This window comes from Astyanax mexicanus, chromosome 1, assembly GCF_023375975.1.
Source record: "Astyanax mexicanus isolate ESR-SI-001 chromosome 1, AstMex3_surface, whole genome shotgun sequence".
Classification (NCBI taxonomy): Eukaryota; Metazoa; Chordata; class Actinopteri; order Characiformes; family Acestrorhamphidae; genus Astyanax; species Astyanax mexicanus.
Genome location: NC_064408.1, coordinates 85518152 through 86094001, shown reverse-complemented (window position 1 = coordinate 86094001; position 575850 = coordinate 85518152). Strand labels below are relative to the sequence as shown.

At 37.6% G+C, this 575850-nt stretch overlaps 16 protein-coding genes across 30 annotated transcripts; 9 read left to right on the top strand and 7 right to left on the bottom strand.

The window, feature by feature from the left end:
- Window positions 1–1881: 1881 nt before the first annotated feature.
- Window positions 1882–65709, bottom strand: lpgat1 (lysophosphatidylglycerol acyltransferase 1). 3 transcript variants are annotated; one of them, XM_049485056.1, is made up of 8 exons: window positions 65106–65709; window positions 59491–59743; window positions 46635–46753; window positions 36886–36981; window positions 35964–36243; window positions 30605–30731; window positions 6239–6345; window positions 1882–5757 (listed from the first exon to the last, which is right to left on the bottom strand). In XM_049485056.1, the coding sequence occupies exons 2-8, from the start codon at window positions 59726–59728 to the stop codon at window positions 5594–5596; spliced, it is 1131 nt and encodes a 376-aa protein (XP_049341013.1). In that variant the 5' UTR covers window positions 59729–59743; window positions 65106–65709; the 3' UTR covers window positions 1882–5593. The 3 variants fall into 3 exon arrangements, with proteins under 3 accessions (XP_049341013.1, XP_049341014.1, XP_049341017.1); XM_049485057.1 differs by having other exon boundaries at window positions 59491–59739; XM_049485060.1 differs by lacking the exon at window positions 65106–65709 and adding an exon at window positions 61233–61253.
- A 2862-nt stretch (window positions 65710–68571) lies between these two features.
- Window positions 68572–82521, bottom strand: ints7 (integrator complex subunit 7). The gene is made up of 20 exons (XM_007255497.4): window positions 82317–82521; window positions 81440–81569; window positions 80998–81144; window positions 80592–80729; window positions 80215–80261; window positions 79908–80107; window positions 79533–79655; window positions 79209–79326; window positions 77368–77502; window positions 76911–77008; window positions 76466–76705; window positions 75688–75825; window positions 75302–75508; window positions 73997–74191; window positions 73084–73187; window positions 72374–72442; window positions 71499–71631; window positions 70982–71080; window positions 70443–70628; window positions 68572–69584 (listed from the first exon to the last, which is right to left on the bottom strand). The coding sequence occupies exons 1-20, from the start codon at window positions 82408–82410 to the stop codon at window positions 69297–69299; spliced, it is 2889 nt and encodes a 962-aa protein (XP_007255559.1). The 5' UTR covers window positions 82411–82521; the 3' UTR covers window positions 68572–69296.
- Window positions 82522–83737: 1216 nt separating this feature from the next.
- On the top strand, window positions 83738–93821 carry dtl (denticleless E3 ubiquitin protein ligase homolog (Drosophila)). Its single transcript, XM_007255496.4, has 15 exons — window positions 83738–83898; window positions 85705–85830; window positions 85984–86076; window positions 86291–86352; window positions 86711–86831; window positions 87108–87173; window positions 87352–87464; window positions 87659–87732; window positions 87842–87945; window positions 89030–89134; window positions 89529–89641; window positions 89740–89829; window positions 90078–90216; window positions 91180–91826; window positions 93259–93821. Exons 1-15 carry the CDS (start codon window positions 83850–83852, stop codon window positions 93373–93375), a joined length of 2019 nt encoding a protein of 672 aa, XP_007255558.3. The 5' UTR covers window positions 83738–83849; the 3' UTR covers window positions 93376–93821.
- A 3800-nt stretch (window positions 93822–97621) lies between these two features.
- ppp2r5a (protein phosphatase 2, regulatory subunit B', alpha isoform) lies at window positions 97622–143322 on the top strand. The gene is made up of 13 exons (XM_022684341.2): window positions 97622–98469; window positions 119523–119719; window positions 122612–122713; window positions 124899–124991; window positions 126363–126493; window positions 131997–132056; window positions 133398–133506; window positions 134757–134810; window positions 136025–136075; window positions 136253–136372; window positions 136548–136675; window positions 138911–139012; window positions 140403–143322. The coding sequence occupies exons 1-13, from the start codon at window positions 98310–98312 to the stop codon at window positions 140638–140640; spliced, it is 1545 nt and encodes a 514-aa protein (XP_022540062.2). The 5' UTR covers window positions 97622–98309; the 3' UTR covers window positions 140641–143322.
- Window positions 143323–150346: 7024 nt separating this feature from the next.
- Window positions 150347–174598, top strand: tagapb (T cell activation RhoGTPase activating protein b). Of its 2 annotated transcripts, none has more exons than XM_007255495.4 (14): window positions 150347–150502; window positions 155378–155463; window positions 156098–156268; window positions 161388–161552; window positions 164155–164196; window positions 165244–165328; window positions 165471–165524; window positions 165775–165841; window positions 167014–167171; window positions 169151–169312; window positions 169419–169528; window positions 171111–171291; window positions 172049–172157; window positions 172667–174598. In XM_007255495.4, exons 1-14 carry the CDS (start codon window positions 150458–150460, stop codon window positions 173821–173823), a joined length of 2592 nt encoding a protein of 863 aa, XP_007255557.3. In that variant the 5' UTR covers window positions 150347–150457; the 3' UTR covers window positions 173824–174598. The 2 variants fall into 2 exon arrangements, with proteins under 2 accessions (XP_007255557.3, XP_007255556.3); XM_007255494.4 differs by having other exon boundaries at window positions 167011–167171.
- A 14243-nt stretch (window positions 174599–188841) lies between these two features.
- Window positions 188842–195700, top strand: rnf8 (ring finger protein 8, E3 ubiquitin protein ligase). 2 transcript variants are annotated; one of them, XM_007255493.4, is made up of 8 exons: window positions 188842–189424; window positions 190474–190602; window positions 191043–191696; window positions 192080–192142; window positions 192252–192341; window positions 193124–193231; window positions 193493–193704; window positions 195382–195700. In XM_007255493.4, the coding sequence occupies exons 1-8, from the start codon at window positions 189302–189304 to the stop codon at window positions 195446–195448; spliced, it is 1446 nt and encodes a 481-aa protein (XP_007255555.3). In that variant the 5' UTR covers window positions 188842–189301; the 3' UTR covers window positions 195449–195700. The 2 variants fall into 2 exon arrangements, with proteins under 2 accessions (XP_007255555.3, XP_007255554.3); XM_007255492.4 differs by having other exon boundaries at window positions 188843–189424; window positions 193493–193697.
- A 9124-nt stretch (window positions 195701–204824) lies between these two features.
- tcte1 (t-complex-associated-testis-expressed 1) lies at window positions 204825–210195 on the top strand. 2 transcript variants are annotated; one of them, XM_007255491.4, is made up of 5 exons: window positions 204825–204888; window positions 206338–206582; window positions 206747–207315; window positions 207448–207897; window positions 209884–210195. In XM_007255491.4, exons 2-5 carry the CDS (start codon window positions 206396–206398, stop codon window positions 210043–210045), a joined length of 1368 nt encoding a protein of 455 aa, XP_007255553.3. In that variant the 5' UTR covers window positions 204825–204888; window positions 206338–206395; the 3' UTR covers window positions 210046–210195. The 2 variants fall into 2 exon arrangements, with proteins under 2 accessions (XP_007255553.3, XP_022540099.2); XM_022684378.2 differs by having other exon boundaries at window positions 204847–204888; window positions 206341–206582.
- A 2799-nt stretch (window positions 210196–212994) lies between these two features.
- tmem151ba (transmembrane protein 151Ba) lies at window positions 212995–228946 on the bottom strand. The gene is made up of 2 exons (XM_007255539.4): window positions 228431–228946; window positions 212995–217542 (listed from the first exon to the last, which is right to left on the bottom strand). The coding sequence occupies exons 1-2, from the start codon at window positions 228548–228550 to the stop codon at window positions 216085–216087; spliced, it is 1578 nt and encodes a 525-aa protein (XP_007255601.2). The 5' UTR covers window positions 228551–228946; the 3' UTR covers window positions 212995–216084.
- Window positions 228947–231082: 2136 nt separating this feature from the next.
- On the top strand, window positions 231083–240466 carry nfkbie (nuclear factor of kappa light polypeptide gene enhancer in B-cells inhibitor, epsilon). Its single transcript, XM_007255490.4, has 6 exons — window positions 231083–231821; window positions 236228–236330; window positions 237713–237923; window positions 238390–238478; window positions 239424–239672; window positions 239996–240466. Exons 1-6 carry the CDS (start codon window positions 231472–231474, stop codon window positions 240059–240061), a joined length of 1068 nt encoding a protein of 355 aa, XP_007255552.3. The 5' UTR covers window positions 231083–231471; the 3' UTR covers window positions 240062–240466.
- Window positions 240467–245543: 5077 nt separating this feature from the next.
- Window positions 245544–260430, top strand: slc35b2 (solute carrier family 35 member B2). Its single transcript, XM_007255489.4, has 6 exons — window positions 245544–246011; window positions 250054–250244; window positions 251610–251770; window positions 252317–252595; window positions 254743–254973; window positions 256049–260430. Exons 1-6 carry the CDS (start codon window positions 245992–245994, stop codon window positions 256472–256474), a joined length of 1308 nt encoding a protein of 435 aa, XP_007255551.2. The 5' UTR covers window positions 245544–245991; the 3' UTR covers window positions 256475–260430.
- Window positions 260431–271708: 11278 nt separating this feature from the next.
- On the bottom strand, window positions 271709–278156 carry hsp90ab1 (heat shock protein 90, alpha (cytosolic), class B member 1). The gene is made up of 12 exons (XM_007255488.4): window positions 278024–278156; window positions 276408–276551; window positions 275689–275895; window positions 275379–275538; window positions 275043–275176; window positions 274597–274908; window positions 274305–274470; window positions 273915–274105; window positions 273598–273745; window positions 273089–273357; window positions 272373–272706; window positions 271709–272250 (listed from the first exon to the last, which is right to left on the bottom strand). Exons 2-12 carry the CDS (start codon window positions 276549–276551, stop codon window positions 272138–272140), a joined length of 2178 nt encoding a protein of 725 aa, XP_007255550.3. The 5' UTR covers window positions 278024–278156; the 3' UTR covers window positions 271709–272137.
- A 7452-nt stretch (window positions 278157–285608) lies between these two features.
- On the top strand, window positions 285609–298349 carry rbm25b (RNA binding motif protein 25b). Of its 3 annotated transcripts, none has more exons than XM_007255487.3 (18): window positions 285609–285716; window positions 287591–287714; window positions 287943–287992; window positions 288081–288251; window positions 288560–288617; window positions 288731–288891; window positions 289715–289900; window positions 290001–290084; window positions 292998–293272; window positions 293550–293676; window positions 293945–294034; window positions 294411–294484; window positions 294933–295083; window positions 295398–295791; window positions 296011–296312; window positions 296709–296807; window positions 296974–297021; window positions 297649–298349. In XM_007255487.3, exons 2-18 carry the CDS (start codon window positions 287609–287611, stop codon window positions 297739–297741), a joined length of 2469 nt encoding a protein of 822 aa, XP_007255549.2. In that variant the 5' UTR covers window positions 285609–285716; window positions 287591–287608; the 3' UTR covers window positions 297742–298349. The 3 variants fall into 3 exon arrangements, with proteins under 3 accessions (XP_007255549.2, XP_022540115.1, XP_022540119.1); XM_022684394.2 differs by lacking the exon at window positions 285609–285716 and adding an exon at window positions 285764–285785; XM_022684398.2 differs by lacking the exon at window positions 285609–285716 and adding an exon at window positions 285891–286077.
- A 365-nt stretch (window positions 298350–298714) lies between these two features.
- On the bottom strand, window positions 298715–306305 carry eif2s1b (eukaryotic translation initiation factor 2, subunit 1 alpha b). The gene is made up of 8 exons (XM_007255486.4): window positions 306156–306305; window positions 303278–303520; window positions 303104–303183; window positions 300535–300686; window positions 299813–299919; window positions 299458–299555; window positions 299173–299316; window positions 298715–299029 (listed from the first exon to the last, which is right to left on the bottom strand). Exons 2-8 carry the CDS (start codon window positions 303516–303518, stop codon window positions 298904–298906), a joined length of 948 nt encoding a protein of 315 aa, XP_007255548.1. The 5' UTR covers window positions 303519–303520; window positions 306156–306305; the 3' UTR covers window positions 298715–298903.
- A 2335-nt stretch (window positions 306306–308640) lies between these two features.
- On the top strand, window positions 308641–314554 carry atp6v1d (ATPase H+ transporting V1 subunit D). The gene is made up of 9 exons (XM_007255485.4): window positions 308641–308853; window positions 310952–311069; window positions 311210–311289; window positions 311384–311451; window positions 311635–311679; window positions 311782–311885; window positions 312854–312920; window positions 313115–313193; window positions 313801–314554. Exons 1-9 carry the CDS (start codon window positions 308813–308815, stop codon window positions 313943–313945), a joined length of 747 nt encoding a protein of 248 aa, XP_007255547.1. The 5' UTR covers window positions 308641–308812; the 3' UTR covers window positions 313946–314554.
- A 1093-nt stretch (window positions 314555–315647) lies between these two features.
- Window positions 315648–342533, bottom strand: pals1b (protein associated with LIN7 1, MAGUK p55 family member b). 2 transcript variants are annotated; one of them, XM_022684399.2, is made up of 14 exons: window positions 342346–342533; window positions 335171–335592; window positions 333712–333920; window positions 327693–327770; window positions 324615–324737; window positions 323655–323816; window positions 322784–322861; window positions 322278–322461; window positions 321467–321535; window positions 321181–321252; window positions 319842–320009; window positions 319105–319307; window positions 318612–318722; window positions 315648–317616 (listed from the first exon to the last, which is right to left on the bottom strand). In XM_022684399.2, exons 2-14 carry the CDS (start codon window positions 335511–335513, stop codon window positions 317440–317442), a joined length of 1977 nt encoding a protein of 658 aa, XP_022540120.2. In that variant the 5' UTR covers window positions 335514–335592; window positions 342346–342533; the 3' UTR covers window positions 315648–317439. The 2 variants fall into 2 exon arrangements, with proteins under 2 accessions (XP_022540120.2, XP_049340963.1); XM_049485006.1 differs by lacking the exon at window positions 327693–327770.
- Window positions 342534–344320: 1787 nt separating this feature from the next.
- gphnb (gephyrin b) lies at window positions 344321–483730 on the bottom strand. 7 transcript variants are annotated; one of them, XM_007255478.4, is made up of 25 exons: window positions 483622–483730; window positions 423311–423389; window positions 406890–406947; window positions 405864–405956; window positions 402405–402499; window positions 401957–402023; window positions 394385–394657; window positions 392426–392560; window positions 376980–377021; window positions 373049–373123; window positions 366386–366448; window positions 362176–362218; window positions 360077–360214; window positions 356852–356944; window positions 353136–353191; window positions 352481–352600; window positions 351252–351310; window positions 350976–351129; window positions 350604–350725; window positions 349084–349171; window positions 348163–348236; window positions 347999–348072; window positions 347506–347609; window positions 347038–347134; window positions 344321–345581 (listed from the first exon to the last, which is right to left on the bottom strand). In XM_007255478.4, the coding sequence occupies exons 1-25, from the start codon at window positions 483683–483685 to the stop codon at window positions 345448–345450; spliced, it is 2400 nt and encodes a 799-aa protein (XP_007255540.1). In that variant the 5' UTR covers window positions 483686–483730; the 3' UTR covers window positions 344321–345447. The 7 variants fall into 7 exon arrangements, with proteins under 7 accessions (XP_007255540.1, XP_007255542.1, XP_007255544.1 ...); XM_007255480.4 differs by having other exon boundaries at window positions 348008–348072; XM_007255482.4 differs by lacking the exon at window positions 366386–366448.
- Window positions 483731–575850: the final 92120 nt, after the last annotated feature.

Below are 575850 nucleotides of genomic sequence, written 5' to 3'. Positions count from 1 at the left end.
TCAATCAAATATGCATGGAAAAAATGTTTGCTTGTTGCTCTATTAACATAAATCCTTTTAATTTGTCATGGTATGAAATCCAAAAACTCCATCAATCAAGAACCAAACTATTCAAGTGAATAGAAATGACATCAAATACAAGTTATATTAACTTTGATCAAAACGTTTGATACTGAAAAGAGGCTTAATAAACATAAAATCAAAAATTGTGAGCTGCTAAGGACATGTGACAGATTTAGCATTTCCTCAGATTTAGCAGTTCCTCATCCAACCACTAGTCGGAGCTGCAGCTGCAGCAGCACAAGCCCGCAGTCTTTACTTAGTCAGAGCTACAGCCCAGCCACGGGCTACAGGGCTCAGCTCAGCCAGTCTGGAGCGTTTTTAATTTTTTTAAGTTCTTCTGTATAGGAAATAAAGGTTTTAACCCCACTAACCGGATAATACAGCTCTCTACCGTTCATCTTTCAGCCCAAGCAGCTAACAGCAGCAGTTTAGAGCAGCCGTCCCGGAGTCACTGCTGGGATTACATTATAAACAGGTCAGTTAGCGCGCTGCTAACCTCAGGATGTTTATAACTACGGAGTTTAGTGGACACACCACGGCTGCAAGGTTAGACTGTTGAAAGCTACTGAAGACTATTAAAGGCTATTGGAGGTTATTGAAAGGGTTATTGGGGGCAGAAATCAGTAAAGGCTGGTTAGATAAGTGATTCACGTCCTCGTCCTTTGCTGCGGTGAAAGTGTGACTATTTACACACAACTTATATCTCTCATAAAAAGCATTTATTTTGGTCAGTAACACAAAATGCATACCGGTCTTTCGCCTTGAAGCACAGCCGTCCGTCTGCATCAACTTTTCTTTTTCTGGACATTATGGGATAAACATTTGTATGTCTCAATTCCACCGGCGAAGTTACGCCTTACCTCCGGCAGGGTTTCCACATCAATGACTACACTGCCCTGTAGCGGCAGTAAGCCGTAACTTCGCGGGTAACACAATCGACAAGCATTGTGGGAAATGTAGTTTTTGGTCAAAGCACGCTTCTGACCTATTTATTATAGACACTAAGATTTTACAAGCTCTCGCGGGCCACATAAAAGGACGTGGCGGGCCACATTTGGCCCGCGGGCCTTGTGTTTGACACATGTGGCGTAGACTAACACATGCTTCCTCCGATACATGTGAAGCCAGCCACCGCTTCCTTTCGAGCTGCTGCTGATGCAGCATTGCCGAGCAGCCAGTGCGCTTGGAGGAAAGCACAGCGGCTCGGCTCCGGTACATCAGCTCACAGACGCCCTGTGCTGCAGACATTACCCTAGGAGTGATGTGGGGAGAGAGCGCCATCTACCCACCCAGAGGGAGCAGGACCAAAATTTGCTCCCTCTGATGCAGGCAGCTTGATGGCAAAGCTGCATGAGCTGGGGTTTTTCATTCATTTTAAAATGTCTAGTTGAGGTCTCTAGTATGAATGAATGCCTAGTATATATTTAAGGTCTCTGTAAAATGCAAAATAACCTTTACTTACTTACAGAAGATAGCTAACGCTAACTAGCTGGTGTAAACAGAGCTGTAAGCTCTTTAGCTGCTTGTGGGCAGTCCCAAGCCAAGGTGGGCGAGGCCCTGAACTCACTCGGTGCTTTTCCTGATCCACTCGTTTTTCTGAGTGTTTTTTTTTCTTCACTACTGCAGAAAATGGAGGCTGAGAAACAGTTTTATATGCAGCATACTATACTATAGAGACCTATACTATATTTACAATCTTTTAGCAGAAGATCTTTAAACATTTCAGTGACTTGTACAACAAAAACACATTTGTCAGTTCTATCATTAAGACTCCAAAAGCACAAACATAAAATATCTCACACTCAGACACTTAAGAAGTAATTGATATTTATCATTTTTATTCCAGCACAATTAAATTCTGTGTCGTAAAATGGCTGGGTAGCGAGGAAGAGAGGGGGAAACAGGAGTACAAAATGAAAACGAAAGACCATTCTAATGTAATTTGTTAAAATTCCTAACCCACCCCCTCCCTCCCTCCCCTTCCCCTGAAACAGTCCCCCTTGCTTCATCTCCTCCACTGGAAAGACAGTGACGGAACATGGGCTGGCCACTCCTGACTCTTCTTCTCTCGAATCGGAAGTTAGTTCCAGAGCGTTTCCCAGCCTGCCTCAAATGCTCTCTGCAATCTTCAGGCCTGTGAAGCTTTCCTGCGTCATTCACATTTCAGTCTTCAGCAAGCTGGGGGAGGAACAAACACAAAAACAAAACAAAAGCAAAACATACTCCCACAAAATGATTAGGAAATAACAATTACTGGACCAGGTCTGGATCTACTAACTGATCTACTGGTTTGTACAGCTGAGTTTATTGCTGGACTGTGCCCGAATTCCCTTTTAGTAGAGACAAAATAAAACAAGAGTTTTCCCCCCGAAAAACAGTCACAAGCACACAGGGGCTCGGAGCATTGCCTTTCATATTACAGTCCTATTTCTTGGGACAATGAAAGGAAAGGCGCACACACACTCATGAGTTTCAGGAAAAAGTCTCAGTTTTCCTCAGCAATGGAAGCAGGACTTATCCATTATGAGCAAAGTGGTTACATTTACTGTAAATAGGCAGCTGTCCTAACAGTTTTGCAATAATAAATCATAAAAAAAAAAAACTTTATTAAAAACACTTCAAATCAATAGTTCAGTCAGAATTAAAATGTACGGTTTCCTCCCATTAATGTGTCTGTGAAATTGTTTCACCTTTAGTTTTACACTGGAGTTTTAAGGTTAGCTACCACAGCTAACAAGTCATGGAAACTATACAGTAACACCCCAAAAATTAGCATCACGCAAGCTGTATACCTCTAACACAGGAGTGCAACAATACACTGCATAAGCCCTTTACCATACACCTCTCAATTCAGTGTGCATGAGTTTCAGATTGGAGCTAACAAAAACAAACTCACTGTAAAATACTGATTAAAATAATATAAATTAAACATGCATCATCCAGTCTATGACTCAGAGTCTGAGTAAACAGTTAAACAGTTAAACAGTGCCCCCTGCAGAACAGAAACACAAACAACTATTCTTCAGGCTTTCATGATGACTACTAAGTCTAAATTGCGTTTGTTTTTGTAATTACAGTACGTTTTTGATTATACTTTAATATTAAACCCCTTATGAAATTTCTACTCAAGACTGATTAATAGTTCTTGTAAAAAATATTTTTTCTTCACCTGTCAGAAACCACAGAAGTCTGTGAGAACAAACAACTCTTCAACAAACAAATCTTCTAACTGTACTTAAGATTATGAAAGTATGATATATTTTTATTATATTAATAATCTAATTATAAAACACTATCCACAGGATAGTATATTATTCAAACAGGATTCTATTCTCTGTACTTGTTTTTGAGGTAAAGATCAAGTGATAGTTTCAGAGGAGAGATGGTCTTGCCTTGACTATTATGTATATATATATATATATAAAATTGTATTTAATTTGCTCCAGTCTGATATCCATGTAAACCTATTAGAGAGGTTTCTATGGTTTTACATATCCAAATTAGCACAATGCTAACTGATGCACATAGGCCTGTAGCTTGTATTATTTGTTAGCCTCGTATCTCCAGTGTAAAACTAAAACTTCTTGGCTGATTAACCTTCCATTCAGAATGATGAAAAAAAATCATCTACATTTTATTTTTGTTGAACTACCGCTTTAACAGACTGCAGTAACAGAGCAGACATACAGGCTACAGCCATTGGTCAAGTTAAGCAAGCTTTGTGGACCGTTACAGCTTTGGTTCCTAAATTAGCTCAACAAAAAGAAAAGGATGGTTCAGCGCAGTAGTAATACACCCAGGTACGGAGAGAGAAACTTCTAGAAAACACCAGATGTATGTGAGGTGTACTGTTATCTTATTTTTTTTATATATCCTCATTCTTTAACATCCATGATATTTCAAAACTAAAAACAACTCAAAACATTAACAGACGGTGATGTTGCCGAAAAGTCACAAACATGGATTCTACCTTGGCGTTTATGTACAAGACTGAACGTAACGTAAAAGTTCACATAATCATAATTGAGGGGGGAAAAAATCAAATTAAAATCTTTATCAATAAACAGTGATTTTTGCCAACACTGATATAACATACAGCAATCAAACATTAATTAAAAAAGAAAAAAAAAAAGAAAAACAAGGATAAATTCAACTGTCGCACACTCACTTCGGCAGGTTATGCTGTTATAAATTTACAGTAATGACACCTGTAAGCCTAATTTTTTTTACAATTTTTTTTTCCTATTTTTCTTTGCAGAATGCTGCATTATTCAACATTACAGTTATTCAGTCAGAGTCTTTTCTTTTTTTCACCCCCTGGTAGGATCTGTTCCCCCATGAGCCCTCAGACACTAAGCATATGGCTTAATTATATCTGTAAAACACCAAAATATATTTAGACTAAGGTGAGGGAGGGCGTGTATTTTTACTCTGGAGCTTTTCTATTAGCAGTTCAGTGTGTTCTGAGATGTCTCTGCATGTTGTGTGTGTGTGTGTGTGTGTATGAATGTATGTGTTGCAGTAGAGGGTAATGAACAAGGTCCCTGTACTGAGTTAGCAGTTGGCCAACAGTTAATCAGCGAGGTCTGATCTCCGCGTCCTCCGTGTCCGATTGGAGGCAGCCAGTGTAAACGTAAACAACCAATTCAGTCGGCTCTCGCAATACTGTCTACGCACAGACACGGAAAAATTGAAGCGTACAGACAAAACACGAGACGAACAACACCAACGTGGAAAAAAGAATAAACAAAAAAAAAAGAGAAAGAAGCACGCGGCAGGGCTGTTTCCACAAATACAGGACAGGCGGCACGGATCTATAGTGCAATGAAAGTTCGGAGGACCATCCGCGGAGAGGAAGAAACGTACAGCGGCGCTCCCCTCGTCTGTTTCAGTGTATGGAGGACAAAGAAAATGAAGAAAAAAAATATATACCAAAACATCCTTTGGAAGCTCTTCTCACAACGTCCATGTAAAGAAGAGAAGAGCAGGTTAGTGTTACCCATGGCAGAAAAAAAAACATGAAAAAAGAAAGAGGGTAAAAATGTCAGAAACTCTATCTGGCTTATTCCTGAGCCTAATTTTTGATTGTAGTTAAAAATAAAATTAAAAAACAAAAAAAAGTGTGTCCGCATGTGCATGAGTAAACATTTAGACGTGCATAATATAGAATATATGTATGTATGTATGTATGTATGTGTGTGTGTGAGTGTAAACATGATGTAATATTTCCTACATATTTAAGCGGTGGACGTGAATGTCTGTGTGTGTCTCTAATCGGGTCGTAGGTTGGGAATTAGGATCATACAACAACGTTAGATGCTGTTCGCCGTTCTGTGCTGCCTCCTCACTCCGCAAAACGTCCATCCTGCCATCCATTGATTGAAGACGGTTTCCGGGGCTGTTTAACAGATCCAAGGTCAGCTCAAGGTCAGCAGCTATAGCCCCTTTCCTTTTATTCCTTCTTTATTCACCTCGTTGCTCCCTCTCTCCCTCCATCTCTTTTCCCTCCCTTGCTTGCTTGCTCTCTTCCTCACCACAGCAGGGAGAAGAACCAGCAGTAGACGTGCTGAAGGATTTTGTACCACATGTAGCCGGAGGCGAAGGCAAATGATTGGACAGCGCAAAGCCACACAGGGTCGAGGGTCATCTCTCGGGAAGCTGCCTCCTTCTGGCCTTTCGGTGGAGGGAATGCTCCTTCAAAACACAATCAGATCAGATGATGAGCATGTTATTATATCAACTAACCTATTGTTGTGGACACTCCTTGTAATTAATGCATTCAGCTACCTTTAGTACCCACTGCTGACACAGATGTGCACATAAACACAGCTTGTACATTCCCTGTAAAGAAGTATTGTCAATAGAATAGTACTCTCTGGAGCAGAAAATGCCAGGTGTGGGCTAAAGTATTATAAACCCCCCAGCATTGAGCGGTAAAGCAGTAAAACTGTGTAATCCAAAATTACTTTTGGAAGAAAGGAGGGGCAAATCCTCACAGCAATGCTACAAAATTTATTTATATGTTAAGAAAATGATATTTTACATATTTTCCTTAATCCTTAAAAATCCCCAGCTGAATCATAACCTTTGAAAATGATGCATTACGATGCACTGATATATTTTTTAAACATAAATAAAATTCATTAAAACAGTTTTCTATCCCCAAATTACTCACCAGTCTGGTAGAAATGAGCCAGAAGTTCCTCTTTCTCCACGAATCTCTGATAGAGCCAGTCTGTCAGAGCCTCTGTCTCCACTGGCACATCTTTTATGGCATGAATCCTGAAAAACAGACACGTCATAGATATTAGTGTTCTGATACTTTTAGGAACCACAGGTTATTTAGCAGAAATCCCACTAGTAAAGTAATTACACAGTCTCTAAAAATGAGGAGAAAATACACTATTTTGAACAGCTAAATAGTCTGTTCACCAAACACTTACTTTTACTAATACTGTTAGAATTAATTACATTAACCTGTGTTATTTTTTTTTATAACAGTAACTTTTGCATTGGTGACAATTTAAAGAGATTCACAGACAAGTGAATGTTAAAATCCAGTAATGATAATAAAAGAAAAAAAAAATACACTTGATAAATAGACATAAAGAGATTCTGATGAATAAATTTCTATGTATTAATAAGATGCGTCTTAAAAGTGTGTCCAAAGTTTTATATAGCAGCCAATGAGAACTGAACTCATTTATATACACCACCCTTAAAGACACAGTAACATTTTAAAAATAGTGATGTATTTATCAATTAAACCTGTTTTTTTTTTTTTAATTAACCCATAGAAGTGTTGTAAGTGGACATCTGAGAATGAATGGCATACAAGAACATTGTGAACATATGGGATATGAGCTCTTTACTGCGTTTGTTAACTGTAACTGATAACTGTGCTAACATACACAAAGCAGACAGACAGACAGACGCAGAAACACACAGTCATTGACCGCTCTGTTTGGAGGAGATAAAATCCAGCAGGGCAGTGAGTGATTAGCTGAAGCAGCGCTGGACCGTGCTCAGCCTGCAGCCTTTTTTAAAAGAGCGCTAAGCCTCAGTTTTTCTGCTGATTTCTTCTGCCCAGTTGAGCAGCTGCTGCGCGAACAGCTTGAGGAAATGCAGTCGCGGCACTACAGGAAGTGCTGAGGAGGAAACTCACACGGCGGCTGATGGGCCACTAACACCACGGCCGCCTCGGTCATCAGTACTCAGCAGCCCAGAGAACACCACCACACAACACATCCATCAGATCCAACAGATCTGATACAACCACACACAACCTGCACAGACTAAACAACTTACACAGAGACTCTCAGAGAAGCACCTTTTTACATGACCTATGACCTGATGTCTGAGACTGATTAAGAATTATTGCAATCAGGCAAGGTGAGTTCATTTAGCTCATATATCAATATAATGTAATATACAAATTTGATATAATTATGATACATACATAATTATTCTAAATATTAAAAACAAAGTCTGGATAAAGTTATTTGTAGAAAATTCCGCTGCATTCAAATCATTATTGTAAAATCACATAATTGAACAGTTACTCAGAGTGGGTTCACATTAGAGAAAACGTTTGTGTTGAAGGGGTTTAAATAAAGGCACACAAAGGTTTCACTTTAATTTTTCAATCATTTTACAATCCATGAACCTTGAGCTGAAGAGACACTGGGTAATGCAACAAGACAATGACCCAAAATACATAAGCAAATTAACTAAGGAATGGACAAAAATGATGTGGCATAAAAATGTAACAATAAACTACAAGCTGTATGAAAGTCTGTATGCATGTTAAGAATCTGGACTGTATGTTACACATACATCAATCACCCATAATATTAGCACCACCTGTCTCACACTGATATGCCCCTTTTTGTGCGATCAAAACACAATTGACTATTCAAGGTGGGGACTCCACAAGACCTCTCAAGGTGTTCTATCTAGCATCAAGATGCTAACAGCGGATCCTGTACTTCCTGTAGTTTGGGAAATCAGTCCTCCATCACATCAGTGAACACGTTTGTAGGTGCTGAACACTTCACACTTGAAAAAACACAGAAGACCTGCCTGAGTTTTGGAGATGCTGTGAACAGACATCTAGCCATCACAATCACAAAGAAAAAGTCTCTGATTTTTAAGTTTGTCAATATTTCCTGCTTTTAACACATCAAGTTACAAACTGACTTCACTTGCTGTCAAATATGTAGATCCCTCTCCTTAAGGGATACCACTGTAGTTAAAGATAATCAATGTTTTTTTTTTGGGTCTTATATTTTATTTCAATTTTTTTCCCATTTTCTCCCCAATTTACACAACCAATTACCTGACCCGCTCATTAGGAATTCCCCCCCCCCATCACTGCTGATGCCCGCCTCTTTTTCAGAGATCACTGGTCATTTCATGTTGCAGGTTGATGTGATGCTTTTATACCATGTACATCAAAATAAAGTAAATGTACATTTTTTTTTCTTGATTGTAATGATTTTGCCCTCTTGTACAGCTAACACTCTGCACCACTTTTAAATAAAAGAAAGTGATTGCATTTATTATTCTATAGAAAAAATAACAACTGGATTCATATGTATATATGTATGAATCACTGTATGCATATTATTCTAGAAATAAGTTATGAAACAAAGGAAGGGCCAGCATGAACTTAAAACATAAACATAAATCAGTAAGTCATTCCCTCTCTGTAATTTGAACAAGCAAAGACCTTAATCACGGTCCTGCGAGTGATTGAATGCTCTCTGTATGACGCTAATGAAATGAATGCATGCTCTAGCGTCTGTTTACTCAATGCAGACGAATATCGGCTGTTTCCTGTAAGTGTGTTTGAAAGCACTGTAACAAATCACTGCTGTTTCCCAGCCCGACAAAAATCGCTGGCCTTTCTGCGGCAAGTGATAGAAACATGGATTAACACAGACACATACTGCAATTAATACACGCTGTTCTACTTAAAAACAAGGCTTGTCATGAAGAAAATATTTGTATGTGTGTATACTACTGCTCTGTATATACTTCACTAGAGATCACAAACTCTGCTGCTGGAGAGCTATCGGCTTGAAGGTTACACCCCCATCCCAAATCTAACAAGCTCTCCTAGTAGCAGTTATTATTAGATGATCAATTAGATGATCAGGTGGGATTGATTAGTGATAAGTGCTAAAATCTGCTGCACGGTAGCTTTCCAGGAGCAGGGCGGGAGAGCCTTGCGCTACTAAAATGCTTAGGTAATACATGGAGAATTACCAATATTGTAAATATTATAGTAATACCTTTATAGACTGCTGGGGTGTATAAAAAAAACCCCACAATGTGCCTCATAGGAACCGTATTGTTCGCACTATACGGCACCTTATGTATGAATTTTACCAGTCAGGTTGTAAGGAGCAGTAAGGCCTCTCTGCAGAAGTACAGCGTTATATTTTAGTTCTATAGTTTAGTTTTCCAGCACCGAGATTCCAAAAAGGAACAGTACTAGCATTAGCCGCTAACCGCGCTAGCTCTTTTGCTACTCTTCTGCCAGGTGATTATTATCAACCTGTAGCCTGCTTCTAGCACTACTGGAGTAGCATTAGCACTACCCGCTAAGCACTAGTTAGCTCTTTTGCCATACAGAGGTGAGTACTATTGGCTTGTAGTCTCCCCATTTCCAATATTACAACAAGCTATGTGGACAAACCGCTAGCTTTTATCGGAACACTCAGGGTTGCTCATTGTAGCGCAGTCTGGCTAGCCTAAGTGGAAATCTGGAAATTTAGGCTTACTGAAGATAAAAGGAAGCACTTTAACCACCCAAACAAACAGTACTCATGAGAGAAATGTGTGTAGATTAACATCCAAAAGTCGTTTGACTTTAAAAATAATGCACTTTATAATCTTGTGCGCCTTGTGTGTGAAATAAGACCAGAAAATTGATAGTTCGCCTTATAATCCTGTGCGCCTGTTTTTTTGGAGCATCCAATATTATATTGTCATATATGACTTAAGGTCATATCATCCAGCACTACCCAGTAGCTGGGTTCAACTTGATCAAGCTAACATAATCTGCATGAAAAATGAATGGTTGTGTACACAAAACTGCTTCTGCTAAAGTAGTTTAATAAACTTGGTAACATAAATTGGTAACAAATCTGATGACTTAAGATGGCTAAATATTGTGCAAGATAGTGTTGATATACAAAAACCTGGAGAATTGTTAAAGTGTAAATAAGTAAAGATATTTAGTAAACAGAACTTACATATGTAATTTTGTGCACATTTTAGACAGAATTCCTATTAATGTACTGAATTTTACAGACAGGAATGTAGTTAAATATATTCATTTTTTTCTCCTAATAATCAAATGAGCTAAAATAGTCAGTGTCTTTTAGAAGCTCGTAGTTCTTTTAGAATAAAGTGTTTATAGAGAGCAGAAGCTTGTGACCTTTGCTCTGACAAACTGGCATAAACTTGTAAAGTTATTCAGAAACTGACAAAGAAAATATTAACATGTATATTAATAAGAATAATAGATTTTTCCCGAGACTACTGCCAGTAATGTTAAAATCTGGCCTAAAGCTTATTTTTGAATGTTGTCTGACTGCAGAGCTAAGCACACATCTGGAGACCACCGTTAGTCCTGATTTAAACCCACAGCCCACTGTAGCTGTGTGTATTCAGCACAGTGTCTTCCAGCAGATGTCCCCATTGAGTCGGCTCTGACACACAAACACACACACACACACACACACACACCCCCTGAAATCACCTTCAAACAAGCCTAGAGGTTACTCGCTCTCCTCTGAAGAACAAACCCAGCGCTCACACACGTCCACACACACCAACGCAATAATGACACAAGCTCCACTTAACAGGACACAGGCCAGCTCATCCACCGCAGCATCACAGAGACAGACTGCCATCATCCACACTGCAGTGGAAACACAGCGATTTAGGGGGCAATATGGCAAAGATCTTACGTCACAATATTTAAATCAGGGGTGTGGAAATACTTCCCTGCTCCTTATTATCCCCCAAAATACCCCTCCAACCCAAACAACAATAAATCAATAAATCAAATAAATTAAAACAAACAGATGTTTATAAGCTCTAAAAAATAGGAGGTCTATGTGGGCAACATTTTTTATATTTCACACTCACCCACTTTAACCATGTGTCACTCCTGTCTGCTCCAATCTGTAAAACCTTCGGACACCCCTGCCAACACACGGCTGCTACATTCAAGAGCCCTCAGATCAGCCAGCAGAAGTTTTCCAACTGTTCCTATAACGGCCCTAATCTTCACAACTCCCTTCCTGATGATCTGAGGGCTCTCTGCATTCTCTACACATTTTAGATTAGGGTTAAGACTGATCTGTTCTGTCTGGCTTTTAATTAATCAGATTTGTGATGTTTTACTGCTTAAATATTCACTATTTTACTTTTATTTCATTTTGATATAATCTGCATTTTCGTAATGTACACCTTGATCAAAATATAAAGAAAATATCAAATACTGAATCCTGTTCCGTGATTTGAATTGTGGATTTAGAACACTGTTCAAATGTTTACTATTTTATTCATTTTATTTGTATATTTAATTTGCTTTATTTCAGCTATATTTGAACTTAATTTATTCTCATATAATGAGAATATCAAACAGTAAACCCTGTATGCTGAATAGAATTGAACTGTAGACTAGGAGTATGCCATATCGTAACTTACACAATAATATCACTAACATTTTTCAATGATATTCTGGATAACTGACTTCTGTTACAAATCTGAAAAAATTCTCGTATTTTTTAATATCTCAGTTAGGGGTGTGCCATATCATACTGAATGCTGTAATATAATTTAATATTCATTTTGTTGCAGTAGTGTATTCTTGAATTTTTTTTCTTCTAATTGTGTTTTGTCATACTGCCAAGAGTATTGTTATTTTGAAAATATCATGAAATATCGCGATATTATTTTAGGGTCAAATTGCCTACCCCTACAGTAGACTTAGTGTATCATTTAATTGGTAACTATTTTACTTTTTGTGCAATTTTTATATTTAAATTTGCTCTATTTTAGTTCTGTTTGCACTTACATGCCATGAGATTTCTGGTATCCTGAATTCATTTTGTGGGTTGTGTGAAATATTTAAATGGTTGGTATTTTAGTTTCATGCCTTTTCAACATTTTAATTTGTTCTGTTTCAGCCCTATTTGCACTTTTGTAATTTCAAAATATGATAGCAATATCAAATTATGAACCCTGCATACTAAATTAAATCGAATCATGGACTGAGTGTATTGTTACACTCCTAATAACTTACTGATACATCAGTATACTGTACAGCCCTAGGCCAGCTAGCTGCACATGTCAAAGTTTAAGGCCTCCTAATGCCTCTCTAATTAAGTATTAATAGAATGCATATGAGCATAAACAGCCACATCCCTCCTGTTCCATGACATGAAGATGCCCAACATGCACTTGAGCAGTTAATGTGAAAGCTGAGGCAGATTCTGGCATCCACTGCAGTACTAATGGAATGCTTCTATAATGGGCTGCAGAAATATGGAAATTCAGGAAGAAGATGGAGAGTTAATGGATGGAGAGAGGTCCAGTGAACAACAGATAAGCAAGATGGAAATTAACATCAATGGGAGAAGACCAGACACAAGGACAACCGAAACTCATCTTCAGCTTAAAGTAGGGCTGGACAAAAACACTGTAACTTACACATGTAACAGCCACCCTCAACCTATAATGGACTTGTAACCTTTTCTTACTACATCTCCTCTGATGTTAGGCACTAATCATATATATTTATTTGAACGATTATCAGTAACTCAAGGCCCAAAAACTCCTTGAACATCTCCTGCACAATTTTCCACACCTGTCTGGACTCATTTAGGTGGAGAAGGCAATATAACAGGTTTGTTTTCACGCTGAGAATTTCTTATGAACTGTGTATCAATTGCACTGTTCATCCTTTTTTATGTGCTAAATGGTAAATAACAGGTTTAATACTAACAGATGATTCACACATTACTTCCTCAATAAATGGATGGCCATTGCAGACAGGCTCATACCTTTATTATCATTATGATCCTCTGGTAGATAATTAACAGTTGGTTATTGGTGTTTATTATATGTGGCATGTTCTCATGCAATAACCTCCAAACAATAAGCTATTTGTAATATTTATGACAAGATTTTTTGTGGCAATCAAAGTGCAAGAGCTCATGACTGTTTCCTGTCTTTTCTCACTATTATAAACGTAAGGCAGTGAGTTAAGTTAATAAGTTATTGAATTTGGTTTGTTTTGCACAATGAAAAGACGAAGTGGGTCACAACAAGTGTGTCACATGTGAGAACATTCTCTCTGTTTATTGGTCAAAGCTGTTTGGGGTGGGAGCAAGAAAGTATATACAGAAAGAAGGTCCTGTGTTCTGGACTAGTGTATATTTCTGAAGTTTAGCATGGAGCAACAGCAGAGATGGCATTTGCTGTACTTATTTTCTGGGTAATAAATCAGGTTAAACTGCACCTGATGAGTTGTTTAGCTCACACTTGTGGAGTATAGTTGAGAGTTGGGATAAATCACAGCAAGACCGAATCACGATTTCAGCACAAACAAACCACTCTAGATTTTGCTTGAGACCGGACCAAGACCACCTCTTTTGGCAGGTCTCAGACTGATTGATTTTGTTCGCACCAGAGTGTGAGATGACTATTCGCACCTGAATACAGGAAAAAGCGAGCAAGGAGAGGAGTGAGCAACAGCAGCACAGCCCATGGGCTGAACCAAAACAACAGAACCAAATTAAACCCAAAAACACGAATTAGACTAAATGTAAATAATTCAAATGGAACTAAAGAGAAACTACAGCTCTGGAAAAAAAAAAAAGTTTCTAAATCAGTTTCTCTGATTTTACTATGTATACATATATGTTTGAGTAAAATGAACATTGTGGATTTATTCTATAAACTACGGACAAAATTTCACCCAAATTCCAAATTAAAATATTGTCATTTGGAGCATTTATTTGCAGAAAATGAGAAAAAAGATGCAGAGCTTTCAGATCTCAAATAATGCAAAGAAAACAAGTTCATATTCATAAAGTTTTAAGAGTTCAGAAATCAATATTTGCTGGATTAACCCTGTTTTTAATCACAGTTTCTATGCATCTTGGCATGTTCCTCCACAAGTCTTACACACTGCTTTTGGACAATGTTATGCCACTCCTGCTGCAAAAATTCAAGCAGTTCAGCTTGGTTTGATGGCTTGTGATCATCCATCTTCCTCTTGATTATATTCCAGAAAATGTTTAATTTGGTAAAATCAAAGAATCTCTTCATTTTTAAGCTGTCTTTTTTTTTTTGCCAAGCTGTATATTCTTGCGTTTGCAAACAAATGTTTTGACTGATTTTGACAATTACAATATAGAAGCTTCATGGATTTTGACAAAGTTCATTTGAAATCTGTAAATAACAAATTTTACAGAATAGTTAATAGAGAATGTGTCCAAAAGTTTGTGGCTGCCTTCTTCTAAAGGCAAAAATTTTAACAAGGAATGTATTCCACTGTGCTACAGAATCAGCCTCTACTCTGCTGAGAAGACTTTACTATAGATGACTATACATGATTGCATTCCGTCCCAGTTAGTACTGTTATTCATTTTACGTTATTATTTGTTCCACTCCATTGCTCCAGAAAACAGTGTCACTGCTCCACAGCCCAATGATTGGATGGGGGGGCTCTTATGTTTGGAGGCAGTCCATAATGGACTTTGTTCTGAACTAGCTAGAAAAGATGGGTAAAACAAATGCAAAAAAATACAATGAAATGTCTCCTTCATTCATCCTTCAGTGACGTGACTAAACAAGAAGCTGTGATAACACATTTTTACCTGCGTGAGCTCTTTATACATCTACTGATCTACTCTCCAAGCTTAAATATTGATGCAGGAGCACAGCGATCCTTCCTTAAACTCTGGAGTAGAGCTGAGCTTCATTAGCCTGAGCTGGGTTTGAGAAGCGAAGGCTAATGGTGACTGATGAGACACAAGTGGAGGTTAAAAGGTTCAACTGAAAGCAAATAAAGCTGCTCTTACATTCACATCAGCTTCACCACAGAGGCTAACAAAAGAGCTGACACGAGTGGATAGCATGTTTTTTCAGAGACAGGCCCAGTGATGCTCAGTGTGTCGTGAATGTGAAATAGAACAGGTTTAAAATGAAGTTCAGGAAAAACGAGCATGTTTTCTCTTCTTTTCCCAAATGTAATTAATCAGCCAAGATGTGTCTGATGCCTGAAGTCTGCTTCTCTAAATTCACTCAGAAGATAAGAAGCAATGGAAGCTTATATCTCACAAATTAGCATAGTGCCAACTGCATATCTAAATCATCACAAACTCTCCTGCTTATGTGGTTCCTGATACTTTGGCTGTGTCTTACTGCCATGCTGTCTCTTTAGTTTCGTCAAACAGCTGCTAATGCAGCGTCCCCTGAGTTCAATATGCTTGCAGGAGAAAATGCTAATTGCTAATTGTTACATCAGCTAACAGAGGGATCACACTGACTTGCGTCATTCTAAGTGATGGGGAGAGGAAGGGCCATCCTTTCCACTCAGAAAGCGAGAAAGGCAAACTGTGAAGTTGTGCTCTCTTTGACTCCTGATTACGGATGGCTAGGGCAGCACTGTGTTTTTTTATTGTAATTGCTTAATTATTTACACACAGGATTATAGGAAATATACAATATTTGGCATCTTACATGACTTGATGCTGTCCTGCCTCAGAATACAGTATGGGTTGACCGCATTCAAGCAGACTTGAATAGCTTCATATACACAATATGCTGCATAGACAGTCTTTTCCAACAGTATTGCCAGAATATTTTTTTATTTTATTCATTATTTTTTACCCTTGTACAATTAAAACAAGCAGAAAGAGATTCAATAGAAAAACAGCCTTTAAACTTTCACATTCATATTCCACATTTCATATAATGGATGATTTGGATAACAACCATTTTAAACATGTACAAACTTCTTACTGGTGAAACTGCAAATGAAGCAAAAGAATCTTTGTGTGCGTGTGCGTCACACACACACAAAAACAGGACACACACACACTGCCTACACTGTCTTTTCAACACTATCATCCATAACTTTACTCATGTGCTCCTAATTTACTGGATTTCTCCTGATTTACTGAGCTTGAATGGATTTGTGTAATGAAACAAATGCAAACAGCGTGAACTGGTGCGATTCTGTTCTGCCTCGTCTTTTACCCAACTCTGCGTGTCTGTTCTTCCAGCACTTTATTCATGCTTTTATTCTTTATTCACTCTTTCGCTTTCCTGAGCTCAGTTGCCATCTGCTCTGCCATATTTGCACTTTCCCTCCAGAATGGAAACTAGTTCTGAGCTCAGACAATTCCCTCCTGTCTTTTCATTTCTCACCTTTATTTTAGCATCTCAATGTTTCAGTGCAGAGATAAACACAAAAATCTCTCACACAGACAGACACACAGACAGACACACAGACAGACACACAGACAGACACACAGACAGACACACAGACAGACACACAGACAGACACACAGACAGACACACACACAGAAGTAGGTGCACAAATGTAAATAACAGCTGGTTGACAACAGTCTTGCAATGTATGACCCTATTAGCATTACAAAAATACAAATATTTAATCAATCACCAAAAAACTAAAGAAATAAAGCACAACACAGCCAATTACACTATCTTTATCCAGCATGGCTAAAACTCCTATTACTCCTATTTGCACTAATATTAACATCACTATTTTAATAATCCACCAGCTAGCTTTGTTGGTCATGTTACTGTACTATGCGAATCAACAAGACTGACAAACAAAATACTTACTTTTGCAAATATCTTACATAATATGTGGCATATGAAATCACATTGTTAAAGGTCTATATATATATATAGGAAGGTGTTTTTTTCTTACTTTGCAAAACTGAAAAAAATATAAATAAACTGTTGGCAAACAACCCCGTAGCTGTACCACTGCAGTCCACTGGGAGGCCCAGATGCAAAAAAAACACTGGTATACACCTTTTAATAAAGGTTGGTAGTGGTAATGTGTATGCTCCAAACCAAAGTCTCTCTAAATAGAATTCTATCTATATAGTATCAGAAAAATGTACTGCCAATAGATTTGGACTCTCTGGAGCACAAGCCTGTGAACATTTTGGCATCACGTCTAATGCCAGGTGTGGGTTACAAGTATATAACCCAATAAATTTGGAATGAGCTGGAGAGTTGGGGATGAGGTAGGGTTGTGATCATCCTATATTCCAACCTCACTAACCCTTAGGTCTGTCAAGATTATTTGTTTACACTGGTAGTCTAAACAGTTTACTGTCTGTAAAGAATCATTGTTCATAAAAGTTTTAAGATTTCAGTCTATAGTAGGGCTCTATAAATGTGACCGCAATTTGCAATTTAAGTTGTTTAGCTGTTTGTTATTACAATAAAAACACTATGTTACAGTCCTAAAGTAAAGCTTATTTTACATGCATTCAGGTCTGTAACCAGTCTCCACTCTGAAATAACTGTTAACAACATCACAACTACTGAACTATGCAGAAATCTGGAAAGAAATCACAGGAAATCCTCTTATCCCGCACAGAGAGAACAATAAATAAGGAAGAAGTTTTACACCTTGGGTTGCTGCCAGTCATTGAATCATTCATTCAGCAGTGTTACTCTGCACTGCGCTGATGCAGGACTGGCCCATGGCCATAGTGACACACACAGTGCCACAATAACCCATTTGGCAGCAGGCTGGACATCCAACCTGAAACCCAAACACAGAGTCAGTCAGCTCAGTGCTCGCTTTAGTCCAGCAAACACCGAGTGTAAACCAACACAGTGGAAAACAGCACTCGGTGCAGAGAGGAAACTACACACCAGCCAGCTCCAGTTTCTAAACAGCAGCTTTTAGATAATCACATTATATTCTTCAAGTTACACACGATACACTTCTCCAACACAGAGCGGCCTTACCAGACTGACACTCCACTCACATTTCATACAACACCTCCTTAGTAAACAAACACAACATTAATATAAAGTGCCTAAACAAACACACCAGCAGCTAACACAGAGCTGCACCGTCAGACCCCTTATAATTTATATAGTAAGTGTGAAGGTGTAGGAAAGCTAAGTACACTGTTAAGAGTATATGTTCGTTGAGGAATTTTTAGACCTGTGAAGGAAACACGAGCCAAAAGATTATGACCACTCAAGAGACGAGTAACAGTGAATAACAACAGCAGCTCATTATACGGTTTGAGATATATGTTAGTTAATAACTAAACAGTAGGGCTACAACGATTAGCGACATGTTGACAGCATGTCATATTTGATATGGCCTGATGTTTCTGCTAATATCTTTGCAATAATACAGTGCAGAGAATTCATCTTCTGCCTCTCGACTTGTCTAACTGGTGGAATTGTGTCCTCAACATCTGCCTCTCATCTGTAATTGGTGGGTCTGTGCTTACACCTGTTTTTAATAAAACTGACATAGACTTTATAAGTGTGATGACTTTCTATAAAACTTGCTTCTTCAGCGAGGTAAAGAGGCCCAAAGGAAATTTCAACCCTTATTCATAGCCTTGTAACTTCAAATGTGAGTAGCATATGATTTTGCAATAATTCTGTGTTGTATTATTGAAAATATATTAATAAAAATATTAAAACATAAGCCAGATGTTGGATCCCAGAGTTAACTTGCAGCACTACACAAAGTACTGTGGACACTCGCACAGTTTACACTTAACTTGTTGTGTCTTCAAAAGTGCCTAAACACAACAGATTACACATTTCCTTCCCAAAATCAACACTTTCCACATTTATAGGACAATGTTCTGGACATTTGAAGGACATTGAAGGACATAAATCCCATGTTTAGCTGTTTCTATAGATTTGAAGTGAAGACAGAAAAAAGCCTGAAACAGGAGCCGTACCTACAGCAAGCAGAGATGGAGGGCATGGCAAAATAATGGTTGAATAATTAACGAATTGGAAAAATAATCGACAGATTGGTCAAATACCAAAAGTTATTTCGCTTTATGTGTAAGAAAGGCAGTAAACAAGGCAGTGTAAAGCCCTCAGCCACTTTGACGAGGGCCAAAAATGTTACAGTCAGAGAAAGGATGTCAGAAAGGGCATTGATTGTGGAGACGGGGCTCCGAGGGGGTCCAGGGATGAACAGAAGTGGCAGAATGATTCATTGAGCTGTGTAAAAATGGCATCCATCCCATCTTTGGTTCCTTCTTCAGACCAATAAAATAGCTACCTACTGTGGAACAAGCCCTAAAAAAGTATAAAGATGGTCAACAGAATAATGTTCCACCCCACAGAGATTAGCACCCCTGCTGCATACTGTACAAGTGTACGTAGCCACAGTTCATTCAAAGTGCACAAGCTGCAGGCTAAGCACCCCCCACTATGATCAGAAGATCGCTGGTTCAAATCCTGTTCATGTAGCTTCCCAGCTTCCCATCGGCTACCGGAGCCCTGAGAGAGCACAATTGGCCTTGCTCTCTCTGTGTGGGTAGATAACGCTCTATACTCTCATCATCCTGATCAACATCACCAAGGGGTGATGTTGATCAGCACAAAGCAGTCATTGCGCTTTCCTCCAAGGACGCTGTGATGCGACTCAGCAATGCTGCATCAGCAGAACTTTCAAAAGAGGTGGTGGGTAATTTCACATGTGTCTGAGGGGGTTGACTGGGTTGGGTAACTGGTTGTGTAAATTGGGGAGAAAATGTGATTTAAAAAAAAAAAAAAGTGCCCAAGCTGACCCTCTGCCCTATGTCATAATTACCCACAATACATACAACAAATCACATGGCATTTTTGGATCTGGAAAAGATATGAATTAAAAATAGCCTGTAAGATAATGCTGTTGGATATTTTGATATTGACGTGAAATGAGATTAATAAAGATTTTTCAGCACTTGGCTTGGCTACACTCATTTTCCCAGATGTACTGTGGACATCTGCCTCACTCTGCCTCCAGCCTCATTATGTCACAATCACAGTCTGCAGCGTGAAGAGCTCCTACTGTCGCTGCACATGGGTAATGCAGATTGAGTCTGCTGTTGTTAATGCTGTTATCTAAGATCTTTTTATCGAGAAAATGCATATCACTTTAATGATAAAAATATGATTTCTCTCACAGCACTAACCGAAATGCATGAATTCATGTCCTGTTAAGACATAAAAACAAACCTGTGTGTGTTTGTGCGTTTGTATGTGTTTCCCCACTACTGTCACTGTGGCAACTAATGAGGCATCAAGCTCCTCACAGTGTGTGTATGTCTGCTGCTTAGTTTAATCATGGCCAAACATCACAGGACAAACATACACTTCTTCACAAATAACAACCGGTTACACCCTCACACACTCATCACACTGGTTTCTAACAGCACACAACTTCACTTCAGCTATTCCTTTTCTTAAAAACTGTGCTCTCTGTAATGCAAACACAATAAAGTGGTAAAAACTCAAACAAACAGACTAAAGTTTTGCTGTGATAAATAAGGTTTTCAGATAAATTTGTATGAATTTATTGAATTTGGCGAAAAAAAAACAAAAAAAAAACACCATCCTTACCGATTCTAACTACTGAATCAGCACTGTATTCCTCCATACTGGAAGGTGTAGCAATACAGCCTAATCACAATACTAGCATTTAGTGCATAGAGCATGTCCCTATACTGCAGATAAAGCCAGAGGACGTTCTGTTTCTGAAGTGTGCTTCAGAGGACAGAGCCAAACAGGACAGCCTTTTTTTCCTCCATTCTGCTCCTCTTCTTGCTAAATCCTCACAGGAGGGGCAGGTACAACCAGGGCAAACCAACCATCAAGCAACGAAATACATTAATCCACGAAAAAGGGACTTTACGGGGCTTCTCTGGGGGAAAAACAGTGATCGAAATCCTCCCCAAATGTTTTACCTTCATTCATACTTTCTCTGAAACTATTTGGTTGTGGGTGTTAAACTAAAAATAAAACTGTTGGCATATCAAACAATAGGAAAAGAGGATAGGTGGGCACAGGCTGTTGATAGATCAAAATTCAATATGGAAGCTAGTAATGTGTTTTCTTTCCTGGTTCTGTATGACATCTGATTGGAGTGATATTAAAAAATCTCTTAGTCATGTGGCAGTTTGGCACAGCACGTCTTTTAAAGGTGGACTATTACTTTTTGGACCTGGACTACCCACTTCTGTAGGTAACAATAGTTTGCATAGCATCTCCGGTGGATTTTACATTTTACCGAGATTCTAAGACTAGGTCAGTGGCTGACCTGCAATAAGCAGGGATTTACACATGTTTTACAGTAACATATGACATTGCAAAGACTGTTATTATTGTAAAAATGTCTTTATTTTAAAAACGTTTGTAACTGTTGTCCACCTCACTGCCTTGTAGTGCTGATAGCCCATCAGAGGCGATATGTTTGCATGGATAAATATTTATTAGCAACAGCTGAAATAGTATCGTTTCTCCTCCCCTCCACTCCTTTTTTTTTTTTTTTTTTTTTTTACAAAAAACAGCTCACAAGGCATTTATTCATACTAAAGACCACAATTTTAAAATTAATGAGAAAAACGGCAGAATTAAACTTTTAAATGGTCCAAATATTTAGAGAGTTTTTTTAAGAATAGAATTCTCAGGTGAAAAGAGTGACGAAAGCCGACGTAAAATGAAGCCACCGAGGGCAAACTCCAGCAGCAACTGGGCGACAGCTCGAGAGATAAGAATCCACGGCAACAGAAGTCACCTGAGAAGTGCTGAGTGGAGCTGTGGAGGAGTGCGAGAAGCGTTTATAGCGGGGAGGATCCAATGACCGTGTGATTACTGCAGTAGATTAGAGTGGGTTTATCAGAGGCGGGTAAATAAGTTTATAGCCTGCGTGGGCTCGTTCGCTTTACTGCCTTCAAAATAAACCTCTCCCTCTGTGTTACTCTATACAGCTCCCCACAGCTTCCACCGACAGCCAGGAGTGACATCATCCTTACACCACCTAATTTTACTCCAGACAGAACAGAGGTCATTTAGACACCAGGTAAAGCACACCTTTCAGTTTTATACTGTGATTCCAGTAAAGATTAAGGAGATCACATATGCTGTCAGATGATACAGACTACCCATGAATTTACTGGCTTTACTAGATTGTTTATATAACTTTTTAAAAAAAAAATTCCATGATTTTCTCATGACTTTTCCACGCCTTTGCCTCCAGACAAATTTTCATGACCATACAATTTTTAAAAACAAAAATTAACTAAAACTATAATTGATATTAGTATGTTTATAGTATGTCTAAAATGAATCAGATAAAATGTTGACGCACAATCTATAATAATAAAATGTGTGTCAGATTCTGAGAGCTGAGAGATTTTGAGAGATTGTGTAGACATAAATTACTGTATGAACTCTGAGCTGACATATTTGACATATAAAATAGATTTTCTCCATTGAACCACAAAGATTTGTAGACCAAATTTCTATGACTTTTCCAATTTTTTCTGGGTATGTTTATTTTTCCAAAACTTATCCATGCCTGATAATTGCTATTTTCAAATTCCATTACTTTTTCCAGTTTTTTTTAATGATTGTTTGAACCCTGGATTGTTTTTATGAACCCAGTTCTCCCTGTTTAACAGATGTTTCAAAATATGGATCAAATCCTTATAATGGGGAAGGACGTATACAGTATATCATGTCCCATGACTTTTGCCATATCCCATGAAAGCTAAAGAACCCTGCACTGACCTGCAGGATGTGTGTGTGTGCGGGACAATTCTAGCCAGATGCCACCAGTCACGACCATTACCATCCACTTAAAAGTGTTTTTAAAAGAGCTTATAACTATTTTCTATACAGCTATAATTAGGGCCTCTGGAATATAAAACCACAGACCCATACACACTTTGATATGAGTCAAAATAAGCTTCAGTGAAATATACAACATTATTGCACTCATTACTCCTCTAAAGTTAGGAAGTGTATTTCTTGCTTTGAGACAACTCTCAAAAATGTTCCACTTACATGCATTTCTGGACAAGCTGAGAGATACAGGAAGATAACCTGATTTCTGGATTTCATACAAAGAGGTGCGCAGTCTGCACTCTTCCTCAGAGTTACATAGTGTTCCAAAGAAGCAATGATAGAAAAGTAATTCTCCCTGTTATAGCACCATATTCATATTATGCATCCTATTAGATATTACAGAATCAATCCATTTGATTTGAGGAGAGTGTGTGATGATTTAGACCTGTAGAAAATGTAAATAATTGTTGCAATATGAGCATCCATCACTTTTACTATTCTTTGACAATATAATGTCCCAGAAATTACGGCGATAAACACTATTATTGTAATTTTAGGAACATTTCATGGCATCAATATAATCACAGAATGCAGCAGCATAATAATGCATTGACATTATATTTTTACAGGAAACTGTTATTATTAATATGTAAGTATTTGAATTGAAATTTTTAAATTCCCTAAATTAAAAACATAAACTTGCAAACAAATTCAACAAGTCAGCTTATTCACGTTAATAGACCATTCTTGCCAAATAAACAAAATGGGCAATATGTGTAATTTTAGATCAGCAAAATTATTGAGGACATGAGTATATATTGTACAATAAGTTAAATTTAACAACTTAATTACTATGACATGCCCTGTTTCTCTGCTCCAGAGCAAAACTAAAAGGCAAACTCCACCCACCAAACACCATGTTTTTGCTCATATGCTACAATTGAGAACTTTAACTTGAACTACAATTAACTGCCTACTCAGCGACTTTCTTAGCACCATCCACAGATCTTTTCCGGTGATGCAGAAGAGGCTCCTGCACTGGAGTAAGGAGAGACCTATAAACCGGAAACTGGTTTAAATCTGAAACAGATTATTTCCAATCCAAAGTTTGAAACGTGACAAAATATAAATATATAATATGCAGTTCAAATGACACATTAAAACACTTTTTAAGTATATTTGGCTAAAGTACACAAATCGTACATTTCTGAAGGACAAAGCCTTTCAAAACTTAAAAGGAAACTCTTTTTTTGACATGTTACCAGGCCAAAAAAAAAAAAAAAAAACTCCATTCTCTCAGTTTAAACCCCAGATATGATGCTGCAAAGACCCTAGTCTGGCCGTTGTAGCTCCTCTAAGAAAAGCACAGGTGTACAGAGCTGATGAGCAGGCAGCTACACATCCTCACTAAATCACAGCCTCTCCTCAGGCTGCATCAGCAAGAAGCAGCAGAGCCCAGAGGAGAAAAACACAAGACACAGCTCCTGTGAAGAAAGCGAGAGAGAGGTCAGTGACCCCATTCAATCTCGCACACAGATTATCCAGCAGGAGCGAGAACGGAGAAATAAGACTCCAAAGAAACAGATTAAGGAGGCAGGAAAAAGAATGACATATCTTGACCACATTGTACTCCACATATCCCTGAGTTACAGTAATGAACACCTAATCCCTGCAGCCCACTTACATAACATTAATGTAAACGTTTAACAGGCTGGAGCATGATAACTTGCTCAGTCAGTGGCCCAGTGCTGTATTGCCCTGAGCTACAGAAAAGTGGTGCTAAAAAAAAAGTACAGGAGCTCAATCTGTAGGACTGGAAATACATGACTGGGGACTTTGCCAGTATAACCTCTGAGTTGGAAGATAAATGCAGCTCAAGCAGATGTTTGGTGAAAACATCTAATATTCACAGTTTTCCTGCTTTGATCCGGACGTTCAGAAAAGATGCTATACTAGTTCAAGTGCATGCTATTTTATTTCTGCTTTAATATTACTCTGCTTTAATAAAAGCTAATTGGCAAGAAACCAAAAACGAACATCTAGAACCTAAAGAGGTGACCACAATCATTATTTGCTCAATACAGAAAGCTAAAATAAATTACTTGTTTTAAAACTATAAACAAATTTACACCCAAGTTATTAAGAAAGGTACAGGCAGGATAAAGAACTGAGGGCACCTTTAACACCTTCTCAAGTCCTTAAGGATTCTCCTTACAAAGTAATAGTGGTCAATTTCACACTTGAGATTCAGAGAAAGCCTATGAGAGGAAGAGAGTGTGCATTAGTGAAAGAAACAAGAGTAGACAAAGGACAGTAAATATTGTCAGGAGACCCATCAAAGAGACCCACCACTTGGGAAGCTCCTGAGGATGAATCTATTAGGCGATCCACCATTAATATATCTTTGATATGGTGAGACCCATCAAGGGGAGACCCGTCAATGGTCAATCTCCTGAGGGTGAATCCATCATAGTGAGAACCACCAGCAGGAGATCCACCTCCACAAGATCCACCATTAAGATATCTTTGATTATAGTAATACCATAACTCAAAAATAAAGTCGTTATGCAGTGCAGCCATGCGCTTTAATCAGTGACACTTACTTCCACATCAAACACCATAAACGTCACACCAAAATAGAGGCACCAGCTGCAATTTCTATCACTGTGGGAAACGTTGTTCTCTAACTAATATCTAAAGAAAACTTCACAGTTAACACTGTTGCAGTAGCCACCCAAACAAAAAATGCAAAAGCACAATCTCCCCTGGGGTAAGAAGGAAATTCAGTATGTAAAAAAGAGAATATGTATTTTGAATGTATGACTCAAAAAAAAGGTTTTCTGTAAAAAAAATTATTTGAAAAACAGCTAATCCTGACTTACTTTGTCAGTCAAGAGACAAACTCTAAAAAAAAGATTTAATCAATTTTACCTGAATTAGGAGGCACAGGGTATTTTGCAATCAACTCTAAGCACCTCTTTTAAACTCGAGCCTCCGCCTATTCATTTGAGTTTCTTTTGATTTTTCAAAGTTTTTGTTTAAGGATCTCTATTGTGTAAATAAGCTGATCATCAGTCTGGTAAAGAACTAAGCATTGCGGTTGGTAAATATGAGTAACAGTGGATATTTTACTCCACAGCAGGTAAAGTAAAATAATAAAAATAAAGCTGTCCAAATACAAGCACAAACAATGTAAATAAAAATCCTCAGATTGAAGAGTTTTAAGAACTGGAGTTTCCAGAACTGACGTGTTGCACTCTTCTCTTTCTGGATCAAAACATTAAAGCGCTAAACTGAGAGGAGTGAGCTACAGTAAAACAGTTGAACCAACTAAACAAAATGAAAGAATAAAACTATTGAAAACCCAGAGAAATTCTTAGTAGCAGCTCATTTTAAGCTGTAGCATGATATGAAAATTTTAACATTAGAAACAAATCAGAAATATGGATATAAGTAATTAAATGGAGTTGGTTAATCTTTACCCCTGGTCATAGAGCGCACAGCACAAACCTGCCCTCCAAGTGGCTCAAACTGCTATGTCTTGGAAATGTAGAAACGCAGAGTAGCACCTTCTTTTTAAAGAAAGAATAAGACTGAAAAAAAATAAAAGGCTAAAAATCACAACGTTTAAACCAAGGTCATAAACAATCCAATTGCTGTTTTTTTTTATATTGTTCATGTAGCCTTTAATTGCATTAAATACTGCTACTACTATGTCTAAAACTGCAGAAATGTGTTGTATTGTAGACCATGCAATGCATTTACTAACCAGGACAATAGTTCACAAACAGGATTTATCAGGAAATGTGTATAACTTTACGTGGGGACTTTCTGGGAAAAATATCCTATAGTTCACCTGACAGAGAGAAGGGCGGTCACCATTGGTTACATTAGTAACAGAATAATCTATTGATTGTTCAAGTAATCTGATCAAGTAAAACCCAGCGCGGTGACTGTGTGTGGTCACACTGCTGTTAAAGCTGTCTAATATAAAGTTACATCAAATCAGGGCTAAGAGGTGTTTTATGACCGCAGTCAGAATCTACCATCAAACAGGAACTATTTACCCACACTGAACACACTCCTTTAACTACAATCACTTTTATGAAAGGAAATCGATTCAACATTATAATCGTCTGTGTTGCATCTTCAACAAAAGCAGTGCAGCCATGCGCTTCAAACAGTGACTCTTACTTCCACATCAAACACAATCATTATTCACACACATAAAGCAGTACTTCAGCAAACCCTCCCCCCTAATGTTTACAGTGTCTTCCTCTTTTCCCAACTGTAGTCAAATGCTCCACATAGAAGTTTGTTTCTTTCATTTTAAATTGGGAATAAAAGGCTTGTACAATGTATTATGCACTCAATCAATTAGCTTGGTGCTAAATGTGTGCTTAAATAATCACAATCTCTTCATATAGTGTTTGAGTACAGGTTTGAAAATGTATGTCTATCCAATTCCTATAACCAAAGATACAGACACAAATTCTGAATAAAACAAGAACCACTAAGATATGTCAATATGTTACTCCCATCCATTCCATAGGGTAGGCTATACATAAAAACAGACCTTTGCACCAAGATGGAACAGTTCACCATTTATTATCAAGCCTGCCTGTTTATAATTACAATGTGGGTATTTAGAAGTATCGATAATATGAAACATATTCAGGTTTGTTTAACACTTTTTGTTTACACAGGAACACGTGGAATTATTTTGTAGTTTTATTGTCTTCAATATTACACTTACAATGTTAAAAATCATAAAAAAGAAAAAAAATAATAAATTAAATGTGAAGAGGTGTGCCCGACTACGGAAGAACGATATGGTCCTAAAATAATGTAACTATATATATATATTTTGCAATTACGTTATTCTTGATGATATGGCCAAAAAATTACATTTTCAAAATAAATATTTTAATTAAATATTTCAAAATATATAGTATACATATAGTGGAAATAAAAAAATCTATAAACTTTTGTCTATGTTGTAAAACGCATTTTAATAAAGCACTAATATACTAAGGTACCTTAATAACAATGTGACAAATAAAAAAATACATATTTAGTAAAACAAAAACATCTACCACAAAACTAAAGTGGAGCATTTTTTTGTGCACATAAACCGTAAACAAATATTAAAAGTAAAAACAGTAAACGGAAAAACAAATACAAAACAGACTGCTTTTAAGAATATCACCCTGTCATGATTTGTGTTTCTTTTACTCCAATCTGGTAAAAGATCCCATTTCCTTTTATTCTTTTAGTTCACTTGCTGCTTCTGGGCAGGATAGTGGGCAGTTTTTATTTTTGTCCTATTGCTTGTTATCTAAATTAAAACAGATTTATACCTCTATGTTACGCCAACGCAGGGTGCATGGCGTTGCAAGTGGCCTACAGCATTGTGAGAGAAAGAAAAAAATGTAAAGGTGGGAAAATGATGTTTAGCGGATCAATCACAGTTGCTGTGGTCTGCGTCGCTGCTGGTGTTACTTTTCGGGGGAGACGTGCATCAGGATACTGTTTAGGTTATCAAATTATGGTGTAGGGTATATGGCTTAAGTGTAGATTCAGCACAGAAACAGAAGCTAGCTTTAGGCTCATTGCTTTTACACAGCCAGTACAGAACAAAAGAAATTACCTTCAAACATCAGAAACAAACTGTGGTCTGGTAATTGCTGTGATTTCCAGTTTACATTAACAGCAGAACTACCAGCCCTTAGCCTGGAGTCAAAAAGCTCTTTTGCAGGGGAGGTCAGAGAAAGCACATTTTAAATGAATATTTCCTGGTATTTGACACAGTACATGGTTTGTGTGTGTATAACGACTAAATGGAGCTGAAAGCCCTGACAGGGAGTTTCAGATGGGTTTAAATTGACCTCTGATGAAGCAGAGCTATGAAAATGTGCTTACAGTGATGACATCTTCACTCACTCTTCTACCATTATCACTTTCATTTTACAACACTGAATAAGATCAGTTGCAGTGTGTTGTTAAATGGCTAAGGCCACTTAGTTTGTGTGTGTGTCATTCTATGGTCAGAGCCAAATCCATGTTAGGTAAAAGCTGGATTTCTCTGACAGAAATAAACAAGTTTTCTAAAATCTCACTGTGCATTTGGCTCTGTGGAAATCATTAAAAGCTTATTAATGTGCCAAAAAATGTGTCAAATGTGATATATGTAAAATAAGGCTGCATTCATCCTATGAGCTAAACTAACACTGCCGTGCTCTGAATTGATGCCCCACAAAATAAACCCCAATGCTATTACACCATAACACCAAAAACACACACTGTGTTCTAATATCTGTACTCCCAAAGACACACAGAAAATGGCTAATCTAGACTGGGTATGTCAGTTCAGTATTTTGCCTTGTAATTTAGATGATCCTGAAAAACTGTGAAGAAAATTGTATGACAAACACTTTAGGCTTAAATCACATTTGTTTTATGTCCATCATATATTATATTAAACAAAAATCCAGTTTAGCCTCCTAAATCTTTAAATACGCATAGACAACAGTATAGAACCTACAATGCCTTACACTAATATAACTCTGTTCTACACTCACACACCGAAATGATGTTACTGCAGACGTGTGGCCATACTGATGTGCAGCCTTTTCACTCACAATTCACATAACAATCACCTACTCAATCTGTAGGTTTTTACTAAGGCTTTACATTTAGACTGAGTTTGTCAACTAATTCATGTATACTTCTCATACATACCATATTTTTACACTATAAGGCACACTTAAAATACTTACTTTGCACTTAAAATAAATACCTTAAGAAATAATTTTCTCAAAAATCAACAGTACAGCTTTTAATCCGGTGGTCTTATGTATGAATTTTATCAGTCAGGTTGTAAGGAGCAGAAAAGCTACTCAGTTTAGTTTTACAGCACCAGGGCTGGAGCAGCATTAGCATTAGCCGCTAACCTCTATTTCCCTGTTCAGAGGTTATTATGAGAGAGTATTATGGGCCTGTAGCCTGCTCCGAACCCCGGCTAGCACTGCTGGAGTTAGCCGCTAATGCTAATGCACCAGCCTTAGCGCTGGAAAAATCCAGTAATCTAAGCTTACTGTAAATAAACGAAAGCACTTTACTCACCCAAATAAACTGTTTCCAGGAGGGAAACCTGTGTAGATTAACATACAGTGCTCATTTGACTTTAAATGAAAGTGTAAATGTAATTGTAGATTTTGATGACTACAGGCTTTATGTAGATCACATCTAACCCAGCTTTGAAATGTAACATAAAAGCACAAAACATATAAAAGCACCTGTTGTTGAGTTAGACCAGTCAAAAGCAAACAATCAGCCATCACATCTACATAATCACAACGTATAATAATCATAACGTCACAGAGAGGAAAAAAATCTATATAAAAATCTGCAATCAAGATGTTACTTATAATGAACAATTATTTGTTCATTATAAGTCTGTTGTTTTCTTTGAAGTTCTAGAAGGGGCTTGAAAAGCCAAATTCATCACCTCCAATAATACTTTTCTCACGTCTCTTAGAACAAAACCCTTGATTGAGCTCAAATAAGGGCACATCTGAATTCCATAGATTTCAGAAGCTTGGCTTAAGTCACCTGATGTGATGGACGGAAGTGGTCTTACCTGTAGTGCACATGTGTAACTGTAGGTGGTCTATAGCCAAAGATCCAGGTCTGAATGTCCATGGGCTGGGCATTAGGGTAGGCTATGGTCACGTCCACCACCCACTGCAGTCCTTTAGGTTTATTTGCTGCACAGGGAAACACAATGGTAGGAAAGAGTTTTTAAAACAAGACTAAACAAGGTGCTAAATTGGGCAAAGTTGTGCAGAGTTGGTGAATAGTAGAGTTGCAGCTCCAACAGTGGAGACAGCCGCAATGAACTGAACTGGCTGGAAGTTAAAAGGCTCTGACACTGTAGAGAAACAACACTAACACTGAGAATAAAGGCTGAGTGAAAGCAGAAAACAGCCTCTGTGTCTGCAGCAAACAAATCAGCCAAGACAAGAACACTGAGCAAAAAGTCTCGGTACCAGACAATTAAGAGTTCCACAGGCGTGCCTGGAGACAGGAAATTAGAGCCTGTGATTTCCACAAGGCAGAGAACAGGAATTAAATTGCACAACTGAGACAAAAAGGAAAAGAAAAAACAAAACAAAACAACAAAATTCTAATTTAAAGATATGGGGTAGATTATAAAAAAAATCTCTGTTATGTAATTAAAGCAAACTGCTTGAAAACTTGTAATAATAAAAACAGAAACTTAAATATTTGTTGAATTTAAGAAAAACAAAACCACAATCAAACACAGAAAATATTTGTTTAAATATTTAAAGCTAAGAATGGTTATAAATGTGGATGCTACTGTTCGATTCTCTTCTATTCTAGAGAAATAAATCTAAAATTGTCCACCATTCTGTCCAATTTAAAGACCAGAGGCGGAGCCAGACTTGCCTACTCGTTTGGTAGACCAGTCCCCTTGTTGCAGATTTCCTTTACTGTGTTTACATCGCAGCCTAAAGACCCAGAAGCAATGTCGACATCCACTGGATACACATATTGTCCAGTAAGTGCAAAGTTTCAGTTCATGTCTTTTATTAAAAATGTATTTTTTTTTTTCAGTAATTAAAATAATTTTAGAAAATCTGAAATCTAGAAAAAAAAATTTTTTTTTATTAAAAATGTATTTGATACAGGAGCCCATGAGCTGAACTTAAGCTACTAGTGTGTATTTTATCAGCTGAGCTGCAGCAAGGGAATCAGCACACATCAGAAAATAAATGTGATGAAAGCACTGGCTGAGACAGAATACACACACTACTCATAAATCTACACTAACATTAACAAATTATTTGTTTAAACTGGTAATAATATGCTAACATCAGACTTGCTGAAGAAACTGCAAAAAACTTGAAGGTTCAGCCAAAAACACAGCTCCACATAATTAATAACAGTATAATTAAGTAACAAATTGACAAACAGCTTGACTACAACTGTACCACACACACCTCTTTACGTTACTAACTCAGAACAGATGCAATGGTGAATTTGCTGAACTCTGTAAATACATGTTTGCAAAGCTTGACTGTAAAATGTAAGTTACAGAACCGCTGTACAGTTTCAACCAATACAGGTGTTCTTGTTTTTTCAGCATTTTTCACTTTGCTGACCGAGAGTTTGTGCCCACGCTGCTACTCTGCTAGCCACTGCATTTCAGTGATGCTACGTCACCAGCGCAAACTCCCTGTAGATTAGTGGCAATTTTAAATCCAGCCTACTCAAAGTGTTTTCACAAGCAGTTTGGTTAAATAAATATCTCAGTTTAAAATAAACCAAGTCAAACACATATCTCTGTCTTATTGGAAGAGTCGCAAGCAGCAAGGTGACGAATCAAAATGTAAAATATTGTCTTTTACCATTTCCCATTCAATTGAATGTAGTTTTTCTTAATGCTTAATACTTGACAGTTTAGCAACTGTCCATTGCCTGCCATTACAAGTGTGTTCTTTTCTGAGTTCAGGGAAATGTGCTAAGACTGTGGTCTGTGATAAACAATTGTACACTCCAGTTATTGCAGTTGTGAGAGATCAGGCTTAAAAAAACCTAGAGTATCTTTAACCAACAATAAACAATTAACGCTTAACAACCTCTGTGTGTACTTCCGTGTCCTCTTTACCCTGTTACATAGTGTTCAGCCTTTCTGTGTGAACTTTATGCTCCCATCAGTGTTTTTTTTTTTTCGTTCTTTTTTTATGGTATTTATTTTGGTCACTCCTATTCTTGTCGGTAACAACGTCAGTAGAAAATGCTGGATGTGCTTTTTCCAGAAACAGGGCAGGGAACCATCAGACAGACATTATAAGCAAGAAAGGATGTACTCTGCTTCCTGATGCTTTCATGAAAAATGTGTGCCATGTGCGTTATAGCATGGTTTCTACCCATACTCTTACCCATGGATAGAAATCAATTAACCTTGGCTTTGATTGATGGTTATATGAATAAAGTGAAGGAGTTTTACCCACTTCATGTATTTAGGGCTGGTCTCCAGACACAAGATTACTGTGCAGCTGCAAAGCCACCGCTGGGAATTTAAAGGCCTCAATGCAATTTCGCTTCTATACATTTCTGCCCGCCATTGGTCATTTTAAATGTTTCTTTTGGTGTATGACTTTGACAGTCCACTGTGTGGGAGTGAAAGGCAGTGTATGCAATGTAAAGCCTGTTTTACAGGACAGTCTCAGAGTCAGGACTCTGATGCTCCTGAAGCTCAGGCTGGGAGCACAGATGTTTCTGGACAATATTTACTGTACATATATATTTATGGCACTTTATGGCAGACATTCTTGTCTAAAGAGACTTACAGAAGAGCTTCACTGTTCACTCTATCTAGTGTGAATAGACTAGCTGTATATCTGAAGATACAGCCATGCTTACATACCACCAAATACAAAAGTACTGGTCAGGACTGATACCTAGAAACAGCTTCCTTCAAACACAATATTATGCCTGATTAAGAAAAGGATCAATATTGAAGAGAGGAGAGGGCTGCTCATCACAAATAAGAGACATTTATTATAAATGTCGTAATAAAACAATCCATGATGTAATTCTATCTAAGAGACTTTGGGGCACATTTATTAAATAAGCAGCAAATTACCGATACTGCACTGGAGATTCTGGCCAACTTATAAAATTACTTCATTATTAACATGCATCAATCACTGATTTTTCATAACCAAAATCATCAGCATGACGAGGACCCACTCACCTCAAAGTAAAAAAATAATAATACTAAAAAAAAAACGTAAATTTGAGGTGATAAATGCACTGCCATCAGCTACTAAAAACTGAGCGCTGACGTCTCTCTACTTTCTATTTTCTGTTTTTGTGATTCACATTGCTGTATTTAAAGTCTAAGGCATGGTAAATAGGTGGCAACTTTGCATACAGTGTATGAAAAGCTGTGCCGAGAGATACAGGCAGAGCAGGGAGCTATAAATTCTTTGCAATGTGAAAAAGCCCTTCATGCATGTTGTTTTGTATAGAAGCTCATTTCCACCAAGTAGAAAAAAAAATACTTGTTTGCTTGTTGTTTATTTGTTCTCTCCGATTCTGGCAGCAGTATATTTTTTTCCACTTTTTGTCAAAGGTTTTGTATTACAACTCAAACAGCTTTATATTTTGAAGTATTTTTATAAATTTGGATGTTACTACTTGGTGTCAATCACGCTACAAGCAACAGAAGCTCCTTAAAATATTTTCCCATTAAATTTGATGAAATTGGACTAAAGATGAAATGGGCACTAAAGAGTTGCTGCATCTACTTAGCAAATCCTTTAAGTCTTATTTACAGTTTGAGGAACTGTAACGGTGTGTCTTTACTTCAGAATTAAATATTTATAGTTTTTTGGGCAGTAACTTCTAGCATCATGCATTTCTGACAGCAGCATATTTTTTCTTCACTTTATTGAGAAAGGTTTGACGGTTTGGTAGATGGACACATTTGGTAGATGATTTCACATTTTCACATGAGGATATGGAATTATTCTGATAAAAGGTGACATAATTTTAACACATCAAGTCAAAATAAAGTAAATCAGTATTCTGTCATTACAATTTAACGGTATACATTGTGGGAAAAAAATAAAAATAGTGAGCATTTAGAGAGCTGGATTATGAGGGGAAAAAAAAGTATTTGCCCATAGAAGAGTGTAGAGAGACGAAAGGGCATAGAGCGACAGAAACACACTGCTTTGTTTATTATGCTAAAGACCTGTCTGTTTAAAAGTATACCTACACTGTGTCACTTAATATTTGACTCAGAAAATGTAATGAATTGTATATGTTTAAATGAGTAAAAAAAAAAAAACTTTTAAGAGTTTCAACAGATCTTATTACAGACACTTATGAACTGCTGCACCTTAGTAATTCATTGTCATCTCAATTACCGTTGTGACAGATTGAGTGTGAATTTAGTAAATCAATCAGTGTAAATCAATATTATGAGATTTTATTCCAAGTAATTTTGAAGCTTTTTTCTTGGTCCATTCGTCCTTCATCACAAGTTTTATCACAGTGTAAAGGCTAGATTTACATTATGTCCAAAAGTGAAAATGAGAAAAATTTAGGTACAAGATTTTTGCATGACAAAAACACCACATAAGTTGTGGTAAGTTGGGTATAATTTAAATAGAAACAAATGTGACAACAGCTTAAGAGCATTAAACCACAATTAGGCACTAAAATGGTTAACAGTTTTATCAGTAATGGTATTCAGTGCATTACTAGGTTGTAATATTACAACACCATCCAAGGTCTATTGTACAAAGTTCAGTTTTAGAGGAAGTACAGTAACTGATTGACCAGTTATTGTTTAAGAGATCTGGGCTGAAGGGAAGTTCAGCTGCCCTGCCCAGTAGATGACTAACTATCTATAAACACCAAGAGGGAAGTTCACATCATTTATCTGAAAAGCACTTTGATAGAGGAACCCAGACAAAGTCCACGAAGCATCAGGAAGAGCAAACATTTTTAAACAATTTACAGACAAACAAACCTGGCAGATCATACCAATCTAAACAATGAGAGTCATCTGAATCTAAAAATGTACACCTCTGTCTGAATTAACTATTATTTTTTTTATTACATAAGTTTGTCATATCATCATTTTGTTATTTTGTAAATGTTGAACTATATCTAGCAAGTAAAAGTAAATATTTAAAAAAAATTTAATCCATTTTTTAAGGCTTTTCTTAATATTTCAAGTATTTTGGGAAATTATGTGAAGAATTACAATCCAATTTAATCAATGATTCAATATGAATCATTATAGATCCAGATTTCTGCCACATTTTTTTAAAGACATGAAAAACTTTCGAAACATAATATGAATATTAAATGTTGATAAATTGTCACTCTGTATATTAAATGACACATCAATCCCACACCAAAGGATTTGAAATGAAAACACAGGATTTTATTACCGCTCTGATTGGGTGGTCCTCCGTCTGTTCCCAGTGTGCCGTTCTCCTGCTGCGGGCCGAGGTTCTTCAGGATAACCTGAGTGGCCCCCAGACGTGGCAGTGTCACATGGGTCAAATACGGCAGGTCGTTCTTTTTGGCAAACGACTGGCTTGTCTCCCGCCGCTTCCGCAGGAAGCCCCCTTCAGGAAACAACACAATCCACTTTCTGTCCCTGCTGTAGTAAAACTTGTCCAGGTGACTCTTTAGGTAAACAAGCTGCTTGTCTCGATGGGCTTTACCCTGTGGAAGAAACACAATAATATGTAACTGTACAATAAATTACACACATAAAAAACACAAATTCTGTGTTTAACTGCTTTAAGAGAGTCATACAGTGCATTACTGCATTCTTAAAATGACAACAATACACATGAAGGTAACAAGCTACATTGTTTAAAGTTGTTAACAGTATAGATATAATCTTTACTTATACAAGAACAGCGCAACCAAGTTTTTGAATAACTTTGCATATCAATGTATTTATTACACAACAGCACTGTATATTTGTGTTATATTTGTTTTTGTTTTTCTTAATAAATCATGTGTAAGTGTAAGTATGTTTCCTTCTCTCCCTGTTTTATGTCTGGGAAACTTCTCAGTCAGTAACATGTGTAATGGTATTTTAGTCCCAAGTGACAGCAAGGGGTGTCCCTTGTTTGTTGTATGAAGGTAACTCTTCAGAGTGAACAGCAAGATTTAAATTTCTTAACGTAATGTAATAAATTATTGATGCTAAACATACACACCTAATAACAGCTATATAATAACCTGGTGTATTACCACAGAACCTGGTTAGTGTCTGTTCATAATTTTTTTTTTTTATCGTTTTAGAAAAGCACCAAAAAAAGTTAAAATCTCAGGCTGCATTGTGATTGACCTTACCTGCCTAATGAAGAAATCTCCGTGGATCATTGACACCACACCAAAGTTAGTGTATTTAAACACATGGTCCATTAACCACATCATCTTCCGCACCACCTAGAGAAACAACACAATTAATAAAGCACATAACATGTTTTCACAACACTTCACTGAAAACCAAAGGGTTGTATTTCAAAATGTAATAAAGAAAATTTATGTTTAATGTGGTAAATATGTTTTTATTTCCAGTTTATTAAAGCATGACACTATAAATGTACGCTATTTGTAACAAGCTGTGCTTAGATCAGACCTGCTGGTCACAAGGAAAACATTAGAAGCACATCACATCAATGTGATTCAGTACAATATACAGTCATATGAAAAAGTTTGGGCACCCCTATTAATCTTAATCATTTTTAGTTTAGTGCACCAGTCAAATTTTGGTTTAATGCATATTGCACATTTTCTCATTTTAATCCTGAAATATTACTGTGTCCATCAGTTATTAGATATATCAAACTGAAATGGCTGTTGCAAACACCCAAATATTTAGAACTAAAATGATTAAGATTAATAGGGGTGCCCAAACTTTTTCATATGACTGTAATGTAATGTTCCATCCCTTGAATCTGCACATGATCAGTAACAACATGAAAGATTTGTGACTTGTGACATTTAAGTGATTATTGACTGTATTAATGGAGGCAAGTGTGCGAGGAAAACATTCACAGCCACCTGTGGGCTGCTGACGCAGGGAAAGTTGGATCTATGGATTCCTGATGTTGGCATCAAAGTGTGTCTCAGTGGAAATCAAGATTCATCAAACCAAGCTACATTTCTTTAGCCTTTAAATGTCTAGTTCTGGAGAGACTGTTTACACAGCAGCCTCAGCTTTCTGTTCTAAGCTGACACAAGTCTGTCACAAACCTCTGCTGTCTTCTGAATTGCTTTTTTGCTGTCTGGCTATTCTCTATTGACATCTTGTCTGTAAAACTGATGCTCACTGGCTGTTTCTGCTTCATTACAGCATTCTGAGTGAACTCGTTCTAAAAATACTCAAACCAGCCCATCTGACAAAAATCATTACACACTCAAATCACTGAGAAGACGATTTTTTATGTGAGCATTACCTGAAGATGTTAAACCATATCTGCTTGAGTTTAGGCACTCCACTGCACTGCTGCCACATAGTTGGCCTACTGAAGTACTTGATAAGTGTGTATATAATGTGCATGTGTTTACAAGCCAACAGACTGAGTGATTCCTGTATTTCCAGACAAAGCTAAATTTTTAATAAACAAACAAACAAACAACACTGAAGTCTCCTTGGGTCCATACACTGAAAATAGAGTCCAGTGCAAAACTGGATTTATCCAATCCCTACATTAAATGAACATACATGAAAACTGCGACTCTCATAATACTGCATAAACAAATTAATACAGTACGCATACAGAATCTAAAAACTGCAAAATGCAATGCACCAAATAAAACTAAATTGGTATTTACTGTCTGTAGCTTTTTAAAGATCTGCAGATACCCTGTGATTGAGTGAACACATTAAAAAGTCCTAAACTGTCTTGATCATAACCTACATGAATGAGCAGCTAACGTCTCCCGCATTTACTGTAAAACAGCCCTGACTTCCTGATTTATTTTACAACATGCTTAAAAACTCTACTATAGTTTTATTTTCTGATTGTAGTCAAATAAAAATCTTTATTTAAATGCACTGGCCTTCAGTCTTTAGCTGCTGGATGATTTCACTGCTAAGAGTGAGAGAGAAGCAAAGGCAAGAAACGTGAGTCTCCAACTGGCCGTTCATAATTAAACAATGAGACTTGAGTGCTAAACAGGTCTGTTGCTCCACAGGTTAGCTTGGCTTCTAGGGACATGTGCAATGAGCCGAACAGGTAAATTTTCCTGACATGCTTGACCAAATTTGAAGATTGTAAAGATTATGTTTGTATGGTTTCATAGCTGAACATGAACCAGCACGCTTAACTTCTACAATATGTTTTTATCAGGTTTTTGGCTCTGATTTGCCTGTTTTGTCAGCATATGAGCAGATCTCTCTAAGAGTTCCCTGCTTATTTGACCTCCACATTTTACCTGAGTTGATATTTTCTAACATTATGCACTGTAGAAATGCTTTGGAGAGGCAATGCTTTGGAGGGGTGTAAAAAAATGCAATGCTGCAGCGACTCTCAAACATACTATTGACTTTAAATTAGAAGTTCACATCTTAAGATTGTTGTCAGAAAGTAGTTCATTTTGTGTTGTGTTTAAACTCAAACCACGAAAAGTTCAGTGCTGTACATCACTACATAGATCCCACTGTTCTTAATGGGTAAAAAGTTAACTTTTCTTTTATTCATATTTTACTATTTTGCTTACAGCGATACATTAGACGGCTCTGTTGTCTGTGACAGAAGCGTTAAAAACTGCTAGAGCTGCAGGACAGTCCTCAGTGCTCATTCTGCTGGACCTCTCGGCTGCTTTCGACACAGTCAACCATGACTTCCTCCTAACTATACTCTCGAACATGGGGATCTCAGACAATGCGCTGTCATGGTTCAGATCGTACCTCACTGGGCGCTCGTTCAGGGTGTCATGGCAAGGACGGCTGTCCCCAGCCCACTCGTTACCCACTGGGGTTCCCCAGGGTTCGGTCCTGGGACCTCTTCTCTTCTCAGTATACACCACCTCTCTAGGTCGGGTTATCCGCACACATGGTTTTTCCTACCACTGCTTTGCTGACGACACTCAGCTATACCTGTCGTTCTCACCAGATGATCACTCAATCTCTGCACGAATATCACAGTGTCTCTCAGACATATCCGCATGGATGAAGGAACATCACCTCCAACTAAACCTCTCAAAGACTGAACTTCTGGTCATACCAGCAAAACCTTCTATTCAACACAACTTTGCCATAACCATCGACTCTCTCTCTCTCTCACCGACAAAGGTTGCTAGGAACCTGGGTGTCATGGTTGATGACCAGCTTCTCTTCACGCACCATGTGGCCTCAGTTGCTCGATCCTGCCGCTTTGCGCTTTACAACATCGGAAAAATTCGACCGTTTCTGACGCAACAGGCCACCCAACTCCTGGTACAAGCTGTGGTAATCTCATGCCTCGACTACTGCAATGCCGTACTAACTGGCCTCCCGACCTGTGTAGTAAAACCACTACAGATGATTCAGAATGCAGCAGCACGTCTGGTCTTCAACCAACCAAAACGGGCACATGTCACTCCGCTGCTCATTGAGCTCCACTGGCTACCGATTGCTGCTCGCATCAAATTCAAAGCGCTTACAATCGCCTACAAGGTGATGACAGTACCTGCACTCGCTCCTGAAGGCTTACGCTACCTCCCGGCCGCTGCGCTCCTCCAATGAACGTCGCCTCGCTTTGCCAAACACTCACACAAAGCAATCCAGACTGTTCTCATACAGAGTTCCCCAATGGTGGAACAAACTACCTTCCACTACCAGATCAGGAGAATCTCTCGCTATCTTTAAGAAACTCCTGAAGACAGAGCTCTTCAAAGAGCACTTACTCTCCTAACACCTCTAACAAACTAACTAATTCTAACCTCATCTCCTTCTTCCTCTTCTCTACTCCTCTATCCCATTATTTCCCTCTGACCTCCTTAAGGCCCTATCTATAGATGCTTTATTTTTAACTTCTATTATTTTTGTACTTAACCTCTTCTATTATTTGCACTTCAATATTGTAAGTCGCTTTGGACAAAAGCGTCTGCCAAATGTAATGTAATGTAATGTAATTATTGCAACATATTTGAATCGTAACTGCTTTATCATGATACGTATGGTATCACTAGTTATTTGCCTAAACACAGCCCTAATGGCTAGGATGTCCAGACTTCTGCACAGCCCATAAAATGAGGATTTAAACGCTTTATTGGTTTGTTATTAAAGCCAGTGCAAATGTGTATTATTTGTGCATTTCTCAACTAAATGGTTGTACTGAAAGGTTATTTCAGCACCTCTGAATAATACTTCTATAATAGGGAATAACTGTATATATAAAAAAAAGGATCCACTTCAACCTATTAAGCAAAATGTTTGTTTGTTTGTTTATTTATTTATTTATTTATTTAGATTTTGCGTTTGCTATTACTTTTGTACAAATCCACAACTGTAAGAAAATGTACATTTCCATGTATCCATCCACAAGTAGGGCAACATGCCAAACATGAGCTAGAGGGGTACATAGACCCCAGAACTGGGTTGTCATGTGGACGAATGCAATCATATCATCCACACAACAGTGTTTCATCATTTCATCATCATCTTTCCAGAGGATTAGTGACTATTACTACAATGAAGAGGAACAATTACCTTATTATATTACTATATTACTCTTGATTTCAGAGGTCATGTTGCATGAATTTACACACTTTCAGGCATGCTGTAAATTAAACTGTGTACTTGTTCACAATCCCTGCATTAAACTGTATTTATTCACCAGCCTTGGGCTTTTTCTGTACTAGCTATGCTTAAAAGCCATAAACAGCAGTTGTACGTGGGCAGCCTTTCCTTGATTTCACTGGTGGAAATCAAGAGAACATCAGCTCATATCTTTTCTAAATGTGCATGCCTGTGATAGTTCTTGCACGAACGCTACTACACACAGTGACGCCAACATAAATTCCTAGAATGCTTCTCATTCTTGGCAAGATTTTTATTTTTTTTACTTTTCTACCACTGGTCATCAACTTAAGTGCAATTCACCTCTTGTTTCTGACAATTAACAGCATATTAGGTTAGATATTTTCTGAGTGAAAAAAGAAATAAATGCATAAATGATTGATAAATTACAGGGCAGTCTAACATTTATCAGCCACAGTCAAAAGATAGCCAATAAAAGGTAGGGCTGGGTATCGAAATTCAATACCAAAAAGGCACAGACCAAAATGACTCAGTACTAGCGAGTACTAAAAGGTCTAAATAACTTGCAAGTCTTTAAGTTTTTAAGGGCATAAGCATGAACATGTAGTGTGCCCGTTTATACTGCTCACACAAATAGCATCACAGTAACACGATTACATCTATTTTTGCTGCAATTAAACAGAAAAGACCATATGCCCACCATGCTGCCGATATTTTAAGCAAATATTTATTAATAATTGGTAATGTTGTAGTAATGTAGAGGAGTTACTTTAAACTAAAAGTTTTTCCTGCTACTTCATACATACACAGCAGGTCCTGCTAGGTCCAGCCTTAGCTAAACATGGGCCAAGGACAGAGCCTACAGCAAAGACTTTAACTTACACCTCAGACTCAAATTATGCAAAAAAAAAAAAAAAAAATCTTCTGGTACAATTAGTATTGCAGTATATGTGTGCTGGGTGAATTCAGATGTGTACCATATTTCTGCGCTTTACACCCATGACATTCACACAACTGGTAAAAGAACACAGTGTTTAATCTGAGATAAAATTGGTATGGCATGTTTCACATTTCAAGAATTCTACTTTATCTGATATGCTAACATTCAGCCATTAAACATGACAACTCTCACATTTAATGACAGAAAAATAACAGTTCTAGCAGGATGGTTAAAGGTTGAATGGCAAAAATCACACTTAATTTCTTTAGCTTTGCACTGGAGCGCTGAGGCTAATGTAGCTCACAAGCACTGGAAACTTAACCATTAACCTAACCATTAGCATGTTGCTAAACACATGTGTAAAACACACATTTTCCCCCTGAAACATGAAAAGAATAATGTAACAGCTAAAAAATAGCAGCAGCCATCTTAAAGTCTGCACTTTAGTTAGACTTTAATACTTTAGTTAGACTTTAGTACTTTAATACTTTAATACTTTTAGTTCATGTTACAAGTTTGGAGTTTATGTTTTACAAAGTGTAAAGTGTGAATGGTAAAATTATTCACGTATTCAGATATAACCAAGCTAATGGGAGGGGTAAGTACTTGTGTTATTTGTTGGCTACATTAGCTTTGTAGCTTTAGTTCAAAACTAAATAAGTAAATAATAACTTCAGGCACCAAACATAAACTACAGCTGGAGTGAAAGACAATTTCATGTTGTGGTAAACTAGAGCTATGAGCAGTGGTTTGGAAATGGCATGTCACAAATTAGACAGCTAATTAAAGTGAAGATCACACAGAGTAAAGGTCCAAACAAACAAGCTTTTGTCAGCAAATTCTCACAAAGAAATTGCAATTAATTTGAATGATTTGCCACAGTAAGCAACTGTGCACAGGACTTGACTTGACTAGAGTGAATACATGTTGTACGCAAAACTCTAGTATAACCCAATCAAAACAATCCAATTCTATCAATCCAGTTCAAATGTTGATAACTTCTGACATGCAAGCACCAATTCTTGAATGAGGAAACCAAAGGGAATGATACACTATTTTTAGCAGTCTTTACATAGAAATATGTTGCTTTAAATTACAGAAATTAACAAAGTAGAGACACTGCATGTGTAGTAGGTGTGTGCCATACCATATTGTACACAACATATTGGGACACAGTGTCATCATCATTATTTTAAAAATCCATATCGTATTAATAGCAGTATTTTGTCTCGAAAGCAGACTTAAGCTTTTGCCTTTTGTATTCGGTTTGCCATTTACTGTGTTTAAACTGTTCATGTTAAAACATTAGTACATGCACTACACATTCTGCAGTATTTTTGGTAATTATTTGTATGTTACATTATTATTATTTAATACAAAAACAGAGTCTTGGTAAGTATATTGTTTACAAAATACAGTTTTTTGGTTTCTGCTGAATGCTAGAAACTGCCATAATTACAATAAATATAACATTTAAATATAAAAAATATTTTTTTCATATTAATAAACACACCATTACCAATTTTTTTAGGGCACCGCTAATGTGCAGCCTTTTACCTGTGTGATTTTAGTGTGTATGGTGAGCACATTAGCAAGCCTGCTAATCTCCAAGTTAATCGTGGAGTGAAGCTGAACATATAAATCATCCCATTGGTGCCAACCACAGCACGTTAATACTTGTGTTGCTATGACTGTGTGTACAGCACTGTGCTTGTTGCAGTAATCAGTATAAAACTGATATAATTATGATTATGTTGTGTTTTTACTGTTCATGGCTAACACGTTTGCCAATGCTAGCTTGCTAACTGTACTAAAATGAAAGAGCATTTACTGGCTAAGTTTAAAGTCTAGGTACAGTTACGCCTTATTCGTGAGACACTAAGGGCTGGCGTCTTATGAATCATGTGCATTCAACTGTAGGAAAGTTAGAAAGCCACCACCTTTTAATCTGCCCTTATCTGAGTGTGTGGTAGAGGCCAATCTGACCAGTTTTTCCTCAGACACTGTCTGAAGCAAATTACATTTTCACACTGACAGGTACAGCGTTTGGATTTAAAGCTTCAGCACTCTGAGCTGCTGAACCAGAGATTTTGCAGTGCTAATGTGAATACAGAGGAATCCAAAGGACATCATTAAGAAATAACAGAGACAGCTATTCCATTAATTCAGTATAACAAGCACTGTTAATGTAATTCAATAGGTATAGTCCGAACAACACCAGTTTTTCTTTACAAAACTGAAAGTGAGGCAGAAACTGAGGTGAGGCAGACATATTTTATGTACACCCTTACTAGTGCTGATTGTGATTTTTCAGGTTTGACTTCTCAAAGCTTGATATCTGAACTGAATCTTTTTTGACTACTGTACTACAAAAAAAACAAAAAAAGGGTTCTCCAAGAGTTCTTTACTAAAGCCAATGCTGCATATATATATATATATATATATATATATATATATATATATATATATATATATATATATATATATATATATATATATATATATATATATATATATATATATATATATACACGTATATATAAACCTGGATTAGTAGATGAAGTGGTGTAGGGCTGGGAAATATTATAAATATCATTATATTAAAAACAACACAATTGAATAAATTATAATATCACAATAAAACCTGTTGCACAAGTTACCGTATGTGTGCAATTTAATCCCCCCCCCCCCAAAAACGTGTCATTTGTTGGTTTGGTTTCAAGACTATCAGTCTTGACTAAAGAAATACAGTCTGCTGTAAAAACAATTAAACACAATTACAGAGGCCGCATGACTGCTTTATCCAGTGTATTTTGATCACATCGTACAATGTCATATATTGTAGTTTTGCACTTTTAAAAACACCATTAGAGCATTTTCTCTGAATTTGAATCAGAATTGTGTGATAAATTAAACACATAAAAAAATATCTAAGTAGTGTGATATTTTTGCCTTTAACTTTATAGTAACTGTAAGAACCCTTAAAAAGTGTTGGTTGATCAGTAACTAAACAAAGGGGTTTTTTTTGAGAGCCCAGGGGGTGATCCAGCTCACGTAATACAACACATCCCAGAACAACAAACACTACACATGCAGAAGCGATCAGGGTGACCAGAGGAACGGGCAAACAAACATTCAACTCTGTGCACTTATCAGCTCCACCAGCTCATTGAGTCAATATCACAAAACTACCTGGAGTCCAGGTCAGAACATTAAATAAATCAGTGTCAAGCATTTCCCAGTGCACAAATATTATAGTAATATTGCATCATATTCACACACACCTAGACATTACCCATAATGACAAACGGCATTATTATTGCTGTTAACCACTACAACACTTTTCTAGCAATAAAATGTGCACTTATTAACTATGTCACTTCGTTTAAAGCAAAAAAAAAAAGAAAAAGTAAAACCTTACTATAACTACAAGCACTGTGCCCAGAGAATGAAGGTCAGTGTTCATTATATAACTCCAATATTCTAATAATATTGCACACTACCAGCTAATATGTTAATCGTAAAATGTTAGTCTTGACCTAATGACTACATGGTACACTGCAATATAGTGTGATACACTGCATTTCGGAAACACAATGCAAACATAGCTTTGACAAAGTTCACCAAATGTTAATTTCATTCTGGCTTTTTGGCCATCTTCCATCTGGAGCGTCAGCAGGCCTATATCTGAACCTTCTCTGGGCGGCACTCCCACACACTCATTGAATTTCGCACACTTCTGCCTATTTGCAAACCTCTGTAGTTGCACACGTTCAGGCAACAAGCATATCTGTGCATTAGCTAATGTACGAGTTAGAGCTAAGAACTGGCAGCAGCTGCAGGACAGAATATTAAACACAACACAAACACAGTTACTACAGATACTAGATGATACAAAACCACACTCCGTACATTAGGCCCAAGCAATCTAAAAATACGTAATTTTCCGTCTCCAGACGGTCAACTTTGCTACAACCAGAAATGCTTATATTCTTTAAAAACCTGTTTAATAGAATCACATACTGAACGTAATACACAATATGAGTCTTTAGACATCTTTTGGTAATAAACATCCACCTCTCTGTTAGGATGGTAAATTAGTGAGATCAAATCTGCCAATATTCTGTTTGTTTTAAGGCTTCTCTAGTTTGTTCTATCTATAATGTTTATTTGATTAACATCGTCATTCTGACAGACTGTATTACACTACAGGAAGTGTAGGGGATGACATGAGTTTTACGGTTTTATTATAAAGAGGACTAAACGCTCACTTACAAAACTGTAATAAATAAATAATAATAATATGAACAATAACATTAATAATAAATAAATAAATAAATAATTACTCTTCTAACAAAAGCACATGTCCGACAGATGCAGATAAAACCAATCAAAATCAGGACAGCTTACCGTGCCCTTGTCCTGTAGGCACATCATTAGAGTGCAAACGTCTCCAGTAGCTTGATGGTTTACAATGACCATCGCTTCATCTTCAGATATGGGCCTTACATCATCCCCCCATTCCGTCACTGAGGAAAAATAACATGCACATAACACACATTAATACAGTGCAGAAACAAGAACAGCTATATATCACAACCAATCAATCATAAAATAAATTTAAACAGATGTATTACATTGTGTTTTTGTACAATAAACATACATGACCTCATTCTTAATTGGCTTAATATTGCCCATTGTTTTTCCTTTCAAGCTTAAAGGTACAGTTTAATTCCAATGTCTGAAAACTCACAATAATTAAAAGTCAATTTTCTTTGAAAGGCTGTATTTGCATTGTTATGCTCTTGTATTATCAGTAATCAGTGCCATTATAATATTGGGAATAAAATATAATGTAATATATATAATGCAATATAATATAATGGCTATAATTTTTTATGGTAATAATAATGAATGCAAACAACAAAGAGCACACATTTACAGTCAACAGGTGTTCAAAGACGAGTGAGTCAAGTTACTGTTACAGCACTGTGTAGGAAGTCCCTGAAAACACGACCCGTGAAGCAATTACAATTACAACACTATGTGCATATAATTTTCTTTGTACATAATATATATATATAATTATTTCTTCATTAAAGTTAAACATGTGGGAAATACAGACAGCAATCCAAACATGTTTGTGTATATAAGTGTTAAGGGTACAGAAAAATTCTAATTCTAAGGCATCAAGTACATTTGTAAAATGATTGTGTAAAAATCAGTTATGACAGGGTCGAAGTCAAAAACACACAAATGTCATCAGTCGAGGTCTGGAGGAAAAATACATTGTGTTTTTTTCCCAAAAAAACATTTGTTCATTTTTAAAACTGCTCAAAAGAAATAAAAAAAGGAAAACAGAAGCGCAGATCAGTGTTTGGCTGTGGGAAGTTGGCTGCGGTGTGGTGAAGCGCTGTGTGAAATGGTGCAGGACTGGGTGCTGCTGCGGGGGACGCTGCGAGCTCTGACAGGTTTGGCATGATTTCTGTAGGTTACGCTGCAATACGCCCACTGCACTGTATGTACTGTCTGTGTGCGGAGAGAACATGCTTTGAGTATGAAATATACTTTGACATTCCTCCATGACTCCTACATTTACACAGAAAGTAAAATAGCATACATTAAGAGCTTTTCAACAGAGTTGGACTGGTTTGCTGTTTTATTTTTAAAAAAAAAGAAATGTGTTAAAAAAAAAACACTTTTTATTTCTGTTTATTAATCTTACTGGCTCATAAATTACTTTTCATGTTTATTTATTAACCTTACTGGTTCAGTGTAAGGCCATCTGAGCTGCCATTGTTATTCCCTACTTTAAAACTCATTTTAAAATAATTATATTAAATTAATTTACTATGCATATGCTGTTAAAAGTTATAAAATTTAGTAACAGAAATCTAGAAAGCAATTTAACAATAACAAACATGAACATCTGAAATATAAATTAAACAAATGACTTCTCTGAGTTGTTGCTCTGTTTATTATTATTATTATTATTATTATTATTATTACTACATACATTCAATGTGCATGTACTGTTAATAATTCTGCACTTTTTGTGCAATACAAGATGTACTGATGCTAGCGGAGGATCCAGCAGTGTTAATATGTAGAGAGTTTGTGACTGCATATAGATCACTGTGCTGATCATATAAAGAGGCTAGATGGGAGGTTTTCAGTGTGCTCCCTGAGGAACAGCAGCTAATCCACATTTACACTCTATTCCAGCTCCTTCACACCTGGGCTCACAGTCAGCACTCTGCAGCCCTCATTACCTGCCCAGGTGTGTGAAGAGCTTCCTGCTATTCCTCACTGAACTAACTCTGAAATCACAGCAAGCACCAGCAGCATGACGTCCTTTTACATGGACCAATTCTGATAAATATAGAAAAATAGAGAAAAAGAGTGAGGATTCCAAACTTTTACTTCAAAACACAGCAGTGTTTGTTGGAAAGTAGAAAAGATGATAATCACTCAAACTGAACAAAGTTATTTTAAAAAGTGTGAAGGTACAGCATGAAAACACAGGCTGTGACAGAAATGGCTCCCTATTTGCGTAATAGGGCATTGGCCACTTCTCTGAAGTGTCTGATTCGTAAAGTGGAATTGGAACTTGATTTTGAGGGCATTATAAACGCACACAATGCATCATAATTTATAGAAAATATCGTAGCAATACTACATGAGCTAAACTACGAAGCAAGTCAATGAAAAGAACCAGAGCCAATGTCGAGTCACCAGGATTTTCAGATTGTTACATTGGTGTCCAGGTAAAACGTTTTAAATCTGCCAAAATGCAAAGAAAACAACCTAAAACATTAAAAACAACATGTTTAGCATATCAACAATATTACAGAATTATGCCAACATGACTTTAAAATAAAATGCTGATGTCTAAAATATGTACAGATCAGTAATTACTAAAGATATCTAAATGATTTTATTTGCATTTTTCAATTATACATGTGTTTAATGCAATCTTTTGACAGTGCACATGACCCCATGCTATCAGAAACGTAACTAAATAAAAACTTCTAGTTCAGTTTCTAGGAGCCAATTTTCAATTTTAACAACTTTATTCACAGCAAAGTATTGGCACTTGGTAGATTTGCCCACCCATCAAATCGTGTTTCCTTGAGCGGATTTCAAACACAACCAGCCCAATATGGCATGAAGATTCACAATCTGGAACCACTGCAAGCCTAATTTCTCATGCGTTTAGTTAATGTGATAAATGTTTTAAATAACATAACATAACGGTCTGAGATTACTTACATCATTACTAGCTAAGTGCTTTTACTGTAACCGTAATTCAGAGCTTAGTTTGTGTGTATATAGAGTTTTAGACACACAGTTTAGCCGTTCACGTGTATGTATGCAAAGTGACGCATGGTAATGACAAGGTAGCGTCTGAATTTAATCATGTTTCACCACTACTTAGTAAACTAATCAGTCTCTCCCTATATAACACAAAACTAATCAGGGAGCAGGGGGCCATTTCAGTCACAGACACTGTTTACTCAAAACAGGCAATCCTGGTTAATTCTGAATTTAGTCTACAGTAGTTTAGCATCACCCATCCACATTGAAAGTGACATAGGTTTCAGTCCAGAAAGCTTTTTAAATGAGGCTTAATACAGGGCAGCCAATCGGATCACAGAGGTCACTTTCACATATAAGTGTTAAAGAGTAGATACACCCTCAGTATCTACTGGCCTAATGCGCTCTCAGCACATTTAAAATAAGGGTCTGATAACCAGTGTAACAAATGGAGGCGGGGCTTAATAATGAGCAATAAGGGTAGAGTCACTTCGTACACTGCTGCTGACGCCAATGGGAGTGGACACATTCTTCACATAGTTGTGAAAAAAATCCTCACTGTTTCATCATCGACTGAGGCAGAGTTACAGACATAGCTGAAGCACTAACCAGGGCTTGAACAGGACAAGCACCACCTTAGACATACATTTGTACTGGACAAATCTGTTTTGACAATAAATGCTACAAGTATGCATGGTACATTATAAAGACGCATTATGTCCCTTGTTTGATAAAATTACTTGGTATTTTGAACCTCAATAGAAAATGCAAAGAAACGGGGAAAGAATTGCAGGTTACAGGTCCTTTAAGGGCTTTCCCACCTTTCCTGTTTGGACCGGACTTTGTTCGGGGGCGGCAAAACATGGAACAAAGGACCAGAGTTCGGTCTGACCAAAAGAGATGGTCTTGATCTGGATGGACTGAACCCTGCTCTGGTTAATCTGCAGTGTGAAAACACTTTTCTAGATGGCTCAGACTTTCAGACCAATTACAGGATGATGGGGCAGTCTTTAAAGTAATCAGGAAAAAAAACAAAAAAAAAACAAAGGAGAGTCTAAAATTTGTCTCAACACGTGGAAAAGCAACTCGCCAAACTCATAACTTACATTCTACAATGTAAAAAGGTAATATGAAGTAAAGTAATATGAAGTATAGAGAGACACAGCCCATGCGGCTGATGAAGACAGGATGTAGTAAAGTTCTTTTTCACCACTGGGCCGGACAGATGGGCAGTCAGTAATTTTTAGTCTGCTCACTAAACTGCAGTGTAAAACCAAAACTGACTGGACCAAATATTTACAATGCAAGATATAAACCTCAGTGCGGACTCTGGTTCAAACTTTCAGCTCTGAAAACACCCTAACACTAAAAAAAAAAAACGTATAGTTTGCTAAATCTACTATAGACAAAGACGAAAAGAAAGAAATGAGCAATGCATTGTTTATTTACAATACTATGCTTCTTCTTATTAAAATAAATTATTATTATTATAACTATAACTATTATTAACATTTGTGTCAGGTGTTCTACACGTGTACACTCGTGTGAGTGAGTGATGGGTTGTGTTGCACGTAGCAGGTTTTGACTGATGGCAGTAAATGGTGTCTTTTTATCTGTATGACTGATTGTCTGGAAGATAAGATTTGACTGGTGTTTGAAATTTGATAATTATTGACCGTGCTGAGCCCAAAAGAGCTCTCCATTACTGTTTCAGCTAAACGCAACCATACACACACCTCAGCAGAAGGGGAATACAGCAGTAGATAACTGCTGAGAAACTGTTTATATTCAGTGCATATTGTATACTGTGTATTCATATAAATCTAAATACGTATTGCTTGCACATTTCTTAAAAGTGGTCATATGCAAAAGTCGGCATCATTTACATTCCAGTGCTTTTACTACACTAACCATTTACAGCCTGTGTCTTTACATCTGGCCTGGATTCCAGTTCCCAATCTGAAATTTTGGTCTTGCTGGAAGTTAAGTAAACAGTAAATATAATTGGATTGGCCACGTTGTGTCACACCTACGAAGGATTTCAAAGTCCAAGACTGAAAACTGGACTTAAGGTTCAGATTTGAAGACCTCTAGGCTACAAATACATTTTTCATAAAGTTTCATTCAGAGTGTGTGTTGTTAGCTTACGTAGATGTGTGTTTATAATTAGTAGATGTTTTTAGGTACAGCCTATGATTAAGTGCAATCTTTTCCCTTGGCTATGTTAAAGTTTACTAATAGGCAAACCACAGTCCTGGTCTGGACTCATACACTGATCCTAAAACCCCAAAATAATTAAGAACTATTAATTCTGAGTTGATTTGAACTGCTGTGATCTTCTTCCAATTTCTTCCCAGTTTACATTAAGTGGCCTACTAATTAAACAGCCTCTAATTCTAAAGCTCAAGCAACAACAACGACACAGTCATCTGATTTGGAGCTTCACCTGAATGAGATGACTATTACAGATTCCCATGCTAATAAAAATATTTGAATATTTATCTGTTGGTATTAATCCATTTTCATTATAAATCATACATCATTGAGCTCAACCAAAAAACAAAACAGCAAGCCAATCAGCACCAGTCTGCTTTCAGGCCATTTTTCTCTCCCTCATTGACCTCAGAAATCTGTCAAAACACTTGGCCTTCTAGCGCATTAACAAGAGTGCGACCGTCCTTCCCCAGGGGCTTGGCCAATGCTGCCTCTGCAAATTTGTGAAGTCATGATGCCATTTCTTGCATCCGATTTACAGCCATTTCCTATGAGATCTAACAATCAACACTGACTAACAGCAGGATAATTTGTGAGACTGTATGTTGATATGAGCCCTGCAACATGATACGCAACACAATAAAGGAATTACAATATTTATATACTGTGATACAGTTAGCAAGGCAATGTAGTGTGTTTTCTTTTATCAAATATTAGAAAAATAAAACAGAGCAAAAGTCTAAGTGGTACACTGGACTAACCAGCAGTCACTATGATCTAAAGGTATGACAGCGGGTTTGAATCCCAGATCATGCTGTTTGAGTGTTGCTCTCTCTGGGTGGGTTGATGGCATTTTTACCCCTCATCACTCCTAGTCAGCACAGGCTTCCGTTAGCTGATGTATCGAGCTGGACAACTGTTTTTTCCTCTGAGCATGCTAGCTACCTAGTAGTGCTGCATTGACAGAAGATCCACAAAAGACAGAGTCTAACTTCATTTGTATCAGTGGAAGTGTGTTGTGGGGGGTGGGTGTGTTGGATACCTGGCTGTACAAATTGGGGAGAAAATGGAGTAAAATAAGAAATAAAATGATTAAAACAAAAAAGTACACCACCTTCTAAACAAACAAAAAAAGAAATAAAAGAAATAGCCAGGGCTTAAACAATACAGATAAACCAATCTTCACACATTAACTATTTGTTAAAAATCTAGTCTGTGTTGGAGAATTGATAAAATAATTAAAAACATAACTTTCCCATATTTTAACATATAGATTTTTTTTACATCCTTCATGATGAGGGTATTCAGTCGGTAGAGAAAGAACTGCAGTGGTTCAGAAGAATTTGAAATATATCTAACATGAATCAATCATCAGGAGTTGACTTAAATCCTTAAATGTGACCAATAAACCAAGATCTACTCGTTTTCAACGCACACACTTTTGCTGGACATCTTGCCACCGCCAAATCTGGCCAATAACCAGGCAAAACGGCTTCACAAGACAGTGGGTTAATGGTAATCATGTAGCTTCAGCAAATGCTAGCAAGGTAACACTGGATACTCCAGCTGAAGACGGTACACAGGAGGGGCCGACAAAAAGTGACACTCAAAGAAACTTGCTTGCTGAAAGAAGACATGAACAAACAATCGATTGATAAGTTAGAAAGCAATGCACCAAACACCAGGCATAATCATAATCAAGGAGATAAATCTAATTCTCTTGACTTGTGCCATTTTTCTCAAATAATCTAATTTATTGGTCACGAAACACTTGCTTTGAATTTAGTTTTTATAATATCAACAACATGTTCATTTGTATATTCATTTACATCTTTCTCACTGAGGAACACTATTTTAGGAGAGCCCAACAGAATCAGAATATTTGTGTTCAACTGAACTCAGCGAAAAAAGGTTTTTAGTACATAAACCTACACCAATAAAAAATTTCATGAATGACATCTACACAGATTAAAGTAAAGCGCAATGTGAAATTATTTTATCGTGATATATGTATACTACATTGTCTACCCCTAGTGTAAAATATGTAATAGTGTTATAGTAGATTTTAGTCTGATCACAAAGAACAGCATGGATGCATTTAAAAAAAAAAAAAAAAAAAAATTAAAAACTCCATTACTCCACACTACTCCATTTCCCCACAGGCCAAATCTGGGGGCTTTATAACCCCTTTAGTCTACATTCAACATTGAGCACAGTGACCCTGAGCTTGTATATTGCTGATCCCACTGTACTGTGCAGTGCTTTTCTACATCATCTAAACTGTGAAAGTAAACATTCAGTAGTGTAATGGTTGCATATTTCTAAAATCACTTATTGGAAGTGATTGGAAAATCACTTGTTTTCCTGAATGTTTTTCATATTTTAAACGCTTTTACAAAAACAATAAACATCACCAATTTTAATGTGGTTTAAACAGCAATGTTAACTTTAGAACACAATTTTCAGACCCACAGCATCTCATTTTATGCTTTAAACAAAGAGCAGGATATTTGGGTGATTCTGAATTGCTGCCTTTTTTATTTCCATGTACCCCATTTACTTAATATATTACTCAAATACTCACGCAAAATAGTTTTTCTCTGTAATGTTGAGCTGAATTAACTTCCAACTTCTACATTTTATCTAGCTAACAGTTTTTATAAATTTGTCAATGGATATGATTCGACATATGGCAAAATCATTACCTATGTACAACATGAACACTGTTTTACACTGATGTACCAAATGCACCAATACTGTCAGATTTTACAAGCTGCTATAAATAGGCTGCATTGGACAGATTCCAATTAAACAGTAAGAATTATAGTCTTTGTAATGACAAATGCAGTTAATTAGTGATCTTAAGTACTGACTAGATCCACAGTCCACTTACAAAAGCGCATTGTGTATCACAACAATAACCTGTGACTCAGTTAGAGCCTGTGATATAATCAGAGGGGCGGTTGCTGCTACTCTGTGCTTTCACGTCATTGAATCTGCATTTATAGGAGCTTTCCTCTTAAAGCACAAAATACTGGGCGGAGATTATTATAATTAAGCATTTTCTGGATATACTGTGCGCTGTTTCAACACCTGGGTAAAGAAAGGCTTATATTTGGCTGTAATTTAGTGATTTATCCCACATGTGGCGAAATAATAAATCTCCACAAATTTGATAAACGTTAAAATAATAACTGTCATCTTAAAATAATTATACTCAAAAAATAAATGTTTATATATGTGTAATATACAGAGGAAAAAGTTACAGGACACACTTATAAACTGAATATTTACTGCACAGCCCTTATCGATGTGTCTCCAAGTCCTTCAAGAACTAACAATGTATTTGCTGAATAATAAGTATATCCCACGCTTTGATAGACGCCACTGTAGACAAACACACGCAATGTTTTTACTGAACTAGTCAATGGTAATAATAATATGACAATTCAGTCATGGTTTTTCTAAAAAGCAACTTCCTAAAATAAAAATAAATTATTTTTTATTGGACGTCATTGTAAAAAAAAAAGTCATTACAAATGAATTTATACCACACATTCACAAATGAATCGGCGGCAATAAACACTGCTTTTACTGGATCTGCCCCAACTCACAAGACTTCTGCAGCAAAAGAACCAGCATGATCTGCACATCTGTTAAATGTTTTCTACTGCCAAGTCCACAGCCGTGATCACAATTTTGATGAAGGCGATATATCAGGATTAATGGCCCCGGTATAAATATTAACATGATCAAAATAAAGAATGACATTTATAGACAATCACACTGAAACATAAATGCAAACAACTAAGAATCTTTAAGATTTAATCTGTGGATACAAGAATGGCAACGTCACAAAGAGGACAGATAAACGATCCAACGGCCAATAGCTTTCTGGACAGAGTGAGATCAAGTAAGAGGAGATTCAATTATCACTCAGTGTAAGGAGCTATTTTCAACCCAAATGCAGCCCGATATGCAAGTCTCACTTTCGGCTCTCATCTGAGGCACAGATAGAGCTTCCACAAGAGAAAAAATCTTTTTAACTCAATTATCTGCTTCAAACAAGTAAAGACAAGTCAATTTCCCATAAGAACCACCTGTTCTTAGTGCAGACGTTCTTTATTTATTAAGCCCTTATATTATTATGTTTCAGGCAGGATGTTCTTGAAGTAATTTAGAAGTTTCCGAATTTCTGCCTTATGTAAACCAAACAGTCGATTACCACAGTCAACTCTGATGAACTTCCCTGAACTTAAAAAAAAAAAACAGAAAAAAAAACACACTGACTGCAACACACACTTGTGAAACAACGGTTTTCTGGTGAACGTGAACTCTCATCAGCCTACTCTTCTCAGTTTTAATAAGATGTTCCATGCTGGTTTAAAACCAAGTCATGCAGTACTTCTTTAGGTAAGTTAAAAAAAAAAAAAAAAAAAAAAAAGGATTCCACGATAGTTTCATTTCTATCTACATCATGATGATCAGTGGCTGCAATGATAAAAGGCTTAAAACTAAAGTTTAAAGAAGCCAAAGGCACATAGCCCCAAGAATTAGTCGAATAGCGCACCCTTTTAGAGCAAGCTTATACACATGCTCTGTGATATGCCCAACTTTTAGCCTCTGAAACTCCTTGATAACTCCTTCTAATTTCACGAGACTAAACCCCAATGGTGTGTAAGGCACTGCTGCAGGAAGAAAGCCACATCTCTCCAAAAAGCACATGTTTTTTTTTTTTTTCTTTTTCATTTGTCTGTGAGCTAAATCTCAGGTAAACACGGCTCATGCAGCAAGACAACAACCCTTAGTACACCTCATTCTACCAAAGAACGGTTAAGAAAGAATAAAGTTAATGTTTTGTAAGGGCCAAGTCTTGACCATAATCTAACAGAAATGTTTTGAAAGGAACTGAAGCAGCAGTTCAAATGAGAAAACCCACCATCATAAAAGAGCTAAAGCTATATTGTACCAAGGAATGGGTTAAAATTCCTTCAAGCCGGAGTACAGGACAAATTGTTCAGTTGCCCTTATTGCAGCACAAGTGGGTCAAACAAAATAATGAAAACAAAAATAAACATACATTTGTATTATTGGTAAATTATTTACATACTTATGATATATTGGTCATTTATAAGGGCAAAATGATCAAAGTGAAATATTGTTTGTCTCATTGAATTTGGTTCTTCATATCCAAGTTTAAATTTAAGCACAAATACAGAAAATCTGAAAGGGTTTTAGGCACTATTGAATGATGTTGCAGTGTAGTTTCCAAATTTGGACAGGGTACATTACTTTAAAAAAAACAAAAAACAAAAAACTATGAGCCCTTTAATCTTAAAAAAGGCTAATTATTTGCTCCCAACCCAAAGAAAACCTGCTGACATGCAAAAAACAGAGGAGATCATTAGCGAACTCAAATATTTTACAGGACAAGTCTGCTTGTTGCTGGACCGTGTATGGCACATCCTGACATGCACTTTGCTCTTGGCTCAGCGTGACCCATCACCGAAGGACGTGTCAAACCTGAGTCTGTAAGCAACCGGCTGCCTTAAAGAGATATGAACAAAACACATTTTATAACAAAGACCAAAATATTTGTAGTATACATTTTTTATTAATTATTAAGGAAGAAAGTATTGCCATTGGCGAGAATCTCAAACAGCTTTTTATCAGGGTGGGTTCAGGAGGCCAAAGTCACAGCAATAAAATGGGACTACACTACTGCACTTTTAGAGAAGCCGTGTCCGTGTGTGTACCCTGAGTCACTCTTCTAAACACGACTGCCTTTTTGCCCTCATACTACAGCAAAGCAGAGGAATAAAGCAATAAATTGGACACTAAGCTTAATGACAAATGTTATTTCTTGTAGATGCAATGTCAGACTTATGCAAGATTATGTCAGATTTATGTCATTTGTTATCTTTTAGACAGCACTGTAACAGGTCAGACATCGGTGTAACAACTTTCATTAAACTGTCTTGAAAAATAATTTTACTATCATTTTTAGCATCATTTAGATACTATTCACAGCTCTCCCTTAGCCTGGCATGACCTTATCAGAGAACAGTGGCTACTGATACAACATTGTTTTGTTTTCCAATGCTGAAGGCTTAAGTGTCAGCTGAGTCCAATGCCCATCAGATATACTACCGTAAGATGAGCATCAAAGGCTAGGTTCACATTACCAGGCTGAAGTGACTCAAATCTGATTTTTTTGCTTATTGTAACTCAGATCTGATTTTTTTTTCATGGCTGTGTGAACGAGCCGAATCCAATTATTTCAAATCATATATGAGTCACTTTCATATGTGATCCTAAATCAGCTACATATTCAGCTACTGATTTATGTAAACAATCAAAACGGAATTCATGCGTCTTTTTGCTTTTACACATGCGCTACGTGCTTCTCTCTCATACCCACACATCTCTTGGTGCAGCTAAGCAGCTATAGCTGCAAAAACAGCAAAAGCAAGACGCCTGGCCTTTTTTATCCTCCTCGACCTGAGCATGTACTTCAGACCAGCTGTTTACTCTCCACTCCAGCAGAAGATGCTCCACATATGGGCTGCTAACACATCCATTTCCCTTCATAAAGCTACAAGTCATCTCTCAAATATGATGTTTTTTTTGTTGTTGGTGAAGAAGGCGAACTTTTATACATATATCAATGTGCACGTGTGAGGCTTTTAAGGGACAGATTTGTTTACATTACAAACAGATACAGCTCACTTACTTTTGTGACTGTGAATAGTCAGGAAGAATCATTTTGATAGTAAACTGCCTTAGCAAAAGTAGCATCTCAGTTATTGCTATTCTAGCCAGTAACACTACTACTGTACTGTACAAAGTAACTTTGAAGAAGTATGAACATGACCAAGTAAAAAATTGTGTATAATGCTGCAGCATCCCAGTCATGTTTGTGTTTAATTGTGTAATATAACAGTATTGTTATATTGTTACATATCCTTACACTTTCATTAACAGTTCTGTATCTGTATCGGCTTGTCCATAAATGTCCGTTTTAAAACGGTCATTTAAGTAGTGTTCAAATAAAATGTGTAATTCCCACAGTGGAGTAAAATGGAGTTAAACTCCAACAACTATAGGGGGAACACTGGGACCAAGGGAGTACTGTTTTCCACAATTCTTTGCTTTAAAGAATATTGATCAACTGCTTTTTTAAATACAAAGTGGGCATTATTATTCATATTATTATATTATTGTTTAGTTGTACTTAGCTGTGTTCATTTGCTATTGCATTCCACACCTGGAGTGCCATAAAATAGGACTGGGGAATGGGCAGAGGGGATCAGAGTCTAAAACACAAGCAACTTTCTGCTGTTTCACACTGGCTAAAGCACAGTCAAGAAATCAATGCTGAAACCTAGCGGCTTCCTTACTATATGATGACACATCCTGGTTATTTTATGAGGAAGTACACAAAGTATCTCACATATTGGTCCTTTAATGGCACCTAAAGGATGTCAGTGGACACTCTGCTTCATCAAAACTAAGGATCAGATATGTATTAGGATTTAAATGCCAATACCTAGTCCGTTAAAAATGGACTGCCACTGGAATGGATAAGGACGTCCCTAAATCAATCAATACTCGTGTAAATCAAAATCCCGCAGAGACAACATAGAGAGCACCATCACCAAGAATTTTAGCTTTATGTAAACCTACTTGATGCATTTAAATTTTGGGTGTAGAGCATTAAAAAAAATGTCCTTACCTGTATATCCTGCAAACCAACCCCACGATGCCACCATTGCCAGCAACCATCTGAACATCACGCCTTCGATGTACCAGAAAGTCTGACTGTCCATTATTCTCAAAGGCTGCAGCACAATCAAGTACAGGCAGTAGGATGGGATCGCAACACAATTATTGATGAACATGAAGATAAAACGTAGCAGTGCCTTCAGTAAAATCCAGCCCAGCCTGTGGGCCGCTTCCAGGAAGGGTGCCATTCTGCAACAACCTGTCTGTGGAGAAGAGAGAAAAAAAAGCCACATAAGGAAAGGATCTGTCAAACAAACATGCAGTACTGTAGAGGTGCACAGTTTCAGGACTGTAGACATCTGTAGTTTTCTTAATTTAGATTGATTACGTTCCAGTTGACTCTCCTTTTAAGTGGAATGTATCGACATTCACGCAATTAGGCTCAAGCAAATGACTGGATATTGCTTTCTGAAATGTCTACTAATTGCATGCCTTGCACTGTTGATTAATAGAACCAATAAATTGTTGCAGTTATGCAAAAACATCCAGGCAACTACAAATCATCGCTGCCATTTTGACATAATGTGAATATGGCAATGGTTCTCTGCCAATAAATCTGCAAAATGACTTCTTATATGGACTTCCAGAGAAATTAAAATCTTTCTTTTGTCTATAAAGATCACATTTTTTAATATAGGGTTCTCATCTGACTGTGGTGATCCATTTTTCCACCAATTCCAAAATTTTTAACTTGTATTGTCGAAAACATCAGTGCCTTTTTGATCCTGTCTCAGCTGGGATTTAAACTCTTTCTTGGGGAATGGCTTCATTCACAGTTCTGAGCTTTTCCAACTCAAGCACATTATGTAAAAAAGCGGGAAAATCAGCTAACTGTGTTGGACTCTTGCCCTCAGTTCCCCACCCCTGCCTTAGTGAGCTATACCATCGAAGGTGCACCCTTTTTTAACCATGTCAGAGCAAAACAGGCTGAGCACAAATCTTTATACAGCTTTAAAAAAACACTAAACACGTCAAAAACAACAACAACAACAACAACAATAATGTTATGAGTCACAAAAGAAATCTAGGTACAGAAATAAACAACAAGTGGTGATTAATATAAACTAAAAACACAAGGATGCATCCCCACTGCCAGCTCAACACTAGCCACCACCATTCATCTCCATTACTGTCATTTTGATACTTTCACAACAAATTGGCCAAAAGAAGCATTTTATTACCTTACAGTGAAAGTGAAAAAGTTACATATAGCAAACTACTCCTGTAGATAATATATACATTTTTGTATATAAAATATACAGCACTATTGGCTATTTGTACAGTATTTCAGCAACACTACACATGCAACAATACTGCACAGTCAATGTCAGGACGTCTATCTAAGCAAATAATTAGAACAACACAACCAAATGTGTTTTCTGACTAATTTGCATAGTCCTTAAACAATGGCTCTACAACACTATCTAATAATAAAAGAGCACTTTCTTAAAAGTCTAGAACACTGAACTCCAGTTCCACAAGCAGCTCACCTGACTTACTTCTATAAAAGACTTACTACATACACTTGGTCTAAATGTTAACACAGATTTAAATATACATACATAAACAAACATAGCAGCTAACCTACAGCTCAGTTATTTGTGCAGAATTATATTTGAAGATCATGATACTAAGGCAAACCACAAACTCTGCAATAACACAGAGACAATGATGAATACCTATGCAGCTCACCTAAAACCCCCTTCCCAGTCTTTCCACAGAACTGCAGCATCCACAAACTGAGAAATAATGACTCAACTGCTCACTTCCCACCCAATGGCTTACTTATTAACAGATTATTAGCATATTCTCTTAATTATTAACTGGTTATTAGCATACTGGCTTAGTTAAGACACAGAATCTCATACTGGCTTTACCAATAACACCAAATACCACACTGACTGATTAGTAGATCTGCTTTCTCCAGACACTTCTGAAGTGTTTGTTGCCTGATGTTAATCATGATTGCTGACAAATCTGTACACATTTAAACAGTAATAACATTACAGCTTTATGAAATGGGTGTGTTTTCAGTCTAAATGCGCAACAATATTTAATCTGAAGAAGAGTAAGGATGAAGTTTGCTTGAAAATGTAATGAGCTGACCAGAGTTGAAGAACATGATAAATATAAAGATAAAGCAAAAACACTGCTGAAAACATTCAGCTTAAAAACATGTTTCAGGTCGTGTGATCTAATCTTGGATGGTTGAGGTTAGAGCTGCACAACACTTTGTGTGTGCAATATATATATTGTGATTTTCAAAAATACAGGAATTTTCACCAGATTCACCCTCACCTAGACATGCAGATTGCTTCTACAAAAAAAATGTAAAAAGAATGGGTGGCTCTCAGGAGTACAATGAATTCCAGCATGGTTCTGTGATATGATGCCACCTGTTCAACAAGCCAACTGTCAGGGATATTATTACAAAGATGTAGAATCGACTGGGAACGACAGCAACTCACTCTGTCAATGTAAAATAAAGTGTGGTCAGCTGTGGGATGCTGAGGAGCATAGTAAGCAGAGGTCACCATCTTTCTGCCAAAATCAAACACTTTAGACCACCAAACTTTACATGGTTCAGATTAGCTCAAGAACAGGAGAGTGTAGAGAGCTGGAACGGGTTTCCATAGCCAAGCAGTTCCATCCAAACCTCACCACAACAAAAACAAGGCAGACAAGCGGATACTTTTGGCAATACAGTGTAACTATGTTGTGCAGCCCAAGTTAAGGTGGTAGAAAAGCTGGTCACTCAGACAAAACATACTCTTTTATTCTGTCTGAACGACAAAACATAAGGTTAGCTTGTTGACCAGCATAGTTTAGTGTTGGATTTGATGTTTTAGTCATGCTGGTCAGGCTGATAGACCAACTTGTTTAAATTAGCTAGTCAGCCAGCTTAATCAGGTTAGATACAGCTCTGGAAAAAAAAAAGAGACCATTTAAAAATGATGAGTAACTTTGATTTTAACAAATTGAAAACCTCTGGAATATAATCAAGAGAAAGATGGGTGATCACAAGCCATGAAACCATGCTGAACTGCTTGAATTTTGCACCAGGTGTGGCATAAAATTATTCAAAAGCAGTGTGTAAGACTGGTGGAGGAACATGCCAAGATGCATGAAAACTGTGATTAAAAAACTTTTTTTATTGATTACTGAACTCTTAAAGATTTACGAATATGAACTTGTTTTCTTTGCATTATATGAGATCTGAAAGCTGCATCTTTTTGTTATTTCAGCCATTTCTCATTTTCTGCAAATAAATGCTCTAAATGACAATATTTGGGAATTTGGGAGAAATGTTGTCTGTAGTTTATAGAATAAAACAACAATGTTGATTTAACTCAAACATATACCTATAAATAGCAAAATCAGAGAAACTGATTCAGAAACTGAAGTGGTCTCTCCTTTTTTCTAGAGCTGTATGTTTAAACCACAGCCAAACCATCAAACTCCAACAAAACGTAGCCGGTGCTGGTCAAGAACCAAACTTTTAATATTTGCCATCAGATTTAGCATCTTCAACAGATTTAAGCTAACGGTTTAGGTGAGCTTAATGAAGGAAGCTAGTTAGCTAACTAGCTAACCTAACCTACATATAACCGTTCACATAGCCAGCAAACATGCCTAACATTTAGACAGTCTGTATATATTGTACATTTTATTATTTTAAAGACATTAATGCAGTATGTCATCCAGTTAGTTAAGTTAACCTAACTAACTAACCTAGCTAAGCTAGAAACCTTTGAAAGAAGGCGTTATTTGGAGCGCAAACGTTAGGTTAGCCTGACATGCTAACGATAACGTAGCCTCTACGTGAATGATAAGAGTCTGATACAGCCCCTGGGCTAGCTAGCTAGCTAGCAGGTTAATGTTATGATTAAACGTAGGATTATCGATTTAAACTTATTATGACTTTACCAGACACATTATTTAGCTTTTAATCCGCAAAATGTAGCCTTTGTAGGTGAGAACACGAAGTGACACGGGCTGTCCCTTGAAAAACACAATCTTTACAGCTAGCCGAGCAGAAGAAGTTAAACAGTTGTGTTAGCCAGACTCAGCTAACTGCTACCGTTAGCCAAACAGATAAGGGGGTCTGTCTGCTCGGTGTTTAAGACTTAAAAGTGGGAGATTAGATAGTAAAACTTGGAGCCAACATTTACTGGAATTCACCACATTGCTATGTTAGGTAAGGTAAGTTAAGGTTAGCTAACCTCGCTAACTAGTTAGTTAAACAGGGGCTTTCAGTAGTGACCCCCTGTTCCGTCGGGTTACGCTACCCATCGATATGTGCTTCCTAAAGGCACTGCGCATGCGCTGACCTACAGTTATTAATTATTTTTCCAGATTTTTTTTTTTAAATACATTTTTCTTTCTGTTTTGTGCATATGACAACATGGCCTTATTGTCATTGCACAAACGTGCAAATGAAAATTAATATTAATAATAATAAATACAACAATTATTGTTAAAAACAAAATACAAAAGTAGTTCGTAATGACCTCTCACTGCCACAACAACAAACTGTACAATGATACAGTGACTTGTGCTCTCCAAAGATTTACACAGACGTCCTCTGAGAACTTGCTCTAATATGATCCTTCTTTTGCAATTCTGAAGTTAAATATACTACTAGGGTAGCACGGTTTGACAAGGTAGCACAACTCGACACAACACCCCTACTAACACCCCCACCCACTCACCCCATGTCCTACACATTGAGGTCTAGGGAACACATGCCTCAGTCAACCAACCCAGACTAAACTCTAGTTATATAGCTGATTCCCCTCAAACCGTTTGTGAGGTTAAAATATGGAGGAACAAAAAGTACCACGCAGTACTAGGTGCAAAATTGCTCAAGCACCAAAGAAAATATAGCTAAAGACAGTGCACACATATAGAGAGAGAGTGAGTGAATGAGTGTGTGAGAGAGTTAAGACTGGCGAGGACACATCGTTTAACCTCCAAATTAAGCTTAAAATGAACTAAGAAAGCTGCCAGCCCAGCTCAAGGTGACAGATGGTGATGATGATGGCAATTAACCTACAACAACTCAGGCTGCGTCCAAATCCCACACAGCTACATAGGTTAGCTAGCTTAGCTAGTTACCACTAACGTTATATCTAGTACACATACAGATCAATGGCGTTCCTAATGGAGGTGTGTTTCCCTGTGTGTTTTGGGCAATAACGTAACCTAAACAGCGTATAGCGGTTTAGGACGCAGCCCGCCCTCTCGAGTCTCGTTTGCCACAAACACACGTGTTTACGAAACACAGAAGTCAAAGGTGATCACAAATATGTGAATAATGTATAAAAAATATTTTAGACGTGCTATTGTAGCTAGCTTTCTAACTGGGTTAGTGATAGAGGAGTGCTAACCAAGATGAAGTTGTCTCCTTTCTCGATTCATCCGTTCCACCTTAAATGGTGCAGCAGTTATACTCGGACGCCATGGGCGCCCGAGTGTATCTGCTGCACCATTTAAGGTGGAACGGATGAATCAAAGAAGGAAACAACTTCAAGCTCATGAAGTGCTGCCATTTGCGGCTCTCACCGTGCAATATGCCGGACGACGAAGAGCAGCCAGCCGGGGGAAGAGCTGGCAGGCAGGCGGGCAGACAGGCGGGCCCGATGTCAAAGTCACATGGAGATCAGGATGAATCCAAAAGCCCTAAATCATGATCATGATCTCCGCGCCGCTCTGAGATGATGCATTGGCTGGGAGCGAAGTTACAGCAACATGATGCTGCTATGAATAATAACAATGCCAGTTATTCAGACTAGCTATTACTATTACTGATATACAGCCAGCGATACCAGTAGTTAATTCAGCGGATGATCATCAGCAGGAACTGTACAGCCGCTAAACCCCGCGTTTGGCCTCGAAGTTGATGGTGGTTATGGAGCTGCTGCTGCTGCTGCTGCTGGAGGAGGAGGATCCGATCCGCTGGTGGAAACTCGTAACGGTACTCCAGTAGGAAGAGAAGAAGATGATGGAAAGAAATAGATCAGAAAAATCCCCAGAAAGACGAGTCCGCGGGGAGGGTGGAGTGCAGGAGGCTGGCTGGGTAGGCTGGGCGAGTAGGCTGCTGGTCCCGGGCCGTGTGGAGGAGCTGCTGGCTGGGCTTTCAGTGCAGCGAGAGCCGGAGCTCAGCGGAAAGACACCGCGCAGCTTCCGCGCTCAGGCAGCCGAGCAGCGCCACCAACCGGCCCGCGCTGACCGGGACACACCGGCCCGGGTGTTAAAGGGCCCGTGTCAGGGTTAGTCACGAACAGAGAAAGGGCACATATAGTACTTTATTTATTTATTTGTTTGTAATACCTGTACACAGCATGCATCTTTAACTGCAATACCTTGTAACTAGCTTTTAACAGAAAAAATACCTCGATAACTATATATTTTACCATAAAATATTATTAAATTATTAAATCCTTTTTAAAATCCTTAAAAAATACCTGGATAACCATATATTTTACCATAAAATATTATTAAATCATTTTTAAAATCCTTAAAAAATACATGGATAACTATATATTTTACCAGAAAATATTATTAAATTATTAAATCCTTTTTAAAATCCTTAAAAAATACCTGGATAACTATACATTTTACCATAAAATATTATTAAATTATTAAATCCTTTTTAAAATCCTTAAAAAATACCTGGATAACTATACATTTTACCATAAAATATTATTAAATTATTAAATCCTTTTTAAAATCCTTAAAAAACCTGGATACCTATACATTTTACCATAAAATATTATTAAATTATTAAATCCTTTTTAAAATCCTTAAAAAAACTGGATAAATATACATTAAATATACATTCTAATTATTAAATTCTTTTTAAAGTCCATAATTAAAATCTTTCAGAGATGTTTATTTTTTGCATTGGTGTGTGTGACTCCAAATCATATTTATGCTTAAAAAAAAAAAAAAATATATATATATATATATATATATATATATATATATATATATATATATATATATATATATATATATATATATATATATAAATAATAAATCCATAATGTTTAGTTCATTTAAAATACACATTTTAGTTGTGTCCCTTAATTTCACTCATTCCTACAACTCACATTTGGTTCTTCAAAAGACCGAAATTAGGTTACCTCATTTGTTTTTCTGTATATTTAATCTTATTGTAACTATGATTGAGGAGGTCAAACAAATAATAACAAAAAAAAGTATTTCTTTATTAATGGCACATATGTAATGCATATCATTTAAAGCTGATGATTAAAAAACAACCATTACACAACCTTTATTTAAGTAGTTTTGTAATTCTGACCTTAAATTAATGTACATTTAAAGTTTATATGGTTTTACACTCACAATGCTTTTAGGTGAAAGGTGCCCCCTTCAAATTATATATATAATATTAGTTCATATTTTAAATGTCTACACTGCAAGAACACAATACAAGCTCTACAGATAAAATAAGATATACATATTTAATGCAAGTAAAGTTTTATACCATAACTTTGAATCAATGTTGAATCAAATGTATATATTTCCTGTAACTAGCTTTATCCAAAAAAAATCTGGATCTTTTGTGCAAAATGATCAGTTCTGTTCTGTATCTGTAAACTTGATGCAAACCTTATAAGGAAGGGACCAGGCCTTATTCCAAAAGTAGAACAAGTATTCCAATTTGATCATTCGCAGACTACTTTTTCTTTTCTCACTAAAGGCCTGAGGTCTGATGAAGACCTTTATGTCAGTTTGTGTACCAAAACAGCACTAAGAGTTCTGGCATATATATTTATAATATATTGTATATTATGAAAAGGTAATATTTCTAATTACATTAGAACACTCCATACTTGCATGCTTCCACACATCTCTTAACTCGCTTAAATCTCATCCACTTGTTTAAAGTGGCACAAACTTTGGATTTAAATCACAGTGTTACTTCACTCAGAGAATAACCTGATCAGTTTTAGTATGAACTGTACAGTGGTAATTTTGCTGCACAATGTAAAAATATGTCAGGCTACAGTAAAAAACACATCCATGTGTATGTACATTTTTAATGACATTTAAAAACATGTTTAATACTGATTAAAGTAAAATTACTAAATTGTTAACACTGTTTCACACTGCTGATATTTAATCTGTACAGTGGTGTTTATGTGCAAAGACAGCAAACATGAATTAAATTGGAATTTAGGTCTGGTGCTGTGTTGCAAGAAAAACTACATTTAAAAATGGCATTTACAGTTTTGGTAATTTGAAAGACTGGGGTGTAAAAAGTAAAAAAAAAAATGGGCCCCTGTGCTACAAGATCTTGCATGATGTTTCTCATCAGGTGTTAAATGTTACTCACCAGGTGTTAAATGTTACTCACGACTTATGCACAGGTAACCAAAACAAATGTTTAAAATGTCTTATCATTTTGGCCGGCAACAGCATCGCTGCTCTGCTTGAATGACACACACATACACGTCTCTGTACCTACTGACTTTAACGCATTGTTTTGTTAATCCTGTGGTCCGCCGAGCCTCATGTTCTCACCCACACATTCCCACCTTAATAATTTCAATTGCAGAGCAACACAGAATTGTAGACACACATGGAGGCCACGCAGAAGTAGGCAGGCATATAAACCAAAGAGATTGCCAGGTCTGTATAAAACCCTCAATGGGGATTGCTAGTTGAATACAGTTGAAACATTTCTGAAGACACTCCTATGAGATCATATAGAAGAGAAGAGGTTGGGTTTATGGTAAAACAATACTAATGTATTTTACTTCATATGAGGAATCACCTGCAGTTTTCCATTTTGAAAGTTTCAGTCAAATAAAATATTTTTCTCTCATATATTGCAACTTTGAAACCTTATTTTGTCTCGTTCTCATGAATCCAATATTGTGACCTGTTTCGTTTTGTGAGATGAGTGTCTTGTCATACTCCTAAAAGACACCAATTATGACTTTTGTTTACATAAAAAAAAACAGATAGAAAAAAATAGGAATCACAGAAAATCACTTCATAATATTAACAGATGGATTTATTCCTTTTTATTGAGACTTCGAAAAGCATCAAAAAAAAAAAATCCTCTGATGGAATGTTCTCCTGTCTATGAAACGTGTTTACTCACAGTCTAAACTTACAAAGAAAACCATGTAACTGAATGACTGAAAAACGCTGTATTACATCATTAGAGCTTCATGTAGCACAACCTCGACACATACATCCCCATATAGTATGAAGCACTATCTCTTTACTGCTGCTGAAAGTAAAGGGAATTGTGCACCAAATGTCATGATGGCACTTCAGTTCTTTAGTCCTGTAAATATTCCTCACTCCCAACCTGCTGATGCATCACCCAGGCTCTATAGCTCTGAACTGGCCTATGTAAGATCCACCCATAAACATTATTTTGTACAAACTGTTGCTAAGTTGGACAAGCTTTACACAACAAAGGCAAACATGACATTCATCCTAATGTGTTTAAGTTGAACTTATGTAGGTCTTTAATACTGTATCTGGAGTACACTTATACTTATCAAATTCAAAATGTGACCTTTCAATACGTTTAAAAATATAATTTGATTTAATAACAGACTAAACTTTCATATTGTGATATAAACTGAGGTACAGTTTCTCACTGGGGCTGAATGGTGGTCTTTTCCTAGAGTTTTGTAAAGCTTATCCAACCTTTAATAGTTAAGAGTTTGGTCCTCATGCCAGACTCTAACAGAGGTTAGCATAAAGTCACTGGAAACGATTGGAGATGTTACGGAGTGCTGCCTGAGGTCCAGCCTGCTGCTGCTGTAGCTGGTGCCGAAGCTGCTGAGAGTATGGGTCCTCCAGAGACTTCACGGTGACCACACTTTTCGGGCCAGTCTTCCACTCCACCCCGCTGTCGTCCACCACTGAAGCCTCCACGGTAACACTGTGGCTGCCCAGGACAGAGAAGTTGAGCAGGAACTGGGTGCTGAAGTAGTCGTTGTGAGGCTCCACCCGCTGCTCAATCTCATTGGTCTTTGTATCGAGAGGAACCTGAAATGGGACAGAAAGAGGGAGAAAGAAATCCTGAGTTACATAGACACTTGTTGTAGACAAATAAATTACATAATGGAATTCTCCTTAGACTGGCTACTATAAAAGGGCACATATCATGAAAAATTACCCAGCCTCTCATTATTTTAGAATAAGAGACTTTGATTTAGTACGTAGGAATAAGCTGATTCATTTCCCCCCCCCAACCAATCCTTTAATATTGTGCTCATTAATTTTTAAGCAACTACTGGTATGATCTTTGCATTATCACATGTGATAATTCTGCTGCACAATGTAAAAATATGTCAGGCTACACTAAAATCACATCTATGTTTATGTACTTTTCCAATGACAATTGGAAAGGCAGGAGTGCTTATATACTAATTAAAGTAAAATAACTGAACTGTTAAAACACTGTTTCACACTACAGATATTTACACCTCTTTGCTGCTCAGAGAGTATGCTGTGGGTAATGTCCTTTTAGAGTGCCTCTAACACAGCACTGAGCAAAAAAAGATTTTAAAAAAGAAGATCAGACCTAATGTAGTACAAATTTATAGTAGCACGTGATCACTGTTAATGTTTTAAATTTAGTCATTCATTCCCAAATTTATATATGAATAGTAAGGTTCAAAAGCAGCCACCTATTTAAGTTATCATTGCTGCAATATCACAACCATTCACTTATTTGCATACATCCACTCATTCCACATACCTGTTCAGTTATATAACGCTAAACCAGATACTACTACTAATTATAAGAATAAAGTAAAACTAAGAATATGAGAATTTTAAATGTTATATTTTAAAGTATAAGCAGCAGGAGATTGAATCCAATGCAAATAACAGTATTCTCACCTTAAACTCAGGTCCAGATTTGGCCTGCAAGATGGAGCTCACATTAAGGCAGACAGACTGAATCTTCCGGAAGAGTCCAGGATTGGAGCCATGCTGGATCACACCTTCAACCTTCAGAGTGAGATGCTGGTTGTTCTGCACTGGGATTGGCTCATTTGGAGTGCGAGGAGAAGGAGAGAGAGCAAGCTAGACAAGGAAATGAGATATACCATAAGATAGAGTGTACAATCTGAACTGCAAAAATCTGAAATATTCAACGTTTGCTCTATTGTACATATAGTGCCTCCCATTCTTTTATATTTATAATCTTATTTTTCTGTACTTGCTGTAATTTTTTGGAAAAATAGTAACGTAATTTCAATTCTCTGTATTTCCTGTACATTTCCTGTGGAGTATTGACAATAAAACTACTTGACTTGACTACTTGACTTGTCTTGAGCTCAGAGTTCATTCATTGAAGTCTTCCCTTCTCCTTATTAAATCTTAGCCTCTTTAGCACATTGTGACAGTAAAATACAGTAAATACACAGGTCACATACTTTGATACTAGTTGACTGCAGCTTCTGAAAGAAATATCTCTGGAATGAGAGTGGCACTTTGAGTAGAGCGATGACGGCATCACACAGACATCCAGTGTGCTGAAAATAGAGAGTGAGCATGATGGATTAAAACAGATGATTAAACAGTTAGAAATTGATCTGTTAACACCCTATTCTCCATTACTCTTATTTTTTGCACTAAATTTACAAGGTTACTGTAGTGTAGTGTAAAGCACATAGAATTATTGTAACTGCAGAGTTGCTGAATTGATTGAATTTAATCCATGTTTATAGATATTAGCAAGTTATTTAGTGACAGAAAAAACATGAGCAAATTTTTGAACAATTCTACATACAGTAACTTGAGGCCATTATTAGGCTCACAGTTAGCACCATGCTAATTAATGGGATACATCAGATCATAAAAAATCTAAGTAATGAAAATCTCAAAACAGCTTTTACATTCGCAAACAAACAGTTTCTAATTAGGACCGTATGAATCACCCTTTAATGTTACCTGGTAAGAAACTGGTGGGTGCTTCTTGCTCAGGGACTCCACCTCCTCCAGAACGAGGTTAAACACACTCATCATCCTGCGCTCATACTTGCTCTCTGCCTGAACCGAACCCAGCATGCCAAAATCCTGGAAACTGGAACACACAAACAGGTGAAGAGCTTTAATACTGCACCTGCATCTACAGTTAGTCTGGCTAGCTCCAACACTATCAATAAACAGCAATAATGTATTGTTATATTTTACTGCTTATTTTATTGTTATACATTGTTTGTACTGCCAAAATGCTTAAGGTCTGTTTCCTAGAGAGGGGTTAAGCCTTGATGTAGACTATATTTTATTCAAGACTAGGCTTAATCCCTGTTTGGAAAACTGCCCCTACAATTTAAATGAACAATTTTAACAGTTTTAGAAACCATATAGAACACAAATAAATAAATAAATAAATAAATAAGACAATGTGACCATTTTGCAAATCATTCTTCCTCAGTCCGGCCAGTTCATATATAAGAACATAAGATAGAAAATCAGTGTGGTTTTTCTACACAGTTAAACAGACTCAAGAAGAATGAGCTGAGCTGCTGAGTAAAGAAACCTGCATTTAAGGACACTGATTTAACGTTTAACACTCCATTTACTGTCAAGTTAACAATAAATGGCTACTAAATACAATACAAGGGGCAGTTAAAGCACTGGGTTAGTGACGACAGGGTTGCAGGATCTCTCATCACTTCTTTCCAAAGTGGTGATGAATAAGATTCATCACCCATTTCTAACCTAAATATTATATTTAGGTTAGAAATGGGTGATGAACCTTAGTCAGAAAGAAATAAACTGAATTAAAAGTGCTTGCAAAAATCACACGCATGCACGCTTACCTGGCTGTGTGAGGATCAAGTATTAAAGCCTCTATCACATAGGAAATCAGCAGGCAGCTCTGCTGTTGCCTGTGGAACATGTTAAGGGAAATTTTCCAGTTTTCTCCATCAAGACAAATTAAAAACCTCTGGAATATAATCAAGAGAAAGATGGATGATCACAAGCCATCAAACCAAGCTGAACTGCTTGAATTTTTGCACCAGGAGTGGCATAAAGTTATCCGGTGGAGGAGAACATGCATGAAATGCTCTGCATCTTGTTGTTATTTCATCAATTTCTCATTTTCTGCAAATAAATGCTCTAAACTACAATATTTTATTTGGAATTTGGGAGAAATGTTGTCTGTAGTTTATAGAATAAAACAACAATGTTTATTTTACTCAAACATATACCTATAAATAGCAAAATCAGAGAAACTAATTCAGAAACTGAAGTGGCCTCTTATTTTTTTCCCAGAGCTGTTGTGTTGACTTAAATACCAATTATAAACTTTGTGTGGGAATTGTAAAAATCATGCAAAACATGCTAATTTAATTTTGTGAATATCACAATAAACGTCTAGTCTGCTGCTTCTAGCCCTGAACTGTTCATACTAACAGAGCTGGTACGGCGTAGACTTCAAAGAAAGAAAGGGAGCGTTTTGTTAAGTCATTGTGTATGTATGGGTGTGACAAACCTTTTTTTTCATTAGTTTCTCTTTGAAGGATACAGTTCAATATTGCGGAGTGTGGCTGAGTCGGCATCAAAGGACGATTGGTACAGGTCAGCATAGCGGCCGGCGAGACTCCGAAATTCATCCATGGACAATTTCATCTAAACAAAAGACACAGACATTCATCACCATTACAAATATACACTACCATTCCAAAAACTGGAGTCAGTGTCTTTAATATTAATCAAGCTTGCAGCAAACTGTGTGCGAGTTTGATTATGGATTGTTACACACGTATTAAAATAGCTTTTGAATTAAATTTTACAATTCAGTAGTCTTTAAAGAATTAATACTAGATTTTAAGATTGTGATATGAATAAGGGATAGCTGAATTGTGCAAGCAAATTCATTTAAAACTGAGAAAAGAAAAGAAGAATAAACAGAAAGATGAACTGAGCTTTAATCATAACTGAACTGAGAAAGCAGTAGAACCAAAATACTTAATATTAAGTATTAAAACATCATTAAGTATTATAACATGCTTTATTAAGTATTTTGAACTGTAAAGGCTTTTCTATTTGATAAAGCTCAGGAATGAATTTTTATTTATAAATAAATAATATGACAAATTCCTGCACCTTTAAATAAAAAATAAAAAAAACATCTACATATCTTTTGGTGACTTTTTAAAATGTATTTTTGGTAAACTGTCCCTCTTATGTGTAAACTACTGATTTAAATTAAATGATATATAATTTTCTATATTTTGTTGTGAAGTGAATTAAATAAATAATAAAAAAAAAACATAAAAATAGATATCTACTCATCCACATGGCTCTAATTAAAAAACATTGGCAGACTAACGGAATGGAAAAAAGACAAATGGCGATTCTGACAGTGCATGCATATGTGCTCATCGGAGTGTGTAAGCGGGTGAGTGTGTAAATGAGTGAGTGTGTGCGTGTGGTACCTGCAGCGATATTCTCCCACAGCGCTGGAGCTCATTTCCGGAGGTCAGAGCGATGGTGGTGGCGATGGCCGGAGGTGGACTGGTCTTCAGGCTGTTGCAGGTACAGATGAGCTGAGCTAAAGCCTGCAGTGTGTCTATCCGCAGCTTTATGAACTCACACTGAAAGGCCAGCGGACTCAGTGGGGTGCTGGCAGCCTGCAGGAAGAACAGGGATTTTATCAGTGCATGTACAAACCAGACATGAAGACTCATAAGCAGCAAAAACAGACGACCTGATCCAAAACTAGCATATTTGACCCTGTTTACACTTGGTCATGTCATGTGATTAGTGACTGGACTGCATCCTGATAACATTTTAACCACATAGATTTACACTTGGTAGTTAAATGCATCTATGGTTGATCGAACTGAAATCCTATAGCTGTGTGGGACAGAATCTGTATATTTGCTCATTCTGCAACCCATCACGCAAACCATGGGAGGAGTTTTAATTATTAAATGAATCTTGGGAGTGACGGATGTGTTTACGCTATTATAATGTGGCTCAAATGGGTCTCAGCTTACCTCCTAAAAACGTCTGATGGACCTGATTAGTATATATTTTTATTTTTTTTTAATGTATTTACACATTTTTATGGGGTCTTTATGGGGTCTTCAGACTGTAAATGGGATCTTTGCTTGAAAATAAATTTAGTGATTTTTCCACGTAAATTCTAGTGCACTGTGGTGCAATAAGAGACTAAAATGAATACTTGATTGATTTAAATAGATCATGTTTATTTTTGGCATACAAAAAAGGTATTGTTGAATATTTTTTATTGATTTAAATCATGGATTTAGGCACAAAAATGCATGTAATATCATTGACCTATTTACAAGGGTAAGTATGCCTACACCGGCAATTACTTATCATACATGTAGAGCTGGGACCTATAGAAAAATATAGTATCGCAAACTTTTTACAATATACAATATTTATTGCAATGTTTCAACATGTGGACAAAATGCACCAGCTGTGGCAGATAATTTTTTATAGCAATTTATTTTTTTTTACGTAAAAATTTATATCAGAGAAAAAAATGATAGCATTTGCAAATCAAACACTCATGCATACCACAGTGATTGTCTGTAGATAATTCAATTACTTAGGATATATACACTCTTTGTAATGAAATGTACGGTTGATCAGTGTTCTTTAATCAATAATCATGTCCTCAAATTGATACAATAAGAAAATGTGCCACAATATGATCATCATACTACCCACCCCTCTACACATAAAAATCAGAAAACAGTGGTCCTCACCGTGAGTGAAGCGAATCCTTTCTGGTAGGACTTCAGAGCCTCAGTGATGGCCCCCATAGCCCCGCTGTAATCTCCATCCTCCAGACCAATCAGACACCGCTCAGCCTGAGAGAACTCCATCAGACTGTTCAGCCAGAAGTAGAAATGCTCAGAGGCCACTCGCGTCCGTAGGCTCTGGTAAAGCTCACTGGACAGTTCATGACAGCCCTGGACGATACAGAGAGAGAGATTACAACTACACATTTAATTACTGCATGAAAAACCGACAAACAAAATCACTAAGAATAGTATAGTCAGGCATGTATTCCTCCCTCATTCTCTTCAAAAACAAACCACATGCTATATAATCCTCAATGGTATTTCTATACACATAAAGTGAATCTGACCATGCGCGATGCCTGCCGGGCAATGCGGTACACAGTCCAGCCGTTCGCAGAGACCTCCAGCTGCTGCCGGATTACACCCTTCACCTCCGTACTCAGAGACGACTGACTGGCCACAAACACAACCGTCGCCATGGAAACCTGCCAAACAGATATCTCATCACCGCACTGACATGACAGTACAAACAAACAATTTCTACCCATTTGAATTTCACTGTCCTTTTAAATAATTTACACTTCTCCAGCTTAAAGGTAATTTTACTTAGTTTAGTTGAAATTACTTTTTCTAACCAATGTGGAATCCCTGTTCAGATGAACCCCCTTATCATGCTTTTTTATTTTCCAGAAAAACACTTACTGAACCTGTTTTGTTTAAAAAAGATGTTACGACTGTGTTATTATTATTTTAATAGCAAGTTTGTTTTACCTATCAAACTCAACGAACTATATCTGTACCAGACTGGGACTACACAGTACCAGACTGGGACAGTATTTTCCTTTTGATGGAAAAAAAAAACGTTTGGCCTTAATCCTTGTCTGAGAAACTACTTTAAGAACACTTCCGGCAATTGTCAATAGCGATTAGTTGTATAGTAAGGTCTTTCTCCACTCCAGAAAAGATAAAATAGTTAAATAATCACATTGATAGCCATTAACTGACTACTTCCATATTAATGTTTTTTAACCTATTTGATCATATTTCTTTTGTAAATGTCCACATTAACACAGTAAAAGAAACAGCTTCTCTTTTTGACTAATTCGTTTTTTTTTTTTTATTCACCAGTAGTTCTTGCTGTTTCTCTGAGCTGGTGTGACCAGCGCTCCTGTACAGCTCCACCAGATCTCCCAGCATGCTCTCCCCCAGCACAGGTAGCTGCGTGGCAATGGCCGCCAGGGCGTGGCAGATCAGAATCCGCCCTGCATCGCATGCATACCGCAGCTGAGCCAACAAAAACTCCACACACGTCTGACTGAGGTGAGGACGAGCCTTCAGCATCCGCACCAGAGATGCCAGCGCAGTCTAATTAGAGAGAGAGAAAGAGAAAGGCAAAGCTTTATAGGCAACATTTGCCTGATGCACCATTCTAACTGATGTGGCATAAGGTTTTTACCAAAGTTTTTTTTTTAACTGCAATGCTTAAATTTGAGATTATTATTAATTTATAAATATGTTCAGAGGGTGATTAGCAGTTTACATTTAAGAGCACACACTGTGCTGGACTCACTTTAAGCGTGGCCTGTGCAGTAGTGCTGGAATCCTGACTGCACAGAAGTAGCAATGATTCCATCCCCATCACTGTGTCCTGCTCCAGTTGAACAAAATCTAAAAAATAAAATATATATATACATGAACACGCAAAAACATTTAATATGAATCCTTAATTCATATTAAATACACATAGTATTTAATTATCTACAAGTAATGTTTGAATAATTAATATTTTAATTATATAAATTTCATGATAAACAGAACACAAAATTGTGAATAAAATATTTTTTCACTGACTTACACTAAATACTAAATACACTAAATTTTGTGACAATGTGAATTATAGATCAGATATATAAGTAGAGAAGTTTCTAGTTCTAATCATAAACCTAACCCTAATCAGATCCTTAGTAAACAAAAAAAAGACATACAGTAAAATAATAAAAAAAAAATTAAGCAGTACTACACAGTACCTTTCTCTGGACAGGAGATGGCGATGTTGGCCAGAACGGTGATCCCATGGGCTGCCACTGCCAGGTTGCTATGATAACAGCACTCTTGTGCCAGTTTAACCAGGTCAGTGAGGTGAGGGGCTGGCAAGGATTCACCTTAAACACAAGAGAGTGTCTGTAACTGACCTAGTACATTTAATTAGACACAGTTGGGCAACGCTTGTTTCAATTGTTTAGTCTGAAACGTGTTTCTGCTGAAATCACACATCTTCTACTGGCAGGTCATAAGCTCTATTTTAACACTGATCACATGAAGTGTACCGGTATACAATAGAACACAGCATACTGTGTACTCTAGACTCTTCTCTTCTTTTATTAAAAAGTCTCGATTTGATACACACAGCAGTTGACCAGGCCATTAATCACATTGGAGCTATTTCAATTGCTCAAATTTAGCATGTTAGCTTTTCATTAGCTTCTTTCTAGAACTAGCTGAACTAACTGTCAGTCAGCTGTGGTTATTAAACTATAAATATACAATAATGTGCAAAGACCTGAAGTCTAAATGAAAATGTCCTTGTCTGGGCAGTAAGGAATACTTTTTTAGTAAAACACTAATATTAAAATAAATACAAATATCATTAACAAAAATGTTTTAAGAATTTATGTTCATGTGTTTATTAAACCATCTATAAATCTCTACTTGTGGGTATTATTTATAGTTATCATCATAACAGCTGGTTTGTTAAATTAGTGCTTAATAATGCTAAATCACGTGAGCTCGTAATAAAGTTTAACAAATGCTGACTGTGTGCATCCAGGAGAAATCTGGAACCAATCTTTTTTTTCCTTCTTCAAAAGATCTTAACTAAATGACAATGAGAAATTTCTATTCCTTTTTATTGTATTACAGAGACAAATCATAATAAATAATGTGTTTTGGTGCCTAGAACATCTGCACATTACTGTATCTTTATTAATTTTTTTTATATTGTTTTTTGTTATAAACAGGTCAGGTTTTGGTCAATGTTTAAATGTTGCAAGAAAATCCATTGGAGTGACTAAATCGTCTAAATTTTTACTTTTATAATATTAAGTTCTCTATTAGAATGAATATGGAAACATTAACAGAAATATGCTGTGATGAAGCACATAATACTACAGACAATATCAGAACATTACTAGAGTTTATTACCTAATACTACACAAGAAAACATTACCATAGCAATTAAACAATTTACAAAAGGTCTGTTGGTAAAAGCAGTACTTCTATGCAATACTATTGACCACACCATGCCATAAACATTCATTACTGCCTTCCCTTCTCCCAACACACCTGATTCAACTAATCAGCTTATTAACAAGTTGTTGCATTTTAATAAGTTGTGTTCCAAAGCCTAGGATGCAGTCAAAGTAGGCCAGGTCCTATGAAGACCTTAGATCCTTCTAAGTAGCCTATTGGTCACACATGGAACAGTCTAAGAAGGTTTCATGGTAATGTCACACATGATAGTCACATGGTGATAATGTGGTGCAGAACTATTTCTTTCACATTGTATGTGCACAATGAATTGTGGGTAACCAAGGACCATTAAGGATACATCATGCTACATCATTAACGGCCATTGAAATCGCTCCGAATGTTGGCTGCATTTCTCGGCTGTATACAAAGGAGCCATTATTTTAAAACAGCCCTCAGGTCAGGTCAGGATGGTGCCAGAACCAGGACACTGGTACAACCTCAAAAAGGGTTCCACTGTTGATTCTAAGGACCATTTTCAGTAGTATATCTTTGTATATCACACACATATATGCACACATTTGTTTATACAGTGTAGAAATAAAGGTTATCATCTTCTTACCTGTAGCTGAGCTAAAGTACTGTTTTATGGCGATGGTTCCAGAAAGAGTGGAAAGGACTGAGGCCATGCCCAGCTTTAGAGTGTCATAGGGGGTGCTCAGGGCACACTCGCACATTGTCTACAACATATACAAATATACAGACACACAGATACAGACAGTGATTTGAACCAGAAAAGCACAAAACTGAGCAAGAATATCTCCCATATCTCATAAAACAAAACTGGTCAACAGCACTAGAGTACTTCTGTGGCAGTTCTAACATACATATACACAGTTCTATTAAAATGTAATCCCTGCTTCAGTAGAAGTATGCAGGATTTTACCTGTATGTTCTTTTTTGTCCATGTGTGAGGAGCTTTCTTGGCCAGCAGTTTTAGGTCCTGCAGAGCAAGCCTTTTCACTGCTTTTCTGGGGTCATCCTTCAGATACTGCAGAAGCAACTGAATCTGCAAAAAGATAAATAAATAAATAAATGTAGCCTGGATATTCCACATCAGCATCAGCCAAGATGAGAGGCTTTATGGTTCAATCAACAAAACATTTCCAACATTCTCTATTGTCTTATGAAAGAGAATGGTGTAATGGTATTTATAAATTAAATCAAATAATACAATTATCATAACGTTACAATATAACTTTTTATAAGGCTAACCGCAGAATGATCATGTGCATGCTGAGTACAGTATTTGTAATCAGACCTGTTTGGGGATTTCGATGAGTGAGGAAATGGCCAGCTGGGTGAACGTGTGCAGGCTAACAATGACCATGGGGGTGGATGGATATGAGGACACCAGCTCCTGCAGCAATTCCCGGCTACTGGAGGCCAGAGCAGCATCATGGTGCATGTACTGCAGCATGGGGATCAGCTTTAGCTTCAGATCCACTGGAGTGTCCAAACCTAAGAGAGAAAAGTGCCAATTTGTAAATGTTAAACACACTGGTGTTAAATAAAAAAAGAAAATAAAACTGCACAACTACATCCACAGAATCAAACAAGGGAATTACCTTGAATCATCTCACTGATCTTGTTGCAGATACCTGCTGCAAAGTCTCTGAAAGTGAGAAAATGAAGAAAAAAGGTAAATCAAATCTGCTTTCAGTCAAAAATATAACTCAACTCTATAAATCTTACCCTATCCCAAGTGCATTTGTTCAACCAAGACATTTTTGGCTATTAAGTAATCTCATACTGATTGTTTGAGTTGTGTTTGGGACTATTTGACATACTGATTTAGCTAAAAAAAATACTAACAGCCAAATATGTTGGTATTATTGATCAATTTTATACAAAGTGTCTTGTCAAATTTAAACTAATGGAAATAGTGTCATTTTCATGTATTGGTCAAATATTTCTTTACAACACTGTGTCTGCATGATCTTACTTTGACTGGGATGAGAAGCTGGCAGCTGCAAAAATAGCCGCTTCCACTTCAACGTTATCATGAGAATCCAGACTCTGGCGGATACTGTGATGGGCATTTTTCCTCTCAGGGATGATGGATGCGAGACTGCCCAGCATTCTGTCATTAAACATTAAAAAACACTTTAAAGCTACAATGGTCCTCAACTTTATTTAACCTTTAGTCACAGATGATAAATATTACAGTCATAGCTCAGAAAGAAGTGCCATTTGTGGAAATGCAGATACAATTTTAAACCACATGACATTTGTGTTTTTAAGTAGAATAGTAGACTGTTATTTGTGTGTGATAAAAAGCACAATACATTGTCTGTGCAGCTTGGTTAGCCAGTTGCAGCTCAAATGCCTGCAAAATAATATTTCCTTACCTAAGAGTAATAGCTCTGGCCACAGGGTCATTGCTATGGATGACCGAAAAGACACGTTTAACGAACTCGTCCACATTTAGAATCTTCTCCAAGTGCTTTTCACTTTGCTGGGTCACTTTAAGTACACAGAGCCGCAAGAAGTTATTCCTGAGGAAACAAAAAGACAAAAGTATTTTTTTTACATTACAGATTACATTAGCTTAAAAAGAAAGGAGTGTAAAAATGACTCCCTTCTTCTGCAACTAAAGAATAGAAAAAAAGTTTTTAACATAAAGTGCAGTGTTATCCACATGGAAATTCTCTGAGTAACTTCCTAATATCAACATATTTCCATACTTGTGTTATTATAATGATGTAAAGGTAACTCTTGGCCAAGAACAAAGTAAGGTAATCTTTCCTTATGTAGATTTCAGTTTTAACACATATTTTCCATTGTACATACCCCAGTCTGAAAATGTCAGCCAGTTTGAGAAAGGCAGAATTGATGAGGATAGGGAACGGATATTTCTGGAAAAGTTTAGGGAAAAGGACCACAGCTTCACACTGTTCCCCCAGTTTACAGGATCTCAGTCCTTGGGTTGTCACCATATAAATGAGTACAGAAAAAAGAGGAAATTAGCAACATAAAAATGAATAGAGCCATTGAACATGATAATATGAATGTACACATCTATACTGCAATAAAACAAATTCGTGTAGCTTAATAACATTGTTTATAATTGTTTATAATTTTTTATCATTTAGTTTTGGGCATGATAAGTTCGTAAAATCCAGCTGATTAACACATATTTGCCTACAGTAGTTTCGTTCCACCCAGAGTTTCAGCTCAGACTACTTCAGTAAAGAGGCATAATATGTGTTAAACAATTAGAACAGAGCTAATTTACATAAGTCTTATTAAAGGTGCAACATCAAAACCTGTCTGTTTAGTTCTAAAGGATATAACACCCCCTTAACAATCGCTATGCAAACTAATGAACTGAATCATGTATTACTATTTTGAATTTAATTTAATATTTATGAACAGAGATCTGTATGGATAACTTTAACACACTTTATTACTAAATCAAGACCCTGCAGTGTACTGTTCTTCATAAATAAAGTACTTCTCCAGCCAGGGTGTGACTGATATTCTGCCTATACTGCCCTATATTTAACAGTTGTGCACTATTTTTATTTATGTGAAATAAAACAGCTATGCTAGGCTAGGCTAGGCTACACTGAACAGAATGGGGGAGAGGCTAATCGCTCGGTTGCTAATCAGACACCGTTGCTAAAGCTAAGCTAACGCTAGCCGCTGTTAGCATTAGCCTACAGACCTTTGTCCAGCTCCATTAGGGCTGAATTAGCATCCAGCTCCTGCTCTCCATATCCAGCCTCCGATAAGAAAGACCGCGCTGTAGAAAGAGACATTTTTAATCACATTCATTTAAATTAAACCCTTATTTTAAACTGATAAAAGCTCCTCTACACATCCATCCTTGTTCTCGTTATCTTAAGTGTTATGACTCACTGCTGCCTCCTGCAGGCCGGAGATTCAGGTAACTTACACAAAAAAATAAACATCTGAATATACTAAAACTGACCCAACAAGTGTATTATAAATGTAAATGCAACCCCATATATCAGTGTCCAGTTGTCCAGACGCCTGTAGAAAAGCAAGCAGATATCCATTTATTGTTCTCTTGATAAAAACGTTTATTTGCAATATTATTGATAAATTGCTGTATCTGTGCTCTTCCAGAGTTTTATTTTTAATTTACCACATATTTTATATATTTCATCTGATAATTTATTTGTATATGCTGCATTGTTACTCATTACCAATGCCGGAGTGGTAGCTTTAAGAAGCTCCTTATCACTGAGTGAATCCATCAATCAAGCAGTTTTATAAAAATACCACACTGCTGCCTGCCTGCAATACAATATTTAAACTTTCCATTGCTTTCTAAAGTAACTGCATAACACAATACTGTACGTTTATATTCAGTTTTTGACTAATCAAGTTAAAAGTAAAAAAAAAAAAAAAAAAGTTAAATACTTTAGTACTTCCACTTAAGTCTGGAGTTTAAATTCAGACTAAAACATCAATTCCTAAGAATACGTCTGGAACATTGCTGTGAGGATTTGATTCCACTCAGTGACAACACCATTAGTAAAGAATACTTCAACTTGCACTCAAGTCACTTTTTATATATTGCACTTGTACGTTTAATCAATTCTGGGTCTCTACTACTTTAAACATGTATCTTTAAAACATGAAGTTATCATAGACTGTGTTTTTTTATATTTACTGAAAAGCCGTCCATGTCATTATCAGGCACTTAGATAGCTTTTATTATTTACCGCGCATGATCGCTGTCCACGCATTTTACACTATAGTTTTTTTGGCGTATATACATATGGAAACATACCAAATGACGCTGTACTCCCTATAAAGTGCCCTAAGTCATGAACTGTGGAAACTAGACCCACTTATTTGAGCAAATGCTGTACAACGTACCGTAGAGACTGTAGATACATTCATATTTACTTCTATTAATACATATTTCACGATCTTTGAGTAAATTATGTTTATTTCAAGCCCTACATAGTGCACTACGTAGGCATCAGGAGGCCATTTGAGATACAACCTCTTTCTGCTGCCCGCCATCTCGCAGCGTTTCTGAAGTGGGCGTGGACCATGGTCTCCGCTGACCAATGAGAAGTCGCGACGTCAGTTCGGCGGGTACTTTCGTGTTTCTCTGGCTTTGTGCTTCAGTTCGCGGGAAGCGGTGGGCAGCGGGATCTCAGTAGTTTTTAGGTTAAGATTGGAAAAATAAGCTTTAAAGTGTGAAGATCTTTATATCACTATGCTGTTTCAGTGCGTGGTTGACCGGGGAGTGACCAGGAGGAGAAAAGGTGAGTGGGATTGTGAGGATCTGCACAGATTGTGATGTTTTTCAGTCCATTTTAGAGATGTTGTAAATTGGATTAGCCCCTCCTGTAGCTAACGCTAGCTTAGCTAGTTTTATACACATAATTAAACATCTACCCAGCTATCTACAGGTATAACTAACTAACTACTCCGATCCCTCAGATTTTAGATCATTCAGGGTATTTTTGTAGCCCTAATATTGCTGTTTTAGTGGAACATCTCTTTAAGGATAAAACACAGTAGCTAGTAACTAGTAAGTTAACCTAGCGTTAAAAATTCTTAATCAACTCCAATAACTAACTTACCTACTACTAGCTGTATCTACTTAGTTAAACTGATGTGACAGAGTAATTGGTTATATAGATTGTTGTAAAAGACCATCAGCTAATTATATTACCTATATCTGTCTTAAAAATCTCAATTTGAACACAGAAACTGACACTTATGTCTAAATTTCATGATGACCAATATCTCTATTTACATTGACTTCCATTACAAGGTTTTCTATTTAAGGTTTTATCTCTCCTGTACAGTTTTGGAGATTATTAATACATTCTGGATCATTGACTATTGAAACAAGTTATTGGTATTTTTTTTATATCATAATATATATTGAAGAAAAGCGAAATGCAGTATTTGTACCCTATTAATAATACTGGAACTAGTGTGTGTTTATTTTGTAGTGATGCCGTACTGTAAACACCTATATCCATTTATTCAGCTGTGTCCAACAACAGCTTGTGAACTGTGGTTGTTTTTCAGTCTAAACTTTTTCAGTATATGCTTGCAAAGAAACGCATGTTAACCCTTGTATGCAGCCTTTCTGCAGCTCTGTTTCCAGAGCGCGAGATTTCCTCCCAGGCTATAGTTCCTCCCACTTCAAGGTCGCGTCATTATTAGGCGGAAGTGACTTAAACTGAAGATTTTTACTCTTTGTGAAACATGTTGGGTGATATATTTTTTGGTCTGGGTTGAGAAAGGTGGGACTGAAACTGTGGTTTCCCCATTCACTCTCAGAAGGAGGCAGCATAGCTCACAGTACTGCTACTAAGTCATCATGTACTTTTTTTTTGTTTGTTTATTAGCCCCCACTTTCATTCAGGACTTCTTTACTGCTGTGGTGGGATGCCCAGTGATTATATGGCATCTATATTCACGCCTTCCTAAAATAATCTTATAACTTCCTGTTAATCTTTCAGTTTTCAGGAAACATAAACATATGACAGTTGTGAATTAAACAGTAAGATATGTTGATAAAAACAGGAGAGTTAACATTTTTTACATTTTAACAAACTACGCAAAGATCTGAATGGTGAAAATTAGTTTAGTAAAGCTCCATCTTGGAACGCTATTAAAAATGCCTCGGTCACATTTTACGACAATAAAATAAATTACCAAATTGACTCTTGATATAGACCATTATCCTAAATGGGAAAAATCAAATGATATGATCAGCTAAGGGGGTCGTGATTTACCACAGGTGGTCGCGGAGCATCATGAGATGAAATAAGCAAAAATACTAATTTTTGCACAAATGCTGACAGATTTTATGGAGGTGCAGATTTCATTTTCTAGCAGACTGGAACTGCACACACTGCCAAAAGTACCGATTCATCTTATATAATATTCTGATGCTATTTTGTCTGCCAGTATATTGCTATTAATATAGTTTATAATGAAAATGTCTTTAGTTATTGTGATGGTTATGTTTACCATATAACCTGACCCTGAAATGCATAGCTCTATGCATCTCTCTGAATAATTCTTTATTTTTTCCTTTTTTAAAACAGTTAACAGACAAGAATATCCAGTATCGTCTCTGCTGGAGTGTTATCAGTGCACTCGTCATGATGAACACATCTCATACGGAAACACTGCAGTTGCTGTTCCTCCATTTGGATGTTCATTTTCCACAGGTTTGGCTTTTAAAGAAATCTAAAACCATTTGTATTTACTTTCTCAAATGTTTCTCCTCAGAACCTCCAGCCATTGATATACTTTTTAAAATAAATTTATATGAAACTGAAATCTTAGTACTCTCTGTGACTCTGTCTGTTTGCGTACTGTAGCTCCTGGACAGCACAACACTCTGGCAGTTGCGAATGAGGAGGGTGTTGTGGCCATCTATAAAACTGCTGAGAAACAAAGCTCAGTCCTAAAGGGTAAGCTTTAAATGTTTGCAAATAAATATTTTCCAAATATGTGTTAAATTTCAATATACTATAAAATAAAATGGGTTTCTATATTTTGTATGTTCCCTTGTTTATGGTCTTAAAAACCTGCTAAGAAACATATATTTTTTTACATATTACAGTTGTGTGTGTTTCATGTGTCTAAGCATTCAAAAAGTCCAACATGATTACATTTCTGTTACAGAATGGCCTGCACATGATAATGCTGTGTTTGATATTGCCTGGGTCCCTGGAGCGAACAGCTTGGTGAGTTTGAAATTTGCATTTGATCTTCAAGTAAAAAATAAGAAATTGGTTAATTTATGCCACTGTAATATAACTAGTAGGTAATAAACTTGTAGTCCTCCAATTAGTGTGGTTTTAACTGCTTGTCTTAATCATCACACACTGTACTCAAATGTGTGGGATTGTTTAATAGACTTTATTATGCATGTATTGCCTCTTTTATTAATGAACATTTAATAACACAGCAGATTTAAAACTGTAGTGGCTTCTTGGATAATTTCAGTTTCTTAACTATTCACTTAACATTGTAAACATGAGTTGATACTGTTTTTTTTTTTTTTTTTTTTTTTTTATTATTTATTATTATTAATATTTTAAGGTGACTGCATCCGGGGATCAGACAGCACGTTTGTGGGACGTGCTTGCAGAGGAGCTTCTAGGCAGCTTTAAGGGTCACCAGTGCAGCCTGAAGTCTGTGTCTTTCCCGAAACAAGAGAAAGGTAACCTCGAAAGGAATGTTTAAACACTGAGAATGTTTTGAAATTGTAAACTTGATTAAATCAGGTTATCTTTCTAAACCTAGTTTACCACACAGTTTTAATTGCATAAAATAAGTAGACAGATTTTCATTATCTAGGTTCTGAGTTTAATTTTAGACACCCCACTTTGGTTTATCACTACATTAAGACTGTCACTTACATTAAGTAGAAAAGGTAGAAATACCACATGAAGGTCTTTCTTTTTGGAGCTGACTGAAATGTTGTCATTTTCCACAGCTGTATTCTGCACAGGAGGCAGGGACGGTAACATCATGGTGTGGGATACAAGGTGTAGTAAAAAAGGTAAGAGTGGGCTCAGGGCTACAATTAAAAAAATGTACCCAAATGTTTTTTTTTGTCCACCTAGTGTAGGTAAATGTAAGTTCTAAGGAAAATAACCTTTATAGATGATTCCTGAAAGTCCTTACCCTGCACAAAGAGTAGATCTAAATTGTCTTTTATTATATTTTGGTGTGTACAGATGGTTTCTACAGGCAGGTGAAGCAGATCAGTGGAGCTCACATGAAGACAGCAGGAAACACACCCCAGAACAAGAAGAAACGTTCTTCATGCAGAGGAATGGCTCCTTCTGTGGTAAGTGCGGAATCCTCTACACTGGCAGCTTCACTCAGCTTTCTTAATGTTGCATACTTTCACAATGTGCATAATGCTTGACAGAAAAATAAATATATATTGTATATATCATGTTGTAATAGGCAATAAGAATTCACATTTAAGTGAATTTAGAAATTAATGTTTTTTTTTTTTTACCTCTCTGTCCATTGTAGGACTCTCAGAGGGGTGTGACTGTAGTTCTTTTTCGTGATGAAAACACGCTCATCTCTTCAGGAGCTGTAGACGGGTATGTAAAATAAAAGAAAAATGATGACCAAAGGATTTACTGTTTACAAGGGCTGGTGTGTTTTCCACTGGTAACTGTCTAACCCCCCCCCCCCTCTTTCTCTCTGCAGGATGATTAAAATGTGGGATTTGCGTAAAAACTACACTGCTTATCACCAGAACCCCATTCCTCTGCAGACGTATAAATACCCCGGCTCCAGCACCCGCAAATTAGGTACAGTAATCTCACAATGTCCCCAAATGCCAAACAACCTTCCGACTGCAGCGTGGGGGTGTGTTTGACATCATTAAACTCATACAAACATATATACTAGTGCATCTTAAAAAAATAATATCATTGAAAAGGTACTTTTTCAGTAACACAGTTCGAAATGTAAAACACATATATTATATAGGTGTATATAGAATGATAAATTTTAAGTGTTTATTTCAGACAATCAATGAAGTGCACTGACTTTGGACTTGATATAACACAGTGGATCAACAAACCATTACTGACAGTAGAAACTTCACACTAGACCTCAAGCAGCTTGGACTGTGTGTCTCTCCACTCTTCCCCCAGACTCTGGTCTTTTGGTTTCCAAATGAAATGCAGAATTTTCTGATCAGTGATGGTTTGGAGAGACATCACATCTGCTGTGTTGATCCACTGTGTTTTATCCAAAGTCAGTGCAGTGTTTTCCCAGAAAATCTTACAGCACTTCATGCTTCCCTCTGCTGACAACTCTATGGAGATGCGGATTTAATTTTCCAGCAGGACTTGGCACACTGCCCAGACTGCCAAAAGTAACAATTGGTCTTATATAATATAAAAATGTTCTGAGACACTGATTTTTGGGTTTTTTCATTTCTAATGATATTCAATTTTTTTGGGATGCACTAGTATATGCTAGTCAAATAATTGTGAAACTATAGTGGTCAGCATTTTTTACTGTTTAAAAAAATGTCTTGGGTATAAATCTTAGGGCCGTTGTTACCTTGTCTCCATTGGACTAAAAACTTTGTATCTCCATTTTGCTCTTTTGTGTTTTAAAATACTGTATATCTGGCTTTTTTTATTTTATAGTGAAGGGACCAACAGAAAAGCTCCAAAAACACTTGGAATCAAATATTTTTTACACTTTTACACTCTTTATGCGTGACCAGGTCAACATTCTTTTGTATGTGTTTGGACATGTTCTCTATATCGTGTCTCTTGCTCAATGACTGAGTCCTGTTATTAACTAAATTTATATTGCAGTTACATTTGTGTCCCAGCACTTTCTAATTGATACTCTCTTCATTACGGCCTCTGGCAGGTTATTCAGGCCTAACGTTGGACTCCACAGGCTCCAGGCTGTTCTGCAACTGCACAGATGACAATGTGTACATGTTTGACATTAGTGGACTGAAAACAACACCAGGTAGGAAATTCTTACAGCAATCTTCAATTAAATTCATGGATTTAGTTCCAGTTTTTGCCTAAACACAACATTCCTCAACATGTTAGTTACTCAATTATAGCACGTTTAGCAATATTAACACTGTGAATGCTGTTCTACGGAAAAGCTTCTTTTTAAGACATTTGTTTAAATACAGAGTAGCATCAGTCAAAAAATAACTTTATTATTGACTACTTTAATATCATGGTAGTGAGTTTTGTCAATATCAGCTGGTACACCCACATAGGATAAGTATCCTAGTATTCTTATAATTTTTCCATTAAATAGCAATGGTCCTTTTACTGTGCTGGTTATTGTAACTGAACAGTGTTTTGAAATCACTTTGATTACACTTTTGCTCTATGTGATATTCCAGTGGCTGTGTTCAGCGGTCATCGTAACTCCTCTTTCTACGTGAAGTCCAGCCTCAGTCCAGATGATCAGTTCCTGGCCAGCGGCTCCACCGACTGCAGTGCCTACATCTGGAAGGTGAGGTTTATTCAGGGGTGATCATTTGTGTGTTACAGCTTTGTTGTTTATCTCAGACATATTGGCCTACCCTAACTGTTATAATTCTTACTTTGTAGATCTCTGAACCAGCAAAAGCTCCAGTAATGCTGCAGGGACATAGCCAGGAGGTGACCTCAGTCACGTGGTGTCCCACTGATTTCACAAAGGTAAAGATTCATAATAAATAATAATAAAGTTACTGGAATCTGCTGAGATTAGATTTTAAGCTCTATAACCACTTCCTGAGCTACTCGTTTTTCCCCTTCGTTTAGTTTCCCTTTCCTTTCTAACTGTATTATCTGTCAGATGATTGTTTAAATCGATCTGCTATTGTGATCTATGTTAAGTAAGCCGGACCACTGGGCTGATAAAGTCTACCAGACTCTCTGTGTAATGCTGTTAAAATTCTCTGCAGCTTGTTACCTGCTCAGATGACAACACAGTCCGAATATGGCGTCTTAACCGAGGTGCCGAAGGAGAAAAGTCTTCTGTTGGAGAAGCTAATCTTGTAGGCTGGGCACGACGCAAAGTTCAGACACCTTCTAAGCCATCAGGTAGGTTTATATGGGTATTTTTAACCTCACCTCAAGTTAGATGTCCTATACGTGTTCTTGATTTTGAAAAATCGGTGACCAATAAAAAAAAGAAAAAGAAATAGAAGGAATTCATTTAGAGGTCTGCTTGAGGGCTGGTTAGTTGAGTTTGAGAATTAGTATTAGATTAAGCTTGTGTTAAAGGGGAGATTATTTTCAGTCTAGTTGATGCATCACTCTTCAGATAAGTGAATTTCACTTATGATTGTAAATGAGCAAATCTCATACTTCATTGTGGTCTTGTTTTATTTCACACACTTCCAAAATGAAACCGTCAAATGCAGCTTTACACTGATACTTTGCCCTACATTGAGGCACATTGTTAATGGCCCCTTGTTAAAAACATGCAGCCTGTTTTGTGAGTGAGTCACAAATTAGTAGATTAGACTAATGTAAATGTTTGCCTTAGTTCGATTGCACGATTCCATATTGCTTGATCTCGCATTTCATCATGACATCCCAAGTCACCTGTAAAGTTGAACTAATTTTACAACTTCTCTCTACTGTGGAAGGGAATTGCAGTGACTTATTTAGTATTTTATTCATTCTAAATATTGTAGAGAGAGAACTGTGATGAGCAAAAAACAGATAAAGAATCATAAAGAGGCAAACATTTCAAACCAAAAAAATGGCAGTACATTTTGGGTAGGTGTGGGTGATATGGCCCTAGAATCTTGCGATAGAGATATTTTGATAATATGAAAAAACAAACATTTTATTCAGTCAAGAACATAGAACTGCAACAAAATGAATGTCTACATTTTTATATAGTATAACAGATTCAAACATTTTAGTAGCCTTGTCTGTTTTGTAAACAGTAACTTATCAATAGTTGATTTTGTATATATTAAAAAATATGTAATATTATTACATTGCATTAAAAAATTAATCCCTTTTCTCTTTCTTCCTCTTTCATTCTTTCAGGCCATTTTACTCATGTGGAGCTCACCCCTGCCCGGGTCTCTAGCATGATCCGTGTGAATGGTTTGGCTTCTCCTCAGCCTGGATCCTGTCCCTCCAGCGATGCTGATTTGCCTCCAGCGTCCAGCAGCTCCGAACCCAAACACAGCCCTGCACACCCCAAAACCCCTAAAACCCCCCGGACCCCATCCTCAATCCGGCAGTGGGTCTCCCGTACGCCTGGTTCTCACTGTAACCACACCACGCCTCCTCTCCGGAAGGTTCTAAGCCCGTGTCCACAGAGTCCTGAGCGTGTTTCTCCATCTGAGCGGAAGGCCAAGCGGCGTCTGGAGACGGGCGACAGCTCTCTAAGTCACCATGATAACAGCGACGGAGTGGCCGAGCTTTGGCCGGAAGCCAAAAGGAGCCGGGTGTCAAAAGGAACTTTTGACAATGAAGCAAAGGAGGAAGAGGGTAAATCTGAGATTTCTGAGACAAAGAACAAGCCGCTAACATTACAAGTACAAGCAGATAAAGAGAACAGCTCACCATCCAAACCTGACTGGCTCTCCGCGATGAGCCACAGACTTAAACAAGCTCAGAAAGGACCGCTTTTATCCAAAAGCCCAAATGGGGGCAAGAGACTCGATTCCAGGACACAGTGTGCTTCTGTAAGTGCTTTGTTTTTCACTTCTGTCAATTAGTGGTGAGGTCAGAACTACTTTACAGTTTGTAGAGCATTAATAACCCAAGCAGTTCCATAGTTTATCATTATGCAGCAGTATAAGAAGTGTGCACCGATATCATTTAAATATTGTTATTATTTTGAATATTTACATAATATTGGGAACCAGCCTTGGCTGGGATGACTCTAGTGAGATGTCTTGGATTGTATTGGGTGGCAGAAGGTTTCTGGAGAAGTTTGTGCCCATTCTAACAGCAGCAGGAGCAAAGAGGTCCCTCATATTTTGGCCAGTGGGTAATCACTGTGGATGCTGTTGGGAGACATTTTTTGTACACTGTAGTTCTGTAACAATGAGCTTGTGAGCTTAATTATTTATACATTCAGCAAACTAGGCATGACCCAGATCCCCCCAATACCAAACCAGCAGTTGTCATAATGTAGTTTAGTATGACTTTCCCGACGACTAATCAGAAAAGTCTCTGCTTCCTCTAGGCACCAACTTAACTGAATCACTTTAAAAAAAATAGAAACGCCTACAAAAGGACTTTAAGTGCCTAGAAGGTGCCACCATTTGTTATGTAAATACGTAATCTATTGTGTTTGGACGCATTTGATGACCGAGAGCAATCTGAGCTGTGAAGTAAGTTAACAGCCCTCACCTCTTCCCCATTGTGTGCACTTTGTGGAGTGCAATGCAGTTCGTCACCTAAAGATTCTGCTCTTTTGAGGTTTAGCTGTTGCATGATTGAGCTATTACTGAGTCAGGCTAGATTCAACCCTCCCCCCACTCACCTGATATCTCATTGAGCATTTCTTGCAGAAATTAGACCCATTCCCTTCCCAAAATCGATGCAGTATGTAAATGTAATGGATAGTAATTGTAGAAAAAAACGTTTTGAGTCCTGAGGCTAACAGCCTTATTAGAAAGTTTCAGATTTTTTGTCCCCAGCATGTCAGGTCTAGCTCATGTAGAGCTTGATACTTACCAGATGAGCTGGTTTAGGTGTGTTGACACTTTTAAAAAAACGGTGCAGTGGGTTCTCAGCAGTGGTGCTGAAAAGGCACTGCTTTAGACACTCATTTTAATAAGTGAGGTGTGCTGAGGTTTAATGAACATCAGTATAATCTCAAGCTTAAAGCCTTTGTTTTATGTAAGAGTTCTTCACTCTCACAAATCTCTTTTTAGGAATGATTCTTTAGTAAACTGGTCGAGGGGAAAAAAATAAGTTACATGCACGTCGATTAAACATGCACTGTATGTCATTTGTTAATTTTACTACTAAACCCATTTTTTTCATTAATATTGCTCATTTTCAGTGCAGTTTCCAATAGAACTGTTGTTTAAAAATAAACATTAGAAAAAATAAATGAGCTTTTCTGCTTTGGTTGACATTCCCTCTCCTTTTCTTCTCTTTCAGGCTTTAGGTTCTCCACATTCTATGAGGAAGATCTCTTCTCCACAACCTCAGAAAACTTCTTCTCCACGTTCTATGAAAAAGATCTCTTCATACTTTCAGAAAACACCACAAAAATGATCTCCTTCTGCAAGGAAAATTTCCAGCCTTTTTCCAGACTTTTAATTACCATCACTATCTTTCTGAAACAGCAGAGATGAAAATACAGTTTAGTTTGTTTAAAGATGCGTTTTTTAAGAGAAACATGCTCCACTGCATGTGTTGTATATTTTAGCCTCTCTTTAAATCTGAGGTGTATTTTCATGTAAATAGACAAATTATCTTATTATTAAATGACTGTACTTTTAGCTGTACAGCTTCACAGAAAAGAATGTTGTTTTCAGTTCTAACTGTATGTTCACTAATGTTTAATGCAAGTGTGTTAAGTGTGTGAAACACAGAATTCTGCTATTGCTTTTGTATATGTACATAAAACTGTCCTGTTTATTTTTATTCTTATTTTTTATTCCTGTTGGCTGCTATTTTCTTAACTGGTGTTGAATTAAATGAAGACACAGGGTCTGAAATGATGTTTCCACACTGACTTTCCTGGTACTGTAGCTTGCACTCATACATAGAATTCAGAATAGGCTTTACATTTTAATCTGCTCATTTACACGTCACCCTCAGCCGTGGGTTTAATGCACTCTGCATTACAGGGCAGCATTCAGCTTAATTAAAACACCCATTTTACAATTAATGTATGCTTTTAATTCCAGGAGGCAGCTATTTAATCAGCTGTGCTCTGTATATAAGTGGTGCTTGTTGCCAAAAAAAAAGAAAATTGCCTAAAATTGAATTACTTTAATTCATTCTTACAGCTTTTTGCTGATCACATCTAGAATTATTCTTTTTTTTAAGTTTTTTATTAAAAAGACCATTCAACTTGTAATTTGCTCTTTAGCGCACAGGTTTGCAGTTTCATTCATATAGTTTCATTTCAGCAGAAGCTTGTGCTTTAGAGGCCAGCATTTAATGAATTATGAAGGAACTTTTAATTGAATTAATTAACCATACATGGTGTTAGAAATTATTTGGAGAACTTTTCTTCTTAAAATCTATTTAAAGAGTTTTTACTGGTTATTGGTTGCAGGTGATCTGAGCTGGTCATCAAGGCTGGTCAGCATTCTTTATGCTGTTAAATGTTCCCCTTGATTTTGGACTTGCTTTTACCTTGGTCTTGCTCGTCCTTTTGGTGAACCAATTGGCTGACTAGTCTTGCTGGTTGCAGGATTGGTGAAATCGGTTGTTTGCACAGGTTGATCGTTTTGATTTGTTGGCCAGCTAAACCATCAGTAGTATATTATTTCTACAAACTATTGAATTAACTATTTTCTAATCCACTATTTTTATAATACGAAGGATGTGTCATGGTAAATATCAATTTAAAATGTCTTTTAAAAGGAAATAAACATATTTAAATAATGAGTTTTGGTAAAAGTCCTACAAAATATGTGACCCTCTTAAAGACTATTTAAATTTCAATATTTATGTTAGATTTAGTGTTGAGCGAAGATTGAATAGTCAAGTTCAATTTAGAAGCACTACAACAAATGGCCAACCTTCCTAGTCCAGCTCTGTGTGGATACGGTGACCCCTAGGTTCATGTGTTGATGCTTCAGACTTTCCCTTTTTTTTTGCAGCACTTTTTAGATTAGATGACCTGGCTGTATATCACTTATTAGAGGTTGTATTTGTGTACTTGTACACATGCAGTGTAGTCTTTGTCTAGATTTTCATTCTTTGCATTTTAACACTTGAGTTTGAGTCAAGCTGGAAGGCCACCAGGGGGCGACAGATCTTTCCTCATTTGTCTCACTCACCTACTGACCTTGAAATTTATGAACGTACGTGACCTCTAAACACAGGTTAAGTGTCTTATATCTAATTAGTATTTAAAATCTATTAACTGGCTATTGCATCACTACCATTACCTGAATTTAGAGCATGTATTGTTAAAATGCATAAGATGCTATGCGCAATACGCATAGAATGTTGGGAAATAAAGTTTACATATAGAATGAAACAACAAAAACATTATTAAAATGTAATTTGGCCATACTCTGTGGCAGGGGTTCACAAGTGTTTATCTGTTGAGAATGATAGAACAGAAAATACCAACACACCCTATTTGTACTGGATGTTCTGAATGACTGCCCTGTGTTGGGCATCATAGCTGATTTTGAGAGTCTAGGCTGAAACACTTCATACAGTTACGTCTAATCTGCCTTTAATGCTGTTTTTTCATTGCAAAGCACAGCTAGAACAGCATTTACAGTCATTCTTTTCTCAAGCCTACTGCTGTTTATGGGTTTTTAGCTGAAGCATACAATTTGCACTCATGGATTTCTGGTTGAGTTCATTCCAGTGCAGACAGACAAGTTAAACGGGTCCTGGCATGGCATGATTTATGCGTTTTATCCCTCTGGGGCTTCAGTGGGGAAACAAAACAGGTCAATAGGAGGTGAGTGGAGCTAAAAAGAAATGAAGCAATCAACTTCAGAGTCATAAAAGGAAAAATATTGGTTGTTGGTTTGACCTCAGTGATGCATCAATGCATTAATGGTTTTAGTAGTGGGTGCGTATCTACAGAACTGGACTAAATTCACTTTATTACACAATGTGTACTTTATGTAACCTCTTAGTTCAGTGATTTCCAGGCTAAGAGACTGCAGGTTTTAGTTTGCGCCTGACCTACACCTGTTTTTTTTTGTTTGTTTGTTTCATTTCACTAACATTCAGCTTCACGTTTACTTTCCTGGGTGTAATTTCCTTCTGTTGTGTTCAGCAGTCTAAGAACATAGATTACTGGAGCCATTTCCTGTAAACTGACGAGACCAATAAAACTGTCCCTTGTCTACAGTAAAGCATGGTGGTGGTAGCATCATGGTCAGTGGCTATGTGAGTGCAGCCAGCACTGGGGAGCTGAATTTTAACATGTACTGTGGCATTATGAAGCACAGCATCTCCTCCCTTCCGAAAGTGGGCCACATTGCTGGTTTCCAACACAATAACGACCCCAAACACATCTCCTAAATCACAACTGCTTTGCTGAGAAAGCTGAAGATTAAGAGGTGGACTGGCCAAGCATGTCTCTAGACCTAAACCCTACTGACAATCTGTGGAAGGTCTCTAAAAGCCACCAACTCCATGATCTTGTCTTGGTGAAGTGGAGGAGGATTCCTGTGAAGCTGTGGTGACCTTCAAGTTAAGGCAGTGCTGGACTGTATTATATGGGGCACTATCAGTAAATGTCTATTTTCATACATAAGGCGCACTGGATAATAATGCAACATAAAGGCACAGTGGTGTTGTATAAAATACTCAGCTCTGAGCGGTAGAAGAGCTAGCACTTAGCGTGTTTAGCCGCTAATGCTACTGCTCCAGCCTCGGTGGCAGACAAACTTCACTGAAACTCCTGTATTACACTGTACTTCAGCAGAGTGTCTTTACTGCTTCTTACAACCTGACTGGTAAAAACTGAATGAGTCCACAGATTCTAAAACTGAAATAATAATAACAATTATAAAAGCTATTAATATTATTGAAAGTGTTTTAACTATTATTGTATCTACCAATTATACAGTTCTTAAAAAAATGAGACCACTTATAAAATATGAGTTTCTTTGATTTGACCAAATTGAAAACCTCTGGAATATAATCAAGGGGAAGATAGATGATCACATGCCATCAAACCAAGCTGAACTGCTTGAATTTTTGCACCAGGAGTGGCATAAAGTTATCCAAAAGCAGTGTGTAAGACTGGTGGAGGAGAACATGCCAAGATGCATGAAAACTGTGATTAAAAACCAGGGTTATTCCACAAATATTGATTTCTGCCATTCTCATTTTCTGCAAATAAATGCTCTAAATGACAATATATATATATTTTTTAATTTGGGAAAAATTTTGCCCGTAGTTTATAGAATAAAACGACTATGTTCATTTTACTCAAACATAAACCTGTAAAAAGCAAAATCAGATAAAATCAGATTCAGAAACTGTAGGGTTCTCTTATTTTTTTCCAGAGCTGTATGTTCTATATAATGAGTATTTATTGCAGGTACGTGTAAACGAAACCACTGCTTTGGGCAGTGAGACAGAAACCCTGAACTGAAGCGGGTTTTACATAAATCAGACCTAATTGACTAGCTCCAGGCGGACAGCTTGAAGAACTCGATCGAGCGGTAATCTGATTGGCCGCGGCGCAGTTGATCCTAGGCGCTGATTGGACGAGACTGCTGTCCGTCTCCGCGCTCAGCCTGTGGCCGGAGGGCGGTGGGCGGGGCTTGTGTTTCTGTCATTCACTCCACGCTGAGCTGCACGCTCACCATAAAGGTCAGATTGAGCGCTGGAGCGGCTGGATCAGAAACTTCACACAGCGCCTCGGTCCCGCTCTGAGAGACTTTCCCCGCCTGTTCTCGGGGTTTAGACAGGGCTGTGGATCTAATCAGAGGAATCAGAGTCAAGGAATGATCGATAGTTACATCAGCAGCGCCTGGAGAGGAGAATAATCCTATTTGTATCTGGAGCGGCAGCGAGAGACATGCGTGCCCCGCCGCCGCCGCTGTGCTGGAGGAGGAGGAGGACGCTGGGGAGACTTTATGGCTTTTAGATAAATGGGAAAACTCGGATATGAGGCTTCTCCACTTCTCCACTCTCTGATCCTGCGCGCTGACAACCTGTAGATGTGCCTGGAGAAGAAGAAGAAGCCCATCATGGCCACAACTTAAAGCCCTAGACGCCATATTAACTGGGTGTTTGTGTTTCTGTGTATCTCTGTGTTTCTCTGTGTAATATTGCATGATCTCCACTGCTGTTAGTCTGGTGGACACTCCAGTCTGTCCCCATTGGCCTTTAACTCCACGAGCAACAGGGGCTGCTGCACTTCAACTTCTTAGGAAGAAGAGAAGCTAGACTGTCCTCCACTCCACACTCACTTACTCTCCCCAGCATACTCCTGAGCTCAGCCAGTGCTTGAGTGTCCGTGCATTTGTCTGTATTTGTGTGTCAAGATGTCCTCTGGCATCTCAGCCACAGAGAAGGTGGATGGATTCACCAGGAAGTCCGTGAGAAAGGCCCAGAAGCAGAGGAAAGCTCAAGGATCAGCCCAGTTCAGGCCACAGGCAGGAAACCTCAGCCCTGGAGAACTTTCAGCCTTGCCCCAGCTCAGAGGTAAGGGGATCAGATAAGATACTGCACACATAGCCAATGGATCATTGCCTCTCAAGATCTCATAAAACACTATCAGAGCTCAAACCCTTAGAAATAAATGTTACTCAATGGTTATTGGCTTAGATGTTGTAGTTCCTGGGGGAAACAAATCTTTAGTCCATAAGAGCCTAGACCATTGTTGTATTTTTTTTTCTTATTGTGGGGACAATGCCTATAAATACATTTTATCATCATTGACAATGATGATAATGTTGGTGGAGATAAAGTAGTAGGCAAATCTGGAAAAAATGTTTTGCTTCCTTTTTGCCATATTTGATCACTCACCTAAGGTGAGGTCACAGGCCATGTTCCACCCATTCCAAGTTCAAACTAGGGGTGTGCCTGAAATATTGTGCCATATCTCCCACCCCTCATTATCACATCAGGGTACTACTTTTTGCTATTTTTTTAAGAACGGGAAATTCACACTTCACACAATTGTTCTCATTTCCCATTATATATCTAATAGAGACCATATCTGTATCATTTATTTTACTTTAATCCTGGACTTCTGTTACAGAATTCTTGTATTTTTTTTAATATCTCAGTTTGGGGTGTGCCATATCATATTGTATTAATAAAATGTAATTTTTATTTTGTTTTAATAGTGTATTCTTGATTTTTTTTTATTCTATGTTTTTTCATATCGTTATCACAAAGTATTATCACAAAACACCACGAAATATAATATTATTTTAAGGCTGTATCACCCACCCTTAGTTCAAACCCTAATAAGCAACTCCATTGCGTGTATTTTTAACATTTGAATGGTTAAATGGTTGGAACCGAGTTATAGAAACAAACAGTATACTTTTAAAATGAGCTAGTTTTATCTCCAGCACTGACCCAGCACACCTACATTCTGGGAATAAGGTCAGATGAATGAACACACATTCACACACTGTCCTGTGATGATGCTCTCAGTATATGTCCCTTAGGTTCTTCATAGGTTAATATGACGGACAAAGTGCTATAGGAAACTTGCCTTTCTTTAAAAAAAACGATTGCAATTTAGGTTTAATTTAAATTAAGATTTAGATTAATTGTAAGCTGAATTATTTGCAGGTGTGTTGATAGCAGCTAGGAACTGGCATGACCGATAGGCTTCACATATAAAGCCATTTAATTTACTAGCCAAAACACCAGTGAAGCTAACTGTATCTTCGGAAGTTAATGATGATGATGATGGTGATGGTGATGGTGATGGTGATGGTGATGATGATGGTGATGTTGGTGGAGATAAAGTAGTGGGCATATCTGGAAAAAAAAATTCTTCCACCCACCCTCCATATTTGATCACCCACCTAAGATGAGGTCACAGGCCATGTTTTACACAGTCCAGGCTACTTTTCATCACATGCTTTGGGGCAGTAGTGGCTGATTGGTTAGAGTACTGAGTTATTGATTTAATCCCTGGGTTCAGGAAGACTCCACTGTTGGTCTCTTGAGCAAGGCCCTTAACCCTCACTTCTACCTGGGCACCACAGCAATTGCTGCCCACTGCTCTGTGCACGTGTGCTCACTGTATCACTGTGTGTGTTATTTTGTCTGTAGGGTGTGTTTACTGCATGGATGGGTTTCAGGAGGAGGCCAAATTCCATCTTTGTTGTCTCTGTTTTTTCAAATGGAAGGAGAGTTGGAGATTTTAACTTTTGGTGTGCTGTCCTTCGGGTGAAGTGGAGATACTGATGTATTCTGCCTCAATTAAGGCATAAGGCAGTGTTTTCATAACCATAACCATTTTGTGTAATGACTCTGTGATGCTTTTAGAGGCATTAAACTCCTCAGACGTCTGGTTTCATTCAACAACACTGAATGATTCTGACTGGGCAAGTTTTTTAGAATGGAAAAACCTCTTCTAGAAGGAATGTGAAGGAGATGTTTATGATATAAAATACTAATTGTAGCCTGCTCCAGCCATCAAGCACACTACACCACAAGCTGCCGTAGCAATGTATGTCTGTGATAAGTTGTCCACTGTAACTGTTCTAGTGGAAAATCCAGTGTTAGATGAAGTTAAAGTTGAATTCATAAAAGTAAGCAACCAGTTCTGTTTCACAGGACTTATTTGTGGTTTTAATCTTCAAAGTAACTCAAGTCTGTTCAAATGACGACTAGCTTAACAGCATTTTTTTTAAAGGAAGACTTTTTCACTTTTGCTTTCGGGTATCCAATTGAGATGTTACATTTTGATTTATGCAATAGACTGGCATGCTTCCTGGTTGAGCGGTATACATTGACAGGTCTTGGTATCAGAATATTTACTGTATTTTGCTGTGTTAAGATTAGTGGCTCATTTATTCTCCCTTTCTATTTGAAAATTAACACTTTCTCTTTCTGAAGTTAACCACCAAGCGCATGTTCCTTTGTGCCTTTTATGTTTAGCAATACATCCACAAGAGGAAAGTTCAGGGTTAAAGTACTGCTCTGTTCATTAGGTGTGTTAGAAAATATTGATATATCAAAGTATTGCAATATTATGTTTTGCGATACTGTTGATTCTCAGAAACACAGTATTGTTTATTAATTCATAGTTTACATGTAAAGATTGGCATCAGTGATTTTTTTTTTTTAGTGTTGTGTTAGAATCCTGACTGCTAGATATCAGTCTTGAACTGTTTATAGATCCCACTGTTTTAACTGGATACAAACGTAACTTTATTTATTCAGCTTTTATGCGTATAATATTGTAACCCCTATATGATGATGCCTCATCCTATCATATATGTCATATATATATGTAAGATTTCAACAATGAATTTGCACAAATACAGGCACAGTTGTTACAGAGCACAGAAAGAAGGCTTTGTTCATATCTGTAATTATAATTAATGTCGAGCATAAATGAGTCTGTATTGTGTGTGTGTTCCCAGACATCCATTTCCCCTAAACCAGTCAGCCTGTGAACAGTGAATTTGAAGTGGTTTTATGTAAAAGTAAAGCAATAGGGCTTTAAAATATATAATTTTGTCATTATCATCGCAACTTGTGTTTGCACAATAGTCACAACACAGAATGAGCATCCAGTTAGAAAAAATAGTGCACTGTTATTATTTTGCTCGACATATTTGCCAAAGACAGAGTTCATATGCCAAAAATCATTCGTTATACTCAATCTTTAATACAAAGAGTGCTTTTTTTAATGTCATGACATGTTGGATTGACAAATCTTTTTTTATTTTATTATAATTTTTTTTTTATTGAATTATATAGTTTTTTTCTGTCTGTTTTACCATGTTTATCAAAAAAGAAGGGCCAAGTGCATTGTGTAATAAAAGGGGTAAATGGGGAGAAAATGTACAGCTTGGACTTTTTGTACACCTTTGCCCTGGGGCAATTTTTGATTGTTTGTGGTTAAGCTTAATGTTTTTTGAAAGTCATTCAACACTTTCGAGTAGAGCAGGTTTGTTTACTCTGTTTACTCAGTTCTAGTCCCCAGAATCATAGTGCAGTGTGTAGCCTGTGTCTGTATGAACTTGATTTAATGTGATCTGTGACAACCAGGAAATGGTACATGTGTAAAATGTTTCCTTAAAGGTACTGGAACTGTTTACTTGAAATCGTACCAGTGAAAAATTAAGCTTTAGGAAATTAATTGAGGATATAAATGGGTTTTCTTATGATTTCTAAACATTCAGACTGATTGGTGCTACTGTCTGCTGTGCTGGATAATAGAGAGGTATGAGCTAGTGGTTGTAGGAGGTTGAGTTTTCTAGCAATAATAGCCTCCATGCCTGTAGGCCATAGGGCAGTATGGGCTCTAAGTGGGTTTGGGTGAGTAGGGGGTCATCTGAGAGCCCCTCCGGGTGGGTAATGGTGTAAAAGTGGAATGAAAACATAGGGCATTATATCATCCATTTTTTTCACTTTCCTACAAATTTTCAAGCATTTGTTTTGCTTCGGTTCCTTGATGACTGATATACAATATAAATGTAAATGAGCTTTGTTCTGATTAGCTGCCCTGTATTTTAACTAATTGAAAAAAAATACATGAGCTAAAACATTTAAATTCACAAAGAATGAGTGGGGAACAAACCGTTGTAGTCGTTATGCATGGCAATGTATTTTGTTTATTTTTTTTTCGCAAAAAATATGAAATTAAAACATTTTGTTATTAACTCTCTCTTTCACAGGTTTAAAAGTAATTAAACAGTAAGCTGTTTCTTGAACAGGTGTGTCTTGAGAACTCTAAGAATTCTCCATATGAGGTTTAAAGAGTTGTAAGTTTACAGTGACTTCCAAAAGTATTGTAACAGTGAGGTCAAGCCCCTTATTTCTGCTGTAGACTGAAAACATTTGAATTTGACATTTTGAAAATTAATATAAGACAAAGTATCAATATTTTAGCTTTTATTTTCAGTGAATTTCATCTGGATCTGATACACAGATTAGAAGATAGCACCTTCTGTTTAAGCCCTTGTGAGCAAAAGAATTGAAACAAGTGACTTACAGATGTATTTTGTTGACCAGGAGTGTCCTGATTACATTAATTATTCAAACAATAAATAGTGCTGAATCTCTACGGTCAGTTCCAGATTTGGGTTTTGCCTGTGCAAATCAGTTAAGACTATTACTGTTATTCTATTACTGTTAAGTGATCAGATCAGGTTGGCATGTTTGAATAGCACAAATATATCTGCATGGGTTGCTGTGATAACGAGGTCGGGGATCAGTAACTCATTTTTGTCATTCTGCTGGGACCCCCGCACTTCTGTTACTCTGAATTTGATAAGGTCATTGTTTGTGTATTTTTTTGTTACTTGCAAATTTACAAAGAAATCTGATTTGAGCATCCAGACTGAGGTGCATCAGTACAAATCAGAGTGTAAGCGCATTTTAAACTACCTCAAAAAATATGTTTCAGCTATCACAATCAATCTAGTTATGCTAAAAATCATATTAAGACTTACAGTCTGAACGTCTGAACAGGAAAACTGTGGAAGTAAAGTAGATGATGGAAGACTTATTTGTAAAAAAACAATGTTCGTTTGTGCGATTACTTTTTTTAAAGTGAACACTTAAGTGTATCAAATGAATGAAGTGTATTGATGAGTTGGCAAAAGTTAGTTTGCAGTGTGTCTGATATTTGTGCATAATGTTTATAACCTATTAGACACCATAAGAGCATGATAGTCCTATTTTAAGATTTCTCTTAAGTAATTTATACTTATGTAGTTTGTATAGGATTTGTATTGCTCTTTGTGGTTTGTTGGTAATTTCTCATTTTATTAATAAAGATTGCTTGATTAGTTAACAAAATATTAGTAAATCACATGGTTTCTGATTAGTAGTAGTAACATTTATAGGGGAAATATCTGTTGATTATATGATAACAGTGATATTGAACTTTAAACTGCTGGTGTGACACTCTGCAGTCATCTCTTTGTTCGGAGCAGTCAGTTCCGTTTATTTTTGGACCACATGCTTCATGCACTGTGAGACAGGGTTCATGGCAAATCTCAAGTGGAAATACAAACTTGAAGAAAGTTTACAGTCTGCTCTCTACAGCTAAACTGTAACGTTTTTTTTTAGAAGTCACAAAGTTACATATGAAACAGTCTTTCTTTTTTTTCTTTTTTAGCAGTCCTGGAGTTTTAAATTGTGTGTTATGCAGATTTAATGTGGGGGGGGGGGAAAACAGGAGTTACATTAAAATATTTGGGCTCTCTATTTGAGCTCTCAAACTTTTTCTTGTTGTTGAAGATTGTTTAAAAAGGTCAGGTGATGCAAAATCTACACTTCTTAAATCTGATTCCAAAAATCAGCAAACATAAACTCCTACAATAAGGTTCATATCACCAAAATAATTGTCTTGAAAACCGAAGAAGGCTATAAGAAGTAGGGGTGGGCGATATGACTCTTAAATAATATCACAATATTTCAGGGTATTTTTGCGATAACAATATACTTGGCGATATAGGAAAACTAAAATAATTCATTCATTTCAGGAATATAGTAAAATAGTATAACAGAATAATCATAATGTGGCAAAATAAATAATATAGCGTAAAATAATATAATGCAGCAAATAATATTGCAGAATATTTAGTGCATGCATGTAAACTGCAAACTAAAACAATTATACAATAAATACACCTAAAGCTACACAGTAAATAATAGACTACTTTTAAGACAGAACAGCCCTATTATCACGATATGGATTTTTAATATAATGATATTTCTGTGTCACAATATATTGTATACGATATAATATTGCCCACCCCTAGTAAGAAGATGAGGTGTTTTCAGATAGCTGCTTCCTGTTTGTATTGTAAATAATATGCTGGCATGCCAAAAGTCACGGGATAGTTTGGTTTATAAATTGATCATAAAGTGACAAACAGGTCCAAAGCCATTCCCTAAGATAATTTGTTGTGTGTTCTCTTATGAGAGAAATTGAACATTGCTTAGTGTGTGTTTAGCAAAACTATGTAAATTATGTTTGAGCGAAGTTGTGCAGGCATTTAACATTACTCAATCCAAAGTGCCACATGTGTAATAAAAATATCCTATAATGGGTATTACCACCCGCAGTGGACAGCGTGGTGGGTGATCATGATTGTGACCAATGGCATTAGTAAAATTAGATCAATGGATTTTTTTTCTTTATGTTCAGGTTGATGTGAACCTTAATAGCTTCACACCATATAAAGAACTAAATAATCACGATGCACTGCTTTAAATAGAAAATGTGTTTATTTAGGCTAATCATTCAACAAACAAGGCATGTTTGTTTTAATCTGACACTGTATATATCAGATAATAATAGAAGGAATGAAGGTTTTATTAAGGAGGATTATAGTCTATGTACAGTGCAAATAGAGATTAAGCAGTAAAAAGATTATTAATCATTTTATGTGGGCTTTTTTATGTGATTTATTTTGAAACTTGATGGTCACACTGGACATTATTGCTGGTTTCTGGAAAGAGAATTGGTTTTGCTACAATGAACAGCAAGCAGCAAGTGAAAAATTGTTGTGACGTTTGCATCTTTTCCATTAATCCGAACTCCATTTGACACATTGCATGGAGATGCACAAAGAATGCCTAATCAGCTTTAAAGTGATACTGTGTGATAATTTAGGCTTGCAGAATGCTAATTGCTGTACATAGGCTTCCACTGCTTATTAGCATTATATAATAATATATTATAATATAGTTTTTCTATAATTTTATATTAAAAAAAGTAAAATATTACCTTGTTTACAGTAAGGCAGTATCACTGTATCTAGATGTGTATTCTCAGGAAAAATATTTAGTACTAGTCCTATTTCAGTAGTAGTTTTAACTTTGCCTTCATTACATTAAAAGCTGAAGTAGGAAGATAAGGGATAAGGGATACACTTAAACACAGTGTAGCAACACTTGTGTTCATTTGAGACATTTAGCAACAGTATGTTTACTGATAAAAAAATTTGGCTGTTAGCTAGCATGGAGCTGCTTGCTGCATTCCTGTGTTCTGGGGTCTATATATAAAGAATGGAGTGAATGCTTACCATAATTCATATAACATATCAAACCACAGTTTCCACCAATCTAACCAGCACAGTGCCATCCTTCTGTTAACAAAAAATTGCAATTTTATTCATATCAGAAATTCAGTTAGCATCAACGGTTAACCGTTAGTCTTGATGGTTAATCAGACATTTTGGTCTTCATAATAAAAGTCCCATGGCTAAATAAAATCAAAATGATCAAAATATGGTCAAATATTTAAATTTTGTTATTTGCATATCATTGTTAAATTTTTTAAACCGGTCTGGTGTATTTAATTATTAACGAGCAACATACTTTATCTATTAATGTAAAAAATGTCTTGGAGTGTATATACTCTTTAAAACATATTTGAGTAGCCTAGCATATCCTGAAAATAACCTCTGGAATGTTTGACCTTATTTTATATATTTGTTTTTTTTTTGTTATTATTTATAGAGAAATTAAGGGTGCATCCAAATATAATATAAATTTGGTCTAGTGTTTTAAGAGATGGATGAATTCATTACAGGGAGCTTTTAAGTCTCTCCTTCTTTATTTTTTTTCATTCATTCATTCATTGGAATTGCACAGTTTAAAATACTTTGATGATGAATGTGATTAATATAGATTACTTGAGATTGTGTAATTTCGTTTTTAAATCGGCTGAGGGCAATCCTATTTTGCTATATTTTATTCTTTTCTCTGTTAGCATTTTTACTACTGTTAGTTTGCTACGTGTTCGGTAGATGGAGATGAGGTACAAAAATGCTGAACCCTTCCTTTAACGTTCTGGTTCAGACGTTCTCTGTGTGTGGGGAAGCCCCTGGCTCTGCAGCTGGACGAGTGAACATAACAGCAGTGGACAGCTGACAGATCAATCACTCAGGAAAGTGTCTTACATAACTCACACGGCTATGTGTGTCAGAGCAGTCAGGCAAGCTGCTGGTGTGTGTTGGACATCAGAACATTGATTTGCACTGTTGGGGAGTAAGGGATTAGCTCCATGCAATCTGGATTACATAATCACACTACAGTACCTGTAAGCATGTATACTGTACTTACAGTAATGTTAGTATGGTTGCATTACATTATTGATTTCATTGTGTATTTTATTGTATGCATTACTGAAGGTAAAATTAACATAAACAATTTGTTTGGTTTGTTATGGAATAATTATTCTGCTTAAATGCTATAGTTAAAAATAGAACCAGTATAAATTTTAGTAGAATTAAATTGTAAGATGTGATCAAAGCTGTTCATTACATGACGTTACTTTACATTTTGCAGATGCTTTTGTCTAAAGCAATCTACAATAGTGAAGTACAAAAGTAATAGAAGTTAAAGGTAAAAACATCTTTAGACAGGACCTAAAGGAGGTCAAAGAGAAATAATGGGATAGAGGAGTAAATGATGGTAAGAAGGCAATGAGGTTAGAAGTAGTTAGTTTGTTAGAGGTGTTAAGAGAGTAAGTGCTCTTTGAAGAGCTCTTCAAAGTGGTTTGAAATTACAGAAACGTACATCAACCAGAAGTCTGAAAAGTGACTGAAAAGCCTCTTAAAGCTCCCCGCAGAAAGTTATTACAACAAATAGACATAAATATGCATAGGCATGTATTTTATTGAAAATGTCTGTCTGTGAAAATGAATGAGAGTAGTCATGATGACCCCCGGTGTCATTCAATGGTGTCATTTACCATGTCAGTAAATTACTCTACAAGGTATAATTCACACTGAACATAACTCTATAATTGACTGCTTACATCTCAACATCTGCACTATGCAGGCTTTTAGAGAAATCCATGGATTTCCCTTCAATGTCATTAGAACTATAAAATATGTTTCTTTGGGAGTGACTGGTATTTCAGTGACATTTGATGTATAATTTTAATTGAAATTAGCTGTGTAAAAATTGTCAAAGTTGTCAGTGGTCTGGTGGATGATTGGACATTCCATTTGCAAAGTTGTTTGGACATTTAACATTCCTTCATCCACTCTGTGTAAAATAATAAATTTAACCATAACATAAAATTATAAAATCTGTCTATCTTCCTGTAGAACATTACAATAAACCAGTCAGTAGCTACTTCTCAGATTGCAGTTGGTGGTTAAATGTATTGATTGGTTGATTATGAGGGTGTAAGAAAATATTGATGCACTAAAACACTGCAGTTGGTCATCTTGTTTAAAGTATTAGAATTGATCATGTATACTAAATTGTAACCTCTATATTGTGACATGTACTGTATTGTTCATAGACAGCCCTAGTTGGTGCTTTCCAAAGACCGGTTTGGATGTCACCTATATTTGTTCATTTTCAGCAGCAGATCATCTGAAAGAATCTGCAGCTTCACTAGTAGCATAGTGTTTTGTGCACTGCATAATAACAGTATGGCCAGAAACACAAGCAGAGCAGTTGAGAATAGCATTTTAAGACCAGCCCAGCCATGCTGTAGAATTGTGGACTTTGGTTTGTTTCGCCAGCTGTCCAGTTATTTCTGTCAATCATTAAATAACTTCAGAGGTCTGTGTTTAAAGAACACAATGTTTGTAAGGCCTGGCTGTGAGTGAGTGATTCACAGCCAGGCTGAGGGGTGAGTAAAGGAAACTAAAAAAACCTTTCACTCACTGAGCAACCTGCTTTTAAAATCACAGATTCCACAGAATTACTGACTGAGCATAAGGTTTTTACTAGTTTTCATTATTATTCTTATTCTATTCCTAATTGCTTAGTATTTTCTCACCCATTTTTCTTTAATTCAAATTTCTTGGAGTAGTTAGGACTCACATGTGACACAGTTTCACCAGTGCATGAGGTTAAAGGCATGTGTGAGCTTTGTTTAAGCTCATCCACTCGGCAGATCCTTATAATGTTCTGAGTGAACCTAGAAATTTGCACACTCATAGGATAACTTTGGGAGATCACTGGTTCAAATCCCAGACATGCAGCTTGTCATCATTTGCCGGAGCCCCGAGAGAGCACAATTGGCGTTGCTCTCTCTGAGTGGGTAGATGGTGCTCTTTCCCCTCATCACTCCAAAGAGTGATGTCACTCAGCACGAGGCATCTATGAGCTGATGTACTGGAACCAAGTCGCTGCACTTTCCTCCGAGCACGCTGGATACTTGGCAATGCTGCATCAGCAGCAGCTTAAAAAGAGGTGGTGGCTGACTTCACACGTATCGGAGGAGACGTGCTGTTCCTCACCTTTCTGGTGCTGTGGCATCACTAGTGGTGGGGGATATACAGCTGACTTGCAGCTGAATTGGTCTCAGCTAAATTGGGGAGAAAAATGTGAAAAAATAAGAAAGAAATAAATGTTTATATAAAAAAAAAACTCCTGCTAAACTTTAAACCCTGCTTCCTTATAAAGAGTCTCAGAGGCTACTTTTGGGTAGCGTACCTTTTAGTGACTACTAAATATGCATCTGTGATTCACTTGGAAGACATTTAGCCCAGTTGACAGACTTTGATTAAAGGTGTACACTGGATCATTGCATCATCAGTGCATAATTTATTTTTATTTTATTTTGTTTTTTATTATTTGATAAATACATCTAGCAACAAGAAAAACTACATCTAACTCCTCTCAATGTACGTCAATTTAAGTTTTTCTACTGCATTGTAGATGTCTAGCCTTCAATGTTCTCTCACCAAGAGGTACACTACAGAAGTGGAGCCTTGAGATCCTTGTCATAGGGCAGCTAACAACTATAGCTTGCCAACTGAAGTAAATGTACAGTATTGTTACAATTTATGAACTATATAAATGATCAATATTTCCTTCTCATCCTAACTCTTAAAAAATGGACTACTCCAAAATGTACCTAACCACACAGTGGGGGATCAAGGGAGTGCTGTGTTTTGCTTTTCATCATCACACATTTTGCAGAATGTTACAAAAGATTGATTATTCATAGTAACATATAGAAATAGAGGCTTTTGATTCACCGCCTTCAGAGTGGCGCATGTTTAAACCCCTGCTGGCTGTAAAAGCCCAGCTGGGGCTGCCTTCAGAGTTCTTGTAGTACTCAGCGAGGGCACCCTGCTGTTTCGGTGTTAGTAAACAGTGTTTGGGAGGCTTTTCTAGTGTCAGGCTCTAATGTCTCTCCATGTGTTTGTCTCCATCATTATTGTGGACTCCAGTGGTACAGTGTGTGTGTTGGTACGCAGCAGATGATTCCTCCTGTAGCGTGAAAATTTCCTCCGATGTGCTAGAGATGCCAACATCATGACTCACCGGGAGACGGGCCACGTTGCCAGGGCAACCAGAAGCCCGGGGCGCTAATGGCAACTCTGGCCCGGGTGACTGACAGGCTGCTGCATGTGACTAGTCTTCAGCAGGCCCGTGGGAGTGCAGAAGTGTGCACAAGAATGTGTGTCTGTGTGTAAGCTCAGAAAAGTGTGCATGTGTTTATTAACTTAAAGAGACAGTTTGGCAAAAATATATATACACTGCTCAAAAAAATAAAGGGAACACTCAAATAACACATCCTAGATCTAAATGAATGAAATATTCTCATTGAATACTTTGTTCTGTACAAAGTTGAATGTGCTGACAACAAAATCACACAAAAATCATCAATGGAAATCAAATTTATTAACCAATGGAGGCCTGGATTTGGAGCCACACACAAAATTAAAGTGAAAAAACACACTACAGGCTGATCCAACTTTAATGTAATGTCCTTAAAACAAGTCAAAATGAGGCTCAGTATTGTGTGTGGCCTCCACGTGCCTGTATGACCCCCCTACAACGCCTGGGCATGCTCCTGATGAGGTGGCAGATGGTCTCCTGAGGGATCTCCTCCCAGACCTGGACTAAAGCATCCACCAACTCCTGGACAGTCTGTGGTGCAACGTGACGTTGGTGGATGGAGCGAGACATGATGTCCCAGATGTGCTCAATCGGATTCAGGTCTGGGGAACGGGCGGGCCAGTCCATAGCTTCAATGCCTTCATCTTGCAGGAACTGCTGACACACTCCAGCCACATGAGGTCTAGCATTGTCCTGCATTAGGAGGAACCCAGGGCCAACCGCACCAGCATATGGTCTCACAGGGGGTCTGAGGATCTCATCTCGGTACCTAATGGCAGTCAGGCTACCTCTGGTGAGCACATGGAGGACTGTGCGGCCCTCCAAAGAAATGCCACCCCACACCATTACTGACCCACTGCCAAACCGGTCATGCTGAAGGATGTTGCAGGCAGCAGACCGCTCTCCACGGCGTCTCCAGACTCTGTCATGTCTGTCATGTGCTCAGTGTGAACCTGCTTTCATCTGTGAGGAGCACAAGGCGCCAGTGGCGAATTTGCCAATCCTGGTGTTCTCTGACAAATGCCAAGCGTCCTGTACGGTGTTGGGCTGTGAGCACAACCCCCATCTGTGGACGTCGGGCCCTCATACCATCCTCATGGAGTCGGTTTCTAACCGTTTGTGCAGACACATGCACATTTGTGGCCTGCTGGAGGTCATTTTGCAGGGCTCTGGCAGTGCTCCTCCTGTTCCTTCTTGCACAAAGGCGGAGGTAGCGGTCCTGCTGCTGGGTTGTTGCCCTCCTACGGCCTCCTCCACGTCTCCTGGTGTACTGTAGCGTCTCCAGCCTCTAGACACTACGCTGACAGACACAGCAAACCTTCTTGCCACAGCTCGCATTGATGTGCCATCCTGGATGAGCTGCACTACCTGAGCCACTTGTGTGGGTTGTAGAGTCCGTCTCATGCTACCACGAGTGTGAAAGCACCACCAACATTCAAAACTGACCAAAACATCAGCCAGACAGCATAGGTTCTGAGAAGTGGTCTGTGGTCCCCACCTGCAGAACCACTCCTTTATTGAGTGTGTCTTGCTAATTGCCAATAATTTCCACCTGTTGTCTATTCCATTTGCACAACAGCAGGTGAAATTGATTGTCAATCAGTGTTGCTTCCTAAGTGGACAATTTAATTTCACAGAAGTTTGATTTACTTGGAGTTTTATTGTGTTATTTGAGTGTTCCCTTTATTTTTTTGAGCAGTGTATATATGACTTGCAGTCCCAAATGTCTCTCTGTCCCAAATATCAATCAGTCAAAGCAATTCTGTTGTCTAAAGTTTTTTTTTTTGTTTTTTTTTTGAGCTACGAGGCTAATGTAGCTAACTAGTAATGGAGGCTGTCACCTCATCCATTAAGTAGCATGGGGCTAACTGTATGTGTGGAGTTGTTTATTAATTTGTAATAGACTGGCTTATGCGTTTTGTGACACTTTATAACACACTGTAAACTAGGGTTGGGAATCACAGGGTACCTTACAATACAATATTTTATATATATATATATATATATATCTCACTTATACTCTCTATATCTCATATAGTATGATCGAATCGATATGATATATTGCAATATCGGTATTTTGTCTCACCCCTAGCAAATTAAACCTAAGTTGTACTTACAATTGGGCCCATTTTATGCAAACATTTTTGCACCCTATTTTCAGTTGATGTGTAAATACGGGTGAGTGAATAACTTTTAAAACTTTAAAATGGCTTTACATAGAAAATAAGTATTTTCTATTCATTTTAAGACAATATTTAGTCATTTTATAGTCTGTAATAAATTAAACTCTCAATCACAATGTCAGATAGTGGTTCATTTTGTGTTGTGTTTCTGAACAGCAGAGTGTTACTTCATCTTTAAATACAACTGTTTGAATTTACTCAGGTTTTGCATACAGTGGGGAGTTTTGTACGGTGTCAGTTTATCAACTTTATTTAAGCTGTCTCTTGTAGGTAAATTTGGGAGTTTTGACTTTCCAAAGAGCACTTAAAAGACAAATCATGCAATTGGATTCTGTAATGCTCTAAGTTGGAAATTGATCCATCCTTTTTTGGTAGGCATATTGTGGTTTCATGTCCTGTGTGTCTTTTAAAAAAAAAAATCAAGATCTGGTTTTGTGTTATCTACAGACCTGTGGGGTGTTTTACAAATCAAGAGAGTTTACAGCCCTCACCTTTGGGCTTGTTGTAAGATTGAGAAAAAGCTCATTTTTTAACAAAAGCTGCCTGATTAGAAGAACATGAACACAAAATAAGATGCTAACGTTCTGACTAAATATACATTTCAACACAAGCCATAAGAAGTATGCTGTTGATGCATGTGATTTACCTTTGTATCAATTCAGACAGTATTTCAGGTTATTGCTATAGAATGGTTTCTAAGGTGTGTGGGAATTCCCTGATTATTTCATTTACAGTCTGTAAATGAAATTCCTTATACTTTGATACCTAAACAGTTAAAATAACTTTCAGTAGTTATCTTCATAAATATGTGTTGTAAATAATTAGGTTTTGAATACACACAGCTGTATTGATATCAGGAGTAGAATTTATTGTGAAAATGATCAGTATTAGACGTGTGTGTGTGTGGAGGGGTGTGTGGAGGGGTGTGAGTGGGCTCGGATATTAGAGAATGAATTAACTTGTTTCATAATATCAAAGCGTCTGAGCGGTCTTTCATGTTCAAGGCCTCTTCATTCACGGAAGTGTTTCTGCTTTGTAGCACATGTTCTGTAGGTGCTCTGGTTGCTGTGTGTGGGTTCCTGTATTTATCCCTTTGTCATGCTCTAAGGATGACATGATGATGAGGTGTAAAAGTGCCCACACCCCTTGTTTGTTAGCATAGTTAAGCCTTCTTACTGTAAAGTTGCAATTTGGTAAAAAATAAAGCTTTAAATTTGAGGTCTTTGGTTGTTTTGAGTGGAGGTAAAAGTGGTTCCGATTACCTGTTCAGTTCTGCATAAAAATGTGTAGACTAAGTCATCTATATGTCACCTGGAATAGTTTTTTCTGCTTCTTGAAGGAATTCCTGGAGGTGCTGAACAATATGTACTGTTTTTCTTTATTCTGAGAAGCGCCAGCTTATCCAAAATTAAATAACAAATTCAAATAACCCATTTCAGTTGTTTTCCCTTTCATTTGTGTCCCTTTATACTTATTTTACTCTTATTTTATACTCATTTTACTAAAACATTTAATTATTGTGGACTTTGAGACACTTAAAAATGTAAAGTCAGTCGGATAAAATAGTCTTAAAATGACAGTGTTGTCTTATGGCAATTATTTCTGCTGCTGTATATCATCCAAACACCAATTAAAAAGTTATCCCGATAGACCTATGTGACCGTTTAGTTTTCTCTTGTTGTAAAATGAAAAAAGCACAGGTAACAATTGACCATATTGTGGCTAATTGACTGCATCCTGGCTAAGTGATCAGTCGTATTCATCAAGTTTATTTTCTGAAACGCAGTGTTACTTTAAGGTGAGGTTTATGTTTTGAGTGTAGGCAGAGCATTACTCAGCTGAAGCAATGCGGGAGTGAGAGGAGGACCTCACAAATATAGTGCTCTATTTATATAATATAGTGTCTGTATATAATCTGTCAGTATTCTGGCCTCCTTCACCCAGACTTCCAGCTCCCTTACATAAAGTGTATTATTAGCACTGCAGTGAGCATGAGTCTCTCAGCTGTGTGTGTGTGTGTGTGTGGCTCTGTCCTTTCAACCAGTGGAAAAAGCAGTATGTAGTGCAGCAGCACTGATGATATCCGGTTAACATCACCCTGAGAAATGGGCAGCGGTGTGTCTTAAACACCCATGCTGAACCCCAAACCCCCTTGTACTAGATGTTCACCAATATGACCCACAGACGTCAGCTTAGTTTGACATTTGTGCTGTCTATGAAATGCTCTTTGCCTGTGATGTTGCTTGGCAACCACATCCTGCTGTTAAGTAACTACATTTTCATTTGTTGTGAATAATTGTCTGTAATAAAACAACTGGTTTATTGAGCATTGGTGTATTTTACAGCATTTATACAGGATTTATGCACTGTTAAATTAGGTTTCATAATAATTGCATATTGAAGATAGTTTTGAATGAATACCATAAAGGAGACTGTCATAATGTGCAAAAACTATATTCTTTGCTCTTTAACAAAGAGCACTCCAGGCTTTTGTATGGTGAGTGTCACTCTGAACAGCACAATATAAAAGTATTCCCTATAAATATATTTAATTAAATCACTAATTCTTATCTTTTTAGGTACTGCATGCATTAGACATTTGACCAATGTGGCTTGCCCTACCATTACAGCTGTAATATTAATATAAATATTATTATTAATATTAATCATTAAATACTTTAAAATCTACTTGAAGAACACCTTTTAAATATTTTGGTGATGTGCTTTCCAGTACAAAGTACAATATAAAATCCAAGTTGTCAAAAAAGAGTAAAACAAGTAGGTATTACAAACCCGAACATATAAAACAACCAATTAAAAAAATAACAAGACAGACTTCTCAAATCAAAGTGAATAAGAAGAGGGGAACCCATTTAAAATATTAATAATAGAAATGTAAATAAAAAAGAATTGTCAAAAGTTAATCTAGAAGAGCAAAAAAGTATCTCCTTTCTGACAATTATTAGATTACTACATAGTTTAAGAGACAATTTGTGTGTTCAGATTGTGTCTCAATTTATTGATAAATAGTTCAACAGAAATTCTCCAAAATTACCTGAAATAACCTCTTTTTACATTGACCCCCATTGAAAGTTAAGAGCCTTTTTTATCTCCTGAAATGTTTTTTCTTTCTCTCTCAATATGAACTACTTAAAAGAACAAATAATAAAAATAAATCATTTTACATGGTTTTACGGTAAGCTTAATTAAAGAGGCCCAAAGCTGTTATAGACCTGTTTCCATTTGTGCATTTCTTTTGGCTAGAAATACTTTTTAAATAATTTTAACCCAACCAGTACAGAGTAAAGAAAAAAAAAACAAATAAACCAAACCAAATGTTAGCAAGCTAGCTAATCTCTAGTATCTCTGACAGTCTGTAAACTTAGCTTATTATTAGGTCCACACCTGACCAGTAGTTTTAAGAATTCTGTCTTGTTTTGTTAACTTAAACTGTGACGAATTAATGATTAACCTAACCCTCTGTTTTTCATGTTTTGTTTTATGTTCTCTGAGCCTTAGCTGCCACAGTGCTGCAGTATTGTAAATGCTAGCGCTAGCAGAGCTGTATGGCTGTGTTGTGTTAGCGGTGTTGTCTCTGGTTACTCTGGTTGCTGTGCTCAGCTGAAGGCCTGCAGCTGTTTATGGAGTGTCGAAGTTTTGTTATTGGAAACCAGGCTGTGAGGAGACCGAGCAGGTTGTACACATGTGCACACAAACCGGGAGAGATGCTGTTCCTTAAGCACATCGCTAACCATACATTTCACCTTAGCCTTACCTAAAACATACAAACTCTAGAAACTAGAAGAGTTTAAGGGGCAGTAAATCAAACAAACCGCAAAGAAAAAAAAAGTAAATGATTCTTTACAAAGTAAATTGGCCAAATATTAAAACACGCACAAAAAAAACTAATATTTTTATACTGTAAGTCAACTGCTCTTGTGAATGTTTGTAGCTGAGGTCATGGCAGGTTTTTCAGTATTAAATAACAGCTTTTTTTTCCATCCCCCTGATTGGTATAGGTCATTGATGAAGCGTCTGTATATCAGAACTCAGACTAAAAGTATTGATTGTGTTGGATTTTGTGGAGATGCTGCAGCTGCACGCTACACTACACTTAATTCTGACCTTAATATAGCCTTGGTTTGCCTAACTATATATCTGGACCATGTTTTGCATGTTCTGTCATCTTATATAGATGAAGTCTGTTTAGATACACTTTTCCCTTTTTGTCAGTAAACATTCTTTTGAAATGTATGATGCTCCATTTGAATTTAGACTTTAGGCTTGTGTAGTACACTACTATGGGATTCGTGTTTTCTTCATTCTTATGTGTGAAGGTCTCTATTTATGAGGTACTCTCACCCATACAGTGTTAACATGCTCATAGTGTGTTTTCCTCTCTGTGCACAGAAATATTATGAAAATTAATTTCTTAATAATTCAGCCTTAGTTAATGTTTGAGATGTATGTGGTCAAACCTGTCACTGTCAAAATTGTAGGATTTCATGTTTCAAAAAAGATAAAACAAGAGCGAGCCACTGAATTTTTAATAGTCTGGTACCCTGAAAAAAGTTGTTGTAATTATAACTTGTAAATAATTGTATAAATGTTTACAAATCAAACCAATCATATGTGAATTATATTCACATTCCACACTATCATGTAATTGTTTTAGATTAGAGTGGCATGTCAAGGAAAAATGTGTGTTTGTCCTAAACCTTATGGAGGACGTTGTATGCTCTGAGGTCTAGTTCTAATGCTTGTGTGTCCTGTCTAGAGTGATTTCCAGTGAGGACAGGGGACAGCATAGTTGCTCTGACTTGTCTGTGTCCAAGCAGCCTCCTTTGCAGCTGGAGGTGCTGCAGTGTATGGTGACTCATTAATGCTTTAACCATCAGTCGGTCCACCATTGGCTGACCACCGCTCCGGGCACATGTGCTCACTGTATGTCTGTGCATGTGCGTTTGCGTGTCCACGTGTTTTTTGACTGAATGGATGGGTTAAAGGTGTAGGGCACATTCCATCTGTTTGTTTAACCCTAGTATGGAAAACAATAGCATGGTTGTCTTTTCATTAAACATTTCTGTGCCACAGTGCCTTCTTCTTAGATGGGCCATCACCTGAACAGCGTTCATTAAATACGTTTATATTTTATAATTGAAGTTTAAAAGCGTTAAAAATTGTTTGCAGTACTGAAACATTTGATATTATGATATATTATTCTGTGTTGAGGAAATGAGCACAAGTTTCAGTATAAAAATCAGTGTGTTATGAATTATTTTGGGAGTAGCAATGACTTTGGGCTGGAGATAGATGGTAGAAAGGCGTTCTATTGAAAAAGAATAGCAGTCTCTATAAAAGTCTAATTGATGAGGGTTTTTTCAGTAAAATAAATTATTAAATATTTTTTTTCCTGGAGCATAATAAAAAAGAAACTATGTAATACAAAGGGAGATGGACCAGAACAAGCATATCATACTGAGTGCTGTATTTTGTCACAGTATTTTTCATTTCCTTTGGCACAAGGCAGTGCAGCCAATCGTCCAGCTCACTGAACATTACCCACTGGCTCAGTGTCCTGCTGTGACTGAAATGGAAAGGGCTTATATAACCCTGAGCCGTGTCTGTGACGCTGACTGAATGATGGCCTAAAGACAAACAGGATTATGAATAAGAATATTGATCAGCTGGATCGATGGCTGTGCACAGGCCTGAACTTATCTAATATGTCTGCACTAATTGGTTTGTTCCAGCGCTGGGATGTGTTGTGGCAATGCTGCCAATCTTTACAGTGTATAAAAGTCTGACATGTTTTAATGCTGTTGAACTTTACTGGTGCTGTGCTTTCCATAACTGAGGCACACAGCAGATTTATAGTGCTTTGGGCCGCAGTGAGCTCGCCAAGCCTGACCATGTCAGGACAAGCTTCCTGAGAAGAAGCAGAAACAGTCAGTGTAATAGTAAACAGGTGCTGGAGACAGAAGGTCATGCAGGTGCAGTGAAACGTAGAACTGTTTGGAGATATTTGTTGGCAATGACCTTATATTACAGACAATACTTTACAAAATGTGACAAATCTATGTATTGCTGAAATGTTTGTGTTATTATATTTTAACTGTAACAGGCCATATGAAAGAAATAATGCCAAGAAGAAAATGCGACCACATACACCATACTTGTGCTGAGCACAGATGGAATGTGGCTTCTGCCTTTAACCCATCTGAGCAGTGAACACACACACTAATGAATACACTCAGAATTCTGAATAAGAAACAGAAAGTCACACCAGCCATCGCTGCGGTGCCAGAGAGCAGTAAGGGTTACAGGCACTGATCAAGTCTACTCTTGCAATGTATGAATATACATTTTGGTGCACTTGGATTTTGAGAAGATGAGAGGAAAACAAAGGAAAAAGTCAATGTACTCATATTTACAAACCTAAAATTATAATGGAGGAAAGTGACCCGACACCCCATTTTTTAGAATGAATATATTAGGCTAAGCTGGGATGATCATTTCAGCACACTTGTACCATTAAACACAATGTTTTATCCCTTTTTCTCTCAGAAATGCTTCTGCTGTCAGTTTAGAAACTAAATAATACAGACTGCCTCTTTAATCACCATTATTTTTTCTTTCTTTTTTTGGATTAGCCTTAATCTACATCTTATTTGATGTCATTTATTCCATTGTGACATTTTACCCAACTTAATCTATGGGTGTCTTTAAAAATTGTTAATGCAGGAAAGTGGTCTCTGTGTACAAAAACATATGGAGACCAAGATATATAAAATGAGCTTTACTTTAAAGTGAGCAGAATAGTTTTTTTTCTGGCTTATTGTCTGTAGTTTCTGTGTTTATTAAAACTCATCTGTTTGTTCTGCTGTCCTCTGCAGTTCTTTTGTTAATTGTTCCACAATAACCTTGAAAACCTGTTCACTTTATTAATTTGAAAACATTCTTGTATCTAATTAGAAATGTCTTTATAAACTAATGTGGACTGTTGAATTAACAGTGTTCTGGTGTGTTTGCGTGTTTCAGATGCTCCCTCCACAGAGCAGCAGGAGCTGTTCCTACAGAAGCTCCACCAGTGCTGCATGCTCTTCGACTTCCTCGACACGGTCACTGACCTGAAGAGTAAAGAGATCAAGCGGGCCACTCTGAACGAGCTGGTGGAGTATGTGTCCACTAACAGAGGCGTACTGGTGGACTCTGCCTACCCTGAAATCATCAACATGGTAGGGCTCATGATATGGAAAACAGTAATTGCTACATATGTCAATTGCAGTGTAGCCAATACATTAGTGTATTGTGCATCTCAAGCAGTTATATATGACAATAAACAGGAACTGTACCAAGATAGCTTACAATAATGATCTGGGTTTAGGAGATGTATTAAGAATGCAGTGATGTGTTTTCAAAGTTTTTATTGCACGCTCATAGTATTGACGGATGGTTAGTTAGTCTGTTAGTAAGATGCAGTTCATGCATTAATTAATCAAAAACACTTTCTGAAGCTCATCTCTCTTCAGGTTAGACAAAATCCTCAAACATATAATTTAGCAGTTTTTGAGAGCTTTCTCACTGAGCTATAGTTCTTCCAGCAAATGTTATGGGTTTTGACGTGTGACTTTTTTAAACCCTTTAAATAAACAGGTTTACTTTCACACAGAATGTTTTTGCTTAAACAGAAGCTGAGTGTTGTACAAACAGCATATCATTTACTTTGTATGCTGCAAATTCCCACTCTGCACCATATGATATAAAGAGTATAGACGTTGTGAAATCATTTGGAATAATTCATAATACATCCTGATTAATTCAGAGTTGGTTCTGATAAATTCAAAGTTCATACTATTTAATTCAGAGTCGGTCCTTTATTAAGTCACCGAAGATACTAAATAATATAGCAAGCATATTTGCCTAAAATGCCACCAGAAATGTTTTTTTTTTTTTTTTTTTTTTTTTTTTTTTTTTTTCTTAGCAAAAATATCACGGTTTTACTGTAACAGAGTACCCAAAACCCAATGTATAGTGGGCCTACAGGGGACTATACAATACCCAGAGTTTATATAAATCTCTCTGCATTTATCATTGGATGTCATTTTGCTGATGGCTTTAGTTGACTACAGGAAGCTTGATAAAAGCCAGTGCTGATATTTTTGTGTTTTTATGTCTGCCTCCTGTCGTCTAAGGGCAACATCTTCCTGCTGATTTGTTAAAAAAAAAAAAAGTATAAATGCCATACACTTACTTAGACTTTCAGTGTGTGTTTAGAAATGGGAATTATTATTGACAACTTGGTCAAAGATACACCCCAAATGTGTTGTTTGTAACTAAAAGGACTAACTTAAATTATTTGCTAGTTTTAAATTCAAAGGTATTTACTTTGGAATAAATTATTTTTCTTATTATCTTTCAGTGTAAAATGGTAACATCAAAATAACACTAGTCTGAATATATCATGTTGCTTTTGGACAAAAATCTACCAACTGATCTTTAAATTGTGTCCAAATTTAATGATTAAAGAACTGAGGAAAATGCTAAAAAGCTAAAAGCAAAAATGTGAACCATACTTGTCCTGAGCACAGGCTGAATTTGAACTCTGTCTTGTCGTATCCTCCAGCTCCATATTAGTAGCCTTCTTCATATTATTAATCATTTTAGATTTTACATCTTTTTATGTAACATTAGTCCAGTGCTGAATGAGCGTGCCCTCTGACCCACATTTCTGCTACTAGCCTGACTCACTATTCCTCAATGTCTGCAGTCAGGGCACTGCACAGGGAAACACTGGTATACTCTCACATGTGCACATGCACTTGAACAGCAGGGTGCTTATCCTGTATGAAGGAGATGTGTGATGACTCAGAGGGATTGGTGGTTATTGGTAATCGTTGCTGTCCTTGGGTATTAGCTGTGTTCATTAGCTATACAGACAGAGGAAGTGCACTAGAATTAAGACACGCACACACAGTAGCTTTTTAATTTTACTTTCCAGTTCTTTCATGTTTTGCTCAGTCCTTATTATGGATAGACTGTAAAAATTAATTTCCCAAGCTTTTATTTACTCACAGTTAAATGACATGCTATGTATTCACTTCATTTTAAACAAATTTAATTGTAAGTGTCCTTTTTTTCTAAACAGGCAGTAAGCCATGTCGTGAACTATATTCACCTATTAATGTTAAATCTTCATTCAAAATGGTGTGTAGTCCAAGACCCAGGCCTCATCCCTGTCTGGAATGTTAAATAGCATGTGTTTGTTAGTTTTTTTTTGTTTGTTTTTTTAAGCAGAAAATAAATAGATTATAATTTTTTTTTTCAATTGTGCATCTCTATAATTTAATTGTTTGGATTGTTATTATCCTTACTTCATAATCAAATCATTGTCATTGGTGTAAAAACCATATATTTTAGAAACATCATTTCCTCTCTCTCTTTCCTTGTCTCACACACACATGCTGACACACACACACATGCTCACTGTCCCGAGTGTGTATTTTCAGGGCTGTATTTTGACTGTTTTACATACACAGCCCCTCACAGGTGTCATTGTGCGCCTCTCATTTCCGGCTGCTAAAAATAGACTAAGGTTGTCATGGTGATAACCTTCCCTGAAGCTCTTTCACCATCCAGCAGTATGAACTCTGGGAGTTTACGGTCTGAGACGATGCTGCAGCAAACACAGAAAAATCACAGACTTAAAGAACGGACGTTTTCTAAGGCTTTTATTTCTGGCTTTAGATTTAATCACACCTTTTGCATCCTAATTATAATACTTCCCTAAAACTGGACATGTTAAGAAATCCATCTAGTGATTTTAAAAGTTGCATTACATTATAATGGATATCGGACAACAAGTGGAATGGAGATGTTGGAAATGAGTAACTGTACAAAACATAACATCCCCTTTTGAAAGTTAAAACATTTAAAGACCTGGCAACCATTAAGAACTTGCCATCAGATCAGAAAAAATAAATAAATAAATTCAAGTGTCTTGGTTATCTACTACTGTTTAGTTTATCATTGTGTTGTTTGTATAATGTTTTGTTTTGTCTGTGGAAGCCAAATTACAAGGTAATGTTCCTCAATGATTCTGATAAGAGTAACTCTCTCTTTATTTCCAGATCAGCACCAACTTGTTCAGAACTCTGCCACCCAGTGAAAACCCTGATTTTGACCCAGAAGAAGATGAGCCTTCACTGGAAGCCTCATGGCCACACATGCAGGTACTCTATTTTTATTTAGTGTTTTTGACCAATTGTCTACCTCTGTAGATTTATTCAGCTCTTTAAAATAGGTCTGACCCATTTATTAAGATTTTAATTACACAAACACCTATTCACCCACTCCCAAATTACACATATTTAAATTCCAAGATATATTTTTTGATTTAAGATATTTTTATACCTTAGCAGCGTTCAGCAGTTAACAGTTAAAACTGTCTCCGGCTGGATCCTCCCACTACATGTTGTCACGGTCACACAAAATCCTTCTATCAGCTACATAGAAAATGTACGGGAGAAAAAAATCCTAGGAGCATTGGAAGTGCAGACCAATGCTGTCTGCATAAGGAAATCATAGAGCATCTCAATACGATATCATGATGCGTTGCCCACGATAATGATGATATCATGATACTAAGGTTCTGCAATACTTGATATATCGCAAGACAATTCTCTACAATACTGCATCCAGTATGAAACAAAAACCACAACTAGTGCAGAGCCTAGCTTGCTTGTGTTTTTTTTATTTTTCTTTAACACCCACTGACTGCAACTCTTCCAAGTGTGGTGTTATTTCAATATGGTAAAATACTCATAAACTACCCTATATTAGAAAGTTCTGCTGTTGTTAAAATGTGTAGGTAAAACATAATTAAGCTACACTAAAACCGTTTTAAACTGTGTAACATATAAACTTACAAACAAAAGCTGTAACAAAAATACATTTATTCAAAAATATCAAATGAATATTTGACTCTACTTAACAATAACGTATTACAAATTAAAAGCATACCACCGTATTAATATTTTGTCATATCCCTAATCTGCATTAGGGTTGAATGCTTTTTGAATATTTTTTTTTAATAATTTGGACACTTTTAAAATCAAATCGAATGTATTTGTATAGCACTTTTTACAACTGATGTTACAAAGCAGCTTTACAGAAATGTGATCAGAGGACAGAGAATCAGGCAAAACAATAAACATAAAAATACAGAATACAGAACCTCAGTGAGCGCTGATTAAAAAACATAAAGAGATGGAACCTTTTTTTAATAATCATTTTGTGATGATACAGATTTAGTGTAACAGTGTAATATATTACTGGTGGAAATGTGATCAGAACCCGTGCCTTTAGAGTTTGTGCTAGTTTGCAGGATGAGTCGTGGTGATGTCATCAGTGCAATAACCCATTTTAAAGAAACACTTAAGCACTCAGTCACACTCCGCTTATATAATTCTCGCGCATTATATACAATTATCTGCAACACATTGGTTTTAGATTGTTTCCAAACACGAGCACAGAGCTGCTGAGTGGCAGTGTGGGCTAGAGGTTTGATTGAGGTCTGATGAATGTGTGTGTGTGTATAAGTGAGTGCTGAATGAGTAACACCTCTAATATTACTGCATGGCAGATTGCCTACGAAAGCATAACTGACGGACAAGAAATAAATCATGTGCTTTTAGCTGGTAGTCATTTATCACAGCAAGTCTTCCAGGTCCTGAAGCAGCAAAACAGCCCCAGACCGTCACACTACCACCACCACGTTTTACTGTACGTTTGATGTTCTTTTGCCAAAATGCGGTGTTACTTTTACCAGATGTAATGGTTCAACTTTTGTCTCATCAGTCCACAAAGTTTTTTTTTTTTTTTTTTTTTTTTTCAAAAGTAATGGGGATCATTAGTAACACTTTTTCACACAGGGCCATGTAGGTTTTGATTTTTTTTTCTCCCTTAATAATAAAGAAACTGCATTTTGTGTTCACTTGTGTTGTCTGACATTTATTCATTCATTCATAAATTCATTCTAGAAGCTGATTTCTCCCAAAATATGTGTTTTTTTTTATTTTATTAGAAGGGCTTAATTGTTGAGCAAGAAAAGGATAAAATTTCCCCGTCATTTAAAGTATAATTAAACTGATCTGTCCATATTATAAATAATGATGATTCAATGTTAGTAACCATTTCTTAATCTTAATTATATTCTTCTAGGTGTGTAATAAGATCCCATTACTTGTTGGCTACATTAGCTTAGTAGCTCAAATACCAAACTTGGAGGAAGTCCTTTAACAAAAAAAAATATATTTTAGAATGTTGCATCAAATGCTGGTAAATCAGTTATGCTGCTTATTGGTTGTATGGTTAATGTGATATTAATTTTTTGTGTTCTGTTTTTGTTTTTGGCAGTTGGTGTACGAGTTTCTGCTACGATTTTTAGAAAATCCAGACTTCCAGCCGAGCACTGCCAAACGTTACATTGACCAGAAGTTTGTGCTACAGGTGTGTGTGTGCGCATCTTTGTTTTTGTTGGTTTGTTTTTTTCCCCCGAACATGCCTTTGCTAAAAATTTTACAGTGGCGTTTGGTTTGGACTTAATATGTAGAGCTTATTTACAAATGAATTTTATATACAGAATTACAGGAGTCAGAAATATGGTGGTAATTTAACAGTATTCGTTGGGAGCAGCTTAGGGTAAATAGACATTGTATGTCTACTACAATATACTCTATGTATGATTTATTGTCTGTTAAAGAAAACCCTTGTATCTATAAAACGGCAACTTCACATGGAATAAAAGGTAATATTAGAGTATTTAAATCTGCCCCACCCTAATGTAATTCTAAATGCAAGTTAAAGAACAACTTCCAGATTCAAATTATGAAAGAAATGTAATGTATATAATTTTTGTTCACAATGAGTGTCATTACAACAGCTTCAGTAGATCATTAAACCAGGGTGTTATTAGCAAGATTACGATTTTTTTAATATGGCAATATGCTACATGATCTACTTTATAGAAAAGCAGATTTTTTACAAAATAATTTAATGTATAATGGGAGTTTGGGGTTTCACTGATTCTCTGGGGGAGATTTATCTGGCTGGGTTGAAATGGTCCGCCTTCTTTCGAAGGCAGAGTTTCCATGATGCATGCTTCCCGCCACAGCTTTAAATAGCAGACAGCTGTTTATCCTGCACAAAGAGAGAGAGAGAGGTAGCCGAATGCATCACTAAAGGGAGCACTGTTAAAAAAAGAAACAAAAAAAAAACTGGGAACACAGCAAGAAATTATTTTGTTCACTTATTATTTAAAGTTTATTGAAATGCCATTTTTGATTAGCAAGTCCAAACCATTTCTATCTATCTAAATGTTACTCAGATGTCAAATGAATGAAGTGAGAAGGAACTGTTTTTCTTTCTTACTTTTATTTGTTCTAATTATTTATCCGCACAGATTGTCTAGTCCCTTTAAAGTAGTGCTGCCATTACATGGGCTAAGGGGAGGAATTAAGACCCCAGCATTGGGCAGTGGAGCAGTGAAACTGATTTTTGGATGATTTATGGAGTTGGCGACAAGGCTGGGTGGTGATCATCCAACATCATAATGTTATTAATGGTCTTGTCAGTGAATGCAATCAATTCCACACAGCAATGTTCCAGAATCTATAAAGACTCTGATCTCTTGATTTTAATAACAGTGAAATTAACAGGTGTCCCAAAACTCTTGTCCATACTCTTAAGTATTCTTAAGCAGTGAAGTTTGGTTTAATAGTGAATAATCTCTCTATTTTTCACTCTCTCTCTCTCTCTCTCCTCTCTCTCCCCCCTCTCTCTCTCTCTCTCTCTCTCTCTCTCTCTCTCTCTTTCTCTCAGCTGTTGGAACTGTTTGATAGTGAAGACCCCCGTGAGAGAGATTTTCTAAAGACCATCCTCCATCGGATCTATGGAAAATTCCTGGGCTTGCGTGCCTTCATCCGGAAACAAATAAACAACTTCTTCCTACGGTAATAATAAACACTGGACCATCAGCAGCTACACTTATAAAAAAAAAAAAAAAGAAAAAAACGATTTTGCACCTGCTGCTGAGGGAAAACACAAGCACATGGCTGTCTAAAGTAACGCCTTAACGGTACCATTAAAGATTGTATCAAGTACAAAGTTTCATTACAAAGCTTTTATTATTCCTGCACATAAATAATCAGATTGACTGCAGTGAGTTAAGTTACTCAGAATCCTGTCAACCTTATCACATCTCTGCTACTAAATGCCATGGTCTTAAAGTGATACTTTAGCAAAAAATCTAAACTGCTTACCTCAAACATAGTCCATCAGTCACAGCGTGTTTGGTGTCTTGAAGTTTACTTCTTAAGTGTTAAACCACATAAGCAATTCTCATTGCATTAGTGTAAAACTAAACACTGTAGAACACAGCTTACTAATGCATTTGCATAGACGTACAGGCATGTGCCATGTAGGTCTCTTTCTGTCAGTCACTCTCTCGCTCTCTCTGTATCTCTCTCTCTTTCTCTCACTCTCTCTTGCTTTCTCTCTCTTGCTCTCTCTCAGTCTCTCTCTTTTGCTTTCTCTCTCACTTTCTCTCTCTCTCTTTTTGCTTTCTCTCTCTTGCTCTCTCTCTCTCTTCTGCTTTCTCTCTCTTGCTCTTTCTCACTCTGTTCTGCTTTCGCTCTCTTGCTCTCTCTCACTCTTTTTCTTTCTATCTCTTGCTTTCTCACGCTCTCTCTCTTTTTCTTTCTCTCTCACTCTCTCTTCTGCTCTCTCTCTCTTGCTCTTTCTCACTCTGTTCTGCTTTCTCTCTCTTGCTCTGTCTCACTCTCTCTCTCTTTTGCTTTTTCTCTCTCTCTCACTCTCTTTTGCTTTCTCTCACTTGCTCTTTCTCACACTCTTTTGCTTTTTCTCTCTCAATTCAATTCAATTCAAATTGGCTTTATTAGCATGACTGTTTTAAAAAAAAACAATGTTGCCAAAGCACACAAATATCAAAACCGAACCTATAGTGAAACAACGATGAAACATAAACATCAATTAATTAAATAAATAATAATAATAATAATAATAAAAAAATCACAATAATAATAATAACAATGATGATAATAGTAAAAACAACAATAATAATAACAATAGTAATAATAAAAAAAATATAGTGATTATAATGATCAAGTATAATAATATTAACAATTGTTTATTAGGGGAGTTACTCACTGTCCTTCAGGCGGTGACAAGTTGCCACATATTTAGCCGCAAGAGGTGCTGGTTTTCCTTCACCAAGAAATATTTTTGCCAATTCACATTCGCTCAGGGTTTTTAGGGTTGGGTGGGTATTTCTAAGTTTTTGGGTGAAATTATTTCTAATAAGGTTATATTTTGTACAGTGCAGGAGGAAGTGCAGTTCTGTCTCGACCTCACCGCTCTCACAGTGACCACACACTCGTTCCTCTCTGGGCAGCCAGGACTGTTTATACCTGCCGGTCTCTACGGCCAGGCTGTGGTCACTGAGCCGGTACTTGGTCAGGATCTGTCTCTGCTGTGGATCTCTGACGGTGTAGAGATACTCTGCTAATTCATACGGTCTGTTTAGGGCCCGATAGCATTGTAATTTGGACTGGGTTCTGGTGTGGTTGTCCCAGTGTTGTAGATAGTCTGATTTGGTCTGTTTGATGATTTGGTGGACTCTGATTGGACTTTGGTCAGCAGTGCTGGACTGAGGCTGTGGTGTGTTAGGGGTCAGTGGGTTAGTTAATCTCAGAACCAGCTGACAGAGGGGACTGGGTTTAGGGCTGAGCTCTTGGGATTTTAGTGCTTTATACTGCAGGGTTTTCTCATTACTACATTTCAAATGGTTCCAAAATTTTAAAGCTCTTTTTTGAATTGCTATGATAAGTGGAAATCGGCCTAATTCTGCCCTGCATGCGTTTGTTGGTGTTTTTCTTTGAACTTTTAGTATATTCCTGCAGAATTCAGCATGCAGGGTCTCTGTGGGATGCTTGTCCCATCTAGTATAGTCGAGTTTACTGAGTGGTCCCCAAACCTCACTTCCATACAGCGCAATAGGCGCAATAACGCTATCAAATATCTTACACCAGATTTTAATTGGTATGTTTATTTTGTGGAATTTTTTTCTTGATTGCAAAGAGGGCTCTTCTGGCCTTTTCCTTTAGTGCATTCACTCCCAGATCAAAGTTTCCTGAGGCGCTGATTTTCAGGCCCAGGTAATCGTAGTGTAAAGAGTGCTCTAGGGCGGTGTTTCCCAGAGTGAAAAGGTGGCTGTTTTTCTGAGACCTGGCTTTTTTTTGGAAGATTACAATTTTGTTTTTTTCCAGATTGACTGTCAGGGCCCAGTTCTGACAGTATTGCTCCAGCAGGTCCAGCTGCTGCTGTAGCCCCTGTTCTGTGGGGGACAGCAACACCAGGTCGTCTGCATAGAGCAGGAATTTGACTTCTGTGTTGTTGAGAGTGAATCCAGGGGCTGCAGATTGTTCCAGTAACACCGCTAACTGGTTTATATAGATATTGAACAGGGTTGGACTCAAGCTGCAGCCCTGTCTCACCCCTTGAGTGAAGTATTCTGTTCTTTTGTTGCCTAATTTAACTCCGCACTTGTTGTTTAGGTATATAGATTTAATGATATCATATACTTTACCCCCTACACCACATTTTAGAACCTGATAAAAGAGTCCAGTGTGCCAAATAGAATCAAATGCTTTTTTAAAGGCAACAAAGCATGCATATATTTTACTGTTGGTGTTTTGGTGGACGTGCTGGTGGATTAGGGTGTGTAGGTTGTAAATATGATCAGTAGTGCGGTGTTTTTTGTAAAAAGCCAATCTGACTCTTACTCAGGACGCTGTGTTCGGTAAGGAAGGCCTGTATCTGGGCGTTAATGATACAGCAGAATACTTTCCCCAGGTTACTGCTCACACAGATGCCTCGGTAGTTGTTGGGGTCGAATTTGTCTCCACTCTTGTAGATCGGGGAAATAAGCCCCCTGTTCCAGGAGTCAGGAAAGCAGCCAGCTTTAAGAACCAGGTTAAAGAGTTTTAGTACGGCCCTGTGCAGATCAGGAGAGCTGTTCTTTAACATCTCAGTCCTGATGCTGTCAGGGCCACAAGCTTTCTTTGTTTTTAGATTTTGGAGAGCGTCTGCCAATTCTTTTGGGGTAATTTGGTAATCAAGGGGGTTTTGGTTGTTTTTAATTGCCAATTCTAAATGTTTTAATTCATCCTGGATATGTTTTTGGTGGGGGGTAAGATTTGTTGTTTCTTTAAATAAATGTTCAAAGTAGGTTTTCCATATGTCTCCATTCTGTATTGGAATATCCTGATTTTGTTTGCTGTTCAATGAGTTCCATTTTTCCCAGAATTGGTTTTGGTTAATTGAATCTTCAATTTCTTGTAGCGTTTTGTTATAGTGTTGTTGTTTTTTCTGATATAAAGTTTTCTTATATTGTTTAAGTGTTTCATTGTATTTTTGTCTCAGTTCAGGGTTTTGTGGTTTTCTGTGTTTTTGGTTAGAGAGTTGCCTAAGTTGTATTCGTATAATTTCACATTCTTTATCAAACCAGTTTTCATTCTGGGGTCTTTTTTTGTATTGTTTTATTTTAGTGAGGTTCCCATTGATTGCACATTTGTTATAAATTTGATTTATTTGATTTACTGCCAGATTAAGATCTTTTTGGTTAGTTTGGAACTCTGTTGTTGGTGATTGCTTTGAGGAATTCAGCATTTAAAGCTTTGTTTCCTAAGAGGGATGAATACAGACCCTGAATATTCCAGGAACTTATAGAAAGAGATTTCATTGGTTATAAAAAGTTGGTTAAAAAGGTAAGTATACAGAGATGAAAATGTGATTGAATGTATAAAAGTATGTTTATAGGTAAGTATAAAGGTAAGTATGTTTAATACATGTAAGAAATGTTTTTATATTCTAAACTAATTAAAAAATATTATTGAATTTGAGATTATTGTTAGAAATATTCTCAATATTTCCACATTTATATGCAGACTATATTTACAAAATCATTTTCAACCTTTCTTCATATTTAGAATTGTAGATTATGCCAGTATTTTACAGATGTGGTGAAGCAGTTGACAAACTGAGCGGGTCAACCCGAGTAGGATGGGTTCCTCGGACTGAGTCTTGGTTCCTTCCAAGGTTTCTTCCTCTTAAAGGGAGTTTTTCCTTGCCACTGTGTCACCATAAAATTGGCATCTCTGTGGTGCTGCTCATAAGAGGCGTGGACCTGTTTTTCCTGTAAAGCGGCTTTGTGACAACCTTTGTTGTAAAAAGCGCTATATAAATAAATAAAATTAAAATTAATTAAAATTAATACTTCAGTGATGTCTGAGGTTGAGTGTTTTTTACCTTGAACAACCTCTTTCTCTCTCTCACTCTCTTTTGCTTTCTCTCTCTTGCTCTCTCTCACTCTTTTGCTTTTTCTCTCTCTCTCACTCTCTTTTGCTTTTGCTCTCTTGCTTTCTCACGCTCTCTCTCTTTTTCTTTCTCTCTCACTCTCTTTGATTTCTCTCTTGCTCTCTCTTTTGCTTTTTCTCTCTCTTGCTCTCGCTCACTCTCTCTCTTGCTTTTTCTCTCTCTCACTCTCTTTTGCTTTCTCTCTCTTGCTCTTTCTCTCTCTCTCTCACTCTCTTTTGCTTTTTCTCTCTCTCTCACTCTCTTTTGCTTTTTCTCTCTCACTCAATCTCTTTTGCTTTTTCTCTCTTGCGCTCTCTCTCTCTCTCTCTCTCTCTCTCTCTCTCTCTCTCTCTCTTTTCATATGTATGTCAGTGGACATTTCCACTTTGGCCATCTGCTGCAGGGTGAAAATAGCTGCATGTGTGTCATCATCGTGAGTGATGTGTGTATCAGTGAACACACTTTGCACAAACGTTTGTAGACATATTTCAGTGAGGAGGATTTGATTGCATCTTGTGTTGATTTCACACGTACTAGTACTAGTAGTGTCTGCTACTGATTTAGATTATTGGTAACCTAAACTCATACAGAAGGCTTCACTCCAGAGAAGACAGTCCCACTGCTCCACAGCTCAATGCAAGACCATATTTTGGGCATATAGCACATGTATGGATGAGTGCATCTCTCCATCATTATTGGACATAATTTTTTATTAGACTTATTAGATACAACCTTTTAGGATTAACTGAGCAGCATATAACTGTTTGTCTCAGTGTCTGTACACAGATTATGTATTTACTCTTTGGTGTAAGTGGTAATGTTAAATCTTAAAAGAATTGTAGGTGTTTCTAACGAGGCATATTTTTTATTTTGAAGAAAATGTGTCTTTGTTTTTATGTGTATTCTCTGGTCTTTTTCCTCCACGTTAAAACACACAACTGAGAATCAGATTTAGCCAAAGTAGATGTGTTAAACTAGATTAACAAGACCTAATCAGACTGTGCTAAATGTGTTTAAAGCATAAACCTAGAATGCTTTTCCTCATAGTTAAGAAAATTAACCTCTACGCTTCCTTCTCAGGTTTATTTATGAGACTGATCACTTCAACGGGGTGGCTGAACTCCTGGAGATACTGGGCAGGTCAGTTTTACCAAGTTATTTGCAATGCTTTTCCTCCATGTAAATGTGTCATTAGTAAACTACAAATTACTACTATTTTCATTGCTTTTTGTCTTGTTAAATGTGACATTGCTGGTATTGTTTAGACATATATTGTGTATCTTTGTATGTGTGTGTAAAAGAACATATGAATAAATAAATATTTTGAACAAAATTATAGATTACACCTATAACAGGTTAGGGTTAGGTGAATTGTATTCATTTACATTTAGCTTAGAGTTTAGTTTAGATGCAATGGACCATCACATATATAAAATAGTGCATCATATTAGGCTCAATGTTGATTACTAGATGCTTAAACATTTTATTTTGAGTCACCCAGTTTCTGTATGATTCTCCTATGTTTTACTTGATCTCCCTTTTTGAATATGCAGTGGTTGAGAGGCAGAAACAGATTTTTCCCCATGTTCTCGTAGGACAGTATGGTCAACAGAACATTAACACAATGTATATCCTGTTTACAAAAGAAACTGCAACAAGGCTCAGTCTCAGGAGAAAAAGCTTTTCATCCAAAAGTTCTGTTGTTTTAATTGATTCCATTTTGTACAGTTAAGATTCATTTGACTTCTGTGTTACTGACTTATGTAATCACTACATATAGTTGCTTTATTAAACTAAGTAATCTAAAATATCTGTGTGTTTGAGTGTGTTTTGAGCTTTCCTCACTATAAAAACCAAGATCACAGATAATCGTGGGAAGCACTTTTGTTTTGTTTTCAAGTTTATTCTCTGACCCTTTCCAGTATTGAGCAGGTGTGTGATACAGGACTTCCTGTTTTTAGAAAGCACTGCTGTTTTTGGCTCAGGATTGAACCAGCTCCCCTCTCAGCACTAAAAATACACACTCCACTCTCCCATACTGCTGGGGTCACTGGGGTGGGTGTATGTGTGTGACATATTTCAGACTGAACATGTGTTTCTGGTCACTCATCAGTTGTTTTAACTAAAATATAATATGAGTAGTTTTATTGTTTTAGATTAATGATATTAAACAGTGTCACTGGATACATAGTAAAATGTAGCAGGGGGATTTGAGTATGGATGTAGCTTGATTTTCAGTCTCAAGTTTTACTGTTTAAATGTCACAGACATCATTTTAATGTCGTCAGTGTCCAGTTCATCCCTTCACCTTTCATCACCGCTATTTTGAGTATAACTATACTGTGTTGTTGAATATCAAACTCTTTCTGAGTGACCTGCTCTTTCTGACTGCTGGAATGTTTGCTAAAAACAAGCTTATCCTTCAGGTGGCTAGCAAATATCTAATGCGTTTTAACTGTGTGCGTGTTTCTTCTTCTACAGCATCATTAATGGATTCGCTCTGCCTCTGAAGGCTGAACACAAGCAGTTTCTGATGAAGGTGCTCATTCCAATGCACACGGCCAAGGGGCTGGCACTGTTCCACGCTCAGGTACTGAGAGACTGATCTCTCTCTCTCTCTCTCTCTCTCTCTCTCTCTCTCTCTGTCTCTCTCTCTCTTTTTTTTTCTCTCTCTCTCTCTCTTACTTAATTACACTCATATAAACACACATATACAGTGGAAGTGGAGCATGGGATTTGTCAGCAGAATGAGAGTGGAGTCCAATTACAAAAAAGGCAAAGCCAACCCTTACTTTCTGATAGTGAAAAAAATAAAATCCCTTTTTGTTGGCTCTCAAATTGGACATTTGTGTACAATGGCGCCATCTAATGGCCCAGTAAAGAAGTGATCCTCGAAGATTTTGGGTCAGTTGCCCATATAGGTAGACTATTTTTTTTTTCCCAATGCTAAATCATTTAAATGCTCTGTAGTATAAGGCTTAATCCCTGCCTGTGAAATCCACCTATTGAATAAAGCATTTAGTCATGTTAAATTTTGGTTACATTTAAAATAGTTGATCTGTTGTTTCAAAGGAGCAAAATCAGTCTGGCCAAGACCTAAGCTTGAGTTCTGGCTCAAATCTTAAGTGCACACTGTGTGTAAAGTGTGTCTTGGTATTGGAATGGTGCTGTAAGTGTAAACTTTATGTATGCATTAATTTATTACTACCTAAAATGTATAAAATTAGGATCAAGTGCAGTAAATTAGCTGCAGATGATTAGAGAGGACCTTTGAGTAGTCTGTAAACCTCAGACATGAGTTTGGTTTGCTCTTAATTCTTGAAGTTGGTGGTGGCATCATCATGGCCAGATCCAAAGAGCTCTCTAAAATCAGTGATGAATTGGCCTGTTACTGAGTAAAAGGGTTTTGGTTATTATGTATATGTCTTGGTTCTTCTTAAAATGTCTTCTCCAGCTTGCTCAGTTGGGTTTACAAGTTTTATTATTACATTTGTTTTTGTTTTATTTACAAATCTCTCTGAACTGCTTTGGGAAAACAGGCTGTAAAGCTCTATATAGATCAGTCTGACTTGACAATTTAGATTGAATGATCACAAAGACAGCATTCATGATTGTTGGTAATGAGCCTTTTTAACTGTGCAGTTCATTAAATGGCCATTAGGTGGAAGCAGTTTATCTAGATAATAAAGCAATATTATAGATACAGATACTATTATAGATTATAGATAAGAGATGTGTACTGAATTATAATAGGCACTCTGATCTGTTTTTAATAATTAAGTGAAATGTTTTTTATTTGATCTTTAGTTTTAATTTTGTGTTTTTCCTCTTCTCTCTCAGCTGGCCTACTGTGTGGTACAGTTTTTGGAGAAGGACCCAACTCTTACAGAGCCGGTAAGACCTTCCAAGGGTTTCATTTAGAAATAATGAGGTTTCGGAACACTGAGTAGTGACTGGTCCAGCAGGTCAATGAGGGAACAGACACAGAGCATTGTGTTTGCTAAGAAGTGTGTTTTAACTCAGAACAAGTCAGTGGGAGGTTTCCCAGTAGCTATAGATCTTGGATCTGTCAAGCACCATTGTACAGCATCTATATCATAAAATAAGAGCATAAAAAATTAATTGCGGTGTTCCCCTGACTGTAATGGGGAGATGAGCATCTCTGTTGTTGCCACTCTGGGCTCAGAACGCTAACTGCGCTATGTAACTTAGTGTCTGCAAGCATTGTCCTGCCTGCTTCAACAGAGTAATGCTACATAACTTGATGTCTAAAGATGTCTAACACATGAGATAAGGGACAAGACGACAGCTGTACCCACTTTTTTTATCAGCTTAATATAATGTTGCACATACTCTCAGCATTTAAACCCCACACTTAACAATTTTTGCCCTTTTTGGACTAATGGAGAAAGCAGAGCGCCAGTTTGCCATGAGCTGCAGCTCCACCAGAGATGTTTATTATGAGCAGAGTTGCCAGGTTCAGTAAAAATATCCATCCCAAAATATGTTCACAACAGTATATTTTCATTTCAATGAAAGCCTTTTGTCAACTATCAGTAAGGCCCTAAATGTTTAGCTGTCAAGGTGCAGTAAAATATATATATGGATGGATCATAACCCTCACCAATAGGAAGCACAAATGGAGGGCATGGTAAAAAATAATCATGACTAATCGTAAAATAATCAGCAGATTATTCGACCACTGAAATCCCTAAAGCACACTACCTACAGTTCACATATGGGAACTTTATTGGATTTATGTCATGAAAGCTACATAGGACGTGCTTCAGACTCTTTAAATAAATTCAAACGGGCACATGTAAATGACCTCTCTGCTGATAAGGTATCAAAATGAGTGACGATTGTTTTTGAGGGAGTGTGTGGGGCAAGTAAGTATGTACAGTATGTAAAAAAAATGAAAGAAGTTGAGATCTTTGGGTAAGCAGCCCTCTAAGCATTGAGCTCATCATTGTGAGCCTGTAAGTTCAATCCACAGTGATGCTACAAATAGAAACAATGTGTTTAATAAATGTTGCAGTGTTCTGTTGTACAGATTATATTTTGGGTATCTGTACTGAGTGACCGTGTTTGTGTTTGTCTACTTTCAGGTGATCCGGGGCCTTCTGAAATTTTGGCCCAAAACCTGCAGCCAGAAAGAGGTGAGTGAGACTGAAGATGCTGGAATGTTCTGAACCCTGTGTATCTTAAATGCACTGATATTTCAGAAAAGGGAAATAGTATCCTTGTCTGTTTGTAAATCAGTTTAGTCAGATGTTAGTCAAACCAGTTTACATAATGTAAAGTTACTGCATGCTCACCCATGTTTTTCTGCTCAGGTTATGTTTCTGGGTGAAATAGAAGAGGTGTTGGACGTCATTGAGCCGACTCAGTTTAAGAAGATTCAGGAACCTTTGTTTAAACAGATCTCCAAGTGTGTGGCTAGTCCTCACTTTCAGGTACAGACACTCTGTTGTTCTTTTAAGACCAATGCACAAAATATATTTTTTAATCTGCTGTTGTTCTTTAATGATGTAATTTCTAATAGCTGTATTTTAAAAAAACTCTGAGCAATGCAATTTATTAATGTATAAGAATAAAATTTAGCGTGTAAAACACATTTATCCTCCACAGGTGGCAGAACGATCATTGTATTTCTGGAACAATGAGTACATCCTGAGTCTGATTGAGGAAAACATAGACAAAATCCTCCCCATCATGTTTGGCAGCCTGTACCGGATCTCTAAAGAACACTGGAACCAGTATGTATTGTAATATTATAATTGCAGTGTTTGCAAGGTTTTGTGGAATTTAAGGTGAATATTAAATTTAAGGTTGGATGAGCAGCTGACTAAATAGGTGACACAGACTTGATCTTTTTTTTTTTTTTTTTTTTTTTTTTTTTTTTTTTATATAATTTTATCTCTTTTTTTTTTTTTTCTCCATTTTCTCTCCAATTTACAAGGCCAATTACCCAACCCACTCATTAGGACTCCCCTATCACTAGTGATGCCCCCCAACACCAGGAGGGCGAAGACTAGCACATGCCTCCTCCGATACATATGAAGTCAGAGCCACTGTCTCTTCAAACTGCAGCTGATGCAGCATTGCTGAGTAGCATCACAGTGCACTCGGAGGAAAGCGCAGAGACTCTGTTCCGATACATCAGCTCACAGACGCCTTGTGCTGATCGACATCACCCTTTGAAGTAATGTGGGGAGAGAGTGCATAGTCTACCCACCCAGAGAGAGCAAGGCCAATTGTGCTCTCTCAGGGCTCCGGTAGCCGATGCCAACCTGCGTGTACGGGATTTAAACCGGAGATCTCCTGATTGTAGTGGTAGTGGTTAGCTGGTTTTCTTTTGTCCAGACCCAGTAAATGGTGCTAGTAATTGAAGTACAGTACAGATGCCATTCTTCTGAGGAGTGAAGTGCACTGTAAGAGCTTTAATGTCCTTTACAGGATTCCGCAAAATCAGCCCAGACTGTCAAATTATACAGTGTATCTACACATCGGTACTGGAATGCTTTCTGCTTTACAGCCCCAAACACTACGTGCCCCAGTGCTTGTGGATGCATTCAGCTACGTGAAGTTGCACGTGTGTCTATTTCAGCCCCTTTTTTTTGTTTTTTTGATGCACTTGATTTTGGAAGAAACAATAAATTAATAGGGCCCAATACTCATGTAGTACTAAATACTGCTGTCCATATAGTGCATAAATCTGATTTATCTGAAATGCAGTAAATCTGCTATAGAGCTGAACCTAGTGTGAGTCAAAGTTAAAGCACTAATATTGATATGTTTATATTGCTATTATAAACTGCATTAGATTTCAAATGGTCTGGTTTGTCAGAGAGTGCTGATGGAAACTTTATAAGTTCCCCCAAGGGTTAGTGTGCTCCAAGATCACAATGTGTTGCTTAAGCTCATTAAACCACTCATTGAGCTGGATGATGTATTTAGAGAAGACCTGACTGCTAATCAGGCCTCTCCCCTGCGCATGGCCCTTGGCTCGCCAGGCTGCATAAAGAAAAGTAGTTAGATGGTTATGAATCATCAGTGAAATGATTCAGCTGCTTTAAGTAGAACTACTAGCTCCATTACTAGTACTAGTAATTTAACACCAGGCTGCTGCACACACTGAACGTTAAATTATTAAAGCAAACTGAAAAATCAAGAGGATTTAGCTGATCTAGACCAGTGTTTCTCAACCAGGGTGCCGCGGCACCCTGGGGTGCCGTCTGGCTTCATCGGGGGTGCCGTCAAAATATTGCGCATCACGTGCATATTTCCTTTCCAGAGTCAGCGCTTGTCGGTGTGTGTCCCAATTCACAGGCAGCATACTCTGGAGGATGCGACCCACAGAGATAGGCGGTGTATTACTGCGCAGCTGTGACGCAATCTGTCTTCGAATACAGCCTCCGAAGGATGCAGCCCCTAAATTGGGACACACTGTAAAGTTTTTCCCCCACGCGATGCACTGCGAGAGTAGTGTGAAGCGCTCAAGCTCGCATGGAACGTTTTTTTTTAAAGAAGACTGCAGGTTCAGGTAACTCTGAATCGGAGCCATTAACTTCTTCATCCAGTGGTAGTTCAGCAGTGAGTGTAGCAGAGTATTTCACTCGTTTGAAAAGTCTGCAGGTTTCGCGCTAATTGTAAATAACCCCCCCACCCCCCCTTCTCACCTGAAATAAAATATTCCGCCAGCAACTCTCCTCGTTCTCCCCCCCCCCCCACCCCCCCCCCCCCCCCCCATTTGTAAACTGGGGTGCCTTGAGATTTTGCATACTTTTAAAGGGTGTCGTGATAGAAAAAAGGTTGAGAAACGCTGATCTAGACAATGGATTTGGGCTAGTTTTCTTCTCTTGGGCCTTGTTTCCAGCAGGGGCTTAAGTGTTCAGTGCATCAGTTCATGCTGCTGCCTTATTGGAATTTTAGAGCAATATAATATTAAAACAAGCGATTTAATATAGTTGTTTTTCTCTCAAATCTTCCAGGACAATTGTAGCTCTCGTGTACAACGTGCTGAAGACCCTGATGGAGATGAACAGCAAACTGTTTGATGAGCTCACGGCCTCATATAAAGCTGACAGACAGCGGTAAGATTTTTCTCCAAATAAAAAAACACACAGTAAAAACATCTTGTGCCATCTATCTGTCAAATTATTAGTGAATTTAAAGTGTTTTATATTTAGAGTTAAATTATATATTGCAGTCTACAGATCAGATCTGTTTGATTTGAGATTCCACTCAAATTAAAAGAAAATTATTTAAAACATGGATCAATAATGACCAAGCTAAAATCTCTATGCTAAAACATGCAGCTATTATACACAGTTCACTGTCAGACACTGAGAAAACTTTGTCATGCCTGTAGCCAAATATAAACAGTATTTCTACAAGACTACAATACTTCAGCCATGATAAACTTCTATTTAGCTGTGATTTGCATTGTGATTTTTTTTTTTTTTACAGTGTACTGTGATTTTGTTATATTTAACGAGAAATTATGGCTCTAATAATTACAATACGATAGCAGTTTTGGGTGCAGCAGTGTTGGCCTGCATGTAGCAATATTCATGTTTAACATGTTTGATGTGATTGTAATCATGGATGTGACCAAAATGATTTCATATTTGCGTTTTAAGGCACTACTGAGTACATCAGCCATTGAGTCCAAATCGTAAAGTGGAATTTAAGTGTGAGTTTAAGGGTTCTATATTCCCTCTGCACTTGTAATGTTTAGTGAACAGCATAATATCGTCATTAGCTGAAAGTGGACAGAAATCAGACTTCCCTCCCTGCAAAGACTGGAGAATTTACAGAGGTAACATCAAGCAACCACTCGACATAAAATGACCTACCATAATATACAACAGTATACAATGTCCTGATTTCCGGGAAATTATATAAGATTAGAGGCTGTCAGGAGGTAAATATCAATACGCCTGACAGTTGCGGAAGTCGCAAGAGAAGTGGGATGTCTGCAGGATGCATTGTGAGCTTCTTTGTTACCTAGCAACAGACAGAGCGAGGTAATGACAAGAACAAAATTAAACTGACAGTGTTTGTTTTCATAAGCCTGTTTTAGTTTTCAGTCACTGCATGCTGTGAAATTTCCTTATTTTCCTATGTAGTTAGTTAATAAGATTCTGATGATAAGATTTAAACATTCAACATTAACATTAGGATTTAAACATTGAGATCAAAGATTTAAACATTCAACCAACTCATATGTCTGTCTGTGTGTTTCTAGCACAACTTAGTGAACTAAACAGTCCTTCGCTTTATATTCTTGGATAATGGAAAAATAAAGTGACTATATTGAGATTTACTCACTATTGCAATAGTCTGTGATTCTTAAGGGAAGCAATAACATAAAATTAATAATAATTATAAGCCATTGTCATCACAATTTTACTTTTGGATTAAAACAGTTCTGCACACTTTAATCACACCTTTTACGAGTTTGTGCGTGTCTGTTCTCAGAGAGAAGAAGAAAGAGCAGGAGAGAGAGGAGCTGTGGAAAAAGCTAGAGGAGCTGAGGCTGAGTAAAATCCACAGAAATCAGAATAACACCCACAGCCTTCAGAACAGCAGCAGCAACAACAACAACAATAATAACAACGGTAACAGAGAGCCGGAGGACCACAGCAGTTTAACCTTCAGCAGCACGGACAGCATTAACCCCGAGACCTCCATGCTAAACACGCAATGTGCCAAATGACCCAGGACTGCTACACGTTATTTAAGCCCTGAGGGTTTAAAACCAGCAGCACATGTGGGGATGGGATCTGTAGTAACATTTAAAACTGAAAATGCATAAAGAAAATCTATCTAGATCTATATACAAGTACTTTATTTTCTTTGTTTTGGCAAAAAAATAATATATTTGGAGTATAAGAGTATTTTTGGATGTTAAAGTGCGTTCGCGTGATACTGTTGAACTTTTTCGTGTCTGATCAGAGATTTTAACCTCTTCACTTATAATAAGGCCTAATTTACTGCTCGGCAGTACAAGAGCATGCTCCTAAAGGCGCACTTTAATATGATTGGTTCAGATTGTTTGTGTCCAAAGAGTAAAAACCCAATTATTAGTATTAAAATGTATGAACTCAGACAGTGTATTGACAGGAGAACAATATATGAATGTTGGTTAGGTGAGATATTCACCCTTTTGTGATCGATCATCCAACAGAATAAGCAACAAAGTAAGATTTATTAATACGAACTGGGCTAGCCTCCCTCAGTTTATTTTCATGGCCACTCGTGAGTCTTTATTAGAAACCTCAGTCTGTGTCCACTTTATAAGTGGTGTTGCTGGTATTTTAGGTTCTGAGTGGGTCTACCACTCAATATCCAGACAAGAGCACATCTGTGGTCAAACACTGGCCACTGATAAAGGGCTAGAGGATGACTAATGTCAGTTGTGCATCAACAGATGAGCAACAGTCTCTAAATGTACACTATTACAGTGAAGCTTGAGGACAGGGGTTTCTGATGAAGTGACCCGGTAGGAGTTCTTTAGTTATCTGTATAAACACACTGCTGACCCAGTGTTCACATGGTATATTTGTCCTCATTATATTTTAAAAAGCAACACTGGCAATTTCCTTCAGTTGATCTCTACATTTATTATGTTAGCATTGTACCAGTAGCTTCTGTTTGTTTGCCTTTTTTTGTTTGTGGATGAGTGTAGGTGGATGACCTTAGCTGCGCTGAACACAGCCTTAATTAGTTATTGACTGGTTTTGTCTGGGGCTGACTATGAACCCTTTTCCATCACGCTCATTTTCAGACTCCGCCTTATGCAGATGATATCAGATACCTCGTTAGTATTTTTAGCAAATGGTTCCCAATTGTCTGTTAGTAGCTGGATGAAAAGAATCAATATTATTGATCGTGTTTAACAATGGCCTAAGGGTAATGTGGCGATGATTTTTGCCTTTACAGCATTTGGTTTGAGTGGGATGTATGGTTTGTTTAGCACTGTTGTTGTTTAGTACCAAGACTGTCCTTCCACTTAGTGATTATTGTAATGGGTCTTTAATTCATTTGAAACCAGCTGTCTTTAATAAGCAATTAAATCTGATAAATTGAGATCATAATATTTAAGGAAGTTATGGGATGTTGTGCAACTTTATTGTATTTTATATTTTAGCAGCAATGAATAATCATGTGTAAACAAATGATTATTTATTAAGGTTGCCGGCATTCCTTAGAATGAGAACTATTACAGCACTGTCTACAAGTCAGAGCATTTTATAGCACTTTCTTTCTATAAGACTCAATTTTATTGTTTTTGTAGAAATCTGCAGGAGATTTTTCTACACCCTCAAAGTCCTACAAACACATTTAATGTCGCTGAGGCCTGGACTCTTGGGAATCTGGGGCCTGCAGATCCAGTTCATAGACTTTCTTCTATTTTTTGTGTAAGAAGCTTCTCTTCAGTTGCTCTGACTTTTAGGAATTACTGTATATTGTTTTTTTTTTATATAACCCATTTAACAGTGTGACTGCTGTTTCAGTTGTCTTGTTTCAGTAGGATTATTGAAATAATCACAACAATGATGAATTCTGACAGTTTATTTTACTGTCTCTGACCCCTATGGTAATATGACACCTTCGTACTACATTAAAGTGTTGCTGCACATTTAATGTCATGCTTTTGTACCAAGAACATCTAAATTTGGTCATTTTAAAAGTGTTCTGGATGTTTAATACACTGTAGTTCTATTTTAAATGTGAGTTTTGGGGGTGAAATTATGACTTGAATATTTTTGATTATGCTTCATTTTAGAAACTTAAACCTTTAGCCTATTTCATTATAGACGTGCTCTTCACACAGCTGCCAGCACTGCAGTGCTAACATTGAGTGTTTAGGGGTCATAAACACAGAACATGTAAATCGGGTGTCTACTTTACACTGAAAGAGTGGGATGAATGTCAGGGTAGTTCACTATTTTTCTTCAGATATTTTAACAGGGTGAAATGTGGGTAAAAATGTGACAGCAGGTAAATGTAATGTGAACTGCACCTCAGAACTGTGTGTGGAAATGAAGCCTGCAGTATTAGCTGGGGGGTGTTTGTGGGGGTGATTTTATTTTTTCATGAAAGACAAATAGAGCCATATATTTTCACAGTGTATTGTACAGAGTGTTTTAGGGGTAAATTGGGGTTGCCTGGGCCTCTCATGGTCCACAGGTTCAATAAAGAGGAACCTGAAGACTGTGTGTGTGAGGTCTGCTGTGGCTGTGTGTGCTTTAAGGTGAGTATTGTTTCCAGGTGTTGTAGGTCCTGTTGTTTGTTGTATCTCTCTGATGAGTCTCGATCAGAGTAGCATTCCTGTCTGTGTGAGATCCAGTCAGACTTTGAATACCACTGTAATAAAGTTGACCCTATGTTTCTACCTGCTGTCTCATGTGTGACTTTTGTTCAGTGTGGCCTTGAGAATATGGACTGGATTTCAGATCTGCTCAGTTAAACTCAAAATTAGTTTTCAGTAAACTTTTTATTTTTTTTGTCTCCTTCCACTAAAATCCACTTTTTCTTGTTCTTTGTAAAATACAACAGGTCTCTCTGAGTTGTGTATGCAAGCTGCATATGAAACTGTTCCTCAACAACCATTGTCTGCAGTAGCTAAAGAAAAGAAAATCCTCAGAAATACGAGTCGATCAGAGAGATGTTGGATGTGTACCTCAACCCGTGAGTCCAGCAACCAGCTTCTGTTTACACAGCTAGTTACTGTTAGCTATCTTGTGTAAGTAACTGTAAGTTTAAATCATATTTCCGGTTGATTCCGCCTTTTACCAAGACCTTAAATAAGCACTAGGGAAGCACAGTTTGACAAGGTAGCACAACTCAACAGAACACCGGTCAAAACTGGGCCGTTCAATATTTTATGATATTGAGCAGACTCTGGGGCTTCCATGTAGTGAAACTGCCCAAGCACATAAGCAACAAGTCTGAGATAAGAGTATAATAGCGTTAATTTAGCTGAAAGAAACGTAATCGGTGCCGCCCAGTAACTCGTTTGTTATTCACTGTTTAGCATTTGCTATATGGTGAACTGGATAAGGATCATCTTTTGTGCGGCTCTGAAGATGTCTAACAGAACACCACCATACTTTATTATGGTGTTCATTAGAAATTCTAGCCTATGTTTTGTGATGCATTATGGGTGTTGAATAGGGAACTATATAAGGAATAAAATGTACTGCTGAAATTTTAAACTGCCATAAAAAATGCCAGACACACTATATAATGCACTATATCTGTAATGGGAAGCGATTCCGAACGCACTTGTGTGTGAGTCTCTCTCAAATGCTGAAAGTCCCACCCACACAGAAACCTCACTGGTTAACTAACCATAGGGGAGATTTGACGCTTTTCACTGTGTTCCTCTTACCCTTTTTTTTTTTTTGCAAACTTCCACGCTCTAAAAGATTACTGGGATATTGTGTACATAGTTTTCGGGCATCAGGGAGCCCCCATTAAAATGTGGAAGAGTCCCGGAATTTCCGTGTTAGGTTGGACCTCTAAGCTAGCCACATAGTAATGCCCTGGGCAACCACTTAGCAACATGCTAGCAACTAACTTGCAACACCATAACCACTTAGTGACATTATACAGTATAAATTACCTAAGATACCATTAATAACCACTTAGCCATGCTATTTTAATCACTGTGAACACCATAGGAACCACCCTGCATCATTAAAGCAAACATTAGCAACGAAATCCAACTATATAAATCCGACTGTAGAAATGATTTCGAATTTACTTGGATTTTTTTTTACAATATATCATCACTGTCCAATGGAAAAACAAGTATCTTTATTTTTGTTTTTTTAGTTTACTACAAAATATGAACAAACAAAATTGGACTCCAGCCAGTGCACGTCAGCAGTGCTGTTCATTTGTGCGTGCGCATATGTCACTTTCCATATTAATCTTCTATGCACTCACAGCTCCTATACTCTACACACAGGTATAGGTCTGGGTTTATAGTGTCATATGTAGTATACAATACTGTTTACCTAATATACATATCAATAACATTTCTGACCAACAGCACATCAATTCAAACCTTTTTCTCAGATTACAGATGTCCATCCATCAATATGTTCTACATGATAAAAACTTATGGAGTGAATTTTGTGCCAAAAGTTTTACGTAAAAAAATAAAATCCACAATCAAAATTTTAAGAATCAAAAGTAAAACATGTATGTTGCAAATTCAAAAGAGAAAAAATATATATCAAATATATATATTTAAATATACTTGGTTATTTTATTATTCACAGCAGCACCAGCAGGTACTTTTCCAATTAAATTTCATACAGACGTTATGTTTAATGTTATATTTCTTTTTTAAGTAAGTGTTTAACTCTATTAAGATGCTCATGTTAGCGGGGTGTACTAAATATCCATGCTTAAATTATACTAGTTAGTTAGTGAACACTAACCTACCTAGTCAGTGAGTTAGCTAGTTTACCTAGGTCATCTGGTCAGTGAGTTAGCTAGCTACTTAACCTAGGTCATCTGGTCAGTGAGCTAGTGGGTTAGCTAAGCTAGTTATTATGCCCCAGGGTAAAGCCAAGTAAGTGCTGGTTAAGGTTAACTAGCTAACTCACTGACTAGGTAACCTAACTAGCTTAGCTAACACACTAACTCACTGACCAGATGACCTAGGTAAACTAGCTAACTCACTGACCAGATGACCTAGGTAAACTAGCTAACTCACTGACTAGGTAACCTAACTAGCTTAGCTAACCCACTAACTCACTGACCAGATAACCTAGGTTAACTAGCTAACTCACTGACTAGGTAACCTAACTAGCTTAGCTAACCCACTAACTCACTGACCAGATAACCTAGGTTAACTAGCTAACTCACTGACTAGGTAACCTAACTAGCTTAGCTAACCCACTAACTCACTGACCAGATGACCTAGGTAAACTAGCTAACTCACTGACTTGGTAGGTTAGTGTTCACTAACTAACTAGTATAATTTAAGCATGGATATTTAGCACACCCCGCTAACATGAGCATCTTAATAGAGTTAAACACTTACTTAAAAAAGAAATATAACATTAAACATAACGTCTGTATGAAATTTAATTGGAAAAGTACCTGCTGGTGCTGCTGTGAGCTGAACCCCGTTCGCTCCGCCATGTTTGGAAGAGCGCTTGAAGCTGGCGGGGTGGGCGTGGTCTGTCTCAGACGAGGGTTCAGGGTAGGTGACCAATAGAGATTAAAGGGGAACGCCTTCTTCTAAGCCCCGCCCACCTGTGAAAAGTGTGCCAAAAATCAGAACCAAAAAAATGAAGCAGAAGCAAAGGAGAGATTCCAGAAGCAAAAGTCTTTAGCAGCAAAATCCACAAAAATCCACAGAAAATCCAAAAAAAATACAAAAATGAAAGCAAAGACTGGCAAAATCCAAACTAAAATAATTTTCAAATAAGTGCAAAGAATAATAAAATAACCAAGTATATTTAAATATATATATTTGATATATATTTTTTCTCTTTTGAATTTGCAAAATACATGTTTTACTTTTGATTCTTAAAATTTTGATTGTGGATTTTATTTTTTTACGTAAAACTTCTGGCACAAAATTCACTCCATAAAAACTTGACTACTTTCTGTACTGAGTCATTTGTGTAGGCGAACCTTTAAGCATACCTGTTTCGTATCAGTTAAAAATGAAAAAAAAAAAAAGCCTGAAATTAACTCAAATGGACCAGACACATTTCAGAGGAAATTGAGTTAATTTCAAGCAACTTATCCTAGTTTTATCTGTCATGAAACAGAAAAGTAAATTAAATTAAAGAATTATTGTTATTGTTATTATGCTTTATTCTCATTGTTAAAAGTGATTTAATCAGAAGCTTGAAATGCACACAGACACCAAACAGAGCAGAACTGATGATAGATATATGATAAATATCAGCCTGAAGATTTTTTTCCAGATCATTCCATTATTAGTTACGTAATCTTATTGCACAGTACTATGTTAATCTCTAAACGCAACAGTTAGCCAATCACTGCAGGAGGTGGGATTGAACACACAGTGAAGATAAAGGTTCTCTCTCTCTCGTTTAAGATGTTCTTTTTCAATGTCTTTTACTGCTTTGCTTGCTGGAGTGATCCAATCTTAATTAAAGCTGTAAATGTCATTATGGTTTCATACTGGTGCCAGTGTTAAAGGTAAAACAGTGGTAAGCATATGATGAAGATTTACTTGGCAAAGGTTTGCAAAAATGGTCTCATTTGCAAGTTTGCACTTGCTCTTGTGGTAAACATGAACTTCATCAGGGTTTTTTTCCCCTCTTAAAAAATAAAAATTCTAAGAAATGGGTAATATTTCTTTTGATCGTCAGATGGTTAATAGCAGGTTGACTCATACAGGAAAGGTGGAAAGAAATAATGACAACATTTACTTGAACACAATCTTAAAAATAAAAAACACTTTTTTGCAAACTGTTACATCTTAAGGCACAAAAGAAAATGTGTGTCTTCAATTAATTGTTTCCATTTTTTACTCTGTAAAAACCCTTATTAGTGCTTCTGCTGGAACTGAACACATTCAGAAACATTTTAACTAATCCACAAATCAGTATCATTACTGAGCAACATCACTGAATGGGTTTTACAGGCAAAAACTCATTTTCTCATGCATCCATCATACCAATCTATATGATCTTATATATGATCTGTACTGAATCATCTGCGTCTGTAGGCGTACCGTCAGCACCAGCTTTGTTCCGTCAGCCACAATTTAGAGGAAATGTAATTTAATTCATGTTTTTTTTTTTCATGCTGGCAGTGTGTCACAGTGATTCTTCCACTGTTTACACAAAGAAGTGGGTTTTTCATATGGGTCTTATAATGCCAAGCAAATCAGCCAGTCAGTTTTCTTTTTGTTTAAGTGTGGCATAACCACACACTACAGTTCATGGACAAAAGTATTGAGACACACCACTTTATTAGTAAATTATTTATTTAAAGTGGAAGGATTTATTAACTACAGATATTTGGCTATGATTGAATGGACCTGTAAAGATATTGAGTGGGGTCACCTGAGTCTCCAAAACTCTGCCATGGTCAAGCAGCCAAGGTCAAGATGCAGAGGTGTAAAGCACGCTGCCACTGGACTTTTGCTGCAGTGGGAATGTGTTCTATGTGGTGATGAGTCATATCTATCTGGTAGTCTGAAGGATGAGTGGCTGTGAGTATGGATTTGGTGAATGCCAGGAGAATACTGCCTGCCTAATTGCATTGTGCCACCTGTGGCACAAGTTTGGAGAAGGAAGGATAGTGATTTTTATTTTGTAAGGATTTGACTAGGATAGTGAGGGTAAGTTGTGAAATCGTGTTTGGCTCGCAAATTACGTTTTGCAGGTGAGTTTAAAGCTTTGCCAACTACAACAGAAAAAAACTCCAGGAAATGTCTGGGGAAAAAATCTGCAAAAAGTGTTGTCCGATAAGGTTTGGTTTATCAATGTCAAATGATTTTTTACATGTTTCCATCTTTACTTCCATGTGTGTGATCAAAATCCCTCCATATGAAATGTTTCAGCCAGTGCTGTTGAGATCACTCAGGCTGGTTAGTAACTGCTTAAGAAAATAATGAAAAAAAAAAAGTGTGATTTGAGCATGCTGCCTGACAATGTACCATATAGACCATAGAAGAGCAAAGTACAAGTGTTCATCAAGTTAGAGAGGCAAACCTCATGGACTCATATTGTCTATGAGTAAAATTATATCAAGGAGAATTAAAGTTGTTTGTTGAATCACCATCTAAGCTGAACGTACCATGCTGAACATTCAAATCCCATAGGTGGGAGCATATAAACTAGGGACCAAACAGGCCAGGTCTCACCAGTGAGCCTGTACATGCAAAAGGGTTAAATGCAACAATTCTTACATACAGTGGTGTAAATACACCTTCATTGTCTCAAAATCTGATGATCAGCAATAAAACTGTCCTTTAATTACAATAACACACTCAGAGCCATACTGTAACATGAGATATTTCCACCGGTGTGCTGGCCTACTTAGTCTCGTGCCTCTGACTGCAGCCCACTGGAGACAATACTTCATGGTACAGCACGTAACATACAACAAGTGTATTATTGTTATTAAAAACTGAAAGTCCTAATTCATATTTTGTTTACATTTTTTTCATCTAAGCAACCTACCTTTAAACAATAACCATAATCACATAAACTTAATAATGTACTACGTTACACTGCATGTGAACTTGATTGCTAGTCTATAAATAATCTCTTTGGAGGTTTTGAGAGCAGAACCTGTAGAACATGTTCCAACATGTTGTGTGTTCTTATCTTGTTGTGATGTTTGTCCTGTTGTCCCTGGATAATGTGCCTCGTCGTCAGTGTGGAACCCAGAGCAGTAGGTACAGAGAAAGATATAGAGAGAGATAGAGGCCTGGGTGGGCTGGAATTGCAGGTACCATTGGATTTTGGGGTAAAGAGCTCTTGTTCGAATGTGTACCAGTGCACTTATAGTTATAATTAAGAATATCTGAAAATTCATATTTAGAGCTTTAAAAAAATATTGATATATTGGATGTATAACAACATTTTGTTTAACAATACTGTATCCATTTATAAAACAGAATAGTAGCAGTGTTTTGCTCTGTTGTTAGATCCCACTGATCTGATTGGATAAAAAAAATTACTCTTTTTTTTTTACCATGAATGTTTTTCTAATTTAATTTAAATTGTCACAATATATATAATTTCTTACAGTATTGCAAAATATTTCAATGTATTGTACTGTGACCCAGGTATTTAGCCAATACTTATGCAAATCCACACGCTGGCTGAGGGGAGTCGAGGGGAAATCTAAATCTCAGCTCTGTTCTTCAGACTAGACAAGAGCTCAACTACTTGCTTTAAAATTTGAATTTCTCCTTACTTTTTACTATTTTATTTTACTATATAATGTTTACATGTATCGGTTTTAACATGATCTGATGTTTACAGTCAAAACTTATTTTTTATATAAATTGTTGTAGTTAACCCGTTTTTGTGTCTAAAACCTCACAGCGATGTATATATGAAGATATTTAATATCTTTAAATCTTTAATAAATATGTACTAATAGATGTATTGAAATGTGATCCCTGTATCGTGATACATATTATATCACCAATTCTTGCATCCCTGTCTAATATTTGACAAACCCTTAAAAAAACAGAGATCTGCCAACTTTGATAAAACTTTACCATGCAGTATTTTTGCTATTGCTATTTTACAAAAAATTGGGGTACTTTGTTCTCCATCACTGCCACATTATGTTTCACCAGGTCAAGCGGAACCCCCTCTTGTCTCCTCTTTTGTCCTCCCCTGGACCTCCTTTGTGTTCAGCCTCATTAGTGCTTTCTGGAGGAGTCAGGGGAGTTTAGGAGTTCACTCTGAAGCGTGTTGGTCACTGGAGTGTTGAGTATCTCTTCACTGCTGCAGACTGTACTGATCTGTACTGTGGTGTACTATGCCCGTGTGATTGTTACGATGAGGAGGGGAAGCTATGATGATGTTACTGCACCGATACGACCTGTGAGTAACTTTACAACTAGTTTTAAAGTACTACGTTAAGATATTTTAAACAATTCAGACTATTTACCATAGATTTTCTTTTGCAATTGTCTGTTTGGAACTAATCACCTCTAATTAATTATTATTTATTTATTATTTACTCTATATCAGTACTTTAAATTAGACTGTGTTTATTTACTTCTGTGTGTTTCAGATTGTGTTTTCTCTGATGTCCAAAACTTTCATGCCATTGTATAAACCATGAATACCTGTGTTATATTATTTGATTTATGAGATAAATCTGTCATTTGGAGTCAGGATTGTACTGATATTTTCCTAAAAGTTGAGTTCATTGCCATGTTAGGTGTCAGAACACCAACTGGCACTATATCAGTCCAGGTTAGTAAGATTTCTTCACTGCTGATGACCAACACTCATGAGTTTGATTGCTCAAACTGTGTCAAAATAAGTCAGTTAGTTTAGTAATAGAGAATTACTGAGACATGAGTTTCATAAGCTGAAACTGAACAGCTTCATGTGAACAGTATTTATCTGGGCATTATCAGTGTACTTCCTCAGTAAATCACTAATATTAGAATAAATACAAATAACATTTATTTAATAACATTTAAAAGTAGTGGTTTTCTTCAAACCATTTCCAAACCTCTCCACATGCGAGTCTACTATTATTTATTGTTATCATCAAATGAACAACACCTGTATGGCTAAATCAGTGCTTATTGATGTTAGATGAGGTAAGGTGGTGATGGAATCGAAGAAATCTATACGCTAGTTCAGGAGAGTGCAGGAGAAATCTAAAACCAGGCTCTGTTCTTCAGCTCAACTATTTTTAACTCAATTTGAAAATGTTCATACTTTTTTACAAAATTAAAGTTTATGTACACCTGTTTTATTATGATCTAGTGTTTACAGTAAAAAGCATCTTATTGTTCATAGAAAGGGCTTTATTTAACCTGCTTATGTGTCTAAAACTTTTGCACAATGTTTATATGGAGATCTTTCACATATTCTTTCACAAGATAATCTGTAGTTCTAATAACACTAATATCCAAAATGTAGTTCTAATGACATTGAAGTAATAATTAACTTATAATAACACTAATACCCAGAATAACACTTTAATAATATTAATAACATTAAAACCTAAATTAATTCTGAGTAGCATTAAAGTTCAGAATAACATTTTAATAATGATAATAATAATGTCCAGAATGAATTTCCAAAAACATTAATATCTAGAGTCCTGTCTCACATTAAACCTGTATGAGTCCTTTGTTTGGGTCATGGTGTGATTCTGCCACCTAACCTACTTCCCGGGGAATTGGAGCAGCCCTAATAAGGCCTCAGTAAGTGTAGCCATACTAAGGTGCTGCGCCAAAACACAGAATCTCTACTGCACTGTAGAAATAATTGATTCTAATGTCCTCAAATCACTTGTACAGAAACATGTTTGCCTTCAGGTTTTGAAATGAACTGGAAGCTTTTAGAACACCAGTTTGGATCTGGAATCTTGGAAATTGGATCAGGAAAAACCTAAGAACCATCAAGACACTGTCTTGCAATGAACTGTGTTACTGTCTAACAGTCAAGCCTGTTGTACAAAGCTGTGGCTTGAATATGTGCTGCCTATGAAAGAAATCCCCGCTCAAAATTCAAGCTCGACTAAAGTTTTTAGCTAACCACATGGGAAAAGAAGACTTCCTCAAATTCTTTAGCCTAACCACAAACCATCAGCCGGATGGTTTATACTCGGAAAAAACTGTGTGTTTTAACTGAACAATGACCACATCACACATGGATTAAATTAAACAAGCTAGCATAATTTTATGGAATGGGCCTGACTTCTGCCCTATCAAAAATTGTGGAGTCTGCTGAAAAGGTGTGTCCAAACAATAAAAAAAAAAAGAGGGTCAGATATTTAAATAGAATTCTACCAAAAGTATCTGTCCACCTGCTAAAGGGGGGAAATGCAATGTGCAAAAACTTTTTGGATATCCCAATACAGGTGTACAACACTAAACTAAGAAGTAGATAGCAGTGTGGATTCTCTGTGTGGAACTTCTTACCCTACCTTACTCTGCCTCCAGCCTCGTTTATGTTACATGATGACAATCTGCAGTGTAAAGTGTTTCCTCTTTTGTTGCACATGGTTAATGCACCACAGTATTATTGCAGCTCATACAATAACAATAGAAATACAATTTACCCTATGCGCTAATGTTTATGTCCCTGTATGCATATTTAGTATTCTTAAAACCCTTATTTGTAGTGTTCAATACTTTCTAAATTCTATTGACGTAAAAAAAAACATACCTCTTGGGCACCTCTGTCAGTCAGTGATGGTATCAAAGGACAGTTTTCATACAGTTACTTACTGAGGCAAGTTTTCACATGTTCAACAGTTTGGATTAAATACATACTGAACTAAACTATTATTGTCTCATTTTATAAGCCACTGCATGGTCTTGGCGCTGAGTTGGCTGTAATCCATGTAAATGACAGCATATTGTTTTTCATGACGGCACTTGAACAAGTGCTCATTGTTTCAGTTTGAATGGCTGTCCCAGAATGCAACGGTGCGGATGAGAGGTCCCTGACCAGGATGCTCTGTAATTATGCTGCTCTGCAGTGTGTCACATTCAGCGGCTGATCCACATCCACTTTAATTATTTGGCGGCAACACTGGAATTAATGGGCTTATTTTTCACTTACCAACACAAATACAAACAGACAGTTTTGTTGTTCTCAGTTGTTTAGTTGGTGAAACATGAATCAGCCCTTTAGCCAGAAGTGGTCAGTAATGTGCCAGAAATGGCCCAGAAAGGGTAATTGGGAAATTGGGAAATTTCAACCCAGCTAAGCTATTGTAGTTTCTCACTCACTGAGTGCCTGAATGCTGTGGTGAAATATCTACAAATCAGCCGTTTATATTGCAAAGTTATGATTCAAATGTAGTCAGAGTCAGTGACAAAAATTGTAAATTTTCGTTATTAAGCTTTCAGTGAAAATCCTCTAGTAAACCAGAGCTCTTTAATCTGTGACAGACAAGTCATAATTTTAGTTTTGGTTTAAGTCTAAAGATCGTAGCAGCTAACTACTGAAGTGACTACAGAAGCCTGTGAAGAAGGGAGTGATAGAGTGTGAAAACTTAGCCAGAACTTTTATTTTGACTAACTGTGAATCATCTAAAACACACACACTCTGTAGCTGGGTTGCTAACTGTGTTAGCAGTTGGTGTTAAAAGGCTGAGGATTTGATTTAATAGGTTCCAAAGAATTTTAGCACCCATAATAATCTCTACGGGATTTCTCGAAAAACAGCTATCTTGGTGGAAACAAGAAGTTTTTTTTTTGTGAACTCAGAATAAGTTAGAATGCTGCTTCATCTGAAGTCCCTACATTAATTATGTCTGCAACTGAACCAAAAAACACTCACTGATTCACTGAGCCACTAACTTCAAAACAGTCTGTAATCACAGGAGTTAATGAAATGAGTCTCTGTTTAATGCCAAATTAGCATATAAGAAAACACAGCAACACTCTTACCACAGTAGAACCACAGTGCAGGTTCAGCTCATAAAATTAATCATTAAATCCATTAGCTGCTACACAACTGCAGCTGTGGTTTAAAAAAAAAACACCAAAAAGTGGTCATAATGCCACAATAAGATCAGAAAGGCATTTTTGCCTTATTTAATCTGCCTTACCTTTGTGCTTTTATTGTTTATAGTTGTGAGTTAGCCAGCTTGCTAACTGTGAAGTTAGCTCCCCAGTTCAGCACACTTGCACATATCTTTATTATGATAGACATCAGTGTGAAAATGTGTAACTGTGTGATATAAATATGATTATATTTATGTTTTATAATGGTAAAAAAAAACTGCTAATGTTAGCAATTTTAGGCAAGCTTTGATTGTGCTCACCACAAAACTGAGTGTGAAAGTTTATCAAACACTTCATCATTATTTATCTAAGAATCTTAAATGATCTCACAATCTTTATTGTGAACACTCTTTAGCTAAAAAAAAAAATATTAAACAGTTTTAATTTAAAAACTACTGATAAAAGCACAGATTAACTCTCCACAGTCCACACTGCATTACCAAAGCCAATGTTTCTGTTGCAGAAATGTCAGCCATGCTTCTAAGAACTCACCATATGTTTTACACCCGAGAGTTCCCAAATGAGAAGTATGTGCCCTTCTTAACTGGCTTCTGTGGTCATTTACAGGGAAGTTCTTAGCATTTGCCTGCTAAATTGGAAACCCCCTCTGGCTCATAACCTGTAATATATATTATTGCTGTCAAAAGAAAAAACAACTCTCAAATCTCCAACTTTACAGGAGAGATACAAACCTTCTCAACTTTCAATGGAAGTCATTGTATAAAAAAGATTATTTCAGGTCATTTTGAAGTATTTCTCTTGGTTTGTGGGACAGTGTAAGGGACAGTTTGTCTGTTCAAATAATGTAGTAGCCCTTGCTCATTTTTGTTTCCCACAGTTCTTTGTATTGTGATGGTTAATTTAAGAACAATTACAGCAGAAACATTTCTTACTGAAAAGCCTAAACCCTTAGAGAGGGATGTAGACTTCTCTGTAAGAAGTGCCCCTGTCAATGAATCTGCCCCTATCTTAAACTGACAGTCCGTAATTTTCTGGTAAAAAAGTATAATTGCACCAAACATGCTAAAAGTACTTTTAAAACATGCATTGTGGTGCAGTCTATTTTGGAGTTAATGATGATTTTAGGTGAATCTAGTGATTCTGTAAGCCAGTAAATGTGTGCATGTGTGCAATGAAGAAGTTCAGGTTGGACCGTAATTGTATGTACATTTTATAAGGGTGCAGTATAAATAGATGTCCTGATGTTTTGCAGCATATGCGCTCTCTGGCCCAGCGGAGACGGTCAGCCCCGACACTGGTGTTTGGGAAAGCCCTGGGAATGTCCTGGTCTCCCATAAGGTACAAAAAAGTCTACATTTAATTGTCTATGTGAAGTCTTAGTAAAGACGTACTTTTTTTACATTTTATTGCATTGTTCTAAATCAGGGGTCGGCAATAGGTGGCCCACGGGCCAGATGTGGCCCGCAAGCATAAAACATCTGTCCCATGAGGTTGTTTGAAATATAATGAACAATGATTACAAATAAAAATAAAATGCCTTTCTTGTGAGCTTTTGTGTACATTCCTCCCCTGTTTGTCTGTCGTGCTCGTCATGATATTAGTTTCTGCCCTTTCTTGATTTTCTGCCCGTTCTGGAGAGCTTCTAGTCTGTAGTACTCCATGCTATTACACTTCATTTTCCAAAATGAACGTAATGGCTTGGAAAATATCTGTCCCGCTGCCAAACTTAATTGCCGACCCCTGTTCTAAATTATTTATGGTCATTCCTTCTAAAACTACTGTCTGTTTTTAAAAATCCCCTAATTTAAAATCCATAAAGAGTGTATAGTATCCATATGCTGTAAAAAGGTCTTGGGTCATCTTTATAGTCTAATGAAAGAATAATCCATACTGTGAAGCTGTTTATGGTCAGTAAAAGTTTACATATTTAGACTGGATTTAATGAGAGCTTATGGGATGTTCTGTTCTGCAGGGAGGAGTCTCCATACCCCATGACTGTGGAGCAGAGCCCCTTTGTGCTCGGTTTGTCCACAGAGGACTCTGAGTTGCTTCTGGATGACACTGTCCAGCTGACTGAAGGACTGAAGACCAGAGAGAGACACCTGTTTCTTCTAACTGATGTGCTGGTCATTGCTAAGCTAAAGTAAGCCCCACATCCACCAATACACATGCACACAAACACTGGGACTTCATGAACAACCACGTTATTCTCACTTTTTCAATATAAGTTTGATCCAGTATGTGTTACTGGTGCCAGGATGGTGTCTGCGGTTAGGCACATAATTAAAGAGAAAACAACTACTTTGCACTTCCAATCCCTGCCCACTTTTTCAGAAACGACCTTCCTTCTAATTTGTAACTTGTAAAGGTTGTGATGTGTTATCTTGTCAGTGAGACTGAACACTGTCAATGTCAATAATCAGAGTTTAAGAGAGGTCTGATAGTGGGTGCCGGATGGATGGAACAGTTCTGCAGGCATTTAACGTTCCTCAATTCACATTGTCTTGTGTGTACTGTGAAAATATCATAGAAAACATTACCACCTAAACTGGACAGTGTAATGGGTGGTAATGATAATGACCGGTGGTGTCTGGCTAGAATTGCCAGTGATAACAGACAAGTGACTCACAGCCACATTCAATACAGAAGACCCCACACACATATTCTGCAGGTCAGTACAGCGTTGTTTAGCTTCTGTGACACAGCATAAATCATAGGACATGGTACAACAGCTTTGGGAAAAAAACACTTTCTGAATCAGTTTCTTTGATTTTGCTATTTATAGGTATATGTTTATAAATGTAAAATGAACATTATTGTTTTATACTAAAAACTACAGACATTTCTCCCAAATTCCAAATAAAAATATTGTCATTTAGAGCATTTATTTGCCAAAAATGAGAAATGGCTAAAATAACAGTTTTCATGCATCTTGGCATGTTCTCCTCCACCAGTCTTACACACTGCTTTTGGATAACTTTATGCCACTCCTGGTGCAGAAATTAAAGAAGTTCAGCTTGGTTTGATGGCTTGTGATCATCTATCTTCCCCTTGATTATATTCCAGAGGTTTTCAATTTGGTAAAATCAAAGAAACCCATCAATTTTAAGTGGTCTCTTATTTTTTTTCCAGAGCTGTAGTTCCATGTCTCTTGACATCTGACATGTCAGTGCAAGTCTATGATAATAGTATAATAGAAGTTCACTAAATATGTTACCTTAATTTTGTGTTTGTATTATCTAAAAAGCTGTTACTTTTTTAATTCAAACTAAAACAAATTAACAGCAGGATGTTGGCAGACAAGGTTTGGCCATGAACCCACAGGGCCTGTTTTGCACCTCACTAAAAGCTATGCCATCTTTGCCACAACAGCTGAACTGAGGCACTTCACGTCTATCACGTTTGCTTAGTTAGTGACTTTTGCCCATACAGACACAGGAAAACTGATCTGATCAGGGTGTAAGTCTGTATTTTTGCGACTTCCTCTTCGGCTTCCTTGGTTTAGCATATTTACAAGGCCAAAGTTTGTGTTTCTGTTCTATTTGGTGATCTGATGCTCTAGTTTAATCAGTGTTTATTTAAGGAACAGAAAGTCTGACATTATGCTAACCTTCACCCTGAGATCTTTCTGTATTAAGTTAAAGATTGATGTTACTTGTTTGATGTATGCTTGCCAACTCATGTCACATAATTAGTGCTAAAACAAACATTTTATTACAGCAGACACTTCTATATCAAATCCCACAGTAGGCAACAATTCATTTAAAGACTTCAGTGCTCTCAGAAACAAACCATATAAAGTGTTAATTGGTTTGGGTAAATTTCAATGTTTAAAACATGTTCAGAGATTTATGTGCAGCTTCATATTAACTTTGAGTTGCAATTGATATCTAGAAACACAGACACACAGTTAACAACATATCAGTGTGCGAGTGTGTGCTGTTTCAGGAGGTCTGTTAAAGGATTAGATTAATTTTATTTCTCCCTCAGATATCCAATCCAGAATATTCTGCTGATATTGGCTTTATACCAATATTTATCAATGCCAATATACCACCTCTAGTTATAATAATATTTTTTTCTAGTAAAGTAATACTGAGGCTCGTATTATGAATAGTTTTAAAGGAGCTAACATGACAAATTATTGCAGTATACAAAAAAATAATAAACTCAACATCCCAGCTGACAGATAACTTTATAAGAATGTTAAGCAAAGTTTTAAAAAAGGTTCCAGGAAGGTTTACCAATTACATTACATAAATAATGTTTGAGGAGCGTTCTAAAAAAACATGTAATGTAATAATAGATTGCATTTCTCACAAAACATTATAACTAACATTAACTAACATTATAAAAATGTTAAAAGTAACAGTTCTAAAATTAAAAATGTAAATATTGACAGAATGCTTAAATATAAAATGTTCTAAGAACATCCAGAAACATTCAGAAAACATTCTACTAACAATATTGTTACCTGGGATACCATCGGATAGACCATTTGCAAACATAAAGCTGCTGATTGAAATTCCAGCTCAAACAGAACTGTGTGCTAACATTTTTAGTGACTTAGTCATGATTCTTTGGAAAGGATCCGTTAAGTTAATGTTAAGCTTTCAGTCTGGAGCTGTTGAATGTTGTGTTGTTCCTTTTTTTTTTTTTTTTTTACAACATTCTGTGATGAACAGAGTGTATTCTTAGAACAAATGAAGCTCTTAGTTTTCCATTGCATGAGTCAAGGTGTCTGGCAGTGTATCAGCAGACATACTGAAGATAAATTTGTCCTAAAGTGGTTAAAATACAGCATTAACAAGCTAGTATTGAAACTCACAGTATTAACCTGGAACAGGGGCATCACTAGAGATGTATGAATATGGGGGTTAAGCTTTGACTAGGACCATTAAATGGTCAATAATATGTTTTTTTATTTATTAAAAACACAACTACTTTGAGAAATTGCCCACAGCAGCAAGCTCGTGCTTGGTACAGATATATTACATGAATTCACTATATTTATGCATTAACAAGAGGTTCAGATCAAGTAAGATACAAACAATGGTAACAGGTAATGGTAATGGTAAATATGCTACTCAAATTTTAAGAAAATTCTGAGATTAGTACAAGCAAATGTGCATTTGTTCTGTAGTTGCATTTCTGTTTAATAACTCGACTGATGACTGATTTCTCAGCACGGCTAACCACCATACTGAATAGAGCTGTATTTAGATGCATTAAAACAGACTAAACTCTTTACGCTGAGGGACTGTTTGTCATGTGAGCAGACTGTACAGGCTCTGTGGTCAACATCTTAATGCTGCTGACTCAAAAACAAGTTGCATAGCTAACTATACAGCTAGCGCGTTTTTATGTAATATTCCAACATGAAGTAGCTACGTTTCTCTTTACCCCCGTCTAACTTTCTCATCCATCGTCACTCACAGTGTCCTTACAGATACAGCACCAATCAACATGTTCAAGCCTATGACTGACAATCAATCTATAGCCAATCCAAAACAACGCAGTAAACTCTTCAGGATTAGCTTCAGTGACATGATGTGGAGTAAAGATGGTCAGATCAGTGTTTTTGGGGCGGATTTTGACTGGCTGCGCGCTGTTCTTCAGTTGTTAAACGGGGGGGGTGGGCGAGGTTGCCGCCGCTCTCCCTTAGTTCTTCGCGCGTGACACTCTGGCTGAAACTCCACCCTCTTTGACTAGGTCTGCCTAACAACAGAGCGATCTATACTCTGATTGTCTCAATGAGAGTACATTATAATATACAGCCGATGGATTGGCAAGCGTGAGAAATACCATGTGTGGTGTGTGAGCGTGTGAACTCGCTCAAAGCGTGAGACTTGAGAACACTGCTTAAGATGTTGAAGCAGGAAATGACGATGTCACAATCCAGTTAACTGTGTCCCAGGTTTAATGCTGCATTCGCAGGTTGGCCCGTATGTTTCTTCAAGATTCATGTGGTTTGTGTGGGAGAAAAAAGATGCACATTTTTAAGTTTTTTTTGTGTTTGTAGATGTCTAAAAATGTGTTAGTGTTAGCAGTAATATACAAAAAGCACTGTGTTTGATATTTTACCATTGTTTACATGCTCAGTGACATTGGAAAACCTGTAGCTACATTACTCATCTGATGTGCCCGACTTACTTCAGAGGGTGTTCACCTGTCGCTGGTGGGAAACTTGTTTTTTTTTTTTTTTTCCCGATAAAACTGAGGCCACATAAATGCAGCATATCCATTCAGATATCAGCCATTGCTGTTAGCATTGCTAATATCAGTTGATAAAACTCATTATGCAGTATTTTGCGAATCCAAACATTATGCAAATGTGTCCACTGATAGATGTCGCCCAGGACAGTGTGTGTACGATTGATTTAATAAGACACAAATAGATAAAACAAACTGTAAAAAAAAAATGTAGCTAATTGAAGTAGGAAATCTGAGCGTTCTAGTTAAAGTATCCTACTTGAAACTAGGAATTTCCAATATTTGAGGTCAAATAGAAGGCAGCATAAATAGCAGGCCAAGGACTTAACTAACAGTTTACTGGATCACAAGTCATATTCGATTAATGTGAGAGGTGTGTTTTCGGGTACTATAATGAAACATATTCATTTTCACTGTAAGAAGTGTAAAGGTTTAGATTTGGTGAAACGTTTTAGTTTTTTATTCATTAACTAGCTATATAAATGTTAATTTGCTATTTAGCATAACTTATGTAATGGCGTACATTACAGTACTTTACACCTTAGGATATTTAAAGATTACACCTTTAGAATATTAGAACATTTTATTTTTTCCCCCACTGACCAAGAGTAAAACAACAGTAGTAAAATCTGGAATGCTAAAAAAACAGTATTAGCGTAGTCTAGCGTATTGGGTGTGTGTATTTGATATGAATGTGAAGTAGAGTTAAGTGTTCTCAGAATCTGTTTAGGCTGTAAACCTGACCATAACCTAGATCAATCATTTCCTGCACATAGCCCAGCCCAGAAATCATACTAAAATCATAACCACTCATATCCTGTATATCACCTACAACTACACCTGCCTTTAACCTAAATTAACCACACCTGACACAATAAGTTGTCCAATCTATGCTTTGAGGCTAAATTAAATAATTTTTACATGCGGTTTGACACAAAATGAATTTCCTTCAGAACTCACAACCACAATTTTATACAACACATGGCAATGGTACCATTACCATAAGATGTATTTACACGGTTACACTGGTTTGTTTTTGTTTTCTTCAGGTCCTGTGCTAGTTACAGGCTAAAGCACAGAGTTGACCTGAAGGACCTCTGGGTGTGTGCATTAAAAAGTGAAGATGACGAAGTAGAAGATGAGGATGGAGAAATTGATGTTAAGACAACCATCCTTCTTGTCTGGTCTGTCTCTCTCTGTCTGGTGTCTTTCAGGTGAGTCTGGCACAATGTGAAATAGTTAAATGAAGAATGAATGTTGATGTATACATTATCCAGCTCTTTATTCTATATTCATATACTGTCTAAAAGAATTTAGTCAATTCTTCTAATTAGTCAGTACAGGTATGGTAAATCACCCATTGCTAATGCAGGAGTTCTCAAACAGCTTGTATAATCTCCATAGACATGCATTGAATAACAGAGTTGACTTTTTAGCGCTAATGCACACCATGCATAGTGCTGTGTGTGCAATAGATAAGTATAAATCCCCAGCGTTGGGCTATAAAGCTGTGGAGCTGTGTTCTCTGGAATGATGGAGCTCCATCAAATAACTGACTGCCACAAATACCTTACAATAGGCCTGTCACAATAATGATATTATCTATTCATCACACAATATGTGTACATGGCTTTAATATAAATTTTGCTGACTTCAGTATTACCCATTATTTTTTAAGTAAGTAGAGGCTATTAACTTGAAAAAACATGTATGTCCACTATTTTTAAAACATGGTTTTAAATTGATTTATGTTTTATTGTGTTGTATTGCAAATCTAATAATTGAATGTTTTAATAACTAAACGTTTATTGCTCATTTGAGCATGATAGGAGTACCTTACAGCAGTTTTAAACATGTAGTGTAAGACCAATGTAGAGGAGTATAGGAATTTACACCTATCCATATTCTCTCTTAGCATGCTGACTGATGTTTGCTTCCAAACTCTTTTTCTCAGCCAGGAATAAGAGTTTCAGGAAACAGCATTTTTCGGTTCACAGACATGAAACATAAACAACCATTGTTGTGGTTCAGATCAGATTCCCCTGCTGATGACGTTTTAGGGCTGGAGTATTTGATTGCATCTATTCTTAATGTAACTGGGCAGTTTAAGAAAAAGGAGAAGTAGACATTTGAAATTTTTGTAAGAGGAAGGCAGAAGCCCAATACTGAAAAGATCACATGCTTGTTAACCCTAAGGGATATTCCATATCACATGAGGACTCTTTTCGTAAAATTGACTGTATAAAGGCAAAAAATAGGGACTTTTTGACAGATGCCACCAAAATGTCACTGTAAGTGACCAGACCTTTTCCCCAATGCAATTAACACTTATTGTTCATATTATGCAGTTGTACCCAGTATGGCAGTAAAAATTATATGAATGAATTTACTTCCTTTTTCATTTACTGTTTGATTCACATAAATGCACTGACTCCAAATGCAGACAAGACAAGATGTTTGGTGTCCAAAATGTGCTTATCTATTGCTGCTTATCTATTTAAGAGTTTATGAGAGTTGAGTGAATCACAGATTACAGCTATTGAGATATTAATAATACCTTGCATTTGGTGTGTTTGCATGTTGTGTTTTATGTTTGGTTCATATCTGAATAAAATTTGTCTGGTTTTAATTTCCACTTTTAGCTCAGATGTGATCTGGTATCATCCAATCTTTCTTATAAAAACTTGACTTTCAGAAAAGATGCTTGGCTCAACACTTTCATTAGCCCAGAGCGGAAGAATGTTTTGGGATTACTACAATTTTGCTTTTCTTCCATGTTGTTTATCCCTCTAGCTGTTGGTCAACACTCAGCCAACACATTACCACTTTATTTAGATATTAAAAGGGCATTCAAATTTACACTTTTCTGAAAATTTTCTCTATAGTTTGTAGTTCACATTGTTACCTGGGTGCATCTTGCAAACTGTAAACAAGAATAGTAAAAGAAAAGAAGTGGGCCAAGGATTTAGCCCTGGGGGATTCCAACAATGGAATTGGGGAGTTGGGCATTTTAAGCTAGTGGGATCAATCCTAAAGATAAAATGTGAACCAAGCATGTTATTAACTGGGCGGAACATATTAGTCTTATACAATTACAGAGCACCTTATTAGGAACACTACACTAATGCTGGGCAGTGCCTCATTTATCATTCAAAACAGTCTTAACTATTTATGGCATGAATGTCACAGTCCTTTAAATATTCTGGTCTATGGTGCATTATTATGCAAGAATTGGCTGTTATAAGATGGGTATTGTGGTCATGAAGGGATGCACATGGTCAGCAATGACTAAACAAAATCAAAAACACAATAGAATATTTTATTCTAGTTTTTAGCAGTCTAGTTGTAATGATATGGCATTGTTCTTTACCACATTCAAAATTATCAAGATAAAGGTGGTGTATGGAGTTCCTAGGTGCCCTTTATTTACCACTATGTACATTACCCTGTGTACACTGTCCATTTTGGTATGGAAAATTAAGCGTCTAAGCGGCACCCATGTGTAGTAACATGGCACTTACAGCTACTTCACACTTTCTATTACTGCATGTCCTTCTTCATGCCCTAGTTAAGACCTCACACCTCTCAGGTGCTGCAGCATCACACCGGGAGAGTTTCCATTCGTCGGCAAGGTTTGAAGCTGAAAAGAGGAAGTGGCGGTGTTGCCATGACGCTGCTTCCTGTCCTCATGACTTGTGCAGTTTCCTCTTGTTTAAAAAGAGGGCAAGGGCTGATGAGGGCCACTGAGGTGTGACTTCTGCTTTAGCGAGGCCGTGTGGATTAGTAACTCAAACCATGCCGTTATTTTACCTGCAGTTCCCCTGAGGTTAAAGAACGCTGGTTGGATACTCTTCACAGGTAAGAGCTGATCTGTGTTTCTACTTTCATTGTTTTACAGCTTTTGTGAGCCTTAAAGTAAATTTTTTTGCTTCATTAACGGAAGTAATTTGTCAGAGATGTATTAGGCACAGACACACAAAGACACACATGTGAAAGCCTAGAACTAGTGTTCTCCTATTACTGGTTAATATACTAGTGTTGACAATGAAATGACAACAAATTAGACCATAACAACATCAATAAGAAATCAATAAAACTTTCTAAAAATTGTCTTGTCCAATGTGATTGCACAATTTGGTACTTGATAAAGAGAGGCAGAAATGTATTTATTATATTAGCTCTTGAATGTTTTAAATACAATCTAACAAATGTTAAATAATTGAAGATTTTCATTTCTTACATTTTATTTGTTTATGTTTTATCATATAAATATGATTGCAAGGTTAACTTACATTCATCCTAATGTATTGTTCATTATTAATTTAGCTTATTATTAGAACATTTGTGTGTTATGTGAATTTAAATCTGCAATTTTTGATTAAGACGTTTGGTTCACAGTTAAACATGAAAAATTGACACCCTTTTCAAAATGTCATTTGGATTTTACATTGGCATTTATGCAAAAAGGTCATGAAGGGTGAAGGGACATGTTTCCACAGGATGATATAAATAACCAGCTTTCTAATAACCATTATTGTATTTATTAAAATGGAAATTCCTAAGTATTTAAAAAAAAGGAATTTTCATTTTTTGTCATTGTTTTATGTGAGCATGTGGGGTCATCTTAAGCTGCTTGGGAACAGCAATGAAGTGACATTTTAATGTTTTAACATTTAGGTTTCATTTGCTAGTCATATATTTATGCATTGAAAATATTTAAAAATTTTAGAGTTATTATTTCATATTAGTTCATATTCAAATTAACTTAATGTTTTGACTTTTGTTCTAAATATTTGGTTCTATGTAATTGTTTGTTTGAGAAAATCACTTTTATTTAACCCAAAAGCATTGCACATGTGAAACCAGTTTGTTTACAAGTGCAATTAAAATTGCATATCATAACAGGAAAGCCAGAGAGGCGAGACAGAAGGCAGGTTGCTGTTCTCCACCCCACAGTGTCCTGATGAAGGTCCTGAGCAGCACCATCACTGTAAGTTACTGCTCTACAAAACAATCATAAACCAGCACTTATTTCATTAGATTTATCTGTGTTGTTTGTGAATGTAGTGTGATGATACATGATACACTTTTACAGACTATAGGTCTACATTTTATATTTATTTTTATTACAGAATAAAACTCTAACTGGAGGTGGAATGGACTCTGTGATTGAGTTGTCTCTTCAAGTGAGTATTAGCCTTATTTCCTTAAAGCTCATCCAGTATAAAATGAACAGGGCTGAACAGACCAGTGAACTAAGATGTGTGTATGTTTTTGTAATATATGTGGTGTGAGCATTGGTACAGCATGTACAGCAACGTGAATGTGGTTAACATGTGTGTTATCTAGTCACATGGCGCGCACACACACACACGCACACAAACACAAATACTCACACAAACTTTACCCACATGCTCACCACCCTGTGTTCTTCAGGGCAACGGAATCTCCGCCCTGCAGAAGGAGCTGTGCAAACAGGAGCCCCAACCTGAGCAGAGCATGGGTGAGTTTCAACCAGTTTCAGCACAACTGATAGAAACACTACATGTGGTTAGGGGCCCTCCAGAGACTGGCACTGAAACTCAGGGGGCGGGAAAAAGATAGATGAGAGATAGATGTAGAGAGATGGAGAGAAAGAGCATGAGAATGGGTGAGAGATAAAATGGATGAGAATGAGGATAAACAGATAAAAGAGAAGCAGACAGATACAAAGACCAGGAGGAAAAAACTATGAGAGAGAGGAAAAGAGAGATTGAAAGAAAGAAAATAGAAAATCAGAAATGTTATGTAAAATGTGTGTGTGTGAGAGAGAGAAAGAGAGAGAGAGAGAGAGAGAGAGAGAGATAGAGAGAGAGAGAGAAAGAGAGAAAATAAAACGAGAAAAAGAGAGAAGTGGAAAAGAAGAGAAAAAATAGAAAAAGTGTGAAGAGAGGGGTGCAACATCAGAAACAAAAGAAAGAAAGAAAGAAAGAAATATATGGAAAGAATGAGAAAGACATAAAAGAAAAAGAGACACTCAAGAGGAAAAGAGAAAGAGAGGGAAGCAAAAAGGGTAAAGAGGCAAAAAACACATGGGACACATGAGAAACAGAAAAAGAGGACAGATGGAGAGAAAAAGAGTAAAAAGAGAAAGGAGGGAATTAGAAAGAGGGAGAAGGAGCACTAGAATAAGTGGTATAATAAATGAGAATGAATAACCAAAGTAGAGAAAGCAAAAACTAGATGTGTAAGAGATGGAGAAAGTATAAATAATTGAAAGTGTGCAAGAAGTATTTAAAAGGAGAGAGAGAGCTAAAAACATATTAAAATGTGAGGGAAGAGAAAAGTAACAGGAGAGAAAGTGAAATATAAGAGCAGATAGACAGAAAAAAGGGTATAAGATGAAAAGAGGAGTACAGAGAATTGGTGAGAGAGGCCAGTGAAAAGGGCATGCATGTGTTGTATTTGAAGTAGCCCCTGTGCGTCATGCCGATGACAGGTGTTGTGCTTTGAAGCTCAGAACAGTGTGATAACATCTCACTGTTCAGATTCAGAGTGTGTGTCTGGTTTCCTCTCCTCCTCAGTCCGGTTCTTTGGTCAGTGTGGTTATCAGGTGCTCAGAGTGACCCAGAAAGCTCTGCTGCAGTTTCGGTTAACTATAACAAGCCTCTGTATCGTCTGTGTTTTCCTCAGTAGATCATGAAGGCAGCACCGGGTCTAAGAAGAGTATATTCCCCTTCAGACTGAAGCGAAGCTCCACGGTCAGCGGCCTGCCCACACGCTCAGAGAAGAGGAAGAGCCTGCTGTTCGGCCAACCGCTGTCCAGAGACGCCCCACTGCCCAAACCCATCACTGTACGTCTACCTGCTTTTACTTCTCAGGATCATAGACCTTGAGGCTTAAAGACAAATGTGCAAATAGTGAAAATAAGCAAAAAAATGTATATAGTACTGAAAAAGGATTCTTTACTCAAATCAGGTTTTTCACACATATAAAGAACCATTTTACCAGAAAGATATTTTTTATTTGCATGACTCCCACTATTCACTGTTCAGACTATGTAAATACTAGTATATTAATTATTTTACATATTTATCACCCACCATTCTGCTTTTTTTTTTTACTTTTTTACTGTTTTTCTAAGTAGTTCTGAAAATTCTGGATTGTAATTGAGCACATTATTTACTGTAGATGTCTTATTATCAAAATGCTGTTATGTATTATTTTGAAAAATATTCTCCATGGAGTGAGAGAAGCATATTGTGGATGGCATGCAATTTTTTAACTTTACCGGAAAAGGTAAAAACCCTTTATTACGCTTCAAAGATTTAATTTAAAGTAATCTTGGGGCACCTCTATTGGTCCATTCATCATGAAATGTTGAGTAAAGAACAACTACCAGATTCACATTATGTCAAAAAGGGACCAATGCAACAAAAATGGAAATGCAAGTTTTGTTTTTTGGACACTGACTATATATATGTAGCTCATTCAGTTTATGGAGCGTCTCCAGTCTGCAGTTTCTTTTATGCAGTAAATATAAAGGAAAGAACTTATTTGGGCAGGTGAATGCAAACTTCTGGCTGGTTGTATTGATAGTTCTTCTCTCTTTTAGTTCCTCTCATTTCATTCATGCTAACATGTCGGCCTACAGTGTTTTATTTCCTCATTTGGCCTACCGTCAGCACAGGCAGCCAACCATCCAGCACAGAAACCTTTGAAGCAGTTTCCTCAATTTGACCTCTAAGTATAGACGTTTAACCTCTTAGTGCAGACATATTATTAAAGCTGTTAACACTCACAGATGATCTTTAGGAGATATAGAGGTCACTTTCATTTGCTCTGTGGATTTAAAGTACAGGCTCTGGTGTAACACTGAAGTTGAAAGTGCGTGACTCTGAAAGTACCAGAAAGTGTTAGATAAGGATCCCCCTACTATTTTGGGTCTAAACGTCTCTGCGAGGTATCTTAGGCAGGCTGGGCTACAGCTGTGCAGCTTAACATCAGATCTAATCAAGTGCAGTTTTCCGTTAGATAAACTGCTCTGCCGCTTCAGGTTTTCATCTCCAGCTCAGTGTTAATATCTAAAAACCCTCACCTGAGACAGTTTTAGTTTTAAACCGTTACTAATTTGCACTTCTACATCCTTTTTAATGGCATTTAGAGCATGTAGTGTTTATTATGACTTTCTGTTTTGGCACATTGCTGTTCACCACATTGTTTACTGGATAACACTATATTGAATGGCACCATAGGGATACACAACCCCAATATAAATCTTGAATACCAGCTGGTGTAAATCTTTATAAGCATGTTTAAAGGCTAATTGCAACAAGAGTTGGGTTTCACAAATGGCTCCCATCATTGCATACCTAAATCCTGTGTACAAAACTTACAAAACTGGTTTATTACATAGTTATATCTATATTTTTGTTTTGTTGACATTGACTGTTGACATACATTATGTCCCACAAAAACCTTGTGTGTCAATTTTTACAGTTACAGACATAATGTACATCTAAAAGGTGTCGTATACAATGATAGGTCATGATGAATGGGTGAATAGAAATGCCCCAAATAACTTGGAATAAAACACATTTATTTTGATTTCCATTCCATTCAAGTTAAGAGGCTTTTTTTTTCCTTTTTTTGCAAAGTTCGGAGATCTACTATTTTGTTGTATGCAGAGCTATGATGAATAAAAAAGAGTCTTTCAGAGACACCACATCTGTCAAACATGGTGCAGGATGGTCAAATCAGACATCTATGTTTTACAGTCATGCTTTTTACTTTATATCGATTTTATTCTAAGTGTGATATCTTTCTTCCCCAGGATGTCCTTGTGCTGTTGTGTAGGAAGGGTCCGAGCACTGAGGGTGTTTTCAGAACGACCTGTAACAGTAGGAACCTTAATGCAGTCCGTGAACAGCTGGACTCTGGGACTGAAGTGGACATGGAGGCCCTGCCTGTGACTCTACTGGTTGGGCTGTTGAAGGTAAACATTCAAGTTGTACAAAAACATTTTAATGTATTGATTTAGAAATATTAGAAAAAAAAATTTTATCATATGAGTCACTGTTCTATTCTGATGTTATTGACAGACATTCCTGAAGGAGCTTCCAGGCAGCCTGCTGGTGGCTGACCACTATGACAAGTGGGTGGAGGCTCTAGAGAAGGAGGAGATGGAGGAGAAGTGTCATGAGATGAGAAAGTAAGACGTTTTGCCTGCACCACGCTTACCTTTACCAGGAATCTCTATCTCGAGGATCCTATAGTTCCTACTGGCCACTGTATGTAGTTATTAGCCTCTGTGTACCCCATTGGTCAGTTTTTGACCACAGGCCCACTGTTGTCCAGATATCATTGGGATTTTGGTGCTTTTTCAACACAGCAGTGAAACTGAAATGGTACTGTCACTGCCAGGTTTCAGTAGGTTTCACCACTGAATCTAGAAGAGAGAGAGCAGCTCTGTGGTCAGAAATGTTCCACAAATAGCGAGTTGAAGAATGACTAACATTAACAAGGCATCAACAGATAGATGGGTTTTCTGATAAGATTAATTAAGATATTTTCAATAGGGTACATAAAACTAAACCCAAACACACACACACAAACACACACAAACATGACACAGCTGGTAAATTTGCGAAAACTTATTTTAAGAAAGCCCCTAACTTCTCTAGCTGAAAATGAAAGAGGAATATAAAGTGGGGCTTTCAAGGGCACTTTTCTCAGTCAGAGTAAATTAGGGAAGAACCACACATGGCAGACAGACACTTCTGCTTTTTGTCTTCCCCCCTCTAAACAAGTCTAAACAAAATAAAATGTTTTACATAAGCAGCAAGAAAACAGTGACAATCTGATTTACATCCTGTTTGTCTTTTCTGTTGGTACACAGCTAGAATAATCTCATGGCAGGTGAAAGATGTTACTTAGAATGTGGTCAATATATCTAATATTTCTCATTATGAGACTTTTCTAAGAATATTATAAGATATCCTATACTGAGGTTGAAGTCGTTTAATGTAGAGAAAGTAGAGTGTCTTATTTGTTTAGAAGACAAAATAAAAATACTTAAATCAAGTAAAAGATACTAAATATTCTTTATACATTTGATATTTCTGCTTTCCATTGTTTTTTTTAGAAGTAAGAATTCATGTTATATGACCATTCTCCAACCTCACTTTATCCTTTAAAGTTAACTGTTTTTGTTATTGCACCTCTTAGACAGTCCTTTTGCTTAATAAGGCTAAACTGCTTTAAGCTGACTATGGTGGTGCACATAAATACTGTAGGTTTGCACAGTTCTAGCCAGAACCTGCCGGTCATACTTCTATGATGTATTTCCAGCAGCACATGGCACTGTGCATTGAGGAATGTGAAATTAATTAATTATTATTTAATTAATTATGTCCCATACATCTGGCCCCCACTATTAGACCTCTCACAAGCTCATATCACTCACATTGACTTGCCATGACCATGTTGACCAGGGTTCAAGTTTACTCACAAGATAACGCCACTCACCACTGATTCAAGTGTGGATGTCAGGTGTGACTGTCCCCATAATGCTATCCCATGACTTTTGGCATGTTAGTGTATAATGTTCTGACAACCATCCAGTTGTATATATTCAGATATATTAGATTCATTGTGTACAATTGAAGATGGTTTCACTTACAAAGAGATTATTTTCTGCAGTGTAACCAGGGTCATGAAGAACATTTAATTACTGTTTTATTACACACATTTTCTAAATCTAAATCTATCTATTGTTCTATCTGTCTAAACAGAATGGTGGAAAAGCTCCCTGAAGCCAATGGCCTCCTTCTGCAGTATGTGCTGTGTCTGCTCCACCACATCGCCCAGCGATCAAAGAGCAACAAAATGGATACCAAGAACCTAGCAGTGTGTATCGCCCCAACCCTCCTACAGGACAGCAGCCAGATGATGGAAGTCAACAAGGTCGAAAAGGTTAGCCTACCTGTACTCTCAGTATTACTAAAGCTGTTCAGATCAAAGCCTGAGAGTGATGCGCATCTGCTGCGGTTTTTTGCTGCACCAAAACCCACAGCATATGAATTTTCAGAAAGGGCACAGAACTGTTTTTGTTTGCTCAAGTTTGAGCACTCTGTTTACAGAATACATTAAAATCAAAACAATGAGAAAATGTTCTCTGATAACAACTCCAAAATGGTGCAAAAGACAGAACCAACACTCAGGCAGAAGTGCGTTTGCTCTCATACTGACAGGAAATAATCAGCCTCGCATCAAATCTGCATCAGATCTGTGGGTAAAGCACCTACAAACCTTGCTCAGGACTAATTGTGCTGCATTGAAGTGAAAAAAAGAAAAAATCATTATAAGCAAGACCAGCTCTCTTTTATACACTTTAACTCTTTGTAAGTTAAGAGTTTAATGTTGTCTTAAAGTTTCAAGCATTCACTTTGCATCACACTTCCCACTTTAAATGAAGTCTTCTAAGGAATTAAAATAAGGCTGAAAATACTCATTAAAGTGGATTATTAGGAAAAAGAATGAAATGTAGAATATACACTTTCAAGCTTAAAAGACATTCTTTCCTAAGTTTAGTCTGTTGCAAGAAGTAGTACTCACTTTCAATATGTTCATTTTAGTACCAATGCACTAAATGAACCTGTATATAGGTTGTGGCATATAAACCAGTGCACTGTTTACCATCCTAATGTCTCTGTTCCTTTATCATCTTTAGGTGACCAACTTAACCCAGTTCCTGATCGAAAACTGCTGTAAAATCCTTGGAGAAAAGATTCTGAGTCTACTTAGGGACCCAGAAGAAGAGGAGCTGGGAGATAACTCAGGTACAGAAACCCCCACCAACAAAACTTAGTGTCTTCTCGTTACACTGAATAGATATTCCAGACATTCTCTAAATATTCGGGATGTATAGCTTTATAGCAAGTGGCAAAAAATCGAAACCCACAAACTGAGATCTGATCTCCTTCACTGTCCGTTCTTTCACCCAAAGCTCAGCATACAAAAGTATAGTCTTGACAGAGTTTCACTAAGCGAGTTACTGAATGAGTCACCAAAAGGTCATCAAAGCATGGTCTGAAGAAGCAAACTGGTCCAGGCAACAGCAACGCTGATAGTTGACCTTTTGCATGCAGTGTAAATTAATGCCACTATATAAATGAATGTACAAACAATAAATTTGCATCAAACCATAATAAATCTAAAATATTTTTTTAAATAAGCTATGAATATACATACAAAAATACTTATGAAAACGTGTTTTCATTACTTTTTTTAAGATTTGTATTAACATGTAAAATACTTTATGTTGCTTTTTTTTTTTTTTTTTACACAGACTCCATGTCTTCACATCAACACGACTCAGCCTATGACAGCACGGACCCTGATGGAGACGGAGACAGCGCAGAGGCACTGGGGCCACAGGAGGATGAAAAGGGGGCTCTGGGAAACTGCCAGATCAGAATTGAATGTACACATGTTGCCTCCTGCTCCTCAGATGCCATATTCGAGACTTTCACCAAACCTTTCAACCGCCGCTGCTCCGAGCCCTCCATTTTATCCTCAGCAGCTATTAAGAATCTCCGGGGCCTGGCACGGAGCCAAGACGACTGTTCCTGCCCTAGGGAGGAGTACACGGACCAGCCACTGAAGAAGCAGGTCTCAGACGACTCCTTCCTGCATCCACAGTGCTGTTACAGGTCACTGACGAGGAAGCTGGCTGGGAGCCTGAACATGGACGCTGCCGTTAGCGTTTCTGCGCCAATTTCCAAGGCTTGCTCTTGCTCTTCGTCCTTCTCTCTAGAAAGCGCTGCCTCGAACGTGTCTGAAACCTCCGTGTTCATGGTGGCCACCTCCCCTCTGCCTTCCCCAGCTAGTCCGAGAAAGAGCCAAACCACATCCAAGCCGAGAGCAGAGGCAGTTAAAGCAGATTTAGATGTAAGGCGCCATTCGTCTCCCTTCAAAAGAGCTAAGAGCTTGGGAAACTTCTCCACCACTAGGGGGAGCACTAAGAAAGTCGATTGCCAGAAAGACACAGCTTTTTCGTGCGAGACGCTTCAGGAGGACTCCCAGAATGAAACAGAGGCTCCGGATGAACCCATGAGGCGCCAGCGGCCGCTCTCTGCCATCGAGGTCTTCCAGCACGTGGACAGTAGAACTCCCAGCGGCCTGCCAACCTACGAGCAGGCCGTACTCTCTGGGGCCCTGCCTGCTCCCCCTCAGTACCGAAAAATGACAGTGTATGAAGCCATTGAGCAAGGCAGGAAGTCTCGTCCCATGTCCATGAACGATTACATCCTGGACTCCACCCCTGCTAGCCAATTTATGGACTCAATTGCACACTCAATAGACAATAATGTGGGTCAGCAGGGGTCGTTCAGGCAGAGAGCCATGTCTGAGTCAGTAGCCCGAACGAAGTTTGAAAAAGTGAGCCGTAGATGCAGCCAGCCTGTGTTTGAGGAGTTCTCTTACGCAAAGGAGTCTTATGTGTAAATAGTTAAATTTTTGCTTAAGCGTTATTGGAGCTGGATTACTTTTCCCAGAGAACTGTTCAAATCAAATGTCAGTGTAAATTTCCCAAATTTCCATAGTCTGTGTAATCCTACGAGGATCATTCATAAAACTGCACACATCAGATTCATACTGGATTAAAATATTTTCAAAATTGCAGGGACATTTCCCCAAACAGAGTTTAAGCCTAGTCTTGTACTACACAGCATTTTAAATTTTTCCATTTCACTGAAAAATAATATAGTCTACGATTAGGCTTAAACCCTTTATTGAAAACTGTGTATACTTAATGTCAGACTTAAACAAAGCAACAACCACTTATATAGTAAATATATAGTATATATGTAAAATGTACAGTATTTATGTACAGTACAGTATCACCCCACAGTATTTATTCTTGAGAGTAAACACACTATGCAGATTCATACTGGATTAAATAATAAATGGATACGCACTTGTAAACTAATCCAGCTCCAATAGGACTTTACATGTTATATACACATTATGAGATCTATCACGGCACGTCTGTTGTAGTGCAGGGTTCTTCTAATTTGTAACAGCTATTTAATATGCTAATTTTAAAATAATAGTTTCAGAATATTGCCAGCGTGAAGCTATGTAAATAGATGTATTAAAACTATTTTTTTATTCTTAGTTTTTGTATCATTCTTTTCAAGCACTTATATGGCACTTGTATATTAGAAATGTTTCATGTTACATTCACTTTATTTCACTACAATAAACACTGTTGTCTTTACTTTTGAGCTTTCATGAGTTTGTCTGCATCTAACCTCAATATAAAATATAAAACTGTTTCATAACGTTTTATAATGATTTATATTAGATGAAGTTATGTTTATTTTCGGTTAGTTTTATTGCTGGGGAGGGCTGTGTTTGATTAATTAAATATACATATTCATTCCTTTTTTCTAAATGTTAATGGATTGGGCAAAACATGTTTGGTGTCTGAAGCTAATGAAGCTGACACTGAATGCAAGCTTATACACCACCAATTAGTATGGGACTAAATCTCCATGCCTGAAAGACTGGTTTATTTAGATTCTGACACTGTTATAATATAAGAGGATTCAAAATGACTCTGTATATCTGCCAGAATAAATCTTAGCTTCCAACAGAGATGTGGACTCAAGTAAGCAACTCTGAATTGCTACTCAAGCCTGACAAAAATGCAAACAAGATGGATGAATTTAGCACAAAATATAAAGTGGTAAATGAATACATTTTTAACATTCTGGACATTATGGTGCAGTGCTGTTTGTAACAGCAGCATGTATAATTACAGAAAAATAATGACTAAAGGTTTGAGACTCTAAAGTGTCAGTCTAAAGCACTCTCCCGTCCTCTCTGCCACTCAAAGCGTTGCGTAACAGAGCTGACAAAGCTTCATTGAGAACAGCGTGTTCTGCAGCAGAGAGAGGAAGTCTACTGTGATCATGAGGACAGATTTGGTTTTTCACTGAATTCGGTCTGCTGCCTCTGTGCCACCATTTCCTCTTGCTTAGTTTAGAGCAGCACCAGCGACAGAGTGCAAGATAAGAATAGTTCAGCTTCTTTCCTAAGAAGCTTTAGTTGAATATTAAAGTGCATGTCATGCTGCACTCCAGCCACCACACACATGAACACATTGACATCCATATATGAACATAATTGACATTTGCAATAAAGAGTAAATGAACACTTGGAAATAAGTCAAGGTGTTTCAATTAAGGAGATGAGATTGAAGGTGTGGCTTTGACTGGTGCTTTTAGATCACTGTAATGAGTATCATTCACAAGTAATGCACTATTCTGTATTTCTCACTGTGCACATATTTGGTGCATATTGAAGATGAAATTTCAATGCCCAGAATGATCATCAAAAGTGTAACCTTCTAGCATAAATGCACAACCCTTCATTTCAGCTGTAAAGCATGGCACAGGAGGCATCATAAGTTGGGGCTGCTTTTCTGGCCCCTACCTTGTGTTTGCCCCTTAACTGATTTCCTGATTTTTTGCATGTTCGTCACACTTAAATGATTCAGAACATCAAACCAATTTAAATATTAGTCAAAGACAACACAGGTAAACACAAAATGCTATTTTTAAATGAAGGTGTTTATTATTAAGGGAGAAAAAAATCCAAACCTACATGGCCGTGTGTGAAAAAGTGATTGCCCCCTTGTTAAAACATACCGTCACTGTGGTTTCTGATACCTGAGTACACTGTCTCTAGCCACACCCAGGCCTTAATATTGCCACACCTGTTCTCAATTAAGACATCACTTAAACAGGACCTGCCTGACAAAGTGAAGTTCACCAAAAGATCCTTCAAAGCTACACATCATGCCGAGATCCAAAGAAATTTAGGAACAATTGAGAAAGAATGTAATTGAGATCTATCAGTTTGGAATGTGTTATAAAGCCATTTCCAAAGCTTTGGGAATCCAGTGAACCACAGTAAGTACCATTGTCCACAAATGGTGAAGACATGGAACAGTGGTGAACCTTCCCAGGAGTGGCCAGCCACCCAAAATTACCGCAAGAGCGCAGCGACGACTTATCCAAGAGGTCACAAAAGACCCCACAACAACATCCAAAGAACTGCAGGTCAGTGTTCATGCCTCCACCATCATAAAGAGACTGGGCAAAAATAGCCTACATGGCAGAGTTCCTAGACAAAAACCACTGCTGAGCTAAAAGAACATCTCTATTTTTCCAGATCCTGATGATCCCCAAGACTTTTGGGAAAACATTCTGTGGACCGATGAGACAAAAGTTGAACCATTTGGAAGGTGTGTGTCCCAGTACATCTGGTGTAAAAGAAACACTGCATTCCAGAAAAAGAACATTATACCTAAAGTAAAACATGGTGGCGGTAGTGTGATGGTCAGGGGCTGTTTTGCTGCGTCAGGGCCTGGAAGATTGCTGTGATAAATGGAACTATGAATTCTGCTGTCTACCAAAAGATCCCGAAGGAGAATGTCCGACCATCTGTTTGTGACCTGAAACGAACTTGGGTTCTGCAGCAGGACAATGATCCAAAACACACCAGCAAGTCCACCTCTGAATGGCTTTTATTTGTTTATTTGATTGAGTAGTATTGGTTCCTGTGACTGAGTCTTGGTTCCTCTTAAACAAAAAAAAAACTCTTAAAGGGAGTTTTTCCTTGCCACTGTGTCACCATAAAAATTGGCATCTCTGTGGTGCTGCTCATAAAAGGCGTGGACCTGTTTTTCTCTGTAAAGCTGCTTTGTGAAGACTTGTAAAAAGCGCTATATAAATAAATTTGAATTGAACTGAAGAAAAACAAATGAAGACTTTGGAGTGGCCTAGTCAAAGTGACCTGAATCTGATTGAGATGCTGTGGCATGACCTTAAAAAGGTTCATGCTTGAAAACCCTCCAATGTGGCTGAATTACAACAATTCTGCAAAGATGAGTGGAGCCAAAATTCCTCCACAACACTGTAAAAGACTCATTGCAAGTTATCGCAAATGCTTGGTTGCAGTTGTTGCTGCTAAGGGTGGCCCAACCAGCTATTAGGTTTAGGGTGCAATCACTTTTTTACACAGGGCCATGTAGGTTTGGATTTTTTTTTTTTTGCCTTAATAATAAACACCTTTATTTAAAAATAACATTTTGTGTTTACCTGTGTTGTCTTTGACTAATATTTAAATTGGTTTGCCCAAATATTTGATGTTAAATATATGAACTGTGCATATGTAATAATTTCTGCTCTTACGCGATCAGTACATGTCATTTGCATATGAGTGTGTAGTTTTTCAGTCTTCTTAACAGAAAGAACGAGCTCATTATTGTTATATCTGTAGCTGCTTTGGTGAGTACTATATGTTGCAGCTCTGGCCACATCGTTCCTGTGAAAAGTATCACCTCAGTAGAGAGAGTGTGTGTGTGTGTGTGTGTGTGTAAAAGAGAGAGAGAAAGAAAGTGACTTTAAAGCATTTAGAAAACTGGCGGGTCCTCTGCATGTAGTGTAGTTTTGCCTTTTTGCATATCACAACTATTTTTCATACCCTTTCTTTCACTGGACGGTGTACACATTTGGAAAAGGGAATCAAACTCTCTTTTCTAGGGATGGTGCCTTTAAAGTAGCTTCTTTAGTATCTTTAAATGAGGAACATACCTTCCCTTGCTGTTGTGTTCTGTTATTTTTTTCTCTTTACACAAAATATAAATAAATATAAATAAATACATCTTTCTCCAAGGGAATACACTTGGATCTTGTGGGAGCAATGTTTTTAAAAAAATAAATCAAATGAACATCATGTATCATTTGGCAAAGATGCAAACATCTGCCCATTGACATATCTGATGTGTCTCTTAAGTTTAAACATAAGAAATGCAGCCATCTCAGACAGGATTCTGAAGCAGGAAGAACCGGGGGAATTAGGGGGACACGCAGATTTGTCCAACCCCAAAAGTATACCTCAGAAAAAGCAGAAACTGTTTTAAAAAACATTTATTTTGGCAGCAAATCAGACATCCTTTGTAATCTATGCACTGTGTTTGTTGTTATCTGGCTCTGGGTTTTGCGTTCACTGTGTTAAGTCTTGTGTTGAGATGGCTGTATAGAAATATCTTGCACTCATCAGCTTCACTGACCTCAGCTGTTTCCTTTTGGAGCCTCTGGTTAGTTTGCGCCAGTTTTTAAGGTCAGATGTTGCGAGCATCACCAATAGCCAATAGCCATGATGACAATATATTTAGAGGGTTTGGGAATAGCAAATGTTTCTTCTGTTATGTCAAACTCGCTCCTACGCACTTGCTAACAGCTAATGCAAACACAACTAACACTCATTTCTAGCAGTCAGCAATATCAGGATGTGTTCATCACTACCTTCACCACGACCTTCATCACTACACTGCCTTACTAGTGAGAAAGTGTGAGTAGCAAGGCATTAAGTCAGCATTTCTTGCATTTCAGACACAAATAGAGGGAGATGCTAAGCTAACATTGCTATCCAATACAGGATTTACAGGATTTTTTCAAAATCACTTAGGTTAAACCTGAAACAGTCTCTAATGAGTCCAAAATTAACATTAAATTAAATGACTCAACATTCAGCTACAGAGGACCTGAGAGATGCTGAGAGCAACGTTATCCCCAAAACCTTCTTTAAACAAAACAAAAAAAACACAGCAGTTATTAAACTTGTATTGGCTGGATGACGGCTCATTCTTTTCTAACGTTAGAACCTACAAAATGGATTACCAGCTTACAGGCAAATCAAACGTTGATTTAAAACTTTAAATTTCGTTTAGGTTTAGTCCTAATCTAGATCTTTTGAACCAGTAGCAGGTGTTGTTTTGTGCTCTTTCTTAGAAACAGTTACATAACTCTTGTGTAGAGAAACTGATTGTTACGTAACACAACAGCCCTCACTCTGTAAACTGCTGATTATTTAGTAATGAACAGCAACAAGTGCTGCAATGCATGGCTGGATACTTTCCCTTTTATTCTCCAGTAATGATGTTAGACAGGTGACACAGAAGCAAAACATTGAGAAATTGTGAGAAATTATAGCAACAAATGTCGCTGTTCGCCACTTTCTGAGGTTCTTCTGTTCAGCATCAGCCTTTTGCCACTGAATGAAAGAAGTGCATAGCCCCAATATAGCACAAGGGACAGTTTCAGAAAAGCGCCTTTTGGTTCCTCTTAGGGAACACATTTAGCAATGTTGTGTAACTGTCATTACAACATGCATTGAGCTGTTGTGGACAATAATTTGGAGCTTTTCAGGCCCCTGAAGCTGTGTTCTTGCATGGTGTCATGGTCAAAATGTGACTTGGGGACAAATTTAGAAAATGAACTGACAGATTTAGGAGCAAATGTAGCAAAAAAAACGTTTTTTCATCTTTATTCACAGAAAATGAAAATTAAATGAATATTGCTGTACCAAATAACCACTAAACCAAATAAACACATATTTTTACTCCAACATGACAGTAGCCAGAGATTTTTATTTTGACTTTTTCAACCCATAACATTTGTGTTTTAAAACTGATCTGCCTCCTCTATATGTGTGCTATATATGTATAGCATCAGCAGACTTAAACTGTTTGAAAGGCAGAGACAAAAAATAGCATCTACTGCAAAACATGGAGCCCTACAACTCACAAAATGCCATAATGCACCATGTATGACTTAATACTCCATTGGCGGGGCACTTCTCCACTACAAAGGCACCTAATTGGGCACTTGTTCATGTTTTTTCATCTGTAGGAGAACCCTATTCCCATTCTTTCTACTGGAAAGGGTACCCACTGGTAGAGGTGGCATAAATGGCACCTACCAAGGGCACCCTTATTTTAATTGAAAGGCAGAAGTCCCGTAAGTCTGCTCTCTCTTGTTTTATGATAAGGTCACAGTTACAAAACTAAACCAAACTTGCGAGAGTTGCGAGGGGGTTAAGATTTCTCTTGGTCTTTCAGATCTTATCTTGACCTCCACAGTTGCCCTGAACTGCTGCTTCTAAACCACATGCTTGCACACTGTAGGAAATGCAAGCTAAAACAAATAGACATAGATTTTCATTGCCTTGTTTGCATGAATTACTTTCATTTTCAAATCTTTAGACAGTTGGTGAGAGCAGAGAATGTTAAATAAATGTTAGTATACAGTTCTTTGACTAAAGTTAGAACATTTAAACTCACTGTTTTTATTTAAAGTGACATTATTATTATTAGCCTGATTTGCTAATAATACAACTGTTTTGTTATATCTAGCTTATAGAATCAGAAATGATCACAAATATGTCTGCAAATAAATTAGACAACCAAACTGAAACTTGGATGCTGACCAAAAAGCTAAGTCTCACTAGGGTTTTCACCTTTGTCAACATGCATCCTCCACAATGCTTCCTCCCTCTTTCTCTCTCTCTCTCTTTCTCTCTCTCTCTCTCTCTCTCTCTCTATCTCTCTCTCAATCTCTCTCTCAATCTCTCTCTCAATCTCTCTCTCTCTCTTTCTCTAATAAAAATGAACTGTTCTCCAAAATGCATAAAGTTAAAAGCCATGTACTGATCATGTTTTGGAATTTATAACACACAAAAACACAGGATATACATATTTAGAGCAAAACAGAAAAAAGGTTTCCATGGATCTCTAATGTCAGTGTATTTTACCATGTACATGACAATGGATTCATACAAGATCTCTCATAAGCAACCGACATTTGTTTTAGTTATAACAGTGTAATGAAGCCTGATTTAAGAAATATAATATATATAGCACAGAACTAATGTTGCATATGCTAACATGCCTGATATTTACTGGCCCTTCTGTTACTTCTGTGACATTTTCTTTATAAAGTATCTAAAGTATCTGATCTAATGTCAACTTGCAATTACTGACATGAACTACTCATAAATGTTACAGTGGGCAGTGTTGGCTCAGGGGCTCGAACACCTGGGTTATTAATGATTAATTAAGGATTGATTGTTGGTTCAGTACCCAGATTTAACAGGCTGCCACTGTTAAACTGTGCCACCTTAAGCAGGGCCCGTAACCCTCACTACTCAACATACTCTGCAGTAATGGCTGCCCACCACTCCAGGAACTTTTTTTAAGGTGAATAAAGGGAAGAAAAAAATATTTATAAAGTATTCATATATGTTGCATTTGTTTATGAGGTGGAGGATCACTCAGCTGGTAAGGTAATACAGTGCTCACTGTATTACTGTGTGTTATGTGTATGTGTATGAGTGAGTCTTCATTGAAAAATGGGTTAAAAGCGAAAGCCATATTTCTTCTGTGTTTTCAACACAAGTTGGATCAATAGGGTTGTCTCAGTCTGGGTGTATCTATTATGAGGCCTATATGTGGATAGCCTTGGATAACAATATATGAAATAAATTCAAATGAAAGTGTGCAAAATTAGCATTTAGATGAATAAAAGCCATAATAATCACTTTAAAAACTCTTCAAACAGAATCTATTCTGTTTTTACAGTGCAGGCTCACACATTGCAAAGGCCAACCTATTGCAAAGAGAACTTACAGTGGTCGTGTTAAGTACTTGTGGTAACACTTGTGCTGTGCTATAACAGGAAAACATTAAACCACAGTCAATGCTGCAGGCCTGAAGAAATTGTAACAAAACTTTAAAAAGTTGCATTTAAGCACCTTAAATATAGAAATGGCAATATTCACACTAACTGCTCCCACTCTGAGCAGGAGTTGTATATGTCGTCCCCCACTGCAGCGTGGGGAGAGTGTTTTTGCTAAACAGAAATGTGGGAGAGGTGAGAAAACCACACAAGCACAGAGATGCAGAGTGAAATGTAAAAGTGTGTATGTTTTATTATGTGTGTTTTCAGGACAGAATCTCTTGCGTGTGTGTGCGTGTGTGGGGCAGGTGCTCTAGTTTCTAGTTTCAAGTGTTGCACAGAAACTGTGCAATGAAATTCTTGATGAAGAGCTCTGCAACCTAGCCACAACTCACTGTATATATACAAATAAATGATTGGACAGTGACATTTGGCATTTTAGCTGTTTACCAAAACATGTTTAAGATACCGTTATATAATCAGTATAGTCTGAAAGTGCTTAAATGTGAGGGTATGTTATTGTAATCACAGGAAGGGTTTAGGAATTGCAGCTTTTTTATATGTAGCCTTTTTAAGGGACCATAGATAAGGGTAAATGGACAATTATTTCAAAAGCTATTTCATGGACTGCATTGGCTATTACCTTGTGAATCCACCATCAATTAAGCAAGTAATTCTTAACTGAATTGTAGTTAATTCCTGGTGTGACATATGTTGCTATTAACTCACAACATCCAGCTTCCATGCCCAATCCAGACCTCAGACAGTCATTTCCTGCAAGTGATTCTCAACAAAGTATTAAAAATGAACATTTTATTAATGGTAGTTAATTAGTTAAGTTAACTACGTTAATTCATCCAATTATTTTTGAGTCCCTGAAATGAAGAGGCTTTGTAGAAAGAAAAAATAATAATTCAAATTAAAATTCTAAACTTTAACTGCATCTCGGTTGCTTTATTTTATATCCAGTCTGATGGCATGCAGTGCCTAAATCATTAAGATTTGGTCACTTTCCAAATATGTATGAGCCTAGCGGTAAACACAGGTTGTGTCTGAAACATAAATGTTGTGATTCAGACGAGATTATGAGGCAGGAAAGCACCCAGTCATGCAACCTAGTTGTGAAATCTAGTTTTCTGTTTTATTGGGTGAAAATGCTTACAGCTAATAACAACACTGTTAAACACTCATATCTAGCAGTGAGCTGTCCATACCCTGGCAATACCAGGACGTATTGGTCCTTTTTGATTCAGAACACATTTAAAAGCCACATTGGGATCTAGACTGCACTGGCAATCATGCTCATCATTATACTGGTTTTCTCCAGTAAAGACTGAGACTGACGCTTTTATGTGCCACCCAGAGCTTATTTTTGGCTCCAGTTGAGCAGTACCAGAGTGGTGTGCGAGAAACAGTGAGGGCTGACCCTTAAACCTTGCGTATTCACTACCACAATATATTGTATATGATTATTTTAGGAAAAGTTTTAAGGAAAGAAAGGAAGCGTTTTGAAAAATGTTTAGCACCTCAGGAGATGAGGTCTAAAATACCCAGCAAAAATCACTCATGTCAATATTGTGCCCAATACCCCAAACCAAGCCAAACAGAGTCTGCCTATAGTTTTGAGTATAATATAGCAATTGGCCCACACCGCTTTCGCCAAAACCCTGGTTGCCAAGTATATTATGGGAATTGGCCCACACCATCTCCTTTTGCACACCATAAACTACATTCAGTTCAATTCCACACTGCTGATGCCAGTCATTACCTAAGACTCTCAGAATCTTAACCTAGGGCTATGGCTTGTAAGCAGTCGTTCTAAGGAAAAAGCAAACTGTAACCAAAGCATTTATAGGTTGTGTCTGAAACTTACAAATACAAAAATGTACAAAATTATGAAACTTTGGGGCTGTGAGTTTTGGAATTTAATTCAATTAATGAATTTGAATTGGTTCCACGCTATAGGATGTTAAATTGATCACACTGAATTTGATTTACAGAAAATGGAATTCAACTAATTGCAATTAAGAGAATTAATTTTTATCACATATCGGTGACTGTGATCCATTTAACATACATTTTTCTTCCAAATAAAAGCACAGACACGAACATTAAGCATATATTCCCTCAATGTTTAATAATCAGCAATATTTTAATTCCAAAATATCAATTCAAGAATTTAATTGAAATGGAATTTAGAGGTCACTCTCAATTCAATTTTTATTCTTGTACAACCTACCCATACAGGATTCTAATGAAAAAAGGCACCCAGTCATCTCTGGGTAAAAATGATCATTTCTGCTGACGACACAGCTAAACATTCATATCTAGCAGTTGGTGTTGAGCTACCTTGACAATGTCACAACATATTTTGCCTACATCACTACACTACCATCTGAGACAGCATGGACAGCAAGACATCAAATCAGCTAGCTAACTTCAGTTCCAGAGACAACCATAAATACTGAGACTTAAACCTTGTCATAATAAACAGCAGCCATGTGCTCCTCTAGACAGCTGCCCAGCAATCTAAGAGTTCAAATATTCACTGTTCACTGATATTTTTGAAGTAGAAGTAGACTATATAAAGATAGCAAAGTGTTTTCAGGCAGCTGGTTACTCAGGACAAGAAGCAACACCACAATTTTCACCATAATGGAATGTGACCTCTGTCTCTGACTCATCCATGCAGTGAACACACAGCACACAGTGATATAGTGAGCACAGGGCCCGACATTGGGTAAAATGTAAGAAAAGGCAGTTAGCAAGAATATTGGAGATTGAGTTGATTAAAGCTGATTGAATTCAATTGAATAATAACTTTAAATTACATATAAGTTTGTTTTTGTTGTAGAAAAAAGATACAGATATTAGTACTGCATTATTAGTAATTATTGTGTTTATTTTGACCAGAGTTTATTTTAAAATATGGGGAAGTGGGTTTGTCACTTTTTTACTGACAGCTTCTACTCCTCTGGGAAGGCTTAACACACACGTGCAAAATTAAACAGCACTTTTTATGCACTGATGCTTTTTTACGTTAGTAATCTAATGCTTCAGGTTGATTATTAGCTATGGTTTAAACTGATTAAATTGGAGTGATAAAGTCTAGCTCTGGTCCTGTGGGTCGGTCTATGTGCTTATGTTAAAGGCAAACTGCTAGACTAGTACTGTCTGTATGTGTTACAAATAATTAATTTTACAGAATGCCAGATTCTGTAATGCCACTGGCCCATAGATGGTGCATGGCAGAGTACCTGTAAATGTGGACCAGAAGCTATAACCCTATTGTATTTTGCATATATATATGCTGAGACAGATGATTTCCCACTGCTGATACATCCTGTAAATGTGTTTGCATGTGGCCATCCAGTCAGCCATGAATACTGGGTTGTTCTTTTAAAGTAAAAAGCAGGTTCAGGTTCAGGTGAGAGAATAATTTAACTGTTTTATTGAGAGTGGGGTTCTAACACGCATATGTCCATGCCTGCAGGTATTATTTGATGTGTAGCATATCATTCATAAGCGTGAGTTCCCTCTAAGTCTATGAATAGGCCTACAGAGGTGTCAATGCCCTTAAGGGGACATCCAATTTGTTCACACTTACTATTCTTCTTAACCATGCGTCCTCCACGTATTACTCATAGTTGAGTCCTGCTATTTAAGTCTCCATGAGTAAAAAAAAAAACAACAACCAATACATAGCCAGTGCATTTTTTAAACGCTCACTCACAGTATCACACCTCAGACAGGGCTTAGTTTGCTAACAAGAACCACCCCTTTGTTAACCTTCCATTTTTTCTTTTTCTTCATTTTTTATATTAATGTAATGTTATATCACTTATAATTTAGATGGTTTAAAGCAGCTCAGAGACAAATTGAAAGACATGCATTTCTGGACAAGCTGTGAGATTCAGAACCTTCACTGTAAGTGAAATAACCATATGGAGTGAGGCATTAGAGTAATATTACAGGATTTTACATGAATATGTATTGGGGTGTGGATATTGGGTTGTTTGGTTGTTGGGTGGACAGATCCCCTAAAATTCACTATTACAAATCAGTTGAGTTTCACAGTGATTTTGAAGATGCAAGTTTAGTGTAAACATATTTATTATTTTTTTTAAGTAATTTCCGTAAATACCAGTATTTTATGATCCAAACAAATTCCAATTGATATTATGTAAATTAATTGTTATGCCTGAGTACTCCATAAAGGTCTTCATGAGTTCTTCTCCAGTGATTCTACAATTTGTAAAATACAATGTCCCTTATATACAGATCAAACCTTGTTCTACATCCATTATCCATTTTTTCACTGACCACGTTACATTACTTTGTTGTTCTATTATTAAAAGCAGTTATTATTTGGGTGGTCATTCCATCACAGTAGGAGTTTTTAAACACTGTGTCCTCTCACTGTCCATTCTATTAGACACTCCTACCTCATCTCATCTCATCTCATCTGTTACTACACAATTTGTGGTGGTCATCCTCTAGTCCATTATCGATGCTCACTGCTGGACTGAGAATATTCTCAGTCCAGAAGTGACACTGAGGTGTGTAAAAACTCCAGCAGCACTGCTGTGTCTGATCCACTTGTGTAATGAAAATCATTGCATGGACTAAGGAACACTTACAGAAATCATTGTGTGTAAACACAGTCCGATGTGAAATTCAGAAATGCAAGTGAAAGCTGTTTTAATGCTTTGGCCCAAAGGAGACAGCATAAAAGACTTCAAACTGGATGTAAATGATGAATGTTTAACAATTCTGAATGGTCTGATCCAACATGTTAAAAGAGTACTGATAGTGCTTTAATGTGGCAGTTCTTTTTGTAACTAGAAAATTCAAAAATAATAAGCTATAATGTTGTAAATGTACATATTGTTTTTGGCCAGAAATATTTTTACATAGTTTAATGCCAATTGTGACTCCTCAGTTTGTCTCCTTGCATTCACACGATCAATAGCTGAGATTATACACTCATACCAGCACCAAACACACAGCCCAGTGTGAACACTATCATATCAGCATCACTGATGTGCTAAACAATGATTCACAACGCCAACAATTTTCAGACAGCAGTGGTCCTGTGGTTACAAACTGAACAAATTATAAAGAAGTAGAAGAAGCTCATAAAATGCCGCTTAATGAGCTTCAGCCTGAAGCTGTATCAGTATGTGTAATGTGAAGCTGTTTGTCTGGTGAGTGAAGGTCAGAGTAGGTGTTTCTATCCTGGTGGTCACTGTGTGGAAGCACAAGAAAGGTGTTTCTAATAAAGTGGCCAGTGACAGAAAGCACTAGGGTTGCCACCCGTCCCATAAAATATGGAATCATACTTTATTTGGGAAATAAATATTGCATCCCGTATTGAATCAATTTGTAACATTAAATGTCCCATATACACAGATCAAACCTTGTTCTACATCCATTATCTTCACTGACCATGTTACATTATAATTGATCTATAATTACATACTGTATTTCTTATGTTTATCTGTTCGCCCTGTTCTTTAATAGTTCCTTTCACACAGCAGTTATTATTTGGGTGGTCATTCCTTCACAGGTCATTCCATAAATGTACAATCCACGTGTCTGTCACACACAGATCAACACTAAAGCCCTCCTCCCTCCGCTCCTCTGTGTGCTGCTGCACTGGTTAACTACAGATGTGTTATCTAAAAACAACTGTATTTATCTGTACAAAAAAATATTTCTTAGATTTAAAAAAATTGTACAGATTTCTGTGTATTTTGTGTCAAAATGGTTATATTTTTGAGGAATACAATGTCCCGTTATCATTACATAAAATATTATAATAAGTGGTTTACTAAAAACAACAGCATAAAACATACCACTGCTGCGGGTGCCCCGTCTTACAGGTGTTGGGCCTGTGGTGGATATGGCTCAAAGAAGCAATGGTGGGCGCCCCTTATTTTAAATTCTGAAAGGTGGCAACCCTAGAAAGCACAGAACAGGTATAGCCAGTAAATAAAAACAAGAAATATGTTTCTAATAAAATAGCCAATGACAGAAAGCGAAAGGTGAAAACAACAAAGGTGTTTCTGTTAAAGTGGCCAGAGAGTGAAAACAAGAAAGGTGTTTCTAATAAAAAGTCTTCAGTGAGTAAAAGCACACGGAAGGTGTTTCTAAAGTGGTCAATAAACTGAAGCACATGGTAGAGTGTTCTAGTCAGTGAATAGGAGTACAAGACAGGTAGTTCTAGTAAAGTGAATGGTAAGTGTATGATAACACGGGAAGCTCAGTTGATCCGATTTAAACTGTAGATTCTGACGCCATCTAGTGGTGCAGTAGAGCGTGTGGTTGTGTTGCTGAATCAGAACTGAAGCTCTGTGAGCTGCACATGTTTTTCTGCTCAAATAAACTTGATCTAAATGACTAGTAAAAAAGTTACTGAAAAATAATTCAGGCATTCCTTTTATTCATTTGGCTTTTTTTTCCTGTTCAATCTGTCATCTTGGGACAAACATCTTGTTAAATGTTCATAATATTAATTTCACCTAATATTTTATTATATTTTGTCTCTGTACTTGAGTGAGTTGGAGCTTAAGCTGTCTACCATTTTGTGTTAAAATATCGAGGCAATTAAAATTTTAGAAAATTTTAGAAAAGCAAAATATATATTTGAAACAGAATGTTCACCCTGCAGCTTGCCATAACAGGGTGCTTTAGTCTAAAGTATTATAAACATGAGAAATATTTAAATTAATTAAAAATCTCAAGACATTTTGTGATCATTATGAGACGTTTACAGTATTCAGATTAGGAATCACATAAACACAATTGCTGATCAGAAAGGCCAGGAATGAGTTAAAGTAAAAACAGATGTGTTCTGTGGACCTTAGAGAGAGGGGGGCAGAGTCAGGAGAACTGCAGACTATATAGGGGACCCTTAAATAATAGGTTGAACTTTTATTTTGGAATTGAGCGCGCCATGAAAAATCCCTCTCGTTGTTGTCGGATCTGTTGTCACATAGTAGCTGCTGGTGTTGTCTTACCTCGCGCCTTTAGTCTGAAATTCATCTGTACCACAGGGGCTGATCTGCTGCTCTGTGTAGTTTGTGTGGAGAAGCTGTAGTTTTGTGTAGTTTAGTGATTGTTGTTGTTGATTAATTCGGTTTGTATCGGTTGTGTATGTTGTGTGATTTACTCTGTTGTTTTTTATGTGCTTTAATGTAGGGGGTTGTGTAGTAGTATAATGTTGTGTAATTTGTTAGTGAGGAGTTTAAGGTAGTTTGCACTAGTCGCGGGTCTTGGGTTAGCTGGGATCTGCTGTCAGCTGCAGGGTTTGTGGTGAAGATGGCAGCAGCAGCAGCAGATCTCGCTGTCTCAGAGTCTCAGCTGTGATCCCGCTACACTGTGAGAGAATTATGGAGACGGTGGGTGAAGATCAGAAGCGGCCTGAGGAAGGAGACCATCAAGATGATAAAGTATGGTGTTTAAAACGAGTCGGCAAAGACAGCGGCTGGTTACGGCTAACCGAAGACACTGAGGTAACGGTACTGGATGAAGCTAAGCTAACCTGTAGCTAAGCTGAGCTAAGATAGCTAGCTGTTTTTCCTGTGTGTTTCAGCTAGGCTAGGTTAACCAACCCTACAAATTGCCACGTAGCCTATAATGTCCCGTTTTATCCAAACTGATTTAACCTCAAACTCTGAAAAAACACGGGACACTACAGTAAAAACGGCTAGGGCGAGAGTTTGAGGTGCAGTTTTCTAACGCTTTTATAGTAAACAAGGCTAATGCTAATGCTAACTCTGAGCAGCGTTGTGACGCTCACTGAAGGCTAGCTACGCTAAGCTAAGTTACCTAACCTACAAGAGGAGACTTAAAGCTTCAGAATTCCCTTATTATTTCTGTCAGTGTTTTGTCTGTGTAGGTGTGGGAGGTTAGGAAAGTGTAACATTTAAAAATTAATGACATAAGAGTTCTTTACAGGTTTCTGACAGAAGCAAATGTCCCTCTACAGAGATTTCCTCTGGCAGCTTCTCTATAGGAAATATTGTGCAATCTCGATTAACCCATTTTGAAAATTGCATTAAAGTAGATATTCAATTAATCAAGTTAATTTACCTTTCTGCCCTCATAGGTTAATATATAGTTCCAGCATAAAAAGTGCCAGCGTAGGGTGTTTTTTTTTTTTTCTTTCTTTTTTTGTAGACATTTTCTTCTGTTGCAATGAAAGACTGTATTCAGTGGAAGTATTTGTAAAAAAAAAAAAAAAAAAAGTGTTAACAGCAATGCTAATACTCTATAATATGGGTTACAGGTAACAGTAAAAAGCATTGATAAGTAATGTCTCAACAAATTATTGACACTTTGTTAATTATTGACACATTTTAATGCTTAAGAATTTAGAAGTAATAATGGAAAGGGACATTATTTAAGCACACCTTAACTAGTGTCAATTAGTAATTTGGTGGAACATGGTCTTTGTGTATATACTGGTAATTATTTTGTTAAATCCTGTTACTGCAATCCCTTAATTTTGTTTTTGTTGTTTTTTTTTTTTGTTTTTTTTTTCCCTTTTTCTTAAACCCAGGTTACCATTGGTCGTGGCCTGAATGTCACTCATCAGATCCTGTCAGTGAGTTGTCCGTTGATGATCTCCAGGAATCACTGTATGCTAAAGCAAAAGGAGGATGGGCAGTGGACAGTTACTGACAATGAGGTACACTACCGTACCTATCAATTTTGTGCCAAAACCCTTTTGAACTCTTAATCTTTTCCTGAATTTATAATACTGTCATTGTGGTGGTGATCATTATAATTTTCCCCCAATTAAAATAACTCAGATTTCTGATCACTATGCACTAGAATGTGGGGGGAAATTGTACTAATCAATAATGTCCTTCTTCCACCATCACATCAGTCATGAAAGAGAAGCAAACACTCAGCTATCTCAAAGACCATCCCAATACTGTGTGTTCACATACAACAATAGAGAGTGATAGCTTTGAATAAAATAAGATTTATAAGAGAATATGTTAAATTATAGTGATGTCTGAGATTTAATGGTGCATGGAATCGTTTGCTAAAAAGGATTGTAATCACGTTGACATCTGAGATTTACACCCTCTAAATCTTCTGTAATTCTTACTGCTGTTTCAGAGCATGAATGGAGTGTGGGTAAATGGAGTTCGCATTTCTGCTCGGAAACCCTACACCCTACAGCAAGATGATGTTGTGAGGTTCGGTGTCCCTTTGGATAGCAATCCGGTGGAATTTGAGTACGTCCTTATTCACCAAAGTCTTAGCAAAATCAAAGATTTCTTGACTAAAGCTGTTGTTGCCGAAGCTGGACCAAATGCTTCGGCCCTTAAACCCAAAAAGTCAAAGCGCAAGTTTGGTACGGATGAAGCAGAACCAGGTACAACTCTGGATTCCAGGTGCAAGCTTTATCGCAGTTCTGCAACCGACAAAGCTAGTGCTCAGCCCTGTCCAACAGATATACCTGCCTGCAGGTGGCCTGATGACCCACCTGGAAGCTCTGCTGACTGCAGCAACAGCAGCCAGCAGCTGGCTACACTACGGCGTTACAATAACAACCTGCGAGCGCTGAGGGATAGGATGGGGGCCACTCAGAAACAAGCTGCAGAGTTAGAGGGGCAGGAAAACACAAGTCCTGAGCAGCAAAGAAAAATGTTGGAGCTGCAGGAACAGATGGAGGTTTTACAAGGGCAGCTGAACTCCCAGCACGAAATGGCCCTGCAGCGTGTGAATATGCTGGAGAAATCTGTCTGTGAGGAGGAAAGGAGGCTGGAGGTGAGGCACTCACAATGTATCATTTGTTCATTGTTATCACCTTAGTCCTTTGGATTTTCTCACATTCAGATTCAAATTGAATGTCTCCTGCTATAGAACAGCAGGAAGATAAATAACATACTAAATAAAAAGACAAAAATAACACAAACTAAAGCATTAAAAACTACATAAAACTGTCATGTAAAATTTGTCCTTTAGCCAGTCACAATGTTGTTTCAGTTTTCTATTGTCCTGTCTACCAATTATTATTTTAATCAGGGCTATGTATATCCAATAATATGAAAAAACAATGTGAAAGCATGTGCTGGGGCTTGCTTTGATACCAATAGAGTGTTTTTTTGTTGTTGTTGTTGTTGTTTTTCAAAAAACATTCTTTATTCTAGGTGACGAAAGCTCAGCAGAAGGAAGATGGCCTAAAGAAACAACTGGAGGAGGCTTTGAAAGAGGTAGGAGATGAAACAGCTCTGTAACCCTACATACTAACCCTTACATGTAGCAGTCATTTCAGCATTTATATCGTATCTGTTTATTTATTTTTTATTTTTTAAATTGCAGCACCGAAAAGTGATTGAAGAGCTTCAACATGCAAGACAAGGTTTTAAGGAGGTTCTTCAGGCCAAGGATAAAGAGTTAGAGGTTACCAAGGTGATTCCTCTGAGATGTAGAATCTGATTACATTTACACCAAAACTTTTCAACTTGTTTTCCTCTCACATTTGATTCAGCAGGAGTCCTAGTGATACTTACTATTTACTAGCAGATTAATTGGAATTTAACTAGGTAGAAACTAATGGACAGAGAGCCCGTATCATATGCCAAAATTTCATTAGACATTTTGGCAGAATAGACATTTTGGCACAATTTGATAAGCACAATAATCTGATTTTATTAATTTACTCCAATTGCTCAGATTATATTAAGGCAAATATGGTGGATTAAGAAAACGTGATAAAGAGGTAGTTCTAGTAATCCGATTTTTTTTGTATAACGTACCCGTACTCTGATTTTTTTTTGCTGTTCTCAGTACACGCATTAACATGAACACTGGATAGGACAGATGCACATTCAAAACTAGCTTGTCTCCTCCTTTGCAGCAAAAGGGGCAATTTTGTGTATTATTCAAAATCATAAAAAGGGGGCCCGTCTTCACAAAAAGCTGCAGCAGGATGTTTTTTGTAAGCCTTTTCCATTTTCTGATTATTCAAATCCAGGTAAATGATCTGATCAGATTACTGAAAAAATCAGTTTTTCTATGGTTATCAGATTACTATGTGAACGCACCTTTTTTTGTGTCAGAAAAATCACAATACTGTTTCTGTATTAAAACAGCCATACTGTACAGCTATTATGACAAATTATGGTTTAAAATAACATTTCTATTTATAATGAATTTAGAAATTTATTTTCACTGTACTTTCTTTCATGCAGGAGGAGAAGGAGAAAGCACGAGCCCAGAAAGAGGAGGTTGTTACACAGATGACTGAAGTGCTGGAAAATGAACTGCAGTGCATCATCTGCTCTGAGCTTTTTATTGAGGTATGGCCTTCATGTGGCACTGAGCGTGCTTCGCAGGACTTCTGCAACACGAGTTGGCCACCTGTGTGGATCTATTGAACTTTTGTTTGTTTTTATGCTATACATAACTTGTAAAGCTCTACAGCTGTTTAACTGATTACTTAAATCAGTCATTGATTGTTACATGGTAACTTGGAGTCTATGATTTCCCTAGAAAGCTTGATTGTTTTTGCAGTGAATGACTGTCAATGATTGTGTCTGTATTCTTATCATATGTCTCAGGCTGTGACGCTGAACTGTGCACACAGTTTCTGTCTTCACTGTATCTCAGACTGGCGGAGACGAAAGGACGAGTGTCCGATCTGCAGGCAGGCGATCCTCTCCCAGACCCGCTCTCTGGTGCTAGACAACTGCATCGATCGCATGGTGGAGAACCTTAGTGCTGAGATGAGGGAGAGGAGAGTGGCACTAATTAGGGAGAGGAAAGGTGAGAGGTGCGTTCTCACCTTGCATTTCTGTAGCAAGTGCTACAGGTGCATCTCAAAAAAATGAAATACTGTTGAAAGTTCAATTATTTGAATAATTTTATTAAAAAGCAAAGCTCTATTATATAGATTTATTACACACAGATTGGTCTATTTTAAGCATTTATGCCTTTTTATTGTTGATTATGGTTTACAGACAATGAAAACCCAAAAGTCAGTATCTCAGTAAATTAGAATGTTTTATAAGACGTATTGGTACTTTTGGCAGTGTGTGCAGTGTGCTAAGTCCTCCTGGAAAATTACATCTGCATCACAATAAAGCATGCCAGCCCAGAGAAGCGTAAAGTGCTCAACTGCTTTGTGGTAGGTGGCTGAGCTGACTTGATGTAATACAGTGGACCAACACCAGAAGATGACCCGATGACCCACACTGCCAACCGTTGGTCTTGTATAATATCAAAATTTCTGAGAAACTGACTTTTGGCTTTTCAACTTTTCAATTATGATTATTATGTTTTTTAGATGCACCTTTAAATCATTTCCATTTGCTGTAAGAGATTGATGCTGAATGCACCACATAGACAATGACTTCCCATTACATGTGAGCCTTTTAAGATTCATAGCTAGCCAAAACTGTTATTGCATATAAATATGATTGACATTCCAGCATATAGAAGGTTCGTTACACTTTCCTGTTTAAGGTGTGGAAATTATTATGGTAGACTAGCGCATTTCAGTCTCTTGCCAAGCCTTGGCCCAGATTTCTATAACTCTCTGCTGGAACAGTGTTTACTGTAGTACTAGGTCATCTATTTATTATTCATCATGGTACAAATAGACATCAATTATAATAGTTAACATCATATTAATATAAGTGCCATTTATTCTCTAAAGGTTCTTGATGTTCGAATATCTACTTCAGTTTCTGTCTCATTATTGCTGTTCGATATTGAATATTTGTTTTTTATCATGAATAGTCTTTGATCAAGATAACTGCCTGAACTTCACCTCCTAAAATGTGTCGAAATTCATTATTGCACTAATCTGGAGATTAGTGCAATAATGCACTAATGCACTTTAACAGTGTTAAAATTAATGTTAATTACATGTTTAAATAAAACAAAGCCCTTTTGTTTGACCACAAAACTATTTTTTTTTTTTCTGAAAACAATTAAAAAGGTTTTTTGAAGAAATCCTAATATACTTAATACTTTTCTGTTCAACTTGAACATAAACAAGAAGAAATACATTGACATGCCAAAAGGCATGGTACAGAATTTAGCGTACTGGTTTGAATTGTAATTTCCAATGGAAACTAAAAAAGCAGCACTCACCTGGAGGATATGCGTGTGGGGGTCTCCTGTACTTGAATGTTGATGTGACTTCTGATTAGCTTATCTATTCACACTAGCATTTCTAGCAAGATGAAACCAATCATTATTACCCACTGTGTTGTCCATTGTGTGGGGTAATGCCTTCTATGACGTATTCTCTGTACACGTGTGACACTTATAATACACAGAACTTTGGAAAGGTGAAGTCCCATCTATCTGGAACCCGCTATCCGGCCTCATTAAAACTCTAATAATTCACACCGCCTTGCATGAGCACACTGACCTGTGTTCAACCTCACTCACAACTTATACAGGTGCTGGACTGAACCATGATATGTGTTTGTCTACTCAGGTCAGAGCAAAGCTCCTGTGGCAGTGGTAGTTATCCAGGACGACAGCAGCAGCAGCAGCGACAATGACTCTTCAGTTTACTTATCCACAGAGGGCTACCTGATCAACCCCAGGATACCATACTGCGTCGACACCAGTGACTCGTCTTCATGGAGTGATTAAAACCAATAACAGTGTTCCTAGTGAAACACTCGCTCACTTGAAGAATGTGAAGTGTACAGATCATATTTGTGTTTTTTTGTTTCTTATATGATTGTAGATCAATGTACCATATTTGTTTTGTTTCCTTATATAAATAAAATAGGTTTATTTGTTTCGCATTTGCTGTACTTTTGATTTTAGACATGTAGATAGCATCACTGTCCCATCAGTACTTTGAAACTTGATTATCTTTTATAGTATTACAGATTCATGTGCTCTTTATTGTTTTCAAAATTTGTGTTTTTGAGTGAACCAGGAGAAAAATTTTTAGAATGACATGGAGTAAAATAATTTGTATGATGAATAAGAAACTACTGTCTCAAAGCAAAGTTTTGTTAGGACCAGTGACAAGGGATAGATGTATCATGATCAGCCTCTCATATACAGCGTATTGCTACTGTGTTGCTTCAAATAGTTGTTTTTATTGCCTGCAAGCACAGGTTAATATTGCATGTGTAACTTTGAACACAAGGGGGCAGCAGCCTAATGGTATCATTTATTTATGCCTAGTTCGAAAGTGTATCTTAATGGCCTGACATCATGATGTACTTAATTCAATACTCCAGTTATGTGTTTAGTTTGAAGCCATAGACTTAAAACCTCAAACATAGACCTTATTTCATGAGACTGATGGAAAACAATTCCCCTTGTGGTCTTGTGAGTACGTTAATATTGCTGTGCTTTCAAGAAGACAACCCACTCTTTGCTTCCCAATTTACTAGAAACACATACCTGGTGCTTCCACTTACTGGCACTTTATAAGATACATCTATTTTGTAGTTTCACCCCTTGGCCACTTAATTATAATCACTTGCCTTTTACTCTGGCTGCTTCGTTAGATACATCTGTCTTGTGCTTCCACTCACTGGCCACTTTATAAGAAACACTTGCTTTGTTCTACCACTCACTGGTCACAGTATAAGAGACCACATACCATGTGTATCCACCCTCTGCCTGCTGTATTAGCAACGCCTGTGTTGGTCGTCCTCTCACTGTTTGGTATATTCGAAACACGGACCTTGTAGTTCCACTCATTGGCCACTTTATTAGAAACTCCTACCGAGGCATGCCACAACTTGGCCGCTTTACTTTAAACACTTGCCAGTTTATTATAAACTCATTGTACGTCCATTCGTTCGCCACTTTATTTGAAACTCACATCTTGTCCTGCTGCTCACTTTCCACTTTATTAGAAACGCCTGTGTTGTGCTTCTACTCAATGGCCACTTTATTCAAAGCCTTTACCCTAATATATGCTGATTTGTGTTGTTAAAGTCATTGTACGCTGCACTGAGGCTCTGCATGGAGAGTACATCTCACTGCCAGCATCCAGAACCATTCGTTTTGGAGAGACCTATGTCATGCCAGTCCATTAGTGGCACAGTGCACGGGGAAGCGTGTGTGTGTCAGCTATAGTTTCAGCAGGGAGACGGTGACGGACGGCCCGGGGCCACTGCTGCTGCATCCAGGCCACTCGGCCGCAATGTGTCATGAAAAGAACCACGTCAGCGACATTTTTCCCCTCAGCTACCTTTAACTCCTTCACACTCCTGCTGCCTTATCGTGTTCAATCGATAATTAGGGCCCTGTCTACGAGCATACATGTGACACGGAGGAGGGGCTGCTAATTATGTAATCAAACCCTGAGAAAGCTAGGCATTAGTAAAATCTAGGACTGTTATGTCATGTCCTTTGCCACAGTCTGCAGTCCTCTTGGGACAAGGGCTTGAGAGGGGCATATCTAATTGAATGTATTCAGTGGCAGTTCTAGCTAGGGGAGTATTTATAGGGTGGTCAATGCATTTTTTTCAAATATTTTCACAAGTAAATGCAAGAAAGAAACATTTTACATTACTTCTTATGGGAACTAAAGTAATAACACTCAACACATGGTTAAAGTGACAATAGTTGCACCAGAGAGGCAACCCCATGACAAAACCCCAATAAAGGAATGTTTTAGCATATGGTTGTCTCAGACAACAAATGTTCTCTGCTTATCCCTCTTTACTGATTCTCGCTTAGTTATGTGCTGTAGTAGTGTCCTTGTCACTACTGGTAGCATGAAGCAGTATCTTCAGCCCTTTCAGGTTCCACAGGTTGTCCAGCTCCTCCAGGATGGCACATCCATTTATGTTGTTGCAAGAAGTTTTTTTTTTGTCTCTCAGCACAGTCTCAAGAGCATGGAGGAGATAACAGAACTGGTTGTTACACAAGGGGAGCAGGACAGGGCCATAGTAGGTTCTTCTTCTTCTCATAGTAGGGCTTCTTTGTGTGATAATTACCAACAGAAGAAGCACTACCAGGGCCCTACAAAGGGACCTCCAGCAGGCAACTGGTGAGCATGTTTCTGAACATCCTATACTCACAACCCAGCAATGATTGCCAGGTACACAATAATTGGAAAGTTCAACTTTGGTGCCCTGATCTCTTCACAGATGAGAGCTGCTGCACACTGAGCATGTGACAGGCGTGTAAGAGTCTAGAGACAGCGTGATGAACACTATGCTGCCTGCAGCATCATCCAGCTTAGGCATATCTCCTTAACACCATATTATTTTACCCCATTACTCCACCCCATCTCATCAACACCCCATTATTCCACCCCATCTCATCAACACCCCATTACTTCACCCCATCTCATCAACACCCCATTATTCCACCCCATCTCATCAACACCCCATCATTCCACCCCATCTCATCAACACCCCATTATTCCACCCCATCTCATCAACACCCCATCATTCCACCCCATCTCATCAACACCCCATTACTTCACCCCATCTCATCAACACCCCATTATTCCACCCCATCTCATCAACACCCCATTACTTCACCCCATCTCATCAACACCCCAATACTCCACCCCATCATTCCACCCCATCTCATCAACACCCCAATACTCCACCCCATTATTCCACCCCATCTCATCAACACCCCATTACTGTACTTCACCCCATCTCATCAACACCCCATTACTCCACCCCATCTCATCAACACCCCATCTCATCAACACCCCATTACTGTACTTCACCCCATCTCATCAACACCCCATTACTCCACCCCATCTCATCAACACCCCATTACTCCACCCCATCTCATCAACACCCCATTACTCCACTCCATCTCAACATCCCAATACTCTACCTCATCTCATCAACACCCCATTTCCCCACCCCATCTCATCAACACCCAATTACTCCACCCCATCTCATCAACACCCCCATACTCCACCCCATCTCATCAACACCCCATTACTCTACCCCATCTCATCAACACCCCCCATTTACTCCACCCCATCTCATCAAAACCCCATTACTCCACCCCATCTCATCAACACCTCATTATTCCAACCTCATGTCCTTGATGCCCCATAAGTCTATCCCATTACTTAATCACCCCATAACTCCACCCCATCTCCTTAACACTCCCTTACTCCTTCTCATCAATACCTCATTAGTCTGTCCCATTATTTAAACACCCCATCCCATTATTTAAACACCTCAACACACCATTACACCTAACCTTATTTCCTTGACTGCCTGTAAGTCTGTCCTATCACCTCAACATCACATTACTCCACCCCATCTTCTCAACTTCTCATTACTGCACCCCATACCCTGAACACACCATTATTCCACCCCATCTCATAGACTCCCCATTAGTCTATCACTTCAATACCACATTACTTTACCCCATCTCATCAATACCTCATTACTTCACCTCATTTTCTTACTGCCCTATTTCCCAATCTACAACTTCTTTACACCTTGTTTCTTCGCTCCACCTCTTCTACATCTCATTAATGTTGCTGCACAATGGCAGAAGTGGTTGAGTTTTTCATCAAACTATTCCTTTAATGCTAAAATACTACAGAAGTCTTTGCAGTGCAGAGCTTGAGGCTGTTTGGGGTTCGAAGGTTGTTGAACTTGCACTGAAGCAAGCCGACAGTTTCGCCTGGGTGCCGCCACTGTGGACACACAGTGCTGGGTGAAGTGTGACAGTGGGCGTTGTAGTAGGAGCTGTTTTGGCCAAAATTTCAGCAACACCTCATAAATGGATCTCATGCACTGCAAATCTGGGCAATATAGCTAATATTTTAGAGATAATAACTTGAGATATATGATGTATTTGCTATAAGAGATGAGATACAGTGAAATAGTGGGAAATAGTGTTTGTCCATGATATCTTCAAGATATCTTTTTTTTTTGCATGTTTGTCACTCTTAAATGTTATAGATCATAATATTTAAAGATAACACAAGTAAACACAACATGCTGTTGGTTAATTAATGTTTTTATTATTTAGGGAGAAAAAACATAACTGGTTTCTGACACCTGAGTTCAGTTTCTCTAGATACACCCAGGCCTGATCACTCTCGCACCTGTTTTCAATCAAAAAATCACAAAGCCAAGAAGTTTTGGGACTACAGTGAACCACAGTGGAGGCGATCGACCAAAATTACCCCAAGAGCACAACAACGATTCATTCAAAGCCCCACAACAACATCCAAAGAACTGCAGGCCTCATTGCCTAAGTTAAGGTCAGTGTTCATGACTCCACCATAACAAAGAGACTGTACAAATGGCCTCCATGGCAGAGTGCCAAGTCAAAAAACACTGCTGAGCAAAAATAACTTGTCTCAGTTTTGCCAGAAAACATCTTGATGATCCTTAAGACATGTGAAAAATGAGAGAACTGGCAAGACAAAAATGTAACTTTTTTGGAAGGTGTGTCATATTCTGGCATAAAAGTAACACCTAATTTCAATAAAAGAACATTATACCTACAGTATAAAAATGGTAGTGTGATGATCTGGGGCTGTTTTGCTGCTTGAAAGACTTGAAAGACTTGCTGTGATAAATGGAACCATGAATCTTGGAGAAGAAAAATGTCTGGCCATCTGTTTGTGACCTCAAGTTGAAGTTATTAGGTTTAAGTAGCAAACAGTTTTTTCACACAAGCCTTTGTTGGTTTGGAATTTTTTTCTCCCTTAATAATAAAATTCATCATTAAAATTTGCATTTTGTGTTTACTTGCCTTTGACTTATAATAATAATTTTGAAGGGGGGTAAACACTTTTTCACACCACTCTATATGTAGTACTATAAATGTTTGAGTATCAAGAAGCTTTTTAAGGATTTAATAAATCTGCACTCAATGTAAAGGTTCTTTACCAATGTCAAGGTTCTTCACATTCACAGATAGATCTTGCTTACAAACATGGATCTGTAGGTATTAATAGTTCTTCTTTGACGGGTGTTCAATCTTCTCTTTAAATGGTCTGTTTGGCTATTAGCTATCATTCTAAGCAACCAAGCCTGATACTACTGGTTTAATCAGTAGGGGAGAGTGGGGTAATGTGAGCCATTTTTTACATTTGCCCCTTGCTAGCTGAGCTACAATGATATATAAGTAAAATTTAATTTTTTCCAATTAATTCAGGATGTTTCCTAGCTATTAAAGTTATCAGAATGTCTTCAAGACAAAGGGCAATGAAAATATGTTTGTGGTCTTGTGTCTCACTTTACCCCAACTCAGGGGTAAACTAAGACAGACCAGAGAAATTAAGGGGGTAAAGTGAACCAGTTGGGGGTGTGCTGTTCCACTTATGTTTTCCACTTGTACACTACCATTAACATTACATTTTGTAACAATTACAATCCTTACAGCTAGATTGACAACCACACATTCCATAACTAATATCGGACTAGTGTTAGAATCATGGAGATTCAGTCCATTAATATTTTGCAGTTCAAAGTTTCACTGGTCATTATCACAACCCACTCACTATTAGTCTGTTATATCATGTATAGTGCACCTGCTGTGGTTTTTGAACTGTAAAGACACCTGTTTCATCCCCATTGTAAATCATGTGTGGAGGGAATGCGTGTCTATTAAAGATGAGAGACAAGGGAAGAACCTTATTGAAATCAAAGCCAAAAATTACAGGTAAAGTCTCCATAAAACTTATGCAGCTAAAGAATTGATTCTGTCACCAGTCCATTACTACAGCGAGATTTTCGAAGAACTCCCTCACTGTTGTTTTATTGAAAGTTGTAGCCCTTCGCAGGGATGTTGCCTCAGGAGTTCATACAGAGAGATGTTGACGTGCTAAGAATCTTCCAAACCACTCTTTTCCTAAAAAGTACAGTATTCATTAGTATAGATTTTGCTTTTGGAAAGTTAACCTACAGAATCATATAGTCATGTAATCTCTTATCTATGTAATCACACGCTAGCCTACCTGCACAATGTTTCTAAGTCCAATTGGCTGGGACGGTGTTTCACTTTACCCCACAGCATTTGTCTCACTTAACCCCACGGCTACCATTTTAGAAAAAAACATAATCTCTAGCAAATCAGGCTAATCTTCAACTAGCATCAATCACATGGTTTGATATGTTGAACGTTCATAAGCATGTATGATATTAGTTTTTCTACCTGAATCAATTTACTTTGATAAAATAGTTGATTAAGTTCAAAGCAAGAAAATTTACTTTTAAATGCATAAAACACCTTTTTGTGAAAAAAAACCAAAACTTAACAGCACCAGCAACAACTTCCTCTTCCTAGTAGTGGGAAATGGGAGGGACTTGACAACATAATGGTCACATGACCACAATTGTGTTCAGTTGCCATGATACAAGGGGTGTCTCACATTACCCGATGTCTCACATTACCCCGCTCTCCCCTACTTGGCAGCAATTAAAACCTTCAGCCACATCAGCCCATAGTGGACAGATTTGACACCCCTCTTCCTTTTATGAACCCTTATAGCATATAATATAATAATATAATTCTTTCTCACACACGCATTATTCTAATGAATGAAAATTGCAGACATAAATTTTCAGAATGCATTAACTCAGGGTTCCCACTGTTATTGCTACACTACTGGTAAAAAATAGGGCCATGTCTTCTTTAATAATGGCTCTATTGGGCAGTTCAGATTAGGAAAGGGGCTTTATATTCCAGCAAATTTTCCTGTTTTCCTGTCAGATGATTAAGCAGAAGGTTCTTTCCCAGAGAAATTAGTTCATCTAACATTCAGCCTAAAAAGCAAGCTTGAAAGCAAACTGTGTGCAAATGAACCACCTGAGGTTTTATTTTAGTTATGTAGTTAAAAATACCCTCACAGGATCAAAGTGTTTTATTTTGTTTCAGATGTGTTTTCACAAAGTGGCTTCACACCCAGATGTCACGCCAAAGCTTTGTGCTTCACAAGTGGCTTTTTTTTACACAACAGACATTTCCACAACTTTGTAGTCAAGCTTCTCTTTAACCAAGTGTGAGACAAAAATCTCTCACAAATGCTGCGTCTTATAACACCTTTCCATTCCCATAGATTTGCAAATATCCCCATGTCTAATTTCACACTGATGATGTTCTAGATTGTTATCACGTCTACTACTGTGTGTGTGTGTGTGTGTGTGTTTGTGTGTGTGTGTGTGAGACCTTCACTTTGCTAACTGGCAGATTTGTGCTCTGTTCCCTATTTAATTCTGAGAGAAATCGAGCTGAGAGTGTGTTACTGAAGAAGACCCACTTCAGACCCCCTCATTCCCTAAATTAGCATCTCTTTCAAGTGGAATTAAGCACTGTGTACACTGAGAGGCACTTAGCCAGCTCTGGATTGCTATTTACTAGCAGATGTGATTTGAAAATGATTTACAGAGTCTTTACAGGACTGGATTAACCTTCCTATTCATCTGAACAATTTCTCTTTTTTACCCGGGGGAATAAGTGCTGAATATCTTTTCTTAATAAATGCATAAAATGTCTATAGCCTTGGGAGTTTCTTTCCTCAGCGTTTTTGCAATTTAAAAGTGGGCCAATACTTTTTCTCTCAGTGCTTTACATATTATTAATTATCTAGCATAAATGAAAATTAATGGGATATAAGAAGCTACCTTATCTCTTAAAAGAGAACTAGAATTAAAATGGGACAGAATGGTATTCAATATGAGAGTTAATGGTTACATGGCTAGGAGAGGATTATACTGTTTCCTGTTTACAGTTTTCCTTGGTTTTTGTTTTGTTGGGGTCTGGTTTGGTGGTATTGATTTGGCTGTCTATTTTTTTTTTTGCTACATATGATTTTTTAACACCTAATCATCTTACTCCCTACATTTTATTTTCTGCTATAAATCCTGCTCTTAACAAAACTGTGTTGATTAATAACAGTTTAGCATGTTATGTATGGTCAGTGTGTTCTGTTTTAGGGTTAATGGAACTTAAACAATGAGAATATGATATATTGATAAAATAAATAATGGAATAACTGGAATAAAAACTTGCTCTTCATGTATATGGTTTGAGATGAGGGATGTACTGGCCATAGGGAGTACCGGGACAATTCCTGGTGGGACGCTCTGTGTGTGGGCTGCTAAAAGAGCTATTAATAGAATCCTATTCAAATATTTTAATGTTTAATGTATGTGCATTGGTCCACAGTACCAGCAGTGCATGGCCATTAATTAGCCAATCCCAGTCAGCAGGTTCATTTGTTCAAAACAAATATGACAGTTCAGACAGTTTAATTCTAAAAGTTTACTGAGACAGGATGGGGAAACCCCAATTGAACTATTTTAAAAAGTCCATTAATAAATAAAGTAGAATTTGTATAGAAAATGGAAAATGCAGAAAAGATACTTTGCAGGTTTATGTAAATATCTGCATATAGGTGGGCTGATGGGGTAGTTTGAGATTGTAGTGTTCTGGTTTGGAAAAAAGTTTAGTTCACAGTCCATATATATGTAAGAAACCACTTAAAAACTAGTGCTTGAATTTTTGCACCAGGAATGACAAAGTTATTCAAAAGTAATGTCAAGATGCATGAAAACTCTGATTAAAAACCAGGGTTATTCTACCAAATATTGATTTCTGATTTCAGCCATTTCTCATGTTCTGCAAATAAATGCTCTAAATTACAATGTTTTTATTTGATATTTAGGAAAAATGTTTTACGTAGTTTATAGAATAAAACAACAATGTTCAATTTTACTCAAACATATACCTATAAATAGCAAAATCAGAGAAACTGATACAGAAAATGAATTGATCTCTTATTTTTTTCCAGAGCTGTAAAATGTACTTTTTTTCTTTACTACGTAACTCCATATGTTTGTCTTAATTGTTTTCATGTCTTTAACATTAATCTACAATGTAGAAAATAAATTAAAGAAAGAAAGTACACATGTCCTTTTAAGTCCCCCCTACTCTGTGACTACTAGCCAATCACAGCGCTTCCTTGTCGCCATAACGACTGGAGACTCTTGTGTTGGCGGTGAACTCTGGAGAACGGAAGGTAAATAAGTAGATTTTCTTCAGCGTGTCTGTTTTAGGAATATCCACAGCAATACCCACATTAAACACATTATTCTCCACAGTATTGTACTCTGTTTACTCATTACGTTCACTTCAATTTACTGTCATTTTGCCTTCTAGTCTGCTGTGTAGCAATAACGTTAACCTAGGTTATCTTACCCAGCTAACCTAACTAGGTAACTAGATTCAGTAGGGCTGAATCATTTCTGTGCCTTTTATACCACCGATGTAGTTAATGATTATATAATAGCATAATAACAGACTTTAAAAAGAGCAGGGAACTTTAAATAATTTAAGTTAGCTATAAAACCTTTGTTTAAACAAATACCAGCTCACACACTTTAATAGGCTCTTCTTGCTAAGATCAACGTTATGGGCAGTATTAAGGACTGCTAAAATTATTGGGATCACATCCATTAAGTCGATAATGTGACTATTGTGTATTGTGGTCTATATATATAGCAGTTATATTTTTGGTCTATGGCTGACAATTGACTGAAATTTACTTACAATTTACTACAGGACTTTTTAAAATGTTCTTTTAAAGTGTTTCCCTGTAAGATCATTCATGACAAACTGTGAAATGCACAGTTGATAGAAAACTAACATATGTCTGAGATAAAGAAGAGATTTATATAGCTAAGAAAAAAAAAGATCTTACACATTTTGTATATGTATGTCGTTTTGATAAGACTGGGGTGTGATGAGTCAGAAAGTCCTTCAGACTGTATTTAGATCAAAGTGAAAAAATTCAAGGGCTGTTTCTCAGGAGTTTTCTCAGTTTCCCAGATTGGTGGAAATTGGGTTTAAAATAAGACTTGTCCAACCATGTGTGAGAGAATAATTAAATGGTTGAGATGTTAACAGTCATTCTGAGAGGGATTTGGCATGAAATGATTCATTGTAGGAACTCAACAACTCTGATTACATTACACGTGTCATGATAAGAATCAGGCATCCCCCATGACTATATAAAAAATAAAAACAAATTACTGTAATGGTAAAGATTATGGTAAACCGTATTTAATCTTAAAATGTCTGTTATTGAGGCCAGTTGTGCTTTATAACAATTTTCATGTACCCCTCCACCATGAATGGATTTTCTCCAAAATCTTCTTAAAGCATTTGTCGTTACCACTTTCTCTGAGGAAGTTTTAGATGCATTAAACTCTTTTATTTACCACTGCTGTGAACAATTCTGACTGTGAAAGTTTTTCTAAAACCAAACATTTTCAACCAATTCAAGTCTGAATCCAATCCGACTGTTCACATCTTAATCCCATTCTATTATTTTAAATTTTGTTATGCAGATTTTTAAATAAGGAATTCTCTGGGTTAAACAGCAGTATACATCTGTGCTCCAGTGGCCTGTTGGAAAGTAAAGGGATCTCCAGAGTAAATTTGTCTCATTATTTTCTACTTTTTCAAGAAGAGAGGACTCATCTAAAGACTTGACTTCAGCCCTTGTGTATTGTGACAACAAAGAAATGCCAGTCATAAGTATGTCCATGGGCAAAGCTCCAGCTGGCATTAACCCACCAGTAAAGATGCTCAATCCTGCTGCAGATCCTCGAAAGATGCGAAGAATTATTGCTGAAGACCCAGAATGGTCTCTTGCTGTTGTGCCTTCCTTAAAAAACTTATGTCTACAGCACATAGTGAATCATTTTGAAGGTAATCTTCTTTTTCTACTACTATTAAGACATTATTCACACACTTTTTAATGATAGATTTTAAGTAATAATATAATTAATCAGGTACTTTGACTAGTATATAGTATATACTATGTTTCACAGTGTTTTACAGCATTTGTTGATTTGTGCTCTAAAATGTTTCAGAGAAGCCTATTCTGAATGAGCTCCTGCCTAGTCAGAAGGCTTTTGTCCTGGAGAAGCTTCCTACCTTCCTGCCTTTGAGCCTAACAGCCAATCTGATCAGTGATGAGGGTTACTGGAGACGCTGCTGTGAGGACCGCTGGGGCCAGAGGGATGTTTCTGAGTATGACCTCAGCTGGAAACGCATGTTCTTTGAGCGTCATCTGGAGAACATTATTGAACTTTTCATTCCCGACCAAACTGAGCCCAAATCAGTGCTGGATGTTGTGCCACTCTGTCAGAATTATGTTAGGAGGCTAAAGATAACTCAGCTTCTGCCACCTATCAGAAAACCACCAAAGTTCAATGAAGATGATGCCTCAGAATCTGCCAGCGATTTGGGCGATGATGGGCCATCAATAGACCACTTTGACTTTAGAATCCTGCTGAACAAGCTTACCAACCTGGAGGAACTGCAGTTGGTTTATGGAGTGAGAGGGTGTGGCATGAACTTTGAATGGAATCTATTCGAGTTCACCTTCAGTGATTGTCAGTTCCTGGCCAAGGCCCTGCAATCGTGCACAACTTTGAAGGTTCAAAAAAAATTTCTGATCTTGTTTACCATAGTATAGCATCTCAGTCAGATGTTTTTTACTTCATTTTGGGCCATTGTATTAAATCATACCTTTTAATTTAACCTTTTTTTGTTTCATTTGCTTGAACAGATTCTTAAAATCAATCAGAGTAACGTGGATGATGATAAGTGCCGGACGCTGGTGAGCAACCTGCTAGATCATCCTTCTCTGCTGGAGCTCGACCTCTCACACAATATCATAGGTGACAGAGGAGCAAGAGCCCTCGGGAAGCTCTTAAACCGCAGTCACCTGAAGCAGTTGGACATTTATGACAACAAAATCAAGGGGCCAGGAGCCCAAGCTTTAGCCCACGCCCTCTCTAAAAACACCCCTTTAGAGTCCCTCAACCTGAGACTGAACCAGATAGGGGATGAAGGGGGCCAAGCTTTGGCCCAGGCCCTGTTAAAGAATTGCATCCTCCTAAACCTTCACCTGGGAGCCAATGAGCTGACAGAGCCCACAGCCACAGCACTGTCCCACATGTTAGTGCACAACTCAACTCTGAAGAGGCTAAATCTGTCCTGCAATAGACTGGGAGAGGTGAGTTCTGCTCCGCTTGTTGGTACTCACAGTAATAATTCATTGAAGAATCATATAATAGAAGGGTGTGGTGTTGGGTATAATGCCTCTCAGCATTAAGTTGTGGCGCAGTGGAACTGTGTTCTCTGGAAAGATGATGCTCCACCCATTATTTTTGGGATGAGGTGAAATTGTGGCCATCTAACTTCCTGACATCACTATCACTCTAAGTCTAACGCTAAATGCAATCAAATTCTCGCAGCAAAGTTTCCAAAATCTAGTAAAAAGCCTTTTTTAGACAAAAAAACTATTTATGTGGAGGGGTTTATTACTTAAGTGTATATCCTCTTTTTCAGCCTCCAATAATTTAGGTCCAAATTGAGGTTATAAGGAGTGTTTTAGCTTGGACTGCTAGGACTACTTCGAGAGAATAGTATAAACTAAACCTTGTTAAACCTTTTATATTAGACATATGCTGTTTTTTCACTCTGTATAAAATACAGTTTTTAATACGGAATGGAGACTCAGCTCTTTGCAGCGGCTCGATTTACAAACATGAACATGAAAAGATTCACTCTCTTCGTTCTGACCGTAATACACGCTCAATTATTCATGGAGCAGGGATAGAAGTGCACTAACAGGCTGAGCTGTGGAAGGGGATTACCACTCCCTGGGGGTCTCATCATCTCTATTGCTTCTTCACTGGGGTCTTTACTCCCCATATCCGCCTGGTTCTAATTCAACACAAATTGTATTAGAAATAATTGCCTCATTCAGGAGAAAGCTCTGGCTCCTTTGTCAAGAAACATTAGAATCGTGATGTCTAGCCTGCGTGTAGCCAGAGTGCAGAATATGATCTGCTTGGTCATCACTGTGCTGTGACCTTGAAACAGTATTTTGCTGCTGGGAGTGAAAAACGCCTGTGGCTGACCTGCAAGCTAAACATTGATCGTTTACAGAAAAGTGGCACTGTGAGTCATCTCGTCTAACTTTATATTCAAACACTTGCTAAATGTAGAACTATATTCTTATCATGCCTTATTTAAGTCTATATGAAATAAAGACAAGGTTAGTAATGTAATGCTATCATAATGTACATTTGCAATTCGTACTGCCTTGCAGTTTGATAAATAAACCGTTATAAATTTGCATTCAATATTTTTAATAAGTCTGGGCTAAATAATTATGTTTTGCATTTGCTTGGATTATAACATTTTGCAAAAATGGGCTCCTGTACATTTAGTAAGTGTAAATTGATTTCTGACCCAAGATTGCAGGACACATATTCCTGTACAAGCTGAGATATATAGAAACATCAATAAAAGTGAAAAAAAAATGTAAACTAATATTTTTTTTTACCATATATTACACCATATATACCATATATTACTATTAAGCTGTTCTCACAAGTATTGGCCTGCCAGCTTTATTAGAGTGATACAGGGCAGTTATCAGCATGCCAAGCCCAGAGAAGCAATTAGATAGGTGTTATTTTTCAAGTCAGTGAAGTATCAACATGTTAAGCTATTTACTTAATTCTACATATGTTTTGCTTTAATGTCATGTTCAGTCTTAAACACATTCTATTCAAATGTACCTATAATGCCATTTATTTGACATAAAGATATATAGTCATTTCATTACACAATCTTTGTATAATCCAATGTATTGTCAAGTTAAGTAAGGGATGCTTCATCACATTTAAATCTTTTTATTTATTTTTATTTTATTTATTTTTATTTTATTTTATTGTGGAACTGTAAAAATGTGGGGTGATGATAATGCATGATAATAGTCTAGGACAATATTATGTTTTTTTTTTCTTTTTATAATATAATTATTGGATATAATTTATTTTAGAATAGTATAATGTTTGGAAATAAAATGCTGTTAGTTACTCAAGCATGCTTTGTACAGTGTAATGCAGTAATGACTAACAGCTTGTCCAGTCTAGGCTGACATTTAACTGATGTGTTGTATATCCTGTGTTTGTTTGCTGGCGTGTAGGATGGTGGGAAGGCAATGGAAGAGGGAATGTCGCACAACAGCAGCCTGCTGGAGTGTGATATCCGCCTCACTGGTGTCAGACTGGAGAGTGAGTACAGCATCAAGAAACACTTGCACACCAACCAGGCCAAAGGCAGGCAGGACACAGCAGCCTCCAGATAATTCCCAGACAAGGGAGGATTAAATAACCTTCATTCATTTAAACCAATCACACATAGAAATGTGGTGTTGTCAATATGATCTTTACACAAATGTGTGTGGGACTTTGGATATAGGCATAAATAAATAAAGAACTGTTAAAGAAAAGTTAAAGTATATTTACTGAAGCTCAGAATGTGGTGTTTTTTTACATCTTCTTTGTCTAATTCATCTTAATTTCTGGTTCTGTAGTTTTAGACTACAATGCTAATGTAGCTAAAAAGCAACTAAAATTATTGCCCACAAATAAGCAGGATGCTAACTGCAGGTCTTAACACTTTGCATTGCTCAAAGTGTGCAAAAAGGCATATATTATCTCTCTTAATTAATCATATTAATCAGCGTTTCACTTGCCGTTTCCTTTAAGGGGCAGGTGCACCCAGTGCTCTGCACAGTGCTTTTGCGTGTCTCAGCAGAGGATACTGACCTGCATGTTCGTGCTGTCAAGGTGCCCCTGCAGCTCATTTACATGAAAAGTTATTTTATTCAGTATTCTATTTATTGTTGATGTAAAAGTTGGGTTTGCTTGCATAGCTGAGATAGGTATGGACGTCTGACAGTTGACTGTTGTCAGGGTTTTAATTAGTCAGTGGTGCACCTGTGTTTTCCGCCACCAAGATAGCAATATGGTAGTAGTTTAATTGAACACACCTCACTTAGGGACCACTACGCCCAACAGTGTAGACATACCCTGAACTCCATCACTATTTTAGGGCGTGAAAATAGGCTGTTCGCAGTGTGTAAGATAACAATGAACATTGCGACGCTCCTTGTGCAGGGTGTAAGAAAGGGCAAAAAAACAAGGATGAGCATAAATAAATAAAGGGCACCCAAAATAAAAAAATGAAAAGTTTTAGATTTCAGAGACAGACAGATACAGACAGATCTCCACTGGTCACTGTGCAAACCAATAATTATAATGTTTAGGTAATCTGTGTATAAAGTGAACTTCCATTTATAAATGAATGAAAAGACAAAATTGCATTTTAAGTCATGTGAAGTAACTACTAAAAGATATATAAGTCCATAACCCATCCTAAAAAAGGCTGTTACATTTAGTTTGGTAATGTTTGATTTATATTGACAGAAAGAGTAAACTATAAACTAAAAAACAGACTAATTTTTACTTAAATTTTTGCTTAACAGTGTAACATAGTATGTAGTTTGTAAGATTTTCATAAAGTAAAACACAAACACATTGATTCCACAGCACAAGAAGGACTCATATGAAAGTCAGCCCATTTTAGTGAGAACAAATTCTGCTTTATTGAGATTTCTGTGAATTTGATACATGTATTTGGATATATCATGTGCCACATTCTGTAAAGGCAACATTGTGTTTACAGATTCCATGAATGTAGATCAGCTCTGTGCACATTTCTAAAGAGTATATTTCACTGTATGTTGTTGTTGACATGCTGATGTTTTACACAGTCTCCACCAGCAGGGCTTCAGTAGCTGTTGATTAGCAGTTATTATTAACCAGAAATCAGAAATGTGCTGTAGGCAGTGAAATGCTTTTGGAAGTTTCACAGAAGGCATTATTTCCAGGAAATTGGGACAAAATTCCAATGTACATGGCTAATGTCATTTGAAATATATTTCCAATTTAATGTCCTTTATTTGAACTAAGAGATGTGTTATTACCAGTTTACAGCTATTTAATGCTGATTGTAAATGCATGGCTAATTATTCATCGCTGTGTACTGTTCATCACATCAGGAGGTGTACTAGCTGTCAACCAGTTGCTGCAAACTGTAGTATGTAAGTATATGCAAACATCTAAAAGCAATGGATTCATAGTAAAGTCTACATAGGGACTCCATGGTATGCGGGTTTTTGAGGTAGATGACACTGTATTAACACAAGGGCCTTTGCACTAAAATTAATGGTTAAAGTTAAATTAAATGTTTTATATGTTTATTAGCCATTTTTATTTAAAGCCAAGGTTAGGAATGATCTAGACCAGTTTTGACTATTGCTGATGGAAAAACCTTGGAGCTAAACCTCTTTCGTAAGTTTGTCATACATTTGATAAATGCTTTGTATCACGGTTCTAAATGGTACTAAATGCCCATCATTTTACCAAAAGTGTCCTTATATCAATACAGTGGCATTTATTTTGTATATTCTTTTGCAAATACTGGCAAACTGTTAAAGTACAGCTTGTGCATCCATTATGAATTCACTATGTAAATCAATGTCCCTCAAATAAATAAATAAATAAATAAATAAATAAATGTTACAGTGAATATTTTACCCACATTTTAGAGAAAAAAAACTGTCAGTTCTCTGTGCACACTTTTTACCACATCACAATTAGATAAACAAATAAGAATACCAAAATTAGGCTGGAGTTAGAATTTTTTTGGACTGTTTTTTAAAGATATTGCATACTTTTCTAGAATGGAATTACAAACATTTTACCAAAGATTTACAATCTTCAAACTGTACTTTCCCCAGTGCTGTGTTTAATATTCAAACAAGTCCTGAACACAATAACACTGAAATGTATGGACATGGTTTGGCCTAAGATAAAATGTACAGTCAGGTCTATAAGTTTTCAGGCAAATAAATGATTTTTGCCTTTGTACATCACCTCAGTGGATTTGAATAAAACAATAAAAATATTTTTAATATTCTTTTTAATACTTGGGTGTAGATCTTTTGCTGCCAGTGACTGCTTGAAGTCTGGAACCCATGAACCAAATTCTGAGTTTTCTCTCTTGAAAAGCTTCGTCAGGCCTTTACTGTGGTCTTCCTGCCATTTAAGAACATTCTGTTCCTTTGCCTTGGGCTGTACTGTAAAGGACCATCTTATCAGAGCTTATCAGAGAAGTGTATTTCTTCTTTATTTCAGTGTACCAACTTGTTAATATACAGTTTCTTCACCATAACAGGCATTTTAGTTTTTTTGTTCATCTGATAAATTCAATACAATAGAATCAATTGCAGATTATTTATATTCTTAATGTGTTAAGGAAAAATGGGCCACACCTGGCTTTTAAACTGTAAAAATGGCTTTGTTTAAATGACTGTAATCCCTAACAGTCCATGAAATACTTTTTTTGTACCCAATGAATTAAAGCTGAATAGATACACCACAAAATAACTAAAACTGTGCTGTGCTGTATAGAGGCAACAACTGCCCAAATACTTATGGACCGGATGAAAACCTACAGTTTTCCCCTATTACGCCAAGATATTTAATTGTGGAAAAAATATCCATATCCAAGTATCACTGGAGCTATAAAGCTCTTTACAAGTTAAGTTAAGTTATGCTATGAAATATTCTGATTATAGTTTTGTATTTATCACCTTTTGAAATGTACCCAATAACATACAAATTTTTTAAGCATTTAAAGAGTGATTCACAAAACAAACACAGAAACCTGAGTGTCAGTTTTCGTTGTAGGAATATTCTGAACATGGCTGTTCGGTATGGTAATTACAATGCAGTAAGTAAAGTTTTTAAAAAAGCATTGTGTTTCCACAGATAGATGCTGTATGGTACTGAGCATGCAATATAGTCAGTAGGTTTTATAACAGTGTTTGTGGAGAGCCTGGTTGTGCTTCATGTTAAGCCCTTATCTACTGTACTATTTACACAATGCCTAACAGTTCAGTCTGCTTTATCTGGCTTATTATCTGAGCTTTTACGCAAAGTATAAAACAAAACATTCGAAATAATACTTGTAGTAATGAAGTACAGTTACTTCAATAATAATAAAATAAATATTCCTCAGACCTGGAAAAATGTAACCCGTGAGTGACATTTTGGGATCAGATCACTGTTTCAAAACAAATTTTGAGTATTTTTGTGAATTTCATACATTTCAAATTGTTCCCTAGGTTTGGACCAATAGAAAAGGTTTATCTAAGGTAAGTATATGTAAAAATTGAGACAACTGCTCATCTGGAGTTTCTTATGAAATAGATTTTGAACACATTAGAGAGCCTCAGTGAGGTTATGCTCTGATGTTGGATGATTCGTTCTGGCACTCAGACTCATCTAAAATGTACTGGATAGAGCTCAGCTCCATCACTTCAGAAAAAGCAACTCCTCTGCTCCTCAGCTCAATACTTTATACCTCTCCAGCCATCTTGCAGCTAGGCATGGTGATATTGCTTGGTGGCTGATGTCAGAAGAGCTGTCTTAATACTTTTGGAAATATAATTAGTGAAGTTTTCCTTCAACAGCAATGAGATGACACACAGTAAGATGTCATCCTCATTTTTAGATGGCTACAGAACAGATGAGAATTGTCACCCTGGTGTGACTGCTGTGTTGTCCACTTGAGTTAGATTAATGAGCTAGCAATGTTGTCAGGTTACAGCTAATAATAGCCAGCAATCAAATTCTAAAACCACATCACTAATTTAACAACCACATGCAAACCCCACTTCCTGAAAACAATAAGCATAAATAAAACACAGAATGGCTAAAGTGACTAGCATGGAGCTCTTAGTACTAGTACTAAAAATGAGAAATACACAGTGGAATAATGTCCTGCCAAAACTGACTGTTCATGGAAAGATTCTTCTCTGTGAAGTGATTTTATGTTAGTGCTGAAATGTTTCTTTCTGAAGTTCTGTGCATTTTGATATGAAGGCTCTATTTTTAGCTATAAGCTATGGTAATTTGCATTTGACTTGAAGACTCAGCATTTCAGAATTTTCTAAGCATTTCAGCAGATCTGGGGTTGTATCTTTCTATTTCGTCCACAGCAGGAATCTTAGGTTTTTACAGAATCCCATTTGCTTGTGTACATGTGAAATGATTAACATTTAATCAATTAAAACACTTAAACAGTCTAAAACAAACTAGCTCTAATGCAAAAAATAAATTGAGGCACTTCAATTACTGTGAAAATAAGAGGTGAGATTTGCAAAGAAGCAAGATTTCATTTGAATGAGTTCATGCTGTTGTACAGATTTATATAAAAAAGGTTTTTTTCTGAAAACTATGCAAGTTTATGAATATCCATTATTGAGCCTGGCTCTACTAAATTATTCATATCACTGACTTTATTACTATAAATAAGAGAGGAGTTGGGATGATATTTACACATGTCCAGCATTTTTTGCGTTTGTTTACTCTCTGCTTTAGAAGTTGGATATTGTCCTGGAATGACAATGTATTATAACTAATTGACTTGAGGTAAAAATGCCTTAGAAAGCTGACATGGCCATTTTTATAACCGTGCCATAGTCTAAGTAATGACAAAGGTATCACAAAACACTGTAATCTAAAGGTTAAAATGTGCCATTATACCTATTTAGCATTATTTCCACATTTACCAAAATCTGACACTGTTGGACTGCCTACTCCTTTGAACTAAAACTTTTCACCAGTTGCTTTTTCATGAGTAGTAAATATAGAGTAAAGCAATTTCCCCAAGACTCAGGACTTGTATCTTATTACTTTCTCATTTTACTGTGGAGTGTGACCAAAGCTTAAACAGCAAAAAGGAAAAGAACAGAATCAGCAGTCCGCTTGTTCTGTTGTGATGTAAGAACTTGCTGTTTTCTATTGCCTACAATAATAGAAACATCGCTGTGGTTTGGTTGATTGTGTTTGTGTATTCCTATACATAATATGAGCAGATGTGTGTTTGCTTCTGTATTTGACCTGGTTGTTGGAGAATAACATGTATTATCCGTTATATTATGCAGCAATATCTTGATATAGTTGACCTAGACAGGCAACTCTGGAAGAAAGATTCACTTGGCCCAGTTCCATTCAGTACAAAGTTTCATTCAACAGCAAAGTCTAAAGGGAGTAAACGCTTTTGCTCTTATCCACATCTTGGCAAGAGTTTTCATTCTGACCCAAACACTGTCCCTAAAGGTACATTCCACATTAGTTTCTGAACTTGTATAGCTCCGTTTTGTCAGGCTGTCTGCAATCAGCAGGTCAAGATTCGATCATAAAAGAACCCTTGCATTCAGGTCAATGGAATGTCTAGCAAACCTGGAAACTTTGAAAAGCTTTAGCCTGGGTCATAAAGATGTCTCTACACATGAGCCATTGCGATGCAGAGAGCGATGGTCATGATTCAGGCATCCTTCGTTGCGGTGCACAATCAGCACGGGAAAGTACAGTGCGTCCTGATAGTTCGGAGGTAATGGTGGGTTTTCCTCCTCTTGGCCAGGCTGACCTGCCAGGCAGCGTGTGCTTTCAGTGGGGCAGCCTGGGTCATTCAGGCTGCCGCTGTGGCTCCTCCACAGACAGCTTCTTCTGGAGCCGTAGAGGCGACCCAGGGAAAAGCGGCTGCCGCTGAAGGGCAAGCGTGGGCTGCTGCTGTTGTTGCAGATGCTGAGGGCACTGCGAGAGAAAATGGACGAGCTGCTGATGGCCCTGTGGCAGCGCTCACAGTTCTGCCGATAGCCACCGCTGACCCCACGGGGTGAATATGTGTTGCAGCCTGATAGCTGGGCCAGGTCCATCAGCACAGCTTCAGAATAGCTGGGCACAAGCTGCTGGTTGGAACGAATATGCCACTCCAGCTCTGTGCTGTCGATGGTGTTGACCCGAGGGATGTGCCGGCAATACGGCCGCTCATCCAAAGGTGTGACGGGAACATAGTCAAAGCCAAATAGCTTTTCCACATGGTAGTGAAGATAAGCTGTACGGTACTCCATCAGGACTCGCAAGGGCCAGGAAAGTGTTAACGAGGCTGCTATCCAGAAGGCGCTGTGCTTTGCATACCATGGCAAGTTATCAGGATCTGAGAAGGCCATCACATACTCTCTGAAATCCACATTTTTGAGATGCATCCCTTCACGCGCCTCCATGTAATCATCCAAGCCTTCGTTTTCAGTGAAGAATCTGGCCCTCTGCGTCAGGTACGAGTTTTCTGACTCCACGTTGGCAAAGCTGAAGCACTTTGTGAAGCGAAGCTTGGTGATCGGGAACTCTTGTAAACCCATAAGCTGCTTGGAGATGTCCTTCACCCCGCAGTTCCCGTAGTCAAATTCAGCCTCCGCCACGTGCGTGTTGACCCGCTCGTGGTAAACCTGTGTGGTCGTGTAGGCATCTCCGTTGCGGTAGCGTGTCACTTGCCTCGTCCGACGCACATAATGGTAGCTAATTGCCTTCCACCAGATGCAGGGAGTGGCCTGCTGCATCCGCTGTACCCGTTCCGCCATGCTCTCCAGATCCACCTTATACTGCAGCTCGCTGTGGATGTAGCAATGCCAGCACTCCACCAGATACACCACGTAGAGCATTACCAGGAACGCCACGGGGATGTAGATGTAGCCGTTTGAGCAAGGGCTCTCGTGGTACGTCATGGGCTTCCCTTTGAAAGCACTGTCAAATGTAAGGCGTGTCACTTTGGTAATGGAGCACCATGCCATGGCCACCACACAACCGTACATGAGCAAGGTCAAGATGAGGCATTTCCATTGAGATTCTCGGCACAGGGCCTTGGTCAGGGACAGCTTCTGTGGCCGCTGCTGCATGGAACAGAAAAGACAAAGAACAGGAAAAAGATGTGTGAGCAATTCAATGGTTCAGCATGATTTATTAAATTATCATTATGATAGGAAATTATTCATACATCAAAAAACGTCAAACTTAATTTAATGATTCACCATGATACACTTTGTTTGAGTTACTTTGGCTTCATTCAAATGATTGAAAATTGACACTGAATACAAAACTTGTACTACATAGCCAGTAATAAAATATAAACAAATAAAAGAGTTTTAATATCATCACAACACAAGCATATTTTTATCATACATCATATTTTTCTATTATAATTTATATTGTCGAATTGTGTCATTCCTAAATTGCTGCTTTTTGCTCTCAGTCATAGAGTAATAAAAGGGTTTTTATATGATTCAAAGTATTTTTGCACTCCTTGTCAGCACAGCGGTTACTCATCAGACTTTGCTCACGTCCGACTCTGTCTGACTGAGGTCAGATGCAGAAACTGGCTTTAACAACACGTAAAATTTTGATGACTGGTGTCTGTGGTTTACAATGTTAAGGCATTTCTTACAAGTGACATGTTATCATCCAGACCAAATATTCATTCCATCCAACAGTTCATACCAAACAAAACATTCTGTCATTCTTTACACATTTAACCAAGTAAACAGTTTTACAGGATTCTCAAAAAAGAGGAGACAAAGTAAAATTCACACAGACTTACTGGACATGGAAAAACATTGTAGACTACCAGTATATGAATTACTCATATATTACTCAACTAAAAGAGCAGAGAAACTACAGAAAAAGTGTAAATGAGTAATGACAAGATCATTTAAAATAACAGTAACTGGTTTAAAGTAAAAGTATGGGTATCTGTACTACAATGTAACTCAATTCAAAGACAAGATAAACAAATAATATAGTGAAACTATGGGTAGTATATCAAACAAATCTAACTCAATTCAAAGATGTGAGCAGTGTCACAAGCTAACTCCAGTAAAATAGCTCAGAAACTGTAATATTGTGAAAGTGTGGGTACTGTAATTAAAGTCCAGCACAATAAAAAAAATGCCAAAATAACTGTACTACAGTGAAAGTGTGGGTACTGTAATTACAGTCCAACACAATTAAAAACTTGATTGTAGTGAAAGTATAAGTAGTATATCACAATTTCACTTACAGTTTAAAAAAATAGTTGATATAGTTCCTGCAAAAAAAGGCCTTAATAAAATGCAGGAATTCCACCCAAAGGGGGAAGGTGGTATTGTGGCTCACCCTGGGGATAGGTAAACCTGGAGGAACAGGGGAATATCCTCACAGTTGCCCAGACACTGGGCAGCCATTGTTCCAGGACAGAGGAGGCAGGGCTGGAGGACACAGTGGCAGGTACCAACACCAAGAATGTTTTCTGTTATGAATGGGTGCTGCAAGATATAGTGTTTGAGCTATACAAACACCTTGGAAAACCAGTGAAAGGGATGGTATGTATAGAGTATATATATATATATATATATATATATATAAATACGTGTGTGTGTGTATGTGTGTGTGTGGTATACAGGCAGCAGGTTTAAAGAGTGGCTCTCTGCTGATGTGCTTTTAGGGTGATGCTCCATGAGCGTGAAAGGGAATGGCATGTGTTGTGCTCTTTACACAGCAGCATGTTTTGAATAATTGATGCTCTGCTTCCACAATTATCCTCCCCACCTTGTCACATGAGCCCCCCCAGCGCCACCCTGGCAGGAAAACTATGACAATGGCCTGATCCTGTCTGAGTCGCAAAATGCATTGAGCAAAATATAGGACAGTCACTGTCTCACATTACATGGGTGTGATATCAGCTTTTACTCCTGGGCTGGTGAGAGCAGCTAATGTTACTTTAAGGCATTCGTTGCAGATCGGTGTGGAATGGCAGGGGTAGTCACCACAGGCTTTGACTGACAAGCTAAACACAGAAGCCTGAGTGATTCATTTGCAATAGATATTTTTTATTGATTCTCATTAGCTTCCTTTTTTGGGTAATCACTCACATTAACACACACTACCGTCCCACCTAATTGGTTAGTAGAACATTTTCTGGACGTTAGACAGTAGAATGTTCTTAGAACCTTCATCCTGTCAAGTTTTCTGTTTTATCAAAATGTAACTCAGTTAGAGAAAGCATAGAAACTGTTATACAGTGAAAGTACGGATACTGTATCACAATCTAACTCAATTCAAAGAGCAGTGAAACTGTACTATAGTGAAAGTACAGATATTGTATCACAATCTAACTCAAATCAAAGAGCATAGAAACTGTTCGACAGTGAAAGTATGAATACTGTATCACAATCTAACTCAATTCAAAGACCAGAGAAACTGTACTCATCCAGCTGGGAATGTTATTTGAGAAAAGTTCTAATAACTTTGTGATGAAAACTATTATTTTAAATGTTTTCAAAACATTCCTAGAACATTAATTCTGTAAAGTTACAGGTTAACCTTCCTGGAACCTTTTCAAAACATTGCTAAACATTTGTATAATGTTCTCTGTTTGCTGAAATGTCAGTGTTCATGCTGTGGTAAGAATGGTCCACTTGTCTCTGTCCATCCACTGATCCTTTCTTTCTTTGCTTTTTATTTTATTAACACTGTCTTATTTTTTTGCCTACTGATGAGAGAGCCAACACGTTATCAGAACTGATTCTGCATTTGTTGAAGGCAGTGAAAGATAAGTGGATGGGAGAAAAATTGGGGGGATCTGAAATTCTGCTCATTTCCCAAAGAAAATAATATTAAGGGAAACAACTTCAATAAGCAGATCCAATATTTTATTTTATGTTATGTTTTATGTATCAATTACGATAAATAAGTAGAAATTGTATCTAAAATATGCAGACAATTGTCATTCCTGTAAAGGATTTGTTCATCGTTTAAGACATTATAAACGTACCTTAAACTCATCATTGTATTCACGTATATTTATGTCCAAATGTGTCCAGACATTGCTGCTGACACTGTCGTTCACAATTCTTGCTGCAGATATTCCTTATGTCTCTGTGCTCAATGCCAAGCCTGGGCTACAGGGGTTTAAAACCCCCAAGTACTGTACTATGTAGCAGTGGAGCTCCACCCAAATACCCCATTGAGAATTCAATGGAAACCCTGGGACCTACATTAAAAGGCTGCTCACTGTTACTGAAAGTGTTCATGCATGTAATTGTCATCAGTCAGTGATTAGAATAATTGCTTCTGACATGTTGAGTCTTTTCAGGAAAAGAGAGCACTCGTGCTTGAAGGAATGGATATTTACACAGTGCTGGAACCTAGCAGAGTAAATCACAGCAGTTTATTCACCATATTAAAGCTGCCAGTCGGTCAAGAGAAATATGATGAGAGGGAATAAAAGCAATTCAGGAAGGAGGAGTGCTTTACTATCTAGTCGAGGTGAAGGGCGATTAGCTGTATTATTTTCCAGGCAAAATCAGAAGCGGCTGTAGCGGCTCAGTTTTGGACAAATCTGGATTGCGCTGTAAAGCAGCTAATCCTTCAGACAAAGCCTGTGCGATATTCCCTGCTCCCCCATGGCTGTGCTTGCAGGCCTGCTCACTTTCTGCTCGGCTTTTCAGCCTGTAATGTGGCGGGGATTCTTTCTGGGCTGACGAGGTGCTGCTGGTTCTGATAAGGCTGCTGGGGAGAGGCGCGAGAGCTGCGTCCCACTTTTCTGCAGACTATTTTAGCGTGCTGGAGTTTCTCAGCATGGTGATATGAGCCCAGAGGCCTGATCTGAGCTCCCATTGCTGTTACTCATCCCATTTCAAAGGAATGCAATATGGGAAACCTTATTAAGCAGAAAACCACTCAGTACTCCAGGCAGAGATGCTGACTGTAGTAGCTCTGTGGCAGATGTGATGACAGAAAATCTGTCTGTACCTTTGTGAACAATGTCACTTTACTCCCAAATGTGTTTGAACAATCATTCTTACATTTTGGTGAATGTAGAGGAATTAAAGTGCAAAAGTGTGAAAGTGACCACCATGATACAGGGATCATGCAGTCATATACAAATTTGGTAATATTACATGCGCGTACAACACCTGGAAACCTTAAGCTAACTAATATGGTATACTGTAGTCTTGATTGTCCCCCTGTCCCTGTTCCTCCTTCTCCCTCTTGCTGCTGTGTGTAGAAAGAGTGGCACATTAGCTCATTTCTCTCTATCTTTACTCTTTAGGCCCTATTTTACATATTGTTTAAAAATATCTTAAACATTGTTGTCTTGTAAATGACCTGCTTGTTCACCTTCACAGCTTGAACCAGCAGGTTAGTTTCCTGTGCTGAGAAGAGCAGAAGCGCTGAGCCCTTAAAATACCAATCTGCCCAAGTCAGAGTGCACCTGCCTCTTAAAAAGAATGGCAAGTGACACACTAATTGTTTTTTTTTTCACACTACGCCCAAAACACAGCCATGATTAATTAAAGAGAATAAGTACATGCACAAGAGGCCTATTTTCCCCATAATCAAGCTGCGAGATTGACGGTTTACCTTTAGATTGCGTACTGCTCTCACCTTTTCACAACTGAAAATAAACATATAATTCACTGATGTTATTATCTTATTTTAACTCACAAAATCATTGTGAATTGGATAAAGATGATGTGTCAGTGTTTTTGTTCACCTGATTTAACAGATCATTTAACCGGTTAAGGATATCTATTAACATATGTAGGGCAGAGTGCCTATAGGACCAAGACTGTGAAACACTAGCTTTTATACAGTTTATGTTGTTCTGCCTCCAGCCTATGAGCAGTGTGAGGTGCTCCCTCTTTTGCAGTACAAGGGTAATGATGTTAAGAGATTGCTGTTTTTCACAAAGTGAAAATATGATTGGTCATACAGCCTTGTTAACTGTTAACCAAACATGTCTTGACTGATGGACTACATTTGCAGTGAGCTGGAAATTATCCACCTTTGACTATTAGTTTACCAAAAGAAAGAGTAAAGTGAAGGAGTTCACTTATGGCCTCATGCGAGATGTGTTTTGTACATTTTGTAGATATACAGCCAAAATATATATGTACAGTGTATTTACAGTAAATTGTATATTTAAATATTTAAAACATATTCTAAAAATTCTCAATTGTAAAAAAATATGTGAACATCCCCTTTAAAAAGAGTACAGTAGTCTCAGCAGTGTTTCCTACTGAGTTACACTGCTGTCGATCTGGGTTTCAGTTCACGCCCCACAGCTCAAAGTGCTGCTCCACTAAGGCCTAAATAGTGTTTAAAAATGGTCCTTTATGTAATAGCCAGAGATGTTCAGTGCTTCAGCAAGCGATGGCACAATGACTTTCCTGATGGGATTTAAGTCTGCTGGTACAGCATAACTGCTGCATCATTACTCCGTAGGACATAGAGCTGCTTTGTTCGTCTCTGAATGAATGATGACCTGATAGTGGCCTAACCTTCCCCCTTCTGCTGAACACTTCATTATCTGGACGTTGTGATAGACTGCACACATCTGTAGTACCAGATACAGACTCAATTTGCCTTTCAAACACTGCAGAAGCTCCGTATCCGATGTGCTGATTTCCACAAGAATTTCCCAGAAGTTGGAAACATTGCGTGAGTTCACATGCACTAAATAATTTAATCATTATTCAGATTTCTATTTATTCAGGTGGTAAATGTTACTGGATATGACCTGATTGTTAAAAAAAAAACACTTTTGTCCATCTTTGCAGCACTATTAAGGAATTTTAAATTACATGTCACATAGTTCTGTGAGATGGATGCAAAGTAGAAAAACAATTATTGCCTAATTCATGTGAATAAAGTTTTTTCAATAATCTGATTACCCGAGTGCATGTAAATGTGTTGATCAGATTACTGCCAAAATATGATTTTCAATAGCTATCATGTTCATGACAATAATAATGGGTATATATGCATATGGGCTATATGAGACAATTAAACTGCAACAAAAAGGTCTTTTTGTTTTTTGTTTTTGTTTATGTTGTTGTAATGTCATAAAAAGCAACACATTTTCATATATTTATTCATTAGCCTACAGCAGCCAAGCATTAAACACAAATAGTCGTATAAGTAAAAGAGAAGTAAAAATTTTAGACATGTAGTAAAAAATAGACAAGGCACAAAGCATGGAAATAATAAAATTAAATACAACAACTGAAAACAATAAATAAAGTAATAAAAAATCAATTATGATAATGGTGATAAAAGACAATGACAAAACTAAAGAGTATCTAAAAAAAAATAACCCAATAAAATCAATAAACCCGCTCAAACTCAGCATGATATAGGGCAACAAATAAGGTTTTTTATACCTCAGTTAGTTTAATAGACACAGTTACAGAAACAGCCTATTCAAATATTTTGGTTGGAAAATGGATGCATAATCATGAATAATTATGATTATAATTATGTTTTTGGTTCATTAGCCCATAGAAATGTCATAATTGGACCTTATTTAAGAAAAATATATATTTTTAAAAAGTGGAATATGGTCTGTGGACATTTGTCTTTTAAGCAGAATTCATTAAAATTAGCTGACATAAGAGATCCACTGGTTCCTAAAAAAGAAAATGTACGCACTTGTTTTTTTCACACCTCATTTGTTAACACCCCCACATGTGTGTAGCTGTGAATTGTTAGAAAAAATGTCAGACACATTCTCAGGATGAAGTGCTGATTTCGAAGCAGTGGCTGTGTGAATTCAGATTATTCTTGTATCTCTTGGAATGTAAGGTTGTTCTGATGATGTCACCCTGTTCCTGCAGATTGTTCAGACATACACTCAAACTGAAAACCTCACATTCTCCTCTTCCCAAAGAGCTTTAATTTAATGGAGAACTGCTCCGGATGAGTTCTGGAGTAAAGTGGAGTGACTGTCACGCTGGTGGAAGCAGCCGGAGATGATGTGTGCTTTATGTCATGGTCTGTAATCCTGCTGGACATGTCCATTTACAGAGGGTCATAAAGGGACACATGTCAGCTATGGCATCAGCGCTTAAACACAGTATGTCATCTCTGAATGATGCAGAGTTGTTGTTGATTAGCCTAAGGCATGTCAGGGAAACCTTCCCTAGGCCATGTACTATACTGAAGAATGTATCTTTAAGCATGGACCCCCACTGACCCAGTTGTCATGGATACCCCTTTGATTTGCGTTCCATTGAGCGCATCATTTTGCATACAAATTTTATAGCATTTTCCACTGCTTTGGTTGTCAAGTTTATCTGTTAGATTTGCTTTTATTTGAAGGCATTATTGGACTGCATGATACTGGATGAAAAAAAACGACATTGCAATATTTTTTGGTTATATATATTTTATATTTTGCTATATATATTGCAATTTTGGAATGGATTTGAGAGTGATGCTTCCTCAGACCTTTGCCTTTTTTGCCTTAGCACCTTAGCTAAGTCTTAATACTGAAAGAGCAGTGTTCTTATTTATTTAATTATATATTGTATATCAATATTAAAAAATACAGGATGTTTGACTACATTTTACCAGAAGTCAATAATCCAGCATGTGATAATATTTGAAGACTAGAGTCAAATAAATTATACTAGGCATATAAAATGAGACTGCCTTGTAGATATATCCTGGTAAATGAGAATAATCTGAATTGTATTGTGACTGTATTATGCAACTTTTTCCCCAAAAATGTACAAAAATTCAGAAACAATATCTTCTTGTTGTGCAGCCCTAATGCATAATTTTCCATCTGACTTTAAAAAAGGGCTGGTAAAATATATATGATATTTAAAAACATTTTTAAAATACACAATATGTATTATCACATTTTGAAACAGAATGCATTAGTAGCAGGAGATAGTTAAAAGCACTAATCAAATCCTACACTTATGTAATCCTACACTTATGTAATTTTTTATTAATAATGTACAGTAAAGTACATAAGTACGTAATTACATTTAACCCATGACAAAATATATCATGATATGATTAAATATATATATATATATATATAAAATATATATAAAAACCCTTCTTTTAAAGTGTTTTTTTTTCCAGAACCACATCATAGTGTACCTTCAAATGAAACATAGTATTAGTGAGGGTCTTTAAGCTAGCTGAGATTTTCTCCATTACAGATGGGGCTTGCCCTCATCCCCCACTTCCTCGGTTGTCACGGTTACCTCTTTGACTGCTTTGATTTGAAGGAACTGATTATCATTTTATGGCGCTTGATTTTCTTACTTCTTAGGGGTGACTGTACCCTTTGCTGCTGTAAGAGAGAATACACTTTAAAAAAGCATGGTCCTAAATGTTTTTGGTATTTGCCTCATCTTTTGAGGTATCCCTTTAAACTGCCAAAAAAATGGTCCCAGTTTAATCTCCATCTATTCTCAATTTCTTTGTAGTGAAAAATGTGCAAATATTCAGTAGACAGATAAGGTTTATGAATACAATCCAGCTGTTTAAAGGTCAGACACATTAGGCAAATAAGTATCATCATGTTTGTTAAATGGGAGCATCCTGTTTTTGTCAGTGATGATCAGTGTTTAGTTTCAGTCTTCAATCTGCATTTCTCTTATTGATGCAACAGAATGGGTAGCATAATAATAAATATCCCTCTGCCTCCCCCTTATTCTGGAGTGCTTGCCCCACACCATTACCCCATCAACAGTCTGTGCTGTGGACACAAGGCAGGAGGGATCCAAGGATTCATGCTGTGTCTGCCAAGATCTGACCTGCCATCTGCCTGTGGCAGCAGAAATCAACACACATCAGACTGAGCAGCAATTCTCCAATTTTCCGTCATCTAGTTTTTCATGATTAACTGCATCCTGTAGTCTTTCTGATCTCAGCATGAATGAGACCACCATGGTCTTCCATTGCTGAAGACCATCTGCTTCATGATTTAACACTGCATGGAGATGTGCCCTTCAGTTCACCACTTTTGTGTAATGCCTACTTGGGTATTCATGGCCTTTGGTAAATTTTTCCTCTAACCTGTCTCATTAACCGAATGCTTCTGCTTGCAGATCTGCCACTCACTGGATGTTTTTTTTGTTTATCACATCACTGTGGGTGAACTCCAGACTGTCCCTAGAGAGAGCTGTTTCTGGAGCCAAATCTTGCCATGCTTGTCCATTCTTATGTTTGGTACAGCAGCATTTAAGCAATCTCAGCCCAATATCTCCTTTGCTAAAAAACACTAAAGGCTCTCCCTTTTGAATGGGAATCTCTAACCACATGATCTCTAATGGCCCTGTGAATGTGGTTTATGATACTGAGTGACTCACAGCTATCTATCTATAAACATGGATTCAAGCCCAAAATCTTGTTGATACAAACTTCAGACATCAGACACATCTTGGGTGATCCAATATATAAATGTATGATTTATGTAAGAGAAAATTTGTGCAAATTAGTTGTAAGCTATTGCTGTATGGAGAAAGAGTATATATATATATATATATATATATATATATATATATATATATATATATATATATATATATATACGTATATATATATATATATATATATATATATATATATATATATATATATATATATATATATATATATATATATAATGCTAAGCTCCTTTACTCACTAAGCTGATAGGAACATTATAACTGTATAGTTACTGGACAGAATGGATTCCACAAGATGTTGGAAACATTCTTCTAAGATTCCTCATTCCTCTAAGAGTCAAGGTTGATGTGAGTGTGTCATTCAGTTCCTGGAGAGTATCCCATCCTTTCACATACAAACTGTTCATTGTCATGTTCATAAACCAAGTTTGAAAGCTTTGTGACATGATCTTATTATCATCCTGGAATTGGCTAAAAGGAGATGGGTAAGTTGTGGTCATGTAGGGATGCACCTGGTCAGCAACAAGAAGTTGTTCTGTTCTGCTGAGCCAATGTCCACTGCAGCCTCAGCTTTCTGTTCTTGGCTTACAGATGAGAGCAATTTAGTGTGCTCTTCTGCTGTTGTAGACCACCCACCTAGTAGTTATATGAATTATGGTAGCTTTTCTTTCAACTAAAATCAGGCTGGTCTTTCTCTTTTGGCTACTTTCTGTCTTATCAAAAATGTCTTTCTGTATGCAGGACTGCTGCTCACTGGATTTTCTGGATGTTTATTCTTTATTTCACCACTCTGAGTGAATTCTTCATATCAGCAGTTCCAGAAATACTTAAACCAACCTCCCAGGCAACAATCAGGGCACTCTCAAAATGAGTGAGATCAATGAAATTGGATTTTTTTTCCCTCATTCTGATGGTTGATGTGAACATTACTTAAAGCTGCTGGTCAATAACTAGATGAATTCGACCTGCTGAAACTATAGATTGGCTGGTGTCCTAATAAAATGCTCAGTGAGTGTGCATGAAGTATACATTCCCTAACTGTGATTGAATGGATTTATAATGCATTTGATAACTAATAAGTGTAAAAACAAATAATAATTCTCCTGCACATCCTTTTGTACAGTCTAGTTCTCATCATGCATGCAGGCTTTCCACTAGAACTGGAACAGACTGATAGCAGTGCTTTAAACGTGGCAGGGCTGCTTCTCTTTGTTTATAGAGGGGGTGATGTGCTGAGATCAGTCACCTGTCCTCCTGTGCTTTGTTCAGTCATAATTAATCAGACGTGATTATGAGATGAGATGATCCACGCCAGCTTTTTTTTTCAATACGCCAGCTTTTTTTCCCTGGCACGTAGTGATGAAACAGAAGGGTATGCACATAAATAATAATCATGAATGGCATGATTTAAAAAAAAAGTAATGCAAACACAAACGCATGCGACAAAATATATGGGAAAAAGCACAGCACTGCTATCAGGGAAGGCAATGCATTATACATGTATATACCAGTACAGTAAGACTTTCTCTGTCTCTCTTTGTGTGTGTCTTACCTCCTCGCGGGGACTCTCCGGTTCGTCTCCCGAAGCTGGAGCTGCGGCTGGGCTGCTAGCGGTGGTCGTAGCTGTAGCCGTAGCCGTGGTCGTGGCCGGGGCGGCCGATGCTGGTGACATGTCTGTGCGGGCAGGGGGCCATGCATCATCCACAGAGCTCGCACGAGGGGACGGTCAGCGCAGCAGCAGCAGCACCAGTAGCCCACCGCTTACTGACACACAGAAAAACAGCTCAGAAAACGCTGCCATGTGCTTTCAGAGCAGAACAGCTGCACGCGCTGCATGTGTGAACGCCATCCTACAGCAGCACCTCATCCTCCTTCAGGACTGAACTGAACTGATCAAAAGAAGGAGCATCGCAGCCTGGGGCCCTCCTGCACCTTCTGCAGCTCCTGCAGCTCCTGCACCACAGCGCTCAGCTCCAGCGAGCAGGAGGTGTAGCCTGGTGTGAGAGCGGCAGCGCGCCGATTAATAACGATCAGTGAAAAAACACACAGCGCGGAGCTGCACGTGCGCGCGCGCCCGCTCCGCCACGACGCTGAATGGGAATGATGAGAGGAGGGGGAGGAGCTCGAGCGGAGCACAGACATAAAGGTGTGCTCAAAAGGCGACTCCAGCAGCATCTTAAAAGTGTCAGTCCACTAGTTTTTAATTAACGTTAGAATGTGTAACAACACCCATCATGCTAAAACTTCCTTGCAATACATGCATTGTGACACAGTCTTCTTTTTTACTCTTTTAAATCGTTAGCTGTCTTCAGTTTTAATTCTGCGTTTCTTTTGTTTAATGCAATGCGTTGTGGTTGGTGTGGCGCAGTGGATAACACCAGCCCCAGTCAGTGAGCTACCACATCATGTGGTAGACTAGGATTCAATTCAATCTAGGTGACTATGTTGTGCTACACCAATAAGAGTCCTTGGTGCAGACTCCTAACATTGACCAGCCTTTGTAATAGAAATAACCTTGTCACTCTGGATAAGAGTGTCAGCTAAATGCCTCACATGTAAATGAAAAAGCAGGTGTAGACTGAGTTTGCTGTTCTGATATCTCCATGTTCACTGTAGCTATTGTATCAGCACCATTAGCAGTACCATGGTTGCTCAGGTAAACAGCAAAAGCTGTTAGGCCTATTCACCTTATTCGTCCACCTTATGCACTCTGCACTTATGCACACCTTATGCATACTGATCATAAAATATCAGTATTTAACCATATTTACAGCTATTTACTGCACAGCTAACCAGCTTTCACACACAACACACGCAAAGAGGGGAGTGCTTATATTCACTGCCTTCCAGAGAAGAGGTGCTGTGCCATCAACTGTAGACCCAGATCCTCTTCTGTGGAAGGAGGTGGTCATTTTTCTGTGGTGTATTCAAAACTGTGCTGTTAAAGTTAATTCCTCCTCTTCTTTCAGTTACTGTGACACCCTATAACTAACTGCACCAGACATTCCAAAACAAAGTAACCAAACCTGGCCCTCCCTGTCATCATGCAGAATAAGTGGCTAGCCAGAAAAAAAGTACTTAGTACTTGTATTTAGAATATATTTTTTGTCTTTTATATAATATATATTACTATATAATTTGCCCTCTGCCCACTCAGGAAGACAACCAAAAAATATTTTTTGTCCTAAAAACGCCATGCAAAAAGACATTAACTTATTAATCTGAAAGATGTCTAAAGACATTTTAAAATAATTCTAGGATATATTAAGAGGACGTTCTAAGGGCTTTCTATCATCAATCTAAGAGTGTTCTAAAGTGCAGTAAAGTATAGTGTTAAGTAGTTTTAAAGAGATTTTAATAAAATAATGTAAGAATTTTTTTTTTCTAAAAGCTTTTCAATGACATTCTAATATAATTCTAAAAGTGTTCTAAAGACAAAAGCATTCGTATGAAATGTTTCATATAACATTTTAGAGTTATGGTGTATGTAAAACTGTAATAAAGCTTCAGTAGTGAATTGAAATATTTTGGCCACATATATTTTGCAGCTTCTTAGGAGCTCCCCCTGCTGGAAACACAGAGACCTGCTCCCAGACTGTTGAGTGTGCCACAGCAACGCAGAAGTGTGATTTTCCTCATCTTACCATTTTGCAAACTTTAGCTTTAAGGCTGCCTCAGTGAGATTGGGGTGGTCACCCACTATGCTTCACCACATCCTCTGAAGGACACTCATGACCCTGGCATGGCTCAAACACCAAACCTTGTGATTAGGAGTCACTTGCATGCACTATAGGCTACTATTGCGCCATACATTAATATATTTGTTCATATAGCTTAAGTAGTTCACTGTTTAGCCTCATGTTTAGCCTCATTTAGACTACACTGCAAAATAAAGCTACGTTTATATAGTTTTGATACATGCATTTATACATTTCCCTCCTTTTTTTAGCATTTTTTTTGCAACTCTTGTCTATCCTGATGAGACTAGAGTGCAAAATGGAGCTAACTTTGTCCCAGAAGTTACAGCCGTGGTGTGTGTGTGTGTTATTAGAACTGGGGAATTCCCAACTGCACACAAACATTCGTCTCAGGCCACGCCTATTCGCTTGCCCACACACCGCACACTTTAGTAACAACATGTCTATTTATGAACATTAGCTCCGCCTGTCGTCTGTCTGGCCACGCCCATTGGCGAATAACCCTGCCCCCGGCCCCGGTTCTCTCTCTCTCTCTGGTGAGACAGTTTTAGGAGGCACTAGTTCACAGTTTTAACGGCGGTTTAAACTGGTCTGTTGGAGGAGTCTCTCCGATCAGACGGGTGTTTTAAGGCAGTAAGTTAAGGTAGTTAAAGTGTTTAGGCGGAGGTGTTAGTGCCTCCAGGCGGTAGCGGGGGTTTAGTTTGTGTAAGTTAGGCCGTAGTTCTGCGTTGGAAGAGAATAGAGAAGCTGGAGGAGCTGCAGAAGGAGGAGGAGGGCATGAGACACGACGACGGGCTGCTCTGGTTTCACAATGGCGCGGCGGTGATGTTGTTCAGGTGAAGCGCGGATCCTCAGCTTGCGAGTCCGGACACAACCAGCGCTTATTTCGGGTACTATGGAGCCGAGCGGCCGGGCGAAGGGCAAGTTTGAGTCTGAGGAGAATCGGACTGACTCCGTAATCGACTCCGGTATCGACTCGTTCAGATCTTTACCCAGAGACGAGCCGCGGTTGAGCGGCGCGGCCGGGAGCTCCGCGCCCGGGGAGCAGGACAAGCTGAGCGGGGGGGACGAGCGGCTGGACTCGGCCTACGGGTCCTCCTCCATCGTGGACAATCTGAGCGAAATCATCCCCGATAAATGCAGCATTTCAGGAACGCCGAGCTCCCAGAACACAGAGGAAAACACAGAGGACGAGGATGAGGAGGAAGAAAACCTCCTAACTACTGTCACAGAAGACGGAGACACGTAGGTTTTAATCTTTAAATCTTTAGACCTTTTACTCCCCTACCTCCAGCAGTGATCATTATCATCATAATGATAGATAACAACACTGTCTGGAGGGATTCAGATCACCCTGTCACTGGGGCTGGGTTATTTGACAGCAGTTTAACATCACGATACTTAAGCTTTTAATAAGAAGATATCAATAATTTTATTAATTATATTCAGTATTCAATACACTGATTTCAATACAGACAAATTTAATATTCAAAATACATGTTCGTAAAACCATACGAGAGTTAATTTATTAATTGGATCACTTAAGAAGTAGGCCAATGTTTTTTTGTCACCTCTTTGTTTGGCTCTGTTTATCTTTATTTAGCTCTGAAAAAAATAAGAGGCCACTTAAGAGGAAGATGGATTGTCACAACCCATCAAACCAAGCTCAACAGCTTGAATTTTTTCACCAGGAGTGGCATAAAGTTAGCCAAAAGCAGTGTGTAAGGCTGGTGGAGAAGAACATGACAAGATGTATGAAAACTGATTAAAACCAGGGTTGTTCCACCAAATATTGATTTCTGAACTCCTAAAACTTGAATATGAGCTTGTTTTCTTTACATTATTTGAGGTCTGAAAGCTCTGCATCAGAACAAAAATGTTCATTTTACTCAAACATATACCTATAAATAGCACAATCAAAGAAACTGATTCAGAAACTGAAATGGCTCTTGTTTTTTCCAGAGCTATATATATATATATATATATATATATATTATTGTAAAGGGGTAGAGATGGTATATAGTGAATAGTCCTATTTAAATACTGAACTACAGAACTACACAATTAAGTAAGAAAAAATATATATAATTAAGGTCAGTCATTACAAAAAAATTCAAGAACTTTGAAAGATTCCTCACACTATGATGAAACTGGCTCTTTCTGTTACCTCTGTTGCACAGAACAAGTTCATTAGAGTTGCAGTAAGCACTACTTAAGGAAAAACACTTGTCCAAATAAGATTTAACTTTTAAGAATACTGAAAGAAGAGAACTACAGTAAAACAGTCCTGTAGCTAAACCAAGGCATAAGGCAGATATTAAGAAGCCAGAATCCAGCCTCAGTGGGAGATAAAGTGCCAAATTAAACACGTTTTCAATATAAAGCATCAGTGAAACAGTTATCCCCCACGTTATTGTATATTTAGAGGTTGCATGTACTGTGTTATCTCGTGTAGGCTCATCCTGACTTGGCACAAACCTCCCAACAACAGGGCGTTAGAAGTGCACATGGAAAGTAGTGCCTTCTTGTGTGGGTTTATTTTTGTTTAACTGTGTCTGTGGCTAAAATTAGCCCTTACACCAAAAGTGTTTCTTATGTTAACTGTTAAAAACCTGTGTGTGTGAGAGAGGGAACATATAAAATAGTCTTATTTATTTGTGTGTATAAAAGATACATTTCAGTTTCTGCAAAGATGGAGCTAGAGGGGGCTGATTTTTGTGAAGATGAATGGGTTTGGTTTAACATTACCGATTTCATCCGCATAGCTTTACAGTCTGGAGAAATATCTTTGATGATTCACTGTCATGTGTGTGATTAACTGGTTCACAGTGAATGTGTTTTCTGATAGAAAGCTGCAGGCAGTCACACAGGCCTAGAAACTGGATCTATTATCGCTGCTGCATCTGTGTGAGAAAGCAGAAGTACGCACAGTGGAATTCCCCAGCGCTGGGCTGGAAACGCGTTTTCATACCACCCTTTGTAAAAAAAAAAAAAAAAGAGATTTTGTTGAGGGCACACACACACATTTTACTTTTACAGAACACACACATGATAAACATTATTAATCAACATACAAAATACATAATTAGCTTCTCTGTAAATGTTTATTTCAGTGTGCTAAACCTTAAATTATTAATTTATATGATTATTATTATATATGATAAACACAACACAAACTCTACAGAATGCATTAGCTCTGATCACTCCACTTATCACTGTAGCCTTTAGTACGTTCACAGCATTTTTCTCTGTATTTAACATACCTTATCGGATGTTTAGTGTGACCTGTGTGAATGAGGTTGAGTATGAATGTGATAGTCTGTGTGTGTGTGTGTGTGTGGCCAGTATGACCTGTTTTTATTTCCGCTGTCTCTGTTTCTGGGCCAAGAGGAAACTTTTTCTACTTCACTCCCCCTGTAGTCATCATCAGCACTGAAACTCAGTTAAATCCCCCTGTCATTCCATATGGGTGAAACATTTGCTTACTTCAGGAGCTGAATTTCATTTTAGGACTTTAACAAAGTTCTTCTAGAAACTCCCATTTGTCACCTTTTTTCCCTGTGTACACGGTGTATATACATTGTGAAGTTGGTTGATTTGGCATATGTCCCCTGCAACTCTTAACCCAAAGCCATTTCCTTGTATGTTACTGTAACAGTGATGCAGGTCTTTACTCGTTAGGAATACAGATAAGTTTTCCCTGTTAGCATAAACACCAGGTTTAAACACGTTTGCATGCCTTGTACAGGGATAAATGATCCAGTGTAATATTTTGCTAATAGTAATGCATTACTATGTAGGCAAAATTACTTTTATTATTACTTGTATTATCACTTTTATTTATTATCACTTTCCCTGTATTAATAAATATGTTTATTGTTGTTGTCATGCAAAGGTTTTTTCTTTTTATGTAAATTGATTATTTTATTATTATTTTTGGTTGCCATGTGTTTTCGCTCCAGTACTGTTACTGCGTAAGTTGTGGTGACCCAGCTGTAAAGACCCAAATGGAGGAAACACTACTTTTAGACATGTCTAAGCATAGCTGTTTCTTGCTGTAAAGAGAGGCTGCATACACAGTCAGTTGGGTCATCAGGTACATTAAATTTTGTGATTTTACTGTTTTCAGTGGCTGTTTTTGTTTAAACGTCTGCAGATTGCTAAGTTATCTCCTCAGCTGAACAGATCTAAACATCCAAAATACCCATAATTTCAGCTGTTAGTGTAAGCCAAGCCAGTCTTCTAATTCCTTAGTTGGGTCCAAGCTAAATGTAGCCCAATGCATGTGATATGCTGACAGGTTGTTAGTAAAATAAAATATGTTACAGCAAACCATTCAAGTGCATTCCCTCTATTTATTGGTAAAAGCTGTCTGGGACAGGAGCAAAAAAGTAAATACAAGAAGAAGGTCCTGTGTTTTGAACTATTGCATATTTTAATGCAAAGCAGCATGCAACAACAGCAGAGATGCCATTTGTTAATAGTTGTAGTAATTATATGCCTGTTATCGCAGGTTTATTAATTATATGGGTGATATATCAGGTTAAACTCTTCTTAAACAGCCATTAATCTCAAACATGTGGGGTACATCAGATCCTTGGAGTTGGTTGAATTGCATTGTGATCACAAATGTACCATTTCATGGTTTGTTTGCCATTGAAGTGCATGTGTGAAACACTTCAAGTTATTGTACTATCTGTCAAGTAAAGACATTTGATGCTGATAAATAAAATTTTTACTGTTCCGGACCTGGTTAGGATGCCCCAAGTGGTTAAAAATTCAGTTCTTCTGCGTTGAGTCGTTGATGATGAAATAAAATGTATTTTCATCTAACACATAGCAGTGGGTGTTGACCTTCCAAATGTTAACTTATACTCATAATTACTTATAATCATAGTTAACTTATAACTCATAATATTAATTAGTGGGAAATACAGTTAAGGATATTCATACATTTTTACATTCATAATCCTGACAATAACTTTGTTTATTTGGAAGTGTTCAACCATATACATAAGAATCAGAGTTACATAGAATGTCTATATAATTTCTTTTAGTTTTTCCATGTGCTCCTCAAAACCTCATAGCCGAGGAGGTGTAGATTAAACATCTAGCTTAAAACTTCTTAACTGGAAACATGTTGTGTTCACAGCCATTTAAGTAAGCTTGTCAGTTAAAAGCCAGTTGGGAGACTATTGTTAAGGAAGCCATGTTCTTGTTGTGTACTATTTCCTGTAGTCTGTGTCATTGTGTGGGCTTCCTACTTTGAATAGGCCTCATTGATTCAGGTGTTTTCACACGTATTTCTCTTGAAATATAATAGGAGTGCACTTGCTTAAACCATCTCTATTTTAATGTCTGGTTTTCCAAGAATCAAATGAGTTTGTGATTGGGCTGACAGTCTTGGTTTGACTGCTATCTGTACAGAAGTTCCAGCATTGCGCAACGTTCAAGCTTTGTGGCCTACTACCACACTCATACTGCAGCAGGGTGTGAAACATTTCTTAGTATCATTTATTTACATCATATTTTTTCCATCAGTGCTTATGAAATACTTTCCTTTGTTTGTCTTCCCCCACAGAGTTAACTGTGAAACAGTCATGAAGCTGTTTAATGAAAAGTATTTTAATTGTGTTTCTTCCCCTGTCCAGAATTGTCCACTTGGTCATTATCCATGAATACAAACCAGCTGCCTACGACCTGATAAGCATATTGCCAAAAGAGGTCCTGGACATTCAAAATAACTTGTATCAGGTAAATACCAGCGGCATCTTTCATGTTGAGTGTCATTGCTTCTTCTAGGGAACATTCATGTCATCCAAAAATGAGAAATATCATGCACAAGTTTTTAAATATTAGTTGTTGGGACTTAAATATATTTTTTTTCCCTATAGGGTTCACATTTGATATTTGCAGTTAATGTAACAAAACAATTATTTTCAGACTTCTCTTAATGACACAAATTAAACAGGCTTTTTTATTACTGTATGTAAGTATTCATGATTTTGCGCCTTCATCGATTAGAAAGAATAAAAATAATAAAAACAGAACCTGTCATTAGTGTTAGTTTTCTTAAAGTAGAGGCATGCAGTATTTGCCAAGTAGGTATCAGAGGTATTCAAAAGGAGAAAACTGTTTAAGAATGCAGAACTTTGCAGTCAGCATTTAAAACTGTGACTAATGGAAATGCTGTTTTGAGACAAGGTTTACCGAAATCCACGTAATCAAGACAGAGCATTTGTCATATTAGTCAGATCAGCACAGTCAATGTGCATTCTTAAATTGAGTAAGCTAAGCAGTGCTGCTCTCTTTTTCAAATTCTTTTGGTGAAATATCTTGAACAAATTTCAGTTTATTATCGTTTGATAGTGATCTAGATATGTTGAGCACAGGATGTGGAAGTGGTTAAAATTGAGTTGATCTTCGCATTTAATTTAATCCACTTAGAACCCTTATCTTCCAATAAAAGTTTAAATATACAGCTATGGGGATTTCATTTTTATTAATAAAAACCATGTCTTCATTTCATTTTGTTTTATTTTGTCATTAGCAGTATCATACTTTTTATTTTAAAGAATATTTCACTATGTGCACCAGATGCTGTGAAATTGCTTTAACCATTCAAAATGTTTGTACCGTGTAACCATTTGCAGTACAAATTTACTGTTCAAACAGATGCATGCCCAGGTTTAGGCCTTTTTTCAGATGGCATGAGTTATTGATATCTTTTTTAAGTATAGCTAAATGAACAAAGGAAACTACTGGAATCAGACTAAGGTCATTTTATTTAAGCATTTTAGGTACAGTTCCTGTTGTTAAGGTTATTTAATTTTACATTCAAAAACGTTGAAACCTAGGATATAAAATACATAGTATATTGGTTGCTTTACAGTGAATTAAATTAAATTAAGTTGTTTCATATAATCAATTTTACTGTTCTTATGTATGTGTTCAAAACATGTGATTTTCTATGACTCTGATTGTAATCTTACGATTAGAGAATGTTGATTTGATGCTCCCTTTTATTTTAAAGTGTGTTTTTTCATTAACATAAACCATAATCCATTCATCTAAGTGGGGAATCTTAATCATCCAGTAGTAACATCAAAAAGACCTAACCTGCCTTTCTCCCACAGACACCAATGCATCTTGCTGTCTACCTGAACCAGCCTGATGTGGTGAAGTTGTTGAAGGAGAATGGGGCCTGCTTGGAGCTACAGGACCAGGATGGGAACACTCCACTGCATGTAGCCTGTGAACATGGCCGGCTAGAGTGTGCCAATGAGATGATTCTGGATAGTTCACCCACCAAACTGGTCCAAGTGTTTGAGACTCAGAACTGGAGAGGTACTGCTTTGGCTGTGGTAAAAGTTTTTTTTTGTGTGGGAAATGACTGGGGGTAAAGGGAGATTTGTAGTCAGTCAGTAATGACTGCCTTATAAGCAGCAGTCAAGGCAACACGATATCATAATGCAAGTGCTTTATTTAGTGCTGCCTCCTTCCTGTTTGCGCCTGTGTGTTCTTAGTGTTGGAGAAAGTCACATTGAATGGAGAACATTGTGTGCTGTAACACTGCGATTTCAATGAAAGTGGAAATGTTTTCAGTTTGACATTTCTTTTTTAGTGAACAGAAACAGAAACACAGTGATAATGGAAGGAAGAAGTCAGTAAAGAGATGTTTTGGAATTGTTAGAATTAGTAACGTAGCAACAATGTACCATAGTTTGACCCTGAAAAGCATCAGTGCATTTACACTGTTTTTTTTGTTTTGTTTTTTTTTTATTTCATTTTGTTTTGCTTTTTCCCACCCCAGGTCTCACTTGCCTGCATGTGGCCACGTTGCACAAACAGCACCGGCTCATGAAACTCCTGATGAAGAAAGGTGTGGACTTGAACATCCAGGTGAGTGGAGGGCATGTTCTTACGAGGTCCATGTTGTGTGCATGCATTAACAAATTAATTTGCTTACAATTTTAAGATTCTTACTATGTAAGATTTGGTGCTGTATTGGTACTATACCAAAACATACACAGAAACATGCAAGGTTGGCAACACGTCAAGAAACAGGATTATACCGGGAAGGTGATATACTCCAGGGTCAGTACAGGGTTTGTGTATGTGATCAGAGTCTGGTGCATTCTGGGTAATGAAGTCCACAGGTAGTATTTCATTCTCATAGACCAGTGCAGATGAGTTAGGAGTGACGGGAGCAGCAGGCGTGATGCTTCTGTCTCCGACTTTCTATCAAAATGCTTAAGCAGCTAGGTAGGAGTGTTTAATAGAGTGGACAATGAATAAACACCATGTTTAAAAACTCCTGCTGTGTCTGATCCACTCATACCTGCACAGTACACACCAACACACCACCATCATTCCAGTGTCACTGCAGTGTTGAGAATGACACACCACCCAAATAGTAGCTCCTGGTGGTCCTGACCATTGAGGAAGGGTGCTAGTTAAGTATGCAGAGAAACAACATGACCACATTACTAATTATACATCTATAAAGTGCTTATATGTCACTTGAGCTGTTAAATGTAGACACTTGGAGGTGGTGTTTGTTATGTCAGATTTGTGCAAATGCCCTATATTTAACATTTGTGCCCCATGAAACACAGTCCACTAATATATTTGCACAATGCATCTTTTAAAAAGTTATCCTCTGTATATTGAGTCCATATTGGTCTATAAAATTGCCCTGAATCTTTGTTAAGTGAGTGCCAAAACTCTTAACAGTACAGCAATTTGTTTGATCCTGTTGCAGCTGCAGACATTTCACTACTCGAGAGGTTATGTCACTACACTTGGTGTATTTCTGATCGGTCTGGTGCCTTTTCTGTCCCACAGGAAGGTACAAGTGGGAAGACGGCGTTACATATTGCGGTTGAGCTGCATGACAATGAGGCTGTCGCTCTGCTTCTGATTAAGGGTGCCAACGTGGATGCAGCAATGCTAAACGGCTGCACAGCTCTACACCTGGCTGTTGGCCGGCAGGATGCCACCATTACCACCCGCCTGTGTCAAGCAGGAGCTGACAAAATGATCCGGAACATGGAAGATGAGACAGCACTAGACCTCGCAGATGGCAATGATGATGTAAGACTTCTATATGCATTTACAGAGAAGAATCCTTACTAGTTTAATTATCCTTTTATTTGGGCTACATGTATCTTTTTGTACATTTGATGGGATTTAACCTTTTAGACTACATTTTTTCCTATGTTGTAGCTTCAGGTGTGGTGTCTCAAATTAGTCGCAATTATTAATTTATATAATTTTAGTCAAATTATCTTTATACAAAGAAGAATTTAACAGTATTCAGTATGTTTCATGTTAATGGCAGCAGTCAAAAAATGGAATGATCCCAATGTGACTGGCTGTGTGTGAAAAATAACACTGTTCCTGCTTTTGCCTTTCAGATACTTGCTCTGTTCCCGTTTGATGACATTCAGATCATGGGCAGGACTGTTGGTGTGAACTTCTGAAAGTTTTTCTGACCGGATGGGAGAATTAATATGTTCAGTGTTTGAGATTTAAACTCCAGTAATTAAACTACTTATGGATTTCCCTTTAGTACCTTTCTATAGCCTCATTTATTTGAGATAATGTGTGTGTTGTAGTTGTAAATTTCTATTTGGGATGACACACAATGTCACAATTGATCTAGAGCTGATCTAGAATGATGAATTGAACAACCACAATGGCATCTTTAATTTGAAATGTGTATACAACATGCATATAATGGCAGTACCTTTTCATTCAATGAATCTATGTGTAGCATATTTTAACATAACGATTTGTAATGAAAGGTTTTCTGCTCATTTGATGTGAATTCATGCAGCAAAAGATTCTTACACTACTTTGGTAAATCAGTCAAGTTAAACCAGAAATACTGTCTGTATGTTTTTTTTTTATTCAAAGGCCCTCTGAACTCCCTCTATCCAGCTGCTGAATGGTTCCCCGTTTTTAGAACAGTAACCCTTCAGAACCATGCAGATTGTGAGTGGTAAAGTACTAAAGGAAATTCAGCATTTAGGTTGCATCTGACGATGAACAAAGGGAGGAACACTCTGTTCTGGTTTTAGAAAATCTTTGGTTTAAAACCTGTAACAAACGCACATCCCCATTCTCTTATTTTAAGAATGATTTTTCACTTCCTTATCCTAAGGTCGCTAAGTCATATGATCTGGAATTCATTGTAACTTGCGTGTGTAGGGAGTGTTGCTTAGACTTTCCCTAAACTGATGTCATGCAAATGTTCCATTCAGTTCAGTGTGGAATGCTTCTTCAAATGCACTGCAGTGTCACTGGGGCAGAGGGGAATGCCACATGTAGCCATTTTTCACAACTTCTGTGTATCTACAATTTTCATCCAGCAGAGACATTTGGAAATTGTGTTGTATTGGTTATCATTTTCAGTACAGTGGTTTAAAGTAACTGCTTGTGTGTGCTTTTCCTTTAGTATTTTTGAATGACAGTATTTTCTGTCAATTTAGCTTCCAGATAATCAGGATTAAAATTATGTTCTGATGTTGGTGAATATGATCTGTTTTGCTTTTATCAGTAATGTAAATGCTATTTTAATGCTGCAGTTTAAATATGTACAGTTGGAATTTTACAGATCTATATTCAGAAAAAGCAGATTATTTTGTATTAAAGAATTTTACAAAAAAAAAACCCTTTCTTTGTTCTGTTTGAAAATCCTGTCTGTGATTAGAATTAGCTCAGGGTTGATGGCTGGGAATAATTTTCATTAAGTGTGTAATATAATCTTGCTCTATGGACTAATGTAACATTTTCTGATTGAAAAAAAGGATACATTTTATTTTATAGTTATTTCAAAGTGGTCTAAGAAATACTTAACTGAGGACCAAAGATGAATAATACTTAAACATTTATGTTCCACATTCACTGTGACCAGACCTTCAGACATTTAGCATTTAGAAGCATGGTTGCATTGTATTACACATTATTTAGGATTTTCCCATTGCTCATTCCAGCCTTTTCTATAAATTAATATATAGTATATACACTGCCCGGCCAAAAAAGGCCACACACTCTACTACTTGGTCGGACCACCTTTAGCTTTGATTACGCCTTTACACATTCACTGTGGTACAATTCCCACAAGCTTCTGCAATGTCACAACATTTATTTTTCTCCAGAGTTGCATCATTAATTTTCCCCTCAAAATCTTGTCTTGACGATGGTAAATTTAAACCACTGCGTAAAGTCTTCTCCAGCATATCCCAAAAATTCTCAGTCTGCTGAAGGTCTGGACTCTTGTGGTGAACAATCCATGTGTGAAAATTATGATCTTATGCTCCCTAAACCACTCTTTTACAAGAAGAGCCCCATAAAGCCTGGCATTGTCATCTTGCATTATGCCCATGCCATCAGCGAAAAAAAAATCCACTAATGGCTTAACCTTTCAATATATTCAGGTTCAGTTGATATTCTTTACACACATAACGTTGGTGAACCTGTAGCAACCCCAGATCATAACACTGCCCCCACAGGCTTGTACTATAGGCACTAGGCATGATGGGTGCATCACTTCAGCTGCTTCTCTTCTTACCCTCGTTTATATATCTGGATTCATCAGACCACATGACCTTCTTCCATTGCTCCACAGTCCAATCTTTATGCTAGCCATTTTTTTTTTTTGCCAGTAAGCCTTACTGGAAGTGATTTTCTTAAACCGCTGGTTAGTCCCAATCCACTGAGTTCCCTTCGCATTGTGAGTGTGGAAATGCTCTTACTTTCACTATTAAACATATTCCTGAGTACTAATGTTGTTCTTTACTATTTGATTTTACAAAGCATTTAAGTAATTGCGGATCACCATTAAGATTTTTTCAACAAAACATCAATAACTAGATATATACATAAAGGGTCTACTGTGTACTTAATTTACAGGTAAAATTAGTCCTTCATGGTTTCCAAGTCTAGAAACAAATGATAAGCTATAAAGATCATCTTTCACACATTAATAGACCTATTACTGTATTTTACAGACACACCATATGATAAGGTTAACTATCAATGAATGTCTATTTTCTGGTCTGTTTTCATACATAAAGCGCACTGGATTATAAAGCGCACTGGATTATAAGGCACATGTTAAGCGACACTACTACTTTTATTCAAAGTGAAACGATCACTGGATGTTAGTCTACACACTTACTCTCGTGAAAATTTGGGTAGTTAAAGAGCTAACCTTTTTTACAGTAAGCTTAGATTTCAAATATTTTAGTGTAGTTATCAGCAGTGCTAGCCGCGGTTACAGCACTACACTGGTAACCCAGGATGCTATTAGCTAGCAGTTCATCCCACATAACTTGTTTTCACATGGTAAACATGCAGACTACAGTCTGATATATTCGCCTCTGAACGGTGAAAAAGCTAGCGTGGTTAGGAGCTAATGATGCTCCAGTACTGCTAGACGGGGTAAGGAGTAGGCTACAAGCTGATAATACTCACCTCTGAACAGCGAAAGAGCGAGGGCTTAGCGGCTTATGCTGCTCCAGCAGTGCTAGCCGGGGTTAGGAGCAGGCTGCAGGCCGATAATACCTCTAAACAGCCAGCGCTTATAGCGGATAAAACTCACATCTGAACAGCTAGCGCTTAGAGCGGATAAAACTCACCTCTGAACAGCTAGTGCTTAGAGCGGATAAAACTCACCTCTGAACAGCTAGTGCTTAGAGCGAATAAAACTCACCTCTGAACAGCTAGCGCTTAGAGCGGTTAGCGGCTAATGCTAATACTGCTGGAGAACTAAACTAAAGCTCCTGTATAACACTGTAACACTTCATCCAGAGGCTTTACTGGTCCTTACAACCTGACAGGTAATATTCATACATAAGGCACACTAGATTTTAAGGTGCCCTGTAAAGAGTAACTGTTTATTATACTTTGGGTTTATTGACAAATATCTTTCAGTTATGATTACTCATCTTAGTGATATAATCATTGTGTGAAACTTTGTATTCAATATGCATAACCAATACTCACATTGTATTTGATCATTTTTATTACTCACAGTGTATTTTACACGCATTTATATAAAAGATTAACCAATAATCACAATATATATTTTTACATATATAGTAAAACACTGTTTGATCAAGCATGTGATTAACACTACCCTTATTATGACAAATTAACCCACATGATGCATCAGACGTATATTAACACATAGGATCTATTATATGGCGGACTAACCACGCGCTACTAACACAGTAACAAATAACATATAGGACCCATTGTTGGGCACATACAGCTTACGCCTGAAGCATTTAGTTTATTGCAGGTTTCTGACCAATCATCAGCCAAGTGCACTTCGTACGAACTGAATTGATACAAAAGAGACTCGGGTACGAACAACGCGGCCTTTCACTCTGTGTGCGTTGTTTTTCATCTCCCAAAGCGGGGTGATAGCACGCACATAGGGAGGACGACGCTGTGTAATTATTAGAACAATGCCACACTGTCCAGTCAAAGCCGAACACTAGTGGTCTGATCAAGGTTGGGAAACTTCAGTACTAACACGTGCATGCTAACATGAGATGATTTTAACAACGCCTCAGCAACAGGCTTTACGTCATCTTTGGGTATAAACAAGGAGTCAGATTAGAGGGGGGTCAGAACTTTACTGAGATGGCTGTAATACTGTCTTGTATGTACTAGTTCTCCTGAATTCAGCAATAAATGCTTGGTTTGCTTTCAACTTCACTCAACTTGCCTTCGACTCTCTATCAACGAGCACGCAGGGGAGTTGTACCCCGGACGAGAGGTGGGGGTAGCCCACCTTTCATTTTCATTTCTACAACACCTGTCAAATTCTTCTCTTTACTGCTTAAACTGAGACTTACTCCAATGTTAAGCTGTGGCCATGTGGGTCAGCCAGACCTCCTCCAGTTTTCTACAGTCTCCAAGACTCTTTTGAATGTGTAGGAAACTTCATCTACATGGCTTTATCTGTTTTACTCTAAACTAAACTTTTTCTGTTTATTATGAGGAAAGTAAATGTGCTGTGTGTACGTGTGTAAATGCTGCAGTAGAGAGTGCAGTAACAGCTCTACTTTACTACAAAGGCTTTTTAAATGTATTTATTATTTATTCATTTCCCAAGCTCAGTTTAATTAATGAATTGTTTGCTAAAAATCACTCCCTCTTTTTTATATATACAGCTCTGGGAAAAAAATAAGAGACCACTTACAAATTATGAGTTTCTTTCAAATTTTGCCAAATTGAAAACCTCTGGAATATAATCAAGAGGAAGATGGATGATCGCACGCCTTCAAACTAAGCTGAACTACTTGAAGTTTTGCACCAGGAGTGGCATAAATTTATCCAACAGCAGTGTGTAGGACTGGTAGAGAAGAACATGCCAAGATGCATGAAAACCAGGGTTGCATCTTTTTGTTATTTCATCCATTTATAATTTTCTGCAAATAAATGCTCTAAATAACAATATTTTATTTGGAATTTGTGAGAGATGTCTGTAGTTTATAGAATAAAACAACAATGTTCGTTTTACTCAAATATATACCTATAAATAGTAAAACCAGAGAAACTGATTCAGAAACTGAAGTGGTCTCAACATTTTCCAGAGCTGTATATATGACTAGTTATATTTTTTTTTACCATACTAAAATTATCTTTTTCTTTTTAAATTTTTTGGCAGTTTATTGCAACATGTTGTACAGTGAATTTTGTACCATTTCTGGATATTGCCTATAAATGCCAAAAAAACAAAGGGGGGATGGTGATATTCTAAACACTTTGAGCAGTTTTGTATGTTTTAAACTAGTAAATTAAGTAAATTAATATAATGTATTAAACTAGAAAATTAATATATTGTTTAGTTCCTACTTCAGTGTGTCGTTTCTCATTTTCGTCGAGGAGCTGAATGAATTTCAAAACAAAAGTCCTCAGCCTCTCCACAGCCTACAGTGGAAATATATATTTTTTGTGCAGAATTTCAGCAGGGCGTCGCGGTGTAGTGTGTGTATTTTCTGGTGTTGTGTAGAATACGTCGGACGCGCGTATGTGATGTAGTGATATGAAGTGTACTGAAATGTTATAAGCGGTAAATTAACCTGTTTTATTGGCGGTGTACCGGAAATGGCTGGTGGGCTGTTTAATGCTGGAGAGAAGCAGCTCGTTACCGCAGGATGAGGATCTTTGTCAGGTCTGTGTGTGAAGAGGTGCTCAGATACTGAGCATTAGTGCTGCCTAATTACCCGATGAGCTGACGGAGCCGGGTGTGAACCTGAACACGAAGAAGCCGGGCTGTGTTTTTAACGCGGGGCTCGTCACTGTGGAGAGGAGCGCGGTGGCGGCGTAGCGACTCTCTGTACTGAGGCTAGCCGTCTCACCAGCTAGCAGAACTAAACTTTCTTCTGGGAAAATGCCGTCTTTTATATGGAGGTAAGGGCGGTTTACAGCCTGTCTCTGTGTGCGCTGTCGCCTGGAAAGTTTACAGTGTTTAAAAAAGTTCACTTGACCTGCTCGGTAGTTTATGTGTGCTCGCAGAAACAGAGTTTGTTCATATTTCGCTTAGCTTAGCTGGTTAGCTATAGCTAGCTGAGTAGGTTAGGGTGTTGTCCATTATGCGCGTGTATGCTCTAAGTAGGGCACCTAGGTAGTGCGTGTAGTTTTTTTTATGTGGTCGCCTGCTTAGCTGTAGGCGACCGCTAGATACTCTAGTTAGAGTGTCAGTGAGCGAATTAGACAACGGCCGTAGTTTACCGAGCTGAGCCTGTAGCTAGCTAAATTAGCTGGTTAGCTGGGTAGGTTGGCATAAAATGTAGTTAACTATTGTTTCATTCACATTGTTAACACCTAGTTTTATATATATTTTTTTTCATATTTTAGACATTTAGATTCACTGTTTAGTCTGAATATGTAAAATAAACAAGACCTGATTAACTATAACCAACTAAAGCTACGATAGCTAAGCTAGTTAAGTTAGTTAGTGAATAAACGTTACCTGGCTGTGAGGGTTTTGCTAACTTCAGTTTTAAAATTATTACACTTTCAGCTCAAACACACCCTGGATTACAGTTTCCCAATAAGATATCTGATACTCTGAACTTTTTATAGTCCCTTCAAGCAAAAAATACTAAACAGTTACAAGCACTAGTTAGATTTTTTATTAAAACATGGTCAAATTAATGCAAATATCAACAATCTCTTAACATTTACAGAGCAAATGAAGTTCGGTTTGAGTAGTGTAGGGTCTCCTTAAATAAAACATTATCTGATGTTTTGCAATATTTAGGAAAGTAAAGGTTGTTCAAACTAGCAAAAAAAATCCAAATATTGGCCTAAAACTCTAAAGGTTAATGAGAATATAACTTATATTTGATAAAGTTAGTTGCTGACACATTCATTTTAATGTGTTATGCAATCTAGCTAGGTTAACTTTTCTAATTACCCAGCCAAATTTATCTAAACATTTCACTGGCCTGACATACCTTTACATTATCTGTGTGTTCGGATCAAGATTTGGGATTATTTAGTTGTTTTAGTTAAATTAGCTACTTTTTGCAGGTTTTCAGTAACCCTTCAAATTTGTCTGTCTGCTTTAACTAGCAAACTAAAGTGATATTAGTCTAAAATAATCAATATTATTAGTTTTTTTTTCGGAGCAACTTGTATCTGCTGTTTCCAGCCATTTCACACACACAGTTTGTTCACTCCAACTTTAGATGAATTGCTTGTCGTTCATTTATTTTCATTTTCACATATATTACAAAACTGGATGTTTCGTACATTCAGACAAATAACTTGAACTAGACTTGATCATATAAAGACTGGAATGAAGAGCATTGTTTGACTGCCAAAGATAAATTATGTGTTTATAAAGTGCCATCATTCAAGATTAAAGTCTGGATGCCACACACCATGTCCTGGATTTGCCAGATCCGGATATAGGCTTATAAAGAGCATGTGTCTGTTGACATAAGACTTCTGTTGTGGACTTGACAAATATGCTGCAGAGTTAGTACACATATATGTCGTTTATCTGTAGCCCCATATAGTGCTTGTGGTAGGTGGGGTATATTAACTGAATGCATCAGGTAATCCAACAGTGGTAACCGTAGGAATCTGGTGTATTCTCTTTAGTTTAGAAACACAAAACAGGTCTTTTGTTTAAATATACACAGGATCTGTATTTGTAGATGTTTTTAAACTACACTGTGTGTGTAAAAGTATGCAAAACCCTCAAGTAAAAAAGCATACCAGTTATCATATTAGTGTTAAAATGCCTTTATTTAATTGGATGTCCTTTTTCTGTACATTGGAACTGTGCACACAGGATTAGAAGTGAAAGCATTTTAAACATGGTTTTGGCAGTTGTACCTGTTTCATTGGACTTTTGCAGAAACCTGTAGAATCTGTTTCTTGGTTCGTTTTTTTGCTCAGGTTTGTAGGATTTCTAAAGTGCTGTCGTGGCATGACGAAGTATCATACACAAAGAGGGTCTGTTAGAACCAGCTTGCATTTGCAGGAGGCTTTCACCAAGAATGTTTAACACACACACACACACACACGCACACACACTGCCATTTGAGTTTTCACAGCAGCTTATTTATCGTTCATGCTGCTGCATCACTCATAGCTGTTGCACTCAGACTGAATTTTGCCCGACTCTGGAAGTTTGAAACATAATTGCTTATGTTCTGTTCACAGACCTGCTTTCTAAAGTGTGTGTGTGTGCACGCGCATACGCTCTTGCACATGCGTGGAGTTTGGTTTAATGAGCAGATTATGGTTCTCGTGATACAAAAATGTTTTGTATACCAAGTATAGTATTACAGTTCTTGATTCCAAACAATCCTGAGGCAAAAATATTTGAAACGCATCACTGTCTGAATACATTGAGAACAGCTTTTAGGAGAAGCCATGTAATTGACAACAGAGTGTTATAAATGAATAAATTATGCAACTGTCCACTGGTTGAAATATGCAAAGAAATTCCCGGAATGCTCAACATGACATGTGTTTGCGGATAATGTACTGACCTATAACAAAAGAATCTTGCTGGTTATGTCGCAAATGGGGCATTACTGGGTCAAGTCCCCCCTGACGTAAAGATCTGTACAAAACAGCCATAACATCAAACAATCAAGTTTTTTTTGTGCATTATTGACCAAAACACTACAAACTGCTTTTGAAGTTTGTCAGTAAAAATGTTGTTTTGAGTGTTTTGATATTCCCATTCATAAAGATGGGAGTCTGGTCTTTTGTAACTGGCAGTAACTTCCCAGCACTGTAACAAAGTTGGCCAGCTAGTAAAACTTGGCTATAGCTTCACTATAGTAATATAGTAGACTTGCCTATAGGCCTGTCACTAAAGCTAAGTTCTTAATGGGCAAAATATTATAATTTTAAACCAGATATATTAATGGCATTGTATAAGAATAATACAACTGCACCCTTATAAACATATGTTTCGTTTGCAATTCATACTACATGTCAATAGTTTGCAATATATTGTAATATACTGCTTTTTTAAGCACACGTAAGGCTCAAGTAACATGTTTTAATGTGTCACATGTCCACTTCTTGTGTATGGAGATGCCGTTATTGGTCATTGCACACACTGTGCTCTTTTTTTTACACAATAGTGGTGGTACTGCTCACAGACTTGAGTCCCACCTCCAACAGTGACAGAAGAGACAACTGACTAACATACTGGTGACATTTATTCTTAGTAAAACAAACTAACAAAGAAACAATTACACATTAAGCACTTTTAGAGGTCTGGAAATACATATATATTATATCATAAGTCAATAAAAAGTATAATGACGGGCCTACAGGTCTTTGAGGTCTTTTGGTTTTACATCTGCTTCTTAGCTTCATTAGCTACTTCAGCCATGCCGGTGTCTATTTATTGGCATAGTGGGGAAATTCCAAGTGGCTGTTGGAAGTAGTTGTGGAATGCTTGCTGTATATTGTTTGTGAGAACACTGACAAGTAAAGCATAAAAAGGATAAATAATGCATTGTGCAAAAATAAATCACAAAGCACTAAGGCTGTTGAATGAAAATGCTTTACCACAGATTATTACATAGCAAAACATAGTAAAGCTAGATTAGACTGTAATGCTTCTTTAAATGAGTAATTACAAGGGGCCGTGAAAATCACAACTCTGTTTCTCTCCTATAGTGTTCTGTAGTGTATTCTATTGCAGTGTGTGTCTGTGAAAGAATTTCCTCATTTACTGAACCTGAATGGTTTTGATGTGCTAACACTTCAGCTGAATCCAGTTATTGGTGTCAGGCTGTAGAGTAAAGATAGAAAGTGTTGAAAGAGGCTTTTGTACAGTTGAATACTGCTTTTGTCTGCCAGCTTTTTGGGTGAGGTGTCAAGCAAAGCCTAAGACACTGTCCAAGAGTAAACATGCCATGGAGTCTAACTAATATGAACCATATGTGTGTCTGTGTGATTGTGTGTCCAGTCTGCATCCAGTCGTGCTGCTGTGTCTGTGTGCGTGTGTGTTAGCTGACCCTGGAGATACTCCACTTCTGGAGGGCTGGCAGGACGTGTGGCTTTTCCGTTTTTTCCTCAACATCCTCGGCTACGCCACCATCATCATTCCGGGGTACTTTCTCATTGGCTACTTCAAGCGGATCAACTACCTGGAGACAGGTACTGTAAATCCACTAAATCTTTATATCAGTATCTTGATAATACACGTGTGTGCAAAATATTGCACCATCATTAGAATATTTTTTTTTAAATATAGTAAGTAAAGTAAAGAAGTTTGGAGCAATTTTTGCCTACATCCAAGACAACAGATGTTATGCACAATTACTTAAAGTGTAAGCATTCTAGAGCAATTTAGTCATTTCTGCAGCGCTGCTGTTACGGTAACTTATCATTGCTGCATGTGTTATCAATTGTTATCTAATGTGTTTCATGTGTTGTTGAACTATTTGTTTTATATCTGTAAGTGTAAGTATAGCCTAATCTAACATTACAGCCTGTTATTCTAGCCTGTAAATCATTACAAAGTATTTGCCTTGCACTACACCGATGTAAAAATACATCACGTGTTTGTGTGTGAGAAAGAAGATATTTTTCATTTTGAGATGGTTTGCAATTCAAAATTAACATTTAGTTACAAATAGAAGTAAAAGTAACTGAGAGTGCAGTGACAGTCAGAATTTGACACTACACCTATTGTGTTAAATAACTGCCCCTTATTCAGCTACACATGGTTAAAAATATGTTTTTACTGTAGTTCACAGTTATAATGCACAGTCATTAACCACATTTGCAAGTCTTGGCTGCCTTAATACCAAAAGTTTGATTTGATACCACTATCAAAAAATAATTTAAAAAATAATTCAATTTGCTAGAATAAAATGTTTAGCTATGCCCAGTATCTGAAGCTAATATTTCTTTAAATATGTATTCTGAGATGTTTAGGTGAGGCTAAAGTACTATATTAGTATTCAATTACCTTTATTAATGTACCGCATTTGTAACTCTACAGTAATAATTCTGTTTCTCAATATAGGATATCTGAATTGACAAACAGTTGTCTTTTTTGATGCATTCTGTGACCTTAAATCCATATCATGACTAATTAAAACTGTGACCATGATTATGATTAATGAATAATTATTTAGTTTGAGTTGCTGAGTTGGCTCAGTGTTTGGATTCTCTTGTATATAGCCTCTATGTTGCAGACTGGACAAGGGGCAGTCTGTGAAATACAGTGAGTAAAAAAAGTATTAACACGTTTAAAAAAATAATAATTATCATAGACGTGGGCAATATATTGATTAGATATGTTGAATTTTAGTTTTGATTATATTTAGTTTATCTGCCAGCTGTAATCAAGAGCTTTACTTAAGTAATGGTGCTAATACTTCAGTGAGATCTTTGGATTTACCGGTGCTTACAGGCACTTTTTCTTTACTTTTTGTAAGGTCAAGAGCACAATGTCTCAGTATTACTCCCAAATATTTCCACCCTGCCTAATAGCAGTTTCTGTTGTCTTTTTAGGACGAGGGCTTTGCTTTCCTGTAATAAAGGCGTGTGTGTTTGGAACTGACTCTAAGACTCCACTACTGGATGATGCATCTGTCACAGCCAGAAATGAGGCAGAATCCAGTTCATCAGCACGGCAAGCCTTTAAACTTATCTTCTGTGCAGTTGGACTTCAGGTAAGTGTTCATTCAATGATGTGAATTTTCTTTTCTCTTGAAGTCCACTTATGAAATGTATGTGATTTTATTAACTAATATAGTCACTGTGTCTTTATTAATGACGATGTATTTCAACATTTTAACTGGCTGTAGTTGTGCATTTAAAGGTGTTTTGTAAGATGAACTCTGTAATGATTGGCTCCACTGTGTCGTGTGTCATTTAAAAAGCTGTAGACTGGAACATTCACTCAATTACCTGTGTTGTCTTTGACTAATATTTATATTGGTTTGATGTTCTGAAACATTTAAGTGTGACAAACATGCAAAAAATCAGGAAGGGGGCAAACACTTTCACACCACTGTAGATGTTTATTGTATTCATCATGATTTGCATTCTAAATCCAATTCTGTACTAGGACAAAAAAAAAATGTTGTTTACAAAATACTTCAGTTTCTAGCAATGTATGGTACACTTTTACAGGCAAATATTAAAGTATTACTGTTTGTTTTTTGGATTCACTGAAGTGCTTAATTGCATCTGTGGTCATGTTTCATGTTCTTCAGGGATCATATTTGACATGGGGAGTCCTTCAGGAGCGAGTGATGACTCGTTCATACGGAGGCTCTGAGACGGAAGGTGGTGGAGAACGCTTCAGAGACTCCCAGTTTCTGGTGTTTATGAACCGCATTCTGGCGCTGACTGTGGCTGGGCTGTGCTGTGTTGTGTTTAAGCAGCCGAGACACGCAGCCCCCATGTACAAGTACTCCTATGCCTCCCTCTCCAACATCCTCAGCAGCTGGTGTCAGTATGAGGCCCTCAAATATATCAGCTTCCCCACACAGGTAGTAAATACTCAGTAGTAGTTTATTAGAGATGGCAAAATACCAGTCTTCTTTCTGCTTGCTGTTATTGGGATATTCATATCTAGTGGAAAGGGAGGTTTTTGCATTTTTTGTCAAGTGTATAGGTGCTCAAGAAGGCATCTAGTTTCGTCATGATTAACACATATACAGTGCACCCAGATAGCTGTTCACTTTTTCCATGTTTTGTTGTGTTACAGCCTAATTTCAAAATGGGTTAAATTTATTTCCCTCTCAAAATTTTACAGACAAAATCCCAAAATGACAAAGTGATAAAAGTTAGAATTTGTGCTAATTAATTAAAAATAAAAATCACATGTACATAAATGTTCACAGCTTTTGCCACAGCAATAAAAGATCATCGTAGGTGCATTGTTTTGAAAACTTGATTGGAGTTCACCTGTGGTAAATCTAGTTGATTTTAAAACTGATTTGGAAAGATATTTTTTTAAAGGTACAATAGTTGACCTTACATGTGGGATTACAAACCAGACCATGAAGTCCAGGAAATTGTCTGTAGACCTGTAGAAACAGAACTGGGGAAGGATACAGAAACATTTCTGCAGCATTGAAGGTACCAGTGAGCACAGTGGCCTCTTATCATTCGTAAATGAAAGAATTTTGAAACCACTAAGAAGAGACATCTTTGAAGAAAACTTGCTCGGGAGTGTTCTGGACCTCAAATTGGAACAAGGTTTGACCTTCCGGCAGGACAACTATGCTAAGTGCACAGCCAAGATAAAAAGGAGTGGCTTTGGGATAACTCTGTGAATGTTCTGGAGTGGGCCAGCCAGAGCCCAGACTTGAACCCGATTGAACATCTCTGAAAATATCTGCAAATGGGTGTGCACTGATGTTTCACATCCAACCTGAAGCAGTTTGAGCGGTTCTGCAAGAAAGAATGGGGAAAAACTGCCAATTGCCAAGCTTGTAGCATCATACTCAAAAAGACTTGAGGCTGTAATTGCTGCCAAAGGTGCTTCAACAGTGTATTGGACAAAGGCTGTGAATATTTGTCCATGTGATATTTTGGTGTTGTTGCAAATCTATTATTCTAAACATGTTTTGTCATTAGGGAGTATTGTGCGTAGAATTTTGAGGGGGAAAAAATAGGAATAAGGCTGTAACAAAAAATGTGAAAAAGTGCAGTCCTGTGAATACTTTACAAATGTACTGTAACTTGGGTTGTTCAAGTATTTGTCAAACCTCAGGTGTTGTATGGCAAGCAATGTGTTTTGTAGTTTAATGGGCAGTTATAAGGGCTATATACGTGAATTGCTTTACTGGTCAAGTTAGTCTTTTGGTTTGTACCAGATATAGCATTACAGCCAGCAGGCTATTGATCTCTAAAGTGAGGAGGAAGTAAAGATAGGAGTGCATTGCTGTGTTGTTTGGCAGAAATCACCAGGGGAAAATACCCAGGGTCAGGTGATATCTTAATACACTTTAGGTCTGACATGCAAAAGATGTGCAAACGTGCGTTAAACGTTACTTCCTTACTGGTTTTTCTTTTTTGCTTATCTGGATTCTCCGAGTTTCCTAAAATGGGCTGAATGTAAAGTACATGCTTTGTTTTGTGGGTTATATGTGGAAATACTACTAATAAAAGCTGACACATGCATTGTGCCTCCCACAGATTGTTTAACTTGTTCCTGACAGAAATCACGTTATTTTGTCATATGTTTAAAAGGCCAAAAAATTTGATCTGGTAATAAATGTCAGTTTCTTTTGGTTTGGCTCAGATTTAATTTATTGTGATTTAGCTGATTGTTTAAACATAAATGTGAGTAAGGACTCAGTGGTAAAAGTTTATACATTTTAGTTCATTACACACTGGATCAAGGAATGTTAAATGCCTGCACAAGTTCAGAAATATGATGTCTTATGTACCTGCACACACTATCAGTCCTCGTTCGTCGAAACTTGTAGAAAAAAAACGTAATTCATTCTGCTATTCTTAATAAGCACCTCACAACTTATACGGGTGTAGGCCTTCCCAAGCCGTGCTCTGAGCTATCACCTTGTGATTAATTTACATACTGCTTTCCCATGACTTTTGGCATGTCTGTGTATGATTTTCACATGTAACAGACTGTAACTGAGAGTGTACTTCTTTCTGGCTTTCTCAGGTGTTGGCCAAAGCCTCCAAAGTCATACCTGTGATGCTGATGGGTAAGCTTGTTTCACACAAGAGCTACGAGTACTGGGAGTATTTCACAGCCGTGCTGATCTCGGTGGGTGTCAGCATGTTCCTGCTTTCCAGCCACACCAACAAACATCCATCCACAGTCACCACTTTCTCCGGTGTCATCATCCTGGCCGGATACATTGTGTTCGACAGCTTTACCTCCAACTGGCAGGTAGACAAATTCTGCCTACTACTTTGACATTGCTAATGGGGTTTTGTCATGATTGTTTTTTTCTGGTGTTTAAGAGGTAATATTTGGTTAAGCTGCTTTCTAACCAGATTTTGTTATCACAAGGTGGTACGGTGGTGCTGCAGGTAGAGTGTGTTTGTGTGCTCCCAGTTTCCTTTCCCCTCTAAAAAACAAAAATTCTAGCCAAAGGTGGCCAATGAATTCACTTTTAGTCATTAAGCCATAATTTTATATTAAAATCTCAGTTAAAAAAATTGGTATGCACTGAACTGAACTACACCTGTTTCAGCTGTATATATGCCAATTTAAAATAAATGATTTTTTGTACAATGTATAGTTAGAACATTTTAATTGAGTTCTCGAATCTCTGCATGAATCATATTCATACTGGACTACATATGTCTTCTATGTTGTTGCTGGAGTGTGGGCGTGACGTGTTCAGGTGTGACGGATTGAGTATAAACCAAGAGGGTGTCGGAGTGGTATCTGTTTATACTTTTCATCCAACCACATCATCTGGAGAATAAGATTTATATGAATAGGTTTTGTTTAATTTTATTTTAATTTTATTTTATATATATATTTTTTCAACAATTAAACTACGGAATGAAAACAAGCTAAAATTAAATAAGAGTAAAATGTAAGGAGTAGAAAGTTTAGATAATTGTGTGAAAATGTACGAAGAAAAAAGTAGGCTGAAAAATAATTACTTCAGTACAGTATAGATAACCAGAATTTCTGCTTGTGTAAGGTAACATAGTATTTGTAAATTGTTACTTGACACCCCTGATGCTAGGTGAATTGGCTTTTTATTCTGCCCCCTAGATGTGACTGCATCTTATTTAAAGGCCATTCCTGCCTTGCACCCAGTGATTCTGGGTATGCCACTGTGTCCCTGACCAAAAAGAAGCAGTACAGATGAATCATTGAAAGTTGATTGACTAGACAAGATGAATCATTGTAAGCTGAAAAAATAGACAGGATGATGATAGGAAACCATTGTATTTTATTGATTTTATAGGAATAAAACTAGTAACTGTTTTGTTCTTCCTTGCAGGACAACCTGTTCAAGTACAAGATGTCATCGGTGCAGATGATGTTTGGGGTGAACCTCTTCTCTTGCCTCTTCACCGTGGGTTCTTTACTGGAACAAGGAGCATTCTTCGAGTCTCTAGCCTTCATGTCTCGCCATTCAGAGTTCGCCTTCCACGCCATTCTTCTGTCCATTTGCTCGGCCTGCGGCCAGCTCTTCATTTTCTACACCATCGCACAATTCGGCGCAGCTGTCTTCACCATCATCATGACCCTGCGGCAGGCCATTGCCATTCTTCTCTCCTGCTTCCTCTATGGTCACGCTGTCACCTTTGTGGGTGGCCTCGGGGTGGCTGTGGTTTTCCTTGCCCTTTTCCTCCGCGTTTATGCTCGCAGCCGCATGAAAAAGAGCAGCAAACGTGCTGCCCAGCCACCTGTACAGAAGGTCTAGATGAAGGATACTGAAAAGCAAAAATTGTGTACGAAAACCACGTTTTTAGTGGTTCAGCCTGTTCTGGGTTTTTGGTCGTTTGTTCTGTTTTGGGGTTTTATTTTGCCTTTTGTGTGTGTGTCATTTGTACTCTTTGTACATATACTTATATATGTGTAATAAGGTACGGAAAGGGAGATCTTTTTTTATTGTTATTAATGAAAGGGTATTTGGGTTTGACTGCTGTCCTGTCAGGAGAAATGAGAGGGGAGTAGCTTATGTACTGCGTCTGTACGTGCGTGTGTGTTGCTGAATGATTCCATGGGTGTGATTTAACTGAGCCAGTGACAGGTCTTAACTTGTTTGAGGTTTTATTTGTTGTGTTGGATAGATGCTAAACCCATTTTTTTTAAATGATGGCTTAACAACAAAAAAACATACATGTTCTCCTCCTTCATCCCAAATGTAGTTGAATAAGCCAACTTATGTTAAGGGTCTGAAGAATCTGTAAGGCTTATGTAGCAACAAGTTAATGACCAAGTTTCTTCCCCAAGATACATGTTTATTTCTTACAGAATTGTTTAATAGAATCTAATAAGTTTTAAATTTAATTATGACTTTATGCCCCAATTGACTGAAGCCTTCTGAGTTGTAACAAAACTCACAATGAACCGTTTCACATTAATACTTAGTAGTGCATTTAAACAGATAAGTAATTAAGGATTTTTCGTGTTGTGTGTTAATTGGGCAAGTGCTGATATGAAAGGAGTGGGTTCAGATATTTAAAATTAAATTTTCGTGTACAAATCTGCAGATGGAGATATACAAATCTTTGTTATAAAAATTTTATAAAATTTAGAAAATTGTATCTATGTCCACTTATGTCCGATCAGCGTTACAGATAACATTGATTTGTAAAATGTAAATTATTTGGTTCATATCGGCTTCAGATATTGGCCATCATACCACCCTGTCATAAAATATGTAGGAGTTTGAGAATTCACACAGATTTTTTAGCTTTATTATTTTAGTTTGGTTTATTTGTTATTTCTGTGGTTTGTTTTATAGGTCAAAAAATAAAAGCCACCAAAAACACTACACAAAAAACTTTGGACAGCAGACATATCTTGGTTTATTGACTACAAAAAGGGTACTTTCACACCTAAAAGTCCAGATCAAAAATTATTTTGGTTCAGGCCAAACAAAAAACAAACGTCTTAAGGTCCAGCCTAAACAAGGCAGGTGTGAAAGCACCCTTAGCATGAATGAGAAGATTGTAAATGTTTCTTTTTTTGTTTTGTTTACAATTTAAAAAGTTGAACAGGTTAAGTTCAAGTCACAATAGTAATTTCTGAGAACATTATATTTCTTGAAGTTTAATATATTTGACATGTTTGTTTAGTCAGAAATCTGGTCCTTATCAGTTCCCTAATAGTGAAGCAAATGCTTTTGGATTTGGATGCTCCTAATCGAGGGTCTAGTTTTTGTTTTTCATTGTGTTTAAAACCAGAGGCCATTGAGCAGATCCTTAACATGGTTGGATTGGTCGTAGACTCAATGCTAAATCATTTTTAGCTACAGACCACGAGTGCCTATTGAACAAAAAAAAATTGACTTTATCGGTTTGTGTGAATGTGCTGATAGTGACCTCATTAGGTAATGGTTATAAAGTATTTAATTAATTACCTGATAGAAACTCCATATTGTCACCTAAAAGGTATTTAAATGTACATTACCACCTTACCTGTACTCCAGGGAACGCCCTCTGCAAATGCCTTTTGGAAAATCGGTTAAAGCTTGTGGTGAGTTAATTGTGTGTAACAGGCATAACTTTACTCAACACTGATTTGTGTTTTGCACATGCAAATTTTACTGATCTTGTAAGGATGTTTTATCGCATGAGGTTTGATTTCTTCTTTGCTGGAGTCAAGATCAGGTGTGACATGACTGTGTTTCATGACACTTTTTTTTTTTTTTGACAACTTTTGAGGTACATTCCAAATGGTGCTAGTTCAGAGGGTTTGCAATACAGTGCCTGTGATTCTGCTCCAGGACAAATATGAATGCAACTCTTTAGTCAGTACCAGAGTAACAGTTTGTTTTGTTGTTTATTGTCTCATGTCATGTTAAATAGTTATGTATGAAGAAGAGTACCAAGGGACCCCTAAAGGAATACTCCAGCAGTTTTAACCTCCCTCTGTTTTACAAATATTGGTCATTATGAGACATGGCTTCTTGTCTTAAAATTCACTTATATTAGAAGTCAATATGCAGTTGCTGAATTTAAAAAATGATGCCTAACAGTATATTTGAAACTACAAGATTTCAAGAAGAATTTTCTTTAAACATTAATCATTTTACCACAGAATTGCCAGTGAACTGTCTCAATACCTCAGTAAATACAAAGCCACCAACCTGTAAAAAACAAACAAAAACTTCACAAGCTTGTCTTAACTGTATAGTCTGATATACAGACAAACCTAATATTTGTTATGACAAGAGATTGTTAAAAGGAGGAATATATTATTTAACTATTTTCTAGATGTTCTAGCTTTTAAAGTAATTTCAAATTGTGCTGATCTAATAATGACCGATATTGGATATTATGACTGATTTATGATTAAGGCTAGAGATCAGGTTAAAAATGCTGAAATATTTTAACAAATTGTTCCATTAGCTAGCTCACTCTGATTGTAATACCATAGGGCTGCTATTGTGAAATCTGTTTTTTTAGGATTCAAGCACTCGTTCCTAAACGAGGCGGTCAGCATTTTCAGCAAGGGCATAGAAATGCACTGCATGTTTCTGGTTGAAGCGGTCTGCTGCAGTCCAAGTGAAGAACTGGACATCCAACCTATCAAAAATATGTAAAATCATAAACATTTGGAAGTGTGTGTGTTTTTTTTTTTTTTTTTTTTTTTTATAAAGCTTGTTCTCAATAGTTTAGCCATTGTATAGATTATTTATTTTGGTTATGTGTGTGTAGTCTGATTTCTCTTACTTTGGGCCGTAAACATTTAGGTGTTTTTACTGGAGACTAAAGAGAATCTACAAACCCGTGGTTTGATCTTCCGTCATGTTTCTTTAAACTGGTAGAACATATGAATCAGGATTTTTGCCACTGAAGTAGATTCCTGGGAAACACTACGGTTTGAGTGTAATGTTTGTACGGTTTGATTTATGGGAGAAAACTGTGTGCAATATAGGTCCACCTTTTCTGTTTTGACAGGTTCATTTTTGAGGGATTGGTGTATTAGATCACACCAAATGAGAAAGTGAAGCACCAGCAGTGATGAAGGGTTATACTAATAATAATTTAGCAGCAGCCTGAGTGTACTCTGTAAATGTGCGGTTCTACCTAAATTCTCACATTCAGTTAAAAGGGTACTTTTCTTTCATCAAAGTGTATGTTTAGGTCATGTTTTGATACTCTAAGAGGACTTTTAATTTGTAACACCTTCATTTTAATGATCACCTTTCATCTCAGATAGGTTGACGCTCAAGGTTGCTATGCAAATGAAAAGGAGAAATATTTTAAAGTGGACGTCTCTTCTGATTCTGAAAGATTGGTGAGTTGACAGCACAGTACTAAGGCAGTATCTTGCTTTCAGGTACGCACACCTGCACTGTGCAGGTTAGTACACTGTTGACACCTTCAGTACACACATTAGAGGGTCTTTTGTATTGTTGTTGTTTTTCTGCTGTGCATATGCGTGTGTGTGTGTGTGTTGCTATGCTGCTCTCCAGGAGAGACACCCTGTCTTGCCCAGTGTGTGAATGTTTATGGTCGGGTTTGAAGCCGTTTCTGAGTCTTTTCTTGTTTGGGAAGAATGTGAACACCATGGGTGTAGAGGACGAGAGGAAATACAATATAACTAATGTATTCTGTTTTTACTTTTTCTTTGTTTTTTTTTTTTCTTTTTTAAAGGATGTATTAATTATGTTAGGCGAATTAAATTAATTTGAATACTCAAAAATCTGTCTTGGTTGTTTTTTCTACTTTGACTAATATTGTATTGCTGCAGCTATAAATTAAATTTTTAAACATTGTACTCTTTAAAAAGAATTTGTAATAGCAGTGATGTATGTACAATTATGGCATTTCATAGAATTATATCAATTCTTAATAGTGTTTTTTCTATCCACGTAGAAATCCACATATACACTCACATGCCAAAGGTCATTGATCAGGTCAGTGTAAAAAGTCTTACTGTTTATATACGAAGATTGCAGTTTATTATTAATATTGTAAATGTGTTTATTTGACCTTTTGTGCTAATTTACTTGTGCACAAAACGGCTGTAGGTAGTTTACATGGAAATAATTTTTCTTTGAAATAATTTTACTGCATTGTGGAGGTTGTCTACACCCACAGTGGGTGTGTGATGCTCTTTTGTGTCTTTTTGGCTTGAATTACCATAAACATGTTTAAGTACTATGAACGTGGTTAATCATAATGCTGGAAATGTGCACAGCCGCTTGTTCTGGATGTACCTGAGATGTGATTCATAGTGTGGTGTTAACAGTAGGTCTATTTCGAGTCAAAGTGAAGAAACCTGAGAAATCTCACCTTCAATCACTACAGTATGTTCCCGAAAAAAACCTCACTCTACACACACACAGACACTTTCCTGCTTTTAGCAGTTTCTCTGAACCTCTTACTCCTGCCCACGCTGGTTTTGCCAGCTAACCCCAAGGCCCCAAGTCTTTTCAGTAATGCAAATGACACCCGGCAGCTGCCTTTCATTTTCACCTCTGAGAAAATGCGTGGCAGCCTGAAGATTGTTTTAAAAAAGAACTGCAACACAGTTTAAAGGTTTTAGGCTGACGAATTTTGCGTATAGTGCCCATTTTTATACTAGGTTTTCAGTTATATCAGATGTAAGTCCAGCAAATTAGTCTGCTAGGGTAACAGCCTGTTCATACTGTGTATATAAGGCCTGCAGGTACATTGCTATAAACATCTGCTGCTGCAAACACTATTTATCACTTACTGTCTGACGGTTGACGTCTGTCTAGGTTGTTTTCAGTCTGTGGCAACTGTGTTGTCTGTTTCCAAGATAACAGTACGCCAGAAATTTACCTGAACACACCTCATTTCCAGACCACCGTGCCCATCACCGCAGATATATTCATAAGCTCTGTCGCTACTTAAACAAAACAGGCAGAAGATGTGAAAATAGACTTTGTGGGGTGTAAGCTAGCAATAAGCACTGGGACGTGCACTGCACAGGGTGTAAGATAGGGCCCTTTGTCTTGGACTCTAGTAGTATTGACTACAACACGAGATACTGGCGCTCTGATGTGATGTCTAGGGTTAAAATTATATATAGAACCTTTAATGTCCCGGTCATGTACCCATTTAAAATAATTAATTGAATAACTAAATTCTTTTTTTCTGGTAATAATCTAGAGGGAAAATAAACAGTTTCAATTCAATTAATTATACAGGGTTCACCATAAATAATCTCATATTTTGAATTAAGATCCATGAAGATACGTCAGTGATGACTATATTCATGTTTTTGCATGCTCTGCTACTGAGCTTGGGGAAAATGGTGGACATACATGACATGACTGGTCTGGGCTAGGGTGCCGACCTTTTCTGTTCAGTGATGCCCATCACAGGTCATTTTGATTAGTATTGAGGTATTAACCCCAGAATTACATGGTGTTTCTAAAAGAAAAGGTTTAGTTTAAGCCGCTGGTGATTCTGGGATTACTGGCCTGATCTATATTTCTCTTTTATCTGTAATTTAACTAATTTACGAATATTGCATTATCTAACTCTAATATGAAATCTTTGACTGTTTATTGCCTTTATTCTGACCTGTACAACACAACAGCTTTCGTTTTTTTTCTTGAGATTTCAGTTTTGCTATAGAAATCTGCAGGATGGTTTTCAATACTTTCAAAATTCAGTTTTAGAAGGTGGAGCATTTTCTACTTTTCACATCTGTAAGTCCTCCAAGCACATTAAATGATGTTGAGGTCTGGAGTCTGGGGTAGTCAGACCATCATTCTAAGAGCTACAGCAGCTTCAGCAGTTTTTTTTTTTTTTTTGGCCCCTTGACTAAACCCATCGTTTCAGGCCATGTTGTTGGCGATGGACTATCAGGTCTATTGTGGTCTTATTTTTCCAATAGGAAAGTTTTAGGTGCTGTAAGGGCTGGTTGTCTACCGGGTCTCGTAGAAGTTCGTATGCACTCTCAATTTCTCTGTATCTTTCAATCAGTTCTCACTTTGACTCTCTCCTGACTTGCGTAAGTGTATTATCTGCCACCTGATCTTTTCAGATATCTCATCTTAATTTCTCAGATCTGATGAAAAATGAAATGCACGATCAAGCGTGTTCTCTGACGCCTGCACAGCACTGTATTTATCTGCCGATCCTTGATCATCACACTTTATAGTTCTGGCTATAAATTGTTCCACATAGTGCAGACCATGTGCTTCCCCGGACAAGGGGACGTTTTCTGAGCTACAGGAATGAATGAACAAGTGAATCACTTATTTCTGCTAAGTGCTTTCCAGAATGCCTCAACCTTTACATTAAAAAAGGCAGCATGGTGCACCCACTCTAGTAAAGTAAGGACTACTCATTACAGAGCAAGTTTCCCCGTGGGCAGGGGGGTCACATGTAGGAGTGTGTTTAGAGACTAGAGATTAAAAGGGTTAAACGTAAAGCTGAGAGTAGAATTAGACACTGGGACACATCACACCATTGTATTTAACACAGACGCTGTACATCCAAAATCAAACAGGTGATCGGTTGGGCAAACAAATTGTGTAATCTACATTGAAAAACATTGCCTGATGTGACTAAATGCTCTGGAGCAATATGCAAACTTTGGGCTGGAGTGGTATAAAGTCACTCAGCATTCACAGGTATATGTAGGTTATTTATACCTGTATGTAAATAAGTAGTGGTCAGCAGTAGTCAGCATTCTATTACAAGACATTACAAAATATTAAAAGACATTTTAAGACTTCAGAACGGCCCTATTTTTCTCCTGATCTGATATTTTTTCGTATACAGGATAATTATAGTAGAAAGGATGAAAATACACATCCTGGTGTGTACCTGGAGGCCTGTTGTAAAGCAAACATAATCAGACAAACTTCTGTTTACCCTCTCACTTTCTCCTGTTAGTTACAAAATCAAGAATCCAGCCCTCAAGAGTTTACTCAAATTATCAAATTATTCAAGAAGTCTTCTGATAAGAACTTGGAACTGTCTTAAAAGCCAAGAAAATGTCAATAAAACCATTTCTCTCCAAGTGTTTGCACTTACAAAGAAAAGCATCCTTTACTTTTCTGTGTGAAACACTGTCAACAGTCAACAAAATGATGGCGCTCCATTTAATATCATTGTGTAGAGTGGGAAGTTGTAGTGGCAGAACCAAATACCTGTCCTCACTAATATTCTCATGGATGAATGCAATCAATTCTGTTACAGAAAGGTTCTTTTATAAAGCTAATAGTTTTTTTTTATATATAGCAGGGGGATTTTTAAATGTTTTACAGTCAGGGACCCTTTCTTTACAGTAAGGAAAATCCCATGGTCCCCATGGACCTTTTTGAGATTACACATTGCAAAACCTCCAGAAACCACCTGGGATATCCTGGCGACCACCTAAATGGTATGAAATAACAAAGGTTTGGGAGTAGGAACATGCCTCGAGCCCCTTGAGCATTCTATAAATACAATCTACCTTGCTTAGCACTGCCGCACCAACCCCTTCTTTTCCCTTTTAACTCGGTTATCTCTCCTTCCAGAGTTCTCTCTAATTGCAAACTGATGGCATGTTTTAAACTAGCAAACAACTCCATAACAACAACCTGAGATACTATAGGAAATAACACAAGTCATCTACTTAAAACAACCACTTTGTGTTAGCTCCTGTTAAAGCTTATATAGGCATGGGGGAAAATGAGAGCCCTTGCCTATGAGACCTTCATGGACCTTTACTTAAAGAACTATGACTGTATAGAAACCATGACTTTAATGGTAAAAATGCTCTTCATATTTAAATAAATCCTTTCTATATACTGTAGCACCAAACTGAGTCAAATGCCTCTCTGTTAATAACTAATTTCACAAGAGACACAGGTGTCTACAAGCTTTTAGAGCTACCGTGCATTAACAATGTTAACTTTAAAGGGTTAACTTTAAACAGCAATCGATTCATTGTTTGGTTATGCATCCCCCTGCTCTACAAAGTTTAAACAAATATTTAACCTTTTAAAAACAAAACTGTTACATCAAGAGGTTCTGTCATGAATCAAACAGAAGAAAAAACGCTTAATGACGCAAATTGGATCCCCCTGCCCTCGATTATTCAAACCAAATTTTGATGATTCAGTGTTTCTAACAGGCCACTTATGTATCATGTTGTTTTGATATGAACACACAAAGATCAGTGTGTGTGTTGAGACCACAGCTTAGTGTATCTGAGTCGTGGGAGTGGAGGGATTCCCAGGCACCCGCTTCCTACCTTACTGACACTTCTCTGTGTAGGTGTTCAGACCTAGAAATAATAGACCACACACTTCTTTTGAACAAGAGCTCTCAGTTTCCACAGGATGGAAGATGTTGAAAGTTGGGGTGGGCTTCTATATTCGATTTACAGACGTGAACAGGAACCGTCTGATTTTATGTGTCACAGTGACCTTTGCACTTCTTTTTAGTGGTCTTACCATAAATAACTGTCTTTCAGTGAAAATGAGTGAACAGAACTTAACCCACCTTGAGCAGTGGTGGTAAAATGTCTTACATCACAGGGGCAAAATACCAAGCAGTGAAAATTCTGAATCATTTGAATTTGTTATAATGCACTGAATTGTTTTAAACCATATAACCACACTAAATTATAAAACCATTGTGCTGTTAATTACATAACTTTAGAGCGATAGATTGCTTGGCAAAAACAGCATACTGTTGACATGAAGAACTGAAGAACTGTTTATTGTGATGTGAATGATGATGATAATAGTAATTATTATTAGAAAAAAGTAAAAAGGGGTATAAATAGTTTGTTATACTATTCAATTTTCATTATGTCAGTGGCATTAAAAAAAGTAATATTTTTTTTGCAAAAATTTCTGGGACGATATTGTGTCCACAAAAAATTCTTATCGTCACAGACCAAATTACACAGGTAAGATGTTACTGGTTTATTATGGTATGCAGTGAACTGATCCCTAATCTGCCACAGTAAAGTCAGATCCTGATGCGACCTCACATCCCACCCATGATCCCATCTAGCAATCTCTGCTGATGTCTGACTCCAGATATACTTCTGAACACCTTGCATCTTCTAGCTGTAGGAAATGAGTAGATGTCAGTGCACGGCTGCTGGTGTGACCGTGAGGTTTTTGGGAGATCTTTGGGAGGCCCACACTTTCCTAACCCCCTGCAGAAAGTCATATACAGTCATACACAGAATCAGGGGAGACAATGCGACATCCTCTTCTGCAATTCATTCCTGCACCCGATCTGAAATGAGTGTTCAGCAGAGCCCTCCTCCTCTTCCTCTCCACCCACGAGCACCTCTTTACCCTAAAACATGTGACTTAGAAGAAGCCTTAAGTTCGTGATGCAATATTTTAGAGCACATAAAGCGTGCACACAAAAGGTTAAACTCATGATTTAAGCAGGTGTGCGTGCTCTGTGACAGATCCTTGTAGAAGATATTATTACTGATAACAGTGGGTCATCCCCCCAAACCACAAACCACCCACCACCCCCCCTACCAACACACACAAGTCACGACAGTCACTGTTTGCTCTAATAGTGTACAACTGTAATTCCACTGCTGCTCTACAAACTTAAAATAAGTAAAGCAACTCAATCTCCATTTCTGAGAATGGAAACAATTCTATACTATTCTTTGCATCACATCACCGCATCCTGTGTGTGCAGGTTGCAGTCTCCTGCAGGTGTGTTATTTTGGTACTGTACCCTGTATGCCAGAGATAACAGTAAACTGAATATCTGTATAGATGTTCCATGCAATAAAACAGCACTTTTGCATGTATATTAAATACTTTATGTTGTAGTTTAATTCCATATATGAGCGTTTCAGTCTATTGCATTTTACTTTAGAATTTTCTGCAAATAAATGTGACCCAAATCCAACAAGTTCTAAAGGTAGTTAAAGGAGAAATACGGTGTGAAATGGTTCAGTGAAACTTTTGCTATTAGCCCACCTCCATTCTCTCCCAGTGTTCCCAAATGCAGCACTTTTAGCTGATGCTACCACCAGGCTTACAATGCTACAAACAAAACAAAAAGATCAGATAATGGAACCAATTGCAAAACTAATTCCATTGAAAGGAGGAAATATGGTAACACTTTATAATACTGTTCCATAGTTAATAGGTAACTAAGCAGTAACTAAGCAGTAACTAATTAATAGTGCTGCATTAACACCTAAATATTTTCTATTAACTACCAGGGAGTACTGAATAATTACTCAGTAGATAGTACTGAACTAATGATTATAGTAGTTCACTATTAACTCCACAATAATTACTGAAACTTACATATCTCCTGGAGAACTACTTACTAATGATGTCTTCTTTATAATAACTATTCATTAATTACTGCTCAAATCAACATTAACTACTGAAAACCCTTACATCCCACCTGGGGAACTATAGATCTAAATCAGTCTACACAAACAATTATTCTATCAGTGGTGATATTAAAGTGATATTTGAGTGACACCATTTGTAGTAGTAGTAACCTTAATTACCATATTATCATAATTATCTTCCAAATATTAGCAACATATAGTAAAATACTACAGTGTGTCGTAATCTGCTTAAACCCCATTTTTAAAAGAAAAAAAAAAAAAATAAAAAAATAACGTAATATTATTACATAGTAGACATTATTTATGTTCTCCAGAAGACTCCAAGACTGACTGTACTCAATTTTGTTTTAATGGTCACTGCTTTAATTTTCAGCACCAACCTTACAAACGTTCATCTTTAGCCTTGCAGTCTCACAGACTTTCAGTGCCCATTATTAGGGTAATTACGGTAATTCCACAGCGCCGGACCGCTAGCCTCTATCAGTGTGTTTATCTGCTGCTGCAGCTTATTCTATCAGTGGTGATATTAAAGTCAGTGACACCACTTATCATATATTAACCTTACTTACCTTAGTTTGCTCAATATCTTCCAAATGTTAGACACACTGAAATGTGCAGTAGTCTGCTTAACCCCCATTTTTGTAATGTTCTGTCAGTGTGTTACAGGTGTTTATTCTAAACCTGTGCTCTTCTTCAGTCCTCCTGGAGATGTGCTCAGTAGAAGTGATGGCTCACATACAGCTTTACTGTAGGTTGTGTCCTACATCCTTATTCTGGGGGAAATCATGTTTAAATGAATAAATATTTGTGTTAGATAACGGACTAGGTATTCCTGTGTTCTTCATAGATAATTAATAAGGGGTCCCTGTCTTCTTTTTTCGGGAGTTAACAGCAGCACATGGTAACCCATTACTAATGACTGAGGAGTTACTGTGTTCTTGTTTAGGAGTTACTGCAGATCATACCACAGTATTATAAAGTGAGAAACATGTTAACTAATTACTAATTACTGAGGAGTTACTGTGTTCTTCTTTAGGAGTTACTGCAAATCATACCACAGTATTATAAAGTGAGAAACATGGTAACTAATTACTAATTACTGAGGAGTTACTGTGATCTTCTTTAGGAGTTACTGCAAATCATACCACAGTATTATAAAGTGAGAAACATGTTAACTAATTACTAATTACTGAGGAGTTACTGTGATCTTCTTTAGGAGTTACTGCAAATCATACCACAGTATTATAAAGTGAGAAACATGGTAACTAATTACTAATTACTGAGGAGTTACTGTGATCTTCTTTAGGAGTTACTGCAGATCATGTCACAGTATTATAAAGGGAAATATACACTAATAATAATAATAATAATAATAATAATAATAATAATAATAACACACATTTAACCTAGCTAACTAACACACACACATTTAAACTAGCTAACACGATTAACCTAGCTAACACACACATTTCCCCTAGCTAACTTAGCTTGCTAACTAACACACATTTAACCTAGCTAACTAACCCACACATAAAAGTTAACTTAGCTAGCAAACGAACTCACATAACCTAGCTAACTAACACACATTTAAACTAGCTAACTAACACACACATAACCTAGTTAACTTAGCCAGTTAACTAACACAAACATAACCTAGCTAACTTAGCCAGTTAACTAACACACACATAACCTAGCTAACTTAGCTGGCTAACGCTAACTACACACACAACTTAGCTAACTTAGCTAGCTAACACACATCCTAAAGCTGGTTAACAACCCACAAAGAGTCCTCCTCTGATCCGGGGGTAAAATCAGCTGGAAAAGATCTCAATATCTTGATTACTTGTTTATTTTCAATCAAATACAGAAATATGAAAGCAGCAGAGTTTCTCTTAATCCTCCTCCTCCAGCAGCAGCAGTAGCACACAGCAGAGAATTTACACGAATGACCTGGAGAGCTGCGTCCGCTGTGAAATTACCGTAATTACCCTAATAGTGCGCAGTAGAATAAATCTCTGTGAGACTGCAAAGGCTGAAGATGCACTTTTATAAGGCTGATACCTAATATTAAAGCAGTGATTGTTACATTATTACAGTCTTACAGTCATTCTTAGAGTCTTAGACGCCTTCTGGAGAACTTTCATCAATGTCTTCTATGCAATAATATTACGTTATAATGTTGTTTTTTTCTCCCAAAAATGATGGTTAAGCAGAGTAATACACACTGAAGTATTTTACTATATGTTGCTAATATTTGGAAGGAACTGAGGATAATAAGGTAATTAAGGTTACCACTACTACAAATGGTGTCACTTGCTTAATTCAAATATGCCTTCAATTAATATGCATTTAACTCAAATATGCCTTCAATTAATATGCATTTAACTCAAATATGCCTGATTTAGATCTATAGTTCCCCAGGTGGGATGTAAGGGTTTTCAGTAGTTAATGTTGATTTGAGCAGTAATTAATGAATAGTTATTATAAAGAAGACATCATTAGTAAGTAGTTCTCCAGGAGATATGTAAGTCTCAGTAATTATTGTGGAGTTAATAGTGAACTACTATAAATATTAGTTCAGTACTATCTACTGAGTAATTATTCAGTACTCCCTGGTAGTTAATAGAAAATATTTAGGTGTTAATGCAGTGCTATTAATTAGTTACTGCTTAGTTCCTGCTTAGTTACCTATTAACTATGGAACAGTATTATAAAGTGTTACCGGAAATATTATAGAGATGTTTTTCACATAATTAATGTTCCAATCTGTTCCTCTATTCTACATGTTTGTCTGTGCTCGCCAGTAGACTAATCACTTGTGATTCAGCTCACAGACAGGCTTCCTGACATTTTCCTTCAGAATTTCCTGATATATTTCAGAATATACTGTTCTATAAATGACACAATTCAGCCATCCTGGCCCAGACGTAGTAAAACAGGCTCAAACCATGAATCTACCTCCACCATGTTTAACGGATGGATTAAGATTTTTATCCTGGAATGCTGTGTTTGTTTTTCTTCAAATATAACATTGCTTATGTAAACCAAAAACAGCTATTTTCAATTTTTTTGCCATCCACAAAACTTTGTTTTAATAGTCCTCTGGTTTGTCCACTTATTTGTTCATGCTATGATCCACTTCTGTAAACGTGTTGTGAAAACACAAATTCTACCTTAAAATGATCTACTAATCCTAAAATTTACATTCGTTTACCACTTACAGATACGTAATGTTTGATAATTGTCCTCATAAAAAAATGACAAAGTCTAATAGTTTCTCCTTACTTTGATTTGAGTGTCTTTATGCATTTTTATGACGTTTATTAGAGATAGTGGGTCAACTTTACGCAGAAATATAGAAAAATCGAAAGGTTTCAGGGTTTAATTTTAACTTTCAAGCACCACAGTGAGTGAGAAATACTAAAACTAGAGTAAAAAAACAACTGGACTGTTCATCGGCTCTGTTTAACATCACAAGCACATTTTCAACCGCCAGGCTTAGTTTTTGTTAGTGAACAGCGCCCCCTAGTGGCTGAATCAACAACTCTAAGACAGACTTTAGTTAAGTATGCCAAAACTGGTGGATCTACAGTGATTCTATTCACCAAGGATTTGGTTCTGCAGAAAAAAACACGCCCCAAAATATAGACTGCTTTTTACTCTACTATACTGCTATACATAATTCTCACACCAACAGCAGAGGGTTGCTGGATAGCTCTATTTCCTTGAGTCAAGAAGTTGTCTCAACTGCTATTACTAGGTTGCTTTGTAATGATTACATAATTTTTCATTAGGACACTGATACATTTTTTGGTTTATTTAGTATTTAGTGTAGTATCTTAGTAACTTTTTAACATTCCAGAATTCCAAGTACTCTTTCATGAAACAAAGTAGTTTGCAAAAATGACTTTACATAATTATGAAGTGCTCCAAAATATTTGTCATTGTATTTCATTACATAATTTCTTAGTACCTCATAGCCTGGCATATCTTTAAGAGCCACTGAATCCTAAACCATATTTTTTAATTAATAGCTGCAATGCGTTCCTTTGAAGTAATGAAACATACCAGTCCTGCTTAAAATTATCAACCTTTTCGAACCTTAAAAAAAAAAAAATCATGGGGTTTAATGCCCCTTTAAGGCCTTTACATATGTCTTATGACCAAATGGGTATGAATTTTTGTAAATCAATCATAGACACAGGACTGACAGATCTGCCATCCCTCCAGCTGCGCCATGAAGCCCAATCTCATGTGAATACAGAGCAAGTTTTGTCAAACCTGTACAGTGGTTGATTAACCCAAAGATGAGGCTCAAAATTCAATGCCACTACTTGGAACTCAGCTTCAGGAAGCCAGTTATTTTCCCAATGTAACTGCCCCCAATATATGTGCAAACTTTTTAAGTTGACTTCTTATTATATATATTGTGTGTGAGAGGAAAAACTTTAATTCTTGCAACACCAAAGATGTCTTGGACACTGAAAGCACTCTGGAATTCTAACCCTAGGCAAAGTAGTAAAGAATTACACATTAGTTTATCATTTAAAATTCTAAGTTATCCTTGACATCTTGTACTTTCCAAGCCACAGTTAGTTTAGCTCACCCACCCCGATTTCCCAGCTCTCATAAGTGAAAACAGGATCCTTCAACATCAGTGGTACATCTTTTAATTTCTGCAAAAACAAGACACTGAACACACAAGCCTGGACACAGGCAAATGAAATTTTGCAGTCCACCCTGCAATGTGGTGTGCACATTTTACATGAGCAGCAGAGTCAAACGCTCCTACCCCCCAAAAACATCTCAACCAGTTGGAATGTTCCATTCCCCCTTTACACCCCAGTCCCTCACTTCAGAAAGCTCAGTGCAGCAGGGTACTTGAAGTCACAGGTGGACAAAACCAGGTTGCCCACATTTACATACAACTTGTACAACAAAGGAAAACAAGGCAAAAAGTCTTAAACTCGGGTCCATCTGAGGAGGACTTTAACCATTATGGGTTCTGGACAGTTTGCCCTTATATAGGGCAAAAGGTAAATAGCATTACAAAAGTGAGGCTAAAAGGTGTCAGAGGCAGGGTTTAGTCCACTTCCTCCATGCGAGACGCATCGTCATCACCCTCCAGTGGTGGGATCTCCTCTGGTGCAGGGGCAGATGTTGGTTCTTCTGAGGGGATGTCATCGTCATCGATACCTAAGAAAGGAGTGGGCAAAACAGTTAGCCATAATGAGTACTGGGGACAGGAACACCAGCTTGCTGACAACAAACGCTACATAATTTTAAAGACCTCGTTAGAACACAATTAAATCCCTTACCCAGACCCAGTTTGATCATCCTGTAGATGCGGTTTGAGTGCGTCTGAGGATCATCCAGAGAAAAGCCTGAGGAAAGCAGTGCGGTCTCAAACAGCAGGATCACCAGATCCTTCACTGCTTTGTCGTTTTTGTCAGCTTCAGCCTTCTGCCTCAGTGTTTCCATGATTGGGTGGTCAGGGTTGATCTCAAGGTGCTTCTTGGCCATCATATAGCCCATGGTGGAGTTGTCCCTCAGGGCCTGGGCCTTCATGATCCTCTCCATGTTAGCTGTCCAGCCATATGTGCTGGTTACAATGCAGCAGGGTGAGGACACCAGTCTGTTGGATACCGTTACCTGAAAGAAAGACACATGAGAAAAAGTTACATATAAAACAGAGTTTAGGACAGTAAGCAGTGAGTGTGTTAAGATTACCACCAAGGACCGAGCAAAACATTTAGATGCCTTTCCTCACTCAAACAGTAAAATCAGAAACCAAGCATGTTAATAAAAACACAATGTCCATCGTACAAGCAAGCAGTTACAGACTCTCCATTCCTGACAAACCACACCAATACTTAATACTATTTGGACTCACCAATAAAACTGCTAATACATAAATTAGGAAACCTGTTTTTATTAAAAAAAAAAAAAGAATGGTAGCAGAAAAGGTGTCAATACGAACCAAATTAATAAAAAGAAAAAAAAAAACTAAGTTACTTAAAAGATCTCAATTTACCTTTTCAACTTTCTTATCCAGAATTTCCTTCATCAGCTTGCAGAGATTTTCAAACTTTGCCTTGTCATCCTCCATCTTCTTTTTCTCCTCCTCATCCTCAGGCAGCTCCAGGCCCTCTTTGGTGACAGACACAAGTGTCTTGCCATCAAATTCCTTCAGCTGCTGGACACAGTACTCATCGATGGGCTCGGTCATGTACAGCACCTCAAAGCCACGCTTGCGCACACGCTCCACAAAAGCAGAGTTGGCCACCTGGTCCTTGCTCTCACCTGGTAAACATGACAGATTGTTAACACTTAAAGCACAACTGTCCAGTGCTCACTGCATTTAGTTCCCCAAACATTGCTGTGTATACACAGGCATAACTGATTCATGACAAAATACTGTTCTCATTTAATATAACATTTCACTAAACAAGTCCAGTTGTGATTCCATTATAGGCCCTCCATGACAAATCCATCTTAAATAGTTTTCATATGCTAAAACAGATGACTCTTGTTGTGCCTCACCAGTGATGTAGTAGATGGACTTCTGATTCTCCTTCATGCGGCTGAGGTACTCTGACAGGGATGTCATCTCATCTCCTGACTGAGAGCTGTGGTAACGCAGCAGCTCAGACAACTTCTTACGGTTCTGAGAGTCCTCATGGATGCCCAGCTACAACACAACACACCGGTATTAATGACAGTCTAATCCAATTGTATTATTTAGCTAGAACATGCTGCAAACATTAATTTTAACATGCTGCACTAAGAAAATAAGAGCCCCTAATAAGTCAGTAAAGTGAAAAAAGGTATTATAAAGTGATTGAAGGGAACATGCTTACTTTGATGTTCTTGGAGAAAGCTTCATAAAACTTCTTGTAGTTGTCCTTATCCTCAGCCAGCTCAGCAAACAGCTCCAGGCACTTCTTGACAATGTTCTTGCGGATCACCTTCAGAATCTTGCTCTGCTGCAGCATTTCTCTGGAGATGTTCAGGGGAAGGTCTTCAGAGTCCACCACACCACGGATGAAGTCTGAGAAGAGTTGACAACTTAGTAAAAACATACCCAGATCTAAAACTAATGCACAACTAATCTGGATACAATCAGCTACAACTTAATCTAATTCTACTGCAACACAATGGGTGACAAATTCTTCAATGTGTATCTGAACAATTTACCTACAATATCTACAACAAAACCAATCAATTTAGCACTTGACTTGTTTGCTTACTTAGGTACTCTGGGATGAGCTCCTCACAACTGTCCATAATGAAGACCCTCCTCACATACAACTTGATGTTATTCTTCTTTTTCTTGTTCTCAAAAAGGTCGAAGGGAGCACGGCGGGGGATGAAGAGTAGGGCACGGAACTCCAGCTGACCCTCCACAGAGAAGTGCTACAAACAAAAGATTACAAATACTGCTTGTTTAGGCATCACAAAAAATAGTTGATATGTAAGCATGGATTACTGGTCGCTAACACTGTTTAGGAACTTCATTTTAATGAGTCAGGTTTTACCAACCTTAATTGCAAGGTGGTCTTCCCAGTCATTGGTCAGGCTCTTGTAGAACTCTCCATACTCTTCATTAGTGATGTCATCAGGATTCCTGGTCCAAATTGGCTTGGTCTTGTTCAGCTCCTCCTGGTCAATGTACTTCTCCTTGATTTTCTTCTTCTTTTTCTTGTCCTTGTCTTTGGAGTCTTCCTCGTCATCTGAACCCACATCCTCAATCTTGGGCTTGTCCTCTCCCTCCTCCTCTTCCTTCTCCTCCTTCTCAGCCTTTTCTTCTTCAGCCTCATCATCGCTGATCTCCTTGTCTCTCTCCTTCTCCACCTGTAGGACAATTAAGTTTCATTAGTCATTGATTTTTACTTAATTTGCATAGAATTTAACTAACCAAGAAAACAGATGGCTAACACTTTACACCTAATGTGTATGAAGTGCAACACGAACTGCAAAACACTTACATAGAGGGTGATTGGATACCCAATGAACTGAGAGTGCTTCTTGACAACCTCCTTCACGCGCTTGTCTTCGATGTATTCAGTCTGATCTTCCTTGAGGTGAAGGATGACCTTAGTTCCACGACCAATGGGCTCACCTGTAAACAAAACACGGGGGTAAGATACACATGCACATACTAAGGTTAAGCAAAATACAGTTATTTTTAAAGTCTCAATGTAATTTGCTTGCTGTTCTTTACAGTTTACTGTATTTTGCTTGGATGCCATTAACAAAAATTCACCCCCCCCCCCTTCATCCAAATAATCAAGGAGTAATTTAGGCAAGTTTCCAAAACTTACCATTATCAACTTTGACTGTGAAAGAGCCACCAGCAGAGGACTCCCAGGCATACTGCTCATCATCATTGTGCTTGGTAATCACTACCACCTTCTCAGCAACCAGGTAAGCAGAGTAGAAGCCCACACCAAACTGTCCAATCATGGAGATATCTGCACCAGCCTGAAACAAAGGGGGAAAAAATGAATATATATGCAGTCAAACTAAAGTTTTAATCTAGGTAAATGTGATTTGATTAAACCATTTGTAGGCAACATACTTAATATACAGCAAAAACTAATGGATTTCATTTAGAACACCTCATTTGTTTACCTGAAGAGCTTCCATGAAGGCTTTGGTCCCTGACTTGGCAATGGTACCCAAGTTATTGATGAGATCAGCCTTAGTCATACCAATTCCAGTGTCCACAAGGGTCAGCGTGCGCTCAAGCTTGTTGGGAATGATGTCAATCTTCAGGTCCTTCCCACTGTCTAGTTTAGATGGATCAGTCAGACTTTCATATCGGATTTTGTCAAGGGCCTATAAGGAAGAGGGAGAGGTGATTTTTTTTTTTTTTTTAAATGTAAAAAATCTAAAATGTTTAGCTTCCATCAACAAACACTCAACCTTAGCATTAATATCTGTTAGAAATATTTTCTGCAGCCAAAGTATTACAGTACTCGATGACTAACATTACACTTACTGAATATATTATGGTACAAGCTTATATAGTAAAACATTTTTCTTCGTAATATACACCAACTGATTATGAATAATTCTGTATAAAATTGCAATTCCCTAGCCTTGACAATAATAAAAATCTGGCCACTGGTGTTAACATATAGCATAACTATTTTATAAATATAGCTGCATTATGCATTATTTTTTTGTGCATTTTATAAAGCGCTAAAGTAAATTAAAAATAAATTTTAAATTCTGTATGTACAAACTTCACAGAATCCACCTATTGTTTTCAGTGTTCTATTAAATTCAACTTGCTTTAATAAATAAATCAAATAAATAAAAAATATTAAATCAACACTAGCACTTACATCAGAGGCGTTGGAAATAAGCTCCCTGAGGAAGATCTCTTTGTTGGAATAGAAGGTGTTAATGATGAGGGACATCAGCTGAGCGATCTCTGCCTGGAAGGCAAAGGTCTCAGCCTCCTCCTCTTGGCGCATTTCTTCAGGCATCTGGAGAAGAGAAATAACACTGAGTCACACCACCTTAAAGATATTCCTCACTTTCTGTTTCAGTTCAGTTTCCGCATAGCGAACAGCTCCAAGTGACTCGGGGTATTAACTTGGAAGATCTTTTTTCTAACTGTAGTCTGTGGGGAAAAAACCCTACCGAATTCTTTTAAGATTTAGAGGATTATAACAGTGTAAGTGACAGACTATCACTGAACAGAACTTTTGTTAGAATCATAGACTAATTTTAAAACTTACGTATTTAACGTCATAAATACCGTTATGGAGTATGGATTAGAAAACTATTTACTCCTAAATGGATTTTTTTTGTTTGGAACTGCTTCGATAAAAACTCTGAACTCGTCTAAAGCCTGAACTGAAGTTGCTCTTGACCGCCCCCATTCAATTACCCAACATGGCGTAACCGGACCAGCGTACAATGGAGGAGACACGTGCTTGACGAAGAAAGCCGAGAGCCGGAAAACTCCGAGTTTTATATTTATGTTCTGGCTTTTACTAGGAGAGATCACGTTAATTTAAACTAAAAATACGGCCATTAGACAGTTAACTTAGTGAGTTTACACGATTTAAAGTGTGATTAAAGTGTAAGTTACATTAGACACGAATGGAGAAACCGGTCCTTCAAGCCGGAGCACATGGCTTTTAGCTAACGTTCAGATCTTACACGCGGATTTAAAACAGAATTTATTGGTGTTTTGTGGCTGAAAATTGGCATTTTAGCGTTCCATGTAACTTCATTAGCTTATTGATTAGATTGGCTAAGCTGGGTTAGCTAAATCGTCAGTTAGCTAGTTAGCTAGCGCGTGTTTAGGCTGGTTGGCCTGAAATTAAGTTAACGCTAGTTAGCTTAGCGTTAACTAGCAGATAGAGAAGCTAACGCTGTACGGCTCATATAATTAGAGTTACGGTTAATGTTCAGGGGCCTATTATTTCACCTACATTAGTGAACGCCATTATATAACAGAAGTAATAGTTAACTAGGTTAGCTAGCTAGCTAACCAAGCTGTATTACTGAAGCCTCATCACGACTATAGAAACAGTAACCTTCCACCCGTCAGCTAAATCCACCGTTAACTAGCGCTAGCTTAACTCCCCCGGCCCGAGCGCTGCACCTGCTGAAAGAACGGGTAACCACAGCTCATCACGACGAATCCCAACTCACTAACTAATTTACTAAAATAAACACCCAAATAAACCTGTCAGAGGTCGTGTCTCACCAGAATCACGATAAACTAAGCGAGTTTAAGTGTTTTTGGCCGGTGAGCGGAGCTGAAACGCTGAGCTCCGCCGGTCTGTAGTTTCAGTTAACGCTGCTCCGAGTCTTTGTTAGCGGCTCTCCTCCACAGCCGTTCATCTGTCTAAATAAACACAATGAGGCCGCAACACTGCCGGGTTTATCGTTTTAAAGAAGAGAACACGAGACTCAACCGCGTCGTGTGAACGGGAGAACTCACCTTGATTAGTTTCGGTGATTTCTCTTGAAATAAATGCTGCCAAACCCTTCAGATCTCCTCCAACAGTGATGCTGCGCCGCAGCAGCGTATCTTTATGTAACCGTCGAACATGCGGCGTATCACTCCGCGGGCTGGGCTGGGTCTACGCTGGGTCTACACTGTGTTCTGTTTGCACTGGGCAAAGTTAACCTTTCTAATGATGATGTTAATAGACATTAGAATAGACATGTTTATTGTTATAGTATACATTCTGAATAAATAAACGTTCTGTTGAAAAATAAATGTGCTGTTATAATCGCACACATTAATTTTTTAATTCAGATTATCCACTTGCCTGTTATAGTAATGTAAACAACTGTATATTTGTAGTTTATATATTAATATCTTATTCACATTTAACTGCAAATTTATATGTGTGAAGTGTCAGTCAAATGTTTTGAATTGTTTGACTGTATTTCCTTAATAAAATTGAATGTTTTGGGATATTAGCCTGTGTACTAGCTTTGCATCATTTCAGTTTATTTCCCAATCATAATGACACATTTACAAAAGCTGCGTTTTAGCTGGAAGCTGGTTTCAGTTAGTCAATATGGTTGAATCAGGTAAAATCCTATGCTGGCCGTGCATGTCAACTAGCTTGGCTTTGCTATACAATAAAGTTTCCCAGCCTAGTCTTTGACAATATGTTCCTTTCAGTGTAGAATCTCTATTCAAAATGCTGTGTAGTCCAAGACTAGGTTTAATCCAGGTTCGGAAAACTGCTAAAAAAATGGTAAAAATCTAAATCTAAGCTGTTTTAAAATCGTGCCTTTTTAATGGGTCGGAGGTTATGCCCCTGCCTTGATGTCTTACTGCCTTATGTCAACAGCTAGTTCCTTAAGTTGCAATAGTGTTATTTATTAGCATTTTTCACCCAACAAACTACACCTGAAGATGGTAATGATGCCATACTTAATTTCAGACATTCAGGGTGCCTTCCTGTTTTCTCATTCCCTTGTTTCTGGTCAGGGTCATCTGGACCGCAGGCCAGTACCACACACTTTCGTTCATGATTTGGCATACCCAGTTCACCTATGATGTTTTGGAGGTGAGCAGCAACTCTGTCAGTTTTGCTGTTTACCTTTAAAAGGTTTGAACCCACAACGACAGGGTCCATGATACCCGCCATACAGACACTATGTTCTCAGCCACACTGTGCCACCTGAACACAAGTAAACATTAATACTTTTATACACCCATATAGGCAGTTCTCCAGTATTACAAAATAAAAGTTGTTCAAACATAAAATGTTTGTCATGCTTATGTAATATTAAACAATAATTTCTATAACATTAAAAATACCATATCTCTGTCTTTGAGTTTTGCCTTACACACAGACACATCAGCCTATTTGGTCTTTATATAAGGTTCAAGCTCCCAATTGCAGCCATCTACACATTGGACCTGTCAACAGGAGATTGTTGGTTGATCCCCTGTGATGCTACAGCCAGAGAAACACAATTTTCCAAATTGTGTTAGCCTGTACAGGTTCTTTTAGTTAATATAACATAAATAGTTAGTTAGTGTCCTCTTTCTCAGAAGCAGTTTTTCATGTATTCAATACTAATACAAAAAGTGTAATTTACTGTTGAGAAATTGACATTAAGAGGGCTAATCCTAATAGAGAGCATGCCAGACATTATATGAATAATATTCTATTATTAGCTATATTTTATTGCAGCAGACCAGTGCCACCCAAACATTCTCCACTTGGACTGGACTTAAATATAAATAAATAATAAATAAGCACAATTATATATCATACATAACACACATCTAAACATCTGTCTGATATGGTTCTGAAATCATGGTCAGTCCTTTCCAACCAACCAGGGTTGTTTCTTGCAACGTTCCTAAACAGGCCTGCTGGTTGCTTTCCTTTTAAATTCATATCTATTGTGGATACTGGGACACACAGTTACTATTTTTTTTTTGGCTCTAACAAAAAAAAAATAGATTTCCCCTCCCTTAACCTTCGCCACCCTGGGTATGGTTTGGTCCACTCCCTAAACCATAAGAGGGGATCTTAATGGTATAACAGCTCTCATTGGATGTGCAACATAATTGCCAACTTTTTTAATTTACTTATTTATTCCTGCATCTTTACTTCAGGTCAGAAGTTATCTTATAATGTGTCAGCTACTATTTTAGTACTACTATATTAGTGTCCATACGTAGGACTGTTTAAAAAAAATAATTTTCATATAACATAATAATAATAATAAAGCATTGATAACCCTGTGTTAAGATGCATGGAAATGTCTACTTTAATATTTATAAATAACATATAAAGAGCAGCTATTATCCACACATTATCGATTTATGATTACAATACTATAAATTATATAAGATCTGCAGTAAATTAAATATACCCCACTCTGTACAGCATGAGATTCACCTAGGCTAAATAATATGAGTGGTTAGACTGAACGAATAGTAATAATATATATTTTTGGAAGTAATATTCTTGTATTGTCTTATTTAATACTAAATAACTAAGGGGTGGCACGCAAGAAACGATTAAACGCACAAAAGAAGCGAAGGATCCGCTGCACTCGTTTTTGTCACGGAGGGATATCAGCGCTCCGAGGCGGCGGTGCTTCGGCTCTTTCTAGCACTTTCCATGAAAAACCCGCCTAAAAGTGACGTCACGCAGCCGTCAGGAACACGCGTCTCTCCGGCGCAACTTCCAGATTTACCGACTTAAAAGTTCCTCACCGAGGAGGAAAATAAACTCCTAATAAAATAACGCCTAGTTATAAAAGAGTTCCCTACCTGAACTTGGACCTCATCATCTCATAAATATTCAAGTGACACCAAAAAAACGAATTAATGCTTCAAAATCACACAATATTTTATTTTAATATTTTTATGTGTATTAATATATTGTCTCACAGAGGGGAACAACAATACGCATTTTCCTGTGAGATAATATAAGATGAGGTCAAAATTAAATAAATTATTTATATCTCTAATGCGTTAAAATACACATATCTGTTGTTTATTTATACGTTATTTGATTTAAAAAGGCAACTTTTATTTTGAAGAAAATTATTGCAAATTAAACTCTAGTATAATAGTATAATGTATAGTATAATGATTCTAATAGTCATTATAAAACTGCACCACAGCTGTAAACAATACAATAATACATTGAAAGAGCGGTCCAAATGCCTAGATTTGCATGTTGACTGTTGGTTTCTGTAAACAATGCAAGCTGAGAAATACTTGGTACATAGCAAGGGGTCAGATAAATGCAGTGGTGTGAAAAAAGTGTTTGCTTCCCTCATATTTTTAATTTTGTGCATGTTTGTCACTTTTAAATGTTTCAGATCATAAAACTAATTTAAATATTACCCAACAAAAAACAAGTAAACACAAAATGCAGTTTTTGAAAAACGTTAATGTTTTTAATAATAAGGGAGAAAAACTGAAGGCCAGACATCTCCTTCAGGATTTTTGTTAGATGGCAGAATTCTTGGTTCCATTTATCACAGCAAAACTTCCAGGACCTGAAGCAGCAAAAAAGCCCCAAACTACCACCACCATGTTTCACTGTAGGTATGATTTTTTTCTTATGCTGTGTTACTTTTACGCCAAATTCTCTTGCAAATTTAAGATGAGCATTAATGTTCTTTTTGCTCAGCAGTCATTTTTGTCTTGGCACTTTGCCATGCAGGTCATTTTTTCCTTTTTTATGGTGAAGTTATGAACGCTGACCTTAACTGAGGCAAATGAGGCCAGCAGTTTGAGGTATGAAATCTCTAAACTTTTGAGTATCTATTGGTCTTCTTGGCTTTGTCAGGCAGGTCTTATTTAAGTGATTTCTTGATTGAAAACAGGTGTGACAGTAATTAGACCTGGGTGAAGCTTTAGAAATTGAACACAGATGTAATAAACCACAGTTAAGTTATGTTTTATTGATAAAAACTTTCATTCAAACAACACGTTATGTTTACTTGTTTAATTAATCTTGTTTACCTTATAATTTTACATACATTTTAAACTCTATTTATAAAATACAGTACAGTGGTAAATATAAGGATTATTATTGAAATGTATAACATATTTTTTCTGACTAATTTCAGTGACTGATTTGTTCAGGGTTAAATGCTGTGGGTTTTTTAATCTGCAGACAACTTGAGCACTTTGATCAACTATTTATTAATGCTATTAATTATTTCATACTCTAAAATGATTGCATTGTGTGGGTGTGGTCTTGAACTAGCATGTTCATAAAGTGAACTTGTTTTTTACATGCAGGGGTTTTTCACTATAGCCTCACAGGCATAAAGGTAAAGTGCTTGATTGAGAACAGGTGTGACAGTAATTAGACCTGCGTGAAGCTCCAGAAATTGAACGCATAGCATATGATGCACACTAGCACATATGCAGTACTCTCTTAGGTACACCATGAGAAACATTTATTGCTTCGTAATAGCCAAAAGCAGCTGCCTTAAAATACATCCTTTCTACCTCACCTAATTTACTCTTGCAACACAAATGGGCAAATATGACTGCTGTTCATTAATCTGGAACACAAATGCTGTAGATTGTAGATTGACTCTGGTCATGCATGGAAGCTAAAAGAACAAATTATAAATACATCACACACTTTTGCTCTTTGAGCAGTGCCCTTGTGAAAATTAATAAATTGTGCTTGTTTATGTGTGAGACACACACAGTAGTCATACACATACTACCCATATGCCTCTGGAACTGTTTAAAGGTGACATGAGGTGACATCAACGATAAGCACCCTGTCCAAAACAGCCCTGTTGAGGATTGTCAGTTGGAGTGCTCACCCAGCCCCCATACATTATTCCTCTCCCCAGCTACCTACTGTAAATAATTACACTTCTAGCTCACATTTAGTTCATTTCTTTCTCTCTCTCTCTGTCACTGCCTCTCTCCAAGATGGAGATTGTGTCTGAATTGTAAGAAATGCCACCTACTGAAACAGGATTCTGAGGCATTAAGGGACCAGAATTGAAGTTTAGCAATCTATGAATGTTTAGTTAACAACACAACTAAACATTCACATCGAACAGTAAGCTGTTGATATTTTGGCCACACCAGGATAATTGTTCCCTTTTATTCAGATACAAAGACTGCCATCACTACAATTCTTTCTAAATGAAATAGTGTGACAACAGGGGATCAAGTCAGGATTTTTTGAGACACAGGGTAGACTGGGTTTCTTTACTTCCCTTTTTGTCCTTAGGAAACTGAAATCAGGATTGGTATACTAGTGCATCTCAAAAAAATAGAACATCCTCGAATAGTTACTTTATTTCAGTAAATCAATCAAAAATGTGAAACTCATATATTATATAGATGTATTACACACAGAGTGATCTATTGTAAGCATTTATTAATTTTATTGTTGATGATTATGGCTTACAGCCAATGGAATCCCAAAAATCAGTTTCTCTGCATCTCCATAAAAGTTGTCAGCAGAGGGAAGCATAAGATTTAGAGGTGTGCCAAAAAATCGATTCACATAAGAATCTTGATTCTCATTTACTACGATTCAGAATCGATTTAAAATGTCCCAAAATCGATTCTGAGGGGCGGGTTTTAGACTGATTTTGGGCTGGGTATTTTTGTTGGACCTGGCAACCCTGGGGATAGCGCTTGTCCTTTCAAACGGAGATCTTCCAGACACACACAGAGCGTAGGTGTTTGAGAATCACCGGTAAGATGGCAGAACAAGCACTATATTACATTAGATTAACGTGTAGTTTCAATGTTTTATGGCAGAATGCTTCATAACAAGCATAAAAAAGATCGCTAGTAGTTAGTTTCAGTAACTGTTAGCTAGCTAACTAGCTAACTTTCCAGTTCCACCTTAAATAACGCTACAGGTGGCAGCGGGCTGCAGCATTTAAGGCGGAACGGAAAAATACAATAAGCTAATCAGAGCTAATTTCAGCTCCTCATCACAGAGGAATTAAGGAATGGACCATATGAATTAATTTCTCCACCTCCTGCCCCCTTTCTGAAGAAATACAACGACCTTAAATTAACTAGTTAATCAGCAGCTGCTCCTGAACTTTAGCGCTCCACTGCTATCATCACATCAGCCCAGCAGCGTCACCTACACACCACCGCTAGTAGCCTGGTAATAAAGCAGTGTTATTTATTATTTATTTATTGTTCATTAACGTCATTGTGATATCCCAGTGATTCCTCTGTCACTGAAGACCCACATTCCTGCACATTTTATTGTTTTTGTAACACATTACCTGCTCCAGGACCAGTGTATATTATGGAGGGTTTTTTTTCAATAAGATTCATAAGCCAGAAGCAGAAATTTTTATAATTCAAATCGTTTTGAATCAAAAATCGATTTTGAATCGAATCGTGGCCCCCAAAATCGGAATCGAATCGAATCGTGAGATAGTAAACGATTCCCACCCCTAATAAGATTTGCTGTAAGGTTTTCCGGGAAAACACTGCACTGATTTTGAATATAACACAGTGGATCAATACCAGCAGATGAGATGGCTCTCCAAACCATCACTGACCATCAGTCAATTTTGCATTTCATTTGGAAATCAAGGAACCAGGGTCTGGAGGAAGAGTGGAGAGACACACAGTCTAAGCTGCTTGAGGTCTAGTGTGAAGTTTCCACAGTGATGGTTTGGAGAGACATGTCATCTGCTGGGGTTGTGTTATATCAAATCCAAAATCAGTTTTTTCCACAGAAAATCTTACAGGGCTTCATACTTCCCTCTTCTAACATTTTTTATGGAGATGGGGATTCCATTTTTCAGCAGGACTTGGCGTACTGCCCACGCTGCTACCAACTGAAAATTGGTCTTATATAATATTTATATTTTCTGAGACTGATTTTTGGGGTTAAAATAGACACTTAAAATAGACCACTCTGTGTGTAATACATCTATATCATATATGACATTTTGAAGTGAATTACTAAAATAAAGTAACTTTTCAATGATATTCTCTATATTTTTTTGAGATGCACTAGTATATGGTGACTCAAAAGTCTCCAGACGCTTTCTATATATTGTCATAGTTGTTTATTGAACCTCTTTGTAACTGTGCAATTTCTTAGTTGCATTTTAACCTCGCACATATATTTTACCTATATATATATACTACCTACATATTTGCTTAGGGGTCACTGTTATATAGTAGTAGGTTTCAGAAATGTGAAAATTCAGCTCAATGCAACACTATTATATATATATATATATATAATATATATAAAAAATGTACTACATACTTGCTTATTTGGCCATTGCTATATTCAGTGTACTGTAGTATTGCATTGTTTTTTCTCAGTGCGAAACAAAACTTTTTCTATTTCTATTTTTCTATTTTGCACTCTGCTGCTTTACCCATTATACATTTTATACAAAATATAAAATAATACATATATAAATAAAAGACGGCGAAGAGTAAATCGTGTTTAAATTCAGTAAATCAGTTAATTCACATGAATAAATGAAAGAATTATCTACCAGTGTTTTTTCTTCATTATTTGACACCGGCTGGTCAGGGACTTTTATTGTGCTTTTTGCTGTGAGCGGCAGTGTGCCGGTGAGCGCTGCTGTTCGGTGTGAGCTAAGCTAGCGCGCCGCAGAAAGACGGAGACCAGAAACCGCAGTAATAGCCGCCGAGTCGGGTGAGTGGCGGACACGCAGCGATGTTCAGAAGCTGAGCTCTGGTCTCTGAGTCTCCAGACCGAGCTGAGGTAGACTGAACCCGTCGAGCGGGGGAGATCTCGGGGCTGGAGTATCGTCTCCAGCACTGGCGACGTCGTTAGCGGGCATGCTAACAAAGCTAACGCGTTGCTACTGCGGGCTAGGCTAGGCTAGTTGTTAGCTTGCGACAGTTTGTTGGAATAATACACGGGTAGCGGGCGAGCTAGCTTAGCGTCTGAAAAGAAAAACGGGGAGTTTAAACTGGTTATTTAACCTACAGATCGTGACTCACAGTGGAGCGTTTATCCTGCCGTTAAATCACAGAACAACCTGCTGAGCTAGGTGAGCGATGTGTCACAGGTTCAGACGGGTTAGCTGACGAAATGTAGCTTTTAGCTAACGTTACAGATTGACTTCATTCCGAATTATGTTGATATAATAGCTAAACTAGCTAACCCAGCTAATTATGGCTAAACAGACATGCAGCCAGCAGCCGAAGAGAAACTGAAAGCTCGCTAAATAACCCTGCAGCCGGGAAAAGGTGTATACTATAGTTTTAGATTAGCTAGCGTAAACTAGCTATCTGAATATATAGCGTTATGAACATTAGCTAAACGGTAGCTGGCTAGATAGTAATCTAACGGTGCTCAGAAATGTGTTGTTAGGTTACTTAGCTAGCTAGCGTTAGTTAATAGTTAGTTATGATTAATCTAGCTTCCATGAACATAACGAAAAGCGAGTTTGACTGCCTAACAAACGACAAATTAGCTGTTAAGAGGCACACGTCATCTTCATTTTAGGAGCTGACATGTAGCTGGCCTCAAAATTGGTGTAGCGAGCAGCCCACTACTTGATACTGTCTACCCATCTATATTTTACTGGTAAAGTACGCTTGTAACTCAGGGCCTTCAGTACAAAGCTCGCTTCTGTGCTAACTGCAGCACTGGGCTCTAAATAAGAGCGGGCTCTGCACTTAACTACCTAATATAGAGTCTTTTCTGAACAATGAGCAAGTGTATTATGGTTTGTGACAAGAAAAGAGTGTTTAGTGTGAACAAGTATTGGAATGTTTGGTGTAACTATAAAGGTTAAATACAGCTCTGGGGAAAAAAATTTGAGACCACTACAAAATGATGAGTTTCTTTCTTTTCTTTTTCCAAATTAAAAACCTCTGGAATAGAATCATGAGGAAGGTGGATAATCGCAAGCCATAAAACCAAGCTGAACTGCTTGAATTTTTGCACCAGGAATGGCATAGAGTTATCCAAATACTGACATTCATATATGTATTAGAGAGAGGAAATTAAATACTCTAGTTTAACTTTACTGAATAAGTAAAAGCAGAAAAAGGCTGATTTGAGCATGTTCTCCTGCTCTTAGTTTAATACAGTGTATGGTCTGGTAAACGGACTATTTCTGTGTTTTAGACATTGTAGTTAATCTATGAATTGAACATGTTCATTTACACACGAAACTGTATATTAGCTAATAATGACGCTTATTTTCAGTATTGTTAGATATTCTATTTTCTTAGTAAATTTTTAATGGTTTATAATTTCTTAAAGGGATTTGTGCTGATAGTTTTACATGTTACGGGTTGCTTCTTTTAAAAGAATATCTCCCTGTAGGCCCTTTGTATAAGCAGTGACTTTCAGTCAGTTGTGGAATCTTTTTTTTTTCCCTCTATTGTCTTACTGACAGTTATGTCTTTTATTGCCTTTAAATGATGTTTCAGGGTGTCCACTATAACGATATACTGTATAGTTTTTTTTTTTTTTTTTTTTTTTTTTACCCTATTTTTATGAAACTATAACTGTTTCACTCACTTTGTTTTCTTTTACAACATTTTCTTTAGGTGGGTTGTCTACCCAAGATGTCCTTCCCTCCTCATCTCAACCGCCCTCAGATTGGCATTCCTGCCATGCCCCCAGGGATCCCACCACCACAGTTTGCAGGATTTCCTCCATCAATGCCCCCAGGTAAAGTTTATAGATATAACATAACCCTGGCCAGAGCACAAGAGACATTTCTCTATACGTTTGAGACTGAATCAATTTGGGGAAGTTAAGATGTAAAAGATGTTCTTGAAGAAAAAATGTTTTGATTGATTGAAATGAAAACTTATGTTTTTGTAGAGATTTGAATAAATCCTAATTTAAGATTCAAGATTGAGTTTTATTTTCAAATGCTATATTTTCTTTCCTCAGGCACCCCGATGATTCCAGTTCACATGGGTATTATGACTCCAACCCCCACGGTAAACCCTCTTGCCTAGAAAATAAAGAGATTTTTGATTATGGAGAAGAAAGTAAATTATGCACATTTTGTCTTGTTTGTTCGACCAGGTACTTGTGCCCACCTCAGTGCCAGTGGTTAGTAAGGTAGCTGCCCCGAGGAAGGAAGCTCCAGCTTCTCGTGCCAAGGAAAATGATGAAAACAGTGGGCCTACGACCACAGTGTTTGTTGGAAACATTTCAGAGAAAGCTTCAGACATGTTGATCAGACAGCTGCTCTCAGTGAGTAGTGAGATTCAATATCGGTTTGCTTACTTTTAATTGATGCTTAATTATTTAACTTGGTAGGAAAACCTGTTATATATGTTTAAGAAGCAAAAACAGTTTATCAGCAAACAGGGGTATACACGGAGATGATACATTTAGTATTTGTATCATGCTGAAAAGTAATTTTTCCCTCAGTGATTTTTTTGACTGTAGGTTTAACATTAATTAACATCATTTAGGGGTTAAATCTTGTTTTTAGTGAGACCTGGATGCTGGTAGTTGTTTTACCCAAATGTTTTGTTTATTTAATCTCGTCCTCTCAGAAATGTGGTTTAGTCTTAAGTTGGAAACGAGTTCAAGGAGCTTCAGGAAAACTACAAGGTAAAAAATGTGCAAGCACAGTTGTTTTAAAGAATTTACTTTTTAACTTAATTGTGGGTTGTATACTGACACTGTTATGCTATCCTGACATTGCTTTCTGTCCTGCTCGTCAGCATTTGGTTTTTGTGAGTATAAGGAGCCAGAATCGACTCTGAGGGCCCTAAGGCTGCTCCATGAACTGCAGGTGGGAGAGAAGAAATTGCTGGTGAAAGTGGATGCCAAAACCAAAGCCCAGCTGGATGAGTGGAAGGCCAAAAAAAGGAGCTCCAATGGGGTAATGCCAAGCTCAGACTACACAACATTTTTGTCCCGCACGATGTTCACTATGTCAGATTAAGCAGTTCTTTTGGTTTTGTGTTCTCGGGGGGACTGGCAACACTACATGTTAGTCACCGACCAATCATCGTCCGCATCCTCGCGTGAGTTTGTAGGCCATTGCGGGGAGAAGCATAAAATCTTGACAATCATGGCTACAGAAGCCTTTTGCGTGATGGAAGCGCTTTTGTGCTCAGAAAAAAACAAGAAAGGGGGGGAAAAGCAACTGTGGGCTCGTTCCTGGGTGACCCAAATGGACATTACATGCTTTGTATACTTTAGGGAGAACTTAAGGTATGGTAATGGAGCTACTTAGGTTTCAGTGAATTTAAACAGATTATAAGATGATTGTTAGATTATTCTTCTGTTTCGCTGGTCCAGAGAACTGCAGGAGCACTGTGCAGCTTTCCTTTCCCGTGTTTACATCTGTGCGCCACATTCCGTCTTCCTATTGGTCAGCGCCAGGGAGCAGGTCGCGGAGCAGCATGTCAAACTAGGCGATAAAATAAAAAAAAATTGTAACATGCTATTCTTACCGTCAGATGCTCCGACGGCGTCACTCGCAACAAAAAACTGCTCTTTGACTGTGTCACACTACACAGACCTTTATTGTAACACTGAAATTCGGATCCAACGCACAAAATTTGTCAGCGCCAACAAAATCGGGCTAAAATCGTGTAGTCTGCTCCGGGCATAAGTGATCTGTACCTCACAATTTCTGTATTTATTTATTTATTAATTTATTATTATTAAATATATTTTTATATTGCCGTTTCCACTAGAATAACAAAGCTGGGGAGGGAGGTGAGGATGAAGAGGAAGTTTTGGATGAAGAAACTCAGAAACGGGACCAAATAGTGAAGGGAGCAATAGATGGCCTTATCCGCGAATATTCCAACGAACTCAATGCACCCTCTCAGGATGATGAATCTAGCCGTCGCAAGAAGAAAAAGGAAAAAAAAGAAGAGGTATTCTGGATTTTATATTCTTTTTAATTTAGGCCTTGACATGTTTTCACTCTTCCACTGTTTGCACATAGCCTTACATGTTTCTGTTGTGCTTATGTAGGAGGACATCAATGCCATAGAAATGGAAGAGGACAAAAGAGATTTGATCTCCAGGGAGATCAACAAATTTCGAGACACTCACAAGGTAACGCTCTTATGATTCTTTTTTTGTTCCATATCTCAGGTAGTTCAACAAAAACACTGCACACCCCTAGTTCAGGCTGTGCAATATGATATATCAGCCAGAGTAATTTGATTAGATAGATGAATTTTGATTAGATAGAGCCCTAAGTCTGCATTGGCTTTACTGACCAGGCCACAGATCATGTAACTTGAGTGGCTGAATTTTATGATAATTATGTTCACATTGCAGAACTTTGTACCATTAAAAACAAGTTTCTTTGACTCGGATTAAACCTAGTCGAGCTCTGAACACTCTCAATATAAATTTTGTTCATTGAAATATTAGTTCAAGACTAGGCCTAATCTCAGTCCCAGAGACTTTCCCTGTTCGTCATGCAGTAGTGCGGGCAGGGTCACTTTTTAAGGATCTGAAATGTAGGAATCATCAAACTTCAGTCACACATAAAAATGCATGAACGTAATGTAAACTTCCCTCGAAGCTAATCTGTTCATTAAACCCCACCATTATGATAGAGATCATATGGTGACTAAAGCAAGATGAATCTCACAGCTTTGGAAAAAGTTACAAGGATAGGATGTAAGTATGAGCTTTCCATTATTTTCTACATATACTGGGCGCCCCCTTCTGGAGGACTTGCACAGGGGCAACTGTGCCAGTTCTTTGACAGAGACTTTTGGAAAAGAAATGGGATTTTTATTTAACAATTTGTTTAGCATCACTTTATTTACAATTCCAAAGTATGACCTACATTTCCAGTTAAACTGGGGAAACTAGACGAAAAACCAAACTGATATCTGTTTTCTAGTCTTTTATTACTACCGAAATGGTCTCTAGTCTTTTTACAGCAAAATGCTTTAAATGTGTATCCCTTCAGCCCTCAAGCAGCCAGTCAACCTGTGTGGGTCCCCCATTATTAAAATGTTCATGATTTATAAATGATTACTGCTGACTGAATATAACCACTGCAGTGAAATGGCTGCAAGGCCAGTTTGACAGTAGGGGGCGCCCTTCCACAGCACGCGGATACTCTGAAGACTTGTCAGGTATGACCTAGCCCTGTGTGTCTGTGTGTGCCTTTGAGCACTTACATCTTTCCTGCTTGCTTGTGCCTCCATTACATTTATTCTCTTTCTGTCTTTCACTCTCCCATCTTTTACTTTTTGTCTTTAAATCATCATTACTTTTTTATTCCTATACTGAAGAGTACGGTATAATAGGAAGAGGTAAAATTTACTTGTAAAATTATACTGACATTAATGACAAAATAATCCAGTTTCCAAGGCATATTATCTGGATACTTGCATACAACATTGCATGACCTGATTTGTTACCAACTGGCAGTTTCAGAGTAATGTAGTTTGCATTCCTTTGCAGTTGAGACTACATTCACAGTTTATGCAGTCTGTACGAGCCTTTTGAGCCACCAGGAAGGAGGGAAGGTAGGAAGGTATTTACCTAGACAGCAAGTATTATTATAAACATTAGCATACGAGATGGAGGAAGCCCAGTATTTCCATCTGATGCATATTTCATGTAATCAGTCCTTCATTACTGTAAATCAGGTGAGCTGCTAGTGGTACTGAACCAATCCATAAATTGTTTGGAGTTAACAAAGAAAATAACCAAAGATGTGTTCTTCTGTTTCTTTCATCAAACATATTAGAAGTTTAACTAAAACAGATGTTAGGCCTTATTTAACCCAGCCCAGAATTGGCTTAAAACCTTTTATTTAGCTCTGTTGCTTTTATTAGTCCTCTTTCTTGTTCTTTTTTTCCCCATCTGTATTCTGTCTGCCCTTTTTGCTCGCTCAAGCATCATACCCACAGTTTTCTGGATTCACATTATTTTACCAGAGCTGTTTTTGGCAACAAAATTAATTTAAAAACTGGAAGAACATTGGTTAATTTATCAGTGTTAATTTAGATGTGTTTTGAAAACTGTGGGTGTAGTGCTGGCTTAAGATCTTTTCATACTTGTTAAGTCAACATTCTGGAGGACCAGGAAAGCCGGCAGTGGGGTAAGCCAGCCTCTACAAATTCATTTGTTGCCCTTTCTATCCAAACATGAAAGCAGACTTCAACAGATTGTCGTTATGCAATGCACCTGTCAACCCATGTTCACAGAATGTTTGGAAGTTGTTGCTTGTGATGAACATCTTGTAACAAGAGAGAATTTTTCTGAAACGTTTGACTTTCTCCTGCAAATACTTTGACCTGCTTTTCCTCCCAGGCCTAACAATAAAAGGCTTGTAGGGGCAGCGAAGCTCTGAATCCATAGCTCAACACCTGTAAGTCCAAAATAACTAGTTTCACAAGGATTGATGAAGACTTTCTGTTGCTGATGTAATGAAGTGAAAACCTTTTTACAGCATCCTTACCTGATTGTGATCCTTGTTGTTTGAAACCGTGGGAAGTATTAGTGAAAAATATAGTGGTTTCCAGGTTTCTTTTCTAGTTGTAGTATTGAAGGGAGTGGGGATAGTATGCATGAGTGTGAGAGGTAGAAAACACTGAGAGGAAAATCAACTCTGGAAACCCATGGTTACTCTTTGATGTGGGAAACCATGATAGACTGCTTGGAGCAGTTGCTTTTTTTGCCCTTGATAGTATATTTACTTTAAGGAATAGTCTAATTTCAAACAGTGAATGCAAGGTAGTACCTGACATTTAGAATTAAGTAGTATTGTAATGCTAATTGGTAGCTATTTTTTTTTTATTGTGTTATCAGAATTGTCATTGTTTATTAAATTGTTTTATTTTAAGACAGAATAATAATGTTTGTATCATCCTGGGCAATCTGTTAGGGTACAGGAACTGTAAACCACTTCCCACGACTAGAGTTGAGTTTTGCTGTGCTGTCCATTTGCCTGCTGTCTATTAGCCACTCAGGCCCTGCGTCTGTCACTTTCTGCAGAAACTGGAGGAGGAGAAAGGCAAGCGGGAGAAGGAGCGACAGGAGCTTGAGCGGGAGCGGAGAGAGCGGGACAAAGAGCGTGAAAGGGAACGAGAGAGAAGAGACCGAGAGAGGGAGAAGGACCGAGAGAGGGAGAGGGAGCGGGAGCGTGAGAGAGAAAGGGAGAGGGATAGAGACAGGGAGCGTGACCGGGAGCGAGAACGAACAAAGGAGCGCGAGAGAGAAAGAGACTGGGACAGAAGCAGAGACCACAGTGAGGATCGCAGCAGGTCCAGGTGAGTGGAAGTCTCGATCATGATGAAGCACATCGCCGTCAATATTAATACACTGGACATGTCAGGATGGTGCACGCTGCCACACTGAACAAACAAATAACAGATACCAGTAATGTTTGAATCATTAGCTCCATTGTAAGCTATTCTGATTGCAGACTTAAATCACATTTAGCACTGTTTTTAACAAATATTTAATATTAACAAATTGTTTTCTAACAGTATGATATCCTGATCAGTGTATGAATAACAGTTGTAATCAGCTGTGGTAATGTTTCAGAGAACAAAGCCGAGATCGAGACAGAGACAAGGATAAGAAGCGGGACCGTGAGGAAGATGAGGAGGAAGCATATGAGCGTCGCAAGCTGGAGAGGAAACTCAGGGAGAAGGAGGCTGCCTATCAGGAGGTAAATTGTGATTGTGATGATTTAATATCCATGTTTCTGCCCTTTAAAGCAGTGATTCAGCCAAGCAATTTTTCCATCAGGATATTAGCTGTCTAAAGATTTTTTTTTTTTTTTTTTTTACCAAACTTCCATTTACCTCAGGCTGTTATTACTGATAAGAACAACAGTATGAGCTTTTCAGACTGTTGTAATGGAATGCTTAAAATATTACCCTGCTTGCTTTGGTTTGTTACTGATTGTTATTGGCTATTTATTTTTTTACTTACAGCGTCTGAAGAACTGGGAGCTGAGAGAGAGGAAGAAAGCAAGAGACTACGCCAAGGAAGCAGAGCGAGAAGATGAACGCCGACGAGAGACAGTGAGAGAATTTGTTACTGTTTCTGTTTTTAGCTGATTTTAAGAAGATAGGGCAACTTGGTATTTGTCTGTGGTAGGAAATGTAGTTTGTACAGAAGTGCAAAACAATATATTGTAATTTAAACTAAAACATTGTTTACATGTACAACAGGAAAAAAGGAATATACAAACATTTTAATTGTTTATGCTGTATATGTTTCTTTTGATAAATAACATTATTTGTACATGTTACAGTAAGCACCACACTAAGCAGTCACAATCAGTTATAACAGAGGTCTTCAAATTTGGCCACTTTTTTCATCTCATATCACAACACTTAATTGGCAATTCTTTTAACTTGTATTTGTTTCCTTTTTTCCCTGCTATCTCTGAAACAGGCTAAAGAAGGCAAACGACTGAAAGAATTCCTGGAGGACTATGATGATGACAGAGATGACCCAAAATATTACAAGTATGTTTTAAACCAGGTTATTTGTAGATTACATGTTTTTGCATGACTTCACAAAACCAAGTAAATTATTATTTTTTTACCTTTACCTTTTACTTGTAAAGCATCTGTTCCCAAATCAAACAGATACTACAATAATAAATATTAATAATTACATTACATGCTGTGTGCATATGTAAAAAGATTAATTGGAAAACCAGAAAACAATTAAGTGATACATTTGGAATTAACTAGATGTACAAATACAGGTGCTAACCTAAATTATCTTTAAGCTGATGCTAAAGTGTTTTTTTTTTCCAGCTGAGTGCTGCTTTAAATTGAATCTTAATTTAGCTTGTTACAGTCCATGAGTCATACTCCACATACTCGCTCTAGCTTTTTTCAAGAAGCGCTGGTTCATGTAATGGTGGTGTGTGAAGCTGTCGGTGTGTTTACTCTGTTTGTCCTGTAGGGGCAGCGCACTGCAGAAGCGTCTGCGGGACCGAGAGAAGGAGATTGAGCTTGATGAGAGAGACAGGAAGCGAGAGAAAGAAGAACTGGAGGAGATCAGGCAGAGGCTGCTGGCTGAGGGACATCCTGATCCAGATGCAGAGCTGCGAAGGGTAAGTGTCAACATTTTCATGACCATCTAGTCATGTTGAAAAATCAGTTCTTGTCTCCTGGAGAATATTTTCATCATTGATGTATTTTTGATTTTCCAGGTTTTAGCTTAATTTTGGCCCTAATCTTGTCTATATTACGTGTTTATTTGTAGTTAATTGTTATTAAAGTTCATGGGGAAAAATTGGATCAAAATCTATAAATCCCAATTATTGATAAATCAAGTAGGACAGATTTGAAATGCATGCAAAGGCAGTCATATTCTTAATATTGTGGAAGAGGGTGGTACTAAACACTTCCATTCCCTGCCCCTCAGATGGAAGAGGAGGCTGAGCGTCTGAGACAGCCGCCTGTGAAGCCAGAGCCCGAAGAGGAACGTGAGCACAAGCCGTCTCGAGAAGAGCGAGAACGTGGCCGAGAACGCGAACGACGCAGACCTGTCGAAACACACGTTCACACGTCCCGGTCAGACGATGACGTGGAGGATGGAGAGGAAATTGAGGATGAAGAAGACTCTAAACCATGCCTCAAGCCCACTATGAGGCCCATTATGGCTGCCCCTTCTGTGTCCTCTGCCAGTGGTAATGCCACACCCAACACACCCAGGGAAGAGTCGCCATGCGGAATCATCATTCCTCACGAAAACTCGCCTCCAGAGATACAGCCACAAGAGGAGCACCGGCCCAAGATCGGTCTGAGTCTTAAATTAGGTGAGTCGATAAGTTTTGCTGGTATACTACCCTAAATATGGGTAGGGAATGCTTTGGGTATTACTGATATGTACTTTTATGTCAGTGTCTCAGATGCTGTTTTAGTTTAGAATTTGCAAAAATATATAAAAATAACATTGGTTGATTTACTTTCTCTGATTGTACTGGCTAAAATGCACTACCTAATAATCTGCAACATCTCTTTTTGTTCATCTCAAGGTGCCACAGGCAGTCCTAGCCAGCCAAATGTGGGCAAACGAAAGAAACTAGCAGTGGAAAGCGTCTTCAACCGCTTTGATGACGACGAAGTAGACGAGGTGCCTCGAAAGAGGAAGCTAGTGCCTTTGGACTATGAAGATGAAGAGAAGGCCAGTCTGGGAGCAGACGTGGCCGGATCAGGAGGGGGCAAAGGGGCCAACACAGAGGAGAAACGCAAGCACATAAAGAGTCTAATTGAGAAAATCCCCACTGCCAAACCTGAGCTCTTCAACTACCCATTAGACTGGTCTGTTGTAGACACGGTAAGAACATGCTTTCGGATCTGTGTTGCTTTTTCAGAGATTTGTTCATGTAAAGGTTATAGTGCCTAGTGTACTAAAATAGTAATTGTTTAAATTTTGAATCATTTGCTGTTTATAGAACATGCCCCAACATCAAGTGAGATTCGTAATTAAATCAAATGTTTTATAGCAGCTTTTAGTCAGAGAATCCTTTTGGAAAATGTAACAAAGACTCTTATTTATACTGTTGAGAGTGGGCTATGAGCTGAAGCAACCATTACTTACACAACTGTAGTTGTCAGTAATCCAGCAGCCCCTATGACGAAGTTCTTTGCAAAAACTATTGGTTCACAGTGACCTGCTACCTTTTTTAATGATCATCTCCAAGCTCATCTAATGATCTGTACTTTCCCACAGACTCTTATGGAGAAGCGAATCCGGCCTTGGATAAATAAGAAGATTGTGGAGTATATTGGCGAGGAGGAAGCCACATTAGTTGACTTTGTTTGCTCAAAGGTAGGTTTGTGCACTGCCTTTGTCCATCTTGTGTAGGTTTAACCTTTTGTGTATTATCCTCTGAGGAGGGGATGTACTCTGGCAATTCAGTATTTAAAATAATTCAGGATTTAGTATTTTGTAATGTTTAAATCCATTGAATTAATTAATTTTATTCTCTTAACAGGTAATGGCTCACAGTACGCCACAAGGCATTTTAGATGATGTTGCAATGGTAAGTAATTTGTCTTCCAGAAGTGTACCCATTTTCAATTTAAAGTAGGGTTACTTTAACAAACTCGAAGTTCGTGCTATAACGTGTAATATTGGCTTTGCCTTGCTGTGGTTGTAGGCACGAGGCCACAGGCCCTTATGGCACTGATTTCGAGTGTATTATTGAGATCATACCACAGTTCCATTAACGCTGTTTATTGAAAGGATTAGGAAAATATGATCTGTTTGGTAATAAACACTCCAAATAAAAATTCTTCCATTGCTGTTCTGTTTGTAGCAGCACTGTTTGGCTGGTAAACGCTGCATCGTTGCTAGGTGACCTGTATGTGGCAGAGTAATAAATGTAGAGCTTCGGTTACCGTGCATTACCGACTAATAACGGCACTCATAAAACACATTGCAGTGTCAGAACTAACTGTGGTATAATTAGATACATTTTAAATGCATATATCAGTATCATTGTAATTTTAATCTTGTGCCACCTTTTCATATTGAATGCAAGTTATTTCCTAAATATACTTTGTTTTGGTATTGTTTTACATTAAACAATTACATAAAATAATTGTAAAATATTTAAGTACCTATAAGAATAAAATTACAGGCAGTAATGAGATTGTCTTCTCTCCAGGTGTTGGATGAAGAAGCTGAAGTTTTCATTGTGAAGATGTGGAGGTTATTGATTTACGAAACTGAGGCCAAGAAGATCGGACTTGGCAAATGAACAAGCACTGTATTAGGATCAAATCTGCTCTGGACTTCCCTGATTCAACAGTTCAGTTCCTGCAGAGAGACATGAGCATCTTGGGGAAACTCCACAGTTAAAATTTTAACCCAGCATCTACTCAGCAGTCCCATGTCTGTTTTTGTGTTTAAGTTAGTGAGCACTGGATCTAAAAACTTTGTCCTTGCTATTTTTTCTGTTTACCAATGAAAAAGTTGGTGAGGTCCTTTTTCCTCAGGGCTCATCTGCTATGTGGATTTTTTTTTTTAGCCTCATCATCCCTGCTTTATAGTAGAAAGGATGTCTCAAAGAAAAGTGTCTTGTAGACTCTCATACTGTAATCTGCCAATCAAGTCTGGGTTACACATTTTATTTGATCCTTTTTGGTAGCTGCGTTGAGTTGTACCAAAGAGTTTATCCCCTCCTGGAGTCTCCCATACTGACAACGTTCCACTTAAATTGGAAGAATGCAGAACGGATTTGACCCTACACTGTTCCGGAAGTCTCTGGCTAAATTGACCTTGGTTGTGCAAACATGAACAGTGGTCTCTGTTTTTGTATTTACTAGTGGATGTGTTTTCAATAAAGGTGATCTTTTTTAAATAAAATGAATCTGCATTTGTCATTTTTTTAAGTTTAAAGTTAAAACAGACAAAAGTATTTTTTTTTTATCTGACATTTGTTTTTATTTGAAGCTTGGGAGGAAAACAGAAGTACTTTCTTTAGTTGGAGCCCAAACACATGAAAAAGTTCTTACTCTGGTCTTGCAGAGCTGGGGTCTGAGCACATAAAGACTATCAGATCTTGAAATAAACTGTATATCTCAATGGTAAATAGCAACTGAAAACTGTTAGAATAGACCTAAATGAGGCCTCAAGTTTTTTCTGAAACAGGAAGACAAATCAAAGGCCTTTCTGCCATGTTTTAAACTATTTAAATGGGTAGGTGTAAAATTCCAAACTCAAATCCAACATTATCAGTTTGCATATAAATTTTAATTAGTAGTATTTATCCTTTAACAGGTACCACTTTTGTTAGGATACAAAAACACTTCACAATCTGAATAGCTCTGTATCACCTCCAAGAGGGTTTAACTGCTGCTCGTAGAGCTGGAGCTGATCTTTACTTCACAAGATTTCTCTCAAATCCTTTTTCTTCTGCTCTAATCTTCAGCCTTTGCCTCCATTTCCTCAGCATCATCATCTCCATCCACCTCAGCGTTCTCTCTCTCCAAACGCTCCAGCTGTCTCTGCAGCTCTGTCTCATCTGTGTCCGTCACCACTTTAGGCTGTGGGGTCAAAATAACATCCAAATGTAATTCAGGCAAAATAAGTATATTCTAACATCCAATCAGCACATCAATCTGAGCTTATTTTAGGGTTTCTATCTCTGATGGACCTGTTTATGGCATTACAGTAAACTAAGACTGACCTCCATCTGGATGTTGAAGACACCTCGCTTCTCCTCGATTTTCTCCTTGATGACGGCCATGGCCTGGTTGAGCAGTGATAGACCTTCAGTCCGCTCCAGTGTGGTTGTGGTCATCACATACCGTGGTGGAGCTATCAGGTTTATCTGGCAAAAAAGTAATTAATAAATAAGTTAATGGGTAAAACAGACAATATCTGATCAATATGCCTCGATGTCAATATGCCAAACATTTTCCAAGCTTGTTTTCAGAAACATCCCCCTTATTAAATCTTCCACACTGTGTACCTTGATTGGCATGGATTCTGTGGAGCAGTTCAGTCCTGCCCTCAAGGCTTCTTTGACGGCATCAATTCCCTCATACCCGTAACATGCCACTTCAATATCTGTTGAAAGTACAATGAAAAACCATTTACATGTAAAATTCATGTAAAATAATTTTTTCTCTCTCAGAAAACAGGTAACAACCAGAACTTTTTCAAGTTTGTTTTAAAGCATCAGGTTAGAAAAAAACACTTATAGCTGAGATTGAGTTTAAACAATTTGGTGACTGCCAAAGATATCTGCAGAGTACTGTATTCATAATCACGAATCATAACGTAACATTGTTGTAAATGTAGTATGCAATAATACTCCAAAGTACCTGCTCTGATTTTGACGGCCTGTGGCGTGAGCCGCCGGTTGATGTTGTCAATGAGCACATTCCTCTCTTCTTCTGTCAGATCCAATCCGTCCAATATAGAGGGATCACTGAGAGGGGTGGAGAGAAACATTACTTTTTTTGTGAGCCAACAAGAAAGTTTCAAGCAAATAAAGAAACAACAACCAGAACAATACAGAAAATATATAATGGCAGTACATCTGGCCTCCCAGCTGCAGCTCAGGCTGGAATTATAAGTCAACAATGTATTCTAGTGTACAATGTTTATTTTAGACAATTATTTCATAAAAAACGGTCTCTATAATGTTCATATGATCCACACTGTCCATTAGACAGGCTGTAATAATACTTTACAGGGAGTGTAGGGGGATGATACGACTTGTATTGCTTTATTGTAACATAAAAGAAGAAACTGCTTACTTCCCTTTGCAAAAACTGAAACAAAAACTGTGATTGGTGTTGGCATTTTACTGAATCATGAAAGTGGTTTGAATACAGGCTATATATTTCTTATCATTTGGTGTTCAGTTATGAAGGTCAGAACACCAGCATGTAGTTTCCAGCTTAACGAGGCCCTCTGGTTTGTTCAGAGTTAAATTTAAATATTGTAAATGTTTCTTAAAATGACATCACTGTTAAAAAAAAAATCAAGTCTCATATTATATGTAACTGTTAGCAGAGGCAGTTCAGTGGGTTGTACTCACGATACAGCTTGTTTGAAGATATCATAGGCACCGTATCCTGGCCTCTTGTACTTCTCATCGAAGACCCAGGCAGTGCGCTGGAAGAGGCTTTCCAGCTGCTCATCCTTGGTGTACTCCAGCACCTCAGCCACATGCCTCAGAATACTGTAAACCTGAACCACATCAGCATCATTTAACGCTTGAGTAGCTACAGACATGCTGATAGCCAAAGTAAATTTAAACTACATTTAGTGTAGGCTAGGAGGTGGGTGATATGGCACTAAAATAAATATAAAAAATTTTGGTACCTTTGTGATTATATTTTGGCAATAAAAATATTTTATTAATTATTAACAGTATTAACATTGGAATGTAACATAGAAATATGTATAAAACAAAACACAATACTAAAGTGCAGAATATTAACTGCATGCAAGCAAACAGTAAAAATGTCCTTAACTCTTTAGAGTAAATAGCAAAACATATATAAGACAGAACACTACAAATTTTTGTACCATTAAAAAATGATAGCGATCATATCTTCTATGATACAGCAATGTTTTTTTTATTTGATGTATTATTTTATTTGAATTTCTTTACTGTTACCTTTACTGTTAATAGTAAAGAAATTTATTTTACTGCATTAACACTCCACTTTACCCTTACAAGTTCAATGACTTTCATCTCCAAATGTATGCAGTCACATACATTAGTAGGTAGTTTGTGCATCTTTGCAGTAAATAAAACTGCAGTATTTCTGTGGAGGCCTTACATTAAATTTTGGAACACTGCTATGGATTTGATTGCACTTAGCCACACAAAGTTAGTGAGGTCGAGTACTGACAATGGAATGATCAGGTCTGCCAATTTATACCCCTCCAAGCTCACACCTAGCATAGTGACCTTGGGCAAAGGACCACTTATCTGAAGGTTTTCTTTCCAGTCAAGTCAATGTTACTTGTCAGATGTTTCAAGACATACTGACCAATTAAACAAGTGGAATCAGGTGTGCTGCTGAGAATAAAAACCTGCAACCACACCAGTCCTTAAACACAAGGGCGTAGGAGCGGGCTTGATATTGGGGGGGGGACACATTTGCCAATATGAACCCAAGCCCACCCAATAGTTTCCTAGAACAACATTTGTGGAAATTACTTTTAATTAGAAGTAAATTATTATTATATGGTGATTTTACAACCTAAACATGTTACTCCACATTACAGCTACTGTTATTAGAAGAATTATGCAAGCAATGTCTGAGTTATCACCTAATATTTAAAATAATATAACAGATTATTATTATTGTTATTATTATTATTATTATTATTATTATTATTATGTATTGGCATGTCAATTCTGTTGTATATTTACATTTTCTCCTGCACTTTTATTTTTTTCTACTGAGAGCTCTTCTTAAGATGGTGTCCTTTTATGTAAAAGAATGTAACTTTACGTTTCATAGAGATTTTTATAAACGTCAGGATATGTGGTCTTACTGTGAAATACAAATGAACAGAAGTCACGTTACAGCAGTGTTTCTCAACCCAGTTCTTATATATTCTACTGCATATTAACACTGTTCTGCATGTTCTAGAGCTTCCTCTGGTGGATATACATGATTAATTTAGGCTCCATAGGGGGCTAAAGGATTTTAACAGGTAAACTCAGTAAATGTTTATTAGCTGATCAGGTGGAAAACACTAGTTTAGGGCAGTGATCGGGGTTAAGTAACTGCTTTAAACTACCAACTTAAAGTACTGTACGAAATTCTGGCGATCATCTACATCCAGCTTCTAGATAACTAGTTAGTTAAATCAATTTTCGTTCATTATAGCTCACAGTAAGTCCTGTAATCCTAAATGAATAAACAGTTTGAAAATTAAAGTGATTAGCTGATCAGGTACAGGGAAACATTACATATATATTTTATTTTTTTCCTTTAACCCTGACTCCCAATCTAGCTCATTCCAAAGATAAACTAACTCACTCTCACAGCTGCAGTTTATTAATCACAGTGGGTTTAAACTGTGTGCTGATTCAGAGACGTGTATTTTTAACCAGCTATCAGAAACATATCATCACAGTTGAAGTGGTTAGCCTACCGTTACCTTTCTTTTAGAAAAATCTCCGTATATCCAGATCTGCTTTAAAATCAGCTGAAGCTGCTGCACCCCGATCCCGCTGCTAAATCTCACAGCGAGGGGGCGGGGCTTCCCCAACAGCAAACTGCCTCTGCTCCGCGCGCCGCAAAACCAGCAAGCTGATTGGCTGTTTCTACTGAGAGGCGTGACTTAATACCTGAACCGGCTCCGTGATTGGTCCAGTCTGTCTCCTCATTAATAGTACAGCTGACCTGAGCGAACTGATATCATTTTTGGGGGGGACAAATCCACCTGTTTCTAATATTGTCTAATATTGACATGTCCCACCCATCCCCCCCGGTTCCTACGCCTATGCTTAAACACTCCTGTGCTGCTAGACTTTTTTTTTTTCTATACAGAACAGCATTTTTTTCTGAGCTTAATTCATCAATCAGAAGTAGTGTATGAAATATTTAAACATTAATGTAGCTGGAGAGTAAATTACTTACAGTCTTGGATTTGGTAAACTTATCTTCACACTTGACTGCCTCCTCTGGAGACACTCTTCTCTTTGATAAGTCAATATATCCTAGACAGAGAGAATAAAACCCATCAAAAACAGAATTCTAAAAAGATACTATACTGAAGCTTCACTCTTTAAACCTCTTTACGAGCAAACCCACCTTTCTCTTTGTCCACTCGGATCACCACAACACATTCATTGCGGCCGATGCGGATCAGTTTGTTGATGGAGCGAATACGTCTGCGCGAGAGCTCACTCAGCAGGATCATGCCCTCTATATTGTTATACTCCAGCAAGCTGACGTAGGCACCCATCTCCGCAATGGAGCGCACATTTACCATCACTACATCCTCCACCTCCGGAAACCGGTGCTGGTAGAACCTACAGCTGAGTCCTGGCATTTCTGGGAGAAAAGAATTTAAAGCATATTACAATCTGAAAAACATCAAATGTCAGCGTACGGAATTTTTTGTTTCCATATTTTAGAGCAGGGATGGGCAACTGGCGGCCCGGGGGCCGCACACGGCCCTCGTCATCACTCAGTGCGGCCCGCGAATAGATCAAAAATAATTTCATAATTTCATAATTTAAAAAAAAAAACAAAAAAAAAACGTAATTCTACTTTTGACCGCTAGAGGGCGCTGCCAAACAACCACGAAAATTGACATTGACATCCAGTCCATTGTGAGCCAGCAGGCCAAACCACAGCTCTCTCATTAGCTTCAATAAATGTTGGGCCTCTGTGGTCTAGTTTTCTGCTATTATTGAATGAGCTATTTGCAATCAGTTTTTAAATCTTTTTTGTTCTTTGTTATAAATGAGTTCAAATGCCTTTTGCACATTTATAAGCAAATGTTTTGTCCTTGTTGCTTATGAAGGACTTGTTATAATGAACTTATTTTACACAGAGGAACTACTGTATTTGCAATCGGTTTTTTAAGCAAACTTCTTTTTTGCACTTTTTTTAAGCAAACGGTTTGTCTTTTGCCGTATTAAAATGCATTAATATGCAGAAAATAGTTGTTGATAAATGTTGGTGCTGTAAACATACAGATATAAGTTCATATAAAATTTGTTCTTATTGAAAATCATTTGTAGTGTTTTTCATATTCAATTATTTGAAGTGCGAGGTCATGTGGCCCTCCAATGGTCATGCTGAAAAAAATGTGGCCCTCTCCATCATGGAAGTTGCCCATCCCTGTTTTAGAGCATGAACAACATATTCACTGGCCAATAACATACCTCATTGCTACAATAGTAATATGAGTGCTGGACAATACAACTTTAATAACCATCTTAATAACTCTAAATATCAGTTTTATATGATATTTAAAGACTTTTTTTAATGATGCACTGTATTTATCCCAATGTTTTGACACAGACAAAATTTATCCGCAGTGGTAGATTCTGAAAAAAATCTATTCAAATACTCTTTCATGCACAGTACAGTGATATTTATTCAGTTTTCCTGCACATCATCCAAATAACATTTTTTACAATGCTTGCAATGAAACAGTTAAATGTGTGTTTTTAAGGCACCAACAGCATCCTTTATTATGCTTATTAAAGCATACATGATGAGTGAATGTATCACAATACAATAAAATCAATAATATAAGTTAATCATTATTCACATACACTTTCAATGTCATTATGAACACTGACATTGAAGTTGAATAATTATGCTAATTGCCCCATGGTTAGCAATGGCTTAGTAATACTAATTGTTACACTGATCTGTTGATCAGGAATGATGTGGGATTTTACATGATTTTGACACTGAAATTACTACTGGGTTTGGAACCCAAGCCCATTTGAGTTTTAAGATTTTAAAATCATTTCTTACTTAATTCACAAGTTACCAGGATTACTACTAAAAAAACACGGCTTTACGTCCCAGGCAAATCTTCAGATGTTTATCCTGTGAAACTGGGTTTACGAGTCTGATAACCCAAATAAGCCCATAGTGATGTGTGTGTCACAGACCATTTAAAAGATGAGTTAAGTCCCTTACAGTACTTTCTCAATCATTTTATCTCATGAAGAACCTCTGGCATATACTGATCATTCTGAAAGCATCACAGGACAGTGTGTGGAAGTGTGTTTGTTTATCTGGACTTATTTACAGAACGCAGAAGTGCTGCTGCTGGAGATAAACCTCTCTTATTTAAAATGTGTGTTTTTGCTTTTACAGCTCCACTTTAACCATACAAGTAATGAAATTGTTGTTGTGTCATTTAAGTTACATCATGGTTTTAATCTTAAAATATTTACAGTCATGCACCCACAGTAATAATAATAAAAAAAGAAAACTAAACAAGAATGAGCTTCTTACTGAATTTATCTGATTGGTATCAATATTCAGAAATGGGTCTGGGTTCTATAATGGGTTAATCATAAATGAATTGGAGAAATGGGCTGGAAATTACTGACTAATAATGTAGTGTGAACTTTAATGAATAATTGTCTCACTAGTGCTAATTACACTGACTAGTAGATCAGGAATGATGTGGAAAAACATGATTTTGACGTTGGAATTGGTACTGCATTTTGAGTTTCAAGACCTGAAAATACTTTCTCACTTAATTCACAAGCTAGCAGGATAAATACCTACAACCTGGCGTTAGTATCCAGGCAAATCCTCAGATGATAATCCTGTGAAACTGGGTTTAATGGTCTAATAATAAGATATTACAATCAATAGAGCCTAGTTAACTAAATAACCCTCATACAGGGTGGAGCTGCTGTTCAGTATTAAACCAGAGTTAAACTACAGAACCGGTTCAGTCGAGTCTAGTTAGATGGGTTAGTTAGTCCAGCTGTACTGTATTCTGTCTCTGAAGCTGGTGATATGTATAGGTATCTAATGATACCCATAGATCTGTTATTGTATCAGTGGCTGAGCTGAGCTGCACCACTCAGTCTCATTGAGCCCATGCGGTTCAGCAGATAGCTCGGCTAGATAACACATTTCTGCTTCTAGATAAATAAATACTGAATAAAACCGGCCCGCCGCGAGTTCCAGAGAGTGGTGTTACCTGAAGCGAGTCGTCCCCGGGAGCGCGGTTAGTCTAGAGTCTGTTTCTGGGCGGTAATTGTAAATTTTGATGAGAAAAGGCTCCGTAAATCAGGAGTTCGCCATGGATCCACAGCACAGAGAGAGAGTTACATCATGGCGCCGCGCGAAGTAACTTCAACATAAAAGTCCTTAATAAAAGTTTTCATTTTTTAAATATTTGTGTTTTTATATTAATAAATAAAAATAAACAGTTACATACAAACACTAATAAAATAATAATAAAAATAATCACAATTTGAAATATTACATCAAATATCAGATTACAGGATCCTCATGTGGTTTATACACCACATCCTTACTAGTTACAGCATGGACAACATATCCACTGGCCAATTTCACACCTAATTGCTATAAAAGTAATACAAATTAAATGCTGGACAAAACGTCCATATCTCTATCACAACAAATCTTAATATCACTTTATATAAAATTCTGAACAGTATGAATGCCACTGCCTGAAGTATATAGAATCACACAGTTATAGGTGTAAAATATTATATGATATTTTTATTATACACTGTATTTATCGCAATGTTTTGACACACAGACAAAATGCATCAGCAGAGGTCGATTCTTAAAATCATCTATTCCAATACTCTTTCATGCAGAGGACAGTGATTTTTATTTAGTTTTTTTTTCCTGCACATCATGCAAATAAACAATATTTTTACAATGTTAATAATGAAACACAATTAAATTGGTGTTTTTAAGGTACCAGCGGTAATAAAATAACCTGAAGGAAAAAAAATATATATTTTTACGAGGAACGCTACAAATTTGACAAATAAATGCAACGTGACCCAGCTAGCTAGCTAGGTTTTACAGTAAATGTATAATCATTAGTTCTATTAACAGTCAGTATAAATAAAATCAATTAAGAAATTTCTATTAAAAAACACCGCGTTTGTCGGGCCACCAGAGGGCGCTCCAGAGCGAGTTCAAAATGAATGGGCTTATATGGAGCAATTTAACAGTTAACGTTATAGTTTATAAATGTTTAATCACCGTTATACTGAAAACTGAAACAATATCTAACATTTTTCAAACGAAGACAAGGATATCAAATACTTAAAACTGTAGATATAAACCTTTTAAAACTGTCTCTGACTCTGACTGTAACTCCAGCATCAGCCCACCAACCAGTCAGAAGACAGTAACAGTAATGCTAGCGCATTAACTGCCTAAAACCAGTGTACTGTAGATAAATGGACAGGTATACATATAGCAAAATGCATCTTTATACTTTCATAAATTAAAAGAATACCCTGCATTAGTTACTTTTTTGTTTTATTTATAGATTTTCTTTGAAAGACAAAATTAGAAGAAACAAGTCATTTTAATCCTACTGTTTCCAAAGTAAACTTAATTTTTTATCCTTTTTCAACTCTGGATCTAATAAAACATATATTGGTCAATCTCAGGCAGCTTTATTTGATTTTCTACAAGGAAGATACATTTAATAAGTATGTTTAAAAGAAGCAAGTGCACTAATTACTTTGATTTTAATTAAATGGTTGACTGCATGTTTAAAGTTTAAACAATAGGCCCTTTTAATCCTGCCCCCTAAAGCAATATATACGTAGATCCATATCACTAAAACTTTCTCTGTTTTGCATGCCCTTAATGAATATGCCAAGGAGGGCAGCGCCTTTCTCTCTTTCTCCCTCTCTTTTACACACCTGATTGGGGAAAAAAACTGTGTTGCCTGCGTGCACGTTTGTGTTCACGCCGTTATTGATATGCGGTAGACTCCCGCCACTTTCAGAAGACTTGGGAAGTCTGTACACAAAACATAGCATAAAGATGTATATAAAATGCTCATATACATAAACATATATAATATGCATCACCTGTATCTATGAATAACACAGTCACATGCATATGTATCCATGCATAATTATATCTTCACAAAATAATAACACAAAAAAATGTCATGAAGAAATGTGACCTACACACATGATAAGTGAACACTTTATATGTTTTGTATTGTTTATAACCGGTGACTGTACCAAATTGTTAATAGCCTAGACAAATTAAACATCACTATAAGTTGTTTTTCATTCATATTATTTACTATTTTTAATTGAAGGTTTTAGCAATTTAGCTCAATTCACTTCTATTCATTTTGGACTCACTCGCGGGCTCCCTCTAGCGGTGGTTACAGTGGTTCACTGACAAATAACAGAGGCGATATACAGGAAGTGTGCAGTTCCTCCATAAGCCGCCTCTGCCCTTACAGCTATCGGTTACACACACTTCAAAATAAAAGTTTAGGTAAAACTGTACTGTTTTAAATATATATTATATATATATTATGAATCGATCAATCTGTGTTAATAAGAAAGCTTACTGCTACATTAAATCGTAAAATAAACCCAAGCTATGTTTTAATAATGATAATGATCATAGGTTGTGTTTAGTGTTTTGCTGAAGGCCGCTGGTCGTGAGTCACATGACCCGCTGTGAGCTGTAATGTGATTTTCAGTGAAACAGTGAAGCCGAGCGCCGCGTTCCTGCGAATAAAACCTACATGCGAACAGAACAGGCCACAGGTCGAGCAGAAAACCCCGCTTTATAAACACACAGACCCGCCGGGATCAGGAGGAAAACGACGAGATGTCGGGCAAAGACCGGATCGACATTTTCCCTTCGAGGATGTGAGTAAAGCGAGAGAGAGCTGTGCTGTGCTGTTAGAGATACAGACTACAGGACACGAATTAATCAACATAACATAACCTTTAATTTACTGTTTAGACTCCAATATACTCTAATATCTAATAATTAAACTATAATAACTGTGCTGAATGTTATTAATGCTGGGGTTGATCTAAATATAAAACTGACCATTGATTAACGTTACACACACATTATTATTATTTTTGTATTATTTTACTACACTGTAGCAGTCAACTAGCCATATAAATAGAATAAAGGACCAGTCTGCAGTGTGTTTATTCTACAGTGGTATTCTAAGGACCACCAGCAAGGTCATTATAAGACTCTCTGAGGGTAATTGTGCAAATAAAAAATATTTTTGTGCAGATTAAATACGTGTATACAGTCCCTCTAAAGGGTGTGTTAAAATATTGTATTTTCAGAATTTAGACTATAAGAACAGTGTTTGAAATAACTCCCCACAGAAAAACAGAAGTGTATTATTCAGGATCATGTGATGTGAGGCTCTGGCCATAGAGGAACATCCACAGGGGGGAAAGGGTTTGAAGCTGAAGAGCTTAAAGGGTAGTTGTAGTTGTCATTATTGTGATAACCAATATTATTGTCATTTTAAAACCATTTAAATGACACTGACATAATGATACTAGAATAGCATAACGAAGCATTCATATTCTTTTGAAGACAATACAATTGTAAGTAGTCATAGTTTGGGGTAAAAAAAAAAAAAAAGGTCACACACACTAATATTTTGTTGGACCGCCTTTAGCTTTGATTGCGGCACACGTTCACTGTGGCATTTTTGCATTAATCTTCTGCAATGTCACAAGATTTATTTCCATCCAGTGTTGCATTAATTTTTCTTCAAGATCTTTTATTGATGTATTGATGATGGTATCGTCTGACCGCTGCTCAAAGTCTTCTCCAGCACATCCCAAAGATTCTCAATGAGGTTCAGATCTGGACTCTGGAATCCATGTGTAAAAATAATGAGCTCATGATTCCTGAATCACACTTTCACAATTCCAGAACAGTGAATCCTGACATTGTCATCTTGGAATATGGCCGTGTCATCAGGGAAGAAAAAAACGATTGATGGAATAAGCTGGTCTATATTCAGTATATTCAGGTAGTCAGCTGACCTCGTTCTTTCAGCACAAACTGTTGCTAAACCTAAACCTGACCAACTGCAGCATCAACCCCACATCATTTTTTTTGGCCTGGCAGTGTATTTACTTTTTTAGTTACCTAACACAGTCCACAGTGTGTATGTGGTGTCACTGTTTTTGAAGCATTGGTCATTGAAGCATGGAAACTGGCAAATATACTGTTTACTGTGAACAAACATACAAATAAGCACAATATACAATATCACTATTATAAAATATTATTGAGGTCATGTCCATTTACTGTAAGATAAGTTAATAATGTAATTATTGTGACAAGTCTAGTCAGTAGGGTTGTAGTGGACCTGATACTACAAGTCCAGTACCATGTGCAGAACATTCTCATTAATATTAGTTTTTTTTTATTTGTATTTACTACATTGTAGCTTAAATGTCAATTTATATATAAAATAAACAGGGTGAAAAAGAGTTTGTTTTGGTTTAAAATTGTTTATTGTAGAGAAGTGCATTGATGCTGATTTCGTGGTGGTGTTAGGAACTGGGGGGTAACCATGTGAATACAGAAAATATAGTCCTTTTATTTACTGTCTGCAACCACCAGTGATTCTGTGCACGTCCTCTTAGCTGTATATGTAATGTTAAAGATGGAAATGGAGTATTTTGTAGGGATTAATTTGAGATCACCAAGTGTATATTTACTGCAACACAGTCCAATAAACTCTTTAACTGTTGATAAACAGTGTCTAGACATCAAATGACGAATTCATAATAATTTCTGAGGGGGAGCTTTTAAACACATAAAACTCTTTAAGCATTTTGTTCCATTCACCACCACTGTGAACAAGTCTGACTAAGCAAGTTCCTCTTAAACTCATGAACACAAAAGCAAATGACTGTTGTTGCACACTGTATTTTTAATTGTATAATTAATGACTGTTTGTGTCGATGGTTTTAGGGCTCAGACCATTATGAAGGCTCGACTGAAAGGAGCTCAGACAGGGAGGAACCTGCTGAAGAAAAAAGCTGACGCCCTTTCCATGCGTTTCCGGCAGATTCTCAGGAAGATCATTGAGGTAGAAACATGAGAAAATAAATATTTTAAATGCTTATATTAATGAGTATGTCATGCTGTAAACATGTAATAATGTGAGAAAAAATGTAAATAGCTGTAAATATTTTTTCATTGCTTACCCTGTTTCCCTTTGTTTCTTAGACCAAGACGCTGATGGGAGAAGTGATGAGAGAAGCTGCTTTTTCTTTAGCTGAAGCCAAATTTGCTGCTGGTGACTTTAGGTATGAGCAGCTTGCGCTTATATTTAATGTTAATGATAATGTGTTTGTGAAAGTAAGTTTGACTCCTGAGCTCATGGATGTGTGTTTGTCTCAGCACTACGGTTATCCAGAATGTGAACAAGGCCCAGGTCAAGGTTCGAGCCAAAAAGGACAATGTTGCAGGTCTGAATAAACTTCATTTAAATTTGCTTCACTGAGAAATTGCCAAGGAATTATTAAGTTCAAACCTCAACTAGTTTTAGTTTTGTTAACTTAAATGTTTTTCAGCAGATTTTAAAATGTTTGTATTATTTTTTTATGCATGAATAACGGCCCTAACTGTATTTTGCTTCATTTGCCCCCCAGGTGTGACTCTGCCTGTGTTTGAGCACTACCAGGAGGGAGGAGACAGTAAGTTTGGATAAAATTATATGGTCTCACACAAATTACAGTGCATACAATAATTGAACCACATCACAAACATCAAATGTTCACATTTCACACACTCTATAGGTTATGAACTGACTGGTCTGGCCAGAGGTGGAGAGCAGCTGTCCAGGCTGAAGAGAAACTACGCTAAAGCTGTAGAGCTGCTGGTGGAATTGGCCTCTCTGCAGGTAGGGGGTGCTGGAGTTATCTATTAAATATCATTAATACATGAAGCTGAAATGGAGAATTTCTGTTGAGGGTGACTGTCCATCAACATTGTGTCCCAGGTTGATTTAGTGTTTGGTTTATAGGTTTCTATGAAGGCTTTGTGTAAAAGTTTCACACTATGACTTTTTGTATACACATTATTTACCACAGAAAAATTTAACTCAACGCAGAATAGGATCAAATATTTAAACTCTTCATAATGTTGGTGAAAGGAGAACTCAGGCAGTAATGTTTTCAGTAATCAGCTCACAGTTGGTTTTACTGAATCTGGAAACTTTTAATCTCCTGCAATAAAAAAAAGATAAATTGAATAGGGTGTGTGGTCTGTGGTGTCATGTAAAAATTGTCACACTAAGCTGGGGCTTGTGTGACTGGTGTGTGTGAAAGAACAGCTGTTAAGAGGAATACATTTGATTAAAATAATTGTTTATTTAGTTGTAGGCAGTTTAATGCAATAAATGAAATTAAATATTACTTTATTATTAACTATATCATATCAGTAATAGACATTATGAATTAAGCAGCGCACAGTACTTGATAGCTCTTTGTTATGTCTATTTAAAAATACTTTTATTTAACATTTAGCAATATTATATAACTTGGCTGTATCTGAGTTGAACATTCCAAGTGGTAATTATGAGCTGGAGGGGTTGGGAAATTCCCAGTTCCATCTTGGTCATAAACAGCAGCATGCGTTTGGCTTTAGTAGCCTTTTGTTGGCTTTGAATATCATCCTCTGACAAGTCTCCATGTCTTCAGTGATCACTTTGACTGATTTATATATGACTGTACCATGGAGATTAAAAAAGGTATATGTAGTAACTTATTTTGTCTGTTGCTCAGAGTAAAACTGCTAGCAGGGGCAGCAGACATTACTATTGGACTTTTCCCCCAATATTTATTTATTTATTTATTTATTTTTTTGCAGACCTCTTTTGTCACCTTGGATGAGGCCATCAAGATCACCAACCGCCGTGTGAATGCTATTGAGCATGGTAAGCAGAAAGATCACCAGGCTTAGCAGAATATTTATAAAGACATTCAAACATTCACATGGATACAGTGTAATGTGTTAGTTTGTTTTTAAAATTTAGAATTCTAAATATGATTTTCAATGTGTAAAAAAATGTGCTAAGAAATTTTGTCCAGCCCTACATTTAACAATGCATTTTTTCCCTCTTTTCCTCAGTGATTATCCCACGTATCGAGCGCACTCTCACTTATATTATCACTGAGCTGGATGAGAGAGAAAGAGAAGAGTTTTATAGGTGGGTCATGCTATGTTTGGACTCATTTAATAGGTTCACGTAATTAAATATTTGTTTATTTCTATTTTTTTTTCTATTAATTGTTTTAGAGCATGCACATTGTCAAATATTTAAATGTCAAAATATTTAAATTTTACTTTTTACTTCTTTCACATTCATGTTGTGTGGGGATAAATAGACTGTTTTAATTTCTATTAATTACCATTAAGATAGACATGTGTTAAGATCCATACTCATTGGCTGGCCTGTATTATGGCTTAGCTGAATAATGTAAGTGTGAATAAGTGGACAGATTTCTTTTTCTTTTTTATAATCACAATTCATTCAAAGCCTAAAAAAACTTTCTCTTTTTACACAATCTATATAATCTATGAAATTCAACTGAAAAAAAAAAAACACCTGGTTTTGATTAATTGGTAGTGATATCTTGGGTCTTTAACCATGAAACTTGGTCTATTCTAAGAATTAAAAAGAGGTAAATTTCTGAAAAGTAAAAATGGAAATGGCTGATTTGGGTAATTAAATACGCTTATAAATTACTTTAAGTCATGGTACATAAATGGTACGTAAAAGTCATGTAGTCATGTTCTTTGTTTTACAACATCAGGCTGAAGAAGATCCAGGAGAAGAAGAAGCAGCTTCGTGAGAGGACGGAGAAAGAGATAGCACAGCGTTTGGCTAAACTGGGTCCAATGGCCGAGCCGGCCAACATTCTGACCGAAGAGGCCGACGAAGACCTGCTGTTTGAATGATGCTTCCAATCCAAGGTCCTATTTATTCTGTGTGCCTCAGAGGCCAATATTCAACATGGTTTTGTGAAATGAAAACTAATTGTCATTGTTTTGTGTATACGATGGTGGTTATGTTCTGCTTTCTATTTTGTTTTTGGGAGAAGAGGAATGTGTGTCACAACAAATGCATGTTCAATAGAACACTCTGTAAAAAAAAAAATCATTGATTTTTCTGTATTATAAGTGTTCTGTATTTGGTCTTGTCTATGTGAGTCACTTATTTTTGATGATTGAATATCATGCATATAGAGTAGTCACAGAGATTTGTTCCTAAATGACCTAAAATAACCATTCCAGTGCTTAATCAGACCCCTGAGCTTCCCAGAATGTTATTGCTTACTGTTATCCATCAAAATGCAGTGTAGTTCCTCTTACCCCTGTGTGTAGAAATCTACAGGTCCTTGTTTACACTGAGTGTGGACAGTGGCTGAATTCTCGGTTAGGAGTATCAAGCATTTATCAGTTCAGCTCCACCCTCATACTGATCCACTGTTTGACTGGAGTGATAATGTTAAGCCCTTCTCTATTGACTCTGACTGCTCTTCTATTTAATTTCAATAAAGTGTATAGCAAATTCTTTTACATGGTTTTCTTTATGGCTGCAGTTGGTGTAAAAGCTAATAACATTATCTTACTAATGGTGTGTTGCTTGGTGCTTTATCCTCACAAGGGTAAAAACAGGGCTTACCTTTAGCTAATTATTTCAGTTGTAAAATATAAAAGTAAGTGTCCTTTAAAAAGCAATAATCCACTTAATGCTATAATGTGAAATATGACCAACATATTGGCCCTGCAACTGAGTGCAGATTGGTGCAGATATCTCACTTTATAGCACAAACCCTGAGTGCGTTATTTCAATTATGCCACAGTTCTGTTATTCTCATTTACTTTTATTTGGTAAGATATAGAGGACAGAAAATGTGATTGGTGCACCATCATTCCTCAAGGCAAAAATCTAATTTTATTATTCACCCAGCTACTAAAACAGCATCAGACCTTTCAGTAGTAAAAGGAATACTTCATAATTTCCCAATCATTAGGGTAAAACAATGGCCAAAACATTAGGTGTTACAGGTTAATCATTAATCTTATTGCCACACACTGGCAAAGCTGTTAAATATTAAGAACTATTTACGAAATATTAAGAAATATTTATGTAAAGCTGAATTATGCTTCATATGCTGTCAAATGTTACATTGACATTCATAACTCTTCTGTAGAAGTTAAGCTTTTTAGTAAAAGTATAAAAGTACTTGTTTCGAAACTACTTAAAGTATTAAAAAAGTATTGTAATTGGGAAAATGCCATTAAGCACAAAATATCAAACTGTGAAAATGTAGAGAGTAAAAGTACAAAATCAGTAAAGTATAAATAACCAAAAGTCCTACTCAAGTAACAAATCTTATTAAGTCTATTAATATTATGAGACATAAAATGATACACTTCTCATTATTATGATATATTAAAGAATTGTTCACAGTGGGCCTGAATGGAATCACATTTCAAAGTTTTTAAACTCATTAAACTCCCTCACAGGACATTATTACACCACGCCATAGTTTTAGACAAGACAACACAAAACAACCATATTTAGCAGTGGGGGTTGAGGACTTTGTTTAGGGTATAGAATCCACAAACCTGTCATCAATAATCTGCTACTGTATCCATTGAGCCAACACTGTCCTCTTTATTTACAAACAGAATAAAGATCCATCATGCACCCTAAATAATAACAAACACATTATTTTTTTAATACAATCACACATCCTGTGATATAAAACCTCTGCAAGTACTATATCAGGTAAAAATGAACACACAACAAACACGCATACTTAATGTATTAATATATCTCATTAATTTTTGTCTTTATATTGTTAATAACAAAACCACATTCAAACACAGTGCTATGATGTGGCTAAAGCAACACTGTTGGAAAAAAACAAAAAAACATCCTATTTCAAGTTTTGGTCAGGATTTGCTATAAATAAACAGTTCATCAGAACTGCACTGATAATACTTTCAAAACCTTCCTGAGAATAAGAATAAAAAGTGTCCGTAAATAATTACATTTAGTGATACATTTAATCTAAAATATGTTGTTTTGTCATTCTAATAGGAAAATCTTAAAGAAAACCCTCCTGATTACAAAGTCATAAACAAATACAAACGTCTGATTTGTACATCCACAAAAATATAGTTCCCATCTATTTAGTGCAGTATTTAAATCACACATGGAACTTTTACTCCAGCTGAACCACTCGTCCTCTGTCCAGAATAAATGAGCTCCTGCTTGTGTCTGTTTCAAGACTGATATATACACAAAATGTGATATACACAAAAACAAAGAGACAAAAAAATAAATAAAAATTGTTACCAACGTGGACATGATCATTAAAACTGTTTCAGGAATAATTTATGCCCTGCTTCATCAGGGCACTGGGAATATTCTTAAAGCAAAGTTTTGGCAAAAAAAAATAATTTGCAATTTAATCTTTAAGGTAGTCAATCAGCCAAGAAATTTGTGTTGTCTGAAGTTTTCTACATTAGTTTTATTACTGGAGCTTCGAGGCTAATACCCATTAGCCAATTTTGGTCCTGGCATTCCTTGCCCGTCACATTTCCTGGTTTAACACACTATAGAATCTGGTGTGTTGAGAGAAGGGAAAGCAAAACATTTGCAGGGCAGGGGGTGCGATGACCATGGGTGGATTAGCACGATGCTAAGTTTTGTTATGAAATAACCAAGTTTTAGAAGAAGGAACATGTCTGAAGCTTCTCCCCTTTTCAATATAAGCCCAAAATTGTCGGAGTTTTCTCCCCTCTCGTCTTTCTTTTCCTGCATAGCACTAAGCTAATGGCATGTTTTCAACTAGCAAAGCGCATGTCTAAATCATCACACACTATTCAAACAATAGTTAAAAACTGTCAAACTGAAAGAAGGGAGATCTTTGCAATAATACTGACATGTTTTCCTTTTTTTAGATTGTTGCAAGACTTGTTTTAGTTATTTTATCAAACGAAATTGTTTCACTATATTGCTAGATAGTTTATCTTGTTTAAAAAATATTTACATTTTTGTGAATGACATCTACATTGCGGCATCAGATTGCTGGCACTATATCACTGTCAAATATGAGGCTGCCAGTGCTGTTTTTAGCTATACAATCAATTTTTTGTTTTGTTTAAGCCTCAGCTCCAGTGCAAAACTAAAGAAGGAAACATAAGACATGACACTGATAAAAAATGTTGTTTTCTGAACTATTTCATTAAAATATCACCTAAATATCATAAGGAAAAAACAATGCTGCAGTTCATTTCTTCCTGAAACACACTGAGAGGCCTCAGTGGCTCAGGCCGTCTTCAGGTAAGCAGTTCAATGGCTTTCCCACACTGATTGTTACGGTGAGACCCGTCAGCGTTAGGGTTTGGTATGTTACTGTGGTACTTTTGTGGGATTAGCAAAGCCAGGAGGATGGGACCCACTGTGGCTGTGTGTCCAGTTTCTCGATGAGCCGCAGAAGCTCAAAGAAGGCCATATCCTCATCACTATTCACCACAACAGCATCAAACAGGTGGCCGTAGTTCTGCTCCATCTCTCGGGCCTTTTGTGTCACCTCCTTCAAATCCTCAGACTTAGACAGGCAGAGAGAAAACACGGAGAGAATCAGTGGAAAAAATTGCAATATGGAAAAATTCAACTAAGAAATATATAAGTGCATAAGATGTTTATTTACAATATGACTGCATACAGTAATTATAATCAGTCAGATAAATTATATATATGACGGGTTTCACCATTGCCATTGCTTTTTTAGTGTAAAACTATGCAAATAATAAACATATAATATATTTAAAATTCCAAAGTATTGGTAAATATAATAATTTTAACATATAATAAATAAATCCAAAAGTACTTAGTATTTAGGGACAGTTTTCTGGAGAGGAATTATGCCTAGTATCTGGGAAACTGACCCATTACAGTGCACAGAGAAATGCCACAAATGGTACTTAAATCTTATAAAATTCAAATGGTTTACAAAAATCATCATTCAAATAGTCAGTGCATAACAACCATAACATGTACCAGTGAGTATATTAAACACAAAATCTAAGTATCAATACAATACACCTGTGACTTGTTTATCCATTTTGACTTATCTACATTAATCCACCCCATTACCAAAGGAGTCAACAGTATTCACATCAATTACTCTGTAGGTAGAAGTTTAGATACCAGGGTAAAATAATTCAGTATAAGTTAAAGTATCAACTCAAGATTTTTTCTCCAATAAAAGTACTTGTTTCTAAACTACTTAAAGTATAAAAGTAAGAGTAATTTAAAGGGAAAAAATGCCATTAAGGACAAAAGCTTAGGTTCTGCCACAAGAGCCTATATTGCACTACCACTATTTTTAAAATGTAAGAAGTAGTTCATGTAATGTAAAAATGTAAGGATTAAAAAGAAGTAAAAAGTCATCTGAAAATAATAAAACTCCAGTAAAGTATAGAAAACCAACATTTCTATGTAAGTAAGGTAACAACGTATTTGTACTTCATTTCTGACAACACATTACTGCCCATTACACAGAATGAATGTGAAGAGTCTTTAGTTTTCAGTGAGACATACCTGCAGGTTCTTCCCTTCTTTGGACAGCAGGGTGCGCAGTTGGTCTGGTGGAGGAGGAGCGATGAAGATGACATATGGTTTGAGATTAGAGGAACGCAAGACACGCAGAGACTGGGAAAACAGCAAGAGGAGAAAGTCACGCAAAGGTTGAGAAAGAGTGATATTTTTAACCATATGAGAGAAATACATAACCAGATAGTGAAAATAAAAGCTATGTTTCTACTTAAATGCAAGGTAGGTGTTTGTGATAAAGTGGCCACTTAGTGCTCCTGTCTGACTAGTACACTGAAGGTAAAAAGGTACTGTTATTGGCTGACTGACATTTAGGATAAGGGCCTTAGTAGCCTGTTACATGTTTTAAATATAGACTAAAGTACATAACAACACAAGTGTCTACAAACTGTTATTGGCTTATTGACATTTAGAATAAGAGTCTGTTAGTAGCCTGTTACATGTTTTTGGCATATTCTGGTGAGTGGGTACTAGTGCTCACCCGTGTGTGGAGAGAAAGTAGGCAGATACGTCCTGCGTTCGCCACCTGCCGCACTGAGTCCACACTGGTGCCGTAAAGGTTGCGCTCATACTCTCCATACTCTATAAATTTACCCGCTGCCACATCAGCCTCAAAGTTCGACCGTGACACAAAATGGTACTCCCTCCCATTCAGCTCATGTGCTCGGGGACTCCGAGTGGTGTCTGCAAGACGGTGGAGATACAAGACGCATGTTTAAATTTTTATTAATCACGGTAATCCATTACCAAACATTCAGCTCTGGATATAAAAACATACCACACTGTACTGTGGATACCTGTTTTTTTTTAAGCTTCTTTGTAGAAAAGTAGTCCCTAATCCTACTCTCAAATGTAACTCTGGACCAAAATCTTGTGCCTAACTTTACCCTGGACCCCAAATCTAAAAATCTCAACCCAAATTCTAACCAATTTTAAGCTGTGAATCCTAACAGCTGCAACTGTTTAGAAAAACTGTGCAAAATTCATAAAAACCCTGTATCATTTTGGAACAAGGGTTTAAAGACTGAACCAAAGTCCACCGTAAAGTCTATTTTGAAATAAAAATCTATAAATCAGTAATAAAATAAATGCTTAAAATAAAGATAATAATCTACATGTTAAACGAATAATCCCTGTTCTATTACTAAGGAATGCATAGTTTATCTGAGATCTAATTCCTCTATTACTGGACTATAACTGGACGCTGAAAGCTCTTACGGGGAACAGCGCCTGCAAATCGCCCCGGCTCTACGGACAGCAGCCTCTGCCTCAGGTCATCATGGCCGCTGTGCGCTGGACCAATCAGGGCTATGGGCCGCTTACGATTGCCTGCCTGATGGTACAGAGTCATCTCCTCATAGGTCAGAACATCCTCTGTGTAGCTTTCTGGAAAAATAAGATATAAATGCACACAGTATGCAATATTTGCCAAAACACAACAATCACTTGCATTTAGGACACATGCATTGTCTACTTGGAAGAAGCTGTTCTGGTTTTGAGTAGTTCCAAGTAGGTACAAGTTTAAGCTGTTACTTTTTTATTTGTTACTTAAAATAGTTGTACGGGTTATGTAGTGAAGTAGAACCTGTTAAACAGCTATGGGGAAAAAAAAGAAACCACTTAAAAATTATGAATTTCTTTGATTTTACTAAATTGAAAACCTCTGGAATATAATCAAGAGGAAGATAGATGATCACAAGCCATCAAACCAAGCTGATCTGCTTGGATTTTTGCACCAGGAGTAAAGGCATAAAGTTATCCAAAAGCAGTGTGTAAGACTGGTGGAGGAGAACATGCCAAGATACATGAAAACTGTGATTAAAAACCATGGTTATTCCACCAAATATTGAATTCTGAACTTACAAAACTTTATGAATATGAACTTTTTTGCATTGTTTAAGATTTGTTATTTCAGTCTTTTTTCATTTTCTGCAAGTAAATGCTCTAAATGACAATACTTATATTTGGAATTTGGAAGAAATGTCTGTAGTTTATAGAATAAAAACAATGTTTATTTTATTTTATAATGGTCTCTTATTTTTTTCCGGAGCTGTATATAACTGTGACTAAAATAGATATTGCTAGTTGTTGCAAACTGACAAAGCAAACTGCAATACCTGTATTATCCTGTTTACTGTCTGTGTGAGGGATCAGTCCTGATCAGTGTTTATACACCTGTGTGGTGTGATGCTGACCGCAGCCCTGTCCTGACCTGCTCAGACACAACCTGAGAGACTCCTGCTGTGAGGCTAAAGGCTTTGTGCCTACGTGTCGTACGACCACCAACAGACAACGTTGAGGTCTTATCTCCAATAGCAGCAACCGGGCAAGTCAGAGTGGTCAAAAGGAGTGTGAGGAGAAAAAGATTGATCCCAGAGCCCTTGTTTGTGTCTGTTTGTTGGGTAATTTTCTTTAGATACAAAATACACTGTTCTTTGTTCTTTTCTAATATGGATAAATGTGTGGAAGTGAAGTTTGCTGTATCATGCCTGCCATCAGTGAAAAAAGAAAATCTAATTTATTGTTGCATATAATGATATTATTGCCCACTACTCACCAACATTCCTGCTGGGGTTGTAAAAGCTCTTTTTTCTTGGCTTCTTGATCTTCTTTGTATACCAAAGTTTTCCTGAGACACAAAACAATTAGAGCTATTAATATCGTATCCAACTCTATATATCAATACCTATCAGCCACCTGTATCTTACTACAAATGCAGTAAGAAATAATCTATGGAGCTAATGAAATATGAACTTAATGGGCTCTGTTTTTTGCAAATACTGTACGTTAGTAGAACTCAGGAGTGAACAGTGTGCTGTTGCCTGTGTGTGTAGTCCTCTCACCAGGATTATCTGGATTTCGCTCTGTGGTTGTTTTCTTCAGAGTTTCTCTCTGCTGCTGAAAACTCTTCCCTAATGATAAAAAGTAAACAGTCAAGAGACATCAGTGCTTTAAATGACCAGCAAAACTATACATATTTATTTCTCCAAAGTGAATGATGATGAATGGAGCAATGGAAATCCTCCAAAATCACCTGGAATAAAAATGTTATACTCGTATCTCAGGGTAATATGAAATTTGCAAAATGCTGTACAATTTTAAAAAGATTGTTTTTTATCTAACTATCTAACTATAAATCACCCCCACCTTCCAACTACTAAACTTTATATGTAAACAAGATTCTTAATAACTTACTGTACTAAACAATGTACTAATAAATTATCTTATTATACATTTAGCAGTTACAGCACTGGATTTTAATGAGGATAAATAAAAAGATTCTACCAAAATCTGTTGTAAGGTTAGTACCTTGATACTGAGTATCAGCCAATGCAGATTTAGTTCTATATTTGCACCGTCATTTTAATTTTTATATCCATATTTTAGAATTTTTATGTTGATTATGAATGATTATGATTGGCTGCCAGTTGAGGTAAATTAGTGTATAAAGGTATTCACTGTGCGCTCATTTATCTTTATGTCAGCTTTTTCCCCTCTGTTTTGATGCAGTCATCTGCTAAAAATGCTCCTCTTATGACAGATTGTGCAGGATTAGTTTACAGGGGCTCTACAACAGAGGTGATTGAGTAGAAAAGCACACTGGATAGAAGCATCACTTTTCTTTATTATTATCCTTTATTATCAGCTCCTCACCAGGTATGAGTCCAGCCAGTCTCTGATTGTCATCGTCTCCATCTTTGTAGGCCTGCCACCAGTTGGGGTCGTCTTGGCTGAGGACGTGCAGGATGTCGCCTTTCTGGAAGGCCAGACCCAGCTCTCGGCAGGGCAGGTACGGGTCATCCGCAGGATCATAACTGAAGTTCGCTCTCACATGCATCTGATAAATATGGGGATGTTGTAAGGGCACACCCACACAACACACACAGACACATACCCAAAAGACATCATATAACTCTATTTCTCTGTACACAGTGTTATTATAAATAATAAAATGTATCTTTTTGAGTTCTGTTGTTTGTATTTTTGTATTATTTATTACAACTTTTTAAATTTTACATTTATTAAATACATGCAAAGCAGTGCAAACTGGCTATGTTATTTTAAGTTATAACAGGTAAAAAAAGCCTGGAACCACTGGTAGTCGTGAAGTATAGGAGATCAGTTAGCCTAAATGCACTGAGGAGAAATGGAGCTCTTACCACGGTCTGCCTGTGTGCAGGAGCTTTGTGCCGTGAGCTGGGGATCAGAAGGAATGTAAGGGGGCCATGCATGTCGGACTGGAGAGAAGAAACAGAATCACATTAACCTTAACCAACATTAAACCATGAGATTTTACTGCATAATATTATGTATATCTGTGGTCATAATACATCCACATGCTAAATGTCATGTTTCTTGGCACTAGTATTGTGCTCCATGACATTTGGCATGTTCCATGGAAGCTAAAGCATGCTGCAAGGAGCAGTGGAATATATGAGTGATCCATCCTGCTCTGAATGTGGACAAGTCTAGATAGTCACGATCATTACCACCTGCTGTGCTGTCCAAAGCTAATTATCCAACATGTCAGAACATTAATAATTAGGGATGCACCAAAATGAAATGTTTAGGCCAAAAACAAAACTGAACAAAATAAAACGTTTGGCCAAAAGCTGAATATCAAATACAGTTACTTTCAATGGTTTTTATTGCAGTGCAATTTCACTGTGCTGCTTATTACCATTGAACTGATATATAGCCAAAAACATGTTGTCTTGCTTATCAAATAAAGCTTTATTGTTAGGTTTAAATTATTCTTTCTTTAGTTCCATCAAACACCAAAAATGCAATATTAATAATAATTCTTTGGTAGATTAACCATGTAAAACTAGAACAGAGTGAATAATCTGATTGTATAAGGCAGCAAAAACAGTATGTTTATTCAAATTTGACGTATATTATATTATATTGACCATCCAGTGATGTGAAAATTGCACATTTCCACACTGCAACATTGATGCTGAATTAATATATTGTGCAGCCCTACAGCAGTGTGTAACACTGGTGAAGTGTCATGGATGTTTGTCTCACCAGAATGTCGTGGACTTCGTTGATGTTTTTGCCACGGACTGGGATGCCATTTATTTCCAAGATTTCATCTCCCTCAATGAGGAGCCCACTTCTATCCGCCGCTCCACCTTTTACCACCCGACTCACCATTACACAGTCATGCTCATTCCTCACCGTCGCACCCTGACACAAAAAAGACATTATTTTAACCAAAGAAGTGTTTCATAAACCTCCTGTCTCCTGCCTTCTGCTTGCTAACAAATCAAATCAGATGGTGGTCAGATAGATCAGAAAAACAAAAATGCTTTCAAAACTCTTTGCTAATGTTGGGTCTGTATGTGTAGCCAACTAGCAACCAGAAGGTTTTATCCACAGGTTCGCTGTTGACCCCACTTATGGATATCAGTGATAAGTGCACCCTTAGTTTCAGAGATGGGACCAGTAGGGGTTAAACATGGAACCCATCTGGGTTGCACACATGAAGGTGGGCTGTAATGTCAGGGCCTGTTTGGGAAAACCATCTGTGTTTCACTAACCTCACATGAACAAACCACTCAGAACCCATGCCCACCTGAAACCGACCTAGCCCACCAAGCCTCAAATTAATACATTTGGAATGTTGTTTTGTTTCAGTTGTCTATTGGTACTTTAAACCTAATTGCAGATCTCAAATCTAATTATATATTTCAGTATTTTTTATATATTTATATATTTTTAAGTCAACTTGGTAAATGTTTTTGACAAAACTTACTAATGTAAGTGAGAAATATAAAATCACTTCACTCTAATTTACCCTAAGAACCTCCATTTTTGTTGATTTTAGCTTACAACATAATGGTGGATCAACAGAAATTCTCCACAATTACCTGAAATAATCTCTTTTTAAATTTTACCACTCTCCTGTAAAGTTGCTGTTTTGGAGATACATGTTTTTCACTGGACAGTGACAAAAACACTATAAGCAGATGTTCAGATACGTACAAGTGGTATGTCCCGGGCCTTCTCCAGACGAACCAGTTTTACTGTTTCTCCTCCATACTGGGCCAAACTGAACTCTGGCTCCAGCTCTCGCTCAGCCACACAGTCATGGGCCTCCATCAGAGCCTGCAGCACACACACACACACACATCCACAACCCATTTACTATGACAATAACAAAATAACAAGACATACAAATGCAGTTACAGTTATAAAATCAGTACAGTATAAAGGTTGCTTTTTCAGAACATGCTGTGGTTTTATGTTTGAGTAACTTGTGCTACGAGTTCATACAGAAATATTGACAACTTGGTAGCAACTAGCAATGTCACAATGAAACCATACTTTATATTTGTCACAAATATAGAAGACAATCTAAACCATGCACCAAAACTACAGGTCTGGAACTGGAAGCTCTGCTCTCGTTCTGCTTTGTTTAGTGCAGCAGGAGCACTTTACTCTACAGTCAATAACACTGCACCCAAATTAGCTACTCTCACCTGCAGCACCAAACCTGAGGCAGGCTAATCCCAACCTACACACAATCCTTCATAATCCTGCTTTACATTAAGCAGTCAGCCAGCGCCATCAATTACCAGCCATCCTCCCCACACTTTCAACACACTGCAGTTAAAGACTTTCGCTGAACACGGCCTGCTTCTTTCTGCTCATGAAAACGATGTCATATTCTAGTGGATAAGGTTGCTTAAATAGAGACAGTACTTAAATAGAGACAATCCAGACCACACACACACACACACACACATCAGTACAAATTAGAACTACAGGTTCACTAGAGATTAGATTGTGAGGATTTTTAAAATGAATGAAATTTTAAAGTGTCAGTGTTGATTATAAATAATTAGTAGTAATTAAATTCTTAAGTTATTTTATCTATATTTTATTATATTTCTATATTTCATAGAGTTGAAATACATCCCCCACATACAATAGTTCCTAACTGCATTATTAAATTATTTCAATCATTGAATCAAATTGAAAACTTCACACCCCTAGTCAGAACACACACACACACACACAGAAGTATTAGACCTCACAGAAAGCTCTACAACTTTGATTACCAGATTAGCAGTAAGACTGAAAGCAGCAGCCTGAGGAAGCAGTGAGGGTTTCTGATGGAGGCTCAGTGGGAGGCAGAGAAAATGCCTCCGTCTCCGCTCCACTCCAGCACCTACTAATAGGATCTGACACTGCTGGAGGTTAGGGGTGACACCCAGAGGCCGCCACAGAGTTTTGAGGAATCTCTGATGGCAAAACGGCTTTAGCAGCTCAGCAGGAGCAGAAAACGCTATAAAATGTACTGCAAAACTGACACAGAGTATATGTTTCAAACCATACCAGGTTATAAAAAAGAGAATGAAAACAATAGCATTTATTGTGATTCACTGGTACAATTATATTCTGAAAATATGAAATGTGACAGCACAAAAAGACAACTGTTCTTTTAAACAGTTAAGAAACGTAGCAGTTTTTAGGACATTGAAGATATATGTATAAGATATAAATCTTGTGTTCATTAATGTGTTCAATAAATGGCATTGCATGTCTCACAGTTAAATATACACTACACATATGTGGCATCATCATTATCCCTGTTGCAGTTGCTTGAGAATTTTTTTATCTTTTTTTAACTCACACCTTTTCTAAAGCCAGTCTGGACATCATAGGGCTGGGCTTTGGTCTCTTAATACTATCACTCCCGCTGGAGGTGCTTAGGACACATTAGCCCCACTTTGCCACCGCAGTCCAAGCATTTGCCAGTAATCCAGTGGGTAAGCGGTGAGCCAGACAGCTGGACACTGAGTGACCCCTGCACTGATTAGCCTGGTGACAAAAGCTCTCAGCACTTCAGAAAAGATCATGGATAGATTCTGAGGCTGGAGTCAAAGAGCAATGTTTCATGCTAGAGAGCTTTGAATGGAATGAAGAAGCACTGTGACATTCAGAACATGTGCCCTTATTAGCCAGTGTAGCATTATTTTTTTATAATTTTGATTACAATTAAAATGACTATTTTCAGTTGTGTTTCTTATCATATATGAAACCTTATGTTATGCTTGAACAGAAATCCTCATGATATAGGCGTGTAATATCAGGCAGAAAAACCTGCAGGACTGATTAAATAGATGAAAATTCTGGATTTTTCTTTTTTAATTAATAAGAATGTTTAAGGGATGTCTGACATGAAGCACCTCTGGTCTAAAAATATTTACTAACATATTGAACAGGCTCACAGGAAGACACAGGATTAGAAAACATGGTGAAACAATGGCAGGTCTAATTTATCTTAGCCTGATCTGTAGCAGGTTCTCAGACCCTGAAGAACTAAGCCAATTTCCCACTGATGTGACGGTTTGGCTCTGAGCTCATGTTACTCTTCCATAGGTGATAATACGTGCAGGCACACACATTCTGTTAGTGTTTTGTTGCAGTTTGTATCTAAAGAGACTGGCAGCAAATAGATAGAACTGGAAATAGAAATGGCCCAAAAGTGTGGAAAATCTGGTCATTAACATTTTTCTTTATTCGGTACAATGATAATTGAATGGGTATTATCCAGCTAGAGGAAACTACAATTAATGACAATGTTATTCTATTTAGTAAGATACATTCTAAATATAAGTAATTAAAAAAATATTTTAGTATTAGTCTTGCAAGGGACACTACTTTTGCATTAAATCAGTGATTTCCAAGATATTTTTTAATTGAGAAGAACTAAGGCAATTAATTTTAGATTTTGAGCATCATAGTTAGCTTTTTTTTAAATGCTAAATTATTTTTTGTCAGTACTTTAATGTAGGGAACCATTTATAGCAACAATTTAGGGTTCTTTTAAATTTTGAGGTCATTTCACCTCAGAAAACCTCAGTGCTATGTGGACTTAGCATTTTGTTGTCAGTGTTTAGGAACATCTTGTTCAAAAAATCATGTAGCCTAATTAATATTGCTGATTACATTGTAAACTAAGCGATTCTGGTATAAAATTTGTATAACATGGCAGTTACACATGGCAGTTGCAGCTGGTGAGCTGCAGAGAAGAGAACTGTGCTGAAAGTGTACCTGAAGGTGCGGGTTGGTCAACAGGGCTTTAAGCTCAATCCCCTCTTTCTGCTTGGTGAACTGTAAGACATTCTGCACCTGAGACACATCACACACACATGAATGCAAAGCATTTCAGCTTGGACAAACCATCACCATTCAGAGAGCAGCAGCCAAATGGAGTTACACATGTAAATATTTAGTAGGGCTACTGCTCTCCTCCAAGTTTTAAATATAGTGGGCTGTGCAACAATGTCCAGATGTGGTACAGATGTACAGAGTATCTGAAGAGAGCCAGTCTATTTGAACATAAGAAAGTGTTTTGATTAAAGCGTAACACTATTCTAAATCATATAACCGTACCTTAATAAAGTGAGATTAAATAACAATTTTCTTCATGCATTTAATATTTGCATTTATTGCTTTTTTTCTATCAGATTATTTTAGTGTACATCAAAAAATAAATGTTAATGAAAACCAAGCTACAGTCTCCCTCAGCAAACCCTTGCAATAGCACTATATAATTAAAACTGAAATGATCTGATTGTCACAAAGAAACTATGTTAAATAAAAACAGATAGATCACTAGATTAACTGGATTACCTCATAAACTCATATTTTACCTGGGAATGTTCAAATTGATTGAAGTCATCTGCAATAATAGTCAATAAACTGTGTGTTAGGGCTGGGCGATATCAAAAGTAATATATCAACATTTTTCTGCACAATGGCAATATATATACATTATATATCTTGATTTTTTTCACTCCATAAAGTAATAACAAAAAGACACCTCTGAGACAAAGCTTCATGTTCCAGATTTTATATAGGCACTCGGGGAGAAGAGAAAGGCAAACTGTTGGGGCTAATTAGTTCATATGAATATAAACAATATTGTCTTTTTTTATATCTTATATGAAAATATATAGATCATTCTTAAAAAATCAATAGATCACCCAGCCCTACTGCATCCTAATCATTATTTAAATATCTACCCATCCCTGGGACAGTACACTTAATTATACCCTCTCGAACCCTGACTGCTGATGACAAGCAGAATGATCAGGGTTTCCAGAATGACCAGCGATCCTCAGATCACAGTGATAGCACCTTCATTCATGACAAGTCCACATTTCTGGAAAATACTTGTGGGAGCCCACTCGAACTATCCAATAAACAATGTAAGAGATTATCAGGGAAAAACTAAAAAGATTTTTCACCATGAGGTTTAGAATATGCTCACTGTAAAGGTAATGTTAAAATGACTGTTCTATGCACATATTTACAAACTCACAGTCAAAGTTCTCCTGCCTGAGAGATTCCAGTCCTACTGTACAGAGCTGCTGCATTAATTGGCAAGATCATAGATGGAGGCGTGGACTTCCTAATCAACAACAGATGGGGCACTGACGTCGAGGTGTTCTCCAGAGCTCACACAGATCGAGAATGTGCAAGAATCAAATGCCCTTCTGTCTTCTGAGGGAATCCTCAACTACCATCAAGCCACTGTATTCATGAGAACACTCACATATAAAAGTATCAACTAAAGGCTTTACATTATAGATTATAAGCTTCTGCTATCAAGTCCATACGGCACAGACACAGCACAGATGTGGACTCATTCAATTTAGTTAGAAAAAAAAGCTAACAAGCTTGTAGCCTCCCCCCTTACAATTCGTATAGTAAAATAAATCAACGTGTAGAAACAGCACACATTTTCTGAAAGCTACCATATTTTTATTGCTGTATAAAAAATGGAGAGATGCTATGGGGAAATGCTAAAACACAAGTGATGTAAAACTTGGCTTTAGTCTAATTAAAAAACAGTTAAGCAGCTACACTGGGTGGTAGGAATAGGCAACACAGCCCTAAAATATTATCACAATATTTTTGGTTACTTTTGTGGTAATAATATTTTTGGGGATATGGCAAAAATATAAATATAACATTTTACATAAATTCAGTAGAAACCAAAAAATCTATAAACTTCTACCTATTTCACTGATTGATTTTGCCAATTTACCTCTGATTTTGTATGAAGCAAAAATAAATAGAACAAATAAAAAGTAATGTAGAAAAACCCCCCACCACTAAAACGAAAGTGATATATGAACTGCAAACAAACAATTAAAAGTAAATACAGTAAATAGACTGCTTTCAGCAATATCACACCTACTAGGTGAAAAGTCAAAAGATATTTAACAAAAGTATGCAACATTTCAGAAGAAGCTAGTGTTTCCAATAGAACTTTGTCTTCAGTAGGCAGGCAGAATGATATGTGACGGAGCAGCAGAATTTACTACCACAAGCATTAGACTAGCTCTCTACAGCTAAACAGTAGGGGTGCACGATGATATCGGTTCAATATCTGTATCGGCCGATAACAGCTTTTTTTTTAATCATCGGCATCGGGCCGATGCCTAAGTTTTGCCGATTTTTCAAACCGATACTTGCTGACGCATTTAATGTATGTCCGGAAGATGACCGAGCGACGCTAGGCGGGCTGTGCAACAGCGGTGCAGCTAAAATGTCGAGATACCCCTCGCTGCAGAACCACAAGTCCAGGGGGTGGGGCTGGATCTGATCCAACTCTTCCTACGTCGTGTTTTCATTGGTCTGAAGCAGATCGGACTCTTCCCCATCCGGTTTTACTCACTCGCCTTTCGGAGTCAAGTAAACAATCACGAACGTGAAAGTAAGTTCATAATAGACACATTTTCATTTTGCTAATACTATTAATTAGTTTCGTTGGGTGATTTTACTTAATTGAAAATCTGATTGCTTCTGTTTGTTCGCCGTTTTGATTGTGTATTAATATCTGTAATAATAAATGAACATGGTAGCTGGTAGATAAGACACTCATTGGCATCCTTTATTTTAATTATTTATTTTTTATTTTGTCTTTAGGCCCTTTTTATTAAAGATAAAAAATGAAATAGTTAATATTTATATAGGAAATGTACAGCATTTTATTATGTTTGTAATCACAGACATGTTCCTTCTTTTAAATCTGTATTGTGTGATTTAAATGTGCTACGTAGCAAATAACATTTTGATCTATAAACGGTAAAAGTCTTAAGGTTGGGTTCCAGGATTTATTTGATAAGATAAAATAAGTCCTGGTCGGGAAACGTAAGCGACACGTGTTAAGTTTAACGACGAATTGAAATGCGATGACTTAAAACCAAAGAAAAGAAGATATGGGTGGTCAGGAGGTCAGGCTCCACCCCTTGGATCAGATCCAGCCCCACCCCCTGGACTTGTGGTTCTGCAGCGAGGGGTACTTGAAAATGTCGGCGGTGTGGAGGTTTTTCAGAGTGAGTGAGCAGGACATAAAGCACGCAGTTTGCAACACTTGCTCAGCTAACGTCTTGCGTGGAGGAAGCAAAGTAAGAAATTTCAACACCACAAATTTGATTACACATTTGAAGGCGCACCACCCGGACAAATATACAGAGTACATGACGGTGAAAGAGGAGACTCGAACAGCACCACGCACACCAGCAAAACCTGCTGCTTCTCAGCCTATTGACGAGCTGCTTCAAAAATCAAAGAAATTCGACAGAAACAGTCCCAAAGCCACAGCTATCACAGCAAAGGTGATGGAATTCATTGCTCTAGATGATCAGCCGTTCTCAGTGGTGGAGGACATTGGGTTTCGACGGCTTGTCGAGCATCTTGAGCCTCGGTACACTATACCTAGCCGTCGCTACTTTTCCGACGTAGCCCTGCCGGAGCTACACAGCTTGGTAGAGACTCGCGTTCACAAGCTCATTAACTCCAATGTGACCGGCATTAGCCTGACCACCGACATCTGGACATCTGATGTGAGTCCTGTGAGCATTCTCAGTTTAACCGCGCAGTGGATTGACAACAACTTTGAATTGCAGAAGGCTGTTTTGCATGCAAAAGAATGCTCTGGATCACACACAAGCTCGGCACTCTCTATGGCGTTTGAGAATATGTTTGAAACATGGAAGATTTCTAAGGAAAACATACATGTTGTATTGCGTGACAATGCACGTAACATTGCAAAAGCTATGGTGGAATGTGGGGTTCCGAGCTTACCTTGTATGGCCCACACGCTCCAGCTCGCCGTACACAACGGTGTGTTTTCTCAGCGCAGTATCTCGGATGTGGTTGCAGTTAGCAGGCGGATAGTTGGCCATTTCAAGCATTTAGCCAGCTCTCGTCTCAAAACTATTCAAACGGAGGTGGGTTTGCAGCCGAAAGTGCTTCAACAAGACGTATCTACTCGATGGAACAGTACGTTCTACATGCTGCAAACCTTGCTGGAGCAGAAGAGAGCAATCGGTGCTTACGCCGCTGATTTCGAGTTACCAGCTACTCTCACGGCTTCTCAGTGGAGTTTAATTGAAAACATAGTCACACTCCTTGCTCCTTTCGAACAGTTAACCAGAGAGATTTGCCAGGCTGATGCATTGGCATCAAACGTGAGTCCTTCAGTCAACGCTTTAAAACGGCTGTTGAGCAAGAGTGCTCGCTCTGACTTCGGAGTTAAAACCAGCAAAAACGCTCTGTTAGAAGCTGTAAACACACGCTTCAGTGATATTTACACAGAGCCTCCTTACTGCGTTGCTACAATTGTCGACCCAAGATACAAAGATCGCTATTTTGCCGCAGAAGTGAAACTACAGGCACACGAAATGCTCCAAACCGAGATGGAGAAAGCATCAAGTGAGCGCTCAGAGCAAACAAGTGAGCTACAAGACCGCCCACGAGAAAAAAAGAGCCAGGACAGATGACCAAGCGACGTGCTCCCTCTTTGATATGTATGACGAAATTCTGGAAGAAACGCTGACCCCTCAGGAAAACACCCAGACAACAACTGAGGTTAGCGCAAAAACAGATGAACAAGATATTTTTTTATAAATAATAATAAATAAATAATAATAAATAATAATAATAAATAAATAAATGTTTAAAATATGTACATTTAGACATTAGTGAAGTAGCTAGTTATTTCCAAAAACCCAACTGTAATTGTTGGTGCAGTATTTTAATGTGTCAGTCTTATTTTGTATATTAAAAATACACCTGTATATATTTTATGTATTTATTGATCAGGTGCAGGGATTCCTGTCAGAAGCTACAGTAGCAAGGACAGAAAGCCCACTGCAGTACTGGAATAACAACAAAAGTCGATTCCCTACTATTGCCAAAGTAGCAAAGAAGTTCCTGTCTGCTCCATCCACTAGTTTTGACAGCGAGAGGTTATTTAGTGCAACTAGCAATGTGATCAATGAAAAGAGGAACAGAATTGCATGTGATAAAGCAGTGAAGAAAAACCTTCCTCTCCTTCTGAAAAATACAGACTGATGAACTTCTAGAAAAAAAAAATGGTTTGCTCAGAATTTTTTGTGAAGAAGCACAAAGGCAAAGGATTATTTCTGTACTACTGTATCAAAAAAGGTCCACTGGTATTGGTTTATGTTTAAGGATTTGCTTTAAGTTAATTTTCATTTATTTATTTATTTGATTTCATTTATTATTTTTAGTATAAAGCTAATGTTTTATTTAAATTTTTATTTTAAAAGAGTAAAACCACAAATAGTCATAAGTAAGGACCAGTTATCTGAGTAAATATGGCTAGCATTTTTCTCAGGAGACACCTTTTCATTTTATTTGCACACAGATTGAAATCTAAAATGTTATGCAAATAAACGTTATTACTTAACGATGTGGGGTATCTTACTGTATTTTTTAAAATGTCCATGTATATCGGCATCGGCATCTGCAGATATGTACATGTATAATATCGGATATCGGCATCGGCCCATAATTACCATATCGGTGCACCCCTACTAAACAGCACTAAATCCAGTTGCTACTGAGGAAGTCAGCACAGCTGCAGTCAGATTTGTCTCAGCCTCAGAAACTCCACACACAATTAAATGGGGTGTCTGACAGCCATTGTGTGTTAAGCAGTATATACACATTTCTAAGAACTTTGGTTAGTGACACTAGATCCCATATTTGTGTTGTCTGATTATGGTAAATAAATGTGTAGACGCTGTACCTCGTGGCAGAGGTGCTGGGCGCGGGGGGTGACGGGATACGGTGGGTTGACAGCTCTGACGCCGAGTGCCACAGTGCTGTGCATGCTGAAGGCCTGTTGGAATTCACGCTGCTGAAGCAGCTCCATGACCACCTGAACATCTGCCTGACTCTCAGCATCACCCAGACTGTACCGCACACGCTGCAGAGACTGGAGCAGGTCATTCAGCTCTGAGACACACAAATAAGGGACATTTTTATCATCATAAATACTAAAAATACTACAGATTTAAAGTGATAGTTCCATTAACCTTTAAACCATTAACTTCTTAACGACCTTTGAAATGCAATTGAACAAAAAAAAAATTGAATATAAAACACAAATACATTAAAAAAGTAGTTTGTATAAAATCACATAATTTCATCCACTAAAAATAACATGCTTGCCTTCACAAGTTCCATCAAAAACAATTCACATGTGGATTTATTTACAGGAAAATACTGAAAGAGCATACTATCAAAACACACAGTGACTCCCCTTTTGGGCCTAACTTTCCTCTGGCAATTAGTAGAGATGGTACAATCGAGTTGTGTTAAGATCGACACATTCTTTAATAAGATATAGTAACTTAAATTGCGCTCTAGCAAAAAGTTAAAGGGTTAAAGGATGTTAAAGGATTAACAAGGAAAACTATCTTTTTAGCCCCACAGATTTATACTAAGGTAAGTTTTCAGATTTTGGTGTTTCCTAAATGCTTACACTTTTCAGTAATTCCACTCACAAATGACGGTGAAGAAATTTTACAGGCTGATTTGTTGTTCAGTGAGCTCTTTAGCTCCACCCATTCTTTAGCTCTTTTAGCTCCACCCAGAACCCACTACTAAAACTGGGGTGGGGCTGAGAAACCAATCAGAGTAAAACTCAATAAGGGCAAGCTTTACGTAACCAGCGAATCCCAGACAACCGACCAGAGATCAGTACACTGGACTGATCACTCCTGGGCTCAAAAGGAGGGTTTACACTGGACCAAACATTCCCAAGCCCTGGAGAAAGCACCAATGGTCTGGAAAAAGGCCAGTATGAAAATGCCCCAAGTTGTCAGTAGAGAGCCTGTGTTAAAATCTACTCAACTCCGAAAAGCTCGCAGTCATCTGTAACTGTGCCAGCCTTAATTTATTAAATTAGAGGGGTTATTTCCTCTTATATCTTGTCACTAAAGACATTTCCTCTGGTTTAAAGTTATGAGTGCTCGCTTCTGACTGGTTAGCTAAAAAGCCAAACAGGAAAACACGAGATCTGGAATCTTGTGTCCAGTAATGAAAGCAACATTTTCAGGATATGTGAAATAAAGGATTATGCAAGAAATTCTAGTTGGAGGTCTATTAGCTACTTCTAGTAGTCTTGCCTCAGTCTTGGCCGACTGAAAAAATACAATTAGTGTTTGCTTAAAACCATAAGCAGGACTGTTTTCAAAACTCACCTGTTGGTGGTGCCTCCAGATCCAGTGTGCCTTGCCTTGGAGTCTCAGGTCTTTCGAATGTGAGGTTGTCAACGCCCATCTTGGGGCTTTGTGACAGTTTATTGAGTTTTTGTGAGGAGGCGTTCAGGTTGGTGTTAAGATTTCGATAGCGTCCTTCCTCCTCCCTCTTCTTCCTCAGCTCCTCCTGGTAGTTTTGTATCCTCTCCATTTTGTTGCTGTAGCGGGACTGGGGTTCGGGATCGCCGGGACACTCCACAGCCATGTCTTTGACCTGGCGGGATTTTTCTGAACTGTCTATTAGTTCAAAACTCTCCACATATCCATTCATGTGTGCAGCAATCATGGCTGTTCTGTGTGTTCCTATGGTTTATATATCAGTCCAGAAACCATCGATGCTCTTTTATCTTAAGAACAATCATGATCTGAAATGTATGAAAAGGTGTAATCAGAGAAAACACATTCTTGCCCTCTTAATCACTGCAGTTTAAACAGATCAAATTCTTACATTGTTTGAAAATCCCACGGTCCTTTACATACATCATGATAATTGGTCAAAAATAGCTTAAATTCCGGTGTCAAGTAATGAAGTAAAAAAATACTTTACCTTACTCAAGTAGAAAGTTTGATTATCTATCTTTACTAGAGTAATTATTTGTCAGACAACTTTTTATTTCTGCCCCTTACATTTAAAAAATAGCTATGATACTCTTATTTCATTTGAGCTTGTTTTCATTCCAGCTCATCACTCAATAAAACCCTATCCAGATAAATCTCTCCATCCGCATAGAGTGAATTATGATTATGGTTGGATGAGAAGTATGAACATATACCATTGGTTTACACCCTGTTGGTTTATATTTGATCCATTATCCACATCACAGCCACACTCCAGCAAGAACATGGCAGACGTATGTAGCCCAGTATAAGCCTTGTTCATGCAGAAATTAAATAGAGCTCGAGTGAGATGTCCCAACTAAGCTTCTTTAATATATTTACATTGTACTAAAATGCATGAATTTTCAATAGGCACATATGCAGCTGAAGCTTTTATACTTTAAGTAGTTTTGAATCCAGTAATGTTACACTTTTACTTTTAGTAAAAAAACTTGAGTTGATACTTCAACCTCTACAGAAGTTTTTGAAACCCTAGTATCTATACTTTTTCCTGAGTAATGAATGTCAATATTTTTGACTTCTTTGCATACATTTATTTGAGCTATTTAAGTGGAGTAAAGAATATAACTAAATTTTGGGAGATTGATCCATGCCCTTACTCTGCCCACTCTCCACCCTATATAAACCCTCACTTCCCCGAACTCCTGCCCAAATCATCTGAGTTCCTTTTCTAGCAAACACACATTTATCTGCTATATGCATTATCCTAGACTGCAGACAACAGTTCCAAAATGTGCCCCCCAATGCACTGTCTGAAGAGTTTGGACTACAACTTGACCAACATTCCTGTGTTTTTTGTGACTGCCAATCATCTGCAAAAACCCTTACAACAGGAAAACCATACCTGACAGTTTATGCCTTAGAAAAGTATATTAAAATCAAGTAAGTAACTTGAGACACAGGTAGTGCTGGGCGGTATACCAGTTCATTTTACACATACCGCTAGAGGTGCTACAGAGCGTTATGTAGAACATCTCCGCCAAAGAAGCGCGCTGGCACAGCTCGCTAACTAACGCTACCCAATTAGCATAACAAGCTAATACACTGAAGTAATGGTAGCTCAGCTCTGTGGAGCCAAACGCTCCGTCCTGCCTGGAGAGAAATGAGAACAGCACTTTACCTGAGGAGCTCTGGTTGCTGTTCCTCACCGTATGAGTGTTTTCATTCGAGTAAAATAGAAAAAGGAAAATCTGAGGAAAATTGTCTTAAATTTGTGCAGTAGAGCTTTTGAGAAATATTTATTTTGAATACTTACATTTTGAGTATTTAGGACTATTTATAGTGTTTATGCAACTATTTAATTTTTTTAGTTTTGTAAAGGAAGCAGTGTTAAATTTGTAAGCATATCTCTTTTTAAGGTCTATGAAGTTTGATTTCTTTGATTTTGTGTGAAAAATACCTTTGTATATATGAAGAACCTTTATATTAAAAAATGCTTCTCAGTCTTGGTCCTGGAGACAGCCTCCTCTCCACATCAAGTGCTTTCCCTCACAATACAGCACATTCATCCAATCAGCTCATTTACAAGCCATTACAAGAGGGTAGGGGTGTGTTAAAAGCAGGGAAACCACTAAAACGTGCAGGGCAGGGTGCCTACAGGACCAAAATTGTGAAACTCTGATATAAAGTTCAATACCAGTTTAAATGTTCCTCCAAGAACCTTTACACTATGGTGGCGGATCTTTCAACTTGAAAAAAGTTTTTCCACAGGTAATTCATTATAATCATTTCTGAGTTCATATGAATTGCTGTGTTAATGTGTAAACCTTCATTCAAATCCACCTGAAAAAAACAGACCAAATGTGTTGTTATAAATTTCAGTGTATCCTGAATACTAGCTGTTCTTGCCTCCTCCTCATTAGCTTTACCTGCAGTAAAGCTGATAAATGGCGTGTCCGTCACCTGGAAGCCAGGCCAACTCCTGCTCTTTTAAATCCCTTCACACTACGCCGCCCTCCACACCGACTCTACCGCAGCGCCCGGCTACGGCACCTGACCTGCAACTGCAGTGGATTACCGTCTATTTAAAGGATGTTCAAGTATTAATCTGGATTAAGTGCTTTGGCTGTATGACTATCAGACAGAGCAGTGACTGAAGGATTTTGCTGGAGTTTTATATACAAGTGAATTAGCTTAAACCACAAGCCATTTCCCACTTACAGATTACTGCCATGTCATCTGTATTTATTATTAATAACAAACATTAATAACAGTGACAGACTAACACTGATAATTCTACTATTATTGTACAAACATGGTACATTTTAATAATAGTAAATAGCAACCTTAATTTATGGCCTCTACTAATAATGCTAACAAAAAAAAATAATATTAATACTACTAATAAAAAAAATAATGTTGTTTATACAACAACTTTAAACATAACGAACATCGTTTCATATTTTTGTAAATAAGATAAACTTTTACACTGGTATAAATAGGCTTTACAGGGCTTGTAAGAGGGCTAAGCAATATGACAATATTCATTGTAATTGCGATACATTAAATTGTTGCAATATGTTTTTCTGTGTACACTGTGGATACTGTTCAGTATGTACAGAACAAGAAATAAATACATATTTCATAACACAGAGTACAAATAGTTCCATTATTTTTAACAAATTTAACTATTTAAAATAAAAAATATCTATATGCTGCAGTGTGCGAAATGTTAAATAAAAACTGATTTGAAGGATAATACATCACTTCCCAAATATTATATTGTGTATTTTAGCCTTTTTACTAGTTGTGGGCAATATGACCAAATAAATATTATGATTATTTAAACATTTAACCTTGATTAATTATTTTGAACTATTATTTTAATGAAGGAGAGACAGGGCTTTTTTATGCTTCTGCTTGGCTCGAATGAAAACATGCAGCTAGTGTTGGATTATATGTCCAAAACTTATATTACAATGTATCTCTTAATTTTGGTCAATAAAATATACAGTATCAGTCAAAAGTTTGCACACACCTTCTCATTCCATGCTTTAATAAAAAACAACAAGAACAACTGAGACTGGTTAATTGGGTGATTTGGGATGATCTGGAGCTGCACAGCGTGAAGGAAAAGCAGCAATTGTTCCAGGAACTCCTTCAAGATGCTGAGAAAACTATTTCAGGTGACTCTCCCTCATGAAGACTCTGAGATTAAAATACCAAGAGTGTGCAGATCTGTCCTCAAAGATAAATGCGTCTATTTAGAAAAAAAAAAAAAAGTATAAAAGATATTCTGGTTTGTTTAACACTTTCTGTTTAGAAAATAATTATGCATGTTCCTGTATAGATTTAATGTCTTGTATATTAAATTTACAATGTAAAATTACAATGGTATTGTAAAAATGTAATGGAAATTAATATTTTATATATATTTTATATTATATAATTTTTAGAAGACAGTCAAACACGTGCCATATATTATTTTCAGGAGATTTTAGGCTATTCAAATATGTTTTAGAGAGTAACTACACTTTTTTTTACATTAATAAAACCTGCCATGCTTATGTCAAGAGAATTTTAATATTTTACCATAATTTGATTATGATGACCTGTAAAGTCCAAATAAAAAACGTTCCTAATAAAAAACTGGATATTCTTTATTGTGATTAGTATACACATTTTTAATAATTCGATCTACTGGTGATAACTGGTGATGCTAACTGTTTTTCCAAGTTGAATTAAACACTGATTTTTGATAACAGAATGATGTCAGTGTGCTGGATTGATATGTGTTGTTTTATTGTAACACATTTTCTTTTACAATAAATATTGTTATTGAATTATTGTCCAGTTCTACCTGCAGCCACCCCTTCCCTTTGGGGATAAGATTTGACACCTTTTTTTTTTTTAGATTACCAAGCTGATTAACAAGGAAATTTAAATACAGGCCTTGCTTCCAGAGTGCACTGAAACAGTATTATTTTTTTAAGAAAGAAACCTTCCCTGCCCAGACAAACAGCCTTATACATCATGTTCTGAGATGGTCTAATGTGCTGGCTGGGTGTCCACTCAGGACTGCTGATGGAACCGGGTGTGGGCGAGTAGAGCTAAGCTGGCTGTTTTAAAGGCTGAAAGTGAGAGCAATCTCCATGTGGGGGACACTGCACTGGTCACTGAGCCTGTTCCTGAAGGAAAAGCTAATCACGGCTGGCAGCTCTTTCACGGCCCCCACCCACATCCAGCCAGGCCAGCACTTAGCTCTGTTTAAATCTCCAGGTGGCTAACAAGACAGCCATCTGTCCCACAGGGTTTAATCAACCGCCACGTCAGTCCTCAACTCACACAAACCTATACACACTGTAGGTCCCAAGATTGTACACAACAACGTTTCTGCTGAAATCAGAGTTATGAATAGGGAGTTTATCCATCTTACCTTTAGTAATAACTTCAGTAACTTCATAAAAGCATCAGTGCCATTAGGTGATCATGTAGTATGATCAATTCTGTCAATTAGGGGTGGGCAATATGGCCCTAAAATAGAATCACGATATTTCATGGTATTTTTGTGATAACAATAGTCTTGGCGATATGACAAAACATTGAATTAAAAATATATTCCAAGAATACAGTACTGCAACAAAATCTAAATTAAATTTTATTATTAAATACAATATGATATGGCACAACCCTAAATGAGATTTAAAAAATACAATAATTTATCAGATTTGTAAAAGAAGTCAATGATCCAGAATGTCATGATACTAAAAATGCACTCCATATATCCAGGATTAAAGTAAAATAAATAATACTGGACGGATGTTACCTGTCTGTAGTAGATAAATAATGGGAAATGAGAACAGTGTGAATTTTTCTTTTGCTAAAAACAGTAAAAAAAGTAGTAGCCTGGTGTGATAATTAGGGGTGGGCAATATGGGATGATATTTTAGGGTATAATATCGTTCACAATATTTAAAAATATTGACGATATTATTGTGTACAATACGATATGACACACCCCTACTGCCAATACATGGGTAACTCATCCCAAAGGGTTTCCTGAAGCTTTCCAAAACTAAAAAATCACATTCCGGATATTTATACCCCTCTATCACATGCTGTGCTTCAGGCATGGACACATTTAAGATGTTAAAGTTGACATTCAGCACCAACATATATCATATTTAGAAAGATACACTGACATGCCAAAAGTCATGGAACAGGAACTAGTACTGTCTACCATAACATGCATAACATGTGTCCTATGAAAGTGAAGTGTGTGGGGCTTCCTGTATTGAAAGTTGATGTGATTTCTATTAAAGTGGCTTTCATACGGATGTCTCATATGGACCGTTTTAACCAGGTGTTGCCAGCCTGACTATTACCATCCACTGCCCTGTCCACTATGAGAGGTAATGCCTTTTATGATGCACTCTCAGTATACAAACACAACACTTTGGTACAGTAAATCCATACCTAAGTAAACAGGAGAAGTAAATAAAAGAAGCCAATTCCTTTAAAAGAACTACAGAACTGAACTGGTACTTCTTAGTCCATCCAAGATCTTTCAGCACAGGACCTGGATTGTGTTAAACTACACTCATCTTTCAGGTGTAAAATAAAGCACAAAGGCTCCAAAGTGAGAGTAGTCCAGGAGCTATCCCGTCAGTTCTCACACCAGTTTAATTATGTTTAGAGCTCCAAAGATAGTAAAAGTAATTCTGTTTCTACTTTTCTGACTCACCATTCACTATAACAGTAGCTCCAAAATGGCGTTTTGATTGTGCCAAAGACAATAAACAAACATGATTAAAAAGACTGACAGCATGTGCTATTGATGAAAGTTGATTGGCACATCTCTTTCAACTTCAGTTTCTGAATCAGTTTATCTGATTTTGCTATTTATATGTATACGTTTGAGTAATATAAACATTGTTGATTTATTCTATAAACTATGGACAACATTTCTCCCAAATTTCAAAATATTTACAGAAAACCAGAAATTGTTGAAATAACAAAAAAGATGCAGAGCTTTCAGACCTCAAATAATGCAAAGAAAACAACTTTTAAGAGTTCAGAAATGAATATTTGGTGGTTTTTAATCACAGTTTTCATGCATCTTGGCATTTTCTCCTCGTCCACCATTTTTTCAGAGCTGTACGTTGGATTTTCACAACAAAAACAGTAGAAAACAACCTGAGTTTTAAAAAAGGAGTATTTTAGTTTGTCTTTAAGTGGGATTTAATGGGGCGTGACTTTATTCTAGAAATGTAACTAAGCTAATTAGTTAACTAGTTAGCTATGTAACTTTAGCTAACGCTGGGTTAAAACATTTCTTTGTGATATTTGAGTTAACTCGCTAGTTAACATTAAAAATCGCGATGCGGTTATCCTTATAGCTCTTCCACTCAAGTGTCATTAGAGAGTCATTATTCCTAATTTCAGCTTAAATCTAATAATCAGACAGAGTCTGAGCTCAGAGATCACTGATATATATATAGTGTACAGGGTGAATCCTGGAGTCTGAGAGTTTATATTAACTGTGGGCTAAAGCTACTCACCACCTCCGCAGCTCTTCTCTCCTCTTCTTCTCCTCTCACACTGAGCTTTTCCCAGAGTCTTACAGTGTAGAAAAAGCAGAAAACCCCTCTTCTCTTACCCCAAAGGAGCAGATAAGCACTCTTCTTTTGCCCCCACACAGCGGAGCAGCCAGAATTAACCCTCTCCCGGGGTAGTTAAGTATAACTGTAAAACTTCCCCTGGCCCACTCTCACTGACTTCTTTACACACTCGTATTCCGGAAATCCCCGCCTCCACTGCGCCGGGATTGGTTAATCCTCTGCATCCTCCTCTTCTAGGATTGGCTGGTGGATGGAGCTCCAGCTCACAGCTCCAGTTCAGAGCGTTTTTTTTAAGCGATAATAATATTTAATAAATATAACTGACACTACATACCCGCTAAATATCCGATTATTTTTCTCTTTTGAAAGCATTTAATTATAAACAAGCAGTCTGTAAGTGTGAGCCATCAGCCAGTAGCAGCGCAGGAAGGCGGGGCTTGCCGGAATACAGGTGGAAAAAATACTGCAGACTGTCAGATGAACTCAAGCTCCACAGCGCCACCCTATGGGTCCTTAGCATCAGCACCACTAATTCTGCTCCAGCAGCTCATTTCAGTAACACAGTTCAAATTAGAAACTCATTTTATTGTTGATGATCGTGTAATACACCTATATAATATATGAGTTTTATATTTTGAACTGAATTGATAAAATGAATTCTGATTCTGAGGCAGGAAGGCACCAGTTAAATTCAGTAATCTGGCCTTCTTTTTATTGGGTAAATGCAGCTAAACTACTAAATCCTCATCATTGAACTCAGCTGTTCCAATCTCTTCCACTGTCATATACTGTATAAATCCAAGTATCCATGAATGTAGACTGTTTTTACAAACATTAGTGAAAGAATGGGTCGCTCTCAGGAACTCAGTGAACTCCAGCGTAGTACTATAAATATTCCACAGTCAATTGTCAGTAATATTATAACAAAAGCAACTCACTTAAAGGCAATATTGTGTATCCACTGTAGCTGCCAGTTGTCCATACCCAGGCAACACCAGGACATATTTTTAAAATTTTGATTTAGATACAGAGACTTTGGATAAATGACAAGTCATCTTTTCATCATACTTCTTATTCACATTATTCACATTAAGAAGAGCAAAAGAAATTGAGTAATTGGATTTAGTGTCTTTTATAAAAAAACTTTCTGAGACAGAACTATTCAAATAGTGGTAAAATAACCTGAATATATTTTGATGCTTCTGAAATCTCCCTTAAAAAAAGTAAATTAAATATCTAAACACTTCTTTATGGAGCAGGTGGATGCCTGGCACTGTTTGTCATAGTTTTGAGAGTTATGAGCCTAAAATATATATTTAAATACAGTAGTAATTTATGGTGGAGGCTGCATAAGACAAGACAACCACAGTGACCACTGGTGAAGTAAGCAGCCTTCACTGTGGTGCCCGTGGAGTAGTGAGGGTTAAGGGCCCAACAGTGGCAGCTTGCTAAAAGTAGCAACCAAACCCACACCTCTGTTGTCGATGGCCCACAAAAAAATATTATTTATCTGAACCTATTTTATTATCATAATAATTATTAAATATACCATAAAACAAAATACATGTAGGATCACTGGTGGTTTTGTGTTGTTGCCATGGTAGTCTTTGGTTTCTATCAAACATGTCTGAGACAGTAAGATTCTCTACAATGAACGGTTTCACACAAAACCTCATTATGAACCACTGTTTACATCTGAATAATAGTAATAATAGTATTTTTGACAAAACAAAACTATAACAAAACAAATATAGTGCTTGATAATAAAATAAGCGTCACTAAATAACAAATTAATCATTTATAACATTCTCATTCAAACTCTATTACATAATTCTTTCATAATCCATTACATTCAAGCATGTTATACTCATACATAATGTGACATGTAACAGTGGAAAAAAAACTCTGCAAAATATTTTTTTATATAATGATCAAGGATTTTATTATCATAGTCTCTCTCTTCAGTTTCATATCATTACAGAAAATGTTATTGTACAGAGTTGTTCAGTAATGTCTCCTCATTGCTTGGTCATTTTCCTCAGGAGTGCTGGTCACGTAGATCTGTACAATATGATTCTTCTTTTTTTAACTGTACATTTTTGTGTTGTAGGTTAAAAAGGCTGTCAGCACTTAAAGAAGCTGTTTTAGTCGGGGATAGTTTTCTTCCCTCTTTCCTTTTTTAATAGATTTAAATAAAAGATTATCCAGTGGCTACGCCCCCCCGGGGGAGAGGGAAAGGAGTCTCACCAGGTCAGGTGATTATAAGGAAGCTTCAGGGACTGGGCGGCCAGTTTGTGTCCCCCCCCGAGCACAACCTTTGTCCACCCTTGCTTTTGGCACTGCGTACATAAACAAGACTCACAAGATAAACAACAAGCAAAGCTCTTTGTGAAGCCATAATGATGCATACTAATGGGAGAAAGAACAGAAGTGTCACGCCAATGACACTCGAGACAGAAAGTGCCACTTTCCAGTAGTACCACACGCGGATTTCCAACCTTTTACGTTTTTCCCCATTCTCAAAAAACAGATTTCATTTCGTTTTCATCTGTTTTTTGTTGTTTAAATGAGGAAATACTAGATTTTTTTCCCTTTAATCCTGGCAGGCACCTACTGCTGTCTATTAAAATGCTACAGCTATCGATAAGGTCTAGCATTGAACACACAAAGCTATTGCAATGAAAAGAACAAAGTTGTCTTAATATAATAATAATGAGAAGAATAATGATGATAATAATAATAAGAGTAATAAGAATAATAATAATATATTACAGAATAAATCTCTTTTATAATTAGATTTTTTTACTTAAAAGTTATATTTTTTGCTTGAAATACTAGAATCTTTTTTAAACGTTTTTCTTTTTTTTCACGTATCTATTTCTGTGATCAAGATGTTGACTATACTTCAACGTTATCCAAATCAATAAAAACTAGCTGTGCCATTGCATATTACAGAGATAGTCAATGATATGTGGGCATGCACCGTGAACCACCCTCGCTCTGATGGTCTTCCCTCTTCGCCTCTGTCCATCTCTAGCGACATCATAGCCGTCCTATGACCATGACGTCCACCACCTCGCCCTTGTGCAGCTCCACGTATTGCTCTGTCTTGGGAGGTAGCATGAGGAGGCCGTTGGCGCTGCGCATGCTCATTAGCCTGCTGCTCACCTGGTTCCCTAAAGATAAACAATAAAAAAGTGGCTGTAATGGTGAAGAAAAGATCTATTGGTATGAAGAAGCATTTAAAGAAGCATTAAAAAACATTTTTTCCCATTTTTTAAATACAGTAATCGTTTAAAAATGTCTGCACACAGAAAGTGTCAAATGAAGTGCTATTAGTAAGGAAGGCAGGAACAATAAATGACGAGAAATAGTGTCTCTATGTTTGGGGTTGTAACACCATGATTGCTAACAGCCACCAATTCTATTCTTCTTCTAATTAGATTGAAGATAAATGAGTATACAATGACTGGTTTCAGTAAAATTAACAGGGGAATGCTTATACAATTATAATATCTATTATTTGTTTAGCTAATATTACTGTGTATTACCAATATTTAATATTTAACTTAAGCTAAAGTCAAGCAGTGGGCCAGATAGTAAAACATACAGCTAGGTGTTAACCTGTGACGTTAAAATGATTTTGCATGTGTTGTCATTGATTCATAAACCATGCAGTCACGCAAATATAAAATACTTTAATGTAAATTAACTAAACATACAGAACTGGATTTAATTAACTTGGTTAATAGTTTTGTAACTGTGACCCATATTCATTAAACTTCCCTGAGTAAGAATACTGATCCAGGATCAGTTAAAGTTTACTGAATTCCATTAGACAGCTGATCAGAGGTGATCCTACATCAGTACTTCTACTCTGAGATTCTTGATAAATGAAAAACACTGTTGGCATCCCAGACGAGTGGTGATGCTCACACACAGAAGATTACAGCCACACTATAACCCACAACAAAAGCTCATTCTGAACTGTTTGTTTATTTATTATCAAGGCAAATATTACTACTGCAGTTGAGATTAACCTAGTTTTGCTGAAAGGGATTTCAGAGCATTAATAAGAATTGATCAGTGAGTCAGATAAAAACTAAACAAAACAACCTAAACAGATGGAGAAAAAATCTATCTGATCCTCCATGAGGATTAAAATCAATTGATTTAAATCAATAACTCAGGGTTAACAAGCACCAACACTTTCTGTGATATAAGTAAATTAACTGAGTTTTTTTAACCAAATGTAAGTTTATTTTTCATTCTTTATCTTTTTGCGTATTTGCTGCAGCATGTTACTATATAGAGCTTCATTAAAAAAATAAGAATCAGTTGCTTTGAATCTTGGGGTTTTAACTAATTCTGACTTATATGGGGCCAAACTGCGTGGGCACCACAGGCCTCAGTGCAATTTCCCCCACTGTACCTCTAACAGTTACGCCACTGTTAACCAGGGTTGACCTGGAAGTGGTCGGGACACACATTGTTAAAGGGACATGATTCAATAAATTGGTGTGTACCAGAGTACAAACTGAAGCAAAGAAGTGTAATGTATGAGCACAGAACAGCCTAACACACACACACACACATACTCATCCATACCTAAAACCACCAGTGTGAACATACCTGTGCTCTGGGCCCATGGCAGAGGCTCCTGATGGTGCCATGTCAAAATACAGCGGTGGTATTCTGGGCGTGGGTCAAGTTTTACATCACAGGACAACTGGAAAGAGATAGGACACAATTTCACTGGTTTGTATTTTCATCTCGGGTATATACATGTATTACTAGTTACACAAAAACAGTGTGAATTCATTGAATCATTATCATCATCATCATCATCATCATCTTTTTGCTCTTTTATATAACAAGTAGTAAAATATTACAAACCTCACTACACATTCATTCAATTACAGTTCTTTAGTAAATTATTCAGTACACATTTCACAGATTTCATCACAGTTCAGTTGAGTTCAAATAGGTAAAATTTACATTATTACTATTTTACAGGACTAAAAAAGGGCACATTTTAATTTTGCCAAGATAATACACTCATTCTTCAGCTGTAACTACAGGCAGCAGGCTGACCCTTACCCTGGCCTTGATGATGGTGGGCCGGGGGTCCAAAATTCCCTGCATCTTCCTCAAGGCGGGGATGACAAAGAGGTTACACGTGACAACAGCTGACACAGGATTACCTATAATGAGAAAAAGAGGGCACTTTACTCATCTTTAAAGGGTTTTGCTCTGAAAAGGCTCAGATCAACAGTTCTTGAAAGCTTTTGCTTCTATTGCTTATTGTAAAAAAATGATTTTTTTGCAACATTTTATATGATGAAACAAACCTAAAATTAAAGCAGAGTTCTAATTTATTTATTTTTAATTATTTTATTTGTTTATTGTTTTGCAATATATTTGCAATATAATTGTTATCATTGTTTTTGAGGCGAGAGGAGAGAGAGATTGGGAAAAAGAGCGAGAGAGAGAGAGAGAGAGAGAGAGAGGAGGGACAGAAAGAAAGAGAGAGATTGTAAGAGAGTGAGAGTGTGTGTCTTATTGCTAAGAAAAACATACCAAACGTTCTCACCGTCCCTACCTGGTAGAGCAAAGATAAGCTTTCGTGTACCATCCATGTCCAAAGTTGCAAATGTTGTAGGGAGACTATTTGGAAGAAGAAACACAAATCACAATGTCTACTGACTCCTTACAGCTTTACCGTCCCTTTAAACATCCATGCATCCATCCACTTACCCTGGTTTCATAAAGACACGTCCAAAGTGGATCTGAGCGTGGAGGTCAATATCAAGTACCTGCTTCAGGTAGTCCTGTCAAAACGGGCCGAATTAACCGTCCACATTAACAATGATGGAATCATTCTCATTAAAAAAAACACAATACCACAGACAAAACAACTTCATGAATTATTTATCACCATGTCTCACTGCTGTAGAGATCTGCCCTCTAAATCTAGAGTCAGCCACTAGATGTCAGCATGGAGTCGTGAAGAAAAATGTATATAAAGGCTTGAAAGATGTATTACAGACCAGAGCGATTAATCCAGGCTTCTCAGCCACAGTGCTGGAGGGCTGCAGGACTGCAGTTTAGTGTTCTTACTGTTCCAACACACTTGATTTCACCTGATATGTTAAGCTGAATTGTTAGGGCAGGGCTAACCGGACTAAACTGACTTCTAACCCTAATGTTATACTGTATACTGTTCATATGGAACACAAAAGCAAGTAATTTAGATGTATTTATGTATATAGTTGTCTGACTCTGTAGCTGGGACACAGTGTTACTAATCACAGGGTTATAGGTTTTATGTACAGTTTTAGAAACTGCTACAGAGATGTTAAGGAGCCAGGGGTGTTGTAGCATGGCTCACTCTGTGCTCAGACTGAAGCTTTCGAACCTGAGATATACATGAACAGAAAAATTTAATTGTACTGTACAAGTATAAATTACAGTAAAGGCACATTCTGCATATTACACTTTATTTTAATCTCTTTTTCTGTGATGGGTGTCTGTGTTCAATGACCCTTTAAAGCCTAATGCTTCAGACCAGTTCCTGGCTAGTTTTTTAGGTTGTTATCTTAAGTGAATGACAGGATGCCACACAAAAAAACTAACACATAAAAGCTAAATAAACATCCAAAGGCAGTGAGGCCACACCTTCTCCCCCATGGACACGCCCCCTGAGGTGATAATGACGTCGGCACGGCTGATTCCCTCGTTCAGGGCATTAAGGAGGTCATCCGGGCTGTAAGGGGAGAAGGTTGGGAGTTCGGGAGGAACAGCATGGCAATGGTTAGGATTGGAGTATAGAACTTCAAGAGAAACACCCATTAATCTGACTGTATAAACTAATAATTCAATAATAAATATAGTCCGCCACCACAGTCATGGTTGGTGCCTTAGTTTAGAGCTACAGTGCTAAGGTGTTGTTATCAAAAAACATTCTTTCCAATTTTATCCACATTTAATTACAGCCAATTGACTTTCTTTACTGGTTAAAAAATGATGTCAACGTTTTCTGAATTGTAACAATGTGCAAAAATTATGCACTGATGAGCCAAAACATTACGACCCAAAATGCTGTTGCCAAACCAGGACCAGACCACCTTCTTCAGTTGCTCCGAGACACTGTTCTTCTGTCTATGTGTCTAATGGACTATAAGGCCACATAGTCCTGTGCGCCCTATGTATGAATTCTACCAGTCAGGTATTAAGAAGCACTAAAGCCACTCTGCTAAAGTACAGCACTATCAGGGTGAGTTTTCAGTAAAGTTTCTCTTGCAATAAGGCTTGGTGCAGCAGCATTAGCATTAGTTGCTAACCGCAGCTCTAGCTCTATCTCCATTCAGAGGTTAGTACATCAAACTGTGGTCTGTGTGTTTACTGTGTTAAACAAGCTACGTGGAACAAACCGCTAGCTGATGTGCAGGGTTCCTAGTGTAGCACTGTCAAGCAGCATTTACGTCCTGCTAGCGCCTTGGTTAGCGGCTAATGCTATTGCTGCTGCACTCAGCCTTAGTGCTGGAGAAACTTCACTAAAAAATCCTCCTTAGAAAAAACATTGGAAATCTAAGCTTACTGTAAATAAACAGAAGTGATTTACTTACATAAATAAACAGTTTTCAGGAGAGAAATCTGTGTAGATTAACATCCAGCACTCGTTTGACTTTAAAAGTATTATTATTTTTTATGTTTTTAGGAATTATAGTTTTGTTTACTTGGGCACTTCCACAGCTTCCCATTAGAAAGGAAACATGGTAAAACTGTTGCTTACTTCAATGTAGGCAGCCTTGCTAGTGTCGCTTAATGCAACCTATAATCTGGTGTGCCTTAAATATGGTAGATGAATATGGTAGATGATTTAGAAAGCGTACTACTGTTAACATGAGTAATCTCACCAGTCTGTGGCTATGCAGCCTCACACCCAGCAGGGCACCGTGTATTGAGACACGTTCCTATTGGGACTCTGTGTTAACCCTCTAATCATACAGTCTTACAGTCTAAACTATATCCCAGACCATTACACACTGCTGCTACATATCATAATGTTTTGCCTCATCTCTGTACATTATAAAGCAACAAAGAACAGCGTTACCTATAGTACGTCAATCTTCCCAAACTGTTTCTGTTCGATTCGGTTCTGTGTAATGTAGTGTGTAACAATTAGATGGGCTCACTTGTCTCCCACAATGCCGAGATTGATGGTGGGGTAGCCGTGCTCCTGGATGGTGGCCAGCAGCGTGGAGCGGTTGGAGTCGCGGATCTTTCCTGGGTGCAGGTCGTCCTCCGGGTTCAGCAGCTGGAAAACAGAAACACAGCCTGTCACGCGCTGCCACAGCCAAGCAGCCAAGCTTTTATCAGCTTTAAATATTAAACATGACTCCGGGGCTGAAAATGACACATGGCATTACGCTGAAGTATTGTTCAAATAAGACTGGCACCCTAAATCCCTGTGAGTGTGTTAGAAATGGTGCTTAATTATGATGGAGAGTTTGTCTGTCAGTGGAGCTGTGGCTGTGTTTGTAGGGCGTGTGGATGTGTGTTCTAACCTCATTTCCCGTGGACATTACTGCCACCACAGGGAATTTGTGCACCTCCACCTCGGTGACCCCAACTGTGGCCAGCAGGCCGATTTCTGATGGGCCCATGTGTGTGCCTTTGGCCAACACACACTCGCCACGCTTTATATCGTGACCAATGGGCCTGGAACAAAGAGGTGATTAAAAAAATGTATATTAATATTAATGTTGACACCTGCACCGGGCAGAATTCACACCCTCACTCATACACCCACACACATAAACACACACACACACACAGTTTACCTGATGTCCTGTCCTGGGCGTGCTTGCACCAGAATGCGCACCTCCAGCTCCTCTGTGCCCTGAAGTGCAAAATTGTTTCTGTTAGTTATAGATAATCTGAACTGTATTGGATTATAACCTTATTATATGATTAATTTATTCAGAACGGTTGCAAAAAGTTACATGAGTAACTACATTCATTGTTAAAGAAATGGTTGCAAATATAGATGCACCAAAAAGGTAGTGTCAGATTGCAATGCTATTCGAGAGAAACTCAACCAACTAATCAATCATTCAATCAATCAATTAATCAATCAAACAATCAATCAAGAGCTTTATTCAATAAAGGTTAACAAACATCAACGAAAGCACTTAAGCCATTCGTTTTTTGTTATTGTTTGGTATCTCTCAAGTAGGTACCAATTTCTGCCCAACTTATCATTTATGAGCTTGTTCCATCGATCTGCGGGTCGTCCTCATGACTGTCGAAAGTTAATCGTCCACCAGAAATTAATGAGGATGGTCAATCACTTGTCTTCATAACATGTCACATGAACTGCCCATCCGACTTACATTGAGTTTGCTGGAAAATGGTGGTATTTTAATTTTCTGGACCTATTTAATTCAGAGTACCGTATCTGTTGTTGTATGGCTTGATGAGTCTTTTGAAACCTTTGCTTATGGTCTCTCGTATAGTGCACACTTCGCAGCCATAGTTAAGAACTGGTAGAACAACAATACACTTGTTGAATACATGAGCTAGCAACTTAACGCCGAGATGAACTATGGGTAAATTTTTTGACCCACACATACAGTGTGTAACACGTGTAACGCAGCATGCTAGATGTCTAGGAATGGAGTTGTAGGGGTTCCTAAAGGTTTCCAGCAATAATCCATCCCATACAGAGCTTAAAAGATGACCTGTTGCTACAATTCATGGCGGTCTGGCAAAACTATCTACCAAGTTTTATGCCTGATGGTTGATTCCTTCTGGGTGCAACATATTTTGATAATGAGTGAATATGAGCTTTAAAACCTTTCTTCATATGTCCTTATAACATTAGCTTAAATAGTGCCTTAACACAGCAAGTCTAGCATACAACCTTTTTCCATGTACTTGGTTAGATTATTGATTTCCTATAGTTATGACACTACAATAAAATATATATTTTTTTAAAGAACTTTGCATACAATTAAGACACAACAAAATAAAAAAAGAAGAACAATAGCAGCAATTAGTGCACACTCACATCCTCAGACTCTCTCAGCAGCTCTGTGTCCTCCACCTGTACTACAGCGTCTGCTCCACAGGGGATAGGAGCGCCCGTCGTCACCCGCATCACCTGACCGGGCATCACTGTGTGTGTGGGCTGGGGGGGCAGTTAGGGCACAAAAACTCAACATTTTATTATAGTACAGTAAGTCAACAGCTTTTACAGCGCAGCTGAAGGTCAGTGGGGCAACAGCCACTGCTAATTCTGCTTAGGAGAGAGATATAGAGCACACTCTCACTGCAGGTAGGTCCTCTATACACACCTTACTAAACCTGTCTTATAATCTTTAGAAGTAGTTCAAGTGAAAATAATTAAAAACGTAATTATTTGTGTTATATTTATTTACATTTTATTATGTTTTTGTAAAAAACTGTTCTTTACTTTTCTTATGATTTTTTTTGATGACTTGAATCTGTTGATAAAAAAAATAAAAAAAATGTAAACTATAACGATAAAAAAATGTGTGATGTATATAATGATTTAATGCATTATACCCATCATGGAGCACAAGGCTATAAGTGTATGCATGTCTATGTACTGTAAGTGTGTGTATGTGTAAATAAGGGAGGTCTACTGTGTGTGTTGGAGAATGGTAGTGCACTGTATCGTGAGAGAATGCAGACCCACTCACCTGCTCTCCAGCCTGTGATTCTCCAATAATGAAGCGGTCACCAGGGCCATCAGCAGCTATAAATAGTAAAAAGGAACACATATTATAGTACTGCTACACACATCAGGCCAAACAGTGGAACACTAAGTGATCTGTCTATAGAACATTTTCTCAAAAGCAATGTGTAACATCTAGTGATTTTAATAAAATGCACTTCCAAACATCTCCATTAAAAAAGAAAACGCCATCACCACAGTGGTTCACTTACTTTTAAAGTTTACTTAAATGTACTTAATAAAATATATGAACAATGCAATAGATTGGATGTTATTAGTTTTGTTATTTTGTGTTTGTCTAAATTGTCACTTTTAAATATTATATGATTGGATCACATTTCTTATTATTTTTGCAAGTACATTATATACAGATGTATTTTTTTAATATTATATTTAGTTATATATAGTTAATTTAATTAAAAATTTAAAGGTGATGTCCATAAGTTTTGGGATTTGGTGGATTTAGGGCCCTCTCTGGTGAGAATGGGTAATTGCACTGAGCATGCAGAAGAATCATTTAAAACTGGACGGGTCTCCTTTCAGAGTGGATGTCAGTTTTGTCAGTGTAAATACTGTATCTTAGTTTAAAATATTTTTAATTCAGATACATATTGTGATTTTTTAGTTAAGGGTAAAAGCGTTTGTAATGCAGGTTAATGTAAATACATCTTTATATATAGATTTATATCACATAGAATCTAGCTAGCTAACTACTGCAGCTACACTCTGCTATTAGTAACAGCCAAATAACTGAAATAGCTCTTGCCTGTCCAGCAAGACAAAACTCAGCATCACTTTCAAACTCTTTCAGGTCTCAGAGATCTCTCCACTGCTCAAACGCCAATCTGATATTAATTCTGTTTTTAGAACGAACACTATCTCATTCTTTTTTGGCTTCAGAGCTTACTTCACTCCTTGTTTTTTGTTTCTTTACGTTTCTTTTACTATAGGTAAATTAGTTACTGAGCTCTGAGTTTCCCCTTTGGAAGTCTCCATTGCTCCACCAGCCGCTCCTGTGTTCAGTAAAACTGAGCAGGATACTCTTTTAGAGGCTTTACATGCGACTTAAGTATGTAAAGAGGCGTGATGTGGCCAGAAGAACTCCCATGAAAAGCAACCCGATACCTGATACGTTTTTAGAATGAATATATTAGGCTTAGCAGGGATGGTCATTATAGCACACTGGTAACAATAATCATAATATTTTATACTCCTTTTCCACTCAAAAATGCTTCAGCTTTCAGTTTAGAAACAAAATAATACAGACTGCCACTTTAAGTAAAGTGTTACCATATTTTTAAATACAATTTTAATCAGGTTCATTGCTTGCATCTTTTTTACCAAACAGTTTCTTTGCTTTTGTATTAGAATTCAGATCAAAGTCAGCTGATAACTTAATATGAAAGCGCTTGGATCACAATGGGGGTGAAAAATGGTTCACTGAAACAAATGCAGGAGTGCAGAGCCGGGCTGTCAGTCTAAACAGGGATTGAGGATGGGAAATGACTAAACTGTGTGAAAAATACATTACAAAAAACAGGTTTAAAAAAAAGGATAAAATAAGTAAAGCGGTTTAGAAGCACTGTGTATGACCCCAGTGCGCGTGAACATGCTTCTCTAGGGAATGGTACAATAAAACAGTGAAGCGTTTGACATTCATCCCCTCAGAAGCGTTTTTAGACCCCACTCTGGAGCAGGAATGAGTGATCTGCTGAATATGGAGGTTTGACATGAGAAGTGGAGCGTGAGCTAACGAGGTTTGTCATAATGCAGGGCAAACACACTCACTCATCATGACTTAGCGTGACTGAGACACACACACACACAGAAAGAGGGAGAAAGAGAGGTGGAGAAAGTGAGAGAAAGGGAGGAAAAAAAAAAAGAAGGTGGAAGAGTGGGAGGGTGAGAGGGAGGGAGAGAAAGAGAGGGTGGAAAATAAAGAGAAGAGAAAGAGACAGAGGTGACAAAGAAAGCAAAGTATGTGAGGAAAGAGAAATACGGAAAGAGAAATACGGAAAGAGAGAGAGCAAAAGGAGTGGGTGGAAAATACAAGCAAGAGAGAGAGAGAGAGAGAGATAGAAAGAGGAAGAAGAGAGGGAAAAAGAAGAAAAAAGTGAAAGGGATGGAAAAAAGAGGGACAGAGAGAGAAGGAGAGCGAGATACAGAGACAGACACTGAGTTGTGGAGCAGATGAACTGTGTTCTCTGAAATGATGATGCTCCATTCTGTACTTTTGAGATGAGTTATAGATGAGGTTGTGTTGCTTCAACAAAAGCGGCATATATTATTTTTTAATACCCTTAATTTTAGAGAATATGCTGCCCAATACTTTAGTCCATACAGTATAATTTAGCTCCACACTGAGTCTAAACAGTCCTTTTACCTTCTGAGGACTGAAGGCTTTAAATAATGCCAGTTATTGACACCATAAGGACACCAAAAAGCACTCAGGACACTAGTTAAAATGAAGAATTGGAACTAGATTTGGCTTATAACAGCCAGATAACCAAAATCTCGATCCATTAAAATGACCTAGATCAGCTGTAGCTCCTAATACACTCTAATTTACATGTGAAAGTTTAACTGTTACATTTACATTTGCCCGCAAAAGATTAAGTATATATATATCTCATGTAAGCCTTTGACAGTGTCATCTATTTCTATTATCAGTAAATTTTCAGTATTATCTCACAGTTTTCTAAGAGAGAGAGAGAGAGAGAAAGCGATAGAGAGAGGTATATAGAAAGAGACAGAAAGACAAAGAAAGAGATAGGAAGTTTGTGGGTGTTTCTGATTCAGTGTAATATATGTGTCAATGTATCTGAGGATGAGACTGAGTCAGTGCTGAAGCTGCACAGGAAGAGCGAATAAGTCTGCTGGGTTTTCAGGGTTAATGCTGTGCTTTTCCCAAAAACCGAACAAAGAGAGAGCAAGGCTTTACTTCCACCTGTCTGGGTCAGGAGGTTTGCTAAAGTCTCTGTTACACACTTAATGTTTTTTTTTGAAACCATCTTTGTTCCTGTTAGAAAGAGCTTCAGCTTGGTGCTGTATTAAGGTCTATTTTTGTCATTATGCTGTTTCTTAACAAATTCAACATCAATTTGAAGCACTCTCTAATGAGATCACATAATCATGTAATGCTTTAACATGTTTGTATGGATATATTGGTTTGCACTGGCATTAAATGTCTTCTGCCTCATTTTTACATATTGTTAGGAATTCATAAAAATATTTACTGTTTAAACAGTCACGCGAAAAAAAAAATATCAAGATGTGGCTGGTGGAGCAAACTGTGCTTGGGACTTTTAATAATGTGGTCTGGGTTATTTAATTTTAAATCCTGATACAATAAATACATTTCAAGTTTTCAGTCTGTTATATAATAAATATGTATGCTTCTTGTAAGGACTATTCATTGTATTAAGAGGAATTTTGATCGCCGAATGCGTCTTGAAATGACTGTGCATTTCCATTTCCAAAAAATGTCTTAATTGTGTATAAGACCACACTTTGATAGTGGTTTGAAGGATCAAATATGTACCTTGATAAGAAGCTTCTTGTGTGCATTTAAAGTCGCATTTTTATGTGGCTTGGTGTTATCCAGATATAATCCTAAAAAATCATATGGATGAAGTGACCATGTGTAAAAAGGATTACAGAGTGTGGATAGAGTTACCATACCTCGTACAGCATAGCCGTCTTTAACAGAGGCAGGAAAGGGGGGCAGGTTGTCTTTGGCATAAACGTCCTGAGCCAAAACTCGACCCATTCCATCTGAGAGAGAGAAAAGAAGAGAGAGAGACAGTACGTTCACACCTGGCACAGTCTGAGAGACAATAGGAGACCCCACAATAGCTAAGAAATACTATATATGCAGCGGCAGATTTGGAAGTTCTGGGGCCCCAAGCAATGTTTTTTCCCGAGGGCCCTGATCCAATGGATTCTTTTGTATAGCAAAATGCAATATTGACTCTGACAACCTAGCTGTCTCAGGTAGCTCATCCTCGTTAGACTTTTGATTTTTTGCTGCAAAAAAAAAATAGTGAGCTTTGTCAAACTTTCTCGCCTAGCTTAACTTGCATGTATGGTGTCTCTTTGGTGTCAAACAAAAAAGAAATAATTAATTTCGTTTTTTTTTTCACTTCTTTTGCCATCATTTTGGCCAGCAGGGGGCCCCCTGATCCCTGGGGCCCGAAGCAATTGTGTGGTTTGCGTGGTGGTAAAATCCCATGCCCACAGATGTATACAACTAGGTATAAGGACCTAGGCATGCAGACAGAAATTTCCTCACTACTGAATATTAAGCCCAGTCAGTGATATTATAACAAAGAGGAAGCAACTGGAAGCAACAGCAAGTCACTGTGTGGCCAACATTCTGCAGAGTCCATCACTACAGACCTCCAAACTTCTTGGTCTTTAGATTAGCTCAAGAACAGTATTGAGTGCAGAGAGCTTCATTAAATGGGTTTCCATGGCTTAGCAGCTCCATCCAAGCATTACATTACCAAATACAACGAAGGTGAGCGGATCTTTTTGGCAATATGGTGTACATTTATTTAAGAGTTAACAATAAAAAACAGCTTTTTATGCTTTGTGGTGTTTTCTTTTTTTATTTACCAAAGCTTTAGCAGAACACAAGACTGAAGGATAAGGTAATGGAGATGGGAGGGAGATTGATTAGATAAGAGATAGAAGCTCTGGGACTGTAGTTATTAAGATGTGTGTGTGTATGTGTGTGTGCAGCTTTAGAAAGGCTAAATATATCCCTAGCTGTGTGTGTGTGTAGGTGTTCACAGAGCATACTGAGAGGCAGAGTACAATCATCAGCACAGAAGCATCACTGAACCTTGGTTTATGCCAGTGAATAGCTACTGAATAGAAAAGCACTGACAGATACAAAACACTCAATGTCCGGCTCAGGAAAGGCTACGAGCCAAGAGGAAAAAAAGGACACAAAAGGTTCTCCATATGTCCTATTTGATCTGTGCATGATCTCTTTTTAGGATGTGAAAAATGTATCTGGGTGAAATTTCTAAATTGTGTCAAATACCTGAGATATACATTCTATGTGTAGATTTTACAGCTTTAAACATGTCGGTTTAGGGCCGCCTTCTAAATGCAATAAAAAAAAATAGTTTGAATTTACCTTCATATACGTTACCTGAATTTTTTAATTTTCCGATGTATTGATATAGATACACATACACCAAACATTGCAGTAAGAAGGCGGAAATTAACACTTTCAGACCCTGTGTGCATTACAATGGACATCATGTATTTTAATTTTTTTTTCCGTTTTTCATGAACTAGCCAATAAAAAATATTCCAAACCATTGGAACAGATATTAGGGCATGGCAGCACTAAAGCTAACGTGGCAAAAGAAGAGCAACGTTTTACTAATTTTATGTGATTTAGAACAAAAATTTAATGTTTTAGTTAATTTTCTTAATTTATATTTTTCAATCAATAGAACAAAATTCAGGTCTAAAAGCACTAAAGCACTGGAAATGCACTTAAATCCCAGACATTTTGCATTATTTATACATTCAGACTGCATGCATTTTTAATGTGTGGTAACTCTAATAAACACTGAAATAAAATAACATTTTAGTGATCATTTAATATTATACATTGGATGATTTTCATCACTATTTGTTTTACACTGGAATGAAAAAAATAGATATGTGAAAGGTGATAAAACAAAAACCATTTTAAAATATGAAGAGATGATTTAACAACATACTGTAGGTGATTAAGGCCATTTATGAGTGGTGTTAAATGAGTAATTATTGTTTTCGAGATATTTAAATACATCCTGCACACAAACTTACACACGGCCACTACAAGTGTCTCATGTGTCTTCTTTTCCAAAAGCAAAAAATAGCTACACTAATTACAGATAAAAAGTAACACTACAGACAACCCTTTAATCAATGGTTCTTTGGCTTCTCATGGTTCTTTATAGAACCACATTACAAGAAACAAGTCAACCATTTTACATGTTAACATTAACTCAACATAATACCCCAGATTAATGATCAAGCTTTGTCAATAATATTAGTTAAGTTGTCAGCAATAAAGCAGTTTTAGTTGCTAGTGTTGTTATATAACAGAGTTAAAGTTTATTAGTCAGTCTTCCGTCATGGGCCATCATTCCTGCGTGAAAGACTATATTTAGCATCAATGTAGCATTATTCATATTTCCACAAGCAAACTCATAATTCCGAGGATTCAGGAGGCATGACATTCATTCAGGAGGAGTTTCCAATGCAGGCATCATACAGGCTACAGACTACAGAGGTCTGTATACGTTTCAGCTCTCGCACAGCACCATGCATATTCTTTAGATGTGTTTAAACAAGATTGTCAATTAATATAGGGTCACAATATTTGGTAAACATGTGTTTTTTTAAAAAAGAGGATTTATTTGGTTTATTAACAATACGTCTAGCAATGTTTATGCTGTGGTCACTTGACTGTGGTGGACAACATTTTGACCAGTGATTGATGTAGATACAAATAGGCCAAACAGCAAGAATGCAGCACTTAAATCAAATAAAACCCCAGGCATTTTACACCACTCAGAAATTTCAACTGGATGATTTTTTTACATCCCAAAAAGGTCATTCTAATTCATTCTAAAATATTATACTTTTTTGTATAATTACCATTTACTAGTGCGTATAATATATATAAACTCTGAAGTCTGACTCTAGACTCAAGTCATTTAACCAGGTAACCACATTTAAAGTTAACTTTTCTTTGTGAGAAGTTAGATATTATGCTTCTCTTTTAAAAAATATGAAGATTGTTTCTTATTCTCCAATTTCTTATTCTAATTGATCCAATTTAACTGGTGCAGTAGTTACTTCTAGTAGTGTGTATGCAGACCAGTGTGTGTTTACCTCTGTAGTTGATGATCTCCGTGCCCAGCACTGGGGTCATTTCCAGCACAGTGATGAAGGCTTTGTCCATGGAGGTCAGAGGGAAGGGGGACATACGGTGCCTCCGGGCAACCTTGGTGATGTCCACCGCACTGTGACCTACACAAACAGACAAGTCAGAAATTGACAAAAATCACAAGGCTAATTCTTAAAGCTTTACGGGTTCATCAGGATGATAATAACACCCCCAATAACACACAAACACGCAATCACACAGAATAAGTGCTTGTGTGAATATAACTGTGTGAGTGTGCAGGTAAAAGTGTACTGAGCTCTTTACTTCTGAGACTTTAATTATGAGATCCTCTCTGGTCTCTCATGGTGTATAAATCTATTTTAATAAGAACTTTATATGCCTGTAAGAGAATTACATTAATTCCACACAGCCTCTACATACAGTATATTATACATGTATGCCCTTGTGTGTAATTTATTTGTTCATGCACTGACTAAACAACTTAATTGCGAATAAAAGTGGCACACAGTATGCACAACAACTAAAGAAAAGAATAGTTTGTGGGTTTTTATAACATCAGCCATTAACTTTGGACAAAAATCAACTGTTTTTTTTACTTTGTTTCCAAATGTCATGATAAATGGACCAATAGAATTGCTCCAATGTGAATAGAACTATTCACATTATCATCCCAGTGCTGCAACTGGCTTCCTACAAAACTTCTAACAGTCCTCAGCAATAGAAACTTAACTTTTATTACATGAACCTTGCATGCATTACATGCACTACATGCATTAAGTAACACAATTAATTTTACCCTTAAGCTTTATTATTTCTTTCTCTCATTTGGAACAGGTTTATGTGTGCTTAATGATGTAACGTAGGTTGGAGTAAGGTAATGAGTAGTGATAGTTATTTTTTCAGGAGGTAATAAGTAAAACAAATAAAAGTAATAAATTATTTGTTATTTATTCATGCAGTTAAACACTATTTCATCCTCACAGCATCACATTTTTGCTGCTTCTAAATTTTCACATAAAAAAAACACAGTCCGTTACCAAATATCATGATGAAGGGACCAATACAGAATCTCTAAAATGAAAAATGATTCAAATAGTTTTACGTTGACTTTCATTAAAAAGTAAAAAATGTTTGCTGCTGCCATTTTGCAAAGTGCTTTTATGTCGGTAACAATATACAGTCCTATGTATTATAGATATCCATCCAGTTGTAAAGACTACAACTAATGGTGGAAGATTAATCAAATTAATTCAGTTAATAGAATTGCTGCTTTAATATGATTTTCAAAATGGGATAATTAAGATTGTATATCTATAAGTATAGAAAAGTGTGCCACATAACATCTGAATAGATAGGCTTGCTCTTTTATGTGGCAGTGATTTTCATATTTACACTTACAGTTATATTTGCTCCTTGTTCAATATAAAATATGATTGTAAGATTGAAGGAAAATATTCTTGTTTTTATTTTTAAGTTTTATTGTGCTTGCACACAGAAAAACAATAGTGTTCTTATTTATTAGTGATATTCTTTGCAGCATGTTACTATTTTTACACAAAAATAAACACAACTGTCTTTTTTCAGTTGTTATATAAGAACTAAAATCTAAATTGTAATTGAGAATCACTCATATAAATAAAGAACACTAATATTGTATTTTAAAATTATTTTACTATATCGCCCAGACCTATCTAGGACCTTAACTAACTTGTTAAGCCTTAATCCCAGAGTGTAATAAAGAGCCCTGAAACCTTGTGCTATTACTCAGCAGCCTCTACCTGTTCTCTTTTAAACTGCAGACTGAAGGTCTGAAAATGAAGCTACTTGCTGCAAAGCGGGGAAGGCTATAAACATATATCTCTGCCAGCTCACAATTTCCACTGTCTGGAATGCCATTGAGACATGGCAGCAAAGGTGAGCTGTGCATTAACTTTGCTAGAAATCATTTTAGTGTTTTCTGCCGCAGTTGCTTCCATTTCACAACTCAACAAAATAATAAATATGGGCAGAGGTGTCCAACTCTTTATATTCAACTGTATATAACATACATAAAAATACACACACACACACACGGGTGACTTACTCGCTCGTAAGATATTTTCTTTGCTGCTGCATCGTGACTGCACCTGGAGAGAGACAGATAGAGAGAGGGAGGCAAGGGGAAAGAAAAAGAAAGAATGGAAGGGATAAAGGAACAGAGAAGCAGGAGATAAAAGCGGTTAGTGTGAAACAGGCGGGTCTCTGGTGACCATGCTCAGTGAAGAACGATGGAAAATGTCATGTCACACCATGAAGCCGAAAATACATCATCCGGGTTTGTGACTTGGAAACAAACATGGAGCCTAGATTTCTCTCACGATGGAGCGATGAGCAAAAAGGTACATTTAAATCCCACGGCCAGAGCAGTTCTCAATCTGATTTACTAGCGGCTAATTCTCCCTCGTTAGCTGTTTCTCGGAGCGAAGCTGACATGTTTCATCTGCCAACACGCTGAATTCTGCCCTCTCCCTGAGCGAATCTCAGCTGTAGTATGACATCAAATCAATACACTCTTACTGAACTCTCTCTGAAATAGAGCTGGAGTGCTGCGGTGGACCTGCCCGTGAACTCTGGAGCTCATTCAAGAATACGGAATAAAAACTGTAGACTCTGTAGTAGATCTGACTGAGAGATACAGAGCAGTTTTTGTCCTGGTGTTTATAATAAATACTAACAGGACTGGATGTGTGGTTGTGTGTACAGTGCTGTCCATAAGTAACTGGGCAGTGAAATGGTTTGTGTTGTTTCAGCTGCAGTATGTTAGCTGTGTTTACCAGTGACTAAGGGGTTAAAGCACATAATAACAGCTTTAATTTAAGGGTATTCACAAGAATATTGGCATCAGGAAACAAAAAAAAAATATTACCTACTAAGCAGAGTGGAACTCTGAAGGCCTTCTGGGCTTAATGATTAAAAAAAACTCAGCGCATATATTCTTATTTCACTGTGAAGTTTTGAATGGGGGTAAAGGGTTATATTTATAAAATTACCAAAACAAAACCGTCCAATCAGGATTTGATTTCTCATGGTATCTAAGCAGATTCAGCTTTAAGTTTTTTATTTTTCTGTCTTAAATGGGCAGCACTGAATCTGAAAAAACTTCACTGTACAACAAGGTGCTTGGCAATAAAAAGACAAACACAGAATTTACATATTTACATTAGCTTACTGCTAATACATTATTAGAATTAATTTGCTGGCTTCTTTTCTCAACTGGGCTTTGACATTCAAAGCCTGTACTGAAGACCTAACTCCTTTTTACTCTAGGTTTGATACTGCAAACTAGTATAAAGGGCATAAAAATACATTAATAAACTGTAATAAAATGGCATTACTTTTGGAATATGAGAGACAATTATAATAATATTCAATAAACTACTAACTCTTTGGTCAAACGTTTGGTAAAACAGCTTTTAATGTTAAAACAGCTCTTTAATACCTCAAACTAGTTGGAATGTTTAATGATACATTAGCACTAAGCTAACTTTGACTTAGCTAGACTGCATTTAATGCTTTTAATTACTTTTAATTAGGAATCATTTTAATCCATCAGCACGTGTTTAAACCTTAATAACAACTAATAATAATGTAAATGGATTAACATATTAACATGTTGCAATTATTAGAACCAATTAATTGTTTGTTCTCAAACAACTGTGTTCATATGTTTGTTATAAATTCTGCTTTTTTTACTTAGATTTGCCTTAGATTAAGCTCCTGATACTGCCTACCCACAATACATATTGTTTATGTCTATTGTGTCAGTGCTCTCATTAAATTTAGTTAAAGATGAATCATGGGTCAGAGGGACACACGCCAGCTAAATATATTGATTTGTTGTAAAATTATGTCCTATTATTCATGTGTTTTAACCTCAGAATTTGTTTTATTTTAAAGATGGTAAAGTAGAAAGGCAAAACAACAAAACCTGCCTCACTGTCCAATTTCTTACTCTACTGTAGATATTCCTGCTGTTTGTGTTTGTGGAGTGTCGGCTAATGTGTGTGTGTGTTGTATATGTGTCTGAACACTGTTTGTGGGTGTTGGGGAGGGGGTGGGTGGGGATTATCTAAAATTATATGTCACCAAGTTAAACTAAGCTCCACCTACTAAACTGCCTCCTGCCTCCTAATTAAATTGATTCATCTAAATATAATATTTAGTGAAGAACTCTCTGTCAAAAGTTTGGGGACACTGACCTGTTACTCGTTATAATCATGTAATCTTAGAAATTCTGTAAGAAATGAAAACACAAAACATAAAACTATAAAATAGATAACCACTGCAAATACTGATAAACCATTTAGGTTTTTGAATTGGCTTTGGGCCAAGAGTTTTAATGTGTGATTTTAACCATAGTTTATACAGTCAAATCGGTTTTACTACCTCTACACTACATACAGTTGCCTGTATGTTGTCTGTATATTCCACTATGAATGGGAAATGATTTGTACATGTACCAAATATTTTGTTTGATTATATGATTTAGGCCATATAAAACTGCTACTGTTGTTTCAAAACATGAATATTAGGAATGAACGCTTCCAATCTGTGCAGACTGTCTGCAATCTGGTCTGCAGAACTGCCATTAATAAATAGTAATGTTTAAATAATACATAATTAAATCATAAACAATACAATATATGTCCAAATTTTTTTTACTTCAGTTTCACCCTTTGAAAAACATAAAGCTACATGCTGCACCACATGTACACCAGTAAAAAGTAACAGTGAAAAAAAATCAAGCAAAGGCAAGATGTCCCCAAACGCTTGACTGGCAGTTTGAGTGTCTCTCTCTCTGTACTCAGTCAGGATTAGATTAGGGAAATGTTTTATGTTTATGTGCGAGTCAATCTGTCTACGAGCCCATAAATCATTTCTGAAGACAAAATACAGTGCACTGACCCTGCCGGACAGCCGGGAAAAAGAGAGGCGGATGAGACAGAGAATAAGAGAAGAAGGAGGAAAAGAAGGAGTGATGTGGTTTTGGAAAAAAACAAAAACTACTGTCCGTAAAAAAAGTGAAATACCACGCACCAACACTTACACATACACACACACTTTCATACAAACACACATACACACACTCACACACTTCAACTACAGCAACTGAAGGACAACTTAAAAAGAGAAGGAGCAGGAAAGACAGAGAGAAGAAAAGCAATACTGCTGCAGCAAATACGAAAGACAGCCATCAATACCCAGCAAATCACAAAGCTAATGGAGGCAGAGCATGTAAGAGAGAGATACAACGAGAAAGAAAAAAAAAAAAAAAGGATAGTCTAATAAACAGAGCAAGAGAATGAAGAACAAAACATTAAAAGGAGGAGATCTACCTCTGCTAAATTAAATTAAAAAACAGGCAATAATTCATATTTAAAAAGCACTTTTTGCTGTAAATAATTCAATTATTAATTTTTGTACAAACTGATGAGCAAAACACTGAAAAACTAAACATAAAATATTGTCTTAAACAAAATACAATTTAATGATAAATTAACCAAGGCATTCATGAATACAGAATGGTGTGAAAAATACAAAGCAAAGAAAAATCTATTATATATTGTTAAAATGAACATGATTTTACATTACATTAGTATATATATATTTGGAGTGTGTCTCTCTAACCCATGATTCTTTTGGAAACCATTTATTTCATTAATAAAAGCTCAAAATAGCTAATGATTAGATTTGAGAGCAATGTCAGAACAGACAATAATAATAATATATTCTCTACATTAAGGCCCAAAGTTGTGACATTCTTTACATTTTATAGCCTAAAATTGTGAGATAATCAATATTAATTCCCAAAATATGCTCAACTCTTTAAATTAAAGTCCAAACATGTTATATCTTCTATATAAAATCCTAAAGTTTGTAATATTTTTTGTATCATGGCCTAAAGTCGTAATTTTCACTAAATTATCCCCAAACAATTTAATTTAATTTGCAAAATCTGGTATATTCTCTTATTGCATTTATCACAGTGAAGAAACACATACAAAGTTGTTAATATTATTTCAAGCAGAATGGTATGAACTATTAGATAAAAATGTCTTTAAGAAGCAAAATGTGAAAAGAGGATGACAGACATCTACAAATCAACAGAGTGAGAAAAAAACAAAAGAAAGCAAGCGAAGAGCACGGCCTCCACACGCAGAAAGAGAGAGGTTAAAAAAATAGAAAGAGAGAGAGAAAGACAGAGCGAGAGTCTTGCATGTGGAGTGGGCTCGTGAGGGCTTGGGGATAGTTACTCGTGAGCTGAAGGTCCTATGGCTCCTTCGATCATCTTTAAGCACCTCCAACCTACACTGGAGCTACAGTGGAGACAAAGTCATCAAGCGTCAGTCCATCAGTCCCAAGCAAACCAAGGAGAAAACAAATCGCATGGCAAAAGACGGAACGGAACGGAAGCGTGACGCAACTCAAAAGATGGCTTGCAGAAAAGAAAGAATAGAGAGAAAGAGAGAGAGAGTAGAAAGGATAACGTTCAGGCAGGACTTTACTTTCAGGTGAAATAGTACACTGTTTACAGTAGTGTGAGCTACAGAAATACTCCAAAGCTACAGTAGAAAAATGGATATCATGACATTTAGTAAACTCTGATATGTATTTAGATTTGATAAAATCTTTAAATTGTTTGTCTTTTGGAAAAAAGACACACCTTAAAGTAAAGCTTTATAGGAAATTCTGTTGCAAGTTTTTATAAAACATAATTTAAATGGGAAATAAATATATTTGTATATATAGAGAGAAAGAGAATGAGAGAGATAATGTTATATAATGAGGCAGAGAAAGAAGAGAGAGTCTTTTATTTTTTTCACATTTTCTGTTCATTTTCATTTATTCATTACCATACTTACTATTCAAAAGTTTATCACCGATTACTCCAGTAAGAGCATACTGTGTAATGTACAGCTTTGGCAATGTCGGCCTTTCCCTGCCATGCAATTAAAGCATGTTTCATCATTTTATTTGATTTAAAAATACAAAGAGTGGAAAGAGTGATTTATATAAAGAAAGCCCACAAACAGAAAGAGATAGAATGAGTGAATGTTACTAAAAGAGTGAGAACAGAAATAGAGAGTGAGATACAGTGAGCGAATATCAGAGAAAGAGAAACTGAGTGAAGACAGAAGGTGAGAAAAACAGAGATAACCTGAGAGTGTGAAATAATGAGGAAGAAATAAGAGAACACACATATTGTGTGTATAATGAGAAAGAGATAAAAACAAATCAAAAAGTAAAAAAGTCAAGAACAAAAAGAATAGAAAATAGAATATAAAGATTGAGAGAAAAATAAGTGAGAGAAAATAAGATGGAATGTTCAATAAAGAGACGAACGAGACAGAGAAAAGACAAAGTAGAAAATAAGTAAGATAGTAAGAAAAAGGAGATAATATAGAGAATGAGATATGTTGGATAAAATAAATGCTGGTTAAAGAATGAACAGAATAAGAAAATGTGTGTGTGTGAGAGAGAATGTTAGGTTTAGCAGGCAGCTGCAGTACATATACTACCCCACAGTGTGAACTAGAGCTAACCTGGAAAACCCTGAAAACAGAACTCCATTACTAATAAAGAATGACTTTACCTACTGCTATAATTTTAGACTCAGGAGAACAACAACATAGAAACAGTGTGACGGAGGAATGTCCTTATTATCACTTCAAAAAATCAGGGATTCAGAAATAATAGTCTTTATAACATAGGTATCCAAGCCTGTTCTAGAGAGCTACCTTCCAGCAGACATTAGCATCAACCACTAATCAATCCCGCTTGATCCAAGAGAGCTTGATCAGTTGAATGGGGTGTTCTAGATTTGGTTTGAAGGTGTAACCTGCAGGACAGTAGCTCTCCAGCAGCAGGATTGGTGAAGTCTGGTTTAAGTATCTTTCAGGTGAGAAACAGGCCCCTTTAAGGGCTCAGTGTGAGAGGGACAGGTGTGATGTGTGGATTACAGGTCAATGAGCAGCACTGATAGACTGTGGCATGTCTGTATACATAAATCATCGATATACATCGTTATTAACCATGGAAGTGCTTTAATCAGGTGACGCAGAGTCATAGCGCTGTTCAGACTGAGAAACGTGAAGAAAAGGGGAATGAACTAAGGATGAAGGAGATGAGGAAAGGAACGGAGGAAGCAGAGCAAAGCTGCTGACCACACACACACACACACACACACACACACTCATATCATTATCATTTATCATTCATCATTCTTACAATCACACCTGCATACAGTACATTCAAAAACAAACAAGTATATGCAAAGTTTTTGAGTTAGTTATGTTAGATTGGGACAGAGTACTTATACTTTCTTTACATTTTTACATTGCGTTTGATTGTGTACTTGTACCAATATTTCACTAGACTGCAGTTTTTCTGTTTTTTTTTTTTTTTACCAAGTAAGTTTGGGATACATACCTATAATTTCACTTTCAATTGACTTGGTGCTGATGCAGTACCTGTATTTAACTGTAGTACAATCTCTCTGCTATTTCAATTGAATTAGACTGTAATTTATTATCCGTATTATCGCTATGGTACAATTTCTCTGCTCTTTTAATTCAGTCAGCTTTTGATACAGCATCTATACATTTACTATGGAGGAGTTTCTATTTATTTGTTTCTTTATTTTAATTCAGATGGTGATGCAGTACCCATATCTCACTAGAGTTTTTGCTCATTTACTACAACAAACTTACACTTATTAGTAGTCACAAAGTATAGGTTTTAAGATTAATGAATAAATGATAGGACTACATGAGTCTAAATAAATCACAATCAATAAATCAATAATTTGAATGATTTGAATGCGCAGTGTGCGTTGGTGTTTAATCAGTGTGTTTAAAACGGCTAATCTTGGTCTTGGCTCTCACCTCTATCAACGCTGACTACAACATTTTTAACAAGCAAACCTGTTTTATTTAAGATGCAACTGATCTTTTATGAAGGTTTGCTGGGATTAAACAGAGGAAACGCTATTATAGACATTGTGCTTCTAGATATCTTCTTGCTCCTTCAGGAGTAGAACAGAGGGGATCAAAGGGTCAATAATGAGGGGGAGAGTGTGCTGAGCTCAGCAGAAACACCAGAATCCATCCAGCCTATTACACTCACAGCAGTGGGCGTGTATCCACTGGCCTGCATGAACATCCACACAGGAGCATGTTAGAAACGAGATTGTAAGCATATACACATGCACACAGAAAAACATATATTTAAATGCAGTAGTAGATTTATAATATAACATGATTACTGCTAGGCAGATATTTGACATGGTAATTTGCAAAAACACTTTAACTCAAATCTTTAAACAACTGTTTTTACAATTGAACTCTTTATATGCTCATAGGCCAGATACTGACCTGGGATTGGAACACACTTCCTCCAATACGCCACAGCACAAATATAAAACATATGCTACACAAAAAAAACAGACACTCTTGCCTTTATTTAATTATAGAACTACAAAATGCTGATAAATGGAGAGTGCATGTAGAAACAATAAGGTGGTTTTGCAGATATAGGCCAGACGCTTTGGATAATGATATTTTCACTGATTTGAAGTGTGGCAACATTGTGGATGTCACGCAGGCTGGTTTGAGTAATCCTGATCACCTGGGGTTTTAGCAATGGTGCAGTAAAGATAACTGTGACAGTGACTGTAATTTGTAATCTGTAATTGGTCTGATGAATTTAGGATGGAAGGTGGAATCTAATGCCAGCAGCATGATTCTATAGACCCAATCTGCCTTGTGTCTATGGGTCTTTTCAAACCACTCAGTAACCACGTGAATGCTACAGCATTATCACAAAGAAAAAAATATCTTTACAAATTTTATGGACATAACAGTGAGTTTTGTTAACAGTGCTCCTCCGGTAGAACATCTTTGAAATGTGGTCAGATGGGAGATTTGCACTGTAAGGAAAGTTCTCAAATAAAATCTGCAAGAACTGAGTGACACAGGTTTTCAGCAATAGGTGGAACCCAAAGCATGAAGAATTGAGACTGTTTTGAGAGCAAACCCAGACCCTACCAAGAGAAAACAAATAGTCTTCTTAATATTGAGCATAGTCAGTGTATATTTATATGCAAATATGTATTGTTTTGTGTATTATATTTGTGTAATAATAAGTACATAAGCCTAAATTTAAATTTAGGTCTCTAATCGTTCCTTTTTAGTTTAAAAAAATAAACTTGGAATTTTTATAGGAAGCATTTTACAATGGCATTTTTCTCTCTTTTTCCTCTCTCTCTCTCTCTCTCTCTCTCTCTCACACACACACACACACACACACACACTTACACATCAAATGCATACTAAATCACACCCCATTTGCATGTTTCTCTCTCTCTGTCTCTCTCTCTCTCTTCCATAGACACACACGTGCATGTACAAAAACGAAGAAAATGAATGGGAGTAATGGGTGAGAGACTAGCACCAAGCAAAGAGGACAGCATCTACTCTTCACACAGTGTTCTAACAGCATGCTGTCACCAGGGGACGCTCTGAGCGGAGGACAGAGAATCAAACCTTTCTGTGTGTAAATGAGCTGGAATGGACTGCCCTCTGGACACCACTCTGTTATGTGATGCTTTATAACATGCTACACTGCACAGCGTGGACTATTTTGTATAGGGCTTTGTTCGGTGTTGATTTGGGATGCCCTGTTTGCTGAGCTGCTTCACTGGTGTAACACACATGTACAGACTGCTTGTCTAATGTTGGAGAACAGCAAGCTTTTCAAAATGTTTTAATAAATGAGAATATGTTTTTGTGAAAGTCTGGTGTGGAGGAAAAATATATTGTAAATAGAAACATTTGTGAAACTAATTGCAATATCATATCCAAACATATTCAACTCATATTAAAAAATACACACAAACAACAGATTTCAACATTCACATTTGTTAAAACAATTGTTTGAAAAGTTAGGTGTTCCCAAGCGTTTAAGCTATTACTGCTCCTCTAAGACCAAAACTGTGCTTATTCACAAATCTCCTCTAGGTCCTGTAATACTGTAATGCTCCTCTACATTTAGTGTTGTTGACTGCTCTGTACTTAAACTGCTATAGCTAGCTGTAGTGTTACTCTGTTTTTAGCTTAGCATATTAATTAGGAAGCGTTAACAAGGAGTTAATTCAGGGTTAACAAGGAGGTTAACTGTATTAATTACTGTAGATATGTAACTACATTAGCCATTAACTAATTAACTGACTTTCTGGGTTTGTGTATCAGTGCTCAGTTGTAGTTGTTAGCTAGCTATGCTAATAGTTGAGTGGCTAACTGTTAAGCTGAATTCTGTTTACCTTGGATGTTGGAAATGTTATTTCAAAACATGTCCCAGAGCATTTAGACTTTGGACTTAATCATAACTGGTTTGACCTTTTTTGGTAAATCCAGTCATTATAATTTTTAGCATTGCCCCAGGTTAGCATAGTTATATACTGTAGTTTATACTGTATCTTGTGTATCCAAACACAATAGAAACATGTCCAGGAATAGAATTTGGACAGTTCTGTGTGTATGCCTAATGAACTCATACTTACCGTAATTTCCGGGCTATTAAGCGCACCTGACCATAAGCCACATTTTTAATAAATAGGCTATGTACACAAATAACATTACATTCTGTGAACAGCTTAATATAAATTTATGGGAGCGTAAAAAAGCTGTTGTTGAATATAATTACTTTAAAACCAGTTACAAAGAAAAAAAAGCTCAACAGGTAACAGATGAATACATTTGGGTGAGTAAAGCACTTTTAAAGCTTGTAAGCTTAAAAAAAAACATATATTAGCTGCTCTGTTATATAAGCTGCAGTGTTCAAAGCGTGTGAGAAAAGTAGTGGCTTATAGCCCAGAAATTACAATAAACAGATATATGTGATAAACTACTGCTTTACTACTGTTCATGACCTTTGCCATCTCTGACATCTCAGATTCTAAACTTGGGGTTGGCAAGACTGTCCCTGAGTACTAAATCCGATATTGGGCAATTTTTATTTTATTTTATTTCTTCTGTGGTTCACTCTCAATTTATCTTTGTTTGTTAGCTATGTAAAATTCCTGAATGGTTAAAAGTGCTAGATTATTTGTGGTAAACTGTACTGGTCTGTATTAACTGTGTTAAGTTATCTGTGTTTAAAGTTTTTGTTAGTTCATTGTTTGGTGGTTACCTGTTAGCTTCTGTGAGTGGTTAGCTTTTAGCATTTAGTACTAGATGTGCACCAGTGTTACAGATTATTGTGTTTACTTCAGAATGGCTTGCTCTGTTATTTCCTCTGTGATTAACCTAGCTGTGTTAGTAGCTGAATGGTTAATTGTGTTAGTTGCAAAGTGGTTGACTGTGTTAGTAGTTCAGTGCTGGGATGTGTTGGCATCTAAGCAGTTAACTGTGTTGGTGGCATTGTGATTAGTTTGTTAGTAGTTGAGTGGTTATCTGTTAGTTGCTCTGCGATTATTGCTTTGCAGTAACCTGTACTATCTGATTACCTGTGTTAGAAGATGAATGGTTAGCTGTTTGTTATTCTGTGGTAAATTGTGTTAGTAGTTGTGTTTGCTGTTTTGCAGTAAACTGTGCTAGTATCTGAGTGTTTAACTGTGATTAGCTGTGGTACTTGCTTTGCAGTTAGCTGTGTTAGTAGCTTGGTGGATCACTCTGTAAGTTACTGTGAGGTTAGCTGTGGTGCTTGCTTTGCAGTTTATAGTGTTAGTTGTTCTGTGGTTAGCTGTGTTAGTAGATTTGTGATTAGCCGTGTTAGTTGCTCTGAATTTAGCTGTGTTAATAGATAATGGTGGCTGTGTTTAATGCTGTTACTCGGCCTGTGTTCTGCTGCGCCAGACTGTGCTTTGCTGTGAGTGCTGTTGTGCATGCTGGTGGAGGGAGGAAAGGTTAACTCTTTACCTGGTCCAAGGTAGAGTACCTTGACTTGAGCGTGATGACCTCATCCAGATGTGCCCTGAACTCTCTCCGTGAGGCCTGGGGGAAGCCACAGGATAGTCACTCACTCCACATACACACACACACACCCACACACACACACACACCCACACGCACACACTCACACATACGCTTCTACGGACACACAACAGCAAATGCAACGGGCAGTAATGTACATTCTTAAACATGCTACACACATTAGCTACAAGGTTCTGTGTATGTTTTTGCCAGTCAATTTTTGCTCCAAAATTGAAAAATTCAAATAGACAACATCCTGTTTTCATTTTTTGTCAAATAAAAACACAGAAAATGGGAGGTCACCTGTTATTCAATTTATCCAATGATTGGGGAAGGGGTATTGACAGAATTACAAAATTAACAGCTACATCCATGTTTTTGTTATTATAAGAATGTTTTTCAAGTCATGGGAATTAAATCTGAGTTATCTTGTTTAAACACTATAATAATACAGATTTAACTTTGGGACCGAAAACACATTCCTATCCCATGTGCCACAGTGGTGTTGACTTCTGGTGAGAGATCAGAATTTGTCAAAATATCAAATATCTGATTCATTTAATCACTTATACACCAGAATTTTTCTGCACATTTTGTAGACTGACAAATTGCCTTGTAGTGTAGTTATCAGTTTCCAAGTAAAATGTTCTCATTTAGGAACAGGTTGTTGTCTGTTTTCTTTTATTTCATTTTGAAATGAAAATCGAATTGCCAAATAATACACAGAATCTTTAATACATTCATATACTAGACCTGACACCCATCCACATACACACACTCAACACATACACTCAGACACTCATAAAAACTCACACTGACAAACAAAATGTCTCATTGATGAGACACACAAAATAGCTAACCCTGTACTTTGTGCCCTCAAACACAAATGACTAAAAATGAAAAAAAAGTGAAAAAAACCCAAACAAAAAAGTCCAACATGATTAATTTGATGTTATGCGGAATGACAGGGTTTTAGTTTTTGCCTTCCAGATATTATTATGAATACTGATCAGGGAATCCACTAAGCCCTAAACAATGTAATGGCATGTAATGTGCTTCTATATTTTCCCACCTTGTCCAGTTACTGCAAATACACACAGTTACATATTTGGGTGATCCCACAGAACATAGGTCATCAGTCTTATCCACAACGGGCTGGAGTCTTTGCAGGTTTTTATTCTAATAAAGTGGAAGCACACCTGATTATTCTTGTTAAATCAGCTAGTATCAGTATTTAAACAAATGGTTACCTATACAGGGATGTGCTTCTGATTGGCTGGAATAAAAATTCGCCCTTTAGGGACAAGAATGGTGAACACTTCCATAGAAGAATCAATCCAATTTCTGTTACCTAAAGAAACTTTTGAAAAAGAGATTTGTAAATGTGTAGAACCTTTAAAATAATTAAAACGTAAGAAATGTAATTTAATGTATTTGTTTTTGAAATGTCACCAGACATTTGAGTCTTTGTTCTGATACATCAGCTAAAAGATGTAACAGTGCTGACCAGTATGACACCAGGAGTGATGTAGGGAGAAAGTGCCACCTGGCCAATCAATTTTTTTTTTTCTTTAGATTATTGGTTCCTCTTGTTGATCCTATCTTGCGGTTTTAGAGAAGTCTTGGTTCCTCTCAGTGGTTCCTCCTCATTCTCTGAGAGAGATTTTCCTTTAGATTATTTGTCCCTCTCTGTGGTTCTTCTTTATTCTTTAGATATTTTTTCTTTGCATCTTGGATCCTCCATGAAGTTCTTCTTTACGCTCTTTGAGAGTCTCTGTCTGTTTGTGTCTTGGTTCTTGGACCAGATTTCTATTAAGCTGCTTCATGGCAATGCTAATTGTAAAAAACAGTACATAAGTAAATATAAACTAAACTGAGGTAAATTTGTTTTTCACAGTCATTAAATTTACACAAAAAATCACCCACTGAAAGTTTTTTTCAGTATCCAAAAATGGATCTTCTCAGATAAAAATAACCATTTTTGGTATTTTCACATGTAAGAGTGAAGTATACAGGCACATCTTCCAGACTTGTTGCCCATTTGCATATTCAACAGTAGGTTTAGAGGGGATAATCAATGACTGTGGGCAAAGCTCCTGCTGATTCCTCACAGTGTGCACTTCAACACTATTTCTCTGCATTGTTGGGTGCAAAAAATGCGGCATAAGATTTATGACTACAGTGTGAGGAAGAGCTGAAACTGCCCTCATTTCATAAGCAGCCATAATATTTCTTCATTAGAGTCGAAGACTGTATTTTATGGCAAGGAAAATTTCAGAGGATGAATTAAAAATCCTTCAAATGCCGTAAAACCTCTGTAAGGAAGGGTAATTGGATGTACTGTATTACAGTACAATTTGTGTAAAAATTCAGTTCTAAAAGAAGAGGTCTGCAAACATAAGTACATGGGAAATCAGACATATGGTCTATTCAGTTTTATTGTTTACTGTATATTTGCTGTAGATTTATGACCTAAGTAGATTCAAAATATTACGCATGGTGTCCTTAACAGTCTTAGTCTAAACTAACATAGTTAGTATTAGCTATACACACTAAATTATACAGGAATATCAATATCAATTTAATAGATATTGAGATACTTATTACTGATTTATATACTTTCACTTACAGTTGTATTCCTAAATTATTCCCACTAAATAAAAACTTAAAATCTTTACGTTACTATTTTGTGTCTGTGTGTGTTTGTGCGTGGATGTTTAAATTATAGTATAAAATAGGATAAAAATATGGACACGTGATAAAAACTCAATTGAAAAAGTTGATGCTAATAAAACCAGAACAGAATAAATGTGCTTTTAAATGTTATAATGGTTGATAACTAAATCCATGATACACAAACTGGAAAAAAACATACAGGCATGGGGACAATCACGAGACCTACACACAACATATTTATAGAAAAGAGATCAAATTAAGAAATGTAAACAGATTCAGCTGCCTGTATCAGTGTTTCCCAACTCCGCTTGCCCTGCACAGGTTTAATAAGTATTCATAACTAATTTATAGGGATGTAAAAATGTTCGAATTGATAGTAAAAGATAGTATCCAATAAACATGTGTTCAAATCATATTATTTCTTTGTCACAAGTCTGCATAAAGTGTGCTTTTTAAAAGAGTTTTAAAAAATATTTTTAATTTTTTTGTTCCACTATTGTGTAAACAAGTCATCCAGTTAAGTGTGTGTGTTTTAGGAAATTAACCAAGATAATTAAATCAAACTGAAGTAAAAATTAGGATGTCGTAAATGAAATCAAACCAATTTTGTCTTGCACAAATTAATAAGCACTGTAAGGCTAGCACTGTATTTACTACAGGTGAAACTATTAAACCAAATTAAATAAGAAAAAAATATCTAAAATAAAAAAATAAAATAATAATAAGCTAAATAAAGATTTTAAAATAAATCCAACAATACAGTATAACATACCTTATGACAAAGTTATTCCTTATGTATGTAATAGTAATTTTTGTACTAGGTACTAACTATTCTGCAAAGTGGCTATTCAATTTTCAAAAGCTTTGCAATACTTCACAGGAAATAAGATTTTAGACACGTAATTCAAATATTTACACCCCTATTAGCTGATAATATGATTTTAGAAAATACATGACTGTGCAGTGCAGAGAGAGCTTTAAGTAAGGAGCTGAAACACTTCAGGACACCATTATCAGTTAATTCTCTGTCTATTGCAGTTTGTGGTTGCATGCAGCACAAGACTGGGGTGTGTCAGAGGTGCTTTAGGGGCAGTTCCCAGGGTATTTGGGGACGATTCAGGGTTGGTTGGCTGCAGGCAGGTTGCAACAGGACGTAGGGGAGCCACAGGCATGCAGCGGTCCAACACTCATGCAGGGGTACCTCAGCAATGCTTAGGGTGGATGAACAGGAGGGGAGCCGCGCCTGGTGCCGCGAGACAGAGAGAGAGAGATAGAGAGAGAGAGGAAAGGAAAGGAAGGAAAGAGGAAGGAAGGAAGGAGGGAGGGAGGAAAAGAGAAAGGTGATTAACACAGCAGCCAGCAAAGCCAAGCTGAGACAGACAGCACCCCACAGGCCTGGTGGACCGCCTGTGCACAGCAAGCCCAAGCAGCGCAGAGCGGAACACATTTAAACACATCTGGGAGAAAAGGAATGCGGCACTTTTGAACTCTAAAATCTGAATAAACCTGTGGACATAAGTGTGAGCTTTTGATTTCTCAATATACACTGTGTTTGCTTAGATTTAACAAATAATATAATAATATAAATATTATAAAATCGTAGAATAAGATACAAAAACATCACAAATTGGACCACATTGCAGTATAACCAGTATAACACAATTATTTGGGTGATCCACCAAGCAACAAATCAATTATTTACTGCTGAATGAATAAAAAACATATTTCAGTGTTTTCTTCTGCCTGTTTTCTATTTGTTGCAGATATGTTGAGTCATTTTTAAGCTGATTTACTTTAACCTATGTACAACATTACAAGTCACTAAGCATTTACTAGAATTTTTAATAAACATTGACAATTGAATGCAAAATTGAAACCACAAACATAACAATACATGGGTTAGAATGAGACAGACTGATGGACTGAGCTCAGTTAGACATTACCTTGAATTTATTCTAGGGGACTGAGCTCACCTTAGACAACACTTGGACACTTGTAATAGGGGCATGATGGGAGGCTGAGCAATGTCTAGTACTGATAACAGACATAAATTAATTTCAGGGAGTTACCCCCGGACATATGTATATATATATATATATATGTTGAGGTGAGTTAATGTGACTATTTACCATACATTCCTTTTGCAATCCTTTAGTCCAATGCTAAAATCACTATAACAAACTGTACAGTGGGCAAGACTTTTTACTTTTAGCAGACATGGATATACTTTAGAGTAGTCAGAGGTGAAATGAGTTTTGATGGGATCCACAATGCTCCTTCTCTTGAACGCATCCCAGGAGGGGAAAAAAAACACTGCCCGCTCACACTGAAAACTGATTGGCTGACTTACAGACTCTTTGCAGAGAACAGGCCAATCAGAACCCTCTCTGTTTTGCAAGCACTTAATGAATATGCACACAAAGGGAGCGCCTTTCTCTCCCTTTCTTTCACAACGTGATTTGGGGAAAAAGTCTGTGTCGTCTCTGTGTGCATTTGTGGCCACCCCAACTTCCGGGAGACTTGGGACGTCTGATTTCAGACTTACAGCTCCCCTGAAATCCCCCCCCCCCAAAAAAAAAAAAATTAGCCTTGTACACAGTTCACGTTGGTGTTTTTCTGAAAAGCTGTTTTTTGTGAACATGTTGTGTGTAAAGAAAGTTTGATAAGTGGTTGCGTACAATCACTGTGCTTTAGAGAACTAAACTATCTATCACTTCAATGCACATTTGTTTTTGCTGCAATTATAGTCTGTGCTAACCAATCGTACATCACTGGTATGGTAAGTAAACCTTAGTTTGAAATATGCTGCAACATTGCCCCCAAAGACTAAACTGCATAAAACAGAATAGCGCCTGGTGTTATAGACAATTAAGACAAGTCAGGTTTCACCTGACAACGCATGACCTGCACTCACAGAATGTGGCAAAGCCATGAGTTAGGAGTGTGATAGACAGTAAATCTGTGCAGTGTGTAGCAGTCAGCAGGTGAATGGTAATGGTGTTTCACTGTCAGCAACTCTAATCTATTTGACTTCCAGAGAAAATGAAGCCAATGTGATCTAAAGCAGCTAATGAGCTGGGAGAAACTATATAAGACATTATAACTCATTTTAATTTAGCAGAATCATCATATACGTTGTATTCAGACTATATTGGGATTTTAGTAATACTTTTAAGAAAGGTAAATGTGGTAGCTTAGTATGTATGGCTAAGCAAGCTATCCCATTGGTTAGGTCTTCAGGAGCTGAACTGAAGGTTTTACACATCAGAATCACCAATATGATCAAATAATGTTCTGATGTACAGTAAATGGAACAAAAAATAATAATTTTAGTCGTACTAGAAGTTCTAGATGCTGGCTTTAAAACTACACTGAACTTTACTGACCAGCAGCACATTCTGCTCACTGACTTCATATACTATGTTTGATAAAGAAGATCACACTCAATGCTAAAACTGTCTTGGCTACCTACTGTAAATAAATATATTATGCGATTAATGCAAAGTGAATTTATACCACATAAGCTCTAAGCTTCTAGATTAAGTAAATAAATACATAAAATGTATTTTTAAAATAGATGAAATGAGCCAAAATGTATAAATGTATTAATAATGCACTCCTAACACATTTTGAAATTAAACAATATGTTAGATATGTATCTTAAATATAAAGAACTAGAGGCCCATATGTTGCTTTTCTTTATGGGAGAGACAGATTTGCTATTAGCAAAATGTAAACATTAAAGACTTTCATTCACGTTCACCCAAGGCTTCAGCAAACTTTCCTCGCTGTTTAAGAGTAGATCCATTGTCCTAACTGAAGGTGAAAAGCTTTTGTCTGAAAAGATGTAAGACATGCAGCCTGTGTTCCCTGAAATGAGCGCGTTTGTAATTCAGGATTTATCAGATTTTACTGACGTTTTTATGGCCACTGGATTTATATCACAGAAAAAAGTAGTACAGTGTATTAGAGAGAAGCTTCAGCAGTGCTGAATTACACACTCACTCCTGCCAAAGCAGAGGATCTGTATAGCCCACACACACACACACATGCACACTCTCACACACAGATAAAAAACCTGGAAGTACCTATCAATGACTCAATTTTCACTCAGTGATCTAAAACAGAAACAGAATGAAGTAACTTCCTACAGACTGCAATGCTTAATACAAGTAACACAATACAGGAATGTTTTAACACTGAAATAATGTTCTTAGTCTATTTGGCTCCTATATGGCTACTTAATTTATAACACAATACAGCATAACGCTCCACAGGTTCTATATGGAACCAAATTATGAGGTTTGTTGTTTGGCTTTAAGCGAAAGTTTTAAATATCTTACTAATAATACCTCTTTTGATGATTTTTTGTAGCAGCTAAGAGTATTTCAGTTCATGGGGTTGGAATTTTTTCCATTTTTTTTTGTAGAAGGTCTGTAGACATTCTGAGATATTCTTGGATCATTGTGTATGCATGGCTTGTTTAAGGTCTATGAGTATTTGAAAGGTCACTTTAAGTTCAAAATTCTTCAGTTTGGGTCTCCACTGGTGGAATGTTTTATACCATTAGATAATTTCCTATTTAACTTCAGACTGATGGTTTGGCATCATTTTTAGCAAGAATTTGCTAGTATTTTAACCCACACTTTTCTTCATCCATGCGATACTGTCAATAACACAAATGGCAACACGAAGACAAAAAGCATCCATTGTATGCTTTACAACAATGTTAGCCAAGGATTGTAGCAAAAATGTCACAAACTGGTCTGGCCTCTCCAGATGTTCTGTAACATACTTCAAACATGGCAAGTTGCATGTTTTGTAACCAATTTTATGTTTTGGGATTTTTCTATTTGTGCTATATTGAGCAATGCAGAACAGTGGAACAATGCACCACTCTCTTTCATGTGAATACTTTGAAGTCATACAAGGCTCTAATTTGCCATTTTTCACCAATATACATAGTTTATATTATTTTTAGGTCTCCCCTTGACCTCCACAATTCCCCTGAATTGCCCTTTTATCATTTTATACTTTTGTTTTAAAATGTTAAAATGTGCTCTTTAGAGAATGTCTTTATTTACACTTACAACACTGACATGTCTTTTGACCAGGGGCGCTCAAACAACTAAAATATGCAAATTTATAGGAAAATAGTGGCTAATAAACAAACATTTATTGGATACCTGCTATGGCAGTGATAATGAGGCTGTCTAGCTTAAAATTTAAGCTGAAGACTAATGCCTTATTATGAGGGTAAAAATCACCTGGACAAAGGAACTCTCAACTAGATCACTTGTTCACTAAAAGCTGCATCCGACCTACACTCACCATTAACATCCACATGCCTGTAGAGTTATTAATAGTAATAGTAATAATCTCTAATAAACTTGCTTATGTGGCTTATGTAACACTGAATGAAATGCTGATATTAATAAATATGCAATAAAAGAAAAGAGAAATCATAAGCAAATACATGGCTTTGTAACTTGTGTAAATCTGATTTATTATAAAACTACTCCTTCTTTAAAATGTCCTTAAAAAGCCTATGAGCTGTAACGAGCTGTAAATCTGAAATGACAGACACTGATGTTTGTCACTTTAGCTCTTGTTTCTAAAGAGACGGCTGAGGAAAAATGTGTGAAGACATTCTGACTGTCTGTACAGCCAGCCTGGCCAGAGGAAGAATCTCAAACGTTCACACGCAAGCTGTTCTGCTCCACTTAGCGCAGACAGTAGCCGATTTCTTACTGCAAAAGACCAAATTCTTCATTATTACATCAAATGTCATGTTCTAAGAATTTATATGTTTACAATTTACAGATACTTCATATTTACAAAAACACTTGTTTATAAACTGCATAAACTGAAGGAAAGTGATTCCTAATTTTTCAAATCCAGTTTGAATCTTGATTTTGAATAACTGAGAGATGGCTGTATTGTGTTGAAGCTGAAGGCGATCTGTGGAGGAACATCCCGAACTATCAAACCCACCTTTTCCTCCTGTCACTGTGTGTTATGATCAGTGTAAGGGCCAGTCGTGTAGTCTGGTCTGTGGGAGTGTGTACACTGTGGATAGCATTTAGCTGCTGTAATGTCAATGCGGCTCACATTTGTTGTTTTCAGCTTGGTAGCAACTTCATGAAAGATGGCTGGTCAGAATCGTGCTTCCATGATCGTTCAAATTAGGAAAAAAAAATCTAATAACTAGGGCTGTAACTGCAGCACTGTACTTACCTACCTAATATGGTTTAACTACACAGTACTAAAACAACATATCATCAAGTACTGTTCTTATTTGTGTCTGTGAGCCAATAAAAATGCTTCCACTGCTAAAGCTGCTGACTAGATGTCTAAATGACATTTAGTATGCATGTTAGTAATGTTCGCACTTATAATCTGGCTTGTAATCTTGTGTGTAATCAGTTAAAGCACACATTTTAAGTGTTGGCTTCAGGTTAGAGAATAAATTTAATGTTAATTTGATTATATAACAATTCAACAGGGTCTCAAATAAACTTGAATGCTTGAAATGCTAAACTGTAGAAATAGTGGTTGTTTGTCCATTGCAAAGTATTGCCAGCCAATCCAATTGAATACTGAGCATTTCTACTGTTTATGTCAGTCTAGTTATTAATCGTTGCTCTGTCTTTTAGATTTGTCAGCCTTGTTTGTTTGAATATTTTGTTTATTTGACTCTGGCTTGGTTCACAGTTTCTAATTCTGACTCACTCATGTCTGTTTTGGTTGCCTTTGTGTTGTTAAGCTTGTTTACTGCACACAACATTAAACCCTGTTTTACTATTTTTATCTGTGAGTGTCTGACTAGTCCTTCGAGCGTTACAAATGTGTAGGTTCAGTGGTGAAAATAAAATGTCTATATTTGTGTTGTAGTCATGGCGACCTCAGGTTTCCATCACCACCACTGTAAAGAAATCTGAGGGCCGTATCGTACACCCTGCACAAGGAGTGTTGCCATGCTCTTTTCTAACATACACTCACATACACATTCAACAGTCTAGTTAAAATAGGGTCTGAGTTTAGGAATATATCTGCAGTGATGGGCGTGGTGGTCTGGAAGTGAGGTGTGTTCAGATAAATTTCTGGCGTGTTTCTGTCTTGGTAGTGGAAAACAGGTGCACCACTGACTGAAATGAACCTAGACAACAGTCAATAGTCAAGTTAAACACACACACAGACGTGCTGCAATGAGCAAATCCAGCTTGTACCTCAACAAGAATAAAATAAAGAATACGATAGCATTGCTGTTTCTGTATATGACCTGCTGCCACACCTTTATAGTGTAAACATGCAGGTCAGTATCCTCTGAGATGTGCAAAGTGCCGCGCTGTTAAGATATCAAAGTGCCAAAGTCAGAGCACACCTGGCTCTTAAAGGGAATGGCAAGTAAAACACTGATTGGTTTATTTTCCATTAATTATTTTCCATTCTATTGACATCTCGCCTTTAAATTGCCCTGAATTTTCTCTATAATTAACTATTTCATACCAAGCTCCTACTCTATTTCCATGTCAACCTCTGAAATTTTTAGAACTTTGCAGAGACTCTTAAATTGTACATAATGAAAATATTATAGAATTCATACTGTTGCTTCTGTTACCTTGAATTAATACTTTACCTGTTTTTTATAAACAGTGCAAAGTTGAGGTCTGGATGAGAGGTGTAATATCAACAGATTATAATACTGCAATATTTTGCAATACTGTATCAATTCTCAAAAACATCTGTATAATTCCAGATTTGACTGTTCTTACTGCAAAAAAGGAAACTTTCCTTTCACTCAGATATTTTGCATATGATGGTGTGTTTTTATGCTATAACAGAGTTTACAAAAATATCTAAACAAAATCACAATGTATCAACTTGCAAAAGTATCACAATATATTGTAGTACATTTAATCATAAACCCTGTATTGTGACAATTATTGTACCGCTGATTCCTGCCCATACACCATGTGTTCCAGTTTGGCCTGCAGTGCTGTAATTTTGGGAATGAATTGATAACTGGTTAGCTTAACAGTCACACTTATATTTTTAAACACTAAATTTCCAGTAATAAAGCTGTTTATATGTTGAGTATCTGTTGATTAGAATTCAGAAAACCCCTATTAGAAATATCAATGCACTATTAACAGGGGATCCTGAAACTAACACATACTCCAGCTTTAACATCAGCATGTTAAAGAGATACACTGGTTGGGCCCAAATCCAGAATCAGAAAACAGACTGTAGCTAGCGTAAGAAAGCAGCTCAGCTACCCGAGAACGAAGAACAGAGTCATTAAACAGAGGAGGCGAACGACAGGAGAAGATATACACATCCACAGAGAGAGAGAGAGAGAGAGGCTATAAAGCGCCTTTACATAACTCTCCATCCCCCCTCTGCAGAAACCAAGTGGCAACATGGCACGTGTGTGTGTGTGTGTGTGTGGTACTTTCTTCTTCACGCTGCCTCATTTTTACAGTCCCTAAGGCTTCCTGTCTCATCTTTGTTAACCAAATTACACACACACACTCACACACATTCCTCTACAGCAGTGCATCATTGGAAACCAAAATAAAGAATATAAACACACACACACACACATACACACACACATGCAAACATCTATATAAACCATGCTTAGAGCATTTGTATACCACATACACACAAACATACATTCTCTCACATACATACATACAAACATATATTCACACATTGAGATAAAAATAAAGCTCAACTACAAAAATAATTATGTAGTACAGAGTCACACGCACACACATCTAAACACACAAACACACGCAAAGAAACAGGAAAATACATCCAATGCAGGGAAAAAGAGTGGACTTACCATCCTCTACACACACTGTGATCAGAATGAGCTCCCACACACAGACACACAGAAACACACTGACACACACACACTCACTCTAAGAGAGAAAGGCAGGAGAGAGAGTGCAGAGGGAGGGAAAGAAAGCAAGAAAGAGAGTGGGAGAGAGAGAGAGAGAGAGTAACAGAAAGAAAAACAGAGCAGTAAGAGAGGCAGAGAGAAAGAGAAAGGTGGGAGAGAGGTTGATGGGAGAGAATGGTCGAGGTGGAGAAAGAGAAAGATAGAGTAGGAGAATGAAGGAGAGAGATACAGTGAGGGGGAAGCGAATAACTGCAGTAAGAAAGAGTAAAAGAATGATTGGGAGAAATAAAAAGCAGTCAGAAGAGGAAGAGCAGAGGATGAGAATGAGCTGAAGCAGGAAATAAAATACACACAAACACACACACACACACACACACACACGCACGCACACACACACACACCATACACACACACAACCATGCGGCTTACTCGAATGCATGGCTGACTGTGAGAGTTGAGAGCACTCATGTGAAAGAGTGTGTGTCTGCATGCCTGCTGGCACATCGCACACACACTCACTTTTGCACACACAAAAAAAAACACACACACACACACACACACATTCCACATTGTCTCTTGAGCACCACTGAAACAGAATAGTTTAAGTAAGGCTGAATTTGCAGTTAGTAAAGTAAGAGCAAAGAAAAACAAAAGAAGCCACAAAAATGCACAAAAATGTAGGAATGTAGAGATTAGTGAATGGATAGATGGATGGGTGGATGGATGGGTGGATGGATAGCTGGATATATGGATGGAGGGATGGATGGAAAACCTGTGCATAAAATCAGTGTGAGAACAAATGGACAGAGATGAACTGTTTAGTTTAAAGTTAAACTTCTGATTAAATAATTTTATTTTACATCAAATTCAATTTGGTCAAATTAACTTTTAATTCAAATGAGTTTCCAAATTTAACTCAGTTGAGTTTAGCCTTAATTCAATACAGTTTAGCTCTAATTCAATTCAGTTTATCTCTGATTCAGTTCAGTTTAGCTCGGTTTTAATTTAGTTTAGCTCTGATTTGGTTCAGTTTAGCGCGGATTCAGTTAAGTTTAGCTCTATTTCAATTCAGTTTAGCTCTGATTTGGTTCAGTTTGGTTTAATTCAGACCAACTTTATTTAAATTAAATTTAGTCTCATATTGTATCCCATCTGAATGACTAAGTTCAGTTTATTCAGTTATTTCATATAGCTCCACTTTAGGTCCAACTAAACTAAAATTAATTTAAACATCAAATCAAGTCATGTGCGTTAGAACTGAAACACAGTTTATGTGAAATCAGTAGAGTGTAATGTGTGAGTTATCTGTGCTGTGTTTTTGTCCAAGCTGCTCCTCCCCCCTGTCTCTATGTGTAAATCACTACTGTTCTTCCACACTGCAGACAAGCATTCACTTCCACAAGCAGCTCAGACTGAGCTTCCTCAAGAACACAATACACACTCACATATTGCCATGTACTTCAAGGATAAGGAAATGGATAAACAGAAAGAAAGACAGACATATTCTTTTAATGTACACACACACACGCGCGTGCGCGCACACACACACACACACACACACACACACACTTATAAAATTACAAACCTATCGACACATTTAAATGAATTTATATAACTGAAAAAAACTCTTTACATCTTCAAAACCATAGCACTACAGGAGAACCACAAGTCTTCTTAAGCATCAATAGAATTTAAAATAAGTATAATAATTATTATATAATTGTTATAATTATATTATGAGACTCATATGCAGCTACTTTCCCTCTCAACTTAAGGCCCCTGAATATTTCCTGTGAAATGAAGTCGTAAGCACTGCATGAAGCGGAATGCACCTTCACGAATTTATAAGCTGGCATAATTCCTGCAGCTTCAATCATCTGTGTTCTTGACCAATTACAGGCGTTAACCATAAACAGCCTATATTTTTTTTAATGATAGGTTTGTTCTATCATAAAAAAGCATTCAATAAAAGTTATACATTTTTTGTATTTGATCAGGTGAAAGTAGCTGATCCTCTAACAACCAGCAAGAATTCTAACCCCAACAGATTGTTTATATGTCAAAAAATGTAAAAAAAAAAAAACATCAGGAACAAGACTGTAAACCTGCACAAGGCTGGAATAAGCTATAAGACCTTTAGCAGGAAGCTTGGTAAGAAGGAGACCACTGCTGGCATAATAAATTAAAAATGGAAGAAATACAGGTTAACACCAGATTCTGCTTTGGAGTTGTTTTCGCCACCCCGAGAGGCTCATGCACGAGGCTATAAAATCATGAATAAGAACCACCTGGCTTCAGCTAGAACATTAAAGATAGGTCATGGATGAGTCTTCCAGCATGACAATGACTCAAAACATTGAGCCAAGGCAACAAAGAAGTGGCTTAAGATGAAGCGCATTAAGATCTTGGAGTGGTCTAGGCAGTCTCCAGACTTAAATTCCTTAATTCCTTATAAGTGACCAACAACAAAAACATCTGAGCTCTGTGCTGGCCAACAAGGGTTCCTCCACCAAGTACTAAGTGTCGTTTGCTTGAGGATCAATTACTTATTTCACCTGATCAAACATAAATCAATGTATATCTTTTATTTAATGATGTTTTACTGGAATTGTATTGATATTCTGTCTTTCTCTTTTAAAATAATGATCGTAAACATTATATACCGTCTGAGTGTTCATAAGTTAATAGTAGTTAATAGTTAGTTTTGTAAACTTACAAAATTATTATTTTAAGTACCTAAATCTAGTCTAAATCCTGAACCTAATCTTAGATTAATCATAACCATATCATCATGAACCAAGAAGAAATGTTTCAGAGAAAAATCAAGAGAGAGGAAAAAGAGAGATGAACAGACGTGATATGTGGAGGTTATTTGAGTCCTAAATACAAATCTCAGAGGAGAGAGCAGCTTGGCAGAGAGAGCCAAAGGACATTCTGGCTGTCCAGACACACGCGCACACACACACACACACTCATTTAGAGACAAAAGAGTGACACAGTTGGCAGCAGCAGTTAGAGAGTGTATGGTAGAGGAGTGTGTGTGTTTGTGATTAGAGAAGAACTCTTTGCTCTAAGGGAAGTGGATGCTGCTTCAAACAGAGACATGCAAACCTCACAATTTAGAAGAGGATAAGATTCCTGAGGTTTGTCACACACAACTTATGCAATCATTTGTACAATATGTCTGATGGTGCAGAATGTAGGATGTACTGGTATTTGAATTTTCATTATTCAGACATCACCATGAATTTATTGCAGTGAACACATGAATTTAACAGCAGCTGTAGTGATCTTGCCACAAATTGCTGCTGTCACAACATCACAACAAAACTTAATTTTACCTAATGTTAATCTGGCAGTTATTCTTTATAATGCTTTTAAATTCCATAATGAATCGACCAATAAAAATCCATAATAAATGTGAAAGAATATATATTTTCAATCCAATGCAAAATGAGGAAGTTTTTTTTCCCTTTTTTCCCCTGTCATACATTTTAAGAAAAATGTATTTTTCTTTGACAGCAACAAATTTTATTTATTTGGATTATAACTTAGTTAATATAAGTTTTTCCAAGGGACTAACCATTGTATTGGCCAATGCTGATGACTTTTCCTGACTCCCTAATGAACACAGCTTTATTAAAGATGCACACAGGGTAAGCAGAGTAGTATACCCTAAATATGTGATATGTTTTGAAAGAAATTAACATATGTTGTAGGTTTGCTTAACAGTAAAACCTTACGATTATCTAAACTGTACACCTAAATTCCACCTTGAGAATAGAGAAAAAAACATATTTGTCATGATGTCAGCACTCAAACTTTTAAGATTTTTAAACAACCTTTAGACCAAAAAAGCTTCAGTTTGTGCTTTTGACAACAGAAAACTCTAAAATCATGCTGATGTTTCGCATCTGGTTTTGTTGTGTTTATCATGTCTGTTTACACATGAATTGCTGAGATGTTATTCTGATCACTGACACATTAAAACTGCAGGCAAAATGTTAAACACACATTCAGTTTGCAGTTTTTGACAGTGTTATATAGCTCCTTTAGTCTTACATTTAAGATATTATACAGTACTGATAACACACAAGAAATACTGTTCTAGTACTCTTCTTAAAATATTATATATTAGCCTAGAATACACTAAGATATCTATGAACTCAACCTGCCTTGTGTCTACAGTCCTGGCTGGTGGAGGTGGTAGAATAGTGTAGGGAATAGTATCTTGACACACTTTTGTAATCAATCGTCATTTGATCATAGTCAATTAGAGTGTTACTGTTGACCATGTGCATCCCTTCATGGCCACAAATTTACATTGCATAATGATAATGCACCTTTCTGTTTAAAGATGTGCTGATAAATATTGAATTATGACTTGCCAAAAGTCATGGGATAGCAGTATGCAAATTGTCCATGCAGTGTTCTCCCAGAGAACAGCTGAACACTGGCAATCATGCTCATGGTAAGACAGACTTTGCTAATGTGTGTGCGCCACGTGTGTACCGGGTATACATCATACGAAGGCATTGCCACCACAATAGATAGTGCAGTGTGTGGTAATGATCAGGACCAGCAGCATCTGGAATAAATCATATCCACATTAAATTTTGAACATCCCACATACATATCCCTTGAGCTTCCATGGACCATGACAAAACTCATGGGACACAATCTATCTATTTGTAATCCAGTCAAGAGTTTTATAAACACATAATGAACTGTGTTGTATGGGAAGAGACAGGATAAACCTATTGAAAACTTCCAGTAGACATCACTATACGACTAATTTTTACTGCCAGGACATTAATAAAATATTTGCTGATTTATTGTTCAAATGAATTCAAGATTAATTCAGTGAAAATCAACCATTAGAACCATTAGCTCTATTCATAAAATATCTGCACTGCTCCTGAATTGCTCATGTCTGTATCTGTTTGAGGATGACACTTGGCATGTCTGCCAAGATAATAGCGTTATCAACTTATCATGCATTAAATAGATATAAACTTAGAATTTGCTGACCTTGCTCCAGGTCCATGATGTTTAATTTCGTGTTTGTTTAGACTAAAATGAACTTTACCAATATTTTAGTCAGGCATATCTATAATGAGGCAGAGTGGACTCCACTAGGTAAAAAATTGTATCTCTCTAAACAGTAAAAATTAAAATACTAATTCTGTTCAAACTACCTTGTACTTTTTGGGAGCGAGGAAAAACATACAATTTTCTAGTATGTTAAGCACTGCAAGCTGGCAAAGAGAAAACTTTTAAAACATTATTTAATATATCAGTGTAGTTTCAAAGATTTTTAAATTAAAATCTCTGCTGAGTAAAGGTTTTAGGAAAAGTGACTGCATCAACTCAACCAAGCTCGGACACAGAAGCTTTAATGGAGGAAAAACTACTACTGCAGCTCACAGCTTAAACAGTAAAACACATTCTGCTGTTAAACACTGAGAGAGAGGTTATAAGATTTATTCTTTTATTTATTCATTTAATAATTTCAGTATAAATAAAAAGGAAGTTGGGAGAGAAGTTGCACCAAACTTAGTTTCCAGACTAATTGCATGCATTTACTCATTAACAGTGACAGCACTAGTATAAATGCATTATTACCCTATTATATTTTCATTATATCAATAGCATAAAATTGTCTTAAAATGATAATAAAACTGTTTATTGCAATAATATCTGGGACAAAATATAATCCAAACAAAGTAGTTATCCTGCCAGGCCTAACTCTAGGCCTCCTCCATCACAATTTTAAACTCTCCTGAAGCTCATGCATGTTGCTTTAGCATGATGTTGATATAACTGCCTCTATAACTGCACGTCTCTACACAGCTCCTGGTTAACAGTTCCACACCTGCCTGTGTGGCTAATCCGATCTCACACCTGTCCAAGCACTGCCGGCTTACGGCCACACCGCCATCTCCATGGCAACTCCTGATTCCATGGCAACCGTCTACCATTCGCACAACGTGCTGGGAAATGCAATAGCGACACGAGGTGACAAGTGAACACTTCTGTTCCAGCGGAGCGTTGGAGGCCAGACTGCAGCTCAGAGCAGAGGGTGTTCAGTGGGAGCAGGCGGGATGAGTGTGTGATTACTGCTGGCAGTCAAATTAGCAGTGAGTTATAGTTAATCTACAGGCTCTGACTGGAATAAGGGCTGTATGATGGATCATGTGTTACTTGTTATCACAGTATGGGCCTCTGCTGCTCACAGGGTCACACTAGAACTAGAAGATATACATTCATATGAACAACATATACCTTTTTTTGTGTGTTAAGCAAACATACTGACTGAGATAAGAAAAATGCAAGACAGGATCTGTCTAGTACTGTGTATACATTTATGATATGTCCAATATGTTAAATTTGCTTTTAAAATGAGTCAGCAAAAATGCATTAATAGCCATTTTCAATTTCTTCAATGTCTTTTTAGCATAGTAAATTTTTGGACCAATTCTTCATATAGGATAGCAATAGCAATACTCACATTGTGTGGAAACAAAAAGAAAAAACTCTTTAATTACTGAACATAAAATTGACCAATAACAGCTAAGCCTGTTTTTTTTAGCTAGCCAGTACTGTACTTTAGGAGCTGAACTATAGGCTTAATTTTTCTAAACATCTACCAGCATAATTAGCAATTAGAACTATATCAATATTCTGATTTCAAGTTGATTTTGAATGATTTTGTAAATAATACATTACTCTGAAAGTCTTAGAAAATTCACTGTAAATTCAGGGTTGGCAGGTTTCAGTTGTCAGGTGGTCAGGTGGTAGAAATAGAAAAGGCCACAATTCTGTGCCAGGACTCACTCAAAATGAGGGTGTTGTTGGAACATATTACACAACACCAATCAGTTAATCAGATCTAGGAAACATTAAAATAACCATACTTCCACTAAATTAACCATACTTTAGCTAGGGTAACTATATTTCAGCTAGGTTGTGGAGACGAAAAGCACATACGAGACACAACGAAAAAATAGCACTGTTTGAGTAAAAGTATTCTCAAAAGTTTTGCAATGTGTGACAGAATAATTGGGCCTACTTTACATGTAACAATCCCTCCTAGGCAATAAATGCAGGCACTTCATTAATTTAGAAATATTTAAAGCATCTTACAACATTTCTGCACTTAACTGTAGTATTATTCAGCTCATCTCATTCTGAATGGTATTTACATGTATATATCATCCTGAAGTTGCCAAGTTACCTGCCCATATAGACTTTTAAAAATGAAGATGCTACAAAAGTTCCTTTGAATAATACAACAGAATAATCATATTTGGTGGAAAAGAAGAACCTTTATATTGGTAACCTTTAAAAGTGTCTGCAATCTTAAACATTCAAAAGTTATTTATCTAGTACACCGCTCAAAGAAATCTTCTAAAGCTCCTTTATGTTTAGGAGAATACCTACCTCAATTAATGTACTGTATCTATATAGACAGGAATGGTTATTGTATTACTGACAGAATGTGTTCTGTAGCTGTCCAATAAGAGACATTACAAAAGTGTAGATAGCCCACCAGCTACTCCACTCTATACACTCAAACACTCACTCACAAGCTTCGTATGGAGTAGGGTGTGTGTGAGGAGGGCGTGTGAGCGAAGGGCTGTGGCAGCAGAGTGTTTCTTGCGGAGGGAAGCCAAGGAAGAGCAGACAATAAGCAGACAGTGTGGGGACAGAAAGAGAAAGTGCTCTGTTCTTACTTTGGGCGTAGGGCAGGAGGCGGTGGAGAGGCGTGAGGTGGCCTGGGCCCGTGGCGACTCTGAGGGCGTGGTGCTGAGCGACGCCGTGTCCCGGGGCAAAACCTGCACTCCCCGAGAGATGATGGAGTCTGGAATCTAAAACACACACACAATTACATCAAAAATGTATTCTTAAATAACAGAAATTATATTGCTCCCAACAAGTCCTGCCCTAATTGTAAATCATTTCTCTGTATTAAAATGGTCATGGTACTCAGTTTTTTTTATAATTTTATTGATTTTTTTGTCCCCCCCCCATTTTCTCCCCAGTGTACATGCCCAATTACCCAACCCACTCACTAGGACTCCCCCTTTTCACCAGGAGAGTGAAGACTAGCACATGCCTCCTTCGATACATGTGAGGTCAGCCACCGCCTCTTTTCTAACTACTGCTGATGCAGCATTGCTGAGTAGCATCACAGTGCACTCAGAGGAAAGCACAGCAACTCGGTTCTGATACATCAGCTCACAGACGCCTTGTGCTGAGCGACATCACCCTTTTGGAGTGATGTGGGGAGAGAGCGCCATCTACCCACTCAGAGAAAGCAAGGCCAATTGTGCTCTCACGGCTCCGGTGGCCAATGGCAAGGTCTATGAACAAAATTCGAACTGGCTGGTACTCAGTTTAGTGTAAAACCGTTTAGTTATTTCACCCGCTGAATAAAGGTACACTGCCTGATGGCTGAAACACTGTCATATTCAATTTGAGACAGTTTCAACATAAAATGCACTTTTAATAATCATTTGAAGCACAGTGTAGGACAATGTAAGGAAAACTGCCCTTAAAGAAAATGTATTTTTTCAGATTTGGATTTGCCACTATTTTACCATCATCAGAACAACAGTGGTGTTTTTGAATATTAAATTATACAGCTATACTTGTGCTGTACTAAAGTTAAGCAGAAATTGCAAAAACCTTTCTGACGTATATAAAATGCAGCAAAAAAAAAACACCGTGTGAGAATGTTCTCATAACTGACACAGTCACCCTTTGCAGCATTAAATATTTTAGAATCAGGTTTTATGGCACACAGGTGGACTAAATGGAGATTGGCTGAACCTACCTGTCAGTCTCTGAAGGGGCATGACACTGAAATGATGGGGTGAATGGAGACGGCCCGGCCTCAGTAGTGATGTGGGAGGTGGATGACAGGTGCACACACACAGACACACACACACACATGCACACTCACACACCCTTCAAGGTGTGTGTATAAAAACATACATGCAACAACAGGAATATGAAGATGAATGGATTTTATAATAGGATACCTAGAAATGAGGTCTTAACAAATGAAACAAAAAACAGACTGCTTCATTTCTCAACACACCTCCATTACATTAAATAAATCTGTCATTATTTTAGGGAACAATCACAAAGAATATGGGAGTACATTATACGTATCATTATACATTTTGTTCATCTACCTTACGTACGTATTTGTATGGGTTTTTGTACCAAGAACAGTCAACATTAATATTTTCTTCTTGGCATCCATATTTTTTATTACTTACAATTAATCAGGCGGACTTTGTTACAATGCCTTTGAGACTGAAATATTTTGCCTCATTACTAAGTTCCAATTGTGGGGAATTAAACCATGTTCAATCACAATCCCAACATCTTGCACACCAATATATCTCTGTCCATCTCCCACACTGCTTTAACGGGAATAGGCACTGCTTAACTTCTGTGGGTGGAATGTGTGGTCATTACTACTATGGTTGTTTATGGGTTATGTATTTATATTATATATTATAATATCCACAAATACTTTATCTTTAGACATAGTACATAATATTTGGCTTAAAAATGCAATCATCCACTTTTTCTAAAAATGTCATTTACTGGAGGTTCATATCCAATGAACAGACAATTTCACAACAGCTGCCCACCAATGATTCCCACTTTAGTGTTACCTTGGCAGCAATGGATGCGGCGGTGATGTGTGAGGATGAGCTGTCCTCAGCTGACGCGACACCGCTGTCCTTCTTCTCCTCCTCTTCCTCCTCACACTGCACTCCTTTGTCCTCTGTTTGGCGATGAGGGCTGGAGGCTGGTGGTGGAGAGAGTGGTGGTGGTGGGGAGGGCAAATCCTCCAGCTCGTTTACCACTTCCTTCACTTTCACCACGGCCTCACGCAGCAGGTCAATGGCATGGGGCAGAGCAGGCAGGATGAACTGGAAACACTCCTGCAAGAGATAATAATAACGATAATAAATGAGGGGGTTAAAGTGTATTCACACACATACTGTCCACTTCACCAAAGTTAGATAGTGCAGTGTTTGGAGCCCAGAGTAACAACATAGAGAACAGGGAAACAACATTTTCCTATTCCAAGTCCGAGCAAGTCGTGGAGCATCAACATGACTTTGAAACTGTTAGATTAAGGTAAGAATGCTACACAATCTTGCATTAACCAGTAGAGATAGTGTTCAGTTGAATCAAACACCTTAAAAACAGCCTAACTTTGCACTTCCAAGTCTCAGTTGGTTGCAGTGGTACCCTGTCGCACTGAAAAAAGAAAAATGTACACACTACAAAAAAATCAATTCGCAAATCCAATACAAAATATATGCAAATTGAGATGTATATGCTTATATTAAGCAAAAATATGTTAATAGGATATACAATTTTTTATAATTTTTATAAATTAGAAATTTGAAATCTCAAGGTTTCAAAATGACAAACATAAGATTTAAATCTAACACAAACAACCGATTTTTGCTTATTTTGAGTTCAAATAAGGTGAAAATTCTAATTTAGAGTAATTAACAACATTAATTATAAAATAGGCTAAATAATCTTACACTTACACAATGTTTAGTAAGACCAAAGTGCTTATCCAAGAATAAATAAGATTGACTTTAATTTAGTTTTAGTTTTTTTTTTTTGCAGTGCAAGCAATTATCTAGAAAGTTGCTGTACTAAGTTTTACAGTATGCACACTGTGCATTAAATAACAGTACATGTAAAATTCTATATTTTGCATTACAGTGACAATCACAGTACTGTACAGTACTTAGTATTACAGTAACAGCTAAATAATAGACTACTTTAAAAAACATTACTGCAGTTAGTTTTACACTGTAAACTATAAACAGCAAAATTATTATATAACACTTCTGCTTGTGTCACAGATTCTATTTATTGTACAGTTTACAACATTTAAAAACATTCATTGAGATATCAAGAGAAAAATAAGTGACAAGCTTCACTAAATAGAGCTAGCTGGCTACATGTGTTAATGCACTAGCATAAGCTATACAGCTAGTCAGTGCTTGTCACTTGTTTAGCGATATACCTATACACACAAACGCTTCACCAGTATGTTACTCCTGATGACATTATCAACTAAATGGCAGCAGATTACAAATTTTAAGCTTCATGTGCAAATAGTTTTTGGTGATTATATGATTCATATCTAAGGAAGTTGCTCCTTTTCAAAATTTCTCTCTGAGTGCAGTGTAGCTAATGCAGAGCAGCAAGCTAATGTAGCTAGCAGAGCTTTACAATGGTGTCAGGGCTCCCATAAACACCAGTTCATTTTAGAGGATTAATACACTCTATTTGAAAAAAAATAAAGAAAATAAAGCTCTTTTTTACATTTGGTATCCGTTACTACATCTTCACAGGCACAGGCAAACTGTTTACTGCATATTTAATGGATACAAGCTGAAAAAGGCTATGTCAGCACTAGCAAGCTGAGGTAACTGAACATTAGAATAGGTCTAGCTAGTTTAGCTAAAGACTGGCTGCATTTAACCCTGTGCTCACACTGCCAAGGCGCCATGTTGCCTGTGTCTCCCCACGTTTGTCACTTAAGGCTGTGCACGCTGCCACAAGTGGCTGTTTATCGGCGTGGCAACCTACCTATCGACTTTCCACTACTTTCTTCCAAGCTTAATTTTTCCCCAAACTGCCCCTGTAAGCCTCTCTGTTTCATTCAGAACCACACTGCTGAGATATGAATGAAGTATTTTAAAAATCAAAAGGTCACAGAATAGAAGCAGCAGAGTATGGATTACCATGTTTGTGGTTGATTCAAAGAATTTGTTGAAAACTTTTTTTTTCCTGCTTCATAATTATTTTGCATAAAGCTGAGAAAAACTGCGTTTGTCGCTTTTTCGCTAGTTGAGAAAGTTCTGCAAACAGCTCTAAAATGATCAAGCAACTATTCAATGTGTGATATTAGATAACAGGAGCACACTACAGGCTATTAAAAAACAAAATCAATTAATGATAAAATCCCTTTGCCCGTCAGACATTCTAAAAGTAGCATGCAAACCACTGCTGAGGATTGTATTCCCCATGGGTATCGCAGGTTCTTGTAGTTTGGCTGCGGCAAACACAGTTCTGGCACTCAAATGGCCAAATCTCCTGTTCTTTGAGGAATTGAAGGGTGTGAGTAATTATTCATCTTGGTGTCTATTTTAAGCATCGGTTAATGTATATTTCATCAAGGGCGCTGTAACTAGGCCTCAAACTGAATTCAATTTGAAGATAATACTTCACACTGTACTTTTGCTCATTAAAATATAGATACTTCGACAGGTACCGAGATACACAGATGAAGTCTGTTCACACATGAGCTGTGCATGTGAATCATCAGCAAATCAGTGCCTGTTTTTACCATACAGCTCAGTATATAGAACAGATAACGATCATTTGCAAGAAATTAAAGCCTACAGGCATATTCTGTCCTATACTGTACATGAGACGGAGGGAGAGAGGGAGTGAGAGGGAGAGAAAGATGAAAGAGGTGGGATGGATGGTTATCAGCTCATGTTCAACACAGCGATACATGGTGCCCTGGGGTGGACAGAGAAAAAATATCCCACACTCCACATGCTGGAGTGTTTGGATTCACACACTTACAGCCCACAGGGAAAGAGAGGCAATGGGAGGGGGATCAAAGTATTTTCCCCAAAGAATTAAGTCTAAAAACTAAAAGCCAGTGGATCTGATGCCATCTAAAAAAAAGTAAAACAAAAAGTAATAATAAACAATTTAATATAGTTCTAGGTGTAGATTTCATCTTTGTTAAAGTCTTATCACACCTATTCAAAAGCAGAGAGCATGGCGGAGTTAACATTTTGAGCATTTGGGACAAATATCCAAATGAAATCATATACAACAAACAAACAACACCTGCAGAGCGAATTTGTCACCAATCACATCACAACCCTCAAAATGCCAAGAGCTAAACTATTTAATATGATATGAAAACCATAAACTAAAAAGCAAAAAATTTGTAGATACTTTTTTTCATTGGACATCAGCCAAATGCTATACAGTGAATTAGTTAATGAGTGAGCAATTCCTAACACGGCTTTAGCGTCTGGTCTACTGACTCTACTTCCTGGGGCTTTAGAAAACCATTATATCTCACTAACAAACACACTTACTAACACAAAAAATACTACTAACAAAGTTACACACCAGGACCAACCTAAAATACATACAATTAGAACAAATCAAATGATAACACTCCAAAAACAAAACTACATCATCCACTGGAGCTCACAAACACAAATGCAGTGCTATCTGGCCCTCAAACAACAGTACACCGGAGCAGATCACCTGAAAACTGGCCTACAGAGCTAGATCGAGTCAGATACAGGAAATCCTATCTGTGTACAGAGCCAAGATGCCAACAATGCAACAGAGACACTGTGTAATAGAGGTCTGCTTTCCATTGGGACTGAGGGTAGGGCTGACCGAAATGTCTACGTTGCAGGCAGGAGCGAGACAAATGCTGCCAATTGTTAGATGGAGAATGATAAATTCTAGAGGAATCAGGTGTATATGGGATTCAAATCATGTGTCATGTGCAGACCTCAACTACAGAGACAGACCTGTGTTTTGCATGATTTAATAACATTCACTCCCAGTTCAACAGCCATCGTAATAGCCATTTGGCTTATAATAATGCTTGCCTTTATAAAATAGGGCAAGTGAGCGACACACTCAATCACCTACAGAAGGGTGTATAGACGTTTTTTTTTTATTATTCTAAAATTTTACAAAAATTTGTGTGGTAAATTTTCTTTACATATTACTGTTAATCCTTTTTTTTATCTATTCTTTAATGCTATAAATGTTCATTCTTGTAATTTTGAAAATGTTTTGCAATTCTGTGTGCAAATACGGCCTTATTGAATTACAATGAAATTGAGATTACAAGAGAGCGTGAGAGAGAGAGAGAGATATAAAGAGAGACAGAGGATATTCTGATAGTTTTCTTCTTGTTTTTTCTTGTTTTCTCCTGTGAGTGTTTTACAATGTTTTGGAGCTTTAACTTCAGGCATCTCCTCACACACACTGCCATGTTCAGCTGGACTCACACAGGGAGGACAGGTGCAGAGAGAGGGAGACAGATAAAAGAAAAGTGATGGGGGTAAAAGAGATTCCTCTCCCGGAGTGAAAACCTCCGGCAGAATGTGTGCCGAGCTCGGAGAATTTATATCTAAGAGCACTTTTAGAGTAGCTAGGGTTACATGCGAACACATCCTGCACTGAATACAGGCTGTACCTGTCCCCATCTAGGTGCCTTCTGTGATATAGGATTAATTAATCTACACTTTACACCCTCTTTTCACTTCCGAATTCTACCCAGCCCCTCCCGCATAATCAGACGTCATTTGTGTGCCAGTTACATTGTTTGGTTTTAGTGCTGTTCTGGTGTTTGCTGTGAATTGCAGATTTTAGGGGGGGGGGGGGCAGATTTTGCAGGTGAGTAGACATTTGGCACCACAATGGCACACTTATGTCTTCTTCTCATGTTTAGTAAAACTTAAACTTTATCAATGTGTTTCTGTAAGCTACCAAATTTCTATCAATATACTGTATAAATAATCCACAAGGTTCTCTTTATTATTGTATACACTGATTGTTTCAGGGTGTGCTTTTTCTTAATAAACACTTATTGATTGTATTATAAATCAGAGAAACAGTAAATTGCATGTGATTTGTGAATTATATTCCTATTATATTCCTATATAATTTCATGTTCATAATTAAAATTGCTTACACTAACAGAATAAAACTGAAATGAAATTCTGACTGTTACACCTTAGCCTACATCTGTCTTGTGTTTTTTTCTTCTTCTTTTTTTTGCTCCTTTTTTACATTTCTGCTCCTGTCCACTGTTCTCTTGTTTTGTTTTGTTTTTCCCCATGTGCCCCTTGAGCCTGTTTTGTTTTTGGTTTTGTCTCCCCATGTGCTCATTTGTTCTCTGTCGTGCTTTTTGTTTGACCCTGTCGTGTTCTACCTTGCTTTATTGTGTGATTTCTATTACTTTGAGCCTCAGCCCTGCCTTATTGTGTAAGCTTCTGTTTTGTTTTTTTAGGATGTTTGTTTCTTTGTTTAATTTTGCTTTTTTAAATAAAACTTGTTGGTCCTTTGTTTGTTTTATAGTCTTTGATCTTTTTAGTCTCAGTGTTGTTTCTTTGTCCCATTTTTTGTTCTTAGTTTTTTTCTTTTGTGATGGCCATTAATAAAAAGACGGGCTTGCATTTGTCTCCTGCCTCTGACTCATTACAAACATTAGTAAGAGTCACACTTTAATAGAGACCAGTATTGGGTTTGTTGGCCCAAACAGTTTAGAACACAGTGACTAACTGTGAACTATAAACATTACCAAAACTTGACCAGACTGTTTATTGGGGTGATTTGGGCTGCAATGGTGCTATGTAGAAGAAAGTATCAGGACACCTGTATATTAACTGTTTCTTCTGAAATCAAGAAGGGTCTTAGAAAAGCATTTATCCTGCTTTTGTTAGAGTTACTGTCTTTAGTTAAACTAAAAGAGAAACTAAAGAAAACTACAAGAATGTGTAGTTCACTTATCTGAGAGATTCTGGCTGCATCCAGCAAAATGAGTGTTAGTGAGATCCATAACTCACCACAAAGGTACTGGATGAAGCACTGCCATTCAAAAGAAAACAACATTGCTCCCCATTTGCTTTGCAGCTCAATGCTGGGGGGCTTTATGCACCTCTAGCCCGTGCATGGCACGCAGAGGAAAGAGTGCATTCTGGGCAGTGCTGTTGCTCTGGGCTGGAGTTTTGCAAGTGTACTCACATCAACAATGCAAATAAATTAGGAGATTTTGCTGATGTTCTGTAAAACTCGTAAACTGCTCCTATTTGTTGTTAGGGACATCAGGAGGCATCATAAAATCTCTAAGATCATGCAGCATGGAAGACTCATTAAAGAGCAGCTCCTGCCAACCGGATCCTTTACATTCACACTCAATTACGTTTCATACCCTATACAGTGTAATAAAAGTCAGGCTGTCTGCTCCTCTCACTCCTAACTGCAGGTGCTGCAGAGACGCTAACACGGCAGCAGATGGGTGGAGGGAGATTAATTGATTCTTAAAGAAAAACAGACGAGCATAATGAAGAAGATTGGATCTGTAAGCAGACAGAAACAGATGGGAAAAAGACTGAGAAAGGGAGAGAGAGAGAGAGAGAGAGAGAGAAAGAGAGAAAGAGAGAGAGACATCATCTTTCAGAGAGGATGTAAGATGAACTGCCCTACCAAACGTCCATCTGGCACACCACGTCACCTTCACCCTTCACAACCTGTGTGACGGGCTCAATTTAAACTAGCACAGCTTGTAAAACCCCAATCTTTGAAAAACCTAAATCACCTAAAAAAAAAAAAAACCACTACGCCACCTTCAGGAATCATCTGTCTGTGTACACGGATGTCAAGGCATGACCCCTTTCTAGGCCTGTTACAGGTACTATTTAACAATGATATACTGGACCAAAAATACTGCGATTAACAATTATATTGTCATTATAAGACCATTTTACCCCACTAATATAGCGTAGGACTGCAATGTGGACTATAAAAATTGTCGACAGGGAATTTAATTGTCGACGTGTCGTTAATGTCTAATGGAGAAAGAGAGAGCACACGCGCGAGAGAAAAAAGGGCGAGAGAGAAAGACACATATACACACATATAGTGGGAGAGTGACAAATCCTGAACATCCTGATTGGCTTCTCCTCATGCTTAGTTGGCCAAACACAAACACAAACACATCTGACTCCACAATACTTTACTGTCTAAAATAGTCATTAGTTGCAGCCCTAATATAGTGATAATATAATTACAGGATAATGCACACTTTCAAATCACATTTGTACATATTTATGTATTTGTATAACACATTTTAAACTGATGTTGTCGTAAATCAGTTATAGAGAAATCTGGTTGCAGGACCAAAAAATCTAAACTAAATAACTATATTAATAAAAACTAAATAAGAAACACTTACCCTAAGCGCTGTTAATACTTCTGGACCACACAGATCATTTTACTACTCCAAGCAAATAGTCTAAATACTAAGGAGCACGACTGATGATATAAAAAAAATTGAATAGTTTGGATATGCCATAGCTATATATGTCCATATGAAGAATAAAAATAACAAGAACATGTCCACACACACACACACACACTACACTTCTTACCTGTGAGCCCTTCTTGCTGCCAGGCAGGTTGATGATGAGTGTTTTCCCCCGGATGCCGCACACTGGCCTGCAGGGAGAACATTTCCTATCTTAAATCAAAATCTCAGAATTCAATTTCACATGTTTATGCAGCTCCCAGTCTGATCATAAGTATGGAGAGGAGCTCAGCTGCAGCCCCAGTTCCAGCCCTCTAACTCACAAAGCTGCTAAACGTAGGTTTAAAGTAATATGTAAACAGTGTTAATATTCTAAATCATACTATTCACCCTCCAGTCCATGCTCTCCATTACTGGAAACTAAGTGGTGAGATTAATCTGTATGAATTTACATTTTCTTTGTTGTTATTAAATCCCACACATTTACGTACAGTATCTCCACCTATTCAGCCTACCACAGTTTAGCTCCACCCATTCACACAGCACACCTGTGTAGCGAGTGATATACTTACCTAGACAGCATGCCCAGAGGGGTCACATTCAGAGAGCCCATCAGCATCGCCAGAGACATTCCTGGAGCTTCACGCTCTATCACCTCTTTAGTGGCCTAAAATAAGAACAAGAAAGATATTTGTTTTATTTAGAAATGTACTCTAAAGCTTTAAACTCTAAAAAATCTGACACGGGAAATGGAATAAAATTAGGGAATCAAATGATTAAAAAATAATAAATAGAGCACGGAGCATAATTGGTGTTAGAAACTCTAGGTGGGGATGACTCTCTCTCTTTCACCATTCCTCGCTGCACTGATAGATAAAAGTTTGGACACACCTTTTAATTTAGTTACTTTACGTTTCTTTTCCCTACATTGGATATTAATACTAAAGTCATCCAGACTATGAAGGAACACATAAAGAATCATGTAGAAAAAATAAGTGTTAAACAAACCAAAATACTCTGTGAAGCATTTAGACAGCTCTTATCTGGGGTGCATTAAACTTAAACTTCAAAGTTATTGACATTTTTCTGATTGACTGACCTTCATTTCTTAACATATTTTAGTAGTTATTGCCATAATATGGATTAAAACGTTATTTAAATAGCACTATTCACTGTATACCAACACAACTTTACTCTTTACTCTTCACAACTTTACAACTGATGCTCTCAAACACATTAAGAGGCAAGATATTTAAGTAATTAACTCTTGATAAGTTTAGCACAGCTGTTAACTGAAAGCCATTCCAGGTGACTCTACCTCATAAAAAAAGATGTGCAAAGCTTTTATCTAAGCAAGAGGTGCTACTTTAAATAATCTAAAATGTAAAGCATATTCTGGTTCTGGTTTCACTTTTTCTTAACTAAATTTTCTTCATAGTTTGGATGACTTCTGTAATCTACAATTTTAAAGTTACTTGGGCTAATCCACAGCATTTAAGAGTTGATCTCTCAGCATCACTGGCCAAGTATCACTCTCAGATGCTAGAGATCATGAAAAAATTATATTAGAGTCAACTCTGCTTTACACTCAAACAACAATTGTTGTGTAATATGAGCAGTCCAGACAAAGCTCTTGAAAGTTTTTCGTGTTCTAAAAAGTCCCCAACAGGTTGTGTATATTATGTCAAACTGAAAGAGTCAGGTAGATGAAAAGTGTTTTCAGCTCTTTATTGAACTTGCTCTCAAAAAGGTTTGACCTTCAGACTGGAAGACCTGAGAGCCAGACTTACCCACCTTTGTTAACCGAGCTTTTATTTACTATTCTGTGTGGCTCGTCCACAGTGACCACAAACCAACTCAGACAGCCACCACCCCACAACATACAGACTAAAAAAACTGCAGTTCATCGTTTTACATAAGGAGCCTGCCCTCCAATGAGCCTCGGCAGCTGAATTTGATCTTATTCGGGTGGGAAAACGATGCTCAATGGTCCAATCAAAGTTGCTTTGGCCTGCATCACTACAGCGCATAGTTATGGTAATTTCTTAGGGGAGGTGCCCTTCAGGCTATGGCTACATCTAGAGTCTAGTGAATTTGGTGCAAAACGTAAATTGTCCCTCAGACTCACAACCTACCTTGGAGCATGAGATTAGCAATAGGTAAACTCACTGCTTTTTAAGAGTGCTGATACGATGCCAGTATCAGTGGTACTCAATTCCAGTCTTGGGGTTCAGCGTTCACTCTAACAGACACAAATCCTCAGCTCATTCCCGAGCCCGAGCTGAGCTGAGTCAGGTGTTCTATTCTATACATTCGTTGGATGGAGTCTCTGGGACTGGGAGTCACTGGCGTATTTGTAGCAATGAGAGCAAGAGAGAAAGAAAGAGTGTGAATGTGTGTGTGAGTGAAAACAAAAAAGAGTGAGGGTTTTTCCTCTCCCTGGTGTGTGTTCTTTGTCCTTGAGTTGAATGACACTTCAAACACACCACGAGAGGGAAAGGAACGAGGGAACAGATCAAAGGAGGAGTGCTGAGGAGGACAGTGGGCTGAGAGACAGGAGAGAGAGAGAGAGAGAGCTAGAGAGAAAGACAGGGAGAGAGAGAAACTGAGAGTGAGAGCGGTTTTTATTGTACCAAGCCACTAATGACACTCATTACTACGAGTTGGAAATTTATCCTAATTAAGAAGAACTTTTTTTTTTTTTTTGGGTAAACCAACATCACCTCATTACCATCACTACTGCTTCAATAAATCAGCTTTTTTAATGCAAAAAACCCTCAATTATACTCCTACAGTGAAACATGTTTGTTCTTGCTGTGATTTTATTGATACTTGGCTATGCTAGTGACACCAACAAACTGTACATGTTGTCTGAATTAATTTCAGAGGCTTACTTGGGCCAGAAATTGTTCAAAAATTGATCAAATAATATGCTTCATATGTGAACAAATGAAAAAACGTACTTTTGGTGCATCCATGCAATTTGTGTTGGATGCCGAAACTATCTATAAATGTATAAATCTGTATCACTTAATTTTTTATGGGTGGTTAAAATAAAAAATGTGGTTAAATTTTTACAGTGGCTGGAATTGGTTGTTATCTCTGACACCAATTAAAATTTTACTGTTTTCTGTTGTTTGTTTGTGGCTGCATTTCCCCCCCAAAAATATTTGCTTCTATTATTAGTACCTGTGTATCTGATTTGGTTTGATTCTGTCTATAGTGGCACACAAACAGCTAATTTGTATGCATGAACTTGCATTATTTGGATTGGCTGTTGCTGACGTCATGTGAAAAGGTGGTGTACACTGGTAAAAATAAAGCAGCATTCTAATCACCACCTCTTAACTAGATTTTGAACAGAACAACCACGCCACACATTTTGCATAGTGTAGACCTGTTACCTGTAAAAGCTACTAAGAAATGCGTCTAGAAAACAAGGCAGCCAATCAGCCCAATTTATGTTCGAACACACAACATAAAATTAAAAAAGAAAATGTGCCAATTGATAATCATAGTTGATAGTTGATTGTCACCTAAAATGCAATTATTATTATTGGCCCCCACAACATTTTGCAGACTATTACAAGTCAAAAAAAACACTTTTTCTGCTAATCTATTGATTTAAGAGTTCAGCTGCTAGTTATTTTAACAGTTTTGGGCGTAATAATTGTGCAGTAGCTGCCTGAAGCTTTGTGTGTGGGGGTTTTGTGCTGCTGTGGGCAGGGGTGGGTGGGAGGCACTGCCTGTAGGGAAAATAGGAGGATGAACTGAGGCGTCAATTTATTTTGACTCAAACTCAGAACACAGGTGTGTTTGAGAGTTAATTTGAGGCCTGAGCATTATTTAACCTCAAAGCAAATGTGTTCATAATCTACAAACAACACATCAGACAAACTAGCAGCAGTTTATATTTGAAGAGGTATGGACAGGTAAAGGTATGTTTAAAGAATAGCACTTATAGTAATTTTGCACATAAACTCTTTATGTGTTGCCCATTCTTAGTAAACACACCACTGCTGCTGTCCTACCTCAGGTGTGACATCACGCGGGGCAAAGCCGGTGCCACCCGTGGTCAGGATAAGGTTCAGCTCCTTTTCATCACACCAGTCCACCAGCGTCTCCTGAGGAACAGGACAAAGCCATTCCATCAGTGCAGAAATATGAAGTGCAGTTAAACATATTACTTTATCAATCAGAAGTAAAAATAAATATGCATGGTATCATCACTGTATTATGTGTAGAGACACAAAGATCCACATTGCCAATATTTAAGCATATTTCACATTTCACATTTTAAGTACTGTATATAGTCTATATACACTGTCAATTGCTTCTATATATCATCGCTGTGCAATGAAAAACAAGTATCTTCATTTTTGTCGATTTTTAGTTGACTACATAATTTAAACACACATACTGTCCCTTACACTCTGCCACAATTTCTTGATGAATGGACCAATAGAAATACTTCAAAATTAACTGAAATAAACTCTTTTTACTTTGACTTTTATTGAAAGTTTCGAAATTTTTTCTCTCTCCTGTAAAGTTGCTGTTTTGGAGATACTTGTTTTTTTTTTTTGGACAGCGATGATATACACCATAAAATCCAAAAAAACATTTGGAATGGATTTTTTTTTTTTTTGCAAAATAACCTTTATGAAATTAGCTCCTTTACCAAATAACTACATATTTGTTTATTTAAAGTGTAATAAAAGGAACAGCAATGTATAGCCTTTTATTTCCCATTAAGAGCATTTACTGTAAAAAAAAAATATTGTAAAAAGCTGTATGCAATGTATTCTACATATGTATTTACTACATATATTAGATATACTAGAACAAAAAACAAAGCTTTTTAAAAGAAAAAAATGTTTCTTCAGACATACATCTGAACAAATAAGTAATTTATGAAAAATGTCTATTTTTTGTGATACTATAGTAAAAAAAATGCTATTAATTATACATTAATACTCAAATGTTTTGACCGTTCTGCACTATATTACATTACGCATTACTGTTGTTTGTGATAGACACACACACATACACACACTCACCTTGATCTCATCGATTTCATCTGGGACGATTTTATAGGCAGAGATGGTTCCTCCTAGCCTGTAAAAAAAAACATAGCACACATGTAAGATAGTTTAGTCACATGGAAATGCTCCCATGACTAGAGAATAACTAATACATTTTGCAGTGCTCGTCAAACTTTTAGAATAATATTGAATATTTCTCTTTTGGGATGCACATCAATAAATGTTTTTCTGGCCTTTTTATCCATTTTCCAACTCTTCCTTCCCCAACACAAACATTTAAATAGCGCTTTTACAACAAAATACAAAGTTTTAGCGAGGTACTGTAGCATGTGTGTGTTTATCAGGGACACTTCTTACAATATGAGGGCTTTAAACGACATTTTCCCACAACCCCCCCTAATCAAATTATCTTGTGGTGTTGGCATACTGGAGGGGAATTTAGAACTGGTATGCGTTTTTTACATACTACCATACCACTAGAGGTGCTGTGGAGCATTGTGTAGAAGCAAACAGTGTAGAACAGCGCCGCCAAAGAAGCACACAGCTCGCCAGTTAGCATAACAAGCTAACACACTGGAGTTGATGGTAGTCAGGCGCTCTCCATTCTGCCTGAGAAGGGCACTTTATCCCACAGACGAGCACAGAAACAGTCCTGAGTACAGAATTATTTATTCAGCAAGAGATAAATCTCCCTAAAACTCGATGATACGAGGTAAGCAGTAACTATAGCCCTGTTATATAATATATTAATACTGTAGTCGGAAAGATCATTTTAATGCACCCTGAACCGAATTGTTAACTGGAGAAAGAAGGGAAATGTGGCTGATTTTAGTACTGTAATACCTCTAATGGCTTGAACTATTTATTAAAAAATATAGTTTTGTAATGGAAGCTGTGTTAAAGTTGTTGGCGAGTCTCTTTTTATGGTATTTTTATTGTTTACATTCTTTACCTGTTTTTTTCTAGTAATGAAGTCTGATTTCTCCATATATTGTGTAATTTTGTGGGACAAAGTAAACCCAGTACTAATCAAAGCCTTAATTTAAAGCCGTAGTGTTTTATATTATATGTACTCCTAACAGTACAGTAAGTCACAAACCTATATTAAAGCCTAGTCATATAAAAAATAAATAAATAAATAAAAATAAAATACTGTGATACACCGTGAAACCGGGAGAATCTTGGAAAACATTTTTGGTCATACTGCCCAGCACTATTATAAAAAAAAAATAAAAAAATAAAAAAGAATACCATAAAGAATTATTGTATTGTGCCCAGTGATTCCAGGTAGGCCTCAGACCTACTGTGACCCTGATAAAGAAGAAGCTGATACAAAGATGGATGGGTGGAAGAATACATGCACTGTACGCAGGACAAAATCTGCTACTATAATATAAAGCTGTATTTACTACATGCTAGCAGGGCCCCCTGCTGGCCTGGGGGCCCTAAGTGACTTCACATACTGCTTACATCCAGATCCTGGAGGGTGAGATTCTTAAATGCTTTTTGTGCCTTTTCTTCTCAAGCACACCTTATGCACCTTGTCCTCTTTGACAGCCAGGTTCACTCTGTGTATTATATAACAGGATAATTATTAAACAGTGCTTGGCTCCACCTCCAGGTTCTCCATCCCTGGCTTAGAGCAAGTTACAGCCTCAGTGTTCATATGTTTAACTACTTGATCTTCCATCTCCCACAGGCGAATGCCCAAGCATGTGTGGTGGTGCCCTCTAGTGGCCACATCAGTCATCTAGCCAGACAGAATGAAATGGGAGAAAGAGAGGAAAACAGAAAAGAGTGAGAGAGAGTAAAGGAAGCACGTGGGGCGTAAGGTGAAGAGAAGCACAGACAGGTCTTATGTAAGCCTTTTTTTTTGCCTGTGTGCTATTTATAGTACACTCCACGTTTCCTTTCCACGACAGCAGCTGGAAAGCCTCCCCAAGGGGGAAAACAAAATACCACAGCCCCCCAAATACACCCAAAGACCCCCAAATCTACATCACGGAGGGTGCCAAAATGTGTACATTTTGTTTTGCAGCACAGCAGCTTCGTTCTATTATTAAGAACGGAAAATGACAGGCTAATAAAAATACTACATAGAGGAAGAACACAGTGCAGTTCATATCATATCAGTGTGGATAGATAGCTTCTGAGAAATATGAGTCAACTAGTGAGAAATAATAGTCTCAAAGAAATGAGCGAGAGGTACTGAGAAAGCTTTATTGACTGGATTCCTATGATCAAATGCCACATTCTGTCGCAGTCACTGAAACATGGTTCACCTTAGTAACAACTAGGGCTGTATGATATACTAATACCTTTAAGGACCATAAAGTAATTAGGGTCTCAATTTTACGTGTCGTATAACAATATCCCAATATTCAACAGTGTTATCACACATCAGATTTTTTGTCCCTCGTAACAACAGTACCAAGAACTGTGCATGTATATTTGCCCCAGAGAGTATTTTGTAATGACAATTATTCTCTACAGGGACTTTACATCTGTGTCAGCAATTGCTGCAACTTAAAGCAGCTGAATGAATTCATTAGAAAGGGTTTTCACAAAACATCCAGACACTTAGGGGCAGTTTCCCACACAGGAAAACTACATGGCATGTTAAATGGAGATTCTCTATTGAAATGAAAGTATCATCTATGCTGAGCCATAATGTATAATAATCAGTTAATGAGGCCTATTTTTATAACTAACCTGTAAATGTTGGCAAAACGAACCTAGCCGCGGATTAGTTCAAGGCCAATACAACCTCAAAGTTGGGACACTATGGAAAATACAAATGTAAAAATGTGCAGTGTTGCTTACATGTCCTTTGATTTTTATTTGATCGCAGACAGTATAAACCCAAGATGCTTTATGTTTTATCTGGTCAACTGATTCATTAATATACATTCCTGTAGTTAAGGCCTGCAACACATGCCAAAAAAAACTAGGAATGGTAAAGCATTTACTATTTTAGAATGTTACAGTTCATTCTTAAAATGATAAATGTTAAACATTTTGGCACAGAGGATATTAAGTGTGACTTTTTCATCTTTGGGCAGTAGCTCATTGTGTTCATCAGGAAAACTGACTGGTCTGAGAACAAGCCACATGAAAAATTATATGGATATAAAATGTGCCACTTCACACAACACACGTGGTCATTTTTGTCAATTCCAAAAACACAAAGACTGAAGTGATAGATAGATAAATAGATAGATAGATAGATAGATAGATAGATAGATAGATGCACTACCTATATCAGCTGACCTTAATCACTTTAATCCACTAGTGTCATCAGATGGGCTATTGCTTCCTTGTTGTTTAAAAGATAAAAATGTGAACTATATAGGGGGCTCAGTGGTGACACTTGGCATCCCAGTGCAGGACGGTGATCTTGTTGCCAGTGCTGCTTGATGGTGATCTCGTTGTCTAGCTGATATCGCACGCTTTGAGCAAGAGCCAAGAAGAGTAGGAATAGGAGAGTGACCTGACTGCTTGTCGAAGGGCCATTCCCAGGACTCCCATTCTTTTCAACAGCCTGATGGGCGATAAGGGTACAAAGCCTCTGCATCTGATCTCCAAAGGGAGCACTACAAGGTCTGAATATTTCAGTTTCTTTCTTTCATGGGCCTTCCTAGTTGTGGTTTCCCATGTACAGGATCTAGTGGGAGACGGCCACTAGACAGATTTGCTCTTTAAACTTCTTTCTCTTTTCTTTTAGGTTGAGTGTTAGCTTTTGGAGGACCTGGTTATGCCTTCAGGTTAAACACCCTTGAGAATCCAGTGAAGATATGCTCTGTTATTTGGCAGATAGTACAGTATTAACCTTCACAATGGAATAGGTTCTTAAGAGTGAAAAGAACATAGCAGTTTGCTCTGATGATCTCCAAAGGTCCTATCAAGTGGCCTGTTAGTAGGCCTGTCAAGATTTTATTGTCTTTTTAAAAAACATTAAATGCCACTGACATTATGATAATATAATAGCATAACAAGTATAGCAATTATATTGTTTTAAAGACAACACAATTTTAATTAACCATAGATTGGGAAATAGATCATCTTTTCTCAACCTTCTGCAGCCCACAGTGTGTGTATGGAGTCACAGTTATTGAAGCATTGGTCATTGCAAGACTGGTGTTTAAAATACTTGTAAACAAACGTACAAATAATCAAAACAGACGATATCAAATACGATTATCAAATACTATTGAGATCATGCCCATTTACAGTAGCATAAGTCGATAATGTAATTATTGTGACAGGCATACCCTGTGACACAGACTTTTAAATTAATCATCAAAAAATGGTTGAAGAATAGCTGCATCCAGAAGGTAGTGTCAGACTGCAGTTCTATTTGGAGACATTTATATGGTCAACTCTCTGTCATATTTTAAAAGTAGATGAAGTTGTAGAGGTTCCTAATGGTATCCTGTGAGGTTCCTAAAGATTTTGCAGCAGGAGTGGTGTGTATGTAGTGCGTCCAACAGCATAACCACACATTTTTAATCTGGGCTAGTTCTTGTGATGCGACTGGCAATGACAAAGTATCTGTCCTGAGTATAAGGATCAGCATTGTTCGGTTGGAATAGCACACTGTAGTGTGCATTCAAAAACAGTAGGGCAAGTTGCGGGACCTTATTAACATAAATTTTGGCTGTCATAATGCCGGTATCCCCACAACTTTTGATCTTGGAGCTGACCACAGTGCCGCCATACATGCATTCTTGGGTCGTTTTGACCAAGACATTCATCCCTGAAGATCACTTTCTGCTATTCTGAGTCACTCATGATTACCCAATAATTTTACCACTGTTGGTTATTTCATTCTAGATGCAACTCTTTTCTGATAGTGAGTGTGTATTTTTCTTCCTTGTCCTTTCTTGATAAGCTTTTTCTCTGAGCAGATGCTGTTTTTTTCCTGTTTTTTCTGAGATAGTTTGTTCCGGGATCAACTCTGCCTCTTCCATGCTGCACTTGACCTTCTGTCCCCATATCTGAGAACAGATGTTGCTTGCTGTATAGACTCAGACAGAGTCCACCTCCCTCCAGTAGCTATCCTGGGTGTGGTTGCTCATATAGTAGGGTCCTAGACACAAGTCAGGCTACATCCAGTCTCACCCATTTATGCTCCTCACTAAGGCTGGGAATAGGTACTGTTAGAGCACCATTACCATATAAGCTGTTATTGATTCAGATATTAAGAGCGAAATTAGCTTAATAAAAAGAGGCAATTTCATAAAATAATGAAGGAATGAAGGCATGGACTGACATTTCATCATTATTATTCTTTAGGAAACTGAACATAATGGGTAATGATGTAGAAAAGAAGATGGTAGATATGTAGCACATGCATATAACAAGTCTGACCCTTGTCAAACACAACTATAATAACAATGTTCCAACTAAAGAGAGATGCCAGGCGATCACCAAAGTATTATCCAAAAGTACATCCCTGAAACGTAATTACTTTGCTTCCCGAGTCAATTAAAATCTACATAAACTTAATAAAATGACACAAACAAAGCTTACGAAAGCTAAAATCATCTGCATAATGTTCCACTGTCACACCTTCAAACTATAGGCCTCATTAATCAATTGCTGTGTCACATTAAGGCAAAAACATCTGATTTGAATCAGTTCAGCCTGATAATGTTAACTTAGTCATAGAGATTTTTTGACTCTCTCACTGTTTGTGTCTACAGGTCAGTTTCAGTCTGGTTGAAATGGAGACTGGTTTCTAATAAAAGTTGCTGATCTTAATTGAATATTTGCAAAGAGTTGAGAACGCCAACAGGCCACATTATAACTTTTATTTGGCTGGTTCTTGTCTGTGACTTGTCTGTTTTACACCACTGTTATAAACTAATGAAATTCTAATGCCACATCACACATCCAACTCAGTAAATAGATCAAGAATTGTATTATTTATTATTAGGTGTAGAATATTTATTGAGCAGAATACTTATTCAATCCCAAATGTGAGCAAAACCGAGACCATGTAGGCAATTTTGGTTTAATTCTAGACTTAATGCTGATGTAACACCCAGGGTATGATATTTCCATCCAGGCTACCTGGGGTAATTCAGTGAAATCACACATATAGTTCCTGCACAAATTGAGCAGTAATTTCACTTACAAATCACATTACACGGCTTCCTTGGGTAAAACTAATCTGATTAGGGCTTGTTAGCGTAGCATCTCTTTTTCTGCGCTAGATTTAATATACCAAACATGTCTTGGCTGATCAACTACATCTAAAGTCAAATCATACATACTATATGGGATCTGCTAAACAGCCTTTGTTCTTAGGTTGGTTTTCCATATTTCTATTTAATTATGGTATCTCTCTGCGTTTATTTTGTCTCAGAGGGAATTATGGAATTAAAAATATGGAAAAAGTACAAAGAAGTCCTTTGAAAATGTTTCCATTTTAAGTTGCACCTTTGTTCCTAGCAGAGTAGTAGTTAATTCATAAGTCCCCAATGTGTAGAAGACACATGCTTAAGTATAATATGTATTTTAGCTTAAATGCTAGACATTTTAGTTTAATTGTAAAATATGGAAAAAATAAAGCAAATAAAGGTTATACTATATTGTATCCGCTAGACAGTCTTTGTTCTTAGATTTGTTTGCCCATATAATCATGTAAGTGTGTCTTTGTTTATTTGTATTGCATTTTTTTGTTCCCTTTTTATTTTGTCTCAGAGGGTATTCTGATAATCGGCAAAAAATAAGTAAAAAGATTCAGTCAGTTAAGGCTTTCACCTCGTCCACACCAAGGTTCATATGCTTTTTACATTGTAAAATTTAGTCTGATTAGATTTGGTTTGCTTTTTTTTAGGTGTTGTGCCTAATCTGTCAGAACCTGACTCTGACTTAACAGGCATGCACATCATGCAGCAAAATAAGCATAACAGACTCTGAGATTTTTCTATTTCTGTTATTAAATTAGAGTTAATCTACAGTTAGAGTAGATACGGGAATCACCAGTGTAAGGATTTTTTTTTCTATATGGCTGCATGATGCGCAAACACGCCAAGGGCAATTGGAAAATACTTTTTATATTTATTTATTATTATTTTATTTTTTTTACTTTAAAGATGTTTTCTTTTTGGGTTGATTATTATTTTTTTGTTTCTAGCAAAATATCAGTCCTGTCATCAGCCAGCAGTCCTGGGAACACTGGATAAGTATGTCCTGTCCTCATAACAGGCTTATTTCATTTGTGATTCACTCCTATTTTCTCTGGTTTTGATTTGTGTTTTGTAGCTTTCTCGGTTCGAATGACGGGATGCTGAGCACAAATAACTTGGGTTGGCTCCCTTGGTTTCCAAGGCAACCACTTCAGATTGAAGCTGGTAGTTGCAGGGGGTGTATGCATATGTTTGTTTGCCTGTGTGTGTGTGTGTGTGTGTGTGTGCGCGAGCGTATTTGGGAAGCTGCTGCGTTCTCTGTTTTGTTAAGTGTGTGCCTCAGTGGCAGGAGGGTGGGCTGCTTTTCTATTTTGAGTACAATGGGTTTGTGTGAGTGCGAGTAATACTGTGTTCCATGAACAGATGCTGGATTTGGGCACCTCTTAAATGCATGAGTACACACAGTACCCACACCAAGACCATGATCTAGATCCCTACTACTCACTGCTCTCCTCACATCAGCTCAACTAGCTGTGAGCCTGTCTGAGGTATCAGAGATCTGGGTGGTTCATTTTATGCACATGAAAGCAGCATTACAGCCACACAATCACTAACTTTGGATTCTTAAAATAACACATTGGTGGAAAATCTGAAATTAGATACCTCAGACATACCTGTAAACAAAATCTGTAAATTAACAGTAAGAGTTTTTGTATTTAAAATTCCTGCTTTATGTAAAATGGGAAGCAAGTTTTTTTGTGAAGTAATTTTGCATTATCGGTAGGAACAAGTATATATATGCACTTATGTAGACTTTTGTGGGGTTGCTAAGCTGTGAATTTTACACTCTGCTAAAATTAGCCCAACTATAGCTACATAATATTATTTTACTTCATAATTTAGATAAACTATTGAATATTTCATTTTAATGTTTTGAGGTTTTATTACATAGTTAGCATAGCAAGCCATTAGGTATTAACCATTAGGTATTAGCATTAGCTAAATTAGAGATAATTGTTAGCCTAACTTATGTAACAGAAATAAATTTGCGGGTCTGATCCTTACTAATCAGTTAGCTAGCTAGCTAGCTTAGCTATTAGCATGCATTAGGCAACCACTACTTAATTACACAAACATAACATTAGCAGTGTTAGCTAACGGTGACAAACTTATTACAAAGTTTATAGTAGTGGGTAAAGTTCAGGTATGCTGTGAAGTGCATGTGAAAATGTGAAAAAGTGTTAATTTTGGATTTTTCAGTATTTTGGTGAAAAAAAAAAATGTGGCTGTAATCATTAAGTGTTACCAGAAGATTCGGCTTAGGAAGATTCACACTTGTGAATGAGGTGTTATCTTGTGAGTGAGGTTGAAAACTGTCCAGAATGCTCACAGCAAGGTTTAAGAGAGTCCTGATAGTGGGTGTCAGATGGATAACACATTCCATTTACAAAATTGTTCAGACATTTATAATTCCTTTATCCTCAGTGTTCATACATCTAACAATGCATTATCCTCCACAGTGGACAGTGGGGGATAATGATCATGGCCAGCGGCATCTAGTTAGAATTATCTGTGCAAAAACAAGCGACTATGGCAGAAATCCCATCCACATTTCAAAGCAAAAGAGCCCCCACACATCTCACACAGGTCAGTCCAGCATTCCTTATTTTTAGTAGAAAATTAAGATGTGTTTCTATTTGGATTGTCAGAATTTTTCAGCAGATAATGTTGTTTAAATAAATGTTTTTGTCCCAGTCTTGAGTAATTTTATATTTATTAATACAAGATAATATAAAACATAACATTTCTACTGCTAGTAGCTCACCATGTCTCTGTTGATGAAATGAGTAAACCTGGTGTTTAATTTTCCTCACTTCAGTTCTTTAGTAGCTCAACTGTTTTTGGAAGCTGAAAACTGGAGAAAACCTAATCCACTCTGCACTGCAGTATATTTGCCAATGCAGTTCCAAATACAAGATTGAACCATTTCGCCAGTGTTCTGAGGCACACAAGCAATTGCACACATTGACTCACAGCATTTACCGCTTATTTTACCCCTCAGATGACGAATATCTCAACTCTTAAAAGTACTAGTACCTCCTGACAGGTCTGGCATGAAAACAAGTATAGACTAGTCTGGGCAGTGCGGTCAAAATGTGCATAATAGTATATTTAAAGATTTATGCAGTTTTGCAGTATAGTGTATCATGATGTTTTTATTATGCTCATTTTTTGGCATGACCGGAATGAGAGTTACTGACTTATTTTATTTCAAAAATTCATTATGTTTCAAGGGCAACAGGAAAATATATACAGCCCAAACATTCAGCAATATTCTGTTAAAATGAGACTTGAGATTTTCTTTTAGGAATTTCTCATTGTACATGACATCATCACAGTCAGACCAAAAGCTTGCATCTTTATGTCACACTTCCAGGTCTCTCATTGACCTGAACTACAATTCCCATTATCTCCTTCTCTCTAATGTCTCATGTCACATGCCCCATGCTGACCAATAATATAGAGTTTTCCCGATCATCTTCCCCTGGATACTGATCAGTTTACCTATAACGGATTCCCCTGTTGTGCATTTTAATCCTGTCTGTTCCATTCTGTTTGTCAGGCGAAGTTGTGGCAACCCTGGTGTTGCCTACCAAGCTGTCTATCACTGCCTGTTGCATATTATATATCTATCAGTCTTTAATTTATTTTTGGTTATCCTATATTAGCTTAATACTTTGGTTTCTTGGTTTTCGTTTGTTTATTTAGTTCATGGTTCATTTACCCATTACAGCTCTCTTACATTCACTTTAGCATATTTGCTATATTTGCTATATATATTAAATATATTATTTTTTAAATATATTGTTTTACATGAAAATCTGGTTTGTTTCTACAACCATACACTCCAAAATGCTAATTTTATTTAAGAAGAAAAAATAGTTTCTACCTTCTGGTGTAAAGAAAATGAATTGATTTGAATCCACATAACTTCACATAGCTCCAAAAGTTTAACATAAGAATCAGCTGTAGTTTGATAACTGTGTGGAAATGCAACTTATTGGTTCTTTACCTTAGATAATACAGGTTTTCAATTTGTAGCCTTTGAACGCCAGTACTAAAAGGTAAGCCTACAGACTACAGAATGTTCCAGATTTTTTTTACTTTCCCATAACAAATTTCTGGGCGCAACCTTTATTTAGAACAGAAAAGGGCATATATGACAATCAGCAGTGGTTCTCTCACTTCTCTAGAAGGAACACTTATTCACCCTCCACCCCAACACATGGAGATTAAACAACACACACTTACAGACACATAACCCTCACCACAAAGCATTAAATCCCACCTAATTACCACAAACAAACAGAAAAGGATGGCAGAGCACGCTGGAAGCTTCCCACCACTGCACCTTTCCATTATCACCCCGTCCTCCATTGTCGGCACCACCAAAAAACTTTTTTGGCATTTTTTTCAGTGTATTAATTCCAGCGGATAAGTCCAACACTAGAGAATGAGAATAACAATGTGAAAACATCACTTAACTCTCCTTATTACTTTCTGTTGCAGATCTGTCCACTCCTACCCCACTTCTGCTTTCTGCCTGTAAGGGCAGATTTGGGCCTGTCTGTTCCTCACACACACACACACACACTCACACACACACACACACGCACACACACACACACACACACACACACACTGGGCCAGTCTAAAGCTTCCATCACACCATCAATAAAACAGAGGAAAGAAGGAGGGAGAGAAGACAAGAAACTAAATCTGAGAGAGCACAGCAGAGGGAGTTAGCACAAAGCAGTCAGACAGAGAGAGAGAAAAGTGAGAGGCAAGGAGGAATAAAGGGACAGAGGTGAGAAATCAAAAGGGAGAGACGGCATATTCTTTTTCCCCTGTCATATAATTCTTTTTTCCTCTCTCTCCTTTCTCTATCTCTTCTATACTCTATTTTTCTTCTCGTTTCCTCTCTTGCATATTTTTCTCCTTTTCCTTCTCCCTCTCTCCTCTCTGTTTTATCATGTTTACCCTTTTATTTTCTCCATTTAAATTTTGTCTCTTTCTCTCTTCTGTATTTTTTTTCTCTGTCTCTCACACTCTCTGTGTCACATCTTGGCCTCATCTCGTGTCTCTGTGTGTCTTCCCCACGTGACCTGTGCTCCCCTGTGTCTCCCGTCTCAGTACTTTTCCACCTGTTTCTCATTTGTAGCTCCGCCCCTTCCCCAGGTGTTTCCAATACTAGTGTGTTTCATGTTACTATAAAAAGCACTCCTCTGCCACTTTGTCTCCGTCGGTCTTTGCACTAACCTCTGTTGTTTTGTCTCTCTGTGTTTCTCCGCGTTTCTATAACCCTAGCTCCGTGTTTATTCCTAGTTTGTTTCCTGTGCTCCTTATTTCTCTGTTTATCTCCAGTTTATGTTTCCAGTCCCTTGTTTATTTCCGTTAACTCCTTGTATTTAACCCTGCTTTGTGTTTATTAGTTTATTCCCTTGTATTTATTTCCCTGCCCTGTTTGGTTTGTTTATTTTTATTATATTCTCTAGTTTGTTTTAGTTCTCTGGTTCCTCTCGTTTGTTTTCTGGTTATTTTCAGACATTTAGTTTTTTCCCTAGTTCATTGTATATATCTCCCTGTTCCGTGTTTTAGTGTTTACTTGTTTCTTGTTTCTTTGTTACTTGTTATTTATTTATTAAATTATTATTTATTGATTTCACCCTACCTGCACTTGTGTCCGCCTCCTCGTCTCCCTGCCTGGGTATTCCTGACACTCTGGCCCAGATGTGGCCCAGATGTGCCAGTTTGGACTCCCCGTGCCTCAGCTTCGTAATTAGACCCATCTGCTGCGGTGATGTCATTAATAATGCAGGGTCTTTGTACTGAGTGGAAGATTTGGGCACACAGAGACAGAGGAGGACAGGGGAACCCTCACTCCATCCATCCACACACTCTACACACGGCTCGGCAACCTGACCTCATGTGCATAGCATAGACTGATATACTGATCAATTACTTCTCAATGCACTGAGTAAATGATGGAGTAGCTGCTCTGAACAGAGCAAAAAGACAGATTTAGACCAGTTATAGAAATTATGTAAACAACAATAATCACTCCAGAATAACTGCATAAACTACAGAGCATCAGTAAGCTGACTGGATGACACCACATTATACCATTAGATTTTATTAATTCATTTATTCATTTTAATGTCCTAAAAACTAATTGAGCCACGCCAACAAATAACCATATATCAATTACTTTTACTTTTAGCAGAAAGATGTTATTTTCTTTACTATTGTAAGTCATTTTATATAAGGTCCCTCCTAGGTTATGAATAAATAAATGTAAGTCTAAACACAATATAGTACAATATAATTTTAATGCAAAACAAAAAACAACAACAAAAAAAACCCTGAAAGGTAGAAATGGTTGGTATATGGATATTCATTGGAAGGGCTCAATTACTTTATTATTGGAAACACAGGGTAGATATTTCTAATATTGTGGCCAGTAAGTGGAAATACAAGATTGCTGTTCTAATAAAGTAGCAACATAGTTTTGATGTTTTCTGCTAATATACAGCAGTGCTTGCATTATAATTATGTGTACATAAACACAGACTGTTAATTTATGCATTTGGGCTTGAAAAAATATACGGAGAAGTTTTGTCCTATAGTATACTGTGTAATTTTTTGATTAAATAAATAATTAGTATTTCATCTTAAACAATATTTGGCATGATCAATATGTTATCCAGTTTTACTTCATGATCTCTGGTTTATTTATTTGAGTGATATATATATATATATATATATATATATATATATATATATATATATATATATATATATATATATATATATATATATATTTAACCATGGTAAAAATCCATACGTGTTGTGTTTAATTAGGCCAAGATAGGCTTTAAGGCCCTGTCTCAGAGTTGGTACAAAAACTGTAAGTTTAATCAGTATTTTGTGAACTATATAGGATATTTTTGGGTTTTCACAAAAGCAGACTATTGTATCTTACCAGATGCAAACCTATGGTGCCTGTTTTAATATTAGTTACCAGTCATCATCTTAGGTCGAGTCAATCTCAAGGATGTACATCACTCACTTGTGATTGGTAGAATGGCAGATGATGAGGTCCGTTGGTTAAAGCATAAAGACTACATCAAAGAAGACTGAAGTTTAGACTGGGGGATGCTGAGATCTGCTGGCTGAGACCAACAAAATACAGTCTAGTTATTTTAAGGCCTCATTGTTTGAGTGTTTTTTAATCATTTTCCGTTTCTATTTAAATTTTTAATAATCTGTTGCTTTCCAAAAACGCTGTTTTGTGTAGAATCTGTGGCAAAGCTAATTTCGGACTGGGACTCATTTTTTTTGCTTATGTTGTATCACACCAGATACATCAGGATCTATTTTGACTGAATCTTTTAGGCTAAACAACAACTTATTATCAATATTGATTGAAAGTTTAAAAATAATGTTATACAACATTTTATATACACAATTTATAATTATAGATTATGCTGTGTTTTTGGTGTTGGTGTTTTTTTTTTGTATTTTTTACATTGGATTTTGTTGAAGTTTTTATCATATCATACCATTTAGAAGAATTTATTTTAAGCATACCGAGATATGAGTTTTTCCACTTATATCGCCCAGCTCTAACGTGCATGCATGGCCTTGCTGTTGGTGACACACTGTAAAACCCATAGTGTCACACAGTGGCAGGGCAGAGTAACCGTGGCAATGTGAGTGGACAGGTGTCTATGTGGATGTGCGTGTGAGCGTGTGTTAGTGCATGTGATGCTGCTGAGTTCAGACAGTGAGTCATGATGATGTATGTATCCATCATGGTTTGAATAAAAAACATGACGAGCATATGAAAGTACAGTCTACTGCTTTAACCCCAAGAGCGGATATTAGCATTATTAGCATGGCATCTGACACAGCCTGTGTGTCCTGTGTCACACACACACCCATGTTATGAAGCTAATGAGCTGCTGTCTAACAGTGACACTGGAGTATTAGACACAGCATGGTGGCTTAATGAAGAGACATGGCTGTGACGCTGTGATACAGGAGTTGAAATGGGTACAAAAGAGGCTAAAATCAAAAGGCAGTGCTTGTATTATGTCTGTTTTGGAAGAGTTTTTGCTTGTTTGTCTTTTATTAAATACATTATGAAATGTGTCTTTATGATTTTTCTAAATATTATTGCCATAATTTTATTTTAGCAAATTATTACATGATGCTACCAGTGCTGAGAAGGTAAAGGCTATAGCATGTACGGTACTTTTTCTTCATGTGAAGCAAATCACTTCTTGCATAAAATAAATGTATCAGTTTTAAATTAACACACAACTAACACTGTGAATTTCATTGTTTATTTAACACTATTGTGATTTAACACTGGCAAATTAGTGTTGTTATTAAATAGAACAATTTTGGAAGAAAGAACATTCCCAATCTAACATCCTATAAGTACTCTGGGTGTCGCTTATGTATCATGACAAATTTTCACAACCCTCCACTGCCCCATTTTCTGCCTCTTGAGTTTATCTTTCGTTACTGACTCTACTTATAGGAGAGGGAGGACTTGTTTCCTAGCTGTCCAAACTCCAGCCCAAAGTTTTCTGAGTTTTTTCCCCTCTTGTCTTTCTATTTCTGAATAGCCATAAACTGATGGCATATTCTAAACTAGCAAACTGTGTATTGTTTCTTATAAATACACATTGGAGACTTAAAAAACCCACATTTGAAGTAGAACATCCTTACTGACTACTTTTACATGCAATTCATAATCTGATTACTGCAAAACAGCTTCATTTCTTAGTTATCAACACGTGAACTTAGTCAGATAATGGGATTTTTTTTTAACCTGAGCTTACCATGAGTCAGGCACAAATCGGATTTTTGCTTTCAACCAGACAATAAACTCACAGAATAAGACATGACATTAACGTACTGTATTTTAAGGACTATAAGGTGCACCATATAAAAGGTGCACTATCAATGAACGTCTATTTTTTGGTCTATTTTTATACATGAGGTGCACCCGATTATAAGCCGCACTTTAAGCAACAATAGTAAGGAACAGTTCTGTCGCCATGTTTCCCTTCTAATTCAGCAGGTGTGGTCGCTGGGGGGTGGTGTGCTTAAATAACTACAACTAAAAATATTTTCTTTTAAAGTCAAACGAGTGCTGGTTGTTAAACTACACAGATTTCTCTCCTGACAACTGTTTATTTGGGTAAATAAAGTGCTTTCATTTATTTACAGTAAGCTCTGAATTCCAGTGTTTTAGCAAAGTTAGCAGCAGCGCTAGTTGCAGTTAGCAGCGCTTAGCGCAAAAAATTGCCGCCTGATAGCGGCAATGAGGAACATGAGGAATCCTGAGTCTTCCGGTAACTCAGGGCGCTATTAGCTAGGTAGCTTGGTTTAACACGGTAAAAGCACAGGCTACAGTCTTAAAATGCTCAGCTCTGAACGGCGAAAGAGCTAGCGCTTTAAAATTCAATTAAAATAAATTCAGGTTGCTCAAATTCGACCTGTCAAATTCGACTCCTAAAATACAACGTTCAAAATTCGCTGTCAACATCCGGGACACACAGGATGAGCAATCGATTCAGTCTTCAATCGAGCCAACAACCAGCCAATCACATCACGCTCCGAAGATCACGTGACACGGCCAGTAGTACAGCGCTAGTAGTACAGTAGTAACGCTGCTCTCTTATTTCTGTCATCGCCATCTGTTTTTATTCATGCACAGATTAAGAAATCTGAGAATACTCCGGTTAAGAGTAAAAACGCACTGGGAATCATATGATTACTGAGCTATAAAATCCAGCTCTCTTTACTAGATTCCTTAGAAAACTGTAGTAAACCATTTATAATCAGATTGTCATGTAAATGTACTTACTGACTAAATGTAGCATTGCAATGAGTGATGGGAAGAGCCAGCCAGAGAGAGTAAAGCCAGTTTTGCTCTCTGGGACTTGGATATAGACATGTATGACTATGGTATCATTGGGAATGGAAACTGTATCTGATCTTGTGGTGATTAAAATAACTGATGCTGGATGGTAAGTTCTCCTAGTCCAACTCATCCAACTCAAGATTTCTTACAGGGTTCCATCATTACAGGAACACAGTTCCACTGGCCCACAGCCTATGGTTTATGTTGGTGAATGCATTGGTACTACAAATTTCAAAACAAGGCAAGTTGCTCTCAGATAAGCAGTGTATTTTAGAGTGTGTGGGTGTGTTTTGACTTACAGTGAAGGGTCGTGCACTAGGTCTTTGAGGTTGATGCCACTGCGATCCTCAGCAAGGTTACGAAAACAGCTGTCACTCACTGCAAAACAAGACAGACAGAAAATGTATGTATTAAAATAACAGTAACAACAAGATAGAATGACACTGAATGACAAATCTTTGGAGATGACGAGGAACTGATAGGTAACCTTGACAATGCATGCATTACTAGTATCAGTAAAAATGATGGTTAATAACTGCTGACTTTTTGACTACCATAATTTCCACAATTCTATGCCATGATGGTGAAGAGGACCATTTTTAACATTTTTATTGTATTAAAAACACTCTCTTTCATCATCACGCAATCTTATATACTCCAAACTGGTAAGACAGAGATTTTTATTTAGATATTTATTTTTACCCTATTTATGTTTAATCACCTGGGACTTTGGACTGAACTGTCTTAATGCTCAAGGGTCTGAAATACTGAAGTAGTAATGGCTATACTAGAATTATAATGTACTAAGCTGGCTTTTATGTAAACGTTCAGGCCTATTTGTGCTTTCTGTAAGTACTTCCCCTGTTCTTGTAAGAAACCCTTCAAGCCTGATTATTGTGGCTGTGATAAGCTAGGCTCCTCACTTTCTTTCATTTCTGTCTACAGCAAAAACAGAAAAACCTTATACAAAAATAAAAAAATACATGCATATGTGAATAATGATCAAGTAAATAATATTTATAACATTGACCTTACTTTTACTGATATTCACTGATGTGAAGCACACTGCACCTCACTCTGTACTTTAAATAGCAGAGTTCACATCTGGACAGTCCACAGAGAATTTCTTTAGAGCAATTCTTTTCTCACACAGACACATGGACACTCACACAAACATACACAAACACACACACACAATCACATCTGCGAGTGCTGTGTCCAATGACCAATGATGGCAGAGCAGGTGTCAGCCACATGAGTCACGAGAGACTGAAATCAGGGGTAGGTGAGACTAACAGCAGAAGTAGGTGAGACCGAGACAAGGTTAGGAGTGTGAGAGAATGAGCCTAGACTGAGAACATGCGTGGGCGAGACTGAGTCAGTCTGAAAGTAGGCACGGCGAGACGGAGTCAATTCTAGCCCAAGAGAGGGAGACACAGAGTCAGTGTCAGGAACGGGTGAGTCAAAACCAAGACCAAGAGTAGACCATACTGAGTCAAGACCAATACCAGAAGTGGACCAGAATGAATCAATACTGTGGCAAGAGTCAGTGAGACCAAGTTAATATAGAGGTCAGAAGTAGGTGAGACTAAGCAAAGACCAAGACCAGAGGTGAGCATGCTCTGTTACCTCGTTTTTCCACCAATCAAGTCCTCGAATCACTGCTTCTGTCCATTTTCCTATCTACTCCTGGTTACTTTCGCTTTTCCTTGCACACTATGTTCCTTCTCTTTGAGGCAATAGTCTGGAAATTCAGACAGAGTCACATTGCCATGAATTTATTCAATACCACATATTGAATTGACCTAAATTTGAATAGAAAATATTTTAGATTCAATGTACTTTTTGCTCTTTACACAGCCACAAAAATATAAATATATTGTCAAATATAATGTAAAAGATTACATTTTAAAAACATACATCTGATTGTAGCTTAAGTTTTATACCAGAAACCACACAGGAAGTAGAAGCCCCTCCACCTTCCTGATTTCTCCAGTCGCTTACGTGTGAAATGCTGAGGCTGCGTATTTTCTACACACATCTAGAAGAAAGTAGCACAGAAATTCATGAATATGCCATTGTTGCAGTGAGTGTGCGGCTTCTTCCGGTTTATATTGTGCTTCACTTTACAAAGCTGTGCTCTAATGGAAAAAAGCCAACAACAAAATAAGAAAAAGAGGATGCTTTGCCTTTATCTAGTCTTGAGTAAATATCTCCGTCCTCACTATTCTAAGATGAGACAAAGGGCAGACCAGACCAGAGTCGAGAACTACCTCACTTCACTTCCTTACATATCAACTCAACAATTGCAAAAATCAAAGCATTATTAATGATCACCATTTTTTTTACTAATATCTCAATTTAATTTTTAAAAAATCTTAAGCATTAGAGTTAGTAATATTTGATAATTTCTTAACTAGTTCAATTAATAATTTGCAAACTTAAGTGTTTAACAATGTTTATTACTTTCATAAGTACTGTTGCAGTACAGTTTTATCCTTTATGCACCAACAACAAGAGTTATAAAGAACAGTGACATTGCACTGTGACAGAAAGCACAGTATTTATGAAAGGAATTTTGATTACTGATTATATTAAAATCTAACTAACTGCATCCATGTGTTCAAAATCCTGGGGAAGGTGAGTTTGATAGGGACTGTTTTTACTTTATGGCAGTGCACCTTCATATTAAAAGTGTAATGCATTACCAAAGTGATAATTCGGCTTAGATCACATTTTTCAAAGCAACAAAGTGAGATGTAAATTTAAAAAGTGAATTTTTATTACATTTTAGATTTTAGTAGTAGTTTGATTTAGTGACTTTTATTTTGAAAGTCTACTTGTTAGTTTGCAATAGACTCTCCTTAATTTTCAACCAGAGAACCATAAGAATTTGTCATTTTTGGCATTTATATTTTTTATATTTTTCTGTAATGGAACACATTAAAATGTCTGCATATGAAGAATGCATATGAAATGGTTAGAATGGGGGTCAAGCTAAAAATTTAGATTAAAAACTGAAAACTGGGTTTAACTTATTTGAACCACTTGAAAAGTGACTTATTTTGTGTATCTGTCGAGCATGTGCAGGGTACACATCCTTACATGGCAAAGTTTTATACAGAAACCTCTTAGACGATTGAGATTAGAGCTGCACAAAATATTGCAATTGTAGAAATTAATTAAAAATGTAAAATAATTTGCTTAATTAAAAAAAGAAAATTCACACTGTTCTCATTCTCTATAATACAGGTACCATAAACAGATGGTATCCTGTATCAGCCCAACATCATTTATTTATCTCAGTGTTATGTTAGCTCCAAGATAACGCTGCTGCACATAAACCATTTTTAAGGGAATTACACTGACTCTTCAGGCTGTCATTCAGCCAATCAAATCATACACATTACAGTACACACCCTCCTCAGGGAGCTCTATCCCCAGCTGGGCTCAGTATGAGAGCAGGGCTGGGTGAGTGTGAGTTCACTCTCAGAGGAACAGAGCAACACTGTTATAATGGTGAACTGCACTAAACCACATTCTGGATTAAAGCTGCCTTCACTCCTCCCGACTAAAACCTCTCCTCCACTAATTTACTCTCTTTCTCCCTCCATCATCCCTTTCTACTGTCTCGGTTTCCCTATTCTCATGAATACAGTAATTAACTACTACTACAAAACAGTAGCAATAAACATAAATACAAGAAATCTAATTATTTATTAAGTCTACAGTCTAGAGGCTTTTCATCTGTGTAGAAGAACAAGGTGGAGTGAAATTGCATTCTGCTGGTGGCTCTGGCCGGCGGAGAGAAAGCAGATATTCCTGTGTGTAGGTGATCTGTCCTGTAGTAGTAAATCCACAGGCACTGTCCATTACAATCGCAAGGAGGCACAAGGCCAATGGCATTTTAAAAGGAGCAATGCCTGCACTGCAAAAAACTAAATCTTAGCAAGTGAAAGATTTTTTTTTTATCTTACTAAGCACTGTCAGTGTAACTGTCAATTGCTTATTAGTTGCATTGCTCATTTTAGAAATTACAAACTTAAAAAAAAAATCTCCTTATTTTAGGTAATTTAAACATGCACAAAAAGTCATGAGTCAAGTTATTTACACTCTTGTGTCCAAATGTAAAATATAATTTGCTAGTGTTGCCCACTCTTGAACTGGAATGAGAAGAAAAAAGGGGGGGGGGGCAGGAGGATTCGGGCAGGAGTTCGGAGCAGCTTTGCTGGAAAAGCGTGAAGCTGAAGACCCCCACCAAAAAAAGAGATACATGAAGAAAAAAGGAAGAAGGAAAGAAAGAGGAAGATGGGGAGGAGGTGGGTACGAAGTTGTTCGACACACAGGTAGAGAGGAAGTAAGGGTTTATATAGGGAGGAGAGTGGGCGGAGTAAGGGCGTGGATGAATCTCCCAAAATTAAGTTATATTCATAACTCCACTATCACAGATTTGATTCAAGTCTTACTTCAAGGTTTTGAAAGAAAAAAGAAAAAAAAATGCTTACCCCCTGGGCTGATTTATTTTCTTAATATAAGCAGAGACCGATAGAGTGTCATGTGATCACGATTAAGAGTAATGCAAGTGTCAGGGTCATTATGGGAAATGGAGTCCGGTTCAGCTTGAAAGACAGAGGAAAGTGTGACGCCACAAACTCACAGGCTTATGCAGAAGTGCCACGCCCATGAACCTACAGGTACCATGACTAATGCAAGGCATTGGTTAGAGGGGTATAAAGTCCCCCCAGCATTACAATGTGGAGGATGTGCGATCATCCAACATCCTGACCTCACTAACGCTCTTATCGCTAATTGCAATTAAATGAGTAGAAAGTAAATGAGTAAATCTAGTAGAAAGTCTTAAAAGACAGAAGAGACAGTGATTCCAACAAAAGCAGTATAAACTATTTTAAAACTTTTTTTAAACCCTTGGTTTTGGGAGAAACAATGAATGAGCAAGTGTCCCAATATTAGTGTTCACATCATGTTTTTTGTGCATGTGAGTATATGTGTGTGGACATTTCATTCTCTGTGCAATGAGCAGTGCAAAGGCCTTTTTATATGAATGAAGTTAGAAATCCAAGGACGCTTTACAATTTACTTACATACAGTATATACCGCACAATTACACAAACACACACCAGATCAATTTAGAGTATTCAATTTTTCTGGGTAATTTTAGAGTATCCAATTTACCTGTTGTCCATGTTTTTGGACTGTGGGAGTCCAAAGAAAACCCATGCAGACACTGAGAGAACATGGAAACTCCACCCAGATAAGGACTTGAACCCAAGACCTCAGTGCTGGGATCGTATAGGGGAGTATATGAGTATGTGTGTGTGTTTGTGTGTGTGGTGAGGGGGGAGGGGGGTGTATGGGTCAGTTCAGTCCAGTCCTTGTGTGTTGAGGAGTGTTGAAGAGAGAGTGTGAGGGATGGGTGTGGTCTGGTGGCTTAGCAGATGCAGTGTGTTGTGTAAATGTCCATCAACAAAGAAAAAGGGATTTAAAAAGTAGAAGAAACCTCTGTGCCTCTTGCCCTCCTTTCTTTCTCCCTTCTGTACATCCTGAATTAGAGGAGCTCCTTTTCCTTTCTCTCTCTCTCTCTCTCTCTCTCTCTCTCTCTCTCTCACACTCTCTCTTTTGCTTCCCTCTCTATACCTCTCCCACCTTTCTTTCTTCCTCTCCTTTCTTGTCTCTCTCTGTTGCCTCTCCCTTTATCACACTCTCTCTTCCTTTCTCTCTCTTAACCCCCAGCTAAAAATAGCATGCATGCTCTGCTCCCCCTTTAAGAAGGCAAGAAACGGCATGAACCAATCACCATGGCCCTCATCCAATCGGTGTGTGTGTGTGTGTGTGCGCACACGGGGGGGGACTCCTAACAGTGCTCCTCTGAACAGCAGTAGTAATTGTGCAGAAGAATAGCGTGGGAGTGCAGGAGAGATGGAGTGTGAGGGGGGGTTATAAAAACGAGTGCTGCACCAGAAAGAGAGAGAGAGAAAAAGAGAGAGAGAGAGAGAGTGTGTGTGTGTGTGTGTGTATGCAGCAGAAACATTCTTCAAAGGAATATTAATGTCGTCCTGTGCAGGAGCGTGGCACATGTCAGAAGATGGAGAAGAAGAGCAGAATAGATGGGTAGATGAATGCAGTCGTGCTGCGCAGTCCGTCGTTCAGCAGCTGTGGATTCCCCCTGCTGTCTTCTGCTGAATAAATACCTCTCAATTAACGTCACTGATGGGACTACAGTCACACACACAGGTCAAGACCCCTTATTGTTTCTTTCTTTCTACAAAAACTGCCCATAATCAAACAAAATGATCCTGCATGTAGATGATTCATACAGTCTTCAACAGGTGCTGGTTTCAGCTGGTTTCAATCTCTTTAAAACGTGACTCAGACTCGGTGTACCAATCTGGAGAGTTACTTACACAAGATAGCTAAGGTTTAGCTAGCTAGTATACAAAAAAAACTTTTATAAAGTAGTAAATAATAAAACACTGCGACAATGGCAAGTTCTACATATCCATTAATTAGCTAATTCACCCACTCTTTACTTTTGCCAGATTCTGCTTTTACTGGGTCCCCAGCTCTGGAAAAAAATTAAGAGACCACTTGAGCTTCTGAATCAGTTTCTCTGATTTTGCTGTTTATAGGTATATGTTTGAGATTGTTGTTTTATTCTATAAACTACGAACAATATTTCTTCCAAATTTCAAGTAAAAATATCGTCATTAAAGCATTTATTTGAAAAAATGAGAAATGGCTGAAATGACAAAAAAGATGCAGAGCTTTCAGACCTCAAATAAGGCAAAGAAAACAAGTTCATATTTATAAAGTTTTAAGAGTTCAGAAATCAATATTTGGTGGAATAACTCTGTTTTTTAATCACAGTTTTCATGCATCTTGGCATGTTCTCCTCCACCAGTCTTACACACTGCTTTTGGATAACTTTATGCCACCCCTGGTGCAAAAATTCAAGCAGTTTAGTTTGGTTTCAATCTTCCTCTTGATTATACTCCAGAGATTTTCTGGGTTTTCTAAGTTTGTCTATTATTTTTTTGCAGAGCTGTATTTCCAAATATTTCTGAACATCTATTCTAATTAACAAATTTAATCTATCACTGACAGAAATGCACACATAAACACAAACAGCTTTTCTAGTCCTTGTAAAAAAGTATTGTCTGTTGAGCAAACATGAACCTACAGGCTTTAATGCCATTTGTGGGTTAGAGGGGATATAAAGACTTTTTTTATCAGTGCTCTAAATGTAGTAGAAAGCTTTTCCTAGACGGTTGGCACAGTTATTCCAGTAAAATCGGGCAAACGTCTTTAAATATCGTTTTAAATTTGGAAGAAACAATAAATGAATAAGGGGCCCAATACTGTTGCTTATATAGAATATGCAAATTATCTCTGCTCTGAGAGTCTGATCTACGTGGAGGAATGTTACACCCAATCAGTGCAAAAGCAGATACATGGCAATACCGTAAGCTTTTAGAAGCCTTCTGAAATAAGGGATTTTCAAAAACTAAAAAATCATGTTAGAATTATTATATTGTACTGTTTATTTAAATGTACTGTGTGATATAAAAATATATATAATAGAAATACATGCATAATCTGTTTATTACATTTTATACATAAATATTTAATAAAAACAGCTATTTGTAGTCTTTAAATAAAACAAAATTACTGTTGTTATGCTGATTCTATGACACTGCTTAAAGAACCCTTTGTGAAAGTGCTGATTGCATCTATTTTATACTTACACAAAAATGTATACCACATTCCATTTAAACGCTGTAATGGGAACCTAACCTGTGAGCAGCAGGACCCAGCAGCAACTGCCACTGCCTGCCTTTGCTAGTCCCTTTCTGATGATCCCATTCGCCTAGCTGCAAAAATGGCAGCTGTATAAAGCCACAGCATCGCCCCCATGGGTAACGTAAAGGCGCTGTTGGGTTTCTAAATCAAAAACACAACCTCAATCTACAAATGCAGCCCTCTTAGTATTCAGTAGCAGTGTTGTTCAGGGCCGAGCTGGTGTAAAAGGCTTTATGTAAAGGCTAGTGAACCCTGTCTGCTGCCACTGCTGTAGCTCACGCTGAGACACACCAGCCTGGTCCAAGAGCTGTCCGGAGTGAGGGCTTCGCTAAGAGCCTCCCTGCTGCTCCCCCATCTGCACACAACTACAGACAAGAGGGAGACCCAAAGCACAGACACAACCCAGACTGTTCCATACACACACAAACTATATTCACAAAACACAGTACTAATACTAGGTAGGGCCTCCCTTTGCTCTCAAAACAACAAGATGTTGGAAACATTCCTTTGAAATTCTGCTTCATGTTGACATGTTTGCATCGCTCAGATCCTACAGATATTCCAGGAGCACTTTCATGCTGCAGATCTCCCGTTCTATAACATCCCAAAGGTGTTCTCCTGGATTCAGAGCCAATGACAAAAAGGTCAATGAATAAGACTGAAGAAATAACTGTTGGATTTTAACAGGCCTGCAAGTTGTTTGGTCCAGCTGGTTGAATTTAGGTATTTCACAATAATTACCTTATCCACTTATGGTACAATAAATGCACACGACCTTAAACATTTTGGCTGACCTTGATATCATTCATTGTGTTTCCTTGTATATTTGTTTACGTACAAATTAACTTATTTACCATTATTTTATCCAGGCATCAATGCATCAAAAAAGGCCTTCAAACTCAATGAGGGGAATATGGTGCAATAAATTATTATTTTTTACCTCTCCCAAAATATTATTAAATACTGTTCATATTAATATTGATTGTACTTTAATCGGGTGTAATTTCATTGTTGTGTTGGAGTCAGAAAAATGACAGTAATATTGTTTAGGCCTAGTTGGATCTGTAGATTCATGCTGTTGGTGCCACATTCACCCTTACCGTCTGTGTGTCTCAGCAGTAATTAGGATTTATGAGACCTGGCTACATTTTTCCAGTCTTCAGCCCTCCAATATTTTTGAGACAGTGCTCACTGCAACCTCAGCCTTCTGTTCTTGGCTGACAAAAATTGAATCCGTATAGCCTTTCTGCTGTTGACGACTTTCACCTCAAGATTGGATGCAAGGTTGCTCATTTATATTCGTTGTTTATTCACCTCAATAGTGGTTAACTGTGGTTAACTGAGTTACTGTAGCCTTCCTGTCATCTCCAACCAGTCCAGCCAAGCTTTTTTTCTGTTTAATCTTTTATTTTATCAATAAGGTGTGTCTGTGTGCTAAATTCCAGCAGATTACAACAATTCTAAGCAACCTGCCTGGCAACAACAATCATGATATCACATTTTCCTTCGTTTTGATAGTTTATGAGAACATTACCTGAAGCTGCTTGCCTGTATCTGCAAGATTTTTTATACACTGTGCTGCTTCCACATGACTGGCTGAACAGATAATTAGATGATTGTGTAGATACACAGATCTTTCTAACACACTGTTTAGTGAGTGTAAATTTACGTGTGCACATTGCCTGACTCATCTTAGTCAGCCTAAAGTAAACCAGGTCAAACCAAGTAACGCACAGCAGTATAGTGTGGCTTCACAATGTTAAAGTCAATCAACTCAAGTCAAATCAAATTTATTTGTTTAGCACTTTTTACAACCAGATATCACACAGCGACTTTACAAAAACTTGTAAATAGGACATATTTTAAAGTTGACAGCTACAAGAAAAAACTCCCTCAAAGCTGAAGGAAGGAACAAAGCTTAAGAGGAACCAAGGAGGTGCAACCAGCCACTGGCGAATAAGAAGAGAACTTTATCCTCACAAGCATCCAATATCTTAAAGAAGAGTGGGAAATACTATTTTGTTCCTTCATTTTTCCTGCAGCCTGTATGTTATTAATGCCTTCATTGATGTTACCTATAATACATAAATATTAGGGGTGGGCGATATGACTCTAAAACAATATCATGATATTTCATAGTATTTTTGTGATAGCGATACTCCTGGTGATATGACAAAACAGTGAATTATATATATTTTTTCAAGAATACACTACTGCAACTAAATGAAAATTACGTTTTATTAATGCATACGATATGATATGACACACACCTAACAAGATATTACAAAAAATATATCAGATTTGTAACAGAAGTCAATGATCCAGAATGTCATAATACTAATAATGCATATATCTCAATATATCCAGGATTAAAGTAAAATAAAGAATATATAGTCTCTAGTGGATATATAATATGAAATAGGAAGTGTGATTTTTTCTTTGCTAAAAACAGCAACATAAAGTAGTACCCTGATGCGATAATGAGGGGTGGGTGATATGGCACGGTATTTCAGGGTATAATATTGTCACATCTGGTGCTGTTAGCTCCTCTGTTTCTCACGCACCCAGCTCTGACAGAGGTTCTCAGTCTAACAACTACATTACCCAGAACGCACCACCCGCTGACACGCACACACCTAGTCACACGTCACCTCACCTGCTCCAACCAGGAAGCCCCGAATATTAGTTCAGGCACTATTTAAGGACACCTCTCACACACTTCTGTGCCGGGTATTGTTGGATTTTCCTCATTACTAAGCGTTACTATCTTTTGTCTCTGTTACCTTCGTGTATGACCTTGTTTTGTTTTTTCTCGACGCCGATTTTTGGATTATCTCTGATTGTGGATTTTTTGTGTATGACCTGGACTGTTTCACGTTTTCTCGATTTTGGATTACCTCTCTCACTCATGGTATGGTTATTCCTACGTTGCTTCTGTTTTCCGGTGCTCTAACTCTGTTTGTACGACTACCCTTTTTCCTGCCTGCTATTTTAATAAACAACCCGTTTTACTGCATCTGCGAGTGTCTGTATTCTGTGCACACCATGACAAATATCATGATCACAATATCACGATATTCAAAAATGTTGCCGATATTATTGCGTACGATACGAAATGGCACACCCCTAGTAAATATCTTTTAAAAGTGCATCACATCATATAGTATATTTTTCATTTTTTACCATTCTATTAAGCATTGTTGCATTAGAATTTTAAGAACTAATTGGAATTCTGACCCATAATTCCATACAATTGCTAAAAAACAATTGTACACTTTGCTTAATAACAGGAACAGGAAAACGCAAAATACAAAATTGTCACATAAACACTTTGACTGTGGAAACCTTATATGTTCTATAAAAGGCCATCCAAGATAACATGCCCATGTGGGGCCTGTATAGGTACCACATCTGGGAGCCAGAAAATTTGGTCCATGGGTTCCATGTTGGCCTAATGGTTGATGTCAGTGAGGGGACCCATTAGGCTCATTGATGGGAAAGGAGGGGTTAAACATGGGCTCCATCTAGATGGACCCATGTTAGATTAAGGTGGGCTGTAATGATGGCGCCCATATGGAAAGCTCATATGGATATCTCATCATATGTATGCACAAACCCACTCAGAGTCAATGTTCACCTTGAACCCACCTTGCCCACATTCTACCCATGAAAATGTTGACTGAGATCATAATTCCATTTCAGCCTAAGAATCTAAATCATTATTGCCAAACACGCTCACTACCCAAACCCTCAACTTGCAATAATCTAAACAGGCAAGTGAAAGAACAGGTTCAGCTCTCCTGGAGTTGAGTTGTGGCCAATTGGGTTTCCATTTACCAATGCTCCTGCAATCTGTGTATTGGAGGACTGTTGGGTGGAGGAAGCACTGCCAAAGACCACTAACCACAAAACACCTCATACTCACTCACTCATGCTTCTCTATGTGTGTAAATGGTGCTCTGCTCAACATAACCCAACTTCAACTTTAACATTAACAAGCAAAAGACCAGCTGGACAAATGTCCTTTTCTAATAAAAGCTGCAGCCAAATGTTTCACAATCACTAAATGCTCATTTTTTTCACCCAGGGGACACACGGCCCCCACAGAGGGATAATCACACATGCTCTACACATGCAGCCCTAAATCCCCACATGTCACTCACACAAAAATCTGATGCATTTACTGCAAACTAGCAGCAAACTAAAAATATGTGTAGTGCTTTCATTGGTAGCACTATCATTATTTATATATATATATAAATAAATGAAAACAATAAACATCAATGGCACATAACCAGGAAGCCCAGATTTTAGCATATGTTTGGTTTAAGTTGGGCTAATAAAACGTGCTACATTTATTGTTACTCTTGTTACTAAATTATTGCTACTATTGTTACAGTATCTGTTTTTAATTCAGTAAAGGCCTAAATATAAATGAATGTTTTCATGTGTTTTGGTTGTTATTTTTTTAGCTTCGTTGGGCAGCCTTTTAAACTGTGACTTTTAGCGGATCTTAATATTTTAATTGAGTAATTACATAAAAAAAAAGGGATGAGGAATGAGAAGAGCAAGTCTGAAAACACTGGTGTGGAGCCCATGAGGTTTTAATGCCAATTTGCTTAGGGCTGGTTGGTTACTGGTCAACAAAGTATGCCAAAATTTGCATCTCCTATCATTTCTGCAACATTCCTGCTGTCTTGTCTGCTTCACTAAGACCAACAACTCGCCAAGTCATGCTAGAACATGATAAAATCATATGCTGTAGCTTAAAAAAACTATGTAAACTTGTATACTCCTGATTTAAACAATAAATACCATAGTAAACCTATAAACATAAGTGTAATTTCAGTGCTAAAATTAACAGTTAACCTAGCCTGTACAGCACGTTTGCGTGCTAGTCATAGCATGATGTTAGTGTTTTACTCCCACAGCTAAATGTTTCCACCATTATAATTCCCTGACAGACTGAAGAACATCAGAATGCCATTAACTTGCACGCTAACGTTTAACAAGGCTGTGCTCTCTTACAGACTCATGTTGGCGTCAAGTGCCGCTGGTTTCACTGCAGCTTAAGTTCAAATAAAACTGCTCATGTGCTAAATGAACGCTAGCTCACTAACGCTAGCACAGGAATGTGGTGTCAGCACAAGTTCTGAGTGTGAGCTGAGGATGCAGGAGGGAAGAGCCTAATAGTGGTGGTCAATCAGTAAACAAATGATCAATTGACCAATTCATGAAAAGTTAAAACACATGCTGAAGAGCAGCTGAAAATCAGCTACTGAAGAAAGGCTGAGGGAAATGGGGAAGCAGTTGTTTAAGAACATAATACAATACACCAACTGGCCACTTTATTAGAAACCCCTACCTTGTATTTCAAACAGCAGATATAAACAAATTCCATCTCTGTCATTGCTCCACATTAAATATAACCCCACCCTCCCCAAAATTCCCAGAATATGGGCTAGCCAGGGGTCTTTTTCCTTTTGCCCCAGGTCTTTTTTTAAATACTAAATTCGCATTATAAGCCAAAATCTGAGCAGTACTTTGTCAGCTGTACCTGCCCATCAAACTGCAGCATCAAACTGCCCATCCATACTTGATTTTAATCTATCCGACACTCTTAATTTTGTACTTCCATTTTTCATTTAGTTTTGTCTTTTGTCTTCAAATGAACAACATAACATGAATTTGAATATTATCCGGACACAATAACAGCAAAAATATCCATGCTGCCAGTAACATGCATGAGTGATAATCACTGATAGGCTGCCTACATTTAGCGATTTTATAAAACAAAACAGTATGTTTGGTGTACTTATACTGTGCATTTCTAACACAGTATGGAGATTCTGTAACATTAGCAAAAGTCACATACTAATTCTCTTAATTAATTATGGGTGTACTTTGGGCGTAGTGTGAAATAAAACAACCAGCATGTGACTTGCCATTTCCTTCAAGAGCCATTTGCATTTTGAATTTGGCACATTGGTATCTTAACGGTGCAGTGCTTCTGCACATCTCAGCAAAGGTAACTGACCTGCGTGTTCATGCTGTGAAGGTGCGCTAGCAGGTAATTTATGGGAAGAACAACATTGTTTTATATTCTATTCTGTTTACTGTTGATGTAAAATTGTGCTTTATTTGTGCACTGCTGCATGCACACCTGCATAGCCAAGATAGGAATGAACGTCTGATGGTTGACTGCTTTCAGGGTTCAAATCAGTCAATGGTGCATCTGTGATTTCCACTGCCAAGAGAGCAATACGCCTGAAATTTACCTGGAAACATCCCACTTCCAAACCACCACGCCCATTGGTGTAGATATGTTTGTTAGCGTCTTTCCTAATCAAACGGCACAGGTGCAAGGCATGAAAATATACTGGTGGTGTAAGATAGCACTGAGCATCACAACGTGGCTTGCGTAAGATGGTGGAGTGTAAGATAGGTCTCCTGATGTGAAAATGCTCTGTTATCCACAAAGAATAGTTATGATATTACCAAGAAATCTTGGTGCAGAAACTCCCACCGAGGAAAGTGTTTCTAAAAATCAGCCAGTCAGTCAGAGTTGCAGTGGTCAGAGGAATTAAGTGCATGTTCATATTAATTTCCAGAAAGTTGGCGTAGCGGCTTAACAACTCGCAAAACCGCACGTGGGAGGAGTGCAGCTTCCACCTCAGCCAATCAGCTTGCGCTGAGATGACTTCACGGATTTGTTTTCTTCACACGTCTTCTCGGGTATCAGACGAAGCCAGTGGCCCCGGGGGTGCAGATTAGCCAGGCTTAATGCAGCTGATCTGTTCTCGCTGTTTGTAAAGGAGGGGCGGACATTAGGCTTTGAGGTGGGGGCTCTCTGTGCTCTCCCTGAATGCTGCGCCCAGCACCCCGGGATGGAGGGACGGTGCCAGGCTCACGTGTGCGTATGCTGGCTGCCTTCGCTCTGAGGCCGGGTAAATTTCCAAATGAATAAAGGTTTCACGGCGTTGAGGGAAAATATAGTAACAGCAATAACAGCAGATAACCTGATCTAATATAAGCCCGCCGTATCTTAGCAACCTTGTTAATTCTGAGTGGAGCAGTGGGGTAAGCAGCTGGAACACAGCATCCATCATCAAAGACACACCCAGCAGCGCTATCGTTACACACACACACACACACACACGTGCACACAAACACACTCGCACATACAGACATCACAGACGTGACTCTACCACACATGCAAAAGTCTAGGGTCTGCACACAGCACACATCTGACCAAGCTATCACTGACACAAACGCACACACACACACATACACACACACACGTGGCTCTCTGATCCTGGTGCTCACTGTAGGCTGCAGAATAGAGGGGGTGTGAACAATAGGCCCTCTAATCTCCTGGCTGGGTTTGATTAAACCCCCCCCCCCCCCTCCAACACACACAGCCCCCTTTCTCAGATAGGATTGTAACAACGCGCTGATATCCGGCGGAGGGAGCAAACCCCTGCCTTGATTCTCATCTACTGAAGTCAAATCTAAATGAAGAGGGGAGCCTTATGTAAGAGGGGAGGTGGGCCACTGCTGCAGAGACACAGGAATGGCTGTCTTCCAAACGCTCCCCTAATCACTACTCCCTACCACTCGCCTCCTCCGATGGAAGTGGTGCAGCGGTCAAGAAGAAGAAGCCTCTGGGCCGCGGATGCCGGAGCAGAGGAGCTGAGCCGGCACTTTTCAAAGAAGGGCCGCTTCTCCAGAGTGACGCAAAAGCATGCACTGTAACCTCAGCTTGAAGTTCAAAATGCAGAGCTAAAGCCTAACTAACTTCTGCAGAACAGTACATTAGGCCAGTGTTTCTCAACCCTGGTCCTGGAGGGAACCTTTCCCGCATGTTTTAGTGCCTTCCCTGCTTCCAACACGCCTGGTTTAACTAACTAACGAATTAAGGAGGGGTGTTCAAGTAGGCAATCCACTAAAACGTGGAGAGTACGCTGCCTCCAGGTCAGGGTTGAAAAATACTTTGTTATAATGGTGCAATGATTTCCATATATATTGGAAAATTGAATTTAAACCAGCATATTAAAATATCAAAATTGCCATGCTCTCTTCAGAGAGTCTCTTCTTTATTCTATTTCATAAAAACTGCCGTCAACTATAGGAATCTGAGTGTAGCCTATTAGAGTGAACAAGAAAGGGTGGGGCTTATGTAGATCATTTGTCCACAGTCAAATTTCCCCACAGTTTTTTTTCCTCAGAATTTACAAATTCAATCACAGATGCTGGAAAAAGTTCTGACAGAGAGCGTTTGTTCACCTGAATAAATAAATGATATAAAATTTTAAAATATTTAAAATTTTAAAGCATTTTTAGCAGTTTCTTTTTTTGCTTTATTCAAACCCAAAATAACGTGCATATAGTTGTAACACTAGGCACCTAGGCAACACTTAATAATTGCAAATTTTGTGTATAATTTTACCCCTATCTATCTTTGCATAGCAGGAATACTAAAGTAGCCTTTTTATTGGTGCTGTCTTATGTGGTACTGTTAGCAACAATTTGACATTAAACAAATATCACAATTAATGAATAATTTATCCTTGATTACAAGAAACTAAATATGTATAAATGCATATCATATTATTGTATATTTTATTGAAGTTTTAAGCTGCTCAGGGGTTTGAGTTGTCCTCCATGTTACTTTCACATTGCAGACAAGAGTTTGTCAATACATAGTTCTATATATTTTTTATTTATCCTGTATAATCTTACAGGTCCCTTCATACCCTAGAACTATTGTCAGAATCCCTCCCCAGTGAGAGATCTGTATTCAACTGCTATGATCGTTGAGGGTTCTATACAGACCTGGCAACCTATGATTAAATCATTAAAGCAGCTCTCAGTCTTATTTGTGTTTTTTTCCTTATACAATTCTGAATGGTGTTTTGACGTAGTATCTCACATTATCTATATATATAATCAGTAATAAACTAAATTTTTTTATAATATAGACGTTTTGAGGGCAAAGAGCCTCCTTATTTCTAATTCTGATGCAGGGTGGGTGCAAGGTTTTTGCAGGTGACGTGAATATGACTGGAGTATGGAGGGTAAGTGTAAGTATTATAGTTAACTCCAAACAGACCAGCACAGCTGTTTGCTGCCATAATGATCAAACCTTTCTTTTGGCTACCTGTGCATAAGACTCACTAATAGTAATATGCAGTAGAATGTTTGTATAGGGACAGCACATGGACACAAACGGGACAGTATTAAAACGATAAAAAAGGTTTAATTAAAAGATTAATTACCCAGCCCTAACAGTTAGCATTGCCTATGCTTACCACACTGGAGGTCTGGTAGTACTGAGAAAACCATGAAAATTACCATCAGGCAGAAGTCAAATACAGCCTGAAAACTTTCTGTGTGAGCCTGTCTTGACCCAATGAAGTGCAAGTCAGTTTTTTGAAACTGACCCAGCCATCACATTCTGGCAGTAGCTAACCCAAAATAGCCATAATCTCCAACATGCTGAAGATAAGCTGTTATTTCTGATGCAGTGCAGAGCAAGGCAGGGTAAAATCTTTTAGAAGCTGGTGGTGATCTGTCAGAAGCTAACTCTAAAATCTGGATTTAGGAAACAACATCTCAATCCAATCAAACAGGACGTGAGAACATAAACAAGTTCCACATCTAGCCAGTAAGTAGGTTTACTATTATGGATACATTTAAAAGTAGTAATCCTGCAGCAAATAACTTTCAAATACTACCATTAAACTTTGAAATAGACTAACTGCAGTCAAAGATTTTTGTACAAGAGGTAAAAAAATGTTTAGGCTTTTATATGGTAACCATGATGACCACAATGTTAGCCAAGCTAGCATCAGGCTGCCATAGTCTTTCTCTTCAGTTACAACTATAATTTCATTGGCCAAGGTCAGATCAAGCCCTGCATCACTACCACAAAAGTTGAACTCAAAGCTGGGTGGGCATATGCTTACCCCAGGGACTTGTGTAATGATTTTCTTTTGCCTTTCACTGAAATAAACAGGGGACACACAATTACTGCTTACCATGTAAAAAGCCTTTAAGGTGTGGACTAACCTCTTTTTTCCTGCTTAGATTACATGTACTGTGCTGATGTGTGCACTCTAACTTCTTTCTAACATACCTCAGTGGTTTTGTTTAGATGTTTTATTAAAGTAGGAGCCAGGGTGATTCATTTTGTGTGTTACTGTGAAATAACAATGATCAGAACATTGGCTGCTCAGTGGTTAGAGCACCGGGCCATCAATGACAGGGTAGTGGGTTCAATTGGTGGGCTGCCACTGTTTGGCCCCTGAGCAAGGCCCTTAACCCTCACTGCTCCTTGGGCACCACAGAAATGGCTGCCCAGCGCTCTGGGCACATGTTCTCACAATATTAATGAATAGTTACTGCACAGATGGGTTAAAGGACTCTTTCTATGGTGTATATGGTTGTCTTATCTTCTTTTCTTAAACATATTAGCTGGATCGGGTATTGGATGAAGTCAGATACATATAGGCAATCCATTCACTGCATTGTGGGCAGTAACTTATCAGTATTGAAACACACAAACAGTTTTCATAACACAGGTTCATTGCAGTTCTGGGTGATATGGTAAAAAAATGTTATATTACAATATTTTAAGCCATTTTCACAATACTTACTAAAATATTTATTGCACTGTTTTAACATGCAGACAGAATGCATCAGCAGTGGCACATTCTTAATATCTTGTATTCAAATACAAGGTATTATTTTATGCATGTTACAAAAAAAGACATACTGCACATCATCATTTTAAACTCTCTGTAATAAAATGTGCAGGTTGGTCAATATATTTGAAGCGCTAACAATATTATTGATATGCTTCAAAAAGTAGATTGCCAATACGATAACATTAAATATTGTCATATTGCCCAGGCTGAGCCTGGCTGTTAGCATAATGGTAACCTGCTGAATAGGGTTAAACCTGTGGTGAAGAATACTGGTCATTAAAGTTTGTGAAACTGACACCATTAAATCTATGATTCATGCTATGTGCTTATTTAGGAGTATTTTATTTATTTATTTATTTTAGTAATGCAAATGCTGTGAATTGTTGGAGAGAATTGTCTTATATTCTGCTTCTGCGATATACTGAGTAACGCAGAATCATATTTTTGTAATATCTTTGCAATAATAGGCAACATATCATGATAATATCGTATTGTGAGATGCCCTGTATCAACGCTAGTCTCAGATCAATATTGGGCACGATCATATCATAATGGAACTAATAAAGGTAGATAGATGAATTATAGCAAAGATAATACAAAATATTGTAACTTTTTATGCTATTTTGAGCACTGATTCAAATCTGCTTGTAACTACTAGTGAATAAATTTTGGGCAGAATTGAGAGGGCAAATTGATCTATACGTTTTATTTTCATTTTGTTCTGGAACTGGACCTGTGAGTCAGTACATTTCTCTACAAAAAAAAACAAAAAACGTCACATCAACCCCCACTCTGAATGACTGTTTACATCCCAACCACTAAATTACACAGAAAACTGGTGGAATTCCCTTTCTAAAGCAGCAGGGTGTTTGCTAATAGCAGATGTGATGTGTGTATGTGTGTGTGTGTGTGCCTGCGCTGCGGTAGCCCAAGACTGCTTCCTGCAGCATCCCTACATGCCCCAGTGGGAGCGTCCTTAGCTGGGGTGGAGGGGTAACAGGACTGAAGCTGGAGTAGCCAGCAGTTTTAACCAGTACTAGAACCAGTGCAGTCTAGGAAACTGTGTAATTTTGCCTCAGGCTTTGGAGGACAAGAGCATGTCTCAAATACCAGCCAATCAATCATTTCCTCCTAGTAAATCAAATGACCTCAGAGCATTTTTCTATTTCACAAAGTGCATACAATCAGACAGGCTCTCCTCAGCTGTTCAGCAAAACCATACTGAATCCAATCTCATGAATTCATTAATCTATTCTTGAATGGATTTCCATCTTTTCCAGTCATATTAGTCTCACTAGCCAGACATCTGCTTAGAGATCATTAGAGATTCTGGTGCTCTTCACTGCTGAACAGGGGCAAGATCCACCTACACTGACAGGAAGAGGCCGCTGGACTGACATGCAAAACGAGCAGTCACAGTCTGCCGAGGAGGCTATTATAAAAATCACATGGCTAAATCCCGCTCTTAAAGGCTATCTTTTTGTCACAGTGTCCAGTAGAGCTCTGTGTGGGACTGATTGCTCCCTCTCCTGTCCACAACCTGATCGCTCCAGCCCACTCCCAACCCTGCTGTCCTGTGAAGGCTGAAATCCAGTGTATTCACATATACAGTACCAGCCCAAAGTGTGGACCCACCTTCAGTGTTTTTATATTTTTTAAATTGTTCTGCATTGTAGATTATACTGAAGTTATCCAAATATGAAGAAAACATATGAAAAATTGTTAAACAAACTAGACTGTTTCATATTTTAGATTCCTCATAGGAGGCATGTCTTGCTTAGATTAAAACTTTGCACATCTTGGCTGGATTTTCTCAGTCAGCTTTATGAGGTAGAGTCACCTGGAATTCAGGCTTTCAGGTAACAGCTGTGCTGAACTTGTCAAGAGTTAATTACTTGACCTCTTAATGTGTTTGAGAGCATCCGTTGTAAAGTTGTGAAGAGGTAGAGGTGGTATACAGTGAAAAGCCCTATTTAAATAATGTTCTGATTCATATTATAGCAAGAAATACTCAACTAAGTTAAGAAAGAGTATCCTCAAGTGCAGTCACGATGAAACCGGCTCTCATCAGGATCACCCTGAGAAAGGAAGACCAAGAATTACCTCTGTCACTCAGGATAAGTTAATCAGAGTTACCAGCCTCAGAACCTGCAAGTTAACAGCACCACAGATAACAGTATGTTGGTTTGTTTAACACTTAAGTTACTATATGATTCCGTATTCATTTAGAGTGTATGACAAAAAATAATAAAACATTTGAATGAAAAGTAGTGTCCAAACGTTTGACTGGTACTGTTTTTACTACAGTTCTGTATCCTGTACATGTTTTAAATTGTGAAATTTCTGCACACTGACTGGACCTTGCACTGTTCAGTTATAAGAAGTAATCAGCAGTATAAGAAGCACCATCTTCTATATAGCTATATATAATAATATATAGCTATCTTATATAAAGCTATATATCCATGTAAAGAAAAAAAGAATATTTATAATGGTTGTGTATTGCCTTCATGTTGTTCTTTTTCTTTAGATTTTTTTTAAATATTATTTTTCTGACAGATGTTTGCTACATTACTTTCTACTGATCAGTTTCTGAGACCTCAGCACTGTTCTAGCTCCAGACTGTTGAGTCTGATTGTCATTACTCCTATTCATCCTCATTCATTTTCGTCCATGGCCAAAGTCTAGAGTTTTATCTGCTTCAAAGCAGGTACCCAAACTCCAATTCACAGCCGTACTGACCTGCACTCATTGGTTCTTATTTTTTTTAATCTCTCATTCCACCATTGCAGCTGCTCAACCATTCTATGTTTTTTTCAGGTAATGTACTGTTCTGCTTTTATTTTATTCCACACACAGTTGTGGTCACCTGACACATCAAAAGCTCCATAATTTCTCGCATCTGTGTGCCAAATCACTCACTTCTACACTTGTTACCTGTTATACTTCTAGCAGAGGTGCACTATTTTGTGTAGCGGTGTGCTAATTGGAAACATTTCCGTGATAGGTTGCTTTGCTGCTATGAATGAACTGTGCTCCTTTGAATTATTAATACATGCTAATTATTAAATAATTTGATGTGTGCTGTTCACTCATTTGTGGGATTCCTCTAACTGTACATGTTGTCCCACTCCTGCCTGCATTGGACTGGTTAAGTTCCTGCGCATGACACTAAAAATATATTGTGGGAGTCCCAGAGGGAGTGCAGACCTCTGATATCCAGTGCAGGATTTAGTTGGAAGCTCACAACTTTGTTTCTTTTTTGAAAACATGAAAAATGAAGCACTGAACAGAAGTGTGTGTACACGTAAATGTGGATAGCCAGTAGATATCAGACAATACATTTTTTTTTACAAATTACTCCACATTGTCAAAAAACCCTATTGAATACACTGACATGCCAAAAGTCATAGTATAGCAAGGGATGACATGCACCTGTATAAGTTGCGAGGTGTTATCTTGCGAGTGATGTTGAACACCAGCCAGTCCACTCACGGCAAGCTGACGTAAATTATAGAAATTTAAATGAGGCCTTATAGTCGATGCATGCTGGATGTGTTGTGTTACTTTTTAACATTCTTTTATATGTTGTCTGACCAGAGGAGGATGGGCCCCCCCCACCTTTATATATTAGGCTTTATAGTACATGTGATAGCACATGTCATAGTGAAAAGTGAAAATGTGAGTCTTCGTTCCTCCAAAGGTTTCTTTCTCCTCCAGCTACGAGGGAGTTTTTTCTAAAGTTTTTTGTTCACTAGGGAGATTCTATATTGTATGCTTATTGTTTTGTCGGATTCTCTGTCCTGCGATCACATTTCTGTAAAGCTGCTTTGCGACAAAATCAGTAGTAAAAAGTGCTACATAAATACATTTGATTTGATTTGACATGATATTACTTTTTTTGGCACACCTGTCTAAATTCTGAATATACAGAACCATGGTAGCCCATATTAAAATGAAACAATTTTTGACATAGCATTAATAAAGTAAATGAACCCATGACCTCCTCCACAAAATAGTCTCACCTGACGCAACTTATTCAGATTGCATTTTGAGTTGCTGCACACACATAAAACCTGAGGCTAGTTTCACACATACTACATCTACAACCAGTTTCAGGCTGGTTACCAACATGTATGGGTGGTTTCTAATAAAGTGCCCAGTAAGCCGACGTAGAATGCAGGGGTTTCTAATTTAATTATAAGTTACCAATGATTGTATTTATTAGTATTTTAATGCACACTAATGCATAATAATGCCCACACACACTGTATCTTACACACACATTTTTTTCCCACGAAATAATTGTGATAAATTTTACACTGGCACACACAATTATAATACAATTGCATAAAAAGCAATTACACCATTTTAAAGAGCAATACAATTTTCTAATTATTAATAATATTCAAATGTTGGAATTGAAATAAAAAAGTCATTATATATATATATCCTACAAGAATAAAATATAAAAATGTAATCACTGTTCTTTAAGAAAGTCAGTGTGTGCTGGCTCATTAACGTTAATGGGCTCTCCCTGCTAAGAAACACATAATGGGCAATATCGATCTCAGCAAAAATGATTGAGGTCATGTCCATATATTGCGCGATAAGTCGATAAGGTAATTATTGTGACAGGCCTATCTGGAGCAGTCGCATGCGAATGATGGAGTTCCATCTACTATCAGTGGGATGAGTTGGAGTGCCAGAACTAATCATTCAGCTTCAAAACATTACCATTCTCGAATGCAGCTGAATGCAATCAAATCCTCACAGCCCTGCTCCAACATCTACTGTAGAGCCTTTCTGCCAAGGAGTAGAGACTGTTTTAGTAGCAAAAAGGGACAAATACCCTTTGTTAACGTCAATGCCCTTGATTTCAAAAGTATTAATACTGCATATTACCATGCCACAGTACCTGGCATTCATTGACAACTCCAGTATTATACGTTTATAAATTCACCTAAAATTGTGTATTTTAATGTCCTGATTAACAGTTCAGATATGCATTCATGTTTCCATATACAGTGATGTGTGATTTTTATCTGTTTTCACATCATTCCCTTGTTTTTTTTTTTTCAGCCTTAAATGTCAAAGACAAAATGAAAGCTCCAGTGAAAGTTCGACATGGAGACTCTATCTAACTCCAGTACTAGTAGTTGGGCTACTCAAACACACCTGACTCAACTCGTCAGTAAATTATCAGGCCAAGTAGGTATGTCTGAATAGCAACTACCAAACACTGCTGGAGACTGACCTACAAAAATTGGAGTTGTGCAGCTTTGCTGTAATACTACGTCACATTTACCTCAAACGATCACCTTTACCTCGACCACCATCAAAAACATTTAAAAGGTGTCTGCTTACACACCTGCTTTACTGCTTTCAGATGCTGACCTGTTTGGTCCTGGCTTCTATGTACAGAAAGATCTGCAAGGGTCCAGATGTTAAAAGATCTGGCCAAATTATATTTGACCTTGGTCAAAGACTTTTATTTTAAATTGAACAATTGCTTTAGATTGCTTTTATATTTCCTTTTTTTTTCCTCTTGCAAGTTTACATTTTTAACACTCTTCTTTTCTTCCCTGACAGCAACATTATACTTATACTAATATTACACAAGTAATACTGAAACACTAACTCAGTCCTTATTTTTGGTCAGTCTACTCTTTCACCTTGTCCTCGTTCACTACACCCCCTCAGCCCCCACTTTCCCCATCCTCTTCACCTGGCCTCATTTGAAGCCCCTGAAAAGTTGAGCAGCTCTGCAGCAGGCCTACTGGGAAAGGCCTGGCATCGTATTGATGTTTTATTAACTCCTCTATGAATATTGAAGGAACACTTACTAATGAAGCTCCTGCAACAGTTCCACTGACAAATCTGAGAGGGGAGGACGTTTTTCTTCCATCCCATCCCATCCCTATGCTTTCTTTCTCTTTTCACTTGCACATGTTCCACATGTTTGTGCCAGCTACAGTAGTTTTATGTGTGTGACCAGCCATAAACCAAAACACTGATTTCCCAAAGTCATAAATGTTCCTGAATGCAATCAAATCCTCACAGCCCTGCTCCAACATCTACTGTAGAGCCTTTCTGCCAAGGAGTAGAGACTGTTTTATAACGAAAAGGGACGTAATCTGATATACAAAAAAAAGTAACTCTTGAAAGCAATTTGAAAAATGTGTTCAATGGCAAAAAGGAAATAAAACCAGAGCACAGCATCAATAAGAAAACAATAAATTGCACAGACAGCTGTGAGCAGACAGCACAAGGCCATCATGCACAGCACACAGAGCTGCTGTGTTCTGACCTTCAACACTAATGGAGATGGAAGATTACCACTGAAGACAATTACAACCAGTCAGCAATAGAAAGGAGTTATGCTAGGTGGGGAAGCTTGTACTTGATCACATGGGTGCTAAAATAATAAAGCAAGATGTTTTATGCTGCACACATCACACAGGTGTATCACATGTGAAATAGGCCACAGGCTGCGTTCACAAGGACATTTCTGAATCTGAAAAACTGCATTCATGGATTTGATTTGAGTTCTCGTAGTTCAGTGTCTGTAAAAGGATAAATCCCACCCTCCAACAAAAAGATCCAATCAGCTTGCAAGTTATGTCAAGAGTGGAGGAGGGTTGACATTCTAGGGGGAAGCCCCACTTTGCTGTGTAGATCTGTGCAGGTGGAAAGATAGCCACTAAGTAAACTGACTTGCCTATAAAGACTTTAGGTATGCTCGATTGTTGAGGAGAGATTGGGTCTGATTGGATCAAAAGTTACACATTAGACTAAAAGCGCTGGCATTATGATCCAAGGATCACCGGTTCGAATCCCGATCATGCTGCTTACCAATTGGCAATGTTCTCTATGGCTGGGAAGATGGAGCTTTTTCCCCAGATCACTCCTAAGGTAATGATCATTGTCAGTATACAGGTGTTGGTGTTTTATTACCATACCCTGAGGTAGCACTTAAAGTTTAATTTCTATAGCCCTTTATTTCTGGAATTTCATTGTAATTAAACTAAAACATTAATAAATGTTGACTTATAAAATAAACTAAAGTAGTTTTTGAAGGTTTTTATTCCTATCCAAATGCGCAAAAGTTATTTGTACAGACTGAGCTTTCCTGTGTTATAAAGATTTCAGTGCCTTTATTTAAGTCGTAAAATATCTTCGGATTATAATAATAAATATTCAACTAAAACCTGTGTTTGCAGCTTTTCAGAAGTACAAGAAATACAGAATTACAGTCAAGTCTACGGCAAACCTTTTTACATGGCAAACTTTGTGAAATGATGTTCACACTTAAATTCGGAAAATAATTCAAAGGACTTCTCAGCAGCATGTAGCTTTAGGCATGTCATTGTGTAGCACAGCCAATAGCCTATATGTGAAGATAAATTATTATAAGTGAATTATAAGATAGAGGTGATGTTAATGCGTAAATCGAGTAACTACTCCCATCTCATAAATTTATGGTGTTTTATCTGAAGAGAATTAGTCATGCATTTTATAAATGTCCTGTAGTAAAATTTAAACATCTCATCCTGTTCAAGTGTCCTAATACAAAAAAATGTATAGTTTTTTTTATCTGCTTGTAAATGGATTTCTCTCCGTTTCTCAGGACCTTCTGTGGACTCTCTCTCTCTCTTTTCTTTCTTGTTTTGTCTCCTCGTCCTTAGGAGATATATGGAGGTGAGTGTCGGATGCTCTCTCTCGTTTTTTTTCTCTCTCTCGCTCGATGCAGCCCACCCGTCATCCTCCTCTGTGATTACAAGCACTTGAATAATTCCCCAAATAATTCACTGATATAACTGGAGCTATGGCGAATGGCAGCTGGCTGATTGGACCTCTGAGTAATGTGCACATTACACAAACGCGAGGGTCTGTAGCTCCATGCTGCACGGTGCTTCCTTTGCTGTATGGCTTATGGACAGCCAGTCTGTTTAAAGTGAAAGGCAGGAGATGCAATGTCTTGATGATTTCCAGTCTTGATTTTAAAGCAATATCAATTTCAGACCAGTGTATGTTTTATACCGGAACTACGTGGCTAATGTAGCCAATCACCAACGGAAGCTTACACCAAGCCAATTACCATTAATTAAATTGCATGAGATAGATTTAAGTGCAAGTCATTCATTAATCCCTAACAGTAGCAACTGTCTTGAAGTCCAATTTTTGTCCTTTTTTTCACAGATAACAGTGAGTTCTTGGCAGGTTTGAGGCACATGTGACTACCTACTATAAACGATGTGGTAACTACAGCATCAATTTCTGTCATTTTTAATCATTGTCAATCATTGCGATTTGACCCATATTACACATGTGACTCATGGTACCCTGTAGCCTGGATTTAAGATGAGAAAATCCTGACCTCAACCCAATTAAGATGTTGTGGCATGACCTCAAGAGAGCGATTCACACCAGATACCCCAATAATATTGCTGAACTGAAACTGTTTTGTCAAGAAGAATTGTCCTCCTGACCAACTAAAGGAAACGTTTGGTTGAGGTTTTTGCTGCCAAAGGAGGGCCAACCAGTTATTAAATCCAAAGGTTCACATATTTTTTCCACCCTGCACTGTGAATGTTAACATGTTATGTTCAATAAAACCTTGCAAACATATCATTTTTTGTGTGGTATTAGTTTAAGATCAGAACACATTTATTTATTAATTTATGCAGAAATCCAAGTTATACCAAAGGGTTCACATACTTTTTCTTGCAACTGTACATGTGTTTTATGAAGATAAATGAAATTAACATTTCATTGTTATAAGTAAGTTTTAAGATAGAGGTGATGTTAATGCGTAAATCCATGTGTAAACTACTCCCATCTCATACATTTATGGCAGAATGTTTTATCCAATGTGACTCTTGGTACCCTCTAGCCTGGATCCAAGATGAGATTCAATTGGGTTTGAAGGCATACAGGTTCCATATAGGATGCTCACATATGTTGCAGTTGGGCCTGTAAAACCTGTTCTACATTCGTGGGTTGACAAAACTGATGGCCCAGCTGATCACCTAAAAACGTTTACATGGCATTTAGCTGAGGCTCTTCTATCCAGAGTGACTTACAAGGTTATACCTGTTACATAGGTGGGCAAATGTGGTGTTATGAGTCTTGCTCAAGGACTCTTATTGGTGTAGCACAGAATTCAGTCACCCAGACTTGAAATTTAACCCCAGTCTCCCACATGGTAGCTCACTGGCAGGTGGTGGTGTTTTTTACACTGCACCACACCAACCAATAAACTAATCAAAACTTGATTAGCGATAAATTTGGCAACCAGGCAGGTCAAGTAACTGTTGAAAACAGTCCTGGGAAACCCTTGCTCTATCCTGCTGAAAAATTCTAGTTGTGAGCCCTGCTGTGAGAGGCAAGACGTGTCCGCAGGACGTTCTGCACTTATCGTTTAGCTGTTAGTGTCCCACCTATGACTGCTAGGGGTTACTGACTGTCATATGCAATGTCTCCCAAGACTATCTTACCAGCATTTGGGGCAATGTATTCCTCCACAGCAAAGGGTAGCGGGGGAGTATTTTATATCCCCTCTTATGGAGAGACCTAGTGTATGATCAAGTCACACATGTAATCATATACATATCTACAAGACAGCCACAAGACACAACTTCGTGGTGAGTTTTGCAGTAATGTATTTGTATTTTTCCATTTTCTTTTTTAGTTTTGTAAAAGTGTGTATTCTAAGTTTCATGAGTTAAATTTAGTCCTGTATTAACTTATAATCCCCTTCCACTTTATTAGAAACGTCTACCACTTGTACTTCCAATCACTGGCAAATTTATGAGGTTTGGCCAGAGAAACCCTCTTGACTATAATGGCTTCACTGAAGCTGATGGAGAGGAAAGGGGTCAAGGTGATGGACATAAAACTGAATCATAAGCAGCTGGTTTGCTACAGTGAGTGCTAATCTGTCATCAATTACTTCGCATGAAGACATGCACTTGACGAAACTCTCAAAAATGCCTTCAAAAGTACGTTTGAGTAATTAGCGTAGTATCAATGGCTTTACATAACATACAAATAACCTTTCTGATATGAGAAACACACACACATATATTAATAACAGTGAGCCAGCTCCCATCAGTGCTGCAATTATTAGTTCAACTCTCAGATTTAAAAAAATCTGATTTTGACTTTCTTGTTTGTCATAAATGCAGCATAAATCATGGTTTGGAAATATTAAACATTAATAAAGTTGGTTACTGCTTTAATGAGCTACAGTGGTTTAAAAAAAGCCCTTAAGACGTGTTAGGACCTCCTGGGATTCTGTTGAGGCCAAGTGGACAGAAAAAGGTGTGAAAAGGACCTCAGAATGAGTCCTAACGCAGCTATAGCTACTCTGACTCGTGGATTTTTACTGTATAAAACTACCCCCTAAACCCCATTCGGATGGGATTAGTTTCTCTGGGGGTCCTGGGGTAATTTTCTCTTTTATGGGGGGGTCCTCTGTGATTTTAATTTTGTCTGGAGCGACCATGTACGAGTTTCTCTCAGACGTCCTCTGAGAAAATTACATTCCCTGAACTCGCGTTTAATAAAACAGATACACTTTGGGCGTGCGTTTCCTCAGAGATCCATGTAAACACAACAGCGAGTGGAAATGGAGGAGCTACTGAACATGATGTCATGTGTCTGAGAAACCCTAAAAACTCACTGGTCCTCCTGTTTTTTAATTGCAGTCTGGATGCAGGAGTTTTATCACAGAGTAGAAGTGTGAAATAATTTTTATTGACGTCCCCCTGAGTAACTAATCCCGTCCGGACAGGGCTCTTGACACAATCTGACACTTTAAATCAATCCACATCTGTATTTGTTATCATTTACATATCTACACAAGACACAATTGCATTGCATTATTTTTTTTTCCTTGTAAATGAGTGTATTTTGAGTTGAATAAGTTCAGTCATTTGTTGACTGCTATAATTAGTTTCAGTGGTTTGAAAAAGCCCTTAAGACGTGTTAGGATCTCCTGGGATTCTGGTGAGGCCAAGTGGACAGGGGCAGGTGTGAAGAGGGCCTCAGTAAATTCAGAATGAGTCCTAGTGCAGCTACAGCTACTCTTTGACTCATGGGTTTCACTATCCCAAAACTACCCCTGGACACACTCAGACACTTTAAATCCAGTGTGCTTAGCTGCTTACTAGCCAGATGTGAGGCGTGTGGGTGTGTGTGTAAATCCGTGAGCTCAGCTGTTCCTCCTGGCCGCTGCGTGTCACCTGAGTAAAGCAGCTGACCTCGGCATGAACACTACTCGCTCTGCCTTTGAACACTGCAGGCAGCAAAGCAGATTTCACGCACAAGCACAATCTACCATCAAATGCAGCGCCGCCGCAGTCACGGAATTAAACCAAACTGCGCGTCTGATCCGCCGTCCCTCGTGAAAAGCACGGCGCAAACACCATACTGTTACAGCTCGTCCCAGTTTCAGCACTCCGGCTACTGTTACGCTTTTTATTTTTTATTCTTTTCCCCCAGGGTAACCTTGGCATGAACGTGAACGCTTTGTTGAACCACAGAGTCTGTAATAAACTCAAAGAATAACAAAATCAGGAGATGCACTGTTTGAAATCACATCCATTGAGAGACAGAGAGAAAGAGAGAGAGAGAGAATGCACTCCTGTCTTTGATTTCAAAGATATAGCCAGTCCTCGGTCTGCCAGTGGGTTAATAGTGTTGGCAGCCTGGGTGATTCCCAGAGCTGAATGTTAAAGCAGTAGTTGAACCAAAAATCAAATTAGGCAATCAGCCAACACTTGTTCGGTTTCTGAAGCCTGATTCTCGCATTTTGCACTGCTGCCACGAGGTCAATGTAGCTAATAGGTAATGGAAGCTAATACCCATAGCCAGTTAGCATTGTGCTAACTGCACATCTGCCATTAAACTGCACTCTTCTCAAATTGTGTGAAGTTCAAGGACAGATTAGGATAGTCTGGGCCCCTGGGCAAAGAGTTTGTGTCTCTGCGCTTAAGAGAAATTGAACAGAATAATTTTGAAACAATACAAATTCAGAAACATTAAGTAAGGGCCTGAATCGCATATTTGCAACAAAACGTCTGTTATGAAATATGGTAGCTTGCCTGGCAATAGGTAGGTCCCTAGAAAGTCAAGGAGCCATGGTAAACGACTTCTATGGAAGTCAAGGGCCCCATAGCAGGGGCCCATGTGATCAAGAGCCCTCTAATGGTATGCCCTGCTCTTCTCTTAGGCCCCCTGGTAGGGGCTCTCATAAACAGGGCCCTCTAAAATATGCCCCCCTCTTTCCTAGGACCCCTAATAGTTAGAAGTCAAAGTCATGGCCAGGGCCCAAAACATGGCTAGGGCCAAAAAGCATGGCTAGGGCCCCCAAAAGCATGGCTAGGGCCCCCAGGAGGCCCTGGGGTCAAAGTCCCTAATAGCCAGAGAATCCTTAAAAAGGAGAGCCCTTTAAAATAAAAATATATTGTATCATAAATGTTGATTGCCATTGCAAAATGTTTCCAGGCCCCCCTGGCCCGGTCAGTAATGCAGCCATGGTAAAGTTATTCAATTATCTCTTTAATCAGACTCAGTTGTGGAATTTCTGACATACATTTGACACATTTATAAAAAAACATGGGCCAAAATATGGACCAAGTTCAGGCTTCAAGGTGATACTTCTATTGTTGAATTTGTTTCATTGAATTTGCAGTTAGTTAAATGTTTATTCATAAAACGTTTTCAAAAGCATGCAAATTAAATAGTAATTCTGCATAATTAGCGCTTAATAAATTAACAGTGCATTCTAGATTTGGGTATCATGAATCTGGGTAGCATTTACAGGCACATTTAAAGTTAAATGGATTTTAGCCAGTTAGCTCTGTACAGTTTGTCCAACTCAGAAACCTAGAAAGGATACTATAATAAACATAAATGTACTGTAACATAATGTAACTCAATTAAAAGAACAGAAACTGTATCATAGTAAAACTATGGGCACTGTATCACAAGCTAACTCAATACTGCATCATAATACAGCATCATAATCTAACTCAAATAAAGAGGTAGAAACTGTGTTGTAGAAAACATACACTCAACGGGCACTTTATTAAGTACACCTGTTCAACTGCTTATTAACGCAAATGCCAAAACAGCCAATCACATGGCAGTAACTCAAGGCATTTAGGCATGTAGACATGGTCAAGACGATCTGCTGCAGTTCAAAACGAGCATCAGAATGTGGAGAAAGGTGATTTAAGTGACTTTGAACGTAGCATGGTTGTTGGTGCCAGACGGGCTGGTCTGAGTATTTCAGAAACGGCTGATCTACTGGGATTTTCATGCACAACCATCTCCAGGGTTTACAGAGAATGATCCGAAAAAGAGAAGATATCCAGTGAGCAGCAGTTCTGTGGGCGCAAATGCCTTGTTGATGCCAAAGGTCAGAGGGGAATGGCCAGACTGGTTAAAGCTGATAGAACGGCAACAGTAACTCAAATAACCACTCGTTACAACCGAGGTCTGCAGAAGAGCATCTTTGGAGATGTCCAACCTTGAGGCAGATACCTTGTTGAATTTATGCCACAAAGGATTAAGGCAGATCTGAAGGCCAAAGTGGGTCCAACCATGTACTAGCAAGGTGTACCTAATAGAGTGGCCGATGAGTGGATGTATACTATATTAGAAAAAAAAAAATCTACTGTGTAAAGATATCTGTTCTGTAATCACATTCTAACTACTGCTAGAGAAGAGAAACTGACATACATTATGTGTGTGGGTACTGTATTACCGGCGAACCGTTTTTCCTCCCACAGCCAGAAAACATGGAGATCAGTTAAGTTAGATACTCTAAAATTAAGAAAAAATTATGCCATATGTGTGGTATGTATGTAAGTTGGTGTGTGTGTAAATGACTGTGTGCCCAAATATGGATTGGTACTCTTTAGTGCCCAATGTAGATGGACGGTTGTTTCCGGTTGAGAGTACGCTGTGCGCCATTGGCTGCCGCTCTCCACAGATGTGTGTGAATAAGTGCTTAGTATAAATGGATGTGTGTAAAAACGTGATTGTAAAGCGTCCTTGGGTTTCTATAAAGGTGCTATATAAGTGTAACTTCATTCATTCATAAAATGTGCTATGGTAAGATAAATCAAATAAACAGTAATATAGTGAAAGTATGGGCTCTGTACCACAATTTACCTCAATTAAAAGAGCACAAAATGTACTCTAGTGAACGTATGGGAATTGTATCACAATTGAATGCAATTAACAGACCCAGAGCTGTACTATTGTACAATTTAACTAAATTAAAAGAGCAAAGAACATGTACTACATTAAAAATGCGGGTACTATATTATAACTTAACTCAATTAAAGAAGCAGACACTATAGAAAAGTGGTCTATTGTGTAAAAGTACTGGCTTAGTAATCACATTCTTAAACTAATAAAGAGCAGAGTAACTGTATTATAGTAAATATATGGGTGCTGTAACATAATCTAACTCAATTAAAAGAACAGAAACACTGCACTATAGTAAAGTACAAGTACAATATTACAATTTCACTCTAAAAAGGCAAAGCACATGTACTCCAGTGAAAGTATGGGTACTGCACCATTATTAAACTCAATTTAGAGAAAGATATTAATCAATCAAGAGAATAGAAAATATATAGTTTAGTGTACATGTGGGCACTGTACAACAATTTAACTCAATTACATGCAGAAACTATACTATAGTAAAAAGATGACTACTGTCTCACAATCTTAGTCAATTAAAAGGGCAGAAAAACTGTCTTACAGTAAAAACATGGGTACTATATTTTAATTATTACTCAATTACTCCTAAAAGAACAACCTTTCTCTTTCTCTGTTGCCTATAATAAGCATAAGCCCCTCTGTTTGTGCTCTCCTTGTTGGAGCAGGGAAGCCCCTGTGGAAATCACTGCACTGCCAGGCTTTATGAGGAAACTGCTGGAGCCCCTGCACACAGCCTGGGGAATCCCCAACACTGCAATTACATTATAACGCTGAATACAGAGCCTTCTCTAACATCGCCCTCACTTTTTACCTCTCTCTCTCTCTCTTTCTCTCTCTCTGCTTTTTGCTTATTTCCCTGGACGAGATCATATTCATCACTGATGTTGCTGATTCGTGCATATTGCTGTCTGTACTGCAATATTGCTATTTTGCTGCTGTATTATCTCACACTGTATTTCTACTGCTCTGCCACTGCAACTCTACTATATTATACCCATAAAAATGCAAATCATTAGGTATATTTTATAGATTTCAAACCGTTTTTACCCTATTCTAGTGTACAGTAGATATCTTCTGATTGTCTACCTGACTACTTGTTATTTCTCTTTTTCTCTCTCTCTCTCTTTCTCTCTCTCTAGCGTTATCTGTCTTTATATATGTATATCAACTCAACTATGCCTTTCACTCTCTCTACTTTATTCATCTCTATTCAATTTAATTCAATTCTACTCCTCTACCCCTCCGCCCTCCTTCCCCCCTCTGTTCTAATGAAGCTGGCTGTAAGCAGCTACCTTCATTACATTCAATCCTCTGGACGGCATCAGCAATTACAGCCCAGCCACAAACCACAACACACACACACACACACACACACACACACACACAGCCATCTTGCTTTCTTCACATCTCATTTTTAGCTCTTCTTTCATCCCCTTTTCCTCTCGCTCTCTCTGACATTCAGATCTCTATTCTACGCTGTTTCATTCGTTTTCTTCACGCCGCCGTCACGATCCTGCCTATTTTTCTTTTTTTTTTTCTTTCCTGCTCACAATCTCGCTCTCCCCCTTTTCTCACTTAAACCCGCTCTGTCTTCACTCTCTTCCTCTCAGGAATCACCTCTCTGTCATCATCACCGCAGGGAGTTTAGAGGAAAGGCCAAGAGGCACTCATTCAGACACGCCAGACAAAAAAAAAAAAAAAAAGAGAAAATTTGATGTAGATAGAAACCAGCCTTGCTGGAAAGAAACAGAACAGAGAAGAAAATGTGATAGAAGAAAAGAAAATGAAAGAAGAGGAGAGAGGAAAAGAAAGACATACATAAGAACACGAGAAGAGAAGAGAAGAGAAGATGGGAAGAGGGAAGAGAGGGAAGGAAGCAGTAGAATTAGCGCTTCGGAGCCGCAGCAGGGGGTGGGAGGGAGGGGGGGGGGGATTCCACTGCTATTTTTATCCTGACGCATTCATGCTGGAGCTGTGCTACAAAACCCTTCGCCTCTGTTACAACTTCCAAGCTTCCAAGATTTCAGGATTCACACCAGAACGCTGCAGCAATGATCACAGCACTGGTTTCCAGTTCCAGTCCAGTGGAGTGGTCCACGCTGCGCGCTCTGCAGCTCTGCTCTTCCCCTGCTCTGCCACACCTGACTCAGCTCATGAAGGGTTTAGTAATGAGCTCAGCTGAATCAGGTGTGTTAGATCAGGGGAACACTGAGATGTGCGGAGTATCAGGTCTCCAGCACTGGGACTGAAAGATAATGTGCTACAGTGAGATCACACAGCTTTATCAGATCCCGCTTACTCAGCACATCCGCACACAAGTATTGCGGCTTTACACAAACTTTACGTAACGCTCCGAACAGGCACAAGCGCTTATATGGACACGACAAAAGGAGATCAACTGAAAAAAAAAGGAGGAGCTTTTAAAAAGAAAATCTCTGATGAAAAAGTGACCAGTTTCCCATTAAAGCACACATATCCGACATTTGTTTGGAATTTAATCTTTCTCCCCTTCCTTCAAATTCTTTTTATCCTTTAGATTTAATTAAGCTGTTTTTGTGATGTGTCTTTACGATGGTTTTATGCGCTGTAAATGACTGTGCTCTCATACTGTACCTTACTCAAAAAGCAAGCCTAGTTGATGTTCTGTACCCTTGAGTGTAAACGTGTGAAACAGGTGCATGCACCTGATATTGCTGTTTTACGGTACCATATGGAAGTCTTTGAATGTTGCTATAAACTATGCTAATAAAAATAAGGGAAACGGTTCATTAGATAATTCTGTTTGAAGTGTTTTTCTCCCATACTCTGGTATTCCTATTAGGGCTGCAACTAATGATTATTTTGGTAGTCGACTAATTTGATTATTATTTTTTAGATTAGTCAAATAGTCAACAATTATTTCTGTCATGTCCTCCATCTCTAAAAACGATAGAAACAGGTGAACATGAGATTTAAAAGCCATTTAAATGCCTGGATGTTGTTTAAATGTGTTAAGTACTGATATTTAATGAGTAAATATGTTATTGACTGAGTTAAACAGTGTGAGTAAGACATTTACCCATCTCCTATTGTGTTTCTGTCTCCAGCACTTTGTGTAATGCAGTACTGTTACAAATTAACGATTAGTCGACAATGGAATTTGTAGTTGACAAATTTAAATAATTAACACTGTCGATTACATCGACTAATCTTTGCAGCTCTACTTCCTGTATTGCTATATACCTAATCTATTTTTACTCCTGTGCTGGTAACCAAATCTACGTACTCTTGTAACAACATGGATATTAGCAGTATTGTTGCTTAGAGCTGTTTTACAATTATGGCTCTCATTGTCAACACAATTACTGTGTTTGGTCTCATGTCCTGTTATGCTTGTTGTAAAAAATGATATATAAACATTACAGTTTCAGGCCATTTAGCTCAGTTTCTTCTTAAATATACAGTATATGGCCTGAGAATTGTCCATTTCTCCTAAGGCACAAGCGTTAAGACATGATTTTTCTCAATATTGATTAGTCTGAAGTGTAAAACCCGATGCCGTGGTTAAAGCATGTCCTACAACAGTACAGGGACAATATCTGCTTGATCACATGCTTTTAATCAGTGCAGCAGCACAGCAGGATAGCTGGAACAATGTCACTAGGTTCAATAATTGTGCTACAAGAGAGGCTTGGGAAAGGGAACAGGAGTGGAGAAAGATGGAAGAAGAAGAAAGATAAAGAAAGGTGCAGAGAGATGCATAGAGGGTGGAGAGAGGTGAAAAGGTGGAGAAAAAGTTCAAAAGAAGCAGGAAAAGAAAAAAATGATGAGATGGTGAAAGACTAAAAAGGTGAAAAAATATGGCCTGAAGTGGAGTGAAGAAGAAAGTAAGGAGGAGCAAATAACAGTGAGGAGAGGTGGAATGATAACAGATGGAAAGAAAAGATTAAGGTAAAAAGGCAAAGGAAGGTAAAGACAGGTGGAGGCAGGTAGAGTGAAGAATGATTTAGAAAGACAAAGAGATGGAGAAAGGCTGAGACGGGTGGAAGGAGATGGAGTAATGTGAAGATAAGCATATAAAGGACTATGAAAAAGATGGAGAAGGGTTGAGGAAGGGTGACAGAGATGGAAAAGGAATGATGAAGGTGAAGAGAGTTAGGGGAATGTGGGGAGAGATGGAAAAAGGCCGAGAAGTGAAGAGAGGTGGGGGAAATGAAGAAGGGTTGAAAAGGGTAAAAATAATTGGGGAAAGGTGGAGAGATTGAGAATGCTTAAGAAAGTAAATGAGTAAAAGATTGTGAGAGGTGGAGACATTTGAACTGGGATAGAGAAAGACCGAAAAAGATGTAAAAAGTTGGAAAAAATTAGGGAGAGGTAAAAAAGGTGAGGAGCATAGAAAGACTAAGGAAGGTGGAAATTAGAAATTAGAAAAGAAATAGAAAAGGATAGAAAAAAGATGGGGAAATGTGGAGAGAGTTGGAGAAAGGTGAAAAGGAGCATGTAAAGTCTAGGAGGGTGGAGAAATTTGAAAAGGGATAGAGAATTATTGAAAAGGGTAAAGAGATGCAGGAATGTGGAGAAAAAAATTGAAAAAAAGTTTAAGAAAGGCACAGAAAAGTAGAAAAAGTTGAAGGGGGAGGATAAAAAAGGCGTATAAAGAGGTGTGGAGGGCAGCGGCTGCTGTGTACAGCTGAAGGGTGAGATTAAGATTTGATGGCGTGGTCGCATGATACGAGAGCCTTTCTCATCACTCACACAGCGGACACAGGAAGTAGAAAGGATGGAGCTAAATAATTCACTCCATCACACACACACACACACACTCACAAGAAAAGAATCTTTCTGTATTATTCACACACAGCAAGTAAAGTCTCTTAATACAACATGTGTGAGTGTGGCAGAGAGAGAGAGAGAGAGAGAGAGAGAGAGAGAGACATTAACAGGAGAATATGATGGGTAAAAAGGAGAAAGTAATAGTGAAAGGGAGAATTACTACTCAAATGAAGGAACAGTCACTGCATATGTGATACATCTGTGGTGTTTATCTTTTTTCATTCAATTTAAAGACATATCACAATCACATAATACAAAAAAGAGCCATAAACTGTATACTTAAGTAGTCCAGTAGTTACAATATAATTTATTGTTTTTCTAAAAGGTTATTTTTTACATTTTGATGTAAATTTTACAATAAAAAAAAACGCATTTGCAAATGTGTATTTTAAAATAACGTGTTTAATATTACTAACTTATCTAATTGTGTCGCTTGACATTACTTGACATAAGCATGCATGAGTCTTTTCCTCTGAGTAAAAGCTATTTTTTCTCTTTTCAGAGCACATTCTCAATAGTAAATCAGTTTTAGGTCCAGGTCCAGATACAACAGCACCTGTGGTCACCAAATGACTGAACATAGTAACAGAATGACTGTGAATATTACAGAGCACTTTTAAATTAACTAAGATCAGCCATATCGGCCCCCTAGACTTCAGGTAGAGTATTACAGAATAGAGTCTGTCAGAATAAATGTGTGGATCATATGAACATTATAAAGCCCTTTTTAAATGAACCAGGAGGAGTAACATTGGCCCATTTACATGTATTAACAACATCTAGACTTTTAAATGCCTTCTAAATCTCATGTTCAGCTGTTTCTATTGTTTTTTGAGATGTAGGACATCTATAATAATCGATGGCTGATCGTTAACTAATCGACTAATCAGAAAAATAATCACCAGAATTGTCGACTACCAAAATAATCATTAGTTGCAGCCCTACTTTTAAATTAACATGGAGGAGTCATATCTCCCTCTACACTTTCAGGTATTGTATTATATTTCAGTGTAAATCATGTAAACATTTTTATACTGCACTTTTGAAATAAAACAATAGAAGTCATATTGCCTAATGACTGGAACATTCTTATGCGTCAGGGCTTCCAAACAGCAACGGTGTGTGTGTGTTTGTGTGTGTGTGTGTGTAGCTGGGTCACACTTCACTGTATGAGGACCTGCAAAAGCCAACAGTCCAAATCTCTGCTGGCATGCGCCAACAGTGCGGCTGCCAACGGTGAGTGTGAGAGACGGCACGGCTACTGAACGCCTGCTGTGGACAAATTCCTCACACACAGATTAATCCTAACAGATCACAGTTATCACCCACCATAACAAAAGCCTGCTGTAATTTTATACAAAGTATCTCTCACTCATAGACTCTCTGGGGAAAGCAAAGACTCTAAACTTTCACACCACCTTACTGTTTGTTTGTAGAGGGTAGGAGTTTTTTTTATTACGATCTGAATTTGATAAAGCCTCGTGCTGCAGGAACAAAAGAAACATTATTTACATATTTTTCAACATATTTTGCCATGTTTTTTTTTCCCAATAAAACAAATGGAAGAGTTATAAGTGCAGACTCAAATCTGTTTGTGGAGAATGCAAATTGAATGTAAATATTATTCATTATGTAACTATTAAAATGAGCTGAACTGAAATTGTACAGCAAAATGACAATAATAGCTCTAGACGTGTAAGGGTTAAAACAGTGCTATTTATAACAAGTACTCATGCAGAACAATATTTACATATTCATGCAGCTTGTTTGCATACTTTTGCTCTGTCAGTTCTTAACTATTTTCAGGAATGTTTAAGTGAAGTTTTGAACAAAACTCGCATAGGATTTTTACAAATATGACACACAGCATATGATATAAAAAACCCCCAGAAAAAATAGATGTATAAACTGATGGCATATATAATATATGTACAACCCCGAATCAGAAAAAATGGGACTGTATAGAAAAAGCACAGTGTTTCTTACATTTCCTTTGTCTTTTATTTCATTGCAGACATGCATTGCACAGAATATAGTTCATGTTTTATGATCTGACCCATTTTATTTTATATATTAATAAACATCCTATCTTGCATTATTATTTGTAAGTATTTACTAGTTTTTAATAATGTTGATATTCTTTCTTACAACACTTAAAATATATTTAGGCACAAGCAATGAAATATTAAGCAGTTATTTTGTCCTGTACCTGGTGAGCCAAAGAACATGGTCATTATTGCATTTTCCTTATCTAAATTTAATTGAATTATCTAAAGATGCTGCTTTTGTACCAAATCATGATTACAATCACTCATTGACATCACCTATTAAAAATCTTTTTTTTTACCTATAACTTAGCCCTAAATTTCCTTCATCCCAACTTTTAAAAAAATGTGCTACAGAAAATGCAGGAATGTATATTAATAAATAAAATGAAGCTGAGCAGACAAACCATGAAATATACTGGGTTCATACTGTCTGCAATCAAATAAAGGAACTATTTGTATGTAAAACACTGTACTTATTTTTTATTCGTGCTGATTTGGGGTTATAAATCTGTAAGTATATTTTAATTTATTTCGCTGATTTGTTTCGGACTAATAACTTTAAACCCCCTTAAGGAGAGTTGATACTTGCCCTTCGGGTTAAAAATGTGAACTGTGCCTGATTAACATATCCAAAGTAAATAATAAATAAACAGAGATGAAGAGAGATCTATTTTCGTCCTGTTTGTGGAACACAGTGTATCTTTAGCCCTTTCTGAAAATTGCTGTGTGAAAATTCATGCTAATTTGAATGTTTTACGTCAACCTTTTCTTTACCAGCATGGAATCGAGGAAAATTGGATTCTCAGAAATTCCCCTCCGAGGAACGTTCTGTCTAGACTACGTACATCCACGTGCAGGATTGCGATTGTGCATAGATTTATCACACTCCCACAAGTGTACACACACATTTCTGCTCCCACCTACAGGCACCCATACACAACCTCACACAACGCAGCTGGAAAACCCAATTCCAGAGCTGTGGAGAAGCAGAATCACACTGACACAAACAACACACCGCTCTGTACGTCATGTCATTTTTACAGAGACGAAACGCAGAAGCAGTGAAGCACGCTGAACGCACTACAGTAAACGTCTGAGCATAAAAATACACTCACAGAACAAAATGCATTCTGAAGCATGCTGGAGTCAAAACAACCCAACTTTAGTCAACACAGTGGTGGTAAATTTTATATAGATAGAAAAAAAACAGCTAGGCCAGTTAACTTTGTTTAAAGCTGATTAAGCTGGTTGACCAGTTGAGCTCTTGACCAGCACAGGGAATGGTTTGGCTTGAGTTTGGTGGTTTAGCTGGGCTACAAGCATCAAACTGGCCAAGCTTGACAACCAGTATGACCAAGCTTGACCACGCTGGTTGACCTGCATTTCCAGCATTAATAAAATCACAAAAGTCACAAAAAAAAAAAATAAAATCACAAAAGTCAGCTATACAATATGGCTGCAAAGAAGGACTATTTTAGTAGTTGACTACTTTAGTATCTGCCAATTATTTTTTTTTATTTTAGTCATGCCCTTAATTTGTGCTTCTAACTGGTGAGGGTTATGATCCAATGCATGTTTGACTGCACTTGACAGCTAAACATTTAGTGCCTTGGACGGATTTTGCAGGACATTTTGATAGTTTGACGCACCTATATATTAACCTAAAAATAAAAAAAAGCTAATTATAGAAGACATTCACACAGGCAGGAAGTTGTTTTTTTCAGGAAATCCTAGAACACTTAAATATGTCTTCAATAGAAATTGTAACAGAATTTACACACGATTTTTGTTATTTATATGTTATTCATTTATTTATAAGTATTTACTAATTGTATTATTAAATAAAATTAAATATATTAATAATACAACTAATTTCTTTGTACAGCGCTCTAGTATTGCTCTTGAAGTCAGAAAGCTTGGCCCATCACATGTTTAGCCTCTAGATCCTGCTCCACTCTCAGTGAGAAAAGCAAAGTTTGTGGTTTTCCTGCCAAATTTAAAATACAGTCACTGGTGAAAATTCTAAATTCACAGGGTGCGTTTTTAGGGGCTACTTTTAATATTTACCACGAATGCCAAAAAGCTGTAATGTGCTGTATTGTGAACATCTGTGGCAACCTTAGATACTGGGTTTAAGCTGCTGAAGGGTGGGTTTTAGACAGACTTGGACTTGGGTGGATAGTTTTACTGGGCCTGGCAACCCCTCTGTTAATGAAAGTCTCTGGTGGAACTCTTTTCAGCTTTCTCTAACAGCTAAAGCCACTAAATATGGGGATTAAACGCTGTGAATATGTTTAAATGTATAATGAGCTGATATTTAGTGGGTACGACTGTTGTCTTGTTCCTTATCTGATGTGTTAGATGTTTTTGGAGTCACAAAGACTGCGAAGAGTGCGAGAACTTATCCCCCCTCCCATATGTTTCTACACAACGGGGTGTACTGCACTCCGTCACACATTAACAACATGTCGACAATGAGATTCTGGGTCGACAATTTTTTATAGATGTTTTTTTATAACCACCTAAATCATTAAATATCAGACCGTCTTAAACCAGCTACGAGCAAATGCTGGTCTTGAATAGGGTTGTGTACTGACAATAATTGTTGATACACTAGGTAAGCAAGGGAAATTATTGCAGTTGTTTAAATATAAATATGAATAAAAGAATCATATATGCAATTCATGCAATCATAACAGTGGGATATAATGACACAACATGCATACATCATTGCTATCTAGTAGGTGCTTTTAAACACAACACAAAATGAACTACTGTCTGCCACCAATATTTATCTGCACATATTTTACTATTATAAGGTATGTGTGAATTTGTAATTATAACTTCAATTTAAAAATATGTTTAAAATAAGCTTTGTGCAACTGTTTAAACTGAAGTAGCGTGTAACTCAAATGTGGGATGGGACAGTTCACAGTTAAACTAGACTTGAGGCCTGATGTCAGATGTTACTCTATGATGCCTGATAAAGATGAGCCCAGCAGTGTCTGACACAGCGATAATCAGAAAGGGAACACACTAGACGGAAATAAGAGAAAGAGAGGGATGTGTGGACGGAGATTCTGACGATCCTGTTCATCCCTACAGCTTTAATTAACAGAGTCAACTTCACCAAGGGGGAGTGCAGTGACTCATCAGAACACACACACACACACACAGACACACACATACCATAAAAACTCACACATGCACACGCACTGGAACACACAAGCATACACACACACACACACACATACATGCACACACACCTCTTCTCTCCCCACCTTGCCTAAGTAAAGCTGACAGGACGTCAGATTCCCGCGGTAGCTGGAGTGTGACCTGCGGTGTGTTTCTCTGCCTTAACCAACAGCTCAGCTGACCTCAGCCTCGCCTGCTGAAACTAACACACACAACTGCATCCTGATCAGCTAGAAAACACGGCAGAACTAAAGGGCTTTGTGACAGCACTTATACTTAGAGGACACGGGACCAATTTTCTGGTGTGAAGTGATTAACACTAAGAGGGTGTTCAGATGACACCTTTTCAAACTCTTAAATGAGCCTCTTTTTCAGTGTTACCGAGCTACAGTATGTGGCCCACCGCTGAAAAGCATTCCTCTTGCTCGTGCCATTTGTACCATGAATTAGCACCATCTACTGGGAACATTTATCAAAAACAAATCTACAAAAATGTCTTGAGAATTTAATCAGATTCACATATCAAAGTCTTGAAACCCAACTCAGACTCATATCTCAAAGACTTTTGAGTCGGTTTGAGACCGACTTACACCCAAAAGTCTTGAGACGCAACCTGAACTCACATTCTGTGCCGACCTGGATTTGCATCCCAACATATTGTGTGATGTGACTCGAACCTGCATTCCTCAGACCTTAGACATCAGTCAAAATGACACCCCTAACATTAAAGACATGACTTGGACTTACTAGAGTATCAAGACTTGATTTAGACTTGCACCCCATAGATTGGAGTCTTAAGACAAACTTCTACTCAAGTGTCTTTATACTTAGACTCACACCTTAGAGACAAGAGGCTCAAGTCCGACTGAAACCCAACTCAACTGGACCCAACTCAGACTAGTCTTGCAGGGTTCATACACTTTTTAAACAACAAATTTCCATGTGTTTTTCATGACTTTTCCAAAACTTTTCTGGATATTTATATTTGTTCAAAACTTATCCATGCCTGGAAATAGCTATTTTCAAATTCCATGACTTTTCCAGGTTTTCTTGACCGTACAAACCCTGGTCTTGAGATGCAACCTGGATTAACATTCTGCCTCAAGGCTCAACCTGGATTTGCATCCAAGAGTATTGGAACGTGGCTCTATTTAGACCTGGGCCCCAGTGACTGAGTTAGACTACCCAGGAGTCTTGAAACTTAAGTTTACACCTTAGAGACTTGAATTTGCATCCCAAAGTATTAATACATGACTCGAGACTGCACCCCACAGACTCAAGACCAGTCTAAATGACACCCCAGAGATTGACCATAAATTACAGGGAAGCCTGAAAACGCAATGATTAGCTTTTCTTCCATGTTTCACTGGAACTCTCTGGAAAGTGAAACTAAAATGTCATACACTGCGCTGAGGACACGTATCAGGCAAACACCTTATCACTGATTGGATAGACGCATCACATTGGATGGATTAATTTGCAAGTTCATCTTAAGTCAACTTTTCATCGCATCCCCCGAACCCGACGCATCGGACCCATGATGCACTGCTCGACTGCGACTGACAGAGCCAACGTTTCATATTGAAAATGAATGGGATACACACTGTGCGTTGATGTGACAGAGCTGTGTAAATGCAGGGTCAGACTTGCACCCCAGTATCTTAAAATCGATGTGGATGTGACTCAAACCTACACCCCACAAATACAAGACCTGGGTCAAACCAACACCCTAAGATGCAAGACATAAATTGGACTCTGAGATTCAACAGATTTAACCTGGACCATAGAGCATCGAAACTCGATTTAGACATGAGCTCCATAGACTTAAATTAGACTAAGATTTTCAAAGTTTGACTCAAACTAACAGCATAGATACTTGAAGCATAGATGCACAGCTACTTGTGTCACATGCACACCTAAGAATCTTGAATTGCAACCTGGACTTACATTCTGTCTCAAGACTTGACTTGAAGTTTGACTTGAACTTACTTCCCAGACACTCAAGACTCAACCTGGTTTTGCATCCCAGTGTTGAGATTTGATTAGGACCCGCACACAAGAAACTCGAGAGTTATACTACTACCTAAGCCTCTCAGGACTTAACTTGGGCAAACACCTTATAGACTTGACTTCAGCTACTGGCTTAACCTAACACCTCAGAGCTTCATGTGATTCCTGACTTTGACACCTCAGAAATCCCAGGAACAAAATGGAACTCATTTTTGAAAAACATGATAAAAAAGTACTTAACTTTAATGAATTGCAGCGGATGAATTGCAGGCTCTACGGAATCTATGTATATATGTCTGTTGCTATCAGTACAAAGATGGTGGCGTACAGAGCTAAAGCTAGCGGCAAGGGATGTAAACAGTGTTTTTTAAAAAGCTTCTTGTGCATTTTTAAGTTATTATTGCCTCATTTTAAATGTCAGAGCTCTCTGGATTCTAGCAAGGAGGTGTGGAGCTACTTTGAGCCCGGTGTCACCGAGTCTGAAGGGTGTTTGGACAAACTGTTAAAATTTTTGGATCTCGGAACGCTGTGGGAGAACAGAGGTGTGCTATTCATCAAAGTTAAGTATTTTTTTTATCATGTTTTACTACACCATAAGTCCATTTTACACCGGAGTTCTCCTTTAGATATCATCAGCTTTCTACCACAGAGCCTTTAGGATTTGGATCAGACTTAGGGACTCAGACTCACACAGTGGCTTAACTTTAAGACCTGAGACCTAAGATTATCAGTCTTTTACCCAAGAGCCTTGAGACTGAAGTCCCACCTAAGAGACTTGAATCAGATTTACATCTGAGAGTCTTGGGGCCCAACTCTGATTCACATCCCAGAGTATTGAGACTTGACAGGCACCAACACGTTCGACTTTGGCTTACACCAAAGAACTGACTTGGACACTTCACAACGCAGTAGTGTGTTGGTCTGGTACCACAAACTGAACAGATCATTAGAACATTCAGTATAAGATTCTGAGTCCAAAGCTTCAACTGCATGTGTAAAGTCATTTTCACATGGCTAAATGCTCATGTATGTCCCGCCCACAAGGTCTCTACATGTTGCAGTAACTCCGGTACAGAAAAGACGTTCCAGTTAATTTTCCTCTCAGAGAGAGTAAGTGGGTGTGTGTCGTGAGTCACAGTGCGGGAAAGTTGTGTCACTTTATACATAAAAAAAAGCTGCATATTAATAAAAATCCAATAAAACGGGATGTTCTGTGCCGATTACCCTACACAGCATCTTGGCAAATAGCATGTGCCATTGAACCTACACACATGCACACACACATACACACACACACACACACCTACATATATACATAAATCACAAACATACATCTTGTGGTAAACACGTGCGTAAATTTGCACAGACACACATGTTCACCTATTTTCCATGCTCATATTCATATTTATACGTAAACGTACGCACACACACACACAAACACACATTCTGTCTCTCAGCAGTGTCCCTGTCCGTTCTCCTCTCTGTACTCTGTCCGGTTCCTCATCAGGGTGACAGTGTGAGGAAGTTAATGCTGCTGCAGCTCCTGCCTCAGTCACAGCCAATCACGCGCAGAGCCGAGACGGCCTTAATAAGCCTGGCACAAGCACACACACACACACACACACACACACACACTGCTCTACAGCATACTGCTAGCAGCAAGCAATACACACACGTATACACACACACATTCTGTGGCCTGTTAGATCTTCACACCTATAGTTTGTGGGACAAACACAGTCCACCTGATTAACCCTTAACATTCATGATTATCAGGAGCATGTTGGAGTATGATGATGATGATGATGATCAGTTTATGATGATCAGTGCACTGTCTCTGGTTTGTCAATGGATTCTGACTGTACTGATTACACACATCAGATGACTACTAGATACACAGTATTAACTGATCAGTGGGTATATAAGAGATAACAAACAGATCTAGCAACTGAGTAAGTAGTAGATATATTACTTAACTAGTGCTAGATGATTTGTTAGCCAGGCAGCAGAGGAAGTGCCTAGTGACTAACTAGTGGAAAACAGATACATTACATAGATGAAAGTATTGGGACACATACTCATTCATTTTTGCAAATGCAAATAGAGAAGTGTTACCAATACAATAAGAAGTCTCTGAAGTAGATAAAACTCAACACATTGCCATCATCCCTAATTCCAGATGTGGTCTAGAGGGGTATAAATCTGACAGAATTGAGCTGTGGAGCAGTGGAACTGTGTTCTCTTAATAATGGGACTCCATCCAGTACATCCCGTTGAGTTGGGGAGTTGGGAACGATGAGGTGAAGTGGGGATCATCCAACATCCTGACCTCACTAATGATCTTGTCACTGAATGCTGTCAAATCCTCACAGCAGAGCCCCGAAATCTAGTAGAAAGCTATTCCTGATCAGTGCAGATTATTCAAACAAAATCAGGATAAAAAAACATTTTTAAACCTGTGGTTTCAGTAGAGACAAAAATGAGCAATGTGTGGCCCAATACTTTTGTCTATATGTTTTACCTGACTAGTACATAAATTACTTGACGATTGTTGTGCATGATTTTGATCACTTTTAGTGTTTTAGAGCACAGTTGAATATACCAGCCAGTTTTAGTCCTTCCCATCTAGTTGTGCAACTTATTCTATTCCACTTGGGGAGATATACAATATGTAAAAAATGACCATAACCTTAATATCATACTTGCTATGCAGGTTACCATTTTTATTTTTTAGTTTAATTCCAACGAGTAAAGTGCATGAGCCATTTGTGTGGAAATAGTTTGCATTCAAGAGTGCAGTTGTTTTATTAATTATTTAAAAACATATTTATTACTTACACTATTATTACTTACACTTTTTGATATTTAGTAATAACACAACTTTATCACAACAATATTTAGCATTTAAATGTACATGCTATGTTTTTGCACTTACAAATAAATACTGGTTCTGACGGTTTTCATAGTACAGTATCGTGTAATGTAATTTCTAAGGACCGTGGCCCTGCGGGAACATTCTGCACACAGGACACACACACACACACACACACACCTTCATGCCTCCAAGCTCACAAGTGTGTGATCCAGCACTCTATTAGGACAGTTGTTAAGGAGAATCAGTGACACTCCACAGATTAGAGTAAGTAAAAGTGATTAACTCCACTACAGTCTCATCAAATGACATAGAAAAGAAACAGCAAGAAAACACACATACACAAACACACACACACACACACACACACTACTATTACATTTTGATTTGAATATTATTATTTTAGCACTATCTTTGTGTGTACGCTATATGAACAATGAGAAGAGTGTACTGGATGGAGCACCATCATTATCGAGAATACTGTGAATGGTGCTAATTGGTTTATGTTTGTCTGTTCCAGCACCTCTCTACCGGAACTAGACAAGCTGTGTGCTTGTGTGTATATTTGCACATCTGTGTCAGCAAAGGATCCAACTTAAAGTGGCTGAAAGTAATCATTAGAAGAGGTGTCCACAAATATTTAGTAATATATAGAGGAATGTCATGATAATTACGTTATTGACTTATCATACAATAAATAGACAAGAGCTCAGTATTTCTGGCTAACATTGACACCATCAATTGGAATTGCTTAATGTATGTTTTTTTACATACAAATGAACCTTGCCAATATTTCAGCCTTTGATGTAATGACCAATACATCAAAAACAGCACAGAGTGGATTGTGGAAGAAATTCATTACAGTAATATTACAAAAAATATAACAGGGCGTAATTAGCATTATTATGCTATAATATTATCATTATAAAAATGCCATAAAATGGTCTGAAAAAGAAAATAATATCAGAAAATGATTGACACAGGCATATGTGTAAGTAATGTTTTTGTTATATATCTGTTTCTGTTTTATTCCTTATATTATTGTTTTTATGCTGCTGTCATGCACGTCTTTCATTTTAGGATTAAAGAGATCCAGTGATATCTCTTTTAAACCTTTCACATGTTTAAAATACATCCTTTTAATCCTATAGATACTTAAAAAGTTTACAAAGCTTTTACATATTCTTCACTACGATATCTGTTTATCTACAAATATATGCCCCCTGCAAACCAATCAACAGGTGTATGTGAATGTGTATAGGGCCTATAAGAGTGCTCCAACACACACACACAAACGCACACACACACACACACACACACACACACACACACACACACACACACACACACACACACACACACACACACACACACACACACACACTCCTATCTCCTTCAGCAACACTACGGCAGTGCTGAACCAGTGAAAGAGAAAGAATTAAGGAACACTAAATAAACAAACATGACAATTAAAGCTGCAACCATTAGTCAATATAAGCGGCAATGCAAAATTCCAGTTAGAAATTGTTGATTTGTAACTGCAATACACTATACAAGGTGCTGTGGACAGAAATGCAACAGTAGAGGGGTAATGGGCTCACTCACACAGAATTTAAAATCAACTAAAATCTACAAAAAGTCCCCAAACACAAGAGATTACAAATGTATTGTCAGTAAATATCAGTACTTTGCACAATTAAACATCTACTGGGCATTAAAATCCCACATTCACCTGATTCTTTAGGATGGAGGATGGAGAATGTGGTAGGAATTATTCTTGAGTAATCGACTAATAATAACTATTCGTTGCAGCCCTAATTAAAATCATTATTTGTGATCAGTTAAAAAAATCAGTTACAGGGATTAATGTGTTTTCTCCTGAATATGGAGGACCACATACACCTTTCCTACCTACAATATTGACAGACTGTTAGAATAGCTCAGTGTTTCTCAATCCTGGTCCTTGTGCCACCATTTATAACTATCCATGCTCCCAACATCCATTCATTAACGAGTCCTTTCAGGATTGCAGGGGTGTTTTAAAGCAGGCAATCCTCTAAAATATGCAGGACAGGGTGGTGCTAGGATCAGGACTGAGAAGCACTGCTATAGCTGAAGGAGAAAAGGACAGAGAAAAGCATGGGGTACAGACTAACAAGGAAAAGGGGAAGAGAGAGAGGAAGAGGGAGTGGCATAAAGAAAATGAAAAGAGAGACAAGAGAGAGGAAAAAGAAAGAGAGAGAATGCAGTGACCGCTGCAGAAAGACAGCAGTGCTCATTCTTCCCTATTTCAGTTTATTTATGTGCATTTCAAAAGAGGAATAAAAAGATGTTGATAAAAAAATGTTCACAGTTTGTTTTAACCCTTAACATTTAACATTTTGGTTTGGATTGACCATCTAGAACATGTTCAGGGTCTGAAGTTTGTTTTTTTAGTTTTGCATTGAACATACAAGGCTAATGTAATAATGGAAACTTATGTCCCACCAATTTGCATGGTTCTACTGCTGCCCTCAGGTTGTGTCAGAAATTGGTCGTATTTACGGAACAACACCACAAACTCGTATTTACCAGTGAGAAACGCTGATTTTTGGATAAGCCCTGAGTTTCCCAGTTGTTTATTAATCTTTAATAGCGGATTATGTGGTTTCTGATACTCATTGTTATCTTTGAACATGGACTCATGGACTACTGTATGGAAAAAACGAGTATTTGATAACTCACAGAACCACTGAGACTGCAAAATGCTGAATGAGTCAAAAATGCCAATAAAAAAGATAATTTAAACTCAAACATTTCTAAACTATTTTTTATCTAAGCTAATTTTATTCATTCAATGACCTTTTTGTCTCTTTCCTATAATATTAATATATAAGAGTGTAAGGAAACAAAAAGGATGCTTTGATGATCTGGAGCATACTATATATGTAAAACATGGTGGAGGGAGCATTATGGCATTGGCTGCTCAGCTCCAGTGTTTATTGATGATAAAGAATTCTTAAGTATATATTCAGTAGAGTTGACTTTTCTCAGATTTATACAAATGCTGTAAAATTAATGATAGATCTGTACAGTTGATTATATTCCCACAACATAAAGCAAACTGATATTAAGTCATGGCTGTGACCTGCAGTGTCTGACAGCAACATGGCAGCTGTTCTGGTTTATCAAGGTTAGGTTCGACTGGTTTTTAGGTCAGTGTTCACCAAGGTGACAGAGCTAAAATAAGGAGTGTGTTTTTAGAAGTGTGTGTGTGCTGGGAAAAGGAGGCACAAACACACTTGTGTATTGATGTCTAATCTATTTTAAGGTATCTACGTAATTGACCAATTTGCTTAAAAAATCATGCTTATAAACTTATGTTCCTTTTTGAGTAGAGAGTTCCATATAGTTTGATTGGTCATAATTGTCATTTATAATGGTCATATATATTTTCTTTATTTTTCATGTGTATATTGATTAGTGCATCTTTCAGAAAATGAGCTGACTTAAAGTGGCTGAATGCATACATTTGGCTATACAGGGAAATAAGGGATTAAATAGTTGTTTGCTTCAGTTTTTTATCTACAGTGTATAAAAAAAGAAAGCTTTCATGATCTGGAGCCACAGATCTGTCAAACATGGTGGAGGCAGTGTTATGGCATAAGCATGCATGGCTGCCAGTGGTATATAGTTACTGGTGTCTGTTGATAATGAATTCTACAGTGTATATAACAATTACCTTTCCTCATATTTAAACACATGCAAAACCAACATGATAGCAACTAAACAAAATACTTAATTTACCAAGAACAAGACTTCTGTACTTCCTGTTAGAGATCATGACTGACTACAGTCAGCTAGTGGAATCTCTGTTGTAGCCAGTATCTACAAATTTTATGTGAGCCAAACAACACACAATACAATGAAAAAGGTAGTGGATCATTATTGATTTACACAAGTCAGAAATGTCTCTTGGTTTGAATGAAAAAGAACCACCCAAGGACCAAAGCGCTGCAATGAAGGGAAAGCTAGAATCATATTGCTATAGACTGTGAGACTGCACATTAAAAAAGGAGTTCCTTCTTTCAAGTCGACACTTTCAAGCTCAACTAAAGCTTACAGCTGACCATATGGGCAAATGTAGACTAAGAATAAGTTGTTTGGCCACAATCCAAACAACACTGAAAAACTGTTAAGCGTGAGGATGGTAGTATCAATCTCTCTAGCTGTTTGAACTGGTATATTTAAAAAAACAAAGAAATAATGAAGAAGAATTCTTCTGCATAACCTTAAACCATAAGCTGGACACAACGGGTTGTTCCAACAGTTCCAATGACCCCGGACACACATCAAAGATAGTTGTGAAATGGATAAAGTGGGCTGCTATTAACCTTTTGTAATGGCCTTTCCAAAGTCATGACATCAGCCTTATCGACAATTATTGGACTGTGCTTTGCGTCTGTGCCAAGAACTCTATCAATTCTGCCAGCATGATTGGTCAAATGTAGAGAACTGTGCCAGAAGCTTGTTGATGGCTACCAAAAGCCTCTGGTCAAAGTACAGACAAACTGGAACGCCAAATTCTTGTTTTTTTTTTTTACTGTTAAAGATGTTTGCTGTACACTCTCTCTGCCCCAGAAAAAGACAGTTCAGAAAAATCACTGAAATTGATTTATATTTGCCATGACATTCATGTCCATGATGAGTGTATGTATACTTCTGACCAAAACTGTATCCTGATTTGTAGGTTGATGTAGATTTCAGATATAAATCTCTGCTAGTGCTGATATGTATGCATTTACACAGTCAAGTCTTCAATATTCTTTAGGGCTGTATGAGTTGTGTGATTCCGAGGACACAAAAAAAAAAATCACGGATTGAGAAAATAAAAAAAAATACATAGGATACATAGGGAAATACACAGGATAAGAAATAATTCTGATATCTGAAAACTATAAATTTGTTCCTCTAGTATCTGTACTTAAAACATCACAGTGTGTTTACACACAGTGTGGGAATATCTAAATTTTTAAAACATATTCTTAACTGCACAATTCAGGGCACCGCAGTATCTATATAGTATACTTGAGTAATTTTTTTGCCAGAAAATGTGCTTATTTAACAAGCAACAGCCAAAAACTGTTGATAATTTAGTGCAGAGGTCCAGTATCACCTACACCTTCTGCTTTGCTCTTCTAATATCGTTTTGAAATGTTAGTATAATCCAATCTGATGTCTAATACATATATTATTTAACAGTAGGGCTGTCATGATAATTACATTATTGAGTTATTATACAATATATGGGCATGACTATTATGTTTTTTTCTAACTAAGGTGAGAACATCAACCTGGACAAGGTAGTGTTCTGACTTTCTTTAAAAACAGTGGCTTTATTTTATTTATGTTTCATTTATTTAGGATTCCAGCATCTAAAAATTCTTAATATTTAAAAGCCCATTGCTTTTTAAAAGGGTGTAATTCCATTATTATATTCTTTAAGTTATCATGATATTTTATCATTAAGATTACATCATATATTATCTTATATTGTGTGCACAAAAACATGCCTATCGTGACAGGTCTATTTAGCAATAATCTGCAGATGCTAATATGATTCTGATATTATCATGCATCCCTTCTGTTTTCACATCACGTTGCCTCTATTCCCAAAACAACAACACAAACCCGGCCATTTCTCTCTCCTGCCCTTCTCAGAGCCGCTGTATGCATGTCAGGCTCCAAAAAAATGAGCGTTGCCATGCCAACCAAAGCTCACTTCAGCCCTGAAGAAGGGGACATGTTTGATCATGTGACCCTGCTGTCATTGGGGAAGACGAAGCGAGAGGAGATGAGAAACCCCTGCCTCTCTGTTTCTGAAGGAGCAGCACGACACACGGCAAGGACACAGCGGTGGACTGAGGGACAAAGTGGAGCAGTGTCTCAGTATAGCAGCGTCTCAGACACACACTGATATACACTGACTACAGGTCACTTAAAGGGTAGACATCTCTCTCCATGCTCTACAAACCATAAAGCAGAAGCACAGACAGCAGAAACAGCTGGAACACAGACACATTCCAACAGAATCTCATATAACCCGGGAGGAAAACACTGGCTGTTACAGTTTTGACTAAATCAACAGAAGAAAAACTAATAAAGTCACTAAATATGCTCATAAAATTTGTTAAATAACAGTAATATTAAGAACCTTCATTTATAGAGAACATTTTATTCTATACCTGCTATATATTATACTATACAGTACCTTACAAAGATATTTAACTTAGGGCTGGGTGATATTTAATGATGCAGTAGTAAATGCAGTAGTTTAATGCAGTAGTAACAATATATACCTAAAAAAAACACTTTTCAAATACTTTCCCATACTGATTACAGTAACCTTATTCAAAACATACTGCAATGTATACAATTAAACTGCACAAATTATGATCTCCTGTAATCATATGTACAGTTGAGTCAGTTCTCTTTAAGTATTGATGACATCCTCGATATGCTTAAAAATTGATTGTTGATACGAAAGAAAAAACAAATTACAATACAATTAAATTTTGTGTTGTCAAATTGTTCACCTTTAAGTGCATTCAATTTAATTTGAAAAAAAAAAATCAGCTTTCTGAAATAAGTATGTGCTTTAAATTATATCAGTCACGTTCTTATTTAAAGACTTAAATTCCATTACAGCGAAACACAAAACTAATATTTAATCTGATTCTACAGGTATATTTACATATCACTATGAATGTTTTTTTTCATATTCCTTTCATGTCCTTTTGAAAACACTTTATTTATAATTAGCATTATTTGCTATGGACACACAGCTATTCATGACAATAAAGCTATTTGAATTTTAATTCTAGAGACAGGGAGAGAAAGACAAAGAAAGAGAGAGAAGAGAGAGAGAGAGAGAGAGAGAGAGAGAGAGAGAGAGAGAGAGAGAGAGAGAGTGAGAACAGGCAGAGATTTCTAAAAGGTCAGATGACATACAAAGACCAATTTACTCTGTGATATCTTTGTCCTGCCTCTATTTACCTCGCCTTCTTTATTTACTTCACACCACACTGTCTACAGAAAGTGTGTGTATCTGTATGTGTGTGTGTGTATATCTGTATGTGTACTGTTCATCCATTGCCATGGTCATTTGTTACAATACAGAAGGAGACATTAAGTGACAAACACTGAACTGACTGAATTAAATGTCAACTAGCAAATCTGTTACAAGACAAACACAATGTGTGTGTGTGCACAGGGCTAGCCTGTGTGTTTGTGTGCATGTTTGTTTGTGAGTGTGTTGGTAAAATAACTCTTTTTAGTCTTTTTGATATTGTACGTCTTCGGCAGAGACACAATTATAAACATTTTAATACACCATAACTGTTTATTTACTGACTGGAAAATAAACCTGATCTGTTAACCTACTTTATTTACCCCATTGTTGTAACTGAGGAACAACTTAGGTAGTCCGAATTGCTTCCCATGTAGTTTCATATTAATAATCCTTCGATGTGGTAAAGATAACAGCATACAAAGTTAAATTCAGACAATAAGTAGAAGTTGTGTCTAAAATCTTCCCAATAAAAGTTTGTTATCTGTAGAAGATTTTTTTATTATTATTATTTATACTTAGAATGCCACCAAAAACAAATAATTAATTTGAACAGCGGCACCAAAACTTTTGTATATTACTGTATAAGTGTACAGGTGTACATGGAAAGTGGGTGTGTCCTTAAATCTCAAACTAGCCAAAAAAAAACTTTTTAAATCCAAAAACAAAACAAAAAAAAACACAAAAACCACAATATATATATGAAAAACAAAGCCTTACTATTTTCATTAATATTCCACTTTAAAATACCTAAATTTGTTTAACATTTAATTTAAGCAGGTGTGTCTCATTGATTATGTTCGGGCCTTTGCAGAATAAGGTCAGGTGTCTTCTGAGTGCGATCTCTTTCACTGAATATTGTGTTCAGACTAGGGGTGGACGATATGGCCCTAAAATAATAACACAATATTTCATGTTATTTTAACGATAACGATACTTTTGGCGATATGACAAAACACTGATTAAAAAAAAAAGTCAAAAATACACTACTGCAACAAAAGAAAAATGACATTTTATTACTGCATACGATATGATATTGCACACCCCTAACTGAGATATTAAAAAATACAAGACTTTTATCAGATTTGTAACAAAATGATCCAGAATGTCATGATGCTAATAATAATGCACTCTAAATATAATAATATCTCCATTTATCCAGGATTAAAGTAAAATAAATTATACTGGACAGATGTAATCTGTCTCTAGTAGATATATCATGGGAAATGAGAACAGTGTGATTTTTTCTTTTGCTAAAAACAGTAAAAAAAAAGTAGTACCCTGATGTGATAATTAGGGGTGGGTGATATGGTATGATATTTCAGTGTATGTTATTGTTCACGATATTTATAAATGTTGGCGATATTATCGTGTACGATACAATATGGCACACCCCTTGTTCAGAAAACTCTCAGGTGGGCCTGATCTCATCTGATCAGGTTTTAAACAGACCTGTGGAGTTTATGCATCTTGACTGCATGCATAGATTAAAACAGCACAGAAAAAGACCACCAAAGACTATGGAACTTGGGAATTTATGTTTACATTTCAGATCTGCTATTCATTCAGACTGTTACAATGATGATATCATTTCTTGTAAATAGAGCCATATATATTTCGGATGCAATGCAACAGAAAAGCCTTTGCTCTGCTGCCCTTAGACTGTTAGACGTGAGTGTGCATGTGTGTATGCTGATTGGTGGAAAATTTATGACTAATAAGCGGTGAGGTGTGAGCTGTTTGTGTAAATGCACTGGGGCTGCATATATGTATATATATATTTGTGCGTGTGTGTGTGCGTGTGTGTGTGCACTGTTGTGAGGGGTTGCGAATAGCTTACAAAAAAAAATACAGAAAGAGATGCAGTAGCTAATGCGCTGAATGGTTAAAGGTGAAAAACAACAATGCAGGCCAAATTGCATGCTAATCACTTACAAGAGTAGCAATAAGTTGGAGAAGGTGCATTAGACTGTGTTTGTTTCTATGTGTGTGTTGGTAGGGGGTTGGAAGATGTTCAGACATATATGTGTGTGTATATATATATATATATATATATATATATATATATATATATATATACTGTATATATATACTGGTACGGTTGCTAGGGCTAATGAGAGGTTACACAAAAATAACAATAAGTCTAAATTGCATGATCATTTTTGTGCATATGCATGAGCCTAGCATATGTGCATGTGTATGAACTGGTGGGGGAGGGCTGTGTGCCTAATATCTTGTAAAAAAAAATGCATACAGTGGTGCAATGGCTAAGGTAGGAGTACCCAACAGGACAAAAGGGTTAAAATCAAACAATGGAAGGTAAATTGCACACTAATCAATTGCAAGACAAGCATAAGTTTGTGCATAAGGCTAGCATCTGTATTTATCTGTGTGTGTACTGGTGTGGGATATATGTAACTAATAGCACAAAAAACATGCATAAACAAGTTTGATAACAACGTATAGAGAGCTCAGATTGAAATAAACAGCTTTAAACAGCAAGAAATGAATTGCGTTTGTGTGTATTCTTGGGGATAGCATGTACGTGCGTTTATGATGGTTGGTAACTGTGAGTCGCATTTTGACTGACTCACAAAACACAGCTTGTTACTCATGATTCATAACTTTCAACCACAGGAAAAAACACTGATTGAATACTACAATACCTGTTCTTTTTAGATTTATATAGCTAAGACTAAATAAAAAAATCCCTATTAGACTTACTGGAATCACAGTCAATATACTCAACTGGGACTTGACTCAGACTTTCATCTCAGAGAATAAAGAATCAACTAGAACTTTTTACCCAGAGACTTGACTCCCTTGACTCCTAGCTCATACACTCAAAACTCTGACACCAGACACTCAACTCTGACTCACACCCTAGAGACTTAAGGCTTGGCTTAATTTGTGCATCTTTCAGACTCAAGACTAAACTAGGACATGCAAAACTTGACATAGACTCACTTTGGAGACTCAGACTCTCATTGCAGAGACTCAATCTGGACTTACACTACAAAGACTCAACACTTGACTCAGACATGCATCTCAGAGACTCAACACTTGACTAGGACCTAAACCCAGTGTTATTCACAATGTTAATGCAGCTCTTTTGAAGCGTTTACTGTATCATAATATACTGGGAACAGATTCCTAATAACATTACACTGGCCTGTCAAAATGCCTGTAATGAAGTTCAAAGAAGATATGACATTGTCTTGGTGGACACGACCAACGGATTTGTGTGTGGAGGCACTGTGGTTATAGTCAAGATGAAAAAAAAAGGTTTGTTGTCACGTGTCACATGTCCCGAAGGACTGAGACTCACACCACAAAGACTAAAGACTCAACTTGGACTCACAGACTTAAGACTTAAGACCGGACAAAGAATTACAATGCAGAGACACAAAGAACTGGGTGCATAATTAGTTCTTTGCCGAGTTTAATGCTTCTTTAACTATAATGAAATCATATGAAACAGGGTTTGCCATAAATGATGGGTCTGAATTCCATTTTTACATAAAATAACTTGCATAAAGCTGTCCAGTGGCTAATTTCCTTAGACAGGAAAATAAATATATGTAAGGGGTGAATGATATAAGCAAAATGATATGACTTGCAAGGATTATGTTGAATTTTTTTTTTTATTCCCCATTTTCTCCCAATTTTTCCAATTGACCCACCCCTTTTGTGCGTCCCCATAACCGGAGGGAGCAGGGCCAATTGTGCTCCCTCTGGGCGCCGGCAGCTGATGGCAAAGCTGCATGAGCCAGGATTTGGACCTGCGAACTCCCCCTAATAGTGGCGGCGCATTAGACCGCTGGACCACTCGGCGCCCCCTTGTTGAATATTAAGATTGAATTATTATTAAACATGAAAATCAAGATCTTATATTTATTTAAGCTAATCTAGGGTTTTTCGACACTTAACCTGATTACATTAATTTTTCTCAGGCTAAGAAATGGTTTGGAGTGCGTGCTCACTGTGGACCTCTACATCCAGCCTTATTATGTCACAAGGTTAGTCTGCTGTTATTTGCCATTTACCATATCATAATATACTGGTTATAGATTCCTAATTACATTACACTGGACTGTCAAAGTGGCTGTAATGAAGTTTAAAGGAGATATGACACTGTTTGTCTTGGTGGAGTTGACCAATGAATTTGTGTGTGGAAGCACTGTAGTCAATGACAAGATGAAAATCGGTTTGTTGTCGTGTGTCACATGTCCAGAAGACCAGTTTCATATTGAAGTCAGTTCACCATGGCATAAATGTCCAACAGCCCAATCAGTGGTTCTACCACAGTCTGGTGCACTATTCCAACAGTACAATGCTCATGCAAATACTGGCATTAAAATCCGACAAAAAACAACTGCATGATAATCATCAGCTGGGGAAGCTGTGATTTCAGCACCACGGTCAGCGCGCTCTCTCTTTTTCTCTCTCCATTGACTCGGCTCCAAGCATGAAGGAGGGCTGGTTGAGTTGGAGAGGAGGGGTGGAGGTGGAGGGATGGAGGGATGGTGGTGGTGGTGGGAGGAGTAGGGGTTTCCCTCAGTGCTATCTGGAGCTCCTGTGGCTCCTCCATTGCAACACATCACCATTCTCCAAGTGGAGCGGATTGGCAGCCGTCAGGAGGCCGACGGGGGAAGGGGGAAGGAAAGAGGGAGAGGGGTAAACGGGTGTGAAGGTCTGGGAGTCACTGTAATCCCATTTTTTCTCAATCCCAGACCCTCTGTTTCCTCGTCCTTTGGAGAGCGAGAGAGAGAAACACACCGACACCAGAATGCTAAGATGATGATGATGATGATGGTGGTGGTGAAAGCTTGCGTTGCATGTCAAGCGGTGGCCACGTACAGCGCACAGAACAGAGCAAGGGGCAGAGAAAATACATAGATATATACATTCATTCATTCACTAATACATTCATACATTCATCGTCAAACTAAATCTTAATGGTCTTGTATAGTGCATTGAGAAGAAACGCTCCAAATCTATCAATCCAGCACTATCGATCCCTGCTGCCATTCACACAGATCAATCGCACATCGTCATAAAGCTGGAAAATCGTGTAAAATGAACGTCATAAAGCCAGGGAAGAATGAATGGATGTGCTCGTGGCTGCTGGACGTTTCAGCGCTGTCCAACACCCTGCCTCAGCTCCAGCCTCCACAGGCTCATGGTTGACAAGCTGATACGGAGAAATGAATAATTCAACACGGCAAACTGTGTCTTCCCGAGGAGAAGGAGACGCAGAGCGTCAGGAGAGGGAGGAAAAATCACGCGTGCACGCGCATCCAGCACCAGAGGAGCCGGTTTAATTCAGACTAATTCTTCATTTTTGATCAGAGGGGTCTCTTATTCTGTCTCTCTCTCTCTCTCTTTCTGTGTGTTTGAGGAGGGGGGGGGGGGATTGTTTCAGCTGTAGACCAAAAAAGAGGAGAAATAAAAGGGTTTAAATCGAGCGTGGGCTTACAGGGCAAGGCGCTCACCAGCATAGCAAAGAGAGAGAGAGAGAGAGAGAGATAGAAGGAGAGAGACTCAGAGAAAAAAGAAAGAGAGACTGAGAGAGAGCCGTCACGCAGAAATATGCCGAAGCCCCGGCTCTGAGGAAGAGGATGAGGATGATGAGGGGGAGGAGGAGGGGGCGACACCGCTGCAAAACCTCCGATCACTCACTAACACACACTCACTCACTCACTCACACAATAAATCACGCTCACGCGACTCACGCGAACCGCACGCCTCTCACACGCGCGCCTACACGCACCGGTAAGACGGTAGCGCTTACCTGTCAGCACGCCGACCCGTATCTGGTGGTCATGGTTGGTGAGGATCATGCCGTCCGTCGCCATCGTCTCCAGCAGCGCCGCACTGAGCTCCAGCGCAGCCGCGAGCAGAGCGCATCGAGCAGAGCAGCGGAGGAGGGGAGGGGCGAGAGGGGGGAGGGGCGGGGCCAGGCCAGAGCAGCTGAGCACAGACGCAAGACATACTCCACACTACACTCTGCATGATGATCACAGTGCTGCACACACTCTATACACACAATACACTATACATACTCCACACTACACTCAGCATGATGATCACAGTGCTGCACACACACTATACACACAATACACTATATACTCCACACTACACTCTGCATGATGATCACAGTACTGCCTGCACACACACTATACATACACCACACTACACTCAGCATGATGATCACAGTACTGCACACACACTATACATACACCACACTACACTCAGCATGATGATCACAGTGCTGCACACACACTATACACACAATACACTATACATACTCCACACTACACTCTGCATGATGATCACAGTACTGCACACACACTATACATACACCACACTACACTCAGCATGATGATCACAGTACTGCACACACACTATACATACACCACACTACACTCAGCATGATGATCACAGTGCTGCACACACACTATACACACAATACACTATACATACTCCACACTACACTCTGCATGATGATCACAGTACTGCACACACACTATACATACACCACACTACACTCAGCATGATGATCACAGTGCTGCACACACACTATACACACAATACACTATACATACTCCACACTACACTCTGCATGATGATCACAGTACTGCACACACACTATACATACACCACACTACACTCAGCATAATGATCACAGTGCTGCACACACACTATACACACAATACACTATATACTCCACACTACACTCTGCATGATGATCACAGTACTGCCTGCACACACTATACATACACCACACTACACTCAGCATGATGATCACAGTACTGCACACACACTATACATACACCACACTACACTCAGCATGATGATCACAGTGCTGCACACACACTATTCACACAATACACTATACATACTCCGCACTACACTCTGCATGATGATCACAGTACTGCACACACACTATACATACACCACACTACACTCAGCATGATGATCACAGTGCTGCACACACACTATACACACAATACACTATACATACTCCACACTACACTCTGCATGATGATCACAGTACTGCACACACACTACACATACACCACACTACACTCAGCATAATGATCACAGTGCTGCACACACACTATACACACAATACACTATACATACTCCACACTACACTCTACATGATCATCACAGTACTGCACACACACTATACATACACCACACTACACTCAGCATGATGATCACAGTGCTGCACACACACTATACACACAATACCCTATACATATTCCACAATATACTCTGCATGCATGATGATCACCACAGTACTGCACACACACGATACACTATACATACTTCACACTACACTCTGCATGCATGATGATTACAGTACTGCACACACACTATACATACCCCACACTACACTCTGCATGATGATCACAGTACTGCACACACTACACACAATATACACTATACATACTCCACACTACACCCTGCATGATGATCACAGTACTGCACACACAATACACTATTCATACTCCACACTACACCCTGCATGATGATCACAGTAATGCACACACTACACACAATATACACTATACATACGCCACACTACACTCTGCATGATGATCACAGTGCTGCAGACACTATACACAATCAACTTGGCATAATGATCACACTACTGCACACACTACACACACAATACACTATACATACTCCACACTGCACTTTGCATGATGATCACAGTACTGCACACACTACACACACAATACACTATACATACTCCACACTAAACTCTACATGATGATCACAGTACTGCCTGCACACACACTACACTCCATATGCACGATGATCCCAGTACTGCCTGCACACACACTACACAAAACCAATACATACTTCACCCTATGTGCATGATTATCACAGTACTGCCTGCAAACACACTACACTACAAATTGTAATGAGTAACAATGCAGCACATAAAATTATTAAACTTATTGAAAAGATGTAGTGAAGTAAAAGAAAATCTATATATTCCAGTAGGTACATATATAGAAATTTAGACAGAAAAGCAGAAGCTTAAAACCTTTGAACTGCTATTGACTTGTTACAATGTTTTAAATTATTAAAAGTTATGATGTACAGTATTTATTTTAATAAGGAATAAATTAGTTGTTAATTTTCATGTGTTTATTTAAAAAAATGGTTAAATGTGCGTACAGATTTTAAAGTAAATACATGCAACAAGAACATTAAAATGCCATATGGGGTGAACATTAAGTGTAATAAATATAGTACGTTTTATTGTATAACAGATACACTCTAAAAAACAGAGGTACGATATGAGTACTTTTTTGTACTCAAAGGTACACTCTTTATAATTGTACCCTCAAAGGTACAATATTGGTCTTTACAGGGTCAGATTTGTTCCCTCTGAAGTACAAAGTCATTTCTAACAGCAATAAGTACAAATTTGTACCATTTAACCAGCCAAAAGGTACATTCAGTATTCTGCATCACTGTACTAATGAACAGTATATATTTAAATTGCACATTTTTTATTTGAAAGCCAGACAATTTTGTATCATCAAGTTTTTGAGCCATATTTAGTTGATGATAATGTTTATAATCTTTATAATCTATACTGGCACAAAAACCATGGGTACAAAAAAGGACTTTCACTGAAAGGTACTTTTTTGTACCTCAATATAAGGTACAGCCCCAGCGACAAGCTTTGTACTCTTTTAAGTACAAATCTGTACTTATATTTCTTAGAGTGTAGATAGAGAGCACAGTAAGGAATATAAGACTCTAAACTATAAAATTCTAAATTGAGACTTAAACATATATACATAAATATATAAGTATAAAAACTTTACAAATGTGGAAGTAATCACTCGTAGTTATGAGGTAGTGCAGTAAACGATTAAATTAAGTATAGAAGATAGCAGGTATCTATCTAGCTATCTAGCTATAGTACGTTTTATTATATAACAGATGAATAATAAACAATAAAGGTGTAATTGGATTTTTTTTAATTAAAAAAATCAGTATGAATGAAATGTCAAAATTGAAACATTGCAACCACATTTTATTTATTTAAAACGTTTAAACATTTGCCATGCTGTGAATTTTTCAAATAATAAAATAGTAAAGATCTAAATAATAAAGGCAGTTGTTTATTCATAGCCAATAATATTATAAATACATACACACTACACGTATTTTATTATATTGACATTTAAGTAATATAAATAATCATTAATTGTTGACTAATATATTTATTGACATCCATGAGCCTTTTAATCACGGAGGACTTTTTTTGTGGCATTCGGCAGAGAAATGGAGCTGTGGTGAGTGAGGTCTCCCTGCCTTACGATGTAGACCAGGGATGGGCAACTTCCATGATGGAGAGGGCCACATTTTTTTCAGCATGACCATTGGAGGGCCACATGACCTCGCACATTTGCTTATAAAAGTGCAAAAGGCATTTGAACTCATTTATAACAAAGAACAAAAAAGATTTAAAAACGGATTGCAAATAGCTCATTCAATAATAGCAGAAAACTAGACCACAGAGGCCCAACATTTATTGAAGCTAATGAGAGAGCTGTGGTTTGGCCTGCTGGCTCACAATGGACTGGATGTCAATGTCAATTTTCGTGGTTGTTTGGCAGCGCCCTCTAGCGGTCAAAAGTAGAATTACGTTTTTTTTTTTTTTTTTTTTTTTTTTTTTTTTTTTAATTATGAAATTATGAAATTTTTGATCTATTCGCGGGCCGCACTGAGTGATGACGAGGGCCGTGTGCGGCTCCCGGCCCGCCAGTTGCCCATCCCTGATGTAGACTTTTATATAATATAATATATTATAATGTGATAGTACATTCTATGTAACATTAAATTTGATGTAATAGAATAATAATAATAATAATCACGGAAGACTTTTATTATGACATTCGCCGGAGCCGTGGTGAGAGAGGTCTCGCGCACAAACGCGTATGCGGGGGAAGCCACGCCCAGCAAGCTGTGGTGGAGCTGTGGTGGTGGAGGCTCCCAGTCTCAAGCAGTATACTGTTGCTACTGCTTAGCTGATATTAGCAATGTAGCAATTCTGGCAGGTCTTGCAGCTGGGGGCACCAAACTACTGTATTTTTTCGCACTATAAAGCACATTTAATCCTTTAATTTTTCCAAAAAATTACAGTATGCCTTATAATTTGGTGTGCCTTATATATAAATTCTTCCAGTCATGTTGTAAGTAGCAGAAAAGGCTCCCTGCTGAAGTCCAGTATTATAAAGGAGTGTCAGTGAAGTTTCTCCAGCGTTCAGAAGTGAGTATATCGGACTGTAGCCTGTGTTTAATATGTGGTAAAACAAGCTATATGAGACAAACCGCTAGCTAAAAGCGCCCTGTCTTACCAGAAAACTCACAATTACTTAGTGTAACGCCATTTGGCTTTATAAATTACGACAACCACAATATTACCATAGTTTAATGTGTAGTTGTAATGTTTTATGACTATTTTCTTTATAACATACAAATCATGCAAATTTGTCTCAGTAGCTATCTGGCTAGCTAACTTTCCCATTCAATCTAAAATGGTTAAACCAGCCAAGGTAACCAACAACTAGCATAGGTCTGTAATGCTAAAATACTGGCTGCTTTCTCTGTATACCTCACCTCTATATCATCTAACTTGCTGTAGCTTTCTGTGGCTATATAGAGTTATGGAGGAAATAAAGATTCTTTCTGCATCATAATAAAACTAATTTCTTAGTTGTAAAAAAAATGATAAAAGTACTCTTAGCTAAGACAGACTGAATAAAAAAGGGAACCTAAAAATAAATGAAAAAATAAAATGTTCACTGTAATTCACCCTCCTCTGAATTTTCGATCATGATGCTTTGCAGACCTACAGTAATATACTCCATTCTGGTTCCACAGCAATAATTTGTACATGATACAGTAGTAATGCTGTGAAAACTACAGTAAGGATTTTTTAAATATGCTTTAAAAATTCTTACACACAGCTGTTTTGTCTTTGTAAAAAGTAAATAGCATTAGACTGCAGTGTCTTCAAGGCACATTTCTCCTCCTAAACTGTGGAGTGAAACTGACCTGATCCCTAATGTACTTCACTCAGCCTGACAGAGTAAAAGGCCCTTTAGATAGAGGTGGGAATGTTCCCTAGGGGGAGGGTAGAGGGCAAGTGGATGAGGGAGTGTTAAAGAGAGGAACGAAGCGGTGCTGTAGACGCGGGGGCTGCTTCACCACTGCACATCACTCACCTGGCTGTCTGCCACGCTGACAGTGTGGAGGCTATACAGATTACACAAACACCCAAGAGTAGTTTTTAAATATTTATTTATTTTTTACCTAATCTCTACTGGTATACTCGATTATCACGGACAACAGCATACAAATACTTAGGCTTCATACAAACATATCTGTATATCATTTTTTCTTTATTAATATTTTTAATTTATATGAGGGGCAAGACTACATTTAGGGCAAGACTACATATGAAAATCGCACAAGATTGCAAAAATGGCTAGAAAATGCTTGCTGGAAAATGCCAGCCCAGTAGGGGGCGATAATACCTTGTAAAATTTGATTGACCTAAGAGGCAAATTACAAGCATTTACTCAAAATACTGTAATTCAAAGATAAAAATCTGAGATTTTGTAGCTATATTTATGCAGAATTATAAACACATTAGGTGTAGTCAGTTAATGCTTGTACGCAGAACTTCATGATCCAATACACGGATAAAAAATCTGATTCCTGCCAGAAAATACAAGCATATAAAGTATATATATGCTACTTGCTTGCTGCTGTGATCTGGTTTACATCACCTCACATTTTAGCGATCTAAAGGTGAGCAATCAATTGCACATGGCAATTTAGGGCATTTTGATGTGTCTTTGGTATCTTTAATGTGCAAAAATACGCCATGCACATCTTGAAACACGCAAAAAGCGTACACTAACTCTCTTAATTAATCATGGGTGTGTTTTGGTGAAACAGAAATGAAACCAATCAGCGTTTCACTTGCAATTCCTCTTAAGAGCCAGGTGCAGCGTATCTTTTTGTGTATGGAATGAGCGTGGGTGTACGTGTGCTGAGGGCGTGCTATGTGCACTGGGTACCTGCAGCTTTGACCATTGAATGTTGTCAGGGTTTTAATCAGTCGCTGGCGGTGTGTTTCTTGCTGCCAAGATAGAAACACGCCAGATATTTACCTGAACACACCTTATTTCCAGACCACCACGCCCATCAGTTTTGATATATTAATAAATTCTGACATGTTTTTAACGGTGCGGGCGCAAGGCGTAAAAATAGAGTTTTGACGGGGTGTAAGACAGCACCAAGCATCGCAACGCGCCTTGCGCAGGGTGTGCGATAGGGTCCTATTACTTTAATTCTAAAATTACTTTAAGAAACAACAATCTAACCGGCGTGACAATGTACAAGAACCAGCAAACTAACACTGAAAACAAAGGGCTATATATACACAGAAGGGGACAGGAAACACCAAGGAACAGGTAACGAGGGGAAGGAGTTACAAATGCACACAGGTGAAAACACTTTACATTGGAGGAACGCACAGGCGACATGCAGGGGAAGGTAAATAAACAGGAGGGCAGGAAACAAACAGACAGACAGGAGAGACACAGAACAGGACCAGAATGTGACAGAAATAGTGTATATAATATATCTATTGTAGAAATCCCTATATCTGCCCAGAATATATGAGTTACAAATATTACAAAAATGACTGAACATACTTTACATTGGGCTGTGAATAATTTTCAATATCTAATATGAATAAACCGTAATACAGAGTAGCCCATCTAAACACAGGTAAATTACATGTGGTCTTAAAGGCACAGTAACAAAATGAGCCTGTTCAATTCTAAGGTGTGAAGAGAGTTTAGAAACTAGTCATGCAGGCCTAGAAAAAAATATGACTGTTATAAGGTCATGTATCCACACAAACATCATAAGTGAACCGCAGAATGGCCCATTTAAATGAGGAGGCCCACAAGGCTTCCTTTTGTGTCTTTCCTTGTTTTTTATGAAGCCGTGGCCATCCTGGATACGTTCACAGGCGTGTGTGGATGCTCACAGCCTGACCTGTTTAAACGCAACCACATCCTGAAGGCAAAAGGCATGTTTCTATTTATAGTGGACCATAGCGTATAATTCCTCTTGTTTATTCTCATGGAATAAAAAGAGAGAGAGGGAGAGAGATACAGAAAGCTATCATGATTCATTATTCATGAATGCACGTGTGTGTGTGTGTGTGTGTTTTAGTAGTGTAAGTGGGACAGTACATTGACCTCTCCATCACTGCTGCCCACATTGAGTCATTCAGGCTGAATCTGAGGCTTAACATGAGAGAATGCATCGTAGTGTGTAGGAGAGACAGAGAGAAAGAGAGACAGAGAGAGAGAAAGAGAGAGTGAGATGGAGAGTGTGTAGACTGAGTAGAAAGTGAGTGAGGGAGACAGTGTAGACTGAGTAGAAAGTGAGTGAGGGAGACAAAAAGAAAAAGGATGAAACAATCAAAGTGCAAAAAAAGAGAAAAAACAGACATAAAATAGAGAAGAGAGAGATAAAATGTGAGAACAGAGTAAGCAAAGGGGAAGGAGTGAGAAAAGTGAGAGTGGTGGAGTAAAAAGCACAAGACAACAGTAAGGATGAAAGTAAGTATTTGTGTGTGTGTATGTGTCAGTGTGTGTGCATGTGTGTGGTTTCTCTTATTGTAATAGGATTTTGCCTTCAGTATAATATGCTGTAGTGGACAGCTCCCGGTGCTGAACGGGGTGGATTACTGACGGCCGGGGTTATTACAGTTCCATAAATCTTTCACTGTTCCCCCCTGAACTGAAACAGTGCTCTCAGAGGAGGCAGATACAGTAAGCTACACACACTGTACAGTAAGCTACACACACTGTACACACAGACTAGAGGCTTATCTGATCACTGAATAATATTACTACTGTGCATCTCAACTTACCATTTGCTACCTTACATTTACATTTATTTGTAGATTGAGCAATTGTTTAATGTATTTATTCTATTTGCACTCTGTAACATCCACTCAACTGTTTGAGTCACTGTATGTTATTAAACAAGATGTTTAACTTAACTAAACCTGGTTGTACCATCTCTACCAGTCAGTAGCAGGATGTTAGTTTAATAAAAAAAACAGTCTTTGATTCTTGTAGTCTGTAGCTGTCCAGGTTTCTTCTTTTATAAGAACACAGCAAACAAAGCCAATGTCGGCTGGCTGACCGATGGCTATTTCTTGAAACAACTATTCTGCTTCTCCTAGTTCAAAGATACATCCCCTATGTATCTCAGCTCGCCACCAATGTTGATGACAAAATGTACATTAGGATAACGTCTAATACTGTTACCTTCCCTACTGTTAGGGAAGACAGCTTTAAATGTGTTAAAGACACATGTTTAGCAGTTAAGGATCTCCCACTAATAGGTACACTATCCAAAAGTAGTATTTCAGAGCCTTTTTATAGAGGAACGAGGGAAGCACTCATGAGTACTCTAAATACTCATTTATATACAGTATTTGTGTGATAAATAACTGCATGCCGAGATTTGCAGCAATCCAGAGTTCATTCTTTGTTTCAGTGTAATATGTAATGTGTACCTTACAGTTAAGAAATTAAACATGGGTCCACATTTAAGTCTTTAAGATTTAAAGGGTAAACAGTATAGAGAAGAAATAGTCCAGGGCTCCTCTGGTCTATCTGTAGAAGAACAAAACAGAATAAATAGAAGGTTAAAGCCCATCACTCTCTAAGCTCCTGTTCTATTAAACCAATCCATTTTGGAGTCTCATCTGAGCCCACATTCCTAATCTGACACACACACACACACACACACACACACACAAAGAGAGAGAGAGAGAGAGAGAGAGAGAGAGATTGGGTCTCTACACCAAGAATAGGAAGGATAGTAGTCCTTGGACTCTCTATCAATAATGAAATCAATTTGATACTTAATAGAACCATTTTTATTAGCCAAACTTTGGTGAAATACACAAGTATTTGGGCCCATTATATGAATTATCATATAGGAATCATTTCTACCTTTTGGGAGAAATCAGTTATTTTCTTTACTATAGTCGTATTTCAGGTGCCTAAAGCTAAGTTAAAATAAAACAAATTTTAGATTTTTATGTAAAAAATTTAAATGACAGATTCTCCAAAAAGGAAAAGTATATTGATATTTGATTAAAATTGGTAAATTTATCAAGATTAAGCCTAGTCAGGACAAGACTAAAGATTACCAAAAAACTCCTAGACAATAAACTGGACTTCTGTCAGGATGGTGTGTTGGGGCTTATGAATCTTGAGGTTTGCTGTGAGATTTTTTTTTTTATCTAAGAATTAATATATATGATATGAATACATAAGTTTTTTTTCTATTAGAGTGTTCTTGCAAATATAAACAGTAGTAGGCATGAAAAGGTCAGAGTTTGAAGACTGGAGATTTATGACCTGTGTGATTTGGATTGGTTTGATAAAATTGTTGGAGACAGTGATGACTGCTTCTTCATTTATTTGCATAAAGTGAATTTTTGCAGGAAAATTTGATTTCATTGCTTGTCGTCCTGTTACTAAACCGGCACTGAAGATTGCCTGCTCTCCTATAAAATGACTGATTGCCTGTCACTCTGAGTGATTAACCCTTTAGGCTAAAAGCCTTTAGTGGTTTGGATTTAATTTAATGCGCAATAATACAGAGGATTTGTTGCACACATAGACAGTGAGCAGCACTTTAAATTTATTCACAAACAATTATTTAATTTTTGAGATGCTTAAACTTGCACAATACAATAGTTTTCTGGCTATATTTAAAAGGAGGACCAGATGGGGGAACATGTATAATCTTCTCATAGCAATACTGTTATTCAGCACTAGAGGGCTTTATCATGTGCCTTCAGGTCTAGGCCAAGTAAAGCACTTTTAAGAATAGCCATTGTCACAAAAAAGGTTTTACACATATCCAGTGAATAAGCCAGTGACCAGAGTAGAGAAAAAACCTCCCTTAGATCAAGAGGAACCAAGAATCAAAAGGGGAACCCCTCATCCTTCACAGAGGCATAAAATAAAGACATATTTAATGCATTCAAATAAATAAAAACAACTGAATCAAATAGTCCAATGCAGTTTTCAGAAATTAGTGACTCTATTGACCTTTTACTGTACATCCTGTACATTTGCACTCCTGGACACTAATGACTCTTTATGGTACATCCTGTACATTCACACTCCTGAACAATACACTACTCACTTAAATACAATACTTGCACAGGTTTATGTTTAGTATTAATCGTATCTGCTGATACCTACTATCTCTTATAGATCTATCTGTAAACGGAGCAGTGCAGTAGATGTTGCTAATGGTCATTAAATAATTAAAGTGCAAGGTGAAATGATATTGATTATAAAAGTGACTGATGTGCCAGAGAAATATAAATATAAATATGCATATGTTACAAAATAGTTCTGAGAAGTGAATATGTGAAAGTAAGTTATTTAGATATTAATCCTAATGAATAAACTATTGTACATTATTAGGTTGTAGACCTGGTTTACTATAACTTGTGGAGTCCCAGAGGGATCAAATTTAGGGCCAGTGATAATGATTTGTCACTGTTTACTATGAATGTAATCTAGTTATATGATTAAAGAACTGAAGAGTAGTTTAACACACAGGGTTACACATGGCTTATTGATCTGTGATTGTCATATTAAATATATACGGTATGTAAAGGAGTTATGATAATAGAAGAGCTAGAAGGATCATTCTTATCAGGAATCTGAGTGGAGCATGCTTGTGAGGTTTTCTGGCTCAGTCAGAGCTTTCTGGCTCAGCTGACTAAATGGCACCTCAGTCAGGTGAAAGTTTATTTACAGAGTGACAGACTATCCAAATCTGGACTAGTACGAAAAAGCTCCTCAGGGTTGTGCATCCATACAGTGTAAAAAAGAAGAGAGACCACTGTGTGTCATAACATACTAACTTCTGAAAGTCTAAAACAAAGCAAATTAAAATGTAATCTGGAAACAACACATTCGAAGTGCAAATATTTGTCAGTTGAACCGTAAATGGTTTTGAGTGGGGGACTCTAAAATATTCTTTTCTACAAAAGAGAAGAACTGCAGAAAAAGTTTGAGAATCACTGGTCAGTGCTGACACCAAGAGCCAGAGTTAAATCAAAGGTTGTGGTGAGGTTGTGAACATGAGTCAATAAATATAATGGAGTCTAAGATACAGATCTGGAAAAATTAAGAGATCACTTTAGTTTCTTATTTTCTTTGCATTATTTGAGGTCTGAAAGCTCTGCATCTTTTTTTGTTATTTCAGCCATTTCTCATTTTCTGCAAATAAATGCTCTAAATGAGAATATTTTTATTTGGAGTTTGGGAGAAATGTTGTCTGTAGTTTATAGAACAAAACAACAATGTTCATTTTACTCAAACATATATCTACTGTATAAAGAGCAAAATTAGAGAAACTGATTCAGAAACTGAAGTGGTCTCTTCATTTTTTCCAGAGCTGTATGTGCTAGGTTGCAGGACATATTTTAGCACATTGTTTTGTTTCTGTGGCAGCCATGAGTATAGCGTTTATTCAAATTTTTTTGTAGCGTGCTCAGCTAACTAGTGCGGATTGTTGCGGGTGTAGTCTCATGGTAAATATATATGTTTCAGCAGGACAGTGACACAGATACTGCAGGACATGCTTTGCTGTTTGGGTGAATGAAGATGATTTGGCTTTCAGCCTACAACAATGATGTGGTCATATTTGTTTTTGGTCACCTCATGTGTGTGAATGTGATTTGAATGATCCGATTACAATGCATCTGATGATCAATTCAGCCAGGATGCATGTTAATGCCAGGGGGTCAGTTTCCCCACAACTGCATATAGAGAGAGTAATTAAAAGTGGGCTGGTTTCATGCGCTGTTTTTGTTGGTTAAATTAAATTAATAATTATTAAGTTCTTCTGATTCTTCTTCTGATTTTTTCTAAAATTGCGTTTAGGTCAGGAAACAGCCACAATCTCAATCAAGTAGAATCTATGTGTCATCTCAATACAGCTATTAGATGGTCAGTTTATCCAGTCTATGTGCTGTCCAGCTTTGGCCCTGGTTTGTCAGTGACTTTCTATTGCTACACTGCTGGTGATCTTGCAGACTGTGTGATATGCTGCAGGAAATGATAGGTGGATGCCCTCAAAGGTAGACCAATTGCCTATAAAGCCCACTTGGATTTCTGAGCACTACTCGGACATCCAGCAGTTTAGCGAGCTGACCCAGCAGTTTAGCAAGCTGACCCAGCAGTTTAGCAAGCTGACCCAGCAGTTTAGCGAGCTGACCCAGCTGACCTTGATTGGAATGAGGCCAGAGCATATTACAGCATCAAGCATTGTTTGGGCTAGTATTACTCTTAGCTATTTCTGACTGAGCTGATCAAAAATAAAGTGTGCAGTATTTTTAGCCCCTCTTATTTCCAGTTCATGTATCAATACTCATTATTTTCATATTAAAATGCATTAGTGCACTCCATTATTACATGCATCTGTTTTGCTTAATGAATGAAGGTTAGTCTTTCCCCTAAAGTAAATTCTGATACTGTTACGAAGCATCATTTGCAAATAATTAAAGTTATAGGTCATATTAAATTAAAGCTCTGTATCTTATGTGCGGAGAAACCAAACATACACAGAACTTGCAGGTGTTCTAAATAATAAACTCAAGATCAGGGGCGTCGCCTGGCCTGAGCTTCTGGGGCTTTAGCCCCGAATAATTTTCCAGCAGCCCCGAATCGTTTCGCTCAGCTCAGCTGTATTATTAATGAGGAGACAGGCCACTGACCGCTGTGTGCATGGAAAATCTCTTATCGCTAATCACGGAGCCGGTTTAAGGATAAAATTCCTCCTTTCATTAGAAACAGCCAAGCTTGCTGGTTTTGCAGAGCTAACCAGTTAGCTAGGAGCTGGATGTTGTGGACAGCCAGAATTCAGTACTTTACTTCGTTTAAATGAGTTTCTTAACCCTGGTCTCTGCCCTAAAATTGTATATTTTTCACCGGATCCAACTGATCAGCTAATAAACTACACATTATAGTGTTAAACATTATATATCAGGATACTTGTGAAAAGATCTTGTCAACTTTTAGTAGAAGAAAAAATATTCAGTGCCGTAAAAAGTTTTCCCCCTTACAGATTTCTTATGTTTTCAATTTTATTATACTTATTTTTTTTTGAGATTATCAATCAAACTTCAATATCAGACAAAGATATCCTGAGTAAATGCAAAAAGCAGTTTTTAAGTAATAATTTCATTTATTTAATCAAGTCTTGTCTTTTTAATTAATCCAAACCAATCTGGCTTTATGCATACAGGTAATTTACAAACTGCTTTTTATATTTAATCAGGTTATATTTGTCTAATAATAAAATGTTTTGTTAATGTCAAAAATGTAAGTATGATTAAAAAGCAAAAACAAAATAAATCTGTATGGGGCAAATCATTTTTTACAGCAATGTATCTGCATTTAACTATGAATTTGTGATCAAAACATTCTTTTATTGGGTGTGGAGCACTAGCGTTAATGTGATATGTGATTGCAGATGTTCCTCAAGCCACTGAAAATGTCCACGGAGTGCGCTGTTCACACGTCCATTAACATGTCCTGGGTAAGTTTATTAGGTGCTACAGGTTAGTTCCTGACCATGCGCTGTCACCCAGACAGACAGACAGACAGATAGATAGATAGATAGATAGTCTTTTAGTGGGTGTGTAATGGAAGTAGTGCAGTTAGACACAGTAAAACAACAATGTGCATACTGTGAGGATAACTGATGACAGCCATATATACATTGCAAATAAACCATTATATAATAATTTAAATTTAGCAGTGCAAACGTGTAGCTATGTAAACAGTGGACAGTATATAAACGAGTAGTGTAGAATAGAAAAAAATATAAATATTGTAATAGGGCATCTCTGAGGGTGTGTCTGCAGAGATGTTGGTATGTTCATAGAGTGACCAGAGTGGCCAGAAAGAAAAATATTTCACAGAGTCTTTAGTTTGCTGTTGAACAGTCTTATGGCCTGAGGGACAAAAGACCTCCTCAGTCTGTCCGTGCTGATGCTGCCTCCCCAACAGACTACAGCATAAAAAAGGCACTGGCTACCACAGACTTGTAGAACATCAGCAGGAATCTCTGGCAGATCCTGAAGGACCCGAGCCTCCTGAGGAAGTACAGTCTGCTCTGTGCCTGTCCAGTCTTTCGTCCAGGTGCACACCGAGGTACTTGTAGAACCTGACCACCTCCATATCAGCCCCCTCGATGGAGACTGGCTGCTGAGCAGAGGGCCTGTACCTTCTGAAGTCTGTGCACATCTCCTTGGTATCTCCTTGTTGTAACTCAGCACCTAGCTTGTGGTGATGCATGTATTAAAGACCAAAACAGTTGTACAGTGCTACAGTAAGGAGGACTAGTGGCAGTGTTATGCTAAGCAGGGTCCCAATAAATCAACTGGCAGAGCTGATTGGTTTATGGATGTTCATGGCTGTTACACTGGAGTTTACTTGTTTGGTGGATTTGTAAAAATAACTCTGAATCTCATACAAAAAAACTGAATTAAATCTATATTTAGTGAAATGATTAGTAAAGAAGCATTTTCATGTTGTGTCAAAAATGTACACACTCAGCTCACAACATGGATATGGTGAAGGTGTGCATTGTACCAACAGCATTACCGTTTTGATTATTACCATATCACAACACATTTAGTGCCACAGCTCTGTCTGCAAACACACACACACACACACACACACACACATACACACAAACCCCTTCCCACAGAAAGCCTTCTGCATTTCCACCCCGACTCACTGTGGCCTTGCATTTGTCCTGATGCGATGATGTCATCCTGACTTTAGCCATGGTCCAGTGCACCGCTGTAGCCGTGTCTGCTCCTGCACTGTGAGGAAAAGAGCTTCTCGTTCAGTTCTCCTTAAGAGAAGATCCTCACAAGTAAGTAAATGTAAATGCACCTGATGATTAATCTGCATAATTCATGAAAAAAATGGGAACAGATATAATTAAGAATTGAGACCAGCGTAGGTGGAGGTTGGGGGCCTTTAAGCGACTGAAGAAATCATTCTGCAGAAAATCTAATTTATACGTTTTCTCCCCTCTTACCTCAAATGTAGTCAAGTTCTTCTGAAGCTTTTTTTTTTGTTTTACACTGAATCTACGAGGCTAATGTCGCTTACAAGTGGTTAAACCTTACACCACACTATTTAGCGTGATGCTAAATATAAAAAACGACTTATTTATAAAACTGTATGTATTAATCATTAGAATCACACACGTGGGTCCCTGCAGGCCTCAGACAGGGAAAGCGCTCACTAAGGGTGTGTGTGTGCACGTTTGTGTGTGATGCGATGAGTGTTTGTGTTACATAACCTCACACAGAGATCTTTACAGCTTCCTGCACACAGGAAAAGGCATAAGACTGAAATATTCACTTAACCCTGTAAACACACACATCATTCAACACTTAATATGCTGCTTTACAGGAGCCCAGAATATTGAAAAGAGCTGTAGATTCTAAACTGACTGAGAAACTGTCAGACTGTAGAACATCAAAATTCTCTAAGAGCATTAATATCCAGCATTACGTTCTAATAACATTATTATCCAGAGTGAATTTCCCATAACATAATTTTCTTGTGCTAATATGTAAAGAAACCAACTGCAGCCAATACATGTTTAGTAAAAATGTGACTGAATTAACCAGTGGTAATAAGAAAGAAAGATTTACACTCAGTATTTAATCACACACTTATGTAAAAGAGGTGCACCCCAGCGATTCTTTCAACCAGGCGCAGTGAACCGGTCACCCATTAAAATGGCAATTTGGCATTTGTCAAAATGGCAAATCCGTGAATTTCCCACTATGAGTCATTTAATGCAAAGAGTATGAACATGAACTCTGACTATTAGTGCTGCTCTTCCCCTCAGCTTTTGTTTTTCTTCACACTGTGTGCATTATAAATAGTCCTCCCGAGGAAACCCCTTTTAGCGCTATTGACACTTGCAGTGGTGATGATGTGGCTGCTGTGTGATATTTTCCATTTTCTTCAACCCTTGAGCTAAAATTAGCCACACGCTTAAAAGTCACTTGCTGAATCATTAGTCTGCTTTCAGGCTATTTAAACATCCTGCATGAATTCATAATTACTTTATTTATGTCTTCTGCAGTGAGGTAGGAACTGTGAAGGACAATGAGAGAGAGGCTGAATCCAAATCTCTGGACTATGAACCTGTGGACTGCAGTCTCACAGACTAATCTTACAGTCTGTAAGTCCAGTGATGTCAGGTCTGATGTACAAAAAAATGAATGGAAACAGTCAACAGTCTATTTTCACACCTTGTAAAATAACATCAGAGTTTCAGAATCAGAATCACTTTATTATATGTTACACAATAATGGAATTTGGCTTGGTGAGAGCAACACATGTATGACCCGTAACAGTTAAACAGACTGTCGACAAATGTTACATTATGAAAGAAGGAACGATAAACAACAAATAGAATGAGAATATAGTCAAAATTCTAAAGGAATAAAGAGCACTGAAGAGCAATAGAAGCTAAGAGATAAATTAAATGAAATAATATAAAATTAAAAATCTGAACTGAAGGAGGGGAAAATTCCTTAGGAGTTTTTGGATACAATTTTTTTTTTACACTGATGGGTGTGGTCTGGAAGTAGGGTGTGTTCAGGTAAATTTCTGGTGTATTGCTATCTTGGCAATGGAAAACACAAGCACGCAAACCCAAACTTTATTAACAATAAACTGAATACACAATAAAATAACAGAGGCAAGCGTGCAATAATAACAGCTTTAGTTTTGATGGTATTAACAATGTATTAGATAACAATTTATGTAAAGTTAGTATTTGGCGTAGGCCCTGTTTTCAGTCTTATAAAGACAGGTGGAAGCTGGTGTTTGGTTAAGATATGAGTGACGAGCACTGAAGTTTCCTGGAGTTAGCGCTAGTTCTCTCAAAACTGCAAGCACAGATATGTGGCATATTGCATGTAGTCTCAGTTTTATATACACAGTCATATGAAAAAGTTTGGGCACCCCTATTAATCTTAATCATTTTTAGTTCTAAATATTTGGGTGTTTGCAACAGCCATTTCAGTTTGATATATCTAATAACTGATGGACACAGTAATATTTCAGGATTGAAATAAGGTTTATTGTACTAACAGAAAATGTGGAATATGCATCAAACCAAAATTTGACCGGTGCAAAAGTCTGGGCACCCTTATCATTTTATTGATTGGAATACTCCTAACTACTTTTTACTGACTTACTGAAGCACAAAATTGGTTTGGTAATCTCATTGAGCTTTGAAATTCATAGCCAGGTGTATCCAATCATGAGAAAAGGTATTTAAGGTGACCAATTGCAAGTTGTTTTCCTATTTGAATCTCCTCTGAAGAGTGGCATCATGGGCTCATCAAAACAACTCATATGACTGTATAAAAAAAAAAAACAAGTTTTCCCACCAATGGGACCCGCATCAATACCCTGTGAAGTTTTAACTTAATGTGAATCTGGCACACAGCCATTATTAATCAGCACTGATAGTGTTATATAGCAGTGTCCTCTCCTCTGTGTTTATGACTGATGTGTCCTTGAGCAAGACATCTAACCCTCCGTTCCTCCCCGTGTGCTCAGGTGACTGTTCGCACTACCCTGGTTCACTTCCACAAATGGGTTAAATGCAGAGGTTGAAATCTGTTGTGGAAAGTGTATGTTTCTAATGTAGCCCAAAGCTGCTAATGAGGGGCAATATTTAGTATTAAAGGTGCTGTATATAATTATCTCTGCCACTAGATGTCACACTAGAGCACAAATATCTCATACCAAAACAAATGCTTTGTATTCAGCCATGCCTCCCTCCTCTCTTTCTTGTTCTCAGCAGGGTGATGCAGCCCACAGCTGTTAAATATAGACAAGCACAATGGCTACCGATTTTACAAGCATTTTTTCCAGACCATATTCAGTGAAACTGTGCCATCGTCTCTGGGTGAGAGAATGCTGGAGTCTCTCCGTGACTGCTGCTTCGTCTCATATCCTGCATGTATCCTCTATTTAATATAATTCCTTGTTTAATATAATTCCTTACCACAGCTGTCCTGTCCCAGATGTTATCATGCTGTTGTATCTGTTAGCAGTGGACCTTCAACACTGCTGAGCTAGGCTGTTAGCATTACTACTAACCTACTCGAACCATGCACATCTTGGTGGTTCTGTAGATCCTGGTAGTTCTCTAGAAAAACCCACCTTGTATGTAATGTTGCGGTGTCTTGTCTTTCTTTTTGGCTGTTTTTTTTTTCTAAAAAAAAAAAAAATGGCTGCACACACAAAGGCAGCTGTGGCAAAAGGTGCTTCTGTTTCTGCCCTATTGTTAAACAGCTTCTCCTCCAATTAAACTATATCAGAAGCATAATTGGAAATAATCTTATAAATAATAATCTAATAAAGTTTTGTTGCATTTTTGCAAATAGTGACCCTGCAAGATCCCCAGTCTCTGCAAAATCTTAGTCTGTGACTAAAAAGTCTGTGACTTGTATTTAGACAAGACTTTTTTCAGAGTCTTTTCGAAGTTGTCTATTGTATGGTTAGCATTAGCTAACTGTCCTGTGTAACAGGAATAGTTTGATTGCAGAGTTTTTAAGAGTATTTAAGATAACTTTTTCAATTTTGTGTACATTTTTAATCAATTAAAAAAAAAAAGAATTCTGGACAGTTTTCACTGATATGAAATTGGCAATGTAAGGCCCAATCCCCAATCTCTTTTGTACCCCTACCCCTTGTTTTCAAGTATATCCCTTCCCCCTGGAACAGAGTTATACGAAGACAGGGTGAAATCCTCCCCCTAAGTATTTAGACAATCTTTAAAGCACCTGATACAGATATAGCTATAGCAGTGGAACAATCTTTACAAAGTGAGCAGGTGGTGTTGAAATGATCTATTATTGTCCATTTCTAATTCATCTGTGATGAGGAGCTGAAGTGTTTATTAACTGTTAGTTTATTTAATTTTTCCACCTTAAATACTGCAGTCCTGCCATCTGTTTAAGGCATCTGCACCATTTAAGGCGGAAAGGGAAAGATAGCTAGCTAGCTACTTAGACAAAATACTAGTGATTGTTTAATGCTTGTTATGAACAAAATTGCCATAGAGCATTGAAACAACATATAACATTATGGTAATATTATGGTTATTATCTTTTTAAAAGGAAAATATTCTAATTTGTGGGTTTCTTTGGTCGCTTGTGTCGCCATCCTGCCAGTAATTTTCTTATAACCCTCTGTCTGTAGTGTGCCTCTAAAAAAATCTCTGTTTGAAGGGTCGTAAAGCCCTAACACTTCCCCTACCCATCATCCTTAACACCCTCCCAAAATGTGCACAAGCAAAACAGAGAGGTATGGCTAAGTCATTGGCCAAGGGGTGAAATGGGATTGGACCTGAGTCACATGTTTGTTAGCAGTGTTGTTAGCCTAGCATCTTCTAATGCAAAGTAAATTAAAAATTACACACAAGATATCACAAGATGTCTTGCCCACTTGTCTGCAGCTAAGGTAAGTCATGAACAAACCGTCACAGTTCACTATAGTGAGCGTATCAGGCACCCCTGTGTCACATCTAGTTTGAGCGTGTGCACACATTAGGAGATTAGGCTAAAAGAGGCAAGTAGTAGGTGAATGAGAAAAGAACAGGAATAGAGCGATAGGAAATGTTATTTACAGCATTATTAGTCACACTCTCTTTCTGTGACCGAAAAAGAGGTGAAGCAATGGAGTGGAAGAGAGACAGCGGGTGAGTGAAAGAGACTGAATGCAGGGAAATAGAAGAATGCAATACAAGGACGAACACACACACACACCCACACACACCCACACACACCCACACACTTTTAGACTAAACAAATTTAACATAAATACATACCCAGCCCTGATTCTTGTCCTGCTCCTCAATGAATAATAATAATAAAAATTTCTTCACTTTGCAATTCAATATTTAAAACTATGCAGGATTTAAAATTATACAGTATCTAAGGATTGTCCATTAAAAAGTATAAATATATCAGTAAAATAAGAAGTTCTTTAAAGCCAAGCTAATTTGTCTTTATTTTTATTTGCTTTTACACATTTTTTTTGGTTGTGGTCAAACAGCTCTGGTGACCAACAGTTGATGCAGGTACATTAGTGGCGGTAAGAATGTACAGAATAAACAGACGTGTTTAAAGCTGTAAAGATCCAAACACAGAATGTATGGTGACTGTAAAATCGAACACTGTTATTAATCAATGTGAAATCCCTGAGAATTTACACAATTTAGAAATGCTGAACACATACATTTTTCACATTCCAAACAAAGGAAGGAGGGTCACTATAGGAAATGGGCAACTTATTAGATTTTCAGTTTACAATATTTTAAATGGCTAATCTCTAAATTCTCTTTAATCATTTATTATGTCTAGTCAAGCATAATATTTAAAAGCTGAAACAGTTTTATCTCATTTAAGGTCATAGGACACATTACACACACACAGTCCGGTGTTGAGGAGGGTTCACCAAAAACTCCACACAGTGTCCAAGTCTTTTGGAAGAGTCATAAGGTTCTTAGTTTGCTAATAGAGTGTTAGTCAAGTCAAGTCAGGAGGCTTTTAATGTGAATTCATCTGAGTACAGTTACACAGTGCCATGAAGTTACGCTCGTCCGAAACTACGGTGCAACATGGAACAAACAGTACATTGATGATAACAAAGTGCAAATATGCAACAACATAAAACTAAAATACTACAATAATTATAATTAATACAGTAGACAAGATACAATTGATCAGACAGGACAGTGCAGTATCAACACGGTACACGGCGTGGGGTGTAGATGCGTTGTCAGCGTCCTGTCATTAAATTCCGGGAGATTATATGTGACTTGCGGGCATCAGGGAGCCGCTACCGAAATGCGGGAGACTCCCGCAGCTTCAGGGAGACTTGGTTTGTCTGACACAATCACAGCAGTTACTGAGGCAGAATATCGTCGCTGTCCAATGAAAAACACTTATCTCTTATCAACAGCAGCTTTACAGGAGAGAGAAAAAGCCTTGTAAACTTTAAATGGAAGTCAATGTAAAAATATAATGTATTTCAGGTTATTTTGAAGAGTTTCTATTGGTCCGTTCATCCAAAAATTTTGACCATAGTTTTTATGTTATGAATCATTATTATAAAATTTTGGCTAAAGTGGAACAGCAACAGCATCACAACAACTTTCTCCTATCAGTAAAACACTGGGACACAGACTGATTGAATGACACTAAGTTTAAGATGTACATTGGTTGTGTTGTGTCGTTTGGTGCCAGGATGGACCTGCTAAAGCGGTTACAGTTACTTTTCTATTTGCTCTGTAGCTAAATCAGAACCTAAATGAGGAACTGCACAACATTGTGAGGCAGTTGCTGTTGTTGGGTATGTCCAATCTCACATTCCTGCCCTAAATTTCACAGAAAACATGAAATGAAGAACTGTGAGCTTCCATGACGGCAACAGGCCTCATGCAACATCACTACCCCAGTGCTAGTGTGGAAGTTGTATTGTTCAGATGTTCACATATGTGTTGTTTTACGTTCAGTAAGTAAAGGGTTAACTTGTTCAGAAAAGGTATGTGCAAGTGTAAAGGGGGAGTGGTCTACAGGTGGGGGGGTGAAGATCTGTTCTTGTTCTGTTGGTTGTTGCAGTGATGAGAGTTTTGGGGCTTCTAAAGTAAAGGTCCTGAACTAAATACTTTTGTCTTCGTCTTCGTTTTTGAACCTACCTTGAAGAGACTGTTGGCCGGTTTTACCCCTTACATTAGCATGCTAGCTGCAGCGTCATTCCACACTGCTACCAGCCTTGTCCCAAATCCCTACCATTTTGTGGTCCTCAGTACAGTTTTCAGCAATTAACCATGCTAAAAAATCTGGGCCCAGGCTGGTTTGTAAGCACCCTGTGCTGAACCATGTCCGTGTGGAAATGCCACTGGAACGGTTACCCTCTCTACTCAGAATCGCTCGGCCCTGCAATAAAAGAGTGGTCACAGAGTCTCTGTCTAAGGTATTTTAATCAAAGTGTTTGTTTTGACACTGTGGAGTTCACACAGTGCTCTAAATGTGCTATCTACCAATCTCTAAGGAACCCTGATGTCCTGTCTTAGTAAAGCTGCAGTAAGAAATGCTGTGACAGATATTTAGTACATTTTACACAGAGTGGGACACAGAGTTCTCGCTTAACTCGTCAGCTTTTATGCAGTAGACGTATGTTGACAGTGTGCAAGACACAGGAGAGACAGGAAGAGGATATTGTACAAAAGAAAAACTGTGAAAAATTATTAACAGGATGAAGTGTTGTACAGATCTGTGAAATGAGAACAAAAATGTCTTCTATCTGTTGTCCAACCAGGAATGTTTTAAAGCCCTTTCTTTACCAACATACAGAATTCTTTACCGACTGTTAACACTGTTACGTTTTTGAAGAACCATTTACCCAGACAGCATCCAAGTATATTTTTAAGTTCTATCAAAATTATATACATACGACCAAATGTGACATTTGTATAGAGATGTTTTATTCATATTTTATCATTTACACTACAAGTCCCATCCACTGGGGGTGCTGTTTTGCCAAATACACACAACCTATGTACCATGTCTCTATAGCTACATTCATCCTGCTCTCTCAATTATGCAGCTTCTAAAGTTTAAATTAAGGTTGAGGTGAAGAATAAATTTACACTTATGTTGAGGTGTAGGTTAAGTTTAAGTTTAGGGTTAGGTGTAGAAGAGTAGAAGATTGGGTTTTGGTTGAGGTGTAGACTAAGTTTAGGTTTTGGTTGAGGTGTAGGTTACAGTATATGTTAAAATTACACTAGCTGCTTCATATCATTCTTGTTCAAATAATTTTATTTTTATTTTTAATTTTTGCTCTCTTGGGTGGCATCAGTGCATTTATACCAGGATCAAACTATATGTACTTTTTATAGTACAGTACATAATATGTTTAGTTCAAACTGTATTTAGAGTTTGCACTTTTAGTTGCATATACAGCTCTGGAAAAAATTAAGATGAAAAATTCTGCAATAAAAAAAAGATGCCAATATGCATGAAAACTGTGATTTAAAACCAGGGTTATTCTACCAAATATTGATTTCTAAACTCTTACAATTTTATGAATATGAACTTGTTTTCTTTGCATTATTTGAGATCTGAAAGCTCTGCAACTTTTTGATATTCAGCCGTTTCTCATTTTCTGCAAACAAATGCTCTAAATGACAATATTTTAATTGGAATTTGGGAGAAATGTTGTCTGTAGTTTGTAGAATAAAACAACAGTGTTCATTTTACTCAAACATATACCTATAAATAGCAAAATCAGAAAAACTGATTTAGAAACTAGGTGGTCTCTTATTTTTTTCCAGAGCTGTATATGAACTTTTTTTGAGACCAAGCTGTATATAATTAATAAGATTAGTTAATACATTTTTTGGATTTGTGAGATAGCCTTTAATAAGCCTCTTTCTCCACCCCCTGCTCAACGCTGACATAAAAGAACTGGCAGTTAGTTGGACAAAATAGACCTGAAGGATGTACTGAGATGTGTAGAGATTCCTGATCTGACCTCTTACACACACACACACACACACACACACACACACACACACACGCCCGCACACTGATTAACATAGACTAATTCTCATTTGCTCTTTCACATTCACAAACAGTACACAAAGATCAGGTTGAATTAACATCACAAAATGATCTTTCGACACGGAGCAATCACACTCGCACACACATACACACACACCCCTCAGGATGCTGGCTAAGAGTGAGTGTTGCATGCCATTCTAATGAAGTGGTGTGTGTGTGTGTGATGCTGTAAAGATCAGACATCATTGTAGCTGCACAAGGAGAACACAGCAGCTTCACTGAACAGTTGAGTCTGGACCCCCAAAGGCCAGGAGCCTGAGACAGACTAATGAGTTCCAATAATTTGGGTAGATGTACTCAATAGAATTATGTCTGTCTTATAGTACAACAGTACTAGTCTTATTCCAGTTAGTAGCCACATAAGGACTAATGCACTCAGTGAGTTGTGGTATGAACAGAATCAATTTGATATGGCTACTAGTTACAAATATTAGTAGAATTACATTTAGGGGCTTGCGTGGTTTAGCCTTCTTATACAGGAGGGTGTTTTACCTCCACACCCTGTTCACTATGTAACCCCACCTTACAAAAATGCATTTCTGGGAGATATCATCAATAATTTGCTCACCATGAGTAATATAGCAAGGGTAATACCTTTTTTTTTTATTAAATCTACTCCCACAGAGGTGCAGAACTAAACTGAGCCAATGCACTGTATATAAAAAAGAAGGTTGAGTTTAATTCCCACCCATGATGATCTTTGTGTCTTACAAAAAAGTGTGTGAACTAGCCTAAACACACAATGTTCTGATTTCCTAGATATTGTATTTTGTTGATTTGTGAAAGCCAATATCTACTGTATTTCACAAAAGTAAAAATACCCCTAACATTTTTGTAAATGCTTCATTCTAACTTTTCATGAGTCAACAATGAAGATATGATGCTCTGATAAAATGCAAAGAAGTCAGTGTAGATCTTCTGTAACAGTGTAAATTTACTGTACTATCACAATAACTCAACACACAGTCATTTATGTCTAAACTGGCAACCTGGTCTCATCTGTGAATGGAGATCAGGCCTGTTAAATTTGGTGTTTTGTGTACAATTCTCTCATACTGGCCACTGGATATTCAACATAATAATAATAATAATAATAATAATAATAATAATAATAATAATAATAATAATAATAATAATAATATTTTATTTATATAGCGCCTTTCCTGAAAACTCAAAGCGCTTAACAACACAGCCATAGACAAAAAGCATAGTGAATAAAAACAAGCATGCAAGCACTTACACGTAACAGTGCAAGTATTTATACATAAAAAAAAGAGACCATTAAAAAAAAACATGACACGTCATGGCAAGAAGATGTAAGAAACAGAATGGTTGCTCTCTACAGACATGGCCTAGGCTATAAAAAGATTGCTAACACCCCAAAACATAGATAGGGCACGATGGCCAAGGTCATACAGCAGTTTTCCAAGATGGGTTCCACTCAAAACAGGCTTCCCTAGGGTCAACCAAAGATGTTGAGTCCACATGTTCAGCATGATATCTAGAGGTTGACTAGAGGTTGAAAAATGTCTCAGACCATACGCCGTATACTGCAAGAAGCTGATGTACGAGAAAGACTCTAAACAGTTTGTTGAAGACAAGCAGTCCAAGAGCATGTAATACTAGAACCATGTCCTGTGGTCTAACAAGATCAAGATACACAGCCCTGGTGAGGAGTACCAAGAAAGCTGTCCCTTGTCTACAGTTAAGCGTGGTGGTGGTAGCATTATGGTATGGGGCTGTATAAGTGCTGCCAGCACTAGGGGGAGCTGAATTCCAACATGTACAGTGACATTCTGAAGCAGAGCATGATCTCCTCCTTTTGAAAACTGTGCATAGCAGTTTTCCAACATGATAACAACCCCGATAACAAGGAAGCTGAAGATAAATGTGATAGACTGGCTAAGTAAGCCTCTAGACCATAACGCAATTAAGCACCTCTGGGGAATCCACACACAGAAGGAGGAGTGCAAGAGGATTTCAGTAAGCTTCATACCCAAGAGAGAAACTTTGGGCACAATTTGGCAATTTTCACTTAGGGGTGTTCTCATGTTTGTTGACAAATGTTTAGATTGTATGTTGGCTGTATGTTGAGTTAAATTGGGAGCACAGCAAATGTACACTGTTATAGAAGCTGTACACTGACTATTTTACATTGTATCAAAGTGTCATATCTTCAGTGTTTTCCCATGAGAAGATATAAAAAAAATATATTTACAAAAATGTGAGGGGTGTACCAGTACTCTCTTGATACTGAGATACTGCACATGCAGAAAAAAAAATCTCCACCTCACCAAACAGTCATGTGTGAGTAGGCCTCTGTGATATGGAAAGAAATATTATATCATGTTTAAAAACATGTTTAGGATACACAATATTTATCTTGATATACATGATTACAGTCAAAATGCATCCATATAAAATGCATTTCTTTTCTTCTTTAAAAACTGTCCCATACTAAGTGCAGGGATTAGTTTTAATTGTCTTTCATCCAAATAAACTGGTCTAATTATACTATTTGTAATGAAATTACATTCAGGTTAGCGTTCTCTAAGCATTGATGGTATCCTCAATATGCTTAAAAAAGTATTGTGGCACGCCCCAGGGAGCAGGGGGTGGAAGGAGTTAAAGCTCCCCTGAAAGAGAAACCAAAAGAGTGAAAGAGAGTGTGTGTGTGAGGGAAAGAGAGAGAGATGTTGACCCAGCATAGTGCAGTAAAGGCTCTTCTGCAATTCAGAAATATGCATCATGCATGCTAAAGCTGCTCCTGCTCAGACTCCCCACTGCTACTGACTGCTTTATTCTATCCCCCTCTCTCTCTCACTCTCTGTCCTCTTCTTACCTTTTCCATCAAGCCCTCTTTTTTATTCACTTTCTCAGTGCTTCCTCTTATCCGCTGTTCCTCTCTTCTCACTTTTCCCCCTTTCCTTTCCTTTTCTTCTTCACCTAACTCAAGGCCTTAGGGAAAAAAGTCGGTCTTAGAGCTCCTGTGTTCTGCAATCCAGCACACACACACACACACACTGAAAATAACTCAATAACTCCTGAGTATTTAGCGCACAGAAGAAGAATGTGTTAAGGTTGGTGTGTTAAGGCAGCAGCAGAAAGCTCTGTGTCATTTCTGTCATTTCTGATTGAATGAAGTATGAATGAAGTATAAAGCCCAGTGCTCTACTCTTTACCCCAATAGGACACACTGTCTCTGGTGCTGTACTCCCTAAACAAACACACAGTTCAGAATCATTATCTGAATGTGTGCAGAAACTGTAGTAATGTATAAGATAAAGTTCTAGTTTAGAGAAAACAAGAGAAAGTGATTGGTTGTGGGATTATGTTGTGTTAGGGGGCATGTGAAACGCATCATCTATAGGATTTTCAGAGATTCCACTTGATAACATTGGTGCTCTTTGTAGGAAAGGCTATAGCAGACTTTATAGAAGTACTCTGGTTAGTCAACACGTTCTCGATAATTCTGATATACCTGAATTCTGGTATACCAAGAGGTTGGCCATATGCAAGAGCTGGAATAACTGGAATCTTCTTAAGTTATCCAGATATTGTGCATATCAAGAATTAGGGCGTATCCAAAAACTAAAAAAATATATTCAGAACATATCCAGAAATTGTACGTATGCAGAAATTAGAATAATTATCTTGTCATATCCACAAATTGGATGAAAGCAGGTAGTGGGTATATGTAGAGATTGGGCAGATCTAAAAACTGTAATATCATTATCTGGATATATTAAGAAATGGGCTGTATCCAGATTTGAGACATCTCACGGCTATAAACATTATCATTGTGTAAATAGCACCTTCATAAAATTTAGCAAAGGCAGAAATGGAAATTATTATCTAAGTATATTCAAAAGCTGGATCATTATCTGGATATATCCAGACAGAGGGCACATATATGGAACTTGATTGAAGTTGGGCATATCCATAAACTGAACTCACTATGTTGGTGTATGTACATATATGGCATATTCAGACATCTGGGATCATTATCTGGATGTATCCATAAAATATGCATATATCGACACAAGAATTATCATCTGAGCATATCCAGATACTGAATGTATTAAGAAACTGTGGATATCCAGAAATGTGTTGTTTCTAGGAACTGGAAACTTTATCTAGACCTGTCCAGAAATTCTGTGTGTCCTGAAACTGGATACATTATTGGATCTAGGTCCAACAAATTAGAATGGGTTTCAAACCTGAAACTACAAGAAATCACAAAAACAATAAATATTAGACCTTAAAACTGAGAAAATGTGAAAACAGGAAACGAGGAACACAGCCCAGGGGAACTGTGACAGGAAAAACGCACAAGAACGACTCTGCAAAGAAACAAACAAAACAAGGATTACACAGGCACACACACGCACAGGCACACACACACACACACACACTAAAAAGACACAGAAAGGGAAAAGGAGTTTCAAACCCAAGAAAGTGATTTTCTTCTAGCAAAGCTGGCGAGACAAGTGGGATTTACTGCTTCCAATCTCCAGTTCTGCAGCGTAAGAGAACTGAATCTAGACATCATGCTGCAGCTCCTGGTGGTCTAGAGTGGTTGAAGCAAATATGAGAGTACTGTAAGACATCCTAGCCTTGAATAATTTTGAGCCTTCCAAGAATTTTTTTGATCTTCTTCAGCATGCTTTCTGTACGGGTTCTACGAAAAAGGCCATAGAGGATGATATTACCAGTCTAGAAACTCTAAATGTAATTTAACTCTTAGGCTACGCTTACATGGGCAGTGAAAGTGTCACAAATCTGATCTTTTACGTCATGAACTGGCATGAATATATTTTTCTTATCGGACTTTAATATTGGACAAAGATAACCTGAGTAAATAAAAAAATCACTTTTAAATTATAATTTTATTTATTAAAGGAAGAAAACTATTCAAACCAATCTAGCCCTGTGAGAAAAAAAGTGTGTGCCCTCTAAACCTAATAACTTGGTTTTGCCACACTTAGCAATAACAATATATGATACTGAAATCAAATACATATTCGATTCACTAAAATGCGGCTTGGTCTAAATGGTCAGACTGGAATTCATGTGACTTTTTTATGCTAAAGAGAAGAAAAAAGACTACAAAGAAAGCCAAAAATGACTGTAAGAAGAAAAATACCTTTCCACAAAAGTTGTATGGATCAAATATTTTCACTTTCATCAGTCAGATAAAGTAAAGTTTGCATTGCTTCTATATGCCTGTTTATAAGACTACAGCAAGCTCTAAAGATTATAAAGTTAACGTCAGTGATTTTATACCGCTGGTCAATCAGTAGCTGGATGTGAAATCAGAGCCACTGCAAACTAGAGAATCTGCAGATGAATTCAGATAGTGTAGTTACTTTACCCCTCCATGGCCTAGTTTCTGTCCCGCCGCAAGCACTTTCTACCCCCCTCTCTCTCTGCAGAGATCCCTCCCTTCTAGCAGGACAGTGCACTAAAGAGGCTATAACAGATCAATAGTTAATGAAGGGTAGTGTTTCTGATAATGGACACGATAAAGAGAGGGGGAGGAAGAGGAGGAGAGAGAAGGAGAAAGAAGAGAGAGAAGGTACAGAAAGAGGGAGAAATGGAGGGAAAGAGGAAAAAAGAGAGAGTAGAGAAAGAAAAATGGTGAAAAAAGATATAACAGAAAAAGAAAGGGTGAGAAATGGATGCATGGATGAATGGAAGCTGATAAAGGATTACTCCAAATTGTGACAGGAAACAACTGTGAGGTTATGTAGAAATCCTTTGGCAGCTGGCCTTGGAAAATTCTAAGAAACAAAACCAATAAATCCCTTTTTTTTACACTGCAGCTACAAATCTAACATAGCTACTAGGGCTGCACGATATATCGTTAAAGCATCGTCATCGCAATGTGTGCATGCGCAATAATCACATTGCAGGACGTGTGATTTTACTTAAGGATATTTCCAGTTACAGCTGAATTCATGCTTTTAACCTTAGAAAAATGCTCTTATTTACCTTTTAAAAAGCAATTTAAATGCCTGATTAAAGGGCCGGTTACTGTTGTTTTGCTTTTGATCGGTCTGGATGCGAGATGGGTGGGGGTGGGGCTGTGGCCTCTAGGCCCTGCATCGTTTAATATTGCGATATATAATGAAGAAAAAAAAAAACATTTGCGATGTACATTTTTTCCAATATTGTGCAGCCCTAGTAGCTACCAGTGATGGATGTAGACGAAAGTACTTAACAACTCATGACATGGCTTGTGTCAAATATGCATGATATTTAGAGGTTAAACTCAAACTGTACCTCTTCCTTGTTTTACAGTGCAGAAGACCGTGGGTGTAGTAGCCGGTTTATCATTGGGGGTGATTTGCTACTATGAATTGCTGAATCCACTGTAGCTCGGGTACACTGTATGTATAATGACTTAGAATAACATTTGTGGAATTACAGAAAACTACTATTATATATAATCAATTACTAGATAAATCCATTTAAAGGTAAACTTACAAACTAACCATGTTACTTCCCTGTTAAAAAATCCAACTGTTTATCCAGAAAAAAACATACCTTATGCTGGCAAAGAGATATTTAACAAACTAGCCTAATAGCATAGGGAAGGTATTTAGCAAAATATTTCAAGTGTATAAATGCAACATTTGTAGTATACCTTAAAGACCAAATATTTTAGACTGTTACTGTACGTTCATATAAACGTTAGCTAACCCAAACCCTGATAATATGTTACCATAATATATTATATGTTATGCTAAAGTAAATTTTATTGCAATACTGTATGTTGTCAATGATGCTACTTGTTGCTCGTCGAATTCGACACCCCTGCCGCTAGATGCATCCCACTGTTGGCAGCGCATGTGTGAAATTTAATTCATATCAACAGGACAAAACATGATTTAATTGCTAACTAATATGGTTTAGATAACACATACAGTCATTCTGCATCAGTAAAAGTTTTTTTTTATTTATTCACAATAGAAATGGACTGAATTAAAGGTCCTAAGTAACCAAAGTTAAAGATGCACAAAAGTAAAGAAGGCACAACATCTAATCTGTGCAAACTAACCAGATGCTGACTACAGGATATTTTTGAACAGCAGCCTTTATAACGAGAAATAATGACCCAGAGCCACAACAAATACTGTGTGAAGACGGTCTGATCTGCTTTTACAGTTTTTCTCAATTGGTTTGGCTCATTTCTTGAAACTGAGATGACATTCCTATAACTAAAAGGTAAATTGGCCAAACAGACTTACAATTCTTCACAACACTTCAGATAACCAGCAAAATGTCATATGTCTCCCAAAACGTTCATTCTTGCTTCAAAATGAAGTCCCTCTCCCATATAAATAGTCAGTACCATAAAAATGGCATAGATCCTTCTCAATTGCTTTGGCACATTTTCATTAATTTTGTCCATCTGTCAAAATAAACTGGACGGTGCAGCACAACTACATGGATCCTCATCACTGCTCATATCGCTCCAAAAACAGTTTACCCATGTGTCAAAACTGATTTCCTTTCTCACACAAATCATCAGTGCCCCCAAAATGCATTGTCCCTTTGGCATTGTGTAAGTACTGCAAGTCAAAATGCTTAGATGTTTTGTCTTTATGGCAGAGGTCTAGCTAAAGGAATACAATGTTCACACCACACACACTGCACTCAATCTGCTGAGGAAATTGTAACTATTTTTATTTACAAGTACATCTTTACACATTACTGTAGGTAGAAAGAAAAGAAAATACTAAGGAAAATGTATCAAATATACTATGTATACAAATTACAAAAACCTGCAAAAACAAAACAAAATACATTACAGTAGGTAAAAAAATAGTCAAGCATCACAAATACAAAACATTCTAACTACTCTGTGTCACTCCCCTCTCTCCATCACCTTCCTGGCCATCCATCCGCTGCAGTCTGTTTGGCCATAAATTCTCATCAACATTGCATCTGATATGTTCTTTAGCAATGCACTGTGGGAAGAATGCCTGAGCCATCCTCTACACTGATCGCCACAGGACTATATAATCATTATATCATCACAGGACTATATCATCGTTATATAATCACAGGACTAGCATCAAAGAACTAGCACCAGGCCAAGATGTATACAGTGGATAGTAAAAGTCTACACACCCCTGTTCAAATGGTAGGTTTTTGTGATGTAAAAAAATTACAATAAGACAAATAATTTCTACCTATAATGTGACCTATAACCTGTACAATACAATTTAAAAAAAAAACAGAAATCTTTCAGGGAGGTGAAGTAAAAATAAACAACTGAGATATTGAGGTTGCATAAGTGTGCACACCCTTTTATAACTAGGGGTGTTGCTGTGTTCAAATTTAACCAATAACCTTCAAACTCACTTTAAATTGGAGTCAGCACACACCTGTCAACAATTAAAGTGCCTCTGATCAACTCCAAATAACTGTTCTAGTAGGCTTGTCCTGATATTTTTGTAGCCACATCTTTCAGCACAAGCCATGGTCCACAAAGAGATGCCAGAGCATCAGAGGTACAGTTGTGGTCAAAAGTTTACATACACTTGTAAAAAAACATAATGTTATGGCTGTCTTGAGTTTTCAATAAGTTCTACAACTCTTATTTTTCTGTGATAGAGTGATCGGAACACATACATGTTTGTCACAAAAAACAGTCATAAAATTTGGTTCTTTCATAAATTTATTATGGGTCTGCTGAAAATGTCACCAAATCTGCTGGGTCAAAAATATACATACAGCAACATTAGTATTTGGTTACATGTCCCTTGGCCATTTTCACGGCAACTAGGCGCTTTTGGTAGCCATCCACAAGCTCCTGGCAAGCTTCAGGTCGAATGTTTGACCACTCTTCTTGACAGAATTGGTGCAGTTCAGCTAAATGTGATGGTTTTCTTGCATGAACCCGTTTCTTTAGCACTGTCCACATGTTCTCAATGGGGTTTAAGTCAGGACTTTGGGAAGGCCATTCTAAAACCTTAATTCTAGCCTGGTTTAGCCATTCCTTTACCACTTTTGATGTGTGTTTTGGGTCATTGTCTTGTTGGAACACCCAACTGCGCCCAAGACCCAACCTTCGGGCTGATGGTTTTAAGTTTTCCTGCAGAATTTGGAGGTAATCCTCCTTCTTCATTATCCCATTTACTTTCTGCAAAGAACCAGTTCCACTGGCAGCAAAACATCCCCAGAGCATAATACTACCACCACCATGCTTGACAGTAGGCATGGTGTTCCTGGGATTAAAGGCCTCACCTTTTCTCCTCCAAACATATTGCTGGGTGTTGTGGCCAAACAGCTCAATTTTTGTTTCGTCTGACCAGAGAACTTTCCTCCAGAAGGTTTTATCTTTGTCCATGTGATCAGCAGCAAACTTCAGCCGAGTCTTAAGGTGCCTTTTCTGGAGCAAGGGCTTCTTTCTTGCACGGCAGCCTCTCAGTCCATGGCGATGTAAAACACGCTTGACTGTGGAGACTGACACCTGTGTTCCATCAGCTTCCAAATCCTTGCAGACCTGCTTCTTGGTGATTCTTGGTTGACTCTTGACCATCCTGACCAATCTCCTCTCGGCAGCATGTGATAGCTTGCGTTTTCTTCCTGATCGTGGCAGTGACACAACTGTTCCATGCACTTTATACTTGCGTATAATTGTCTGCACAGTTGCTCTTGGGACCTGTAGCTGCTTTGAAATGGCTCCAAGTGACTTCCCTGACTTGTTCAAGTCAATAATTCGCTTTTTCAGATCCACACTGAGTTCCTTTGACTTTCCCATTGTAGCTTTTGTAGCTGAGTCTAATCACTGGGTCAAATGAGCCCTATTTAAATGGGCTCATGAGAAGTCAACAGCTGTAGTCAATCAGAATCACTTACAAGAAGTGAAGAGGCCATGACATGAAGCTAATTTGATTGACACAACTCGCTACATCACCAAAATTGACAAATTTTGTTGCTGTATGTATATTTTTGACCCAGCAGATTTGGTGACATTTTCAGCAGACCCATAATAAATTTATGAAAGAACCAAATTTTATGACTGTTTTTTGTGACAAACATGTATGTGTTCCGATCACTCTATCACAGAAAAATAAGAGTTGTAGAACTTATTGAAAACTCAAGACAGCCATAACATTATGTTTTTTTACAAGTGTATGTAAACTTTTGACCACAACTGTATCTCATTATTCATAGATATCAGTCAAGTGAAGGCTACAAAAGTCATTAAATATACCATGGAACACTTTGAAGACTGTCATCATCAAGTGGAGAAAACATGGCACAACAAGACATTACCAAGACATTTGACAAAAATTGATGATGACAAGAAGAAAATTGGTCAAGGAGGCTGCCAAGAAGCCGACAGCAGCACTGAAGGAGCTGCAAGAATTTCTGGCAAGTACTGGCTGTGTAGTACATGTGACAACAATCTGCCGACTTCTTCATATGTCTGTGCAAAACAAACATCCAGAAAACATCTAAGCTCTACTTAATTTTCCAAAAATTCATCTGATATCTACCAAACGCATGTGGGAAAATGTGTTATGGTTTAATGAAACCAAGGTTAAACGTTTTGGACATAATTCCAAAAGGTATATTAGGCGCAAAAGCAACACTGCTCGTCACCAAAAGAACAGCATACCTACAGTGAAGCATGGTGGTGGCAGCATCATACTTTGGGGCTGTTTTTCTTCAGCTGGAACTGGGGCTTTATTCAGGGTGGACGGAATTTTGAACAGTTCCAAATACCAGTCAGTATTGGCAAAAACCATCGGCCTCTGGTAGAAAACTGAAGATGAAAAGGAACTTCATCTTTCAGCACAACAATGACACAAAGGACACATCAAAATCAACAAAAGAATGGCTTCAGCGGTATAAGATTAAGGCTTTGGAATGGCCCAGCCTGAATCCAGACCTGAATCCCATTGAACATCTGTGGGGTAATCTGAAGAGGGCTGGGCACAGGAGATGCCCTCACATTTTGTCAGATTTTGAGCAGTTATGCAAAGAAGAGTGGGCAAATTTTGCCACATCAAGATGTGTCACGCTGATAGGTTCCTACCCAAAAAGACTGAGTGCTGTAATAGATGCAAAAGATGTTGCAACAAAGTATTAGTTATATGTATTTAACCAGGTGATTTTAAGTTTTTTGTTTTATATTTTTTCGCTGTAAAGATTTATGTTTGTTTTTCAATTGCATTGTACAGGTTATAGGTCACATTAAATGTGAAAAAAGTTATGAAATTATTTGTCTTGCTTTAATTTTTTTACAACACAAAAACCTGGCATTTGAACAGGGGTGTGTAGACTTTTTATATCCACTGTATATAGAGCAATGCCAGCATTCAAAATAATAGACAACAAACTGATGGATTGGTCACCAGTAATGTGGGACACTCATTTTCGTCAAAACCTGCTTTCACCTGTTACCTACTCACCTGATTGTAATGAATTTATGAAATGTTCCAAAATATGTGTTCTGTATTGTATTACAATTTCTTAATTCATTTTGAGAATTGAGCAGACTATTCTGCAGATGATGACTTATATGATGAAATTGTGCTGACATGTTTTGAAGAGAACAACCATTACACTGAGAACTAACCAATTGGGATAGATCAACAAGATGCATTCTTTTGGAAAATGTACTAAATGTAGGATGATTGTGTTAAGTGTAGGCTACTTGTACATAACCATTTGCAAAGATGTACTAAGTGCTTGAGACATGTACAAAGAATTTGAAATGTGATGAAAGCAATGAGAAATGCCATTCTGTTATGAGAAACTGCAAGTTAGTTTGGGAATTTGTCCATGTTATTTTGAGAATGTCATCTCAGTTTCAAGAAATGAGCCAAACCAATGGAGAAAAACTGTAAAATACGTTTTTTTTTTTAAACTTCTCTGCTTTTTCTTTGGTATAATTTTTGTGCCAGACAAATCTACCTTTTTCTGATATTCGGTTGCGCACATCCCATATCACATATCACAACGGCAAGGCAGGAGACTATAGTAGGATCACTACATACTGCCCAGAACAAAATATATGCTGGACAAGGCTTTTTTCATTACTTTCCAAACAGCATTTCACACATACACACTCACAATACATATTCAGCAAAATACAATATACCTGTATATAGTGGGCATTTGGATTGAGTTATTTGATGATTAGGATACTGCAAGGTCAGCAGAAAGAGAAAAGAGAGAGAGAGAGAGAGAGAGAGAAAGAGAGAGAGAGAAAGATCAATGAAGTTTCAATGATAAGTGATTGCTGTTAAGAGTCACAATATAACACATTATATATTGTGGAATTTTGGATTGTGCTATTTGATGATCAGGACACTGCAAGCTCAGCAGAGATAAGAGAAAGAAAGGTGGAGAAAGACACACACATAAAGATGAAGCAGAAACAGAAGACTAGTGGGATTTTATAACACTCTCTGCTGGCAGACCACCCTTATTTCCCTCTCATCTGATCTTTAATCTGAAAGACGAGAGCTCATGCAAGCGTCTCACTGCATGTCTCCAAAAACGTTGACCATCTGTGATGTTTCTATTGACAGATCAATTTCAGGTGACGGATGCGTCGCTGAGTCTGCAGCAGCGTGTCAAATACAATCGCAGTGTTTTCATTTGGGTTCAGGCAGCGTGCAGCTCGCTTCTATCAGCCTGCTTATGGAGACACACACAGGCTATACATCATGTCTCAATGACAAACGCCTGTCATTCATCCTGTAGATCCTCACAAACAACACCGAGAGACCAGGAGTACATGTAGAGGGAACAGGGGCAAACAGGGAAAGATACAAAGAGAGAGAGAGAGAGAGGGAGAGTGTATAAAAAGAGAGAGTGAGAGAAGTGCACGGGATGAATTGAGAGAAGGTGAATATGAAAAGAGAAAAAGTGTGAAAGATAAAGAACAGTGACATAACAGATATGTGATAAGGAAAAAGGAGAGAGAAAAGAGTAAAAAAAGTGTAATGGGGAAGGAAAGGGGATGAAACAGAGAGATAATTAATTGGATAGATAGATAGATAGATAGATAGATAGATAGATAGATAGATAGATAGATAGATAGATAGATAGATAGATAGATAGTTAAAAGGAAATGAGAGAAGAAAATTAGACAGACAGACAGACAGATAGATAGAAAGAAAGAAAAAATAATGAAATGGTTAAAATAAAATAAAAGAAAGAATTAGATAGATAGATAGATAGATAGATAGATAGATAGATAGATAGATAGATAGATAGATAGATAGATAGATAGATAGATAGATAGATAGACAGATAGATAGATAGATAAAATGAAAGAAATAAATAAAAATAAAAATATAAGAGAAAGAATAAGACCGACAGACAGACAAACAGACATATAGATAAGTATTTGATGTTATTAAAAAGTGTTGTACCACTTTACAAAACTATACTGCAGATATTTCTATTGTTCTACTGAGGTCATATATCACCAGAAACCTGTGCTGTTCTGTAACTGACAACTTCCACAAAGGATAAGATTAATACATACAGTGATACTGGTAAACGAGTTTATTGTTTGGGTAATGGTGGTCTGCAATCATATTTCACTGAGAACAATATATGTACTCTCTTAAAAAGCTCTCCTTCAAGGCAGTAAAGGCAATGGCTCTATAAAAACCCTGACGACTCAGCTTACTATTTGGATGTTCTTTGTCCGGATAAGTGGTTCTTTCACATTCTTTTAAAAGTGGCTATTGCACCAAAAAAATGGTTCCACCCCTGTCAAATAATAAGTCAAATAATATTTTTTTCTAAGAAATGTGTAATATCTGCCTGATTACATCCACAAACCATGTATGTGATCAGTAATTTACTGTATTTCACTTATTGTCTTCTGCAGGTTACTGGTTATACACATACTTAAAGTTACATTTACTACATTTATTGACTATTATTGATTTAACTAGTTTGATGCACAGCATATGTTGTGTCTTAATGCATATATAGACTTGCACTAACAACTGGTACTTTTTTCTCATAGGTTTTTACTGTTTCCTTGTAGAGTAAGTGGCTCTGGATAAGAGAATGTACTAAGTGTTTAAATGTAAATGTAATCCTCCTAATAATAGAAAGTGCCAGGCTCTGCTTTCCTATGAGATTAAAATTTTATCTAGGCCTATCTGGCTCTTCAGGTCCGTGTAGCCTCTTATTACCTAGCTGACGTTACAGAGTTTATCTTAAGGCCTGGGATCATCTGGAAGTGTATTTCTGAGATTACTGAATCATGGCTCGGTCATCCAGCGCTCATTTGTCCTTTCGGCTAAAACCCTGGAGGGCTGATATGATGCGCCCCTGTTTGGAGGCCACGCTCATGCCTTTTCTGAAATGACTGGACTTGACAATGTGTCCCTTCCAGGAATTTCAAATAGACTCAGGTGCAGCCGCAGTAAACCCTCAGATTCTCCCGTATCTTAGTGAATCTGAGCTTACAAGCTTTTTCCATTAGCCACCTCATCCTTTCATCCCTCCCTCCCTTTTCACTGGCTCTCCAGGCTCTCCACAAATCAAACATCACACAGTATTAAAAATGGCTTCAGAAAGCACATGAAGGACAGCAAACCTCTGAAAACACATTCTGCTAATGATTGGAAAGTCAGATCTCATGCTGGTCTGTTCAGAAGGTGTAATGTGGAACCAGTCCACTAGATGGTAGCATGACACTTACATCTCCACAGAAGCAGGCCGTGAAGCAAAGCACAGCACAGGCCGTGGTGAGTTCAAAGAACCTGTATGTATTCATACACCACAATGCACTTATCTGCACTGCAATGTCTTTTTATCCATGTTTTCTAAACAAATAAGCAGCAAAGCACAGCACTTGGGCTGCAACTAATGACTATTTTAGTAGTCAACTAATCTTCCAGTTATTTATTCGATTAGTTGCGATTATTTTCAACATTTAGGCCCCAAGACCAATTTTGCTGTACATTTTGATAGATTGACATACTAAAATGAATCCTAAATAAAATGAAATACTAAAAGTATTTTATGTAAAACATTCATACAGGCTGTATGATATTTTCAGGAGATTCTTGGACACTTGTATGTATTTTTTACTTGTACTTTTTTATTCAAAGGAGATATCTACCTAAAATTATTGTTTGCCTATATTGTTTGTCGATGTATATATATATATATATACATATATATATATGTATATATATATATATGTATATATATATATATTGTAACGATCGTGAGGAAGCCATTTGACTCGGGAGACGAGGTCAATCAAAAGCTCTATTTATTTAACAGGGAACCGCTCACTTATTGCTCTTATAAGAGCATGGAGAGTTAAACCCAAGGCAAGGCTACAGTGAAAACAGCCCTAAGGTCACTAAACTGGCTAAGAATCTACCAGATGGTAGATTCAGAGTGGTGCCCCCCACTCTGCATAACCCCACCTAAGAGGGAGGCCCCACACCTAACACCCACTCACACACAGATACGCAGAGGCGGGCACACAGAGACAGGCACACCACAGGCATACAGCAGAAGCACCCGCAGGATAACAGACCCCACCCCCTGCGCTCGCTACATAGCCCCCCCCTTACAGCCAACCGTCTCGGTGGCAAAACACAGGGTAAACACATGGGCTACACATAGCAGTAAACAACAATAAACAACATTCTTTTTTTTTTTTTTTTTTTTTTTTTTTTTAGTCCAACACAAAGTCTCTCAGGTGCGAGGGAGCGCGCCGAACACGGGCAACAGCTCTGCCCCGCGCTTCCTCCGGAAAACCACCACCCCCAGTTCCTGGTGGTGTCGTAACCCCCAAAGTCCCAGCACCTTCCCCAGCCTCCAAAGTTTCTTTGGGCCGGTAGGGTGCTAGCCGGTCCCTGTGGACCACAACAGTCCGCCGGCCCGTGCGGACCCGATACACCACCTCGGAGAGGCGCTCCAGCACCTGGCACGGCCCCTCCCAGTCGGACTGGAGCTTGGGGCAGCGTCCTTTCCTGCGCTGCGGGTTATGGAACCAAACACGGGTCCCGGGCTCCAGTGGCACGCCTTGGCAGCGCATATCGTATCCGCGCTTTTGTTTGCTAGAAGCCCCCCCTTGGTTCTCACGCGCAGCTTGATGCACGGCCGTGAGCCGCTCAGCCAGATTGCGCACATACTCCGGTGCATTTTCGGGCACATCCAGCCCCGCGGGCAGCCCAAACGCCAAGTCCACTGGCGTGCGGAGCTCCCGTCCGAACATGAGCTGCGCTGGGGTGAAACCGGTGGACTCTTGAACCACCGCTCGGCAGGAGAGTAGCACCAGCGGCAGATGTCGGTCCCAGTCTCTTTGATGGCGGCTTGTGGTTATGGCCAGCTGGGTCGCGAGCGTGCGGTTGAACCGCTCTACCAAGCCATCGCTCTGCGGGTGAAGGGGGGTGGTGCGGGTCTTACGTACCCCCAGCCGTTTGCAGACCTCCGCCATCACCTGGGATTCGAAGTTCCGACCTTGGTCGCTGTGGAGCTCCTCAGGGATGCCGAAGCGGCAGAAGAAGTCCTCCACCAGCCGAGTAGCGGTGGTCGCCGCGCTTTGGTCAGGCACTGCGTACGCCTCGGGCCACTTGGTGAAGAAATCCATGGCCACGAGGACGTACCTGTTCCCATCCTCAGTCACCGGGAATGGCCCCAGCACGTCCACCGCGACTCTCTCCATCGGTGCACCTGAGCGCAGAGACTGCAGCGGCGCTCTGGATTTACCCACCGGCCCTTTCTTTGCGGTGCATAAATCACAGCAGTGGACAAACAGTTCTACATCAGCCCGGCAGCCTGGCCAGTAAAAACGCTGCCGAAGTTGTCGGAGCGTCTTAGTGACGCCAAAGTGTCCCACACCGGCTGGCCCATGGATGGCACACAAGACGCGCTGCCGCAAGCTCCGCGGCACTAACAACTGCCACGCATATCTCCCCGGCACAGCATCTTCCCAGCGCCGGTAAAGCAAGCCCCCACGCTCACACAAGCTGTCCCAGGCTGAGCGATAGGCTTTGCACTCTGGGCCGAGCGGCGTCACGTCTCGCCAGTCTGGCCGCTGCCCTGCGCGCCTCCACTGCAGAATTATTTTGAGCACAGAGTCCTCCTCCTGCGCTTTCACAAACTCTTCCCGGCTGTACGGCTCTGTTTCGCCGCTACCAGAGTCACTGACTGCGGCTACTCTCTCTTCCACCTCCGCCTCGCGCTGCTCCAGCCGCGCACAATAGTGACACTCCAACTCGAGACACGGGCGGCGTGACAGCGCGTCCGCGTTACTGTGCAAGCGCCCCGCACGGTGAAGGATGGTGAATTGGAATTCTTGGAGAGCAGTAATCCACCGAGCAACTTGCCCCTCTGGCTCTTTAAACTGCATTAGCCACGTTAACGAGGCATGATCAGTCCGCAACACAAAGGGGGTAGCATACAGGTAGTGTCTGAAATGTTTCAGTCCCGAGACTACTGCTAACAGTTCCCGGCGTGTAACACAGTAATTGCGCTCCTGCTTGCTGAGCGCACGGCTGTAATACGCGATCACGCGCTCTTGGCCCCCCTGCACTTGCGATAACACAGCCCCAAGCCCTCTGTTACTCGCATCCGAATCCACAATAAACTGTCCACCCACCTGCGGTAACGCCAGTACAGGAGCTGCACACAACACACTGCGCAGGTGACGAAACGCCTTTTCCGCCTCGTCTGTCCACTGAAACGGCATGCCTTTCTCCGTCAGCCGGTGGAGCGGCGCTGCAATATCCGCGAAGCCCTGAACAAATCTCCGGTAGTAGGAGGCGAGCCCTAAGAAGCTCCGAAGCTCACTTACGTCACGCGGCGTTGGCCACTGCTGGACAGCTTGCACTTTACTCGGATCGGTTGCCACTCCGTCTCCGCTGACGACATGCCCCAGGAACTGGACCCTGCGTTGCAGTAACAGGCATTTCTTTGGGTGCAGCCGGAGGTTGGCGGCTTTGATGGCGCCAATGACTTGCTCCAACCGCCCCAGAGCCTCGTCAAAGGTCGGCGCGTGCGCGAGCAGGTCATCCAGGTAAAGGATGCACCGCTCTTTGGGGATGTCGGCTAAGACGCGCTCCATCAAGCGCTCAAAGGTGGCTGGCGCGTTCCGTAACCCGAACGGCATCACGCGGAACTGCCATAGCCCAGACCCCAGCGTGAACGCAGTCTTTTCTCGTGCCTCCGGCGCCAGCTCCACTTGCCAATATCCACTGCGCAGGTCCAGCGAGCTGAACCACGTCGACCCGGCCACTTTATCCAGTGCGTCGTCGATACGGGGCAGAGGGTACGAGTCCGCTTTCGTCGCTGCATTCAGGCGGCGGTAGTCCACGCAGAACCGCCAGCCTCCGTCTTTCTTCTTTACTAGCACGACGGGGGCTGCCCACGGGCTGCTGGACGGTTCGATGACTCCACTCTCTGCCATCTCTTTTAGTTTTTGCTCGGCCGCTTGCTGCTTGGCTACGGGCAGACGGTGCGCTCTCAGCCGAATGGGCGACGCGGCACCCGTATCTATGTGATGCTGTACCAGATTGGTGCGTGTACAGTCCTCCTCCCTCGCCGCGAACGCGTCTAAGTTCGACTTGAGGAGCGCCCACAGCCGCTCACCTTGCTCCGCCGTGAGGCCTTGGATGCTGCGCTGCCATAACTTGCGGACTGCTGCCAGTGTGCTCTCTGCTGGGGACGATTCAGGCTCTCTCTGCCGCCTGACCGGATCGGGACCACTTGTGCTTGCTGCTACGCCGGAACTTGGTGCTTGCTGCTTTGCCAGGGGAATGTGCGATTTGCCCACTCTGAGCGAAGCTGCGGGGATATCGAGGACTGCTCCCAGATTTTGGAGAAAGTCCAGCCCCAGGATACACGCGTCGCGGATGGGCGCCAGGCAGAATTCGTGCTGGAGGACTTTACGTGCCAGCTCCACCTTGAGTCTTTTCTTGCCTCCCATGTGGATCTTTTCTCCTGTGACAGAGCGCAGCACGGCGCCGGTCTCTTCCCAGGTGCTTGACGGTGATAACTTGAGCTTGCCGGCCAGTCCAGTTTGCAGCAGAGACACGGTGGCGCCTGTGTCCACGAGCGCTGTTACGGGCAGCCCTTGGATGATGCAGTGCAGCCACAGTCCGTTCCTGGTGCCCAGCCGGCCTACCACTATCTCTTTAAGGGGGGTTCTTGTCGTTGGGAGCTCCCCACCCCTCACTGGGAGGTCCCGCCTTCGTTTTCCGCCGGCTCCGTGGCGCGGCACTGGCTCGCCTTATGCCCACGCCGCTTGCACCGCCAACATCGCAGGGTGCTTGGGGAGGCCTCCGCTGTGTGCACTCGAGCTGCTCGTACCTCGTCTGCTACCTCCGCTTCCACCAGATAACAGGACGCGGGTCTTGGGTCTGTGAGGATGAGCGCCGCTCTCTCCGCCTCCTCCACCGCTTGGCTCAGCGTTGTCACTTTTGACAGTCTCACATGACGTTGGAGACTGCCAGGCGCTAGCGCATTGAAAAATGCGTCAAGCCCGAGCTCCTCGCGGGCTTGGCTGGAAAACGTGGGGTATGCTTGTCTCACCAGTGTTCGGAGTTCCGCTGCGAGGACGCTCAGCTTTTCTCCTTTTTTTTGCTTTCTCTCTCTTAATTGCTGGCGAAGCGTTTGTGTTGGAGGAGTCGTGCCAAAGCGCTGGCGCAGGGCTGCTTTGAGCGCTTCCAGATCCTCATGTTCTTCTGTAGGCAGATCCACCAACACTTGTAGCGCCTTGCCCTCCAAGGCTAAGCATAACCGGGTAGCGATCATCGCAGGAGACCAGCCGTAGTGCTTGGCTACCACCACCAGCTGTGCCTCGTATGGCTCCCAGGCGGCTTCTCCGTTGTAGCGGGGAAGATTGATGCTCGCTGCCGTCGCCGTCAATGCTGTGGTGGGCGGGGCGTGGTACTGCCCGCTCCGTCTCCAGCCGCCGTCTCTTTCGCTGGGCAGCCCGCCGCCGTCGTGCTGCTGGCGGCCGTCATCTCCTCGTTCTCGGCCGTTGCCGTCGTTCTGCTGACGGCGCCGTTCCCGCGAGTCTCCGCTAGCCAGCTGAGCTCGTGGCTGACTAGCCCCGTCGGGTAGGGAAGGGCAGGCGTAACGCTCGGTACCCTCCTCCCGCGGTTCGCTGCTTCGCCGCTGGCTCTTTCCTCCGCCCAGTCTCCGGATCCGCTGGTCTAGCTCATCCATCTCGGCCACCAGATCCCACTTCTGACACCAGTGTAACGATCGTGAGGAAGCCATTTGACTCGGGAGACGAGGTCAATCAAAAGCTCTATTTATTTAACAGGGAACCGCTCACTTATTGCTCTTATAAGAGCATGGAGAGTTAAACCCAAGGCAAGGCTACAGTGAAAACAGCCCTAAGGTCACTAAACTGGCTAAGAATCTACCAGATGGTAGATTCAGAGTGGTGCCCCCCACTCTGCATAACCCCACCTAAGAGGGAGGCCCCACACCTAACACCCACTCACACACAGATACGCAGAGGCGGGCACACAGAGACAGGCACACCACAGGCATACAGCAGAAGCACCCGCAGGATAACAGACCCCACCCCCTGCGCTCGCTACAATATATTATTATTATTTTTTTCTATTAAAGCCTGTAGTTACTATGACAGGTTTCTCAGGAGGTCCTGGCGTAATTTTCTCTTTTATGGGGAGGGGGGGGGGTCCTCTGTGATTTTATTCCCATCAGGATCGACCATGTACGTGTTTTTCTCAGACGTCCTCTGAGAAAATTACAGGCTGAATTACCTGCAGTTTTTTTCTGAACTCTGTGGTCCTCCAGTAATTTTAGTCCTGTTCGGAACCACGTCTCTGAATTCGTAGATTTACATAAACAGAGCAGCAAGTGGAAATGGAGGCTACTGAACGCGATGTCATGTGAGTGAGAATGCCTAAAAATCCCGCCCGGATAGGGCTTTAGCCAGCTAACGTTAGTATAAATAATGTTAGAAATGTTAATGAAGGAGTTAACCCTGTGTGTGTGTCTTCCGCTCTCTCTCTCCGTCAATTTAATTTATATTAAGATACATCTGCACTGTTTTTATTTTGTGCATTTCCATTTTTTATACATGCATATAATGCGTATAGCTTGAACACAATTGACCCCTCAATTTTTATTGCATTTAATTCATTTCATGCCTTTTTCAGCCCCCGTCAGACTATTGCCTCCAATTAAGGACCTGCTGGCCACAAGAGGGTGCTTCATGGCCCACAGGTTGAGAAACCCCCTTGTACAGCCAGCCTGTCATCCATGTTATCCAGGTTCAAGTAAAGTAGGTTCAAAGATATGATCAGGCATCCAAGGACCAAAAGACTAGTACCAGAGCCATGGGGTATTTCTGAGCAAAGCTAGAAAAGTTTAGATAATAGTCCAACAGAGATCTCTTACTCGCCACGTATTGATCAGTCAGTCGACTTTGAGACTTTTAACTTTTAGCGGACTCTGAAATTCAACCCTCAGGTCAGTCTGCACACAGTTCAGTTTTGCAGTTGAAACTGTGCAAGATATCATAGAAGTTTAAACATACAAAAGAATATATTCACAGAAACAAAGGACAAAGACATGGTATTTTCTTATTATTTTGGGTTTCAGATGGCTGTGATTTGTGCAGATGCATACTCTCTTATTTTTACTTAAAGATGCATCTTACCCTGGCATCAATATATGAACAGCTTCTTCCCCAGAGCCATATGCCTACTTAACACCCAAACTACAAACTAACACACACTACAGTACACTTATCTTCACTGCACTGGTGTCTGTTTATCCTTGGTTACATGTTTTCACACTTGTAGCACCTTATTCGTATTTTCTGGATATTTAAAAGAACGCTCAAGTCTGTATCTCTAAGTACTCATAGCTGCTACATTTGAATGTTTTCTTTTTTTTTTAAGTCTCTCCATTAAAGAGGGCTTTTTCTGTTTCAGTGCTTTCTAGTGATGGTGCTTTATAGTGAAGGTTTATAAGGAGCAAAACAGCTCTGATGCTCACTCTGCTGTCCTATTTTCGAGATTCCACTTCTGAGATGTCATCGAGTTTGTAAGCATAATCAGGTCAAGTAAGCCAAGTATTACATTCTAAATCTCAAAAAGTCTCAAGATCTGTCCTAGAACAAATACATTCACTGACATGCCAAAATCATGGTATAGCAGTATGCAGATTGATCATGACATGTTACATCAGTAAACAGCTTGGAATGTGCACACTTGTGTAAGTGGTGAGGTGATATCATGTGAGTGAGGTGCAGGAAAAGGGGGGGTGGCGATGTTCAGGTGACTGAGACATTCCATTTCTGAAATGGAATTTAGTATTTATTTACTATAACATCCACACTCAGTGCAGGAGGCCATACTCTACTCTGCAGGTCAGTGTATTCATTTTTAGCTTCTTTGGGACATAGCAAAGGTCATAGGACACAATACTAGTTCTTGTCTAATGTTTTTGAGACGCCAGTGTATTATACATACAATATATTTTAATTAAATTGAATTATCCTATACATAATTAGGTCTGCTTTCAAAAGCTTTTTCCTGCTTCGGATTTTCATCTCCTGAAAAACAACTTTAAGATTTTCTCACCCATCAAAATGATTTTATGCAAAAAATTTTCATATTTTGAAAATGTTTGTTGATGTTGGTTGAGGAAACAGAACATTTATGCAATATTAATGCCAACAAGCTTTTTTTCTGTTTAACTTTTGAGGATAAACACTTTATACTCTTGAGGGTGTAAATACATTTGGATGGCTGATCTCTGTTTGATTAATTTCACACAGTCTTAACTAAATATTTTTGTTTCAAAAATATTGCAGAAGCCGTTCTGTACAAGATGAGAACTCAAGACTGTTCACTTCAAACAGTTAAATTCCTCTTCAGCTAATTTAAATTGGAGTCTCTAAAATAAAGATTTAACATAAGACCTGGAAGAATAAAGATACATTGAATGCTATGTACCAAATATGGACTAATATCTGAACAATTGCATAATAATATTAGCATTGCTAAAAAGGAAGAATGAAACAAACAACCCAAAAAAAATATCAAGCCAAAAAATCTTTGAGCTATTACAGGTTACATGGTTAATTAAAGAAAATGATTTCTATATCCACTATTGCTGTGTTAACAGCAGCCACATTTATGGTTTTATGACTGTACATGTTACAGTGTAAAGTGAACTGTCTCATCTTGCAAGTGCCCAAAAAAGATCTAGGACACACCGTCCCAAGGCACTGTGTAAGTCAGAGTCTTATTTGAGAGCAGCCCATCGCAGTAGTCAGCTAACTGGCCGACAGGAACTAAATAAGAGAGGATTTAAAAGCATGTCCCTGCCTACTGGTAAAATAAGGTAACATACAGTGAGATAAGAGCTGAGTTGTGTTCAGTGAGCTGTAGAAAAATAATAACGCTTGTGGTTATCATTTAAATTAAACACCCATAGCCCAGGGATGACAAACATGTCTACAATGGACCAGTGTGACTGCAGATTGGACTGTTTACAGCCTGGCTAGAAATGCGCAAAAATCATGTACTAATTCTCTTAATTAAACATGGGTGTGTTTTAGACAAAATATGAAATAAATCAGTCAGAAATTCACTTGCCATTCCTTTTAAGAGCCAGACAAGCTCAAACTGGCGGATTGGTATTTTAATGGCGCAGCGCTTCTGCATGTCTCAGCAGAGGAAACTTACCTGCTTGTTCAAACTGTGAAGGTGCGTGAGCAGTTCATTTATGGGAACAGTAATGTTATTTTTTATGTAGTATTCTGTTTATTGTTGATGTAAAAGTTGAGTTTGTGCACTGCTGTGTGTCCTATATGTGTGAGTAACGAGTGGGGGTGTACACTTACTGAGCATGTGCGGCGCACCTGCACAACTGAGCAATGAACATTACCTCACTTATAGACCACCACACCCATCACTGCAGATACACTCCTAAATCCAATCGCTATGTAAACTGCATGGGTGCAGGTTGTGAAATTAGACTGTTGGTGGGGAATAAGATAGCAATGAGCATCGTGAAGCGCCTTGTGCAGGGTGTAAGATAGGGCCCTTAGTATTAACTCCTTGGTGGAGATGTCGAAGTTAAATCTCAAGATGCCTAAGTCAAGTCCAACTCACAAACAAGGCTATGTAATCAACCTTTGGTTCAGAAAGGGAACATCAAATTTTACTATTATCATAGTAAAAATATTTTAGAATTGTTTGAAATTGTTCCAGTGATGCGTTTAGAGAGATGATGTGAGAGGATGGATAAAGAGAGTGAAGGGAAGGAATTGTGTTGAACGTTTTTGATGCAGAACGTCTCAGATCGCACTTCACTGACTCCACTGACTGTTCTGTGGTCTAATCAACAGTCTCGAGAGAGAGAGAGGAAAAAGAGAGAGAGAGAGAGATGTGAGAAGCAGGTACATTATAGCAGTAAGAGATAAAAGACTGCGACAACATCCCATCTCTCTCCAATTAATCCAATTTACAGATGAACTCTCTGCAGGAGAAAAGCCATTCTGTTTTTCCTCTGAAAATAAACCTACTGGGAGAAGAGAAGCAAGTGGGCGGCTTGGAACGCAAGCAGAGACACAAACAAACAGGCACACAGAGCTAGTGGTAGTGCCTCAATAATGCTTCATCCTCTGGTGTTGATCTCGTCAGTTTGATCAGCTTGATGAGCTGGTTAACCAGCTAGTTTAACAGCTAGTTTAACCAGATTGACCGTCAAACACCAGCTTAGACCAAACTGGATTTTTAACAAAGGTTTCAGTTTTTCAGCAGCTCTAAAGAAAAGTCAATTAAATATACACTGTAAATAAAGTTTTCATGGGGTTTTTAATACAAGAATGAAATTTACAAAAAATAATTGCGTAAGCAACTGATTTTTGTTTTAGTAAAATCCTCAGTTACCTAATTTTTAAAAGTAAAAAGACTTATTGGGAAATAAATCAATCAGCGTTTCACTTGCCATTCCTTTTAAGAACTTTTTAATGGTGCAGTACAGCTCATTTAAGGACACAACAATGTTAATTTATTGTGTAATATATTTATTATTGATATGTAAGGGTTTGTTCTGCTGCATGTTCTTGTGTGTGTGTGTAACGAGTGAGGGTGTATGCAAGCTAAACTCGCATTTGGCACTTGCGTAGCCAAGATAGCAATGAATGTATGACGGGCGAGTTCAAATCAGTCAGTGGTTCTGCCATGATAGCAATATAGCAGTATATTTTTAGCAGGGTTTCAGTTTTTCTGCAGCTATGAAGAAAGATCAGTTAAATATACATTGTAAATAAATGTTTCATGGGGTTTGAAATACGAGTATAACATTTAGACAATATAATTGCGTATGCAACTTTTTTTTGTAAAATCCACAGTTACCTAATTTTTAAAAGTAGAAAAATACTTCAGGAAAGCCATTAAATGTAAATTTAACAGACAATTCAAGTAAATGCTATTCACAACTTTTGGTTGATTTACGTTGGAATTTATTCAGTAAAAGTTTCTTTATGCACTTATATAAAAAGTATATGTTAGTTGCTTTATCTTAGTACTCTTTGCTTAAATAAAGTAGCATCATATTCACCCTTACATCCTCCCCATTGGTTCCTGGCATCTTTTATTTGCTTAATGGGTTTGTCTCCCCACCACTAACTCACCATCAGTTTGTAGTTTTGTTCACAAGGTCTATAAAGAAATAAGATTGACAGTATTTTTTTATAGTAGAATCCCTAAATATGGCTGTTATTACTATTGCTTATCCAGGCAAGGCTAGCTTGTGCTATGAGAGAGGATGAAATGGCACTGCATCCTTTCTGGCAGACATTTTTTCCCCATTACATGGAATTAATCCAGCTCCTTCATCCTTCATCTGAGAACCTTCATTTCAGTTTTTAGCCAGAGTGAAGTCACACATTTCAGTGAAGAAAATGATAACTTGCTCTTATGGCCTACAACACCTTGAACAGGCAGTCAACCATTATATAATATATGACTCAATACCCAAGTAAGCTAGCCCAGGCAGTCCTTCATATCTGTGAAAAAAAACTTTCATAAGATGTTTTAAGTAAATCCTACTCCACATTTTTTCAGTTTACATTTAAAAATATCATTAATGAAACAAATCTGTTATCCGAGTCTGTTGGTCTGTTATCTAGCTGCCATAAACTGTAGCTTGTCCAAAGCTTGTCGATTTACTTTCAGAACAAGGCCAGTTAATATATGAATAATGTAGGCTACATTTAAATACATAATTAAAGTAAACCGACAGTCAGCAAGATGTGCAAAAATGAAAGTGTAGCTCAAGAGGCCAAAGCATGAAACACAGAAAAAACAGAGAAAGACAAAGTTAGTGAGGTACCTGAGATGTGTGTTTTGAAGTCACTGGATTGAAGCAAAACACAACTATCGATTGAACGAGAAAACAGAAAACATTAAGAACTTGTTCCACTTCAGTACTTTTTCAAATAAGACGGCTGCTGTCTGATATCATAGCCCAGTGGTTCATGTTGTGGTGTCTGCAACTGATGAAATTGGATTTGCTGTGTATGGTGACACACTACTTTTTTATAACTGTGTCTATTATAGCCTACAGCCTGAAGCTTTAGCATTGTCTGGGAAGCAGTTGCCAATTAAGTTTGGTTTCCAAGTTACAAGTGAGCAAATCTGGTTTGGGTACAAAAAATAACTCACTACACTAACACAAGTTCTGGGGCAAGGTCCAACACAACATTTGTTGGACCTACTGTATGTAACATGATTTAAACTGTAAGTAATTTTGGGTCAGGACCTCAGCCCAGCCAAAGGCCATAAATGAAAAAGTAAAATATGTGTTAAATGTAATACTTTTTTCATTCAACCCAATTCTAAAAAAAAAAAAAACTCCAATATTGCTTTCTCTAAACAAAATTTCCACTATGCAAAGGTCCATCCAAGATGCTTTGAGCCCAGATAAGCTGATGCTACTTCTGGACATAGTTAACATAAGGCTTCTGTTTTGTACAGTATATATTTAGGGGGCATTTGTGAATGTAACTCTGTATTGTAGTGCTTGGAGATAAGATTTTCTAAACTAGTCCCTTGCCCATGTGGTTCGTTCAGCTATTGTTGAAGGATGGTTCTTGATCAGTACCATCAGAGGGATTGGAGATCATGGGTGTGCAGGTTAGCACAACTCTTGCTCCTTACACACTGAAATTCCTCTTAATTCCATAAATCATTTAATGGCAGAAATATACAATAATATGTATTTTTTTGGGACATTCATTTTTTAATAATTGACACATTTTATACAAACTTGAGATCTTCTGCTCATCTTTGCTCTTGAAAACATCTTTAATGGATATTACTTTAGCACCCACACTGCAAATAAAATATATTGGCAAAAACTAGACAAAGTATATGTAATTGAGAGGTATATGCTAAGCATATTTTAACAATATTTCAACAACATTCTAAGCAATCTCAGAATCTCAAGTAAGACTTAAATCAAGCAAAATTCACAAATTTGGTGGCTTAAAATTGAACACTTGTTTTTATTTTGACTTAAAATTAGGTGATAATTCTAAATAAGACTGATTTCAATAATTATTCCTAAATTAAGCAACATAAACTTACACAATGCTCAAGACAAAATCCTAATAGGAGAAAGAAAATTATATATTGCATTAAAATGAGATAATTTTACTTACTAAGATTTTGTTTTTTCCAGTTATTTTATGACCGTAAGAGATTGAGATGTCTTATTTCAAATAAAATCATTAGGTTTTTGTGTTTTATTTTTTTTTTTACCTCATTACTAATCCTAAATTACCTCCATCCTCCAATGGGTTGAAATCACGATATAAAGGATCCTCATTGTTTGTGCTTTTAGACACATTTATTCGTGTTCTAATGGGATCTAAAATTGTGTACATGCTGGTGTGGGTTTTGAGATGCAATACAGCACTATCCACTCTCTACAGATGAAAAAAAAAAGAACACCATCTACACCAACAACAGTGTTTCTCCACGGCCCACCTGCCCTGTGCAGTTCTGTGTGTCTGCAGCACCTGAGTCCCATCATTAGCTAAAGATCAAGTCCTTTTGGAGCTGAATCAGGTGCTTGGAAAACAAGAAACTGCTGTGCGGATGGACCTCAGCGCTGGAGCTGGAAAACCCTGACCCATGGTTTTCATTCAGGTCCAGATGGGCACAAATGAGCCCATTATAAGGGAATTCAGCACTGATGATTTAGCGGTCCAGCAGCTATCCGCCCCCAGACGAACAAGCTGAGCAAGTTACAGAGTGGGGTCAAGTGCTGTAGAGATTATTGCAGAAATGACCACAAAATGTCTTTAGCATTTCCCATCACCCAAAGCTATCTTTCCCTTTTCTTATTCAACATGTTAGTGAGCACTGCAGCTGTTGAAGTGGCTAGAAATATTATTTGTTTATGAACGTTAATGATAATTTAATGGTACACCCATTTTTATGACATAAAAAGCTGGTGTAAGACAACCAAAATCCCTTATCTTGAAATTCCACTTACTTTATGAGACCTGCCTGCCTTACAGGTCCAGTACATAGTGAGTAATATTGAGAGGTAAGGCACCTGTGTGTGTGTCAAGAAAATGAAGAACCAGCCACAATGTTATTGGGCAATAATAAACACAAAAACAATCTAAATGGAAAATGTCTTTCTCTCTCCAAAATGTCAAACGTACGCCCTTTATTCTGTCATCCTCCTCCTTTAGAGTGTGTCTTATCTATCTTCTTTATCTGTTGTTTCTTATTAATGCTTGCAGCTGGCCTTCATCTCAGCCAACATGCTAATGTGGGGTTCACATGGTGTCCAGGTGGGCGTGTGTGATCTGAGTGGGTTTGTAAATCCCACATGGGACCCATCCATGCCTCCTGATGCCTTGGTGAGCAAGACTACACAATGATGGTGAGTTAGTGGTGGGGGACACACCCATTATGCAAATACATGATGCCAGGAACCAACATTACATTACATTACATTGCATTTAGTAGACGCTTTTATCCAAAGCAATTAGAGGACATAGAAGATCAAGACAAAAACGTTTTAAAAGGGTCTAACAGAGGCCAAGGGAAAATAGTGGGATATAGGAGGAAAGAAGGTTAGAAGTTGTTAGTGTGTTAGAGGTGTTAGGAGAGTAAGTGCTCTTTAAAGAGCTCTGTCTTCAGGAGTTTATTAAAGATAGTGAGAGATTCTCCTGATCTGGTAGTAGAAGGTAGTTAGTTAGAGGTGTTAGGAGAGTAAGTGCTCTTTAAAGAGCTCTGTCTTCAGGAGTTTATTAAAGATAGTGAGGGACGCTGCTGATCTGGTAGTAGAAGGTAGTTAGTTAGAGGTGTTAGGAGAGTAAGTGCTCTTTAAAGAGCTCTGTCTTCAGGAGTTTATTAAAGATAGTGAGAGATTCTCCTGATCTGGTAGTAGAAGGTAGTTAGTTAGAGGTGTTAGGAGAGTAAGTGCTCTTTAAAGAGCTCTGTCTTTAGGAGTTTAAGAAAGATAGTGAGAGAAGCTCCAGATCTGGTAGTATAAGGTAGTTTGTTAGAGGTGTTAGGAGAGTAAGTGCTCTTTAAAGAGCTCTGTCTTTAGAAGTTTCTTAAAGATAGTGAGAGATGCTCCTGATCTGGTAGTGGAAGGTAGTTGATTTCATCAAGTTCTCTTGATGAAATGCTCAAGTCTTGTTGAGTAAAGCTGAGTAAATCGAGGTGAGCTTAAAAACAAATATTAAAAGAGCTCTGTTAATGGTATTAAGGTGGTATTAATGTTATTTATCTATTTTCTGTAATTAGTGCCACTACCAAATACTGTGCTGTGTTCTAAGCTAGGGTTTTACAGTGTATTCATTTTATTTTTGTTATTTTGAGTACAATTGAGTACAAGCTCTGATAAAAGTCTATAAATCTGTACACTGCAGTTGCAATAAGTCAAAGATAGGTGGTGCAGTGTTGTTGTGCATTGAGACTGTGCTGATTGTCTTTATTTTGCTTTTATTTCATATTTGTTTTATAATATACATTTTATATTCAATATTTCATAAAAAATCCCTGGGGTGGGATCCATCGGAATAAAATACCCCCCCCTCCCCCCCCCTCCCCCCCCCAAAAAAAGTATTTTGTCATTTGGTGTGCATCCTTTCCCCGGTGACATTTGTTAGAGGTGTTAGGAGAGTAAGTGCTCTTTAAAGAGCTCTGTCTTCAGGAGTTTATTAAAGATAGTGAGGGACGCTCCTGATCTGGTAGTAGAAGGTAGTTAGTTAGAGGTGTTGGGAGAGTAAGTGCTCTTTGAAGAGCTCTGTCTTCAGGAGTTTATTAGGAGTTTATTAACACTTCTACTCAGTAATAAAACTCTTGCATTCAGACTGCAATAGAAAAAACTGGAGGATCAGTGAGTTTTTTAAGTCACATGACATCGTGTTCAGTAGCTCCTCCAGTTCCACTCACTGTTGTGTTTACGTGAATCTCCGTGGAAACGTGTGCCCAAAGTGTAATTCTGGTGCGTGACAGTGGACAAAAAGCAATTTTCTTTAACACAACGAAACTCAGAGATTTGCGTCCTGACAGGACTAAAATTACCAGAGGACCACGAAGTTCAGTGAAAAAAAGCAGGTAATCCAGCCTGTAATTTGTAAGAGAATATTACAATTTAATTAAGAAATTAAACAGCTGCAGTTCAGATTAACTTGGCTAATAAGTTCTAACTTTGATTTAGAAGGCTTACAGGGTATTAATACAAAATTTTAAACTGAGAAAAACTTTAAACTTTACTTTTCGTAACTAAACTTATAACTTAGGCCTAAAGGAAAGAATCCACAGCAACATTCATATCTGGCACTGGGTGTAAGTTAAAACATTGATAACTTGACAATTATTTTAAAACTTGATATCATACTCATTATGTTTGTTTTACTTGAATCATGTTTTATTTGAATCATATGTTTAGATTATATGATACTGGTTTAGACATAACCCTGATTATCACAACGACCAAAACCCTTTGTCTCCAATTGTTAAAATAACAGCTCTAAATAATGGCTTTTTAAGAATCAGCATTATGATAAAATGAGGTTGATTTAGCACGCTTAAACAGACATTTACAGCAGGCCTGACAGGCGCGGCGTAAAGGTTTAATAGGCGATCTAACCCTCAGATGCCTCGTAAGCTGCAGACTTTTAGGCTGACAGGCTGCTCACCCTATACTGTCTGTTCAGCAAAGAATTAACGACACTGGATATGACTTGCAAACTAACTTTGCCTCCTGACAATTAATGCAAAGCCAACAGGCTGTGACAGAATGATGAATTAAAGTTCATCAGTGATGAGACAGCTGCACTCGTATAGAAAGAGCCGTGGAACACTTTGCAGTTATAAAACAAGTTGAAGGAAGCAGACATCATCATCTGAATAAAAAAAAGCTTCAGGGTTTATTCACCAAACAGTGTCCATTTGAAATAATCTGAAATGAACAAGAGATTTTCACTGTTATTTTAAAATGGACAGAAATTCAAAATCAACTATTTTACAATGGCTTTGATTAGGACAAAACTGACATTGTTATACAGTCAGCCAGATCATGGTTTTAATCACTACCATGATGACAGGAGTATAAAACCAAGTACCTAGGCAGGCAGACTGCTTCTACAAACATTAGTGAAAGAAGGGGTCACTCACAGGAGCTCAGTGAATTCTAGTGTCATGCTGTGATATGATGCAGCACCTGTGCAGTTGTGAAATTTCCTCACTACTAAATATTCCACAGTCAACTGTCAGTTATGTCTTGTCAAGAGTGTTCTCACCTGTGTCTCATTTGTAAACCCACCCCCTCGTTGTTTCAAACAGGTGTTCCTTGTCTGTGTCTGTGTATACCCCAAGTTTTCCTTTGTTCTAGGTTCTGTTTTGTTACTTTTTTTATTTAATTTTTTTCTGTTTATATTTTATTTTTTTGTGTGGTTTGTTATCTTTATTTTTGTTTGTTTTTGTTAGTCATTGCTTTTCAAGTTATTGTTGTTATTTGTTTTATAGTCTTAGTATTTGCCTCTTCTGTTAAAACTGTCAGGCACTTGCATCCGGCCTCTGACTCTGAGTCATTTTTGGAGTTGGGTTGGTTGTATATTACTCTTAACTCCCCACCGTAAATAAGAATGTAAGCGATCTTCATTTATATAGCACTTTTTTAACATATGTCAAACTTCTTTACAATGCAAACACAATAGAATAACACACATAATAGTAATACTAATAAACAATGTCTAAAAACTACTAAAAAATGAACAAGAGGATAAAAATCTGTTTTTAACCATTTTTTTAAACCTTCACCAACACTGAGATTCTGATGTCAGTATTCAAAGATTATTCCAGAGCAACTAATTTGCCCTGGGCTAAGAGTTATCATACAATTAATTGAACAAAAAAGCTTGAATGATTAAACCTATTTATGCATCATACTAAGATGTTTTGAGTGTTACTGGTTGTGGAATCGATGGTCAATAATAATTCTCTGATGAACATGCAAATAATTGAAGTATAGTATATTAGTGTCACGTACTCTATCAGACCGGCAGTGTACTGCTTACTCTGTGTTTATGGAGGAGCATGCCGCAATTCTGGTCGCTCCTCACGTCACAGTAAACCTGCTGCTGTGTTTTATGAATTGGCCCCCTGAGTCTGAATGATATTAACTTAAACAATAACACTAGCGTTCCTGTACGAGTCCCAGCACAGATGTTTGACATAATTCAAACAGAATTTAATTTAGAGTTGACTGAGAAAAAAGACTGATAGCAAGAACTTGGAAGAAGCACATGCTTTCCTTCACCTTTCCAATGCTGGTGACATGAATGTGTAATGCTTGTGTTGGGGTGGGGTTGTGCTTTGAATCATGAACATGACAAAACAAATATCACCTTTTAAATAGCAATTTTATTTAATAAAAGAAAAACAAAATCCAACCTGATCTAGCCCTGTGTTTGCCCCGTAAACCTAATAATTTGGTTGTGCCACCCTTGGGTCTTTCACATCTCTGTGGAGGAATTTTGTCTCCACTCTTCTTAACAGAATTTGTTTAAATTCTGCCAAATCGGAGGATTTTCGTAGAACCTGTTTAAGATCATGTCTAGGCCACTCCAAAACCTTCATTTTGGTATTTGTAAGCCATTTAGAGATAGACTTGTTCGTGTGCTTTGGGTCATTGTCCTGCTGCAGAACCCAAATACGCCTGAGCTTGAGGTCACAAACAGACGGCCGGACATTCTCCTTCAGAAGAATTCCTGGTTCCATTTATTATAGCAAGTTGTTCAGGCCCTGAAGCAGCAAAACAGCTTCAGACAATCACACTACCACCCCCATGTTTTACGTTCAGTATGATGTTCTTTTTCTGAAATTATTTGTTTGTTTTTTGCCAGATGTAACAAGAAACACCTTTTAAAAAGTTTCAATTTTCAGTCCAAAGAATATTTACCCAAAGTTCTGGGGATCATAAAAATGCTTTTTTTTTTGGCAAATGTGAGATGGGATGCTGTGTTATTTTTGCTCAGCAGTGTTTTTGCCTTAGAACTCTCCCATTAAGACCATTTTCACCCAGTATATAACTTATTATTGAATAATTAACAGTAACCTTAACCGAGGCAAGTGAGACCTGCAGTTCATTAGATGTCGTTCTGGATTTTTTGTGACCTCCTGGATGAGTTGTCAATGTCCTTTAATAATAATTTTGGTCAGCCAACCACTCAGCTTTATGAGGTGGAGTTGCCTAGAATGGCTTTCAGTTGTACTGAACTTCTGAACTTGTCAAGTTACTTATTGAATTTCTTGTCTCTTAATGTGTTTGAGAGCATCAATTGTGAAAAGGTTGTGAAGAGGTAGAGTTGGTATACAGTTAATAGCTCTATTTAAATAATGCTCTAATCGATAATACTAAACTATTTAAAGAAAAAAATGGCAAAGACCATCAAAAACACCATGAAGAAACTGGCTCTCATCAGGTCCGCCTGCAGGGAAGGAAGTCCAGGAAAGGAGTTACCTGTGTTACACAGAATAAGTTTATCAGAGTTACCAGCCTCAGCAACTGCAAGGTAACAGCACCCCAGATAAGAGCACTTTTATAGTGTTCCTTCACAGTCTGGATGAGATGAGAATGTGTGTCTAAACTTTGACTGGTACTGTATACAAAAATGATTTTTTTTTTTATCTGTGTTTTGTTCTTTTGGTCAGTTGGTTCAATTTTGGTAACTCACGTTTGAGATTTTTATAAAACTGAGCTGACATTACAATGCTGCGTGGGGAAAAACTGAAAACACTTTTTGCAAACGTGTCACGTCTAGTGTGAAATGACAAGCACTACGGAAGAGTTCTGCACAGTTCTGTACAGGCTACACCGAGTCTGGTGTGAAATTGGTTTAACACTAGTTTTCTGTATGAATCCCTCCTGATGCTACAGACGTTTGACATAATTTACCCGCATCACTGATGAATCTCCTGGATCTTCCCTCTGTATGATCCCAGTTCCCCTGTTTAATCTTCCTTATGAACTTGTTCTCCCTGTATCATTACTCCACTGTCAGCGCAGGCCAGTTATTACATCTGACTCAGTAATAAAATAACGGTTTCTGATGCTTCCATCACCCTGACAGAGACTTCAGGTTCAGTTCAGCTAAGTGAGATTGGTTGTGGTGTGTATATTAGTTGTATCTCCCACTGCGTGCGGTTGGATCAGGATATTATTGGCTGCACAGACAGGTTATTTTTCATCAGTATTAAGGAACATGAACTGCGCAGGAAACGAGCTCCTTCTTGCTGATCATGCTGGAGCCGTCCTGTTTCCACATTACATCACTGTAATTCAGTTACTTCCTGTGTGAGCTGATAAAATGAATTGTAGTGATGAACTGAGGTGGGTGGTGTGTGTGTGTTTGCCAAATCTCACACCTAGCGATCAGTGTGTTAAAACCCCAGGGTGTAATTACAGTATACATACACACACACACACATATACACACAGATAGCTGCAGAGGCCCAGGGGCCTGGGGTTTTGAGTTTGGTAGGGTTGTCTCACCTCAGTCTGTGAGAGGGTTGGTGTGTTCTCCCTGTGTTGGCATAAGTTGAGTAGTCTTATATTTTCCTACCTCCTAAGAACACACTTATCAGGTGAATTGGCTGTGCCAAACTGTGCTCTAGTCCTGTGTGTGTGTGTGTATGTGTGTGTTGTTGTGTAATTGACTGGCACCCTGTCAAAGGGTTATTCCTGTTTTGTGCTCAACAATTTAATACATTTAAGTAAACAGAGAGTTTAAAGATTAAGGGTGCTTTCACACCTGAAAGTCCGGACCGTAGTCCGAACCAAGGTTCATGTGTTTGCTACATTGTATATATTTGGTCCGCTTATTTTTGTTTTCACACTGCAGTTTAGGGAGCGCAACAAAGACCTTTGTGTGATACTCCTACATCCTTTCATCATCACTTACATATCGATGCGTCTTCCTTAACTTGAGGCTGATTGGTTTTAGAAGGACATGCGTCTGACGTTGGCATGTTGACAACTCAGCGGGTGGTTCATTCGGCAAGAAACCTTTCCAGGATCAGGATAAAATGAATAAACAGATTCATTTAGTCTCCATAGTAGTTAGTAGCTGCTATTGTGTTTTTTATACCAGCAGCAGCAGCAACTTCAGGCACAGTACTCTAGGTTAGTTCAAATTCGCCAAACGAACGTGCTTATCCTGAAGCAACTGTATCCATGGCTCATTTTTCCTGCTTTTCCGGTTATTTTTCTTCTTCTGCTGCCGTTGTTGAGGAACGTCTGCTCAGCTTCCTGTAATTGGTCCGAAAGTTCGAACCAACCAGAAAAAAGCGCTTTCACACTGCAGGTGAACCGGACCATGGTTCAGAAGATGATTGGTCGGACCAAAATCTGGTCCTTTGGTCCGGACCGTGGTTCGCGGCCCCTTTCACACCTGCTACTTTAGTTCGGACCAAACTGAAAAGTCAGAAAGTCTGGGCCAAAAGAGGCAGGTGTGAAAGCACCCTTACACATATCTTATTTAAAATAAAACATAGAATATATATATAAACACACATAGACAAATTACATGTTGAAAATTAGACATTTTATAATTTAATAAAAAAAAATAATTTAACACAATCCAGAAATGATGTGATGTCTACTCTTCAGTTGAATTTAGTGTACAGATTTAATGTATAGCTATAAATAGCTAGGAACTACATTCATAATGTCATGTTTCCAGGCTTTGTTTCTGTCTTCATTGATTCCAGAGACACCATTTCCCATGATAGACCTCCCTCTGTCATATGCCCACCTTTCACCATTTAGAGACAGCTTCCGTGTTCTCAGTCACCTGACTACTAAACTCACCTGTGCACCTCACTTAACATCTCATTTACCTATGTACATACAGTATACTCCTCTGTTTGCACTAATACTTTGCAAAGTATTGCCAACAGAACCTTATCATTGCATATTAAATACATTGATTATTCTGTTTTTTTGACACTAACTCAACACAATCCAGAAAGGCTGTGACATCTCCAGGCCAAAGTTCATATGAAATTACAAAATTTGATTGATGATGACTGATGTTTTCGATTTTAAATTAACTTTGCCCCAGAGAATATGGTGATATTTCTGTATTATGTTGACAGATGGTTTCTTCTTTACATGACACACCTTTAACCTGTATTTGTGAACAGCACGTTAAACTGTTCACAGACAATGAATGCTTAAAGTGTTTTTGAGCCTATGCAGTTATTTCCAGTACAGAATCAGTACAACCTATTTTTAATGCAGAGCCACCCGAGGGCCTGAAGATCACCAGCATCCAGTATTGAATGGCCTTGTCCTTACACACAAGGATTTCTCCAGATTCTCTGAATCTTTTAATAATATTATTTAATGTAGATGTTGGGTCTTTAAAATTTTACACTGAGGAACATTTTGTAAAATTGTTGCATAATTTTCAGAAAGTGTTTTACGGATTAGTGAACCCCTGCCCATCTTTTCTTCTGAGAAACACTGCCTCTCTAAAATGCTCTTTTTAAACCCAGCCAAGAGAGATAGTTGCACAAGGTATCTGATGTGTGTTCTCTGTTCTATTTTAAATGAAATATGGGTCTATGAGGTTTGCAAATCATTGCATTATTTTTTGTTGCATTTATATACATTTTACACAGCATCACAACTCTTTTTGATTTTGAATTAGGTCCAGTTGCAATTTAAGTTGCTTTAAGTGTGACGCCCAACCTTTTTATGCCCCCGCCTCCTCTCTCTCTCTCTCTGCACAACAATAATAATAAACCATTGAAAAAAAAGTGTAGATAGCATTTTATATATAAAAAAAATACAAGAAGGTGTTCTTTGTGCCTTTCTATATCTCTTTTCTCTCTTTCTCCCCTCCACCATCTCTTCTTCTTTCTCTCTCTGTGTCCCTCTTTCACTTTCTCTCCCTTTTATGTCAGTCTGCTTTGAAGTGAAGGCATCTCTTGAATATAATATTGTTTCCATTTCTCCTCTGTGCCTCAATTTATTTATTTATTTCCTTTGACTTATGTACCTTATACCATATTCTCTCTCTCCCTCTCTCACTCTTTCACCCTCCCTCACTCTTTCTCTCTCTCTCTCTCTCTCTCTCTCTCTCTCTCTCTCTAAGCTTTTGGACGGGTTGCCTGGCCTAATACTTTTAGCTTCCAGATCATCTCAATGGTCTATAATGTGTGTGTGTGTGTGTTGGTTTCATGGTCTTCTGTATAAGTGTGTCTGTGCCAAACATCCCACAGCAGTGAAATAACCATGTTTTTCTTTAAAATGAGAGATTTGATTACAACAATAAAATATTTGCTTTGTTAGTTTTGTATTAAACAAAACCAAATACAACTGTGTTTATATGTAATAAAACTCATGTGTTTACGTGAATCCACAATTAAAGTATCAGTGTATGTGGTAGTTAATAATAATAATAATAATAATAATAATAATAAGAAGAAGAAGAAGAAGAAGATTGGCTTGTTACCCAAAAGCAGATATTTCTTTTGATTTAATAAGTGTTTACCTCCCTGTGTTCAAACTTGACAGAAGTCAGTTTGGCTGAAATTAAAGCTGCATGTCTGGAATATATACACACTAAGAAAAGTAAGTACAGATTTGTACTTAAAAGGGTACAAAGCTTGTCGCTGGGGCTGTACCTTATATTGAGGTACAAAAAAGTACCTTTCAGTGAAAGTCCTTTTTTGTACCCATGGTTTTTATGCAAGTATAGATCATATAGATTATAAACATTATCATCAACTAAATATGTGTCAAGAACTTAATGATGCAAAATTGTCTGGCTTTCAAATAAAAAAATTTGCAAATAAAATATATATTGTTTATTAGTACAGTGGTACAGAATACAGAATGTACCTTTGGCTGGTTAAATGGTACAAATTTGTACTGATTGCTGTTAGAAAACACTTTGTACTTCAGAGGGAACAAATCTGACCCTGTTAAGACCAATATTGTACCTTTGTGGGTACAATTATGAAGAGTGTACCTTTGAGTACAAAAAAGTACTCGTTTCGTACCTCTGTTTTTTAGAGTGTATGTGTATCTGCTCTGCACATCTGCACCTCACATCTTTGGCACTCTTCTTGGTAAAATTGCTCAAATTTAATCAATTTTCAAGTCCTGCCAAGATTCTAAGGTCTGTGCTTCAACATTTGGGCTCTTAGTTTTTTGTCTTGCTTGTTTCTGTTTTCTGATGCTCTATTTCCCATGATACACCTCCCTCTGTCATATGCTCACCTTCCAGCAATCAGAGACAGCTTCCTTGTTCTCAGTCACCTGAATACTAAACTATGTGCACCTGTTGAATCTCATTTACCTTTGTATATACAGTATACTCCTTTGTTTACAATTTGCAAAGTATTGCCAACACGCCCTTGTCATTGCATACTGGATACATGTACATATATCTGTTCACTTGCCATTCCATGTATGATCATTGTTAATTTATGTTTTTTTTTTTTTTTTGCTATTCATCTCTGTACTTTTGGTTTAGGTGTGTGGTTCTGATGGTTGTACTGGGTATGACCCTTCATTTTTTGTAAATTTGACTGTCTCGCCCATGCCTTGTTTATTTGTTTATGGTTTTCTATTACTATGGCTACCTAAACATTTAGGAAGGTCTTAAAAAAAAACTGTTAACTGTTAAATTTGCGAGTGTCTAGTACACAGCCAGACTTGTCAACCATTTAGGGTGCACCAAAAATAGATGCAAATACTGCAAACAACCTACAGAATCCATTGGCCTGTGACTGATCCTCATGAACAGGGTATTATATTTGTAAAGCATGTGTACTGTGTGTAACAAAAGGTGTCTTTTTTTTCTTTTCTTTTTTCCTGTAGCAAAAAATCTCACCACCATTTACGTACAATGGTTCTGTCTTAGCACAATCCAGGTATGAAAGATACTGTGTGCCAAAGAACAATAGTGGCAAATCATGTCTCATCTTCCTAAAGAAACATCTGGTTTAAAAAACCGAAAAAAAGAAAGGTAGAACAAAGACAAAACAAAGCGTGTGACTGCATGTCACCCAATTCTTCACAAAGAACGGTGGATCTAGTCTGTGAGTGGTGGAAATGCAGCTGGTTTATTCTTCATCCTGTTGGAAGCCTGCCCCAGAAAAAGGCTTAGCCCGTCTATCCATACATCTCTAGTGATGTACTAGAATCTGAACCGTCTCAAAACTCAAGACTTACAAAGTGGAACTGATTTTCTTTAAGAACTGCCCTCCATCCGTCTTGCATTAATCCTGTTCAGTGTTTACACTCACTTCTGATAAACAGGATCCTTACATTATGATGCTACCACCACCACGCTTCACTGTGTGGAGGATGTTTTGAGTGTGAGTAGCTGTTGCAAATATAGCTTTAATTTTAGCACTGTTCAGCATCTTTACAGGACTTGAGGATCTGTCAGTTTTTTTAATGGCTAAACAATTATTTTTTAAAGCTAATTAGTTTGTTTATATGTAAGCCTGGATTCATATTTCACGCTGCACATATTCTAAACTTTCCTATATTATTCTCTAATAAACTCTGGGGCCCTCCAAAAGCACACTCATATATTTATAGTATATAAGTAAACAAGACACTTTAATTGTACACTAGTGGACTCTGTTTAACTGTTGATGGCAGATGGCTGCTGCAGAACTAATTTAGGGGCTTCACAGCAATGGGGCAATTAATCAACTTCTACTGTATTTTATTAGCAAAAAAATTGCAATCATTTAAAGTTATGGTTTGCCTTGACCCCCTTCTCACAATGTGATATATAGTAAAAGGTGGGTTTCTGCACCGAGTGGTCCAGCGGACTAAGAGCTGCCACTATGATTGGGATATCGCTGGTTCGAATTCCATTTATGTAGCTTGCCATCAGCTGCCAGAGCCCTGAGAAAGCACAATTGGCCTTGCTCTCTCTGGGTGGGTAGATGACACTCTCTCCCCTCATCACTCTAAAGGGTGATGACGATCAGCACAAGGCATCTGTGAGCTGATGTATCAGAACCGTGTCGCTGCGCTTTCCTCCGAGCGTGCTGTGATGCTACTCGGAAATGCTGCATCAGCAGCAGATCGGAGGAGGCATGTGCTAGTCTTCCCCCTCCTGGTGTGTTGGGGCATTAATAGTGATAGGGGGGGTCCTAATGAGTAGGTTTGGTAATTTGAATACAAATGGGATACAAATTTGAAATATATAAGGGGGTTTGTACTTGTGAAATCCTTAAATAAAAAAAACGAATAAAATGAATTTTAATTACCAAATTGCGATACTACAAGTTATTTGTACACATGACAAAAAGAGAACAGTTATTCTGTTTGCCTTTTTATAACAATAACAATGCCTCTAAAATGCCTCTACCTTTTTTCATGTTATTGCATTTTTAGTTATCTTTAGTATTACAAAGAACTTTAGCTGTAGAGCTGTAGCCTTATTCATCATTTTAATAAAAAAATTGAACTGAAAATCTGTCAACTGCATAAAGCTCTTATTCTATTCACCTCTCTCTCTCTCTCACACACACACACACACACAGTTGTGTAAAGGCTGGTGACTAAGATGTAGAAAGGACTACACTATTTGCTTTGTATTTTTCAGATTTTTTCATTCCTTTTGTTTCCTTTTTCCTTTATATTGTAGTCATTCCTTTTCACCTCCACCTCTTATACAATCTCTGCTTTTAGCTTCCTGCATTCCGTCTCTCACTACTCTCTGATAGGGACATAAAGTAAAAGCAGAATAAAATGGGAACACAAACACACTCATATTATATTTATATAGTTTTAAGGATTGGATTAAATTCAATATTGGGTCTTTTCTGTAAATGTACCTGTTTCCAAAAAAAGATTTATTCCAACAGCCAAGATATAATAAAAATAAAAAATGTCAAAACATGCTTGCATAAATGCTGTGTGGGAAAGTGGGTACTTTTTGCCTTTTACACACAGTTTGTACACCAATTCAGATAATTTTACACTTATCCTCTAGATTTTCAGATAAATTGGTCATTGTCATTGTGCCACATGTACTCCAGAAACAGCTTTAGAGAAATCTGGAACTAGGAATAAAATAAGAATACATAAAAATCCCAGTGAGCAAGAAAACTTGTGGCGAACCAAGACTCACAAAATTACCCACTACTACTACTTATAGTACTACTATCACTACTGTTACTACTACTACTACTACTATTTCTTGTACTACTACTAATACTCCTTATACAACTAGTACTACCTGAAATAGTACCTGTACATTCTATACTACTGGTATTTGTAGTTCTACTATAGCTTATACAACTGCTTATACTACTACTACTTATACCACTGCTACTTCTTATACTACTGTTACTATGTGTAGTACTACTACTACTTCCTATATTGCTACTACTACTATTATGTGTAGTACTACTACTACTTCTTCTTATACTGCTACAACATCTTATTCTACTACTGCTCCTTATACTACTACTACTTGTATCACTACTTCTTGTATTACTGCTACCACTACATCTTATAGTGCCACTACTTGTTATAGTACTATAATTACTACTTATATTGCTACTTAGCCTTTACTACTACATATAGTAATATTACATGTTAAAGTACTAGTATTACTATTTATATTACTGCTAAACTTTTACTACTATGTATAGTTATATTACGTCTTATAGTATTAATACTATTTATATTAATACTAAACTTTTCTACTACGTATACTACTACTTCATCTTATAGTACTATTATTACTATTGATATTACTACTAAACCTTTACTACCATGTATAGTACTACTACATCTTGTAGTACTATTATTACTATTTATATTACTACTAAACTTGTACAACCACTTTTAGTACTACAAAACCTCCACCACTACTTATAGTACTGCTACTACCTTTTAGTAATATTACTGCTACATAATTACTAATACATACATTACTACTTAATGTCTACTACTACTTATGGTACTACTATGTTTACTTCTTATCTTACTACTACTACTTATAGTACTACTACCACTACAATTTATAGTACTACTACTATTACTACTACTTTTTCTTATATTACCACTACAGCTACTATTACTTATACTACCTATAGTCCTATTACCACTACAATGTATGGTACTACTACTATTACTACTACTTCTTCTTATATTACTATTACTATTACCACTACTGCTACTATTACTTATACTACTTATAGTACTACAATCGAAACATTTTACACTACACTACTTTATAGTACTACTACCACTACAATTTATAGTACTACTATTATTACTACTACTTTTTCTTATATTACCACTACAGCTACTATTACTTATACTACCTATAGTCCTATTACCACTACAATGTATGGTACTACTACTATTACTGCTACTTCTTCTTATATTAGTATTACTATTACCACTACTGCTCTTATTACTTATACAACTTATAGTACTACTACCACTACATTTTACACTACACTACTTTATAGTACTACTACCACTACAATTTATAGTACTACTATTATTACTACTATTTCCTCTTATTTTACTATTACCACTACTGCTACTAATACTTATACTACTTATAGTACTACTACCACTACAATTTACACTACAATAATTTTTAGAGCTACTACAACTACTACTACTTATCCTACTACTGCTATTATTAGTTATGATAATAACAGGAGCAGTTAGGGTAAAGTGATGTGAATGTGGTCTGTAATGGGGAGGGGGACAGGTAGTAGTAGCTGGTATCAGGAGACAGGAATTATAAGAGTATTTTTATATGCAGTAGATGGTTCCTCTGAAGCTGTCAGTCTCTAGGGTGCTGTAAGCAGGAAGTTCTCCTGAATCAGTTACGTGAGGGGATGAAAGAGGGAAGTTTCATGTCAGTCCCATGAAGAAACACATCACGCATGTGCCATTTGCTAATGTATCGGTCATCCAAAGCCATCCAGCCCTGGTCTCTCTTCTCTGAGTGATGGTGGGTCTTCTGCTTCTTCCATTAGCTGTGACTTATCAAAACATACAGCAGACTTTCTCTAGGGCAGATGACTCAGTAAAATATGTTACGGTACTTTATCAAGTTCCTTTCTTATTAAAAAAAATGGATGTAGCAGTAAGCTAACAGCTAACTGACTGTGACAGATGACCCAGTGGCTAACAGTAAGCTAACACCATTATTAAATATGAAACATGTCTTTAACAATATGTAAAAAAAACAGTTTGAATGTGAAAATCAGCTGAAGAGTTTCAGAGCTTTAGTTTTAAAGTCTCTTCAGAAAATGCTGGTTTCAGACATGATTGCTACACTTGAACCCAGTAGCTTTTTAGTGAAATGATTTTGATGTGAGGGTTATCACCTTTCATCTGTTCCTCAAGAGCTGAAGGAATCTTTCTTTCTTTCTTGTTGGATTTTCTTGATTTTGCCTGATTTGTATTTCTTGTGGAGCCAGAAGCTTCTTAGCTCTGTTAATATGAGTGAGGTCAGAAGCTTCATATCAGCCAAAATCACGAAAAGATTCAAGTGTTTATAATAATGTGATCAGTGAGTAAAAGCATGAGGGTTATTTCTTTTTTTAAAAAGATGATTTTTATTCTCTTTTTTTTTTCTATAAATAATTATGCAACAGATTTTCTTGTGTGTAAAGAACCCTTAAAGGAGAACCATGGTGTGAAATGGACTTGGGTTGTACAAACAGTACAAAGTACAAACATTTGTAGAATAGCCCACCTCCAATCACCCACAGCATTCTGAAATACAGCACTTTTAGCCGATACTCCCAACCATAGACTGTGTAAAGCTGGACAGAGCATCGTCTCTCAAAAGTGAAGCCACCACAGGTCGAGCACCCCCTGCTGTTTGGTTTCAGAAACCTGTGTAACCCCACCCATCCCTATAGGTTTCAATGGAGAAATAGACAACTTTCAATCACATTTTTTTCTAATATACTGTAATTCTACCTCCTTTATTTAAATGTAACAGCTAGTGTAGCCTCTGCTTATATTGACAATTTTTTATATCCTCACAGAATTTATTTTTGTAAACGTTATTCAGCTCTGTTCAAAAAAGGTGTGGTTATTGTAAAAGGGCTGGATATGGGCGGGACCAATAACAGACCGTCAGCTCCACTCCGCTCCACAGCCTGTGAGCAAGAGGCAGCCCTCTGGAGTCCATTTGTTTTTACAGTCTCTGCTCCCAACAGACTTACAATGCCAGTGATAGGGGCATGGCATTGCCCATGCAAAGAAATCACTATTTTTACACTATTAATAATCTCAAAGTAGCTCAACATTTCATTGGTAGAATTCAAAGGGCCCTGACTTTTAAAACAAGGCACTGAGAACTCTAAAAGTGCACAGGTAATTTATATATATATATATATATATATATATATATATATATATATATATATATATATATATATAAAAGATTATACACACAGTATCTTCAAAGTAACTTTTCTGGGAGCTACCATGTTGAAATCACAACTGATGAGTATGAACAAATAGGTAGGATAGGGGAACAAATAAAAAAAATGCATGAATATTGTAGAGATATTTTCAGCAACAGCTGGAATTCATGCATTTTCACTACAAGCTTTTTAATGGTGTAAAAACATTAGTTGTTCTTTGCATGTGCAGCTCTTTGCCCCTATCACTAGCATTGTATGCCTGTTAGGAGCATCGGCTAAAAGTGGTGTATTGCAGAATGCTGTGGGTAAATGGAGGTGGGCTACTTGACAAAAGTCTGTACTCATTATCATGTTTTTACTACCAAATCCATTTCACACCGGTTTTCTCCTTTAAGCAGTGAAGAACCATTAACCAATAATACTGACCTTTGTGTTAACATGGATCTGTTATAGAATAATTTACTTTATTTTAAGGATGTAGGAATTGAGCAGTTTAATTGTTTTTACACAATAAGTAAATGACAAATGAACAAATGACCAATTCAAGTTGTTTTATGGAACATTAACAGATGTTTAATGTTTTTTTATCCTGAAGTTACTTTCTAAAGATTTTCTTACATCAGTAATTTGCAAGACCTCCCTCAACCCATTAAGGTGCCGAGCTTGCACCTGTGAGGACAATAACACTTGGGTATGTAGTGCACACTCCTCCAAAGTGCCCTAACTGACCCATTCATCACCACCGGCTCTCCGTACAGCTCTGTGTTCTATCAATCACCACTGCCGACACCCCGATCAGAGCCAGAGAGACCCCATCACGCGATTAGCTTTGATTTACGTCTCATGAATCTTCATTATTATCACTATGTGTGTCCCCACGGCTCCACTGAGAACGTTCCAGAGGAAGCAGGAGGGCCGCTTCAGGCAGAAACAACGGCCAGGATGTACTAGTCAGTCCCAAATGTGTGATTGATAGTGCAGCAGTTCAGGCCCAGGAGCCACAGCAGCATTGATTATGGACTTTAAGCATCAGCAGCTATAGGGACGACTACAACCAAAGCTACAAGGCTACAAGCCGCAGACATACAGCATGAGCATTCACAAATAAAAAAAAAAAAGAATAAAATAAAAGAAAGAAAGGATTTAAAATAAAAAAACTATTGAAAAGTATTATAATCAGACAGATAAAACAACAGCAACAGTGAATACATGGTTTTAGTACACAAATGTTATGCTATGTTATGTGTCTCTGAAGTGTTTAATATTCATTGTTTATTGATTATCAGGTATACAAACTGAATTTAAATTCAGTAAACTAATTAACCAATGTTAGCTACACTGCACAAGATTGTAACAAATGCAAACTATGGCAACAAATTATTGTACTATTAAAGCTAGGTTTTATTCCACTCTTTAAATAAGTTAAGTGGAAATAAGTTAAGTTAATTCATTCATATAAAGATTTGTGTGAAAACGTCCTAATTGACTAAGTAATTTACGTAAACATTACTTTATTAAACATTACCGTTTGTACTGTTAGTATACTCTTAAACACATGTTTGTTAATACAGTAAATACTAATATATGGCATGAATTAATTGCATTAAACATATTTACTCAAGTCAAAATTAAGCTATTTCAACTGTTTGTTACCATAAAGTGCATTTCATTGCTGTCCAATAAAAAACAATAATCTTTAAAACAGCATATTTGCAGGAGAGAGGTAAAACCGTCTGTACTTTCAGAGGAAGTCAATGTAAAAAGACTTTATTTCAGGTAATTTAGGAGACTTTTATTAGTCAATTCATCAAGACATTTTGACACAAGGACAGTTAGTTTGTACAAATTATGTAGTAAACTAAAATGGAGATGATCTAATTACACCTTCTCATCAGTTTGACTCTAGTTGGTATTTTATGACTGATATAAATTTGTGTATTTCATATGAAAGAATCAGTGATTTTGCTAATTGATTTATGCTGCAGTCTGAATAAGCTAGCATATTTTCTTAAAAATACAGTGCATCCAACAAACAAAAAAAGCCTCATACACATTTTATAAAGCAATAAATATATATTTATTATGTTCATTTAGTACAATAGCCACTGGGGCCTGTGGAAAGACGTTAAGTGTTTTCTTTGAAGCACGTGTCTAAATTTTTCCAGTATAAAAAATACTCACAAACTGCTTAATGCATCAATAAATCATCATATCAAGCATACTGCCAAGTCAAGCATGAACAATATTTATGGACCATTAGCCTATTAGTGATTTTAGTGAGGGGACATTGTATCAAACATGCAAAATAATGATTTTCATTCTCTGAAAGAACTAAAAGTCTGCAGATGAGTGGTGATAAAACACTGCTACAGGGCCCATAGTGCTCAACCCCAGAAACAGTTGACACCGAATGAAAGATTTTACAGCAATACATGTGATCTCGTAATTTGTGATCAGTTTGTCCATTTTATCATTCAAAAAGTCAAATAATTCTGTGTTGCTATGGTTCAATATAACTATTTATTTCACTAAAGATCACTGAACAGAAAAGCTCTCAGTTCTCTGAACATTGTGTTTTCTTTAGTTTCAGTGTTTTACAGATTTACTGGTTGCCAGAGCTGCACTGACCTCTGTTCATGCTTTCTCTGAAGATCATGTCGAGTCGAGTCCCCTGACTACAATCATTGTAGAACTGAACTCACAGTAACCTCACACAGCACAGCCTGCTTAACTGTGTGTGTAATATGTGTGTGGAAGCTGTTGTATGTGTTAATGACACTTCAGAATCCATGCTACATGTTTTGCCTTCCAGTGACTGTACGTGAGAGAGAGAGAGAGATAAATAGATAGATAAAGTGATAACCAGAGACATAGATAGATAGCCATCAAAAGATATCACACTGGACTCCGCCTTCCTTCCTAGGCCAGACTTTATTTTTACTTTTTCCCAAACAAGAAACACCTAAAATAAAACAAATTTAAACATGTATTTGAATAAAATATTAAATGAATTATAGTTTTGTAGATTAATATTAAAAAATATAAAAAAATGTTCTAGTGTTTTTGGTTCCTGTTAACCCTAAAAATCATCAGGACCATTAAGTGTACACCAACTGTTCTGTTTTTCAGAAAAAGGTAAAAAGCTATTTTTTTAATCCGTTTTGTATATACATATATACAGTACTGTGCAAAAGTTTTAGGCACTAAAGCAAATTACACTAATCCATTTATATCAGCAATGTGAGTTCTTCCCTGAAAAAAGCACCACATATGATTTGAACATATGCAAATAAACACACATACAGTACAATTTCTCCTGGAAGCCCCATAGCCAGCTTGTGTATATGTTCAGTTCCGTCAGCAGCCTTTTACCAATTTAATAAACCAGTTGCTGATATTATGAGAACTAGAAAAAGTCTATTACTAACTTAGATGAGGAGAGATTTGGGGATGTTTTAAGGAAAACAGTGATGTTAAAGCACTGCTTTTTGTAAAATTGATGTTTGTATTTATTGTAATGCTAGTATTTGAGCTAGTAAAGTGAATTATTGTTAACGAAAACAAACCATATAATGAAAACTGAAAGTGAAAAAAAAAAATTATTTATAAGCGCTGTTTTCACTCTCGCAGTTCTACAGCGGGGGGTGTTGTGGCGATTCTGTCCACGAAGCTGGAGTCGGATATAGCAGGGAGTCGGATTCGGCACAACAGCGGCAGCACCTCGCGGTCCGCTGTGTTAGTTGTAAGCGCTCGCGCTAGCCGCAAAATACGACAGAAAACACACAGGGAGCTGCAGAATTATGTATGGGACTAGAATACGAGCACAAGGAGAAAAAAGAGAAACAGAAGATACAGTATGTGAGAATCTTTACCGGTGAGTAGCTCATACACCAGAACACGCAAATCTCTCTCTCTCTCTGTCTCTCTCTCGCTCTCGCCCGTAAACGCCTTCGCGTTTGACTTGCAGCACTGTGTGTAGCTGTTCTTAAAAATCATTTTAATTAAATCATAGTTCTATGCTTCTATGTTACAGTGTTAATTAACATAATTCTGATTATATATCGCTCATTCAATCAGCCCAAAAACAGGCAGTTTATGGGGCAGGTCGGGTCGGGCTCGGGCTCATAATGGCAGTTTATGGTTCGGGTTGGGTCGGGCTCGGACAGAACGTGCACGGGCTGGGTCGGGTCGGATTTTTTGGGCCCGATCTAAGCTCTACTTCACAATACCAAAGACACACTGACACACCCCAAATCCAGCTGTGCGATGCGTAATTGACCGATCACTAAAATAGAGCCCTATATATCATATGTAATGCTATCTCATAAGTAATATCTGCATGTAAAAATAATGAGCTCACTTTAATATGAAAAGAAGAAAAGGTGAAGATTATGAAAAAGAATTGTGAACTCCTGGGTGGAAAGTGGAGGAGGCGTGAAGAATAAGGGGAGGAGATGAAGAGGTGTAGAGGGCAGAGGAATGAACAGATAAAGGAGAGAGATGTGGAAATGGAATGAAGGAAAGGTGTCAGTAGAGGAGATGAGTGCAGTAGTGTGAGATGGAGAAGGTGTTAAAAGCACAGGTGAGACTCACAGGCTGCCCAGACAGGATGTGAACAGAGGAAAGATCTGAGGGAGCTTAAAGTCAGAAAGACCCCTGACTTATACTGTATCAGCATTTTCTCAGAGGCCACTTTATCAGAAACACCTTTGAAACACCTCTATTTTGGTTGTGTGCTGGTAATTGTGCATTAACTGCACAAGTTTAAAAGTTAGATAGTTAGGTAATCAGCTTTTTTTGTTAATCTATCTAACCAGGGGTGCAATACACAGAGCTTTGGTTAAAGTGCATTACCTGCTGATAATGTCACTCATAAAACTCCTCTCAGCCAATCACATTGCAGGGTCAGAACTCATTGTGGTATAATAAAAAATAATAACTGATACGTATTTAAAGTATTAAACTGATATTAAACTCTATGTATGTGGCATATAGGGACATGTTTTATATCCAAGTTATAATAAAAAAAACATACAATTTGTTTTTTATATCTTGCAAATATGAAGAATGATACTTGAAAACGATGGTTTCTCTATACAGAGTGAAAGCTATTTTATACAAATGGCTGAATAGCATCATATAAGCATACAACTAAAATATCATAAATAAATAGATTTTATTGACTAAATATAAATGATCAAAATATAATCTTTGCTACCCTGTATGTTCTCTGTTATGCTGCTGTAGCTGTATTTGGTTGATGCTTTTTATTCTATGCTGTATTTGGTCAATCAGAAATGTGATTTTGTGCTTTTTCTGTGTTAAAATAGAGGTAAAAAAGATGCTTTTCATGCATCCAGTCAAGCTTAGAACATTTTTTTGTGCTTTGTATTAGTAAATCCATACCGATGATATACTTAAACATGCTCTAATATAATTAAAGTAGGTTTACATGGTTTATTGTTTCAATAATAAACCTAAATGACAATCTCTGCCATTTTGTTGTCAAACCATAGCTTCAAATATAACACTGCATAACAAACATATAACTCAAACTAGCAGATTTAATTATATTTGTTGGCATTGAATGTAGTGTAAATGATGCAATAACTTAAAATAAAAAAATATATATATTATTATTTTTCTTTATGAATGCATGTTTGTTATGTATAAAGGTGCTGTTGCTATGCACAGAATCAATGTTTCTGTGAAGATACTTTGATGGCACCTGTCATTCTTTAGACGGAACTGTGTGTAAAAACAGTTCTTATGGAGTTACCAGTGTTAAAAATACTCTGAGGTTCCGAATAAGTTTACTTTACCTATAACTTTAGAAGATTTTTGAGAAACTTTAAGAATGTTTTCAATTAGGAGGTTTTGGGAAAAATGCACCCTATCAGGATGATGGGTAGACACACACTTATATGGGACTTATTATTACCCATACTGTGGATACTTAACTTTATATAATACACATGGGACATATAACTCCACTGTGTGTGCTAGGGTGGTGAAACATTTCTTTAACAAAGAACCTGGGAACAATACAGTGTGTGTGTGTGGGGGATAGAAAAAGAGAATATATAAGAGTAAGGGAGAGGGATAGAGTGATAGAGATAGTAAAACAAGCAGAGATATTGTTTAATGTTCTCTGAACGTCGACTGTCTTTCATTTCACACTGAACTAGAGCAGTAATGAATCATTCAGCTGGACTTCATCTGTGCAGCTTTGCTCGAATATTCCTCTGGATATTACATACAGAATACATAAACACACACACACACACACACACACACACACACACACTGTAAGCTCTCCACAAGCTCAGAAACTCCAGCCGAGCTGACACTCAAGAATAACACTCCATCAGATCAGATATCACTGTATAACCACAGTGAAAGACTGAGAGAGATAGACCTCAGACTCAGACACAATAAATATATAAACAATCAAGAACTACACCATTGTTGCTTTGTGCTCTTTAATAAACTTTTAATTCCCCATGTACTATGTACTGCAAAAACAGCTCCCTCTACCAGACCTTTGAAGGTAATACTCAGACATTAGAACAAAACCTTAAGTTAAGGTGGAGCCACTGTAGAAAAGTCTTTATAGGCAAGTCAGTTCACTTGTCTTCCATCTTTGAAATCCCAAGGGGCAGTTAAATCCACTTATACAAGACCAGTCTGTCATCTGTTTGAATGGGGAAAGATCCAAATACTCTAAACCAAAGGTCTAATTACCATTTCAACAACATATTTTACATCATGAACAGTTCATTGCTTCATAATGCAAAAAAAAAAAAAAAAAAACCATAGTTTTTGGCTTGTTGTTGCTACTGCACCTGGGTAGATCTCCTCAGCGCTCCCCAATAGCGCCCCAAATTGTATTTCTGATTTTTCCCCATTTTCTCCCAATTTGATTATCCAATTGTCACACCCCTTTTGTGCATTCCCATCAAGCACATGCCTCCTCCAACACATGTGAAGTCAGTCACCCCTTTTTTCGAGCTGCTGCTGATGAATCATTGCCTGAGTAGCAAGAGATTCATCCGCTCACAGACGCCTCGTGCTGCCCGGCGCCACCTTTAAGTGTGAAGGGGAGAGAGCGCCATCTACCCACCCGGAGGGAGCAGGGCCAATTTTGCTCCCTCTGAGAGCCGGCAGCTGATGGCAAAGCTGCATGAGCTGGGGTTCGAACCTGCAAAATGCTGCTAATAGTGGCAGCGCATTAGACCGCTGGACTGGATGGTACTTTATTCTTAAACAAACTGTATATTAGTAAAGGACAGTCATAAACATCTCTGCTGTATATTAGTGTTGTGCCACAGCAAGCCTTCTGTTGATTCTGGGCACCCAACACCGTCAGCTGTCAGTTTGTGGTCTGTCCCTTTTTGAACCACTAGAGGTAAGTCCTCACCACTGCTGACAAAAGTCCCCTGTATGAGCCTCACTGGTAGTCTCCCACCCTTTCAAACAAGTCTTATTTAGAGGACAGGCTACCTACATTTGGAAATGCCATGTTCTCCATAGATTTGTTAGTCTGAAAATGTAAGATTTAATTTGAATTGGTCACCCACATTACAAAGCGTTGGGGGCTCTCCTGAAAAGGTCTTTCACTGACCTTCTTAACAGTTTTTTTGAAACATTAGCATTAGCAATTATTAAGATTTAGGACTTTTAGCGGACCCTTATCCTGACTGACTTATAACAATTCTTTATTATTTACTTAAAAAACCTTAGCCTTATTGTATATGCCACACTACAAGCCTAAATGAATTGAATCTACTTAAATTATTTGAGGAAACCAGATGCCTTAAAACTTTTAAGAAAGATTTACTGAAAACATGAGTTAATTAGACTATTTTTTTTTAATGATTATGGCTAAATTGTAAGGACATTTAATTGATTTGTATTTCTTTGTTATATGAATTGCTTTGCATAATAATTCTACCTTGAATGTTATAGTAAAGTAAATAAAATATAGATTTTATTTAGTCTTCTCTTTGATATAAAGTAAAATACAGATTTTTTATGCTTATCAAAAATTGGGAGAGAAAAGAAAATGTTACAAAGTGAACAGTATAGAGTTACTGCAGCTCAGAAAATTATACTTGTTCTTACAGCCTACAACACAGAGGCCAGACACTTAATCATAATAGATGATCTACAAGCTTACCTAAGGTAGCCTGGGGGAATCACTTCACACTTATAGTGAGTGTCTGGAACTGGGGGACACACCTAGAAGCTTCCAATGGCAACAGACTAAACTTGGCTAATATACCGTAAGTTGATTCAACTCACTCTAGAGATCACTAGAGATTACACTAGAGATCTCTATTTGAATGTATATGTACTCACAAATTTTCAACTGATTTGAAATAGTTGAGTAATGTTTGGAAATATTATTTTTTTCTTAAAACAGACTTCATTTGTTTGAGTTCATACTAATTGTGTATTTACAGTGTAGAGTCAAAAGACACATCAGACTAGATGCTGGTAAATCCACTCTGACACTCCTCTAAAGTCATCGCATTTAAGAATTCTGTAAAACTGTGCCTTACATTGATGTGAGGCCCCTTATATCTGCCAATTGCTCTACTCTAAGCCAAACCCCTCCGCAAATGCTGGATCTTACTAATGCCAGTGTCAGAGAGACTGACTCTTAATGAACCAAGACCTTATTGAAAAAGCAGGATTAAAAAAAATGACTTAAATAGTTCCTTAAATAGCTATTTGGACACTACTAAAAAGTGCAAAGGCGATAGGAAAAGCTTTCTTGCCTAAAAAACAAAACTGTCAAAATTTCTAAGTTCAGAATTCCAACAAAAGGGTTAAACCTGTGTGTATTCAGGCCCATCCATTCAGAAACATGGAGGAGAGGACAGGCCACAGCCATCCAGCCAAGGTGTTAAATAAACAATAGCCACTGCACTGCCTGCATGTGTGAGACAGTGACTCTGGAAATGATGTCTGTCAGGACCTGTCCACCCTCCTGCACACTGACATAAAGTAGAGCATCCCTTAAACAGTGAAAGTACACTCCAGTGCTCTCTGAATAACATCACTCAGTCCTCTGGGGGAATTCAGCACAGGGGACTTGTGTCACAGAGCCAATTGTATTAGATTACTGCGAAAAAGTCCTAAAGATTTACATCACCCTGCTTCAATACTACACCACCATCTTTAATAACTTATTCTGCAAAATTGGAATTGTGTGCATGTTTTTTAGGGATGCCACTTGGACAACTGAACAAGATGATGAAACAGTAAAACTGATATTGTTTTTTTTAAAGCTTTGTTTGCAAATATACTCATAAACAAAAACATAATTTACCAAGGAGGAGATGTTTTAATGGAATGATTAAAGTTATTACCTTTATTTGTGTGAATGTATTGATGATATATGTAAGTGATTACAATATTGGAGTAATAAATAAGAGACAACCCTACATGGATACAACAGTTTAAAGGATGCTTGGATACAAAATGAGATATGGTTGGGCATCCTACGCCACATTTGCCCACAGATGTTGGCAAAACTGGCATCCCAGATGGTCCCATAAATGCTTGATTGGCAATAAGTCTGCAGACTGGGCAGGCCAAGATATTGTGGTGAGCATAATCCTCCTAAAAAACAACACATCTAACACTAGTCCTCTAAACTCCAACCCAACTATTGTCAGTTTTCACACAGAAAGAAAATGAATCGCTAAAGATGATTTGGCTCCAGATGGAACCTAAATGGCAGAATTTTTTTAAAACAACCTTCCTGCTTCTTTTATCCCAAAGTCTGTTAACTTGGCAGAATGTCTTCAAGTGCATCACAGAGGCATGACTATCAGTCATCAATATCTCACCAAGAGGTAAGCTACCCAAAAGCTTTGGAGAACTTTTTTATATGGCGAAATGTGAAGCACTTTTACAGCCCAGGGTGGCAAAACTCCCTGGGCTGTAAAAGTGCTTCACATTTCGCCATATAAAATCCATGGTGTGTTTTTTGTGTTATAGAGTGAGTCTAGAGGTATATTTAAGATGTACATCTAAGCCAATCATCCCAAGTTGCAGAAATTAATTTCAGAAAAAAGAGTGAGAGAGATAGACAGAAAGACAGTCACCAGTCATTAAATCACCTCAACATGCCTTTTAAAATCATTTAGTTCCCGGTGGGCAATGCTAAAATCACTATCAAAAACTGTAAAGCGGGCAAGACTTTCATAGTTTTTTACTTTTTACAGACATGGATATACTTTAGAGAAGTCAGATGTGGAATGAGTTTTGATGGGAGCCGTGATGCTCCTGAACGCATCCCATGCAGGAGGGAAACAAACACTGCCCACCCACACTAAAAACTAATAGGCTGACTCACAGACTCTTTGCAGAAAACAAGCCAATCAAAACCCTCTCTGTTTCACATGTGCTTAAAAAATGGGCACATAAGGGGAGTGCCTATTTTTCCCACATGCATTTGGGTTAAAAAGTCTGTGTCGCCTGCGTGCACATGCTAGATTCCGGGAGATTTTATCTGATTGTTTTCTGCATTGCAGGGGATCAGGGAGCCGTTAATGGTATGTGTTAGACTCGGGTGACTTCCGGGAGACTTGAGACGTCTGTCAAGCTGTCTTATTCAAATGATGTAAATGGTCTCTTACACCTCAAACAGTATAGATGTTGCATTGCTTTGTATCTTTATTACACATCTGCAAGCTCATGGAAGGAAGTTAGAAAAGAGATTAGAATAAGAGACCAGTTTGAACTTCATAATTCTCTTCAAAGTCCTGCGATAACTCCAGCAAGATTGCAGCTTTTAAAGTTTTAAAGTTATGCTACAGCCTCCAGTGTTTTTTTTGTATATGAGTGTTTAAAAATAGGCTTCTGTTAAGTTTTCCGTTTATCCACGGTCAGTGTTATAATTTCTGCTCACATTAATCCCCTTAAAACTGCCTTTTCAGCACCATTTACACAATTCTTAAATTGCCCCTGACAAGAAGAATGAGAAAGAGATTAAAAAGAAGAGGCTAAAGAAAGTTCATATTAAATTTGTGCTCAGATTTTTTTTGTGGTCCTGTCTTTTTGTAATTAGAAATACAATCACTGCTTGACAAAAAGTGTTATTGTGTATTAAAAATATGTTAAAGGTGATTTAAAGTCATAAACAGTTCTTTGCTATTACATAATTCCATATTGTTAACTGTTAACTTTAGCTCCTTTAACTGCGACAGAATACCTGTGCTACATGAAATCGGAAGCTGGCCTGGAAAACCACTTAAAAAGTTCCTCCCAATCATTACCTAGGAGCTTTAGTAACTGTCCAATCAATTACCAGTGCTCTCTTGGCGTTGGCTGATGAACAGTCTTAGTGACCTCTTTTAAAGTCAATGCAGCCTGGAGCCTTTGACTATACTGTTGGTCTACCTAAAGTAGTCCGGTAAAAAATACATTACAGCAAGACAGATCTGAGCCTCCAGCTACCTACACTGTGATATTATTCCACGCTGGAATTAAAGTACAGCTAATTGCCATAGCTAAGCAGGGTCTCCAGTGACTTCCACTTTCCTCTTCCTCTTTATATAAGGACATTGAAATCTGATCTTTGGCTATAGATCACTTTAATTCAAGTAAAAAAAAAACTACAGACAAATAATTTTACCCGCTTTCACAAAAGTACACTGATGAATAGTGACTGTTTCTACCACCATTCACATTAAATACTGTTTATACAGTACCTCTCAGAACAGACTGTCAGACTGAGGGTTTTCTTTCCCCTACTTCTGTGCTGAGAGAAGTCCAGTGGGCAATTACAGTCTCAACCAAATTAATAAGCTACTAAGATTCTCTTTGATTCATCTTTACTCTATCTAGCCCTCTATACGGGCCGTACACATAAATAAAAGAAAAAATATATGTGTGAACCCTTTTAATGAGTAAATACCTTGATTTCTGTCTGTCTGTCTGTCCGTCCGTCCGTCCCCACACAACATAATCATCTGCTAAATACATTTTAATGTGTTTGGATTTGTCACTTCTGGCATAAAAAAAATAAGAATCAAACACTCACCAAAATAAAGAAAAGCTAGACAGGGGGCTGTGCAAGAAATATCTTCACAGATGTTCACAAACAAGAAGCTCTGACCCATACAGTCACATGATATTACAGTATACAAGAGCTCCCATGAATCTTTGCAGTGCCATGGATTTATATTTACTTATAGTAATAGGGCATTAGCTGTAGTTTTTTTTTTGGTTAAACATTTTTTCCTGTGCTATTTTGTGGTCTAATAAACATTTTACTGTGTTTGCTTTGTTGTTTTTGTAATAAAAAACGTTGAGAACTCAACTCAACTCAACTCAACTATGGAGACTTGGTGACTTAAATAGCCCCCGTCTTCCCTTAACTGAATGTCTCAAGAGGGAAATCTTAGCTTTGGGAATGTTGTGTTTGTCAAAATTTACTAATTTCAGAAACTATCTGTTCAACCTATCATTAAAATAAAACATTTCCTTGAAAGGTTAAATTTTGCATTGTGGAAAATAAATATATTGATTATTTTGCACATTTAAATTTTGTTGCAACCAGATTTTCCAGAGTAACTTTCTGAAAAGAAAAGAAAATGCTTGACAGGGGGCTGTGCAAGAAAGTATCTTCACAGATGTTTACAAACAAGAAGCTCTGACCCACACAGTCATACAGATGTGCGCCAATAATTCTTTGCAGTGCTTGTGATTTATATTTAGTCAATAAAAAAATACCTTTGGCTGTATGTTTCTTAAACAAATTCTTGTATGAACATAATTCAATTATGTCACTTATTTCCATTAAAATAAAATGAATGCAGTTAGCATAAATATGTTTTGCTACTACAAAATATATTTTAATTGCTGGTAGGACAAAATCAGAATATTTAAATGCCATTTATTTGTATAAAATTGGTAAGGAGGTTTATTTAAATTCCTCCATAAAATGTTGACATATTGCAAGTTTGCTAAATGTTTTGTTCAATCAAATCCAATTAACAGATACAGCCACAGGCCCACCTTTAATCTCATCCTAGAACGAGTTCTTCTGATCCATAGCACTGAACGTTTCACTCCATCCAATATCAGATGCCTCAGGCATCCTGTTCTCCTCATCCATATCCTCCTCTAAGGCATGACTGCAACTCAATCACTGCCACAGGCTCTACAGGCACTCCCTCTGCAACACTGATCTCTCTCTGCACTGCTGTCCATTACACTGCTGACCTTCTCCACTGACCTGAGCTCCAAAGTCACATTCATATTCACCTGACTGCTCAGCCGCTTATCATCCTCCCTCTGAAACATTATTCCCTTCTACTCCACCGTCCAGCGCTGGAGGTGCGGAGGTACCTGCGTCTGAGTCCGGAGGGCCTTTACCTGTGGCATTCTCCATGCCTGGCTGAATGACAGTGCTGCCATATAACTACCTCCACAAGGTACCCAGACAGGAAGCACAATGTTGCTGCTGGGAAAATCTGGATCGCCTTTTTTTTTCACTTTTTGACTTAAAAATTTCTTCATATTGTGTTAGAATGTCATGGAATAAATGAACCACATATAATAGAAATGCTTCATAATGACTTGGCATAAAATCTTTTACAATGACGCCCATTTTGGACACGCAAGGCTTTTGCATTACCACAATAACATGTGTATATGTAGTAGGTTGAAAATACTACAAATAATAAAAAAGAAGAAATTCATTTAATAATAGTTTAAATAATTTAGAAGAAGAAGAAGTAGAAGAAGAAGAAATTCATTTAATAATAGTTTAAATAATTTAGAAGAAGAAGAAGTAGAAGAAGAAGAAATTCATTTAATAATAGTTTAAATAATTTAGAAGAAGAAGAAGTAGAAGAAGAAGAAGTTCATTTAATAATTGTTTAAAACATTTAATCTGAAGAAGATTTTTTTAAAGACTTTTATTTTGACAAGAGTTTTTTTGTTGTTGTTATTGTCACTGTTGTTGGTCATTTACAGAAAGATTAATTATTTCCAATGTACAGGAAAATTATATATATATATATATATATATATATATATATATATATATATATATATATATACAGTGTTGGGAAGTAACGGATTACATGTAACGGCGTTACGTAATCAGATTACAAATTATGAGTAACTGTAATCCGTTACAGTTACTGCTTCAGTAAGTGGTAATCAGATTACAGTTACTCTGTTAAAATAAATGGATTACATTGCGGTACTTTCCTATTTTTGGTCTTCCAATCCAACACTGACAAAACGCAATCACATTCACATAAATCACGACATCAAAATATTCTATGATTCACAACCTCGTGCTCAGAATGTTTTCACTGCAGAAGCGCCCTCTAGCGGGCCCGTCGGCGGGCCCATTCTGACTATGTAAAGTAGAATGCTTAAAGGCGTAAAATATTCTAAACACACCGACCAAATAACCAACTCATATTCTTTCGTATTACTTTAACTATCTGCACGCAAATTTACAACCATCTACATGAAACCAGTCGCCAGAAATCTCCAACTGAAAACAGCCTGTATTTTTACATTGTTTACACGAGAAACACGCCTCCCCAACAAAATAGCCTTATAAAATATTATTAGTATGTAAAATAACATCAGATTATATTATAGAAAATTCACTTACTATCACAGCATCCACAATACAGCACTGAACCGCAGATATAATATCCATAAGGTCCTTTATTCTCCTGCTCACTTCTCCTCACAAACATGCGTTTATTTTCAGCGCAGCCGCAACGTAATATTCTCAAGCTCCTAGCAACCACACATGTAATGTTTTCACGTAAAGTTGTACGTGAATACAAAGCTAAGGATGTCCTCTTCTAGATTCTGTGGTTTTTATTGGTCCACAAACCACTATTTTTCTTGAGTGATCGTCTTTTGAACCAATAATAACGTGAGCGCTGGATCAATCCAATCCAATCAAATCAGGTCATAGCCTTTCTCCAGGGTCACAAAAGTGATTGACACCTATTTCAACCAATAGTCCACCCTTAGACGAAAACACTGGTACGTAATTTGCCCTGATTGGTCTCCTAATGGCTGGGGGTGGGGCATGCCTAACCGCTGTCACCAAAATCCATCTGTTAAACAAAGGTGCGCCCACAGCGCCGATACGTGTGATTTTGTGTGTCATTTCATCAAAAAAATATTAATATTACTCTGACATAGACTTAAATTAATTTATTTTATCACAAACAAACAAAAATATTACAAACTGTTGTTGTATAGTGACAGATTTACTTGTGTATCTTGAGAGGTTTTGAACACTTTGGAGACGCCTGGTGGACACCTAATATAATGCAGTGTAAATCTTTAATGCATTGTGCTATAAATTACCAATTTTGTAATTTGTTTGTCAAGACCCTACTGAATCAGGAAATGTAGAGAATGATTGACTATTCATCACCAACATCCATACACACATTGTTAACTCTAATTATAACAGGCGCTTTTTTTATTGATTTTTTTTACATTTTCTTCTGCATTTGATGTTCTCAAATGGAACCTAAATAATGAAAATTAAAGTGTTGAAGTGAATGATTGTTTACTGTTTATGATTACACTGCAATTGACATTTAATAATAAAACATTCAAATTATATTTTGTTTGCATTTGGGAGTTCTTAGAAAAGGAACAGATTGTAAAAATCGTATTAAACCGAATCGTATCGTGACATAATTTGAGGTATCGTACATTATCGTATCGCTGAATAAAATAATCATATCATATCATAATGAATCTTGTGATTTTCACCCCTAGATAATTCTGGCCTAGAATTATCCCCTACACCCCTAGATAATCCACCTGCAGAAAGTGGCAAACCTGCAAATAGACAGCTTACAGTTGTTGTTGCATTGTTTGGTTTTTAATGGTTTTTAATGATTTTATCATCAATTTATAGAAGTGTTTCATAAAATTGTTTGATGAAATGGTTTCATAAGTATTTTTATAGGGTAATTGAAAAGGCTGTTTTATTTGTTTCTATATTTGTTAACTGGAAAGAAAAATAAAACAATAATATGCAATATGTGGTTGCTACATTCATTCAGGCTTAAAAAAACAACAATATTGTAAGTAATCCAAAGTAATCAGATTACGTTACTCACTTGAAGTAATGTAACTGATTACGTTACAAATTACATTTTGAGTGATGTAATCAGTAATCTGTAAGGGATTACATTTTAAAAGTAACCTTCCCAACACTGTATATATATATATATATATATATATATATATATATATATATATACATATATATATATATATATATATATATATATATATATGTATATATATATATATATACATATATATATATATATGTATATATATATATATATATATATATATATATATATATATATATATATATATATTTAGTAGTCATTAATGTAATTTATGGTTATTTTTAGCTCTGTAAACATTAATCTGAATTAGTTCTAAATAAATAATTCATAATAATTAATAATTAAAGCTCAAACTGTAAATAATTGTCTGAACCGTCCAGTAGGGGGAGCACCCGCATGGTTAGCCCTCATTCGGAAACCACTTCTCTGTGTGGGCTGATTTCTACCTTCCTTTTTCAGGTAAAAAGCTGTTAAAAACACGTTTTTTAGAACAAAAATGTATAGTTAATGAGTTTATTTGATTGTTTTGCTGTTCTGACATTATTCCTTATGGTTATTTAGTGTGGTTTTTAAATAGTGGAGACTAGCTAGGAGCTAGCTAGCTAGATGTATTAGCTCCCATGAAAATACAGTGTGGTCAATGCAGCAAGTGTTTAATTCATGTGTGTGCATAAAAGTAAGAGAGTAATTCTTGCCCAAAATGGTTCAAATTGCACATTGTAAATGAATGAATTACTTGTAAATGTTGTAACTCATTCAGTTCAATACAAGAGTGAGGAAACCATTTCTCTGTGTGGGCTGACTTCTCCCCCCCCCCCCCCTTTTCAGGGGTTCTACATATATTCATCCACAGTATGGTTGGCCCCCCCTGGACTGGCTTGTACACTTAGCTTAACTGTTATTTCAGGATAAATCATAATTATTAATACCAACACACACTAAAGAAACTGAGCTTTTGACTATACTAAACAAAAGTTTTAGGACTCCTGCTTATTTATTGTTTATTTCAAACTAATATTTAAGAACGTATCCTGTGTTTGTTGGAGTAATTACCTCCAGTGCTATGAGCAAGTATTTGCCTCCTTACAGATTCCTTTGTTTTTTTTTTGCTTTTTGTCATACTTACAATTTTGCAAATGAACAAACACGTTTTATTTTCAAACAAAGACAACCTGAGTAAATGTAAAAAAGCAGGTTTTGAAATAATGAATACATTTATTAGAAAGAAAAAAAAAATGATTTAAACCAATCTAGCCCTGTGTGAAAAAGTGTTTGCTCCCCAAAAACCTAATAACTTGGTCTTTCACATCTCAGTGGAGGAATTTTGTCCCTTCTTTGCAGAATTATCTGGGTGGTCTGATGGACGACTGACATTGACATGTTTAGACTGCAGGGACGAATTTAGTGAATCTCATATCAGATCTGTAGAGATGACTGTCCACACTGTTATTTGTATGTGAATTTGATGTGGTTGTTGTTTGTCATGTTGTGCTTGATGCACACTTTTCTGAACTAAGTGCAACATTACTAAAGCATTACAAGCTTTCCTTTTACATCAGGAGCATCATGTCACTGCCCCCAGAGCAGCCACTTCATTATACATGCAAGACAGCTGTAAATAATCTAGCATGGATATGCAATTTTAATCACGTCTGTAACCTTTTTATATTGTTAATATTAAAGCAGCAGTCGACAAAGTTTTTTTTTCCTTTAAATTGAATGCAGTCACATTCCTGAGTAGAATTAATCAATTTGAATTAATTGTATAATTGTTTATTTTAAAACAGAGTGGTCTGATTGGTTTGTTGTAATGGAATTGCTCTCTACATTATCACTATCAAAGAGTGTCTATTTTTTGGAGTATTTATTTTTAGAAATAAGGTGCACTGGATTATATGGGTCTTATATATGCAATACTAGTAAGGAACAGGGGTGTCGCCATGTTTTCCTTCTAATTCAGCAGGTCTCACCAGTGGGTGGTGGTAAGGGATAACTAAGTTAAGTAAGGCTAAGCTAAGTGAACAAAACTGTAATTCTTAAAGAAAATTTTCTTTCACAGTTGGATGTTAATCTATGTTTCTCTTCTGACAACTGCTTATTTGGGTGAGGAAAGTGCATCTGTTTATTTACAGTAAGCTTAGACTCCCAAATTTCTCCAGCACTAAAACTGGAGCATTAGCATTAGTTGCTAACCTTTATTGCTAGTGGTATTTAACACAGTAAATAAAAAGGACAGGCTACAGGCCAATATACTTGCCTCTGAATGGTGAAAGAGCTAGGGTTTAGCGCAGTTAGCGGCTAATGCTAATGCTGCTCCAGCCATGGTGCTGGAGAACTAAACTGAAACTCCCGAATAAAGCTGTACTTCAGCAGAGTGGCTTTACTGCTCCTCACAACCTGACTAGTAAAATTCATACATAAGCGCACTGGATTATAAGGTACACCGCTGCTTTTTGGGAAAATTAAAGGATTTTAAGTGCGCCTTATAGTGTGAAAATACTGTACACAAAAACACAGTTTCACACAATAATTGAACTACACGGCTTGGCAAACTGCATTAAAAGTACTTGTCTGCATGCTCTCTGCAATTACACATTCTCACCAGAGAGGTCTCTATATCCCAGAATCCCTGAAATCTACAGATTGTCACTTTAAATAATTCACTCAGAATAAAACTCTGTGTCTATTTGAAGAGATTTAATACCACTAGCTTCCTACACCTACTAGCTCAGAACGCTAATCTGGGTGGTCTAGAAGTGAAATACACTACATCAACCTTATTGAGTTAGCTGACCTATATATGCTAGCTATCCAGGATGGTGTGAGTGATCTAAAGTGAACACAGCCAGTCATAAATATAAAATGTACTCCAAGGGTAAAAGAGAAGAAATCACAGGGGAAATGAAGGAGGGCCATGCACATGCTATCTTCCACAGCAAACACTGAACACACAGTCCTATATAGCCCACCTCCCTGAGGGGAGGGGGACGGTTAACTTGTAAGGTTTAAATAAAAGAGAAGACATTAATTGTGTATTAAGTGTACGCCTAACCAAAATGCTACAACAGGCCAAACGTTGCCCTCTCTCTGTTTTTTTCCCAAGTGTGTGTATTCGTGTGTGTGTGTGTGTGTGTATGTGTGTCTGTCCTCCAGCAGCACTCAGGGAGAAACACTCTCTGACGTATTTTTGGAAAAACGCTAAATTATTCAGGATGCCCTTCCCACAATCATCTCAGATAGCTACCAGAAGCATCTCTCTCTCTATCTATCTTTCCCTCACTCACTCATACACACACACACACACGCTTCCAGTTAGATACGATCAGTCTCTGTGGAGTCTCTGCTGAGTGTTCAGTAGAATATCGATCACACACTTACACACACATATACACTCACACACGCGCGCTTCCTCTCAGCACCTGGACTGCAAACACACTGCTGGGATTCAACAAGCCCCCCAGAGCGAAATGCCGCCGCTACTCAGTTTTTGCTCCTCTTTTCCTCCCTTTTCCTCCAGACAGCTCCGTGGCCTACAGATCACTCCTCACACGCTCCTCTGGGACACACAAGATGGGATTTCAGCAGCCCTGAGTGTAAAGGAACAGATTACAGCTGCAGAGTTCCAGCAGAGACGCAAATTTACTCACATCACATTTACTGTAAATACACAGGAGGAGAGACCAGACAGACACCTCACAGCGTTTCCCCCTGGAGAGCAGCCAAACACTCCGACATGACTAATGGACCAGCTTGTGTGTTTGTCTGTGTAAATACGTTTCTGTTGTTTATTACATTTTTCCATGTACTCTTTTTTCTGAGCATTTGTTTACATCTAGTTATTTTTTTATTTCATTCACACAGACACACTGAATGGAGTTCATGCATCTGTTTACTGCAGAGCTGTAAATAAACTGTAGAGTTTGTCATTAATCCAGTTAACTTGTTTATTTATGAACTTGAGTAATCAGATAATAGAAAAACTCAGAGTTTACATGAAAAGATGGTAATAATCAGATTTTTGCTTTACAACCAATCAGAATCCTCACAACATGAATTAAGCATCATGTAAAACTTCATGTTGTGTTTTGTTTTATATATAACGCCCCACAGAATAAATAAGCATCAGCTAGAAGACAAAGATTATTTCAGCCCTTCAGTTTCTTCATCGCTCTGAAAGTGTTTCTTATGTCTGCTACCGATAATGTGCAGACTATGAAACCTGAGGATACTTCAGTTAACCCTCGTATTATGTTCATTTGTCAGGAAGAGCTATGGTGTTCCAGGGTTAATTTGACCCGGTTCATGTTTAATTTATCCGATCTACAAAATTGAAATTGTAGATCGCTGGTTCGAATCCTGTTTATGTAGCTTGCTATTAGCTACCGGAGCCCTGAGAGACTACAATTGACCTTGCTCTCTCTGGGTGAGTAGATGGCGCTTTCTCTCCCCTCATTACTCCAAAGGTTGATGATGCTCAGCACGAGGCGTCTGTGAGCTGATGTATCTGAACCAAGTCGCTGTGCTTTTCTCTGCAATGCTGCATTAGGAGCAGTTTAAAAAGAAGCGGTGGCTGACTTCACGTGTGTCGGAGGAGGCATGTGATGGTCTTCACCTTCCTGGTGTGTTGGGGCATTACTAGTGTTTGGGGAGTCCTAATGAATGGGTTGAGTGATTGCCCTTGTAAATTGGGGAGAAAATGGGAAAAAAAATTAAATAAAATGATTTAATGATTTGCGACGTGTCTTGCGCAGGGTGTACAATAGGGCCCATGGTTGCTGTTCTCATCTATAGACTGGACTGTATCTGACATGGCTATGTTTATGTTTGTGCAAATTGGATTGTTTCTTAAATCAGATCTATTGAGATGACTGTCTGCACTGTTATTTGTAAGTGATCAAGAGCATGGGTTACTGATGTAACAGTGTAGATATGAGTAGTTATGTAGCCACGCTGTTGGGTCTTGTTATTTTCATCACTCTAGATTTGATAAGGTCATTGTTTATTGCAGTGTGAGGGAAGCAAAGACACTTTGAAATATGATTTCAGTGGCCAGAGCTTCTAGACTGAGACAATCTGAACAAATCTGATTGTAATCACATTTCAAACCACCACCACATGTGGTTTGGAGTTAAATTGCAAAAATCAGGTTTCATGTGGTTTCTGCCTTTCCAGTCTATCGAAAATCAATCTAAGTACAATCTATCTATCATAAAATTAATTTGGGCTGGGCTAATAATAGTTTCAGAAACACTTCAGAATAATGTGTGTGAGTAACAAGTATATCACAGTGTCTTTTTATGGTCAAAATAACATATATTTATCCATCTGGTGTATTAAGACGTCTACATGGCAAGTTAATTCCCTTGTTTATCTAATACATTAAACATTGCGCTAATAACATGAATATTACATGCTGCTGAGCAGTTATCAGCTACCTGCCAGATGTCATGTGTACATCAGATGAAGGCCAGATGATGCAGGAGTATCACAGGCACCGTTGATCTAACTGAGATGTTCATTAGCTGTAGAATGTCACAGAGATGTTTTATAGACATGAATATAGATGAACTGGATCGCTGTATGTTTCTCACACTGTCACATATATTATCACTTTTACAATTTGTCAAAATATCTGAAAGCACCAAGTATAGGGGCTTTTTGTTTTACTAAAATAATGGGTTCAGATTCACACAGCTGAAATTAAACTAACTCAAAAACTATATATTTTCAGAAAACAAAGAAACTAATAAAATATGTATATATTTACCAAGATAAAATCACACAGACATGCTAAAAGTCAAACAATAAAAGTTCTTGTTAAATAAATGTCAATAAGGGCTTTGACGATGAGGAAACAGGGGGAATCGTGGAACATGAGATACACACCCCCAGCAGTGCATTCAGATAACTAGTAAAAAAACAGTAAATGCAGCCTAAAAGCTGATTTAGATTTCCGAATCACTCAACAGGCACCATTTACAGTTCTCTCAAGAACACTTTTTCCACTGTTGTCTAAGAGCAGGGTACATTTCCACTCAATAGCACTCCTCTAGCCTGCACTCAACAGACTTTGCACTTTTAAATGTCTCAATAATCAATAAAGCAAAAATATTTGAGTTTATAAAGATCTTCCACTGCTGAGAATTCAAGGCTGAACTTTCTCTTTAGTCCAGTTTTAGATTCCATTTTTAATGGAGAGCTTGTCTCCAAGTTTGAGGTATTGCACTAATCAGCTGCCTCCCAAACCTACCAAAAATGTACCAAATGTTTCCCAGAATTTATATTCAACAGTGTGTGCTTTATTAATCAGTTTTTACTGAGCTGTTTTTATTTGCACCTGTTTTATGTCTTAATTTATGTAAATGTATGTGTATGTGGCATAATCACAATAATACTGGCATGAGCATCTGATTTCTACATACACTGAAAGTAATTGGACAGAAACTAGTTGTCATGGTGGAGCAGAATTCAGACACGCTCTGATACAGCAAACAGTGTTTATTGAATAAAGGGGCAAAACAAAGAGTGGTCAGAACAAATAGGGTAAATACCAGCAGACAGGAGTAGCAAGGGTTAACCATACCAGAATAGAAGGACAGTTCAAAGGTCATCCGCTTGCTTGTCTTCTCTAGTCTGCCTGTGTTGCTAGTTATGGGCTCGGTAGCATAGGGCCCTGTTTTGTTCTTGTCTTGTCTCCACACAAGCCCCGCCCTAGCCATGCCCTGCCATCAATGTTTTCACTTGTGTCTCATTTGTAACCCCGCCCCTTCGTTATCTTCCTCAGGTGTTCCTTGTCTGTTTGTGTGTAAATATACTCCATGTTTTCCTTTGTTATCTGTCATGTTTTTTGTCATTTGTTTAACCCACAGTCACAAGCAAACAAACAAACAAAAGGGTTAATACTGGCAGACAGGAGCAGCAAGGGTTTGCCATACCAGAGTAGAAAGACAGTCCCAAGGTCATATACAGTAAGGCAATATAAGAGGAGAGGCAAAAAGTGCACTACAGGCTTCTGTGATGCAACCTAAGCTTGTGTC

What these genes read in the sequence shown, in the direction of transcription:
- slc35b2 (XM_007255489.4), top strand. Translation starts at nt 245,992, where the DNA reads ATGCCGTCTTTTATATGGAG. An exon ending in GATCAACTACCTGGAGACAG is followed by an intron (nt 250,245 to 251,609) that starts GTACTGTAAATC and finishes TTGTCTTTTTAG; the next exon opens with GACGAGGGCTTTGCTTTCCT. An exon ending in GCTTTACCTCCAACTGGCAG is followed by an intron (nt 254,974 to 256,048) that starts GTAGACAAATTC and finishes TCTTCCTTGCAG; the next exon opens with GACAACCTGTTCAAGTACAA.
- ints7 (XM_007255497.4), bottom strand. Translation starts at nt 82,410, where the DNA reads ATGTCTCTTTCTACAGCGCGGTCTTTCTTATCGGAGGCTGGATATGGA. An exon ending in GCCAGAGCTATTACTCTTAG is followed by an intron (nt 80,730 to 80,997) that starts GTAAGGAAATAT and finishes GTTTAATGACAG; the next exon opens with AATGCTGGGCAGTCTCGCAT. An exon ending in CTTGATCCTCACACAGCCAG is followed by an intron (nt 71,632 to 72,373) that starts GTAAGCGTGCAT and finishes TGTGTGTTCCAG; the next exon opens with TTTCCAGGATTTTGGCATGC.
- tmem151ba (XM_007255539.4), bottom strand. Translation starts at nt 228,550, where the DNA reads ATGTCACCAGCATCGGCCGCCCCGGCCACGACCACGGCTACGGCTACA. An exon ending in CGGAGAGTCCCCGCGAGGAG is followed by an intron (nt 217,543 to 228,430) that starts GTAAGACACACA and finishes TGTTCCATGCAG; the next exon opens with CAGCGGCCACAGAAGCTGTC.
- atp6v1d (XM_007255485.4), top strand. Translation starts at nt 308,813, where the DNA reads ATGTCGGGCAAAGACCGGATCGACATTTTCCCTTCGAGGAT. An exon ending in TTTGCTGCTGGTGACTTTAG is followed by an intron (nt 311,290 to 311,383) that starts GTATGAGCAGCT and finishes TGTTTGTCTCAG; the next exon opens with CACTACGGTTATCCAGAATG. An exon ending in TGTGAATGCTATTGAGCATG is followed by an intron (nt 312,921 to 313,114) that starts GTAAGCAGAAAG and finishes TCTTTTCCTCAG; the next exon opens with TGATTATCCCACGTATCGAG.
- gphnb (XM_007255478.4), bottom strand. Translation starts at nt 483,685, where the DNA reads ATGGCGACGGACGGCATGATCCTCACCAACCATGACCACCAGATACGG. An exon ending in ACGGGTCGGCGTGCTGACAG is followed by an intron (nt 423,390 to 483,621) that starts GTAAGCGCTACC and finishes CTTGTTTTGCAG; the next exon opens with TGAGTGACAGCTGTTTTCGT. An exon ending in CCGCATCCATTGCTGCCAAG is followed by an intron (nt 392,561 to 394,384) that starts GTAACACTAAAG and finishes TGTGTGTTTTAG; the next exon opens with ATTCCAGACTCCATCATCTC.
- lpgat1 (XM_049485056.1), bottom strand. Translation starts at nt 59,728, where the DNA reads ATGGCACCCTTCCTGGAAGCGGCCCACAGGCTGGGCTGGATTTTACTG. An exon ending in TTGGTTTGCAGGATATACAG is followed by an intron (nt 46,754 to 59,490) that starts GTAAGGACATTT and finishes ATTTTTCCTCAG; the next exon opens with TGACGGAATGGGGGGATGAT. An exon ending in GTTACACATGTGCACTACAG is followed by an intron (nt 6,346 to 30,604) that starts GTAAGACCACTT and finishes TCTGTTTTTCAG; the next exon opens with GATTCATGCCATAAAAGATG.
- nfkbie (XM_007255490.4), top strand. Translation starts at nt 231,472, where the DNA reads ATGGAGCCGAGCGGCCGGGCGAAGGGCAAGTTTGAGTCTGAGGAGAAT. An exon ending in GTCACAGAAGACGGAGACAC is followed by an intron (nt 231,822 to 236,227) that starts GTAGGTTTTAAT and finishes TCCCCTGTCCAG; the next exon opens with AATTGTCCACTTGGTCATTA. An exon ending in TGAGACTCAGAACTGGAGAG is followed by an intron (nt 237,924 to 238,389) that starts GTACTGCTTTGG and finishes TTCCCACCCCAG; the next exon opens with GTCTCACTTGCCTGCATGTG.
- ppp2r5a (XM_022684341.2), top strand. Translation starts at nt 98,310, where the DNA reads ATGTCCTCTGGCATCTCAGCCACAGAGAAGGTGGATGGATTCACCAGG. An exon ending in AGCCTTGCCCCAGCTCAGAG is followed by an intron (nt 98,470 to 119,522) that starts GTAAGGGGATCA and finishes TGCGTGTTTCAG; the next exon opens with ATGCTCCCTCCACAGAGCAG. An exon ending in ACCCAACTCTTACAGAGCCG is followed by an intron (nt 134,811 to 136,024) that starts GTAAGACCTTCC and finishes GTCTACTTTCAG; the next exon opens with GTGATCCGGGGCCTTCTGAA.
- eif2s1b (XM_007255486.4), bottom strand. Translation starts at nt 303,518, where the DNA reads ATGCCAGGACTCAGCTGTAGGTTCTACCAGCACCGGTTTCCGGAGGTG. An exon ending in CAGAATCCATGCCAATCAAG is followed by an intron (nt 299,317 to 299,457) that starts GTACACAGTGTG and finishes CTTTTTTGCCAG; the next exon opens with ATAAACCTGATAGCTCCACC. An exon ending in TCTTCAACATCCAGATGGAG is followed by an intron (nt 299,030 to 299,172) that starts GTCAGTCTTAGT and finishes TTGACCCCACAG; the next exon opens with CCTAAAGTGGTGACGGACAC.
- dtl (XM_007255496.4), top strand. Translation starts at nt 83,850, where the DNA reads ATGCTGTTTCAGTGCGTGGTTGACCGGGGAGTGACCAGGAGGAGAAAA. An exon ending in TACAAGGTGTAGTAAAAAAG is followed by an intron (nt 87,174 to 87,351) that starts GTAAGAGTGGGC and finishes TGGTGTGTACAG; the next exon opens with ATGGTTTCTACAGGCAGGTG. An exon ending in TGGACTGAAAACAACACCAG is followed by an intron (nt 89,135 to 89,528) that starts GTAGGAAATTCT and finishes GTGATATTCCAG; the next exon opens with TGGCTGTGTTCAGCGGTCAT.
- rbm25b (XM_007255487.3), top strand. Translation starts at nt 287,609, where the DNA reads ATGTCCTTCCCTCCTCATCTCAACCGCCCTCAGATTGGCATTCCTGCC. An exon ending in TTATGACTCCAACCCCCACG is followed by an intron (nt 287,993 to 288,080) that starts GTAAACCCTCTT and finishes TTGTTCGACCAG; the next exon opens with GTACTTGTGCCCACCTCAGT. An exon ending in TTTTAGATGATGTTGCAATG is followed by an intron (nt 297,022 to 297,648) that starts GTAAGTAATTTG and finishes TCTTCTCTCCAG; the next exon opens with GTGTTGGATGAAGAAGCTGA.
- pals1b (XM_022684399.2), bottom strand. Translation starts at nt 335,513, where the DNA reads ATGATTGCTGCACACATGAATGGATATGTGGAGAGTTTTGAACTAATA. An exon ending in GCGAAATCCAGATAATCCTG is followed by an intron (nt 321,253 to 321,466) that starts GTGAGAGGACTA and finishes TTTGTGTCTCAG; the next exon opens with GAAAACTTTGGTATACAAAG. An exon ending in TACTTTCTCTCCACACACGG is followed by an intron (nt 318,723 to 319,104) that starts GTGAGCACTAGT and finishes CTGTTTTCCCAG; the next exon opens with TCTCTGCGTGTCTTGCGTTC.
- hsp90ab1 (XM_007255488.4), bottom strand. Translation starts at nt 276,551, where the DNA reads ATGCCTGAAGAAATGCGCCAAGAGGAGGAGGCTGAGACCTTTGCCTTC. An exon ending in AAGACCACCTTGCAATTAAG is followed by an intron (nt 274,471 to 274,596) that starts GTTGGTAAAACC and finishes TTTTGTTTGTAG; the next exon opens with CACTTCTCTGTGGAGGGTCA. An exon ending in GATGATCAAACTGGGTCTGG is followed by an intron (nt 272,251 to 272,372) that starts GTAAGGGATTTA and finishes CTCCTTTCTTAG; the next exon opens with GTATCGATGACGATGACATC.
- rnf8 (XM_007255492.4), top strand. Translation starts at nt 189,302, where the DNA reads ATGGAGACGGTGGGTGAAGATCAGAAGCGGCCTGAGGAAGGAGACCAT. An exon ending in GGCTAACCGAAGACACTGAG is followed by an intron (nt 189,425 to 190,473) that starts GTAACGGTACTG and finishes TCTTAAACCCAG; the next exon opens with GTTACCATTGGTCGTGGCCT. An exon ending in AAGAGTTAGAGGTTACCAAG is followed by an intron (nt 192,342 to 193,123) that starts GTGATTCCTCTG and finishes TCTTTCATGCAG; the next exon opens with GAGGAGAAGGAGAAAGCACG.
- tagapb (XM_007255494.4), top strand. Translation starts at nt 150,458, where the DNA reads ATGAGGAGGGGAAGCTATGATGATGTTACTGCACCGATACGACCT. An exon ending in CTCTGTCTGGTGTCTTTCAG is followed by an intron (nt 161,553 to 164,154) that starts GTGAGTCTGGCA and finishes TTTTACCTGCAG; the next exon opens with TTCCCCTGAGGTTAAAGAAC. An exon ending in AAGTGTCATGAGATGAGAAA is followed by an intron (nt 169,529 to 171,110) that starts GTAAGACGTTTT and finishes CTGTCTAAACAG; the next exon opens with AATGGTGGAAAAGCTCCCTG.
- tcte1 (XM_007255491.4), top strand. Translation starts at nt 206,396, where the DNA reads ATGCCAGTCATAAGTATGTCCATGGGCAAAGCTCCAGCTGGCATTAAC. An exon ending in AATCGTGCACAACTTTGAAG is followed by an intron (nt 207,316 to 207,447) that starts GTTCAAAAAAAA and finishes TTGCTTGAACAG; the next exon opens with ATTCTTAAAATCAATCAGAG. An exon ending in CCTGCAATAGACTGGGAGAG is followed by an intron (nt 207,898 to 209,883) that starts GTGAGTTCTGCT and finishes GCTGGCGTGTAG; the next exon opens with GATGGTGGGAAGGCAATGGA.